The 576,716-nt window shown below is 46.1% G+C and overlaps 3 protein-coding genes across 9 annotated transcripts; 1 reads left to right on the top strand and 2 right to left on the bottom strand.

Moving 5' to 3' along the window:
- Window positions 1–24,969: 24,969 nt before the first annotated feature.
- syne3 (spectrin repeat containing, nuclear envelope family member 3) lies at window positions 24,970–172,578 on the bottom strand. Of its 4 annotated transcripts, none has more exons than XM_078234585.1 (13): window positions 172,509–172,578; window positions 170,092–170,243; window positions 157,169–157,341; window positions 156,639–156,948; window positions 153,656–153,814; window positions 120,960–121,286; window positions 103,736–103,872; window positions 96,951–97,125; window positions 96,502–96,684; window positions 74,460–74,606; window positions 52,683–52,838; window positions 28,155–28,190; window positions 24,970–25,704 (listed from the first exon to the last, which is right to left on the bottom strand). In XM_078234585.1, exons 2-13 carry the CDS (start codon window positions 170,227–170,229, stop codon window positions 25,507–25,509), a joined length of 2,139 nt encoding a protein of 712 aa, XP_078090711.1. In that variant the 5' UTR covers window positions 170,230–170,243; window positions 172,509–172,578; the 3' UTR covers window positions 24,970–25,506. The 4 variants fall into 4 exon arrangements, with proteins under 4 accessions (XP_078090711.1, XP_078090712.1, XP_078090713.1 ...); XM_078234586.1 differs by having other exon boundaries at window positions 172,094–172,547; XM_078234587.1 differs by lacking the exon at window positions 172,509–172,578 and adding an exon at window positions 172,155–172,248.
- Window positions 172,579–183,736: 11,158 nt separating this feature from the next.
- Window positions 183,737–365,058, top strand: pomt2 (protein-O-mannosyltransferase 2). 4 transcript variants are annotated; one of them, XM_078234589.1, is made up of 21 exons: window positions 183,749–184,002; window positions 200,836–200,920; window positions 210,222–210,326; window positions 220,673–220,781; window positions 222,913–223,021; window positions 231,042–231,201; window positions 236,512–236,618; window positions 241,232–241,314; window positions 253,732–253,841; window positions 253,930–253,996; window positions 261,056–261,116; window positions 262,843–262,921; window positions 270,431–270,582; window positions 272,834–272,925; window positions 297,079–297,155; window positions 311,380–311,451; window positions 322,627–322,686; window positions 331,886–331,991; window positions 356,658–356,798; window positions 358,857–358,968; window positions 364,119–365,058. In XM_078234589.1, the coding sequence occupies exons 1-21, from the start codon at window positions 183,815–183,817 to the stop codon at window positions 364,222–364,224; spliced, it is 2,181 nt and encodes a 726-aa protein (XP_078090715.1). In that variant the 5' UTR covers window positions 183,749–183,814; the 3' UTR covers window positions 364,225–365,058. The 4 variants fall into 4 exon arrangements, 2 of the variants coding, with proteins under 2 accessions (XP_078090715.1, XP_078090716.1); XR_013500072.1 differs by lacking the exon at window positions 331,886–331,991 and having other exon boundaries at window positions 364,119–365,053; XM_078234590.1 differs by lacking the exon at window positions 358,857–358,968 and having other exon boundaries at window positions 364,119–365,054.
- Window positions 365,059–370,776: 5,718 nt separating this feature from the next.
- tmem63c (transmembrane protein 63C) lies at window positions 370,777–532,096 on the bottom strand. The gene is made up of 26 exons (XM_078233152.1): window positions 531,841–532,096; window positions 531,212–531,282; window positions 530,094–530,302; window positions 521,061–521,121; window positions 503,561–503,797; window positions 493,337–493,416; window positions 490,557–490,644; window positions 487,087–487,124; window positions 485,939–486,081; window positions 479,266–479,317; window positions 478,923–479,031; window positions 471,575–471,648; window positions 469,616–469,696; window positions 454,130–454,250; window positions 433,181–433,314; window positions 428,241–428,363; window positions 425,538–425,691; window positions 409,854–409,960; window positions 401,226–401,312; window positions 394,646–394,711; window positions 392,092–392,254; window positions 391,718–391,823; window positions 385,902–386,069; window positions 385,387–385,502; window positions 375,464–375,538; window positions 370,777–370,989 (listed from the first exon to the last, which is right to left on the bottom strand). Exons 1-26 carry the CDS (start codon window positions 532,094–532,096, stop codon window positions 370,777–370,779), a joined length of 3,132 nt encoding a protein of 1,043 aa, XP_078089278.1.
- Between the last annotated feature and the right edge of the window lie 44,620 nt (window positions 532,097–576,716).

The raw sequence follows: 576,716 nt of genomic DNA, 5'->3' as shown, positions 1-576,716 counted from the left end.
CTGCCGTCAGACTTCTGAATGGACCTACCTCGTATTAACCTGATCTTTCTCTACACCCTAGCTATAACTGTAACACTACATTCTGCACTTGCTTCTTTCCTTCTCTATGTACAGCATACTTTGTCTGTATAGCCCACAAGAAACAATACTTTGCACTGTATATTAATACACATGATGTGGAGATGCCGGCGTTGGACTGGGGTAAGCACAGTAAGAAGTCTCACAACACCAGGTTAAAGTCCAACAGGTTTATTTGGTAGCAAATACCATAAGCTTTCGGAGCACAGCTCCTTCGTCAGATGGAGTGGATATCTGTTCTCCAGCAGTGCACAGACACAGAAATCAAGTTACAGAATACTAATTAGAATGCAAATCTCTACAGCCAGCCAGGTCTGAAAGGTACAGACAATGTGGGTGGAGGGAGCATTCAACATAGGTTAAAGAGATGTGTATTGTCTCCAGACAGAACAGCTAGTGAGATTCTGCAAGATCAGGGGGAAAGATGTCTGAAGGTGTCTGTTGCGATCAGACGCTGAAAGATGCCCTCATAAGAACAGGATATGGCGCTCGACTCATCGATCAACAGTTCCGATGCGCCACAGCGAAAAACCGCACCGACCTCCTCAGAAGACAAACACGGGACACGGTGGACAGAGTACCCTTCGTCGTCCAGTACTTCCCCGGAGCGGAGAAGCTACGGCATCTCCTCCGGAGCCTTCAACATGTCATCGATGAAGACGAACATCTCGCCAAGGCCATCCCCACACCCCCACTTCTTGCCTTCAAACAACCACGCAACCTCAAACAGACCATTGTCCGCAGCAAACTACCCAGCCTTCAGGAGAACAGTGACCACGACACCACACAACCCTGCCACAGCAACCTCTGCAAGACGTGCCGGATCATCGACACGGATGCCATCATCTCACGTGAGAACACCACCTACCAGGTACACTGTACCTACTCTTGCAACTCGGCCAACGTTGTCTACGCTGCAGGAAAGGATGTCCCGAGGCATGGTACATTGGGGAAACCATGCAGACGCTACGACAATGGATGAATGAACACCGCTCGACAATCACCAGGCAAGACTGTTCTCTTCCTGTGGGGGAGCACTTCAGCAGTCACGGGCATTCAGCCTTGGATCTTCAGGTAAGCGTTCTCCAAGGTGGCCTCCACGACACACGACAGCGCAGAGCCGCTGAGCAGAAACTGATAGCCAAGTTCTGCACATATGAGGACGGCCTAAACTGGGATGTTGGATTTATGTCACATTATCAGTAACCCCCACAGCTTTCCCCCTGATCTTGCAGAATCTCACTAGCTGTTCTGTCTGGAGACAATACACATCTCTTTAACCTGTGTTGAATGCTCCCTCCACCCACATTGTCTGTACCTTTAAGACCTGGCTGCCTGTAGAGATTTGCATTCTAATTAGTATTCTGTAACTTGATTTCTGTGTCTGTGCACTGCTGGAGAACAGATATCCACTCCATCTGACGAAGGAGCTGTGCTCCGAAAGCTTATGGTATTTGCTACCAAATAAGCCTGTTGGACTTTAACCTGGTGTTGTGAGACTTCTTACTGTATTAATACACATTACAGAGAAGGAGGTGCTGGAAGTCTTAAAGTGCATCAAGGTAGATAAATCCCTGGGACCCAATGAAGTGTATACCTGGACATTGTGGGAGGATACGGAGGGAATTGCGGGTTCCCTAGCAGAGATATTTGAATCATCAACAGCCACAGGTGAGGTGCCTGAAGATTCGAGGGTGGCAAATGCGCCTTTGTTTAAGAAGGGTCACAGGGAAAAGGTTGGGAACTACAGACCAGTGAGCCTAACATATGTGATGGGTAAGTTGTTGGAAGGTATTCTGATGGACAGGATCTACAGGCATTTAGAGAGGCAAGAACTGATTAGGGACAGTCAGCATGGCTTTGTGAATGGAAAATCATGTCTCACGAATTTGATTGAGTTTTTTGAAGGGGTAACTAAGGTGGTAGATGAGTGCAGTGCAGTCAACATTGTCTACATGGACTTTAGCAAGGCCTTTGACAAGGTACCACATGGTAGATTGTTGCATAAGGTTAAATCTCATGGGATCTAGGGTGAGGTAGCCAATTGGATACAAAATTGGCTTGACAACAGAAGACAGAGGGTGGTTGTAGAGGGTTATTTTTCAAACTGGAGGCCTGTGACCAGCGGTGTGCCTCAGGGATCAGTGCTGAGTCCACTGTTATTTGTCACTTATATTAACGATTTGGATGAGAATTTAGGAGGCATGGTTAGTAAGTTTGCAGATGACACCAAGATTGGTGGCATAGTGGACAGTGAAGAACGTTATCTAGGAATTCAATGGGATCTTGATCACTTCGGGCAATAGGCTGATGAAAGGCAGATGGAGTTTAATTTAGATAAACGTGAGGTGATGCATTTTAGAACATAGAAAAGCTACAGCACAAACAGGCCCTTCGGCCCACAAGTTGCGCCGAACATGTCCCTACCTACTAAGCTTACCTATAACTCTCTATCTTACTAACTTCCATGAACTTATCCAAAAGTCTCTTAAAAGACCCAATCGAATCCGCCTCCACCACCACTACAGGCAGCCGATTCCACGCACCCACCACCCTCTGAGTGAAAAACTTACCCCTAACATCTCCTCTGTACCTACTCCCCAGCACCCTAAACCTGTGACCTCTTGTGGCAACCATTTCAGCCCTGGGTAAAAGCCTCTGAGAATCCACTCTATCAATACCCCTCAACATGTTATACACCTCTATCAGGTTACCTCTCACCCTTCGCCTCTCCAAGGAGAAAAGACCTAGCTCTCTCAACCTATCCTCATAAGGCATGCCACCTAATCCAGACAACATCCTTGCAAATCTCCTCTGCACCCATTCTATGGCTTCCACATCCTTGCTGTAATGAGGCGACCAGAACTGGGCACAGTACTCCAGGTGGGGTCTGACCAGGGTCCTATACAGCTGCAGCATTATCTCCCGATCTCTAAACTCAATTCCTCTATTGATGAAGGCCAGTATTCCATACGCCTTCTTAACCAGCCTCCACCTGCGACGCTGCTTTGAGCATCCTATGAACCCGGACCCCAAGATCCTTCTGATCTTCCACACTGCCAAGCATCTTACCCTTAATATTATAGTCATAGAGCAAAGAGGTCTCGAGATACAGGTTCATAGCTCCTTGAAAGTGGAGTCACAGATGGACAGAGTGGTGAAGAAGGCATCTGGCATGCTTGGTTTCATTGGTCAGAACATTGAATACAGGAGTTGAGGCGTCTTGTTGAAGTAGTACAAGACATTGGTAAGACCACACTTGGAATACTGTGTACAGTTCTGGTCATCCTTTTATAGAAAGGATATTATTAAACTAGAAAGAGTTTTTAAAAGATTTGCTAGGATGCTACCAGGACTTGGTGGGTTGAGTTATAAGGATAGACTGGGACTTTTTTCCCTGGAGCGTGGAAGGCTTAGGGGGTGATCTTATAGAGATCTATAAAATAATGGGGGGCATAGATCAACTAGATAGTCAATATCTGTTCCCAAAGGTAGGGAAGTCTAAAACTAGAGGGCATAGGTTTAAGGTGAGAGGGGAGAGAGAAACAAGAGTCCAGAGGGGTAATTTTTTCACACAAAAGGTGCTGAGTGTCTGAAACAAGCTGCCAGAGTCAGTAGTAGAGGCGGTGAGTCACCTGATGAAGGAGCAGTGCTCTGAAAGCTCGTGATACCAAATAAACCTGTTGGACTGTAACCTGGTGTTGAGAGACTTCTTCCAGGGGAAATAGATATAGAACATAAAATATAGGGAAAAGAAGGGAGCATGGAAAAATATCTAGATAGGTTAGATTATCAATTCATTAGGGAAAGACTGCCTTGAGGTAATAAATCAATGTACACATTTATCTGCATTATCATTGTCGATTTATCTTCAGGTTGTAAAACCGTGCAACCATTAAAGATTATTGAAAACTTGAAAACCCTTGATGTTAATCCTCCTCGGGTCAGTGATTTCCTTCACAACAGGACCATCTCTTGTCTCTATTATTATTGGATGCATTGGGGGGAAAGGGCTACAATCTTTCTGGTGCAGGACAAATTGATTCCTGAACTTGTTTGTGAGCTTTTCCATAACAATGTTTAAGGGGAGTTTAATGTATGAATGAGGATGTGCACTCAGGGTGGGACTCACTGACTGATTATTTTAATGTATTGTTAAGCTTTTAATACAAAGTTTAATTAAAGTTAGATCTCTGCGATGGGGTAATTTTCTTTATTTCATTTTTATTATTTATTTATATGTAATTATTCCTGAAATTAATGTCCACGTGGACAATAAAATAAAACTGAATTGAATTTAATTCAATATTTGTTCTAGGAATCTGCCATTTCTCATTCCTATGATAATTTCTCTTGTCTTTGCTTCTAAGAGCGCAATGTTTGCTTTCGCTGCTTTTCTATTTATATTGTTATGGGTCAGGTTAGAAACTCCAAAGTATTTTATGGAGACCGCCCGAACCATAAGTTTTGCACTTTGAATTTGGCTAGGATGAGCATGATAGGTTTCACTTCAGGTATGATTCAACAACCCACGAGGGAACTTTTACCAAAGTTTATTTAAGAACATAGTTAACATGTATAGAAAGAAAATTAGAATACCTTTTAACAATTACAAAAAAAAGAAAAAAAAACTACAATAATGTATTAGCCCTTAATTGAATATTAAAGCTTTTCCAACAAACCAAAACCTTTCATAGATAAAACCCTTTTCACAGGCTTAACACAGCATCGATTGAAATCTCATTTGACTGGAATTGAGTCTTTTTGAAGCCTTCACTTTCCTTCCAGATAACCAGCAGAATTTCCGAATAGAACAGCAAGACAGAGAGAGAGAGACTTCAGCTTCTTTCTTGCTTGATGCCCCTGCTAAAACTAAAGCTACACTGCAGCCTCAGAATTCTCAAAACTGAAACCTTAAACTTACTGGAAAAAAAACTGTCCAAAACCACATGACCTTTTCTCCTAACAATGCAGAATCGTAAAACAAATCCCACAGTAAACACAAACAACCCCATTTAAACCACTTAAGAAGCAATGAAAGAACAACTCCAGTCATGTCAGCAACAATGACATCACTGAAACCGTGAGAGCTGCAGAACTCATGAGTTTTAAAAACCTTTTCTTAAACTAACGTCACAATATTCACGCAAAAGCTCTTACAGTCTGTTTTATATTTAGGGCCAGTTTATTCTCACATTCTATTTTTCAGTGCAACAACAGAGCTAGAAATGTTGTACCAGATTGTGATAAACTACTTCATGTCTGATTAGTAATTTGCCTGCTTCCTTTTCTCTCTCTTACAGTTAACTTGGTGGCAATTGTGATCCTGTCTCAAGGGAAGTGTGGTCTCTCCAAATGTATCACTTGGTACCTGGTGGCAATGGCAGTAGCTGATCTCCTGGTTGTTGTAACTGATCCAATTTTGAACTGGACTGCTAAGATCTATTTCCCAGATTCATTTATGGAAATTACTCCTGTGTGCAGTCTCATTATTTTCTTTAGGTTTGCAACCACTGTAGTTTCCGTCTGGCTCACAGTTGCTTTCACCTTTGATCGCTTTGTGGCCATTTGCTGTGAGAAGTTGAAAACAAAATATTGCACAGAAAAAATGGCAGCTGTAGTTCTCGGAACAGTGAGCATGCTGGGCTGCTTAGTGCCTGTTCCCTGGTACTTTACATATGAACCAAAATATGCAATTAATAAGGTTCCCTGGGGTTGCATCTACAAACAGAGTTTTCTTACATCTCCTGCATGGGCTGCTTACGAATTGTTTCACCTCATTCTGACCCCTTGTATCCCACTATTTTTGATGTTGCTGCTCAATTTTCTGACGGTCAGACGTATTTTAGTGACCAGTAGAGTCCGCAGAGGACTCCGGGTTCACTGCGATGGAGAGAACCATCAAGACCCAGAATTAGAAAACCGTAGGAAATCTATCATTTTACTCTTTAGTATATCTGGCAGTTTTCTGCTGTTATGGATGACAAAGGTTTTATATCGGATTTACGTACGAATTACAGGTATTCGGTATTACGACACTCATACTGACCCTCGCTTTATCACACAACAGACAGCAGCAATGCTGCAGCTTCTTAGTACCTGCACCAACACTGGTATCTATGCTGTGACCCAGACTAAATTCAGGGAGGAACTGAAGAACATGATGAAATACCCATTCAATCTCATTGTTAAATTAGTTAAATAATAGAATGAGTTCAAACAATGGAACTAAATCCCATTTCATACACTCTCCCCAGGACAGAATGTATATTGTATACTGTAGATTTTGGGATGGGTTTGCAGTAATCATTGTCATGGGTGTGAGTTTTGAGAAATGTGTGCTTTGCAGTTAACAGGAGCAACAGAAACAGCAATAGCAGCACTGCACAATATAGAACATTACAGTGCAGTACAGGCCCTTCGGCCCTCGATGTTGCGCCGACCAGTGGAACCAATCTAAAGCCCCTCTAATTTACACTATTCCAATATCATCCATATGTTTATCCAATAACCATTTGAATGCTCTTAATGTTGACGAGTCCACTCCTGCTGCAGGCAGGGCATTCCACGCCCTTACTACTCTCTGAGTAAAGAACCTACCTCTAACATCTGTCCTATATCTCTCACCCCTCAATTTAAAGCTATGTCCCCTCGTGCTAGCCATCACCATCCGAGGAAAAAGGCTTTCACTATCCACCCTATCTAATCCTCTGATCATCTTGTATGCCTCTATTAAGTCACCTCTTAACCTTCTTCTCTCTAACGAAAATATGGAGCTTCTCAGAAAATAAGTTTAATAGGGGGATTTTATTCACTAAATCAGGATATCTAACTAAAGGAACAGCAGTAACAGAAGCAGTAACCTTTCAAATGTTAAAAGTATGAGTGAAGGTCAGAAATTACAGAAACATTGTGAGTATAGTACTTATTTAACGTAAAAGGATACTGGTTACTGAAATTTGTAATTATTGATGGTAAACAGCATTTATAAATGATCCAACTGAAAGGGAGCAGGGTCCTGATGTTTATGTTTAGAAATGTTACAATAAACTATAATTAAAAGCAAGTGTTGTGAGCAATGGCTATTTTCCCAACTTGGATGGATTCATAAGATCATTTGAAAACATGAATTTGGAGCAAGAATACGACACTTGGGAGCAGCAGTCAGTTTCCCCAGCCCTGATTAACAAAGGGAGAGAGGGCCATCAAAGCTCATTATACCCACAGAGCCACGAATAGCCCTTCCTAAAATGAACAATGCATTTTGGCCAAAAATATCGAAACTCATTGTAACCAGAAACTGAGTGATCAATGGGAAACATTACATGGCCAAGCTCCTTTGGCCTTTGGAAACTTTCCATGTTATACGGAAATCTTTGTCGCTTCTTTGGACACGGGTGAGGTCCCTGAGGATTGGAGGATAGCGAATGTGGTCCCGTTGTTTAAGAAGGGTAGCAGGGATAACCCAGGAAATTATAGGTCGGTGAGCTTGACGTCCGTGGTAGGGAAGTTGTTGGAGAGGATTCTTAGAGACAGGATGTATGTGCATTTAGAACGGAACAATCTCATTAGTGACAGACAGCATGGTTTTGTAAGAGGGAGGTCGTGCCTTACAAATTTGGTGGAGTTTTTTGAGGAAGTGACAAAAACGGTTGATGAAGGAAGGGCCGTGGATGTCGTCTATATGGATTTCAGTAAGGCATTTGACAAAGTCCCACATGGCAGGTTGGTTAAGAAGGTTAAGGCTCATGGGATACAAGGAGAAGTGGCTCGATGGGTGGAGAACTGGCTTGGCCATAGGAGACAGAGGGTAGTGGTCGAAGGGTCTTTTTCCAGCTGGAGGTCTGTGACCAGTGGTGTTCCGCAGGGCTCTGTACTGGGACCTCTGCTATTTGTGATATATATAAATGATTTGGAAGAAGGTGTAACTGGTGTAATCAGCAAGTTTGCGGATGACACGAAGATGGCTGGATTTGCGGATAGCGAAGAGCATTGTCGGGCAATACAGCAGGATATAGATAGGCTGGAAAATTGGGTGGAGAGGTGGCAGATGGAGTTTAATCCAGATAAATGCGAAGTGATGCATTTTGGAAGAAATAATGTAGGGAGGAGTTATACAATAAATGGCAGAGTCATCAGGAGTATAGAAACACAGAGGGACCTAGGTGTGCAAGTCCACAAATCCTTGAAGGTGGCAACACAGGTGGAGAAGGTGGTGAAGAAGGCATATGGTATGCTTGCCTTTATAGGACGGGGTATAGAGTATAAAAGCTGGAGTCTGATGATGCAGCTGTATAGAACGCTGGTTCGGCCACATTTGGAGTACTGCGTCCAGTTCTGGTCGCTGCACTACCAGAAGGACGTGGAGGCGTTAGAGAGAGTGCAGAGAAGGTTTACCAGGATGTTGCCTGGTATGGAGGGTCTTAGCTATGAGGAGAGATTGGGTAGACTGGGGTTGTTCTCCTTGGAAAGACAGAGAATGAGGGGAGATCTAATAGAGGTGTATAAGATTATGAAGTGTATAGATAGGGTGAACAGTGGGAAGCTTTTTCCCAGGTCGGAGGTGACGATCACGAGGGGTCATGGGCTCAAGCTGAGAGGGGCGAAGTATAACTCAGATATCAGAGGGACGTTTTTTACACAGAGGGTGGTGGGGGCCTGGAATGCGCTGCCAAGTAGGGTGGTGGAGGCAGGCACGCTGACATCGTTTAAGACTTACCTGGATAGTCACATGAGCAGCCTGGGAATGGAGGGATACAAACGATTGGTCTAGTTGGACCAAGGAGCGGCACAGGCTTGGAGGGCCGAAGGGCCTGTTTCCTGTGCTGTACTGTTCTTTGTTCTTTGTATATTCCTGGACACCAAGGGCAGTCTGCTGTTAACATCCAGCCTTGATGTGGAGATGCCGGCGTTGGACTGGGGTGGGTACAGTAAGAAGTCTCACAACACCAGGTTAAAGTCCAACAGGTTTATTTGGTAGCACGAGCTTTCGGAGCACTGCTCCTTCATCACCTCGCTCCGAAAGCTCGTGCTACCAAATCAACCTGTTGGATTTTAACCTGGTGTTTTGAGACTTCTTACTGTGTCAACATCTAGCCTGTCAACACCAAAACAGGACTCCAGGCTGATGACAAAACCTCATGTCTAAACCTCCTCAAAGCCTGTTTCTCTGGAAGACTCATGCCATTGCCTGTAGAGCAGACCAAGTCTCCATTTCCCAATTTCATCTTGTTGCGTCATCACCAACTTTGAAGGAAGTGGGCAACTCCTGCTTTGAGTACATACAAACATATGAATTAGGAACAAGAGTAGGCCACTCAGCCCTTCAAGCCTGCTCCCCCAGTGAAATAATGGCTAATCTGATTATAACCTCAATTTCACTTTCTGCCTACCTCCCAAGAACCTTTCACCCCCTTATCAATAATTTACCCACCTCTGCCTTAAAGATAATCAAGGAGTCTGCCTAAACCACTTTTTGAGGAAGACAATTCCATGAATCCTCTGAAAACATTTTTCTCCTCCTCTTTGTGCGAAACGGGAAACCCCTTATTTTGAAACAGTAATCCAAAGTTTTATAATCTTCCACAATATTTTCAACCAATTAGTGACAAACCCAACAAGAGGAGATGCAATTCTAGACCCAGTCTTGGGGAATGAGGAAGGGCAAGTGGGTGAAGTGATGGTTGGTGACTATATCGGGGACAGTGATCACAGTTCAGTTCAATTTAGCATTTCCATAGTGATAAAACTGGAATAAATGTTTTGAACTGGGGAAATGCAAATTTTATAGGAATGACGAGGGACTGACTCCCCCCCTCCCCTCGCGCCCCTCCCCACCACCCCCCTGGTTGTCAAGAGGAATACAGGGGAAGATCAAACAGAAAAAGAAAGTCTGTGACAGGCACAAAGAACTAAGCACTACAGATAGCCGAGATGAATATAGGAAGTGCAGGGACAAAGTAAAAAAGGGAACAAGGAAATCAAAGAGAGAACAAGAAAAAAGATTAGCGAGTAAAGTTAAAGAAAATTCAAAGATATTTTACCAATCTAGTAATGGTAAAAGATTAGTTCAGGAAAAAGTGAGATCTATCAGAGATAAAGAAGGGAACTTGTGTGTCGATGCAGACGGTGTGGGAAAGGGTTTTAAATGAATATTTTCTCTGTGTTTACAAAGGAAAGGGATGATGCAGATTTAGTATTCCAGGAGGAACACAGATATTGGACAGGATAATCATAAAGAGAGAGGAAGTACTCAAAGGAGTGGAATCCTTGAAAGTTGATAAGTCACCAGGGCCAGATGGACTGTTTCCCAGGATGTTGAAGGAGGTCAGGGAGGAGACAGCAGATGCTCTGAGGATGATTTTCCAATTCTCACTAGATACCGGAGGACTGGAGAAATGCAAACCTAGTTCCATTGTTTAAAAAGGGATCAAAGAAAATGCCGAACAATTATAGACCAGTTAGTCTTACATTGGTAGTGAGAAAATTGTAGAAGAATCAATCCTGACAGATAGGATTAACTGTCACGTAGAAAGGCCAAGAATTAACTAGCCAAGGATGGTCAGCATGGAGTCATTAAAGGAAGGTTTTGCCTCACAAATTTGATTGAATACTTTGAGGAAATGACAAGAAGGGTTGTTGAAGGAGTGAAGTGGATGTTGTATACATGGACCTTAGCAAAGCGTTAGACAAGGCCCCACAGGGCTGATTTGTCAAAAAAGTTAAAGCCCATAGGCTACAGGGTAATGCGGCAAACTGGATAAAAGTTGGCTAAGTAACAGGAAATAAAGGGTAATGGTCGATGGATACCGGAGAATGGAAACTTGTTTCTAGTGGTGTTAAAACATAGAAACTAGGAGTAGGACATCCGGCTCTTTGAGCCTGCTCCGCCATTCAACTTGATCATGGCAGATCACCAAATTCAATACCCTGATCCCGCCTTCTCCCCATATCTCTTGATCCCTTTAGCCCCAAGAGCTATATCTAATTTCTTCTTGAAATCAGGCAATGTTTTGGTCTCAAACTACATTCTGTGGTAATGAATTCCACACATTCACCACCCTCTGGATGAAGAAATTTCTCCTCACCTCAGTTCTAAAAGGTTTACCCCTTATCCTTAAACTATGACCCCTAATTCTGGACTCCACCACCATTGGGAACATTCTTTCTGAATTTACTCTGTCTAACCCTGTTAGAATTTTCTATAAGATTCCCTCTCTTCTAAACTCCAGTGAATATAATTCTAACTGTCTCTCCTCATATGACAGTCCTGCCATCCCAGGAATCAGCCTGGTAAACCTTCGCTATACTCCTATAGAAGGACATCCTTCCTCAGATAAGGAAACCAAAACTGCACACTACTCCAGGTGTGGCCTCACCAACTCCCTATACAATTGCAACAAAACATCCCTATCCCAATTCTCAAATCCTCTCGCTGTGAAGGCCAATATACCATTTGCCTTCTTTATTGCCTGCTGTACCTGTGTGCTTACTTTCAGTGACTGATGCATGAGGATACCAAGATTTCGCTGAGTATCCACCTCTCTCAATTTACACCCATTCAAGTAATAGTGTCTTCCTGTTATTGTTACCAAAGTGGATAACCTCACATTTATCCACATTATACTGCATCTGCCATGCAGATGCCCACACACACAAAACCTGTCCAAATCACACTGATGCATTACAGCTCACCCTCCCACTCAACTTTGTATCGTCTGCAAATTTGGAGATAACACATTTAGTTCCCTCTTCCAAATCATTTATGTATGATGTGAACAGTTGGGGACCTAGCACAGATCCCTGCGGAACCCCACTGTTCACTGACTGTCAATCAGAAAAAGCCCTGTTTGTGAACAGAATTCCCACTCACCTGAAGAAGGGGCTTGGAGCTCCGAAAGCTTGTGTGGCTTTTGCTACCAAATAAACCTGTTGGACTTTAACCTGGTGTTGTTAAACTTCTTACTGTAATCAGAAAAAGACCCATTTATGCCAATTCTTTGCTTCCTATCTGCTAACCAGCTTTCTATCCATCTCAAGACATTACCTTCAACCCATGTGCTTTAACTTTACATAATAGTCTGCTATGTCAGACCTTGTTGAAAGCCTTCTGAAAGTCTAAATAAACCACATCCACTAGTTCTTCTTGGACAACTCTACTAGTTACATCCTCAAAGAATTCCAATAGATTCATCAAGCATGATTTTTCTTTTGTAAATCCATGCTGACTTTGTCTAATTATACCACTGCTTTCCAAATACCGAGTTATGAAATCCCTGATAATGGACTCTAGCAACTTCCCCAGCACTGACGTTAGGCTCACTGGTCGATAGTTGCCCGTTTTCTCTTTACCTCCCTTTTTGAATAGCGGGTTTACATTAGCTACTCTCCAATCTGTAGGAACCAGTCCAGAGTCCAAAGAAACCACCAATGGATCTACTATTTCCAGGGTCACTTCCTTAGGTACTCTGGGATGAAGATCATCAGGATCTGGAGATTTATCCACCTTCAATCCCATCAATTTCCCCCAAACCATTTCTCTATTAATGCTGATTTCCATCAGCACCTCAGCAGAACCATAGAGTCATAGAGGTTTACAGCATGGAAACAGGCCCTTCAGCCCAACTTGTCCATGCCGCCCTTTTTTTTTTAAGACCCCTAAACTAATCCCAATTGCCCGCATTTGGCCCACATCCCTCTATACCCATCGTACCCATGTAACTGTCTAAATGTTTTTTAAAAGATAAAATTGTACCCGCCTCTACTACTACCTCTGGCAGCTTGTTCCACTCACCACTCACTGTGTGAAAAAATTGAACCTCTGGACACTTTTATATCTCTCCCCTCACCTTAAACCTATGCTCTCTAGTTTTAGACTCCCCTACCTTTGGGAAAAGATATTGACTATCTACCTTGTCTATGCCCCTCATTATTTTATAGACCTCTATAAGATCACCCCTCAGCCTCCTACAGTCCAGAGAAAAAAGTCCCAGTCTATTCAGCCTCTCCTTATAACTCAATCCATCAAGTCCCGGTAGCATCCTAGTAAATCTTTTCTGCACTCTTTCTAGTTTAATAAGATCCTTTCTATAATAGGGTGACCAGAACTGTACACAGTATTCCAAGTGTGGCCTTACCAATGTCTTGTACAACTTCAACAAGACGTCCCAACTCCTGTATTCAATGTTCTGACCAATGAAACCAAGCATGCCGAATGCCTTCTTCACCACTCTGTCCACCCGTGACTCCACTTTCAAGGAGCTATGAACATGTACCCCTAGATCTCTTTGTTCTGTAACTCTCCCCAACGCCCTACCATTAACTGAGTAAATCCTGCCCTGGTTCAATCTACCAAAATGCATTACCTCGCATTTGTCTAAATTAAACTCCATCTGCCATTTGTCAGCCCACTGGCCCAATTGATCAAGATTCTGCTGCAATTGGAGATAACCTTCCTCACTGTCCACCATGCCACAAATCTTGGTGTCATCTGCAAACTTACTAATCATGCCCCCTATGTTCTCATCCAAATCTTAATATAAATGATAAATAACAGTGGACCCAGCACTGATCCCTGAGGCACACCGCTGGTCACAGGCCTCCAGTTTGAAAAACTCTCTACAACCACCTTCTGGCTTCTGTCAAGAAGCCAATTTTGTATCCATTTAGATACCTCACCCTGGATCCCATGAGATTGAACTTTATGCAACAACCCACCAGGCGGTACCTTGTCATGTTGGGAACCAGAGTTCCCATTATTCGCTTCTCAGTACACAATTCCCATTCTAGAATGACCTGCTCTCTCGTTGGTTCCTCAACATTGGTCCAGGAAACCAGCCCTGATACACTCCAGGAATTCCTCTTCTACAGTACTGTGACCAATTTCATTTGCACAATCCATATGCAGATTAAAATCACTCATAATTACAGAAATTCCTTTATTGCACGCATTTCTAATTTCCTGTTTAAGGTCTTTCCCAACACCACGACAGTTTGGGGGCATATTATCCCTCATTACAGGAAGGATGTGGAAAAGATTGAAAGGGTGCAGAGGAGATTTACAAGGATGTTGCCTGGATTGAGTGGCATGCTTATGAGGATAGGCTGAGGGAGCTCGGTCTTTTCTCCTTGCAGAGACGTAGGATGAGAGGAGACCTAATAGAGGTATATAAGATGTTGAGAGGCATAGATCGGGTGGACTCTCAGAGGCTTTTTCCCAGGGTGGAAATGGCTGCTACGAGAGGACACAGGTTTAAGGTGCTGGGGGGTAGGTACAGGGGAAATGTTAGGGGGAAGTTTTTCACAGAGGGTGGTGGGCGAGTGGAATCGGCTGCCGTCAGTGGCGGTGGAGGCAAACGCAATAGGGTCTTTTAAGAGATTCCTGGATGAGTACATGGGACTTAATAGGATGGAGGGTTATAGCTAGGTCTAAAAGGTAGGGATATGTTCGGCACAACTTGTGGGGCCGAAGGGCCTGTTTTGTGCTGTAGTTTTTCTATGTTTCTATATATACAACCCTTACTTGTATTTTTTGCACCATGGTGTTTCTTAGCTCTACCCACAGGGTGAGATGGTAAAGTCACCATATTCCCAGATGCCCATAGGCTGCTCTATCCTTTGATGGGAAAAACTGACTAGTGGTGATTTAACCTGAGAATCATTACACATCAGGCAAGGTTGAAAAGGTGGAGCCTTCATGAATAACCTCAGCTGCTTTAGGAATTGAACCCACCCTGTTGGCACCACTCCACATCCTGAACCAGTTTTCCAGCCAACTGGTGCACCCTAGGCGGATGGCTCTAATGGGGATGAGAGATGCCTTCTTGTTCTAGGGGAAATGCTCAAGATAGGAACATCCGCTCAGTTCTATCCAAAATTCAATTAGATCATGCTGATCTGTATCTGAATTTCATTTACTCACCTTGTTTCAATTTCATGCAGCACTTCTCATAGAATCACAGAACTATTGTTTTGCAGGAGACCGGTGTGTCTGCAATGTTTCTTCGAATGAGTATCATGATTTAAGTATCATTCCCCACCTTTTCCCTACACATTGGTCCGATTTAATTAATGCTCTTTTGAATGCCTCAATTGAATCTGCCTCCATCACACTTCCAGGCAGTACATTCCAGACCTGAACCACTCGTGTGAAAAAGCTTTTTCTCAGATCGCATTTGCTCCTTCTGCAAAAGTTGGCAAATTATGTTATAGAACATAGAACAGTACAGCACAGAACAGGCCCTTCGGCCCACGATGTTGTGCCGAGCTTTATCTGAAACCAAGATCAAGCTATCCCACTCCCTATCATCCTGGTGTGCTCCATGTGCCTATCCAATAACCGCTTAAATGTTCCTAAAGTGTCTGACTCCACTATCACTGCAGGTAGTCCATTCCACACCCCAACCACTCTCTGCGTAAAGAACCTACCTCTGATATCCTTCCTATATCTCCCACCACGAACCCTATAGTTATGGCCCCTTGAAATAGCTCCATCCACCCGAGGAAATAGTCTTTGAACGTTCACTCTATCTATCCCCTTCATCATTTTATAAACCTCTATTAAGTCTCCCCTCAGCCTCCTCCGCTCCAGAGAGAACAGCCCTAGCTCCCTCAACCTTTCCTCATAAGACCTACCCTCCAAACCAGGCAGCATCCTGGTAAATCTCCTCTGCACTCTTTCCAGCGCTTCCACATCCTTCTTATAGTGAGGTGACCAGAACTGCACACAATATTCCAAATGTGGTCTCACCAAGGTCCTGTACAGTTGCAGCATAACCCCATGGCTCTTAAACTCCAACCCTCTGTTAATAAAAGCTAAGTAAGAAGTTTAACAACACCAGGTTAAAGTCCAACAGGTTTATTTGGTAGCAAAAGCCACGCGAGCTTTCGGAGCTCTTAGCCCCTTCTTCAGGTGAGTGGGAATTCTGTTCACAGACAGAGCTTATAAAGACACAGACTCAATTTACATGAATAATGGTTGGAATGCGAATACTTACAACTAATCAAGTCTTTAAGAAACAAAACAACATGAGTGGAGAGAGCATCAAGACAGGCTAAAAAGATGTGTATTGTCTCCAGACAAGACTGCCAGTGAAACTCTGTGGGGGTTACAAATAGTGGGACATGAACCCAATATCCCGGTTGAGGCCGTCCTCGTGTGTGCGGAACTTGGCTATCAGTTTCTGCTCAGAGACTCTGCGCCGTCGTGTGTCGCGAAGGCCGCTTGGAGAACGCTTACCCGAATATCAGAGGCCGAATGCCCGTCCCCAGGGCAGAAATGACAATTACAAGGGGGCACAAGTTCAACATAAGTCCGGGGGGGGGGGGGGGGGGGGGGGGTGCGGGGGTAAGGATCAGTGGAGATGTTCGGGGGAAGTTTTTTTTTTACACAAAGGGTGGTGGGGGCCTGGACTGCACTGCCAAGTGAGGTGGTTGAGGCAGATACATTAGATCATCGACACAGATGCCATCATCTCATGTGAGAACACCATCCACCAGGTACACGGTACATACTCTTGCAACTCGGCCAACGTTGTCTACCTGATACGCTGCAAGAAAGGATGTCCCGAGGCATGGTACATTGGGGAAACTATGCAGACGCTGCGACAACGGATGAATGAACACCGCTCGACAATCACCAGGCAAGACTGTTCTCTTCCTGTTGGGGAGCACTTCAGCGGTCACGGGCATTCGGCCTCTGATATTCGGGTAAGCGTTCTCCAAGGCGGCCTTCGCGACACACGACGGCGCAGAGTCTCTGAGCAGAAACTGATAGCCAAGTTCCGCACACACGAGGACGGCCTCAACCGGGATATTGGGTTCATGTCCCACTATTGTAACCCCCACAGAGTTTCACTGGCTGTCTTGTCTGGAGACAATACACATCTTTTTAGCCTGTCTTGATGCTCTCTCCACTCATGTTGTTTTGTTTCTTAAAGACTTGATTAGTTGTAAGTATTCGCATTCCAACCATTATTCATGTAAATTGAGTTCGTGTCTTTATATGCTCTGTTTGTGAACAGAATTCCCACTCAACTGAAGAAGGGGCTTGCAGCTCCGAAAGCTTGTGTGGCTTTTGCTACCAAATAAACCTGTTGGACTTTAACCTGGGGTTGTTAAACTTCTTACTATCAATAAAGCCTAGGATGCTGCATGCTTTAACTGCTCTCAGCACCTGTCTCACCACCTTCAATGACCTATGCACATATACACCCAGCTCCCTCTGCTCCTGCACATGCTTTATAGTTGAACCCCAAATTTCTTTTGTCTCTCCATGTTCTTCCTACCAAAATGAATCACCTCACACTTCCCTGCATTGAACTTCAACCTCCATCTATCTGCCACTCCACCAACTTGTCTATGTCCCTCTGAAGTTCTACGCTGTTCTCCTCACAGTTTTCGATGCTCCCAAGTTTTGTATCATAGAACACAGAAAAGCTACAGCACAAACAGGCCCTTCGGCCCACAAGTTGCGCCGAACAATTTCCTTACCTTCTAGGCTCATCTATAACCCTCTATCTTACTAACCTCCATGAACCTATCCAAAAGTCTCTTAAAAGACTCAATCGAATCCGCTTCCACCACCACTACCAGCAGCTGTTTCCACGCACCCACCACCCTCTGAGTGAAAAACTTACCCCTAACATCTCCTCTATACCTACTCCCCAGCACCCTAAACCTGTGGCCTCTCGTGACAACCATTTCAGCCCTGGGTAAAAGCCTCTGAGAATCCACTCTATCAATACCCCTCAACATGTTATACACCTCTATCAGGTCACCTCTCATCCTTCGCCTCTCCATGGAGAATAGACCTAGTTCTCTCAACCTATCCTCATAAGGCATACCACTTAATCCCGGCAACACTCTCGTAAATCTTCTCTGCACCCGTTCTATGGCTTCCACATCCTTGCTGTAATGAGGCGACCAGAACTGGGCACAGTACTCCAGGTGGGGTCTGACCAGAGTCCTATACAGTTGTAGTATTATCTCCCGATTTCTAAACTCAATTCCTCTATTGATGAAGCTCAGTATTCCATACGCCTTCTTAACCACAGCCTCTACCTGCGACGCCGCTTTGAGCATCCTATGAACCCGGACCCCAAGATCCCTCTGTTCTTCCACACGGTCAAGCGTCTTACCCTTAATATTATATTCTTCCATCCTATTCGACCTGCCAAAATGAACCACCACACACTTATCTGGGTTGAAGTCCATCTGCCACTTCTCCGCCCAGTCTTGCATCTTATCTATGTCTCGTTGCAACTGCTGACATCCTTCTACACTATCCACACCTCCGACCTTTGTGTCATCAGCAAACTTGCCAACCCATCCTTCCACTTCCTCATCCAGGTCATTTATAAAAATCACAAAGAGCAAGGGTCCCAGAACAGATCCCTGGGGTACCCCACTGGTGACCGACCTCCACTCTGAAAAAGACACATCTACAACCACTGTTTGCCTTCTGTGGGCAAGCCAGTTCTGAATCCACAAAGCAACGTCCCCTTGTATCCCATGCCCCTTCACTTTCTCCATAAGCCTTGCATGGGGCACCTTGTCAAACGCCTTACTGAAATCCATATAAACCACATCTACCGCTCTTTCCCCCGTCTAAGTGTCTACTCACATCTTCAAAAAACTCAGACTCGTAAGGCATGATCTGCCTCGGACAAAGCCGCGCTGGCTACTTCTGATCATACTATTCCTTTCCAAGTGTTCATAAATCCTGCCTCTCAGGATCTTCTCCATCAACTTACCTACCACTGAAGTTAGACTCACCGGTCTATAATTTCCTGGGCTATCTCTTCTCCCTTTCTTGAATAACGGAACCACATCCGCCATCCTCCAATCCTCCGGAACCTCTCCCGTCTCCATTGACGACTCAAAGATCAGAGTATCAGCAATCTCTTCCCTCGCCTCCCACAGTAACCTGGGGTACATCCCATCCGGTCCCATCTAACTTGATGCTTTTCAACAGCTCCAACACATCCTCTTTCCTAATGCCCACATGCGCAATCTTCTCAGTCCACTGCAAGTCTGCACTGCAACTACCAAGATCCTTTTCCACTGTGAATACTGAAGCAAAGTATTCATTGAGTACCTCTGCTATTTCTACCGGTTCAATACAGATTTTCCCACCGTCACATTTGATAGGTCCTACTCCTTCACATCTTATCCTCTTGCTCTTCACATACTTGTAGAATGCCTTAGGGTTTTCCTTTATCCTGTCTGCCAAGGCCTTCTCATGTCCCCTCCTGGCTCTTCTAATTTCCCTCTTTCGTTCCTTCCTACTAGTCGTATTTCAACGTTGAAATTTTCTTGCACACACACAGATCTAGATTATTAATACACATTAAGAACAGCAAGAGTCCCAATACTGACACCTGGGGAACCCCATTACAAACCTTTCCCCATCCTAAGAAATATTCATTACCCATTACTCTGTTTCCTATTATTCAGCCAGTTGTGTATCCATGTTGCTACCGTTTACCCAACAAGCATCTCAGTTTTGACATTTTCAATTAACCCAACAGCTTTTTGCAAAGGAGAAAGAATTCCAGGTTTTCCTTTGTGTGTGTTTTCTTACATTACCCCTGAGTTCCCGCAAGTTAATTTTAAGGTTAAACAACTGCCACCCCACCCGCCCCCCCCCCCCCCCCCCCCACCAATCGTTTCTCTCTAACCACCCTGTCAAAACCTTTAGCATAAACAATTCAATTTGATCTCATGATCTTCTATATTCAAGGAATTATAAGCCTAGTTTAACACCTCCCCTCAGGAATAACAATACTGTGATATGCCGCTTACTGCTCCACTCGATTCCTTTATCCAATTCATTGATAACATTCAGTCCAAACTTTGGACAAAGGGTAAAGTCTTCAAGTCAAAACTTTAATGAAGATATTAAAAGACACAATGCAATTGAAATATTTAATTGAGTTAGTGAAATATATATCATTTAACCTTTAATTAATTAAAACTTAACTTTGGACTTATAAAACAGAACAAATAGCATCAGCACTCAAAACATTTTGGCCAGAATTTGCCGATCAGGATGAAGTCGAGTGGTGGGGAAGGGATGGGGAGACTACCCTGCCGCTGAGCCATTGGAAATTGGCATGGTATGCTGTGACCCTGGCCTTATCAATTATGCAGTAGGGGGTTTCCTGCCCCAATGTTTTGTGCAGTGGGATGGTGAGCATTCCACCATCCTATCCAGACTCTGGCAGGTGGGAAATAATGTCATGCTAGAGGGAAACCGATCTTTCAGCTCCCGCCACATTCTTTATCCACCCCCCCCCCCACCCCCACCCCCATTAATGCCCTGCGGCCGGGGGGGGGGGGGGGGGGGGGGGGGGGGGAAGGAAGGTAAAACTGGAAAAATCACTCCCTTTGAGTTTTCAACTGGTTTTCCAACAAATCAGAACAGCAAAATGTTCACAGATGGATTTCCACTTTAAAGGTTCATTGAATTTACAGCACGGCCCAAACTGGTCCATGCTGACAAAAATGCCCATCTAAGCTAACTCCATTTGCCTAAATTTGGCCCATATCCCTCTAAACCTTTTCTATCCACGTATTTGTCCAAATGCCTTTTAAATGTTGTCAATGTCCCTGCCTCAACCACTTCCCCCGGCAGCTCATTCCACACACGTACCACCCTCTATGTAAAAACGTTGCTCCTCAAGTTCCCATTAGTTCTTTCCCAATTTAACTTAAACCTATGCTCTCGAGTTCTCGATTCCCCAACCCTGGGAAAAAGACTGAGTGCATTCACCCTATCCATGCCTCTCATGATCTTATACTCTTCTATAAGGGGCAGCACGGTAGCACAGTGGTTAGCACTGCTGCTTCATAGCTCCAGGGTCCCGGGTTCGATTCCCGGCTTGGGTCACTGTCTGTGTGGAGTTTGCACATTCTCCCCGTGTCTGCGTGGGTTTCCTCCGGGTGCTCCGGTTTCCTCCCACAGTCCAAAGATGTGCGGGTTAGGTTGATTGGCCAGGTTAAAAAAAAAATTGCCCCTTAGAGTCCTGGGATGCGTAGGTTAGAGGGATTAGCGGGTAAAATATGTGGGGGTAGGGCCTGGGTGGGATTGTGGTCGGTGCAGACTCGATGGGCCGAATGGCCTCCTTCTGCACTGTAGGATTTCTTCTTCTTCTAGAGAACCGTGCATCTGAACTCCAAGGTCCCTCTGTTCCACGATAATCCCCAAGGTCCTACCATTCACCATGAAAGTCCTATCTTGATTTGACTTTTTAAAATACAACACCTCACACTTACCTGTATTGAACTCCATTTGCTATTTCTCGACCTACTTCCCCAGCTGATCAAGACCCTGCTGCAAATTTCCTCACTGTCTACAGCACCACCTATTTTACAGTCATCTGCAAACTTAATGATCATGCCTTGTACATTCTCACCTAAATCGTTGATATAGATAACAAACAGCACCAGCACTAACCCCTGAGACACACCACTAGTCACAGGTGTGGGTTTCCATAGAAATGTGTGCATGCATATGGTTTTCCAATATAAATATTGTTACATGGATTTTCAAAGTAAAATCCTCACTCAAAATTGGAATTAATTTTAGACAGGAAGTGAATAGGCATGTATATGTAATGTATATATTTGAGTATGAACCCTCCAAGTTGGTTAAGAGATGTATTTTAAGTATGCTCATTCTAAGTGTGGTAGAGCATTTTACAGTTAGTCAGCTAACTAAATATTATTACTTGAAAATAATGTTGTTGCATCAAATTCACCTTTGCAGTACTTTTTTAAAAAAAACAAGAACTGGCTTAAAACTATACTCACATTGGAAGCTTGCAAAATAGGACCCATTTTCAAAGCCAGTTAAAACAGAATTACAAGGACCCAGAATAAAATCTGCTTCTGCACTGTGAAGGTGTCATGATCAGATTATGAAATGCATGTCTTAAAAGGTCAGTGTTAGTGTGGATATAAAATTCGCTATGCAGAGAGTGGTGGAAAGTACATATTGGTTTCCCCTCCATATATTAATAATCTGAACTTGGGTACAGAGGGCAGCATTTCAATGCAGACGACACAAAACTTGGAAATGTAATAGACAGAGAGAAGAGACTTCAAAAGGACATAATCTGGTGAAATGGACAGGCAAATGGTAGGAAGTGATACATTTTGGGAGGAGAGACAGTACAAATCAAATAATATATTTTTAAAAAGGGATACAAGCATAGCTACTGGGGGTATACATACAATGGATACAATACAGTGCTTCTAGAAGTTGGCTCACCACCACTTTCTCAAAGGCAATTAGGGATGGGCAATAAATGCTGGCCTTGCTAGTTATGGCCACCTCCACGACGGAAAAAAAAAATTAATTGGAAGTGAAGCAACTTGGACTTATATTTAATATAGTAAAGCATCCCAAGATGATTCACAAGAGCATTAACAAAGAAGGTTTGGGGTCACATATGATATTGAAACATATGATCAAAAACTTGGCCAAAGAATTTAAGATGCATCTTAAAGGAGAGAGAAGTAGGTTGGCAAAGATATTTAGGGAAGAAGTTCCAAAGCTTAGGGCCTAAGCAGCAGAAGGCGCAGCTACCAATGGTAAAGTGATTAAAATTAGGGGTGTGCAGATGACCACAAATAGAGTACAACAAAGATTTCGAAGGGTAGTAGGAATGGAGGAGATTGGAGCAGAGGGATTTTGATTTTAAAATTTTCATCCTTGATTTATTATTGATACATGTATTAGTAGTATACAGTGAAAAGTATTGTTTCTTGCACGCTATACAGGCATACCATACATAAAGTAGGAATGGAGGGTGCAGAATGTAGTGTTATAGTCATAGCTAGGGTGTAGAGAAAGATCAGCTTAATATGAGGTAGGTCCATTCAAAGGTCTGATGGCAGCAGGGAAAAAGCTGTTCTTGAGTCGGTTGGTACGTGACCTCAGACCTTTGTATCTTTTTCCCCAAAGGAAGAAGGTGGAAGAGAGAATGTCCAGGGTACGTGGGGTTCTAAATTCTGCTGTCTGCTTTGCCAAGGCAGTGGGAAGTGTAGACAGAGTCAATGGATGGGAGGCTGGTTTGCGTGATGGACTGGACTTCATTCACAACCCTTTGTAGTTTCTTGCGGTCTTGGGCAGAGCAGCAGCCATAGCAAGCTGTGATACAACCAGAAAGAATGCTTTCTATGGTGCATCTGTAAAAGTTGGAGAGAGTTGTAGTGGACATGCCAAATTCCATGGCCTCCTGAGAAAGCAAAGGCATCGGTGGGCTTTCTTAACTATAGCATCGACATGGAAGGACCAGGATAGGTTGTTGGTGATCTGGACACCGAGAAACTTGAAGCTCTCGACCATTTCCACTTCATTCCCATTGATGTAGACAGGGGCATGTTCTCCACTACGCTTTCTGCAATCAATGACTATCTCCTTCATTTTGCTGACATTGAGGGAGAGATTATCATCACACCAGTTCACCAGATTCTCTATCTCTTTCCTGTACTCTGTCTCATCATTGTTTGAGATCCGACCCATTATGGTGGTGTCATCAGCAAACTTGAAAATCAAGTTTGACGGAAATTTGGCCACACAATCATATGTGTATGAGGAGTATAGTAAGGGGCTGAGAACACAGCGCTGTGGGGCACCGGTGTTGCGAATGATCGTGAAGGAGGTGTTGTTGCCTATCTCCGGTCTGTGGGTTAAGAAGTCTAGGATCCAGTCGCAGAGGGAGGAGCCGAGCCCCAGGCCACAGAGTTTGGAGAAATAATGGTGTTGAAGACTGAGCTGTAGTCAATAAACAAGAGTCTGACATAAGTGTCTTTGTTATCCAGGTGTTCCAGGGTTAAGTGTAGGACCAGGGAGATGGTGCCTACTGTGGACCTTTTGCAGCGATAGGCGAACTGTAGCGGATCCAGGCAATCTGGGAGGCCAGAATTGATTCATGCCTTTTACTATCCTTTTGAAGCACTTGATAATGATGGACGTCAGAGCCACTGGATGATAGTCATTAAGGCACGCTGCCTGGCTTTTCTTTGGTACAGGCAATTGGTGGATCGGGAACCAATGTAGGTCAGCGAGCACAGAAGTGCTAGTGAACAGGACTAATTACAGTCTGAATAGACAAGTTAAAATAAGGTCAGTAGAATGTTGGATGACCTCAAGTTTATGTAGATAGGAGGCTGGCAAAGACTGCATTAGAATAGTCAATAGGCAGGACGAGCTTTGAGAAGCCTGTTAAAAAACATATACAATCCTTGGTTTTATTAGGAGAGGAATAGAAAACAAAAGCAAAGAAGCTATGCTAAATGAGTTACTGGTTAGATCCCAATTGGAGCAGTGTGTCCAACTCTGGGCTTCAGGCTGGATGTCCAAACCTTGGGGAAGGTGCTGAAGCGATTTACTAGAACTGTACCAGGAATGAAGAACTTAATTTATGAAGAGAGATTGGAGAAGCTTAGAGCGGGGAAGGCTAAAGGGGAGATTTAATAGAGGTGTTAAAGATCGTAAAGAGGTTTTGATATAGTAAATGAGGAACTTTTTCCAGTGGCAGGATAGAGGACATAGATTAAAGATAATTATCAGAAGAACTGGGAGTGGGAGCAGGAAGAGAAATGTGGAGAATTCCTTTTTGCCCTGAGTTATGATGATTAGGAATGCGCTGCCTGAAAATAAGGTGGAATCAGATTCAATCGTAACTTTCAAAAAGGGAATTGATAAATACTTGAAAAGAGGATGTAATTACAGACCCGAGGAACGAGCAGGGAATAAGGCAAGCCATATAGTTCTTTCAAATGTTGGCACAAGCACAATGGATCAAATGATCCTCCTGTACTGACATGACTGAACTTGTGCCCTAAACACCAAAGTCTCTGGGAATAACAAGAAGATAGTTGAACATCAGTGGCACAATTGTGGCTTATATTTGTGATGCAACTCCTGCAATATATTTAAAATATAATACTGATTTGCAGTTTAGAACATTCCTTCATGCACAGGTTGAATGACTAACTTCTGGTAACTTTGGTCAGCCAGACTAAGTTATAAAAATACAAAGTAAATTCTCACCTTGGCAGTTATATCCTTCAGTTACACCAATCAAAAATCAGATTTAAAATTGATCATTGCCCAAAGCAAGAGGAGGACCGGAATTTCAAACTTCAGTCAGAAACTGATATAAAAATGGTTACTGGTTCTAAATAAATTACTTTTAGCATCTGACAACAGTTCATTATAGAGCCTTATCCTTAAGCAGGTATCTGTTAACATAAAGCTACAAACAGTAGGCTTCCATAACAACACTTCCAAAATAATCAAGCAACTTCTGCCGGAGTGTGTCAGGAACTGAAATGTCAGTATGAACACTGACATCATTACAGCTTCTAGAACAAGTTGTGTTCTCCAGCATTACTGAGTGAACTCAAGGTGCTTGGCTATGTTGGAGGGGGACCCTGATATCTCAGTGTCAGGTAGAAAGAGCGTGCAAAGTTGTTGACCACGCTGCAGCTATCCTGTTCCTCGATCAGTGGCAAGAGGAAGGCAAGGAGCAGTAAGAGGAGGAGGAATAGCTGGAGAGGGAGTGCGGCACAACAAGCACGGGACAGGTAGTGGTAAATCCCTCCTGAAGTCTTCTGGAAAACAAAGCAGAAAATGCAACTGATTAAAAGGCAGAGGGTTAGATTTCAGAGTAACATCAAGCTCACAAACACTGCAATTTATCATAACTAATATTTTAACCTTCAAAATGTAATATTTCATTAAACATTGAAGAAATTACTTTCCCAGCTAAAATGTGGAAAGCATTGAACTATTATTTAATCAAGCTTTCCTCATTGAGTTTAGTGGCAAAGTTAAACAGTTAAACAAAGTTATCTGGTCATTTATTTGATTATTTATGGGAGAAATAAAAATTACAATCATAGAATCATACAGTGCAGAAGAGGCCCTTTGGCCCATCGAGTCTGCACCAACAACACGAGAAACACCTGAAATTCCCAGCTAATCCCATCTTCCAGCACTTGGCCCATAGTCCTGAATGTTATGATATGCCAAGTGCTCATCCAATTACTTTTTAAAGGATGTGAGGTCCACCCCTCCACCACCCTCCCAAGCAGCGCATTCCAGACCGTCATCACCCTCTGGGTAAAAAAGATTTTCCTCACATCCCCCCTAAACCTCCTGCCCCTCACCTTGAACCTATGTCTCCTTGTGATTGACCCTTCAACTAAGAGGAACAGCTGCTCTTTATCCACTCTGTCCATGTCTCTCATAATCTTGTACACCTCGATCAGGTCGCCCCTCAGTCTTCTCTGCTCCAACGAAAACAACTGAAGCCTACCCAACCTCTCTTCATAACTTAAATTTTCCATCCCAGGCAGCATCCTGGTGAATCTCCTCTGCACCCCCTCCAGTGCAATCACATCCTTCCAATAATGAGGTGAACATAACTGCACACAGTACTCCTGCTGTGGCCTCACCAAAGTTCTATACAACTCCAACATGACTTCCCTGCTTTTGTAATCTATGCCTTGATCGATAAAGGCATGTGTCCCATGTGCCTTTTTCACCACCTCACTAACATGCCCTTCCGCCTTCAGAGATCTGTGGATAAACATACCAAGCTCCCTTTGTTTCACAGAATTCCCTAGTGTCATGCCATAACTATATAACCATTATATAACTATAAATTGTCATAGTTATTAAATCTGTCAACATATCTAATATATCACATATTAAACAATCTGTAATGCTAAAATTTTCTGAGCACCATAAAGGCAAAGATCAAAAGTAATAGGAAAAAACCAGTTGGGGAGGAGACATTACGAGTCTCTCAATTTTGTGTGGATAGTTTCATTTGAGCATTGATCGGCGAGGAATGGGGATATTTAAACTTCAATTCTATTCAATTTGAATCACAGAATCACAAAAGTGCAGAAGGAAGCCATTCAGCCCATCGAGCCTGCAATGACAAACTGCCAGAGCATCTTACTTACCCAGGCCCTCTCCCCTTCCCTATCCCCGCAACCCCAAATATTTACCACGGCTAATCCATCTAACCTACATGGACAAATGTAGGTGATGTACCTTGAGGATCAAAGTCAGGTGTGAATTAAACTGTAAATGGCAGAACCCCAAGGAATGTTAACATACAGAGGGATATGGGTGTCCAGGTCCACAGTTCCCCAAAAGTAACAACACACGTGGCCAAGGCGATTAAGAAGGCATATGGCATGCTTGTCTTCATCGCTTCATCGACTGGGCATAGAGTACAAGACTTGGCAATATAAAACCATGATTAGGCCACATTTGGAATATAGTGTGATGACCAGAACTGCGCACAATCAGAAGGACGTGGCAGCTTTGGACCGGGTAAGGGCAGAAGGTTTAGTTTAGTTAGAGCATCAGGATCGGCATGGGCTTGGAGGACTGAATGGGCTGTTCCCATGCAGTACTTCTTTTTGTTCACTTGGGACACTAAGGGGAAATTTAGCACGGCCAATCCATCTAAACTGCACATCTATTGACTGTGGGAGAAAACCAGAGCACCCGGAGGAAACCCACGCAGACATGGGGATAATGTGTCACACAGACAGACACCTAAAGCCGGAATTGAACTTGGGTCCCTGGTGCTGTGAGGCAGCAGTGCTAACCAGTGTGCCACTGTGTCTCCAGTTTTGTGTAACAGCAATACTGCCATGGTCAGTGTTTCACACTGAATACACAATTTAAATTTGCTTTTGTTAGGTAGTATGTTTCAGGGGTTTTAATCGTGCTTTAGGGAGCTCTATTCTATATTACCATAAAAATTGCAAACTAGTACCCTTCATATTGCCATAGAACTAGGCCTAGAGGCTACAGGTTATGGGTCCAAAGAATTCCCCATATAAGTCTTCTAATGCTTGAAGGATGTGTTGAAATGAAAACCAATTAGTACACGATAGCAACAGAAAGTTGGTGAAAAACTTCCCCTCACTTGCCTCTTCAATGAGATCTCAGCAACGCACACCGTAACTTGACAAATTGGCAGGAACTGAACAAACTGATTCAAACACACAAAAAAGATTTAAGAAAATAAACTTACCTTTCTGAATTCATCTATCTCATCTTGGCCTTCAACCTGAAGAAACAAACATGAAAGTACAAATCTGAGAAAACAGCACACTGACAGAGCAATGGAGAGGTAACAGGCAATGCAGTACAAATACTGGGCATTGTGGGGGCAACAACAATGCAGCAGAGATGGGGCATCACTTTGTAAGGACACCAACTGAAGGTACTACTTTGCACTATAAATTAATCAAGTAAAGATACTGTTACTTTGCCACATTTAATTCTACAAGACCAAACAACATAAAACTAGAAGTAGGCCATTTGGCCCATCGAGTCTGCTCCACAATTCAATGATATTATTTCTGATCTGATGTGATAATCCTCAAAACCATGTTTTCGCTTTATCCCCATAATCCTTATATCTAGATTAAAAAGCTATTTCAGCCTTGAACACAACTTCTACAGCCCTCTGTGCTAAGGAATTCCCACAGATTAACTACCCTCAAGAGAAGAAATTTCTCTCTTAAATGGGTGACCTCTTACTCTTACTCAGACGGCACAGTGGTTAGCACTGCTGCCTCACAGCACCAGGGAGCCGGGATCGATTCCCGGCTTGGGTTACTGTCTGTGTGGAGTCAGCACATTCTCCCCGTGTCTGCATGGGTTTCCTCTGGGTGCTCCGGTTTTCTCCCACAGTCTGAAAGATGTGCTTGTTAGATGGATTGGCCATGATAAATTCTCCCTCAGTTTACCTGAACAGGTGCTGGAGTGTGGCAACTTGGGGATTTTAACCGTAACTTCACTGCAGTATTAATGTAAGCCTACTTGCTTACGTTACTTGCAAACACTAATAAATAAACTTAAAAAACTTTAAACCTTTAGATTATGCCCTCTAGTACTAGACTCTCCAACAATGGGAACAACATCTCAACATCTACCCTGTCAAGCCCCAAGAATCCTATATGTCTCAATAAAGTTGCTTCTCATTCTTCTAAACGCCAATGAGTACAGGCCCAATCTACGCAACCTCTCCTCATAAGAAAATCCCTCCATATCCGGGATTAACCTAATGAACCTTCTCTGGACTGCCTTCAACACCAGTATATCTTTCCTAAATAAGGGGACCAAAACTGTTCACAGTATTCCAGGTGTGGTCCAACTAGTGCCTTGTATACTTTTAGCAAGAATTCCCTATTTTTATACTCCACTCCCTTTGAATTAAAGGCCAAAAATCCATTTGCCTTCCCAATTACCTGCATGCTAGCTTTTCGTGATTTATGCGCAAGGATCCCCAAATCCCTCCGTGCTGCAGCTTTCTCCATTTAAATAATATTCAGCTCCTTTATTCTTCCTACTAAAGAGTATCACTTCACATTTTCCTGCATTATATTCCATCTGCCAATTTTTTGCCCACTCATCTAACCTGTCTATATCCCTCTGTAGGATCTTCGTGTCATTCCTCACCACTTGCTGTCCCACCTATTTTTGTGTCACGCACAAACTTGGCAATAGTACATTCACTTCCCGCATCCAAGTCATTAATATATATTGTAAATGGTTGTGGCCCCAGCACTGATCCCTGTGGCACTCCACTAGTTACAGGTTGTCATCCTGAAAATGGCCCTCTTTTCCCAACCTTCTGTCTTCTATCAGTTAGAAGTTTAACAACACCAGGTTAAAGTCCAACAGGTTTATTTGGTAGCAAAAGCCACACAAGCTTTCGAAGCTCTAAGCCCCTTCTTCAGGTGAGTGGGAATTCTGTTCACAAACAGAGTTTATAAAGACACAGTCTGTGTCTTTATAAACTCTGTTTGTGAACAGAATTCCCACTCACCTGAAGAAGGGGCTTAGAGCTTCGAAAGCTTGTGTGGCTTTTGCTACCAAATAAACCTGTTGGACTTTAACCTGGTGTTGTTAAACTTCTTACTGTGTTTACCCCAGTCCAACGCCGGCATCTCCACATCATGACTTCTATCAGTTAGCCAATCCTCTATCCATACTAATACACTATCCCTAACACCATGGGCTCTTAGCTTATTAAGTAGCCTTTTATTCTAAAGCCGTTCTGAGAGGGAATTGTTGTACTTGTCACGTGGAAATGATTATAACCTGACAGTGGTGATAATCTGGTCTCCTATCAATTTCAGGCTTAACTAGAACCAGTATTTACATATCAACTCATGTGGAAAAGACATCCCAGGGTCTTTCACAGAGAAGTTAGGAAAAATGGATACTGAGCCAAATACAAAACAATACAATCCACAAAGTGATATTCAAAGAGATTAATGGCTTAGACAAAGAAGTGGATTTGGAATAGAATAAAATCCCTACACAATGCAGAAGGAGGCCATTCAACCCATCGAGGTTGCACTGACAACAATCCCACCCAGCCCCTATCCCTGTAACCCCACACATTTACCTTGCTAATGTCCTGACACTAAGGGGCAATTTAGTATGGCCAATCAACCCAAACCACACATCTTTGGAGTGTAGGAAGAAATCGGAGCACCCGGAGGAAACCTACACAGAAATGGGGAGAACGTGCAAACTCCAAACAGTCAAAGAACAAAGAAAATTACAGCACAGGAACAGGCCCTTCGGCCCTCTAAGCCTGCACCGACCATGCTATCCGACTGAACTAAAACCCCCTACCCTTCTGGGGACCATATCCCTCCATTCTCATCCTATTCATGTATTTGCCAAGACACCTCCTAAAAGTCACTATCGTATCTGCTTCCACTACCTCCCCCGGCAGCGAGTTCCAGGCACCCACCACCCTCTGTGTAAAAAAAAACTTGCCTTGTACATCTCCTTTAAACCTTGCCCCTCGCACCTTAAACCTATGCCCCCTAGTAATTGACTCTTCCACCCTGGGAAAAAGCTTCTGACTATCCACTCTGTCCATGCCCCTCATAATCTTGTAGACTTCTATCGGATCGCTCCTCAAACTCCGTCATTCCAGTGAGAACAAACCAGGTTTCTCCAACCTCTCCTCATAGTTAATGCCCTCCATATCAGGCAGCCATCCTGGTAAATCTTTTCTGTACCTTCTCCAAAGCCTCCACGTCCTTCTGGTAATGTGGCGACCAGAAGTGAACACTATATTCCAAGTGCAGCCTAACTAAGGTTCTATAAAGCTGCAACATGACTTGCCAATTTTTAAACTCAATGCCCCGGCCGATGAAGGCAAGCATGCTGTATGCTTTCTTGACTACCTTCTCCACCTGCGTTGTCACTTTCAGTGACCTGTGTACCTGTACACCCAGATCCCTTTGCCTATCAATCAGAACGCTTATGGGTTCTGCCATTTACTGTATATTTCCTATCTGTATTAGACCTTCCAAAATGCCTCACATTTGTCCGGATTAAACTCCATCTGCCATCTCTCCGCCAAGTCTCCAACTGATCTATATCCTGCTGAACAGGGAGAGAGAGCAATTGAACACGTGGCTACAGGGATGGTGCAGGAGGGAGGGATTCAGATACCTGGACAATTGGGGCTCATTCTGGGGGAGGTGGGACCTCTACAAACGGGATGGTCTACACCTGAACCAGAGTACCACCAATATCCTGGGGGGGAAATTTGTTAATGCTCTTCGGGAGGGCTTAAACTAATTCAGCAGGGGGATGGGAACCTGAATTGTAGCTCCAGTGTACAGGAGGTTGAGAGTAGTGAGGTCATGGATAAGGTTTCATGGTTTCAGGAGTGTACTGGCAGGCAGGAAGGTGGTTTGAAGGGTGTATATTTCAACGCCAGGAGCATCCGGAATAAGGTGGGTGAACTTGCAGCATGGGTTGGTACCTGGGATTTCGATGTCGTGGCCATCTCGGAGACATGGATAGAGCAGCGACTGGAATGGTTGTTGCAGGTTCCGGGGCTTAGATGTTTCAGTAAGAGCAGGGAAGGTGGTAAAAGAGGTGGAGGTGTGGCATTGTTAATCAAGGACAGTATTACGGTGGCAGAAAGGACATTTGATGAGGACTCGTCTACTGAGGTAGTATGGGCTGAGGTTAGAAACAGGAAAGGAGAGGTCACCCTGTTGGGAGTTTTCTATAGGCCTCCGAAAAGTTCCAGAGCTGGAGAGGAAAGGATTGCAAAGACGATTCTGGATAGGAGCAAAAGTAACAGGGTAGTTGTTATGGGGGACTTTAACTTTACAAATATTGACTGGAAAAGCTATAGTTCGAGTACTACAGGCCCCCCAACAGCCCAAGGGAAGTGGAAGAACGGATATAGAACATACAACAGTACAGCACAGAACAGGCCCTTCGGCCCACGATGTTGTGCCGAGCTTTATCTGAAACCAAGATCAAGCTATCCCACTCCCTATCATCCTGGATATGTCAGGAGATAATGGATAGGTGCAGGAAAAATAGGGTTGTTGTAGTGGGAGACTTCAATTTCCCTGGTATAGACTGGAAATCGCATAGGGCTGGGAGTCTGAATGGAGAGGCATTTGTAAAATGCGTACAGGAAGTTTCTTTGGAACAATATGTAGATAGCCCGACTAGAGAGGGGGCTATACTGGACCTGGTACTGGGGAATGAGCCCGGTCAGGTCTTCAAAGTTTCGGTAGGGGAACATGTGGCAAATAGTGACCACAATTCTGTTAGCTTTAGGATAGTGATGGAAAAGGATGAGTGGTGTCCCAAGGGTAAGGTGTTGGATTGGGGGAAAGCCAACTTTAGTGGGATTAGGCAGAATTTGGCAGCTGTTGATTGGGAGAGGCTGGTTGAGGATAAATCCACATCTGGCATGTGGGAGTCTTTTAAGGAACAGTTGTTAGGGCTGCAGGATAGGCATGTGCCTGTAAAAAAGGATAGGAAGGGTAGGATTCGAGAACCGTGGATAACCAGGGAAATTGAGGGATTGGTCAAAAGGAAAAGAGAGGCGTACGTTAGAGAGGGAGCTCTGGAGGAATACAAAGAAAGTAGGAAAGAACTCAAACAAGGAATTAGAAGGGCAAAAAGGGGTCACGAAATGTCCTTGGCAGACAGAATTAAGGAGAATCCCAAGGCATTTTATTCATACGTTGGGAGCAAAAGGGTTGTCAGGGAAAAACCGGACCTCTCAGGGACAAAAGTGGGGAATTATGCTTAGAGCCCAAAGAAGTAGGGGAGATCCTAAATGAATACTTTGCGTCGGTATTCACAAAGGAGAGGGATGTGTTGACTGGGAGTGTCTCGGAGGGGAGTGTTGACCCGTTAGAGAAAATCTCCATTACAAGGGAGGAAGTGTTAGGTTTCTTAGAGAAAATAAAGACTGACAAATCCCCAGGGCCTGATGGAATCTATCCAAGGCTGCTCAGGGAAACGAGAGATGAAATCGCTGGGCCTCTGACGCAAATCTTTGTCTCGTCACTGGACACAGGTGAGGTCCCAGAGGATTGGAGGATAGCTAATGTGGTCCCGTTATTTAAGAAGGGTAGGAAGGATAACCCGGGTAATTATAGGTCGGTGAACTTGACGTCCGTGGTCGGGAAGTTGTTGGAGACGATTCTTAGAGATAGGATGTATGCGCATTTAGAAAGGAATAAACTCATTAACGATAGTCAGCATGGTTTTGTGAGAGGGAGGTCATGCCTCACTAAGCTGGTGGAGTTTTTTGAAGAAGTGACGAGAATGGTTGACGAGGGAAGGGCCGTGGATGTCGTCTATATGGACTTTAGTAAAGCGTTTGACAAAGTCCCTCATGGTAGGCTGGTGAAAAAGGTTGGATCTCATGGGATAAAGGGGGAGGTGGCTAGATGGGTGGAGAACTGGCTTGGTCACAGAAGACAGAGGGTGGTAGTGGAAGGGTCTTTTTCCGGCTGGAGGCCTGTGACTAGTGGTGTTCCGCAGGGCTCTGTATTGGGACCTCTGCTGTTTGTGATTTATATAAACGATCTGGAAGGAGGTGTAACTGGGGTGATCAGTAAGTTTGCAGACGACACGAAATTGGCTGGACTTGCAGATAGTGAGGAACATTGTCAGAGGCTACAGAAGGATATAGACAGGCTGGAAATTTGGGCAAAGAAATGGCAGATGGAGTTCAATCCAGATAAATGAGAAGAGATGCATTTTGGTAGAACTAACGTAGGGGGGAGCTTTACGATAAATGGCAGAACCATAAAGGGTGTAGATACGCAGAGGGACCTGGGTGTGCAAGTCCACAGATCCTTGAAGGTGACGTCACAGGTGGAGAAGGTTGTGAAGGCATATGGCATGCTTGCCTTTATAAGATGGGGCATAGAGTATAGAAGTTGGGGTCTGATGTTGCAGTTGTATAGAACGTTGGTTCGGCCGCATTTGGAATACTGCGCCCAGTTCTGGTTGCCACACTACCAGGACGTGGAGGCTTTAGAGAGAGTACAGAGGAGGTTTACCAGGATGTTGCCTGGTATGGAAGGGCTTAGTTATGAGGAGAGATTGGGTAAACTGGGGTTGTTCTCACTGGAAAGACGGAGGATGAGGGGTGACCGAATAGAGGTGTATAAAATTATGAAAGGCATAGATAGGGTGAACGGTGGGAAGCTTTTTCCCAGGTCGGTGGTGATGTTCACGAGGGGTCATAGGTTCAAGGTGGGTGGGGGGGGGGTTTAACACAGATATCAGAAGGACGTATTTTACACAGAGGGTGGTGGGGGCCTGGAATGTGCTGCCGGGCAAGGTGGTGGAGGCGGACACACTGGGAACGTTTAAGACTTATCTAGATAGCCACATGAATGGAGTGGGAATGGAGGGATACAAAAGAATGGTCCAGTTTGGACCAGGGAATGGCGCGGGCTTGGAGGGCCGAAGGGTCTGTTCCTGTGCTGTATTGTTCTTTGTACTTTAGAGGGGTCAGTTTTTGTCCAATGTGTGCAGGAAGGCTTCCTGACACAGTATGTAGATAGGCCAACAAGAGGCGAGGCCACATTAGAACATTGAACATTACAGCGCAGTACAGGCCCTTCGGCACTCGATGTTGCGCCGACCAGTGAAACCAATCCAAAGCCCATCCAACCTACACGATTCCAATATCATCCATATGTTTATCCAATAATCATTTGAATGCTCTTAATGTTGATGAGTCCACTACTGGCATTCCACGCCCTTACTACTCTCTGAGTAAAGAACCTACCTCTAACATCTGTCCTATATCTATCACCCCTCAATTTAAAGCTATGTCCCCTCGTGTTAGCCATCACCATCCGAGGAAAAAGGCTCTCACTATCCACGTTATCTAATCCTCTGATCATCTTGCATGCCTCGATTAAGTCACCTCTTAACCTTCTTCTCTCTAACAAAAACAACCTCAAGCCCCTCAGCCTTTCCTCATACGGTTTTCCCACCATACCAGGCAACATCCTGGTAAATCTCCTCTGCACCCTTTCCAACACTTCCACATCCTTCCTATAATGCGGCGACCAGAACTGTACGCAATACTCCAAGTGCGGCCGCACCAGAGTTTTGTACAGTTGCAACATGACCTCCTGGCTCCGAAACTCAATCCCTCTACCAATAAAAGCTAACACACCGTACGCCTTCTTAACAACCCTATCAACCTGGGTGCCAACTTTCAGGGATCTATGCACATGCGACACCCAGATCCCTCTGTTCATCCACACTACCAAATATCTTACCATTGGCCCAGTACTCTGTATTCCTGTTACTCCTTCCAAAGTGAATCACCTCACACTTTTCCGCATTAAACTCCATTTGCCACCTCTCAGCCCAGCTCTGCAGCTTATCTATGTCCCTCTGTAACCTGCAACATCCTTCCACACTGTCCGCAACTCCACCGACTTTAGTGTCATCTGCAAATTTACTAATCCATCCTTCTACGCCCTCATCCAGGTCATTAATAAAAATGACAAACAGCAGTAGCCCTAAAACAGATCCTTGTGGTACACCACTAGTAACTGAACTCCAGGATGAATATTTCCCATCAACCACCACCCTCTTTTTTCTTACAGCTAGCCAATTCCTGATCCAAACCACTAAATCACCCTCAATCCCATGTGTCCGTATTTTCTGTAAAAGCTTACCATGGGGAACCTTATCAAACGCTTTGCTGAAATCCCTATACACCACATCAACCGCTTTACCCTCATCCACCTCTTTGGTCACCTTCTCAAAGAACTCAATAAGGTTTGTGAGGCACGACCTACCCTTCACAAAACCGTGCTGACTATCCCTAATCAAATTATTCCTTTCCAGGTGATTATAAATCCTATCTCTTACAATCCTTTCCAATACTTTGCCCACAACAGAAGTAAGGCTCACCGGTCTATAATTACCAGGGTTGTCCCTACTCCCCTTCTTGAACAAGGGGACAACATTTGCTATCCTCCAGTCTTCTGGCACTGTTCCAGTAGACAATGACGACCCAAAGATCAAAGCCAAAGGCTCTGCAATCTCCTCTCTAGCCTCCCAGAGAATCCTAGGATAAATCCCATCCGGCCCAGGGGACTTATCTATTTTTACCCTTTCCAGAATTGCTAACACCTCCTCCTTATGAACCTCAATCCCATCCAGTCCAACAGCCTGCATCTCAGTACTCCCCTCGACACTGTCCCTCTCCAGTGTGAATACTGACGAAAAATATTCATTTAGTGCCTCTCCTATCTCTTCAGACTCCATGCACAACTTCCCACTCCTGTCCTTGACTGGCCCTAATCTTACCCTCGTCATTCTTTTACTCCTGACATACCTATAGAAAGCTTTAGGGTTTTCCTTGATCCTACCTGCCAAAGACTTCTCATGTCCCCTCCTGGCTCTTCTTAACTCTTTCTTCAGGTCCTTCCTGGCTAACTTGTAACTTTCAAGCTCCCTAACTGAACCTTCACATCTCATCCTTACATAAGTCTCCTTCTTCCTCTTCACAAGAGATTCAACCTCCTTAGTAAACCACGGTTCCCTCACACGTCTGCTTCCTCCCTGCCTGACAGGTACATATTTATCAATGACGCGTAGTAGCTGTTCCTTGAACAAGTTCCACATTTCAATTGTGCCCATCCCCTGCAGTTTCCTTCCCCAACCTATGCCAGCTAAATCTCGCCTAATCGCATCATAATTTCCTTTCCCCCAGCTATAACTCTTGCCCTTTGGTATATACCTATCCTTTTCCATAGCTAAGGTAAACGTAATCGAATTGTGGTCACTGTCACCAAAGTGCTCACCTACCTCCAAATCTAACACCTGGCCTGGTTCATTACCCAGTACCAAATCCAATGTGGCCTCGCCTCTTATTGGTCTATCTACATACTGTGTCAGGAAGCCTTCCTGCACACATTGGACAAAAACTGACCCCTCCAAAGTACTCGAACTATAGCTTTTCCAGTCAATATTTGTAAAGTTAAAGTCCCCCAGAACAACTACCCTGTTACTTTCGCTCCTATCCAGAATCATCTTTGCAATCCTTTCCTCTACATCTCTGGAACCTTTCGGAGGTCTATAAAAAAACTCCCAACAGGGTGACCTCTCCTTTCCTGTTTCTAACCTCAGCCCAAACTACCTCAGTAGACGAGTCCTCATCAAATATCCTTTCTGCCACCGTAATACTGTCCTTGACTAACAATGCCACACCTCCCCCTCTTTTACCACCTTCCCTGCACTTACTGAAGCATCTAAACCCTGGAACCTGCAACAACCATTCCTGTCCCTGCTCTATCCATGTCTCCGAGATGCCCACAACGTCGAAATCCCAGGTACCAACCCATGCTGCAAGTTCACCCACCCTTATTCCGGATGCTCCTGGCGTTGAAGTATACACACTTCAAACCACCTTCCTGCCTGTCAGTACACTCCCGCGACCCTGAAACCTCATCCATGACCTCACTACTCTCAACCTCCTGTACACCGGAGCTACAATTCAGGTACCTACCCCCTGCTGAATTAGTTTAAACCCTCCCGAAGAGCATTAGCAAATTTCCCCCCCAAGATATTGGTACCCCTCTGATTCAGGTGCAGACCATCCAGTTTGTAGAGGTCCCACCTACCCCAGAAAGAGCCCCAATTGTCCAGGTATCTGAATCCCTCCCTCCTGCACCATCCCTGTAACCACGTGTTCAACTGCCCTCTTTCCCTATTCCTCTCCTCACTATCACGTGGCATGGGTAACAAACCAGAGATAACAACTTTGTTTGTTCTTGCCCTAAGCTTCCACCCCAACTCCCTGAATTTCTGCCTTACATCCCCACCCCTTTTCCTCCCTATGTCTTGAGTGCCGATGTGAACCACAACTTGGGGCTGATCCCCCTCCCCCTTAAGGATTTCAAAAACACGATCCGAGACATCGTGGACTCTGGCTCCTGGGAGGCAACACACCGACCGCGAGTCTCTCTCGTTCCCGCAGAATCTCCTATCCGTCCCTTTAACTATGGAGTCCCCAATGACTAATCCTCTACTCCTCTCCCCCCTTCCCTTCTGAGCCACAAGGACAGACTCTGATCCAGTGACCTGTACACTATGGCTTACCCCTGCTAAGTCTCCCCCCGCCCCAACAGCATCCAAAAGTGTACTGTCCCCAATTTCTACTGCATTTCTTGTTTCTCCCACCACTTGGACAGCTCCATGTACCTTGGTGTGGCGGTTTGCTTGCTCATCCTCCCTTTCCCTACCCTTCTGAGATGCCGGGCCGGACTCTGCGCCGGAGGCACGACTACTATTGCTTCCCCCAGGTAGGCTGCTCCCCTCAACAGCACTCAAACAGGAGTACTTATTTTTAAGGGGCACAGCCACTGGGGTACTCTCTCGTACCTGACCTTTCCCCTTCCCCTTCCTAACCGTGACCTACTTGTCCATCTCCCATGGCCCCGGTGTGACCACCTGCCTGTAACTCCTATCTATCACCTCCTCATTCTTCCTAACCAGACGAAGGTCATTGAGCTGCAGCTCCAGTTCCCTAACGTGGTCCCTTAGGAGCTGCAGCTCAACGCGCCTGGCGCAGATATGGACGTCCGGGAGGCTAGCTGACTCCAGGACCTCCCACATCCGACACTGAGTGCAACAAACTGGCCTCACACTCATTATTCCCCCTTTCTTCCAATGACACAGGAAAAACTGTCTAAACCTACCCCACCTCTGCCTGTCTACGCCGAAGCCCGATGAGCCAAAGCCCGTCAGCTCCCACTCTGCTCCCCGCTCACTCCACTGCCTGCTACGACGCTGCTCGCTTAATAGTGCGGCCTACTTATATACCTCATGCGTGCTGAAGAAAAATTTAGACCCTTCCCACAACTCCCAGCGTCCTACTTCCGGGTTAGAGTTCAAAGATGTTTTTTTTAAAAACACCCGTGAAAAAGTACTTTAAACTAGATTAAAAGTATTATTTTTAAATTAAAAGTATTTTAAAAGTAGATCTCTTACCCCAGCACTCCTGCAATAAATCTCCCCTCTGTCTCACTCTGGCTGAACAATGATACTGGGTAATGAACCAGACCGGGTGTTAGATTTGGAGGTAGGTGAGCACTTTGGTGATAGTGACCACAATTCGGTTACATTTACTTTAGCGATGGAAAGGGATAGGTATATACCGAAGGGCAAGAGTTATAGCTGGGGGAAAGGAAATTATGATGCGATTCGGCGAGATTTAGGTTGCATAGGTTGGGGAAGGAAACTGCAGGGGATGGGCACAATTGAAATGTGGAGCTTGTTCAAGGAACAGCTACTGCGTGTCTTTAATAAGTATGTACCTGTCAGGCAGGGAGGAAGTGGTCGAGCGAGGGAACCTTGGTTTATTAAAGAAGTTGAATCTCTTGTGAAGAGGAAGAAGGAGACTTATGTTAAGATGAGACGTGAAGGCTCAGTTAGGGTGCTTGAGAGTTACAAGTTAGCCAGGAAGGACCTACAGAGAGAGTAAAGAAGAGCCAGGAGGGGACATGAGAAGTCTTTGGCAGGTAGGATCAAGGAAAACCCTACAGCTTTCTATAGGTATATCAGGAATAAAAGAATGACTGGGGTAAGATTAGGGCCAGTCAAGGACAGTAGTGAGAAGTTGTGCGTGGAGTCTGAAGAGATAGGAGAGGCGCTAAATGAATATTTTTCGTTAGTATTCAAGCAGGAAAAAGACAATGTTGTCGAGGATAATACTGAGATACAGGCTATAGGACAATACGGGATTGAGGTTAATAAGGAGGAGGTGTTAGCAATTCTGGAAAGTGTGAAAATAGATAAGTCCCCTGGGCCGGATGGGATTTATCCTAGGATTCTCTGGGAGGCTAGGGAGGAGATTGCAGAGCCTTTGGCTTTGATCTTTGTGTCGTCATTGTCTACAGGAATAGTGCCAGAAGACCGGAGGATAGCAAATGTTGTCCCCTTGTTCAAGAAGGGGAGTAGAGACAACCCTGGTAATTATAGACCACAGTAAGAGTTTTAACAACACCAGGTTAAAGTCCAACAGGTTTATTTGGTAGCAAATACCATTTGCTTTCGGAGCGCTGCTTCTTCGTCAGATGGAGTGGAAATGTCATTTCCACTCCATCTGATGAAGGAGCAACGCTCCGAAAGCTAATGGTATTTGCTACCAAAAATACCTGTTGGACTTTAACCTGTTGTTAAAACTCTTACTGTGTTCACCCCAGTCCAACGCCGGCATCTCCACATCAATTATAGATCAGTGAGCCTTACTTCTGTTGTGGGCAAAGTTTTGGAAAGGATTATAAGAGATAGGATTTATAATCATCTCGAAAGGAATAATTTGATTAGGGATAGTCAACACGGTTTTGTGAAGGGTAGGTCGTGCCTCACAAACCTTATTGAGTTCTTTGAGAAGGTGACCAAAGAGGTGGATGAGGGTAAAGCAGTTGATGTAGTGTATATGGATTTCAGTAAAGCGTTTGATAAGGTTCCCCACAGTAAGCTATTGCAGAAAATACGGACGCATGAGATCGAGGGTGATTTAGCGGTTTGGACCAGGAATTGGCTAGCTATAAGAAAACAGAGGGTGGCGGTTGATGGGAAATGTTCATCCTGGTGTTCAGTTACTGGTGGTGTACCGCAAGGATCTGTTTTGGGGCCACTGCTGTTTGTCATTTTTATAAATGACCTGGATGAGGGTGTAGAAGGATGGGTTAGTAAATTTGCGGATGACACTAAAGTCAGTGGAGCTGTGGACAGTGCGGAGGGTTGTTGCAGGTTACAGTGGGACATAGATAAGCTGCAGAGCTGGGCTGAGAGGTGGCAAATGGAGTTCAATGCGGAAAAGAGAGAGGTGATTCACTTTAGAACATAGAACATAGAACATTACAGCGCAGAACAGGCCCTTCGGCCCACGATGTTGCACCGACCAGTTAAAAAAAAAAAAACTGTGACCCTCCAACCTAAACCAATTTCTTTTCGTCCATGAACCTATCTACGGATCTCTTAAACGCCCCCAAACTAGGCACATTTACTACTGATGCTGGCAGGGCATTCCAATCCCTCACCACCCTCTGGGTAAAGAACCTACCCCTGACATCGGTTCTATAACTACCCCCCCTCAATTTAAAGCCATGCCCCCTCGTGCTGGATTTCTCCATCAGAGGAAAAAGGCTATCACTATCCACCCTATCTAAACCTCTAATCATCTTATATGTTTCAATAAGATCCCCTCTTAGCCGCCGCCTTTCCAGCGAAAACAATCCCAAATCCCTCAGCCTCTCCTCATAGGATCTCCCCTCCATACCAGGCAACATCCTGGTAAACCTCCTCTGCACCCTCTCCAAAGCCTCCACATCCTTCCTGTAATGTGGGGACCAGAACTGCACACAGTACTCCAAGTGCGGCCGCACCAGAGTTGTGTACAGTTGCAACATAACGCTACGACTCCTAAATTCAATCCCCCTACCAATAAACGCCAAGACACCATATGCCTTCTTAACAACCTTATCTACTTGATTCCCAACTTTCAGGGATCTATGCACACATACACCTAGATCCCTCTGCTCCTCCACACTATTCAAAGTCCTCCCGTTAGCCCTATACTCAACACATCTGTTATTCCTACCAAAGTGAATTACCTCACACTTCTCCGCATTAAACTCCATCCGCCACCTCTCGGCCCAACTTTGCAACCTGTCTAAGTCTTCCTGCAAACTACGACACCCTTCCTCACTGTCTACCACACCACCGACTTTGGTGTCATCAGCAAATTTGCTAATCCACCCAACTATACCCTCATCCAGATCATTAATAAATATTACAAACAGCAGTGGCCCCAAAACAGATCCCTGAGGTACACCACTTGTAACCGCACTCCATGATGAATATTTACTATCAACCACCACCCTCTGTTTCCTATCCGCTAGCCAATTCCTGATCCAATTTCCTAGATCACCCCCAATCCCATACATCTGCATTTTCTGCAGAAGCCTACCATGGTGAACCTTATCAAACGCCTTACTAAAATCCATATATACCACGTCCACTGCCTTGCCCCCATCCACCTCCTTGGTCACTTTCTCAAAAAACTCAATAAGGTTAGTAAGGCACGACCTACCTGCCACAAAACCATGCTGACTATCACCTATCAATTCATTACTCTCCAAATAACTATAAATCCTATCCCTTATAATTTTTTCCAACATCTTGCCGACAACAGAAGTGAGACTCACCGGTCTATAATTCCCGGGGAAGTCTCTGTTCCCCTTCTTAAACAATGGGACAACATTCGCTAACCTCCAATCTTCTGGTACTATACCAGAGGCCAACGACGACCTGAAGATCAGAGCCAGAGGCTCTGCAATCACTTCTCTTGCCTCCCAGAGAATCCTTGGATAAATCCCATCCGGACCAGGGGATTTATCTATTTTCAGACCCTCCAGAATATCCTGCACATCCTCCTTATCAACTGTAATACTGTCTATTCTACTCCCTTGCAACCCAGTGTCCTCCTCAGCTATATTCATGTCCCCTTGCGTGAACACCGAAGAGAAATATTGGTTCAATGCTTCACCAATCTCCTCCGGTTCCACACATAACTTCCCTCTGCCATCTATAACTGGCCCTAAACTTGCCCTAACCAACCTTCTGTTCTTGACATACCTATAGAACGCCTTAGGATTCTCTTTAACCCTATCCGCCAAAGTCTTCTCATGTCCCCTTTTAGCCCTTCTAAGCTCGCTCTTCAACTCCCTCTTAGCCAATCTAAAGCTTTCTAGTGCACTACCCGAGTGCTCACGTCTCATCCGAACATAAGCCTCCTTTTTCTTTTTAACCAACAAAGAAACTTTGGAAGGAGTAACAGGATTACAGAGTACTGGGCTAATGGTAAGATACTTGGTAGTGTGGATGAACAAAGATCTCGGTGTCCATGTGCATAGATCCCTGAAAGTTGGCACCCAGGTTGATAGGGTTGTTAAGAAGGCGTACAGAGTGTCAGCTTTTATTGGTAGAGGGATTGAGTTTCGGAGTCAGGAGGTCATGTTGAAGCTGTTGAAATCTGCCCTCCTTACCTGGTCTGGCCCACAGAGCCACAGCAATGTGGTTGACTCTCAACTGCCCTCCAAGGGCACCCAGGGATGGGCAAGTACTCCGCACTTGGAGTATTGCATACAGTTCTGGTCGCTGCATTATAGGAAGGATGTGGAAGCATTGGAAAGGGTGCAGAGGAGATTTACTAGGATGTTGCCTGGTATGGTGGGAAGGTCTTATGAGGAAAGGCTGAGGGACTTGAGGTTGTTTTCGTTAGAGAGAAGAAGGTTAAGAGGTGACTTAATAGAGGCATACTAGATGATCAGAGGATTAGATAGGGTGGATAGTGAGAGCCTTTTTCCTCGGATGGTGATAGCTAGCACAAGGGGACATAGCTTTAAATTGAGGGGTGATAGATGTAGGACAGATGTCAAAGGTAGGTTCTTTACTCAGAGAGTAGTAAGGGCGTGGAATACCCTGCCTGCAGCAGTAGTGGACTCGCCAACATTCAGGGTATTTAAATGGTCATTGGATAAACATATGGATGATATTGGAATAGTGTAGGTTAGGTGGGCTTTAGATTGCTTTCACTGGTCGGCGCAACATAGAGAGCTGAGGGGCCTGTACTGCGCTGTAATGTTGTATGTTCTATGCATCCTCTGATGGTCCTCATTGCTTTCCGCAAATCCCCCAACCTTTGTGTCGTCCGCAAACTTACTAATCAAACCAGTTACATTTTCCTCCAAATCATTTATATATATTACAAACAGCAAAAGTCCCAGCACTAATCCCTGAGGAACGCTACTAGTCACAGCCCTCCATTCAGAAACGCACTCTTCCACTGCTCTGTCTTCTATGACCGAGCCAGTTCTGTATCCACCTTGCCAGCTCACCTCTGATCCCATGCGACTTCACCTTCTGCACCAGTCTGCCATGAGGGACCTTGTCAAAGGCCTTACTGAAGTCCATGTAGACAACATTCACTGCCCTACCCTCAGCAATCATCTTCGTCACTTCCTCGAAAAACCCGATTATGTTCGTGAGACATGACCTCCCCTTCACAAAACCATGTTGCCTCTCACGAATACATCCACTTATTCCCAAGTGGGAATAAATCCTGTCTCAAAGAATCCTCTCCTCGTCCTGGACTCCCCGACCATTGGGAACATTCTTTCGGAATCTACCTTGTCTAACGCTGTTAAAATTTTATAAGTTTCAATGAGATTCCCTCTCACTCTTCGAACGCAAGGCTCACCGGCCTGTAATTACCTGGATTATCCTTGCTACCATTCTTAAACAAAAGAACAATATTGGCTATTCTCCAATCCTCTGGGACCTCCCCTGTAGCCAATGAGGATAGTTAGATGTAAATAAATGTTGCAATTGTTGTTTACCTAACTGGTGACCTGGAATTATTACATTGGCGACAGGATAAAAGAAAAAAAGCGGTCTCAAGATCTTGGGTATTAAAATCACAAAGTTCAGTTCAAGTTGAGAAACAAAATAGTGCAGATATTCCCCTATTTGGATAGACCCTTTTGATGCTCTATGAAGGATTGAACATAATACATTGAATGTTTGGACTACTATTTTCAGCCAATGGAATAGAGATGGAGGCGATGAGAAAGGTAATCCTTCTGAGCACGTGTGGGATCAAGGCCTACAACTTAGTATGCAGCCTCACATCCCCAAGCACGCCTGATTCCCAGTCATTCACTGAGATAGTTGAATTGGTGAAAACACACAACCACCTGAAACCAGTAACATCACAATGATTTAAGTTCAACTCAACTGGGAGAGCCCCTGGGGAGACTATCGCAAGTTATATTACCAAGAAAGATTTCAGATCACTGCGGCTTCGGAGCCACTCTCAATGGGTATGCTGCATGGCCGTTTGGTTTGCAGGGATAGGACATATTCAGGAATGGTGATGGTGGCGCCTGGGACATTGTCTGTAAGGTATGATTCAGCGAATGAACATGAGTATGAACTAGTCAATGAGACAGCTCTCCCAATTTTGGGACGACACTCCCAATTTTGGCACAACCTCCCAGAGGATTTGGTAATGGGATAGAAAATACCCAGAGATGATGTCTCAGATATTGTCTGTAAGGTATGATTTCAGCGTATGATTATGCTTGGCCTTTGTTTGAATGGTCTGTGAGATAGCTCCTCCAATTTCAACAATAACCTGGAGATCACATTGACCAGAAATGGAACTGGACCAGTCATATAAATACTGGCTATGAGAACACTTCTCACTTTATGAGGTAAGGAAAGTCATTGATAAAGCAACCAAAGGAAATTGGGTCTGGGGCCTGAAGAACTTTTGCAGCAATGTCCTGCGCCAAAGATGATTGGCCTCCAAGAACTACAACCATCAGAGGCTTGAAATTCTGCAGCGGGTAACTCATCTCCTATTCACCCTCTACAAGACACAAGTATGATGGAATACTCTCCATTTGTTTGGATGAGTGAGCCTCCAACAAAACTTAAGAAGCTCGACAAGTCCAAGACAAAAGCAGCCCACTTGACTAGCACCCCATCCACCACCTTACACATTCACTCCCTCCATCACCAGTGCATTGTGCAGCAATGCATCCAATTTACAACCATGCAATACTAACCAGGATTCCTTAAACACCACCTCCCACACCCACACTCTGTACCAGCTAGAATGACACGAGCAGCTGAGACACATGAGAACACAAAAATCTGCAAGATCTCCTTCAATTCTTACACCGTCCTTCACTAACAATGGATCAAAATCCTGGAACTCCCTTTTTAACAGCACTGTGGGTGCACCTACACCACAGGCACTGCAGCAGCTGAAGAAAGCTGCTCACCACCACATTCTCAAACACAATTTTCATTTTAACATTGTAAAACAGTTGACTCTGATCACACAATAACAAAAACAAGACCATTATTAAGACATTGTAAGAAGTCTCACAACACCAGGTTAAAGTCCAACAGGTTTATTTGGTATCACGAACTTTTGGAATGCTGCTCCTTCATCACCGAATGAAGGAGCAGCGCTCCGAAAGCTTGTGATACCAAATAAACCTGGTGGACTTTAACTTGGTGTTGTGAGACTTCTTACTGTGCCCACCCCAGTCCAACGCCAGCATCTCCACATCATCTTAAGACATCAGTATTAATAGGTTCTAGCATTTACCATAGAAACATAGAAACTAGAAGCAGGCCATTCGGCCCTTCGAGCCTGCTCCACCAATCATTTTGATCATGGCTGATCATCAAATTCAATATCCTGATCCCCTCTTCCCCCCCATATCCTTTGATCCCTTTAGCCCCAATAGCTATATCTAATTTCTTCTTGAAATCACATAACTTTCTGGCCTCAACTACTTTCTGTGGTAGTGAATTCCACACATTCACCACCTTCTGGGTGAAGCCATTTCTCCTCACCTCAGTCCTAGAAAGTTTACCCCTTATCCTCAAACTATGACCCCTAGTCCTGGACTCCCCCACCATTGGGAACATTCTATCTGAATCTACCTTGTCTAATCGTGTTAGAATTTTATAAATTTCTACGAGATCCCCTCTCACTCTGCTAAACTCCAGTGAATATAATCCTAACCGACTTAGTCTCTCCTCATATGACAGACCTGCCATCCCAGCGATCAGCCTGGTAAACCTTCGCTGTACTCCCTCTACAGCAAGGACATCCTTCCTCAGATAGGGACACCAAAACTGAACACAATTCTCCAGGTGTGGCCTCACCAATGCCCTGTACAACTGCAGCAAAACACCCCTATCCCCGTGCTCGAACCCTCTCGCTACAAAGGCTAACATACCATTTGCCTTCTTTACTGCCTGCTGTACCTGTGAGCTTACTTTTAGCAACTGATGCATGAGGACTCCAAGGTCCCGTTGAGTATCCACCTCTCTCAATTTGCACCTATTCAAGTAATAATCTGTCTTCCTGTTATTGCTACCAAAGTGGATAACCTCACATTTATCCACATTATATTGCATCTGCCATGCCGATGTCCACACATTCAGCCTGTCAAAATCGTGCTGAAGCATCTCTGCATCCTCCTCACAGCTCACCCTCCCATTCAACTTTGTATCATCTGCAAATTTGGAGATAATACATTCAGTTCCCTCTTCCAAATCATTAATATATAATGTGAACAATTGAGGTCCGAGCACAAATCCCTGTGGGACCCCACTAGTCACTGACTGCCAATCAGAAAAAGACCCATTTATGTCAACTCTTTGCTTCCTATCTGCTGACAAGCTTTCTATCCATCCCAAGACAATACCTGCAATCCCATGTGCTTTAACTTTACATAGAGTCAGAGAGGTTTACAGCATGGAAACAGGCCCTTCGGCCCAACTTGTCCATGCCGCCCTTTTTAAAAAAAAAACCCCTAAGCTAATCCCAATTACCCACATTTGGCCCATATCCCTCCATACCCATCGTACCCATGTAACTATCTAAATGCTTTTTAAAAGATAAAATTGTACCCACCTCTGCTAATACCTCTGGCAGCTTGTTCCAGACACTCACCACCCTCTGAGAAAAAATTGCCCCTCTGGACACTTTTGTATCTCTCCCCTCTCACCTTAGACCTATGCCCTCTAGTTTTAGACTCCCCTACCTTTGGGAAAAGATATTGACTATCTACCTAGAGATAGGCGAGGTGATGAATGAATACTTTTCTTCAGTGTTCACCAAGGAGAGGGGCCATGTTTTTGAGGAAGAGAAGGTGTTACAGGCTAATAGGCTGGAGGAAATAGATGTTCGGAGGGAGGATGTCCTGGCAGTTTTGAATAAACTGAAGGTCGATAAGTCCCCTGGGCCTGATGAAATATATCCTAGGATTCTTTGGGAGGCAAGGGATGAGATTGCAGAGCCTTTGGCTTTGATCTTTGGGTCCTCGCTGTCCACGGGTATGGTGCCAGAGGACTGGAGAATGGCGAATGTTGTTCCTCTGTTTAAGAAAGGGAATAGAAATGACCCTGGTAATTATAGACCGGTTAGTCTTACTTCGGTGGTTGGTAAATTGATGGAAAAGGTCCTTAGAGATGGGATTTACGACCATTTAGAAAGATGCGGATTAATCCGGGATAGTCAGCACGGATTCGTGAAGGGCAAGTCGTGCCTCACAAATTTGATAGAATTTTTTGAGGAGGTAACTAAGTGTGTTGATGAAGGTAGGGCAGTTGATGTCATATACATGGATTTTAGTAAGGCGTTTGATAAGGTCCCCCATGGTCGGCTTATGGTGAAAGTGAGGAGATGTGGGATAGAGGGAAAGTTGGCCGATTGGATAGGTAACTGGCTGTCTGATCGAAGACAGAGGGTGGTGGTGGATGGAAAATTTTCGGATTGGAGGCAGGTTGCTAGCGGAGTGCCACAGGGATCAGTGCTTGGTCCTCTGCTCTTTGATATTTTTATTAATGACTTAGAGGAGGGGGCTGAAGGGTGGATCAGTAAATTTGCTGATGACACCAAGATTGGTGGAGTAGTGGATGAGGTGGAGGGCTGTTGTAGGCTGCAAAGAGACATAGATGGGCTGGGCTGAAAAATGGCAAATGGAGTTTAACCCTGATAAATGTGAGGTGATTCATTTTGGTAGGACTAATTTAAATGTGGATTACAGGGTCAAAGGTAGGGTTCTGAAGACTGTGGAGGAACAGAGAGATCTTGGGGTCCATATCCACAGATCTCTAAAGGTTGCCACTCAAGTGGATAGAGCTGTGAAGAAGGCCTATAGTGTGTTAGCTTTTATTAACAGGGGGTTGGAGTTTAAGAGCCGTGGGGTTATGCTGCAACTGTACAGGACCTTGGTGAGACCACATTTGGAATATTGTGTGCAGTTCTGGTCACCTCACTATAAGAAGGATGTGGAAACGCTGGAAAGAGTGCAGAGGAGATTTACCAGGATGCTGCCTGGTTTGGAGGGTAGGTCTTATGAGGAAAGGTTGAGGGAGTTAGGGCTGTTCTCTCTGGAGCGGAGGAGGCTGAGGGGAGACTTAATAGAGGTTTATAAAATGATGAAGGGGATAGAGTGAATGTTCAAAGACTATTTCCTCGGGTGGATGGAGCTATTACAAGGGGGCATAACTATAGGGTTCGTGGTGGGAGATATAGGAAGGATATCAGAGGTAGGTTCTTTACGCAGAGAGTGGTTGGGGTGTGGAATGGACTGCCTGCAGTGATAGTGGAGTCAGACACTTTAGGAACATTTAAGCGGTTATTGGATAGGCACATGGAGCACACCAGGATGATAGGGAGTGGGATAGCTTGAACTTGGTTTCAGATAAAGCTCGGCACGACATTGTGGGCCGAAGGGCCTGTTCTGTGCTGTACTGTACTGTTCTATGTACCTTGTCTATGCCCCTCATTATTTTATAGACCTCTATAAGTCTCAGCCTCCTACGCTCCAGAGAAAAAAGTCCCAGTCTATCCAGCCTCTCCTTATAACTCAATCCATCAAGTCCCGGTAGCATCCTAGTAAATCTTTTCTGCACTCTTTCTAGTTTAACAATATTCTTTCTATAATAGGGTGACCAGAATTGCACACAGTATTCCAAGTGTGGCCTTACCAATGTCTTGTACAACTTCAACAAGATGTCCCAACTCCTGTATTCAATGTTCTGATCGATGAAACCAAGCATGCCGAATGCCTTCTTCACCACTCTGTCCACCCGTGACTCCACTTTCAAGGAGCTATGAACATGTACCCCTAGGTCATAGTAATCTGTTATGTGTGACCTTGTCGAAAGCCTTTGATTCTCCTCGGTCAACTCTACTACTTACATCCTCAAAGAATAGGTATACATGGGGAGGTAGTAAATTGGATAAGACACTGGCTCAATGGAAGAAGCCAGAGAGTGGTTGTGAAGGATTGTTTCTCTGAGTGGAGGCCTGTGACTAGTGGTGTGCCGCAGGGATCGGTGTTGGGTCCATTGTTGTTTGTCATCTATATCACTGATCTGGATGATAATGTGGTAAATTGGATCAGCAAGTTTGCTGATGATACAAAGATTGGAGGTGTAGTGGACAGTGAGGAAGGTTTTCAAAGCTTGCAGAGGGATTTGGACCAACTAGAAAAATGGGCTGAAAAATGGCAAATGGAATTTAACGCAGACAAGTGTGAGATATTGCACTTTGGAAGGACAAACCAAAGAAGAACGTACAGGGTAAATGGTAGGACTCTGAAGAGTGCAGTTGAACAGAGGGATCTGGGAATACAGGTACAGAATTCCCTAAAAGTGACGTCACAGGTGGATAGGGTCGTAAAGAGTGCCTTTGGTACATTGGCCTTTATAAATCGGAGTATCGAGTATAAAAGTTGGAGTGTTATGGTAAGGTTATATAAGGCATTGGTGAGGCCGAGTTTGGAGTATTGTGTACAGTTTGGTCACCTAGTTACAGGAAGGATGTAAATAAGATTGAAAGAGGGCAGAGAAGGTTCACAAGGATGTTGCCGGGACTTGAGAAGCTGAGTTACAGAGAGAGATTGAATAGGTTGGGACTTTATTCCCTGGAGCGTAGAAGATTGAGGGGAGATTTGATAGAGGTGTATAAGATTTTGATGGGTATAGATAGAGTGAATGCAAGCAGGCTTTTTCCGCTGAGGCTAGGGGAGAAAAAAACCAGAGGGCATGGGTTAAGGGTGAAAGGAGAAAAGTTTAAAGGGAATATTAGGGGGGGCTTCTTCACGCAGAGAGTGGTGGGAGTGTGGAATGAGCTGCCGGATAAACATTTAAGAAAAACTTGGACGGGTTCATGGATGAGATGGGTGTGGAGGGATATGGTCCAAGTGCAGGTCAGTGGGACTAGGCATAAAATGGTTCGGCACAGACAAGAAGGGCCAAAAGGCCTGTTTCTGAGCTGTAATTTTCTATGGTTCTATGGTTCTAATTCCAAAAGATTCGTCAAGCATGATTTCCCTTTTGTAAATCCATGCTGACTTTGTCTGATTATATCACTGTCTTCCAAATGCGGAGTTATGAAATCCTTGATAATAACCTCTCGCTACTTCCCCAGTACTGACGTTAGGCTCACTGGTCTACAGCTCTCTGTTTTCTCTCTACCTCCCTTTTTGAATAGCAGACTTACCCTTCAATCTGTAGGAACTATTCCAGAGTGCAAAGAATTTTGGAAAATAACCACCAATGGATCTGCTACTTCCAGGGCCACTTCCTTAAGTATTCTGGGCTGAAGATGATCGGGATCTGGAGATTTATCCACCTTCAATCCCATTAATTTCCCCAAAACCATTTCTCTACTAATGCTGATTTCCTACAGCTCCTCATTAAAACATGCTTCTCTCAGCACTTCTGGTACATTATTCATGTTTTCCTTTGTTTTTCCTTTCCATCTGATGAGAATCAGGCAAACTGTCCTGTAGTTCCTTCAGGGTCTCGCTCTGTGAGATAGTAGAGAGGTAGATTGGAGTGCTGTCAGTGTGTACATATGGAACTTGATCCTCTGGAATAAATCATGACAGGTATTTAAAGCTGACCCATATCACCTCCTGCACGAGCACCTGCAGATTTAGACTTCTGGGTTTGATTTATATCACCTGCATTAAATGGCCACTTCTGTACAGAGACGCGGCACAGTGGTTAGCACTGCTGCCTCAAAGCACCAGGGACCTGGGTTCGATTCCTGGCAGCACGGTGGCACAGTGGTTAGCACCGCTGCCTCACAGCGCCAGGGACCAGGGCTCGATTCCTGGCAGCACGGTGGCACAGTGGTTAGCACTGATGCCTCATAGCGCCAGGGACCCAGGTTCGATTCCTGGCAGCACGCTGGCACAGTTGTTAGCACTTTGTCTTTGTCACTGCTGCCTCACAATTCCCGGTTTGATTCCCGGCTTGGGTCACTGTCTGTGTGGAGTTTGCCTGTTCTCCCCGTGTCTGCGTGGGTGTCCTCCAGGTGCTCCGGTTTCCTCCCACAGTCTGAAAGATGTGCTGGTTAGGTGCATTGACCCAAACAGGCGTCGAACTGTGGCAACTAGGGGAATTTCACAGTAACTTCATTGCAGTGTTAACGTAAGCCTTACTTGTGGCTAATAAATAAACTTTAAAGACACACCAAGATCCATACAATTTTGTGAACTGAATTGTATAAATCACAAAGGACTGCTGCAAAATGAAAAACTAGCATAATTCGGAGAAATGCTATTCAACAACTTCTGTAAAGTAAAGTCATCGTACGCACCAAGAGCTCCCCAGCCTCCTTCAACTTTGTCTTATACAATATCCATCGGTATCGCAGATCTTCCAGCTTTGTCTCTTCTTCATTCATGCCAGCAAACTCAGCACTGATGAGCTTTTCAAACATTTTCTGGCCATTAGGGACATGAGATTGCAGCACCTGGAAACAATGCCAAACTCTTCAGAAAGGTTAAAAACCTCTACTACTTTATGCACGTAACTAGAACAAGTTGTTTATTGAACAGACAGAAAACTGAATCCTCCCTACTGGCATTGGACCATTTTGAGCCCACAGCTTTAGTGGCCATATTGTGATGACACTAAATGTTTGCTCCAAGCAATCAGAATGGTATCTACATCTCATCATTCTGTCATACAGTCTGCTGAGGAATATTTTTGACAAAAAGTATTTTGATCGGATTAGAACTTGAATTTCTTCTTGCTGATCATAGGGGTTGAAAAAAATTTGGAACCATATTTTCAGCATCACTGCAAAATGGTAACGGTCAGAAGTGAACAAAGAGATAAGAGTTTGGGCAAATACAGCCACCTTATAAAGGAAGCAGGTTAAATGGTTGCTTTTGAGAATAATAGTAAGAAGTCTGACAACACCAGGTTAAAGTCCAACAGGTTTATTTGGTAGCAAAAGCCACTAGCCGAAAGCAAGTGGCTTTTGCTATCAAATAAACCTGTTGGACTTTAACCTGTTGTTAGACTTCTTACTGTGTTTACCCCAGTCCAACACCAGCATCTCCACATTTTGAGAATAATCACAGGATTACGGCATTCTTGAGATTGTAATTATTATAAACATGCTATGAATACTGTGTATACAACTCTGATGTGCCCAGTGGATTATAGTTAGAAAGAAACCCGACAGTACGGCAAGAGGCCATTCGGCCCATCGAGTCTGCACTGACCACAATCCCACCCAGGCCCTACCCCCATATCCCTACATATTTTACCCACTAATCCCTCTAATCTACACATCTCAGGATACTAAGGGGCAATTTAAGCATGGCCAATCAACCTAACCCGCACATCTTTGGAATGTGGGAGGAAACCGGAGCACCCGGAGGAAACCCACGCAGACACTGGGAGAATGTGCAAACTCCACACAGACAGTGACCTAAGCCGGGAATCGAACCCTGAATCCAGGGTTTCCTGAATCCACTTTAAAGAATATATATATTTTTTGGAATTCCTTAGTGTCATTTACTGTCAACCCCTCATTAAACACCTCAGTCAGAAGAACCTTCTTGGTTCAGGACTGCTCAACAATTACTTTACCCTTCCAGTCACCCTGAATTATTTATTGTCACATGTATTGGGATATCATCTCTTGCGTGCTATTCAGACAAAGCATACCGTTCATAGAGAAGGAAAGGACCATTCAAAAAAGTCTGATGGTAGCAGGGAAGAAGCTGTTCTTGAGTCGGTTGGTACATGTTTTCAGACTTTTGTATCTTTTCCCGACGGAAGGTGGTGGGAGAGAGTATGTCCAGAGTGCATGGAGTCCTTGATTATGCTGGCTGCTTTCCCAAGGCAGTGGAAAGTGTAGACAGAGTCATTGGATGGGAAGCTAGTTTGGGTGATGGACTGGGCTACGTTCACGATCCTTTGTAGTTTTGTGCGGTCTTGGACAGAGCAGGAGCCATGCCAAGCTGAGATACATCTGGAAAGGATGCTTTCTGTAAAACAATTATGGAGAGTCATAGTGGACATGTCAAATTTCCTTAGCCTTCTGAGAAAGTAGAGGTGTTGGTGGGATTTCTAACTATAGTGTCAGTGTGGAGGGACCAGGACAGGTTGTTTGTGATCTGGACATCTGGAAACTTGAAGTTCTTAACCATCTCCACTTCATAACCGTTGATTTGGACAGGGGCATGTCCTCCCACTACATTTCCTGAAGTTGATGACTATCTCCTTCATTTTACTGATGTTAAGGGAGAGATTATTGTCGTTGCACCATTTCACCAGAACATCTATCTTTCTCCATCTCGTCATTGTTTGAGATCCGACCCACTGCGGTGGTGTCAACTTGAAAATGGAGTTGGAGCGGAATTTGGACTCGCAGTCATAAGTGTAGAAGGAGTATACTTGGTAGGCTGAGCTATGGTCAATACATCAGAGTCAGACATAAGTGACTTTGTTATCCAGGTGTTCCAGGGTTCAGTGTAGGGCTAGGGAGATGGTGTCTGCTGTGGACCTGTCAAGGCGATTGGCAAACTGCAATGAATCCAGGCAATCTGAAAAACTGGAGTTGATGTGTGCATTAATAACCTTTTGAAGCACTTCATAATGATGGATGCCAGAGCCACTGGGTGATAGTCACTAAGGCATGGTACCTAGCTTTTCTTTGGTATCAGGATGATGGTGATCTTCTTGAAGCAGGTAGGAACCTCAGATTGGAGTAAGGTGAGGTTAAAGATGTCTGCAAATACCCCTGCAAATACGTCTGAAAGGCATGCCGGTTAGGTGCATTGACCCGAACAGGCGCCGGACTGTGGCGACTCAGGGAATTTCACAGTAACTTCATTGCAGTGTTAATGTAAGCCTTACTTGTGACTAAATAAACGTTACTGCCAAGTGGTCCGGGCCAGTCGCTTTACATGGGCTAACTTTCAAGAAGGCCAATCTAACGTCCACGATGGTGACCTCGGATACCAGTTCGACCTAGGCTTCTGGGACGTACGACGTCCTCTCGCTCAAAACTAGCATAGAATGCGTTGGGCTCATCAGGAAGGGGTGCATTGTTGCCAGTGATTCTACTTGTCTTCACCTTGTAGCTTGTTCTGGCTTAGAGACCTCGTCATAATTGGTGGGCATTTGTGTAGCAAGCCTGGGACTCTCGCTTTGTCCGGTATTGTATCTTGGCATCTTTGATGGTTCTCCATGGATTGTATCTGGATTTCTTGTACAGGTCAGGATTAGCCGACTGGAACGCCTCAGACCTGGACTTCAGTAAGCAGTGGATGCCCCTGTTCATCCATGGTTTCCAGGGAGACACTCTGGTTTAGCCTCTTTCTACGCACTTACCAACGAAGTCTGTCACTGGAATGTATCAATTCTATCAAAAGCTTTCACAATTTTAAAAATTTACTGCCAAAGTCATAGTGTAAATCAAATCAAACTAATATACATGGACTTACAAAAGGCATTCGTACAGGAAAGAGATGGAGAATCTGGTGAACTGGTGCGACAACTATACTCTCTCCCAATGTCAACAAAACAAAGGAGATGGTCATCGACTCCAGGAAGAGTAGTGGAGAACATGCCCCTGTTTACATCAATGGGGATGAAGTAGAAATGGTCGAGAGCTTCAAATTTTTAGGTGTCCAGATCACCAACAACCTGCCTTGGTCCCTCCACGTCGACACTATAGTTAAAAAAGCCCACCAATGCCTCTACTTCCGATGGAGACTAAGGAAATCTAGCATGTTAGCTACAACTGCAGCTTTATAGGACCCTGGTTAGACCCCACTTGGAGTACTGCGCGCAGTTCTGGTCACCTCATTACAGGAAAGATGTTGAAGCCATTGAAAGGGTGCAGAGGAGATTTACAAGGATGTTGCCTGGATTGGGGGGCATGCCTTATGAGGATAGGTTGAGGGAGCTTGGTCTCTTCTCCCTGGAGAGACGAAGGATGAGAGGTGACCTGATAGAGGTTTACAAGATGTTGAGAGGTCTGGATAGGGTAGACTCTCAGAGGCTATTTCCAAGGGCTGAAATGGTTGCTACGAGAGGACACAGGTTTAAGGTGCTGGGGGGTAGGTACAGAGGAGATGTCAGGGGTAAGTTTTTCACTGAGGGTGGTGGGTGAGTGGAATCGGCTGACGTCGGTGGTGGTGGAAGCAAACTCGTTGGGGTCTTTTAAGAGACTTCTGGATGAGCACATGGGATTTAATGGGATTGAGGGCTATAGATAGGCCTAGAGGTAGGGATATGATCAGCGCAACTTGTGGGCCGAAGGGCCTGTTTGTGCTGTGGCTTTCTATGTTCTAACTCTCACCAACCTCTACAGATGCACCATAGAAAGCATTCTTTCTGGTTGTATCACAGCTTGGTCTGGCTCCTGCTCTGCCCAAGACCGCAAAAACCTACAAAGGGTCGTGAATGTAGCCCAGTCCATCACACAAGCCAGCCTCCCATCCATTGACACTGTCTACACTTCCGCTGCCTCGGAAAAGGAGCCAGAATAATCAAAGACCCCACGCACCCCAGACATTCTCTCTTGCACCTTCTTCCGTCAGGAAAAAGATACATACGTCTGAGGTCACGTACCGGGCGGCACGGTAGCACAGTGGTTAGCACTGCTGCCTCACAGCTCCAGGGACCCGAGTTCGATTCCCGGCTTGGGTCTCTGTCTGTGGGGAGTTTGCACATTCTCCCCATATCTGCGTGGGTTTCCTCCGGGTGTTCCTGTTTCCTCCCACAGTCCAAAGATGTGCGGGTTAGGTTGATTGGCCATGCTAAATTGCCCTGTAGTGTCCTGGGATGCGTAGGCTAGTGGGAATAGCAGGGTAAATGTGTGGGGTTACGGGGATAGGGCCTGGGTGGGATTGTTGTCGGTGCAGACTCGATAGGCCGAATGGCCTCTTTCTGCACTTTCTTCCCTGGCTTCTTCCCTGCTGCCATCAGACTTTTGAATGGACCTACCTCGCATTAAGTTGATCTTTCTCTACATGCTAGCTATGATTGCAGCATTCTGCACACTCTCCTTTCCTTCTCTATGAACGGTATGCTTGGTCTGTGTAGTATGCAAGAAACAATATTTTTCACTGTATACTAATACATGTGACAATAATAAATCAAATCAAAGATAAAGTGCTAACTAAGAGGTTTGTCAGCAATATAGGGGTAGTGTCAAAGAACAAAGAACAATACAGCACAGGAACAGGCCCTTCGACCCTCCAAGCCTGTGCCGCTCCCTGATCCAAACTAGACCATTCTTTTGTATCCCTCCATTCCCACTCCGTTCATATGGCTATCTAGATAAGTCTTAAACGTTCCCAGTGTGTCCGCCTCCACCACCTTGCCTGGCAGCGCATTCCAGGCCCCCACCACCCTCTGTGTAAAATATGTCCTTCTGATATCTGTGTTAAACCTCCCCCCCTTCACCTTGAACCTATGACCCCTCGTGAACGTCACCACCGATCTGGGGAAAAGCTTCCCACCGTTCACCTATCTATGCCGTTCATAATTTTATACACCTCTATTAAATGGCACGGTAGCACAGTGGTTAGCACTGCTGTTTCACAGCTCCAGGGACCTGGGTTCGATTCCCGGCTTAGGTCACTGTGTGTGTGGAGTTTGCACATTCTCCTCGTGTCTGTGTGGGTTTCCTCCGGGTGCTCCGCTTTCCTCCCACAGTCCAAAGATGTGCGAGTTAGGTTGATTGGCCATGCTAAAATTGCCCCTTAGTGTCCTGGGATGCGTAGATTAGAGGGATTAGCAGGCAAATATGTAGGGATATGGGGGTAGGGCCTGGGTGGGATTGTGGTCGGTGCAGACTCGATGGGCCGAATGGCCTCTTTCTGTACTGTAGGCTATGATTCTATGAAGTCTCCCCTCATCCTCCGTCTTTCCAGGGAGAACAACTCCAGTTTACCCAATCTCTCCTCATAACTAAGCCCCTCCATACCAGGCAACATCCTGGTAAACCTCCTCTGTACTCTCTCCAAAGCCTCCACGTCCTTCTGGTAGTGTGGCGACCAGAACTGGACGCAGTATTCCAAATGCGGCCGAACCAACCTTCTAAACATCTGCAACATCAGACCCCAACTTTTATACTCTATGCCCCGTCCTATAAAGGCAAGCATGCCATATGCCTTCTTCATCACCTTCTCCACCTGTGACGTCACCTTCAAGGATCTGTGGACTTGCACACCCAGGTCCCTCTGCGTATCTACACCCTTTATGGTTCTGCCATTTATCGTATAGCTCCTCCCTACATTATTTCCACCAAAATGCATCACTTCGCATTTATCAGGATTGAACTCCATCTGCCATTTCTTTGCCCAAATTTCCAGCCTATCTATATCCTTCTGTAGCCTCTGACAATGCTCCTCACTATCTGCAAGTCCTGCCAATTTTGTGTCGTCCGCAAACTTACTGATCACCCCAGTTACACCTTCTTCCAGATCGTTTATATAAATCACAAACAGCAGAGGTCCCAATACAGAGCCCTGCGGAACACCACTAGTCACAGGCATCCAGCCGGAAATAGACCCTTCCACTACCACCCTCTGTCTTCTGTGACCAAGCCAGTTCTCCACCCATCTAGCCACCTCCCCCTTTATCCTATGAGATCCAACCTTTTGCACCAACCTACCATGAGGGACTTGGTCAAACGCTTTACTAAAGTCCATATAGACGACATAAACGGCCCTTCCCTCGTCAACCATTCTAGTCACTTCTTCAAAAAACTCCACCAGGTTAGTCTCTGAGAATCCTCTCCAACAACTTCCCTACCACGGACGTCAAGCTCACCGGCCTATAATTACCCGGGTTATCCTTCCTACCCTTCTTAAATAACGGGACCACATTAGCTATCCTCCAATCCTCTGGGACCTCACCTGTGTCCAGTGACGAGACAAAGATTTGCGTCAGAGGCCCAGCGATTTCATCTCTCGTCTCCCTGAGCAGCCTTGGATAGATTCCATCAGGCCCTGGGGATTTGTCAGTCTTTATATTCTCTAACAAACCTAACACTTCCTCCCTTGTAATGGAGATTTTCTCCAACGGTTCAACACTCCCCTCCGAGACACTCCCAGTCAACACATCCCTCTCCTTTGTGAATACCGACGCAAAGTATTCATTTCGGATCTCCCCTACCTCTTTGGGCTCCAAGCCGAATTCCCCACTTTTGTCCCCGAGAGGTCCGATTTTTTCCCTGACAACCCTTTTGTTCCTAACGTATGAATAAAATGCCTTAAAACATAGAACATAGAAAGCCACAGCACAAACAGGCCCTTCGGCCCACAAGTTGCGCTGATCATATCCCTACCTCTAGGCCTATCTATAGCCCTCTATCCCATTAAATCCCATGTACTCATCCAGAAGTCTCTTAAAAGACCCCAACGAGTTTGCCTCCACCACCACCGACGTCAGCCGATTCCACTCACCCACCACCCTCTGAGTGAAAAACTTACCCCTGACATCTCCTCTGTACCTACCCCCCAGCACCTTAAACCTGTGTCCTCTCGTAGCAACCATTTCAGCCCTTGGAAATAGCCTCTGAGAGTCTACCCTATCCAGACCTCTCAACATCTTGTAAACCTCTATCAGGTCACCTCTCATCCTTCGTCTCTCCAGGGAGAAGAGACCAAGCTCCCTCAACCTATCCTCATAAGGCATGCCCCCCAATCCAGGCAACATCCTTGTAAATCTCCTCTGCACCCTTTCAATGGCTTCAACATCTTTCCTGTAATGAGGTGACCAGAACTGCGCGCAGTACTCCAAGTGGGGTCTAACCAGGGTCCTATAAAGCTGCAGCATTATCTCCCGACTCCTAAACTCAATCCCTCGATTAATGAAGGCCAGTACGCCGTACGCCTTCTTGACCGCATCCTCCACCTGCGAGGCCGATTTAAGAGTCCTATGGACCCGGACCCCAAGGTCCTTCTGATCCTCTACACTGCTAAGAATGGTACCCTTCATATTATACTGCTGCTTCATCCCATTGGATCTGCCAAAATGGATCACTACACACTTATCCGGGTTGAAGTCCATCTGCCACTTCTCCGCCCAGTCTTGCATTCTATCTATGTCTCGCTGCAACTTCTGACATCCCTCCAAACTATCCACAACACCACCTACCTTGGTGTCGTCAGCAAACTTACCAACCCATCCCTCCACTTCCTCATCCAGGTCATTTATGAAAATGACAAACAGCAAGGGTCCCAGAACAGATCCCTGGGGCACTCCACTGGTTACTGACCTCCATGCAGAGAAAGACCCCTCCACAGCCACTCTCTGCCTTCTGCAGGCAAGCCAGTTCTGGATCCACAAGGCAACAGCCCCTTGGATCCCATGCCCTCTCACTTTCTCAAGAAGTCTTGAATGGGGGACCTTATCGAACGCCTTGCTGAAGTCCATATAGACCACATCCACCGCTCTTCCTTCGTCAATGTGTTTGGTCACATTTTCAAAGAACTCAACCAGGCTCGTAAGGCACGACCTGCCCTTGACAAAGCCGTGCTGACTACTTTTGATCATACTAAACTTCTCTAGATGATCATAAATCCTGTCTCTCAGGATCCTCTCCATCAACTTACCAACCACTGAGGTTAGACTCACCGGTCGGTAATTTCCCGGGCTGTCCCTGTTCCCCTTCTTGAATATAGGGAATATAGGCCTTGGGATTCTCCTTAATCCTGTCTGCCAAGGACATTTCGTGACCCCTTTTTGCCCTTCTAATTCCCCGTTTGAGTTCTTTCCTACTTTCTTTGTACTCCTCCAGAGCTCCCTCCGTTTTTAGCTGCCCGGACCTAACATACGCCTCTCTTTTCTTTTTGACCAATCCCTCAATTTCCCTGGTTATCCACGGTTCTCGAATCCTACCCTTCCTATCCTTCTTTTTTACAGGCACATGCCTGTCCTGTAGCCCTAACAACTGTTCCTTAAAAGACTCCCACATGCCAGATGTGGATTTACCCTCAAACAGCCTCTCCCAATCAACAGCTGCCAATTTCTGCCTAATCCCACTCAAGTTAGCCTTCCCCCAATCCAACACCTTACCCTTGGGACACCACTCATCCTTTTCCATCACTATCCTAAAGCTAACAGAATTGTGGTCACTATTTGCCACATGTTCCCCAACCGAAACTTTGAAGACCTGACCGGGCTCATTCCCCAGTACTAGGTCCAGTATAGCCCCCTCTCTAGTCGGGCTATCTACATATTGTTCCAAAGAACCCTCCTGTACGCATTTTACAAATTCCTCCCCATTCAGAGTCCCAGCTCTGAGCGATTTCCAGTCTATACCAGGGAAATTGAAGTCTCCCACTCCAACAACCCTATTTTTCCTGCACCTATCCATTATCTCCTGACATATCCGCTCTTCCACTTCCCTTGGGCTGTTGGGGGGCCTGTAGTATACCCCCAACATAGTGACTGCGCCCTTCCTGTTTCTGAGCCCCACCCAGAGTGACCCGTTACACGACCCCTCTGAATTATCCTCCCTCTGCACCGCTGTAATATGCTCTCCAACTAATACTGCTGCTCCCCCACCTCTTTTGGCCCCTCCTCTGTCTCGCCTAAAACACTTGTACCCCTGAATATTCAGTTGCCAGTCCTGTCCCTCTTTCAACCAAGTCTCTGTCACCGCAACCACATCCAAATTCCTCGTGAGCATTAAGGCCCTAAGTTCGTCTGTCTTACCTGATACGCTCCTTGCATTGAAGTATAAGCACTCCAGACCCAGTGAGGTCATCCTCCCCCAGAGTGCTCTTCTTCTTTGCCAGCCTTGTCCCAGCCCCAAGCTCGTCCCCAGCCTCTACACTTGTAGACCTAATATTTTGATCCCCACCCCCCTGCCATACTAGTTTAAACCGCCCCGAACTGCACTAGCAAAACTCCCAGCCAGGATATTCGTGCCCTTCCAACTTAGTTATGACCCGTCCTCCTTGTACAGGTGCCATCCTCTCCTGAAAACTTCCCATTGATCTAGGAAAATGAAGCCCTCCCTCCTGGACCAGTCCTTTAGCCAAGCATTCAATTGTACTAACTCCCTATTCTTAGCCTCACTGGCACGAGGCATTGGGAGGAGCCCAGAGATGGCCACCCTGGAGGCCCTACTTTTTAGTCTATTTCCCAACTCCCTGAATTGCTCTCGTAGGATCCCCCTGCTCTTCCTATCTACGTCATTTGCACCAATGTGTACAATGACATCCGTTTCTTTATCTTCCCCTTTTAAGATGCCTCCTATTCGCTCGGAGACATCCATTACCCCAGCACCAGGTAGGCAGACTACCATCCTGGAGTCCCGTTTGCACCCACAGAATCGCCTGTCGGTGCCTCTAACCGACGCATCCCCCACCACTATTGCTCTCCTAACCCCTCTCTTTCCTTTCTGGGCCACAGAGCCTGACTCTGTGCCAGTGACCTGGTCACTGTGGCTTACCCTACCCCTGGAGAGTCATCCTCCTCCACACTATCCAAAACAATATACTTGTTTTGGGGGGGGACAACCACAGGTGACCCCTCCACTAATTGCTCACTCCCCTCCCCTCTCACACCTGTCGCCGAGCCCTTCCTATTATGAGAGACAGCCACTGGAATACTCTCTGGTACGTTACCCTTCTGACCTTTACTCCTCCTAACTGTGACCCACGTGTCTTCGTCCCGATGCCCCGGTGTAACTAGTTCCCTATAACTCATGTCAATTATTCTCTCATTCTCCCTGACTAGACCAAGGTCAGCAATCTGCAGCTCCAGTTCCGTGACGCGGTCCCTCAGGAGCTGCAGTTCCACGCACCTGGCGCAAATGTGAACCTCCGGGAGGCTAGGTGTTTCCAGGAACTCCCACATCCCAGACCGGAAGCACCGAACTGGCCTATCATTCATAGTTACCCTTTTCCTATATAGGTTTGGATAAAAATAACTTACCCTGCCTCGCCCTTACCGCCTAAGCCCTGTGAGCCAAAGCCCTGACAGCTCTCACTCTGCTTCCCACTCACTCCACTGCCCGCTCATAAGTGCTGCCTGCCTTTTAAAGCCAACAAACCTCCCCAGGCCTACTTCCGGTTTTGAAAAAAACCTCCGATTTTACGCACAAAATTAACTGAAAAATAAATAAATAAATCTCCACTAAAAAACACTCCCTCTTACCCTCAGCTCTCTCTGTGGAACAGTCAAAGAATGTTTTTCAGACTGCAGGAGGGTACACAAGTTGTTTCCCAGCGGTCACTGATAGGACCACTCCTTTTCTTCATAATACATCCGGCATACAGGACATAATTTCAAAAGTTACATACAACACAAACTTGTCAGTATAGTGAACTGGGGGGAGGACAGTGATTAAATAAGAGGCAACAGGATCCTGGGCTAAAAGCAAGGAATTTCTGGTGAACCTTTGAAAAATATAATGTACAGACAGCCTCAACAGAAGTATTGTGTTCAATTCCGGGAACCACAATTAGAAAGGATTTGATGGCTTGAGAGAGGGTACAGAAAAGATTCACGAGAAACATTCCAGAGACGAAGAACTCACTTACATGGAAAGATAGGAGAACAACCCCAGCTTTCCCATAGAGAAAAGATTGAGAGGAGATTTGCTGGAGACATTCAAAGTCATGAGGGATTTAAATGGAGTAGATGGGGAGAAATTGTTCCCACTGTGGAAGGTTTAGGACCCAGAGGAAACCAAATAAGGAGACAAGCCAAAGAACCAATGGTGACATGAGGAAAAATATTTAAATGCAGTGATTAGGATCTGGAATGCTCTGCCCGTGTGATGGATGCAGATTTAATTTGGCTTTCAAAAATGAATTGAATAAGCACCTAAAGAAAAAAGTTTTGGGAATTACAGAGAATGGCCAGGGGATTAGGTCTAGGTGCTAGCAAAGTCACAATAGGCCTTCCTTCTGTACTGTAATCATTCAATGAATTCATGATTCTTGATTTTACACTCAAAACCTCTTGCAATGAGGTCCAGCATTGCGTTGCCTTGCTAGCAATTTTACCACATTCGAGGTAGATTTAAATGATTTATCCTCTGGTTGTTTAAATTCCTTTTACTCTTCCACCTCTTGTTACTATCCCTGCTAACATTACTGCTGAACAAGTCAGATCTCAAGTGTGGAACCGGCTTGATCCTAGTTGTTTGAAGAAACCGTGGAGGGCTGTTACTGAACATGTTCACAGGAGTTTGCCAGTGTACTTTTAATACAAAGAATAAAACATTTGTTAAATAAGAAAAATGAACTATATTACACATGACAAAAAAGGTTGGAAAGCTTTTAGTTGAAACACCAGTAAATCAGTCAAATCACGCTATTCCTTCACCCCAACTATATCTTACAAATTTGTAAAGATAACACAATTTACAAAATCTAGCCAATACTACTCAGGGTATCGGCACCTGTAAACTAATAGGTGAACTGTGGTCAGACACACCACACTCCAAAATGAGTGACAGATGCCAACAGAACATCCAGGGATTTCTCAGTAGCTTCTTCAGGCTAAGTGGTCTCACTGAAACGCTGAGTCTAACATCAGGACTTGTTGGCCACAGAAGGAGTGTTCATCACAAGGTTCAACATGCTGATAATCAGCTAAGGAATCCTTCCACCACTTCCCTCACAATTCCTGAAAGGATAAGGAGCAGTGTGTGGGTGTGAAGATGTGCTAAGAAAAACCTGAAACTCGGTGTTTATCATGAGGGCTTCCAATCTCCATGCTTGAAGAGCTCGCCTTGGAATTCTCTCCCAAAATCTCACTTTCACTTGGACACCTTTAACAAGAATCCATCTCCAGGATTTGAAACTTGCCTCCCAATGTTTTTTCTCCTGGATCTCTGCATACACTTAAGTTGCAACTTCCAGGCTCACTCTCAGATACTTAGCCATGCCAGGCTGAACACCACTGTCCCAGAAGTCCGCAGTTACACATCAACATGATACACTATCAAGCAAAGACTAGTTTGTATGCAAGAACAAATTGACTTTTATTCGCAAAAGACTTGGAGCACACCCATGCTGATGAACTGGTCCGGCGACTGAGGCAGGGGGGTTGGGAGCAGTCACCTTTATACCTGGACCAGGAGGGGGGAGGAGACTCAGGCAGGGCCGGCAGGGGCATGCCCAGGCATGTCACACACACACACACACACACAGGCAATAAGCTTAACAGTTGTTTACCACACAACAATCTGCCTCCTCTGATCCTCTGACTTTTCCCACGACCACTTTATTTCAAGTCGACTCTCCGGAGTTTTGTCTTTACATAGAACAGTACAGCACAGAACAGGCCCTTCGGCCCACGATGTTGTGCCGAGCTTTATCTGAAACCAAGATCAAGCTATCCCACTCCCTATCATCCTGGTGTGCTCCATGTGCCTATCCAATAACCGCTTAAATGTTCCTAAAGTGTCTGACTCCACTATCACTGCAGGCAGTCCATTCCACACCCCAACCACTCTCTGCGTAAAGAACCTACCTCTGATATCCTTCCTATATCTCCCACCACGAACCCTATAGTTGTGCCCCCTTTTAATAGCTCCATCCACCCGAGGAAATAGTCTTTGAACATTCACTCTATCTATCCCCTTCATCATTTTATAAACCTCTATTAAGTCTCCCCTCAGCCTCCTCCGCTCCAGAGAGAACAGCCCCAGCTCCCTCAACCTTTCCTCATAAGACCTACCCTCCAAACCAGGCAGCATCTTGGTAAATCTCCTCTGCACTCTTTCCAGCGCTTCCACACCCTTCTAATAGTGAGGTGACCAGAACTGCACACAATATTCCAAATGTGGTCTCACCAAGGTCCTGTACAGTTGCAGCATAACCCCACGGCTCTTAAACTCCAACCCCCTGTTAATAAAAGCTAACACACTATAGGCCTTCTTCACAGCTCTATCCACTTGAGTGGCAACCTTTAGAGATCTGTGGATATGGACCCCAAGATCTCTCTGTTCCTCCACAGTCTTCAGAATCCTACCTTTGACCCTGTAATCCACATTTAAATTAGTCCTACCAAAATGAATCACCTCACATTTATCAGGGTTAAACTCCATTTGCCATTTTTCAGCCCAGCTTTGCATCCTATCTATGTCTCTTTGCAGCCTACAACAGCCCTCCACCTCATCCACTACTCCACCAATCTTGGTGTCATCAGCAAATTTACTGATCCACCCTTCAGCCCCCTCCTCTAAGTCATTAATAAAAATCACAAAGAGCAGAGGACCAAGCACTGATCCCTGTGGCACTCCGCTAGCAACCTGCCTCCAATCCAAAAATTTTCCATCCACCACCACCCTCTGTCTTCGATCAGACAGCCAGTTACCTATCCAATCGGCCAACTTTCCCTCTATCCCACACCTCCTCACTTTCATCATAAGCCGACCATGGGGGACCTTATCAAACGCCTTACTAAAATCCATGTATATGACATCAACTGCCCTACCTTCATCAACACACTTAGTTATCTCCTCAAAAAATTCTATCAAATTTGTGAGGCACGACTTGCCCTTCACGAATCCGTGCTGACTATCCCGGATTAATCTGCATCTTTCTAAACGGTCGTAAATCCCATCCCTAAGGACCTTTTCCATCAATTTACCAACCACCGAAGTAAGACTAACCGGTCTACAATTACCAGGGACATTTCTATTCCCTTTCTTAAACAGAGGAACAACATTCGCCATTCTCCAGTCCTCTGGCACTATCCCCGTGGACAGCGAGGACCCAAAGATCAAAGCCAAAGGCTCTGCAATCTCATCCCTTGCCTCCCAAAGAATCCTAGGATATATTTCATCAGGCCCAGGGGACTTATCGACCTTCAGTTTATTCAAAACTGCCAGGACATCCTCCCTCCGAACATCTATTTCCTCCAGCCTATTAGCCTGTGACACCTTCTCTTCCTCAAAAACATGGTCCCTCTTCTTGGTGAACACTGAAGAAAAGTACTCATTCATCACCTCGCCTATCTCTACTGACTCCATACACAAGTTCCCACTACTGTCCTTGACCGGCCCCAACCTCACCCTGGTCATTCTTTTATTCCTCACATAAGAGTAAAAAGCCTTGGGGTTTTCCTTGATCCGACCCGCCAAGGACTTCTCGTGTCCCCTTCTAGCTCTCCTAAGCCCCTTTTTCAGCTCATTCCTTGCTAACTTGTAACCCTCAATCGAGCCATCTGAACCTTGTTTCCTCATCCCTACATAAGCTTCCCTCTTCCTTTTCACAAGACATTCCACCTCTTTCGTGAACCATGGTTCCCTCACTCGGCCATTTCCTCCCTGCCTGACAGGGACATACCTATCAAGGACACCCAGTATTTGTTCCTTGAAAAAGTTCCACTTTTCATTAGTTCCTTTCCCTGACAGTTTCTGTTCCCAACTTATGCCCCCTAATTCTTGCCTAATCGCATCATAATTACCTCTCCCCCAATTGTAAACCTTGCCCTGCCGTACGGCCCTATCCCTCTCCATTGCAATAACAAAAGACACCGAATTGTGGTCACTATCTCCAAAGTACTCTCCCACAACCAAATCTAACACTTGGCCCGGTTCATTTCCCAGTACCAAATCCAATGTGGCCTCACCTCTTGTCAGCTTATCCACATATTGTGTCAGGAAACCCTCCTGCACACACTGCACAAAAACTGCCCCATCCGAACTATTTGACCTACAAAGGTTCCAATCAATATTTGGAAAGTTAAAGTCCCCCATGACAACTACCCTGTGACCCCCACACATATCCATAATCTGCTTAGCAATTTCTTCCTCCACATCTCTATTACTATTTGGGGGCCTATAGTAAACTCCTAACAACGTGACCGCTCCTTTCCTATTTCTAACCTATTTCTAACCTCAGCCCATATTACCTCAGTGTGCAGATCCCCCTCGAAGTGCCTTTCCGCAGCCGTTAAACTATCCTTTACTTTTGTAGTCGTATTTGTAGTCGTATTTTTCTTAAGATTAAAGTGAAAACCCGAAGTGGGCTGCTAAGAAGTCTGGGAAGGGTTTTTATTTTAACTTTAAAAGTCAGTTACCTGAGAGGTTCCCCCTCATTGTTCCACTGGAGCAAGCTGAGAGGGAGTGATTGGAGGCAGGAGTGCTGGTGAGAGATTGATTGAATTATTTATTTATTTAATTAGTCAGCTAGTGTGTGTTTTTTTTTGGCCTTTACTTTTGCAGTAGTATTTTTCTTAAGTTTAAAGTGAAAACCGGAAGTGGGCTGCTAAGGAGTCTGGGAAGGGTTTTTTAAGCACGCGAAGTATAAAAGGTAGGCTGCAGTATACAGCGGGCAGCGTCGGGAGCGGGCAGTGTAGTGCGTGGGAAGCAGAGTGTGAGCTATAAGGCTTTGGCTCACAGGGCTTAGGCAGAAAGGGCGAGCAGGGGTGAGTTTAATTCATTTTTGCTGTTTCTACCTGGTACTGGCAAGGTATCTAGAGGGGATGGGTGTGCAGGCAGTGCTATGTTCCTCTTGCACTATGTTTGAGGTGAGGGACGACGACATTGTCCCTGCTGATTACATCTGTGGGAAGTGCACCCATCTGCAGCTCCTGCAAAACCGTGTTAGGGAACTGGAGCTGGAGTTGGATGAACTTAGGATCATTATAGAACATAGAACATAGAACATTACAGCGCAGAACAGGCCCTTCGGCCCACGATGTTGCACCGACCAGTTAAAAAAAAACTGTGACCCTCCAACCTAAACCAATTTCTTTTCGTCCATGAACCTATCTATGGATCTCTTAAACGCCCCCAAACTAGGCGCATTTACTACTGATGCTGGCAGGGCATTCCAATCCCTCACCACCCTCTGGGTAAAGAACCTACCCCTGACATCGGTTCTATAACTACCCCCCCTCAATTTAAAGCCATGCCCCCTCGTGCTGGATTTCTCCATCAGAGGAAAAAGGCTATCACTATCCACCCTATCTAAACCTCTAATCATCTTATATGTTTCAATAAGATCCCCTCTTAGCCGCCGCCTTTCCAGCGAAAACAATCCCAAATCCCTCAGCCTCTCCTCATAGGATCTCCCCTCCATACCAGGCAACATCCTGGTAAACCTCCTCTGCACCCTCTCCAAAGCCTCCACATCCTTCCTGTAATGTGGGGACCAGAACTGCACACAGTACTCCAAGTGCGGCCGCACCAGAGTTGTGTACAGTTGCAACATAACGCTACGACTCCTAAATTCAATCCCCCTACCAATAAACGCCAAGACACCATATGCCTTCTTAACAACCTTATCTACTTGATTCCCAACTTTCAGGGATCTATGCACACATACACCTAGATCCCTCTGCTCCTCCACACTATTCAAAGTCCTCCCGTTAGCCCTATACTCAACACATCTGTTATTCCTACCAAAGTGAATTACCTCACACTTCTCCGCATTAAACTCCATCCGCCACCTCTCGGCCCAACTTTGCAACCTGTCTAAGTCTTCCTGCAAACTACGACACCCTTCCTCACTGTCTACCACACCACCGACTTTGGTGTCATCAGCAAATTTGCTAATCCACCCAACTATACCCTCATCCAGATCATTAATAAATATTACAAACAGCAGTGGCCCCAAAACAGATCCCTGAGGTACACCACTTGTAACCGCACTCCATGATGAATATTTACTATCAACCACCACCCTCTGTTTCCTATCCGCTAGCCAATTCCTGATCCAATTTCCTAGATCACCCCCAATCCCATACATCTGCATTTTCTGCAGAAGCCTACCATGGTGAACCTTATCAAACGCCTTACTAAAATCCATATATACCACGTCCACTGCCTTGCCCCCATCCACCTCCTTGGTCACTTTCTCAAAAAACTCAATAAGGTTAGTAAGGCACGACCTACCTGCCACAAAACCATGCTGACTATCACCTATCAATTCATTACTCTCCAAATAACTATAAATCCTATCCCTTATAATTTTTTCCAACATCTTGCCGACAACAGAAGTGAGACTCACCGGTCTATAATTCCCGGGGAAGTCTCTGTTCCCCTTCTTAAACAATGGGACAACATTCGCTAACCTCCAATCTTCTGGTACTATACCAGAGGCCAACGACGACCTGAAGATCAGAGCCAGAGGCTCTGCAATCACTTCTCTTGCCTCCCAGAGAATCCTTGGATAAATCCCATCCGGACCAGGGGATTTATCTATTTTCAGACCCTCCAGAATATCCTGCACATCCTCCTTATCAACTGTAATACTGTCTATTCTACTCCCTTGCAACCCAGTGTCCTCCTCAGCTATATTCATGTCCCCTTGCGTGAACACCGAAGAGAAATATTGGTTCAATGCTTCACCAATCTCCTCCGGTTCCACACATAACTTCCCTCTGCCATCTATAACTGGCCCTAAACTTGCCCTAACCAACCTTCTGTTCTTGACATACCTATAGAACGCCTTAGGATTCTCTTTAACCCTATCCGCCAAAGTCTTCTCATGTCCCCTTTTAGCCCTTCTAAGCTCGCTCTTCAACTCCCTCTTAGCCAATCTAAAGCTTTCTAGTGCACTACCCGAGTGCTCACGTCTCATCCGAACATAAGCCTCCTTTTTCTTTTTAACCAACAAAGAAACTTTTTTGGTGCACCACGGTTCCCTAGCCCTACCAATTCCTCCTTGCCTGACAGGGACATACCTATCACAGACTCGCAGTAGCTGCTCCTTGAAAAAACTCCACATGTCGGACGTTCCCAGTCCCTGTAATCTCCTAGTCCAACCTATGTTTCCTAATTCTCTCCTAATAGCCTCATAATTACCCTTCCCCCAGCTAAAACCACTGGCCCGAGGTTCATGCCTATCCCTTTCCATCACTAAGGTGAACGTAACCGAATTGTGGTCACTATCACCAAAATGCACACCAACTTCCAAGTCTAGCACCTGGTCTGGCTCATTTCCCAGCACCAGATCCAATATAGCCTCACCTCTAGTTGGCCTGTCTACATACTGAGTCAAAAAACCTTCCTGCACGCTTTGAACAAAAACTGACCCCTCTAACGAGCTAGAGCTATAACAATTCCAGTCAATATTAGTCAAGTTAAAATCCCCCATAACAATTGCCCTATTACTTTCACTCCTAAGCAGGATTGACTCCGCAATCCTTTCCTCAACCTCTCTAGAACTTTTAGGAGGTCTATAAAAGACTCCCAACAGGGTGACCTCTCCTCTCCTATTTCTAATCTCCGCCCATACTACCTCAACAGATAAGTCCTCATCAAACCTCCTCTCTGACACTGTGATACAATCTCTGACCAATAATGCTACCCCTCCCCCTCTTCTACCTCCTTCCCTACTTCGACTAAAACATTTGAACCCCGGGACCTGCAGCATCCATTCCTGCCCCTGCTCTATCCATGTCTCTGAAATAGCCACAACATCGAAGATTAGGGACGCAGAGGTGGCCATAGACAGAAGCTTTAGGAATACAGTTACTCCGAGGAATGAAAACAGATGGGTGACGGTGAGAGGGGCTGGGAGGAAGCAGTCCGTGCAGGGATCCGCTGTGGTCGTTCCCCTTAGCAACAAGTATTCCGCTTTGGATACGGTTGAGGGGGATGACATACCAGTGGTGAGCCGCAGTGAGAGGATCTCCAGCACTGTGTCCGTCTCTGCGGCTCGGGAGGGTAAGGGGCAGAGCGGGAGGGCAATAGTTATTGGGGACTCGTTAGTTAGAGGGATAGATAGGAGGTTCTGTGGCAGCAAAAGAGACTCACGGATGGTATGTTGCCTACCGGATGCCAAGGTCCATGACGTCTCAGACCGTGTTTTCCGGATTCTGAAGGGGGAGGGGAAACAGTCACAAGTCGTGGTACACATTGGTACCAATGACATAGGTAAGAGAAAGGACGGGGATTTAAAGCAGGAATTTCTGGAGCTGGGCTGGAAGCTGAGAGCCAAGACAAAACATGTGGTCATCTCTGGTACGTTGCCGGTGCCACGTGATAGCGAGTTGAGGAACAGGGAGAGAGTGCAGTTAAACATGTGGTTGCAGGGATGGTGTAGGAGGGAGGGTTTCAGATACGTGGATAATTGGAACACATTCTGGGGAAGGTGGGACCTGTACAAACAGGACGGGGTGCACCTGAACCAGGGGGGCACCAATATTCTGGGAGGGAAATTTGATACGGCTCTTCAGGGGGGTTTAAACTAATTTGTCAGGGGAGTGGGAAAAGGAGTTGTAGTCCAGAAGTCAGTGAGGGTGGTGAGGTATTGGGGAAGGTATCAGGGTCAAGGGTGGGTACCGTGTTGAAGTGTGTCTACTTCAATGCAAGGAGCATCCGGAATAAGGTAGATGAACTTGGGGCGTGGATTGGTACTTGGGACTACGATGTGTGGCCATTACGGAGATGTGGGTAGAACAAGGACAGGAATGGTTGTTGGACGTTCCGGGGTATAGATGTTTCAGTAAGTGTCGGGAAGCTGGTAAAAGAGGTGGAGGAGTGGCATTGTTAATCAAGGATAGTCTTTAACTTGGAGGTAATTGCTTCACACCTTACTTTTAACTTAATAGGACTTGTTTCTGTCCTCTTGCTGTGTCATGCTCTTTAGGACACCTGCTTTGGAATGGCACTCCTCCTCCAGTTCACTTGACCTCCTTTTTGTACTATTTCACGTTTGTTGTTTTTTCTTCTTCAGCCAGGAAACCAACCCTGCGCCTGTGAGAAAACAAAAAAAACTCAAACTGCACAGATCTCGTTCCTGGCCAGAAGACGGGAATCAACCAACTACCGCATGTGAAGAAATCTCAATAAAAAGTCCCAGCAGGTCGAAGTGACGTTTGTCCCAACAGAGCTCCCTCTTTCTCCAGAACTGGTGCCAGTGACCAATGAATCAAAACCCCTTATTTTCACATCATACTTTAAGCCATGCATAGAACATAGAACATAGAACATTACAGCGCAGAACAGGCCCTTCGGCCCACGATGTTGCACCGACCAGTTAAAAAAAAAAACTGTGACCCTCCAACCTAAACCAATTTCTTTTCGTCCATGAACCTATCTACGGATCTCTTAAACGCCCCCAAACTAGGCGCATTTACTACTGATGCTGGCAGGGCATTCCAATCCCTCACCACCCTCTGGGTAAAGAACCTACCCCTGACATCGGTTCTATAACTACCCCCCCTCAATTTAAAGCCATGCCCCCTCGTGCTGGATTTCTCCATCAGAGGAAAAAGGCTATCACTATCCACCCTATCTAAACCTCTAATCATCTTATATGCATTCAACCTTGTGGTCTGTTTGACCCAATGCCAATTACCCATGGACTAGACAATAAAATCAATTATAACCCTTGTGGTTCTGCTTAACTTGGACCCTAGCTCCTCAAACTTCCTCAGCAGAACCCATCTCCTAATTTCATCCATGTTTTTGGTTCCTATTTGGACTATGACAACTGGATCTTCTCTCACCAACTCCAAGTTCTTTTCCAGCAGGAAAGGTAACATGACCATTGGAGCTCCCAGTGCGGCTACATAGAACAGTACCTATTCCCCGGACTACACCGTCTCATTCCATTACCACGTTTCTTTTTACTCTTTCCACTTGAATGGCCTCTTGCTAAATGCTGTCATTACCAGTTTGCTCATCCATCCCAAAATTCCCCTCACCCACACAGACAAGAATCTGTTGGATAACGGCAAAGGTCAAAATTGTTCCAGCGTTGCACCTGAAAGGTCAAATAATGCTTTCCCCCTCCCTAATGTTCTGCCACAGGTTCTAACTCAACAACTCTTAGTTGACATTCCTCAAGGTGCAGTCATTTACTGCAGTTACAGTTGTGAGGAATTGCAACACTATCCACAAAATCCACATGCTGCAGTTGCTGAGTTAGTAGTCTGTGGCTTCAAATCCCGCTCCAGGGTCTTGTTTACAGAATCCACGTCAGTGCTAGAAAGGTAGTGCAGATGGAGCACCACACTGCTGGACTGTCATAGTGCTCTTTGGCACAATTCTGTGCTGCCCCTTAACATGGTTTGGTAACATGCTATTGCATCACTCCTTGATACCACATTACCTTCTAGTAATACATAGTCACTCACAAATATTGCAGGTTAATGAATTGGCAACTTAAGGGTCCCAAATTTCTCTGACCTTTAGACTTTGTTTTCTGTTTTTTCTCCCTCTGCTGCTCCTGGCACTTCCAGCAGCTAAAATATTTGTCAGCTTCAGATCTTCATTTTTTAGCCACTCTTCAAACTTCAGCAACAGCTTGTGATCAGTAGGATCTCGACAATTCACCTGTCAAAGAGTAAATTGGACTTGATGATTCATATAAAACAGTATATGGACAGTAGACATTTGAAATAAAAGCAGAAAGTGCTGGAAATGCTCAGTAATAAGTCTGACATTTCTAATATTTACCAGTTCTGATTAAAAGTCAACAACGTTAACTCTGTTCCGCAGATGCTGCCAGTCCTGCTGAACAGCTTGAACAGTTTTTGCTTTGATTGGTTTGAAAATCATGCACCATTGACACTGTATTCAAACTATGGAAATTAATCTTGTGAGAGTACACAAGAAAAGCAAACCCTGCAGTTAAGTCTATTACAACATGTACATGCACTGATACACCTTCTGCAGTGCTATTGCTAGTAAGTTAGATGATTTTTTAAAAATTCATTCATGAGATCTTAGAACAGTTAGTCAACCACATTGCTGTGGGCCTGGAGCCACATTCTGGCCGGACAGATCATGACCAATTAAGGACATCAGTCTCTGTCTCTCCATTGTCACACTGTGCCTGATGATCCACCAGCCTTGACCCATTCCTGACCCCCCATCTACCTTGTCCCGCCACCAGCCTCGTCCCACCCCTACCCAGCATCAGCCCAACCCTGCCTCTCCATCAGCCTCGCCTGGCCCAGATCCTCTCTCACCCTGGTTCCATCCCTGTCCGCCTTCAGACTCACCACATCTTTGACCCACCACATCTTTGACCCACCATCAGCCTCACCCCCGACCCTCCATCAACCTCACCCTGACCCCAACCTTCCATCAGCCTCATCCCGCCCTGAACCTCCATCTCCCTCACCTTGACACTGACCCTCACCCTAGATCGGCCTCACCCCGTCTGACTCTCGACATCAGTGTTGCCCTGCCCTTGACAGTCTAAAGAGCAGAAAACTATATGCCAGTTAGTCTAACATCTATCATTGGGAAATTGCTCGAATCCATTATTAAGGAGGTACTTAGAAAATCATCATGGAATCAGACAGAGTCAACATGATTTTATGAAACAGAATTCATGTTTAATTAGTATATTTTGGTTCTTTGAGGAAGTAATTGTTATGTTTCTACGTCTGCTAGACACAAACTCACCAATCTCACACTAGGACTGGTAAACCATATGTCGGTTTGACTTATTTGAAGATGAAGTACAGGATATCTCAGCAGACAGATTTACTTTATAGATTTATCTTGCAATTGGGTCTTTGTCTATATGTGCCATGTTTGTGAAACTTACCTCTCCACTCACCTGATGAAGGAGCAGCACTCCAAAAACTTGTGATTCCAAATAAACCTGTTGGACTTTAATCTGGTGTTGTGAGACTTCTTACTCTGACAGAGTAAGCAGGCAGAGAGTGGGGATAAGGGGTCCTTTTCAAGGATGGCAACCGGTGACGAGTGGTGTTCCACAGGGGTCAGTGTTGGGACCACAACCTTTCACTATCTACATTAATGATCTGGAAGATGGAACCGAGGGCATGGTTGCTAAATTTGCGGATGATACAAAGATATGTAGAAGGACAGGTAGTGTCGAGGAAGTGGGGAGGTTGCAGAATAACTTGGATAGGCTAGGAGAGTGGGCAAAGTGGCGGCAGATGGAATGCAATGTGGAAAAGTGTGAGGTTATGCACTTTGGTAAGAAGAATAGAGGCCTAGGCTATTTTCGAAATAGAACATTACAGCGCAGTACAGGCCCTTCGGCCCTCGATGTTGCGCTGACCAGTGAAACCAATCTAAAGCTCCTCTAATCTACACTATTCCAATATCATCCATATGTTTATCCAACAACCATTTGAATGCTCTTAATGTTGACGAGTCCACTACTGCTGCAGGCAGAGCATTCCAAGCCCTTACTACTCTCTGAGTAAAGAACCTACCTCTAACATCTGTCCTATATCTATCACCCCTCAATTTAAAGCTCTGTCCCCTCGTGTTAGCCATCACCATCCGAGGAAAAAGGCTCTCACTATCCACCCTATCTAATCCTCTCATCATCTTGCATGCCTCTATTAAGTCACCTCTTAACCTTCTTCTCTCTAACGAAAACAACCTCAAGTCCCTCAGCCTTTCCTCATACGATCTTCCCACCATACCAGGCAACATCCTGGTAAATCTCCTCTGCACCCTTTCCAACACTTCCACATCCTTCCTATAATGCGGCGACCAGAACTGTACGCAATACTCCAAGTGCGGCCGCACCAGAGTTTTGTACAGTTGCAGCATGACCTCCCGGCTCCGAAACTCAATCCCTCTACCAATAAAAGCTAACACACCGTACGCCTTCTTAACAATCCTCTCAACCTGGGTGCCAACTTTCAGGGATCTATGCACATGGACACCCAGATCCCTCTGTTCATCCACACTACCAAGTATCTTACCATTAGCCCAGTACTCTGTATTCCTGTTACTCCTTCCAAAGTGAATCACCTCACACTTTCCCGCATTAAACTCCATTTGCCACCTCTCAGCCCAGCTCTGCAGCTTATCCATGTCCCTCTGTAACCTGCCACTTCCCTCCGCACTGTCTACAACTCCACCGACTTTAGAGTCAGCCGCAAATTTACTAATCCATCCTTCTACACCCTCATCCAGGTCATTAATAAAATGACAAACAGCAGTGGCCCCAAAACAGATCCTTGCGGTACACCACGAGGAACTGAACTCCAGGATGAATATTTCCCATCAACCACCACCCTCTTTTTTCTTACAGCTAGCCAATTCCTGATCCAAACCACTAAATCACCCTCAATCCCATGTGTCCGTATTTTCTGCAAAGACCTACCATGGGGAACCTTATCAAACGCTTTGCTGAAATCCCTATACACCACATCAACCGCTTTACCCTCATCCACCTCTTTGGTCACCTTCTCAAAGAACTCAATAAGGTTTGTGAGGCACGACCTACCCTTCACAAAACCGTGCTGACTATCCCTAATCAAATTATTCCTTTCCAGGTGATTATAAATCCTATCTCTTATAATCCTTTCCAATACTTTGCCCACAACAGAAGTAAGGCTCACCGGTCTATAATTACCAGGGTTGTCCCTACTCCCCATCTTGAACAAGGGGACAACATTTGCTATCCTCCAGTCTTCTGGCACTGTTCCAGTAGACAATGACGACCCAAAGATCAAAGCCAAAGGCTCTGCAATCTCCTCTCTAGCCTCCCAGAGAATCCTAGGATAAATCCCATCCGGCCCAGGGGACTTATCTATTTTTATCCTTTCCAGAATTGCTAACACCTCCTCCTTATGAACCTCAATCCCGTCCAGTCCAACAGCCTGCATCTCCGTACTCCCCTCGACATCACTGTCCCTCTCCTGTGTGAATATCGACGAAAAATATTCATTTAGTGCCTCTCCTATCTCTTCAGACTCCACGCACAACTTCCCACTCCTGGCCTTGACTGGCCCTAATCTTACCCTAGTCATTCTTTTACTCCTGACATACCTATAGAAAGCTTTAGGGTTTTCCTTGAAACTACCTGCCAAAGACTTCTCATGTCCCCTCCTGGCTCTTCTTAACTCTTTCTTTAGGTCCTTCCTGGCTAACGTGTAACTCTCAAGTACCCTAACTGAGCCTTCACATCTCATCCTTACATAAGTCTCCTTCTTCCTCTTCACAAGAGATTCACACACGTCTGCTTCCTCCCTGCCTGACAGGTACATATTTATCAAGGACGCGTAGTAGGACAAGGAGAAGTGGCTAGATGGGTGGAGAACTGGCTTGGCCATAGGAGACAGAGGGTAGTGGTCGAAGGGTCTTTTTCCGGCTGGAGGTCTGTGACCAGTGGTGTTCCGCAGGGCTCTGTACTGGGACCTCTGCTATTTGTGATATATATAAATGATTTGGAAGAAGGTGTAACTGGTGTAAGCAGCAAGTTTGCGGATGACACGACGATGGCTGGACTTGCGGATAGCGAAGAGCATTGTCGGGCAATACAGCAGGATATAGATAGGCTGGAAAATTGGGCGGAGAGGTGGCAGATGGAGTTTAATCCGGATAAATGCGAAGTGATGCATTTTGGAAGAAATAATGTAGGGAGGAGTTATACAATAAATGGCAGAGTCATCAGGAGTATAGAAACACAGAGGGACCTAGGTGTGCAAGTCCACAAATCCTTGAAGGTGGCAACACAGGTGGAGAAGGTGGCGAAGAAGGCATATGGTATGCTTGCCTTTCTAGGACGGGGTATAGAGTATAAAAGCTGAAGTCTGATGATGCAGCTGTATAGAACGCTGGTTCGACCACATTTGGAGTACTGCGTCCAGTTCTGGTCGCCGCACTACCAGAAGGACGTGGAGGCATTGGAGAGAGTGCAGAGAAGGTTTACCAGGATGTTGCCTGGTATGGAGGGTCTTAGCTATGAGGAGAGATTGGGTAAACTGGGGTTGTTCTCCCTGGAAAGACGGAGAATGAGGGGAGATCTAATAGAGGTGTACAAGATTATGAAGGGGATAGATAGGGTGAACGGTGGGAAGCTTTTTCCCAGATCAGAACTGACGTTCACGAGGGGTCACGGGCTCAAGGTGAGAGGGGCGAAGTATAACTCAGATATTAGAGGGATGTTTTTTTACACAGAGGGTGGTGGGGGCCTGGAATGCGCTGCCAAGTAGGGTGGTGGAGGCTGGCACGCTGACATCGTTTAAGACTTACCTGGATAGTCACATGAGCAGCCTGGGGATGGAGGGATACAAACGATTGGTCTAGTTGGACCAAGGAGCGGCACAGGCTTGGAGGGCCGAAGGGCCTGTTTCCTGTGCTGTACTGTTCTTTGTTCTTAGCTGTTCCTTGAACAAGTTCCACATTACAATTGTGCCCATCCCCTGCAGTTTCCTTCCCCAACCTATGCCAGCTAAATCTCACCTAATCGCATCATAATTTCCTTTCCCCCAGCTATAACTCTTGCCCTTTGGTATATATCTATCCCTTTCCATTGCTGAGGTAAACATAATTGAATTGTGGCAACTGTCACCAAAGTGCTCACCTACCTTCAAATCTATCAGCTGGCCTGGTTCATTACATAGAAACATAGAAACCCAACAGTGCAGAAGGAGGCCATTCGGCCCATCGAGTCTGCACCGGCCACAACCCCACCCACGCCCTACCCCCACATATTTACCCGCTAACTACACATCTCAGGGACATTTTTTTTAACCTGGCCAATCAACCTAACCCGCACATCTTTGGACTGTGGGAGGAAACCGGAGCACCCGGAGGAAACCCACGCAGACACGAGGAGAATGTGCAAACTCCACACAGACAGTGACCCGAGCCGGGAATCGAACCCAGGACCCTGGAGCTGTGAAGCAGCAGTGCTAACCACTGTGCTACCGTGCCGCCCAGTACCAAATCCAATGTGGCCTCGCCTCTTGTTGGTCTATCTACATACTGTGTCTGGAAGCCTTCCTGCACACATTGGACAAAAACTGACCCCTCCAAAGTACTCGAACAATAGCTTTTCCAGTCAATATTTGTAAAGTTAAAGTTCCCCCAGAACAACTACCCTGTTACTTTCGCTCCTATCCAGAATCATCTTCGCAATCTTTTCCTCTACATCTCTGGATATAGGCTGATGGCTGATATTTTTCTCATTCCCATTCTCCTGCCTTTTCCCCATAACCCCCGATCCCCTTATTATTCAAGAACTTATCTCTGTCTTAAAGACACTCAATGACCTGGCATCCACATCCCTCCACGGCAAAGAGTTGCACAGATTCACCACTCTCTGGTTGAAGAAATTCCTCCTCATCGCTGTTTTAAATATATAAAGGGCAAAAGAGTAACAAGGGAGTAGGGCCTCTGAAGGATCAACAAAGTAATCTACGTGCGGATCCACAAGAGATGGGCGAGATCCTAAATGAATATTTCTCATCAGTATTTACTGGAGAAAAGCATGGATTTTAGGGAACTTAGGGAAATAAACTGATGCCTTGAGAAGTGTACATATTACACAGGAGGTGGTGCTGGAAGTCTTAAAGTGCATCAAGGTAGATAAATCTGCGGGACCTGATGAGGTATATCCCAAGACATTGTGGGAGGCCAAGGAGGAAATTGCGGGTCCCCTAGCCGAGATATTTGAATCATCGATAGTCACAGGTGAGGTGCCTGAAGATTGGAGAGTGGCAAATGTTGTGCCTTTGTTTAAAAAGGGCTGCAGGGAAAAGCCCGGGAACTACAGGCCAGTGAGTCTCACATCTGTGGTGGGTAAATTGTTAGAAGGTATTTTGAGAGACAGGTTCTACAGGCATTTAGAGATGCAAGGACTGATTAGGGACAGTCAGCATGGCTTTGAGAGTGGAAAATCATGTCCCACAAATTTAAATGAGTTTTTTGAAAGGGTAACCAAGAAGGGAGATGAGGGCAGTGCAGTTGATGTTGTCTACATGGACTTTAGCAAGGCCTTTGACAAGGTACCGCATGGTAGGTTGTTCCATAAAGTTAAATCTCACGGTATCCAGGGTGAGGTATCATAATGGTACTAAATTGGCTTCTTGACAGAATAAGAAGTTTAACAACACCAGGTTGTTAGGGCTGCAGGACAGGCATGTGCCTGTAAAAAACGATAGGAAGGGTAGGATTCGAGAACCGTGGATAACCAGGGAAATTGAGGGACTGGTCAAAAAGAAAAGAGAGGCGTATGTTAGGTCCAGGCAGCTAAAAACGGAGGGAGCTCTGGAGGAGTACAAAGAAAGTAGGAAAGAACTCAAACGAGGAATTAGAAGGGCAAAAAGGGGTCACGAAATGTCCTTGGCAGACAGGATTAAGGAGAATCCCAAGGCATTTTATTCATACGTTAGGAACAAAAGGGTTGTCAGGGAAAAAATCGGACCTCTCAGGGACAAAAGTGGGGAATTATGCTTAGAGCCCAAAGAAGTAGGGGAGATCCTAAATGAATACTTTGCGTCGGTATTCACAAAGGAGAGGGATGTGTTGACTGGGAGTGTCTCGGAGGGGAGTGTTGAACCGTTAGAGAAAATCTCCATTACAAGGGAGGAAGTGTTAGCTTTGTTAGAGAATATAAAGACTGACAAATCCCCAGGGCCTGATGGAATCTATCCAAGGCTGCTCAGGGAGACGAGAGATGAAATCGCTGGGCCTCTGATGCAAATCTTTGTCTCGTCACTGGACACAGGTGAGGTCCCAGAGGATTGGAGGATAGCTAATGTGGTCCCGTTATTTAAGAAGGGTAGGAAGGATAACCCAGGAAATTATAGGCCGGTGAGCTTGACGTCCGTGGTGGGGACGTTGTTGGAGAAGATTCTTAGAGATAGGATGTATGCGCATTTAGAAAGGAATAAACTCATTAACGATAGTCAGCATGGTTTTGTGAGAGGGAGGTCTTGCCTCACTAACCTGGTGGAGTTTTTTGAAGAAGTGACGAGCATGGTTGACGAGGGAAGGGCCGTGGATGTCGTCTATATGGACTTTAGTAAAGCGTTTGACAAAGTCCCTCATGGTAGGCTGGTGAAAAAGGTTGGATCTCATGGGATAAAGGGGGAGGTGGCTAGATGGGTGGAGAACTGGCTTGGTCACAGAAGACAGAGGGTGGTAGTGGAAGGGTCTTTTTCCGGCTGGAGGCCTGTGACTAGTGGTGTCCCGCAGGGCTCTGTATTGGGACCTCTGCTGTTTATGATTTATATAAACGATCTGGAAGAAGGTGTAACTGGGGTGATCAGCAAGTTTGCGGACGACACAAAATTGGTAGGGCTTGCAGATAGTGAGGAACATTGTCAGAGGCGACAGAAGGATATAAATAGGCTGGAAATTTGGGCAAAGAAATGGCAGATGGAGTTCAATCCAGATAAATGCGAAGTGATGCATTTTGGTAGAACTAACGTACGGGGGAGCTATACGATAAATGGCAGAACCATAAAGGGTGTAGATACGCAGAGGGACCTGCAAGTCCACAGATCCTTGAAGGTGATGTCACAGGTGGAGAAGGTGGTGAAGAAGGCATATGGCATGCTTGCCTTTATAGGACGGGGCATAGAGTATAAAAGTTGGGGTCTGATGTTGCAGATGTATAGAACGTTGGTTCGGCCGCATTTGGAATACTGCGCCCAGTTCTGGTTGCCACACTACCAGAAGGACGTGGAGGCTTTGGAGAGAGTACAGAGGAGGTTTACCAGGATGTTACCTGGTATGGAGGGGCTTAGTTATGAGGAGAGATTGGGTAAACTGGGGTTGTTCTCCCTGGAAAGACGGAGGATGAGGGGAGACTTAATAGAGGTGTATAAAATTATGAAAGGCATAGATAGGGTGAACGGTGGGAAGCTTTTCCCCAGGTCGGTGGTGACGTTCACGAGGGGTCATAGGTTCAAGGTGAAGGGGGGGAGGTTTAACACAGATATCAGACGGACATATTTTACACAGAGGGTGGTGGGGGCCTGGAATGCGCTGCCAGGCAAGGTGGTGGAGGCGGACACACTGGGAACGTTTAAGACTTATCTAGACAGCCATATGAACGGAGTGGGAATGGAGGGATACAAAAGAATGGTCTAGTTTGGACCAGGGAGCGGCGCGGGCTTGGAGGGCCGAAGGGCCTGTTCCTGTGCTGTATTGTTCTTTGTTCTTTGAATAAGACATATGGCATGCATGCCTTTATGGGACGGGGCATAAAGTCTAAAAGTTGGGGTCTGATGTTGCGGTTGTACAGAACGTTGGTTCGGCCGCATTTGGAATACTGTGCCCAGTTCTGGTCGCCACACTACCAGAAGGACGTGGAGGCTTTGGAGAGAGTACAGAGGAGGTTTACCAGGATATTGCCTGTTATGGAGGGGCTTAGTTATGAGGAGAGATTGGGTAAACTGGGGTTGTTCTCACTGGAAAGACGGAGGATGAGGGGTGACCTAATAGAGATGTATAAAATTATGGAAGGCATAGAACATAGAAGCGCAGTACAGGCCCTTCGGCCCTCGATGTTGCGCCGACCAGTGGTACCAATCTAAAGCCCCTCTAATCTACACTATTCCAATATCATCCATATGTTTATCCAATCACCACTTGAATGCTCTTAATGTTGACGAATCCACTCCTGCTGCAGGCAGGGCATTCCACGCCCTTACTACTCTCTGAGTAAAGAACCTATCTCTAACATCTGTCCTATATCTCTCACCCCTCAATTTAAAGCTATGTCCCCTCGTGCTAGCCAACACCATCTGAGGAAAAAGGCTCTCACTATCCACCCTATCTAATCCTCTGATCATCTCGTATGCCTCTATTAAGTCACCTCTTAACCTTCTCTCTAACGAAAACAACCTCAAGCCCCTCAGCCTTTCCTCATACGATTAAAGATATGGTGAACGCTGGGAAGCTTTTTCCCAGGTCGGTGGTGACGTTCACAAGGGGTCATAGGTTCAAGGTGAGGGGAGGGAGGTTTAACACGGATATCAGGAGGACGTATTTTACGCAGAGGGTGGTGGGGGCCTGGAATGCGCTGCCGGGCAAGGTGGTGGAGGCGGACACACTGGGAACGTTTAAGACTTATCTAGATGGCCACATGAACGGAGTCGGAATGGAGGGATACAAAAGAATGGTCTAGTTTGGACCAGGGAGCAGCGCGGGCTTGGAGGACCAAAGGGCCTGTTCCTCTGCTGTATTGTTCTTCGTTCTTTGTAACTGCACTCTCTCCCTGTTCCTCAACTCGCTATCACGTGGCACCGGCAACGTACCAGAGATGACCACATGTTTTGTCTTGGCTCTCAGCTTCCAACCCAGCTCCCTAAATTCCTGTTTTAAATCCCCGTCCCTTCTCTTACCTATGTCGTTGGTACCAATGTGTACCACGACTTGTGACTGTTCCCCCTCCCCCTTAAGAATCCGGAAAACACGGTCCGAGACGTCACGGACCTTGGCATCCGGTAGGCAACATACCATCCGTGAGTCTCTTTTGCAGCCACAGAACCTCCTATCTATCCCTCTAACTAACGAGTCCCCAATAATTATTGCCCTCCTGCTCTCCCCCTTACCCTCCCGCGCCACAGGGACGGACTCAGTGCTGGAGATCCGCTCACTGCGGCCCACCACTGGTATGTCGTCCCCCTCAACTGCATCCAAAGCGAAATACTTGTTGCTAAGGGGAACGACCACAGCGGATCCCTGCACTGACTGCTTCCTCCCAGCCCCTCTCATTGTCACCCATCTATTTTCCTTTCCTGGAGTAACTATATCCATGAAGCTTCTGTCTATGGCCACCTCTGCCTCCCTAATGATTCTAAGTTCATCCAACTCCAGCTCCAGTTTAGACAATTGCGAGGTGATGCATTTTGGTAGATTGAACCAGGGCAGGACTTACTCACTTAATGGTAGGACATTGGGGAGAGTTACAGAACAAAGAGATCTAGGGATACATGTTCATTAGGGTTAGGGTTAACCCTAACCCTGATCCTTGAAAGTGGAGTCACAGGTGGACAGAGTGGTGAAGAAGGCATTCGGCATGCTTGGTTACATCGGTCAGAACATTGAATACAGGAGTTGGGACGTCTTGTTAAAGTTGTACAAGACATTGGTAAGGCCACACTTGGAATACTGTGTGCAATTCTGGTCACCCTATTATAGAAAGGATATTATTAAACTCGAACGAGTGCAGAAAAGATTTACTAGGATGCTACCGGGACTTGATGGATTGAGTTATAAGGAGAGGCTGAATAGACTGGGACTTTTTTCTCTGGAGCGTAGGTGGCTGACGGGTGACCTTATAGAGGTCTATAAAATAATGAGGGGCATAGACAAGGTAGATAGTCAATATCTTTTCCTAAAGGTAGGGGAGTCTAAAACTAGAGGGCATAGGTTTAAGGTGAGAGGGGAGAGATACAAAAGTGTCCAGAGGGGCAATTTTTTCACACAGAGGGTGGCGAGTGTCTAGAACAAGCTGCCAGAGGTAGTAATAGAGGCGGGTACAATTTTATCTTTTAAAAAGCATTTAGATAGTTACATAGGTACGATGGGTATAGAGGGATATGGGCCAAATGTGGGCAATTGGGATTAGTTTAGGGGTTTTAAAAAAAAGGGCGGCATGGACAAGTTGGGCCGAAGGGCCTGTTTCCATGCTGTAAACCTCTATGACTCTAAAAGATCGTCCCTTTAGCCTGAGGATGTGCTCTCTGGTTCTAGTTTTTCCTACGAGTGGAAACATCCTTTCCACATCCACTCTATCCAGGCCTCGCAGTATCCTCTAAGTTTCAATACGATCCCCCCTCATCCTTCTAAACTCCAACGGGTACAGACCCAGAGTCTTCAACCGTTCCCCACACGACAAGCTCTTCATTCCAGGGATCATTCTTGTGAACCTCCTCTGGACCCTTTCCAAGGCCAGCACATCCTTCCTTAGATATGGGACCCAAAACTGCTCACAATACTCCAAATGGGTTCTGACCAGAGCCTTATACAGCCTCAGAAGTCCATCCCTGCTCTTGTATTCTAGCCCTCTTGACATGAATGCCAACATTGCATTTGCCTTCCTAACTGCCGACTGAACCTGCACGTTAACCTTAAGAGAATCTTGAACAATGACTCCCAACTCCCTTTGTGTTTCTGATTTCCTAAGCATTTCTCCATTTAGAAAATAGTCTATGCCTCCATTCCTCCTTCCAAAGTGCATAACCTCACACTTTTCCACATTGTATTCCATCTGCCACTTTTTTGCCCACTCTCCTAACCTGTCCAAGTCCTTCTGCAGCTCCCCTACTTCCTCAATACTACCTGTCCCTCTACATATCTTTGCATCATCTGCAAACTTAGCAACAATGCCTTCAGTTCCTTCTTCCAAATCATTGATATATATTGTGGAAAGTTGTGATCCCAGCATTGATCCCTGAGGCACACCACTAGTCACCAGGTGCCCTTTTATCCCCACTTTCTGCCTTCTGCCAGTCAGCCAATCCTCTATCTATGCCAGGATCTTACCCTTACACTATGGGCTCTTAACTTATTTAACAGTCTCCTCTGCGGCCTTGTCAAAGGCCTTCTGGCCCGGCTCAGCTCCGCTCCTGGAATTACAACAAAACCTACTACGGCAGAACAGTTCACGCAACAAAAACACATTGATAAGTGCCTGTTTAAATGAAATATTCTGGGCCATACAGATACCTTCAGATCAATTAGACATCTGGACCGATTAATCTATGTTCCCAGATATCACATGCTGCTTTATTTCAAATAAAGCAAAAGTCAAAACCAATCTCACTTATGTTCCATTCATAACCTATATAATTTTTTAAGTATCACCAACTTTGTAACCTTTGTTAGTTTTAAGGTTATAAGCAACTTTATCACTCTATCCATTGTTTTAAAACAAAGTAATCATTCCAAATAACCACAGCAAGAAATATCACCCATCAAATGATGACAGAGTTGAGGAGGAACTTCTTCTCCCAGAGGGTGGTGAATCTCTGGAATTCTCTGCCCACTGAGGTGGTGGAGGCTACCTCGCTGAACATGTTTAAAGCGCGGATGGACGGATTCCTGATCGGTAAGGGAATTAAGGGTTATGGTGATCAGGCGGGTAAGTGGTACTGATCCACGTCAGATCAGCCATGATCTTATTGAATGGCGGGGCAGGCTCGAGGGGCTAGATGGCCTACTCCTGCTCCTATTTCTTATGTTCTTAAATGGCCTATATAAAGGGTCTGATTTAACGAGGATCTTGCACCAATTTTAAAAAGTTTCAGACAATGAGCTCAAGGTATTATTTATGGGGGCCCTATCCTACATAAATAGTAAGGAAGATATCATTAAAGATCATTTATTTTAGCAAGAAGTTACTCAGAGAGTAGTAAGGGCGTGGAATGCCCTGCCTGCAGCAGTGGTGGACTCGTCAACGTTGTGAGCGTTCAAGTGGTTATTGGATAAACATGTGGATGATATTGGAATAGTGTAGATTAGAGGGGCTTTAGATTGGTACCACTGGTCGGCGCAACATCGAGGGCCGAAGGGCCTGTACTGCGCTGTAATGTTCTATGTTACAGGAACAAACCTTAAAGACATGGGTGTGGTGCCTGAAGATTGGAGAGTGGCAAATGTTGTGCCTTTGTTTAAAAAGGAAAAGCCTGGGAACAACAGGCCGGTGAGCCTCACATCTGTGGTGGGCAAGTTGTTGGAAGATATTTTGAGAGACAGGATCTACAGGCATTTAGAGATGCAAGAACTGATTAGGGACAGTCAGTATGGCTTTGAGAGTGGAAAATCATGTCTCACAAATTTGATGGAGTTTTTTGAAGGGGTAACCAAGAAGGTAGATGAGGGCAGTGCAGTTGATGTTGTCTACATGGTCTTTAGCAAGGCCTTTGACAAGGTACCATATGGTAGGTTGTTGCATAAGGTTAAATCTCACGGAATCCAGGGTGAGGTATCTAAATGGATACAAAATTGGCTTCTTGGATGAGAATATAGGAGGTATAGTTAGTAAGTTTGCAGATGACACCAAGATTGGTGGCATAGTGGACAGTGAAGAAAGTTATCTCCGATTGCAATGGGATCTTGATCAATTGGGCTAGTGGCAGATGGAGTTTAATTTAGACAAATGCGAGGTGATGCATTTTGATAGATTGAACCAGGGCAGGACTTACTCAGTTAATGGTACGGCAGTGGGGAGAGTTACAGAACAAAGCGATCTAGGCGTACATGTTCATAGCTCCTTGAAAGTGGAGTCACAGGCGGACAGAGTGGTGAAGGCGGCATTCGGCATGCTTGGTTTCATCGGTCAGAACATTGAGTACAGGAGTTGGAATGTCTTGTTGAAGTTGTACAAGACATTGGTAAGGCCACACTTGGAATACTGTGTGCAGTTCTGGTCACCCTATTATAGAAAGGATATTATTAAACTAGAAAGAGTGCAGAAAAGATTTACTAGGATGTTACTGGAACTTGATGGTTTGAGTTATAAGGAGAGGCTGAATAGACTGGGACTTTTTTCTCTGGAGCGTAAGAGGCTGAGGGGTGACCTTATAGAGGTCTATAAAATAATGAGGGGCATAGACAAGGTAGATAGTCAATAACTTTTCCCAAAGGTAGGGGAGTCTAAAACTAGAGGGCATAGGTTTAAGGTGAGAGGCGAGAGATACAAAAGTGTCCAGAGGGACAATTTTTTCACACAGAGGGTGGTGAGTGTCTGGAACAAGCTGCCAGAGGTAGTAGTAGAGGCGGGTACAATTTTGTCTTTTAAAAAGCATTTAAATAGTTACATGGATAAGATGGGTATAGAGGGATATGGGTCAAATGCGGGCAATTGGGATTAGCTTAGGGGTTTAAAATAAAGGGCAACATGGACAAGTTGGGCCGAAGGGCCTGTTTCCATGTTGTACATAGAACATAGAACATAGAACATAGAAAGTCACAGCACAAACAGGCCCTTCGGCCCACAAGTTGCGCCGATCACATCCCCACCTCTAGGCCTATCTATAGCCCTCAATCCCATTAAATCCCATGTACTCATCCAGAAGTCTCTTAAAAGACCCCAACGAGTTTGCCTCCACCACCACCGACGTCAGCCGATTCCACCCACCCACCACCCTCTGAGTGAAAAACTTACCCCTGACATCCCCCCTGTACCTACCCCCCAGCACCTTAAACCTGTGTCCTCTCGTAGCAACCATTTCAGCCCTTGGAAATAGCCTCTGAGAGTCCACCCTATCCAGACCCCTCAACATCTTGTAAACCTCTATCAGGTCACCTCTCATCCTTCGTCTCTCCAGGGAGAAGAGACCAAGCTCCCTCAACCTATCCTCATAAGGCATGCCCCCCAATCCAGGCAACATCCTTGTAAATCTCCTCTGCACCCTTTCAATGGCTTCAACATCTTTCCTGTAATGAGGTGACCAGAACTGCGCGCAGTACTCCAAGTGGGGTCTAACCAGGGTCCTATAAAGCTGCAGCATTATCTCCCGACTCCTAAACTCAATCCCTCGATTAATGAAGGCTAGTACGCCATACGCCTTCTTGACCGCATCCTCCACCTGCGAGGCCGATTTAAGAGTCCTATGGACCCGGACCCCAAGGTCCTTCTGATCCTCTACACTGCTAAGAATGGTACCCTTCATTTTATACTGCTGCTCCATCCCATTGGATCTGCCAAAATGGATCACTACACACTTATCCGGGTTGAAGTCCATCTGCCACTTCTCCGCCCAGTCTTGCATTCTATCTATGTCTCGCTGCAACTTCTGACATCCCTCCAAACTATCCACAACACCACCTACCTTGGTGTCGTCAGCAAACTTACCAACCCATCCCTCCACTTCCTCATCCAGGTCATTTATGAAAATGACAAACAGCAAGGGTCCCAGAACAGATCCCTGGGGCACTCCACCTCTATGTAAACCTCTATGACTCTATGAGAAGGATAGTCCCATGAGTCATTGACATATGAGAAGGTCAATCGGGGCCCAATGGGAAATGAAATCAATAGGTGTCCATCACCCTCAGGAAACCAATCACAGATTGATCATGCACCCTTTAAACCAATTAAGAAACAGTCTCACCTCATTTAGAGCAATCAGAATGGAATAGCTCTGATCACAGTATGGATTGTGGCTTGGAATGAGTTAATATTGTTCCCAGGAGCAGGCTGAGGGTAAGAGAGTGGGTTTTCTGACTTTAATTAATTATTTATTTTTTCAGTTAATTTTGGGTTTAAAATCGGAGGTTTTGTTCAAAACCGGAAGTCGGGCCAGGAGAGGCCTGGGGAAGTTTTTGGAGGGTTTAAAAGCGCACCAAAGTATACAGCGGGCAGCATCGTGAGTGGGAAGTTGAGTGAGCTGTCAGGGCTTTGGCTCACAGGGCTTGGACGAGCAGGGGTGAGTTTTTGTTTCCTTACATTCTTATTATCTTTCACTGTCTTACTTGACATAAAGTGTCCAGTATGAGTGTGAAACCAGTGTGTTGTTCCCAGTGTAGGATGTGGGAGGTCCTGGAGGCATCTGGCCTCCCGGACATCCACATCTGTGAGGGGTGTGTCGAGCTGCGGTTCCTGAGGGACCGTGTTAGGGAGTTGGAACTGCAGCTCGAGGATCTTAGGCTGATGAGGGAGAATGAGGAGGTGATAGACAAGAGCTATCATCAGGTGGTCACACCAGGGCCACGGGAGGCGGCCAAGTGGGTGACGGCCAGGAAGGGTAAGGCTAGGGTGGTTGAGAGCACCCCAGTGGATTTGCCCCTGCACAACAAGTACGCCTGCTTGAGTACTGCTGGGGGGGACAGCCCGCCTGGGGGAAGCAGCAGTGGCCGTGTCTCCGCAGTGGAGTCCAGCCCTGTAACTCAGAGGGCTAAGGAAAAGAGGAGGAAGGCGGTATTAATCGGGGACTCGATGGTGAAGGGGACAGACAGGCGTTTCTGCGGAGGTAGGCGGGATTCTCGCATGGTGGTCTGCCTCCCTGGGGCCGGGATCCAGGATGTCGCTAGTCGCGTCCCGGAAATCCTGAGGTGGGAGGGAGAGGAGCCTGAGGTAGCGGTACATATTGGTACCGCTGATGTGGGTAGGAAGGGAGAAGGGGTCATGAAAAGGGAGTACAGGGAATTAGGGAGACAGCTGAGAAAGAGGAAAGCAAAGGTAGTAATCTCAGGATTACTGCCTGTGCCACGGGAAGGTGAGGGCAGGAATGGAGTGAGGTGGAAGATGAATGTGTGGCTGAGGGACTGGTGCAGGGGGCAGGGATTCAGGTTCCTGGACCATTGGGACCTCTTTAGGGGCAGGGGTGATCTGTATACAAAAAACGGGTGGAACTTGAATCACACGGGGACCAATATCCTGGCCGGTAGGTTGGCTAAGGCTACTGGGGAGAATTTAAACTAGATAGGTGGGGGGAGGGGAGCTAGAAGAGTTGACTAGGATCAAGGAACTAATTGATGGGGGGGAGGATGCAGGGGTAAGGGGAATTACAAAATTAATGGTAATGGGGAGGGTGCAAGTGAATGAAGGCGGTAATTTAGATAAGGGAGTAGAGGGAGAGGGTGTTCGCGACTCATCAAAGCGGGTCCAGATAAAAGCTGGAATAAGGACACTTTGCCTGAATGCACGAAGCATTCGGAACAAGGTAAATGAGTTGATGGTGCAAATCAGCACAAGTGGGTACGATCTGGTGGCCATTACAGAAACGTGGCTGAAAGGTGACCAGGACTGGGAGATGAATATCCAGGGGTATCAGGCGTTTAGGAAGAATAGACAGGAAGGAAAAGGTGGTGGGGTCGCGCTATTAATAAGAGATAATATCAGGGTAGTACTGAGGGATGACATAGGTTCTGAGGAACAAAACGTGGAATCATTATGGGTAGAGATGAGGAATAGTAGAGGGAGAAAGACACTAGTAGGTGTGGTATATAGGCCCCCAAATAATAATGTTGAGGTAGGGAGGGCTATAAACAAGCAGATAAGGGATGCGTGTAAAAACGGAACGGCAATAATCATGGGGGACTTCAACATGCACATTGACTGGCAGACTCAAGTCGGTAAGGGTGGAATGGAGGAAGAGTTCTTAGAATGCTGTCGGGCTAGTTTCCTTGAACAGCATGTTACGGAACCGACGAGGGAACGAGCTATTTTGGATCTGGTATTGTGTAACGAGGTAGGTAGAATTAAGGATCTTATTGTGAAGGACCCTCTTGGGTCTAGTGACCACAATATGGTCGAATTTCTGATTCAGATGGAAGAGGAGAAAGTTTGGTCCCAAACCAGTGTCCTCTGTTTGAACAGAGGGAAATATGATAGGATGAGGGATGAATTGGCTAAGGTAGACTGGGAGAGCAGGCTGGCAGGTAGGATAGCTGAGGAACAGTGGAGGATTTTTAAGGAGATCCTTTTCAGTTCTCAGCAAAAATATATTCCAGCAAAAAACAAGGATTGTAAGAAAAGGGAGAACCAGCCGTGGATAACGAAGGAAATAAAGGAGAGTATTAAAATAAAAACAGCTGCGTACAGAGTGGCCAAAAATAGTGGAGAAACAAGTGATTGGGAAAAATTTAAGAAACAACAAAGAGAGACTAAGAAAGCGATAAAGAAAGGAAGGATAGACTATGAAGCTAGGCTAGCAATTAATATAAAAAAATGATAGTAAAAGTTTTTATAAATATATAAAAAGGAATAGAGTGGCTAGAGTGAATGTTGGACCCTTGGAGGACGAGAGGGGGGAGTTAATAGTGGGAAATGAGGATATGGCTGAGTCTTTAAATAAGTTTTTTGTGTCGGTCTTCACGGTGGAGGACACAAATAGTTTGCCAAATATTAACGATAGAGGGTTGGCAGCAGGAGAAATACTTAATACGATTAATGTTACCAGAGAGGCAGTGCTGGGTAGACTAATGGGACTGAAGGTGGACAAGTCCCCGGGTCCGGATGGAATGCATCCCAGGGTATTGAAAGAAATGTCAGAGGTAATAGTGGATGCGTTAATGATTATTTATCAAAACCCGTTGCATTCTGGGGTAGTGCCGGTTGATTGGAAAACGGCTAATGTTACGCCGCTGTTTAAAAAAGGAAGGAGACAAAAGGCGGGTAACTATAGGCCGGTCAGCTTAACGTCTGTAGTAGGGAAAATGCTGGAATCCATTATTAAAGAGGAGATAGCAGGGCATCTGGATAGAAATGGTTCGATCAATCAGACGCAGCATGGATTCATGAGGGGAAAGTCGTGCTTGATGAACATGTTGGATTTTTATGAAGATGTGACTAGGGCGGTTGATGGAGGAGAACCGGTGGATGCGGTGTTTTTGGATTTCCAAAAGGCGTTTGATAAGGTACCCCATAAAAGGCTGCTGAAGAAGATTAGGGCACACGGAGTTGGGGGTAGTGTGTTAAAGTGGATTGGGGACTGGCTATCCGACAGGAAGCAAAGAGTCGGAATAAATGGGTGTTTTTCCGGTTGGAGGAAGGTAACTAGTGGCGTGCCGCAGGGATCGGTACTCGGGCCGCAACTGTTTACCATTTATATAGATGATCTGGAGGAGGGGACGGAGTGTAGGGTAACGAAGTTTGCAGACGACACAAAGATAAGTGGAAAAGTGAATCGTGTGGAGGACGGAGAAGATCTGCAGAGAGATTTGGACAGGCTGAGTGAGTGGGCGAGGATATGGCAAATGGAGTATAACGTTGAGAAATGCGAGGTTATACACTTTGGAGGAAATAATAACAAATGGGATTACTATCTCAATGGAAACAAATTAAAACATGCTACCGTGCAAAGGGACCTGGGGGTCCTTGTGCTTGAGACGCAAAAGCCCAGTCTGCAGGTACAACAGGTGATCAAGAAGGCAAATGGGATGTTGGCCAATATTGCGAGGGGGATAGAATATAAAAGCAGGGATGTCTTGATGCACCTGTACAGGGCATTGGTGAGGCCGCAGCTGGAATACTGTGTGCAGTATTGGTCCCCTTATATGAGGAAGGATATATTGGCATTGGAGGGAGTGCAGAGAAGGTTCACCAGGTTGATACCGGAGATGAGGGGTTTGGATTATGAGGAGAGGCTGAGGAGATTGGGTTTGTACTCGTTGGAGTTTAGAAGGATGAGGGGGGATCTTATGGAGACTTATAAGATAATGCGGGGGCTGGATAGGGTGGAGGCGGAGAGATTCTTTCCACTTAGTAAGGAAGTTAAAACTAGAGGACACAGCCTCAAAATAAAGGGGGGTCGGTTTAAGACAGAGTTGAGGAGGAACTTCTTCTCCCAGAGGGTGGTGAATCTCTGGAATTCTCTGCCCACTGAGGTGGTGGAGGCTACCTCGCTGAATATGTTTAAAGCGCGGATGGATGGATTCCTGATCGGTAAGGGAATTAAGGGTTATGGGGATCAGGCGGGTAAGTGGTACTGATCCACGTCAGATCAGCCATGATCTTATTGAATGGCGGGGCAGGCTCGAGGGGCTAGATGGCCTACTCCTGCTCCTATTTCTTATGCTCTTATGTTCTTAATAAGCACTGACCAAGGCATGGGTCAAGTTTGAAACAAAAGTTTGTTTGCAGAAGCAGAAAGCAACAGTCATAGTACGCTCTTCAAATCCTGCCCAAGTATTCATCTATAACTTATTAAAATTTCCTGATTCACTTCACCAAAATATATCCTGTTGCCGAAATGATTGAAGTCTGAAATAAACAAAATTGGAATTTAAGTTCAAATAATACCTCGAACTTCGAGCATTAATCACTAAAGTTAGTTTGCAGGGACAGCAAGTGATTAGGAAGACAAATGGAATACTGGCATTTCTTGCCAAGGGAATGGAAGGCAAAACTTTTTTATTGCAGCAATACAGGACTTGGTGAGACCACGTCTGAAATACTGTGCACACTTATGGTCACCTTATGTAAATAATTATATAAATGTGTTAAAAGGCAGTTCAGGGAAGGTTCACTCAATGAATTCCCAAGATGAAGGGTTTATCTAAGATGAAAGGTTGAACAGGCTGAGCCTGGATCCATTACGTTCAGAAGGATGAGAGGCGATCTTATTGAAACATTGGTCATTCTGATTCAAGATAGTGCCGGGGCGAGGCGACTTCTTGCATGCAGTGCCCAGCATACCTTCTAATTCTATCTTTTACTCTCATTCTATGCTTCTAAAACTTCATTCTCTTTCTTTCAAACTCTCTAACAATGCTTTAATTCAATCTCTTATAGATTTTGCGATCCTTAGGTCCTTGGAGACCCCGACCTGAAACTGGACCAGCCACCCGGACCAGCCGTCCTCGTGGGACCTGCAGCCCCCAGGCTGGGGATTTCCCTACACCGGCTCCCAGTGCACGGGAAAATGCCTTAGAAGCCAGGGCCTTCAATTTGCCAACACCCCGGACATACTCCCTTCCACCTTCTTCCAGGTCGGAAAAAGATACAAAAGTCTGAGATCACATACCAACCAACTCAAAAACAGCTTCTTTCTTGCTGCCATCAGACTTTTGAATGGACCTACCTTGCATTAAGTTGATTTTTCTCTACATCCTAGCTATGACTGTAAAACTACATTTTGCATTTCCTTCTCTAGGAACAGTATGCTTTGTCTGTATAGTGCGCAAGAAACAACACTTTTCACTGTGTACTAATACATGTGACAATAATAAATCAAATCAAATCATAAAAGATCCTGACTGGACTTGATAGGGTGGATGCTGAAAGGATACTAAAATCCGGCATTGAATGCTGGTACCAGTAATGACGACCATGAAACTATCAATGATGGTTTGGGCGGCATGGTGGCACAGTGGTTAGCACTGCTGCCCCTCAATACCAGGGACCCGGGTTCAATTCCGGTCTCGGGTGACTGTGTGGAATTTGCACATTCTCCCTGTGTCTGCATGGGTTTCCTCCAGGTGCTCCGGTTTCGTCCCACACTCCAAAGATATGTAGGTTAGGTTGAATGGCCATGCTAAATTGCCCCTTAGTGTCAGGGGGACTCAGAGGGTAGATACATGGGGTTACGTGGATGGGGCCTGGGTGGGATTGTGCAGGCTAGATGGGCTGAATGGCCTCCTTTTGCACTGTAGGAATTATGTGACTTGTGGGGGAAAGTGGAGGGAGACTAAAGATGGAGACACAGTTTTTTTTAAAACAGAGGTCTCCCTTTTATAATTGAGAGGAAAATTTCTTTCCTCTTCGGAGGCTTGTTAGACAATGAATTCCCTTCCCTAGGGAGCAATGATGGCTGAATAATTGAAATTATTCAAGACCGAGTTCAATAGATTTTTGGTAGACAAAGGAGCCAAAGGTTATGGGACCGAAAGGAAAATGTTTGGAACACAAGTAGCGAATGGAGTTCAGGTTTGAAACGCTAACAGTCACCCTTGCTCCCAAGTCTTATTTCCTATGTATGATCCATCAGCTGCACCCTGTCCCTGACATTCAATAAGGAACACAGATCCTGCAATCTCCCTCAGTGTGGAGTATGGACTGGTGGCTGCTCATTAATATTGATAGCAATTGTATAATTACCTGCAACTCTCTCCTCCTCTGTAACAGGCCATCAGTGAGGAATTTCCGTTGCTGAACAGCCTCCTTTAGTTCAGACTCAAAGGCTGCAGTTTGTTCTTCGCCATAGATCCTGCTCAATACTCCCTCTAGTCCCTGAAACGTGTCAAGTTGGACTTTTAGATTGTTGCCACGAGTAAGGTGGTCCTGAGAAAAAGAACCAAAGGTGAGTCTTCAGGTTGTGTCATACCAGGAGAATTTCTGCCATTATCCTCAGCAACTTTGGCTCTTGGGCCATAACTTCGTCAGAATCGCAATCAGCGTCGGGGGAGGTCTGCAGTGGGTGGCCAGTCCGCCCGAACCCCACATCACTCAGTCATCTGGTCAGTCTTCCCCCGGACCCCACCTCCTCCCATCTCACCCAGTCATCTGGTCGGTCTTCCCCAGATCTCTCAAACCACACTGTCATCTACCTCAATGCTCTGTAGATAAGTCCTGGTCAGTGCTCCATCTTTGGTGTCAAGCGACAAGTGTAGCAGGTTCCGAGTGCTGCTCCTCCATTCCTGAAAGACTTGTAACGCCTCCTGGAAGCTGCACCGTAGTCTTGCCCCAAGGTGACTGCACCTCTTTGCAATCTGTCCTTTTACTCTGAAACACAGAAACTCAGGTTCTGAGCCACTGAATCTTTAACCATCACAAATTGGGGGAATAAAACGACAGTAATGTATTTTACAGAGGTTTGAATAACAGCTCCTGACTATACAAATGCATCTGCTTGATTGTGCTGTCATAGGCATTGGGCGTGAGATACAATTCAATGTTGATCTGACATTGAACAAAGAGCGACATTTGGGTCGTGTTTAACTGATCCAGTGAGTTGTGCATCGACTGACATTAGAAGCATATGTCAAACCATCACCAGTAAACGTCACAACGCTGGTCAAACATTGTGCAGCTAGTAAATAGGGGGGGGGTTTAGGGGTATGGGGAATTACAAAATCAAAGGTAAAGGAGAGGGTACGAGTGCAGGTTAATGATGAGGACATTCATCGAGTTAAAGGAGTCAAGGGTTCAGGCAGAGTAAAAAAGGTGACAAACACAAGAAGGGAGCTGGTCAACGCAGAGCAAGGAGATGGTCTGGGGAAGGATAACCAGTTTGCAACAGGTAGGGACAGAGCGGGCAATCAAAAGAATGCACTAACAAATCAGTTCCATATAAAGGCTAGCATAAAGTAACTTTACCTGAATGCACGTAGCATTCGAAACAAAGTGAATGGGTTGATGGCACAAATCAGTACAAATGGGTATGATCGAGTGGCCATTACAGAAACGTGGTTGCAGGGTGACCAGGACTGGGAACTGAATATCCAGGGGTATCAGACATTTCGGAAGGATAGACAGGAAGGAAAGGGAGGTGGGGTAGCTTTTGTTAATTAAAGATAACATCAGGGCGGTAGTGAGAGACGATATAGGCTCGAAGGAGCAGAATGTGGAATCGTTGTGGGTGGAGATAAGGAATAGTAAGGGGAGAAAGTCACTGGTGGGCGTGGGCTATAGGCCTCCAAATAATAACTGTGAGGTGGGTCGGGCTATAAACAAGCAAATAATGGATGCGTGCAAAAACGGAACAGCAATAATCATGGGGGATTTTAACCTGCATATTGATTGGTTGACTCAAGTCGGACGTGGTGGACTTGAGGAAGAGTTCTTAGAATGCTGCCGGGATAGTTTCCTCGAACAGTATGTCACAGAACCTACGAGGGAGCGAGTTATCTTGGATCTGGTCCTGTGTAATGATGATGTGGAGATGCCGGCGTTGGACTGGGGTAAACACAGTAAGAAGTTTAACAACACCAGGTTAAAGTCCAACAGGTTTATTTGGTAGCAAAAGCCACACAAGCTTTCGGAGCTGCAAGCCCCTTCTTCAGGTGAGTGGGAATTCTGTTCACAAACAGAGCATATAAAGACACAAACTCAATTTACATGAATAATGGTTGGAATGCGAATACTTACAACTAATCAAGTCTTTAAGAAACAAAACAACATGAGTGGAGAGAGCATCAAGACAGGCTAAAAAGATGTGTATTGTCTCCAGACAAGACAGCCAGTAAAACTCTGTGGGGGTTACAAATAGTGGGACATGAACCCAATATCCCGGTTGAGGCTGTGTAATGAGACAGGTAAAATTAATGATCTTCTTGTGAGGGATCCTCTTGGAATGAGTGATCACAATATGGTTGAATTTCTAATACAAATGGAGGGTTAGAAATTAGGGTCCCAAACCAGTGTCCTCTGCTTGAACAGAGGGGAGTACAATAGGATGAGGGCAGAATACAATAGGGAGCGCAGACTAGTTGGTAGGACAGCTGAGCAACAGTGGTGGATTTTTAAGATTTTTCTCAGTACTCAGCAAAAATATATTCCTGTGATAAAGAAGGAATGTAAGAAAAGGGATAACCAGCCATGGATAACTAAGGAAATAAAGGAGAGTATTAAATTAAAAACCGATGCGTACAGAGTGGCCAAAACTAGTGGGGAATTAGAAGATTGGGAAAGCTTTAAAAAACAACAAAGAACTACTAAGAAAGCGATAAAGAAAGGAAAGATAGATTATGAAACGAAACTAGCACAAAATATAAAAACTGATAGTAAAAGTTTTTACAAATATATAAAAAGGAAAAGAGTAGCAAAGTAAATGTTGGACCCTTAGAAGACGAGAAGGAGGATTTAATAATGGGAAACGAGGAAATGGCCGAGGCCTTAAACAAGTTTTTTGTGTCGGTCTTCACAGTGGAGGACACAAATAGCTTACCAAAAATTGACAGTCGTGGGACTGTAGGGGGTGAGGTCCTTAAAACGATTACTATTGCTAAAGAGGTAGTGCTTGGTAGGCTAATGGGACTAAAGGTAGACAAGTCCCCGGGCCCGGATGGAATGCATCCCAGGGTACTGAAAGAAATGGCAGAAGTAATAGCAGATGCGTTGGTTATCATTTATCAAAATTCGCTGGACTTTGGGGAAGTGCCGGCTGATTGGAAAACAGCTAATGTGACGCCACTGTTTAAAAAAGGAGGTAGACAAAAGGCGGGTAACTACAGGCCGGTTAGCTTAACGTCCGTAGTTGGGAAATTGCTGGAATCCATCATTAAAGAAGAAATAGGACACCTGGAAAAAAATGGTTCGATCAAGCAGACGCAGCATGGATTCATGAAGGGAAAGTCGTGTTTGACGAATTTACTGGAGATGCAACGAGTGCGGTTTTCAGAGGGGAACCGGTGGATGTGGTGTTTTTGGATTTCCAGAAGGCGTTCGATAAGGTGCCTCACAAAAGGTTGCTGCAGAAGATTAAGGTACACGGAGTTGGGGGTAAAGTGTTAGCGTGGATTGAGGATTGGCTATCTAACAGGAAGCAGAGAGTTGGAATAAATGGGTGCTTTTCTGGTTGGCAGTTGGTGACTAGTGGCGTGCCGCAGGGATCGGTGCTGGGGCCTCAACTGTTTACCATATACATAGACGATCTGGAGGAGGGGACCGAGTGTAGGGTAACAAAGTTTGCGGATGACACAAAGATGAGTGGGAAAGCGAATTGTGTGGAGGATGCGGAAAGTCTGCAGAGAGATTTGGATAGGCTAAGTGAGTGGGCGAGGATCTGGCAGATGGAGTATAACGTTGACAAGTGTGAGGTTATCCACTTTGGAAGGAATAATAGTAAAATGGACTATTATTTAAATGGTGAAAAATTACAACATGCTACTGTGCAGAGGGACCTGGGGGTCCTTGTGCATGAATCGCAAAAACTCAGTTTGCAGGTGCAGCAGGTGATCAAGAAGGCAAATGGAATGTTGGCCTTTATCGCGAAGGGGATGGAGTATAAAAGCAGGGAGGTCTTGCTGCAATTGTCGATGGTATTGGTGAGGCCACAACTAGAGTAGTGTGTGCAATTTTGGTCCCCTTGTTTGCAAAAGGATATATTGGCCTTGGAGGGAGTACAGAGAAGGTTCACCAGGTTAATACCAGAGGTGAGGGGGTTAGCTAATGAGGAGAGATTGAGTAGATTGGGCCTGTACTCATTGGAGTTTAGAAGGCCGAGGGGAGATCTTACAGAGACATATAAGATAATGAAGGGGCTAGACAGGGTAGAGGCAGAGAGATTCTTTCCACTTAGAAAGGAAACAAGAACTAGAGGACACAGCCTCAAAATAAGGGGCAGTCAGTTTAGAACATAGAACATAGAAAAGCTACAGCACAAACAGGCCCTTCGGCCCACAAGTTGCGCCGAACAATTTCCTTACCTTCTAGGCTCATCTATAACCCTCTATCTTACTAACCTCCATGAACCTATCCAAAAGTCTCTTAAAAGGCTCAATCGAATCCGCTTCCACCACCACTACTGGCAGCCGATTCCACGCACCCACCACCCTCCGAGTGAAAAACTTACCCCTAACATCTCCTCTATACCTACTCCCCAGCACCCTAAACCTGTGGCCTCTCGTGACAACCATTTCAGCCCTGGGTAAAAGCCTCTGAGAATCCACTCTATCAATACCTCTCAACATCTTATACACCTCTATCAGGTCACCTCTCATCCTTCGCCTCTCCAGGGAGAATAGACCTAGCTCTCTCAACCTATCCTCATAAGGCATACCACTTAATCCCGGCAGCATCCTCGTAAATCTCCTCTGCACCCGTTCTATGGCTTCCACATCCTTTCTGTAATGAGGCGACCAGAACTGGTCACAGTACTCCAGGTGGGGTCTGACCAGGGTCCTATACAGCTGCAGCATTATCTCCCGATTTCTAAACTCAATTCCTCTATTGATGAAGGCCAGTATTCCATACGCCTTCTTAACCACAGCCTCTACCTGCGACGCCGCTTTGAGCGACCTATGAACCCGGACCCCAAGATCCCTCTGTTCTTCCACACTGGCAAGCGTCTTACCCTTAATATTATATTCTTCCATCCTATTCGACCTGCCAAAATGAACCACCACACACTTATCTGGGTTGAAGTCCATCTGCCACCTCTCCGCCCAGTCTTGCATCTTATCTATGTCTCGTTGCAACTGCTGACATCCCTCTACACTATCCACAACACCTCCAACCTTTATGTCATCAGCAAACTTGCCAACCCATCCTTCCACTTCCTCATCCAGGTCATTTATAAAGTTTAGAACAGAATTGAGGAGGAACTTCTTCTCTCAGTGGGTAGTGAATCTTTGGAATTTTCTGCCCATTGAAGCAGTGGAGGCTACCTCGTTAAATTTGTTTAAGACACAGGTAGATAGATTTCTGATCAATAAGGGAATTAAGGGTTATGGGGAGCGGGCGGGTCAGTGGAACTAAACCACTATCAGATCAGCCATGATCTTATTGAATGGCGGGGCAGGTTCGAGGGGCTAGATGGCCTACTCCTGCTCCTATTTCTTATGTACTTATATCAGAAGAATCCCTTGTATTTAATAATGAGGAAGAAGTCACTCGCACAACATCACCATTAAACTTCTCAACGCCAACAAAGCTTATGTTTCATTCCGTCCACTCCTGATGGAAATAGCAAAATAAAATCTGACACTAATTGCTGATGGAAATAGCAAAATAAAATCTGACACTAATTGCCTCTGAGTGAACTACGTTGGTTTATGCTTTTTGGACTTGCTACACAGCACTATCCAGAGGCTGCAATCAGCTGTTAGGACACCAAAACTTTCTGTTCTTAAGAAATGCCACTGAGCACAGGGGTAGTATGACATGTGGTGGAGTGACCTCAGAAACCAGGACTTGATTTTCAAGACGACTGTGCAATGGAAAATTATACCAATGTCATCATGGATAGATGCATCTGCAACAGATAAATTGAGACAGCAAGGTCAAGTAAGTTATTCTATATCTCATGGGCAACTAGGGACAGACAATAAATGCTGGCCTTGCCTGTGATGGCCATATCCATAAATTAATTTAAAAAAGGTGCGAGGAGGACACAAAGAGGCTGCAAAGAGATATGAAGAGGTTAAATAAGTGGACAACAAGGTGCCAAATGGAGTATAATGTAGAAATGTGAGGGGTTCACTATTTCGGTACTAAGAATAGAAAAGATGAATACTTATGAAAAGATGTCTAAATTATAAATGTTGATACTTGGGTGCATGCAAACAGGAAATATAGGAAGTTAGCAGGTACAGCAGGTAATTAGGAAGCCAAATGGCATGTTGGCTTTTATTGAAAGGAGTTGAAGAAAATGGAAGTCTTGCTACAATTGTATATGGCTTTGGTGAGATCACACAGCAAGTACTGTGCACACTTTGGGTCTCCAATCTAAGGAATGATATAAAAATAAAAAATGCTGGAAAATATCAGCAGATCTGACAGCATCTGTGGATAAAGAACTGAGCTCATGTTTCAAGTTGGATGACTCTTCATCAGAACTCTAGAATGATACACTTGCATTAGGGGTATTGCAGCAAAGATTAATCTAATTGGTTCTTGGGTTGAGAGGGTTGCCCTACGATGGGCTAAGTAAATTGAGCCTATACTCTCTGGAGTTCCTTGGCTGGAGAATTTAGAACATGGGGGCACAACTTCAAAATATAGCATTAGTCATATGATTGGTCATTTTAGAACTGAGATGCGTTTCTTTACTCTAAGGGTTATGGAAACTCTCTACCCCATAGGATATCTATCCCTGCTGCCTGAATATACTATTCTCCCATAGGATGGAGAATAGTATATTAAAGGTGATGTTAGATAGGTTTTTGAGGTCTAAGGGAATCAAGGTATATTGATGAGCAAACAAGGAAGTTGAGTTGAGCTTCAAGATCAGCCATGATTGGATAAAATGATGATGAAAGGTTCGAGGTGGTATATGATCTATTCCTTCTCCTATTTCTTTTATTCTGATGGAACTCAGTGCAGAGAAATAGGACACAATAATAAATCATACGCTAAATGGTAACTGTTGGTATCATCAAAAAGAATAAAGCAACAGCTGAGAAAAACGTACCTACCAGTGATGGAACATTAGGGCATGAAATTCTATCCCCTCTCTCCACCACAGGAATAGCGGCCAAAGTTGTACTCAGCATTGCATTTTTTAAAGAAGTGGACAAATATTTGAAGGAATAAGTGAAGGAGATTTGGTGAAAAGGTAGAGAAATGGAACAAAGTGGATAGGTCCTTCAAAGAGCCATAAAGGCACGATGAATATTCATCAAACAGCAGTCTATTTGCATGTTGAACAATTAGGACTAAAGAATGCTGTTACCTTTTATACTCTCGAATGACACTCAGGACTTTGTCAGAGAGCCGTTCTTCATTCTGTGGGAATCTGCACAGTTCTTTCAGCTTGAGCTGAAACTCCTCCACTCTTGGCTCTTCTGCTAAAATTGAAGATCTGGCAATCTGGAACATAAAGGAAATAAAAACTTAGATTAAAAAGTATTGCTGGGGTTGCAGAAAGGTGACAAAGCTTCATTGTGGGCTCCACTTATGCTTTTCGTATGTATTTTTCTGATTTTAGACTTGAGCACAGAAAACAGCCTTCAAAACTGAGGTTGGAAACAGAGTTTTGGCAAGCTGCAAAGACTATTGGAATATAAAAAATGCCTAATTTGGTTCCATTACCCAACTTTTACCCCACAATCCTGCAAATTAGCCAACTTTAAGTATATGTCCAAGTATATTGTCCAATTTTTAAAAGTTCTGATTTCATCGTGGCACGCTAATTTAAGAGAGTGTGTGAAAACAGACCTGGCAACTTAAGGCTGATCAGTTTAACATCAGTAGTGGGCTAAGGTTTGAGAAACAATAACTTGAGGAGAAAATAACCAGCAGGCATTTGGTGAGGTTTGAGCTAATTAAGGAGGGCCAGCAGGGATTTGTAAAAGATACATAAATTAAGTGACCTAATTCAATTTTTTGATAAAGCAACAGATGAAGGAAATGCAGTAGATGTTTTCTGGATGGTTTTAGGGAAGTGTTAGACAAAATATAAAAGGTTGGTTAAGAAAATTGAGGCTCATGGAATTGGGATTCATTGTCCAATTGGAGAAAAAAAACCCATTAAATGGCAAAAATGAACAAGCTGTGGTAAAATATTGTTTTTCAGGCAGGAGGATGATAGAGACTGGTGTTCCAAAAAGGATCAGTGCTAGGTCTACCTTTTTATTGACAGTTATAAATGAATTGGGTATTGGAATAGAGTAAAATTTAAAAATTTGTTGATGATACCTGTTGTATGTGGTGTCTGTCACTTTAAGACAATTCAGCAGAAGAGTGTTACCTGACTTGAGGGACCAGTGAGAACCGAGAGTGAACTCAGGCATTTTACTTCTGGAAGATGTTGTAAGTGTGTAAAACTGGTCTCTGCCTCAGGGCAGCCTTGATGCTGCAGAGACCTCCTGTACCTAAGTTTCTCTGATCAATAAATACCTGTTCTGAACAAAGTCTGAAATCAACTGACAATCTTGTAACAGCCACAACATAACAATATCAGACATGGTAAATGTAAAATTATCCATTTTGGCAGGAAGAATAAAAAAGCTGATTATCTAATTGGTGAGAGATTGCAAAGCTCTGAGTTGCAGAGAGATCTGGGTGCCTTAGTGCATGAATTACAAAAGTCTAGTGTACAGACATAGCAAGTAATCAGGAAAGCTAGTGGGTGGGATTCCCACACAATGCACCCTGTGTTTCGTGACAGCGGAGGCAGCCAATTGTTGACCGGCAGTGGGATCTTCCCACCATTGTCAACAGGGTTTTCCGTTTGATTTTCTTTTTTAAATTCATTTTTACGGGACGTGGGTGTCGCTGGCTAGGCCAGCATTTACCGTCCATCCCTAGTTGCCCTCGAGAAGGTGGTGGTGAGGTACCTTCTTGATCCGCTGCAGTCGGAGATTTGATTTGTTTGGATTTATCATTGTCACATGTCCTGTCCAGTGAAAAATATTGTTTCTTGCATGCTATACAAAGCATACCGTACATAGAGAAGGAAAGGAGAGGGTGCAGAATGTAGTGTTACAGTCATAGCTAGAGAATGATCAGCTTGATGCGGGGTAGGTCCATTCAAAAGTCTGATGGCAGCAGGGAAGAAGCTGTTCTTGAGTTGGTTGGTACATGTCCTCAGACTTTTGTATCTTTTTCACAACGGAAGGTGGAGGAAGAGAGTATATCCAGGGTGCATGGGGCCCTTGATTATGCTGGCTGCTTTTCTGAGGCAGCAGGAAGTGTAGACAGAGTCGATGGATGGGAGGCTGGTTTGAGAGATGGACTGGGCTACATTGTAGTTTCTTGCGGTCTTGGGCAGAGCAGGAGCCATACCAAGCTGTGATACAACCAGAAAGAATGCTTTCTATGGTGCATCTGTAAAAGTTGGTAAGAGTCGTAGCTGACACGCCAAATTTCCTTCGTCTTCTGAGAAAGTAAAGGCGTTGGCGGGCTCTCTTAACTTTAGTATTAGCATGGGGGGACCAGGACAGGTTGTTGGTGATCAGCACACCTAAAAACTTGAAGCTCTCGACCATTTCTACTTCGTCCTCATTGATGAAGACAGGGGCATGCCCTCCACTACGCTTCCTGAAATTGATGACAATCTCCTTCGTTTTGTTGATATTGAGGGAGAGATTATTGTCGTCACACCAGTTCACCAGATTCTCTCTTTCCTGTACTCCATCCAATCATTGTTTGAGATTTGACCCACCACGGTGGTGTCGTCAGCAAACTTGAAAATTGAGTTGGAGGGGAATTTGGCCACAGTCATAGTGTATAACGAGTATAGTAAGGGGCTGAGAACACAGCCTTGTGGGGCACCAGTGTTGTGGATGATCGTGGAGGAGGTGTTGTTGCCAATCCTTACTGATTGTGGTCTGTGGGTCAGGAAGTCCAGGATTCAGTCACAGAGGGAGGAGCCGAGGACAAGGCCACAGAGTTTGGAGATGGGTTTCGCAGGAATAATGGTGTTGAAGGCTGAACTGTAGTCGATTAATAGGTGTCTGACATAACAAAGAACAATACAGCACAGGAACAGGCCCTTCGGCCCTCCAAGCCTGTGCCGCTCCCTGGTCCAAACTAGACCATTCTTTTGTATCCCTCCATTCCCACTCCGTTCATGTGGCTATCTAGATAAGTCTTGAACGTTCCCAGTGTGTCTGCCTCCACCATCTTGCCCGGCAGCGCATTCCAGGCCCCCACCACCCTCTGTGTAAAATACATCCTTCTGATATCCGTGTTAAACCTACCCCCCACTCACCTTGAACCTATGAACCCTCATGAACGAGGAGGGGGCTGAAGGGTAGATCAGTAAATTTGCTGATGACACCAAGATTGGCTGTTGTAGGCTGCAAAGAGACATAGATAGGATGCAAAGCTGGGCTGAAAAATGGCAAATGGAGTTTAACCCTGATTATTGTGAGGTGATTCATTTTGGTAGGACTAATTTAAATGTGGATTACAGGGTCAAAGGTAGGGTTCTGAAGACTGTGGAGGAACAGAGAGATCTTGGGGTCCATATCCACAGATCTCTAAAGGTTGCCACTCAAGTGGATAGAGCTGTGAAGAAGGCCTATAGTGTGTTAGCTTTTATTAACAGGGGGTTGGAGTTTAAGAGCCGTGGGGTTATGCTGCAACTGTACAGGACCTTGGTGAGACCACATTTGGAATATTGTGTGCAGTTCTGGTCACCTCACTATAAGAAGGATGTGGAAGCGCTGGAAAGAGTGCAGAGGAGATTTACCAGGATGCTGCCTGGTTTGGAGGGTAGGTCTTATGAGGAAAGGTTGAGGGAGCTAGGGCTGTTCTCTCTGGAGCGGAGGAGGCTGAGGGGAGACTTAATAGAGGTGTATAAAATGATGAAGGGGATAGATAGAGTGAATGTTCAAAGCCTATTTCCTCGGGTGGATGGAGCTATTACAAGGGGGCATAACTACAGGGTTCGTGGTGGGAGATATAGGAAGGATATCAGAGGTAGGTTCTTTACGCAGAGAGTGGTTGGGGTGTGGAATGGACTGCCTGCAGTGATAGTGGAGTCAGACACTTTAGGAACATTTAAGCGGTTATTGGATAGGCACATGGAGCACACCAGGATGATAGGGAGTGGGATAGCTTGATCTTGGTTTCAGATAAAGCTCAGCACAACATCGTGGGCCGAACGGCCTGTTCTGTGCTGTACTGTTCTATGTTCTATGCCATATGCCTTATTCACTACCTTATCCTGTGACGTCACCTTCAGGGATCTGTGGACTTGCACACCCAGGTCCCTCTGCGTATCTACACCCTTTATGGTTCTGCCATTTATCATATAGCTCCCCCATACGTTAGTTCTACCAAAATGCATCACTTCGCATTTATCTGGATTGAACTCCATCTGCCATTTCTTTGCCCAAATTTCCAGCCTATCTACATCCTTCTGTAGCCTCTGACAATGTTCCTCACTATCTGCAAGTCCAGCCATTTTCGTGTCGTCCGCAAACTTACTGATCACCCCAGTTACTTCTTCCAGATTGTTTGTATAAATCACAAACAGCAGAGGTCCCAATACAGAGCCCTGCGGAACACCACTAGTCACAGGCATCCAGCCGGAAAAAGACCCTTCCACTACCACCCTCTGTCTTCCTCAACGCCAGCATCTCCACATTCTGGAACCAAGCCAGTTCTCCACCCATCTAGCCACCTCCCCCTTTATCCCATGAGATCCAACCTTTTGCACCAACCTACCATGAGGGACTTTGTCAAACGCTTTACTAAAGTCCATATAGACGACATCCATGGCCCTTCCCTCGTCAACCATTCTAGTCACTTCTTCAAAAAACTCCACCAGGTTAGTGAGGCATGACCTCCCTCTCACAAAACCATGCTGACTATCGTTAATGAGTTTATTCCTTTCTAAATGCGCATACATCCTATCTCTAAGAATCCTCTCCAACAACTTCCCCACCACGGATGTCAAGTTCACCGGCCTATAATTTCCCGGGTTATCCTTCCTACCCTTCTTAAATAACAGGACCACATTAGCTATCCTCCAATCCTCTGGGACCTCACCTGTCTGTTTGCACTGTTTGAGAGCACATTTCCACTCCATCTGACGAAGGAGCAGTGCTCCGAAGGCTTATGGTATTTGCTACCAAATAAACCTGTTGGACTTTAACCTGGTGTTGTGAGACTTCTTACTGACCTCACCTGTGTCCAGTGACGAGACAAAGATTTGCGTCAGAGGCCCAGCGATTTCATCTCTCGTCTCCCTGAGCAGCCTGGGATAGATTCCATCAGGCCCTGGGGATTTGTCAGTCTTTATAAGAACATAAGAACATAAGAAATAGGAGCAGGAGTAGGCCATCTAGCCCCTCGAGCCTGCCCCGCCATTCAATAAGATCATGGCTGACCTGACGTGGATCAGTACCACTTACCCGCCTGATCCCCATAACCCTTAATTCCCTTACCGATCAGGAATCCATCCATCCGCGCTTTAAACATATTCAGCGAGGTAGCCTCCACCACCTCAGTGGGCAGAGAATTCCAGAGATTCACCACCCTCTGGGAGAAGAAGTTCCTCCTCAACTCTGTCTTAAACCGACCCCCCTTTATTTTGAGGCTGTGTCCTCTAGTTTTAACTTCCTTACTAAGTGGAAAGAATCTCTCCGCCTCCACCCTATCCAGCCCCCGCATTATCTTATAAGTCTCCATAAGATCCCCCCTCATCCTTCTAAACTCCAACGAGTACAAACCCAATCTCCTCAGCCTCTCCTCATAATCCAAACCCCTCATCTCCGGTATCAACCTGGTGAACCTTCTCTGCACTCCCTCCAATGCCAATATATCCTTCCTCATATAAGGGGACCAATACTGCACACAGTATTCCAGCTGCGGCCTCACCAATGCCCTGTACAGGTGCATCAAGACATCCCTGCTTTTATATTCTATCCCCTTCGCAATATAGGCCAACATCCCATTTGCCTTCTTGATCACCTGTTGTACCTGCAGACTGGGCTTTTGCGTCTCATGCACAAGGACCCCCAGGTCCCTTTGCACGGTAGCATGTTTTAATTTGTTTCCATTGAGATAGTAATCCCATTTGTTATTATTTCCTCCAAAGTGTATAACCTCGCATTTCTCAACGTTATACTCCATTTGCCATATCCTCGCCCACTCACTCAGCCTGTCCAAATCTCTCTGCAGATCTTCTCCGTCCTCCACACGATTCACTTTTCCACTTATCTTTGTGTCGTCTGCAAACTTCGTTACCCTACACTCCGTCCCCTCCTCCAGATCATCTATATAAATGGTAAATAGTTGCGGCCCGAGTACCGATCCCTGCGGCACGCCACTAGTTACCTTCCTCCAACCGGAAAAACACCCATTTATTCCGACTCTTTGCTTCCTGTCGGATAGCCAGTCCCCAATCCACTTTAACACACTACCCCCAACTCCGTGTGCCCTAATCTTCTTCAGTAGCCTTTTATGGGGCACCTTATCAAACGCCTTTTGGAAATCCAAAAACACCGCATCCACCGGTTCTCCTCCATCAACCGCCCTAGTCACATCTTCATAAAAATCCAACATGTTCGTCAAGCACGACTTTCCCCTCATGAATCCATGCTGCGTCTGATTGATCGAACCATTTCTATCCAGATGCCCTGCTATCTCCTCTTTAATAATGGATTCCAGCATTTTCCCTACTACAGACGTTAAGCTGACCAGCCTATAGTTACCCGCCTTTTGTCTCCTTCCTTTTTTAAACAGCGGCGTAACATTAGCCGTTTTCCAATCAACCGGCATTTATATTCCCTAAAAAACCTAACACTTCCTCCCTTGTAATGGAGATTTTCTCTAACGGGTCAACACTCCCCTCCGAGACACTCCCAGTCAACACATCCCTCTCCTTTGTGAATACCGACGCAAAGTATTCATTTAGGATCTCCCCTACTTCTTTGGGCTCCAAGCATAATTCCCCACTTTTGACCCCGAGAGGTCCGATTTTTTCCCTGACAACTCTTTTGTTCCTAACGTATGAATAAAATGCCTTGGGATTCTCCTTAATCCTGTCTGCCAAGGACATTTCGTGATCCCTTTTTGCCCTTCTAATTCCTCGTTTGAGTTCTTTCCTACTTTCTTTGTATTCCTCCAGAGCTCCCTCCGTTTTTAGCTGCCTGGACCTAACGTACGCCTCTCTTTTCTTTTTGACCAATCCCTCAATTTCCCTGGTTATCCACGGTTCTCGAATCCTACCCTTCCTATCCTTTTTTTACAGGCACATGCCTATCCTGCAGCCCTAACAACTGTTCCTTAAAAGACTCCCACATGCCAGATGTGGATTTACCCTCAAACAGCCTCTCCCAATCAAGAGCTGCCAATTTCTGCCTAATCCCACTAAAGTTAGCCTTCTCCCAATCCAACACCTTACCCTTGGGACACCACTCATCCTTTTCCATCACTATCCTAAAGCTAACAGAATTGTGGTCACTATTTGCCACATGTTCCCCTACCGAAACTTTGAAGACCTGACCGGGCTCATTCCCCAGTACTAGGTCCAGTATAGCCCCCTCTCTAGTCGGGCTATCTACATATTGTTCCAAAGAACCTTTCTGTACACATTTTACAAATGCCTCCCCATTCAGACTCCCAGCCCTATGCGATTTCCAGTCTATACCAGGGAAATTGAAGTCTCCCACTCCAAAGTCACTACATAGGTGACTTTGTTATCTTGGCGTTCCTGGATTGAGTGCAGGGCCAGGGAGATGCCGTCTGCTGTGGACGTGTTGTGGTGGTAGGCAAACTGGAGTGGATCCAGGCAATCTGGGAAGCCGGAATTGATTCATGCCATGGCTAACTTTTCGAAACATAACAATGGACGTCAGAGCCACTGGACGATGCTCATTAAGACACGCTGCCTGGCTTTTCTTTGGTACTGGGATGATGGTTATCTTCTTGAAGCAGATAGGGACCTCAGATTGGTGTAAAGAGTGATTGAAGATGTCTGCGAATACCTCCGCCAGCTGATCCGCGCAGGATCGGAGTGCTCATCCGGGTACCCAATCCAGGCCAGTCGCTTGGTGCAGGTGCACTCACAGTGCTGTTAGGGAGGGAGTTCCAGGATTTTGACCCAGTGACATTGAAGGAACGGTGATATATTTCCAAGTCAAGATGGTGAATGGCTTGAAGGGGAACTTCCCTAGAGTCATAGAGGTTTACAGCATGGAAACAGGCCCTTCGGCCCAACTTGTCCATGACGCCCTTTTTTTTTTAAACCCCTAAACTAATCCCAATTGCCCGCATTTGGCCCATATCCCTCAATACCCATCGTACCTATGTAACTATCTAAATGCTTTTTAAAAAATAAAATTGTACCCGCCTCTACTACTACCTCTGGCAGCTTGTTCCAGACACTCATCACTCTTTGTGTGAAAAAATTGCCTCTCTGGACACTTTTGTATCTCTCCCCTCTCACCTTAAACCTATGCCCTCTAGTTTTAGACTCCCCTACCTTTGGGAAAAGATATTGACTATCTACCTTGTCTATGCCCCTCATTATTTTATAGACCTCTATCAGGTCACCCCACAGCCTCCTACGCTCCAGCTAAAAAAGTCCCAGTCTATTCAGCCTCTCCTTATAATTCAATCCATCAAGTCCCGGTAGCATCCTAGTAAATCTTTTCTGCACTCTTTCTAGTTTAATAATATCCTTTCTATAATAGGGTGACCAGAACTGCACACAGTATTCCAAGTGTGGCCTTATCAATGTCTTGTACAACTTTAACAAGACGTCCCAACTCCTGTATTCAATGTTCTGACTGATGAAACCAAGCATGCCGAATGCCTTCTTCACCACTCTGTCCACCTGTGACTCCACTTTCAAGGAGCTATGAACATGTACCCCTGGATTTCTTTGTTCTGTAACTGTCCCCAACACCCTACCATTAACTGAGCAAGTCCTGCCCTGGTTCAATCTACCAAAATGCATCACCTCGCATTTATCTAAATTAAACTCCATCTGCCATTCGTCAGCCCACTGGCCCAATTGATCAAGATCCTGTTGCAATTGGAGATAACTTTCTTCACTGTCCACTATGTCACCAATCTTGGTGTCATCTGCAAACTTACTAACCATGCCCCCTACATTCTCATCCAAATCATTAATATAAATGACAAATAACAGTGGGCCCAGCACTGATCTCTGAGGCACACCGTTGGTCACAGGACTCCAATTTGAAAAACAACTCTCTACAACCATCCTCTGGCTTCTGTCAAGAAGCCAATTTTGTATCCATTTAGATACCTCACCCTGGATCCCATGAGATTTAACTTTATGCAACAACCTACCATGCGGTATCTTGTCAAAGGCCTTGCTAAAGTCCATGTAGACAACATCAACTGCACTGCCCTCATCTACCTTCTTGGTTACCCCTTCAAAAAACTCCATCAAATTTGTGAGACATGATTTTCCACTCTCAAAGCCATACTGACTGTCCCTAATCAGTTCTTGCATCTCTAAGTGCTTGTAGATCCTGTCCAGGTAGTGCTGTTCCCAGCTATCTGTTGCTCTTGTTCTTCTAGATAGTAGCTGTTGTGGGTTTGGAGCGTGCTGCCGAAGCAACCTAGGTGAATTCCAGGAGTGCAATGGTAACTCCCAGGATGCTGATAGTGGCAGGTTAAGCAATGGCAATGCCATTGAATGTCAAGGGGTGATGGTTTGCTCCTCTCTTGTTGGAGATGGTCACTGCCTGTGGCACAAATGTTACTTGCCACTTGTCAGCCCAAGCCTGAATATTGTCCAGACCTTGTTGCATTTGGACTTGGACTGCTTCAGTATCTGAGGAGTCACAATGATACTGGATGTTGTACATCAATAAACATCCCCACTTCTAACCTTATGATGGTCTTATAGAAATTGATAAATTCTTGATTTCTCGAGGAATTAAGGGCTATGGGGAGAGAGCGGGTAAATGGAGTTGAAATCAACCATGATTGAATGGTGGAGTGGACTCGATGGGCCGAATGGCCTTACTTCCGCTCCTATGTCTTATGGTCTTATGGTCTTATGGAAGGTCATTGAAGAAGCAGATGAAGATGTTTGGGTCAAGGACACTATCCTGAGGGATGCCTGCAGTGATATCCTGGAGCTTAGATGATTTGATCTCCAATCACCACAACCATCTTCGTTTATGCCAGGTATAACTCCAACCAGCACAGAGTTTCCCCCCCGATTTCCATCCAATTGCTAAGGCTCTTTGATGCCACACTTAGTCAACTATAACCTTGATGTCAAGGACAGTCACTCCCACCTCACCTCTAGTATTAAGCTCATTTGTCCATGTTTGAACCAAGGCTGTAATGGGGCCAGGAGCTGAGTGACTCTAGCTGAACCCAAACCGAGCATTCATGAGCAGATTATTTTATTTATTCCTTCGTGGGACATGGGCGTCGCTGGCTGGCCAGCATTTATCGCCCAACCCTAGTTGCCCTTGAGAAGGTGGTGATGAGCTGCCTTCTTGAATCTCTGCAGTCCATGTGCTGTGGGTTGACCCACAATGCCGTTAGAGAAGGAAATCCAGGATTTTGACCCAGCGACTGCGAAGGAATGGCGATATATTTCTAAGTCAGGATGATGAGTGACTTGGAGGGGAACTTGCAGGTAGTGGTGTTCCCGTATATCTGCTGCCCTTGTCCTTCTAGCTGGAAGTGGTCATAGATTTGGAAGGTGCTATCTAAGGATCTTTGGTGAATTGCTTCAGTGCATCTTGTAGATAGTAAAAAGTTTTTTTCTTAAAGTTTTTATTTATTAATCACAATTAACACTTACATTAACACTTCCCCTAGTCGCCACAGTCCGGCGCCTGTTCAGGTCAATGCACCTAACCAGCACGTCTTTCAGAATGTGGGAGGAAACCGGAGCACCAGAGGAAACCCACGTAGACAAGAAGAGAAAGTGCAAACTCCACACAGACAGTGACCCAAGCCAGGAATCAAACCCGGGTCCCTGGCGCTGTGAAGCAGCAGTGCTAACCTCTGTGCTACCATGCACACTGCTGCTACTGAGCCTCGGTGGCGGAGGGATTGAATGTTTGTAGATGTGGTGCCAATCAAGCGGGCTGCTTTGTCCTGGATGGTGTCAAGCTTCTTGAGTGTTGTTGGAGCTGCACCCATCCAGGCAAGTGAGGAATATTCCATCACACTCCTGACTTGTATCTTGTAGATGGTGGATAGGCTTTGGGGAGTCAGGAGGCGAGTTCCTCGCCGCAGTATTCCTAGCCTACAACCTGCTCTTGTCGTCACTGTGTTTATGTGGTGAGTCCAGTTGAGTTTCTGATCAATGGTAACCCCCAAGGATGTTGAGAGTGGGGGATTCATGATGGGAACACTGCTGCTCGATAGCGCTGTTGATGACCCCTTCCATCACTTTGCTGATGATCGAGAATAGACTGATGGGGCGGTAATTGGCTGGGTTGATTTGTCCAGTTTCTTGTGTACAGGATATACCTGGGCAATTCTTCTCATTTCTGGTTAGATGCCAGTGTTGGAGCTGTACTGGAACAGCTTGGCTAGCGTCACGGCAAGTTCTTTGGTAGCTTTCAAAAATGAAAAGGGACAATTAGTTAAACAAGGAGGAATTTCAGGAAAGAATGGGCAAGTGGGACTAACTGGATAGCTCTTCGAAAGAGCCAGCACAGACTCGATGGGTCTTGGGCCTCCCTTTCTGCTATGTTATTCTATAATTTTATTTTGATGATTTCGCAAGTCCTTGCAGTCAGAAACATCCATTCACCACAACTCTGTCTTCTGGCCTTTAGCCCTTACATACCCAAGTTATCACCAGCCCTTTCATCCCTTATACATCTATTTTTCAACAAGCCACTGAAGCAGATTCAATTGTAGCTTTCAAAATAAATTGGATAATTATCTGAAGAGAGCCTTGGATAAAAGGTTGGTCAGTGATTAGCAAATTAACTCTAGCAAAATGAAAGCATGGACATGGCAGATCAAACAGCCTCCTCCCTCCTTTGTTACAGTTGTTTTATCATTCTATGATTTGATTTAGAAACATAGAAACAGGAATAGGCCATTCGGCCCTTCAAACCTGCTCGGCCTTTCATTTTGATCATGGTTGATCATCAAATTCAATATCCTGATCCTGCCTTCTCCACATATCCCTCGATCCCTTTAGCCCCAAGAGCGAAATCTAATTTCTTCTTGAAATCAGACAACGTTTTGGCCTCAACTACTTTCTGTGGTAGTGAATTCCACACATTCACCACTCTCTTGGTGAAGAAATTTCTCCTCACCGCAGTCCTTATCCTCAAACTATGACCCTCTAGTTCTGGACTCCCCCACCATCAGGAACATTCTTTCTGAATCTACCCCGTCTAACCCTGTTAGAATTTTATAAGTTTCTATGAGATCCCCTCTCACTTTTTTAATTCCAACCAATTTAGTCTCTCCTTATAGGACAGGCCTGCCATCCCAGGAATGCGCCTGGTAAACCTTCACTGTACTCCCTCTATGGCAAGGACATCCTTCCTCAGATAAGGACACCAAAACTGCGCACAGTACTCCAGGTGTGACCTCACCAACACACTATACAATTGCAGTAAAACATCCCTATTCCTATGCTCAAATCCTCTCACGATGAAGGCCAACATACCATTTGCCTTCTTTACTGCCTGCTGTACCTGCACGCTTACTTTCAGCGACTGATGCAAGAGGGCACCAAGATCTCACTGGGTATCCACCTCTTTCAATTTACACCCATTCAACTCAATCTGTCTTCCTATTACTCCTAACCTCACATTTATCCACCTTATACTGCATCTGCCATGCTTTTGCCCACACCCTCAACCTGTCCCAATCACAATGAAGCCTCTCTGCATCCTCCTATTGATAAAGGAGGGTGTGCCATATGCCTTTTTCACCACCCTATTAACCTGTCTTTCAGCCTTCAGAGATCCATAGACAAACATGCCAAGGTTCCTTTATTCTTTGGAACTTCCCAGTGTCAGACCTTTCATAATATACTCCCTTGTCAAATGATTCCTTCTAAAGTGTATCACCTCACACTTTTCAGGGTTAAATTCCATCTGCCACTTATCCGCCCATTAGACCATCTCAGTACCCAAGACACTCAACCTCATTGTTAACCACCCAGCCAATCTTTGTGTCATTGGCAAACTTACTGAGCCAACCTCCACAGTTATCTCTGTCATTTATATAAACGACGAACAACAGGGGGCCCAGCATGGATCCCTGTAGTACGCCACTGGCCTCCAGTCATTAAAGCAGCCATCTGTCATCACCTTCTGTCTCCTACTGCTAAGCCAATTAAGAATCCATCTTAACGGATCATCCTGTATCCCATGTCAATTTACCTTCTTTACAAGTCTCCCATTACGTACCAACCAACTCAAAAACAGCTTCTTCCCTGCTGCCATCAGACTTTTGAATGGACTTATCTTGCATTAAGTTGATCTTTCTCTACACCCTAGCTATGACTGTAACACTACATTCTGCACTCTCTCATTTCCTTCTCTGTGAACAGTATGCTTTGTCTGTATAGCACGCAAGAAACAATACTTTTCACTGTGTACTAATACATGTGACAATAATAAATCAAATCAAAAATCAAATGTGGGACTTTGTCAAAAGCTTTGCTGAAATCCATGTAAACCACATCAACCGCACTCCCCTCATTCACACACTTGGTTACATGCTCAAAAAACTCAATCAAATTTGTTAGGCATGACCTCCCTCTGACAAAACCATACTATTCCTGATCAAACCTTGCCTTTCCATAGATTCTCTCCCTCAGAATCTTCTCCAGAAGTTTTCCAACCACAGACATGACACCCACTGGCCTGTAGTTCCCTGGCTTGTCTCTACAACTTTTCTTAAATAGTGGGACCACATTAGCTGTTTTCCAGTCCCCTAGCACCTACCAAATGGCCAAGGAGGAATTAAAAATTTGGGTTAGAACTCCTGCAATTTCCTCCCTTGCCTCGGACAACAGCCTGGGACACAATTCATCCGGACCTGGAGATTTATCCACTTTTAAGCTTGCCAATGCCTCCAATACCTTGTCACTCCCTACGATAATTTTCTCTAGAGCCTCACAGTCTCTCTCCCCGAGTTCCATAACTACCTCCTCATTCTCATGGTTGAAGATGGATGCGAAATATTAATTTAACACCCTACCAATGTCCTCTGCTTCCACCCACAGATTTCACCCTTGGTCCCTGATAGAACATAGAACATAGAAAGCCACAGCACAAACAGGCCCTTCGGCCCACAAGTTGCGCCGATCACATCCCCACCTCTAGGCCTATCTATAGCCCTCAATCCCATTAAATCCCATGTACTCATCCAGAAGTCTCTTAAAAGACCCCAACGAGTTTGCCTCCACCACCACCGACGTCAGCCGATTCCACTCACCCACCACCCTCTGAGTGAAAAACTTACCCCTGACATCCCCCCTGTACCTACCCCCCAGCACCTTAAACCTGTGTCCTCTCGTAGCAACCATTTCAGCCCTTGGAAATAGCCTCTGAGAGTCTACCCTATCCAGACCTCTCAACATCTTGTAAACCTCTATCAGGTCACCTCTCATCCTTCGTCTCTCCAGGGAGAAGAGACCAAGCTCCCTCAACCTATCCTCATAAGGCATGCCCCCCAATCCAGGCAACATCCTTGTAAATCTCCTCTGCACCCTTTCAATGGCTTCAACATCTTTCCTGTAACGAGGTGACCAGAACTGCGCGCAGTACTCCAAGTGGGGTCTAACCAGGGTCCTATAAAGCTGCAGCATTATCTCCCGACTCCTAAACTCAATCCCTCGATTAATGAAGGCCAGTACGCCGTACGCCTTCTTGACCGCATCCTCCACCTGCGAGGCCGATTTAAGAGTCCTATGGACCCGGACCCCAAGGTCCTTCTGATCCTCTACACTGCTAAGAACGGTACCCTTCATATTATACTGCTGCTTCATCCCATTGGATCTGCCAAAATGGATCACCACACACTTATCCGGGTTGAAGTCCATCTGCCACTTCTCCGCCCAGTCTTGCATTCTATCTATGTCTCGCTGCAACTTCTGACATCCCTCCAAACTATCCACAACACCACCTACCTTGGTGTCGTCAGCAAACTTACCAACCCATCCCTCCACTTCCTCATCCAGGTCATTTATGAAAATGACAAACAGCAAGGGTCCCAGAACAGATCCCTGGGGCACTCCACTGGTCACTGACCTCCATGCAGAGAAAGACCCCTGATGGGCCCTACTCTTTCCCTGCTTATCCTCTTCCCATTAATATACTTATAGAATATCTTAGGATTTTCCCTACTTTTACCAGCCAGAGCTTTCTCATTTTTTGAGGTGGTGACAAAAACGATTGACGAGGGAAGGGCCGTGGATGTCGTCTATATGGATTTTAGTAAAGCGTTTGACAAGGTCCCTCATGGCAGGCTGGTGCAAAAAGTTCAATCTCACGGGATAAAAGGTGAGCTAGCTAGATGGGTGGAGAACTGGCTTAGCCATAGAAGACAGAGGGTAGCAGTGGAGGGGTCTTTTTCCGGTTGGAGGTCTGTGACTAGTGGTGTTCCGCAGGGCTCTGTACTGGGACCTCTGCTGTTTGTGATATATATAAATGATTTGGCGGAAGATGTAACTGGTGTGATCAGTAAGTTTGCGGACGACACAGAGATTGCTGGAGTTGCGGATAGTGATGAACACTGTCAGAGAATACAGCAGGATATAGATAGGCTGGAACATTGGGCGGAGAAATGGCAGATGGAATTTAATCCAGATCAATGCGAATTGATGCATTTCGGTAGATCTGATGTAAGGGGGAGTTATACAATAAATAGCAGAACCATCAGGAGTATAGACACACAGAGGGACCTGGGTGTGCAAGTCCACAGATCCTTAAAGGTGGCAGAACAGATGGAGAGGGTGGTGAAGAAGGCATATGGCATGCTTGCCTTTATTGGACGGGGCATAGAATATAAAAGTTGGCATATGATGTTGTAGATGTATAGAACGATGGTTGGGCCACATTTGGAATACTGCGTCCAGTTCTGGTCTCCACACTACCAGAAGGTCGTGGAGGCTTTGGAGAGCGTACAGAGAAGGTTTACCAGGATGTTGCCTGGTATGGAGGGTCTTAACTATGAGGAGAGATTGGGTAAACTGGGGTTGTTCTCACTGGAAAGACGGAGGATGAGGGGCGACCTAATAGAGGTGTATAAAATTATGAAGGGCATAGATAGAGTGATGTGGAGATGCCGGCGTTGGACTGGGGTAAGCACAGTAAGAAGTCTCACAACACCAGGTTAAAGTCCAACAGGTGTTGGACTTTAACCTGGTGTTGTGAGACTTCTTACTATAGATAGAGTGAACAGTGGGAAGCTTTTTCCCAGGTCGGAGGTGACGAACACAAGGGGTCACGGGTTCAAGGTGAGGGGGGCAAGGTTCAACACAGATGTCAGGGGGACGTATGTTACACAGAGGGTGGTGGGGGCCTGGAATGCACTGCCAAGCAAGGTGATTGAGGCGGACACGCTGGGATCGTTTAAGACTTATCTAGATAACCACGTGAACAGATTGGGAATAGAGGGATACAAAAGAATGGTCTAGTTGGGCACATGAGCAGCGCAGGCTTGGAGGGCCGAAGGGCCTGTTCCTGTGCTGTATTGTTCTTTGTTCATATCCCCTCTTTGCTCTTCTAATTGATATCTTAAGCTCCATCCAGCATTTTCTGTACCCCACTAATGCCTCCGCAGACTTACTCCCCCTATACTTGTTAAAAGCCTCTCTTTTCTTTCTCATTGTATCCTGAATGTCTCTGGTCATCCATGGGTCTCTGGGTTTGTTACACCTTCCTATTACCCTAGAGGGAACATCTTGGGCCTGTACCCTCCACATTTTATCTTTGAACCTCCCCCACCCCCGCTCTTCCTTGGATTTCCCAACAACTAACTCATTCCAGTCTACCTTGGCCAGATCCTGCCTTATTTTGTTAAAATCTACTCTCCCCCAATCGAAAACCTTTTTTCTGCAACTTGCCTATTTCTTTGTCCATAACAAATTTGAATTGAACCATATTGTGGTTGCTATCACCAAAATGTTCCCCCACCAACGCAACCACCACCTGTCTGGCTTCATTCCCCAGAATTAGGTCCAGCACTGCGCCATCCCTTGTTGGATCCTCTACATATTGACCTGAGAAGTTTTCCTGTATACATTTTAAGAACTCTACTCCATCTAAGCCCTTAACGTGATGGTTATCCCAATTAATGTTGGGAAAGTTGAAATCACCTAATATAATTACCCTCTTATTATTTTTACACACCTGCGAATTGCGCACATTTTAGCTCTTCAATTTCCCACTATCTGGGGGTCCATAATAAACACGTAGCAACATAGCTGACCCATTTTTATTATTGTTATATTATTTAATGTTTCCCAATCCATCATGGCCAATTCATGTCTCATACCATCATTTCTAACTTACCAGACATTTACGCAATTCAGCTTCCAGCTCTTCTTCATCTGGAGGCTGCACATCCAGGCGATGTAACCAGTCCTGAAAATCAGCAACTTCTCTCTCCAGCTGCTCAGCCCTGGACTGTGATTCAAGCACAGAATGGAGTCCAAGCTGCAGTGGCCTCTGATCCTGATTACACCTTAGTTTTAGAGTGATCCAGTCTGTCCGCAGCTGTTCCAGCTCTCTGGTGATATTCTCAGCACCCTTGGGAGACGTGTTGTGTATTACAGCTTTTGCCTGAACCTGCAGCTTGTCCAGCTCTACCTCCTTGTTGCTGAGTGCATCACTTAACTCCTGTAAATGGAGGAATGAAGATTAGTCCAAGTTAATCAAAGCACCGGAAGGGGAAAGTCGCAGGATTTGGCCTGAAATGCAGTGTTGGCCTTCATTTCAAAGGGAATGGAGTTTAAAATAGGGAGGTCATGCTAAAACTATACAAGATACCAGTTAGGCCACACATGGAATACTGGGAACAGTTTTGGTCCCCTTATCTGAGGAAAGATATACAATCATTGGAGCCAGTCCCGAGAAGGTTCACTGGGTTGACCATTGTTATTTGTCGTTTTATCATTTATATTAATGATTTGGATGAGAATATAGGACGCATGGTTAGTAAGTTTGTAGATGACACCAAGATTGGTGGCATAGTGAATCTTAGAATCTTAGAAACCCTACAGCACAGAAAGAGGCCATTCGGCCCATCGAGTCTGCACCGACCACAATCCCACCCAGGCCCTATCCCCATATCCCTACATATTTACCCACTAATCCCTCTAACCTACGCATCCCAGGACACGAAGGGCAATTTTAGCATAGCCAATCAACTTAACCCGCACATCTTTGGACTGTGGGAGGAAACCGGAGCACCCGGAGGAAACCCACGCAGACACGAGGAGAATGTGCAAACTCCACACAGACAGTGACCCAAGCTGGGAATCGAACCCAGGTCCCTGGAGCTAACCACTGTGCTACCGTGCCGCCCTTTAGAGTGGACAGTGAAGGCGGTTATCTCCGATTGTAACAGAATCTTGATCAATTGGTCCAGTGGGCTGATGAATGGCAGATGGAGTTTAATTTAGATAAGTGCGAGGTGGTGCATTTTGGTAGATTGAACCAGGGCAGGACTTACTCAGTTAATGGTAGGGCACTGGGGAGAGTTACAGTACAAAGAGATCTAGGGATACATGTTCATAGCTCCTTGAAAGTGGAGTCACAGGTGGACAGAGTGGTGAAGAAGGCATTCGGCATGCTTGGTTTCATCGGTCAGAACATTGAATACAGGAGTTGGAATGTCTTGTTGAAGTTGTACAAGACATTGGTAAGGCCACACTTGGAATACTGTGTACAGTTCTGGTCACCCTATTATAGAAAGGAAATTATTAAACTAGAAAGAGTGCAGAAGAGATTTACTAGGACACTACCAGGACTTGATGGTTTGAGTTATAAGGAGAGGCTGAATAGACTGGGACTTTTTTCTCTGGAGTGTAGAAGGCTAAGGGGTGATCTTTTGGAAGTCTATAAAATAATGAGGGGCATAGATCAGCTAGATAGTCAATATCTTTTCCCAAAGGTAGGGGAGTCTAAAACTAGAGGGCATAGGTTTAAGGTGAGAGGGGAGAGATACAGAAGTGTCCACAGGGACAATTTCTTCACACAGAGGGTGGCGAGTGCCTGGAACAAGCTGCCAGAGGTAGTAGTAGAGGAAGGTACAATTTTGTCTTTTAAAAAGCGTTTAGACAGTTACATGTATTGGGACCTCTGCTGTTTGTGATTTATATAAATGATTGGAAGAAGGTGTAACTGGGGTGATCAGTAAGTTTGCGGACGACACGGAAATGGCTGGACTTGCAGATAGTGAGGAACATTGTCAGAAGCTACAGAAGGATATCGATAGGCTGGAAACTTGGGCAAAGAAATGGCAGATGGAGTTCAATCCAGATAAATGCGAAGTGATGCATTTTGGTAGAACTAACGTAGGGGGGAGCTATATGATAAATGGCAGAACCATAAAGGGTGTAGATACGCAGAGGGACCTGGGTGTGCAAGTCCACAGATACAAAGAACAAAGAACAGTACAGCACAGGAAACAGGCCCTTCGGCCCTCCAAGCCCATGCCGCTCCTTGGTCCAACTAGACCAATCGTTTGTATCCCTCCATTCCCAGGCTGCTCATGTGACTATCCAGGTAAGTCTTAAACGATGTCAGCGTGCCTGCCTCCACCACCCTACTTGGCAGCGCATTCCAGGCCCCCACCACCCTCGGTGTAAAAAACATCCCTCTAATATCTGAGTTATCCTTCGCCCCTCTCACCTTGAGCCCGTGACCCCTCGTGAACGTCACTTCTGATCTGGGAAAAAGCTTCCCACCGTTCATCCTATCTATCCCCTTCATAATCTTGTACACCTCTATTAGATCTCCCCTCATTCTCCGTCTTTCCAGGGAGAACAACCCCAGTTTACCCAATCTCTCCTCATAGCTAAGACCCTCCATACCAGGCAACATCCTGGTAAAACTTCTCTGCACTCACTCTAACGCCTCCACGTCCTTCTGGTAGTGCGGCGACCAGATCCTTGAAGGTGACGTCACAGGTGGAGAAGGTAGTGAATAAGGCATATGGCATGCTTGCCTTTATAAGACGGGGCATAGAGTATAAAAGTTGGGGTCTGATGTTGCTGTTGTATAGAACGTTGGTTCGGCCGCATTTGGAATACTGTGCCCAGTTCTGGTCGCCACACTACCGGAAGGACCACAATATCTACATGGCTGGGTCCAGTTCAGTTTCTGGTCAATGGTAACCGCCAGGATGTTGAAAGTGGGGGAATTCAGAAATGGTTATGCCATTGAATGTTAAGGGACGATGATTAAGATTCTCTCTTGTTGGAGATGGTCATTGCCTGGCACTTGTATGGCACAAATGCTACTTGCCTCTCATCAACCCAAGCCAGGATATTGTCCAGGTCTTGCTGCATTTGGACATGAACTGCTTCAGTATCTGAGAAGTCATGAATGGCATCACGTGGAGTGAATCAAATCTGCTGAAGACTGACATTGGAGATGCTGGGGACCTCCGGAGGAGGCCAAAATGGATCATACATTCGGCACTTCTGCTGAAGATTGTTGCAAATTCCTTGATCAACAAGGATGGGGATATTTGTGGAACCCCCTCCTCCAGCGAGTTGCTTAATTGTCCTTCATTCATGGTGAATCAGATCCGATTTGTTGCTTGTGGAATTGCTTAGCTCTGTTTATTACTTGCTGCTTTTGCTGTTTGGCACCCGAGTAGTCCTGGATTGTAGCTTCACCAGGTTGACACCTCATTTTTAAATATGCCTGATGTTGCTCCTGGCATGTCCTCCTGCACTCTTCATTGAACCAGCATTAATCCCCAGGCTTGATGGTCATGGTAGAGTGGGGGATATGCTGGGTCATGAGGTTACACGTTGTGGTAGAGTGCAATTCTGCTGCTGCTGATGGGCCTCAGTGCCTCATGGGTGCCCAGTCTTGAGTTGCTACATTTATTCGAAGTTTATCCCATGTAGCACAGTGGTACTATCACATAATGCAATTGAGGATGTCCTCAATGTGCAGACAGGACTTTGTCTTCACAAGGACTGCGTGGTGGTCACACCTACCAATACTGTCATGGACAGATGCATCTGCAGCAGACAGGTTGGTGAGGATGGAGTCAAGTATGTTTTCCCCTCATATTGGTTCCCTCAACATCTGCCTCAGTCTCAGTCTACCAGCTATGTCCTTTAAGAGGATAAGGCAGGTCTAATGTTCTAACTATGGAAAGGATGTGTAGATAGTTTGAGTCATGTTGAGATCAAAAGGGAGGTGGTATTGGGGTTCTTGAGAAACATTTAAGGTAGACAAGTCCCGAGGGCCTGATGGGATATACTCCAGAATACTGAGAGAGGCAAGGGAGGAAATTGCTGGGGCCTTGACAGAAATCTTTGTATCCTCACTGGCGACAGGGGATATCCCAGAGGATTGGATAATAGCCAATGTTGTTCCTTTGTTTAAGAAGGGTAGCAAGAATAATCCACGTAATTACAGGCCGGTGAGCCTTAGATCTTTGGTAGGGAAATTATTAGAGCGGATTCTTCAAGACAGGATTTATTCCCACTTGGAAATAAGTGGACGTATTAGTGAGAGACAACATGGTTTTGTGAAGGGGAGGTCGTGTCTCACAAACTTGATCGAGTTTTTTGTGGAAGTGACGAAGATGATTGATGAGGGTAGGGCAGTGGATGTTGTCTACATGGACTTCAGTAAGGCCTTTGACAAGGTCCCTCATGGCAGACTGGTGCAGAAGGTGAAGTCGCATGGGATCAGAGGTGAGCTGGAAAGATGGATACAAAACTGGCTCGGTCAAAGAAGACAGAGGGTAGTATTGGAAGGGTGCGTTTCTGAATGGAGGGCTGTGACAAGTGGTGTTCCTCAGGGATCAGTGCTGGGACCTTAGCTGTTTGTAATAGACGTATAAATGATTTGGAGGAAAATGTAACTGGATTGATTAGTACGTTTGCAGATGACACAAAGGTTGGTGGATTTGCGGGTAGCGATGAGGACCATCAGAGGATACAGCAGGATTCAGATCAGTTGGAGACTTGGGCGGAGAGATGGCAGATGGAGTTTAATCCGGACAAATGTGAGGTAATGCATTTTGGAAGGTCTAATACAGATAGGAAATATACAGTAAATGGCAGAACCCTTAAGAGTATTGATAGGCAAAGGGATCTGGGTGTACAGGTAGACAGGTCACTGAAAGTGGCAATGCAGGTGGAGAAGGTAGTCAAGAAGGCATACGGCATGCTTGCCTTCATTGGCCAGGGTATTGAGTTTAAAAATTGGCAAGTCATGTTGCAGCTTTGTAGAACCTTAGTTAGGCCACACTTGGAATATAGTGTTCAATTCTGGTCGCCACACTACCAGAAGGATGTGGAGGCTTTGGAGAGGGTACAGAAAATATTTACCAGGATGTTGCCTGAACAAAGAACAATACAGCACGGGAACAGGCCCTTCGGCCCTCCAAGCCACGCCGTTCCCTGGTCCAAACTAGACCATTCTTTTGTATCCCTCCATTCCCACTCCGTTCATGTGGCTATCTAGATAAGTCTCAAACGTTCCCAGTGTGTCCGCCTCCACCACCTTGCCCGGCTGCGCATTCCAGGCCCCCACCACTCTGTGTAAAATACGTCCTTCTGATATCCGTGTTAAACCTCCCCCCCACTCACCTTGAACCTATGACCCCTTGTGAACGTCACCACCGACCTGGGAAAAAGCTTCCCACCGTTCACCCTATCTATGCCTTTCATAATTTTATACACCTCTATTAGGTCACCCCTCATCCTCCATCTTTCCAGTGAGAACAACCCCAGTTTACCCAATCTCTCCTCATAACTAAGCCCCTCCATATCAGGCAACATCCTGGTAAACCTTCTCTGCACTCTCTCTAAAGCCTCCACGTCCTTCTGGTAGGGTGGTGACCGGAACTGGACGCAGTATTCCAAATGCGGCCGAACCACCGTTCTATACAACTGCAACATCAGACCCCAACTTTTATACTCTATGCCCCGTCTTATAAAGGCAAGCATGCCATATGCCTTATTCACTACCTTCTCCACCTGTGACGTCACCTTCAAAGATCTGTGGACTTGCACACCCAGGCACCTCTGCGTATCTACACCCTTTATGGTTCTGCCATTTATCATATAGCTCCCCCCTACGTTAGTTCTACCAAAATGTATCACTTGGCATTTATCTGGATTGAACTCCATCTGCCATTTCTTTGCCCAAATTTCCAGCCTATCTACATCCTTCTGTAGCCTCTGACAATGTTCCTCACTATCTGCAGGTCCAGCCATTTTCGTGTCATCCGCAAACTTACTGATCACCCCAGTTACACCTTCTTCCAGATCGTTTATATAAATCACAAACAGCAGAGGTCCCAATACAGAGCCCTGCGGAACACCACTAGTCACAGGCCTCCAGCCGGAAATAGACCCTTCCACTACCACGCTCTGTCTTCTGTGACCAAGCCAGTTCTCCACCCATCTAGCCACCTCCCCCTTTATCCCATGAGATCCAACCTTTTGCACCAACCTACCATGAGGGACTTTGTCAAACGCTTTACTAAAGTCCATATAGACGACAACCATGGCCCTTCCCTCGTCAACCATTCTAGTCACTTCTTCAAAAAACTCCACCAGGTTAGTGAGGCATGACCTCCCTCTCACAAATCCATGCTGACTATCGTTAATGAGTTTATTCCTTTCTAAATGCGCATACATCCTATCTCTAAGAATCCTCTCCAACAACTTCCCCACCACGGATGTCAAGCTCACCGGCCTATAATTTCCCGGGTTATCCTTCCTACCCTTCTTAAATAACGGGACCACATTAGCTATCCTCCAATCCTCTGGGACCTCACCTGTGTCCAGTGACGAGACAAAGATTTGCGTCAGAGGCCCAGCGATTTCATCTCTTGTCTCCCTGAGCAGCCTTGGATAGATTCCATCAGGCCCTGGGGATTTGTCAGTCTTTATATTCTCTAAGAAACCTAACACTTCCTCCCTTGTAATGGAGATTTTCTCTAACGGTTCAACACTCCCCTCTGAGACACTCCCAGTCAACACATCCCTCTCCTTTGTGAATACCGACGCAAAGTATTCATTTAGGATCTCCCCTACTTCTTTGGGCTCTCAGCATAATTCCCCACTTTTGTCCCTGAGAGGTCCGATTCTTTCCTTGACAACCCTTTTGTTCCTAACGTACGAATAAAATGCCTTGGGATTCTCCTTAATCCTGCCTGCCAAGGACATTTCGTGACCCCTTTTTGCCCTTCTAATTCCTCGTTTGAGTTCTTTCCTCCTTTCTTTGTTTTCCTCCAGAGCTCCCTCCGTTTTTAGCTGCCTGGACCTAACGTACGCCACTCTTTTCTTTTTGACCAATCCCTCAATTTCCCTGGTTATCCACGGTTCTCGAATCCTACCCTTCCTATCCTTTTTTACAGGCACATGCCTGTCCTGCAGCCCGAACAACTGTTCCTTAAAAGACTCCCACATGCCAGATGTGGATTTACCCTCCAACAGCCTCTCCCAATCAACAGCTGCCAATTTCTGCCTAATCCCACTAAAGTTAGCCTTCTCCCAATCCAACACCTTACCCTTGGGACACCACTCATCCTTTTCCATCACTATCCTAAAGCTAACAGAATTGTGGTCACTATTTGCCACATGTTCCCCTACCGAAACTTTAAAGACCTGACCGGGCTCATTCCCCAGTACTAGGTCCAGTATAGCCCCCTCTCTAGTCGGGCTATCTACATATTGTTCCAAAGAACCTTCCTGTACGCATTTTACAAATTCCTCCCCATTCAGACTCCGAGCCCTACGCGATTTCCAGTCTATACCAGGGAAATTTAAGTCTCCCACTACAACCACCCTATTTTTCCTGCACCTATCCATTACCTCCTGACATATCCGTTCTCCCACTTCCCTTGGGCTGTTGGGGGGCCTGTGGTATACCCCCAACATAGTGACTGCGCCCTTCCTGTTTCTGAGCTCCACCCACAGTGACTCGTTACACGACCCCTCTGAATTGTCCTCCCTCTGCACCGCTGTAATATGCTCTCTAACTAATACTGCTACTCCCCCACCTCTTTTGGCCCCTCCTCTGTCTCGCCTAAAACACTTGTACCCCGCAATATTCCTCTGTCTCGCCTAAAAGACTTGTACCCCGGAATATTCAGTTGCCAGTCCTGTCCCTCTTTCAACCAAGTCTCTGTCACTGCAACCACATCCAAATTCCTCGTAAGCATTAAGGCTCTAAGTTCGTCTGTCTTACCTGCTACGCTCCTTGCATTGAAGTAGATGCACTCCAGACCTCAAGACCCAGTGAGGTCATCGTCCCCCAGAGTGCTCTTCTTCTTTGCCAGCCTTGTCCTGGCCCCAAGCTCATCCCCAGCCTCTACACTTGTAGACATAATTTTTTGATCCCCGCCCCCCTGCCATATTAGTTTAAACCCACCCGAACTGCACTAGCAAAACTCCCAGCCAGGATATTCGTGCCCTTCCAATATAGTTGTGACCCATCCTTCTTGTACAGGTGCCATCCTCTCTTGAAAACTTCCCAGTGATCCAGGAATATGAAGCCCTCCCTCCTGGACCAGTCCTTTAGCCAAGCGTTCAATTGTACTATCTCCCTATTCCTAGCCTCACTGGCCCTAGGCATTGGGAGCCACCCTGGAGGCCCTACTTTTTAGCCTATTTCCCAACTCCCTGAATTGCTCTCGTAGGATCCCCCTGCTCTTCCTATCTATGTCATTTGCACCAATGTGTACAATGACATCCGTTTCTTTATCCTCCCCTTTTAATATGCCTCCTATCCGCTCAGAGACATCCAGTACCCCATCACCAGGTAGGCAGACTACCATCCTGGAGTCCTGTTAGCCCGCACAGGATCGCCTGCCCGTGCCACAAGGAAACCCCGCGGAAAAGTAAGTATTAAAAGTCGATCTCTTACCCTTTTTAGTCTAGCCTCAACCCGCTCCTCACCACCTTGCTCCGGTTGAAACACAGAGAGCTCCCCCCACGTCAGTAGCCTGATGTGGAGGGCATTAGCTATGAGAAGAGGTTGGAGAAACTTGGTTTGTTCTCATTGGAGTGACGGAGACCGGATAGAAGTCTACAAGATTATGAGGGGTATGGACAGGGTGGATAGCCAGAAGCTTTTTCCCAGGGTGGAAGAGTCAATTACTGGGGGCATAGATTTAAAGTGCGAGGATCAAGGTTTAAAAGAGATGTACGAGGCAGATTTTTTACACAGACAGTGGTGGGTGCCTGGAACTCGTTGCCGGGGGAGGTAGTGGAAGCGGATACGGTAGTGACTTTTAAGGGGCGTCTTGACAAGTACACAAATGAGATGGGATTTGAGAGATACTTTGCGCTGCCAAGTAGGGTGGTGGAGGCAGGCACGCTGACATCATTTAAGACTTACCTGGATAGTCACATGAGCAGCCTGGGAATGGAGGGATACAAACGATTGGTCTAGTTGGACCAAGGAGCGGCACAGGCTTGGAGGGCCGAAGGGCCTGTTTCCTGTGCTGTACTGTTCTTTGTTCTTTGATATGGTCCCCGGAAGGGTAGGGGGTTTTAGTTAAGTCGGGCAGCATGTTCGGTGCAGGCTTGGAAGGCCGAAGGGCCTGTTCCTGTGCTGTAAGTTTCTTTGTTCTATGTTAGGGGTCATAGGTTTTACAGAAAAAGTGCACACTTCGATTCAACAACAAAGTTTGTTGAAAGATACGTTCTGTGCATTGCAGCCTGTGCAAACAACCTAATGACATCACCATCAAATCAGTTGATAACCTCAAAGTAACCTGCAATCCTTTGAAATATAGAACATCCCTCCCCCTTTATTTGTGTTATTGCAACAAATTACTACAATGTTATACAGAGGATCAATAATACTCCAGAGACAGTACTACGCATCATTAATCTCAGTCAATGAGAAAGTTGATCATGAGGATGTATGTTTTTCTTTGGTTGTATACAATGTTCTGGAATTTGGCTGCCCTTGATCCTAGAAGTATGGTTTGGAACTTCAGAAGATATTTCTTCTCTTGAAACTAAGTCTGTACAATTCTCATGTGGTATATTAGCATAAATATAATGATCAGGCAATTCAGATCCAACTAAATCTTCTGTAGTTCTGTACTTGTATTCTTAACACGAAGGACTAAAGAAGTTGGTATTTCTGGAGATGATTCATTTTGAGATGACAACAACTGGTCAGCACAGCGTCGCCAAATTAGTTCACCTTTGTTTTGCACCACAAGAAATAGAACCTGTTTTTGCTAAAACTATGTCTGGTACCCATTTCTCACTCGTGACTTAATACGCCCTAACACTCAGAATCATAGAAACCCTACAGTGTAAAAAGAGCCACCCGGCCCATCGAGTCTGCACCGACCACAATCCCACCCAGGCCCTACCCCCACATCCCTACATATTTATCCACTAATCCCTCTCGCCTACGCATCTCAGGACACTGAGGGGCAATTTTAGCATAGCCAATCAACCTAACCCGCACATCTTTGGACTGAGGGGGGAAACCGGAACACCCGGAGGAAACCCACGCAGACACAAGGAGAATGTGCAAACTCCACACAGGCAGTGACCCAAGCCAGGAATTGAACCCAGGTCCCTGGAGGTGTGAAGCAGCAGTGCTAACCACTGTGCTACCATGCCATCCTCGATCTCCTTCTTAAAACAAGGTGATAACTTCTGGCCACTTTGATTACATAGAAACATAGAGAACTACAGCACAAAACAGGCCCTTCGGCCCCACAAGTTGTGCCGAACATATCCCTACCTTTTAGGCCTACCTATAACCCTCCATCCTATTAAGTTCCATGTACTCATCCAGGAGTCTCTTAAATGACCCTATTGAGTTTGCCTCCACCACCACTGACGGCAGCCGATTCCACTCACCCACCACCCTCTGTGTGAAAAACTTCCCCCTAACATTTCCCCTGTACCTACCCCCCAGCACCTTAAACCTGTGTCCTCTCGTAGCAGACATTTCCACCCTGGGAAAAAGCCTCTGAGAGTCCACCCGATCTATGCCTCTCAACATCTTATATACCTCTATTAGGTCTCCTCTCATCCTACGTCTCTCCAAGGAGAAAAGACCGAGCTCCCTCAGGCTATCCTCATAAGGCATGCCACTCAATCCAGGCAACATCCTTGTAAATCTCCTCTGCACCCTTTCAATCTTTTCCATATCCTTCCTGTAATGAGGCAACCAGAACTGAGCACAGTACTCCAAGTGGGGTCTGACGAGGGTCTTATATAGCTGCATCATTATCCCCGGACTCCTAAACTCAATCCCTCGATTGATAAAGGCCAGCACACCATACGCCTTCTTAACCACCTCCTCCACCTGCGGGGCCGATTTTAGAGTCCTATGGACCCGGACCCCAAGGTCCTTCTGATCCTCCACAGTACTAAGAGTCTTTCCCTTTATATTGTACTCCTTCATCCCATTTGACCTGCCAAAGTGGACCACTACGCATTTATCTGGGTTGAAGTCCAACTGCCACTTCTCCGCCCAGTCTTGCATCCTATCTATGTCCCTCTGTAACCTCTGACATCTCTCCAGACTATCCACAACCCCACCAACCTTCGTGTCGTCGGCAAACTTACCAACCCATCCCTCCACTTCCTCATCCAGGTCATTTATGAAAATGACAAACAGCAAGGGTCCCAGAACAGATCCCTGGGGCACACCACTGGTGACCGACCTCCAATTAGAAAAAGACCCATCTATACACACTCTCTGCCTCCTTTGGGCAAGCCAGTTCGGGATCCACAGGGCAGCAGCCCCTTGGATCCCATGCCCTCTCACTTTTTCTAGAAGCCTTGCATGGGGGACCTTAGCGAACGCCTTGCTAAAATCCATATAAACCACATCTACCGCTTTCCCTTCATCAATGTGTTTAGTCACATTTTCAAAGAACTCCACCAGGCTCGTAAGGCACGATCTGCCTTTGACAAAGCCATGCTGAGTATTCTTGAGCATACTAAACCTCTCTAAATGCTCATAAATCTTGTCCCTCAGGATCTTCTCCATCAGCTTACCAACCACTGAGGATGCACTGATTGTGCATCAATTATGGCTAAGAACATGTACCCTTCAAAAAGACCACCAAAATCTAAATGCAATCATTGCCGTGGCATTTTAGGCCATTCCTAAGGATACAAGGGCGACAATGGTGCTGTATTTCTTACTCATGCACAGGATTGACACTGTTCCACTTTTTCTTGAATGACTATCTAGACCCAACCACCAAAAATAATCATGTGCTAATTCCTTTACCCAGACTATACCAGGATATCCTTGGTGTAGTTGTTCAAAAACTCTTCCATGGAGCTTAGGAGGATTGATCACCCAGATTCCCCACAATAGACACTCCCCTTAGACAGTCGACTCAAGCTTTCTTGACACATATGGTTGTACGATGCATTCCACGTATCATTTCTTTCAATACCATATTCAACCTTCCCATTCACAGGATCATTTCTGGTTTGTTTCTGGACTTGAGAAGCTGTCACAGGCAAAAGATGTACTAGCGAAAAATAAAGAATATTAGCAAAACTAGTTGGTGGTATCTGCTCAATCAGTAAAGGCAAACGTGATAATGCATCAACATTAGCATGGCACTCTGATTGATGATACTTTATATTGAGAGAATGTGCAGGTAAGATCAGTGACCATCTTCGCAATCAGTAAGATGATGACGGTTGCGTTTGTATGGCCCAAAAATAGTGGTTAAAGGTCGATGGTCAGTGAATAATATGAAATGACGACCATAAAAATAATGATGAAACTTTATATGCCTAAAAACATACTCAATGCTTCTTTCTTTAACTGGACAGGGTTAGGTTCAGCACTAGTCAGAGTACGTAAAGCAAAAGCTATCGGCCATTCTTCTCCAAACTACTGTTTTCACACCATAAGGTGAAGCATCGCAAGCAAGCAGTCATGGTATCTTCGGATTAAAATTACCCAATACTTCAGGCTTTTGCAAAGCATCTGGGACATCCTTGATGCTTTCTCACATCTGTTATCTAGTCCAATGACTGTTTAATGCATAGTCAATTGTTCAATGGCTTCAATAATGTAGCTCAGTTAGGAACAAATTTGCCATAATAATTTACTAATTCTGGAAAGGACCTCAATTCCATCACTTTCGGTGGACATAGTGCTACTAAAATAGCTTCCATCTTTTTAAGTGCTTTATAGAGGTCTGTACGATCAATAATGTGACCCAAATACTAGACTGACATCTGGAAAAAGTCACACTTTGAGGGATAAGGTAGAGTGCTACCTAAAATTGAAAGGAAGGGACAGAATGTGTAAATGTCATTTTGCAACAAGGAAATATGCAAGAGTACAAAAATTTGATAATAGAACAAACTTAAAGGCTTTGCGTCTGAATGCACGAAGGATTCGGAGCAAAATTAATGAGTTAACAACGCAAATAGAGACAAACGGGTATGACTTGGTGGCGATTACTGAAACATGATTACAAGTTTATTCTTGTTTCTCCCCAGAGTAAAAAAAAATGCCAGGCAAGATGTTGGAATGCTCTTGCAGGATGTGGGAGATCAGGGAGGCCTCAGGTATCCCTGACGACAACACCTGCAAAAGATGTATCCAGCTGCAGCTGCTAGCAAAGCGTGTTAGGGAACTGAAGAAGGAGCTTGATGACCTCCATCTAATTCGGGAGAATGAGAAGTGTATAGACAGTTGCTTTAGGGAGGTAGTTACACCTAAGCAGCAGAGCACAGGAAATTGGGTTACTGTGAGGAGAGGAAATGGAAATGTGAAAGGACAGGCAGAGGAGGGTTCCCCTGTGGCCATACCCCTCCACAACAGGTATACTGAATTGGATACTGTTGTGGGAGATGCTTTACCCGGGACAAGCTGCGACAGCCGGATCTCTGATACTGAGTCTGGTTCTACAGCGCAAAAGGGTGAGGGGAAGAAGAGGAGAGCAGTAGTGATAGGGGACTCAATGGTCAGAGGTACGGACAGGAGGTTCTGTGGTCAGGACAGAGACTCCCGCATGGTTTGTTGCCTCCCGGGTGCCAAGGTCAGGGATGTCTCTGATCGCGTGCACAGCGTTCTAAAGTGGGAAGGTGATCAGCCAGGTGTCGTGGTACACATCGGTACAAATGACGTAGGTAGGAAGAGTGAGGAGGTCCTAAAGAGTGAGTGCAAAGAGCTTGGAAGGAAGTTAAAAAGCAGGACCCCGAGGGTAGTAATCTCAGGATTGCTACCTGTACCACATACCAGTGAGGGTAGGAGTAGGATGCTTGGGCGGATGAACACGTGGCTGAGGAACTGGTGTAGGGGGCAGGGTTTCCAGTTCTTGGATCATTGGGACCTCTTCTGGGGCAGATGGGACCTGCACAAGAGAGACGGGTTACACCTAAACTACAAGGGGACCAATATACTTGCAGGGAGGTTTGCTAGCGTTATGGGGGAGCGTTTAAACTAGATTTGCAGGGGGATGGGAACCAGAGTGCCACAGCAGATAGTGGAGCAGGGGTAAAAAGACAGGTTAGTTCAAGCAAAATCACAAATGGAAGGGTTGAGTGTGGTGGAAATAACTTTTTGAGGTGTGTCTATTTCAATGCCAGGAGTATTGTGGGGAAGGCAGATGAGCTGAAGGCGTGGATAGACACATGGAAATATGACATTATAGCCATTAGTGAAACTTGGCTACAGGAGGGGCAGGACTGGCAGCTCAATGTTCCAGGGTTCCAATGTTTCAGGTGGGATAGAGGCAGAGGGATAAAAGGTGGGGGGGTGGCATTGTTGGTCAGGGAAAATGTTACAGCGGTACTCAGGCAGGATAGATTAGGGAGCTTGTCTACAGAGGCCCTATGGGTGGAGCTGAGAAACAGGAAAGGTATGACCACATTAATGGGCTTGTATTATAGACCACCCAATAGTCAGCAAGAATTGGAGGAGCAAATCAGCAGAGAGATAGCTGACAACTGCAAGAAACACAAAGTTGTGATGGTAGGGGATTTTAATTTTCCACATATAGATTGGGACTCGCATACTGTTAAAGGTTTAGACGGGGTAGAGTTTGTAAAATGTGTTCAGGAGAATTTTCTACATCAGTATATAGAGGTGCCAACTAGAGAGGATGCGATATTGGATCTCCTATTGGGGAATGAGTTAGGGCAGGTGATGGATGTGAGTGTGAGGGAACACTTTGGATCCAGTGATCATAATGCCATTAGTTTCAACCTGATCATGGATAAGGATAGATCTGGTCCTCGGGTTGAAGTTCTGAACTGGAAAAAGGCCAAATTTGATGAAATGAGAAGGGATCTGGGAAGTGTGGATTGGCACAGGCTGTTCTCTGGTAAGGATGTAAATGGAAAGTGTGAGGCCTTCAAAGGAGAAATTTTGAGTGCAGAGTTTGTATGTTCCTGTCAGGATTAAAGGCAAAGTAAAGGAACCTTGGTTCTCGAGGGAGATTGTAACACTGATTAAGAGGAAGAGAGAGTTGTATGAAATGTACATGCAGCAAGGAACAGATCAGATGCTCGAGGAGTATAAAAAGTGCAAGAAGCTACTTAAGAGGGAAATCAGGAGGGCTAAAAGAAGACATGAGGTTGCTTTGGCAGAAAGAGTGACGGAAAATCCAAAGAGCTTCTATAGGTATGTTAGGAGCAAAAGGATAGTGAGAGATATAATTGGTCCTCTTGAAGACCAGAGTGGTAGACTGTGTATGGAACCAAAAGAGACGGGGGAGATACTAAATGGTTTCTTTGCATCCGTATTTACTGAGGAAACGGGCATTGAGTAATTTTGTTCGAAGTGATGCAGCACAGAGGGAGAGATTCTCAGCAGGAGTACTGAGGGTGAGTAAAGTGCTGTGATTTATTTATTTATTTAATCCCTTTTTTTTCGCGGACCTTTTTCAAAGGTTTAAACTCTGAGGAAGTGGGAGTTGGCTGCAGGGGATTCTGGGAGATTGTGTTTTTTAGCATAAAAGTCACTCTATACAGCGGGCAGCGTCGGGAGCGGGCAGTGGAGTGAGTGGGAAGCTGAGTGAAAGCTGTCAGGGCTTTGGCTCACAGGGCTTAGGCGGTAAGGGCGAGGCAGGATCAGTTATTTTTATCCAAACCTATATAGGAAAAGGGTAACTATGAATGATAGGCCAGTTCGGTGCTTCCGGTCTGGGATGTGGGAGTTCCTGGAAACACCTAGCCTCCCGGAGGTTCACATTTGCGCCAGGTGCGTGGAACTGCAGCTCCTGAGGGACCGCGTCACGGAACTGGAGCTGCAGATTGCTGACCTTGGTCTAGTCAGGGAGAATGAGAGAATAATTGACATGAGTTACAGGGAACGAGTTACACCGGTGCATCGGGAGGAAGACACGTGGGTCACAGTTAGGAGGAGTAAAGGTCAGAAGGGTAACATACCAGAGAGTATTCCAGTGGCTGTCTCTCATAATAGGAAGGGCTCGGCGACAGGTGTGAGGGGGGAGGAGAGTGAGCAATTAGTGGAGGGGTCACCTGTGGTTGTCCCACTCAAAAACAAGTATATTGTTTTGGAGAGTGTGGAGGAGGATGACTCTCCAGGGGTAAGCCACAGTGACCAGGTCACTGGCACAGTCAGGCTCTGTGGCCCGGAAAGGAAAGAGAGGGGTTAGGAGAGCAATAGTGGTGGGGGATGCATCGGTTAGAGGCACCGACAGGCGATTCTGTGGGTGCGAACGGGACTCCAGGATGGTAGTCTGCCTACCTGGTGCTGGGGTAATGGATGTCTCCAAGCGGATAGGAGGCATCTTAAAAGGGGAAGATAAAGAAACGGATGTCATTCTACACATTGGTGCAAATGACGTAGATAGGAAGAGCAGGGGGATCCTACGAGAGCAATTCAGGGAGTTGGGAAATAGACTAAAAAGTAGGGCCTCCAGGGTGGCCATCTCTGGGCTCCTCCCAATGCCTCGTGCCAGTGAGGCTAAGAATAGGGAATTAGTACAATTGAATGCTTGGCTAAAGGACTGGTCCAGGTGGGAGGGCTTCATTTTCCTAGATCAATGGGAAGTTTTCAGGAGAGGATGGCACCTGTACAAGGAGGACGGGTCACAACTAAGTTGGAAGGGCACGAATATCCTGGCTGGGAGTTTTGCTAGTGCAGTTTGGGGCGGTTTAAACTAGTATGGCAGGGGGGTGGGGATCAAAATATTAGGTCTACAAGTGTAGAGGCTGGGGATGAGCTTGGGGATGGGACAAGGCTGGCAAAGAAGAAGAGCACTCTGGGGGAGGATGACCTCACTGGCCCTAGAGGTCTGGAGTGCTTATACTTCAATGCAAGGAGCGTAGCAGGTAAGACAGACGAACTTAGGGCCTTAATGCTCACAAGGAATTTGGATGTGGTTGCGGTAACAGAGACTTGGTTACAAGAGGGACAGGACTGGCAACTGAATATTCAGGGATACAAGTGTTTTAGGCGAGACAGAGGAGGGGCCAAAAGAGCTGGGGGAGCAGCAGTATTAGTTGGAGAGCATATTACAGCGGTGCAGAGGGAGGACAATTCAGAGGGGTCGTGTAACGAGTCACTCTGGGTGGAGCTCAGAAACAGGAAGGGCGCAGTCACTATGTTGGGGGCATACTACAGGCCCCCCAACAGCCCAAGGGAAGTGGAAGAACGGATATGTCAGAAGATACTGGATAGGTGCAGGAAAAATAGGGTTGTTGGAGTGGGAGACTTCAATTTCCCTGGTATAGACTGGAAATCGCTCAGAGCTGGGACTCTGAATGGGGAGGAATTTGTAAAATGCATACAGGAGGGTTCTTTGGAACAATATGTAGATAGCCCGACTAGAGAGGGGGCTATACTGGACCTAGTACTGGGGAATGAGCCCGGTCAGGTCTTCAAAGTTTCGGTTGGGGAACATGTGGCAAATAGTGACCACAATTCTGTTAGCTTTAGGATAGTGATGGAAAAGGATGAGTGGTGTCCCAAGGGTAAGGTGTTGGATTGGGGGAAGGCTAACTTTAGTGGGATTAGGCAGAAATTGGCAGCTCTTGATTGAGAGAGGCTGTTTGAGGGTAAATCCACATCTGGCATGTGGGAGTCTTTTAAGGAACAGTTGTTAGGGCTACAGGACAGGCATGTGCCTATAAAAAAGGATAGGAAGGGTAGGATTCGAGAACCGTGGATAACCAGGGAAATTGAGGGACTGGTCAAAAAGAAAAGAGGGGCATATGTTAGGTCCAGGCAGCTAAAAACGGAGGGAGTTCTGGAGGAGTACAAAGAAAGCAGGAAAGAACTCAAACGGGGAATTAGAAGGGCAAAAAGGGGTCACGAAATGTCCTTGGCAGACAGGATTAAGGAGAATCCCAACGCATTTTATTCATACGTTAGGAACAAAAGGGTTGCAGGGAAAAAATCGGACCTCTCAGGGACAAAAGTGGGGAATTATGCTTGGAGCCCAAAGAAGTAGGGGAGATCCTAAATGAATACTTTGCGTCGGTATTCACAAAGGAGAGGGATGTGTTGACTGGGAGTGTCTCGGAGGGGAGTGTTGAACCGTTGGAGAAAATCTCCATTACAAGGGAGGAAGTGTTAGGTTTTTTCGGGAATATAAAGACTGACAAATCCCTAGTGCCTGATGGAATATATCCAAGGCTGCTCAGAGAGACGAGAGATGAAATCGCTGGGCTTCTGACGCAAATCTTTGTCTCGTTACTGGATGCAGGTGAGGTCCCAGAGGAATGGAGGATAGCTAATGTGGTCCCGTTATTTAAGAAGGGTAGGAAGGATAACCCAGGAAATTATAGGCCGGCGAGCTTGACGTCCGTGGTGGGGAAGTTGTTGGAGAAGATTCTTAGAGATAGGATGTATGCACATTTAGAAAGGAATAAACTCATTAACGATAGTCAGCATGGTTTTGTGAGAGGGAGGTCATGCCTCACTAACCTGGTGGAGTTTTTTGAAGAAGTGACCAGAATGGTTGACGAGGGAAGGGCCGTGGATGTCGTCTATATGGACTTTTGTAAAGCGTTTGACAAAGTCCCTCATGGTAGGCTGGTGAAAAAGGTTGGATCTCATGGGATAAAGGGGGAGGTGGCTCGATGGGTGGAGAACTGGCTTAGTCACAGAAGACAGAGGGTGGTAGTGGAAGGGTCTTTTTCCGGCTGGAGGCCTGTGACTAGTGGTGTTCTGCAGGGCTCTGTATTGGGACCTCTGCTGTTTGTGATTTATATAAACAATCTGGAAGAAGGTGGAACTGGGGTGATCAGTAAGTTTGCGGACGACACAAAATTGGCAGGACTTGCAGGTAGTGAGGAGCATTGTCAGAAGCTACAGAAGGATATAGATAGGCTGGAAATTTGGGCAAAGAAATGGCAGATGGAGTTCAATCCTGGTAAATGTGAAGTGATGCATTTTGGTAGAAATAATGTAGGGAGGAGCTATACGATAAATGGCAGAACCATAAAGGATTAGATACGCAGAGGGACCTGGGTGTGCAAGTCCACAGATCCTTGAAGGTGTCGTCACAGGTGGAGAAGGTGGTGAAGAAGGCATATGGCATGCTTGCCTTCATAGGACGGGGCATAGAGTATAAAAGTTGGGGTCTGAAGTTGCAGATGTATAGAACGTTGGTTCGGCCGCATTTGGAATACTGCGTCCAGTTCTGGTCGCCACACTACCAGAAGGACGTGGAGGCTTTGGAGAGAGTACAGAGGAGGTTTAGCAGGATGTTGCCTGGTATGGAAGGGCTTAGTTATGAGGAGAGATTGGGTAAACTGGGGTTGTTCTCCCTGGAAAGACGAAGGATGAGGGGAGACTTAATAGAGGTGTATAAAATTATGAAAGGCATAGATAGGGTGAACGGTGGGAAGCTTTTCCCCAGGTCGATGGTGACGTTCACGAGGGGTCATAGGTTCAAGGTGAAAGGGGGGAGGTTTAACACAGATATCAGAAGGACATATTTTACACAGAGGGTGGTGGGGGCCTGGAATGCGTTGCCAGGCAAGGTGGTGGAGGCGGACACACTGGGAACGTTTAAGACTTATCTAGATAGCCATATGAACGGAGTGGGAATGGAGGGATACAAAAGAATGGTCTCGTTTGGACCAGGGAGTGGCACGGGCTTGGAGAGCCGAAGGGCCTGTTCCTGTGCTGTATTGTTCTTTGTTCTACGGAAATAGGGCAAACAGGTAGGGAGGTCATGGAACCGTTACAGATTAAAGGGGAGGAGGTACTTGCTGTCTTGAGGCAAATCAGAATGGATAAATCCCCAGGACCGGACAGGGTATTCCCACGGACCTTGAGGGATGCTAGTGTTGAACTTGCAGGGGCCCTGGCAGACATATTTAAAATGTCAGTATTCACGGGGGAGGGGCCAGATGATTGGGGGGGTGGCTCATGTTGTTCCGTTGTTTAAAAAAGGTTCCAAAAGAAATCCGGGAAATTATCGGCCAACAAGTTTGACGTCGGTGGTGGGCAAGTTAGAACATAGAACAGTACAGCACGGAACAGGCCCTTCGGCCCACGATGTTGTGCTGAGCTTTATCTGAAACCAAGATCAAGCTATCCCACTCCCTATCATCTTGGTGTGCTCCATGTGCCTATCCAATAACCGCTTAAATGTTCCTAAAGTGTCTGACTCCACTATCACTGCAGGCAGTCCATTCCACACCCCAACCACTCTCAGCGTAAAAAACCTACCTCTGATATCCTTCCTATATCTCCCACCACGAACCCTATAGTTATGCCCCCTTGTAATAGCTCCATCCACCCGAGGAAATAGTCTTTGAACATTCACTCTATCTATCCCCTTCATCATTTTATAAACCTCTATTAAGTCTCCCCTCAGCCTCCTCCGCTCCAGAGAGAACAGCCCTAGCTCCCTCAACCTTTCCTCACAAGACCTACCCTCCAAACCAGGCAGCATCCTGGTAAATCTCCTCTGCACTCTTTCCAGCGCTTCCACATCCTTCTTATAGTGAGGTGACCAGAACTGCACACAATATTCCAAATGTGGCCTCACCAAGGTCCTGTACAGTTGCAGCATAACCCCACGGCTCTTAAACTCCAACCCCCTGTTAATAAAAGCTAACACACTATAGGCCTTCTTCACAGCTCTATCCACTTGAGTGGCAACCTTTAGAGATCTGTGGATATGGACCCCAAGATCTCTCTGTTCCTCCACAGTCTTCAGAACCCTACCTTTGACCCTGTAATCCACATTTAAATTAGTCCTACCAAAATGAATCACCTCACATTTATCAGGGTTAAATTCCATTTGCCATTTTTCAGCCCAGCTTTGCATCCTATCTATGTCTCTTTGCAGCCTACAACAGCCCTCCACCTCATTCACTACTCCACCAATCTTGGTGTCATCAGCAAATTTACTGATCCACCCTTCAGCCCCCTCCTCTAAGTCATTAATGAAAATCACAAAGAGCAGAGGACCAAGCACTGATCCCTGTGGCACTCCGCTAGCAACCTGCCTCCAATCCGAAAATTTTCCATCCACCACCACCCTCTGTCTTCGGTCAGACAGCCAGTTACCTATCCAATCAGCCAACTTTCCCTCTATCCCACACCTCCTCACTTTCATCATAAGCCGACCATGGGGGACCTTATCAAACGCCTTACTAAAATCCATGTATATGACATCAACTGCCGTACCTTCATCAACACACTTAGTTACCTCCTCAAAAAATTCTATCAAATTTGTGAGGCACGACTTGCCCTTCACGAATCCGTGCTGACTATCCCGGATTAATCCACATCTTTCTAAATGGTCGTAAATCCCATCCCTAAGGACCCTTTCCATCAATTTACCAACCACCGAAGTAAGACTAACCAGTCTATAATTACCAGGGTCATTTCTATTCCCTTTCTTAAACAGAGGAACAACATTCGCCATTCTCCAGTCCTCTGGCACCATCCCCGTGGACAGCGAGGACCCAAAGATCAAAGCCAAAGGCTCTGCAATCTCATCCCTTGCCTCCCAAAGAATCCTAGGAGATATTTCACCAGGCCCAGGGGACTTATCGACCTTCAGTTTATTCAAAACTGCCAGGACATCCTCCCTCTGAACATCTATTTCCTCCAGCCTATTAGCCTGTAACACCTTCTCTTCTTGGTGAACACTGAAGAAAAGTATTCATTCATCACCTCGCCTATCTCTACTGACTCCGTACACAAGTTCCCACTACTAAGAACATAAGAAATAGGAGCAGGAGTAGGCCATCTAGCCCCTCGAGCCTGCCCCGCCATTCAATAAGATCATGGCTGATCTGACGTGGATCAGTACCACTTACCCGCCTGATCCCCATAACCCTTAATTCCCTTACCGATCAGGAATCCATCCATCCGCGCTTTAAACATATTCAGCGAGGTAGCCTCCACCACCTCAGTGGGCAGAGAATTCCAGAGATTCACCACCCTCTGGGAGAAGAAGTTCCTCCTCAACTCTGTCTTAAACCGACCCCCCTTTATTTTGAGGCTGTGTCCTCTAGTTTTAACTTCCTTACTAAGTGGAAAGAATCTCTCCGCCTCCACCCTATCCAGCCCCCGCATTATCTTATAAGTCTCCATAAGATCCCCCCTCATCCTTCTAAACTCCAACGAGTACAAACCCAATCTCCTCAGCCTCTCCTCATAATCCAAACCCCTCATCTCCGGTATCAACCTGGTGAACCTTCTCTGCACTCCCTCCAATGCCAATATATCCTTCCTCATATACTGTCCTTGACCGGCCCCAACCTCACCCTGGTCATTCTTTTATTCCTCACAGAAGAGTAAAAAGCCTTGGGGTTTTCCTTGATCCGACCCGCCAAGGACTTCTCATGACCCCTCCTAGCTCTCCTAAGCCCCTTTTTCAGCTCGTTCCTTGCTAACTTGTAACCCTCAATCGAGCCATCTGAACCTTGTTTCCTTATCCCTACATAAGCTTCCCTCTTCCTTTTCACAAGACATTCCACCTCTTTCGTGAACCATGGTTCCCTCACTCGGCCATTTCCTCCCTGCCTGACAGGGACATACCTATCAAGGACACCCGGTATTTGTTCCTTGAAAAAGTTCCACTTTTCATCAGTGCCTTTCCCTGACAGTTTCAGTTACCAACTTCTGCCCCCTAATTCTTGCCTAATCGCATCATAATTACCTCTCCCCCAATTGTAAACCTTGCCCTGCCGTACGGCCCTATCCCTCTCCATTGCAATAACAAAAGACACCGAATTGTGGTCACTATCTCCAAAGTGCTCTCCCACAACCAAATCTAACACTTGGCCCTGTTCATTTCCCAGTACCAAATCCAATGTGGCCTCACCTCTTGTCGGCCTATCCACATATTGTGTCAGGAAACCCTCCTGCACACACTGCACAAAAACTGCCCCATCCAAACTATTTGACCTACAAAGGTTCCAATCAATATTTGGAAAGTTAAAGTCCCCCATGACAACTACCCTGTGACCCCCACACATATCCATAATCTGCTTAGCAATTTCTTCCTCCACATCTCTATTACTATTTGGGGGCCTATAGTAAACTCCTAACAACGTGACTGCTCCTTTCCTATTTCTAACCTCAGCCCATATTACCTCAGTGTGCAGATCCCCCACGAAGTGCCTTTCCGCAGCCGTTAAACTATCCTTGATTAACAATGCCACTCCTCCACCTCTTTTACCAGCTTCCCGATACTTACTGAAACATCTATACCCCGGAACGTCCAACAACCATTCCTGTTCTTGTTCTACCCACGTCTCCGTAATGGCCACAACATCGTAGTCCCAAGTACCAATCCACGCCCCAAGTTCATCTACCTTGTTCCGGATGCTCCTTGCATTGAAGTAGACACACTTCAACCCACCTTCCTGTCTACCAGTACCCACCCTTGACCCTGATACCTTCCCCAATACCTCACCACCCTCACTGACTTCTGGACTAAAACTCCTTTTCCCACTCCCCTGACAAATTAGTTTAAACCCCCCTGAAGAGCCGTATCAAATTTCCCTCCTAGGATATTGGTGCCCCTCTGGTTCAGGTGCACCCCGTCCTGTTTGTACAGGTCTCACCTTCCCCAGAATGTGTTCCAATTATCCACGTATCTGAAACCCTCCCTCCTACACCATCCCTGCAACCACATGTTTAACTGCACTCTCTCCCTGTTCCTCAACTCGCTATCACGTGGCACCGGCAACGTACCAGAGATGACCACATGTTTTGTCTTGGCTCTCAGCTTCCAGCCCAGCTCCAGAAATTCCTGCTTTAAATCCCCGTCCCTTCTCTTACCTATGTCATTGGTACCAATGTGTACCACGACTTGTGACTGTTTCCCCTCCCCCTTCAGAATCCGGAAAACACGGTCTGAGACGTCACGGACCTTGGCATCCGGTGGGCAACATACCATCCGTGAGTCTCTTTTGCTGCCACAGAACCTCCTATCTATCCCTCTAACTAACGAGTCCCTAATAACTATTGCCCTCCCGCTCTGCCCCTTATCCTCCCGAGCCACAGAGCCTTGTAGGGTGGCAGGCTCTGGGGAGTCAGGAGTTTGTTTATTTGCTTAGGAATCCAAGCCTCTGACCTGCTCTTGTAGTCGCAGCATTTATATTATAGCTAGTCCACTTCAGTTTCCGGTTAATGGTAACATCCAGGCTGTTGATATTAAATCGCAGTGGTTAGGGTTCCTGCCTCAGCCAGAAGCTCCTGATTCAGGGCTTGATAACTAAGGAAAGTGTGTTCATAATGCAGCCAAATAAGTAACAGCTAGTAAATCCTTCCAACGTACATCAATGGTGGGTGGCAAGAGCAGGAGACATTCCTGGTCAGCCATGTGATTGGAAGAAATTGGAACCTCTACCATCACTATCCATAGATCCAGACTACAACATGCTTGTGAAAGCGCAGCAACTCAGATTAATTGGGAGGGCCGGCAAGCTCTGAAGGCTAGATGGTCAGTTTGGATCGGATTGTAAAGGATAATGTACAAACTTTATTTAGAGAGAAAGGATCTGACGTCAGAAGATCATGAAGTAGAATCAGTATGGGAGGAAATTAGAAATAGCAAGAGTCAGAAAACACCAGTAGGAATTGTTTGTAGGTCCCCTAACACAATAAACATAGAATAGCCTGTGAAATGTTGCATTCGAACCAAAGGCACAAGACAGTAGTTTGAGAAACTGTAAGGAAGAATGTGAAGGCATTAAAGAAGGTGCAGAAAAGATTCACAAGAATGAAGCTCCTCACCCCTGAAATCAGATATGTCGGTAAAGTGGAGAACAAAGAACAAAGAACAGTACAGCACAGGAAACAGGCCCTTCAGCCCTGCAAGCCTGTGCCGCTCCTTGGTCCAACTAGACCAATCGTTTGTATCCCTCCATTCCCAGGCTGCTCATGTGACTATCCAGCTAAGTCTTAAACGATGTCAGCGTGCCTGCCTCCACCACCCTACTTGGCAGCGCATTCCAGGCCCCCACCACCCTGTGTGTAAAAAACGTCCCTCTGATGTCTGAGTTATACTTCGCCCCTCTCAGCTTGAGCCCGTGACCCCTCGTGATCGTCACCTCCGACCTGGGAAAAAGCTTCCCACTGTTCACCCTATCTATACCCTTCATAATCTTGTATACCTCTATTAGATCTCCCCTCATTCTCCGCCTTTCCAAGGAGAACAACCCCAGTCTACCCAATCTCTCCTCATAGCTAAGACCCTCCATACCAGGCAACATCCTGGTAAACCTTCTCTGCACTCTCTCCAATGCCTCCACGTCCTTCTGGTAGTGCGGCAACCAGAACTGGACGCAGTACTCCAAATGTGGCCTAACCAGCGTTCTATACAGCTGCATCATCAGACTCCAGCTTTTATACTCTATACCCCGTCCTATAAAGGCAAGCATACCATATGCCTTCTTCACCACCTTCTCCACCTGTGTTGCCACCTTCAAGGATTTGTGGACTTACACACCTCGGTCCCTCTGTGTTTCTATACTCCTGATGACTCTGCCATTTATTGTATAACTCCTCCCTACATTATTTCTTCCAAAATGCATCACTTCGCATTTATCCGGATTAAATTCCATCTGCCACCTCTGCGCCCAATTTTCCAGCCTATCTATATCCTACTGTATTGCCCGACAATGCTCTTCGCTATCCGCAATTCCAGCCATCTTCGTGTCATCCGCAAACTTGCTGATTACACCAGTTACACCTTCTTCCAAATCATTTATATATATCACAAATAGCAGAGGTCCCAGTACAGAGCCCTGCGGAACACCACTGGTCACAGACCTCCAGCCGGAAAAACACCCTTCAACCACTACCCTCTGTCTCCTATGACCAAGCCAGTTCTCCACCCATCTAGCCACTTCTCCTTGTATCCCATGAGCCTTAACCTTCTTAACCAACCTGCCATGTGGGACTTTGTCAAATGCCTTACTGAAATCCATATAGACGACATCCACGGCCCTTCCTTCATCAACCGTTTTTGTCACTTCCTCAAAAAACTCCACCATATTTGTAAGGCACGACCTCCCTCTCACAAAACCATGCTGTCTGTCACTAATGAGATTGTTCCGTTCTAAATGCACATACATCCTGTCTCTAAGAATCCTCTCCAACAACTTCCCTACCACGGACGTCAAGCTCACCGGCCTATAATTTCCTGGGTTATCCCTGCTACCCTTCTTAAACAACGGGACCACATTCGCTATCCTCCAATCCTCAGGGACCTCACCCGTGTCCAAAGAAGCGACAAAGATTTCCGTCAGAGGCCCAGCAATTTCACCTCTCGTCTCCCTGAGCAGTCGAGGATAGATGCCATCAGGCCCTGGGGCTTTGTCAGTTTTAATGTTCCCTAAAAAACCTAACACTTCCTCTCTTGTAATGGAGATTTTCTCTAACGGGTCAACACCTCCCTCCGAGACACTCCCGGTTAACACGCCCCTCTCCTTCGTGAATACCGATGCAAAGTATTCATTTAGGATCTCCCCTATTCCCTTGGGTTCAAAGCATAATTCCCCTCCTTTGTCCCTGAAGACGGGACTTTTCTCCTTGGGGAAGAGAAAGTTGAGAAGAGATTGAAAGAAGTGTTCAAAATATGCTATAAGAACAGAGTAGATAGAAAGAAATTATTCCCATTGGTGAAGGATATGGAATAATTGGCAAACAAAGCAATGGCAACATGAGACCATAAGACTTCGGAGCAGAAGTAGGCCATTCACCCACTGAGTCTGCTCTGCCATTCAATGAGATCATGGCTGATCTGGTATGATAATCCGCAACCCCACTTTCCTGCCTTACGCCCATAAACCTTGATTCCCTTACTGATTAAAAATCTGTCTATCTCAGCCTTGAACATACTTAACGATCCAGCCTCTATAGCCCTCCGGTAAAGAATTCCAGAGATTCACTACTCAGAAGAAATTCCTCCTCATCTGTCTTAAATGGTGACCCCCTTACTGAGATTATGCCCTCTGGTTCCAGGCTCTCCCACAAGGGAAAACCTCTCAGTATCTACTGTCAAGTCCTTGAGAATCCTGAATGTCTCAGTAAGGTTGCCTCTCCTTCTTCTTAACTCCAATGAGTACAGGCCCAACCTACTCGTTCTCTCCTCGTCAGACAATCCCTCCATACTCTGGATCAGCTTAGTGAATCTTTTCTGGACTGCCTCCAATACCATACATCTTTCCTTAGACAAGAGGACCAAAGGTCAAGCCAACCGTAAGAGGACCACAGTATTCCAGGTGTGATCTAACAAGTGCCTTGTATAATTGAAGCAAAACTTCCCTATCTTTATGTTCCATTCCCTTTGGATTGAAATCCAACATTCTATTACAGAGTAAAGTTCCCTCTACAATGTCCCCACCAAACACACACAGGACAGGTACAGCATGGGGTTACATACAGAGTAAAGCTCCCTTTACAATGTCCCCATCAAAATTTGACTGTTGCAGCACGGGATTAGATACAGAGTAAAGTTCCCTCTACACTGTCCCCATCAAACACTCCCAGGACAGGTACAGCATGGGGTTAGATACAGAGTAACGCTCCCTCTATATTGCCCCCATCAAACACTTCCAGGACAAGTACAGCACGGGATTAGATACAGAGTAAAGCTCCCTCTACACTCTCCCCATCAAACACTCCCCAAGCAGGTACAACACGGGGTTATATACAGAATAAAGTTCCCTTGACCAATTCCTGTTGAACACTCTCAGGGAAGGTACATCAGGGAATTAGATACAGGTTTAGCATGAGCTAGATGAAAGTTTATCCAAATGCACTAACTTTGTGATTATAGTACTGTACCAACAACCCAAAATTCACAAGTTCAACTCCCACTAAAGTTGTGAAACAATTTTTCCCGTCAGCAAGCAGCGATGGAGCTTATTCTTGACAATAACCGTCCTAGAGGAAGAAGGTGCTTGAGGTATTAACGCGTGCCTCCAGGTGAGAAGTATCAGCAGCATTTACAACCATCGAGTACAATCCTGTACTGACCACTGAGGAAAATAAAGGTTCGATAGGCAGGGGGATTTAAGATGCCCAGCAATTTAACAAAAAGGAGAATTGATTAGGCTGGAGTTCAATCCAGGGTCTGCTGAGAATTGAATTTTGATAGCAATGTGTTTGAAAGATACAATGGTTATTGTTTTGAAAGGATCATTTACAAAGAAAATTACAGCAGAGGAACAGGCCCTTCGGCCCTCCAAGCCTGCACCGACCATGCTGCCCAGCTGAACTAAAACCCCCTACCCTTCCGGGGTATCCCTCTATTTCCATCCTATTCATATACTTGTCAAGACGCCCCTTAAAAGTCACTACCGTATCCGCTTCCACTACCTCCCCCGGCAACGAGTTCCAGACACCCACTACTCTCTGTGTAACAAATCTGCCTCGTACATCGCCTTTAAACCTTGCCCCTCGCACCTTAAACCTATGCCCCCTAGTAATTGACTCTTCCACCCTGGGAAAAAGCTTCTGACTATCCACTCTGTCCATGCCTCTCATAATCTTGTAGACTTCGATCAGGTCTCCCCTCAACCTCCGTCGCTCCAGTGAGAACAAACCAAGTTTCTCCAACCTCCCCTCATAGCTCATGCCCTCCATACCAGGCAACAGCCTGGTAAATCTTTTCTGTACCCTCTCCAAAGCCTCCCATCCTTCTGGTAGTATGGCGGCCAGAATTGAACACCATATTCCAAGTGCAGCCTAACTAAGGTTCTATAAAGCTGCAACATGACTTGCCAATTTTTAAACTTCATGCCCCGGCCGATGAAGGCAAGCATGCCGTATGTCTTCTTGACTACCTTCTCCACCTGCATTGCCACTTTCAGTGACCCGTCTACCTGTACACCCAGGTCCCTTTGCCTATCAATACTCTTAAGGGATCTGCCATTTACTGTAAATTTCCTATCTGTATTAGACCTTCCAAAATGCATTACCTCACATTTGTCCAGATTAAACTCCATCTGCCATCTCTCCGCCCAAGTCTCTAACTGATCTATATCCTGCTGCATCCTCTGATGGTCCTCATCGCTATCCACAAATCCACCAACCTTTGTGTCGTCCGCAAACTTACTAATCAATCCAGTTACATTTTCCTCCAAATCATTTATATATATTACAAACAGCAAAAGTCCTAGCACTGATCCCTGAGGAACACCACTTGTCACAGCCCTCCATTCAGAAACACACCCTTCCACTGCTACCCTCTGTCTTCTTTGACGAGCCAGTTTTGTATCCACCTTGCCAGCTCACCTCTGACCCCATGCGACTTCACCTTCTGCACCAGTCTGCCATGAGGGACCTTGTCAAAGGCCTTACTGAAGTCCACGTAGACAACATCCACTGCCCTACCCTCATTAATCATCTTCGTCACTTCCACGAAAAACTCGATCAAGTTTGTGAGACACAACCTCCCCTTCACAAAACCATGTTGCCTCTCACTAATACGTCCACTTATTTCCAAGTGGGAATAAATCCTGTCTCGAAGTGAGATATTAAAGGGGTTAATATCGGAGGCAGACCCTGGGGGTCTCTCATAAATTGCAGACTTAAAGCTGACTTTGCAACACAGTATAAAGCAAGCATGCCTATTCTTGGTTCGAAAAATGCGGTTAACAACATTTACTTCTGCTTCAAGGTGATTCTGAAGAAACAATGTTGGTATTAAACAGATTCTTGCAGACATACTAGCTAAGTCCACTTTGTTAATGAATTATAGTAAACAATGTCAGCAGTTTACTGAATGTGGTAGTACAGCTTGCAGGGTGCAGCTAACAGTGCCTTCTTCCATTATAAGCTAATTTGACATTCAGCTTGCCACTTTGGGCCGAGCTTGCCTTCTACATGGCTCCTGTGGTGCTTGTGCGATGATTGCTGGGAAAAGAAGCTAATTGCTGCACGATAACCGTATACGGCAACTGCGGGGCCCCTTGTAATCATTACTCATTTTGGGGATAACCAATATCATAAAAATAAGACTTTTTGGGGTCTATTTAGCTTAAGAAACGGGAACTGAAACCATCTGAAATTATGAAGTAATGAGGCGTGGTTAATGGTTGTTTTGAAAGAAATATGATTGGAAGCTAATTGTACCTAGCAGTTGCTAGGGGCCTCATTGGCCAGCTGAAAGCAGTGCTAATCGATCCGAATTATGCATTCATGTAAAATGTCAATTGTTATAAAAATGGGACTTAGAACATAGAACATAGAAAAAAATACAGCACAAACAGGCCCTTCGGCCCACAAGTTGCGCCGGTCATGTCCCTACCTACCTTCGCTTATATATAGGCTTACCTATAACCCTCAATCCTATTAAGTCCAATGTACTCATCCAGAAGTCTCTTAAAAGACCCTATCGAGTTTGCCTCCACCACCACTGACGGCAGCCGATTCCACTCACCCACCATCCTGAGTGAAAAACTTACCCCTGACATCTCATCCAGTCCAGGCATCTCAACCAATCCAGGCAACATCCTTGTAAATCTTGTCTGCACCCTTTCAATCATTTCCACATCCCTCCTGTAATGAGGCGACCAGAACTGAGCACAGTACTCCAAGTGGGGTCTGACGAGGGTCTTATATAGCTGCATCATTATCTCCCGACTCCTAAACTCAATCCCTCGATTGATGAAGGCCAGCACACCATACGCCTTCTTAACCACCTCCTCTACCTGCGAGGCCGATTTAAGAGTCCTATGGACCCGGACTCCAAGGTCCTTCTGATCCTCTACACTAAGAGTCTTACCCTTGATATTATACTCCTTCATCCCATTTGACCTGCCAAAATGGACCACTACACATTTATCCGGGTTGAAGTCCATCTGCCACTTCTCCGCCCAGTCTTGCATCCTATCTATGTCACGCTGCAGTTTCTGACATCCCTCCAAACTATCCACAACACCACCAACCTTCGTGTCGTCGGCAAACTTACCAACCCATACCTCCACCTCCTAATCCGGGTCATTTATGAAAATGACAAACATCAAGGGTCCCAGAACAGATCCCTGGGCACACCACTGGTGACCGACCTCCATTCAGAAAAAGACCCATCTACAACCACTCTCTGCCTTCTGCAGGCAAGCCAGTTCTGGATCCACAAGACAACAGCCCCGTGGATCCCATGCCCTCTCACTTTCTCGAGAAGTCTTGCATGGGGGACCTTATCGAACGCCTTGCTGAAGTCCATGTAAACCACATCTACCGCTTTTCCTTCGTCAATGTGTTTAGTCACATTTTCAAAGAACTCCACCAGGCTCGTAAGGCACGATTTGCCTTTGACAAAGACGTGCTGACTACTTCCCCGTCTTTGAACACTCTTGCTGGGCGACTAGTCGAGCAAGGGTCTGCCATCTTGCATATGTAAGAGAATAGAACTTCTTTTGTTTCAAAACAGTTGGTGTCTGGCCCTTGCCTCAAGAATGTAATAAGTTTCCTAAAACGAACTTAACAGAAGAATCCGCTCCAATAATTTCCCTACCACTGATGTAAGGCTCACCGGCCTGTAATTACCTGGATTATTCCTGCTACCCTTCTTAAACAAAGGAACAACATTGGCTATTCTCCAATCCTCTGGGACTTCCCCTGCAGCCAGTGAGGATACAAAGATTTCTCTTAAAGCCCCAGCAATTTCCTCCCTTGCCTCTCTCAGTATTCTGGGGCATATCCCATCAGGCCCTGGGGACTTGTCTACCTTAATGTTTCTCAAGAACCCCAATACCTCCTCCTTTTTGATCTCAACATGACTTAAACTATCTACACATCCTTTCCCAGACTCATTATCCACCAAGTCCTTCTCTTTGGTGAATACTGACGCAAAGTACTCATTTAATACCTCGCCCATTTCCTCTGGCTTCACGCATAGATTCCCTCCCTTGTCCTTGAGTGGGCCAACCCTCTCCCTGGCTACCCTCTTGCTCTTTATGTATGTATAAAAAGCCTTGGGATTTTCCTTAATCCTGTTGGCCAAGGCTTTTCATGACCGCTTTTAGCCCTTCTTACTCCTTGCTTAAGTTTCTTTCTACTTTCCTTGTATTCCACACTTGCTTCGTGTGTTCCCAGCCTCCTAACTTTGACAAATGCTTCCTTTTTCTCTTTGACTAGGCTCACAATATCTCTCGTTATCCAAGGTTCCCAAAACTTGCCATACTTATCCTTCATTCTTACAGGAATGTGTCGGTCCTGAATCCCTATCAACTTACACTTGAAAGCCTCCCACATGCCAGATGTTGATTTGCCCTCAAACATCTGCCCCCAATCTACATTCTTCAGTTCCTGCCTAATATTTTTGTAATTAGCCTTCCCCCAATTTAGCACCTTAACTTGAGGACTACACTTATCTTTATCCATCAGTACCTTAAAGCTTACTGAATTGTGGTCACTGTTCCCGAATACCAGGACCAGTACTGCCCCTTCCCTAGTTGGACTTTCGACATACTGTTTCAGGAAGCCCTCCTGGATTGCTCCTTACAAACTCTGCCCCATCTACGCCCCTGGCACTAAGTGAGTCCCAGTCAATATAGGGGAAATTAAAATCTCCCACCACAACAACCCTGTTACTTTTACACCTTGCCAAAATTTGCCTGCATATCTGTATTTACCTTCAGTTCTCTAAGCGATCCCTCCATGTGATCCTTGCTGGCTTTCCCGGCATCGTTATATTTTTCCTTCATGGAGTGCAGCCAGTTTTGGAATTTCTCCACATTGTCTGTGTATTGCTGATGTTCTTGGACAACTGCTTCCAAAATCATCACCTTTTTCTGAAACAGGAAAACCAGATCTGAAATCAAACAGCAGTTCATTCGCTATCAGTTTATTCCTTTTCCAGTTGTTTACCTCTGGGGCCAAAGTCAACAACTCTCCCAGGGTCGACAAATGCCCCTCCCACCCTCAATCGGAGCCAGACTCCCCTCCGCCACAATCTTTCCAGTGTGACAGACAACCTTCCTCCCGACCATGTTTCCCATTCTCTGCTGAGACCAGACTCTGCCCACTGAACCCCCAACCTCACTCCATCTTTGGGGCCAGCATCTGCCTCCTGCCACCGCCTATTGGTGCTGACATTTCTAATATGTCTTCCTTTTTCCTCAACACATAATTCTTTGCCCACCAGCAGGACATTATTCCAGGATGTAACTAGTAGAGTTGATGAGGGGGATGTGGTTTATTTGGACTTTCAGAAGGCTTTCAACAAAGTCATACGTAAGGGGAGGCGATGGCCTAGTGGTATTATCGCTAGACTATTAATCAAGAAACTCAGCTAATGTTTTGGGGACCCAGGTTCAAATCCCGCCATGGCAGGTGGTGGAATTTGAATAAAATAAATCTGGAATTAAGAATCGACTGATGACCATGAAACCACTGTCGATTGTCAGAAAAACCCATCTGGTTCACTAATGTCCTTTAGGGAAGGAAATCTGCCATTCTTACCCGGTCTGGCCTACATGTGACTCCAGAGCCACAGCAATGTGGTTGACTCCCAACTGCCCTCCAAGGGCAACCAGGGATGGGCAATAAATGCTGGCCAGCCAGCGATGCCCATGTCCCACAAATGAATAAAAAAGGAGATTAGCGTGTAAAATTAAAGTGCATGGGATTAGGAGTAGTGTATTGAGGTGGATAGAAAACTGGATGGTACACAGGGAACAAAAAGAGTAAGGATAAATGAAGCTTTTTCCAAATGGCAGAAGTATATACTGGGGGACTGCAGTGATCAATGCTAGGACCCCAGCTATACACAATATATATTAATGATTTAGAAGAGGAAACTAAATTCCACACCACCAACCTCATCGAATGAATTGTCCTTCACTATTTTTGTCCAGTGCAATGCCAGCAAAAGCATCTTCCCCTTCCTCTCCCAGCATTCTAAAAGGACCATTCCATCTGTGACACCCCCAACTCCAACACCCACTCCCCACCCCAGCACCTTTCCTTGCAAGCTCAAGTGGTGTAAAACTGCTCTTTTACCTCCTCCTTCACGCTGTCCAAGGCCCCCCAAACACTCCTTCCAAGTGAAGCAGCGATTTACAGATTTGCAGGTACGAAAGTGACTTTTAAGGGGCGTCTTGACAAATACATGAATAGAATGGGAATGGAGGGATATGGTCCCCGGAAGCGTAAGGGGTTTTAGTTCAGTCGGGCAGCATGGTCGGTGCAGGCTTGGAGGGCCGAAGGCCTGTTCCTGTGCTGTAATTTTCTTTGTATATGTATTTCAATTTACTGAAATGCATTCACTGTTCAACATGCTTTGCTCTACAGTGGGAAGAGCAAACAGATGTGGGACTTCTTTGCAGAACACCTGCATTCTATCTACAAGCATGACCAAGATTCCAATTGTTTATTTTAATTCTCCATTTTCAACCATTGATGCAAAGGTGCATGTGAATATTTACTTGGAGAATTTTCTTGTAATTTCATTGGAGCTACAAACTGTGTACAGTTCTGGTCACATTATTATAGAAATGATATTATTAAACTAAAAATAGTGCAAAAAAGATTTACTAGGATGCTACCGGGACTTGATGGTTTGAGTTCTAGGGAGAGGCTGGATAGACTGGGACTTTTTTCTCTGGAGCATAGGAGGCTGAGGGGTGACCTTATAGAGGTCTATAAAATAATGAGGGGCATAGATCAGCTAGATAGTCAATATCTTTTCCCAAAGATAGGGGGGTCTAAAACTAGAGGGCATAGGTTTAAGGTGAGAGGGAAGAGATACAAAAGTGTCCGGAGGGGCAATTTTTTCCACAGAGGGTGGTGAGTGTCTGGAACAAGCTGCCAGAGGTAGTAGTAGAGGCGGGTACAATTTTATCTTTTAAAAAGCATTTAGATAGTTACATGGGTACGATGGGTATAGAGGGGCATGGACCAAATGTGGACAATTGGGATGAGCTTAGGGGTTTTTTAAAAAAAAGGACAGCATGGACAAGTTGGGCTGAAGGGCCTGTTTCCATGCTGTAAACCTCTCTGACTCTATGATTATGGAATTATGGAGGCCATTCGGTCAATTGAGCCTTAGCCGACAATTTGTTTGAGCTAATTCCTTTTAGAAAGTTATTGTTGAATTTGATTCTGCATAGTTCAGAGCCAATACATTTCAGATTATCACAACACTGGACAAAAACATCCCATGATGCCTCTAGCTTTTTCCCAATTTCCTTCGATCAGTGTCCTGTGGTTACTGATCCTTCTGCCACTGTGAAGTTTTGCTTTATTTATTCAATTAAAACCTCATGATTTTGAGCACTCCTTATAAAATCTTCACAATTACCTTCTCTGTGCTGAGAACAACTAATCTCTAAGTAACAAAATTTCTGTAACCGTTCTAGTAAATATCCTCTGCACTATCTCCAAGGCCTTGACATCCTTCCGAAAGTGTGGGGTCCAGATTTGAACACAATATTCTGGGTGGAGCCTAACCAGGGATAGTAGAGGTTTGGCATAGCTTCCTACACTGATTTTTCACATTTACATGTACAAAGAATTAAACAGAAATTTACAGCACAGAACAGGCTATTTGGCCAAACCCAGCTGAGAGGCACATAGACAACCTTACATTACAGAGAAGAGAGGAGGACGTTTAACCTTTGCTTTTATTTCAAGTGCTTCATGATCAGCGTTTAATTTCTGCTGTGCTGCCTCATTGAAGCTCTCATCTTCAGTCTTTGCGAACAAGGAGCCGGATTCCTGGATCAGTCGCTCCAGCAGGGTAGCCTGGTTCAAGATGTTACTGAGCAGGATTGTGTGATGGCTTAGCTGTAATTTCTTCTCCTTTAGACCCAGCTGGGATTCAAAATCAGGCTCCAACTTCTGCTTTATATTTATCAGCCAAATAAAATAGTCTTCCCTTGCTTTCAAATACTCAGACCAATGCAGCAAAACCCACTCGAGCCGACTGTAAAAAATCAATAAAATCATGATTAATTCCAATCAGGAACATTCTCCCCACTCATGTAAACAGAAACTGAATTGTTTGATGATATACAACTTGAGTTTATCAATGATATGTTATGAAGAGTTATGATGCAAGAGGAGAGAGACCTTGCCAACAAATTCAGGATTCTGAACCTGAGCAGCAAGCAGTCATATCTCTTTCAGATCGGAAGAGCTGCTACCTGTGACAATGGACCATGTTGATCTGTGTATCCTCCCACTTGGTTTTGATCTGTTTCAGTGATCTCAGAATCTTGTGCGTCTCATCATCACTGCTGTCCTGCAAGAGAATTTCTGCCTTCAACAGCGCTGTGTCCAGCCGGAGTCTCCCTTCAGGCTCCTCTGACAAGATAACCTGTTCACAGAAGAAATGCATGTTTATAGTGCTCAATGCATGTAATATTACCAATGATAAATTGTCACGGCAGATAAACAGGCACCAACTGACATATGATTTCATCCGACAATATCTAATGCTCAAAATGAATATTATAGAATCCAGACAGTGCAGGAGGAGGCCATTCGGCCCATCGAGCCTGCAACGAACAGCAATCCCACCCAGGCCCTATCCCCGTAACTCCACGTTTACCCTGCCAATCCTCCAGACACGAAGGGCAATTTAGCATTGCCAATCCACCTAACCTGCACATCTTTGGACTGCGGGAGGAAACCGGAGCGCCCGGAGGAAATCCATGGGGACACGCGGAGAACGTGCAGACTCCGCACAGACAGTGACCCAAGACTGGAATCGAACACAGGTCCCTCGTACTGTGAGGAGGCAGTGCTAATCACTGTGCCAATTACGGCAACAGTGATTCCGCGGACGTCGGTCGGGCCCCAGCGCGGGCGCACCACAACTGGGGGGGGGGGGGGGGGGGGGGGGGGGGGGGGGGGCGGCGGTGCGAGCGCACTGCAACGCCAGCCCCCCGCGCATGGCGCGTGCCGTAAAACGTTTTTGTTGCCGCACCAATTTCTGCTCAGAATTATTAAACTGCATGCCGAACTGCCAACTCTTTAGCACATAGAGTTATAGTCATAGAGTCGGAGGTTTACAGCATGGAAACAGGCCCTTCGGCCCAACTTGTCCATGCCGCCTTTTGTTTTAACCACTAAGCTCGTCCCAATTGGCCGCTTTTGGCCCATATCCCTCTATACCCATGTAACTACCTCAATGTTTTTTAAAAGATAAAATTGTACCCGCCTCTACTACTACCTCTGGCAGCTTGTTCCAGACGCTCACCACCCTGTGTGTGAAACAATTGCCCCTCTGGACACTTTTGTATCTCTCCCCTCTCACCTTAAACCTATGCTCTCTAGTTTTAGACTCCCCTACCTTTGGGAAAAGATATTGACTATCTACCTTGTCTATGCCCCTCATTATTTTATAGACCTCTATAAGATCACCCCTCAGCCTCCTACAGTCCAGAGAAAAAAGTCCCAGTCTATTCAGTCTCTCCTCATAACTCAATCCATCAAGTCCCGGTAGCATCCTAGTAAATCCTTTCTGCACTCTTTCTAGTTTAATAATATCCTTTCTATAATAGGGTGACCAGAATTGCACACAGTATTCCAAGTGTGGCCTTACCAATGTCTTGTACAACTTTAACAAGATGTCCCAATTCCTGTATTCAATGTTCTGACCGATGAAACCAAGCATGCCGAATGCCTTCTTCACCACTCTGTCCACCTATGTCTGCACTTTCAAGGAACTATGAACCTGTACCCCTAGATCTCTTTGTTCTGTAACTCTCCCCAACGCCCTACCATTAACTGAACCAGGGCAGGACTTACTCAATCTACCAAAATGGATTACCTTGCATTTGTCCAAATTAAACTCCATCTGCCATTCGTCAGCCCACTGGCCCAACTGATCAAGATCCCAATGCAATCTGAGATAACTTTCTTCACTGTCCGTCCACCATGCCACCAATCTTGATGTCATCTGCAAACTTACTAACCATGCCTCCTAAATTCTCATCCAAATCATTAATATAAATGACAAACAACAGTGGACCCAACACCGATCCCTGATGCACACCGTTGGTTACAGGCCTCCAGTTTGAAAAACAACCCTCTACAACCACCCTCTGGCTTCTGTCAAGAAGCCAATTTTGTATCCATTTAGATACCTCGCCCTGGATCCTGTGAGATTTAACCTCATGCAACAACCTACCATGTGGTACCTTGTCAAAGGCCTTGCTAAAGTCCATGTAAACAACATCGACTGCACTGCCCTCATCTACCTTCTTGGTTACCCCTTCAAAAAGTTGAATCAAATTTGAGACACAAGATTTTCCACTCTCAAAGCCATGCTGACTGTCCCTAATCAGTCCTCGTGTCTCTAAATGCCTGTAGATCTCTTCAGATCAGGGAGGAGAAAGCTTACCTGAACATTGTTTTTCAGGAGGTGGGCACACCCCTTCGGGTAGGGTTGTTTAATTTCCTGAGTGGTCAGGGGCAGGAGGGTGTGTGACTGCAAGTGAGGCATGCAAGGGGACCCAATTGCCTGTGCAATTGCCCAACATGCGTACAAAAGGGATGCGTACAAAAGGGATGTACCCCAGGTTACTGTGGAAGGCGAGGGAAGAGATTGCAGAGCCTCTGGCGATGATCTTTGCATCATCGATGGAGACGGGAGAGGTGCCGGAGGATTGCGGATGTGGTTCCTATTTTCAAGAAGGGGAAAAGGGATAGCCCAGGAAATTACCGACCGGTGAATCTAACCTCAGTGGTTGGTAAGCTGATGGAGAAGATCCTGAGGGACAAGATTCATGAGCATTGAGAGAGGTTTAGTATGCTCAAGAATACTCAGCATGGCTTTGTCAAGGGCAGATCGTGCCTTACGAGCCTGGTGGAGTTCTTCGAAAATGTGACTAAACACATTGACGAAAGGAAAGCGGTAGAATCATAGAAAACTACAGCACAAAACAGGCCCTTCGGCCCCACAAGTTGTGCCAAACATATCCCTACCTTTTAGGCCTACCTATAACCCTCCATCCTATTGAAGTCCCATGTACTCATCCAGGAGTCTCTTAAAAGACCCTATTGAGTTTGCCTCCACCACCACTGACGGCAGCCGATTCCACTTGCCCACAACCCTCTGTGTGAAAAACTTCCCCCTAACATTTCAACTTCAACCCAGATAAATGCGTAGTGGTCCATTTTGGCAGGTCAAATGGGATGAAGCAGTAAAATATCAAGGGAAAGACTCTTAGTATGGTAGAGGATCAGAAGGACCTTGGGGTCCGGGTCCATAGGACTCTAAAATCAGCCCCGCAGGTGGAGGAGGTGGTTAAGAAGGCATATGGTGTGCTGGCCTTTATCAATCGAGGGATTGAGTTTAGGAGTCCGGGGATAATGATGCAGCTATGTAAGACCCTCGTCTGACCCCACTTGGAGTACTGTGCTCAAAGAACAAACAAAGAACAAAGAACAGTACAGCACAGGAAACAGGCCCTTCGGCCCTCCAAGCCTGTGCCGCTCCTTGGTCCAACTAGACCAATCGTTTGTATCCCTCCATTCCCAGGCTGCTCATGTGACTATCCAGGTAAGTCTTAAACGATGTCAGTGTGCCTGCCTCCACCACCCTACTTGGCAGCGCATTCCAGGCCCCGACCACCCTCTGTGTAAAAAACGTCCCTCTGATGTCTGAGTTATACTTCACCCCTCTCAGCTTGAGCCCGTGACCCCTCGTGATCGTCACCTCCGACCTGGGAAAAAGCTTCCCACTGTTCACCCTATCTATACCCTTCATAATCTTGTACACCTCTATTAGATCTCCCCTCATTCTCCGCCTTTCCAAGGAGAACAACCCCAGTCTACACAATCTCTCCTCATAGCTAAGACCCTCCATACCAGGCAACATCCTGGTAAACCTTCTCTGCACTCTCTCCAATGCCTCCGCGTCCTTCTGGTAGTGCGGCGACCAGAACTGGACGCAGTACTCCAAATGTGGCCTAACCAGCGTTCTATACAGCTGCATCATCAGACTCCAGCTTTTATACTCTATACCCTGTCCTATAAAGGCAAGCATACCATATGCCTTCTTCACCACCTTCTCCACCTGTGTTGCCACCTTCAAGGATTTGTGGACTTGCACACCTAGGTCCCTCTGTGTTTCTATACTCCTGATGACTCTGCCATTTATTGTATAACTCCTCCCTACATTATTTCTTCCAAAATGCATCACTTCGCATTTATCCGGATTAAATTCCATCTGCCACGTCTCCGCCCAATTTTCCAGCCTATCTATATCCTGCTGTATTGCCCGACAATGCTCTTCGCTATCCGCAATTCCAGCCATCTTCGTGTCATCCGCAAACTTGCTGATTACACCAGTTACACCTTCTTCCAAATCATTTATGTATATATCACAAATAGCAGAGGTCCCAGTACAGAGCCCTGCGGAACACCACTGGTCACAGACCTCCAGCCGGAAAAAGACCCTTCAACCACTACCCTCTGTCTCCTATGGCCAAGCCAGTTCTCCACCCATCGAGCCACTTCTCCTTGTATCCCATGAGCCTTAACCTTCTTAACCAACCTGCCATGTGGGACTTTGTCAAATGCCTTACTGAAATCCATATAGACGACATCCACGGCCCTTCCTTCATCAACCGTTTTTGTCACTTCCTCAAAAAACTCCACCAAATTAGTAAGGCACGACCTCCCTCTTACAAAACCATGCTGTCTGTCACTAATGAGATTGTTCCGTTCTAAATGCACATACATCCTGTCTCTAAGAATCCTCTCCAACAACTTCCCTACCACGGACGTCAAGCTCACCGGCCTATAATTTCCTGGGTTATCCCTGCTACCCTTCTTAAACAACGAGACCACATTCGCTATCCTCCAATCCTCAGGGACCTCACCTGTGTCCAAAGAAGCGACAAAGATTTCCGTCAGAGGCCCAGCAATTTCACCTCTCGTCTCCCTGAGCAGTCGAGGATAGATGCCATCAGGCCCTGGGGCTTTGTCAGTTTTAATGTTCCCTAAAAAACCTAACACTTCCTCTCTTGTAATGGAGATTTTCTCTAACAGATCAGTTCTGGTCGCCTCATTACAGGAAGGATGTGGAAAAGATTGAAAGGGTGCAGAGGAGATTTACAAGGATGTTGCCTGGATTGAGTGGCATGCCTTTTGAGGATAGGCTGAGGGAGCTCGGTCTTTTCTCCTTGGAGAGACGTAGGATGAGAGGAGGCCTAATAGAGGTATATAAGATGTTGAGACGCATAGATCAGAGGCTTTTTCCCAGGGTGGAAATGGCTGCTACGAGAGGACATAGGTTTAAGGTGCTGGGGAGTAGGTACAGGGGAAATGTTAGGGGGAAGTTTTTCACACAGAGGGTGGTGGGCGAGTGGAATCGGCTGCCGTCAGTGGTGGTGGAGGCAAACGCAATAGGGTCTTTTAAGAGATTCCTGGATGAGTACATGGGACTTAATAGGATGGAGGGTTATAGGTAGGCCTAAAAGGTAGGGATATGTTCGACACAAACTGTGGGGCCAAAGGGCCTGTTTTGTGCTGTAGTTTTTCTATATTTCTATGTTTGAGGTTTGTTTCCTGCTAGTTTGGATAAAAAGGGGGTGCTGCTGGGTGGATGAGCTAACTGAAGATGGCACCATGGTATATGAAGCCATATAAGCAGGGGGAGTAACAAGCAAAATGTAGGGGTAGTATGGAACAGTATAGTCACAGAGATTGAAACTGTTCTCTGCAGCAAAGATTTCAAATCCAGACAACTACTCAAATCTAGAGAGGAACTTGCAGTGGGAGGGGAGGACCCAATCATTGTGGTCCCTGTAGATACCAACGACACAGGCAGGACAACGCAGGGAGTTCTGCATAGTCAATATGAGGAGCTTGGCACCAAATTTAGTACCTCAAAAGGTTATAATCTCTCAATTGCTACCTGAGCCATGTGCAAATTGGCAGAGGACAAATCACGCAAGGGAGATGAATATGTGGCTCAAAGACTGTTGTGGGAGTGGGTCTTGTTCATAGGGCACTGGCACCAGTACTGGGACAAGTGGTCACTGTACTATTGGGGCAGTAAACACCTGAACCATGCTGTGACCAGTATTTTAAATTAATTAATGGGGGCAAGAGATCAAACTTGGGATGATGTAGTAAACCAAAGAGTAGAAACGTGACAAAAGTGAAAGATATTATTATGGGAAATGAAAAACATACAATGACAAGACGGGATAGAGAGCAAATTAACAGTAAATCAACAGATGAGGTTGTAAGAAGAAAAGTAAAATCTCTTTGTGATTCAGATAAAGCACTCGAAACAAAACAGATGAACAGAAGCAGACAGAAATAAAGAATGATTTGATAGTCATTACAGAGGCATGGATGCGGGATGACAGGTATTGGAGCCTGAATATTGAAGGATGCAGGACATTTAGGAAGGACAGGAAGTGAGGAAAAGGTGGAACATAGAACAGTACAGCACAGAACAGGTCCTTCGGCCCACGATGTTGTGCTGAGCTTTATCTGAAACCAAGATCAAGCTATCCCACTCCCTATCATCCTGGTGTGCTCCATGTGCCTATCCAATAACCGCTTAAATGTTTCTAAAATGTCTGACTCCACTATCACTGCAGGCAGTCCATTCCACACCCCAACCACTCTCTGCGTAAAGAACCTACCTCTGATATCCGTCCTGTATCTCCCACCACGAACCCTATAGTTATGCCCCCTTGTAATAGCTCCATCCACCCGAGGAAATAGTCTTTGAACGTTCACTCTATCTATCCCCTTCATCATTTTATACACCTCTATTAAGTCTCCCCTCAGCCTCCTCCGCTCCAGAGAGAACAGCCCTAGCTCCCTCAACCTTTCCTCATAGGACCTACCCTCCAAACCAGGCAGCATCCTGGTAAATCTCCTCTGCACTCTTTCCAGCGCTTCCACATCCTTCTTATAGTGAGGTGGCCAGAACTGCACACAATATTCCAAATGTGGTCTCACCAAGGTCCTGTACAGTTGCAGCATAACCCCACGGCTCTTAAACTCCAACCCCCTGTTAATAAAAGCTAACACACTATAGGCCTTCTTCACAGCTCTATCCACTTGAGTGGCAACCTTTAGAGATCTGTGGATATGGACCCCAAGATCTCTCTGTTCCTCCACAGTCTTCAGAACCCTACCTTTGACCCTGTAATCCACATTTAAATTAGTCCTACCAAAATGAATCACCTCACATTTATCAGGGTTAAACTCCATTTGCCATTTTTCAGCCCAGCTTTGCATCCTATCTATGTCTCTTTGCAGCCTACAACAGCCCTCCACCTCATCCACTACTCCACCAATCTTGGTGTCATCAGCAAATTTACTGATCCACCCTTCAGCCCCCTCCTCTAAGTCATTAATAAAAATCACAAAGAGCAGAGGACCAAGCACTGATCCCTGCGGCACACCGCTAGCAACCTGCCTCCAATCTGAAAATTTTCCATCGACCACCACCCTCTGTCTTCGGTCAGACAGCCAGTTACCTATCCAATCGGCCAACTTTCCCTCTATCCCACACCTCCTCACTTTCATCATAAGCCGACCATGGGGGACCTTATCAAACGCCTTACTAAAATCCATGTATATGACATCAACTGCCCTACCTTCATCAACACACTTAGTTACCTCCTCAAAAAATTCTATCAAATTTGTGAGGCACGACTTGCCCTTCACGAATCCGTGCTGACTATCTCGGATTAATCCGCATCTTTCTAAATGGTCGTAAATCCCATCCCTAAGGACCCTTTCCATCAATTTACCAACCACCGAAGTAAGACTAACCGGTCTATAATTACCAGGGTCATTTCTATTCCCTTTCTTAAACAGAGGAACAACATTCGCCATTCTCCAGTCCTCTGGCACCATCCCCGTGGACAGCGAGGACCCAAAGATCAACGCAAAATCCACACATCACAACAACAACCAAAAACAAAAACCAAAACAACCAAAACCAACCAAACCCAAACCCCCACACAAAAACCCCCACCCCAAACCACAAACCAAATCCTCCCTCCGAACATCTATTTCCTCCAGCCTATTAGCCTGTAACACCTTCTCTTCCTCAAAAACATGGCCCCTCTCCTTGGTGAACACTGAAGAAAAGTATTCATTCATCACCTCGCCTATCTCTACTGACTCGATACACAAGTTCCCACTACTGTCCTTGACCGGCCCTAACCTCACCCTGGTCATTCTTTTATTCCTCACATAAGAGTAAAAAGCCTTGGGGTTTTCCTTGATCCGACCCGCCAAGGACTTCTCATGTCCCCTCCTAGCTCTCCTCAGCCCCTTTTTCAGCTCATTCCTTGCTAACTTGTAACCCTCAATCGAGCCATCTGAACCTTGTTTCCTCATCCCTACATAAGCTTCCCTCTTCCTTTTCACAAGACATTCCACCTCTTTTGTGAACCATGGTTCCCTCACTCGGCCATTTCCTCCCTGCCTGACAGGAACATACCTATCAAGGACATCCAGTATTTGTTCCTTGAAAAAGTTCCACTTTTCATTCGTTCCTTTCCCTGACAGTTTCTGTTCCCAACTTATGCCCCCTAATTCTTGCCTAATCGCATCATAATTACCCCTCCCCCAATTGTAAACCTTGCCCTGCCATACGGCCCTATCCCTCTCCATTGCAATAACAAAAAACACCGAATTGTGGTCACTATCTCCAAATTGCTCTCCCACAACCAAATCTTTTAACACTTGGCCCGGTTCATTTCCCAGTACCAAATCCAATGTGGCCTCACCTCTAGTCGGCCCATCCACATATTGTGTCAGGAAACCCTCCCGCACACACTGCACAAAAACTGCCCCATCCAAACTATTTGACCTACAAAGGTTCCAATCAATATTTGGAAAGTTAAAGTCCCCCATGACAACTACCCTGTGACCCCCACACATATCCATAATCTGCTTAGAAATTTCTTCCTCCACATCTCTATTACTATTTGGGGGCCTATAGTAAACTCCTAGCAACGTGACCGCTCCTTTCCTATTTCTAACTTCAGCCCATATTACCTCAGTGTGCAGATCCCCCACGAAGTGCCTTTCCGCAGCCGTTAAACTATCCTTGATTAACAATGCCACTCCTCCACCTCTTTTACCAGCTTCCCTACACTTAGTGAAACATCTATACCCCGGAACGTCCAACAACCATTCCTGTCCTTGTTCTACCCACGTCTCCGTAATGGCCACAACATCGTAGTCCCAAGTACCAATCCACGCCCCAAGTTCATCTACCTTGTTCCGGATGCTCCTTGCATTGAAGTAGACACACTTCAACCCACCTTCCTGTCTACCAGTACCCACCCTTGACCCTGATACCTTCCCCAATACCTCACCACCCTCACTGACTTCTGGACTACAACTCCCTTTCCCACTCCCCTGACAAATTAGTTTAAACCCCCCTGAAGAGCCGTAACAAATTTCCCTCCGAGGATATTGGTGCCCCTCTGGTTCAGGTGCACCCCGTCCTGTTTGTACAGGTCCCACCTTCCCCAGAACGTGTTCCAATTATCCACGTATCTGAAACCCTCCCTCCTACACCATCCCTGCAACCACATATTTAACTGCACTCTCTCCCTGTTCCTCAACTCGCTATCACGTGGTACCGGCAACGTACCAGAGATGACCACATGTTTTGTCTTGACTCTCAGCTTCCAGCCCAGCTCCAGAAATTCCTGCTTTAAATCCCCGTCCCTTCTCTTACCTATGTCATTGGTACCAATGTGCACCACGACTTGTGACTGTTTCCCCTCCCCCTTCAGAATCTGGAAAACACGGTCTGAGACATCACGGACCTTGGCATCCGGTAGACAACATACCATCCATGAGTCTCTTTTGCTGCCACAGAACCTCCTATCTATCCCTCTAACTAACGAGTCCCCAATAACTATCGCCCTCCCGCTCTCCCCCTTTCCCTCCCGAGCCACAGAGACGGACACAGTGCTGGAGATCCTCTCACTGCGGCTCCCCACTGGTATGTCGTCCCCCTCAACCGTATCCAAAGCGGAATACTTGTTGCTAAGGGGAACGACCACCGGGGATCCCTGCACGGACTGCTTCCTCCCAGCCCCTCTCACCGTCACCCATCTGTTTTCAATCCTCGGAGTAACTGTATTCCTAAAGCTTGTGTCTATGGCCATCTCTGCGTCCCTGATGATCCTCAGTTCATCCAACTCCAGCTCCAGTTCCCTAACACGGTTTTGGAGGAGCTGCAGATGGGTGCACTTCCCACAGGTGTAATCAGTAGGGACACTGTCATCGTCCCTCACCTCAAACATAGTGCAAGAGGAACATTGCACTGCCTGCACACCCATCCCCTCTAGATACCTTGCCAGTACCAGGTAGAAAGTGCAAAAATGAATTCAACTCACCCCTACTCGCCCTTACTGCCTAAGCCCTGTGAGCCAAAGTCTTATAGCTCACACTCTGCTTTCCACACACTCCACAGCCCGCTCCCGACGCTGCCCGCTGTATACTGCAGCCTACCTTTTATACTTCACGCGCTTAAAAAACCCTTCCCAGACTCCTTTGCTGCCCACTTCTAGTTTTCACTTTAAACTTGAAAAACTGCTGTTAAAGTAAAGGCCAAAAAAATACACACACTAGCTGACTAATTAAATAAATAAACAATTCAATTAATCCAATTAATCTCTCACCAGCACTGCTGCTTTCAATCACCCCTCTCAGCTTGCTCCAGTGGATCAATGAGGGGGAACCTCCCAGGTAACTGACTTTTAAAGTTAAAATAAAAACCCTTCCCAGACTCCTTTGCTGCCCACTTCTAGTTTTCACTTTAAACTTGAAAAACTGCTGTTAAAGTAAAGGCCAAAAAAATACACACACTAGCTGACTAATTAAATAAATAAACAATTCAATTAATCCAATTAATCTCTCACCAGCACTGCTGCTTTCAATCACCCCTCTCAGCTTGCTCCAGTGGATCCTGGGATGGGTCTGTCAGTTATTGATAGTGTTAGCACATTAGAGCGGGATGATCTAAGTTCAGGGAACCAGGATGTAAACGTGGTTTGGGTAGAGATGGGAAATTATAAAGGTAAGAATTCACTTGTGGGTGACTGGTGCAGGCCCCCAAATAGTAACAGGGAGGGTGGAGCATAAAGGTAGAAATAATAGGGGCTTGCCAGAAAGGCAAGGTGATAACCATGGGACATTTTAATCTATTGGAAAATCTAGAAAGTCGACTTGGTAAATTCATCGAGTATTTTCAGGAAAGCCTGCACTGACAATCCCACCCAGGCCTTATGCCCGTAACCCCATTAATTTATGTTACTGATCCCATTGACACTAAGGGTTAATTTAGCATGCCCAATCAACCTAACCCATACATCTTTGGAGTTTGGGAGGAAACTGGAGCACCCAAAGGAAACCCATGCAGACACAGGGAGAATGTGCAAACTCCACACAGATATACCAAGGCCAGAATCGAACTGGAGTCCCTGGCACTGTGAGGTAGCAGTGCTAACCACTGTGCCGATACTTCACAGTACAGATATATTCCAACAAGAAAACTTCCAAGGGACGGACACATCTGTCATGTTAACTAGAAAGGTGAGTTTGGAAAATGAATAATGGAAAACAAGGAGAAGGCAGATGAATTGAGTTTTCAATATAAGGGATACAAGTAACATCCCAGAAGCAGCTTTACATCAGGGAATGGAAGGATGAAGGGACTCAGGAAAATTACAATCACCAGTAAAGTGACACAGTAAATGGTTGGAACTGTGGATAAAGTGCTGGGTCCCGGTGTACCTTATCCAAGGGTCTTAAAATAAGTGGCTAGTGAGTCTGTTGATGCATTGGCTTTAATTTTCCAAAACTCCCTTAATTCAGGGAAGGTCCATTAGATTAGAAGATAGACAATGTAACTCCATTATTCAAAAAGGGAGAGGAACAGAAAGTGGAAAACTACAGGCCAGTTAGTTTAACATCTGTCGTACAGAAAATGTTAGAAGCTATTATTAAAAGTTATAGCAAGGCACTTGGATAAGTTCAAGGTAATGAGGCAAAGTTGACATGACTCTGTGCAAGGGAAATCATGTTTAACCAAGCTCTTGTAGCTCTTTGAGAAAGTAACATGCACTGTTCATAATGGGGAACCAGTGGATGTACTTGTATAGATTGCCAAAAGGCATTTGAGAAAGTGTCACATCAAAGGCACCACTGGAGATTAGAACATTAAGAGGTAACTTGGCTGAAACATACAAGACCCTGAGGAGTCTTGATGGGGCGAATGTGGAAAAGATATTCCCCCTTCTGGGAGAATCAGGACTAGGGATCACTGTTTAAAAATCAAGCAGTAGCCCATTTAAAACAGAAATGAGGCCATTCTTGGTCTCTGAGGGCATGAGTCTTTAGAACTCTCTTCCAGAAAGGACAGTTGATGCAAAGTCTTTGAACAGTTTCAAGGCAGAGGTAGATACATTCCAGGTAGGCAAGGGGTTTATAGACTATCAAGGGTATGTGAGATGCAGATATGAGGTTACCATCAGATCAGCGATTATCTTATTATAGGGCAGTGTAGGCTTGACTAAACAAATGACCTAATTCTGCTCCTTGTTTGTATGTTCTTAACAAGGGAGGTGGTAACACTGTGGTACTATCACTGGCCTAGTAATCCAGACACCAAAAGATGCTTTGGGGACCCAGATTCGAATCTCACCACAGAAGATGGTGAAATTACAATTCAATAAAAATCTGGATTGTGACCATCAAACAATCATTGATTGTCATATTAAAAAACCTGCCATCCTTACCTGGTCTACATACGACTCCACATCCACAGTTATGCTGTTGACTTTTAAAAGCCTTCCGAAATAGTCTAGCAAGCCACTCTGTTGAAGATAACTTAGGGTTGGGCAATAAATGCTGACCCATGAATAAAAAATTGATCCCAGTCCAGTACACACAGTAACATTGATCCCAGTCTAGTACACACTGCACAGCAACACCCACCCTCCCCACCCCAATCTCATGTGCACATACTACACATCAACACTGATGCTAGCCTGGTACATCAAGCCAATGATTTGAGAAGGGTGGATGTTTCTTCCTCCAGTGCTCTCCTCACCTCTGTCTCCTTCAGCCTGTCTTCTAAGGCGATCTTTGGTCCTTGTACATTGTCACTCGCTTGCAAGCGGTCCTGGATCATTTGCATCCAGCCCTCAGCATTTGCTAAACACCTTCCAAAATCTTCCTCTGGGCTCATCTCAGCAACTGGAGCTGCAGAGATAGAACAATCCAGGCCTGAGACACAGGTAGTTGGTAGTTTCAAGGTCACTAGTTTTAGTGTGACTATTAACAGCCTGAATTGTGAGCCTTATTTAAAAGTAATTCATTAAAGTATATTTATTAGTCATAAGTAAGGCTTACATTAACACTGCAATGAAGTTACTGTGAAAATCCCCTAGTCGCCACACTCCGGCACCCGTTTGGGTCAATGCATCTAACCAGCATGTCTTTAACAATGTGGGAGAAAACCGGGGAACCTGGAGGAAACCCATGCAGACATGGGGAGAATGTGCAAACTCCACACAATGACCCGAGGCTGGAATCAAACCAGGGTCTCTGGCGTTGTGAGGCAGCAGTGCTAAACACTGTGCCACTGTGTTAGAAAGTTTATAGCTTTTATAATTATAAACATTAATACTTGACAAAGCAGCTTGCTGGGTTACACACCAATCCATCTTTAATATCCACCCCTCCGCCATAGAACCACACAAGCCCAACAATGCAGAAAAAGGCTATTCGGCTCATTGTGCCTGCACCAATTCTCTGAAAGAGCGCTCCGCCCCAGGTCCCACCTCCAACCCCAGGCCCAGGCTCCACAGCCCCACCACCACTATCACGGACTCCCCGCCAGCCCCACCATGCAGGCCCCACCATGCAGGCCCCACCACCACCACCACCACTATCACGGGCTCCCCGCCAGCCCCACCACGCAGGCCCCACCACCCCCACGCCCCACCCCAGGACGCCCGGGCCCCGCCCCAGGCCCACCATCCCCGGCCCGGGCCCCGCCTCACCCGCACCCCAGGCCCCGCAACCTCCATCCCGGGCCCTGCCCCTGGTCCCCACCACCCCCGCCCCAGGCCCCACCCGTGAGCCCCACCACTCCCCGCCCCACCCCCGAGCCCCACCAACCCCGCCCCTGGGCCCCGCTCATGAGCCCCACCACCCCCGCCCCAACCCAGACCCCGCCCCACCCCCCCAACACCAAGGCCCCAACCCCCAACCCGCAGGCCCCGCCCCACCCCACAGGCCCCGCCCCACCCCCCAACACCCAGGCCCCGCACCACCCCCCCAACACCCAGGCCCCGCCCCACCCCCCCAACACCCAGGCCCCGCCCCACCCCCCCAACACCCAGGCCCCGCCCCACCCCCCCAACACCCAGGCCCCGCCCCACCCCCCCAACACCCAGGCCCCGCCCCACCCCCCCAACACCCAGGCCCCGCCCCACCCCCCAACACCCAGGCCCCGCCCCACCCCCCCAACACCCTGGCCCCGCCCCACCCCCCCAACACCCAGGCCCCGCCCCACCCCCCCCAACACCCAGGCCTGGCCCCACCCCCCCAACACCCAGGCCCCGCCCCACCCCCCCAACACCCAGGCCCCGCCCCGCCCCCCCAACACCCAGGCCCCGCCCCGCCCCCCCAACACCCAGGCCCCGCCCCACCCCCCAACACCCAGGCCCCGCCCCACCCCCCCAACACCCAGGCCCCGCCCCACCCCCCGCCCCACCCCCCAACACCCAGGCCCCGCCCCACCCCCCAACACCCAGGCCCCGCCCCAACGTAGGCCCTGCCCCAACGTAGGCCCCACCCCAACCCCCAACCCAGACCCCACCCCACCAACCCAGGCCACCCCCCCCCCAACCCAGGCCCCACCCCACCCCTGGCCCAACCCCACCCCACCCCTGGCCCAACCCCACCCCACCCCTGGCCCAACCCCAGCCCTTATTGTACAGGAACTCTTACAGACTCCAGATACAGTAGCTGCCAAACTCATAGGAGCAGAGAAGCAGGTACCCGGGACACGGCCACCGGGAGGCTCCCCTCAGTCACTCACTAACCTGACCTGCTCCTTCCCTCACTGTGGCTGGAGCTCCCTTTCTAACAGCACAGTGGGTGTACCTACACCTCGGGGCCGCGGCGGCACCAGAAGCAGCTTCACCGCCACCTGTCTGGGGGCAGTCCGGGATGGGGAAGGTACCAGCCCCGCCAGCAACGCTCAAACCCCGGAGAGCGCCCGCTCCGAGGCCCGGGCCCCGGCCGCCGATCCTCAGCCGCGACCCAGACCTTGCCCTCGCGGCTGGAACAGGCGGCAGACGGTGACCGGGGACGGACAGGGTTGTCAGGGCAGGAACGGGCCCAGATTGCCGGGCGGCCTCAGGAGTTGTGAAGCGAGGTTTTTAACTGGCCTCCGAGCGCTCCAAACACAATTAGGCCAAAGCCTCGGTCTCTCCCAGATCGAAACCGCAACCTCACCAGTCCCACTCCCACAGATGCGCCGCTCCGCTGCCACCTGTCAATCACACTGTGCAGGAAGGGGCGGGGCCAGATAGGGGCGTGGCCAGTCAGCAGGAGGGGCGGGGGTAGATAGGGGCGTGGTCCGTCAGGAGGCGGGGCACGGAGAAGGGGCAGGGGTAGATAGGGACGTGGTCAGTGAGGAGGCGGGGCACGTCAGGGCAGGTCCACTGGGCTGGGAGTGGGCGGGGCCCTCAGGGGGCGGGGCCGGGGTCTGGTTTGGGCCTTGAGCATTCTGAAAGCGAGAATGGGCAAATGGATGGGAGGGGAAAGAAGGCGCCTCGGGATGGGGAGAGCACAACCCGAGCGTTGTAGGAAAATCAATGGGGTTTTCAAAGGAGAATTAGATGATTATCTTAAGAACAAATTTGCAGAGCAATGGAGGTAACGTGGAGGAACAGAACTAGGTGAGTAGCTCTTGCAGAAACACAGCATGGACATGATGGGTCAAATAGCCTCTTTTAGAATTGTTACAATTTTATGGGATACTGGGCTTTTAAGTTGAGGTCACCCAAATCTCTGCTGCCCATATCCCTACTTGCAGCAAGTTCTGTTCCCTTATTATCCCTGTGGCCTCTGACCTACATTGACTCCTGGTCAATCAACACCTTCATTTTAAAATTCTCATCCTTGTTTTCAAATATTTCCAGTAAGAAGTTTAACAACACCAGGTTAAAGTCCAACAGGTTTATTTGGTAGCAAAAGCCACACAAGCTTTCGGAGCTCCAAGCCCCTTCTTCAGGTGAGTGGGAATTCTGTTCACAAACAGGGCATATCATAGAATCATAGAATCCCTACAGTGCAGAAGGAGGCCATTCGGCCCATCGAGTCTCCAGACAAGACAGCCAGTGAAACTCTTCAGGTCCAGGCAGGCTGTCTTGTCTGGAGACAATACACATCTTTTTAGCCTGTCTTGATGCTCTCTCCACTCACGTTGTTGGTATCTTAAAGACTTGATTAGTTGTAAGTATTCGATTCCAACCATTATTCGTGTAAATTGAGTCTGTGTCTTTATATGCCCTGTTTGTGAACAGAATTCCCACTCACCTGAAGAAGGGGCTTGGAGCTCCGTAAACTACCAAATAAACCTGTTGGACTTTAACCTGGTGTTGTTAAACTTCTTACTGTGTTTACCCCAGTCCAACGCCAGCATCTCCACATTCAAATATTTCTACAGCTTCACCCTCTCCCTATCTCTAATCTCCTCCAGCCCCACAACCTCTGAGATATCTCAATTCCTCTAACTCTTCACTGAGATCTGACAGGCAAGGCAGATGAACTCAGAGCATGGATGCGTACATGGGACAGGGATATTATAGCTATTACTGGAACATGGCTAAAGGAGGGACAGGACTGGCAGCTCAATGACCTGCAAGACGTGCCGGATCATCGACACGGATGCCATCATCTCACGTGAGAACACCATCTACCAGGTACACGGTGCCTACTCTTGCAACTCGGCCAACGTTGTCTACCTGATACGCTGCAGGAAAGGATGTCCCGAGGCATGGTACATTGGGGAAACCATGCAGACGCTACGACAACGGATGAATGAACACCGCTCGACAATCATAGAATCATAGAAACCCTACAGTGCAGAAGGAGGCCATTCGGCCCATCGAGTCTGCACCGACCACAATCCCACCCAGGCCCTACCCCCACATATTTACCCGCTAATCCCTCTAACCTCTGCATCTCAGGACTCTAAGGGGCAATTTTTAACCTGGCCAATCAACCTAACCTGCACATCTTTGGACTGTGGGAGGAAACCGGAGCACCCGGAGGAAACCCACGCAGACATGAGGAGAATGTGCAAACTCCACACAGACAGTGACCCGGGCCAGGAATCGAACCCGGGACCCTGGAGCTGTGAAGCAGCAGTGCTAACCACTGTGCTACCGTGCCGCCCAGGCACCAGGCAAGACTGTTCTCTTCCTGTCGGGGAGCACTTCAGCAGTCACGGGCATTCAGCCTCGGATCTTCAGGTAAGCGTTCTCCAAGACGGCCTTCACGACACACGACAGTGCAGAGTCGCTGAGCAGAAACTGATAGCCAAGTTCCGCACACATGAGGACGGCCTAAACCGGGATGTTGGATTTATGTCACATTATCAGTAACCCCCACAGCTGGCCTCCTGGACTTGCAGACTGTCCTGTCTGGAGACAATACACATCTCTTTAACCTGTGCTTAATGCTCCCTCCACCCACATTGTCTGTATCTTTAAGACCTGGCTGGTTGTAGGGATTCGCATTCTAATCAGTATTCTGTAACTTGATTTTGTGTCTCTGTGCACTGTCTGAGAGCACATTTCCACTCCATCTGATGAAGGATCAGCGCTCCAAAAGCTTATGGTGTTTGCTACCAAATAAACCTGTTGGACTTTAACCTGGTGTTGTGAGACTTCTTACTGAGCTCAATGTTTCAGGGTACAGATGCTATAGGAAAGATCGAGGAGGGGGAGTTAAAGTTTATTTATTAGTCACAAGTAGTCTTACATTAACACTGCAATGAAGTTACTGTGAAAATCCCCTAGACGCCACACTCCAGCGCCTGTTCGGGTACACTGAGGGAGAATTTAGCAGGGCCAATACACCTAATCAACACGTCTTTCAGACTAAGGGAGGAAACTGGAGCACCCAGAGGAAACCCACGCAGACATAGGGAGAGTGTGCAATCTCTACACAGACAGTGACCCAAGCTGGCAATCGAACCCGGGTCCCTGGCGCTGTGAGGCAGCAGCGCTAGCCACTGTGCCACCCCCATCATGTCCATGCTGTGTCTCTGCAAGAGCTACTAACCTAGTTCTGTTCCTCCACGTTACCTCCATTGGTCTGCAAATTTGTTCTCTTAAGTTGCGTTTTAGATTTGGGAAAACATCACAGCAGTACTGAGAGGGGTTATTTCTGAGGGTTCGCCCACTGAGTCTATATGGGTAGAACTGAGAAGGGGGAAATCACTTTTAGGGTTTTACTATAGGCGCCCAAATAGTCAGCGGGAAATTGAGGAGCAAATATGTAAGGAGATTACAGATAGCTCCAAGAAAAATAGGGTGGTAATAGTAGAGGACTTTAACTTTCCCAACATGGACTGGGACAGCCATAGTATTAGAGGCTTGGATGGAGAGAAATTTGATGAGTGCATTCAGGAGGAATTTCTCATTCAGTATGTGGATGGCCGACTAGAGAGGGGTCAAAACTTGACCTCCTGTTGGGAAATAAGGAAGGGCAGGTGACAGAAGTGTCAGTGAGGGATCACTTTGGGACCAGTGACCATAATTCCATTAGTTTTAAGATAGCTATGGAGAACGATAGGTCTGGTCCAAAAGTTAAAATTCTAAATTGGGGCAAGACCAATTTTGATGGTATTAGACCGGAACTTTCAAAAGTTGATTGGGGGAGTCTGTTAGCAGCAAAGGGACAGCTGGTACGTGGGAGGCTTTCAAAAGCATGTTAACCAGGGTTCAGGGTAAGCACATTCTTTTTAGAGTCAAGAACAAGGCTGGCAGAAGTAGGGAACCCTGGATGACTTGGGATATTGAGGCCCTGGTCAAGAAGAAGGAGGCACACGACATGCATAGGCAGCTGGGATCAAGCGGATCCCTTGACAAGTATAGAGGGTGTAGGAGTAGAGTTGAGAGAAATTGGGAGGGCAAAATGGGACACGAGATTGCTTTGGCAGATAAGGCAAAGGAGAATCCAAAGAGTTTCTACAAATACATAAAGGGCAAAAGATTAACTAGGGAGAGAGTAGGGCCCCTTAAGGATCAATAAGGTCATCCATGTGCAGATGCACAAGAGATGGGTGAGATCCTAAATAGAATATAGAACATTACAGCGCAGTACAGGCCCTTCGGCCCTCGATGCGCCGACCAGTGAAACCAATCTAAAGCCCCTCTAATCTACACTATTCCAATATCATCCATATGTTTATCCAATAACCATTTGAATGCTCTTAATGTTGACGAGTCCACTACTGCTGCAGGCAGGGCATTCCACGCCCTTACTACTCTCTGAGTAAAGAACCTACCTCTAACATCTGTCCTATATCTCTCACCCCTCAATTTAAAGCTATGTCCCCTCATGTTAGCCATCACCATCCGAGGAAAAAGGCTCTCACTATCCACCCTATCTAATCCTCTGATCATCTTGTATGCCTCTATTAAGTCACCTCTTAACCTTCTTCTCTCTAACGAAAACAACCTCAAGTCCCTCAGCCTTTCCTCATACGATCTTCCCACCATACCAGGCAACATCCTGGTAAATCTCCTCTGCACCCTTTCCAACACTTCCACATCTTTCCTATAATGTGGTGACCAGAACTGTACGCAATATTCCAAGTGCGGCCGCACCAGAGTTTTGTACAGTTGCAGCATGACCTCCTGGCTCCGAAACTCAATCCCTCTACCAATAAAAGCTAACACACCATACGCCTTCTTAACAACCCTATCAACCTGGGTGCCAACTTTCAGGGATCTATGCACATTGACACCCAGATCCCTCTGTTCATCCACACTGTGGTGAACCACTGTTACTACATGTATGTACCTGGACACACCCATGCTGCACCTGGCCCGAGACTCCTCCCTTTCCACCTGGGACCGCTCACTTTCCACCCAGAGTGGGGTATAAAGGTGATGGTCCCTCCTCCTTGCCTCAGTTCAGACCAGGTCAGCTACAAGGGTGTACTCCTGTTCTCAGTGAATAAAAGCCTATTAGTTTTCCCTCACTCTCAGAAGTCTCCGCGTCGTAATTGATAGTGCATCAGACACTACCAAGTATCTTACCATTAGCCCAGTACTCTGTATTCCTGTTACTCCTTCCAAAGTGAATCACCTCACACTTTCCCGCATTAAACTCCATTTGCCACCTCTCAGCCCAGCTCTGCAGCTTATCTATGTCCCTCTGTAACCTGCCACTTCCCTCCGCACTGTCTACAACTCCACCGACTTTAGTGTCATCCGCAAATTTACTAATCCATCCTTCTACGCCCTCATCCAGGTCATGAATAAAAATGACAAACAGCAGTGGCCCCAAAACAGATCCTTGCGGTACACCACTAGTAACTGAACTCCAGGATGAATATTTCCCATCAACCACCACCCTCTTTTTTCTTACAGCTAGCCAATTCCTGATCCAAACCACTAAATCACCCTCAATCCCATGTGTCCGTATTTTCTGCAAAAACGTACCATGGGGAACCTTATCAAACGCTTTGCTGAAATCCATATACACCGCATCAACCGCTTTACCATCATCCACCTCTTTGGTCACCTTCTCAAAGAACTCAATAAGGTTTGTGAGGCACGACCTACCCTTCACAAAACCGTGCTGACTATCCCTAATCAAATTATTCCTTTCCAGGTGATTATAAATCCTATCTCTTATAATCCTTTCCAATACTTTGCCCACAACAGAAGTAAGGCTCACCGGTCTATAATTACCAGGGTTGTCCCTACTCCCCTTCTTGAACAAGGGGACAACATTTGCTATCCTCCAGTCTTCTGGCACTGTTCCTGTAGACAATGACGACACAAAGATCAAAGCCAAAGGCTCTGCAATCTCCTCTCCAGCCTCCCAGAGAATCCCAGGATAAATCCCATCTGGCCCAGGGGACTTATCTATTTTTACCCTTTCCAGAATTGCTAACACCTCCTCCTTATGAACCTCAATCCCGTCCAGTCCAACAGCCTGCATCTCCGTACTCCCCTCGACAACACTGTCCCTCTCCTGTGTGAATACCGACGAAAAATATTCATTTAGTGCCTCTCCTATCTCTTCAGACTCCACGCACAACTTCCCACTCCTGTCCTTGACTGGTCCTAATCTTACCCTAGTCATTCTTTTACTCCTGACATACCTATAGAAAGCTTTAGGGTTTTCCTTGAAACTACCTGCCAAAGACTTCTCATGTCCCCTCCTGGCTCTTCTTAACTCTTTCTTTAGGTCCTTCCTTGCCAACTTGTAACTCTCAAGTACCCTAACTGAGCCTTCACGTCTCATCTTAACAGAAGTCTCCTTCCTTTTTACAAGAGATTCAACCTCCTTAGTAAACCACGGTTCCCTCACACGTCTGCTTCCTCCCTGCCTGACAGGTACATATTTATCAAGGACGCGTAGCAGCTGTTCCTTGAACAAGTCCCACATTACAATTGTGCCCATCCCCTGCAGTTTCCTTCCCCAACCTATGCCAGCTAAATCTCACCTAATCGCATCATAATTTCCTTTCCCCCAGCTATAACTCTTGCCCTTTGGTATATATCTATCCCTTTCCATTGCTAAGGTAAACATAATCGAATTGTGGTCACTGTCACCAAAGTGCTCACCTACCTCCAAATCTAACACCTGGCCTGGTTCATTACCCAGTACCAAATCCAATGTGGCCTCGCCTCTTGTTGGTCTATCTACATACTGTGTGCTTTCCTGCACACATTGGACAAAAACTGACCCCTCCAAAGTACTCGAACTATAGCTTTTCCAGTCAATATTTGTAAAGTTAAAGTCCCCCAGAACAACTACCCTGTTACTTTCGCTCCTATCCAGAATCATCTTTGCAATCTTTTCCTCTACATCTCTGGAACTTTTCGGAGGTCTATAAAAAACTCCCAACAGGGTGACCTCTCCTTTCCTGTTTCTAACCTCAGCCCAAACTACCTCAGTAGACGAGTCCTCATCAAATGTCAGTTCTGCCACCGTAATACTGTCCTTGACTAACAATGCCACACCTTCCCCCTCTTTTACCACCTTTCCTGCACTTACTGAAACATCTAAACCCTGGAACCTGCAACAACCATTCCTGTCCCTGCTCTATCCATGTCTCCGAGATGGCCACAACATCGAAATCCCAGGTACCAACCCATGCTGCAAGTTCACCCACCTTATTCCGGATGCTCCTGGCGTTGAAGTATACACACTTCAAACCACCTTCCTGCCTACCAGTACACTCCTGCGACCCTGAAACCTCATCCATGACCTCACTACTCTCAACCTCCTGTACACCGGAGCTACAATTCAGGTACCCACCCCCCTGCTGAATTAGTTTAAACCCTCCCGAAGAGCATTAGCAAATTCCCCCCCCCCAAGATATTGGTACCCCTCTGGTTCAAGTGCAGTCCATCCTGTTTGTAGAGGTCCCACCTACCCCAGAAAAAGCCCCAGTTGTCCAGGTATCTGAAACCCTCCCTCCTGCACCATCCCTGTAAATGAATATTTCTCATCAGTATTTACAGTTGAGAATGGCATGGATGTTAGAGAACTTGGGAAAATAAATAGTGATGTCTTGAGGAGTGTACATATCGCAGAGAAGGAGTACTGGAAGACTTAAAGTACATCAAGATAGATAAATCTGATGAAGTGTATTCCAGGATGTTGTGGGAGGCAAGGGAGGAAGTTGCGGGTCCTCCAGCAGTGATATTTGAGTCATCGACAGCCTCAGGTCGATGAAGATGAAGATTGGAGGGTGGCAAATGTTGTGCCTTTGTTTAAGAAAGGCTCTAGGGAAAAGCCTGGGAACTACAGGCAGGTGAGCTTAACATCTGTAGTGGGTAAGTTGCTATCAGGTATTCTGAGAGACAGGATCTACAGACATTTAGAGAGGCAAGGACTGATTGGGGACAGTCAGCATGGCTTTGTGAGTGGAAAATCATGTCTCACAAATTTCATTGAGTTTTTTGAAGGGGTAACCAAGAAGGTAGAATGAAGGCAGTGCAGTTGATGTTGTCTACATGGACTTTAGCAAGGCCTTTGACAAGGTACTGCATGGTAGGTTGTTGCATAAGGTTAAATCTCACAGGATCCAGGGTAAGGAAGCCAAATGGATACAAAATTGGCTTGATAACAGAAGACAGAGCGTGGTTGTAGAGGATAGTTTTTCAAACTGGAGGCCTGTGACCAGCGGTGTGCCTCAATTATAGGCCAGTAAGTTTGACGTCGGTGGTGGGCAAGTTATTGGAAGGTGTGATAAGGGATAGGATCTACAAATATTTGGATAGACAGTGACTTATTAGGGAGAGTCAACATGGCTTTGTGCGTGGTAGGTCATGTTTGACCAATCTATTAGAGTTTTTCGAGGAGGTTAACAGGAAAGTGGATGAAGGGAAGGTGGTGGATGTTGTCTACCTGGATTTCAGCAAGGCCTTTGATAAGGTCCCTCATGGGAGGTTAGTTAGGAAAGTTCAGTCGCTGGGTATACATGGGGAGGTAGTAAATTGGATTAGACACTGGCTCAATGGAAGAACCATTATTCATGTAAATTGAGTCTGTGTCTTTATAAGCTCTGTTTGTGAACAGAATTCCCACTCACCTGAAGAAGGGGCTTAGAGCTCCGAAAGCTTGTGTGGTTTTTGCTACCAAATAAACCTGTTGGACTTTAACCTGGTGTTGTTAAACTTCTTTCAATGGAAGAAGGCAGAGAGTGGTTGTGGAGGATTGCTTCTCTGAGTGGAGGCCTGTGACTAGTGGTATGCCGCAGGGATCGGTGTTGGGTCCATTGTTGTTTGTCATCTATATCAATGATCTGGATGATAATGTGGTAAATTGGATCAGCAAATTTGCTGATGATACAAAGATTGGAGGTGTAGTGGACAGTGAGGAAGGTTTTCAAAGCTTGCAGAGGGATTTGGACCAACTAGAAAAATGGGCTGAAAAATGGCAAATGGAATTTAAAGGACAGCGAAATGAACAGCGAAGGAGCTGTGCTCCGAAAGCTTATGGTATTTGCTACCAAATAAACCTGTTGGACTTTAACCTGGTGTTGTGAGACTTCTTAAATGGAATTTAACGCAGACAAGTGTGAGATATTGCACTTTGGAAGGACAAACCAAAGTAGAACGTACAAGGTAAATGGTAGGACTCTGAAGAGTGCAGTTGAACAGAGGGATCTGGGAATACACGTACAGAATTCTCTAAAAGTGACGTCACAGGTAGATAGGGTTGTAAAGAGTGCCTTTGGCCTTTATAAATCAGAGTATCGAGTATAAAAGTTGGAGTGTTATGGTAAGGTTATATAAGGCATTGGTGAGGCCGAACTTACCAGAGTATTGTGTACAGTTTTGGTCACCTAGTTACAGGAAGGATGTAAATAAGATTGAAAGAGTGCAGAGAAGGTTCACAAGGATGTTGCCGGGACTTGAGAAGCTGAGTTAGAGAGAGATTGAATAGGTTGGGACTTTATTCCCTGGAGCGGAGAAGAATGATGAGAGATTTGATAGAGGTGTATAAGATTTTGATGGGTATAGATAGAGTGAATGCAAGCAGGCTTTTTCCACTGAGGCTAGGGGAGAAAAAAACCAGAGGGCATGGGTTAAGGGTGAAAGGAGAAAAGTTTAAAGGGAATATTAGGGGGGGCTTCTTCACGCAGAGAGTGGTGGGAGTGTGGAATGAGCTGCCGGATAAAATGGTAAATGGTACAATGGAGCAAACTTTTAACATTTAAGAAAAACTTGGACAGGTTCATGGATGAGAGGGGTGTGGAGGGATATGGTCCAAGTGCAGGTCAGTGGGACTAGGCAAAAAATGGTTCGGCACAGACAAGAAGGGCCTAAAGGCCTGTTTCTGAGCTGTAATTTTCTATGGTTCTATGGTACAAAGAAACAATGAGATTCCTCAGCAGCAGAATGAGGTGCTTCTGCAAAGAAGCAATGAAACTTTGAATGAAATGAGGCAGATTCTGCCTCAGATTGTAGTGCCTGCACGTTCTGGCCAGCAGCAGCCCAACGCAGAGACATCTAGACACACTGTTGACAGGAGAGGTCATGTCACAGGGATAGGGGAGACACAGAAGGAATGTAGTCTCTGTGGTGCAATCAGTTAGTACGTTCGGCTGTTAACTGAAAGGTTGGTGGTTCGATCTCACCCAGGGATGAAGTGCATTCGTCTTCAGGGAGGCACGGTGGTTAGCACTACTGCCTCACAGCTCCAGGGATCCGGGTTCAATTCTGGCCTTGGGTCACTGTGCGGAGTTTGCACATTCTCCCCTTCGGAGGTCTGTGTTTCCTCCCACAGTCCAAAGATGTGCGAGTTAGGTGGATTGGCCATGATAAATTGGCCCTTAGTGTCAGGGAGACTAGCAGGGTAAATGCTTGGGGCTATGGGGATAGGGCCTGGGTGGGATTGTGGTTGGGTGCAGACTCGATGGGCCGAATGGCCACCTTCTGCACTGTAGGATTCTATGACATGAGAACAAGATGCTGAGTTAAAATGGCAAGGGACAGGAAGGCTGGGGTCATGCTCTCATGAGTGGCGTTTGCTACCAAATAAACCTGTTGGACTTTAACCTGGTGTTGTTAGACTCCTTACTGTGTTTACCCCAGTCCAACGCCGGCATCTCCACATCATGCTCTCAGACAGTGCAAAGGTCACCCAGCCTGTGTTTCCTCTCTCACATTGAGAGCAGATAATACAATGGAGCAAACTGAAGGAGCAGCAAGTGAAACGGTGCTGCACCTGAAAGGAGCGATGTGTTGGCTGAGTCACGGCTGATTTATTTTCTAATACTTGCGTTCTTAAGATACAATGAAATGCATTTTTGAGTTCTGATATATTTTTCACTGCCATCAATTTAAATGAAGGATTTAAGTCAATAGCCTCTGGAACAAGTATAGAACGCAGAATAAATTATATCTTGGAAGTATTCACTTTTGTGGGCAAGACTTTCCATCTGTTTTGACATTATGAATTGTTTTATAATACCCTGAAGAGTGACTATTACCATGAATATTAACATCCTCTGCTTCATATAGTCACTTGTGCTGTCATTACGCAGCCAGCACTGATTCTTCAATAATCTCATTGGGATCATTCTTGGGAACAAGAATAACTTGATGAAGACCTGTACCTGTAATGGCGCCTCCAGCGGCCAGGGACACCAGGGACAGGCCCCAACTGCCTGCTGCTGATTGGTGGATTGGACAATGCCTGTTGCTGATTGGTGGATTGGGCAATGCCTGCTGCTGATTGGTGGGATCGGGCACTGCCTCCTGATTGGTGGGATCGGGCACTGCCTCCTGATTGGTGGGATCGGGCACTGCCTCCTGCTGATTGGTGGGATCGGGCACTGCCTCCTGATTGGTGGGATCGGGCACTGCCTACTGATTGGTGGGATCGGGCACTGCCTACTGATTGGTGGGATCGGGCACTGCCTCCTGCTGATTGGTGGGATCGGGCATTGCCTACTGCTGATTGGTTGTGCTGCCGGCCTCGTTGATTGGATAAGGATGCGGTTGCTCCGGGAGATGGGGCCTATGCGGCTTCGGGAAAGTTGAGGCCTGGGAATGTTGGCGACGGAGAGGAGCCGCTGCCCGGGGTTCAGGCCGGCAAAGCAGCCGGCAGCCGAGGCCTCGGACTGCAAACCCGAGCGGGTTCGGGATCGCGGCCTCGGAGCTCGTGGCCTCCTTCTGCTGGTCACGTCGCTGTCGTTCTTCAGCCGCTTCTATCGGCTGGCGGAGCCCAGACATGTGTGGTGAGTGTGGGGAAGGGAGAGGGTGTTCAGAGCGGGGATAGCGAGTGGATTGGCCCAGTCTGTACTGTCTGCCGCATAGTCTTAACAACACTGACCAGTATTTATATAGCGCCTTTGACACGGTGCCACAGTAGTTAGCATTGCTGCCTCACAGCGCCAGGGTCCCGGGTTCGATTCCCGGCTTGTGTCTGCGTGGGTTTCCTCCCAAGATGTGTGGGTTCGGTGGATTGGCCGTGCTAAAGTGTCAAGGGGACTAGCTAGGATAAATACATGGGGTTATGGGGAAAGGGCCTGGGTCAGTGTCCCAGGAAGGGTTATCAGAACATCATTCAACACCAAATCACAAAAGGCAATATTAAAAATGCTGACCAAAAGTTTGATTTGATTTATTATTGTCACGTGTATTAATATACAGTGAAAAGTATTGTTTCTTTTGCGCTATACAGACAAAGCATACTGTTCATAGAGAAGGAAATGAGGGAGTGCAGAATGTAATGTTACAGTCATTGCTAGGGTGTAGAGAAAGATCAACTTAATGCAAGGTAAGTTCATTCAAAAGTCTGACAGCAGCAGGGAAGAAGCTGTTCTTGAGTCGGTTGGTACGTGACCTCACACTTTTGTATCTTTTTCCCGACGGAAGAAGGTGGAAGAGAGTCCTTAATTATGCTGGCTGCTTTGCCAAGACAGCGGAAATGTAGACCGAGTCAATGGATGGGAGGCTGGTTTGCGTGATGGATTGGGCTACATTTACGACTTTTAGTATTTCCTTGTGGTCTTGGGCAGAGCCTGGTGATTGTCGAGTGGTATCCATTCATCTGTTGTTGTCGCATCTGCCTGGTCTCGCTGATGTACCATGTCTCGGGACATCCTTTCCTGCAGCGTATTAGGTAGACAAGATACCGAAAAGACGACAGATCACGAACCCACTCAGGTCAACCAATAACACAGACTACGCTGAGAGACTTTGCCGTCGCACCTCTCTCACACTCCTCAACCAGCTCATATACCAGCTCTACAGCAGATCAGATACCACAACCTGGAAACCAAGGTAGAGTCCATATTCTCAACTTGCGCTCAGGACGCAGACCAGCTGCAAAACACTGCCAAGAAGACGAGACAACAAAACTACGCCATCTACATGCACACCAAGAACAGGAAACTTGAGGAACATAAGAAATAGGAGCAGGAGTAGGCCATCTAGCCCCTCGAGCCTGCCCCGCCATTCAATAAGATCATGGCTGATCTGACGTGGATCAGTACCACTTACCCGCCTGATCCCCATAACCCTTAATTCCCTTACCGATCAGGAATCCATCCATCCGCGCTTTAAACATATTCAGCGAGGTAGCCTCCACCACCTCAGTGGGCAGAGAATTCCAGAGATTCACCACCCTCTGGGAGAAGAAGTTCCTCCTCAACTCTGTCTTAAACCGACCCCCCTTTATTTTGAGGCTGTGTCCTCTAGTTTTAACTTCCTTACTAAGTGGAAAGAATCTCTCCGCCTCCACCCTATCCAGCCCCCGCATTATCTTATAAGTCTCCATAAGATCCCCCCTCATCCTTCTAAACTCCAACGAGTACAAACCCAATCTCCTCAGCCTCTCCTCATAATCCAAACCCCTCATCTCCGGTATCAACCTGGTGAACCTTCTCTGCACTCCCTCCAATGCCAATATATCCTTCCTCATATAAGGGGACCAATACTGCACACAGTATTCCAGCTGCGGCCTCACCAATGCCCTGTACAGGTGCATCAAGACATCCCTGCTTTTATATTCTATCCCCCTCGCGATATAGGCCAACATCCCATTTGCCTTCTTGATCACCTGTTGTACCTGCAGACTGGGCTTTTGCGTCTCATGCACAAGGACCCCCAGGTCCCTTTGCACGGTAGCATGTTTTAATTTGTTTCCATTGAGATAGTAATCCCATTTGTTATTATTTCCTCCAAAGTGTATAACCTCGCATTTCTCAACGTTATACTCCATTTGCCATATCCTCGCCCACTCACTCAGCCTGTCCAAATCTCTCTGCAGATCTTCTCCGTCCTCCACACGATTCACTTTTCCACTTATCTTTGTGTCGTCTGCAAACTTCGTTACCCTACACTCCGTCCCCTCCTCCAGATCATCTATATAAATGGTAAACAGTTGCGGCCCGAGTACCGATCCCTGCGGCACGCCACTAGTTACCTTCCTCCAACCGGAAAAACACCCATTTATTCCGACTCTTTGCTTCCTGTCGGATAGCCAGTCCCCAATCCACTTTAACACACTACCCTCAACTCCGTGTGCCCTAATCTTCTTCAGCAGCCTTTTATGGGGCACCTTATCAAAAGCCTTTTGGAAATCCAAAAACACCGCATCCACCGGTTCTCCTCCATCAACCGCCCTAGTCACATCTTCATAAAAATCCAACATGTTCGTCAAGCACGACTTTCCCCTCATGAATCCATGCTGCGTCTGATTGATTGAACCATTTCTATCCAGATGCCCTGCTATCTCCTCTTTAATAATGGATTCCAGCATTTTCCCTACTACAGACGTTAAGCTGACCGGCCTATAGTTACCTGCCTTTTGTCTCCTTCCTTTTTTAAACAGCGGCGTAACATTAGCCGTTTTCCAATCAACCGGCACTACCCCAGAATGCAACGAGTTTTGATAAATAATCACTAACGCATCCACTATTACCTCTGACATTTCTTTCAATACCCTGGGATGCATTCCATCCGGACCCGGGGACTTGTCCACCTTCAGTCCCATTAGTCTACCCAGCACTGCCTCTCTGGTAACATTAATTGTATTAAGTATTTCTCCTGCTGCCAATCCTCTATCGTTAATATTTGGCAAACTATTTGTGTCCTCCACCGTGAAGACCGACACAAAAAACTTATTTAAAGACTCAGCCATATCCTCATTTCCCATTATTAACTCCTCCCTCTTGTCCTCCAAGGGTCCAACATTCACTCTAGCCACTCTATTCCTTTTTATATATTTATAAAAACTTTTACTATCATTTTTTATATTAGTTGCTAGCCTAGCTTCATAGTCTATCCTTCCTTTCTTTATCGCTTTCTTAGTCTCTCTTTGTTGTTTCTTAAATTTTTCCCAATCACTTGTTTCTCCACTATTTTTGGCCACTCTGTACGCAGCTGTTTTTATTTTAATACTCTCCTTTATTTCCTTCGTTATCCACGGCTGGTTCTCCCTTTTCTTACAATCCTTGTTTTTTGCTGGAATATATTTTTGCTGAGAACTGAAAAGGATCTCCTTAAAAATCCTCCACTGTTCCTCAGCTATCCTACCTGCCAGCCTGCTCTCCCAGTCTACCGTAGCCAATTCATCCCTCATCCTATCATATTTCCCTCTGTTCAAACAGAGGACACTGGTTTGGGACCAAACTTTCTCCTCTTCCATCTGTATCAGAAATTCGACCATATTGTGGTCACTAGACCCAAGAGGGTCCTTCACAATAAGTTCCTTAATTCTACCTACCTCGTTACACAATACCAGATCCAAAATAGCTCGTTCCCTCGTCGGTTCCGTAACATGCTGTTCAAGGAAACTATCCCGACAGCATTCTAAGAACTCTTCCTCCATTCCACCCTTACCGACTTGAGTCTGCCAGTCAATGTGCATGTTGAAGTCCCCCATGATTGTTGCCGTTCCGTTTTTACACGCATCCCTTATCTGCTTGTTTATAGCCCTCCCTACCTCAACATTATTATTTGGGGGCCTATATACCACACCTACTAGTGTCTTTCTCCCTCTACTATTCCTCATCTCTACCCATAATGATTCCACGTTTTGTTCCTCAGAGCCTATGTCATCCCACAGTACTACCCTGATATTATCTCTTATTAATAGCGCGACCCCACCACCTTTTCCTTCCTGTCTATTCTTCCTAAACGCCTGATACCGCTGGATATTCATCTCCCAGTCCTGGTCACCTTTCAGCCACATTTCTGTAATGGCCACTAGATCGTACTCACTTGTGCTGATTTGCACCATCAACTCATTTACCTTGTTCCGAATGCTTCGTGCATTCAGGCAAAGTGTCCTTATTCCAGCTTTTATCTGGACCCGCTTTGATGAGTCGCGAACACCCTCTCCCTCTACTCCCTTATCTAAATTACCGCCTTCATTCACTTGCACCCTCTCCTCTACCATTAATTTTGTAATTCCCCTTACCCCTGCATCCTCCCCCCCCATCAATTAGTTCCTTGATCCTAGTCAACTCTTCTAGCTCCCCTCCCCCCAACCTATCTAGTTTAAATTCTCCCCAGTAGCAGAAACTCCGCATCATCTCTTTAAAATGTGCTGAACCCTCTCTGCACCTGTAAAGACTTGATTACCTGTTAAGACTCGCATTCCAACCATCTTGCAATTGAGCCTGTGTCTATATATGCCTTGTTTGTGAACCCAACACTCCACTCACCTGATGAAGGGACAACGCTCTGAAAGCTCATGCTACCAAATAAACCTGTTGGACTTTAACCTGGTGTTGTGAGACTTCTTACTGTGCCGAAAATTGGGAATGTTTAAGAGGTCAGAATTAGATGGGTAGTTAAAAGTTTTTACATTAACACTGCAAAAAAGTTGCTGTGAATTCCCCTAGTCACCAGTCTGGCTCCTGTTCGGGACAATGCACCTAACCAGCACGTCTTTCCGAATGTCAATACCTTCCTCCAGTCTCAAACTGTTCACCACTTCTCTCAATTTCCTGTCACTCAGCCAATTTCCTGTCAACTCAGCGACTGGCCCGGATGGGGTACCTGGACGAGCACTCGGATCCTGTGCGGATCAGCTGGCAGGAGTATTTGCAGACATCTTCTGAGGTCCCTATCTGCTTCAAGAAGACGATCATCATCCCAGTACCTAAGGAAAACCAAGCAGCATGCCTTAATGACTATCGGCCGGTGGCTCTGACATCTATCATGAAGTGCTTCGAAAGGCTAGTCATGGCACGAATCAATTCCAGCCTCCCGGACTACCTGGATCCACTACAGTTTATCTATCGCCGCAACAGGTCCACAGCGGAAGCCATCTCCCTGGCCCTGCACTCGACCCTGGAACACCTAGATAACAAGGACACCTATGTGAGACTCCTATTTATTGACTACAGCTCAGCCTTCAACACAATTATTCCCACAAAACTCACCTCCAAACTCCGTGGCCTGGGCCTTGGCACCTCCCTCTGCGACTGGATCCTGAACTTCACAACTCACAGACCACAATCAGTAAGGATAGTCATAGAGGTTGACAGCATAGAAACAGACCCTTCAGCCCAACTTGTCCATGGCAGCCTTTTTTTAAACCCCTAAACTAATCCCAATAAACTGAGTTAAAGTTTATGTATTATAGAATCATAGAATCCTACAGTGCAGAAAGAGGCCATTCGGCCCATCGAGTCTGCACCGACCACAATCCCACCCAGGTCCTATCCACATATCCTTACATATTTTACCCACTAACCCCTCTAACCTATGCATCCCGGGACACTAGAGCAATTTAGAATGGCCAGTCAACCCAGCCCGCACATCTTTGGACTGTGGGAGGAAACCAGAGCACCCGGAGGAAACCCATGCAGACATAGGGAGAATGTGCAAACTCCAACAGACAGCGAGCCGGGATTCGAACCCAGGTCCCTGGAGCTGTGAAGCAGCAGTGCTAACCACTGTGCTACCACTGAGGGAGAATTTAGCATAGCCAATGCACCTAACCAGCACATCTTTCGGACAGTGGGAGGAAACCGGAGCACCCGGAAGAAATCCCATGTAGACACGTAGAGAACGTGCAGATGCCGCACAGACAGTGACCCAAGCTGGGAATCGAACCTAGGTCTATGGTGCTGTGAGGCACCAGTGGTAACCACTGTGCCATGTGCTGCCCGAGTTTCTTCATCTCAGTCCAAAATGACCTACCACATATCCTGAGAGTGTGCATGCCCCTGTCTACATCAAAGGGGACGAAGTAGAAAGGATCGAGAGCTTCATGTTTTTAGGTGTCCAGATCACCAACAACCTGTCCTAGTCCCCCATGCCGACATTATAGTTAAGAAAGCCCACCAATTCCTCTACTTTCTCAGAAGACGAAGGAAATTTGACATGTCAGCCACGGCTCTCTCCAACTTTTACAGATGCACCATAGAAAGCATTCTTTCTGGTTGTGTCACAGCTTGGTATGGCTCCTGCTCTGCCCAAGACCACAAGAAACTACAAAAGGTCGTGAATGTAGCCCAATCCACCATGCAAACCAGCCACCGATCCATTGACTCTATCTACACTTCCCACTGCCTCAGCAAAGCAGCCAGCATAATTAAGGACCCCCACACACCCCTGGACATTCTCTCTTCCACCTTCTTCTGTTGGGAAAAAGATGCAAAAGTCTGAGGTCACAAGTCAAGAACAGCTTCTTCCCTGCTACCGTCAAACATTTGAAACTACTTTTCACTGCATACTAATACACGTGACAATAAATCAAATCATTGTTCCAGGACTAGCTGTCCCCACCCCACCTGCTGGCCCTGTCAAAGTTTTAAATGTTTCAATTAGACCCCCCCCCTCATTCTTTTTAAATTCCTGTAAAAACCGGCCCAGTTGACCCAATCTCTCAATTGGAAGATTTCATTCATAGAGTTCTGGAAAAGGTGGATTCAGATTTGAGAGACAACAACCTGTTTTTACTATAAAAACAGAAAATGCTGGCAAATCTCAACGAGTCTTGACAGCATCTGTGGGAAGAGACCAGAGCCAACATTTTGAATCAGGTTGGCCCTTCGTCAGAGCTGAACAAGTTCTTACTACTACTCCTTGTTTTTTCAACAACTTAAATCAACACTTAGCTCTTCCATTCCAGACAGGAACCCATCAACTTCAAGGGAAAAGACAGATATGATTGATATGATATTGAGGAAAGATATTAACACAGATGATGTGGAATTTGTGTGGATCGAGTTAAGAAACAACAAGGGGCAAAAACCATTGGTGGGGGTGGTATACAGACCACCAAACTGTCGTGACGTTGTTGGGAAAAGCATTAGACAGGAAATCAGAGATGGAACATCTGTGATTATGGGTGACTTTGATCTGCATATAGATTGGGAGAGTCAAATTAGTTACAATAGAGGAGGAATTTCTGGAGTGCATATGGGACGGATATCTGGAGCAATACGCTGAGGAACCACCAAGGGAACAGGCCATCTTGGACTGGGTGTTGTACAATGAGAAAAGAGCCCTTGGGGATGAGTGACCATAATATGGTATAATTCTCTGTCAGTGTGGATAATGATGCAATTGATTCTGAGACCAGGATCCTGAATCTCAGTAAAGGGAACTATGATGGTATGAGGCATGAATTGGCCATGATTGACTGGGAAACATTACTGAAAGAAAAGACAGTGGACAGGCAATGGCAGGCATTTAAAGAACAAATAGATGAACTCCAGAAGTTGTTTATTCCTGTTTGGCTCAAGAGTGGTAAGGGAGTTGTAGCCAAACCATGGCTTAGAAGGGAAATTAGAGAGAGCATCAGATTCAAGGAAGAAACATATAAATTGGCCAGAAAAAGCAATAGGCCTGAGGATTGGGAGCAGTTTAAAATTCAGCAAAGGAAAGTCCTGGAATTGATTAAGAAGGGAAAAATAGAATATGAAAGGAAGCTAGCGGGAACATAAAAACTGACTGTAAAAGTTTCTGTAGATATGTAAAGAGAAAACGCTTGACAAAAACAAATGTGGACCCCTTGCATTCAGAAACGGGAGAATTCATAACGGGGGATAAAGAAATGGCCAAGGAATTAAATTTGTACTTTATTCATGTCTTCCTTTGTGAAGACTGAAGCAATGTATCAGTAAATCTGAGAGAAACATGTTTTAGTGAGGAACTGAAGGAAATCAGCATGAGTAGAGAAATGGTTTGGAGGAAATTGATAGGATTGAAGGTGGATAAATCTCCAGGGCCTGATAATCTTCAGCCCAGAGTACTTAAGGAAGTGGCCCTGGAAATAGTAAATGCATTGGTGGTTATTTTCCAAAATGTTTTGGACTCTGGACTGGTTCCTACAGATTGGAGGGTAGCTAACGTAAACCGGCTCTTTAAAAAGGGAGGTAGAGAGAAAACGGGGAACTATAGACCCCATGGAGTATTGTGTCCAGTTTTGGTCTCCTTATTTGAGAAAGGATGTGGTGGTATTGGAGGCAGTTCAGAGGAGGTTCACCAGACTGATTTTGGGAATGAAAGGATTGACGTATGAGGAGAGATTAAACAGTTTGGACTTTACTTGCTGGAATTTAGAAGGATGAGAGGGGATCTGATCGAGGTATATAAAATTTTAAAAGGGTTTGATGAAGTAAATGTAGGCAAATGTTTCCTCTTATGGGGCAATCCAGAACAAGAGGTCACAGGTATAGGTTGAAAGGCAGTAGATTTAAAACTGAGATGAGGAGGAACTACAACTGGCAGAGAGTGGTGAACTTGTGAAACTTGCTGCCCCACAACAGTGAAGGTTTACCAGGCTAATTCCCAGGATGGTAGGTCTGCAATATGAGGAGAGACTAAGTCAGTTAGGATTATTTTCATTGGAGTTTAGAAGAGGGGATCTCATAGGAACTTATAAAATTCTAACACGGTTAGACAGGGTAGATTCAGAAAGGATGTTCCCGATGGTGGGGGAGTCCAGAACCAGGGGTCAAAGTTTGAGGGTAAGGGGTGTTTTTGAACTGAGGCAAGGAGAAATTTCTTCACCCAGAGGGTGGTGAATGTGTGGAATTCACTACCACAGAATGTAGTTGAGGCCAAAACGTTGTCTGATTTCAAGAAGAAATCAGATATAGCTCTTGGGGCTAAAGGGGTCAAGAGATTTGGGAAATTTAGGAGGCATAGTTGGTAAGTTTGCAGATGACACCAAGATTGGTAGCATAGCGATCAGTGAAGAAAGTCATCTAGGATTGCAACAGGATCTTGATCAATTGGGCCAGTGGGCTGGTGAATGGCAGATCGAGTTTAATTTAGATAAATGTGAGGTGATGCATTTTGGTAGCTTGAACCAGGGCAGAACCTCCTCAGTTTACGATAAGACATTGAGGAGAGTTATAGAACTAAGAGTACAGGTTCATAGCTCCTTGAAAGTGGAGTCACAGGTGGACAGGGTGGTGAAGAAGGCATTCAACATGCTTGGTTTCATTGGTCAGAATATTGAAGATGTGGAGATGCCGGCGTTGGACTGGGGTAAGCACAGTAAGAAGTCTCACAACACCAGGTTAAAGTCCAACAGGTTTATTTGGTAGCAAATACCATAAGCTTTCGGAGCTTGCTGCTCCTTCGTCAGATGGAGTGGTCTCTGTTCTCCAACAGTGCACAGACACAGAAATCAAGTTACAGAATACTAATTAGAATGCAAATCTCTACAGCCAGTCAGGTCTTAAAAGGTACAGATAATGTGGTTGGAGGGAACATTTAAACACAGGTTAAAGAGATGTGTATTGTCTCCAGACAGAACAGCTGGTGAGATTATGCAAGACCAGGGGCGAGCTGTGGGGGTTACTGATAATGTGACATAAATCCAACATCCCGGTTTAGGCCGTCCTCATGTGTGCGGAACTTGGCTATCAGTTTCTGCTCAGCGACTCTGCGCTGGAACACTACAGGAACACTACAGACAGTTACCCACAGATCCAACCAAAGAACACACCCGTCAACTCAACACTCTGATCAAAACCTTTGATCCGGACCTTCAGAGCACCCTCCGTGCTCTCATCCCACGTACTCCATGCGTTGGAGATCTCTACTGCCTCCCAAAAATACACAAGGCGAACACACCCGGCCGTCCCATCGTTTCAGGAAATGGAACCCTGTGCGAGAACCTCTCCGGCTATGTCGAGGGCATCTTGAAACCCATTGTACAAAGAACCCCCAGCTTTTGTCGCGACACTACGGACTTCCTACAGAAACTCAACACACATGGAGCAGTTGAACCAGGAGCACTCCTCGTCACAATGGATGTCTCGGCACTCGACACCAGCATCCCCCACGATGATGGCATTGCTGCAACGGCCTCAGTACTCAATGCTGTCAACTGCCAGTTTCCAGATGCAATTTTACAACTCATCCGCTTCATCCTGGACCACAATATCTTCACCTTCAACAACCAGTTCTTCATCCAGACACACGGAACAGCCATGGGGACAAAATTCGCACCTCAATATGCCAACATCTTCATGCACAGGTTCGAACAAGACTTCTTCACCGCACAGGACCTTCAACCGATGCTATATACTAGATACATCGATGACATTTTCTTCCTTTGGAGTCATGGTGAGCAATCACTGAAACAACTATATGATGACATCAACAAGTTCCATCCCACCATCAGACTCACCATGGACTACTCTCCGGAATCGGTTGCATTCTTGGACACACGCATCTCCATTAAGGACGGTCGCCTCAGCACCTCACTGTACCGCAAGCCCACGGAAAACCTCATGATGCTCCACTTCTCCAGCTTCCACCCTAAAGACGTAAAAGAAGCCATCCCCTACGGACAAGCCCTCCGAATACACAGGATCTGCTCGGATGAGGAGGATCGCAACAGACACCTCCAGACGCTGAAAGATGCCCTCATAAGAACAGGATATGGCGCTCGACTCATCGATCAACAGTTCCGACGCGCCACAGCGAAAAACCGCACCGACCTCCTCAGAAGACAAACATGGGACACGGTGGACAGAGTACCCTTCGTCGTCCAGTACTTCCCCGGAGCGGAGAAGCTACGGCATCTCCTCCGGAGCCTTCAACATGTCATTGATGAAGACGAACATCTCGCCAAGGCCATCCCCACACCCCCACTTCTTGCCTTCAAACAACCACGCAACCTCAAACAGACCATTGTCCGCAGCAAACTACCCAGCCTTCAGGAGAACAGTGACCACGACACCACACAACCCTGCCACAGCAACCTCTGCAAGACGTGCCGGATCATCGACACGGATGCCATCATCTCACGTGAGAACACCATCTACCAGGTACACGGTACATACTCTTGCAACTCGGCCAACGTTGTCTACCTGATACGCTGCAGGAAAGGATGTCCCGAGGCATGGTACATTGGGGAAACCATGCAGACGCTACGACAACGGATGAATGAACACTGCTCGACAATCACCAGGCAAGACTGTTCTCTTCCTGTGGGGGAGCACTTCAGCAGTCACGAGCATTCAGCCTTGGATCTTCAGGTAAGCGTTCTCCAAGGCGGCCTTCACGACACACGACAGCGCAGAGTCGCTGAGCAGAAACTGATAGCCAAGTTCCGCACACATGAGGACGGCCTAAACCGGGATGTTGGATTTATGTCACATTATCAGTAACCCCCACAGCTCGCCCCTGGTCTTGCATAATCTCACCAGCTGTTCTGTCTGGAGACAATACACATCTCTTTAACCTGTGTTTAATGTTCCCTCCAACCACATTGTCTGTGCATTTAAGACCTGACTGGCTGTAGAGATTTGCATTCTAATTAGTATTCTGTAACTTGATTTCTGTGTCTATGCACTGTTGGAGAACAGAGACCACTCCATCTGACGAAAGCTTATGGTATTTGCTACCAAATAAACCTGTTGGACTTTAACCTGGTGTTGTGAGACTTCTTACAGAATATTGAATACAGGAGTTGGGATGCCTTGTTGAAGTTGTACAAGACATTGATAAGGCCACACTTGGAATACTATGTACTGTTCTGGTCACCCTATTATAGAAAGAATATGATTAAACTAGAAAGAGTGTAGAAAAGATTTACTAGGATGCTACCGGGACTTGATGGTTTGAATTATAAGGAAAGGCTGGATAGACTGGGACTTTTTCCCTGGAGTGTGGGAAGCTTAGGGGTCCAGGATGTCGCTGGTCGAGTCCCAGAAATCCTGAGGGGGGAGGGAGAGCAGCCAGGGGTAGCGGTACATATTGGTACCGCTGATGTGGGAAGGAAGGGGGGAGGGGTCATGAAAAGAGAGTATAGGGAATTAGGGAGACAGCTGAGAAGGAGGAGAGCAAAGGTAGTAATCTCAGGATTGCTGCCTGTGCCACGGGAAGGTGAGGGCAGGAATGGAGTAAGGTGGAGAATGAATGTATGGCGGAGGGACTGGTGCAGGGGGCAGAGAATCAGTTTCCTGGACCACTGGGACCTCTTTAGGGGCAGGTGTGACCTGTACACAAAGAACGGGTGGCACTTGAATCCCAGGGGGACCAATATCCTGGTGGGAAGGTTGGCTAAGGCTACTGGGGAGAGTTTAAACTAGATAGGTTGGGGGGAGGGGATCGAGACGAGGTGACTGGGAGTGAGGAAGTTAGCTTGCAAACAGAGAAGGGTTATAGACAGTGCAAGAGGGAGGATGGACGGGGGATAGAGAAGGAGAGAGCTCAGACCAAAGGATTGAGATGTGTTTACTTTAATGCCAGGAGTATGGTGAATAAAGGGGATGAGCTCAGAGCATGGATCGATGCCTGCAAGTGTGATGTGGTGGCCATTACGGAGACTTGGATGTCTCGGGGACAGGACTGGATACTCCAGGTGCCGGGATTCAGATGTTTCAGGAAGGACAGGGAGGGAGGCAAGACAGGGGGTGGAGTGGCACTGCTGATCAGGGATAATGTCACAACTGTAGAGAGGGTGTATGCTGTGGAGGGATTGTCTACAGAGTCTCTGTGGGTGGAAGTTCGGAGTGGGAAGGGGTCGATCACTTTGTTGGGAGTTTTCTATAGGCCGCCCAATAGTAACAGGAAGGTGGAGGAGCAGATAGGGAAACAGATCCTGGAGAGTTGCAATAATAGCAGAGCTGTTGTGATGGGAGACTTTAATTTCCCAAACATAGATTGGAATATCCCTAGGGTAAGGGGATTGGATGGGGAGGAGTTTGTTAGGTGTGTTCAGAAGGGTTTCCTGACACAGCATGTGGACAAGCCTACAAGATGTGAGGCTGTACTTGATCTGATACTGACCAATGAACCTGGACAGGTGTCAGATCACTCAGTGGGAGAGCATCTTGGGGATAGCGATCATAACTCTATCTCCTTTATGCTTGCATTGGAAAAAGAGAGGATCAGGCAATCTAGGAAAACGTTTATATAGTGTAAGGGGAAATATGAAGACATAAGGCAGCAAATTAGAGGAGTAAATTGGAAGGAGGTATTCTCGGGGAAATCTACTGAAGAGAGGTGGCAGTTTTTCAAGGAATGTCTGTCTAGAGTTCTACAGGACAACGTTCCGAGCAGACAGGGAGGAGTTGGTAGGTGAAAGGAACCGTGGTGCACGAAAGCTGTGTGGGACCTAGTCGAGAAGAAAAGGAAAGCGTACAAAAGGTTCAGAGAGCTTAGTGAAGATCGGGATCTAGATGAGTATACGGCTTGTAGGAAGGGACTAAAGAAGGAAATTAGGAGAGCCAGAAGGGGTCACGAGAAGGCCTTGGCAGGTAGGATTAAGGAAAACCCTAAGGCGTTCTATAAATATGTGAAGAGTAAAAGGATGAGACGTGAAGGAATAGGGCCTATAAAAGGTGAAGGCGGGAAAATCTGTACAGAACCAGTAGAAATGGCAGAGGTGCTTAATGAGTATTTTGCCTCGGTTTTCCAGAGAAGGACCTGGGTGGATGTACTGCGGGCTTGCAGTGGACTGAAAAGATTGAGTATGTGGACTTGAACAAAGAGGTTGTGCCGGAATCTTTGAATGGCATCAAGATAGATAAGTTGTCGGGTCCGGATGGGATGTACCCCTGGTTACTGTGGGAGGCGAGGGAAGAGATTGCAGAGCCTCTGGCGATGATCTTTGCTTCGTCGATGGAGACGGGAGAGGTGCCAGAGGATTGGAGGATTGCAGATGTGATTCCTATTTCAAGAAGGGGAATAGGGATAGCCCAGGAAATTACCGACTGGTGAGTCTAACCTCAGTGGTTGGTAAGCTGATGGAGAAGATCCTGAGGGACAAGATTTATGAGCATTTAGAGAGGTTTAGTATGCTCAAGAATACTCAGCATGGCTTTGTAAAAGGCAGATCGCGCCTTACGAGTCTGGTGGAGTTCTTCGAAAATGTGACTAAACACATTGACGAAGGGAAAGCGGTAGATGTGGTTAATATGGATTTTAGCAAGGCGTTCGATAAGGTCCCCCATGCAAGGCTTCTAGAAAAAGCGAGTGGGCATGGGATCCAAGGGGCTGCTGCCCTGTGGATCCAGAACTGGCTTGCTCAAAGGAGGCAGAGAGTGTGTATAGATGGGTCTTTTTCTAAATGGAGGTCGGTCACCAGTGGTGTGCCCCAGGGATCTGTTTTGGGACCCTTGCTGTTTGTCATTTTCATAAATGACCTGGATGAGGAAGTGGAGGGATCGGTTGGTAAGTTTGCCGACGACACGAAGGTTGGTGGGGTTGTGGATAGTCTGGAGGGATGTCAGAAGTTACAGAGGGACATAGATAGGATGCAAGACTGGGCGGAGAAGTGGCAGATGGACTTTAACCCAGATAAATGCGTAGTGGTCCATTTTGGCAGGTCAAATGGGATGAAGGAGTACTATATAAAGGGAAAGACTCTTAGTACGGTAGAGGATCAGAAGGACCTTGGGGTCCGGGTCCATAGGACTCTAAAATCGGCCCCGCAGGTGGAGGAGGTGGTTAAGAAGGCGTATGGTGTGCTGGCCTTTATCAATCGAGGGATTGAGTTTAGGAGTCCGGGGATAATGATGCAGCTATATAAGACCCTCGTCAGACCCCACTTGGAGTACTGTGCTCAGTTCTGGTCGCCTCATTACAGGAAGGATGTGGAAAAGATTGAAAGGGTGCAGAGGAGATTTACAAGGATGTTGCCTGGATTGAGTGGCATGCCTTATGAGGATAGGCTGAGGGAGCTCGGTCTTTTCTCCTTGGAGAGACGTAGGATGAGAGGAGACCTAATAGAGGTATATAAGATGTTGAGAGGCATAGATCGGGTGGACTCTCAGAGGCTTTTTCCCAGGGTGGAAATGGCTGCTACGAGAGGACACAGGTTTAAGGTGCTGGGGAGTAGGTACAGGGGAAATGTTAGGGGGAAGTTTTTCACGCAGAGGGTCGTGGGCGAGTGGAATCGGCTGCCGTCAGTGGTGGTGGAGGCAAACTCAATCGGGTCTTTTAAGAGATTCCTGGATGTGTACATGGGACTTAATAGGATGGAGGGTTATAGGTAGGCCTATAAGGTAAGGACTTGTGGGCTGAAGGATCTGTTTTGTGCTGTAGGTTTTTCTATGTTCTATCTTATAGAGGTCTATAAAATAATGAGGGGCAGAGATCAGTTAGATAGTCAACATCTTTTTCGAAAGGTAAGGGAGTCTAAAACTAGAGGGCATGGGTTTAAGGTGAGAGGGGAGAGATACATAAGGGTTTAAGAGGCAATTTTTTCACGCAGAGGGAGGAGAGTGTCTGGAACAAACTGCCACAGGTAGTAGTAGAGATGGGTACAATTTTGTCTTTTAAACAATTTTGTCTTTTAAAAGGCATTTAGACAGTTACATGGGTAAAATTGCTATCGAGGGCAATTGGGACTAACTTAATGGTAAAAACTGGGTGGTATGGAAAGGCCTACTTCCATGCCGTAAACCTCTGATTCAATAACATGATGGAAGGTATGCTCATGTGAAGATGGAACTTGGTCTCCACAAGGCCTGTGAGGTGGTCACTCCTACCGATACTGTCATGGACAAGATGCATCTACAGCAGGTGGGTTAGTGAGGATGGGGGTCAAGTCTGTTTTTTCCCTCCCCACTTTCTGCAGACTTGTTCGCGCAGATATGTCCTTTGGGACCTGGACAACTTGGTCCATACCTGGCCAGTTCAGTCTATGGGAGTAAATCTTTTACTTGTCCAGCTATACATGTACATGGAAATACAGGCTGTACATTGCCAAGTAGCAATGATTTGTTACCAATTACGTGTTGTGTAATGTCCGATTTCAGGCAGTCCTTGACTTTGCGACGTTCAAGTTACAACAAACGGCATTTTTGACATTTATAGATTTGCATCCTGCTTCTGCTTTATAATTCTGGTTTCAGCATTACGATGTTCCATGCTACCCATCTGAAACATTTTTGGGTCACTCACCCCAAGTGAGCTGTGGGAGTGGAGAAGCCCCCCTCACATTTTCCCAGAAAAAATTGGGACCTTACAGTACAGAGTTATGGGGATAGAAACAGAGGAGATGATGGATGGACATGGAGCAATGGAGTGGGAGAGCCAGTGCTATATGTTGGGATTTTGTGGGCTATTTTAGGCAGACACTTGCACACTTGGGGTGTGGAATGGACTGCCTGCAGTGATAGTGGAGTCAGACACTTTAGGAACATTTAAGCGGTTATTGGATAGGCACATGGAGCACACCAGGATGATAGGGAGTGGGATAGCTTGATCCTGGTTTCAGATAAAGCTCGGCACAACATCGTGGGCCGATGGGCCTGTTCTGTGCTGTACTGTTCTATGTTCTAAAAGCATATGGGCACTGCATACATGCCAGCACCCTTCTGGCCTATCCATGTGGTTTAATCTCCTTCAGTGACTTGTTGGCTCACAAATAGCTTCAGACAAGTGGCTTAGTACCACCCGGGACCACCAAACAGATGCACAAGAAGACCTGAAGGACTGAACATTAATATGTGTTCATGAACGAGTCATCCATTGTACCTATGGGAAAATTGATTCCGACTTTTGACATTTCAACTCACGATAGGTTCCTGAAAACAGGCTATACTTGCTGCACAAGTTGCTCTTATGATTAATCTCTGGAAGAGAATAATGTATTCGAAATCCTGTGTCATGTTTTTATTTCTTTGCAGTTGGGATGAAACTCACTTTGGTAAAATGGGAAGTTACTATATCAACCAAACATTTTTCTTTGATGTTCATCCTCCACTAGGCAAGGTAAGGATTCTCACGTATGAAGAAAATGAAACTAATTTTAAAAAACTCACGATAAAGAAATTTCTCCTTGCATCCCCATGGGATGTATTAGTAACTGTCTTGTATTTGTGTTCCCTTTTTCTGCATGTACCCATGAGTGGAAAAATTCCCTCCATCTCTAATGAGAACATAAGAACTAGGAGCAGGAGTAGACCATCTGGCCCCTCGAGCTGGCTCCCCTATTCAATAATATCATGGCTGATCTTTTCATGCACTCAGCTCCACTTACGCACCCGCTCACCATAACCCTTAATTCCTTTACTGTTCAAAAATTTATCTATCCTTGCCTTAAAAACATTCAATGAGGCCTCAACTGCTTCACTGGGCAGGGAATTCCACAGATTCACAACCCTTTGTGTGAAAAAGTTCCTCCTCAACTCAGTCCTAAATCTGCTTCCCCTTATTTTGAGGCTATGCCTCCGAGTTCTAGTTTCACCCGCCAATGGAAACCCTGCTTCTATCTTATCTATTCCCTTCATAATCTTATATGTTTCTATCAGATCTCCCCTCATTCTTCTGAATTCCAATGAGTATAGCCCCAGTCTACTCAGTCTCTCCTCATAAACCAACCCTCTCAACTCTGGAATCAACCTAGTGAATCTCCTCTGCACCCCCTCCAGTGCCAGTATATCCTTTCTCAAGTAAGGAGACCAAAACTGTACACACTCTCCAGGTGTGGCTTCAGCTGCAACATAACCTTGCTGTTTTTAAACTCCATCCCTCTCACAATAAAGGACAAAATTCCATTTGCCTTCTTAATTACCTGCTGCACCTGCAAACCAACTCCTTGAGTTTCCTGCACAAGGACACCCAGGTCCTTCTGCACAGCAGCATGCTGCAATTTTTTACCATTTAAATAATAGTCCATTTTGCTGTTATTCCTACCGAAATGGATGATCAACATTGTACTCCATCTGCCAGACCCTTGCCCACTCGCTTAGACTATCTATATCCCTTTGCAGACTTTCAGCATCCTCTGCACACTTTGCTCTGCCACCCATCTTAGTGTAATCTGCGAATTTTGACACACTACACTTAGTCCCCAAATCCAAATCATCTATGTAAATCATAAAGAATTGCAGTCCCAATACTGATCCCTCAGGCACACCACTAGTCACTGACCGCCAACCAGAAAAACACCCATTTACCCCCACTCTTTGATTTCTGTTAGTTCACCAATCCTCTATCCATGCTAATACATTACCCGTAACACCGGCACGGTAGCACAGAGGTTAGCACTGCTGCTTCACAGCTCCAGGGACCTGGGTTCGATTCCCAGCTTGGGTCACTGTCTGTGTGGAGTTTGCACATTCTCCTCGTGTCTGCGTGGGTTTCCTCTGGGTGCTCCGGTTTCCTCCCACAGTCCAAAGATGTGCGGGTTAGGTTGATTGGCCAAGCTAAAAATTGCCCTTAGTGTCCTGGGATGCGTAAGTTAGAGGGATTAGTGGGTAAAATATATGGGGGTAGGGCCTGGGTGGGATTGTGGTCGGTGCAGATTCGATGGGCCGAATGGCCTCTTTCTGTGCTGTAGGGATTCTAAGATTCTAAGACCGTGCACCTTTATCTTATGTAGCAGTCTTTGGTGCGGCACCTTGTCAAATGCCTTCTGGAAATCCAGATACACCACATCCACAGGTTCCCCATTGTCCACTGCACATGTAAAGTTCTCAAAGAATTCCACCAAATTAGTCAAACATGACCTTCCCTTCATGAACCCATGCTGTGTCTTACCAACGTCTAACCCATTGATAATAAAGAACAAAGAACATTACAGCACAGGAATAGACCCTTCGGCCCTCCAAGCCTGCACCGACCATGCTGTCCGTCTAAACGAAAACCTCCTACCCTTCCAGTGACCATATCCCTCTATTTCCATCCTATTCATGTATTTGTCCAGACGCCCCTTAAGAACCACTATTGTATCTGCATCCACTACTTCCCCTGGCAGCGAGTTCCAGGCACCCACCACCCTCTGTGTGAAACAAAAACTTGCTTGCCTCGTATATCTCCTTTAAACCTTGCACCTTGCACCTCTGCCCCCGAGTAATTGACTCTTCCACCCTGGGAAAAAGCTTCTGACTATCCACTCTGTCCATGTCCCTCATAATCTTGTAGACTTCTGTCAGATCACTGTCATTCCATTGAGAACAAACCAAGTTTCTCCAACCTCTCCTCATACCTGATGCCCTCCATACCAGGCAACATCCTGGTAAATCTTGTCTGTACCCTCTCCTAAGACTCCACATCCTTCTGTAGTGTGGCGACTAGAATTGAATGCTATATTCCAAGTGTGGCCTAACCAAAGTTCTATAAAGCTGCAACATGACTTGCCAATTTTTAACTCCATGCCCCCGCTGATGAAGGCAAGCATGCTGTATGCCTTCTTGGCTATCTTCTCCATCTGCGTTGCCACTTTCAGTGACCTGTGTGTCTGTACACCCAGATCCCTCTGCCTATCAATACTCTAGAGGGTTCTGCCATTTATAGTATATTTCCCACCTGTATTAGACCTTCCAAAATGCATTACCTCACATTTGTCGGGATTAAACTCCATCTGCCATCTCTCCGCCCAAGACTCTAACCGATCTATATCCTGCTATATTCTCCGACGGTCCTCATCGCTATCCGCATTTCCACCAACCTTGGTGACGTCCGCAAACTTACGAATCAAACCAGTTACATATACAGCAAAGGTCCCAGCACTGATCCCTGAGGAATGCCACTAGTCATGATGTGGAGATAGAAATCATAGAAATCCTACAGTGCAGAAGGAGGCCATTTGGCCCATCGAGTCTGCACCGACCACAATCCCACCCGGGCCCTACCCCCACATATTTACCCGCTAATCCCTCTAATCTACACATTTTAGGACTCTAAGGGGCAATTTTTAACCTGGCCAATCAACCTAGCCCGCACATCTTTGGACTGTGGGAGGAAACCGGAGCACCCGGAGGAAACCCACGCAGACACGAGGAGAATGTGCAAACTCCACACAGACAGTGACCCGAGCCAGGAATCGAACCCGGGACCCTGGAGCTGTGAAGCAGCAGTGCTAACCACTGCCACCGTGCCGGCGTTGAACTGAGGCAAACACAGTAAGAAGTCCGACAACACCAGGTTAAAGTCCAACAGGTTTATTTGGTAGCAAATGCCACTAGCTTTCGGAGGGTGCTGCTCCTCCGTCAGGTGGAGTGGAAGATCTGCTCACAAACAGGGCATACAGAGACACAAACTCAATTTACAGAATAATGATTAGAATGCTAATCAAGCTAATCAATGCTAATACAGCTAATCAAGTCTTAAAGATACAGACAATGTGAGTGGAGAGAGCATTAAGCACAGGTTAAAGAGATGTGTATTGTCTTCAGACAGGACAGCTGGTGAGATTTTGCAAGTACAAAGAACAATACAGCACAGGAACAGGCCCTTCGGCCCTCCAAGCCCGCGCCGCTCCCTGGTCCAAACTAGACCATTCTTTTGTATCCCTCCATTCCCACTCCGTTCATGTGGCTATCTAGATAAGTCTTAAACGTTCCCAGAGTGCCCGCCTCCACCACCTTGCCTGGCAGCGCATTCCAGGCCCCCACTACCCTCTGTGTAAAATATGTCCTTCTGATATCCGTGTTAAACCTCCCCCGCCTCACCTTGAACGTATGACCCATCGTGAACGTCACCACCGACCTGGGAAAAAGCTTCCCACTGTTCATCCTTTCTATGCCTTTCATAATTTTATACACCTCTATTAGGTCTCCCCTCATCCTCCGTCTTTCCAGTGAGAACAACCCCAGTTTACCCAATCTCTCCTCATAACTAAGCCCCTCCATACCAGGCAACATCCTGGTAAACCTCTTCTGCACTCTCTCTCAAGCCTCCACGTCTTTCTGGTAGTGTGGCGACCAGAACTGGACGCAGTATTCCAAATGCGGCCGAACCAACGTTCTATACATCTGCAACATCAAACCCCAACTTTTATACTCTATGCCTCATCCTATAAAGGCAAGCATGCCATATGCCTTCTTCACCACCTTCTCCACCTGTGACGTCACCTTCAAGGATCTGTGGACTTGCACACCCAGGTCCCTCTGCGTATCTACACCCTTTATGGTTCTGCCATTTATCGTATAGCTCCTCCCTACATTATTTCTACCAAAATGCATCACTTCGCATTTATCAGGATTGAACTCCATCTGCCATTTCTTTGCCCAAATTTCCAGCCTATCTATATCCTTCTGTAGCCCCTGACAATGCTCCTCACTATCTGCAAGTCCTGCCAATTTCGTGTCGTCTGCAAACTTACTGATCACCCCAGTTACACCTTCTTCCAGATCGTTTATATAAATCACAAACAGCAGAGGTCCCAATACAGAGCCCTGCGGAACACCACTAGTCACAGGCCTCCAGCCAGAAAAAGACCCTTCCACTACCACCCTCTGTCTTCTGTGACCAAGCCAGTTCTCCACCCATCTAGCCACCTCCCCCTTTATCCCATGAAATCCAACCTTTTGCACCAACCTACCATGAGGTACTTTGTCAAACGCTTTACTCAAGTCCATATAGACGACATCCACGGCCCTTCCCTCGTCAACCGTTCTGGTCACTTCTTCAAAAAACTCCACCAGGTTCGTGAGGCATGACCTCACTTTCACAAAACCATGCTGACTATCGTTAATGAGTTTATTCCTTTCTAAATGCGCATACATCCTATCTCTAAGAATCCTCCAACAACTTCCCTACCACGGACGTCAAGCTCACTGGCCTATAATTTCCTGAGTTATCCTTCCTACCCTTCTTAAATAACGGGACCACATTAGCTATCCTCCAATCCTCTGGGACCTCACCTGTGTCCAGTGACGAGACAAAGATTTGCGTCAGAGGCCCAGCGATTTCATCTCTCGTCTCCCTGAGCAGCCTTGGATAGATTCCATCAGGCCAGGCAAGTTGTGGGGGTTACAGATAGTGTGACATGGACCCAAGAATGCCACTAGTCACAGCCCTCCATTCAGAAACCACCCTTCCCCTGCTACCCTCTGTCTTCTATGATCGATGTGGAGATGCCGGTGTTGGACTGGGGTAAACACTGTAAGAAGTCTCACAACACCAGGTTGAAGTCCAAAAGGTTTATTTGGTAGCAAAATCCACTAGCTTTCGGAGCGCTGCCCCTTCGTCAGGTGAGTGGGAGTTCTATTCACAAACATAGAAACATAGAAAAACTACAGCACAATACAGGCCCTTCAGCCCACAAAGTTGTGCCGAACATGTCCCTACCTTAGCGATTACTAGGCTTACCTATAACCCTCTATCTTACGAAGTTCCATGTACTTATCTAAAAGTCTCTTAAAAGACCCTATGGAACCCGCCTCCACCACCGTTGCTGGCAGCCCATTCCACGCACCCACCACCCTCTGAGTGAAAAACTTACCACTGACATCACCTCTGTACCTACTCCCCAGCACCTTAAACCTGTGTCCACTCGTAGCAGCCATTTCAGCCCTGGTAAAAAGCCTCCAAGAATCCACCCGACCTATATCTCCCAACATCTTGTACACCTCTATCAGGTCACCTCTCATCCTTCGTCTCTCCAAGGAGAAAAGACCGAGCTCCCTCAACCTATCCTCAGAAGGCATGCCAACCAATCCAGGCAACATCCTTGTAAATCTTCTCTGCACCCTTTCAATCATTTCCACATCCCTTCTGTAATGAGGCGACCAGAACTGAGCACAGTACTCCAAGTGGGGTCTGACGAGGGCCTTATAAAGCTGCATCATTATCTCCCGACTCCTAAACTCAGTCCCTCGATTGATGAAGGCCAGCACACCATACGCCTTCTTAACCACCTCCTCTACCTGCGAGGCCGATTTAAGAGTCCTATGGACCCGGACCCCAAGGTCCTTCTGATCCTTTACACTGCAAAGAGTCTTACCCTTGATATTATACTCCTTCATCCCATTTCACCTGTCAAAATGGACCATACCACACTTATCCAGGTTGAAGTCCATCTGCCACTTCTCCGCCCAGTCTTGCATCCTATCTATGTCACGCTGCAGCTTCTGACATAAGAACATAAGAACATAAGAAATAGGAGCAGGAGTAGGCCATCTAGCCCCTCGAGCCTGCCCCGCCATTCAATAAGATCATGGCTGATCTGACGTGGATCAGTACCACTTACCTGCCTGATCCCCATAACCCTTAATTCCCTTACCGATCAGGAATCCATCCATCCGCGCTTTAAACATATTCAGCGAGGTAGCCTCCACCACCTCAGTGGGCAGAGAATTCCAGAGATTCACCACCCTCTGGGAGAAGAAGTTCCTCCTCAACTCTGTCTTAAACCGACCCCCCTTTATTTTGAGGCTGTGTCCTCTAGTTTTAACTTCCTTACTAAGTGGAAAGAATCTCTCCGCCTCCACCCTATCCAGCCCCCGCATTATCTTATAAGTCTCCATAAGATCCCCCCTCATCCTTCTAAACTCCAACGAGTACAAACCCAATCTCCTCAGCCTCTCCTCATAATCCAAACCCCTCATCTCCGGTATCAACCTGGTGAACCTTCTCTGCACTCCCTCCAATGCCAATATATCCTTCCTCATATAAGGGGATCAATACTGCACACAGTATTCCAGCTGCGGCCTCACCAATGCCCTGTACAGGTGCATCAAGACATCCCTGCTTTTATATTCTATCCCCCTCGCGATATAGGCCAACATCCCATTTGCCTTCTTGATCACCTGTTGTACCTGCAGACTGGGCTTTTGCGTCTCATGCACAAGGACCCCCAGGTCCCTTTGCACGGTAGCATGTTTTAATTTGTTTCCATTGAGATAGTAATCCCATTTGTTATTATTTCCTCCAAAGTGTATAACCTCGCATTTCTCAACGTTATACTCCATTTGCCATATCCTCGCCCACTCACTCAGCCTGTCCAAATCTCTCTGCAGATCTTCTCCGTCCTCCACACGATTCACTTTTCCACTTATCTTTGTGTCGTCTGCAAACTTCGTTACCCTACACTCCGTCCCCTCCTCCAGATCATCTATATAAATGGTAAACAGTTGCGGCCCGAGTACCGATCCCTGCGGCACGCCACTAGTTACCTTCCTCCAACCGGAAAAACACCCATTTATTCCGACTCTTTGCTTCCTGTCGGATACACCCTGGACCCGAGCACCAGGCAGGCAACACAATCTACGGTATTCCTTATCCTGGTCACAGAGAACAGTGTCTATGCCGTTAACTACACTATCCCCAATTACTACTACATTTCTCTTTGATTTCTCCGTTGCAGCAGCACCCTGCACCCTGGTACTGCCGACAGTTTTCTCATCCTTCTCGCAGTCATTTTTCCCATCTACACTGGTGGCAAGCACCTCAAATCTGTTACACAGATTTAAGGGCTGAGGTTCTTGGGACTTTACCTCCCGCAAACTACTTCCTTTCTTCCCCCCAGGAAGAATGGAGGGATAATAATTCTTGTGGTGCATTCAGGAGAATTCATCGATTTCAGGAAGCGTAGTGGAGGACACGCCCATCTACATCAACGGGGATGAAGTGGCAACGATCGAGAGCTTCAAGTTTCTCGGTGTCCAAAACACCAACAACTGTCCTGGTGCAACCACATCTACGCTATAGAAAGCCCACCAACACCTCTACTTTCCCAGGAGGCTAAGGAAATTCTACATGCCCCTACAACACTCACCACTTTTTAAAGATAGAGTCGTAGAGGTTTACAGCATGGAAACAGGCCCTTCAGTCCAACTTGTCCATGCTGCTCTTTTTTTTTAAACCCCTAAGCTAATCCCAATTGCCCGCATTTGGCCCATATCCCTCTGTACCCATCTTACCCATGTAACTGTCTAAATGCTTTTTAAAAGACAAAATTGTACCCGCCTCTACTACTACCTCTGGCAGCATGTTCCAAACACTCACCACCCTCTGTGAAAAAATTGCCCCTCTGGACACTTTTGTATCTCTCCCCTCTCATCTTAAACCTATGCCCTCTAGTTTTAGACTCCCCTACCTTTGGGAAAAGATATTGACTGTCAAGCTAATCTGTGCCCCTCATTATTTTGTAGACCTCTATAAGATGCACTATAGAAAGCATCCTTTCCGGATATATTACAGCTTGGTATGGTTCCTGCCATGACCAAGACCGCAAGAAACTAAGAATGTAGCCCAGTCCATCACGCAAATCTGCCTCCCCTCCATTGACTCTGTCTACACTTCCCACTGCCTCAGAAAAGCAGCCAGCATAATTAAGGACCCCACGCACCCTGGACATTCTCTCTTCCACCTCCTTCTGTCGGGAAAAAGATACAAAAGTCTGAGGACATGTACCAATCAGCTTCTTCCCTGCTGCCATCAGACTTTTGAATGGACCTACCTTGTATTACGTTGATCTTTCTGTTCACCCTAGCTATGACTATAACACTACATTCTGCACTCTCTCTGTTCCTTCTCTTGTACGGTATGTTTTGTCTGTATAGCGTGCAAGAAATAATACTTTTCACTGTATATTAATACATGTGACAATAATAAATCAAATCCAAAGAATTGTTTTTGGCTACTATGTAGCAAGTCCAACAAGAGAGGGCACAATTCTAGACTTCATTTTTGAAAATGAAGCTGGACAGATAGAAGGAGTGCCAGTGGGAGACCGTTTTGGCGGTAGTGTTCATAATTCCGTTAGTTTAACATAAATATGGAAAAGGACAAAGATGGGACAGGAGTTCTATATTAGGGCAAGGCCAATTTTACTAAGCTGAGTGATTTCGCAAAAGTGGACTGGAAATAGCAACTTGAAGATAATTCAGTGCTAGAACAGTGGAAGACATTTCAAGGGGTTCAGAGTAAACGGGTACCCCTACAAAGAAAATGGGTGGGATGGCCAAATTTAGAGCCCCCTGGATCTGAAGGATCAAAGATAAGGCAGAAAAGGAAAGCTTATGTCAGACACCAAGAACTCAGAACGACAAAGCTGAGAGGGGTATAGAAAGTACAGGGGTAAAATTGAAAATGAAATTGGGAAAGCTAAGAGAGGGCATGAAAGAATATTGGTGAGTAAAATCAAGGAGAGCCTTAAGAGTTTTATTAATACATTTGAGAGTAAGTGCATAACTAAGGAAAGCGTAGGGCCCATAAAGAGCAAACGGGAAACCTATATGGAGATGCACAAGATGTGGGTATGGTTTTTAATTAATACTTTGTGTCTCTTACATTTTATGCCCCTGCTCTTCTCTATTCAGTTTCATTGCTTTTCTGTTCCTAGATGTTAATTGGATTAGCAGGATATCTGACTGGATATGATGGTACCTTCCCCTTTAAAAAGCCTGGAGACAAGTATGAACAGCACCACTACTACGGCATGAGAGCGGTGAGAAGCATTGGCTGGAGAAGTGGGAGGAATATTGATTTACCAAATAACATGGTTGCAAAAAAATCTAGAAAGCTTCTCATGGTACAAAAGAGGGCCAGGACACACCAGTCAGAATAATGATATCTTTGTTTGAGAGAGAGAGGAAATGACACATGTCAGATAGTGTTCCTTAGGTTGGACCCAGTGATGAACTTCTTTGTTGCTTTATGTTAAAAGTTGTGTCTGCCTTGGTGATAGAAGATAGACAGCATCAATTTGTTAACTGTGGTGCTAATGTTGCGAATAGCATTAGACAGGACATCAGAGATGCAAGCGTTGGGGTGGCACAGTGGTTAGCACTGCTATCTCACAGCACCAGGAGTCCAGGTTCGATTCCCGGCTTGGGTCACTGTCTGTGCGAAGTCTGCACGTTCTCCCTGTGTCTGCCTTGGTTTCCTCCGGGTGCTCCAGTTTCCTCCCACAGTCCAAAGATGTGCTGGTTAAGTGCATTGGCCGTGTTAAATTCTCCCTCCGTGTACCCGAACAGGCGCTGGAGTGCGGCGACTAGGGAAATTTTACAGTAACTTTATTACAGTGTGATTGTAAGCCTACTTGTGACTAATGAATAAAAGTTTTTTGGTTTTAATCTCTATCTATATCCTGCTGTATTGCCCGACAATGCTCTTCGCTATCCGCAATTTTAAATTTTAATCTCTGCTGTTTGGGTTTAATCTCATTTGTTTGGGTTTAATCTCAGTTGTTTGGGATTAATCACAGTTGTTTGGGTTTAATCTCAGTTGTTTGGATTTAATCTCAGTTGTTTGGGTTTAATCTCAGTTGTTTGGATTTAATTTCAGTTTGTTTGGGTTTTAATCTCAGTTGGAGGGTTTAAAAGTAGGCCGCACCTTTGAGCGGGCAGCGTCGTTAGCGGGCAGCGGAGTGAGCAGGGGACAGAGTGAGAGCTAAAAGGGCTTTGGCTCACAGGGCTTCGGCGAAGGCGAGGAAGGTTGTTTGTTTGTTTTTCTTCGGTTACACCCCCTTTTTGTTTTATCCCCAAAACTAAAAAGGACATGGCTGGTATGAGTGGGAGGCCAGTATACGGCATTCGGTGTGGGATGTGGGAGTTCCTGGAGACAACTTGCCTCCCGGAAGTCCACATCTGTGCCAGATGTGTGGAACTGCATCTCCTGAAGGATCGTGTAAGGGAGCTGGAGCTGAGGCTCGATGAACTCAGTTTAGTTAGGGAAAATGAGAGAGTAATAGATAAAAGTTATAGTCAGGTAGTGACACCAGGGTCTCGGAAGGAAGACACGTGGGTCACAGTTAGGAGGGGTAATAGTCAGAAGGGTGATGTGCCAGAAAGTACCCCAGTGGCAGTCTCCCATAAAAGAAAGGAATGGGCAACAGATGGGAGAAGGGAAGGGAGTGAGCAGTCTGTGGAGGGATCCCCTGTGGTTGTCCCCCTCCAAAATAGGTATCTTGTTTTGGATTCTGTGGAGGGGGATGACCCTCCAGGGGTAAGCCACGAGGACCAGATCGCCTCCACGGAGACAGGCTCAGGGGTCCGGAAGGGAAAGAAGGGGTTTAGGAGAGCGATAGTTGTGGGGGACGCAATGGTTAGAGGCACGGACAGGCACTTCTGTGGGACTGAACGAGAATCCAGGATGGTAGTCTGCCTCTCTGGTGCCGGGGTACTGGATGTCTCCGAGAGGGTAGGAAGCATATTTAAAAAGGAAGGTAGTCAAACGGATGTGATTGTACACATTGGGGGAAATAAGAACATAAGAACATAAGAAATAGGAGCAGGAGTAGGCCAAACAAATTAAAACATGCTACCGTGCAAAGGGACCTGGGGGTCCTTGTGCATGAGACGCAAAAGCCCAGTCTGCAGGTACAACAGGTGATCAAGAAGGCAAATGGGATGTTGGCCTATATTGCGAGGGGGATAGAATATAAAAGCAGGGATGTCTTGATGCACCTGTACAGGGCATTGGTGAGGCCGCAGCTGGAATACTGTGTGCAGTATTGGTCCCCTTATATGAGGAAGGATATATTGGCATTGGAGGGAGTGCAGAGAAGGTTCACCAGGTTGATACCGGAGATGAGGGGTTTGGATTATGAGGAGAGGCTGAGGAGATTGGGTTTGTACTCGTTGGAGTTTAGAAGGATGAGGGGGGATCTTATGGAGACTTATAAGATAATGCGGGGGCTGGATAGGGTGGAGGCGGAGAGATTCTTTCCACTTAGTAGGGAAGTTAAAACTAGAGGACACAGCCTCAAAATAAAGGGGGGTCGGTTTAAGACAGAGTTGAGGAGGAACTTCTTCTCCCAGAGGGTGGTGAATCTCTGGAATTCTCTGCCCACTGAGGTGGTGGAGGCTACCTCGCTGAATATGTTTAAAGCGCGGATGGATGGATTCCTGATCGGTAAGGGAATTAAGGGTTATGGGGATCAGGCGGGTAAGTGGTACTGATCCACGTCAGATCAGCCATGATCTTATTGAATGGCGGGGCAGGCTCGAGGGGCTAGATGGCCTACTCCTGCTCCTATTTCTTATGTTCTTATCTAGCCCCTCGAGCCTCCCCGCCATTCAATAAGATCATGGCTGATCTGACGTGGATCAGTACCACTTACCCGCCTGATCCCCATAACCCTTAATTCCCTTACCGATCAGGAATCCATCCATCCGCGCTTTAAACATATTCAGCGAGGTAGCCTCCACCACCTCAGTGGGCAGAGAATTCCAGAGATTCACCACCCTCTGGGAGAAGAAGTTCCTCCTCAACTCTGTCTTAAACCGACCCCCCTTTATTTTGAGGCTGTGTCCTCTAGTTTTAACTTCCTTACTAAGTGGAAAGAATCTCTCCGCCTCCACCCTATCCAGCCCCCGCATTATCTTATAAGTCTCCATAAGATCCCCCCTCATCCTTCTAAACTCCAACGAGTACAAACCCAATCTCCTCAGCCTCTCCTCATAATCCAAACCCCTCATCTCCGGTATCAACCTGGTGAACCTTCTCTGCACTCCCTCCAATGCCAATATATCCTTCCTCATATAAGGGGACCAATACTGCACACAGTATTCCAGCTGCGGCCTCACCAATGCCCTGTACAGGTGCATCAAGACATCCCTGCTTTTATATTCTATCCCCCTCGCAATATAGGCCAACATCCCATTTGCCTTCTTGATCACCTGTTGTACCTGCAGACTGGGCTTTTGCGTCTCATGCACAAGGACCCCCAGGTCCCTTTGCACGGTAGCATGTTTTAAATGATGTAGGTAGGAAGAGCAGGGGGGTCATACGAGAGAAATTCAGGGAGTTGGGTGCTATGCTAAAAAGAAAGACCTCCAGGGTAGCAATATCTGGACTGCTCCCGGTGCCTAGTGCAAGTGGATTTACCAGGATGTGCAGAGGAGATTTACCAGGATGCTGCCTGGTTTGGAGTGTCGGTCTTATGAGGAAAGGTTGAGGGAGCTGGGGCTGTTCTCTCTGGAGCGGAGGAGATTGAGGGGAGACTTAATAGAGGTTTATAAAATGATGAAGGGGATAGATCGAGTGAACGTTCAAAGACTATTTCCTCGGGTGGATGGAGCTATTACAAGGGGGCATAACTATAGGGTTCATGGTGGGAGATATAGGAAGGATATCAGAGGTAGGTTCTTCACGCAGAGAGTGGTTGGGGTGTGGAATGGACTGCCTGCAGTGATAGTGGAGTCAGACACTTTAGGAACATTTAAGCGGTTATTGGATAGGCACATGGAGCACACCAGGATGGTAGGGAGTGGGATAGCTTGATCTTGGTTTCAGATGAAGGTCGGCACAACATCGTGGGCCGAAGGGCCTGTTCTGTGCTGTAATGTTCTATGTTCTATGTTCTAAGTGAGGCTCGGGACAGGGAGATTCTACAGTTGAACGCGTGGCTAAAGGACTGGTGCAAGAGGGAGGTTTTTAAATTCATAGATAACTGGGAAATCTTCAAGTCAGGATGGCAACTGTACAGAAAGGATGGGTTACACCTTAACTGGAAGGGAGCAAATATCCTGGCTGGGAGTTTTGCTAGAGTGTTTCGGCAGGATTTAAACTAGTGTGGCAGGGGGGTGGGGAACAAAACAGGAGGTCAGTAAATACTGAGGCTGGGGTCGAGCTGGGGGCCAGGGCAAGGCTAGCTAAGAAGAGGAGCACTCTGGAGGAGGAGGACCTGACTGGGCCTGGAGGTCTGGAGTGCATCTGCTTCAATGCGAGGAGTGTAACGGGTAAAACAGACGAACTTAGGGCCTTAATGCTTGTGCGGAATTTGGATGTGGTTGCGGTGACGGAAACTTGGCTAAAAGAAGGACAGGACTGGCAGCTGAATATTCCGGGGTATAAGTGTTTTAGGCGAGACAGAGGAGGGGCTAAAAAAGGTGGGGGAGTAGCGATATTAGTTAAGAAGCATATTACCGCGGTGCAGAGGGTAGACAACTTAGAGGGGTCATGTACTGAGTCGCTGTGGGTGGAACTCAGAAACAGGAAGGGTGCAGTCACTATGCTGGGGGTGTACTACAGACCACCCAACAGCCCACGGGAAGTGGAGGAAAGGATATGTCAGCAGATTCTGGATAGGTGCAGAAAAAATAGGGTTGTTGTAGTGGGGGACTTTAATTTCCCTGGCACAGACTGGAAAGTGCTTAGAGCTGGGGGTCCGGACGGGGAGGAATTTGTAAAATGCGTACTGGAAGGTTCTTAGGAACAGTATGTAGATAGCCCGACTAGAGAGGGGGCTATACTGGACCTAGTTCTGGGAAATGAGCCCGGTCAGGTCGTCAAAGTTTCGGTAGGGGAACATGTGGCAAATAGTGACCACAACACTGTTAACTTTAGGATAGTAATGGACAAGGATGAGTGCTGTCCTACGGGCAGGGTGCTAAATTGGGGGAAGGCTGACTATAGCCGGATTAGGCAGGAATTGGTGGATGTTCATTGGGAGAGGATGTTAGAGGGTAAGTCTGCGTCTGGCATGTGGGAGTCTTTTAAGGATCTATTGATAAGGCTGCAGGATAGGCATGTGCCTCTAAAAAGGAAAGATAGGAAAGGTAGGATTCGAGAGCCGTGGATAACCAGGGAAATTGAGGATCTGATTAAAATGAAAAGGGAGGCGTACGTTAAGTCCAGGCAACTGAAAACAGATGGAGCTGTGGAGGAATACAGAGAGAGTAGGAAAGATCTCAAACGGGGAGTTAGAAGGGCAAAAAGAGGTCACGAGATGTTCTTGGCAGGCAGGATTAAGGAGAATCCTAAGGCATTCTATTCATACGTTAGGAACAAAAGAGTTGTCAGGGAGAAAATCGGACCTCTCAGGGACAAAGGAGGGGAATTATGCTTAGAACCCAAGGGAATAGGGGAGATCCTAAATGAATACTTTGCATCGGTATTCACGAAGGAGAGGGGCGTGTTAACCGGGAGTGTCTCGGAGGGAGGTGTTGACCCGTTAGAGAAAATCTCCATTACAAGAGAGGAAGTGTTAGGTTTTTTAGGGAACATTAAAACTGACAAAGCCCCAGGGCCTGATGGCATCTATCCTCGACTGCTCAGGGAGACGAGAGGTGAAATTGCTGGGCCTCTGACGGAAATCTTTGTCGCTTCTTTGGACACGGGTGAGGTCCCTGAGGATTGGAGGATAGCGAATGTGGTCCCGTTGTTTAAGAAGGGTAGCAGGGATAACCCAGGAAATTATAGGCCGGTGAGCTTGACGTCCGTGGTAGGGAAGTTGTTGGAGAGGATTCTTAGAGACAGGATGTATGTGCATTTAGAACGGAATAATCTCATTAGTGACAGACAGCATGGTTTTGTGAGAGGGAGGTTGTGCCTTACAAATTTGGTGGAGTTTTTTGAGGAAGTGACAAAAACGGTTGACGAAGGAAGGGCCGTGGATGTCGTCTATATGGATTTCAGTAAGGCATTTGACAAAGTCCCACATGGCAGGTTGGTTAAGAAGGTTAAGGCTCATGGGATACAAGGAGAAGTGGCGAGATGGGTGGAGAACTGGCTTGGCCATAGGAGACAGAGGGTAGTGGTCGAAGGGTCTTTTTCCGGCTGGAGGTCTGTGACCAGTGGTGTTCCGCAGGGCTCTGTACTGGGACCTCTGCTATTTGTGATATATATAAATTATTTGGAAGAAGGTGTAACTGGTGTAATCAGCAAGTTTGCGGATGACACGAAGATGGCTGGAATTGCGGATAGCGAAGAGCATTGTCGGGCAATACAGCAGGATATAGATAGGCTGGAAAATTGGGCGCAGAGGTGGCAGATGGAATTTAATCCGGATAAATGCGAAGTGATGCATTTTGGAAGAAATAATGTAGGGAGGAGTTATACAATAAATGGCAGAGTCATCAGGAGTATAGAAACACAGAGGGACCTAGGTGTGCAAGTCCACAAATCCTTGAAGGTGGCAACACAGGTGGAGAAGGTGGTGAAGAAGGCATATGGTATGCTTGCCTTTATAGGACGGGGTATAGAGTATAAAAGCTGGAGTCTGATGATGCAGCTGTATGGAACGCTGGTTAGGCCACATTTGGAGTACTGCGTCCAGTTCTGGTCGCCGCACTACCAGAAGGACGTGGAGGCATTGGAGAGAGTGCAGAGAAGGTTTACCAGGATGTTGCCTGGTATGGAGGGTCTTAGCTATGAGGAGAGATTGGGTAGACTGGGGTTGTTCTCCTTGGAAAGACGGAGAATGAGGGGAGATCTAATAGAGGTGTACAAGATTATGAAGGGTATAGATAGGGTGAACAGTGGGAAGCTTTTTCCCAGGTCGGAGGTGACGATCACGAGGGGTCACGGGCTCAAGCTGAGAGGGGCGAAGTATAACTCAGACATCAGAGGGACGTTTTTTTACACAGAGGGTGGTGGGGGCCTGGAATGCGCTGCCAAGTAGGGTGGTGGAGGCAGGCACGCTGACATCGTTTAAGACTTACCTGGATAGTCACATGAGCAGCCTGGGAATGGAGGGATACAAACGATTGGTCTAGTTGGACCAAGGAGCGGCACAGGCTTGGAGGGCCGAAGGGCCTGTTTCCTGTGCTGTACTGTTCTTTGTTCTTTTTGTTCTTTAAACTTTAAATATGTGACTATGGGTGAATTTAATCTGCATATAGATTGGGAGAGTCAAATTAGTCACAGTACAATAGAGGAGGAATTTCTAGTGTCTATACAGGATGGTTTTCTGGACCAATATGTTGAGGAACCAACAAGGGAACAGGCCATCTTGGACTGGGTGTTGTGCAATGAGAAAGGATTAGTTGGCAATCTAACGAGAGAACCCTTGGGGACAAGTAACCATAATATGATAGAATTATCTATCAATGTGGATAGTGATGTAGCTGATTTTAAGATCAGGGTTCTCAATCTCAATAAAGATCACTATGATGGTATGAGACATGAATTAGCTGTGATAGACTTGGAAACATTACTGAAAGGAAAGACAGTGGACAGGCAATGGCAGGCATTTAAGGAACAAATAGGTGAACTCCAGAAGTTGTTTATTCCTGTTTGGTGCAAGAGTGCTAAGGGAACTGTGGTCAAACCATGCATTACAAGGGAAATTAGAGATCGCATCAGACTGAAAGAACAAGCATACAAATTGGCAAGAAAATACAATAGACCTGAGGATTGGGAGCAGTTTAGAATTCAGCAAAGGAGGACCAAGGGATTGATTAAGAAAGGAATAATAGAGTATGGAAGAAAGTAAGCTAAAGGGAACATAAAAACTGACTGTAAAATTTTCTCTAGGTATGTGAAGAGAAAAAGATGGACAAAAACTAATGTAGCCCCTTAAATTCAGAAAGAGGAGAATTCATGACAGGGATCAGTGAATTGAATTTGTATTTGGCTTCTGTCTTAGAACATAGATAGAAAAGCTACCGCACAAACAGGCCCTTCGGCCCACAAGCTGGGCTGAACAATTTCCTTACCTTCTAGGCTCATCTATAACCCTCTATCTTACTAACCTCCATGAACCTATCCAAAAGTCTCTTAAAAGACTCAATCGAATCCGCTTCCTCCACCACTACCGGCAGCCGATTCCACGCATCCACCACCCTCTGAGTGAAAAACTTACCCCTAACATCTCCTCTATACCCACTCCCCAGCACCCTAAACCTGCGGCCTCTTGTGACAACCATTTCAGCCCTGGGTAAAAGCCTCTGAGAATCCACTCTATCAATACCTCTCAACATCTTATACACCTCTATCAGGTCACCTCTCATCCTTCGCCTCTTCACAAAGGAAGATAAGAACATAAGAACATAAGAAATAGGAGCAGGAGTAGGCCATCTGGCCCTTCGAGCCTGCCCCGCCATTCAACAAGATCATGGCTGATCTGAAGCGAATCAGTTCCACTTACCCGCCTGCTCCCCATAACCCCTAATTCCCTTATCGATCAGAAAACTATTTACCCGTGATTTAAACATATTCAACGAGGAAGCCTCCACCACTTCAATGGGCAGAGAATTCCAGAGATTCACTACCCTCTGAGAGAAGAAGTTCCCCCTCAACTCTGTTCTGAACCGGCCCCTCCTTATTTTGAGGCTGTGCCCTCTAGTTCTGGTTTCCCTTCTAAGTGGAAAGAATCTCTCCACCTCTACCCTATCCAGCCCCTTCATTATCTTATATGTCTCTATAAGATCACCCCTCATCCTTCTAAACTCCAACGAGTACAGACCCAATCTGTTTAATCTCTCCTCATAAGCTACACCCCTCATCTCCGGTATCAACCTGGTGAACCTTCTCTGCACTCCCTCCAAGGCCAATATATCCTTTCGCAAATAAGGGGACCAAAACTGCACACAGTACTCCAGTTGCGGCCTCACCAGTGCCTTGTACAGTTGCAGCAAGACCTCCCTGCTTTTATATTCTATCCCCCTCGCGATAAAGGCCAACATTCCATTCGCCTTCTTGATCACCTGCAGACTGAGTTTTTGCGATTCGTGCACAAGGACCCCCAGGTCCCTCTGCACAGTCGCACGATGTAATTTTTCTCCATTTAAATAATATTCCAATTTACTATTATTTCTTCCAAAGTGGATAACCTCACATTTGCTAACGTGAAGATCTGAATAATGTACCAGAAGTTCTGATGGGATTGAAGGTGGATAAATCTCCAGGTCCTGATGATCTTCCAGAGTACTTAAGGAAGTGGCCCTGAAAATAGTAGATCCATTGGTGGTAATTTTCCAAGATTCTTTGGACTCTGGACTGGTTCCTACAGATTGGAGGGTAGATAATGTAAGCCTGCTATTCAAAAAAAGGGAGGTAGAGAGAAAACAGAGAGCTGTAGACCAGTGAGCCTAATGTCAGTACTGGGGAAGTTGCTAGAGTCCATTATCAAGGATTTCATAACTCCGCATTTGGAAGACAGTGATATAATCAGACAAAGTCAGCATGGATTTACAAAAGGGAAATCATGCTTGACAAATCGATTGGAATTCTTTAAGGATGTAACTTGTAGAGTTGACCAAAGAGTGGATTTGTTTATTTAGACTTTCAGAAGGTTTTTGACAAGGTCTCACATAGCAGACTGCTATGTAAAGTTAAAGCACATGGGATTGTGGGTACTGTCTTGAGATGGATCGAAAGCTCGTTTAGCAGATAGAAAGCAACAGCCACTTTATTTACCTTAAACCCCATGTAAATTTGAACGTCTCTATTAAATAGCCTCTTAACCTTCTTTGTTCTTAAGGTGAAGAGCCTCAGGTTTTGCAGTCTCTCCACACAACTGAAGTCTCTAATCACTGATACTATTAGAAATCATAGAAACCCTATTCTCCTCTGCACCTTCTCTAAGCTTTTTACATTCATCGTAATACATTAACTGAGACCTCAGGGTTTTAAAGGTTTAGAATATTTTACTTTCATCCCACTTCAGGAGGTTGTAGATAGATTAGTTGCCTGAATGTTGCAATTTAATATGGTAAATATGAAGTAAAACTTGCTTGGATATATAACGGTGTTGGAAGTAATATGCTTAATGGAAAATACTCTAAACAGTGTAGATGAAACATGTTTGGATGAGCGCTTGAAATATCATAACATTCAAGGATATGGGACAAATGCAGGAAAATGGGATTAGCGTGCCTTTAGTGGTAATTATTGTCGGTGCAGACTCGACGAGTCGAAGGGCCTTTTTTGCTCTGTGTGAGTGCAAAGCTGACCATTTACATGCTCTCTGAAAAGTGTATATTACAGTTTATTGTGTTGAAAGGACATTCTCTTTAAATGTATGCATCAGTTGCTGTTCGTTCCACAGTTCAGTTGCTCTTTCTGCTTCTCTCATCCTAAATTGTTTTTGTTTTGTCTTGTGCTCTCCCCTTCCAATATCTGCAGCTCTGTGCAATCCTTGGGTCCTGCCTAGTTCCTTTTGCATATCTCATCATATTGGAGCTGTCTGGTTCACTTACTGCTGCACTGCTTGCTGCTGTCCTTCTTATCTTTGGTGAGTGTCTGACTGAAATTTGGCATTCTGCACAGTCCACAGCCATATAACTTTTCAAAAAATCTTGGTTGTACAGAGGTATGTGCTGTGACAAACGTATCTTTTATTTGATGTAATAAGCCAATAACATAGATCTTGGAAGTGTCTTAGACTTTCATCTTTCAAGCTTTTTTATCACTTGTCTGCATCTGAAACAGTGCTCAATATGGCTATGTTACTCATCTGATCCTATCTTGTTATTTACCGATGTTAAATCAGGAGGGGAGTTGACAGAAGATGCAGCATCAGTTTTGCAAAGGAATTTTGACAGACACAGTAAAATGAAGTACGTGCAAATAATTCTACCTGAAAGTGTGGCATTAAAATCGGGAATTGAATTATTAAAGGGCTATCACTGCAAGTGTTCCTTGAAGTGGTGTCCTGGGTCCAACCATCTTCAGCTGCTTCCATCAATGACCTTCCTCCCATCATAAGGTGAAAAGTGGAAATGTCTGTAGATTGCTGCATAACGGTCAGCACCATTCGTGACTCCTCAGATACTGAAGCAGTTTATAGTTCATAGCGATATGGTAACACAGTGGTTAGCATTGCTGCCTCACAGTGCCAGGGACCCAGATTCAATTCAGGCCTTGGGTCACTGTCTGTGTGGAGTTTGCACGCTCTCCCCGTGTTTGTGTGGGTTTCCTCCGGGTGCTCCGGTTCCCTTCCACAGTCCAAGATGTGTAAAGTAAGAAGTCTCACAACAACAGGTTAAAGTCCAACAGGTTTATTTGATAGTAGGAGCTTTCGGAGTGCTGCTCCTTCATCAGAGTTGGTTCAGACTTGATGAACCAAATGGTCTCCTACACTGTTGTGACTGTGTTCAAATGCAGCAACACCTGGACAATATTCAAGTAATATTCATGCCACACAATGCCAGGTAATGACCATTCCTAACAAGAAAAGATCTAACCATTGCCCCTTGACATTCAATGGCATTTCCAACACTTAATCCCTCACTATCGACATCCTGGGGTTACCATTGACCATAAACTGAACTAGACTAGCTACACAAATACTGTGGCTACAAGAGTAGGTCACAGGCTAGAAATTCTCCTGATCCTCTTCTACCCCGCCCTCACCCCAAAAAGAATGTCCACCATCTATAAGGCACAAGTCAGGAATGTGATGGAATACTTTCCACTTGCCTGGATGAGTGCAGCTCCAACAACACTCAAGAAGCTTGACAGCATCCAGTCTCCTTGATTGCTACCCTTCAACAAACATTCAATCCCTCCATCACAGATGAAAATGGCAGCTGTGTATACCATTTACAAGATGCATTGCAGGAACTCATCAAGGTTCATTAGGCCACAACTTCCAAACCCATGACCACTACCATCTAGAAGGGCAAGAGCAGCAGATACCTGGGAACATCACTGCCTGGAACTTCTGCTCCAAGTCACTCACCATTATGACTTGGAAATATTTCACCATTCCTTCACTGGGTCAAAATCCTGAAATTCCCTCCCTAACAGCACTGTGGGTGTACCTGCACCTCTGGGATTGCAGCAGTCCAAGAAGGCAGTTCACCACCACCTTCTGAGAGGCAACTTGGATGGGCAAGAAATGCTGGCCTAGCCAGTGCCACCCACATCCTGTAAATGAATTTTAAAAAGGGAAAGAAAGGAACCTTAAAAAAAGAATGAAAACATTGCTTTCAGCACTTAATGCTTTTTGGTACTTTAATATGTAAAATCTTTTTTTTAAAATAACTGTCAGTTACCCCATCTGATAGCTCGACATTTAATTTAGCCTGATTATCCGTAGCCAAAAAATGAGGATGGAGGGGTTGCTGCTCGAGTCCCGTAGCAGTGATGCAGAACTGATCTTGTGAAGTGCTTGATCCTGGATGGTGTCGAGCTACTCCTCCTTTGTTGTTGTATTAAGTAATAATCTCGACTTGAACCTTTATAAAAATGGTGAAGGGATTTTGTGGAGTTGGTCATTGCGGTGTATCTAGTTTTTGCCCTGGTCCTGTAGCCATGGTGTTCCTGCAGCTGTTCCAGTTCAGCTTGTTATCAGTGATTTGGCATGTCTTTCTATTGGCAGGTACTGGATGTATTATTGTAACATGTTTTTCTGTTCACAGACACTGGATGTATTACCATTTCTCAGTATATCTTGTTGGATCCAATCCTGATGTTTTTTATTCTGGGAGCAGTGCTGAGCATGTTCAGATTCGATGCCATGAGGGACAGGTAAAAGGATGAGAATTTTTAAGTTGAGGATTTGCTTTACCGGGAAATGTTGCAGATCAACAAGCACAGGAGCGATCAGTGAACAGGACTTGCTCCAAGTTGGAACAGTTTAGAGTTTATGGAGGGTTGAAGATGGGAGTCTCGCTAGGAGAGCATTGGAATAGTTTAGTATCAAGGTAACAAGGGCATGGATAGAGGTTTCAACAGGAAATTAGCTGAGACAGGGATGGATTTGGTTGATACGATGGCAGTGTTCAGATCCAGGTCAGAAACTCCAAGGTTTTTTATTCAAGTTAGCCCAGACCCTAAGTTTTGCATTTGATTTTGGCATGGGTGAGCATAAGGTGTTTCACTCCAGGTATGATTCAAGTGGCCCACTCGGAAGCATTTATCAAACAAAGTTTATTGAAGAACACAGTTAAAATAGAAATATAGAAACATAGAAAACTACAGCACAAAACAGGCCCTTCGGCCCCACAAGTTGTGCCGAACATATCCCTACCTTTTAGGCCTACCTATAACCCTCCATCCTATTAAGTCCCATGTACTCATCCAGGAGTCTCTTAAAAGACCCATTGAGTTTGCCTCCACCACCACTGACGGCAGCCGATTCCACTCGCCCACCACCCTCTGTGTGAAAAACTTTCCCCTAACATCTCCCCTGTACCTACACCCTAGCACCTTAAACCTGTGTCCTCTCATAGCAGCCATTTCCACCCTGGGAAAAAGCCTCTGAGAGTCCACCCGATCTATGCCTCTCAACATCTTATACACCTCTATTAGGTCTCCTCTCATCCTACGTCTCTCCAAGGAGAAAAGACCGAGCTCCTTCAGCCTATCCTCATAAGGCATGCCACTCAATCCAGGCAACATCCTTGTAAATATCCTCTGCACCCTTTCAATCTTTTCCACATCCTTCTTATAGTGAGGCGACCAGAACTGAGCACAGTACTCCAAGTGGGGTCTGACGAGGGTCTTATATAGCTGCATCATTATCCCCGGACTCCTAAACTCAATCCCTCGATTGATAAAGGCCAGCACACCATACGCCTTCTTAACCACCTCCTCCACCTGCGGGGCCGATTTTAGAGTCCTATGGACCCGGACCCCAAGGTCCTTCTGATCCTCTACCGTACTAAGAGTCTTTCCCTTTATATTGTACTCCTTCATCCCATTTGACCTGCCAAAATGGACCACTACGCATTTATCTGGGTTGAAGTCCATCTGCCACTTCTCCGCCCAGTCTTGCATCCTATCTATGTCCCTCTGTAACTTCTGACATCCCTCCAGACTATCCACAACCCCACCAACCTTCGTGTCGTCAGCAAACTTACCAACCCATCCCTCCACTTCCTCATCCAGGTCATTTATGAAAATGACAACCAGCAAGGGTCCCTGGGGCACACCACTGGTGACCGACCTCCAATTAGAAAAAGACCCATCTATACACACTCTCTGCCTGCTTTGGGCAAGCACAGTAAGAAGTCTCACAACACCAGGTTAAAGTCCAACAGGTTTATTTGGTAGCAAATACCATAAGCTTTTGGAGCACTGCTCCTTCGTCAGATGGAGTGGATATCTGCTCTCAAACAGTGCACAGACACAGAAATCAAGTTACAGAATACTAATTAGAATGCGAATCTCTAAAGCCAGCCAGGTCTTAAAGGTACAGACAATGTGGGTGGAGGGAGCATTCAACACAGGTTAAAGAGATGTGTATTGTCTCCAGACAGAACTCTCTGTTTGAGAGCAGATATCCACTCCATCTGACGAAGGAGCAGTGCTCCGAAAGCTTATGGTATTTGCTACCAAATAAACCTGTTGGACTTTAACCTGGTGTTGTGAGACTTCTTACTGTGCTTACCCCAGTCCAACGCCGGCATCTCCACATCATGACTATCCTTTGGGCAAGCCAGTTCTGGATCCACAGGGCACCAGCCCCTTGGATCCCATGCCCTCTTACTTTTACTAGAAGCCTTACATGGGGGACCTTATCGAACGCCTGGCTAAAATCCATATAAACCACATCTACCGCTTTCCCTTCGTCAATGTGTTTAGTCACATTTTCGAAGAACTCCACCAGGCTCGTAAGGCACGATTTGCCTTTGACAAAGCCATGCTGAGTATTCTTGAGCATACTAAACCTCTCTAAATGCTCATAAATCTTATCCCTCAGGATCTTCTCCATCAGCTTACCAACCACTGAGGTTAGACTCACCGGTCGGTAATTTCCTGGGCTATCCCTATTCCCTTCTTGAAAATAGGAACCACATCCGCAATCCTCCGGCACCTCTCCCGTCTCCATCGACGACGCAAAGATCATCGCCAGAGGCTCTGCAATCTCTTCCCTCGCCTCCCACAGTAACCTGGGGTACATCCCATCCGGACCTGGCGACTTATCTATCTTGATGCCATTCAAAGATTCCGGCACAACCTCTTTGTTAAAGTCCACATACTCAATCTTTTCAGTCCATTGCAAGCCCACAGTACATCCACCCATGTCCTTCTCCTCTGTGAAAACCGAGGCAAAAATATACAAAAAGAATTAGCATAAATTTTATCATTGCGAAATTTAAACATCACATAGTATAATTCCTAACAGCTAGCTATCTCTGTTGTTCCAAGTTAAACACCGCCCCACAGTGATGCACCCTTTTTCAGATTTGGCACAAAAACAAGTATGCTCACGTGATGCTGGATTTGCAGCTTTTTAACACCTGCTGAATGTTGGATCAATTCTCTGAACTCCCCAGTCTTGGAACTTTAAGAATGCCTCTACAGAGAGAGACAGAAAGACACTGCCTTCTTCCACCAGCTCCTGGCAGCAACTGAAATGAAACTAAAAACTTGGAATGCTCTGTTTTTTTTTTAAAAAGCCGTCCCTCGGCATATCACCTGACCTGTCAATCATCCTCAATCAAGCTCCACTCAGCAATCCCAAGGAACGCTGAAAAACCACAGGACCCTGCGTTACTTCAGATTAAAATCAGCATGATGTCCATTATATTGCTTCAGTGACAATTGGAGGACACCGGTTGCAGACAACACAGTGCTGACCATTTCCTGCAGAGAAACATGATTAAAATAAATTCTTAAAAGGCACAGTCCCGTCACCGAAGTGGAAGTAGATGAACTTTATAATGGTGCAGTTACATAGTTGAAAGCTAAACTTGGGGATAAGTAAGACACCAAGGTTACAAATAGTTTTGAGACGATTTATATTATAAGAACATAAGAAATAGGAGCAGGAGTAGGCCATCTAGCCCCTCGAGCCTGCCCCGCCATTCAATAAGATCATGGCTGATCTGACGTGGATCAGTACCACTTACCCGCCTGATCCCCATAACCCTTAATTCCCTTACCGATCAGGAATCCATCCATCCGCGCTTTAAACATATTCAGCGAGGTAGCCTCCACCACCTCAGTGGGCAGAGAATTCCAGAGATTCACCACCCTCTGGGAGAAGAAGTTCCTCCTCAACTCTGTCTTAAACCGACCCCCCTTTATTTTGAGGCTGTGTCCTCTAGTTTTAACTTCCTTACTAAGTGGAAAGAATCTCTCCGCCTCCACCCTATCCAGCCCCCGCATTATCTTATAAGTCTCCATAAGATCCCCCCTCATCCTTCTAAACTCCAACGAGTACAAACCCAATCTCCTCAGCCTCTCCTCATAATCCAAACCCCTCATCTCCGGTATCAACCTGGTGAACCTTCTCTGCACTCCCTCCAATGCCAATATATCCTTCCTCATATAAGGGGACCAATACTGCACACAGTATTCCAGCTGCGGCCTCACCAATGCCCTGTACAGGTGCATCAAGACATCCCTGCTTTTATATTCTATCCCCCTCGCGATATAGGCCAACATCCCATTTGCCTTCTTGATCACCTGTTGTACCTGCAGACTGGGCTTTTGCGTCTCATGCACAAGGACCCCCAGGTCCCTTTGCACGGTAGCATGTTTTAATTTGTTTCCATTGAGATAGTAATCGCATTTGTTATTATTTCCTCCAAAGTGTATAACCTCGCATTTCTCAACGTTATACTCCATTTGCCATATCCTCGCCCACTCACTCAGCCTGTCCAAATCTCTCTGCAGATCTTCTCCGTCCTCCACACGATTCACTTTTCCACTTATCTTTGTGTCGTCTGCAAACTTCGTTAGCCTACACTCCGTCCCCTCCTCCAGATCATCTATATAAATGGTAAACAGTTGCGGCCCGAGTACCGATCCCTGCGGCACGCCACTAGTTACCTTCCTCCAACCGGAAAAACACCCATTTATTCCGACTCTTTGCTTCCTGTCGGATAGCCAGTCCCCAATCCACTTTAACACACTACCCCCAACTCCGTGTGCCCTAATCTTCTTCAGCAGCCTTTTATGGGGTACCTTATCAAACGCCTTTTGGAAATCCAAAAACACCGCATCCACCGGTTCTCCTCCATCAACCGCCCTAGTCACATCTTCATAAAAATCCAACATGTTCGTCAAGCACGACTTTCCCCTCATGAATCCATGCTGCGTCTGATTGATCGAACCATTTCTATCCAGATGCCCTGCTATCTCCTCTTTAATAATGGATTCCAGCATTTTCCCTACTACAGACGTTAAGCTGACCGGCCTATAGTTACGGCCTATAGTTACCCGCCTTTTGTCTCCTTCCTTTTTTAAACAGTGGCGTAACATTAGCCGTTTTCCAATCAACCGGCACTACCCCAGAATGCAACGAGTTTTGATAAATAATCACTAACGCATCCACTATTACCTCTGACATTTCTTTCAATACCCTGGGATGCATTCCATCCGGACCCGGGGACTTGTCCACCTTCAGTCCCATTAGTCTACCCAGCACTGCCTCTCTGGTAACATTAATCGTATTAAGTATTTCTCCTGCTGCCAACCCTCTATCGTTAATATTTGGCAAACTATTTGCGTCCTCCACCGTGAAGACCGACACAAAAAACTTATTTAAAGACTCAGCCATATCCTCATTTCCCACTATTAACTCCCCCCTCTCGTCCTCCAAGGGTCCAACATTCACTCTAGCCACTCTATTCCTTTTTATATATTTATAAAAACTTTTACTATCATTTTTTATATTAATTGCTAGCCTAGCTTCATAGTCTATCCTTCCTTTCTTTATCGCTTTCTTAGTCTCTCTTTGTTGTTTCTTAAATTTTTCCCAATCACTTGTTTCTCCACTATTTTTGGCCACTCTGTACGCAGCTGTTTTTATTTTAATACTCTCCTTTATTTCCTTCGTTATCCACGGCTGGTTCTCCCTTTTCTTACAATCCTTGTTTTTTGCTGGAATATATTTTTGCTGAGAACTGAAAAGGATCTCCTTAAAAATCCTCCACTGTTCCTCAGCTATCCTACCTGCCAGCCTGCTCTCCCAGTCTACCTTAGCCAATTCATCCCTCATCCTATCATATTTCCCTCTGTTCAAACAGAGGACACTGGTTTGGGACCAAACTTTCTCCTCTTCCATCTGAATCAGAAAGAAGGCATATGGTATGCTTGCCTTTATAGGACGGGGTATAGAGTATAAAAGCTGGAGTCTGATGATGCAGCTGTATAGAACGCTGGTTAGGCCACATTTGGAGTACTGCATCCAGTTCTGGTCGCCGCACTACCAGAAGGACGTGGAGGCATTGGAGAGAGTGCAGAGAAGGTTTACCAGGATGTTGCCTGGTATGGAGGGTCTTAGCTATGAGGAGAGATTGGGTAGACTGGGGTTGTTCTCCTTGGAAAGACGGAGAATGAGGGGAGATCTAATAGAGGTGTACAAGATTATGAAGGGTATAGATAGGGTGAACAGTGGGAAGCTTTTTCCCAGGTCGGAGGTGACGATCACGAGGGGTCACGGGCTCAAGCTGAGAGGGGCGAAGTATAACTCAGACATCAGAGGGACGTTTTTTACACAGAGGGTGGTGGGGGCCTGGAATGCGCTGCCAAGTAGGGTGGTGGAGGCAGGCACGCTGACATCGTTTAAGACTTACCTGGATAGTCACATGAGCAGCCTGGGAATGGAGGGATACAAACGATTGGTCTAGTTGGACCAAGGAGCGGCACAGGCTTGGAGGGCCGAAGGGCCTGTTTCCTGTGCTGTACTGTTCTTTGTACAGGCCCTTCGGCCCTCGATGTTGTGCCAACCTGTGAAACCAATCTAAAGCCTATCTAACCTACGCTATTCCAAAATCATCCATATGTTTATCCAATGACCATTTAAATGCCCTTAACGTTGGCGAGTCCACTACTACTGCTGCAGGCAGGGCATTCCACGCCCTTACTACTCTCTGAGTGAAGAACCTACCTCTGACATCTGTCCTATATCTATCACCCCTCGATTTAAAGCTATGTCCCCTCGTGCTAGCTATCACCATCCGAGGAAAAAGGCTCTCACTATCCACCTTGTCTAATCCTCTGATCATCTTGTATGCCTCTATTAAGTCACCTCTTAACCTTCTTCTCTCTAATGAAAACAGCCTCAAGTCCCTCAGCCTTTCCTCATAAGACCTTCCCACCATACCAGGCAACATCCTGGTAAATCTCCTCTGCACCCTTTCCAATGCTTCCACATCCTTTCTATAATGCAGCGACCAGAACTGTACGCAATACTCCAAGTGTGGCCGCACCAGAGTTTTGTACAGCTGCAACATGACTTCATGGCTCCGAAACTCAATCCCTCTACCAATAAAAGCTAACACACAGTACGCCTTCTTAACAAACCTATCAGTCTAGGTGCCAACTTTCAGGGATCTATGCACATGGACACCGAGATCTCTGCTCATCCACACTACCAAGTATCTTACCATTAGCCCAGTACTCTGTATTCCTGTTACTCCTTCCAAAGTGAATCACTTTGCACTTTTCCACATTAAACTCCATTTGCCACCTCTCAGCCCAGCTATGCAGATTATCTATGTCCCTCTGTAACCTGCAACATCCTTCCATACTGTCCACAACTCCACCGACTTTAGTGTCATCTGCAAATTTACTAACCCATCCTTCTACACCCTCATCCAGGTCATTTTTAAAAATGACAAACAGCAGTGGCCCCAAAACAGATCCTTGCGGTACACCACTAGTAACTGAACCCCAAGATGAACATTTCCCACCAACCGCCATCCTCTGTCTTCTTACAGCTAGCCAATTTCTGATCCAAACCGCTAAATCACCCTCAATCCCATGCCTCCGTATCTTCTGCAAAAGCTTACCGTGGGGAACCTTATCAAACGCTTTACTGAAATCCATATGCACCACATCAACTGCTTTACCCTTATCCACCTCTTTGGTCACCTTCTCAAAGAACTCAATGAGGTTTGTGAGGCACGACCTACCCTTCACAAAACCGTGTTGACTATCCCTAATCAAATTATTCCTTTCTCGTCAAGTACCAGTTTCTTCCCTGCTGCCACCAGACTTTTGAATGGACCTTGTATAAAGTTGATCTTTTTCTGCACCCAGCTATGACTGTAACACTATATTCTGCACCCTCTCCTTTCCTTCTCTATGACCAGTATAGAGCGCAAAAAACAATACTTTTTACTGTATACCAATACATGTGGTAATAAATCAAGTCACTTCTCACTTTATTGCATTATATTTAATCAGATATAAAATTGACCTGTCTGTATCCTCCTGGTGCCTATTTTTCTCGATGATTGGGAATGCACTGCCTGAAAGGCCAATCGGAACAAATTGAATAGATACTTGAAGGGGAGGAATCTGCATGGCTATGGGGAAACAGCAGTGCTCTGAAACTTATTGGCTAGCTTTTTTCAAAGAACTTAGTGTGGGCACAAAAGGCCCAAATGGCCTCCTTCCGTGCAGCACGATTCAGTGATTTGAATTACTGTGTCTATAAGAGACCATGCTGAATGGTTCCTGGTGGGTTCTGGTTGTTCTGAAGTATTAATCTGTGTTCTTTTGCCGGTTGTGCACATTTATATATTATTTGCATGAATTAATCACTTACTATGTTCATACTTTCATTCTTTTTCTCTGTTGTTGATAGGCCCTTTTCTCTAACTTGGTGGAAGTGGCTAATACTGACTGGAGTTAATCTTGCTGGAGCACTTGGGGTAAAATTTGTTGGAATCTTTGTGATCCTTCTGGTTGGAATTAATACTGCGTGTGATCTCTGGCAGCTTCTGGGAACGCTGGATATTTCTCTGGTAAGCAGTTAGTCTAACAGTTTCATGTTCGAGATTTACCATTTAGAAGCAATATGCAGGACATGTTTCTGAGCAGTTCCTCAATTGTGCTAGGGCATTATTTACTGGGTCAAGCAGCAAGACTGAAAATTGGATATCCTAATCCGTAGGTAACGCAATTGTCAGAAATTTTCATGAGAAAGTAAAGTTGGAATTCAAATGCTGTTATTTGATTTGATTTATTATTGTATTATAGCCTACAGTGAAAATTATTGTTTCTTGTGGGCTGTACAGACAAAGCATACTGTTCATAGAGAAGGAAACAAGAGAGTGCAGAATGTAGTGTTACAGTCATTGCTAGGGTGTAGAGAAAGATCAACTTAATGCAAAGTAGGTCCATTCAAAAGTCTGACAGCAGCAGGGAAGAAGCTGTTCTTGAGTCGGTTGGGACATGACCTCAGACTTTTGTATCTTTTTCCGGACGGAAGAAGGTGAAAGAGAGACTGTCCAGGGTGTGTAGAGCCCTTAATTATGCTGGCTGCTTTTCCGAGGCAATGGGAACTGTAGACAGATGGTGACTGTTGTGTACATGCTGTTAGGATAGGTCGCGTTCTGTGTATTAGAAAGCTCTGAGTGATCTAAAATCATGTTCAGACTGCAGTGTAACCACTGACTTGTTTCAAAGTGATGAATAGAAGAACAAACCAACATAATGTTCTGGTCTCCGTGAAGCAATGGATTGATGTCTGCAAGTCCATTTTGTTTCAGTTTTGACTGCCCAGAATGCCTTATGCAGTTAAAAGCAAAACACTGCAGATGCTGGAATCTGAAACAAAAACAGCAAGTGCTGGAAAATCTCAGCAGGTCTGACAGCATCTGTGGAGAGAGAAAGAGGCGACGTTTTGAGCCTGGATGACCTTTTGTCACAGCTCTGACGAAGGGTCATCCAGCCTCAAAATGTATGCGTTACATGTATGTATATGTTATTGCAAGATGTTCTAAGAACATAAGAACTAGGAGCAGGAGTAGGCCATCTGGATCCTCGAGCCTGCTCCGCCATTCAATAAGATCATACATAGAACATAGAAAGCCACAGCACAAACAGGCCCTTCGGCCCACAAGTTGCGCCGATCACATCCCCACCTCTAGGCCTATCTATAGCCCTCAATCCCATTAAATCCCATGTACTCATCCAGAAGTCTCTTAAAAGACCCCAACGAGTTTGCCTCCACCACCACCGACGTCAGCCGATTCCACTCACCCACCACCCTCTGAGTGAAAAACTTACCCCTGACATCTCCTCTGTACCTACCCCCCAGCACCTTAAACCTGTGTCCTCTCGTAGCAACCATTTCAGCCCTTGGAAATAGCCTCTGAGAGTCTACCCTATCCAGACCTCTCAACATCTTGTAAACCTCTATCAGGTCACCTCTCATCCTCTCATGGCTGATCTTTTTGTGGACTCAGCTCCACTTACCCGCCCACTCACCAGAACCCTTAATTCCTTTACTATTCAAACATTTATCTATCCTTGCCTTAAAAACATTCAATGAGGTAGCCTTAACTGCTTCACTGGACAGGGAATTCCACAGATTCACAATACTTTGTGTGAAGAAGTTCCTCCTCAACTCAGTCCTAAATCTGCTTCCCCTTATTTTGAGGCTATAACCCCTAGTTCCAGTTTCACCCGTCAGTGGAAACAACTTCCCTGCTTCTATCATATCTATTCCCTTCATAATCTTATATGTTTCTATAAGATCTCCCCTCATTCTTCTGAATTCCAATGAGTATAGCCCCAGTCTACTCAGTCTCTCCTCATAAGCCAGCCCTCTTAACTCCGGAGCTGGCTTCACTGATTATGTAGGTTAATTCGTATAAAATTTTTAAGCAGTCCGCTTTTGGTGTATCTGGAACCAAACTGGATGTATCATTATAAAATGGAGATGCCTAGGAATTGCACAGTTCAAGTAATCTATATGGAAATTCAGATTTTTGTTACAATTGACTTTGAGCATTGATAGATTCTCAAAGAACAAAGAACAGTACAGCACAGGAAACAGGCTCTTCGGCCCTCCAAGCCTGTGCCGCTCCTTGGTCCAACTAGACCAATCGTTTGTATTTCTCCATTCCTAGGCTGCTCATGTGACTATCCAGGTAAGTCTTAAACGATGTCAGCGTGCCTGCCTCCACCACCCTACTTGGCAGCGCATTCCAGGCCCCCACCACCCTCTGTGTAAAAAACGTCCCTCTGATATTTGAGTTATACTTCGCCCCTCTCACCTTGAGCCCGTGACCCCTCGTGATCGTCACCTCCGACCTGAGAAAAAGCTTCCCACTGTTCACCCTATCTATACCCTTCATAATCTTGTACACCTCTATTAGATCTCCCCTTATTCTCCGTCTTTCCAGGGAGAACAACCCCAGTTTACCCAATCTCTCCTCATAGCCAAGACCCTCCATACCAGGCAACATCCTGGTAAACCTTCTCTGCACTCTCTCTAAAGCCTCCACGTCCTTCTAGTAGTGCGGCGACCAGAACTGGACACAGTACTCCAAATGTGGCCTAACCAGCGTTCTATACAGCTGCATCATCAGACTCCAGCTTTTATACTCTATACCCCGTCCTATAAAGGCAAGCATACCATATGCCTTCTTCACCACCTTCTCCACCTGTGTTGCCACCTTCAAGGATTTGTGGACTTGCACACCTAGGTCCCTCTGTGTTTCTATACTCCTGATGACTCTGCCATTTACTGTATAACTCCTCCCTACATTATTTCTTCCAAAATGCATCACTTCGCATTTATCCGGATTAAACTCCATCTGCCACCTCTCCGCCCAATTTTCCAGCCTATCTATATCCTGCTGTATTGCCCGACAATGCTCTTCGCTATCCGCAAGTCCAACCATCTTCGTGTCATCCGCAAACTTGCTGATTACACCAGTTACACCTTCTTCCAAATCATTTATGTATATATCACAAATAGCAGAGGTCCCAGTACAGAGCCCTGCGGAACACCACTGGTCACAGACCTCCAGCCGGAAAAACACCCTCCAACCACTACCCTCTGTCTCCTATGGCCAAGCCAGTTCTCCACCCATCTAGCCACTTCTCCTTGTATCCCATGAGCCTTAACCTTCATAACCAACCTGCCATGTGGGACTTTGTCAAATGCCTTACTGAAATCCATATAGACGACATCCACGGCCCTTCCTTCATCAACCGTTTTTGTCACTTCCTCAAAAAACTCCACCAAATTTGTAAGGCACGACCTCCCTCTTACAAAACCATGCTGTCTGTCACTAATGAGATTGTTCCGTTCTAAATGCACATACATCCTGTCTCTAAGAATCCTCTCCAACAACTTCCCTGCCACGGACGTCAAGCTCACCGGCCTATAATTTCCTGGGTTATCCCTGCTACCCTTCTTAAACAACGGGACCACATTCGCTATCCTCCAATCCTCAGGGACCTCACCCGTGTCCAAAGAAGCGACAAAGATTTCCGTCAGAGGCCCAGCAGTTTCATCTCTCGTCTCCCTGAGCAGTCAAGGATAGATGCCATCAGGCCCTGGGGCTTTGTCAGTTTTAATGTTCCCTAAAAAACCTAACACTTCCTCTCTTGTAATGGAGATTTTCTCTAACGGGTCAACACCTCCCTCCGAGACACTCCCGGTTAACACGTCCCTCTCCTTCGTGAATACCGATGCAAAGTATTCATTTAGGATCTCCCCTATTCCCTTGGGTTCTCAGCATAATTCCCCTCCTTTCTCCCTGACAACTCTTTTGTTCCTAACGTATGAATAGAATGCCTTAGGATTCTCCTTAATCTTGCCTGCCAAGAACATCTCGTGACCTCTTTTTGCCCTTCTAACTCCCCTTTTGAGTTCTTTCCTACTCTCTCTGTATTCCTCCAGAGCTCCATCTGTTTTCTGTTGCCTGGACTTAACGTACGCCTCCCTTTTCATTTTAATCAGATCCTCAATTTCCCTGGTTATCCACGGCTCTCGAATCCTACCTTTCCTATCTTTCCTTTTACAGGCACATGCCTATCCTGCAGCCTTATCAATAGATCCTTAAAAGACTCCCACATGCCAGACGCAGACTTACCCTCGAACATCCTCTCCCAATCAACATCCACCAATTCCTGCCTAATCCGGCTATAGTTAGCCTTCCCCCAATTTAGCACCCTGCCCGTAGGACAGCACTCATCCTTGTCCATTACTATCCTAAAGTTAACAGAGTTGTGGTCACTATTTGCCACATGTTCCCCTACCGAAACATTGACGACCTGACCGGGCTCATTTCCCAGAATTAGGTCCAGTATAGCCCCCTCTCTAGTCGGGCTATCTACATACTGTTCCAAAGAACCTTCCAGTACGCATTTTACAAATTCCTCCCCGTCCGGACCCCCAGCTCTAAGCACTTTCCAGTCTGTGCCAGGGAAATTAAAGTCCCCCACTACAACAACCCTATTTTTTTTCTGCACCTATCCAGAATCTCCTGACATATCCTTTCCTCCACTTCCCGTGGGCTGTTGGGTGGTCTGTAGTACACCCCCAGCATAGTGACTGCACCCTTCCTGTTTCTGAGTTCCACCCACAGTGACTCAGTACATGACCCCTCTAAGTTGTCTACCCTCTGCACCGCGGTAATATGCTCCTTAACTAATATCGCTACTCCCCCACCTTTTTTAGCCCCTCCTCTGTCTCGCCTAAAACACTTATACCCCGGAATATTCAGCTGCCAGTCCTGTCCTGCTTTTAACCAACTCAAATCCCAAAATACTGATCCCCCTATCACACTTATGTTTTCCGTTCGAAAGATGAGGTATTCATGTTGAGGAGTAGAAGAGAAATTGAGGAGTACAGGTTCGGTGATTCTGTGTTTGCATCGTCAAGTTCTGTAGGAGAAAGGAAGACTAGAGGAGGTAGAGTTCACAGTTTAGAGGTTGTGGAAAAATTAACGAGTTAGAGATGGTGTGATTAATCTTCATTTGAATATAATGAGACTAGGCAGGAGGCAGAACATTTAGAAGTGCAAAGATGTTAGCGGAGGCAGTGGCATAGTGGTATTGTCTTTGGACTGGTAATCTAGAGTTCCAGGGTAATGCTCTGGGTACCTACACCTGCATAAGGGCAATTAAGGATAGTCAATAAGTGCTGGCCTAGCCAGTGATGCCCACATTCTGTGAATGATTTTTAAAAAAATACTGAGGGTATGTGATCTGAAGGAAGCTGACAAAACAAGAGTGAAGAGTTAAGTGGAGCAATTGTTACATATCTAAAAGCTAGGTTTGTCACTTATGAATGCATATTTTGTTGTTGGCAGGTTGAATTTGGGAAACATCTACTAGCACGAGTTTTATGTCTCATCGTCTTGCCTCTTGCGTTCTACACAGCATTGTTTGGAATTCATTTTTTGGTTTTGAACAAAAGGTGAGTTATTGAATAGAAAATCTCTTCAAACTTAAACTCTCAATTCATTAACGGCCCATGGCCTATCTTTTCCCAGTTGGAGCCTAGTTTCCGATCTAATTCAAACCGGTTTAAAAGTCTCCTTTCCCTGAATCGGACCCTGTTTTTCCTGTCAAATAACATGAGTCCACATGTTGAAAGGATATTAATTTTAAGTGTCCTAAGTGAAATTAGTTGTCTAGTCGCAGCTAGGTGGATATATCGTGAGGCTATGTGAATTGCCTTCAAGTTGGAGATGTATAGGCAATTTAAATTTTTCTCCCTTTATTCTTTCATGAGATACGGGTGTTGCTGGTATTTGTTGCCCATCCCTAATTGCCCTTATACTGAGGGGGTTGCTAGGCCATTTCAGAGCAAATCCGAGTCAACCACATTAGAAACATAGAAAAACTACAGCACAAACAGGCCCTTCGGCCCACAAGTTGCGCCGAACACATCCCTACCTTCTAGACCTACCTATAACCCTCCATCCTATTACGCTCCATGTACTCATCCAGGAGTCTCTTATAAGACCCTATTGAATTCGTCTCCACCACCACTGACGGCAGCCGATTCCACTCGCCCACCACCCTCTGTATGAAAAACCTACCCCTAACATCTCCCCTGTACCTACCCCCCAGCACCCTAAACCTGTGTCCTCTCGTAGCAGACATTTCCACCCTGGGAAAAAACCTCTGAGAGTCCACCCGATCTATGCCTCTCAACATCTTATACACCTCTATTAGGTCTCCTCTCATCCTACGTCTCTCTAAGGAGAAAAGACCGAGCTCCCTCAGCCTATCCTCATAAGGCATGCCACTCAATCCAGGCAACATCCTTGTAAATCTCCTCTGCACCCTTTCAATCTTGTGGTTTTGGAGTCACATGGAGGCCAGACCAGGTAAGGATGGCAGATTTCCTTCCTTGAAGAACATGAGTGAACCCAGATGGGTTTTTACAACAATGAATGATAGTTTCATGATCACCATTGCTGAGACTAATTTACTCTGCCATGGTAGGATTTGAATCCATATCCTCAGAGCTTCTGGACTGTTAATCTAGTGACACTTGCATTGCTCCACTGCCTCCCCGTGTGTAATTGAACACTAGCTAAGTATCGAGTTAAAGGCAAGTATTATGTCATCCAGTACTGGTGGATCTCACCTTGGTGATATTTCCCCTCCATTCTCTATTCCCAACCCCTCACTCCACCACCCACCCAGTCAAGTCCTAGCTGAAGTGTTTTGTCTATGTACAAAATTTAGGAAGTGAGACAAGTTGTCACTTGGTAGTACAGTACATGAGTATGGCTGAAAAAAGAGACATTTTGTCAAAGGTTTTCCCCTTGCATTGGTATTCTTGTGAGGGTCAAGAATACTATAGGTTTAGTTTTCTAGAGAAACATGCTGGAAAATAGAAGCAGGCATAGGTCATTCGGCCCGACAAGCCTGCCCCGCCATCCATCTTCATCCTGGCTGATCATCAAATTCAAAACCCTGATTCCACCTCCCACCCCTCACAATACCCCTTGATCCCTTTAGCCCCAAAAGTTATATCTAATTTCTTCTTGAAATCACACAATGGTTTGGCCTCCAACTAATTTTTATGGTAGTGAATTCCACAGATTCACCACTCTGGGTGAAGAAATTTCTCTTCACCTCCGTTCTAAAAGCTTTACCCCTTATCCTCAAACTATGATCCTGGTGCTGGACTCCCCACCATTGGAAACTGTCTTTCTGAATCTACCATGTCTAACTCTGTTAGAATTTTATAAGTTTCTATGAGATTCCCTCACTCTTCTAAACTTCATTGAATACAATCCTAACCGATTCAAGAAGAAGATTAGGGCACACGGAGTTGGGGGTAGTGTGTTAAAGTGGATTGGGGACTGGCTATCCGACAGGAAGCAAAGAGTCGGAATAAATGGGTGTTTTTCCGGTTGGAGGAAGGTAACTAGTGGCGTGCCGCAGGGATCGGTACTCGGGCCGCAACTATTTACCATTTATATAGATGATCTGGAGGAGGGGACGGAGTGTAGGGTAACGAAGTTTGCAGACGACACAAAGATAAGTGGAAAAGTGAATCGTGTGGAGGACGGAGAAGATCTGCAGAGAGATTTGGACAGGCTGAGTGAGTGGGCGAGGATATGGCAAATGGAGTATAACGTTGAGAAATGCGAGGTTATACACTTTGGAGGAAATAATAACAAATGGGATTACTATCTCAATGGAAACAAATTAAAACATGCTACCGTGCAAAGGGACCTGGGGGTCCTTGTGCTTGAGACGCAAAAGCCCAGTCTGCAGGTACAACAGGTGATCAAGAAGGCAAATGGGATGTTGGCCTATATTGCGAGGGGGATAGAATATAAAAGCAGGGATGTCTTGATGCACCTGTACAGGGCATTGGTGAGGCCGCAGCTGGAATACTGTGTGCAGTATTGGTCCCCTTATATGAGGAAGGATATATTGGCATTGGAGGGAGTGCAGAGAAGGTTCACCAGGTTGATACCGGAGATGAGGGGTTTGGATTATGAGGAGAGGCTGAGGAGATTGGGTTTGTACTCGTTGGTGTTTATAAGGATGAGGGGGGATCTTATGGAGACTTATAAGATAATACGGGGGCTGGATAGGGTGGAGGCGGAGAGATTCTTTCCACTTAGTAAGGAAGTTAAAACTAGAGGACACAGCCTCAAAATAAAGGGGGGTCGGTTTAAGACAGAGTTGAGGAGGAACTTCTTCTCCCAGAGGGTGGTGAATCTCTGGAATTCTCTGCCCACTGAGGTGGTGGAGGCTACCTCGCTGAATATGTTTAAAGCGCGGATGGATGGATTCCTGATCGGTAAGGGAATTAAGGGTTATGGGGATCAGGCGGGTAAGTGGTACTGATCCACGTCAGATCAGCCATGATCTTATTGAATGGCGGGGCAGGCTCGAGGGGCTAGATGGCCTACTCCTGCTCCTATTTCTTATGTTCTTATGTTCTTATGTTCAGTCTCTCCTCATATGACAGTCCTGCCATCCCAGGGATCAGCCTGGTAAACCTTTGCTGTGCTCCCTCTATAGCAAGGACATCTTTCCTCAGATAAGGACACCAAAACTGCAAACAATATTCCAGATGTGGCCTTACCAACACCCCATACAATTGCAGTGAAACAACCATATCCCTATTCTCAAATCCTCTCGCTATGAAGGCCAACATACCATTTTCCTCCTTCACTGCTTGCTTTATCTGCGTGCTTACTTTCAGCTACTGATGCATGAGGACCCCAAGGTCTCATTGGGTATCCCCCTCTCTCAATTTACTCCTATTCAAGTAATAATCTGCCTTCCTATTATTGCTACCGAAGTGGATAACCTCACATTTATCCACATTATGCTGCATCTGCCGTGCAGATGCCCACTCACTCAGCCTGTCCAAATCATGCTGAAGCATCTCTGCATCCCCCTCACAGCTCACCTCTCACCAAACTCTATATCCTCTGCAAATCTGGGGAGAGTACATTTAGTTCCGTCTTTCAAATCATTAATATATGATGTGTACAGTTGGGGTCCTAGCACAGATCCCTGCAGTACCCCACTCGTCATTGCCTGCCAATGGAAAAAGATCTATTTGTGCCAACTCTTTGCTTCCTTGCTGCTAACCAGCTTTCTATCCATCTCAAGACACTATCTGCAATCCCATGTGCTTTAACTTTACATAGTAATCTGCCACGTGAGACAAAAGAACAAAGAACAGTACAGCACAGGAAACAGGCCCTTCGGCCCTCCAAGCCTGTGCCGCTCCTTGGTCCAACTAGACCAATCGTTTGTATCCCTCCATTCCCAGGCTGCTCATGTGACTATCCAGGTAAGTCTTAAATGATGTCAGCGTGTCTGCCTCCACCACCCTACTTGGCAGCGCATTCCAGGCCCCCACCACCCTCTGTGTAAAAAACATCCCATTAATATCTGAGTTATACTTCGCCCCTCTCACCTTGAGCCCGTGACCCCTCGCTGAGACCTTGTTGAAAGCCTTCTGAAAATCTAAATAAACCACATCCACTGGTTCTCCTCAGTCAACTTTACTAGTTACATTCTCAAAGAATTCCAATAGATTCATCAAGCATGATTTCCCCTTTGTAAATCCATGCTGACTTTGTCTTATTATATCAGGAAATGTGATGTAATTTCTCATTTTCTAACAGAGTAACTGTGTGAAAACAGCCCAAACGTAGCACAATGCCTTTGACGGAAGAATAGCGACTAGCTGACAATGTGGTGATTGTAATTAAGAGGATTGAGGAAGATTAATGCTGATGGTTGGATTGGAAACAACTTAATAATGTGGTAGCTTTTGGCAGATGGCCACCCTCAGGAGAGTCTGCCACTTTCTGGAATCTTGGTGCCTTTTATTAATGGCCGGCAGAATCTGAGGCTGGTACTGAGTGCAGGGTAAAGGTGGGAGTAAATGTTTGCACCCATTAAGTGTACTGTAGTCCCCTCAGTCACCCAGAAATGAAGTAACTATATAATTGGATAGTGTTTCTGTTCTATAATCAAACAGGAATTGCTGGTGTGTTGGTAGCTCACATCTTTTCTTTTTTGTCTTTTCAGTGGTCCTGGTGATGGATTTTTCAGCTCTGCATTTCAGTCTCGTCTGATTGGCAACAACTTGCACAATGCATCGATGCCAGAATGTACGTGTTTCTTAAATACTAACTGTTTCGGGCAGTTGCTGAAATAAATAGCCAAGCTGCATCCAACTTTCCAGCAAATCCTGGGCAAATCATTAATTGAAGTTGTAAACAGGAATTGTGATCCTTGTGTTGGGAGGAGATCCCTGTATGGGTGGTGTTGGTGAAAGAGTTCAGATTCCAAGGGATGACAAGTGGGAGCTACTGAGAAATGGCTTTGTTGGGAGGTACATCCTGGATTGTGAAAGAAGATGGAACCCAGTATTGGCTGACAGTGGAAGTTCCCCAGGCACAAAACTAGCATGATATATATAGAAACATACGTAGAAAATAAAAGCAGGCATAGTCCATTCGGCCCTTTAAGCCTTCTCTGCCATTCATTATCATGGCTGATCATCAAATTCAAAATCCTGATCCCACCCCAATGTGATTCCATGAGAATGATTGTCAGGCTTTTGCTTGACTCACATTTTTGGCACAAGCCCTCAGATGCGAATAAGAAGGATCTAGCAGGGTCAACAGGGCTGGGTTTGCCATTGTCCGGCATCATCATTCCTGACTAAGTGCTGTCCCACCAACAGGACAAACCCACCAGAGGTGGTGGCACAGAGATAAACAGACAAACGAGAGGGAGCTGCCCTGGGAGTCCTTAACATTGACCGTGGATCTCATGCAGTCTCAAGGCATCAGGAAAGCTCCTGCTGTTTCTGTGTATGCCCCAGCCCTGCCCCCAGCTGATGATTCACTACTCTTCCATGTTGAACACTGCTTGAAGCATACATCGAGGGTGACAAGGGCGCAGAATGCACTCTTTGTGGAGACTTTAATGCCCATCACCAAATATAGCTCAATAGACCACTACAGACTGAGTTGGCAGAGCCCCAAATGACATAGCTGCTAGACTGGGTCTGTGGTAGATGGTGAGGGAGCCAAAAAGAGGGAAGATCATACTTGACCTCCGATGTGTCTGTTCATGACACATGTAGGAGTGACCATTGCACAGTCATTATGGAGACCAAGTCCTGTTTCCACACTTTCTGCCTTTCCCAGTATGTTTTATAGTGCTACCATCATGCTAAATGGGTTAAATTCTGAACAGATCTAACAGCTCACAACTCGTGAGGCACTTTAGGCCATCATCAGCAGCAGAATTGTACTCGACCACAATCTGTAACCTCACGGACCTGCATATTTTGTACTTTACTGTTAATGTCAAGCCAGATGATTAACCCTGATTCAAGGAAGACTGTAGAAGGACAGACCAGGAGCAGCATCAGGCAGACCGAAAAATGAACTCACCTGCATGCCATACTGTGGAAGCAAAATGCAGTAGACAGAGCTAAGTGATTCCAAAACCATTAGGTCAAATGTAAGCTCTGCAGCCCTGCTACAGGCAGTTGTGAATGGTGGTGGACAATTAAACAACTAACTGGAGGAAGAGGCCTGACAAATACCCAATCCTCAATGATGGGGAAACCCAGCACAACAATGCAGAAGATTGGGTGGCACGGTAGCACAGTGGTTAGCACTGCTGCTTCACAGCTCCAGGGACCTGGGATCGATTCCCGGTTCGGGTCACTGCCTGTGTGGACTTTGCACATTCTCCTCGTGTCTGCGTGGGTTTCCTCCATACCAGGCAACATCCTGGTAAACCTTCTCTGCACTCTCTCTAAAGCCACCATGTCCTTCTGGTAGTGCGGCGACCAGAACTGGACGCAGTACTCCAAATGTGGCCTAACCAGCGTTCTATACAGCTGCAACATCAGACTCCAGCTTTTATACTCTATACCCCATCCTATAAAGGCAAGCATACCATATGCCTTCTTCACCACCTTCTCCACCTGTGCTGCCACCTTCAAGGATTTGTGGGCTTGCACACCTAGGTCCCTCTGTGTTTCTATACTCTTGATGGCTCTGCCATTTATTGTATAACTCCCCCCTACATTATTTCTTCCAAAATGCACCACTTCGCATTTATCTGGATTAAATTCCATCTGCTGAAGCATTTGGCTGAAGCATTTGCAACAATCTTCAGCCAGAAGTACTGTGTGGCTGATCCAACTCAACCTCCTCTTGAATTTCCCACCATCACAGATGCCATCTTCAGCCAACTGGGTTCACTCCACGTGACAGAAAAGACAGCTGATAGTGATGCATGCTGCAAATGCCACGAGCCATGACAATATTCACCTGGCAATAGTACTGAGGACTTATGCTTCAGAACTTCTTGTACCCCCAGCCAAGATGTTCCAGTACAGCTACAACATTGACATCATGTGGAAAACTAGTCAACTATGTTTGTTATACAAAAAGCAGGACAATTCAACATGGCAAATTCCTGCCCCATCAGTAAAATGATGGAAGGGCTCATCAACAGTGCTATCAAGTAGCACCTGCTCAACAATAACCTGCTCAGTGACGCCTAGTTTGGGTTTGCCAGGGTCACTCAGCTCCTGACCTCATTACAGCCTTGGTTCAAACATGGACAACAGAGCTGAATTTCATTTATTAATGATCTGGATGAGGGTATAGTTGGGTGGATTAGCAAATTTGCTGATGACACCAAAGTCGGTGGTGTGGTAGACAGTGAGGAAGGGTGTCGTAGTTTGCAGGAAGACTTAGACAGGTTGCAAAGTTGGGCCGAGAGGTGGCGGATGGAGTTTAATGCGGAGAAGTGTGAGGTAATTCACTTTGGTAGGAATAACAGATGTGTTGAGTATAGGGCTAACGGGAGGACTTTGAATAGTGTGGAGGAGCAGAGGGATCTAGGTGTATGTGTGCATAGATCCCTGAAAGTTGGGAATCAAGTAGATAAGGTTGTTAAGAAGGCATATGGTGTCTTGGCGTTTATTGGTAGGGGGATTGAATTTAGGAGTCGTGGCGTTATGTTGCAACTGTACACAACTCTGGTGCGGCCGCACTTGGAGTACTGTGTGCAGTTCTGGTCCCCACATTACAGGAAGGATGTGGAGGCTTTGGAGAGGGTGCAGAGGAGGTTTACCAGGATGTTGCCTGGTATGGAGGGGAGATCCTATGAGGAGAGGCTGAGGGATTTGGGATTGTTTTCGCTGGAAAGGCGGCGGCTAAGAGGGGATCTTATTGAAACATATAAGATGATTAGAGGTTTAGATAGGGTGGATAGTGATAGCCTTTTTCCTCTGATGGAGAAATCCAGCACGAGGGGGCATGGCTTTAAATTGAGGGGGGGTAGTTATAGAACCGATGTCAGGGGTAGGTTCTTTACCCAGAGGGTGGTGAGGGATTGGAATGCCCTGCCAGCATCAGTAGTAAATGTGCCTAGTTTGGGGGCGTTTAAGAGATCCGTAGATAGGTTCATGGACGAAAAGAAATTGGTTTAGGTTGGAGGGTCACAGTTTTTTTTTTAACTGGTCGGTGCAACATCGTGGGCCGAAGGGCCTGTTCTGCGCTGTAATGTTCTATGTTCTATGTTCTATGATGTGAGAGTGACAGCCCTTGACATCAAAACAACATTTTAACAAAGTATGGCATCAAGGAACCCTAGGAAAACTGAGGTCAATGTGAATTGAGGGGCAGTGGGGGGGGAGCGGGGGGGAGAGACTCTCTGCTATTTGAATTATATCTAGAACAAATGAAGATGTTTGTGGCAGTTGGAGGTCAATCATCTCAGTTCCAGGACATCAGTGCAGGAGTATCTCAGGGTAGTGTTCTAAGTCCAACCATCTTCAGCTGCTTCATCAATAACGTTCTTTCCGTCATAAGGTCAGAAATGGGGATGTTTGCACAATGTTCAGCACTATTCGTGACTTCTCAGATAATGAAACAGTCCATGTCCAAATGCAGCAAGACTTTAACAATATCCAGCCTTAGGCTGACAAGTGGCAAATAACATTCATGCCAGGCAATGATCATGTACAATAAGAGAGAATCTTAACCATTGCTCCTTGACATTCAACGACATTAGCATTTCTGAATTCCCCACTATCAATATCCTGGAACATACCATTCATCACAAACTGAACTGGACCAACCATTTTAGTACTGCAGCCATAAGAGTATGTCAGAGGCTCATAATCCTGTGGTGAGTAACTTACCTTGTCTCCCCAAAACCCTGCCCACCATCTACAAGACACAAATCAGTGTGAAGGAATGCTCTCCGCTTGCCTGAATGAGTACAACTCCAACAACTCTGAAGTAGCTTAATACCATCTCGAAAAAGCAGCCCCATTTGATTTGATTTATTATTGTCACATGTATTGGTATACAGTGAAAAGTATTGTTTCTTGCACGCTATACAGACAAAGCATACCATATATAGAGAAGAAAAGGAGAGGTGCAGAATGTAATGTTACTGTCATAACTAGGTTGTAGAGAAAGATCAACTTAATACAAGATAGGTCCATTCAAAATTCTGATAGCAGGGAAGAAGCTGTTCTTGAATTGGTTGGTACGTGACCTCAGACTGTTGTATCTTTTTCCTGACAGAAGAAGGTGAAAGAGAGAATGTCCAGGGTACGTGGGCTCCTTAATTATGCTGGCTGCTTTGCCAAGGCAGCGGGAAGTGTAGACGGAGTCAATGGATGGGAGGCTGGTTTGCGTGATAGACTGGGCTTCGTTCACGACCCTTTGTAGTTTTTTGCGGTCTTGGTCAGGGCAGGAGCCATGCCAAGCTGTGATATAATCAGAAAAGATGCTTTCTATGGTGCATCTGTAAAAGTTGGTGAGAGTCGTAGCGAACATGCAGAATTTCCTTGGTCTTCTGAGAAAGTAGAGGAGCTGATGAACTTTCTTAACTGTAATGTTAGCATGGGGGGACCAGGACAGGTTGTTGGTGATCTGGACACCAAGAAACCTGAAGCTCTCAACCGTTTCAACAGGGGCATGTTCTCCACTACACTTCCTGAAGTCAGTGACTGTCTCCTTCATTTTGTTGACATTGAGGGAGAGATTATTATCATCACACCAGTTCACCAGATTTTCTATCTCTTTCCAGTACTCCGTCTCAGCATTGTTTGAGATCCGACCCACTACGGTGGTGTCGTCAACAAACCTGAAAATGGAGGTGGAGGGGAATTTGGTCACACAATCATAGGTTTATAAGGAGTAGAATAAGGGACTGTGAACACAGCCTTGTGGGGCACCAGTGTTGAGGATGATCGTGGAGGAGATGTTATTGCCGATCCTTACTGATTGCGGTATATGGGTTAGGAAGTCCAGGATCCAGTAACAGAGGGAGGAGCCTAGCCCTGGGCCACAGAGTTTGGAGATGAATTTCGCACAAGTAATGGTGTTGAAGGCTGAGCTGTAGTCAATAAATAGGAGTCTGACAGAGGTGTCTTTGTTATCCAGATGCTCCAAGGTTGAGTGTAGGGCCAGGGAGATGGCGTCTGCTGTGGACCTGTTGCACCAATAGGTGAATTGTAGTGGATTCAGGCAATCTAAGAGGCCAGAATTGATTTGTGCCCTGACTAACCTTTCGAAGCACTTCATAGTGATGGATGTCAGAGCCAGCGGACGATAGTCATTAAGGCATGCTGTCTGGCTTTTCTTTGTTACAGGGATGATGGTTGTCACCTTGAAGCAGGTAGGGAACTCCGATTGGTGTAAAGAGAGGTTAAAGATATCTGTGAAGACCCCCGCCAGCTGTTCCACACAGGATCTGAGTGCTCGTCCGGGTTCCGTATCTGGGCCAGTTGTTTTCCATGGGTTGACCTTCGAGAAGGCTGCTCTGATGTCTGCGATGGTGACCTTGGATACAGGTTCATCCGAGGCTTTTTGGGGTGGAGGGCGTGCTCTCGCTGACCTCTTGCTCAAAACAGGCATAGAATTCGTTGAGCTCATTGGGGAGGGGCACAATGGAGCCGATGATTTTACATGCCTTCATCTTGTAGCCTGTTATGTCTTGAAGACCTTGCCATAGTTGGCAGGAGTCCGTGTGGCTAACCTGGGACTCTGGCTTGGTCTGGTATTGTCTTTTAGCATCTTTGGATCTCCGTAGGTCATATCTGGATTTCTTGTATAGGTCAGGGTTTCTTGACTTGGAACACCTCAGACCTGGACTTCAGCAAGCAGTGGATATCCCTGTTCATCCATGGTTTCCGGTTGGGAAACACGTGGATTTGCTTCTTTGGCACAAAGTCTTCTACACACTTACTAATGAAGTCAGTTACTGTAGTGGTGTACTCGTTCAGGCTGGTCGCAGAGTTTTTAAATATTGAGTCCACTGACTCTAAGCAATCCTGTAGGCGATCACCCGTTTCTTCAGACCAACATTGCACGACTTTCTTTAACAGATTCTCCCATTTCAGTTTTTGCTTGTAAGCCGGGAGCAGGAGCACAGTCTTGTGGTCTGATTTGCCAAAGTCTGGGCGGGCGATAGAGCAGTAGGCATTTTTGATATTTGTGTAGCAGTGGTCTAGGATGCTTGAGCCTGTGTTGGAACAGGAGACGTGTTGGTAGAACTCTTTTGAGTTTGGCCTGATTAAAGTCCCCAGCCACAATGAGTAAGGCCTCAGGATATTTTGTCCCCAGGCTATTTGTGGTGTGTATATTTCGTACAAAGGGTGTTCACATCTGCATGAGGTGGGAAGAAAACTGCTGTCCGGATAACTAAGGTAAACTCTCGCAGAAGGTAGAAGGGGCGGCATATTAGTGTCAGGTATTCTAGGTCCAGGGAGCAGAAACTTGCTAGTGTTGTTACGTCTGGGCAGCAAGAGGTGTTGATCAGAAAGCAGACCACACTTCCTCAAGCCTTGCCGGAGGCCGCTGTATGGTCATAGAATCCCGAAAGTGCAGAAGGAGGCCATTTGGCCCATCGAATGCACTGACAATAATCCCACCCAGGCCCTATCCCTGTAACCCCATATATTGACCCTGCTAATCCCTCTGACACTAATGGATAATTTAGTATGATGTGGAGATGCCGGCGTTGGACTGGGGTAAACACAGTAAGAAGTTTAATTTAGTATGGACAATCCACCTAACTCGCACATTTTTGGTCCATTGGTGGATTGAGAAGCCCTCTGGTTGTAGGACAGTGATGATGTGGAGATGCCGGCGTTGGACTGGGGTAAACACAGTAAGAAGTCTCACTGCACCAGGTTAAAGTCCAACAGGTTTATTTGGTAGCAAAAGCCACTAGCTTTCGTCAGGTGAGTGGGATTTCAGTTCACAAACAGGGCATATAAAGACACAAACTCAATTTACAAAATAATGGTTGGAATGCGAGTTTTTACAGGTAATCAAGTCTCAAAGGCACAGACAATGTGAGTGGAGAGAGCATTAAGCACAGTTTAAAAAGATCATAGAAACCCTACAGTGCAGAAGGAGGCCGTTCGGCCCATCGAGTCTGCACCGACCACAATCCCACCCAGGCCCTACCCCCACATATTTTACCCACTAATACCTCTAACCTACACATCCCAGGACACTAAGGGGCAATTTTTAACCTGGCCAATCAACCTAACCCGCACATCTTTGGACTGTGGGAGGAAACCAGAGCACCCGGAGGAAACCCACGCAGACACGAGGAGAATGTGCAAACTCCACACAGACAGTGACCCGAGCCGGGAATCGAACCCGGGACCCTGGAGCTGTGAAGCAGCAGTGCTAACCACTGTGCTACCGTGCCGCCCTGTAAAGATGTGTAAAAAGATGTGTATTGTCTCCAGACAGGACAGTTAGTGAGATTTTGCAAGCCCAGGCAAGTCGTGGGGGTTACAGATAGTGTGACATGAACGCAAGATCCCGGTTGAGGCCATCCTCCTGTGTGCGGAACTTGGCTATCAGGCTCTGCTCAGTGACACTGCAATGTCGTGTGTCGTGAAGGCCGCCTTGGAGAATGCTTGCCCGAAGATCAGAGGCTGAATGCCCGTGACCGCTGAAGTGTTCCCCAACAGGAAGAGAACACTCTTGCTTGGTGATTGTTGAGCGGTGTTCATTCATCCGTTGTCGTAGCGTCTGCATGGTCTCCCCAATGTACCATGCCTCGGGACATCCTTTCCTGCAGCGTATCAGGTAGACAATGTTAGAACAACAAAGAACAATACAGCACAGGAACAGGCCCTTCGGCCCTCCAAGCCCGCGCCGCTCCCTGGTCCAAACTAGATCATTCTTTTGTATCCCTCCATTCCCACTCCATTCATATGGCTATCTAGATAAGTCTTAAACGTTCCCAGTGTGTCCGCCTCCACAACCTTGCCCGGCAGCGCATTCCAGGCCCCTGCCACCCTCTGCGTAAAATACGTCCTTCTGATATCCGTGTTTAAACCCCCCCCCCGCGCCTCGCCTTGAACCTTTGACTCATTGTGAACGTCACCATCGATCTGGGAAAAAGCTTCCCACCGTTCACCCTATCTATGCCTTTCATAATTTTATGCACCTCTATTAGGTCACCCCTCATCCTCCGTCTTTCCGGTGAGAACAACCCCAGTTTACCCAATCTCTCCTCATAACTAAGCCCTTCCATACCAGGCAACATCCTGGTAAACCTCCTCTGCACTCTCTCTAAAGCCTCCACGTCCTTCTGGTAGTGTGGCGACCAGAACTGGGCGCAGTATTCCAAATGTGGCTGAACCAACGTTCTATACAACTGCAACATCAGACCCCAACTTCTATACTCTATGCCCCATCTTATAAAGGCAAGCATGCCATATGCCTTCTTCACCACCTTCTCCACCTGTGACGTCACCTTCAAGGATCTGTGGACTTGCACACCCAGGTCCCTCTGCGTATCTACACCCTTTATGGTTCTGCCATTTATCATATAGCTCCCCCCTACGTTAGTTCTACCAAAATGCATCACTTCGCATTTATCTGGATTGAACTCCATCTGCCATTCCTTTGCCCAAATTTCCAGCCTATCTACATCCTTCTGTAGCCTCTGACAATGTTCCTCACTATCTGCAAGTCCAGCCATTTTCGTGTCGTCCGCAAACTTACTGATCACCCCAGTTACACCTTCTTCCAGATCGTTTATAGAACATAGAACATAGAACAGTACAGCACAGAACAGGCCCTTCGGCCCACGATGTTGTGCCGACCTTCATCTGAAACCAAGATCAAGCTATCCCACTCCCTACCATCCTGGTGTGCTCCATGTGCCTATCCAATAACCGCTTAAATGTTCCTAAAGTGTCTGACTCCACTATCACTGCAGGCAGTCCATTCCACACCCCAACCACTCTCTGCGTGAAGAACCTACCTCTGATATCCTTCCTATATCTCCCACCATGAACCCTATAGTTATGCCCCCTCGTAATAGCTCCATCCACCTGAGGAAATAGTCTTTGAACGTTCACTCGATCTATCCCCTTCATCATTTTATAAACCTCTATTAAGTCTCCCCTCAATCTCCTCCGCTCCAGAGAGAACAGCTCCCTCAACCTTTCCTCATCAGACCGACACTCCAAACCAGGCAGCATCCTGGTAAATCTCCTCTGCACTCTTTCCAGCGCTTCCACATCCTTCTTATAGTGAGGTGACCAGAACTGCACGCAATATTCCAAATGCGGTCTCACCAAGGTCCTGTACAGTTGCAGCATAACCCCACGGCTCTTAAACTCCAACCCCCTGTTAATAAAAGCTAACACACTATATGCCTTCTTCACAGCTCTATCCACTTGAGTGGCAACCTTTAGAGATCTGTGGATATGGACCCCAAGATCTCTCTGTTCCTCCACAGTCTTCAGAACCCTACCTTTGACCCTGTAATCCACATTTAAATTAGTCCTACCAAAATGAATCACCTCACATTTATCAGGGTTAAACTCCATTTGCCATTTTTCAGCCCAGCTTTGCATCCTATCTATGTCTCTTTGCAGCCTACAACACCCCTCCACCTCATCCACTACTCCACCAATCTTGGTGTCATCAGCAAATTTACTGATCCACCCTTCAGCCCCCTCCTCTAAGTCATTAATAAAAATCACAAAGAGCAGAGGACCAAGCACCGATCCCTGCGGCACTCCGCTAGCAACCTGCCTCCAGTCCGAAAATTTTCCATCCACCACCACCCTCTGTCTTCGATCAGACAGCCAGTTACCTATCCAATCGGCCAACTTTCCCTCTATCCCACACCTCCTTACTTTCATCATAAGCCGACCATGGGGGACCTTATCAAACGCCTTACTAAAATCCATGTATATGACATCAACCGCCCTACCTTCATCAACACACCTAGTTACCTCCTCAAAAAATTCTATCAAATTTGTGAGGCACGATTTGCCCTTCACAAATCCGTGCTGACTATCCCGGATTAATCCGCATCTTTCTAAATGGTCATAAATCCCATCCCTAAGGACCTTTTCCATCAATTTACCAACCACCGAAGTCAGACTAACCGGTCTATAATTACCAGGGTCATTTCTATTCCCTTTCTTAAACAGAGGAACAACATTTGCCACTCTCCAGTCCTCTGGCACCATCCCCGTGGACAGCGAGGACCCAAAGATCAAAGTTTATATAAATCACAAACAGCAGAGGTCCCAATACAGAGCCCTGCGGAACACCACTAGTCACAGGCATCCAGCCGGAAAAAGACCCTTCCACTACCACCCTCTGTCTTCTGTGACCAAGCCAGTTCTCCACCCTTCTAGCCACCTCTCCCTTTATCCCATGAGATCCAACCTTTTGCACCAACCTACCATGAGGGACTTTGTCAAACGCTTTACTAAAGTCCATATAGACGACATCCACGGCCCTTCCCTCATCAACCATTCTAGTCACTTCTTCAAAAAACTCCACCAGGTTAGTGAGGCATGACCTCCCTCTCATAAAACAATGCTGACTATCGTTATTGAGTTTATTCCTTTCTAAATGCGCATACATCCTATCTCTAAGAATCCTCTCCAACAACTTCCCGACCACGGACGTCAAGCTCACCGGCCTATAATTACCCGGGTTATCCTTCCTACCCTTCTTCAATAACGGGACCACATTAGCTATCCTCCAATCCTCTGGGACCTCACCTGTGTCCAGTGACGAGACAAAGATTTGCGTCAGAGGCCCAGCGATTTCATCTCTCGTCTCCCTGAGCAGCCTTGGATAGATTCCATCAGGCCCTGGGGATTTGTCAGTCTTTATATTCCCTAAAAAACCTAACACTTCCTCCCTTGTAATGGAGATTTTCTCTGATGGGTCAACACTCCCCTCTGAGACACTCCCAGTCAACACATCCCTCTCCTTTGTGAATACCGACGCAAAGTATTCATTTAGGATCCCCCCTACTTCTTTGGGCTCTAAGCATAATTCCCCACTTTTGTCCCCGAGAGGTCCGATTTTTTCCCTGACAACCCTTTTGTTCCTAACGTATGAATAAAATGCCTTGGGCTTCTCCTTAATCCTGTCTGCCAAGGACATTTCGTGACCCCCTTTTTGCCCTTCTAATTCCTCATTTGAGTTCTTTCCTACTTTCTTTGTATTCCTCCAGAGCTCCCTCCGTTTTTAGCTGCCTGGACCTAACGTACGCCTCTCTTTTCTTTTTGACCAATCCCTCAATTTCCCTGGTTATCCACGGTTCTCGAATCCTACCCTTCCTTTCCTTCCTTTTTACAGGCACATGCCTATCCTGCAGCCCGAACAACTGTTCCTTAAAAGACTCCCACATGCCAGATGTGGATTTACCCTCAAACAGCCTCTCCCAATCAACAGCTGCCAATTTCTGCCTGATCCCACTAAAGTTAGCCTTCTCCCAATCCAACACCTTACCCTTGGGACACCACTCATCCTTTTCCATCACTATCCTAAAGCTAACAGAATTGTGGTCACTATTTGCCACATGTTCCCCTACCGAAACTTTGAAGACCTGACCGGGCTCATTCCCTAGTACTAGGTCCAGTATAGCCCCCTCTCTAGTCGGGTTATCTACATATTGTTCCAAAGAACCTTCCTGTACGCATTTTACAAATTCCTCCCCATTCAGACTCCCAGCCCTACACGATTTCCAGTCTATCCCAGGGAAATTGAAGTCTCCCACTACAACAACCCTATTTTTCCTGCACCTATCCATTATCTCCTGACATATCCGTTCTCCCACTTCCCTTGGGCTGTTGGGGTATGTTGGCCGAGTTGCAAGAGTATGTACCGTGTACCTGGTGGATGGTGTTCTCACGTGAGATGATGGCATCCGTGTTGATGATCCGGCATGTCTTGCAGAGGTTGCTGTGGCAGGGTTGTGTGGTGTTGTGGAAAGTCTTGAAAGCTTTACTGTGCTCGAGCCTTTTGTGGAAATAGTTCCAGATTTCTGTTGATGAAGATATGCTACCTACTTCACTCCTGAACAGCCTGGCTATTAAAAGCTTATTTGTTGAATTGTAGGTTGCCAGGCTAGCACATGACTATGTGTCCATCAGAGATTTGTGGCCACTATTATTGGCTTTTCACTCCCTTGGTGTTTTCTAGGTATTTTATTCCAGGCTTAACAGCAACTCTTTCTTGCTACAGACATTGCTTATGGATCAGTGATTACTGTAAAGAACGTACGTACTGCAGGTGGGTACCTGCATTCCCACTGGCATCTGTATCCTGAAGGTGTTGGCGCTCGACAGCAGCAGGTTAGTTGGACTGGTATAGCAATCATGCTGTAGTTCCAGGTGCCGAACATGTGAATGTTTTGTCATTTTCTGCTGTTCTGTCTTTCAGGTGACGGCCTATTTACACAAGGATAACAACAACCTTTGGATTGTCAGGAAACCTGATCAAGCCTTGGGTCAGTGCTGTTCAGTATTATTTCTTAGTCATTTTGACCTTTCTCCTGATTTATACCCCTCGTTTGATAAGGTTCACCATGGTAGGCTTCTGCAGAAAATGCAGATGTATGGGATTGGGGGTGATCTAGGAAATTGGATCAGGAATTGGCTAGCGGATAGGAAACAGAGGGTGGTGGTTGATAGTAAATATTCATCATGGAGTGCGGTTACAAGTGGTGTACCTCAGGGATCTGTTTTGGGGCCACTGCTGTTTGTAATATTTATTAATGATCTGGATGAGGGTATAGTTGGGTGGATTAGCAAATTTGCTGATGACACCAAAGTCGGTGGTGTGGTAGACAGTGAGGAAGGGTGTCGTAGTTTGCAGGAAGACTTAGACAGGTTGCAAAGTTGGGCCGAGAGGTGGCGGATGGAGTTTAATGCGGAGAAGTGTGAGGTAATTCACTTTGGTAGGAATAACAGATGTGTTGAGTATAGGGCTAACGGGAGGACTTTGAATAGTGTGGAGGAGCAGAGGGATCTAGGTGTATGTGTGCATAGATCCCTGAAAGTTGGGAATCAAGTAGATAAGGTTGTTAAGAAGGCATATGGTGTCTTGGCGTTTATTGGTAGGGGGATTGAATTTAGGAGTCGTAGCGTTATGTTGCAACTGTACACAACTCTGGTGCGGCCGCACTTGGAGTACTGTGTGCAGTTCTGGTCCCCACATTACAGGAAGGATGTGGAGGCTTTGGAGAGGGTGCAGAGGAGGTTTACCAGGATGTTGCCTGGTATGGAGGGGAGATCCTATGAGGAGAGGCTGAGGGATTTGGGATTGTTTTCGCTGGAAAGGCGGCGGCTAAGAGGGGATCTTATTGAAACATATAAGATGATTAGAGGTTTAGATAGGGTGGATAGCGATAGCCTTTTTCCTCTGATGGAGAAATCCAGCACGAGGGGGCATGGCTTTAAATTGAGGGGGGGTAGTTATAGAACCGATGTCAGGGGTAGGTTCTTTACCCAGAGGGTGGTGAGGGATTGGAATGCCCTGCCAGCATCAGTAGTAAATGCGCCTAGTTTGGGGGCGTTTAAGAGATCCGTAGATAGGTTCATGGACGAAAAGAAATTGGTTTAGGTTGGAGGGTCACAGTTTTTTTTTTTAACTGGTCGGTGCAACATCGTGGGCCGAAGGGCCTGTTCTGCGCTGTAATGTTCTATGTTCTATGTTTACTAAATTCATAAGGATAACCGAGAAATGTTGGTGCGCAGCTTTAAATAGCTCAAATCAAATGCTGAGCCATGAGGAGAGGAGTTTGATCACAGTCAGATCAGCCATGGTCTTATCCAATGGTGTTAAATGGGTGGCACAGCGGTTAACACTGCTGCCGCAACACTAGGGACTGGGATTTGATTCCCGGCTTGGGTCACTGTCTGTATGGAGTCTGCACGTTCTCCCCGTGTCTGTGTAGGTTTCTTCCGGGTGCTCTAGTTTCCTTCCACAGTCCAAAAGATATGTAGGTTAGGTGCATTGGCCATGCTAAATTCTCCCTCACTGTACCCACACAGGTGTTGGAGTGTGGCGAGTAGGGGATTTCCACAGTAACTTCATTGCACTGTTAATGTCAGCCTACTTGTGACACTAATAAATAAACTTTAAAACTTTAAACCACTTTAAAACTTTATTACAGAGAAGAAGGTGCTGGAAGTCTTAAAGCGCATCAAGGTAGATAAATCCCCGGGACCCGATGAAGTGTATCCCAGGACATTGTGGGAGGCTAGGGAGGAAATTGCGGGTCCCCTAGCCGAGATATTTGAATCATCGATAGTCACGGGTGAGGTGCCTGAAGATTGGAGAGTGGCAAATGTTGTGCCTTTGTTTAAAAAGGGCTGCAGGGAAAAGCCTGGGAACAACAGGCCAATGAGCCTCACATCTGTGGTGGGTAAGTTGTTGGAAGGTATTTTGAGAGACAGGATCTACAGGCATTTAGAGATGCAAGGACTGATTAGGGACAGTCAGCCTGGCTTTGTGAGTGGAAAATCATGTCTCACAAATTTGATTGAGTTTTTTGAAGAGGTAACCAAGAAAATAATTGAGGGTAGTGCAGTTGATGTTTTCTACATGGACTTTAGCAAGGTACCGCATGGTAGGTTGTTGCAAATCTCACGGGATCCAGGGTGAGGTATCTAAATGGATACAAAATTGGCTTCTTGACAGAAGCCAGAGAGTGGTTGTAGAGGGTTGTTTTTCAAACTGGAGGCCTGTGACCAGCGGTGTGCCTCAGGGATCAGTGCTGGGTTCACTGTTATTTGTCATTTATATTAATGATTTGGATGAGAATATAGGGGCCATGGTTAGTAAGTTTTGCAGATGACACCAAGTTTGGTGGCATAGTGGACAGTGAAGAAAGTTATCTTCCAACGGGATCTTGATCAATTGGGCCAGTGGGCTGACGAATGGCAGATGGAGTTTAATTTAGACAAATGCGAGCTGATGCATTTTGGTAGATTGAACCAGGGCAGGACTTACTCAGTTAATGGTAGGGCGTTGGGGAGAGTTACAGAACAGAGATCTAGGGGTACATGTTCATAGCTACTTGAAAGTGGAGTCACAAGTGGACAGAGTGGTGAAGAAGGCATTCGGCATGCTTGGTTTCATCGGTCAGAACATTGAATACAGGAGTTGGGACGTCTTGTTGAAGTTGTATAAGACATTGGTAAGGCCACACTTGGAATACTGTGTGCAGTTCTGGTCACCCTATTATAGAAAGGATCTTATTAAACTAGAAAGAGTGCAGAAAAGATTTACTAGGATGCTACCGGGACTTGATGGTTTGAGTTATAAGGAGAGGCTGGATAGACGGATGAGATGTATCCCAGGCTCCGGACTAGATGTACCCCAGGCTATTGTGGGAGGTGAGGGAGGAGATTGCTGAGCCTCTGGCGATGATCTTTGCATCATCACTGGAGACGGGAGAGGTTCCGGAGGATTGGAGGATTGCGGATGTTCCTTTATTCAAGAAAGGGAGTAGAGATAGCCCTGGAAATTGTAGACCAGTGAGTCTAACCTCGGTGGTTGGTAAGTAGATGGAGAAGATCCCGAGAGGCAGGATTTAAGAACATTTGGAGAGGTATACTATGATTAAGAGTAGTCAGCATGGCTTTGTCAAAGGAAGATCATGCCTTACAAGCCTGATTGAATTTTTTGAGGATGTGACTAAACACATTGATGAAGGAAGAGCAGTAGATGTAGTATATATGGACTTCAGCAAGGCATTTGATAAGGTGCCCCATGCAAGGCTTATTGAGAAAGTGAGGGGGCATGGGATCCAAGGGGACATTGCTTTATGGATCCAGAACTGGCTTGCCCACAGAAGGCAAAGAGTGGTTATAGATGGGTCATATTCTGCATGGAGGTCGGTTACCTGGAGTGCCCCAGGGATCTGTTCTGGGACCCTTACTCTTTGTGATTTTTATAAATGACCTGGATGAGGAAGTGGAGGGATGGGTTGGTAAGTTTGCTGATGACACAAAGGTTGGAAGTGTTGTGGATAGTGTGGAGGGATGTCAGACGTTGCAGCGAGACATTGATAGGATGCAAGACTGGGTGGAGATGTGGCAGGTGGAGTTCAACCCAGATAAGTGTGAGGTGGTTCATTTTGGCAGGTCAAATAGGATGGTGAAATAGAATATTAATGGTAGGACTCTTGGCAGTGTGGAAGATCAGATGGATCTTGGGGTCCGAGTTCATAGGACGCTCAAAGCAGCTGTGCAGGTTGAGGCTGTGGCTAAGAAGGCGTATGGTGTACTGGCCTTCATCAATCGAGGAATTGAGTTTAGGAGTCGTGAGATAATGTTGCAGCTATATAGGACCCTGGTCAGACCCCACTTGGAGTACTGTGTTCAGTTCTGGTCGCCTCATTACAGGAAGGATCTGGAAGCCATAGAAAGGGTGCAAAGGAGATTTACAAGGATGTTGCCTGGGTTGAGGAGCATGCCTTATGAGGATAGGTTGAATGAGCTCGGTCTTTTCTCCTTGGAGAGACGAAGGATGAGGGGTGACCTGATAGAGGTGTATAAGATGTTGAGAGGTATTAATCGAGTGGACAGTCAGAGGCTTTTTCCTAGGGCTGAAATGGTTGCCACAAGAGGACACAGGTTTAAGGTGCTGGGGAGTAGGTACAGAGGAGATGTCAGGGGTAAGTTTTTGACTGAGGGTGGTCGGTGCGTGGAATGAGCTGCCAGCAACGGTGGTGGAGGCGAGTTCCATAGGGTCTTTTAAGAGACTTTTCGATAAGTACATGGAACTTAGTAAGATAGAGGGTTATAGGTAAGCCTAGAAATCGCTAAGGGAGGGACATGTTCGGCACAACTTTGTGGGCTGAAGGGCCTGTATTGTGCTGTAGTTTTTCTATGTTTCTGTTTCTAGACAGGGACTTTTTTCTCTGGAGCATAGGAGGCTGAGGGGTGACCTTATAGAGGCCTATAAAATAATGAGGGGCACAGATTAGCTTGATAGTCAATATCTTTTCCCAAAGGTAGGGGAGTCTAAAACTCGAGGGAATAAGTTTAAGGGGAGAGATACAAAAGGGTTCAGAGGGGCAATTTTTTCATACAGAGGGTGGTGAGTGTCTGGAACAAGCTGCCAGAGGTAGTAGTTGAGGCGGGTACAATGTTGTCTTTTAAAATGTTGTGGCGGCACGGTAGCACAGTGGTTAGCACTGCTGCTTCACAGCTCCAGGGTCCCGAGTTCGATTCCCGGCTTGGGTCACTGTCTGTGTGGAGTTTGCACATTCTCCTCGTGTTTGCGTGGGTTTCCTCCGGGTGCTCCGGTTTCCTCCCACAGTCCAAAGATGTGCGGGTTAGGTTGATTGGCCAGGTTAAAATTGCCCCTGAGATGCATAGGTTAGAGGGATTAGCGGGTAAATATGTGGGGGTAGGGCCTGGGTGGGATTGTGGTCGGTGCAGACTCGATGGGCCGAATGGCCTCCTTCTGCACTGTAGGGTTTCTATGATTTCTATGATTTCTATGAAAAAGCATTTAGATAGTGACATGGATAAGATGGTATAGAGGGATATGGGCCAAATGCGGGCAATTGGGATTAGCTTGGGGGCTTAAAAAAAAAAGGGCAGCATGGACAAGTTGGACCGAAGGGCCTGTTTCCATGCTTTAAACCTCTATGACTCTATGACTCATATGTTGAAAGGCCTCTTGAATGGAGATCTGTAACTAGTGGAGTTCCACAGGCATCAGTGCTGGGACCTCTGCTGTTTGTAATATACATAAATGATTTGGAAGAAACCGTAGCTGGTCTGATTAGCAAGCTTGTGGATGATATTAATATTGGCGGAGTTGCGGATAGTGATGAAGATTGTCAGAGAATACAGCAGGATACAGATAGGCTGGAAAATTGGGCGGAGGAATGGCAGATGGAATTTAATCCGGACAAATGTGAGGTGATGCATTTTGGTAGATCTAATACAGGTGGGAGCTATAAAATAAATGGCAGAACCATCAGGAGCATAAACACACAGAGAGATCTGGGAGTACAGGCCCACAGATCTTTAAAAGTGGCAGCACAGGTGGAAAAGGTGGTGAAGAAAGCATGTGGCACGCTTGTCTTCATCGGACAGGACATCGAGTATAAAAGTCAGCAAATTATGTTACAGTTATATAAAACGTTGGTTACGCCACATTTGGAATACTGTGTCCAATTCTGGTCACCACACTACCAGAAGGACGTGGAGGCTTTGGAGCGAGTACAGAAAAGATTTACCAGGATGTTGCCTGGTATGGAGGGGCTTAGCTTCGAGGAGAAATGAATAAACTGGGATTGTTCTCCCTGGAAAGACGGAGTCTGAGGGTCGACCTGATAAAAGTTTATAAAATTATGAGGGGTGTGGATAGGGTGAACAGTTGGAAGCTTTTTCCCAGGGTAGAAATGACAATTACAAGGGAGCACAAGTTCATGATAAAGGGGAAAGATTCAGTGAAGATGTGCAGGGGAAGTTTTTACACAAACTGTGGTGGGGGCCTGGAATGCACTGCCAAGTGAGACAGTTACGTTCGCCACGTTTAAGACTTAATCTTGATAAACATATGAACAAACGGGGAAGAGAGGGATATAAGGTAGATAGGTAAACGTGATCAGCGCAGGCTTGGAGAGCAGAAGGATCTGTTCCTGTGCTGTAATTTTCTTTGTTCTTTGTTCTCTTTACCATGACAAATAACTAAATGTCAGCAGCAAACTTGTGTATATGGCTCTCTTCTCTCTTCCATAAGAACATAAGAAATAGGAGCAGGAGTAGGCCATCTAGCCCCTCGAGCCTGCCCCGCCATTCAATAAGATCATGGCTGATCTGACGTGGATCAGTACCACTTACCCGCCTGATCCCCATAACCCTTAATTCCCTTACCGATCAGGAATCCATCCATCCGCGCTTTAAACATATTCAGCGAGGTAGCCTCTTCCCTCGCAAAGTCATTGATAAGTAAAGTACAAAGCAGTGATTATAAATCCTTGGGTATGCACAAGTCACAAATTGTTAATTTGACTACATACTCATTATTTCTACTGTCTCTCCTTCCTCCATACCAATTCCCCATCCAAGTCAGCGGGCTGCCTCCAGTTATATGTGCTGTCATTTGACTCTAGCACTTTGCCTGCTTCTACTTAGTGTTTCCATTGACTTCACACTGTTTGGGTGTGTGTTCAGACTCTATTGTCAATCCTGTCCTGCTTGTTAACTGCAATCAGGGTTTGAATTTGTGCTCATTCATATGGAGGTAAACATGTGGGTTTGATATAGAAGCAGCAGAATGGTTTAGTCATGTAGAAGGTTTTGATGTAGTCAAATTATTTAATCCAGGCTGTTGTTTTTGTTTGAGGATTTGATAAGTGCTAGAATTGAGTCCTTGAATAATGTATGTATTATGCATTAGCCATTGTCTGTGTTGATGTGTTGCTGAAAGATATTGATGAGCATTAGAAAAAGAAATATTTAAAACTGAGATTTGTGAACCAATATTTTGAGAGAGAGCACGTCAGTTGATTAATTGTCTCCTCTGACACCTTTCACAGACACAAGTGACACTGTACAACATATTCGACATGGTGATGTCTTCAGACTTGAGCACAAAGAGTAAGTCTTGGAGATGGTCCATCTTCAGTTTTCCAGTTGAAATTTTCCAGGCTAATAGGCTGGAGGAAATAGATGTTCGGAGGGAGGATGTCCTGGCAGTTTTGAATAAACTGAAGGTTGATAAGTCCCCTGGGCCTGATGAAATATATCCTAGGATTCTTTGGGAGGCAAGGGATGAGATTGCAGAGCCTTTGGCTTTGATCTTTGGGTCCTCACTGTCCACGGGGATGGTGCCAGAGGACTGGAGAATGGCGAATGTTGTTCCTCTGTTTAAGAAAGGGAATAGAAATGACCCTGGTAATTATAGACCGGTTAGTCTTACTTCGGTGGTTGGTAAATTGATGGAAAAGGTCCTTAGGGATGGGATTTACGACCATTTAGAAAGATGCGGATTAATCCGGGATAGTCAGCACGGATTCGTGAAGGGCAAGTCGTGCCTCACAAATTTGATTGCATTTTTTGAGGAGGTAACTAAGTGTGTTGATGAAGGTGAGCAGTTGATGTCATAGACATGGATTTTAGTAAGGCGTTTGATAAGGTCCCCCATGGTCGGCTTATGATGAAAGTGAGGAGGTGTGGGATAGAGGGAAAGTTGGCCGATTGGATAGGTAACTGGCTGTCTGATCGAAGACAGAAGGTGGTGGTGGATGGAACATTTTCGGATTGGAGGCAGGTTGCTAGCGGAGTGCCACAGGGATCAGTGCTTGGTCCTCTGCTCTTTGTGATTTTTATTAATGACTTAGAGGAGGGGGCTGAAGGGTGGATCAGTAAATTTGCTGATGACACCAAGATTGGTGGAGTAGTGGATGAGGTGGAGGGCTGTTGTAGGCTGCAAAGAGACATAGATAGGATGCAAAGTTGGGCTGAAAAATGGCAAATGGAGTTTAACCCTGATAAATGTGAGGTGATTCATTTTGGTAGGACTAATTTAAATGTGGATTACAGGGTCAAAGGTAGGGTTCTGAAGACTGGAGGAACAGAGAGATCTTGGGGTCCATATCCACAGATCTCTAAAGGTTGCCACTCAAGTGGATAGAGCTGTGAAGAAGGCCTATAGTGTGTTAGCTTTTATTAACAGGGGGTTGGAGTTTAAGAGCCGTGGGGTTATGCTGCAACTGTACAGGACCTTGGTGAGACCACATTTGGAATATTGTGTGCAGTTCTGGTCACCTCACTATAAGAAGGATGTGGAAGTGCTGGAAAGAGTGCGGAGGAGATTTACCAGGATGCTGCCTGGTTTGGAGGGTAGGTCTTATGAGGAAAGGTTGAGGGAGCTAGGGCTGTTCTCTCTGGAGCGGAGGAGGCTGAGGGGAGACTTAATAGAGGTTTATAAAATGATGAAGGGGATAGATAGAGTGAATGTTCAAAGACTATTTCCTCGGGTGGATGGAGCTATTACAAGGGGGCATAACTATAGGGTTCATGGTGGGAGATATAGGAAGGATGTCCGAAGTAGGTTCTTTACGCAGAGAGTGGTTGGGGTGTGGAATGGACTGCCTGCAGTGATAGTGGAGTCAGACACTTTAGGAACATTTAAGCGGTTATTGGATAGGCACATGGAGCACACCAGGATGATAGGGAGTGGGATAGCTTGATCTTGGTTTCAGATAAAGCTCGGCACAACATCGTGGGCCGAAGGGCCTGTTCTGTGCTGTACTGTTCTATGTTTTTTGTAATCAAAATGACGTTCCTTCTGCAAGCTCATTTCCTGTTTTTTGATTGTTAGAACGTCCCGGAATATGCACAGTCACCAGCATGAGGCACCACTAACGAAGAAGCATTTCCAGGTCACAGGATACGGAATAGTAAGGAATTTCCAAGGACTTTGTCTTGTACCTGAGCTCAGCTTGTCCCTTTGTTCACAACATATAAATTCAGACACACACTGTGCGACCAGCTTTGAGTACAGGTTTTGACAGTGTGTGGAAGTTGGTCAGTAGAGGGAGTTTGGTGGGGAGGACAGGAGGATACTCCTTTGCTTTTCTAAGCTTGCCCTGTAGGAACTGGTTTCTACAGGGGACGAGATGAGCTGGTGAGTATTTGGTTAACATCCGGTAAGTGGTCAAGGTCTATTTTCCGAAGGTTTCAATTTGACCTACAATTTGTGATAAGATTAATATCTAAAAGAAAATAAGTAATTGAATAAAGTGAAGCAATTAGCAAAAGATCATAACGGGTGATGTGTCAAGGCTGCAGCATGTGGGAGCTCATGGATACTGCTTTTACCGGGGTAAGCATGCCTGCAGTAAGTGTCTGCGGTTTGAGGAGCTTTGGCTCAGAGTCATTGAGCTGGAGGTTGAGTTGCAGACACTATGACAGATCAGAGAGGGAGAGAGTTACCTGCATGCTTTGTTTCAGGAGGCAGTCACACCCCAGTTTGGTAAGTGGCCAGCGACAGGAGGGTGTGACTTCAGCTGAGCAGGTAAGAGGACCCAGAGGGCAGAAGTGTCAGCCTCTGCAATTGTCGAACAGATTTGAGGTTCTTTCAGCTTATTTGGATGAGTGTGGCGACTTCAGGGTGGATAAATCATAGAATCCCTACAGTGCAGAAGGAGGCCATTCGGCCCATCAGTTCTGCACCGATAACAATCCCACCCAGGCCCTATCCCCGTAACCCCACATATTTACCCCGCTAATCCCTCTAACCTACGCATCCCGGGACACTAAGGGGCAATTTAGCATGGCCAATCAACCTAACCCACACATCTTTGGACTGTGGGAGGAAACTGGAGCATCCAGAGGAAATCCATGCAGACATGGAGAGAACGTGCAGACTCCACACAGACAGTGACCCAGGCCGGAAATCGAACCTAGGTTGCTGGAGCTGTGAGGCACAGTGGTAACCACTGTGCCGCCGTGCTGGATGAGCTGACTGGCTATGGCAGTGTGGTACAGGAAGACACTCAAGTGGGGGCAGCACTCAAGGTATTGGTAGTAGGAGACAGTATAATGAGGGTAATTGACATTCTTCTCTGTAAGAACAAGCAAGAGTCCATTCGGCTGTGTTGCCTTCTTGGCGACAGGTTGGGACATCTGCAATCGGCTGGTGCAGAATTTGCAGTTGGGGTGGGGGGAAAGGAAAGGATCCCGTTGTTAAGGTCCATGTAGGTACCAATGACATAGGTAGAATGAGGAAAGAGGTTCTGCAAAGAGACTTTGTGGAGTGAGCCCCTAAATTAAACAAGAATATCTGGATTATTACCTGAGCCACGTACAAATTGGCATATGGTACATAAAACTAGACAGATAAATATGTGGCTCAAAGATTAGTGTGGGAGAAGTGGGTTTCGGTTTGTGGTGCGCTGGCACCAGTACTGGGATCTGTACCATTGGGACGGCCTATATCTGAATCATGCTAGGACCAGTGTTTTTGCAAACCGCATCATTAGGAAAGCAGAGGTGGCTTTAAATTAAATGGTTGGGAGGGGAATGGCTCTCGAGAGGGAATATATTGGCTAAGCAAAAGGATATGGCAGCATTACAAGGCAGCTATTTATCTATTTTTAATCTTTTATCAGTTTGAGAGTGGCAAACTTGGTTCAGAAATAACTGTGCGACACTTGAACAAGGATAATTATAAAGGAATGAGGGCAGATATATTCCAGTGGATTTTAGGAAGGGGGTAAATCGAACATGGTTAACTAAGGAAGTTAAGGATAGTATTAAATAGGAAGAAACAACATCTATTATGTGGCAAGCATCAGTGGTAAAGCAGAAGATTGGAAAAGTTTTAGAAAACAATAGAAGATGACCAAAAGATAAAGAGGAAATAGATCATCTCTGAGGATAAACTAGCAAGTAACATAAAAATGGACAGCAAGAGCTTCTTTTAAATATATAAAAAGGAGAGACACCAAAGTGAACTGAGGACCCTCAGAGAATGAGAATCTTGCCAAAATCCTTAAAATCTGGAAAAGTCTCAGAGGATTGGAAAACTGCCAATGTAATACTCTTATTCAAAAAAGGGAGGAGACAAAAAAACAGGCAACTATAGGCCAGTTAGCTTAACATCTGTCATTGGGAAAATGTTAGAGTCTATTATAAAGGATGTAATAGCAAAGAATTTAGAAATGCACAACATAATCACGTAGAGTCGAGACGTCTTCATGAAGGGGAGATCATGCCTGACATTTATTAGAATTCTTTGAGATGGTGCAGGATAGATAAAGGAGAACCAGTAGATGTAATATACTTAGAACAAAGAACAAAGAAAATTACAGCACAGGAACAGGCCCTTCGGTCCTCCAAGCCTGCACTGACCATGCTGCCCAACTTAACTAAAACCCCCTACCCTTCCGGGGACCATATCCCTCTATTCCCATCCTGTTAGCCTTCCCCCAATTCAACACCTTACCCTTGGGACACCACTCATCCTTTTCCATCACTATCCTAGAGCTAACAGAATTGTGGTCACTATTTGCCACATGTTCCCCTACCGAAACTTTGAAGACCTGACCAGGCTCATTCCCCAGTACTAGGTCCAGTATAGCCCCCTCTCTAGTCGGGCTATCTACATATTGTTCCAAAGAACCTTCCTGTACGCATTTTACAAATTCCTCCCCATTCAGACTCCCAGCCCAACACGATTTCCAGTCTATACCAGGGAAATTGAAGTCTCCCACTACAACAACCCTATTTTTCCTGCACCTATCCATTATCTCCAGACATATCCGTTCTTCCACTTCCCTTGGGCTGTTGGGGGACCTGCAGTATACCCCCAACATAGTGACTGCGCCCTTCCTGTTTCTGAGCTCCACCTACAGTGACTCGTTACACGACCCCTCTGAATTGTCCTCCCTCTGCACCGCTGTAATATGCTCTCTAACTAATACTGCTACTCCCCCACCTCTTTTGGCCCCTCCTCTGTCTTGCCTAAAACACTTGTACCCCGGAATATTCAGTTGCCAGTCCTGTCCCTCTTTCAACCAAGTCTCTGTCACCACAACCACATCCAAATCCCTCGTAAGCATTAAGGCCCTAAGTTCGTCTGTCTTACCTGCTACGCTCCTTGCATTGAAGTAGATGCACTCTACTGAGGAGTCACAGGTGGACAGAGTGGTGAAGAAGGCATTCTGCATGCTTGGTTTCATCGGTCAGAACATTGAATACAGGAGTTGGGACGTCTTGTTGAAGTTGTACAAGACATTGGTAAGGCCACACTGTGGAATACTGTGGATACTTGGAATACTGTGTGCAATTCTGGTCACCCTATTATAGAAAGGATATTATTAAACTAGAAAGAGTGCAGAAAAGATTTACTAGGATGCTACCGGGACTTGATGGATTGAGTTATGAGGAGAGGCTGAATAGACTGGGACTTTTTTCTCTGGAGCGTAGGAGGCTGAGGGGTGACCTTATAGAGGTCTATAAAATAATGAGGGGCATGGAAAAGGTAGATAGTCAATATCTTTTCCCAAAGGTAGGGGAGTCTAAAACTAGAGAGCATAGGTTTAAGGTGAGAGGGGAGAGTGTCCAGAGGGGCAATTGTTTCACACACAGGGTGGTGAGTGTCTGGAACAAGCTGCCAGAGGTGGTAGTAGAGGCGGGTACAATTTTATCTTTTAAAAAGCATTTAGACAGTTACATGGGTAAAATGGGTATAGAGGGATATGGCCCAAATGCGGGCAATTGGGATTAGCTTAGGGGTTTTTTTTAAAAAAAGGGCAGCATGGATAAGTTGGGCCGAAGGGTCTGTTTCCATGCTGTAAACCTCTATGACTCTATGACACTCCAGACCTCCAGGCCCAGTGAGGTCATCCTCCCCCAGAGTGCTCTTCTTCTTTGCCAGCCTTGTCCTGGCCCCAAGCTCGTCCCCAGCCTCTACACTTGTAGACCTAATTTTTTGATCCCCACCCCCCTGCCATATTAGTTTAAACCCACCCGAACTGCACTAGCAAAACTCCCAGCCAGGATATTCGTGCCCTTCCAATTTAGTTGTGACCCGTCCTTCTTGTACATGTGCCCTCCTCTCTTGAAAACTTCCCAGTGATCCAGGAATATGAAGCCCTCCCTCCTGGACCACTCCTTTAGCCAAGCGTTCAATTGTACTATCTCCCTATTCCTAGCCTCACTTGCCCTAGGCATTGGGAGCTGTCCTGAGATTGCCACTCTGGAGGCCCTACTTTTTAGCCTATTTCCCAACTCCCTGAATTGCTCTCGTAGGATCCCCCTGCTCTTCCTATCTGCGTCATTTGCACCAATGTGTACAATGACATCCGTTTCTTTATCCTCCCCTTTTAATATGCCTCCTATCTGCTCAGAGACATCCATTACCCATCCTGGAGTCCTGTTCGCACCCACAGAATCGCCTGTCCGTGCCTCTAACCGACGCGTCCCCCACCACTATTGCTCTACTAATCCCTCTCTTTCCTTTCTGGGCCACAGAGCCTGACTGTGTGCCAGTGACCTGGTCACTGTGGCTTACCCCTGGAGAGTCATCCTCCTCCACACTATCCAAAACAATATACCTGTTTTGGAGGGGGACAGCCACAGGTGACCCCACCACTAATTGCTCACTCCCCTCCCCTCTCACACCTGTCGCCACTGGAATACTCTCAGGCACGTTACCCTTATGACCTTTACTCCTCCTAACTGTGACCCACGTGTCTTCCCCCTGAGGCCCCGGTGTAACCACTTGCCTATAACTCATGTCTATTTGTCTCTCATTCTCCCTGACTAGACTAAGGTCATCAAGCAGCTGCTCCAGTTCCCTGATGCGGTCCCTCAGGAGCTGCAGTTCCACGCACCTGGCGCAAATGTGAACCTCTGGGCGGCTAGGTGTTTCCAGGAACTCCCACATCCCACACCGGAAGCAACAAACTGGCCTATCACTCATAGGTACCCTTTTCCTTTATAGGAATGGAAAAGAAAAACAAACGTACCCCGCTTCGCCCTTTCCTCGAAGCCCTGTGAGCCAGAGCCCTTGCAGCTCACACTCTACTCCCTGCTCACTCTGCTGCCCACTCCCGACGCTGCCCGCTCAAAAGTGCGGCCTGCTTTTAAACCCTCCAAAAAACCTTCCCAGGCTTCTCCTGGGCCTACTTCCTGTTTTGGATTATAAAAACCTCTGATTTTTAACACAAATTTAACTGAAAAATAAATAAATAAATCAAATGCAAAAACACACTCCCTTACCCTCAGCCTGCTGCTGTGGAACAATGAGGCTGAAACCTCCAAGGTTTCAAGCCAGACTATACCCAATAATTTTTCTATTTTGGCACAAATGTGAACAAAGGATATTTCACTCCGGGACAAATTAGGGATTTTAAAAAAGTGAAACAAACTTTAATAACATAGTTTAGATATAACTTTAACAAATGAAGCAGCTTAACCATTAACAGTTTAACAATATTTAAAAGTGAAAGGAAGCAACTTTACTTTCTTGTGAGTGACTGTTCCAGTACCAAATAAACCACATTCATACATGAATTAAATCTACTTTTAGATAAATACAGTGAGCAAACCTAGGCATAGTTGCTTTAACATTTGTTAACTGCCTTGGAGCTTTCAGAGAGAGAGTGAGTTCCAGAAGCCTAAAAAGTCCTTCTAGCTTCAATGGCAAACTAACTGCTTTCTGCCAAAACTTTTTTCTCAGCTACAGACCCAGGACTGCACGTAAACCACAACATCACATGACCCTGTCAATCACTCTAATAAGAAATCCCAGGAGACCTTATGTAAACAAAAGTCCATTAACTTGACATAACCACTTGCAAGGCCAAAATGAATAATTATCCTGCTGTCCCAGCATCTGAGTTACATTCCCCCAAGACATACTGACTGCCAGTAGCATAAAGCTGAATTTTTAAACATTCCCTTTAAACATAAAGAAATGAATATACCTCCATTTCAATTGCACTACTATCATCACACAAAGTAAGGGATCGCCCATTTAAGACTTTGATGAGGAGGAATTTCTTCTGCCCGAGGACAGTGAACCTGTGGAATTCTTTACCAGAGGGTTGTAGAGGCTGGGTCATTAGGCATGTTCAAGGCTGAGATAGACAGATTTTTAATTAGTTAGGGAATCGAGGGTTATGGGGATAAGGTGGGAAACTGGAGTTGAGGATTATATCAGGTCAATCATGATCTTATTGAATTGTGGAGATGACTCAATTGTTACCAGAAGAAATGGCCTGCATTTGAAGTGGGAAAAGTCTGTAACTGTTGCACTATATCCTGCACCCTTTCCTTTCCTTCTGCCCTCTGTACTCTATGAACGTCTGTATAGCGCGCAAGGAGCAATATTTTTCACTGTATCCCAATACATGTGACAAATCCTATCAAAAAAGCTTGTTGGACACCAAGCCTCCTAATTGGCACATCTGGCAGCAATCAGGGCCTTCCTGGTCCTCCTGGCATGCTGGTGCCTTGCCACCGCCTGTCCTTCATTCTCCGGGTCTTCCTCAAGCTCTGACTTATCTCCTTCTGAGTCTGCCGCTTCTTCAGAGGAATATGCATGGTGGTCCTCCTCCAGAATGTCACCCCGCTGCTACGCAAGGTTGTGGTGGGCTCATTAGTGGGCTTTGCAATTGCATTATAGGCAGTCCCTCAAGGGCCCCTCAGGAGCCAGTGAGAATGCTTGCTACACGAACCCCAATGCAGCGATTGGCCCTGACCTGCTGATCTCCAACCCCGTCAGCCTCCCTTAGCCCCTGCTCCCATGAAGGCCCCCCACCTGCCATCATGACAATGGCTGACTTGCCTTTTGCACCCTGGAGGTTAGTGTTAAGCAGTACTTACCACCTTGCTCACCCTCGCAATCCATGCAACCTGGTCCACATTTCCAAAGGACCAGTAGTGATTTGCACCCATGTGACTTCCCGCTTGTGGGGGTTGGTGGGAACACTCTTGGAGAGGGAATGGTCACATGCCATACTCGTTAATGAGATTGAAATTAAGTCAATCTCCTGCTAATCAGCGTCATGCCTTTTCTGGCGAGATCCGGTTTGCGGCAGCAGAAAGGGACAGGGAAGATCGCACCAGGCGCTACGTGGCTGGAAAATCACGGCCATGATGTGTGGTGAGCACAGTGTGCTTGAGAAGAGTAGGTGATTTCAAATCTATGATTCCCAACACTCCATCACCCCTGCAGCTTTTTCTCTCCTTATATTTGGTGGGTTGTAGACTCAATAAGTGATTGCTGTGATTTGTCAATAACTTCATCATTGTATCATGTCACTATCAGATGGTTAAAAAGTGAACTAGCTGGACCTTGGTTCCTATATAACTTGGTTGTGTACAGGGACAGGAATTGCTCTGATGAAAATAAGTTCTGCTTCTGATGATTGAAGGTAATTTTTGTTTATTTACAGAATGGAACTGGGGATTCAAATGATTTCTGGAGAATTGAGGTAGTTGGGGGACAGAATGGGGATTTGATTAAAGTTCTAAGAAATAAAATTCGATTAATCCATGTGGCAACTGGCTGTGTCCTGTATTCCTCTGGGAAATCCCTACCCAAGTGGTGAGTATTATTGTTTGTTTCAAGCAATGTTCTGTAAGTTATTAGCTTTTGATCAAAAGTCTTAGTCCAATATTCTCTGTAAACCTTTGTCATCTGCTTGATCTTGTTTTTGTCATTTCCTAATTTATCATGTCCTGCACTGTTTCTGATTCACTGAGAGTTGTGATGAATTCCTGTATTGACCATTAGATATCGCAGGATTAGACCATTCGACCCATCGAGTCTGCTCTGCCATTCAATCATGGCTGAGAAGTTTCTCAACCCCATTCCCCTGCCTTTTCCCCATAACCTTTGATCCACTTATCAATCAAGAACCTATCTATCTCTGTCTTAAATATACTCAATGACCTGGCCTCCACAGCCTCTGTGACAATGAATTCCATTGATTTACCACCCTCTGGCTGAAGAAATTCCTCTTCACTTCGGTTCTAAAGAGTCATCTTTTTACTCTGAGGCTGTGTCCTCGGATCCTAGTCTGTCCGACTAATGGAAACATCTGCCTCACATCCACTCTATCCAGGCTTTTCAGTATTCTGTAAGTTTCAATGAGATTCCCCCCTCATCCTTCTAAGCTCCCATCGAGTACAGACCCCCAGAGTCCTCAAACGCTCCTTATACGTCAAGCTTTCCATTCCTGGGATCATTCTCATGAAGCCCCTCTGGACCCTCTCCAGGGCCAGCGCATCCTTCCTGAGATACGGGGCCCAAAATTGCTCACGATATTCCAAATGTGGTCTGACCCAGAGCCTTATAAAGCCTCAGCAGTACATCCTTGCTTTTGTATTCTAGTCCTCTCGAAATAAATGCTAACATAGTATTTGCCTTCCTAATGACCAACTCAACCTGCAAGTTAACCTTAAGAGAATCCTGAATTACAATTCCCAAGTCTCTTTGTGCTTCCAATTTGTGAATTTTCCCCCCATTTAGAAAATAATCTACGATTCTTGGCATCCCTTTTAAAAAATGTGGATTCTATTATCATAAACTCCTGGTAGTTTAGTCTTTTGCTATTAAGAAAATATTTAGATTTGTCATTCTCAAGTACCAAGTGGATGCCCCCTCTCTTTATTTTCCCCTAGTTGAACTACATCTGCATTAACTTTGCCCACTCATTTTATCTGTCCATATCCATTTTGTAACTTTATCCTCCTGTGCCTCCTAACTTAGTGCAGAACTACATTGTAACCACAGTGGCACCATTTGTGTGCTTTTGAGCATATGCTGCACACCTGTGATTGGGAGTCTGAATTTAACAAATGTGAGGTTTACTACAGAAGGAAAGTATATAGTAACTGGTCGAACCCTTAGAAATATTAGCATACAGAGGATCTAGGCGTGCAGATCCACAGTTCCCTGAAAGTGGCAACTAAGGTGGACAAAGTGGTCAAGAAGGCGTATGGCATAAAAGCAAATTACTGCGGATCCTGGAATCTGAAACCAAAAGAGAAAATGCTGGAAAATTCCAGCAGGACTGGCAGTGTCTGTAAGGAGAGAAAAGAGCTGATGTTTCGAGTCCAGATGACCCTTTGTCAAAGGCGTATGGCACGCTCGGTCAGGGCGTTGAGTGATAGGAATTGGAAAATCATGTTGCAGCTGTATAAGACTTTGGTTAGGCTGCATTTGGAGTATTGTGTACAATTCTGGCTACCACACTACTGGAAGGACGTGGAGGCTTTGGAGAGAGTGCAGAGGTTTACCAGGATGTTGCCTGGTATGGAAGGGCTTAGTTATGAGGAGAGATTGGGTAAACTGGGGTTGTTCTCACCGGAAAGACGGAGGATGAGGGGTGACCTAATAGAGGTGTATAAAATTATGAAAGGCATAGATAGGGTGAACGGTGGGAAGCTTTTTCCCAGATCGTGGTGACGTTCACGAGGGGTCATAGGTTCAAGGTGAGGGGGAGGAGGTTTAACACGGATATCAGAAGGACGTATTTTACACAGAGGGTGGTGGGGGCCTGGAATGCGCTGCCGCGCAAGGTGGTGGAGGCGGACACACTGGGAACGTTTAAGACTTATCTAGATAGCCACATGAACGAAGTGGGAATGGAGGGATACAAAAGAATGGTCTAGTTTGGACCAGGGAGCGGCGCGGGCTTGGAGGGCTGAAGGGCCTGTTCCTGTGCTGTATTGTTCTTGGTTCTTCTTTTTGTTCTTTGAAACCCACTCAATTTCATGAAAGGAGATTCATTTTTCAGCATTTGAAAATTTAACTTGCACTCTGTGTCTCTGGTTGTCTCTGCTGTTTCTAGGGGCTGGGAACAGGTTGAAGTCAGCTGCAGTCCATACCTTAAAGAAACCCCTAATTCATTGTGGAACATTGAGGACCATGTCAATGCCAAACGTAAGTGGCTGCTGCGGTGATTGTAATAATAAAAATATGACCTTTATTGTTTTAATCATTCAGTACATAGGAAGCCCATCAATGAGGGATTTTGGACACATGTAGGTTGTGTGCAAGACCCGGAATGGAAATGTGTTTATGTAGACTGTTGTGTCTCTATGGGCATAATCATTAATAAATGCTGAAACTGCTGCACCATTATCGTTACAGAAATAGTAAATGTACATTGTTACCAACATCTTACAGAGGACCTTTAATATATGATGTGGAGATGCCAGCGTTGAGCTGGGGTGGGCATAGTAAAGTCTCATAACACATGGTTAAAGTCCAACAGGTTTATTTGATACCACGAGCTTTCGGAGCGCTGCTCCTTCATCAGGTGAGTGATGAAGGAACAGCACTCCTTCACCCGATGAAGGAGCAGCACTCCGAAAGCTCGTGATTCCAAATAAACCGAGAATCATAGAATGTCTACAGTGCAGAAAAAGGCCATTCAACCCATTGAGTCTGCACTGACAACAATCCTACCCAGGCTCTAATCCCTCTAACCTATGCATCCTGGGACAGAAAGGGATAATTTAGCATGGCCAATGCACCTAACCCACACATCTTTGGACTGTGGGAGGAAATCAGAGCACCCGGAGGAAACCCACGCACACATGGGGGGAACATGCAAACTCCACACAAAATGACCCAAGCTGGGAATCGGACCCAAGCTGGGAATCGAACCCAGGTCCCTGGCACTGTGAGACAGCAGTGCTAACCACTATGCCACCATGCTGCCCTGTGGACTTTAACCTATTGGACTTTAACCTGGTGTTGTGAGACTTCTTACTGGACCTTAATATAAACATCTAAAGAGTTCATTACATTGGATGGGGGAGAGAGTGTGACACTGAGCAGCAATGAGAATCAAAACTAAAAATAAAGAATTGTCCTTCACCTCTTTGTGTATCATCATCAGAAAGCCTATGTCATAAAGGCAGAGTATATGAACTGGACTGTAGACACGAGAAAATTGCAGAAATACAGTGAAGTGAGACTATGTAGGAATTTGTAAACAAGTCCATCAATGTATTGCTAAATTCTTGTATTTGTTTAAACAAAGTCCTCCACCAATTTCTCTCTAAAGATGGATTTGTCTGAATAATTCCAAAATGATTTCAACCACCAAAAGAACAAACAAAACAAAAGAACAGTACAGCACAGGAAATAGGCCCTTCGGCCCTCCAAGCCTGTGCCGCTCATTGGTCCAACTAGACCATTCGTTTGTACCCCTCCATTCCCAGACTGCTCATGTGACTATCCAGGTAAGTCTTAAACGATGCCAGCGTGTCTGCCTCCACCACCCTACTTGGCAGCGCATTCCAGGCCCCCACCACTCTCTGTGTAAAAAAGTCCCTCTGATATCTGAGTTATACCTCGCCCCTCTCACCTTGAGCCCGTGACCCCTCGTGATCGTCACCTCCGACCTGGGAAAAAGCTTCCCACTGTTCACCCTATCTACACCCTTCATAATTTTGTACACCTCTATTAGGTCTCCCCTCATTCTCCGTCTTTCCAGGGAGAACAAGCCCAGTTTACCCAATTTCTCCTCATAGCTAAGACCCTCCATACCAGGCAACATCCTGGTAAACCTTCTCTGCACTCTCTCTAAAGCCTCCACGTCCTTCTGGTAGTGCGGCGACCAGAACTGAACGCAGTACTCCAAATGTGGCCTAACCAGCGTTCTATACAGCTGCAACATCAGACTCCAGCTTTTATACTCTATACCCCGTCCTATAAAGGCAAGCATACCATATGCCTTCTTCACCACCTTCTCCACCTGTGCTGCCACCTTCAAGGATTTGTGGACTTGCACACCTAGGTCCCTCTGTTTCTATACTCTTGATGGCTCTGCGATTTATTGTATAACTCCTCCCTACATTATTTCTTCCAAAATGCATCACATAGAAATAGAACAGTACAGCACAGAACAGACCCTTCGGCTCATGATGTTGTGCCGAGCTTTATCTGAAACCAAGATCAAGCTATCCCACTCCCTATCATCCTGGTGTGCTCCATGTGCCTATCCAATAACCGCTTAAATGTTCCTAAAGTGTCTGACTCCACTATCACTGCAGGCAGTCCATTCTACACCCCAACCACTCTCTGCGTAAAGAACCTACCTCTGATATCCTTCCTATATCTCCCACCATGAACCCTATAGTTATGCCCCCTTGTAATAGCTCCATCCACCCGAGGAAATAGTCTTTGAACGTTCACTCTATCTATCCCCTTCATCATTTTATAAACCTCTATTAAGTCTCCCCTCAGCCTCCTCCGCTCCAGAGAGAACAGCCCTAGCTCCCTCAACCTTTCCTCATAAGACCTACCCTCCAAACCAGGCAGCGTCCTGGTAAATCTCCTCTGCATTCTTTCCAGCGCTTCCACATCCTTCTTATAGTGAGGTGACCAGAACTGCACACAATATTCCAAATGTGGTCTCACCAAGGTCCTGTACAGTTGCAGCATAACCCCACGGCTCTTAAACTCCAACCCCCTGTTAATAAAAGCTAACACACTATAGGCCTTCTTCACAGCTCTATCCACTTGAGTGGCAACCTTTAGAGATCTGTGGATATGGACCCCAAGATTTCTCTGTTCCTCCACAGTCTTCAGAACCCTACCTTTGACCCTGTAATCCACATTTAAATTAGTCCTACCAAAATGAATCACCTATCAGGGTTAAACTCCATCTGCCATTTTTCAGCCCAGCTTTGCATCCTGTCTATGTCTCTTTGCAGCCTACAACAGCCCATCCACTACTCCACCAATCTTGGTGTCATCAGCAAATTTACTGATCCACCCTTCAGCCACCTCCTCTAAGTCATTAATAAAAATCACAAAGAGCAGAGGACCAAGCACTGATCCCTGTGGCACTCCGCTAGCAACCTGCCTCCAATGCGAAGATTTTCCATCCACCACCACCCTCTGTCTTCGATCAGACAGCCAGTTACCTATCCAATCGGCCAACTTTCCCTCTATCCCACACCTCCTCACTTTCATCATAAGCTGACCATGGGGGACCTTATCAAACGCCTTACTAAAATCCATGTCTATGACATCAACTGCCCTACCTTCATCAACACACTTAGTTACCTCCTCAAAAAATTCAATCAAATTTGTGAGGCACGACTTGCCCTTCACGAATCCGTGCTGACTATCCCGGATTAATCCGCATCTTTCTAAATGGTCGTAAATCCCATCCCTAAGGACCTTTTCCATCAATTTACCAATCACCGAAGTAAGACTAACCGGCCTATAATTACCAGGGTCATTTCTATTACCTTTCATAAACAGAGGAACAACATTCGCCACTCTCCAGTCCTCTGGCACCATCCCCGTGGACAGTGATTTATCTGGATTAAATTCCATCTGCCATTTCTCCGCCCAATTTTCCAGCCTATCTATATCCTGCTGTATTGTCCGACAATGTTCATCGCTATCCGCAAGTCCAGCCATCTTCGTGTCATCCGCAAACTTGCGGATAACACCAGTTACACCTTCTTCCAAATCATTTATATACATCACAAATAGCAGAGGTCCCAGTACAGATCCCTGCGGAACACCACTGGTCACAGACCTCCAGCCGGAAAAAGACCCTTCGACTGCTACCCTCTGTCTCACAACACAGTAAGAGTTTTAACAACACCAGGTTAAAGTCCAACAGGTTTATTTGGTAGCAAATACCATTAGCGCTAGTGGTATTTGCTACCAAATAAACCTGTTGGACTTTAACCTGGTGTTGTTAAAACTCTTACTGTGTTTACCCCAGTCCAAAGCCGGCATCTCCACATCCTGTGGCCAAGCCAGTTTTCTACCCATCTAGCCACCTCTCCTTGTATCCCATGAGCCTTAACCTTCTTAACCAACCTGCCATGAGGGACTTTGCCACATGCCTTACTGAAATCCATATAGACGACATCCACGGCCCTTCCTTCGTCAACCATTTTTGTCACTTCCTCAAAAAACTCCTCCAAATTTGTAAGGCACGACCTCCCTCTTACAAAACCATGCTGTCTGTCACTAATGAGATTGTTCCGTTCTAAATGCGCATACATCCTGTCTTTAAGAATCCTCTCCAACAACTTCCCTACCACGGATGTCAAGCTCACTGGCCTATAATTACCTGGGTTATCCCTGCTACCCTTCTTAAATAACGGGACCACATTCGCTATCCTCCAATCCTCAGGGACCTCACCTGTGTCCAATGAAGAGACAAAGATTTCCGTCAGAGGCCCAGCAATTACATCTCTTGTCTCCCTGAGCAGTCGAGGATAGATGCCATCAGGCCCTGGGGATTTGTCAGTTTTAATGTTCCCTAAAAAACCTAACACTTCCTCCCTTGTAATGGAGATTCTCTCTAACGGGTCAACACCTCCCTCTGAGACACTCCCAGTCAACAAGTCCCTCTCCTTTGTGAATACCGGTGCAAAGTATTCATTTAGGATCTCCCCTATTCCCTTGGGTTCTAAGCATAATTCCCCTCCTTTGTCCCTGAGAGGTCCGACTTTTTCCCTGACAACTCTTTTGTTCCTAACATATGAATAAAATGCCTTAGGATTCTCCTTAATCCTATCTGCCAAGAACATTTCGTGACTTCTTTTTCCCCTTCTAACTCCCCGTTTGAGTTCTTTCCTACTCTCTCTGTATTCCACTTAAAACCAATGCCCATCTCATAGAAATCATAGAAACCCTACAGTGCAGAAAGAGGCCATTCGGCCCATCGAGTCTGCACCGACCACAATCCCACCCAGGCCCTATCCCCATATCCCCACATATTTACTCGCTAATCCCTCTAACCTATGCATCCCGGGACACTAAGGGGCAATTTAGCATGGCCAATTAACCTAACCCGCACATCTTTGGACTGTGGGAGGAAACCGGAGCACCCGGAGGAAACCCACGCAGACACAGGAAGAATGTGCAAACTCCACACAGACAGTGACCCAAGCCGGGAATCAAACCCAGATCCCTGGAGCTGTGAAGCAGCAGTGCTAACCACTGTGCTACCGTGCCGTGACCTATCTATCCCTTCTAATTATCATCTCTTCTCTGAAGTCCCTTCTGGAGCACGACATCACCTATCTGCTTTGTAGACATCATCAAGAAAGGTTGGGGGGAGGTAATCGTGATGAGGTGACTGAGAGCGAGGAGGTTAGCTCGCAAATAGAGAAAGATTGCACACAGTGTAAGAGGGAGAATAGACGGGTGATGGAGAAGGGGAGAGCTCAGACTAAAGGTTTGAGATGTGTCTATTTTAACGCCAGGAGTGTAGTGAATAAAATGGATGAGCTGAGAGTGTGGATCGATGCTTGGAAGTGTGATGTGGTGGCCATTACGGAGACTTGGGGACAGGGACAGGACTGGATACTTCAGGTGCCGGGTTTCAGATGTTTCAGAAAGGACAGAGAGGGAGGCAAAAGAGTGGGGGGATTGGCACTGCTGATCAGGGATAGTGTCACAGCTGTAGAGAAGGTGGAAGCCGTGGAGGTATTGTCTACGGAGTCTCTGTGGGTGGAAGTTCGGAGCGGGAAGGGGTCATAACTTTGCTGGGTGTTTTCTACAGGCCGTCCAATAGTAACAGGGATGTTGAGGAGCAGATAGGGAAACAGATCCTGGAGAGATGTAGGAGTCATGATGTGGAGATGCCGGCGTTGGACTGGGGTAAACACAGTAAGAAGTTTAACAACACCAGGTTAAAGTCCAACAGGTTTATTTGGTAGCAAAAGCCACACAAGCTTTCGGAGCTCTAAGCCCCTTCTTCAGGTGAGTGGGAATTCTGTTCACAAACAGAGCTTATAAAGACACAGACTCAATTTACATGAATAATGGTTGGAATGCGAATACTTACAACTAATCAAGTCTTTAAGAAACAAAACAATGTGAGTGGAGAGAGCATCAAGACAGGCTAAAAAGATGTGTATTGTCTCCAGACAAGACAGCCAGATGTAGGAGTAACAGGGTTGTCATGATGGGAGACTTTAATTTCCCAAACATCGATTGGAATACCCCTCGGGTAAGGGGTTTGGACGGGGAAGAGTTTGTTAGGTGTGTTCAGGAGGGTTTCTTGACACAGCATGTGGATAAGCCTACAAGAGGAGAGGCTGTACTCGATCTGGTACTGGCTAATGAGCCTGGACAGGTGTCGGATCTCTCAGTGGGGGAGCATCTTGGGGATAGTGATCATAACTCTATCTCCTTTACGCTAGCATTGGAAAGAGATAGGATCAGGCAAGCTAGGAAAGTGTTTATCTGGAGTAAGGGGAAATATGAAGCCATCAGGCAGGAGATTAGAGGCGTAAATTGGAAGGAGGCATTCTCGAGGAAAAGTACTGAAGTAAGGTGGCAGATTTTCAAGGAATGTTTGTCTGGAGTTCTGCATGACAACGTTCCGATGAGACAGGGAGGTGTTGGTAGGTTACGGGAACCATGGTGCACGAAAGCTGCGCTGAACCTAGTGAGAAAGAAAAGGAAAGCATACAAAAGGTTCAGAGAGCTAGGCGATGATGGGGATCTAGGTGAGTATACGGCTTGTAGGAAGGGACTTAAGAAATAAATTAGGAGAGCCAGAAGAGGTCATGAGAAGGCCTTGGCATGTAAGATTAAGGAGAACCCTAAGGCGTTCTATAAATATGTGAAGAGTAAAAGGATGAGATGTGAAGGAATAGGACCTATAAAACGTGAAGGTGAGAAAGTCTGTACAGAACCGGGAGAAATAGCAGAGGTGCTTAATGAATATTTTACCTCAGTATTCACAGTGGAAAAAGACCTGGGTGGTTGTACTACAGGATTGAGGCAGTCTGAAAAGGTTGAGTATGTGGACATTAAGAAAGAGGATGTGTTGGAAATTTTGAATAGCATCAAGACAGATATTCCGCCGGGACCGGATGGGATGTACCCCAGGTTACTATGGGAGGTGAGGGAAGAGATTGCAGAGCTTCTGGCGATGATCTTTGCTTCGTCGATGGAGATGGGAGTGGTTCCGGAGGATTGGAGGATTGTGGATGTGGTTCCTACATTCAAGAAAGGGAATAGGGATAGCCCAGGAAATTACCGACCGGTGAATCTAACCTCAGTGGTTGGTAAGATAGAAACATAGAAAACTACAGCACAAAACAGGCCCTTCGGCCCCACAAGTTGTGCCGAACATATCACTACCTTTTAGGCCTACCTATAACCCTCCATCCTATTAAGTCCCATGTACTCATCCAGGAGTCTCTTAAAAGACCCTATTGAGTTTGCCTCCACCACCACTGACGGCAGCCGATTCCACTCGCCCATCACCCTCTGTGTGAAAAACTTCCCCCTAACATTTCCCCTGTACCTACTCCCCAGCACCTTAAACCTGTGTCCTCTCGTAGCAGCCATTTCCACCCTGGGAAAAAGCCTCTGAGAGTCCACCCGATCTATGCCTCTCAACATCTTACATACCTCTATTAGGTCTCCTCTCATCCTACGTCTCTCCAAGGAGAAAAGACCGAGCTCCCTCAGCCTATCCTCATAAGGCATGCCACTCAATCCAGGCAACATCCTTGTAAATCTCCTCTGCACCCTTTCAATCTTTTCCACATCCTTCCTGTAATGTGGCGCCCAGAACTGAGCACAGTACTCCAAGTGGGGTCTGACGAGGGTCTTATATAGCTGCATCATTATCCCCGGACTCCTAAACTCAATCCCTCGATTGATAAAGGCCAGCACACCATACGCCTTCTTAACCACCTCCTCCACCTGCGGGGCCGATTTTAGAGTCCTATGGACCCAGACCCCAAGGTCCTTCTGATCCTCTACCGTACTAAGAGTCTTTCCCTTTATTTTGTACTCCTTGATCCCATTCGACCTGGCAAAATGGACCACGACGCAATTATCTGGGTTAAAGTCCATCTGCCACTTCTCCGCCCAGTCTTGCATCCTATCTATGTCCCTCTGTAACCTCTGACATCCCTCTAGACTATCCACAACCCCACCAACCTTCATGTCGTCGGCAAACTTACCAACACATCCCTCCACTTCCTCATCCAGGTCATTTATGAAAATGACAAACAGCAAGGGTCCCAGAACAGATCCCTGGGGCACACCACTGGTGACCGACCTCCAATTAGAAAACGACACATCTATACACACACTCTGCCTCCTTTGGGCAAGCCAGTTCTGGATCCACAGGGCAGCAGCCCCTTGGATCCCATGCCCTCTCACTTTTTCTAGAAGCCTTGCATGGGGGACCTTATTGAACGTCTTGCTAAAATCCATATAAACCACATCTACCGCTTTCCCTTCGTCAATGTGTTTAGTCACATTTTCGAAGAACTCCACCAGGCTCGTAAGGCATGATCTGCCTTTGACAAAGCCATGCTGAGTATTCTTGAGCATACTAAACCTCTCTAAATGCTCATAAATCTTGTCCCTCAGGATCTTCTCCATCAGCTTACCAACCACTGAGGTTAGACTCACCGGTCGGTAATTTCCTGGGCTATCCCTATTCCCCTTCTTGAAAATAGGAACCACATCCGCAATCCTCCAATTCTCCGGCACCTCTCCCGTCTCCATCGACGACGCAAAGATCATCGCCAGAGGCTCTGCAATCTCTTCCCTCGCCTCCCACAGTAACCTGGGGTACATCCCATCCGGACCCGGCGACTTATCTATCTTGATGCCATTCAAAGACTCCAGCACAACCTCTTTGTTAAAGTCCACATACTCAATCTTTTCAGTTCAGTACATCCACCCAGGTCCTTCTCCTCTGTCTGATGTTGCAGATGTATAGAACGTTGGTTCGGCCGCATCTGGAATACTGCGTCCAGTTCTGGTCGCCACACTACCAGAAGGATGTGGAGGCTTTGGAGAGAGTACAGAGGAGGTTTACCAGGATGTTACCTGGCATGGAGGGGCTTAGTTATGAGGAGAGATTGGGTAAACTGGGGTTGTTCTCCCTCGAAAGACGGAGGATGAGGGGAGACTTAATAGAGGTGTATAAAATTATGAAAGGCATAGATAGGGTGAACGGTGGGAAACTTTTCCCCAGGTCGGTGGTGACGTTCACGAGGGGTCATAGGTTCAAGGTGAAGGGGGGGAGGTTTAACACAGATATCAGACGGACATATTTTACAGAGGGTGGTGGGGGCCTGGAATGCGCTGCCAGGCAAGGTGGTGGAGGCGGACACACTGGGAATGTTTAAGACTTATCTAGACAGCCATATGAATGTAGTGGGAATGGAGGGATACAAAAGAATGGTCTAGTTTGGACCAGGGAGTGGCGCGGGCTTGGAGGGCCGAAGGGCCTGTTCCTGTGCTGTATTGTTCTTTGTTCTTTGTTCTGTGAAAACCGAGGCAAAATACTCATTAAGCACCTCTGCCATTTCTACTGGTTCCGTACAGATTTTCCCGCCTTCACCTTTTATAGGCCCTATTCCTTCACGTCTCATCCTTTTACTCTTCACATATTTATAGAACGCCTTTGGGTTTTCCCTAATTCTACTCGCCAAGGCCTTCTCGTGAGCCCTTCTGGCTCTCCTAATTTCCTTCTTTAGTCCCTTCCTACAAGCCGTATACTCATCTAGATCCCTATCTTCGCCAAGCTCTCTGTACCTTTTGTACGCTTTCCTTTTCTTCTCGACTAGGTCCCGCACTGCTTTCGTGCACCACGGTTCCTTTAACCTACCAACTCCTCCCTGTCTGCTCGGAACATTGTCCTGTAGAACCCTAGGCAGACAATCCTTGAAAAACTGCCACCTCTCTTCAGTAGATTTCCCCGAGAATACCTCCTTCCAATTTACTCCTCTAATTTGCTGCCTTATGTCTTCATATTTCCCCTTACTCCATATAAACGCTTTCCTAGCTTGCCTGATCCTCTCTTTTTCCAATGCAAGCATAAAGGAGATAGAGTTATGATCGCTATCCCCAAGATGCTCTCCCACTGAGTGTTCTGACACCTGTCCAGGTTCATTGGTCAGTATCAGATCAAGTACAGCCTCTCCTCTTGTAGGCTTGTCCACACGCTGTGTCAGGAAACCCTCCTGAACACACCTAACGAACTCCTCCCCATCCAATCCCCTTACCCTAGGGATATTCCAATCTATGTTTGGGAAATTAAAGTCTCCCATTACAACAACTTTGCTATTATTGCAACTCTCCAGGATCTGTTTCCCTATCTGCTCCTCCACCTCCCTGTCACTATTGGGCGGCCTATAGAAAACTCCCAACAAAGTGATCGACCCCTTCCCACTCCGAACTTCCACCCACAGAGACTCTGTAGACAATCCCTCCACAGCATACACCACCTCTACAGCTGTGACACTATCCCTGATCAGCAGTGCCACTCCACCCCCTCTCTTGCCTCCCTCCCTGTCCTTCCTGAAACATCTGAATCCTGGCACCTGTAGTATCCAGTCCTGTCCCTGAGACATCCAAGTCTACGTAATGGCCACCACATCACACTTCCAGGCATCAATCCACACTCTGAGCTCATCCCCTTTATTCACTATACTCCTGGCATTAAAGTAAACACATCTCAATCCTTTGGTCTGAGCACCCCCCTTCTCTATCCCCCATCCATCCTCCCTCTTGCACTGTCTATAACCCTTCTCTGTTTGCGAGCTAACTTCCTCGCTCCCAGTCACCTCGTCTCGATCCCCTCCCCCCAACCTATCTAGTTTAAACTCTCCCCAGTAGCCCTAGCCAACCTTCCCGCCAGGATATTGGTCCCCCTGGGATTCAAGTGCCACCCGTTCTTTGTGTACAGGTCACACCTGCCCCTAAAGAGGTCCCAATGGTCCAGGAACCTGAATCCCTGCCCCCTGCACCAGTCCCTCAGCCACACATTCATCCTCCACCTCACTCCATTCCTGCCCTCACCCTCCCGTGGCACAGGCAGCAATCCTGAGATTACTACCTTTCTTTCCTCCTTCTCAGCTGATGGAGAAGATCCTGAGGGACAGGATTTATGAACATTTAGAGAAGTTTAGTATGCTCAAAAGTAGTCAGCACGGCTTTGTCAAAGGCAAATTGTGCCGTACAAACCTGGTGGAGTTCTTTGAAAATGTGACTAAACACATTGACGAAGGAAAAGCGGTAGATGTGGTTTACATGGACTTCAGCAAGGCGTTCGATAAGGTCCCCCATGCAAGACTTCTCAAGAATGTGAGAAGGCATGGGATCCAAGGGGCTGTTGCCTTGTGGATTCAGAACTGGCTTGCCTGCAGAACGAAGGAGCAGCGCTCCGAAAGCTTATGGTATTTGCTACCAAATAAACCTGTTGGACTTTAACCTGGTGCTGTGAGACTTCTTGCCTGCAGAAGGCAGAGAGTGGTTGTAGACGGGTCTTTTTCTGAATGGTGGTCGGTCACCAGTGGCGTGCCCCAGGGACCTGTTCTGGGACCCTTGCTGTTTCTCATTTTCATAAATGACCTGGATGAGGAAGTGGAGGGATGGGTTGGTAAGTTTGCCGACGACACAAAGGTTGGTGGTGTTGTGGATAGGTTGGAGGGATGTCAGAAGCTGCAGCGTGGCATAGATAGCATGCAAGACTGGGCGGAGAAGTGGCAGATGGACTTCAACCCGGATAAATGTGTAGTGGTCCATTTTGGCAGGTCAAATGGGATGAAGGAGTAAAATATCAAGGGTAAGACTCTTTGCAGTGTAGAGGATCAGAAGGACCTTGGGGTCCGGGTCCATAGGACTCTTAAATCGGCCTCGCAGGTAGAGGAGGTGGTTAAGAAGGCGTATGGTGTGCTGGCCTTCATCAATCGAGGGATTGAGTTTAGGAGTCGGGTGATAACGATGCAGCTATATAAGACCCTCGTCAGACCCCACTTGGAGTACTGTGCTCAGTTCTGGTCGCCTCATTACAGGAGGGATGTGGAAATGACTGAAAGGGTGCAGAGAAGATTTACAAGGATGTTGCCTGGATTGGTTGGCATGCCTTATGAGGATAGGCTGAGGGAGCTCGGTCTTTTCTCCTTGGAGAGACGTAGGATGAGAGGTGACCGGATAGAGGTGTACAAGATGTTGAGAGGTATAGATCGGGTGGATTCTCGGAGGCTTTTACCCAGGGCTGAAACGGCTGCTACGAGAGGACACAAGTTTAAGGTGCTGGGGAGTAGGTACAAAGGAGATATCAGGGGTAAGTTTTTCACTCAGAGGGTGGTGGGTTAGTGGAATCGGCTGCCGTCAGTGGTGGTGGAGGCAAACTTGATAGGTTCTTTTAAGAGACTTCTGAATGAGTACATGGGACTTAATAGGATTGAGGGTTATAGGTAAGTCTATATATAAGCCTAGGTAGGTAGGGACATGACCAGCGCAACTTGTGGGCCGAAGGGCCTGTTTGTGCTGTATTTTTTCTATGTTTCTATCTCTGCAGAAATTACTAGTTTGAATTCCTCTCTGAAAATGAGTATAACATTGGTGACTGTGCCTTGTTTTTCCTGATTCCCCCTCCATTTCATCAGTATTGCAAGAACACTGGTCATATTGTCATAGTCTAGCTGTATTTTACTGCTCATGTCTGCTTCCAGTTCCACCTATCTGGCTTCAGTCAATGGACTTCTGGAAATTGATTGATTTTCCCTCTTCCTCATTGTGACATTGGGGATCCCTGAGGATTTAACATTGGGCCTTCCATGCTGGCCAATGATCCACATCCTTGAGTAAAACCTTCCATTTATGCTGATAGTCAGTTCCACCTCTCCATCTTTTCTCTTGATCCTGCAATCATTTTGGTTCTGCCAGACTGCCGATTCAACATTGGGTCTTGGATAAATTGCAGCTTAAGAGTGTAGGAATTGCTGGGTGCTTAAACTTGCTTTCTAGTATCCAGGAACTAAATTATACAATAATGTTGTTCACTTATCAAGGTAATCAATATATTAATCAAGTAGTGTGCAGAAAATCTGGATATGAGGCAAGGAAAACATTCAACAGTGAAAGCTTTCAGAATTATAGTAGGTCTCTTAGGATAGTATTTACACAGACTGGTGAAACAGCCAGTACGTTACAGTGCAATTTATTCATAGAATCATACAATGAATCATAACATGTCTACAGCACAGAAGGAAACCATTCTGCGGGTTCTATCTGTGCTGGTCCTCTGAAGAAGCAATTCGCCTAGTGCCATTCTCTTGCCTTTACCCCATAGCTCTGCAAATCTTTCCTTTTTCAGATATTGATTTGGTTTGCTTTTGAAAACCTCAGTTGACTCTGCCTCTAACACACTCTCAGACAGTGCATTCGAGATGCTAAACATTCACTATAAAGATCCTCCTCGTAGCAGTTGTTTCTTTTGCCAATTAAAACGTATCCTTTGATTCTTGATTCTTCCCCCGATGCAAAGAGCTCCCGCCTACCTACTTCGCCATATCCCTCATGTAAGAATACCTTTATTAAATCTCCTCTGAATCTGCTATTCTCCAAGCAGAACTGTCTCAACTTTACAATCCATCTACATAACCAAGTTCCTCGGCTCTGGTTCCATTCTTGAATCTTCTTTGCACTCTTTAATGCTTTCTCATTTTTCCTAAAGTGCAGTGACGAGAACTGGATGTAACAACGAAGTTGCGTGTGAATTAGTGCACTACAAAGGTTGAAACATAACTTGCACACTTATGAAAATACACCCTGTGATAAAACTGTATACTTTATTAACCACCCTCTCACTGTTTCATTCAACAACTTGTATACAAATATACAAAAACTTTATGGTGGGACAATTGAGTAACAGTGGAGGACTTTCAAAGCGATCTTTCACAGTGCTCAGCAAAAGTATATACCAGTGATAAGGAAGGACTGTAGAAAAAGAGATAATCAGCCATGGATATCTAAGGAAATAAAGGAGGGTATCAAATTGAAAGAAAATGCATTCAAAGTGGCAAAGATTAGTGGGAACTAGAGGATTGGGAAATCTTTAAAGGTCAGCAGAAAGCCACGAAAAGAGCTATAAAGAAAGGTAAGATGGATTATGAGAGTAAACTAAACAGAATATAAAAACAGATAGCAAAAGTTTCTACAAATATATAAAACGAAAAAGAGTGGCGAAAGTAAACATTGGTCCTTTAGAGGATGAGAAAGGGGAATGTAATAACTGGAAATGAGAAAATGGCTGAGGCATTGAACAGGTGTTTTGTGTCGGTCTTCACAGTGGAAGACACAAATAACATGCCAAAAATTGATGACAGGAAGGCTATGGCAGGTGAGAACCTAGAAACTATCACTATCACGAAAGAGGTAGTGTTGGGCAAGTTAATGGGGCTAAAGGTAGACAAGTCTCCTGGTCCTGATGGAATGCATCCCAGGGTACTAAAAGAGATAGCAGGAGAAATAGCAAATGCACTAGTGGTAATTTACCAAAATTCGCTGGACTCTGGGGTGGTTCCCACAGATTGGAAAAACAGCAAATGTGACGCCACTGTTTAAAAAAGGAGGTAACAAAAAGCAGGTAACTATAGGCCGGTTAGCTTAACTGCTGTAGTAGGGAAACTGCTTGAATCTATTATCAAGGAAGAAATAGCGAAACATCTGGATATAAATTGTCCGATTGGTAAGACACAGCATGGGTTCATGAAGGGCAGGTCATGTTTGACTAATTTGGTGGAATTCTTTGAGAACATTACATGTGCAGTGGACAATGGGGAACCTGTGGATGTGGTGCATCTGGATTTCCAGCAGGCATTTGACAAGGTGCTGCACCAAAGACTGCTACATAAGATAAAGGTGCACGGTGTTACGGGTAATGTATTAGCATGGATAGAGGATTGGTTAACTAACAGAAAGCAAAGAGTGGGGGTAAATGGGTGTTTTTCTGGTTGGCGATCAGTGACTAGTGGTGTGCCTCAGGGACCAGTGTTGGGACCACAATTGTTTACGATTTACATAGATGATTTGGAGTTGGGGACCAAGCATAGTGTGTCAAAATTCGCAGATGACACTAAGATGGGTGGAAGAGCAAAGTGTGCAGGGGACGCTGAAAGTCTGCAAAGGGATATAGATAATCGAAGTGAGTGGGCGAGTGTCTGGCAGATGGAGTGCAATGTTAGTAAATGTGAGGTCATCCATTTTGGTAGGAGTAACAGCAAAATGGACTATTATTTAAATGGTAAAAAATTGCAGCATGCTGCTGTTCAGAGGGAGCTGGGTGTCCTTGTGCAGGAATCTCAAGGAGTTGGTTTGCAGGTGCAGCAGGTAATGAAGAAGGCAAATGGAATTTTGTCCTTCATTGCGAGAGGGATGGAGTTTACAAACAGCGAGGTTGTGTTGCAGCTGTATGAGGCCACACCTGGAGTACTGTGTACAGTTTTGATCTCCTTACTTGAGAAAGGATATACTGGCACTGGAGGGGGTGCAGAGGAGATTCACTAGGTTGATTCCGGAGTTGAGAGGATTGGCTTATGAGGAAAGACTGAGTAGACTGGGGCGATACTCATTGGAATTCAGAAGAATGAGGGGAGATCTTATAGAAACATATAAGATTATGAAGGGAATAGATAAGAAAGAAGCAGGGAGATTGTTTCCACTGGCGGGTGAAACTAGAGCTAGAGGGCACAGCCTCAAAATAAGGGGAAGCAGATTTAGGACTGAGTTGAGGAGGAACTTCTTCACACAAAGGGTTGTGAATCTGTGGAATTCCCTGCCCAGTGAAGCAGTTGAGGCCTCATTGAATGTTTTTAAGGCAAGGATAGATACATTTTTGAACAGTAAAGGGATTAAGGGTTATGGTGAGCGGGCGGCTAAGTGGTGCTGAGCCCACAAAAAGATCAGCCATGATCTTATTGAATGGCGGAGCAAACTCGAGGGGCCAGATGGCCTACTCCTGCTCCTCGTTCTTATGTTCTTATACCCAGGTTCCTCTGCTCCTTCACCCCCTTAGAATTGTTCATTTTATATTGTCTCCATTAAATTTAATTTTTTAAAAAATTATTTCATGAGATGTGGATGTCGTTGGCTAGGTCATCATTTATTGCCCATCCCTAATTACCCCATAGAAGATAGTGGGAGTTGCTTTCTTGAACTGCTGCAGACCATGTCTTGTAGGAATACCCACAGTGTGTTATTAGGGAGTTCCACCTTGTCCACCTGTTCTACCTATTTCATCAAATTGTCTACTTTCTTTTGGATTTCTACATTATCCACTTTATAGTTCACAAAGTAAGTTTCAAATTATATCACATTTTGAACTTGTGTCATGTAAACCAAGGTCTAGGGTATGATGTGATAAACCAATCATTGGGGTGCACATCTACATATTTAGCATTATAACCACTGAAATTCATTTACCACAAGACACATTTTTGTGGTAGACAGAACACCCTTTTGGCTTGACAGCAGCATCCCTAAGGTGGGCAACACCATTAGTGTGTTGCCCACCTTAGTAAAAGTGTAAAACTGTTAGCTTTACCTGTTGCTCATATTTATGAGCCCCTTTACCCATTCAAGTTATTTGAGGCAGACTGGGTACTTTTCAGTCCAAACTGGGGGCCTTTGGCCTATTTGAGAGTGTTTTATGTTTGAGGGTTGCAAGTTGCTTTGAGTTGATCATGTGATGTGATGGCATTAGGCTGTTGCCACAGGCTGCTGTTTTACTTTGTTTTGTATTCTGTACAGAGCAGCGAGCTGCTCTTCCAATAAAACCTGTTGTCTCAGTTTGAATCTACGCGTGCAAATCACATTATTCTTTTTTGTGCAAACATAGTTAGGATATTATGTAAAGAAAATTGGCTGAGTTTGGGATTTCATTTCATCGAGAAATGAGGGAGACAAGAGATGAAATCGCTGGGCCTCTGACGCAAATCTTTGTCTCGTCACTGGACACAGGTGAGGTCCCAGAGGATTGGAGGATAGCTAATGTGGTCCCGTTATTTAAGAAGGGTAGGAAGGATAACCCAGGAAATTATAGGCCGGTGAGCTTGACGTCCGTGGTCGGGAAGTTGTTGGAGAGGATTCTTAGAGATAGGATGTATGCGCATTTAGAAAGGAATAAACTCATTAACGATAGTCAGCATGGTTTTGTGAGAGGGAGGTCATGCCTCACTAACCTGGTGGAGTTTTTTGAAGAAGTGACTAGAATGGTTGACGAGGAAAGGGCCGTGGATGTCGTCTATATGGACTTTAGTAAAGCGTTTGACAAAGTCCTTCATGGTAGGTTGGTGCAAAAGGTTGGATCTCATGGGATACAGGGGGAGGTGGCTAGATGGGTGGAGAACTGGCTTGGCCACAGAAGACAGAGGGTGGTAGTGGAAGGGTCTATTTCCAGCTGGATGCCTGTGACTAGTGGTGTTCCGCAGGGCTCTGTATTGGGACCTCTGCTGTTTGTGATTTAAATAAATGATCTGGAAGAAGGTGTAACTGGGGTGATCAGTAAGTTTGCGGACGACACGAAAATGGCTGGACTTGCAGATAGTGAGGAACATTGTCAGAGGCTACAGAAGGATATAGATAGGCTGGAAATTTGGGCAAAGAAATGGCAGATGGAGTTCAATCCTGATAAATGCGAAGTGATGCATTTTGGTAAAACTAACGTATGGGGGAGCTATATGATAAATGGCAGAAGCATAAAGGGTGTAGATACGCAGAGGGACCTGGGTGTGCAAGTCCACAGATCCTTGAAGGTGACGTCACAGGTGGAGAAGGTGGTGAAGAAGGCATATGGCATGCTTGCCTTTATAGGACGGGGCATAGAGTATAAAAGTTGGGGTCTGATGTTGCAGTTGTATAGAACGTTGGTTCGGCCGCGTTTGGAATACTGCGCCCAGTTCTGGTCACCAGAAGGAAGTGGAGGCTTTAGAGAGAGTGCAGAGGAGGCTTACCAGGATGTTGCCTGGTATGGAAGGGCTTAGTTCTGAGGAGAGATTGGGTAAACGGGCTGTTCTCACTGGAAAGACGGAGGATGAGGGGTGACCTAATAGAGGTGTATAAAATTATGAAAGGCATAGATAGGGTGAACGGTGGGAAGCTTTTTCCCAGATCGGTGGTGACGCTCACGAGGGGTCATAGGTTCAAAGTGAGTGGGGGGTAGGTTTAACACGGATATCAGAAGGACGTATTTTACACAGAGGGTGGGGGCCTGGAATGCGCTGCCAGGCAAGGTGGTGGAGGTGGACACACTGGGAACGTTTAAGACTTATTAGATAGCCACATGAACGGAGTGGGAATGGAGGGATACAAAAGAATGGTCTAGTTTGGACCAGGGAGCGGCGACATCCACGGCCCTTCCCTCATCAACCATTCTTGTCACTTCTTCAAAAAACTCCACCAGGTTAGTGAGGCATGACCTCCCTCTCACAAAACCATGCTGACTATCGTTAATGAGTTTATTCCTTTCTAAATGCGCATACATCCTATCTCTAAGCATCCTCTCCAATTCTAACTATGACCCCTAGTTCTGGACTTGCCGACCATTGGAAGTATTCTTTCTGAATCTACCCTGTCTAACCCTGTTAGAATTTTATAACATTCTATGAGACCTCCAGTGAAAATAATCCTAACCGACTAAGTCTCTCCTCATATGACAGGCCTGCCATCTCAGGAATCAGCCTGGTAAACCTTTGCTGCACTCACTCTATAGTAAAGGACAAAGAAAGTACAGTATAGGAACAGACCCTTCGGCCCTCCAAACCTGTGCCAATCAGCATGCCTTAACTAAATTTTTAAAAATAACCTTCTGCCCTTACTCGGTCCGTATCCCTCTATTCCCTCCCTATTCATGGACCCATCCAGATGCTTCTTAAATGTTGCTAATGTGCCTGCTTCCACCACCTCCTCTGGCAGTGCGTTCCAGGCACCCACCACTCTGAGTGAAAACGTTCCCCACACATTCCTTTAAATTTTCCCCCTTTCACCGTGAACCTGTACCCCCTTGTAATTTACACTTCCACCCTGGTTAAAAAGCCTCTGACTATCCACCCTATCTGTGCCTCTCATAATTTTGTAGATCTCTATCAGGTCTCCCCTTAGCCTCCATTTTTCCAGTGAAGAACAATCCTAGTTTATTAAACCTCTCCTCATACCCGACACCTTCGAGACCAGGCAACATCCTGGTGAACTTTCTTTGCACTTTCTCCAAAGCTTCCACACCCTTCTGGTAGTGTGTGTTAGAATGTAACCAATGGTAACATGCGGTGAAAGTCAGGTGACCCAGTAAACAATGTAACCAATGACAAAATGATGTGGTGGTCAGCTGACCCAGTATAAATAAGAAGCAGTTTGGGAATTGTGGGAAGCTTGTATGGTCAGGGTGTGGCCTCAAGCGTTGGAGTAATGAAGCTTCTTTATTAAACCTTTTTCTTTGATTTACTTTCTGAAGTAAGTTCTTTTTATTGCTTGCAACTGAAGAATTCCTTCTGCTGGATGAACAGTGTGGTGACCAGAACTGCACGCAATACTCCAAATGCGGCCTAACCAACCTTATTTCCCAACTCTTGTACTCAATGCCCAGGCTGATGAATGCAAACAGGCCATATGCCTTAATCACCCTGGTCACCTGTGTTGCCACTGTTAGGGAACTGTGGATCTGCACGCCCAGATCCTTCAGACATCTTTCCTCAGATAAAGAACAAAGAAAATTACAACACAGGAACAGGCCCTTCAGCCTTCCAAGCCTGCACAGACCACGCTGCCCGACTTAACTAAAACCCCCTACCCTTCCGGGGATCATATCCTTCTATTCCAGTGGTTCCCAAACTTTTTTCACTGGGCCGTACTTTCGGAATAAAAATTTGCTCGGGCCACACCAAGTTTTTTATTGATAAGAAATACATTCAAAAACAAAAAAAACCAACATCTCGCAGTGCTTGATTCATAACATAAAACACAACTCCTTTATAATATGATCATGGGACATCCAGAAAGTATAAAACAATGCATCACTTGATGCTCTTGCTCTCACTTTGGAAAAATATCTATCCATGTTTAAATGTTTCTTTGATTGTCCTTGAATCTTCCTGCCACACTTGCCATCCTCTCTCGCCGCACCACTGTGGCGTGTCGCACCCTTTGGGAACCACTGCTCTATTCCCATCCTATTCATGTATTTGTCAAGACGCCCCTTAAAAGTCACTACCGTATCCGCTTCCACTACCTCCCCCGGCAACGAGTTCCAGGCACCCACTACTCTGTGTAAAAAAAAAAAAAATCTGCCTCGTACATCTCCTTTAAACCTTGCCTCTCGCACCTTAAACCTGTGTCCCGTCATAAGGACGAGAAAACTGCATACACTACTCCAGGTGTGGCCTCATCAACAGACTATAAAATTGTAGTAAAGCATCCCTATTCCTGTACTCGAATCCTCTTATCTATTCCCTTCATAATATATATTTCTATAAGATCTCCCCTCATTCTTTTAAATTCCAATGAGTATAGTCCAAGTCTACTCAGTCTCTCCTCATAAGCCAACCTTCTCAATTCCAGAACCAACTTAGTGAATTTCCTCTGCACCTTTCCAGTGCCAGTATATCCTTTCTCAAGTAAGGAGACCAAAACTGTACACAGTACTCCAGGTGTGGCCTCACCAGCACCTTATACAGCTGCAACATAATCTCCCTGTTTTTAAACTCCATCCCTCAAGCAATGAAGGACAGAATTCCATTTGCCTTCTTAATTACCTGCTGCACCTGCAAACCAATTTTTTGTGATTCCTGCACAAGGACACCCAGGGTCCCTCTGCACAGCAGCATGCTGCAATTTTTTACCATTTAAATAATAGTCCATTTTGCTGTTATTCCTACCAAAATGGATGACCTCACTTTTACCAACATTGTACTCCATTTGCCAGACCCTCGCCCACTCACTGAGATTATCTATGTCCCTTTGCAGACTTTCAGCGTCCTCTGCACACTTTGCTCTACCACTCATCTTGGTGTTATCTGTGAACTTTGACATGCAACACTTGGTCCTCCACTCCAAATCATCTATGTAAATTATAAACAATTGCAATCCCAACACTGATCCTTGAGGCACACCACTAGTCACTGATCACCAACCAGAAAAACACCCATTTATCCCCACTCTAGGGGAATTTCACAGTATCTTTATTGCAGTTTTAATGTAAGCCTTACTTGTGACTAATAACTATATAAACTTTAAACTCTGTGCTTTCTGTTCATTAACCAATCCTCTATCCATGCTAATACATTACCCGTAACGCCGTGCACCTTTATCTTATGCAGCAGCCTTTTGTGCGCCACCTTGTTGAATGCCTTCTGGAAATCCAGACACACCACATCCACCAGTTCCTCGTTGTCCACTGTGCTCGTAATGTCCTCATAGAATTCCACTAAATTAGTTAAGCATGACCTGCCTTTCATGAACCCATGCTGTGTCTTCCCAATGGGACAATTTCTATCCAGCTGTCTTGCTATTTCTTCCTTGAGGATAGATTCAAGTATTTTCCCCACTACATAAGTTTAGCTAACTGGCCTATAGTTACCCACCTTTTGTCTACCTCCTTTTCCAACTTTTTGCTTCCTAACTGCTAACCAGCTTTCTATCCATCTCAAGACGCTACTTCCAATCCCGTGCACTTTAACTTTACATAGTCTGTTAAGTGAAACCTTGTCGAAAGCCTTCTGAGAGTCTAAATAATCATATCCACTGGTTCTCCCTGGTCCTCTACTAGTTGCACCCTCAAAGAATTCCAGTAGATTTGTCAAGCATGATTTCCCGTTCGTAAATCCCTACTGACTTTGATTATACCACTGCTTTACAAATGCTGTACTATGAAACCCTTGATAATGAACCTTAGCAACTTCCTTACTACCAACAATAGGCTCACAGGCCTATTGTTCCCTGTTTTCTTTCCACCTTCCTTTTTGAATAACGAGCTTAGAGTTGAGAACTATTTTTGATTTATTATCCTAGAGAGTGTATTAATTAAACTTGTGAACTTAGCAACTCACGCACTTGAGTTCAGCTTTGGCACCATGTATGCCCAAATAGATTGTTACCGTGGCTTTGCTTAACCAGATTATTTGTGGTTTTTAAAATAAACAACCAGTGTTTCATCCTCAAAGGGAATTGATCACAAAGAACTGATATTTGATGAAATAGAAAATGAAAGGAACGCAAATAGAAGGTAGTTGCATGAAATCATAAATCATAGGAGAACAGTGACCACGACACCACACAGCCCTGCCACAGCAACCTCTGCAAGACGTGCCGGATCATCGACACGGATGCTATCATCTCACGTGAGAACACCATCTACCAGGTACACGGTACCTACTCTTGCAACTCGGCCAACGTTGTCTACCTGATACGCTGCAGGAAAGGATGTCCCGAGGCATGGTACATTGGGGAAACCATGCAGACGCTATGACAACGGATGAATGAACACCGCTTGACAATCACCAGGCAAGATTGTTCTCTTCCTGTGGGGGAGCACTTCAGCGGTCATGGGCATTCAGCCTCTGATCTTCGGGTAAGCGTTCTCCAAGGCGACCTTCACGACACACGACAGCACAAAGTCGCTGAGCAGAAACTGATAGCCAAGTTCTGCACACATGAGGATGGCCTAAACCGGGATGTTGGATTTATGTCACATTATCAGTAACCCCCACAGCTTGCCTCCTGGACTTGCTGGCTGTCCTGTCTGGAGACAATACACATCTCTTTAACCTGTGCTTAATGCTCCCTCCACTCACATTGTCTGTATCTTTAAGATCTGGTTGGTTATCGGGATTCGCATTCTAATCAGTATTCTATAACTTGATTTTGTGTCTCTGTGCCCTGTTTGAGAGCAGATTTCCACTCCATCTGACGAAGGAGCAGCGCTCCGAAAGCTAATGGTATTTGCTACCAAATAAACCTGTTGGACTTTAACCTGGTGTTGTTAAAACTCTTATCATAAATCTACCACATACTTGCAAATATGAAAATGTTGATAAGGTAGTTTGTGAATTGTTTATATTTTCCATACTCGGGTTTCAGCCTAGCTTGCCATATTCACTGGTGACAGAAGCTTTAGCGAAGCCCCTCTTTTCCACCTGCTCTGCCCCCCCACCATACACAATTACATACTCCTCGTCCAGCTCCTCTTGCTACTCACTCCGCCACCATTCAGGATCCACCTCCACTCCCTCTTTCCAGCTGAAAATGAGATGGAAGAAGATTATGGGGTTGGTTGATTTGGGTGGTGATGTTGTTGGTGGTTTTAGAATGTTAATGAATTGGCTCAGCATTGTGGTATGATTTGCTGCAGCTGTCAATATCTGAGCAGTGTTTTCAAGCTGTTGGTTATGGATTGGCCATAGATGAGATGAAAGCTCTTAAAAGATTTATTTTTTCAGCTGTGGAGTTAGAGCACCAACCAGACGGAATTCCTGAAGGAAAAGCTGTGTAATTGTAATCACATTTTGAGTTATCACAGCCTGAAGGAATTGTGCACTCTACTGAATTCCCCCTTCACTAACAGTTTCTACTTGGTAGGTGGGTCGATCATCAGTGAAAACAGACAAAAGATCATTGGTAAAGCATCCGGGGCAAGAAAGAAATTGTTGAAAACTTCAATTGAGTTGTTATGATCTGGAATTCACTGTCTGAAAGGGAGTAGATTTAACAGTAGCTTTCAAAAGGGAATTAGATAAATACTAAGTTAGAAACTTCTCCCAATTTCAGTTAATTCTGCCAAATGGCCTGAATGGTATAATTCTCTGCTCTATGACTGATTTGAATTGTTCCGCATTCTTGTCTTTGCATAGTCCTGTACCTTTGTTCGAGTCAACCTGTGTATCTTTCAGGCTCTCAGCCTCACACCACTGTGATCTAAAACATTGGCTTCCTATTCATTCGACCTTACTCCTGTCCCACTGCTGAGAGCTGTCCAACTCTTCCTATTCAAAGCTTTTTCCAAAACCCATTTGACTCTCCTCTCTCTCTTTTCTCTCTCTCTCTTCTTTTCTCTCTCTCTCGTTTTCTCTTTCTCTCTTCTTTTCTCTCTCTTCTTTTCTCTCTCTCTCCTTTTCTCCTCCTCTCCCCGCTTGCCCTCTCCCCGCTTGCCCTCTCCCCGCTTGCCCCCTCTCTTCTCCAGCATTGTTGGTTTGCTAATCTTTTCACCAATATCCTGGGAAATGTCATGTCGACTCATGAGATTTGGTGGTTGCTGCTATATGAACATGAGGCTTTTTGTCATTGCAGTGCCGAATATCAGCCTGGAAGTCCTGAAGCCCTCATTCCCGGAGATCCTGCTGGAGTCGCACGTTGTCATGATCCGGGTCAGTAATCTTCTAAACTATTCTCGTCCAGAAGATCCAGAGGATTGAATAATCTCTCTTTATTTGGAGTATCTCAACCTCCTTTTCTTTTTTGCACACTCACCATGCATTCTACATTTAGTTTGATCCTCGATTGGAATATATTGGTTGTCGTGGAGGTCAAGTTTCCCTCAGTATCTTCATTAGATGCATCTCGAACAGTAATCATTCGGAATTAATGAATTAAGTCCCACAAACTGTACAGAACAGACCACTAAATAGCAGGAAATGAATTTATTACCACTTTATGACAAGAAATTGAAAAGGAAAAACAATATGAAATGCAAATAGGTTTGTAGTAGTGATATAGTGAAAAGTATGCTGATGTACTAATGAACACAGGAGCAAGAGTAAGCCATTTGGCGCCTCGAGTCTGTCGTGCCGTTCAACTAGATCATGACTGACCACCTACCTCAGTGCCATTTCCTGTGCGATCCCCATTTAATTTCCTTAATATTTAGAAATCTATCAATCTCTATCTTGAACACGCTCAATGACTAAGCCTGCACAGCCCTCTGGGTAGGGAATTCCAAAGATGCTCTACCCTCTGCGTGAGGAAACTTTTCATTTCAGTCCTAAATGACCTACCTCTTATTCTGTGAATGTGTCCCCTGACTCTAGACCAGGAAAAACATCCTGCCTATATCTACCCTGTTTAACCCTGTAAACAAAAATGTATCCTCCTTCTAAACTCCAGAGAATGTTAACCCAGCCTCAATTTGTCCTCATAAGACAATCTCACCATCCCATTGCACTCCTTGTACCCCATATAACAAGGAAATGCTTCCTTGAATAAAAGGCAAAACTGTACACTAAAGGAGAGGCAATGGCTTGATGGTATTAGTGAATGACAATTAATCCAGAAACTCGGCTAATAATCTGGGGATCTGGGTTCGAATCCCACTATGGCAGATGGTGGAATTTGAATTCAATAAAAAATATCTGGAAGAAAGAATCTACGGATGACTATGAAACATGGAAGATAGGAGCAGGAGGAGGCCGTTTGGCCCTTTGAGCCCGCTCCGCCATTCATCACGATCATGGCTGATCGTCCAACTCCAACTAGGTCAGTAAGTACTGAGGCTGGGGTCGAGCTGGGGGCCAGGGCAAGGCTAGCTAAGAAGGAGAGCATTCTGGAGCAGGATGACCTGAGTGGGCCTGGAGGTCTGGAATGCATCTGCTTCAATGCGAGGAGTGTAACGGGTAAGACAGACGAACTTAGGGCCTTAATGCTTACGCGGAATTTGGATGTGGTTGCGGTGACGGAGACATGGTTAAAAGAAGGACAGGACTGGCAGCTGAATATTCCGGGGTATAAGTGTTTTAGGCGAGACAGAGGAGGGGCTAAAAAAGGTGGGGGAGTAGCGGTATTAGCTAGGGAGCATATTACAGCAGTGCAGAGGGTGGACAACTTAGAGGGGTCATGTAATGAGTCACTGTGGGTGGAGCTCAGAAACAGGAAAGGTGCAATCACTATGCTGGGGGGATACTACAGGCCACCCAACAGCCCACGGGAAGTGGAGGAACGGATATGTCAGGAGATTCTGGATATGTGCAGAAAGAATAGGGTTGTTGTAGTGGGAAACTTCAATTTCCCTGGTATAGACTGGAAAGTGCTTAGGGCTGGGGGTCTGGACGGGGAGGAATTTGTAAAATGCGTACTGGAAGGTTCTTTGGAAGAGAATGTAGATAGCCCAACTAGAGAGGGGGCTATACTGGTTCTAGTTCTGGGAAATGAGCCCGGTCAGGTCATCAAAGTATCGGTAGGGGAACATGTGGCAAATAGTGACCACAACTCCGTTAACTTTAGGATAGTAATGGACAAGGACGAGTGTTGTCCTAAGGGTCGGGTGCTAAATTGAGGGAAGGCTAACTATAGCCGGATTAGGCAGGAATTGGTGGCCGTTGATTGAGAGAGGCTGTTCAGGGGTAAGTCCACGTCTGGCATGTGGGAGTCTTTTAAGGAACAGTTGATAAGGCTGCAGGACAGGCATGTGCCTGTAAAAAGGAAGGATAGGAAAGGTAGGATTCGAGAGCCGTGGATAACCAGGGAAATTGAGGATCTGATCAAAAAGAAAAGAGAGGCGTACGTTAGGTCCAGGCAACTAAAAACAGATGGAGCTCTGGAGGAATACAGAGAGAGTAGGAAAGAACTCAAACGGGGAGTTAGAAGGGCAAAAAGCGGTCACGAAATGTTCTTGGCAGATAGGATTAAGGAGAATCCTAAGGCATTTTATTCATATGTTAGGAACAAAAGAGTTGTCAGGGAAAAAGTCGGACCTCTCAGGGACAAAGGAGGGGAATTATGCTTAGAACCCAAGGGAATTACGGAGACTTGGATGTCTCAGGGACAGGACTGGGTGCTTCAGGTGCCGGGTTTTAGATGTTTCAGGAAGGACAGGGAGGGAGGCAAGAGAGGGGGGGGAGTGGCACTGTTGATCAGGGATAGTGTCACGGCTGTAGAGAAGGTGGACGCCGTGGAGGGATTGACTACGGAGTCTCTGTGGGTGGAGGTTAGGAACAGGAAGGGGTCGGTAACGTTGCTGGGTGTTTTCTATAGGCCGCCCAATAGTAACAGAGATGTTGAGGAGCAGATGGGGAAACAGATCCTGGAGAGATGTAGGAATAACAGAGTTGTCATGATGGGAGATTTTAATTTCCCAAACATAGATTGGAATATCCCTAGGGCTAGGGGTTTGGATGGAGAGGAGTTTGTTAGGTGTGTCCAGGAGAGTTTCCTGACACAGTATGTGGATAAGCCTACTAGAGGAGAGGCTGTACTTGATCTGGTGCTGGCTAATGAACCTGGACAGGTGGAGGATCTCTCGGTGGGTGAGCATCTTGGGGATAGCGATCATAATTCTATCTCCTTCACGATAGTATTGGAAAGAGATAGGATCAGGCAGGCTAGGAAAGTGTTTCTCTGGAGTAAAGGGAAATACAGTGTCATCAGGGAGGAAATTAGACGGGTAAATTGGAAGGAGGCATTCTTGGGGAAAAGTACCGAAGGAAAGTGGAGGATTTTCAAGGAATGTTTGTCTGGAGCTCTGCATGACAACGTTCCGATGAGACAGGGGGGTGTTGGTAGGGTACGGGAACCGTGGTGCACGAAGGTTGTGATGAACCTGGTGAATAAGAAAAGAGAGGCGTACAGAAGGTTCAGAGAGCTAGGAGGTGTTAAGGATTTAGAGGAGTATACGGGATGTAGGAAGGAGCTTAAGAAGGAAATTAGGAGAGCGAGAAGGGGTCATGAGAAGGCCTTGGCGGGTAAGATTAAGGAGAATCCCAAGGCTTTCTACAAATATGTCAAGAGTAAAAGGATGAGATGTGAAGGCATAGGACCCTTAAAAGGTGAAGGGAGAAAAGTTTGTGCGGAACCGTTAGAAATGGCGGAGCTGCTTAATGAATACTTTACCTCGGTATTCACGGTGGAAAGGGATCTGGGTGGTTGTACTGCTGGTTTGCGGTGGACAGAAAGGATCGAGCATGTGGACATAAAGAAAGAGGATGTGTTGGAACTATTGAATGGCATCAAGGTTGGTAAGTCGCCGGGACCGGATGGGATGTACCCCAGGTTACTGTGGGAGGCGAGGGAGGAGATTGCGGAGCCTTTGGCGATGATCTTTGCATCGTTGATGGAGACGGGAGAGGTTCCGGAGGATTGGAGGATTGCAGATGTGGTCCCTATATTCAAGAAAGGGAACAGGGACAGCCCGGGAAATTACCGACCGGTGAGTCTAACCTCAGTGGTTGGTAAGTTGATGGAGAGGATCCTGAGAGACAGGATTTCTGATCATCTAGAGAAGTTTAGTATGATCAAAAGTAGTCAGCACGGCTTTGTCAAGGGCAGGTCGTGCCTTACGAGCCTGGTTGAGTTCTTTGAAAATGTGACCAAACACATTGACGAAGGAAGAGCGGTGGATGTGGTCTATATGGACTTCAGCAAGGCGTTCGATAAGGTCCCCCATGCAAGACTTCTTGAGAAAGTGAGAGGGCATGGGATCCAAGGGGCTGTTGCCTTGTGGATCCAGAACTGGCTTGCCTGCAGAAGGCAGAGAGTGGCTGTGGAGGGGTCTTTCTCTGCATGGAGGTCAGTGATGATGTGGAGATGCCGGCGTTGGACTGGGGTAAACACAGTAAGAAGTTTAACAACACCAGGTTAAAGTCCAACAGGTTTATTTGGTAGCAAAAGCCACACAAGCTTTCGAGGCTCTGACCAGTGACCAGTGGAGTGCCCCAGGGATCTGTTCTGGGACCCTTGCTGTTTGTCATTTTCATAAATGACCTGGATGAGGAAGTGGAGGGATGGGTTGGTAAGTTTGCTGACGACACCAAGGTAGGTGGTGTTGTGGATAGTTTGGAGGGATGTCAGAAGTTGCAGCGAGACATAGATAGAATGCAAGACTGGGCGGAGAAGTGGCAGATGGACTTCAACCCGGATAAGTGTGTGGTGATCCATTTTGGCAGATCCAATGGGATGAAGCAGCAGTATAATATGAAGGGTACCATTCTTAGCAGTGTAGAGGATCAGAAGGACCTTGGGGTCCGGGTCCATAGGACTCTTAAATCGGCCTCGCAGGTGGAGGATGCGGTCAAGAAGGCGTACGGCGTACTGGCCTTCATTAATCGAGGGATTTGAGTTTAGGAGTCGGGAGATAATGCTGCAGCTTTATAGGACCCTGGTTAGACCCCACTTGGAGTACTGCGCGCAGTTCTGGTCACCTCATTACAGGAAAGATGTTGAAGCCATTGAAAGGGTGCAGAGGAGATTTACAAGGATGTTGCCTGGATTGGGGGGCATGCCTTATGAGGATAGGTTGAGGGAGCTTGGTCTCTTCTCCCTGGAGAGACGAAGGATGAGAGGTGACCTGATAGAGGTTTACAAGATGTTGAGAGGTCTGGATAGGGTAGACTCTCAGAGGCTATTTCCAAGGGCTGAAATGGTTGCTACGAGAGGACACAGGTTTAAGGTGCTGGGGGGTAGGTACAGAGGAGATGTCAGGGGTAAGTTTTTCACTCAGAGGGTGGTGGGTGAGTGGAATCGGCTGACGTCGGTGGTGGTGGAGGCAAACTCGTTGGGGTCTTTTAAGAGACTTCTGGATGAGTACATGGGATTTAATGGGATTGAGGGCTATAGATAGGCCTAGAGGTGGGGATGTGATCGGCGCAACTTGTGGGCCGAAGGGCCTGTTTGTGCTGTGGCTTTCTATGTTCTATGTTCTATGAATAGGGGAGATCCTAAATGAATACTTCGCATCGGTATTCACAAAGGAGAGGAACTTGTTGACTGGGAGTGTCTCAGAGGGAGGTGTTGACCCGTTAGAGAGAATCTCCATTACAAGGGAGGAAGTGTTAAGTTTTTTAGGTAACATTAAAACTGACAAATCCCCAGGGCCTGATGACATCTATCCTCGACTGCTCAGGGAGACAAGAGATGTAATTGCTGGGCCTCTGACGGAAATCTTTGTCTCTTCAGTGGACACAGGTGAGGTCCCTGAGGATTGGAGGATAGTGAATGTGGTACCGTTATTTAAGAAGGGTAGCAAGGATAACCCGGGTAATTATAGGCCAGTGAGCTTGACGTCCGTGGTAGGGAAGTTGTTTGAGAGGATTCTTAGAGACAGGATGTGTGCGCATTTAGAACGGAACAATCTCATTAGTGACAGACAGCATGGTTTTGTAAGAGGGAGGTCGTGCCTTACAAATTTGGTGGAGTTTTTTGAGGAAGTGACAAAAACGGTTGACGAAGGAAGGGCCGTGGATGTCGTCTATATGGATTTCAGTAAGGCATTTGACAAAGTCCCTCATGGCAGGTTGGTTAAGAAGGTTAAGGCTCATGGGATACAAAGAGAAGTGGCTAGATGGGTAGAAAACTGGCTTGGCCACAGGAGACAGAGGGTAACAGTCGAAGGGTCTTTTTCCGGCTAGAGGTCTGTGACCAGTGGTGTTCCGCAGGGCTCTGTACTGGGACCTCTGCTATTTGTGATATATATAAATGATTTGGAAGAAGGTGTAACTGGTGTTATCAGCAGGTTTGCGGATGACACGAAGATAGCTGGACTTGTGGATAGCGATGAACATTGTCAGACAATACAGCAGGATATAGTTAGCTGGAAAATTGGGCGGAGAAATGGCAGATGGAATTTAATCCAGATAAATGCGAAGTGATGCATTTTGGAAGAAATAATGTAGGGGGGAGTTATACAATAAATGGCAGAGCCATCAAGAGTATAGAAACACAGAGGGACCTAGGTGTGCAAGTCCACAAATCCTTGAAGGTGGCAGCACAGGTGCAGAAGGTGGTGAAGAAGGCATATGGTATGCTTGCCTTTATAGGACGGGGTATGGAGTATCAAAGCTGGAGTCTGATGTTGCAGCTGTATAGAACGCTGGTTAGGCCACATTTGGAGTACTGCGTCGCCGCAGTACCAGAAGGACTTGGAGGCTTTAGAGAGAGTGCAGAGAAGGTTTACCAGGATGTTGCCTGGTATGGAGGGTCTTAGCTATGAGGAGAGATTGGGTAAACTGGGCTTGTTCTCCCTGGAAAGACGGAGAATGAGGGGAGATCTAATAGAGGTGTACAAGATTATGAAGGGGATAGATAGGGTGAATGGTGGGAAGCTTTTTCCCAGGTCGGAGGTGACGATCACGAGGGGTCACGGGCTCAAGGTGAGAGGGGCGAAGTATAACTCAGATATCAGAGGGATGTGTTTTACACAGAGTGGTGGGTGCCTGGAATGCGCTGCCAAGTAGGGTGGTGGAGGCAGACACGCTGGCATCGTTTAAGACTTACCTGGATGGTCACATGGGCAGTCTGGGAATGGAGGGATACAAACGAATGGTCTCGTTGGACCAATGAGCGGCACAGGCTTGGAGGGCCGAAGGGCCTGTTTCCTATGCTGTTCTTTGTTCTTAATAGCTTAATCCTGCTTTCTCCCCTTAACCTTTGATCCCATTTGCCCCAAATGCTCTATCTAACCGCCTCTTGAATTCATTCAATATTTTGGCATCAACTGCTTCCTGTGGTAATGAATTCCACAGGCTCACCACTCTGAGTGAAGAAATGTCTCCTTATCTCCGTCCTCAATGGTCTTCACTGAATCCTCAGACTGTGACCCCTGGTTCTGGACTCCCCCACCATCGGGAACATCCTCCCTGCATCTACCCTGTCTAGTCCTGTTAGAATTTTATAAGTCTCAATGAGTTCCCCCCTCATTCATCTGAACTCCAGCGAAAACAATCCTAACCTAGTCAATCTCTCCTCATACATCAGTCCCGCCATCCCCGGAATCAGCCTGGTAAACCTTCACTGCGCTCCCTCGAGAGCAAGAACATCCTTCCTCCAAAAAGGAGACCAAAATTGCACACTATATTCCACCTCACCAGGGCTCTGTATAATTGCAACAACACATCCCTGCTCCTGTACTCGAAACCTCTCGCAATGAAGGCTAACATACCATTTGACGCCTTTACTGCCTGCTGCACCTGCATGCTTACTTTCCGTGACTGGTGCACTAGGACACCCAGGTCCATTGTCAAACGATTGTCAGAAAAACCCATCTGGTTCACTGGATAAAAGCAAATTACTGCGGATGCTGGAATCTGAAACCAAAAGAGAAAATGCTGGAAAATCTCAGCAGGTCTGGCAGCATCAGTAAGAAGAGAAAAGAGCTGACATTTCAAGTCCAGACGACCCTTTGTCAAAGCTGGTTCACTAATGTCCTTTTAGGGGAGGAAATTTGCTGTCCTTGCCTGGCCTGGCCTACATGTGACTCCAGTGCCACAGCAATGTGGTTGACTCTCAACTGCCCTTGGGCAAAGAACAAAGAAAATTGCAGCACAGGAATAGGCCATGCTGCCCGACTGAACTAAAATCCCCTAGCCTTCCGGGGACCATATCCCTCTATTCCCATCCTATTCATGTATTTGTCCAGACGCCTCTTAAAAGTCATTATCATATCTGCTTTCACTACCTTCCCCGGCAGCGTGTTCCAGGCACCTACCACTTCTATGTAAAAAAAAACTTGCCTCGTACATTTCCTCTAAACCCTGCACTTAAACCTATGCCCCCTAGTAATTGACTCTTCCACCCTGGGAAAAAGCTTCTGACTATCCACTCTGTCCATGCCCCTCATAATCTTATAGACTTCTATCAGGTCGCCCCTCAACCACCGTCATTCCAGTGAGAACAAACCAAGTTTCTCCAACTTCTCCTCATAGCTAATGCCCTCCATACCAGGCAACATCCTGGTAAATCTTTTCTGTACCCTCTCCACATCCTTCTGGTAGTGTGGCAACCAGAATTGAACACTATGTTCCAAGTGCGGCCTAACTAAGGTTCTATAAAGATGCAAAATGTCTTGCCAATTTTTAAACTCAATGCCCCAGCCAATGAAGGCAAGCATACCAAATGCCTTCTTGACTACCTTCTCCATCTGCATTGTCACTTTCAGTGACCTGTATATCTGTGCACCCTGATCCCTCTGCCTATCGATACTCTTAAGGGTTCTGCCATTTACTGTATATTTCCTATCTTTAGCATTACCTCACATTTGTCCGGATTAAACTCCATCTGCCACCTCCCCGCCCAAATCTCCAACCGATCTATATCCTGTTGTACCCTCTGACAGTCCTCATCACTATCCGGAAATCCACCAACTTAGCAACTAGGGATGGACAATAAATGCTGACTTGCCAGCGATGCCCATGTCCCATGAATTAATAAAAAAAAGCCACTTGAATTTATTTTACACAAGTATCAGTGGTAAGAAGCTAATGGCCCTAATACTCATGTTTTCACAGTGCAGGACACTATGTCAAGGGGGACAGTAGAGCAAGGCTTTCAACTACATAATCTCATGTTGCCTAAATCAAGGGCGGCAATGAAATCGATTGTTCATGAAAGCCATACTAATTGAAGTTTTTGACCGAATTGTTATATGTTTAAGTGGTTGCATGATTTAAAAGCAAGTCACATGACTTTGATTTGATTTATTATTGTCGCATGTATTCGTATACAGTGAAAAGTATTGTTTCTTGCATGCTATACAGACAAAGCATACCGTACATAGAGAAGGAAAGGAGAGAGTGCTGAATCCAAAAGAGAAAATGCTGGAAAATCTCAGCAAGTCTGGCAGCATCTGTAAGGAGAGGAAAGAGCTGACGTTTCAAACCCAGTTGACCCTTTGTCAAAGCTGAGAGTGCAGAATGTAGTGTTACAGTCATAGCTAGGGTGTAGAGAAAGATCAGCATAATATAAGGTAGGTCCAATCAAAGGTCTGATGGCAGCCTGGAAGAAGCTGTTCTTTTGTCAGTTGGTATGTGATGTTAGACTTTTGTATCTTTTTTGAAGATGGAAGAGAGAATGTCCAGGGTGCGTGGGGTCCTTGATTATGCTGGTTGCTGTTCCGAGGCAGCGAGAAGTGTAGACAGAGTCAATGGATGGGAGGCTGGTTTGTCTGATGGACTGGGCTATGTTCACAACCCTTTGTAGTTTCTTGTGGTCTTTGTCAGAGCAGGAACCATACCAAGCTGTGATACATCTGGATACATATGGATACATCTGTGATACATGTTTTCGATGGTGCATCTGTAAAGAATTAGTGCGAGTCGAAGCAGACGTGTCATATTTCCTACACATCTGAGAAAGTAGAGGTGTCGGTAGCGTTTCTTAACTATACATCAGCCTGGAGGAACCAGGACAGGTGATCTGGGCACCTGGAAACTTGAAGCTCTCTACCATTTCTACTTTTTCACCGTTGATGTAGACAGGGGCAGGTCCTCCACTACGCTTCCTGAAGTCAATGGCAATCTCCTTCATTTTAATGACATTGAGGGAGAGATTATTGTCTCCGCACCAGTTCATCAGATTCTCTATCTCTTCCCTGTACTCTGTCTTGTCATTGTTTAAGATCCGACCCACTACAGTGGTGTCATCAGCAAACTTAAAAATCGAGTTGGAGAGGAATTTGGCCACACAGTCAAGTGTATAAGGAATATTGTCAGAGGCTGAGGACACAACCTTGCAGGGCACCAGTGTTGATGATAATTGTGGAACAGGTGTCATTGCTTATCCTTACTGATTGTGGTTTCTGTGCAGAAAACATCTCTTTCAATAAACCTGTTGTGTGTTACTTTGATTCTATTTGTGCAAACCATGGGCGGGATTTTAAGGCCTCGTCCCGAAACCATAAAATCCCCCCCAAAGTCAACGGACCTTTCCATGCCCCGTCCCTCATCCACTCCGATTCCCATGGCGGGCAGAACATAGAGAACATAGAACAGTACAGCACAGAACAGGCCCTTCGGCCCACGATGTTGTGCCGAGCTTTATCTGAAACCAAGATCAAGCTATCCCACTCCCTATCATCCTGGTGTGCTCCATGTGCCTATCCAATAACCGCTTAAATGTTCCTAAAGTGTCTGACTCCACTATCACTGCAGGCAGTCCATTCCACACCCAACCACTCTCTGCGTAAAGAACCTACCTCTGATATCCTTCCTATATCTCCCACCATGAACCCTATAGTTATGCCCCCTTGTAATAGCTCCATCCACCCGAGGAAATAGTCTTTGAACGTTCACTCTATCTATCCCCTTCATCATTTTATAAACCTCTATTAAGTCTCCCCTCAGCCTCCTCCGCTCCAGAGAGAACAGCCCTAGCTCCCTCAACCTTTCCTCATAAGACCTACCCTCCAAACCAGGCAGCATCCTGGTAAATCTCCTCTGCACCCTTTCCAGCGCTTCCATATCCTTCTTATAGTGAGGTGACCAGAACTGCACACAATATTCCAAATGTGGTCTCACCAAGGTCCTGTACAGTTGCAGCATAACCCCACGGCTCTTAAACTCCAACCCCCTGTTAATAAAAGCTAACACACTATAGGCCTTCTTCACAGCTCTATCCACTTGACTGGCAACCTTTAGAGATCTGTGGATATGGTCCCCAAGATCTCTCTGTTCCTCCACAGTCTTCAGAACCCTACCTTTGACCCTGTAATCCACATTTAAATTAGTCCTACCAAAATGAATCACCTCACATTTATCAGGGTTAAACTCCATTTGCCATTTTTCAGCCCAGCTTTGCATCCTATCTATGTCTCTTCGCAGCCTACAACAGCCCTCCACCTCATCCACTACTCCACCAATCTTGGTGTCATCAGCAAATTTACTGATCCATCCTTCAGCCTCCTCCTCTAAGTCATTAATAAAAATCACAAAGAGCAGAGGACCAAGCACTGATCCCTGTGGCACTCCGCTAGCAACCTGCCTCCAGTCCGAAAATTTTCCATCCACCACCATCCTCTGTCTTCGATCAGACAGCCAGTTACCTATCCAATCGGCCAACTTTCCCTCTATCCCACACCTCCTTACAGGGTGGTAAAATTCCAACCCATGCCTTTTTATTTTTGTTTAAAACCCACAACCCCCAACATAGTGAGTACTTTATACTGATGGACTGAAAAAATAAATGGATTGATTAAATTTACAATAAATGGAAGACTTTCATTAATGAATTGTTATTGTGATTCCATGGAATTCTATTCCTAACTTGGTTTCTGATTTTTAGCACAAAAACAGAAAATGCAGGAAAATCTCAGCTGGTTCTGATTTTTAGTACTTGCTATCCCTGGACGATCTCTTTTTACTGCGATATTAGCTACATAGTCATTTGCCATAACTATTCTAAACTGATGATATCATCACTGTTTCTCAAATGCTCAACCGCTGAAATGTGATCCACTTCATTTTTGGAAAGAGATCCCTCCTTGCGCTGGTTTTGTAAGAGGGAGGTTGTGCCTTACAAATTTGGTGGAGTTTTTTGAGGAAGTGACAAAAACAGTTGATGAAGGAAGGGCCGTGGATGTCGTCTATATGGATTTCAGTAAGGCATTTGACAAAGTCCCACATGGCAGGTTGGTTAAGAAGGTTAAGGCTCATGGGATACAAGGAGAAGTGGCTCGATGGGTGGAGAACTGGCTTGGCCATAGGAGACAGAGGGTAGTGGTCGAAGGGTCTTTTTCCAGCTGGAGGTCTGTGACCAGTGGTGTTCCGCAGGGCTCTGTACTGGGACCTCTGCTATTTGTGATATATATAAATGATTTGGAAGAAGGTGTAACTGGTGTAATCAGCAAGTTTGCGGATGACACGAAGATGGCTGGATTTGCGGATAGCGAAGAGCATTGTTGGGCAATACAGCAGGATATAGATAGGCTGGAAAATTGGGCGGAGAGGTGGCAGATGGAGTTTAATCCAGATAAATGCGAAGTGATGCATTTTGGAAGAAATAATGTAGGGAGGAGTTATACAATAAATGGCAGAGTCATCAGGAGTATAGAAACACAGAGGGACCTAGGTGTGCAAGTCCACAAATCCTTGAAGGTGGCAGCACAGGTGCAGAAGGTGGTGAAGAAGGCATATGGTATGCTTGCCTTTATAGGACGGGGTATAGAGTATAAAAGCTGGAGTCTGATGATGCAGTGTATAGAACGCTGGTTAGGCCACATTTGGAGTACTGCGTCCAGTTCTGGTCGCCGCACTACCAGAAGGACGTGGAGGCATTGGAGAGAGTGCAGAGAAGGTTTACCAGGATGTTGCCTGGTATGGAGGGTCTTAGCTATGAGGAGAGATTGGGTAAACTGGGGTTGTTCTCCCTGGAAAGACGGAGAATGAGGGGAGATCTAATAGAGGTGTACAAGATTATGAAGGGGATAGATAGGGTGAACAGTGGGAAGCTTTTTCCCAGGTCGGAGGTGACGATCACGAGGGGTCACGGGCTCAAGCTGAGAGGGGCGAAGTTTAACTCAGATATTAGAGGGATGTTTTTTACACCGAGGGTGGTGGGGGCCTGGAATGCGCTGCCAAGTAGGGTGGTGGAGGCAGGCACGCTGACATCGTTTAAGACTTACCTGGATAGTCACATGAGCAGCCTGGGAATGGAGGGATACAAACGATTGGTCTAGTTGGACCAAGGAGCGGCACAGGCTTGGAGGGCCGAAGGGCCTGTTTCCTGTGCTGTACTGTTCTTTGTTCTTTGTTCTTTGAAAACATAATTTATTTGTACACATTTCAGGATCTTCCTCCACTTTGTGTTTTAAGTTGTTATTTTCTGAGCACAACATCGTGGGTTGAAGGGCCTGTTCTGTGCTGTACTGTTCTATGTTCTATATCAGACACTATAAATCTGTGCCTTTCTGAAATTTGCTCTTCCATTACCTTCCCACTATTTAGCCTGTGGCGTGTACCCAGCAGCTTAATAGCACCTTTCCTGTCCTTAACTCTACTCCGAGTCTGTGTTTGACCCCTCAAGTGCATCCTTTTTAGAGCTGTAACATTTGCTTTGATTCATACTGGCAGCTGCTGGCCCCAGATCTGTTATTGCCTTTGGTATCAGAGCCCCATGTAACAACTTGTGCCCGCTCACCAAATTTATTCACCACACTTTGGCCATTTATGCACATGTATTTGAAACCTACCTTACCAGGTCATGTTTCCCTGCTGCCTGATCACATGCATTTATAGACTACTCTTTTATTCAAATGCTGTTTGCCCTTCCCAATCCTCCTGACAGCTTGTTTCTCCTGATTTCATCCTGATTTCCCCCTCCCCTGCTGAGTTATTGGATTCCATGTACATTGTTTCAGCATCCCCATCTCCTATTTCTCTTAGAGGCTGGGAACATATTTGTTAGCTTATTCTCTTGTATAGTTTTGGCAGTTTTGTTGAAAACCACCCAGGAAGGTTTTGAGCAGAATTTTGCATAAATATGGCTCTTGCAATAATTAAACTCTATTAATATATGTTTGGGTGGCCTGACGTGCACAAGATAAATTATCCAGAAAGAAACAGAAGATCATAATGTGTGGAAGATGTCCCAATTTGTTTATAAGAAATTCAATATATCCTGTGTTCATAAGATCTCTAAACCTGAAAACGTGTCTACACTCTGAACCAGGAGTCCAGCTGTGGTATATAATTAGCATATAGCAATGTGTTTATCAAGATGTTCAAAGTACCTTTGCATAGTGTTCAAAGAAATGATAGACAACTTGATCCTGCAGACAAATTTCAGAACCATTTGTTATGTGTCTAAATCTCAAATGCACAAGTGTCCAGGTGGACAACTGCAGATCCAGAGACACTCTGAAAGGTTTCTAATGAATTTTATTCTTTTTTTCTGTAGGGTAACAGTGGGCTAAAACCAAAAGACAATGAACTCACTTCAAAACCCTGGCACTGGCCAATCAATTATCAGGTAAACTTCCTACTGTACCATATCCTGTTCATATCTCAGTCTGTTGCTCTTCTGAGGGATACATAGAGCATGCAAAAAAGCATAACCACAAGTTTTGTCAGCATGTTTCCTCTGACTGCAGCATTCCATTAGTTCTATGATTTTTTTGTGTTCATTTCTCCTGCTCTTGAGCTTGATTGCATTGGATAGATCCTATTGTGTGGAAGTTAAAATGCTCAGATTAAAGTTTCATACCTTTTCTGTAACAGCTAGTGAAAATGTTTATCAGCTTGCATAAGCTTGATAAGGCAAAGGAGAATCCAAAGAGCTTTTACAAACACATAAAGGGCAAAAGAGTAACAAGGGAGAGAGTAGGGCCTCTTAAGGATTAACAAGGTCATCTATGTGCGGATCCACAAGAGATGGATGAGATCCTAAATGAATATTTCTCATCACTATTTACAGTTGAGAAAAGCATGGATGTTAGGGAACTTGGGGAAATAAATATTGATGTCTTGAGGGGTGTACATATTACAGAGAAGGAGGTGCTGGAAGTCTTAAAGCGCATCAAGGTAGATAAATCTGCAGGACCTGATGAGGCATATCCCAGGACGTTGTGGAAGGCTGGGGAGGAAATTGCGGGTCCCCTAGCTGAGATATTTGAATCATCGATAGTCACGGGTGAGGTGCCTGAAGATTGGAGAGTGGAAAATGTTGTGCCTTTGTTTAAAAAGGGCTGCAGGGAAAAGCCTGGGAACTACAGGCCAGTGAGCCTCACATCTGTGGTGGGTAAATTGTTGGAAGGTATTTTGAGAGACAGGATCTACAGGCCTTTATAGATGCAAGGACTGATTAGGGACAGTCAGCATGGCTTTGAGAGTGGAAAATCATGTCTCACAAATTTAAATGAGTTTTTTGAAAGGGTAACCAAGAAGGTAGATGAGGGCAGTGCAGTTGATGTTGTCTACATGGACTTTAGCAAGGCCTTTGACAAGGTACCGCATGGTAGGTTGTTGCATAAAGTTAAATCTCACGGGATCCAGGGTGAGGTATCTAAATGGATACAAAATTGGCTTCTTGACAGAAGCCAGAGGGTTGTTGTAGAGAGTTGTTTTTTAAACTGGAGGCCTGTGACCAGCGGTGTGCCTCAGGGATCAGTGCTGGGCCCACTGTTATTTGTCATTTATATTAATGATTTGGATGAGAATATAGGGGGCATGGTTAGTAAGTTTGAAGATGACACCAAGATTGGTGGCATGGTGGACAGTGAGTAAGGTTATCTCCAATTGCAGCGGGATCTTGATCAATTGGGCCAGTGGGTTGACGAATGGAGATGGAGTTTAATTTAGCCAAATGCGAGGCGATGCATTTTGGTAGATTGAACCAGGGCAGGACTTACTCAGCTAATGGTAGGGCATTGGGGAGAGTTACAGAACAAAGAGATCTTGGGGTACATGTTCATAGCTCCTTGAAAGTGGAGTCACAGGTGGACAGAGTGGTGAAGAAGGCATTCAGCAAGTCTGGTTTCATCGGTCAGAACATTGAATACAGGAGTTGGGACGTCTTGTTGAAGTTGTACAAGACATTGGTAAGGCCACACTTGGAATACTGTGTGCAATTCTGGTCACCCTATTATAGAAAGGATATTATTAAACGAGAAAGAGTGCAGAAAAGATTTACTAGGATGCTACCAGGATTTGATTGATTGAGTTATGAGGAGAGGCTGAATAGACTGGGACTTTTTTCTCTGGAGCGTAGGAGGCTGAGGGGTGACCTTATAGAGGTCTACAAAATAATGAGGGGCATAGACAAGGTAGATAGTCAATATCTTTTCCCAAAGGTGGGGGAGTCTAAAACTAGAGAGCATAGGTTTAAGGTGAGAGGGGAGAGATACAAAAGTGTCCAGAGGGGCAATCTTTTCACGCAGAGGGTGGTGAGTGTCTGGAACAAGCTGCCAGAGGTAGTAGTAGAGGCGGGTACAATTTTATCTTTTAAAAAGCATTTAGATAGTTACATGGGTATAGTGGGATATAGGCCAAATGCAGGCAATTGGGATTAGTTTAGGGTTTTTTTAAAAAAAAAGGGCGGCATGGACAAGTTGGGCCGAAGGGCCTGTTTCCATGCTGTAAACCTCTATGACTCTTGCAGACATTCAAAGGAGTCAGTGTCTGCTATTCAGCATGAACAGGCTAATCCTCAAACTGCGTAGGCCCCATAACATTCTGCTTTCGACCTTCACCAGAGGGTGAGCAAGACAAGATTTTTCCATAACAAATACCAAAGGTAAGATATGGGGATATGCTATGCAAATGAAGAATTAGCAGAGGTCAATTTTTCATTGAATGAAAAAGGGTCAAAAGTCAAGATTTAATTAGTGAATATGTATGCAAATGAAGGATTAGAAAAATTGCTTGTTTCTGATTTGCTGTAATTGACGAGTTGTTTTTCTGTAACGTCAGAACCACTTGAGGACAGCTGCACGGGGGTGCTCCTTGTGCACAAGTCATTCAAGGCCTCGCATCGGATTATGCATGGTGTCTGGTGCTGTTTGTACCCAAGTCAACAAAGAGTGCCTAAAGTTGTTGGTATCCAGGATCTCTGACAATTGCAATAGATAGAAAGTGTGGAATTTAATTATCAAAAACAGAAAGAATGAATAGAATGAAAGCTGTCATTTAAATCCACAGACTTAAATTAATTTATGAATGTAGTATGCTGCTACCTCAGCCCCTGTGAGATGGACAGATTATAACAACCCATTTGTGAAACTAAGTGACATGACAGCAAGTAGGGTGAGCCTGAAATGCGCAAATGTTCTGTCCTTCCATTTACCTACAAAAGAAAAGCAAGAAGCAGATTAAATAAACAATACATAAAGCATGAAAAAACATGTGTTGAATGTATAAACTCTGGAGGCTTTGATATGTAATACAGAACATTCACAGCACCAGAAATTTATCTTGCCAGCTTTATGTAACCTCTAAAACTCAATTTGAGAGCACCTGGGATCAGGAAACAGGCTTTTGATGCCAGTCCCATGTTGCAACGGCCTAGCACTGGTCTTGAAGTAACTCTTCGCGGCACTGACCTCAGCTTCCACACAGCACTTTTTTTATCAGCAGTGACACAGAATTGTGATTGCCCAATATTGAGTATCTGACATTTTCCAGATCCTCAATAGTGGGGGAAGGGATCATGTAGGAGAGGATTGAATAAATTGAAGGGAAATGACAAGGCATTTGATCAAGATAGCAATAAAGGTAATGAATATGGCAGCAAGTGACAGTGATTACAAACTTAAGAGTGTGTTGGCACATAGGACCAAGGTAGAACATAGAACAGTACAGCACAGAACAGGCCCTTCGGCCCATGATGTTGTGCCGAGCTTTATCTGAAACCAAGATCAAGCTATCCCACTCCCTATCATCCTGATGTGCTCCATGTGCCTATCCAATAACCGCTTAAATGTTCCTAAAGTGTCTGACTCCACTATCACTGCAGGTAGTCCATTCCACACCCCAACCACTCTCTGCGTAAAGAACCTACCTCTGATATCCTTCCTGTATCTCCCACCACGAACCCTATAGTTATGCCCCCTTGTAATAGCTCCATCCACCCGAGGAAATAGTCTTTGAACGTTCACTCTATCTATCCCCTTCATCATTTTATAAACCTCTATTAAGTCTCCCCTCAGCCTCCTCCGCTCCAGAGAGAACAGCCCTAGCTCCCTCAACCTTTCCTCATAAGACCTACCCTCCAAACCAGGCAGCATCCTGGTAAATCTCCTCCGCACTCTTTCCAGCGCTTCCACATCCTTCTTATAGTGAGGTGACCAGAACTGCACACAATATTCCAAATGTGGTCTCACCAAGGTCTTGTACAGTTGCAGCATAACCCCACGGCTCTTAAACTCCAACCCCCTGTTAATAAAAGCTAACACACTATAGGCCTTCTTCACAGCTCTATCCACTTGAGTGGCAACCTTTAGAGATCTGTGGATATGAACCCCAAGATCTCTCTGTTCCTCCACAGTCTTCAGAACCCTACCTTTGACCCTGTAATCCACATTTAAATTAGTCCTACCAAAATGAATCACCTCACATTTATCAGGGTTAAACTCCATTTGCCATTTTTCAGCCCAGCTTTGCATCCTATCTATGTCTCTTTGCAGCCTACAACAGCCCTCCACCTCATCCACTACTCCACCAATCTTGGTGTCATCAGCAAATTTACTGATCCACCCTTCAGCCCCCTCCTCTAAGTCATTAATAAAAATCACAAAGAGCAGAGGACCAAGCACTGATCCCTGCGGCATTCCGCTAGCAACCTGCCTCCAGTCCGAAAATTTTCCATCGACCACCACCCTCTGTCTTCGATCAGACAGCCAGTTACCTATCCAATCGGCCAACTTTCCCTCTATCCCACACCTCCTCACTTTCATCATAAGCCGACCATGGGGGACCTTATCAAACGCCTTACTAAAATCCATGTATATGACATCAACTGTCCTACCTTCATCAACACACTTAGTTACCTCCTCAAAAAATTCTATCAAATTTGTGAGGCACGACTTGCCCTTCACGAATCCGTGCTGACTATCCCGGATTAATCCGCATCTTTCTAAATGGTCGTAAATCCCATCTCTAAGGACCTTTTCCATCAATTTACCAACCACCGAAGTAAGACTAACCGGTCTATAATTACCAGGGTCATTTCTATTCCCTTTCTTAAACAGAGGAACAACATTCTCCAGTCCTCTGGCACCATCCCCGTGGACAGCGAGGACCCAAAGATCAAAGCCAAAGGCTCTGCAATCTCATCCCTTGCCTCCCAAAGAATCCTAGGATACATTTCATCAGGCTCAGGGGACTTATCGACCTTCAGTTTATTCAAAACTGCCAGGACATCCTCCCTCCGAACATCTATTTTCTCCAGCCTATTAGCCTGTAACACAAAGAACAAAGAACAGTACAGCACAGGAAGCAGGCCCTTCGGCCCTCCAAGCCTGTGCCGCTCCTTGGTCCAACTAGACCAATGGTTTGTATCCCTCCATTCCCAGGCTGCTCATGTGACTATCCAGGTAAGTCTTAAACGATGTCAGCGTGCCTGCCTCCACCACCCTACTTGGCAGCGCATTCCAGGCCCCCACCACCCTCTGTGTAAAAAACGTCCCTCTGATGTCTGAGTTATACTTCGCCCCTCTCAGCTTGAGCCCGTGACCCCTCGTGATCGTCACCTCCGACCTGGGAAAAAGCTTCCCACTGTTCACCCTATCTATACCCTTCATAATCTTGTATACCTCTATTAGATCTCCCCTCATTCTCCGTCTTTCCAAGGAGAACAACCCCAGTCTACCCAATCTCTCCTCATAGCTAAGACCCTCCATACCAGGCAACATCCTGGTAAACCTTCTCTGCACTCTCTCCAATGCCTCCACGTCCTTCTGGTAGTGCGGCGACCAGAACTGGATGCAGTACTCCAAATGTGGCCTAACCAGCGTTCTATACAGCTGCATCATCAGACTCCAGCTTTTATACTCTATACCCCGTCCTATAAAGGCAAGCATACCATATGCCTTCTTCACCACCTTCTCCACCTGTGTTGCCACCTTCAAGGATTTGTGGACTTGCACACCTAGGTCCCTCTGTGTTTCTATACTCCTGATGACTCTGCCATTTATTGTATAACTCCTCCCTACATTATTTCTTCCAAAATGCATCACTTCGCATTTATCCAGATTAAATTCCATCTGCCACCTCTCCGCCCAATTTTCCAGCCTATCTATATCCTGCTGTATTGCCCGACAATGCTCTTCGCTATCCGCAATTCCAGCCATCTTCGTGTCATCCGCAAACTTGCTGATTACACCAGTTACACCTTCTTCCAAATCATTTATATATATCACAAATAGCAGAGGTCCCAGTACAGAGCCCTGCGGAACACCACTGGTCACAGACCTCCAGCCGGAAAAAGACCCTTCGACCACTACCCTCTGTCTCCTATGGCCAAGCCAGTTCTCCACCCATCGAGCCACTTCTCCTTGTATCCCATGAGCCTTAACCTTCTTAACCAACCTGCCATGTGGGACTTTGTCAAATGCCTTACTGAAATCCATATAGACGACATCCACGGCCCTTCCTTCATCAACCGTTTCTCTTCCTCAAAAACATGGCCCCTCTCCTTGGTGAACACTGAAGAAAAGTATTCATTCATCACCTCGCCTATCTCTACTGACTCCATACACAAGTTCCCACTACTGTCCTTGACCGGCCCTAACCTCACCCTGGTCATTCTTTTATTCCTCACATAAGAGTAAAAAGCCTTGGGGTTTTCCTTGATCCGACCCGCCAAGGACTTCTCGTGTCCCCTCCTTGCTCTCCTAAGCCCCTTTTTCAGCTCATTCCTTGCTAACTTGTAACCCTCAATCGAGCCATTTGAACCTTGTTTCCTCATCCCTACATAAGCTTCCCTCTTCCTTTTCACAAGACATTCCACCTCTTTCGTGAACCACGGTTCCCTCACTCGGCCATTTCCTCCCTGCCTGACAGGGACATACCTATCAAGGACATCCAGTATTTGTTCCTTGAAAAAGTTCCACTTTTCATTAGTTCCTTTCTCTGACAGTTTCAGTTCCCAACTTATGCCCCCTAATTCTTGCCTAATCGCATCATAATTACCTCTTCCCCCAATTGTAAACCTTGCCCTGCCGTACGGCCCTATCCCTCTCCATTGCAATCACAAAAGACACCGAATTGTGGTCACTATCTCCAAAGTGCTCTCCCACAGCCAAATCTAACACTTGGCCCTGTTCATTTCCCAGTACCAAATCCAATGTGGCCTCACCTCTTGTCGGCCTATCCACATATTGTGTCAGGAAACCCTCCTGCACACACTGCACAAAATCAGGTGTACCAAATCATTAAAAAACAGCCAGAGACGTGGCTACAGAGAAACCAAAGCTGAGACCTGAATGTGCAAGATTACGTGGCATTCAGTAAGGAGAGAAGGCTTGGGAAAGGTGGTGGGTTGCTCTCTTAATTAAAGACGGTATTAGTATGAAAGTGAGAGATTGCCTTACTTCTAAAGATCAAGACATGGAATCAGTTTTGGTGGAAATGAAAAACAGCAAGAGGCAGAAAACATTGGTGGGAGTTGTTAATCAGTGACCAAACAGCAGTGGTAATATAAATCACAATATTAATGACGAAATTAGAGGCGTGTGTAAACCCACCCCCAGTGATAAACAGGAGAAAGAACATCCAGCAGAGGCAGCCGAGGACTATTCTGGGAGAGCCTCCACCCTCCAGTGATAAACAGGAGCATCCAACAGATTGTTAGGCAAGGGAATTAAAGGTTCTTAGAATCTTAGAAACCCTACAGTACAGAAAGAGGCCATTCGGCCCATCAAGTCTACACCGACCACCATCCCACCCAGGCCCTACCCCCATATCCCTACATATTTACCCACTAATCCCTGTAACCTACGCATCCCAGGACACTAAGGGCAATTTTAGCATGGCCAATCAACCTAACCCGCATATCTTTGGACTGTGGGAGGAAACCGGAGCACCCGGAGGAAACCCACGCAGACACAGAAAGCCACAGCACAAACAGGCCCATCGGCCCACAAGTTGCGCTGATCATATCCCTACCTCTAGGCCTATCTATAGCCCTCAATCCCATTAAATCCCATGTACTCATCCAGAAGTCTCTTAAAAGACCCCAACGAGTTTGCCTCCACCACCACCGACGTCAGCCGATTCCACTCACCCACCACCCTCTGAGTGAAAAACTTACCCCTGACATCTCCTCTGTACCTACCCCCCAGCACCTTAAACCTGTGTCCTCTCGTAGCAACCATTTCAGCCCTTGGAAATAGCCTCTGAGAGTCTACCCTATCCAGACCTCTCAACATCTTGTAAACCTCTATCAGGTCACCTCTCATCCTTCGTCTCTCCAGGGAGAAGAGACCAAGCTCCCTCAACCTATCCTCATAAGGCATGCCCCCCAATCCAGGCAACATCCTTGTAAATCTCCTCTGCACCCTTTCAATGGCTTCAACATCTTTCCTGTAATGAGGTGACCAGAACTGCGCGCAGTACTCCAAGTGGGGTCTAACCAGGGTCCTATAAAGCTGCAGCATTATCTCCCGACTCCTAAACTCAATCCCTCGATTAATGAAGGCTAGTACGCCGTACGCCTTCTTGACCGCATCCTCCACCTGCGAGGCCGATTTAAGAGTCCTATGGACCCGGACCCCAAGGTCCTGGATCTGTCCTTGGATCTGCCAAAATGGATCACTACACACTTATCCGGGTTGAAGTCCATCTGCCATTTCTCCGCCCAGTCTTGCATGAGGAGAATGTGCAAACTCCACACAGACAGTGACCCAAGCCAGGAATCAACCCAGGTCCCTGAAGCTGTGAAGCAGCAGTGCTAACCACTGTGCTACTGTGCCGCCCGTATTATCGGTTATCGGGGCTATTCATGTCAGCCATGATGATAAATAGTGGAGCATGCTGGAGAGACCGAATGGCCTACCACAGCTGTAGAAGATGTGAAAAATGGCAGTGTGGGCTCGAAGGACTGAATAGCTTACTCCTGCCCTATTTCTTATGTTCTCATTGACACTGGTATCCAGTGGCTCCTGTGCGACTAGTCAAACTATAGTGTCTAATTAACTTTGTCATTTTAATTCATTTTATGGGATATAGGCATCGCTTGCTCTGCCAGCTGTTACAAGTCAACTTGGATACTTCAAGGTGTTCTATGAAGCTCGCCTGACCTGTAACGTTGTATGTTGAATTTGGCCAGGATGAGCATGAGAGGTTTTACTTCAGGTGTGATTCAACTGACCCACGAGGAGCATTAATCAAAAACAAAGTTTAATTAAGAATATTGTTGACATGTACAGTAAGACAATTAGCGAGAACTTTTAAAATTACAAACAAGAAACACAACAACCATGATAATGTATAACTCTTAAAGAAATATCTCTGTGTTCCAACCAAAGTCAACATCCAATACACAAAACCCTCCAAATAAACACATTGCAGCATAGGTTAATGCCCACTTGTTACAGGAATCCAGCCTCCTGGGTCGAGTGCTGAAAATCCCTTGCGAAGAAACTCAGAAGAGGTTGTAGTCAAATCTGTTTCCCAAAACACAGCTTCTTTAAGGCAGGATGGCTATAAGCCTCTCCTTCAGCTAACTGATAATAGTTTCAGAACCAAACAAAGAGAAGAACAGGGAGAGAGCGACTGCTTCTTAGCTTGCTGCTAAACTGCTTCTAACACCCTCCCCAAAACGAAACTGAAAGCCCAAAGGAAAAATCCCCTATCACCTGACTGCCACAGCTTAGCTCCACCCCCAATGACATCGCTGAAGCTGTAAGCTGCATGAACTTTCTTAAAGGTACACTCACAAGACATAGCATTTATTGTCCATCTCACGTTGCCCTTCAGAAGATAGTGATGAGCTGTCTCCTTGAACCACTGCAGTCCGAGGTGTAAGTACATCCACATGGCTGTTAGGGAAGGAATTCCAGTATTTTTCCCATTGACAGAGAAGGAACGGCAATATATTTCCACATCAAGATGGTGAGGAGAAATTTCTTCAGAGAGTGGTGAATGTGTGGAATTCACTACCACAGAAAGTAGTTGAGGACAAAACATTGTCTGATTTCAAGAAATTCCACAGAAATCACAGCTCCAGGGGCCTAGGTTCGATTCCCGGCTTGGGTCACTGTCTGTGTGGAGTTTGCACATTCTCCTCGTGTCTGCGTGGGTTTCCTCCGGGTGCTCCAGTTACCTCCCACAGTCCAAAGATGTGCGGGTTAGGTTGATTGGCCATGCTAAAATTGCTCCTTAGTGTCCTGGGATGCGTAGGTTAGAGGGATTAGTGAGTAAAATATGTAGGGATATGGGGGTTGGGATTGTGGTCGGTGCAGACTCGATGGGCCGAATGGCCTCTTTCTGTACTGTAGGGTTTCTATGATGATTTCTATGATGAAATTCGATATCGCTCTTGGGTCTAAAGGGATCAAGGGGTATGGGGTGGGGGAAATCAGGATATTGAATTCGATGATCAAAGTGAATGATGGAGCAGGCCAAATGGCCTACTCCTCCTCGTTTCTATGTGAGTGACTTGCAGGGGAACCTCCGGGTAGTGGTGCTCCCAGGTATCTGCTGCCCTTGTCATTCTAAATGGTAGTGGTTGTGGGTTTGGAAGGTGCTGCCTAAGGAACTTGGTGAGTTCTTGCAGTGCATCTTGTAGATGATACACACTGCTACCACTGTTCATCAGTGGTGGAGAGATTGAATGTTTGTGGAAGGGTAGCAATCAAGCAGGCTGCTTTGTCCCAGATGGTTTTGATTTATTATTACATTATTAGTATACAGTGAAAAGTATTGTTTCTTGCACGCTATACAAAGCATACCGTACATAGAGAAGCAAAGGAGAAAGTGCAGATTGTAGTGTTGCAGTAATAGCTAGGGTGCAGAGAAAGATCAATTTAATAAGGTCGGTCCATTCAAAAGTCTGACAGCAGCAAGGAAGAAGCTGTTCTTGAGTCGGTTGGTGCATGACCTCAGAGTTTTGTGTCTTTTTTCCCGACAGAAGAAGGTGGAAGAGAGAATGTCTGGGCTGCGTGGGTCCTTGATTATGCTGGCTCCTTTTCTGAGGTAGCGGGAAGTGTAGACAAAATCAGTGAATGGGAGGCTGGTTTATGATCGACTGGGCTTCGTTTGCAACTCTTTGCAGTTTCTTGCAGTCTTGGGCAGAGTAGGAGCCATACCAAGTTGTGATACAACCAGAAAGAAGCTTTCTATGGTGCATCTGTAAAAGGTGGTGAGAGTCGTAGCGGACATGTCGAATTTCCTTAGCCTCCTGAGAAAGTAGAAGCGTTGGTGGGCTTTCTTAACTATAGCGTCAGCATGGAGGGACCAGGGCAGGTCGTTGGTGATCTGGACACCTAGAAACTTGAAGCTCTCAATCATTTCTACTTTCTCCCCGTTGATGTAGATGGGGGCATGTCCTCCACTATGCTCCCTGAAGTTGATGACTATCTCCTTTGTTTTGTTGACATTGAGAGAGAGATTATTGTCATCAAGCTTCTGGTCAATGGTAATTTTTCTGAATTGAACTGCATGCAATATGACTATCATGCTTTGCCTTGACTGTGTTTTGCTTTCACAGGGCCTTCGTTTCTCCGGAACAAATGAGACTGAATATAGAGTTTACTTATTGGGGAACCCTGTAAGTATTATCGAGTCATTGAGGTTTATAGCATGGAAACAGGCTCTTTGGCCCAACTGGTCCATCCCACCCAGTTTTTAACCACTAAGCTAGTCCCAATTGCCCGCATTTGGCCCATATCTCTCTATAACCATCTTACCCATGTAACTGTTTATATGCTTTGTAAAAGACAAAAATTGTACCTGCCTCTACTACTACCTCTCTGGCAGCTCATTCCAGACATTCGCCGCCCTGTGAGAAAAAATTGCCCCCCTGCAGAAATAAATAGTGATGTTTTGAGGAATGTACATATTACAGAGGAGGTGGTGCTGGAAGTCTTAAAGTGCATCAAGGAAGATAAATCTCAGAACTGAAGAGGTGTATCCCAGGACACTGGGTGGCTAGGGAGGAAATTGCGGGTCCCCTAGCAGAGATATCTGAATCATCGACAGCCACAGGTGAGGTACCTGAAGATTGGAGGGGAGCAAATGTTGTGCCTTTGTTTAAGAAGGGATGCAGGGAAAAGCATATATATCCCTAGGGTAAGGGTAAAATCAAATATCCCTAGGGTAAGGGGATTGAATGGGGAAGAGTTTGTTAGGTGTGTTCAGGAGGGTTTCCTGATACAGCATGTGGACAAGCCTACAAGAGGAGAGGCTGTACTTGATCTGATACTGACCAATGAGCCTGGACAGGTGTCAGATCTCTCATTGGGAGAGCATCTTGGGGATAGTGATCATAACGCTATCTCCTTTATGCTTGCATTGGAAAAAGAGAGGATCAGGCAAGCTAGGAAAGCATTTATATGGAGTAAGGGGAAATATGAAGACATAAGGCAGCAAATTAGAGGAGTAAATTGGAAGGAGGTATTCTCGGGGAAATCTACTGAAGAGAGGTGGCAGTTTTTCAAGGATTGTCTGTCTAGGGTTCTACAGGACAATGTTCCGAGCAGACAGGGGGGAGTTGGTAGGTGAAAGGAACCGTGGTGCACGAAAGCTGTGCGGGACCTAGTCGAGAAGAAAAGGAGAGCGTACAAAAGGTTCAGAGAGCTTGGCAAAGATAGGGATCTCGATGGGTATACGGCTTGTAGGAAGGGACTAAAGAAGGAAATTAGGAGAGCCAGAAGGGGTCACGAGAAGGCCTTGGCAAGTAGAATTAAGGAAAGCCCTAAGGCGTTCTATAACTATGTGAAGAGTAAAAGGATGAGACGTGAAGGAATAGGGCCTATAAAAGGTGAAGGCGGGAAAATCTGTACGGAACCAGTAGAAATGTCAGAGGTGCTTAATGAGTATTTTGCCTCGGTTTTCACAGAGGAGAAGGACATGGGTAGATGTACTGTGGGCTTGCGGTGGACCGAGATTGAGTATGTGGGCTTTAACAAAGAGGTTGTGCTGGAATATTTGAATGGCATCTAGACAAGTCGCCGGGTCCGGGTGGGATGTACCCCAGGTTACTGTGGGAGGCGAGGGAAGAGATTGCGGAGCCTCTGGCAATGATCTTTGCATTGTTGATAGAGACGGGAGAGGTGCTGGAGGATTGCAGATGAGGTTCCTATTTTCAAGAAGGGGAATAGGGATAGCCCAGGAAATTAGCGACCGGTGAGTCTAACCTCAGTGGTTGGTAAGCTGATGGAGAAAATCCTGAGGGACAGGATTTATGAGCATTTAGAGAGGTTTAGTATGCTCAAGAATACTCAGCATGGCTTTGTCAAAGGCAGATCGTGCCTTACGAGCCTGGTGGAGTTCTTCGAAAATGTGACTAAACACATTGACGAAGGGAAAGCGGTAGATGTGGTTTATATGGATTTTAGCAAGGCGTTCAATAAGGTCCCCCATGCAAGGCTTCTCGAAAAAGTGAGAGGGCATGGGATCCAAGGGGCCGCTGCCCTGTGGATCCAGAACTGGCTTGCCCAAAGGAGGCAGAGTGTGTGTATAGATGGGTCTTTTTCTAATTGGAGGTCGGTCACCAGTGGTGTGCCCCAGGAATCTGTTCTGGGACCCTCGCTGTTTGTCATTTTCATAAATGACCTGGATGAGGAAGTGGAGGGATGGGTTGGTAAGTTTGCCGACGACACGAAGGTTGGCGGGGTTGTGGATAGTCTGGAGGGATGTCAGAAGTTACAGAGGGACATAGATAGGATGCAAGACTGGGCGGAGAAGTGGCAGTTGGACTTCAACCCAGATAAATGCGTAGTGGTCCATTTTGGCAGGTCAAATAGGATGAAGGAGTACTATAGAAAGGGAAAGACTCTTAGTACTGTGGAGGATCAGAAGGACCTTGGGGTCCGGGTCCATAGGACTCTAAAATCGGCCCCGCAGGTGGAGGAGGTGGTTAAGAAGGCGTATGGTGTGCTGGCCTTTATCAATCGAAGGATTGAGTTTAGGAGTCCGGGGATAATGATGCAGCTATATAAGACCCTCGTCAGACCCCACTTGGAGTACTGTGCTCAGTTCTGGTTGCCTCATTACAGGAAGGATGTGGAAAAAATTGAAAGGGTGCAGAGGAGATTCACAAGGATGCTGCCTGGATTGAGTGGCATGCCTTATGAGGATAGGCTGAGGGAGCTCGGTCTTTTCTCCTTGGAGAGACGTAGGATGAGAGGAGACCTAATAGAGGTATATAAGATGTTGAGAGGCATAGATCGGGTGGACTCTGAGGCTTTTTCCCAGGGTGGAAATGGCTGCTACGAGAGGACACAGGTTTAAGGTGCTGGGGGGTAGGTACAGGGGAAATGTTAGGGGGAAATTTTTCCACACAGAGGGTGGTGGGCGAGTGGAATCGGCTGCCGTCAGTGGTGGTGGAGGCAAACTCAATAGGGTCTTTTAAGAGACTCCTGGATGAGTACATGGGACTTAATAGGATGTAGGGTTATAGGTAGGCCTAAAAGGTAGGGATATCCTCCAATCCTCTGGCACCTCTCCCGTCTCCATCAACGATGCAAAGATCATCGCCAGAGGCTCTGCAATCTCTTCCCTCGTCTCCCACAGTAACCTGGGGTACATCCCATCCGGACCCGACGACTTATCTATCTTGATGCCATTCAAAGATTCCAGCACAACCTCTTTGTTAAAGTCCACATACTCAATCTTTTCAGTCCACCGCAAGCCCACAGTACATCCACCCATGTCCTTCTCCTCTGTGAAAACCGAGGCAAAATACTCATTAAGCACCTCTGCCATTTCTACTGGTTCCGTACTGATTTTCCCGCCTTCACCTTTTATAGGCCCTATTCCTTCACGTCTCATCCTTTTACTCTTCACACATTTATAGAACGCCTTAGGGTTTTCCTTAATTCTACTTGCCAAGGCCTTCTCGTGACCCCTTCTGGCTCTCCTAATTTCCTTCTTTAGTCCCTTCCTACAAGCCGTATACTCATCGAGATCCCTATCTTTGCCAAGCTCTCTGAACCTTTTGTACGCTTTCCTTTTCTTCTCGACTAGGTCCCGCACAGCTTTCGTGCACCACGGTTCCTTTCACCTACCAACTCCTCCCTGTCTGCTCGGAACATTGTCCTGTAGAACCCTAGACAGACAATCCTTGAAAAACTGCCACCTCTCTTCAGTAGATTTCCCTGAGAATACCTCCTTCCAGTTGAGCTCCTCTTTCCCCTCAGCTCCAAATTCCCGATACCCTCACTCTGGCTGAATCTCTCTCAGCCTGCAGTCTCACTCCCACTGGCTTGTGCAAACTCACTGGCCAACACTATTCAACGTGGCCTATGAAATAACAGATCATATTTCTAGCCTCTTCCAATAAGCCAGGCACTGTTAGATAACTATCCCACAAGATATTGCTTTTCCGAATGTGAATTTTATAAAATAATAGCATGAAAGAAAGCCAATTGCCTGTTCCAGCTCTTTGGTTGAGATATCCAATTAGTCCCACTTCCATGCTTTTTCCCCATAGCCCTGCAAATGTTTTTGCTATAAATAATAATCCATTTTCCTTTGTAAGTTTATGATTGAATCTAATACTGAATACTACTGAAACAGTGCATTCCAGATCGCAACAACTTGCTGCGTTTAAAATAATAACACTGTCGTTTCATGCCACCTCTGATTCTTTTACAAATTACCTTAAATCTATGATCTCTAATTACTGATCCTTTTGCAACTGGAAACCAGTTCTCCTTATTACTGTATCAAAACTCTTATGCTTCTATTAAATTTTCTCTTGGCCTTCTCTGCTCTAAGGTGAACAGCATTGGTTTCTTTATCATAGAAATCATAGAAACCCTACAGTGCAGAAGGAGGCCATTCGGCCCATCGAGTCTGCACTGACCACAATCCCACCCAGCCCCTACCCCCACATATTTACCCACTAATCCCGCTAACCTACACATCCCAGGACTCTAATGGGCAATTTTTAACCTGGCCAATCAACCTAACCCACACATCTTTGGACTGTGGGAGGAAACCGGAGCACCCGGAGGAAACTCACGCAGACACGAGGAGAATGTGCAAACTCCACACAGACAGTGACCCGAGCCGGGAATCGAACCCAGGTCCCTGGAGCTGTGAAGCAGCAGTGCTAACCACTGTGCTACCGTGCCGCCCTGTATGCGGCACGGTAGCACAGCGTCTGTATGTAACTGAAATCCTTCACCCTGGTATTCTTGAAAATTGTCACTGCACCTCCTTCACAGCCTCTTCATCTTTCTGAAGGTATGGTGTCCAGAATTGAACTGAATACTCCAACAAGTGATTTATAATCGTTTACTGCAGCTTCAGTGCTTTTGTACCCGTAACTCTTCATAATGAAGGCAAAGATCCCATTTTTTTTAGTAGCCTTCTAAATTATTGTGGACACTGGAAATCTGAAATAACATCAGAAAATATTGGAAATACTCAGCAGGTCTGTTGAGAGAGAAACAGTTAATGTTTCAGGTCTATGCTTTTTCATTAGAATTGAGAAAAGTTAGAAATGTTTTGTACGAGTAATGGGAGGCCGATAACACATTTTTTGATTCTTGCCCCATTGCCACTTCTTTTGTAATGTTAATCTCTCCTGTTCTCCACCCGATCACAGACCTTCTCTCTCTCTCCCCCCCCCCCCCCCGATCTTTTTTCTACCCTCCTTTCAATTATTCAAAACCTATTGTTGGTAGTTTCAAAATCAATAGTGTGAAAATAATTTTGTAGTCTGAATTGATGTGTTATTTAGCATAATAAACTTAACATGGCTGAAGCCATTTTGAGTTATCCTGGAAGACATTTTTAATAAAGCTCAACCAGTTACTGCATTATTGGAAACCAGCTACTGGCACTGTGAGGCAGTAGTGCTAACAATTGTGCCACCGTGCTGCCCCATTAATTAATAGATGTATTAGTAAAGCTGATAATATAACTTGCAATACAAGTCTATAATGTTTTATAATTGTACATAATTAACACTAAGTATACCAGTATTAAATTATGAGAAAGGTAAAATATTGTCTTCCCAGGCAGTCTGGAAAGGTAAGATGGAGCATTTGAGACCTTTATTAGCCATTATTTAATTAATAGGACTTTATTCAGGCTGTCTTAAATATAAATTGACAGTTTATGTTAACTAGTTGTTGTTCGACACTTGAGCTATCTCATCTTGAGTTTGCCCAAGAGATAAAGTTTAAGACAAGGTGAGTAATTAGCTAAAACCAATGGATAGCTCTTATTTCATTAGTAACAAATTATAGACCATTTGGCTATTTCCAACATCCTGGCTACAGTCAGTTAAAACATCTTTAAGGTATAAAATAAAGATCTCGAAGCTATCTTTGTTAAGAGATTAGATAGGGAGGAACTATTTGGCTTGTAAAAGGATCAAGAATGCAAGGGCACAGATGTAAAATGATTTGCAAAAGAAGCAAATGTGAGGTGAGAATACATTTTCACACAGCAAATGGTTCAGGTCTGGAAAATGTGGAGGCAAGTTCAATTGAGGCATTCAAGAGAACATTAGATGTGCATGGGTATGGGGGAAAGACAGGGGGATGGCATTCAGTTGTGATGTTTATTTAGAGAGCTGGTAGAAAATGATGGGCCAAATGGCGGCTTCCTGTGCTATAACAGTTCGGTGGTGATATCTACATTTTCGGAACTCACTTCACGTCTTGGTCTGGTCAGCCAAGGAAGGTGGTGAGAAGTCTGTTTAATTGGTAAAGTTGAGCTTTTCCTCTTATTGTTAATTACTGTTGATAACTAATTACTGTTAATTGACACTGCTTTTTATTTTCTGAATTGTTCCTTTATAATGGTCAAACTTTCTGAATTCACCATTTAAACTGTCCATTCTTGCCAGATGGTTAAGTCTTGTGGAACCTAGTGTAATTTACTATTTGGGAGTTATTGCAAACAACCTTGAGACTATTATCTGTTAGCTTTCCCAGTTCTGATCGAAGGTTACAGACTGTTTCTTTCTCTAGACATGCTGTTAAACCTGCTGAGTATTTCCAGCATTTTCTGTTTTTATGACTCCGTTATCAATTAATCATATCTCCACTTCCATGTGGAGATGGTCTATTTTGTACATATCAGACCACCTCTCCTTTCTGTATCTTTTTACTATTTAATATAACTGAGTTTTGGATTCCCTTTTGCGTTAGCTGCCAGTATCTTCTCATTCTGCCCCCCTCTCTGCCCCCCTCTTTCCTTTTCACTTCCTCTTTGAATTTCCAATATTCAGCATGGTTCTCACTTGTATTATCTACCTGGCTTCCATCATAAGCATCTTTTTTTCTGTTTAATTTTGGTCTCTAATCTCTAGTTTTCAGGAAGTTCTGGCATTGCTTGCCCTACCATTCTGCTCATAGTGATGTTTCTCAACTGCATCAGAACCATCTCCTTCTAAAAGGTTGGGTGGTTGGATCAAGGATGCTTTTGAAGGACAGCTGCAGTGATGTCCTGGGGTTGTGGTTGATCTCTAATGACTAAATCTTTTTGCTGTGTCAGGCATTTCCCCAGACAGAGCTTTCTCCTTGGTTCCATTTGATCTTCTATAAAGGCTCCTTAGTATCAATTTTGGTCAAATGCTGCCATGAAGATTTTTCTGTGTTCTTTCATTGGATTTGAACATTTCTGGCAAGGCCAGCATTTGTTGCTCATCCCTAAGTACCTTTTGAGAAGGTGGTGGTGAGCTGCTTTCTTGAACCACACCCACAATGCTGTTCGGAACGGCGTTCTAGGATTTTGACTCTCCTGCAGGGAAGGAACGGTGATATAGTTCCAAATCAGGATGGTGTATAGAAGAATGTATATGTGGATTGTTCACATGCATTTACTGCCCTTGTCCTTCTAGTTGTTAGAAGTTTTGGATTTTGAAGGTGTTGTCAAAGAATCCTTGGTGAGTTGATGTAGGACATCCTGTAGTTGGTGCACACTGCTACCACTGTCCAGCGGGGGAGGGAGTGTATGTTTTGGGTGGTGGGTGGGGTGCAAATCAAGCAGGCTGCTTTGTCCTGTATAGTCTGTGTTTTTTGAGTGTTGATAAGAGCTATACTCATCCCAACAAGCGGACAGTATTCCATTACACTCCTCCATCCTTGTAGATGATGGCGAGGCTTTGGGGAACCAGGAGGTCAATTACTCATTGCAGAATTCCCAGCCTCTGACTGCTTTTGAAGCCTAAGTATTTATGTGATTGGTCCAGTTTGGTTTCTGGTCTGTGGTAACTCCCTGGATGTTGACAAGGTGAATCAGTCTTGGAATTTCAGGGGGAGATGGTTTAATTCTTTCTTGTTGGGGATGGTCCTTTCCCAGTGCTTAGATGGGACAAATGTTACTTAGTTGGCTCTCATGTCCAGGATTCCTAATCTGCTGCATACTTTGTGAGGTGAGAGGAGCCTAAACTTGCCCACAATCACATCACTGAGGATTGTTGAATGTGTGTAGTGCTGTTATTGAGTTACTTTGATGCTGTTTGGTGAAGTAATGTCAGTTTCTGGAAATCTCCCTGATCTATCACATTGTTAATGAATGTTTTCAAGATGCTGCTCAGATCCTATCAAATAGAATCAGAGAGTTTTATAGCACAGAAAGAGACCCTTTGGCCCATCAAGTCATTGCTGGCCATCAAGCACCTATCTATTCTAATCTCATTTTCTAGCACTTGGTCTATAGTCTCGTATCCTATGGTGTTTCAAGTGCTCATCTGAATGCTTTGTAGATGTTGTGAGGGTTCCCGCCTCTACCAGCCTTTCAGTGAGTACCAGATTCTCACCATCTTTTGAGTGAAAAGGTTTTTCCTCAAACACCCTCTAAATTTCCTACTCCTTATCTAAAATCTATGCTCCCTGGTTATTGACCTCTCCACTAAGTGGAAAAGTTTCTTCCTATTCTTCTTCTTACTCTTATCCATATCTCTCATAATTTTGTACACCACTATGAAGTCGCTTCTCAGAAACAACCCCAGCCTAACCAGCCTCTCTTCATAGCTGAAATGATCCAGCTCAGGCAACGTCCTGGTGAATCTTCTCTGCATCCTTTTTAGTGCAATCACACCCTTCCTAAAGTGTGGTGACTAGAACTGCACACGGTACTCTAGCTTTAACTAACGAGCATTTTATACAGCTCCATCATAACCTCCCTGCTCTTATATTCTATACCTCGGTTAATCATAGAATCCCTACAGTTCAAAATAGGCCTTTCGGCCCACCGCATCTGCACCAACTCTCTGACAGAGTATTGTACCCCAGTCCTTCTCCCTACCCTATCCCCATAACCCCACACATTTCCCATGGCTAATCCATCTAGCCTACACATCTTGGGACACTTAAGGGGTAATTTAGCATGGTCAGTCCACCTACCTGCACATCCTTAGAATGTGGGAGGAAACCAGTGCACCCAGAGGAAACCCACGCAGACACAGGGAGAATGTGCAAACTCCGCACAGTCACCCAAGGCCAGAATTGAACCAGGGTCCCTGGCACTGTGAGGCAGCAGAACTAACCACTGTGCCACCATGCTGCCCCAAAGTCAAGTATCCCATATGTCTTGATAACCACCTCACCTACCTGTCTTGCTGCTTTTCGGCATTTTTGGACCTGCACCCCAAGATCTCTTTGGTCCTCTGTACTTCCTAGCATTTTACCGTACATTGTGTATTCCTTTGCCTTGTTAATCCTCCCAAAATACCTCCTCACATTTTCAGGGTTAAATTCCATTTGCTACTGTTCTGCCCATATGAGGAGCCTGAATTTAAGGAATTCTTTGGACGTAGACTAACTATACTTTCACCTGCTTAGGTAATTTGGTGGCTGAATCTGTGCAGCCTCATTCTCTACATGATTCTCTTAAGCATTGCAGCCATCTACATGCAGCGAGGATATAAGCCAGTTCAACGTGTTAGAGGTCAGTAAACCAATAAATTGATGCGTTATCACATCCGGGACAGATAGCAATAGCATGTTTGCCTACAACAGTTTTTATACAGCGCCTTTAATGTAATTAAATGTCCCAAGCTACATCACAGGATCATTATAAAACAATGTGACTCTCAACCATGAAGGAGATGTTGGGTTAGATGACGAAGAAAAACCTGAGATTATAGACCGGTCAGCTTAACATCTGTGCTGGGTAAGTTACTAGAGAGGATTCTGAGGGATAAGATATACAGGCATTTGGAAAGAGAGGATTTGATTAGGAGCAGTCAGCACGGCTTTGTGCATGGGAGATCATGCCGTACTAATTCGTTAGGGTTCTTTGATGAAGTGACCAGGAAGATTGATGAGGGCAGGACGGTTGATGTAGTCTATACGGACTTCAGTAAGGCCTTTGATAAAGTTCCACATGGTAGGCTGCTCTGGAAGGTTAGATCACATGGAATCCAGGGAGAGCTGGCAAATTGGATATACAATTGGCTTGATGGTAGGGAGCAGAGGGTAATGGTGGAAGGATCCTTGTCTGACTGAAGGCCTGTGACTAGTGGTGTGCATGATGTGGAGATGCCGGCATTGGACTGGGGTAAAGACAGTAAGTGTACAAAAGGTTCAGAGAGCTAGGCGATGATAGGGATCTAGATGAGTATACGGTTTGTAGGAAGGGACTTAAGAAAGAAATTAGGAGAGCCAGAAGGGGGTCACGAGAAGGCCTTGGCAGATAAGATTAAGGAGAACCCTAAGGCGTTCTATAAATATGTGAAGAGTAAAAGGATGAGATGTGAAGGAATAGGACCTATAAAATGTGAAGGTGAGAAAGTCTGTACAGAACCGGAAGAAATAGCAGAGGTACTTAATGAATACTTTACCTCGGTATTCACGGTGGAAAAAGACCTGGGTGGTTGTACTACAGGATTGCGGCAGACTGAAAAGATTGAGTATGTGGACATTAAGAAAGAGGATGTGTTGGAAATTTTGAATAGCATCAAGATAAGTCGCCGGGACCAGATGGGATGTACCCGAGGATACTGTGGGAGGCGAGGGAAGAGATTGCAGAGCCTCTGGCGATGATCTTTGCGTCGTCGATGGAGACGGGAGAGGTTCCGGAGGATTGGAGGGTTGAGGATGTGGTTCCTATATTCAAGAAAGGGAATAGGGATAGCCCAGGAAATTACCGACCAGTAAGTCTAAACTTAGTGGTTGGTAAGTTGATGGAGAAGATCCTGAGGGAGAGGATTTATGAACATTTAGAGAAGTTTAGTATGCTCAAAAGTAGTCAGCACGGCTTTGTCAAAGGCAAATCGTGCCTTACGAGCCTGGTGGAGTTCTTTGAAAATGTGACTAAACACATTGACGAAGGAAAAGCGGTAGATGAGGTTTACATGGACTTCAGCAAGGCATTCGATAAGGTCCCCCATGCAAGACTTCTCGAGAACGTGAGAGGGCATGGGATCCACGGGGCTGTTGTCTTGTGGATCCAGAACTGGCATGCTGTTGTAACTTGATTTCTGTGTCTGTGTACTGTTGGAGAACAGATAACTACTCCATCTGACGAAGGGGCATCGCTCCGAAAGCTTATGGTATTTGCTACCAAATAAACCTGTTGGACTTTAACCTGGTGTTGTGAGACTTCTTACTGTGCTTACCCCAGTCCAACGCCGGCATCTCCACATCTTGCCTGCAGAAGGCAGAGAGTGGTTGTAGACGGGTCTTTTTCTGAATGGAGGTCGGTCACCAGTGGTGTGCCCCAGGGATCTGTTCTGGGACCCTTGATGTTTGTCATTTTCATAAATGACCTGGATGAGTAGGTGGAGGTATGGGTTGGTAAGTTTGCCGACGACACGAAGGTTGGTGGTGTAGTGGATAGTTTGGAGAGATGTCAGAAGCTGCAGCGTGACATAGATAGGATGCAAGACTGGGCGGAGACGTGGCAGATGGACTTCAACCCGGATAAATGTGTAGTGGTCCATTTTGGCAGGTCAAATGGGATGAAGGAGTATAATATCAAGGGTAAGACTCTTAGCAGTGCAGAGGATCAGAAGGACCTTGGAGTCCGGGTCCATAGGACTCTTAAATCGGCCTCGCAGGTAGAGGAGGTGGTTAAGAAGGCGTATGGTGTGCTGGCCTTCATCAATCGAGGGATTGAGTTTAGGAGTCGGGAGATAATGATGCAGCTTTATAAGACCCTCGTCAGACCCCACTTGGAGTACTGTGCTCAGTTCTGGTCGCCTCATTACAGGAGGGATGTGGAAATGATTGAAAGGGTGCAGAGGAGATTTACAAGGATGTTGCCTGGATTGGTTGGCATGCCTTATGAGGATAGGCTGAGGGAGCTCGGTCTTTTCTCCTTGGAGAGACGTAGGATGAGAGGTGACCTGATAGAGGTGTACAAGATGTTGAGAGGTATAGATCGGGTGGATTCTCGGAGGCTTTTTCCCAGGGCTGAAATGGCTGCTACGAGAGGACACAGGTTTAAGGTGCTGGGGAGTAGGTACAGAGGAGATGTCAGGGGTAGGTTTTTCACTCAGAGGATGGTGGGTGAGTGGAATCGGCTGCCGTCAGTGGTGGTGGAGGCAAACTCGGTAGGGTCTTTTAAGAGACTTCTGGATGAGTACATGGGACTTAATAGGATTGAGGGTTATAGGTAAGCCTATATATAAGCCAAGGTAGGTAGGGACATGACCGGCGCAACTTGTGGGCCGAAGGGCCTGTTTGTGCTGTATTTTTTCTATGTTCTATGTTCTAGAAGTCTAACAACACCAGGTTAAAGTCCAACAAGTTTATTTGATAGCAAAAGCCACGAGTGGTGTGCCTCAGGACTCAGTGCTGGGCCTATTGCTGTTTGTTATCATAGAATCCCTACAGTATTCTGTACGAGGCCTTTCAGCCCATCGAGCCTGCACCAACAACAATCCCACCCTATCCCCGCAGCCCCACATATTTATCCTGCTAATCCACCCGAAACTAGGGTCAATTTAGCATGGCCAATCAACCTAACCCGTACGTCTTTGGAGGGTGGGAGGAAACCGGAACACCTGGAGGAAACCAACGTAGACATTAGGAGAAGGATGGTAAGGATGTAAATGGAAAGTGGAAGGCCTTCAAAGGAGAAATTTTGAGAGTGCAGAGTTTGTATGTTCCTGTCAGGATTAAAGGCAAAGTAAATCGGAATAAGGAACCTTGGTTCTCAAGGGAGATTGTAACACTGATTAAGAGGAAGAGAGAGTTGTATGAAATGTACAGGCAGCAAGGAACAGATGCTCGAGGAGTATAAAAAGTGCAAGAAGCTACTTAAGAGGGAAATCAGGAGGGCTAAAAGAAGACATGAGGTTGCTTTGGCAGACAGAGTGAAGGAAAATCCAAAGAGCTTCTATCGGTATGTTAGGAGCAAAAGGATAGTGAGGGATAAAATTGGTCCTCTTGAAGACCAGAGTGGTAGACTGTGTATGGAACCAAAAGAGATGGGGGAGATACTAAATGGTTTTTTTGCATCCGTATTTACTGAGGAAACGGGCATGGAGTCTACGGAAATAGGGCAAACAGGTAGGGAGGCCATGGAACCTTTACAGATTAAAGGGGAGGAGGTGCTCGCTGTCTTGAGGCAAATCAGAGTGGATAAATCCCCAGGACCAGACAGGGTATTCCCACGGACCTTGAGGGAAGCTAGTGTTGAACTTGCAGGGGCCCTGGCAGACATATTTAAAATGTCAGTATTCACGGGGGAGGTGCCGGATGATTGGAGGGTGGCTCATGTTGTTCCGTTGTTTAAAAAAGGTTCCAAAAGAAATCCAGGAAATTATAGGCCAGTAAGTTTGACGTCAGTGGTGGGCAAGTTATTGGAAGGTGTGATAAGGGATAGGATCTACAAATATTTGGATAGACAGGGACTTATTAGGGAGAGTCAACAAGGCTTTGTGCGTGGTAGGTCATGTTTGACCAATCTATTCGAGTTTTTCGAGGAGGTTACCAGGAAAGTGGATGAAGGGAAGGCAGTGGATGTTGTCTACCTGGATTTCAGCCTTTGACAAGGTCCCTCATGGGAGGTTAGTTAGGAAGGTTCAGTCGCTAGGAATACATGGGGACGTACAGGGGCGGCACAAACAAAGAACAAAGAACAATACAGCACAGGAACAGGCCCTTCGGCCCTCCAAGCCCGCGCCGCTCCCTGGTCCAAACTAGACCATTATTTTGTATCCCTCCATTCCCACTCCATTCATATGGCTGTCTAGATAAGTCTTAAACGTTCCCAGTGTGTCCGCCTCCACCACCTTGCCTGGCAGCGCATTCCAGGCCCCCACCACCCTCTGTGTAAAATATGTCCTTCTGATATCTGAGTTAAACCTCCCCCCCTTCAACTTGAACCTATGACCCCTCATGAACGTCACCACCGACCTGGGGAAAAGCTTCCCACCGTTCACCCTATCTATGCCTTTCATAATTTTATACACCTCTATTAAGTCTCCCCTCATCCTCCGTCTTTCCAGTGAGAACAACCCCAGTTTACCCAATCTCTCCTCATAACTAAGCCCCTCCATACCAGGCAACATCCTGGTAAACCTCCTCTGTACTCTCTCCAAAGCCTCCACGTCCTTCTGGTAGTGTGGCGACCAGAACTGGACGCAGTATTCCAAATGCGGCCGAACCAACGTTCTATACATCTGCAACATCAGACCCCAACTTTTATACTCTATGCCCCGTCCTATAAAGGCAAGCATGCCATATGCCTTCTTCACCACCTTCTCCACCTGTGACGTCACCTTCAAGGATCTGTGGACTTGCACACCCAGGTCCCTCTGCGTATCTACACCCTTTATGGTTCTGCCATTTATCGTATAGCTCCTCCCTACATTATTTCTACCAAAATGCATCACTTCGCATTTATCAGGATTGAACTCCATCTGCCATTTCTTTGCCCAAAGTTCCAGCCTATCTATATCCTTCTGTAGCTTCTGACAATGCTCCTCACTATCTGCAAGTCCTGCCAATTTTGTGTCGTCCGCAAACTTACTGATCACCCCAGTTACACCTTCTTCCAGATCATTTATATAAATCACAAACAGCAGAGGTCCCAATACAGAGCCCTGCGGAACACCACTAGTCACAGGTCTCCAGCCGAAAAAAGACCCTTCCACTACCACCTTCTGTCTTCTGTGACCAAGCCAGTTCTCCACCCATCTAGCCACCTCCCCCTTTATCCCATGAGATCCAACCTTTTGCACCAGCCTACCATGAGGGACTTTGTCAAACGCTTTACTAAAGTCCATATAGACGACATCCACGGCCCTTCCCTCGTCAACCATTCGGGTCACTTCTTCAAAAAACTCCACCAGGTTAGTGAGGCATGACCTCCCTCTCACAAAACCATGCTGACTATCGTTAATGAGTTTATTCCTTTCTAAATGCGCATACATCCTATCTCTAAGAATCTTCTCCAACAACTTCCCCACCACGGACGTCAAGCTCACCGGCCTATAATTACCCGGGTTATCCTTCCTACCCTTCTTAAATAACGGGACCACATTAGCTATCCTCCAATCCTCTGGGACCTCACCTGCATCCAGTGACGAGTCAAAGATTTGCGTCAGAGGCCCAGCGATTTCATCTCTCGTCTCCCTGAGCAGCCTTGGATAGATTCCATCAGGCCCTGGGGATTTGTCAGTCTTTATATTCTCTAACAAACCTAACACTTCCTCCTTTGTAATGGAGATTTTCTCCAACGGTTCAACACTCCCCTCCAAGACACTCCCAGTCAACACATCCCTCTCCTTTGTGAATACCAACGCAAAGTATTCATTTAGGGTCTCCCCTACTTCTTTGGACTCCAAGCATAATTCCCCACTTTTGTCCCTGAGAGGTCCGATTTTTTCCCTGACAACCCTTTTGTTCCTAACGTATGAATAAAATGCCTTGGGATTCTCCTTAATCCTGTCTGCCAAGAACATTTCGTGACCCCTTTTTGCTCTTCTAATTCCCCGTTTGAGTTCTTTCCTACTTTCTTTGTACTCCTACAGAGCTCCCTCCGTTTTTAGCTGCCTGGACCTAACATACGCCTCTCTTTTCTTTTTGACCAGTCCCTCAATTTCCCTGGTTATCCACGGTTCTCGAATCCTACCCTTCCTATCCTTTTTTACAGGCACATGCCTGTCCTGTAGCCCTAACAACTGTTCCTTAAAAGACTCCCACATGCCAGATGTGGATTTACCTTCAAACAGCCTCTCTCAATCAAGAGCTGCCAATTTCTGCCTAATCCCACTAAAGTTAGCCTTCCCCCAATCCAACACCTTACCCTTGGGACACCACTCATCCTTTTCCATCACTATCCTAAAGCTAACAGAATTGTGGTCACTATTTGCCACATGTTCCCCTACCAAAACTTTGAAGACCTGACCGGGCTCATTCCCCAGTACGAGGTCCAGTATAGCCCCCTCTCTAGTCGGGCTATCTACATATTGTTCCAAAGAACCCTCCTGTACGCATTTGACAAATTCCTCCCCATTCAGAGTCCCTGCTCTCAGCGATTTCCAGTCTATACCAGGGAAATTGAAGTCTCCCACTACAACAACCCTATTTTTCCTGCACTTATCCAGTATCTCCTGACATATCCGTTCTTCCACTTCCCTTGGGCTGTTGGGGGGCCTGTCGTACACCCCCAACATAGTGACTGCGCCCTTCCTGTTTCTAAGCTCCACCCAGAGTGACTCGTTACACGACCCCTCTGAATTGTCCTCCCTCTGCACCGCTGCAATATGCTCTCCAACTAATACTGCTACTCCCCCACCTCTTTTGTCCCCTCCTCTGTCTCGCCTAAAACACTTGTACCCCGGAATATTCAGCTGCCAGTCCTGTCCCTCTTTCAACCAAGTCTCTGTCACCGCAACCACATCCAAATTCCTCGTGAGCATTAAGGCCCTAAGTTCGTCTGTCTTACCTGCTATGCTCCTTGCATTGAAGTATAAGCACTCCAGACCTCTAGGCCCAGTGAGGTCATCCTCCCCCAGAGTGCTCTTCTTCTTTGCCAGCCTTGTCCCAGCCCCAAGCTCGTCCCCAGCCTCTACACTTGTAGACCTAATATTTTGATCCCCACCCCCCTGCCACTGTGAGGCACGGTAGCACAGTGGTTAGCACTGCTGCTTCACAGCTCCAGGGACCTGGGTTCGATTCCCGGCTTGGGTCACTGTCTGTGTGGAGTTTGCACATTCTCCTCGTGTCTGCGTGGGTTTCCTCTGGGTGCTCCGGTTTCCTCCCACAGTCCAAAGATGTGCGGGTTAGGTTGATTGGCCATGCTAAAATTGCCCCTTAGTGTCCTGGGATGCGTAGATTAGAGGGATTAGTGGGTAAATATGGAGGGATATGGGGGTAGGGCCTGGGTGGGATTGTGGTCGGTGCAGACTCGATGGGCCGAATGGCCTCCTGCACTGTAGGGTTTCTATGATTCTATGATTGGATTAGACACTGGCTCAATGGAAGAAGCCAGAGAGTGGTTGTGGAGGATTGCTTCTCTGAGTGGAGGCCTGTGACTAGTGGTGTGCCGCAGGGATCGGTGTTGGGTCCATTGTTGTTTGTCATCTATATCAATGATCTGGATGATAATGTGGTAAATTGGATCAGCAAGTTTGCTGATGATACAAAGATTGGAGGTGTAGTGGACAGTGAGGAAGGTTTTCAAAGCTTGCAGAGGGATTTGGACCAACTAGAAAAATGGGCTGAAAAATGGCAAATGGAATTTAACGCAGACAAGTGTGAGATATTGCACTTTGGAAGGACAAACCAAAGAAGAACGTACAGGGTAAATGGTAGGACTCTGAAGAGTGCAGTTGAATAGAGGGATCTGGGAATACAGGTACAGAATTCCCTAAAAGTGACGTCACAGGTGGATAGGGTCGTAAAGAGTGCCTTTGGTACATTGGCCTTTATAAATCGGAGTATCGAATATAAAAGTTGGAGTGTTATGGTAAGGTTATATAAGGCATTGGTGAGGCCGAATTTGGAGTATTGTGGACAGTTTTGGTCACCTAGTTACAGGAAGGATGTAAATAAGGTTGAAAGAGTGCAGAGAAAGTTCACAAGGATGTTGCCGGGACTTGAGAAGCTGAGTTACAGAGAGAGATTGAATAGGTTGGGACTTTATTCCCTGGAGCGTAGAAGATTGAGGGGAGATTTGATAGAGGTGTATAAGATTTTGATGGGTATAGATAGAGTGAATGCAAGCAGGCTTTTTCCGCTGAGGCTAGGAGAGAAAAAAACCAGAGGGCATGGGTTAAGGGTGAAAGGAGAAAAGTTTAAAGGGAATATCAGGGGGGGCTTCTTCACGCAGAGAGTGGTGGGAGTGTGGAATGAGCTGCCGGATAAAGTGGTAAATGCGGGGTCACTTTTAACATTTAAGAAAAACTTGGACAGGTTCATGGATGAGAGGGGTGTGGAGGGATATGGTCCAAATGCAGGTCAGTGGGACTTGTCAGTGGGTTCTATGGAGAATGTGCAAACTCCACACAGACAGTGACCCAAGCCGGGAATGGAACCTGGGTCCCTGGCGCTGTGAGGCAGCAGTGCTAACCACTGTGCCACTGTGCTATTATTTATATCAACGACTTGAGTGAGAATGTACAAGGCATGATCAGTAAGTTTGCAGATGACACTAAAATAGGTGGTATTATAGACAGTGAGGAAATTTTATCAAAAATTGCAGCAGGATCTTGATCAGCTGGGAAAGTGGGCTGAGAAATGGCAAATGGAGCTCAATGCAGATAAGTGTGAGGTGTTATATTTTGGAAAGTCAAATCGAGGTAGGACTTTCACGGTGAATGATAGGACCTTAGGGATTATCAAAGAACAGTACAGCACAGGAAACAGGCCCTTCGGCCCTCCAAGCCTGTGCCGCTCCTTGGTCCAACTAGACCAATCGTTTGTATCCCTCCATTCCCAGGCTGCTCATGTGACTATCCAGGTAAGTCTTAAACGATGTCAGCGTGCCTTCCTCCACCACCCTATTTGGCAGCGCATTCCAGGCCCCCACCACCCTCTGTGTAAAAAACGTCCCTCTGATGTCTGAGTTATACTTCGCCCCTCTCAGCTTGAGCCCGTGACCCCTCGTGATCGTCACCTCCGACCTGGGAAAAAGCTTCCCACTGTTCACCCTATCTATACCCTTCATAATCTTGTATACCTCTATTAGATCTCCCCTCATTCTCCGTCTTTCCAAGGAGAACAACCCCAGTCTACCCAATCTCTCCTCATAGCTAAGACCCTCCATACCAGGCAACATCCTGGTAAACCTTCTCTGCACTCTCTCCAATGCCTCCACGTCCTTCTGGTAGTGCGGCGACCAGAACTGGACGCAGTACTCCAAATGTGGCCTAACCAGCGCTCTATACAGCTGCATCATCAGACTCCAGCTTTTATACTCCATACCCCGTCCTATAAAGGCAAGCATACCATATGCCTTCTTCACCACCTTCTCCACCTGTGTTGCCACCTTCAAGGATTTGTGGACTTGCACACCTAGGTCCCTCTGTGTTTCTATACTCCTGATGACTCTGCCATTTACTGTATAACTCCTCCCTACATTATTTCTTCCAAAATGCATCACTTCGCATTTATCCGGATTAAACTCCATCTGCCACCTCTCCGCCCAATTTTCCAGCCTATCTATATCCTGCTGTATTGCCTGACAATGCTCTTCGCTATCTGCAATTCCAGCCATCTTCGTGTCATCCGCAAACTTGCTGATTACACCAGTTACACCTTCTTCCAAATCATTTATATATATCACAAATAGCAGAGGTCCCAGTACAGAGCCCTGCGGAACACCACTGGTCACAGACCTCCAGCCGGAAAAAGACCCTTCGACCACTACCCTCTGTCTCCTATGGCCAAGCCAGTTCTCCACCCATCTAGCCACTTCTCCTTGTATCCCATGAGCCTTAACCTTCTTAACCAACCTGCCATGTGGGACTTTGTCAAATGCCTTACTGAAATCCATATATCGTGGAACAGACGGGCCTTGGAGTTCAGGTGCATAGTTCTCTAAAGGTGGAGTCCCGGGTAGATAGGGCAGTGAAGAAGGCTTTTGGCATGTTGGCCTTCATCAGTCAGGGCATTGAGTATAGAAGTTGGGAAGTTGTGTTGCAGTTGTACAGGACGTTGGTGAGGCCTGGAATATGTGGAGTATTGTGTTCAGTTTTGGTTGCCTTGCTATAGGAAAAATGTTATTAAACTGGAGAGAGTGCAGAAGAGATTTACAAGGATGTTGCCAGGACTTAAGCGACTGAATTATAGGGAGAGATTGGACAGGCTAGGACCTTTTTCTTTGTAACATAGGGGACTGAGGGGTGAACTTATAGAGGTGTATCAGATCATGAGAGGCAAGGATAGGGTGAATGCACTCAGTCTTTTTCCCAGGGTTGGGGAATTGAGAACAAGAGGCCTAGGTTTAAGTTAAGAGGGGAAAGAATTAATGGGAACCTGAGGAGCAACGTTTTTACAGAGGGTGGTGCGTGTGTGGAATGAGCTGCCGGGGGAAGTGGTTGAGGCAGGGACATTGACAACATTTAAAAGGCATTTGGACAGATACATGGGTAGGAAAGGTTTAGAGGAATATGGGCCAAATGCAGGCAAATGGGGTTAGCTTAGATGGGCATTTTGGTTGGCATGGACCAGTTTGGGCCGAAGGACCTGTCTCCATGCTATGATTCTATGACAAAAACCTTAGTCAAAGAGGTAAATTTTAAGGAAAATGAGGTAGAGGGGTGCAGAGAGAAATTTCCAGAGTTTAGGTCCAAGACCGCTGAAGGTGCATACATGAAAGGTGGAGCAATTAGAATTGGGATGCGCAAAATTAGAGGAGCACAAATATCTCTGGCGGCACGGTAGCACAGTGGTTAGCACTGCTGCTTCACAGCTCCAGGGTCCCGGGTTCGATTCCCGGCTCGGGTCACTGTCTGTGTGGAGTTTGCACATTCTCCTCGTGTCTGTGTGGGTTTCCTCCGGGTGCTCCGGTTTCCTCCCACAGTCCAAAGATGTGCGGGTTAGGTTGATTGGCCATGCTAAAATTGCCCCTTAGTGTCCTGGGATGCGTAGGTTAGAGGGATTAGTGGGTAAATATGTGGGGGTAGGGCCTGGGTGGGATTGTGGTCTGTGCAGACTCGATGGGCCGAATGGCCTCCTTCTGCACTGTAGGGTTTCTATGTTTCTATGTTATTGGACTGCAAAAGATTATAGATATGGGGGAGTGGGGGGATGGAAGGATTTGAAAACAAAGGTGAGCATTTTGAAATTAAGATTGCGGTGGAGTAGTGGTATCGTCGCTGGAGTAGTAATCCATAGACCCAGGGTAATTCTCTGGAGACCCGGGTTCAAATCCCACCTTGACAGATGGTGAAATTTGAATTCAATAAAAATCTGCAATTAAAAGTCTAATGATGACCATGAAACCATTTTCAATTGTCATAAAAACCCATTTGGTTCACTAATGCCCTTTTAGGGAATGAAATCTGTTGTCCTTACCTGGCCTGGCCTACCTGTGACTCCAGACCCACAGCAATGTGGTTGACTCTAAATGCCCTCATGGATGGGCAATAAATGCTGGTCCAGCCAGCGAAGCCCACATCTCATGACTGAATAAAAAAAGTCAGCAAACATAGGAGTGATAGGAGAACAGAAGTCCATGCATGTAAGGATGCAGGCTGCAAAGTTTTGGGTAATATCAAGTTTACGGAGGAGAGAACATGGGGGACCGATCAGGCTTGGATTGGAACAGTTCAGGTCTAGAGGGGACACAACCATAAATGAGGGTTTAAGCAGTAGAAGAGCTGAAGTAGGAAGTTGGGTTGATGTTATGGAAATGGAAAAAGGTGCTCCTCGGCTGAGAAACACTTGACCTCCCTACCTAATCCCATTTACCAGCACTTGGCCCATAGTCTTGAATTTTATGATATGCCAAGTGCTTATCCAGGCACTTTTTAAAGGATTTAACACAACCAGGTGGCGCATTCCAGAGAGTGAAAATAGTTTTTCCTGACATACCCCTAAACCTCCTGCCCCTCACCTCGAACCTATGTCCCCTCGTGACTGATCCTTCAACTAAGGGAAACAGCTGCTCCTTATCCACTCTGTCCATTCCCCTCATAATCTTATACACTTAGATCGGGTCGCCCCTCACTCTTCTCTGCTCCAGAGAAAACAACCCAAGCCTATCTAACCTCTTCTCATAACTTAAATGTTCCATCCCAGGCCGCATCCTGGTGAATCTCCTCTGCACTCCTTCCAGAGCGATCACATCCTTCCTATAATGTGGCGACCAGAACTGCATACAGTACGCTAGCTGTGGCCTCACCAAAGTTCTATACAACTCCAACATGACTGCCCTCCCCTCCTTTTGTAATCTATGCCTTGATTGATAAAGGCAAGTGTCCCATATGCCTTTTTTTAACCACCCTACTAACATGCCGTTCCGCCTTCAGAGATCAGTAGACAAACATACCAAGGTCCCTTTGTTCCACAGAACTTCCTAGTGTCATGCCTTTCGTTGAATACTTCCTTGTCAAATTACTCCTTCCAGAGTGTATTATCTCACACTATTCAGGGTTAAATTCCATCTGCCACTTATCTGCCCATTTGACCATCTTGTCTATATCTTTTTGTAGCCCAAGATACTCAACCTCACTGCTAACCACACAGCAAATCTTTGTGTCATCCACAAACCTGCTAATCCTACCACCCACATAGTCATCCATGTCATTTATATGGGGTAAGAAGTTTAACAACACCAGGTTAAAGTCCAACGGGTTTATTTGGTCAAATAAACCTGTTGGACTTTAACCTGGTGTTGTTAAGCTTCTTACTGTGTTTACCCCAGTCCAACACCGGCATCTCCACATCATTTATATGGGGCCCAGCAAGATCCTTGGAATACACCATTGGCTACTGGCTTCCAGTCACTAAATCAGCCTTCTGTCATCACTCTCTTACTCCTACAACTGAGCCAATTTTGAATCCACTTATCAAATTACCCAGTGTCCCATGTGCATTTGCCGCCTTTACAAGTCTCCCATGTGAGACCTTGTCAAAAGCTCTGCTGAAATTCATATAAACTACATCGACTGCACTACCCTCATCCACACACCTGGTCACCTCAAAAAATTTAATCAAATTTGTTAGGCATGACCTCCCTCTGACGAAGCCGTGCTGACTATCCCTGATCAAGCTTTGCCTCTCCAAGTGGAATTAGATGCTCTCCTTTTGAATTTTCTCCAGTAATTTCCTTTTCACTGATGTGAGACTCATTGGTCTATAGTTCCCTGGTTTATCTCGATAACCTTTCTTAAATAGCAGAACCACATTAACATTGAAGATACGAACAGGAGGAAGCCATTTGGACCTTCAAGCATGCTCCGTCATTCATTACCATCATGGCTGATCGTCCACTCAATAGCCTAATCCTGCTTTTTCCCATAACCTTTGATCCCTTTCACCCCAAGTGCTATATCCAGCCACCTCTTGAATACATTCAATGTTTTGGCATCAACTACTTCCTGTGGTGGTGAATTCCACAGGCTCACCACTCTTTGGGTGAAGAAATGTCTCCTCATCTCCATCCTAAATGATCTACCCTGTATCCTCAGACTGTGACCCCTGGTTCTAGACTCCCCCACCATTGGGAATATCCTCCCTGCATCTACCTTGTCTAGTCCTGTTAGAATTTTATAAGTCTATGAGATCCCCCCCTCATTCGTCTGAACTCCAGCGGAAACAATCCTAACCTAGTCAATCTCTCCTCATACATCAGTCCCGCCATCCCTGGAATCAGCTGGTAAACCTTCGCTGCATTCCCTCGAGAGCAAGAACATCCTCAAAACTGCACACAATACTCTCGGTGTGGCCTCACCAAGCCCCTGTATAATTGAAAATTAGCTATTCTCCAGTCATCAGGTATCTCCCCCGTGGTCAGAGAGGAATTGAAAATTTGAGTCAGAGCCTCTGCAATCACCTCCCTTGCCTCCCACAGCAACCTAGGGCACCATTCATCTGGACCTGGAGATTTATCCACCTTTAAGGCTGCCAAAACCTCCAATATTTTGTCCTTCCCTATGTCAATTTGTTCAGGAACCTCACAGTCTCTCTGTCTGAATTCCATACCATCATCCTCATTCACTTGGGTGAAGACAGATGTGAAATATTCACTCAACATTCTACCAGTGTCCTCTGGCTCCACCCATAGGTTGGTCTCTAATGGAGCTCGATTCACTCGGATGATTCACTTAGTTAATTCCAGAGTTGAGAGGGTTGGCTTATGAGGAGAGACTGAGTAGACTGGTGTTATACTCATTGGAATTCAGAAGAATGAGGGGAGATCTTATAGAAACATATAAGATTATGAAGGGAATGGATAAGATAGAAGCAGGGAAGTTGTTTCCACTGGCGGGTGAAACTAGACCTTGGGGGCATAGCCTCAAAATAAGGGGGAGCAGATTTAGGACTGAACAAAGACCAATACAGCACAGGAACAGGCCCTTCGGCCCTCCAGGCCTGCGCCGCTCATGTGCCCAACTGGACCATTCGTTTGTATCCTTCTATTCCCAGTCTGTTCATGTGGCTATCGTAAACGATCCCAGCGTGTCCGCCTCAATCACCTTGCTTGGCAGTGCATTCCAGGCCCCCACCACCCTCTGTGTAAAATACGTCCCCCTGACATCTGTGTTGAACCTTGCCCCCCTCATCTTGAACCCGTGACCCCTTGTGTTCGTCACCCCCGACCTGGGAAAAAGCTTCCCACTGTTCACCCTATCTATGCCCTTCATAATTTTATGCACCTCTATTAGGTCGCCCCTCATCCTCCGTCTTTCCAGGGAGAAACAACCCCAGTTTACCCAATCTCTCCTCATTGCTAAGACCCTCCATACCAGCCAACATCCTGGTAAACCTTTTCTGTAATCCTGGTAAACCTTTTCTGTACTCTCTCCAAAGCCTCCACGTCTTTCTGGTAGTGTGGCGACCAGAACTGGACGCAGTATTCTAAATGTGGCCTAACCAACATTCCATACAGTTGCAACATGATATGCCAACTTTTATATTCTATGCCCCGTCCAATAACGGCAAGCATGCCATATGCCTTCTTCACCACCCTCTCCACCTGTGGGACCTTGTCAAATGCTTTACTAAAATCCATATAGACGACATCCACGGCCCTTCCCTCGTCAATCGTTTTTGTCACCTCCTCAAAAAACTCAACCAAATTTGTGAGGCATGACCTACCTCGTACTAAACCATGCTGTCTGTCGCTAATGAGATTATTCAGTTCTAAATGCGCATATATCCTATCTCTAAGAATCTTCTCCAACAATTTCCCTACCATGGACGTCAAGCTCACCGGCCTATAATTACCCGGATTATCCTTGCTACCCTTCTTAAATAACGGGACCGCATTTGCTATCCTCCAATCCTCTGGGACCTCACCTATGTCCAGTGAAGCGACAAAGATTTCTGTTAGAGGCCCAGCAATTTCATCTCTTGCCTCCCTGAGGAGTCTAGGATAGATGTCATCTGGCCCTGGGGATTTGTCTGTCTTAATGTTTCCTAAAAAACCTAACACTTCCTCCCTTGTAATTGAGATTTTTTCTAACGGGTCAACACATCTCTCTGAGACACTACCAGTCAACATGTCCCTCTCCTTTGTGAATATTGATGCAAAGTATTCGTTTAGGATCTCTCCTACTTCCTTTGGTTCTAAGCATAATTCCCCTCCTTTGTCCCTGAGAGGTCTGATTCTTTCCCTAACAACCCTCTTGTTCCTAACGTATGTATAAAATGCCTTAGGATTCTCCTTAATCCTGTCTGCCAAGGACATTTCATGACACCTTTTTGCCCTTCTAACTCCCTGTTTGAGTTCTTTTCTACTTTCTCTGTATTCCTCCAGTGCTCCATCTGTTTTTAGCTGCCTGGACCTCATGTATGCCTCTTTTTTTTCTTTTTGATTAGACCCACAATTTCACTGGTTATCCACGGCTCTCGAATCCTACCTTTCCTATCCTTCCTCTTTACAGGCACTTGCCTGTCCTGCAGTCCTATCAACTGCTCCTTAAAAGACTCCCACATGCTAGATGTGGATTTACTCTCGAACAGCCTCTCCCAATCAACAGCCACCAAATCCTGCCTCATCCGGCTGTAGTTAGCCTTCCCCCAATTCAGCACTTTACCCATAGGACAACACTCATCTTTTTCCATTACTGTCCTAAAGTTTACAGAATTGTGGTCACTATTTGCCACATGTTCCCCTACTGAAACTTTGATGACCTGACCGGGCTCATTCCCCAGTGCTAGGTCCAGTATAGCCCCCTCTCCAGTTGGACTGTCAACATATTGTTCCAAAGAACCTTCCTGTACGCATTTTATAAATTCTTCCCCGTCCAGGCCCCCAGCCCTAAGCGATTTCCAGTCTATGTGAGGGAAATTAAAGTCTCCCACTACAACAACCCTATTTGTTCTGCACCTGTCCAGAATCTCCTTGCATATCCGTTCCTCAACTTCCCGTGGGCTGTTGGGAGGCCTGTAGCATACCCCCAGCATAGTGACTGCGCCCTTCCTGTTTCTGAGCTCCACCCACAGTGACTCGTTACCTGACCCTTCCAAATTGTCCACCCTCTGTACCGCTGTAATATGCTCCCTAACCAGCATTGGTACTCCCCCACCTCTCCTAGCCCCTTCTCTGTCTCGCCTAACTGAGTTGAGGAGGAACTTCTTCACACAAAGGGTTGTGAATGTCTGAATTTCCCTGCCCAGTGAAGCAGTTGAAGCTACCTCATTGAATGTTTTTAAGGCAAGGATAGATACATTTTTGAACAGTAAAGGAATTAAGGGTTATGGTGAGTGGGTAGGATCCATAACAAGCTTATATTGTACCGTGTTGTGATCGCTATCCACCTCAACCACCTGTCTGACTTCATTCCCCAGAATTAGGTCCAGTACAGCTCCTTTCCTTGTTGGACCTCTACATATTGGCCTAACACGTTCTCCTGTATATATTACAAGAAATCCACTTCATTCAAACAGCGGTAGTAGTAGAGGCTGGTACAATTTTGTCTTTTAAAAAGCATTTAGATAGTTACATGGGTATGATGAGTATAGAGGGATATGGGCCAAATGAGGGCAATTGGGATTAGCTTGGGGGTTTTAAAAAAGAAAGGGCAGCATGAACAAGCCGAAGGTCCTGTTTCCATGCTGTAAACCTCTATGACTCTATGCCTTGTTAAATAGGAGAAGAAGGTTGCAAACTAAAGGACTTTATTTCAGACTTTTGCTTGGGAAGGATGGAGTTGGTAGCCAGGGAATGGAGTTGAATGGGGACTGAAAACAATAGCTTTAATTTTTCCAGTATTTAACTAAAGAAAATTTCTGCTCATCCAGTAAAAGGTAAAGCTCCCATAGTCCCAGATGACCATTGACTGCTCTCTTTGACGGGGAGAGTTGACTGGTGGTGATTTATCCTGATGATCACCACACCTCAGGCGAGGAGCAAGGTTGAGAAGGGGGGCCTTCATGAATAATCTCAGCCGGTACAGGAAATGAACCTGTGCTGTTGGCATCACTAAATACCTGTCCAGCCAACTGAACCAAACTGACTCCCATTCAGTACTGGGTTTTAGATAAGTCACCTGATAATTTAGCAAACGTGGTGGAGTTGAGAGATGTGGTGTGACATAGATCTGGGTGTCACCAATGCACATGAAAACTATCTGTGGTTTAGGATGTTGTGGCTGAGGGGCAGCATGTAGATGAAAAATAAGGGAGGGGCCTGGAGTGGATCCTTGGGGACACCATAGATAATGGTACTGGAGCAGGAAGAGAAACCATTGTAAGGATATTTTGACTACAATTTAGGAGGCTTATCTTATGAAGAAAGGATGAAGAGGTTAGGCTTATGCCCATTGGAGTTTCGCAGAATAAGTGGTGAACTTATTGAGATCCTGAGGGGGGACTGGATAGGGCGGATACCAATAGGATGTTTCCTGTTGTCAACAAACCAGAACTCGGGGACATCGTTTAAGAATAAAAAGTGTCCCTTTTAAGACCAAGAAGAGAATTTCTTTCTCTGAGGGTCATTAGAATGTGAAATTCTGTTCTCCAAAAGGTAGGAAGATAGCATCTTTAAATTTATTCAAGACTGAGTTCGACAGATTTTTATTAGACAAAGGAATCAAGGTTATGGGATGCAAACAGGAAAGTTGAGTTAAGACTACAATCAGTCACTGGACACAGGTGAGGTCCCAGAGGATTGGAGGATAGCTAATGTGGTCCCGTTATTTAAGAAGGGTAGGAAGGATAACCCCGGAAATTATAAGCCGGTGAGCTTGACGTCCACGGTTGGGAAGTTGTTGGAGAGGATTCTTAGAGATAGGATGTATGCGCATTTAGAAAGGAATAAACTCATTAACGATAGCCAGCATGGTTTTGTGAGAGGGTCATGCCTCACTAATCTGGTGGAGTTTTTTGAAGAAGTGACTAGAATGGTTGACGAGGGAAGGGCCGTGGATGTTGTCTATATGGACTTTAGTAAGGCGTTTGATAAAGTCCCTCATGGTAGGTTGGTGCAAAAGGTTGATAAAGGGGGAGGTGGCTAGATGGGTGGAGAACTGGCTTGGTCACAGAATAAGAAGTCTCACAACACCAGGTTAAAGTCCAACAGGTTTATTTGGTAGCATTATTGTAGTGTTGTGAGACTTCTTACTGTGTTCACCCCAGTCCAACACCGGCATCTCCACACTTGGTCACAGAAGACAGAGGGTGGTAGTGGAAGGGTCTTTTTCCGGCTGGATGCCTGTGACTAGTGGTGTTCTGCAGGGATCTGTATTGGGACCTCTGCTGTTTGTGATTTATATAAACTATCTGGAAGAAGGTGTAACTGGGGTGATCAGTAAGTTTGCGGACGACACGAAAATGGCTGGACTTGCAGATAGTGAGGAACATTGTCAGAGGCTACAGAAGGATATAGATAGGCTGGAAATTTGGGCAAAGAAATGGCAGATGGAGTTCAATCCTGATAAATGCCAAGTGATGCATTTTGGTAGAACTAACGTATGGGGAGCTATACGATAAATGGCAGAACCATAAAGGGTGTAGATACGCAGAGGGACCTGGGTGTGCAAGTCCACAGATCCTTGAAGGTGACGTCACAGGTGGAGAAGGTAGTGAAGAAGGCATATGGCATGCTTGCCTTTATAGGACGGGGCATAGAGTATAAAAGTTGGGGTCTGATGTTGCAGTTGTATAGAACATTTGTTCGGCCGCATTTGGAATACTGCGCCCAGTTCTGGTCGCCACACTACCGGAAGGACATGGAGGCTTTAGAGAGAGTACAGAGGAGGTTTACCAGGATGTTGCCTGGTATGGAAGGGCTTAGTTATGAGGAGAGATTGGGTAAACTGGGGTTGTTCTCACTGGAAAGACGGAGGATGAGGGGTGACCTAATAGAGGTGTATAAAATTATGAAAGGCATAGATAGGGTGAACGGTGGGAAGCTTTTTCCCAGGTCGGTGGTGACGTTCACAAGGGGTCATAGGTTCAAGGTGAGGGGGGGGGGGAGGTTTAACACGGATATCAGAAGGACGTATTTTACGCAGTGGGTGGTGGGGGCCTGGAATGCGCTGCTGGGCAAGGTGGTGGAGGCGGACATACTGGGAACGTTTAAGACTTATCTAGATAGCCACATGAACGGAGTGGGAATGGAGGGATACAAAAGAATGGTCTAGTTTGGACCAGGGAGCGGTGTGGGCTTGGAGGGCCAAAGGGCCTGTTCCTGTGCTGTATTGTTCTTTGTTCAGATTGGCTATGATATTGAGTGGTGGAGCAGGCTTGAAGGGTCTAATGACCTGCTCCTGCACTCCTAAGCAAGAATGGAACCCAATGGGAGCAGGCCCACACAGATGGTTAACAGTGATGAGATGTTGGAAAAGGATGTTTTTTTCAATTGTGTGGAAGGCAACAAACAGGTTGAGGAGGGATAGTTCACCATTGTCACAGTCACCTAGGATGACACTTATGATTTAGTATAAATTGTTTCTGTACTGTGGCTGAGTTGGGAACCATATTGGAGACATTCAATTGCTGCGAATAATGGGAACAGATTTGGGAAGTGACAATGATTTAAAGACTTGGGAGAGAAAAGGGAGGTTGGAGATAGGGTGATAATCTGAAAAAATGGTAATGTCAAGAATTTAGTTATTGAAGAGTGGAGATAACAGCAGATTTAAGGGAGAAAGAGACAGCAACTGAAGATTTGATTTATTATTGTCACATGTATTAGTATACAGTGAAAAGTATTGTTTCTTGTGCACTATACAGACAAAGCATACCGTTCATAGAGAAGGAAAGGAGAGAGTGCAGAATGTAGTGTTACAGTCATAGCTAGGGTGTAGAGAAAGATCAACTTAATGCAAGGTAAGTCCATTCAAAAGTCTGATGGCAGCAGGGATGAAGAGTGAGAGATGTTAACAATATTGGCAAACGTGGGGCGCCAGGAGGGGAGGTAGGCTGGCCAGCAGCAGAAATAGGGTTGCAAGAAAGGGACCTGGGCCTCGTGCTCAAAATGAGCTTGGAAAAGGCAAAAGGGACGATAGGAGAGAAACTAGAGAACAGTTTATCAGGGCTTGGGCAAGGGAAAGTTTGGCCAGATGTTCTGGTGAAAGTATAGATTAGATGTCTGGCTTTTCATTGCCGATGAAGAAAGTTGTCAGCTAGCATTTTAAATCTGTTTTCAGTGCTCAGAGAGGTGGTGGTCAAGTTCCTGGCTGAGATGTACATCACTGCCTGTCAAAGGCAGGTGGGAGAAATATTGGATTATCAGAGCAAATTCCCTGAGTTCTTTTTCACTAAATTTGGCTGTTTTCTTTTGCCTGTCAGGCACTAGATAGTAAGAGCAGGGATTTGTGATGCTTAATTGCTACTTCGCAGAGGCTCACATTTTCCTGCCTTTTTGCTGTTCATAGCTAATCAGTCATGAGTTAAATAATTCTGGATCCGGATTATAGCTGTTGTAGCTAGGCTCTGAGATTTTAAATTTACTCTCTCAACCTAAGGGTGGCATGGTGGCACAGTGGTTAGCACTGCTGCCCCACAGCGCCAGGGACCCAGGTTCAATTCCGGCCTTGGGTCACTGTCTGTGTGGAGTTTGCAGATTCTCCCCGTGTCTGCGTGGGTTTCCTCCGGGTGCTCCGGTTTCCTCCCACAGTCCAATGATGTTGATTGGCTATGGCTATTTATCCATACATTCAGAGTAAGAGGTTAGCAAGAGAAAGAGTAGGCCCACTCAAGGACAATGGAGGGAAGTTATGCGTGGAACCAGAGGAAGTGGGTGAGATCCTTAATGAGTACTTTGTATCTGTATTCACCAAGGAGAAGGACATAGAGTCAAAGAGGTTTACAGCATGGAAACAGGCCCTTCGGCCCAACTTGTCCATGCCGCCCTTTTTTTTAAACCCGTAAACTAATCCCAATTGCCTGCATTTGGCCCATATCCCTCTATACCCATCTTATCCATGTAACTATCTAAATGCTTTTTAAAAGACAAAATTGTACCTGCCTCTACTACTACCTCTGGCAGCTTGTTCCAGACACTCACCACCCTTTGTGTGAAACAATTGCCCCTCTGGACACTTTTGTATCTCTCCCCTCTCACCTTAAACCTATGCCCTCTAGTTTTAGACTCCCCTACGTTTGGGAAAAGATATTGACTATCTAGCTGATCTGTGCCCCTCATTATTTTATAGACCTCTATAAGATCACCCCTCAGCCTCCTACGCTCCAGAGAAAAAAGTCCCAGTCTATCCAGCCTCTCCTTATAACTCAATCCCTCAAGTCCCGGTAGCATCCTAGTAAATCTTTTCTGCACTCGTTCTAGTTTAATAATATTCTTTCTATATTAGGGTGACCAGAATTGCACACACTATTCCAAGTGTGGCCGTACCAATGTCTTATACAACTTCAACAAGACATTCCAACTCCTGTATTCAATGTTCTGACCGATGAAACCAAGCATGTCGAATACCTTCTTCACCACTCTGTCCACCTATGACTCCACTTTCAAGGAGCTATGAACATGTACCCCTAGATCTCTTTGTTCTGTAACTCTCCCCAACGCCCTACCATTAACTAAGTCCTGCCATGGTTCAATCTATCAAAATGCATCGCCTCGCATTTGTCTAAATTAAACTCCATTTGCCATTCGTCAGCCCACTGGCCCAATTGATCAAGATGTTGACGGATGTTGAGGTCAGGGATAGGTGTGTGACCGCTCTAGAGAATATTAATATATCGAAGAAGAAAGTGTTGAGTATCCTCAATTGCATTAAGGTGGACAAATCCCCAGGGCCAGATGGGATCTATCCCAGGTTACTGCAGGAAGCAAGGGAAGAAATAGCTGGGGCCTTAACAGATATCTTCACGTTTCTTTGACCACGGGCAAGGTTCCAGAGGATTGGAGAATAGTCAATGTTGTTCCCTTGTTTAAGAAGGGAAGCAGGGATAATCCAGGAAATTATCAACCTGACATCAGTGGTGGGGAAGCTTTTGGCGAAGATACTGAGGGACAGGAAAATGGACTAGTTAGTGACGGGCAGCATGGTTTTGTCTGGGGAAGGTCCTGTCTCACCAACTTGACTGACTGTTTTGAAGAGGTGACAAAGATTATTGATGAGGGAAGGGCTGTGGATGAAGTTTATATGGACTTTAGTGAGGTGTCTGACACGAACCCACATGGCAAACTGAAACAAAAACTAAAATCGCATGGGATTCGGGGTGAGATGGCTAGATGGATACAGAACTGGCTTGTTATAGAAAACAGAATAGCGATGGAAGGGTGTTTTTCAGAATGGAGATCTGTAGCTAGTGATGTTCTGCAGGGATCAGTGCTGGGACCTCTGTTATTTGTAGTATATATAAATCATCTGGAGGAAAATGTGGGTGGTCTGATTAGTAAATTTGCGGATGACACGAAGATTGGTGGAGTTGCTGAAAATGCCGGGGATTGTCAGAGGATGCAACAGGATATAAATAGATTGGAGACTTGGGCACAGAAATGGAGTTTAATCTGGACAAATGTGAGGTGATACATTTTGGAGGATCAAATTTAGGTGTGAATTATATTGTAAATGGCAGAACTCTCAGGAGCATTAACATACAGAAGGATCTGGGCGTGCAGGTCCACAGTTCCCTAAAAGTGGCAACATAGTTGGCCAAGGTGATTAAGAAGGCATATGGCATGCTTGTCTTCATCAGCCAGGGCATTGAGTAGAAGAGTTGGGAAATCTTGTTGCAGCTATATAAAACCTTACTTAGGCTGCATTTGGTATATTGTGTGCAGTTCTGGTCACCACACTATCAGAAGGACATGGAAGCTTTGGAGAGAGTGCAAAGAAGGTTCACCAGGATGTTGCCTAGTCTCGGGTGTTGACTATGAGGAGAGCTTCAATAAACTCGGGATTGTTTTCACTGGAAAGAAGGAGGCTGAGGGAGGTCTCCAAAACTATGAGAGGCATAGACAGGATGGATAGTCAGAGGCTTTTTCCTAGGGTGGAAGTGTCAATTACAAGGGGGCACAGGTTCAAGGTGAATCATAGTCATAGAGTCATAGAGGTTTACGGCATGGAAACAGGCCCTTTGGCCCAACTTGTCCATGCCGTCCTTTTTTTTTAAACCCCTAAATTAGTCCCAATTGCCCACATTTGGCCCATATCCCTCTATACCCATCTTACCCATGTAACTCTCCAAATGTTTTTAAAAGACAAACTTGTACCCACCTGTACTACTGCCTCTGGCAGCTTGTTCCAGACACTCCACCCTCTGTGTGAAAAAAATTCCCCTCTGGACATTTTTGTATTTCTCCCCTCTCACCTTAAACCTATACCCTCTAGTTTTAAACTCCCCTACCTTTGGGAAAAGATATTGACTATTTACCTGATCTGTGCACCTCATTATTTTATAGGGGGAAGGGGGAAAGTTGAAGGGAGATGTGCAGAGGAAGATTTTCATGCAGTGAATGGTGGGTGCCTGGAATGCGCTGTCAGAGGTGGTGGTGGAAGCAGGCACGTTCACAACATTTAAGAGGAATTTGGATGGGTACATGAATAAGGAGCGAATAGAGGGATATGGGCCGAGTAAGGGCAGAAGGTTTTTTTTTAGTTTAGTTAGGGCATCCTGATTTGCTCAGCCTTGGAGGGCCAAAGGGCTTTTTCCTGTGCTGTGCTTTTCTTTGTTCTTCGTACCCCAAGATGTGTAGGTTAGGGAGATTGGTGGGGTAAATAAGTGGGGTTACGGGGAAAGGACCTGGGTAAGATTTTTAAAAAGTGGGTTGGTGCAGACTTGATGGGCCAAATGGCCTCCCTCTGCATTGTAGGGGTTTATATCGTTCTATATTTATAACATCCTTGCCTCTTTCCGCCTGTAATGCCTATCCCTTTGATTTGTCCTGATCGCTCTCTCTCTATAGCTTGGAATCAGATATTTGTGAAACATCATGGGACATTTTTCTACATTGCAGACTCTATATAAAAACAAGTTGTTATTATTTAGGGTGGAGAGAAGAACAGATAATATGTTTGCGCCACACTTTCAGAAGGCAAAAATAGCGCATTAACACTAATTTATTTTGATTCAGAGCGCGCTTGTATTATTCGGAGTGGAGCCAGCCTGGTGCTGCTGGGGTGGTTGCTACATTATCTACCATTCTACCTGATGGGCCGAATCCTCTATTATCATCATTACTTCCCTGCAATGCTTTTCAGCAGCATGTTGACAGGTGTGTAACTATCTCGCTAACATCCTACTGATCTAACTGGGAGATTTCGAGGATCTTATGACCAGTGTATTAAAATAGACCATTTGCATGTTGGGCATGTTTCTCTACTTTTAAACGTCTTGTATTATGGCACACAGTTTTATCCTGCCCTGAATTACTGTTGTCTTCCTAACTCATTGCTGCTTCAGTTTCCAGTTGCTAATGTTTGCATTGCGATGGAGCAATTATCTTCATCTGGAACTCTGGTGGACAGATAGATCCGATATAGTTCTTTGAACATCATCTAGGTTCATGACGCTGCCCATCCTGATTTGGGCAGAGATTAAAATGCGGTGAGATGGTCTGAGTAAAACTGCACAAGACAGAAACAATGGAAGTTTGGTAACTATGGGAATAGAGAGGTCATTTGGCTTCAGAAGATTGGTTGCAGAGTTTGAACAGCAAACTGGTCACTCCCTATATTCCTCGGTTGATGTTTCTCACCTCATGCCTGTCCAATTCCCTCCAAGAATCATAGAACCCCATAGAATCCTTACAGAACAGAAGGAGGCCATTCGGCCCATCAAGTCTGTACTGACCACAATCCCACCCAGGCCCTATTCCCATAACCCCACACATTTACCCTGCTAATCCTCCTGACACTAGGGTCAATTTGTCATGGCCAATCAACCTAATCCACACATCTTTGGACTGTGGGAGGAAACCGGAGGAAACCCACACAGACACGGGGAGAAAGTGCAAACTCCACACAGACAGTGACCCAAGCCGGGTCCCTGAGGCAGCAGTGCTAACCACTGTGCCACCGTCCTGCCCTAATTATTGATACCATCAAGAATTATTAGTACCATCAAGCATTGACCAATGCCCTTGGACTGTCCATTCCAAACATCCCCTAATTTGTTCTTTCTGATTGATCCATTCACTGCCCCTCTGTGTTCGGTATATCTATCTATTCTGCCTATTCCTCTTCCGTTGAAGTGAAATGTCATATTCACGTTTGGATCAAGGCTGCAATGTGGTCCAAACTGAGCATGTGTCGTGGCCATAAACTTTCCTGCTCTTTTCCCACATAACCCTTGATTCCATTGCTGATCAAGATTCTATGAATCTCTGCCTTGAATATACACCAAGGACTCTGCCCCACAGCTCTCTGTGGCAAGTAGTTCCAAAGGCGCCCAGTCCTCTGAGAGAAGAAATTCCTCTTCATCTCAGTCTTAAATTGGTGCCTCTTTATTCTAAGATTGTGCCCTCTGGTTCTAGACTCTCCCATGAGGGGAACATCCTCTCAGCATTTACCCTGTCAAACCCTTAAGAATCCGATATGTTTCAATGAGATCACCTCTCATTCCTCTAAATTCCAATGAGTAGAGTCCCAACCTGTTTAACCTTTCCTCATTAGACAATCCCTCTATACCGGGATCATCCCAGTGAACCTTCTCTGAACTGCTTCCAATGAAATAATATCTTTCTTTAATAAGGAGACCAAAACTGTTTTAAGTTTTATTAGTGTCACAACTAGGCTTACATTAACACGGGAGAGTTACAGAACAAAGAGATCTAGGGGTACATGTTCATAGCTCCTTGAAAGTGGAGTCACAGATGGACAGAATGGTGAAGAAGGCATTCGGCATGCTTGGTTTCATCGGTCAGAACATTGAATACGGGAGTTGGGACATCTTGTTGAAGTTGTACAAGACGTTGGTAAGGCCACACTTTGAATACTGTGTGCAATTCTGGTCACCCTATTATAGAAAGGATGTTATTAAACTAGAACGAGTGCAGAAAAGATTTACTAGGATGCTACCGGGACTTGATGGATTGAGTTATGAGGAGAGACTGAATAGACTGGGACTTTTTTCTCTGGAGCGTAGGAGGCTGAAGGGTGACCTTATAGAGGTCTATAAAACAATGAGGGGCATGGACAAGGTAGCCTATTTGAGGCAGAATCAGAAACTCAATTGTTCTTTAATTCCATATTCAGTCTTTCAGATGCCAAATTCATTTTTTAAAATGAAATGCATGTGTTCCCACCAAATAGTTTTTTTTTGTCCTATTTAGCAATCACTTGGCATGTCTTCCTGCAAAGCTTTGACCTCCTCTTAAGTCACGGAGCAGCCCAGAGAGTTTACTCTGCTGGAATGACGTTCCTGGTCCTTGCCTGTCTGTACAGGTAAGTGAGAATTTTCAGATCAAAAGTACAACTCCTGCACCTTGAATTCTGCTACTACTTTAGAAACAATTTTTATGCAGCCACCTGACAATTGGTTTAGCTTTGCAGCTGCAATATTATTTGTATTGTTTAGAAAAAGCATCTCTTTATTACCTCTGCCATTCCTTCATCTTCCACTGTGGCCAACACCTTTTCATCTCCAATGATCCCACCCTCTATTTGAACTTTTTTGTTGAGAAAAACACTTACTAGTTCCTTATTATTTTACCTGTAAGTTCTTTTTTTCTATTCCCTTTTTAGACTTTCAAATTTCCTATGCCTTCCCACTTTTACATGGGAGAAGGGCCACAGAGATAGACATTCACAGGCAGGGAACCATTGAGTTACTGGAATTATCCACCATATTCTCCATGTTGGACAGATATGATATGATCAGTAAAAATGATTCATCAAAGTGTGGTCCTGAACAGTTCATAGAATCCCTACAGTGAAGAAGGAGGCCATTTGGTCCATCGAGTCTGCACCAACAATAATCCCACGCTGGCCCTATTCCCATAACCCCACGTATTTACCTTTCAATCACTATCCTCCTCACAGTTCACAATACTTCCAAATTTTGTATGATTTGCAAATTCACATTTACCCTGTTAATCCCCCTGACACTAGGGTTAATTTTGGCATGGCCAATCAACCTGACTTGCACATCTTTGGACTGTGGGGAGAAACTGGAGCACCCGGAGGAAACCCACGCAGACATGGGGAGAAAGTGCAAACTCCACACAGACAGTGACCAAGGCCAGAATCAAACCTGGATCCCTGGCGTTGTGAGGCAGCAGTGCTAACCACTGGGCCACTGTGCAGCCCAATACCCACCCTTGGGTAATCCTAGCCTGTAAAATAACCATTTACCACTCCTCTCTTGGTTAGTAAGTTTGCAGATGACACCACGATTGGTGGCATAGTGGACAGTGAAGAAAGTTATCTCCAATTGCAACAGGATCTTGATCAATTGGGCCAGTGGGCTGACGCATGGCAGATGGAGTTTAATTTAGACAAATGCGAGCTGATGCATTTTGGTAGATTGAACCAGGGCAGGACTTACTCAGTTAATGATAGGGCATTGGGGAGAGTTACAGAACAAAGAGATCTAGGGGTACTTGTCCATAGCTCCATGAAAGTGGAGTCACAGGTGGACAGAGTGGTGAAGAAGGCATTTGGCATGCTTGGTTTCATCGGTCAGAACATTGAATACAGGAGTTGGGACGTCTTGTTGAAGTTGTACAAGACATTGGTAAGGCCACACTTGGAATACTGTGTGCAATTCTGGTCACCCTATTTTAGAAAGGATATTATTAAACTAGAAAGAGTGCAGAAAAGATTTCCTCGGATGCTACCGGGACTTGATAGATTGAGTTATGAGGAGAGGCTGAATAGACTGGGACTTTTTTCTCTGAAGTGTAGGAGGCTGAGGGGTGACCTTATAGAGGTCTATAAAATAATGAGGGGCATGGAAAAGGTAGATAGTCAATATCTTTTCCCAAAGGTAGGGGAGTCTAAAACCAGAGAGCATAGGTTTAAGGTGAGAGATACAAAAGTGTCTAGAGGGGCAATTGTTTCACACACAGGGTGGTGAGTGTCTGGAACAAGCTGCCAGAGGTAGTAGTAGAGGCCGGTACAATTTTATCTTTTAAAAAGCATTTAGACAGTTACATGGGTAAAATGGGTATAGAGGGATATGGGCCAAATGCAGGCAATTGGGATTAGCTTTAGAGGTTTCTTTTTTAAAAAAGGGCAGCATGGACAAGTTGGGCTGAAGGGCCTGTTTCCATGCTGTAAACCTCTATGACTCTATGATTCTATTTCCTGTCACTCGGACAACTTCACATCCATTCTGGTATTCCATTTTATTCCATGGACTTCAGCTTTTCTGGCAAGCGTATTATGTGTGCTTTATCATATAACGTAGCAAATAACTAATAGAGTATGTGGGGTGAGGGGGCGATTTGGGGGTGGCTGGGGTGAGGGGGCGATTTGGGGGTGGCTGGGGTGAGGGGACGAGTTGGGGGTGGCTGGGGTGAGGGGGCGATTTGGGGGTGGCTGGGGTGAGGGGGCAAGTTGGGCGTGGCTGGGGTGAGGGGGCGAGTTGGGCGTGGCTGGGGTGAGGGGGCGAGTTGGGGGTGGCTGGGGTGAGGGGGCGAGTTGGGGGTGGCTGGAGTGAGGGGTCAAGTTGGGGGTGGCTGGGGTGAGGGGGCGAGTTGGGGGTGGCTGGGGTGAGGGGGCGAGTTGGGGGTGGCTGGGGTGAGGGGGCGAGTTGGGGGTGGCTGGGGTGAGGGGGCGAGTTGGGGGTGGCTGGGGTGAGGGGGCGAGTTGGGGGTGGCTGGGGTGAGGGGGCGAGTTGGGGATGGCTGGGGTGAGGGGGCGAGTTGGGGGTGACTGGGGTGAGGGGGCGAGTTGGGGGTGGCTGGGGTGAGGGGGCGAGTTGGGGGCGGAGGGGGCGACGAAGGGGCGAGTCGGTGGCGGCTGGGGTGAGGGGGCAGGTCGGGGGCGGCTGGGGCGAGGGGGCGGTTTGGGGGCGGCTGGGGTGAGGGGGCGGGTCGGGGGCGGCTGGGGTGAGGGGGCGAGTTGGGGGCGGCTGGGGTGAGGGGGCGAGTTGGGGGTCTGGAGCAACAAAGTTGAGCCAAGAATTGGAGGGGCCTTTGTGGGGAATTCGGTAATCAGGAAATAGTCACCCTGTTCCATTCACAACTGGGATCCATTCCTGGTCCTGGGGAAAATCCATTGCAGGACATTTGTAAGAATTTCTTGGGGTAGCGAGGGAGAGTAGTCAAAAGGTAAGGTTGAGTAGGATGTAAGTGAATGAACAAAGCATTCAAAAGAAATTTTAGGAATGATGTGAAGCATTAAAGTGTGGAAAAGATTCACGAGAATGGTTCCAGCAATGAGGAGCTCCAGTAATATGGTTAGATTGCAGAAGCTAGGGCAGTTCTCTTTGGAAAAGAGAAAATTAAGAGGTAATTTGGCAGGTGTTAAAAATCGTGAGGGTTCTGGACAGAGTAGATGGGGAGAAACTGTCCCCCTTGGCCGAAGGATTGAGAACTCTAAGGCACATGGCAGAAGAAGCAATGGTGACCTGAAGGAGTGAGATGCAGCTATCTGTGCTGTGAGGATGATAAACAGGCTTAAGAGGAGTGTTTGCTATGTAACCTCCCCAGAACTGGATATAAAATCAATGAAATGTAACAGTTTCCTGGTGTTGAGAAGCACAGAAAAGTAGTTTCAGTGGCAGATGTTTTGATTGGATTTGACTGTCCCTGTGGCACGATGGCACAGCGATTAGCACTGATGCCTCTCGGCGCCATCAACCCAGATTCAATTCCAGCCTTGGGTGACTTTCTCTGTCGAGTTTGCACATTCTCCCCATGTCTGCGAGGGTTTCCTCCGGGTGCTCCTATTTCCTCCTCCAATCCAAACGTGTGCAGGTTAAATGGATTGGCCAAGGTAAATTACCCCATAGTGTCCAAAGATGTATAAATTAAGTGGATTAGCCGTGGTAAATGTGTGGGAGGCGATGCTCTTTTAGATAATTGGTGCAGACTTGATGGGCCGAATGGCCCCTTTCTGCACTGTAGGGATTCCATGGTTATATAGTCCCAAATTGAGACCAGGTGAGTACTGAATCGCCAGCATTGCATTCCCTCGATGCCTGGTAATTTGTGGTTTTTAAATCTTCCACTTGCACCTTATTTTGCCAAGTGGAATCCTAAAATACAAATATGCTTTTCCCCCTTCCATCAGCACCAACCCATCCCATGTTTATTCTCACCTATTGGAGTAGTGGACTGCCTGGTCAGCCTAGGTGATGAATTGCAGTGTAGCTTTAGAAAGTACACAAAGGCCCTTGAGAAGGTGCAGAAGAGATTCCATGATTTTAGCTACAAGATTCCCATTAATTGATGGTACAAAGACTAGAGGACACAGTTTTAAGGTGTTGAGCAAAAGATGGAGAGGAATAGAACAAAGAAAATTACAGCACAGGAACAGGCCCTTCAGCCCTCCAAGCCTGCACTGACCATGCTGCCCGACTGAACTAAAGCCCCCTACGCTTCCGGGGACCATATCCCTCTATTCCCATCCTGTTCATGTATTTGTCAAGATGCCCCTTAAAAGTCGCTATTGTATCTGCTTCCACTATCTCCCACGGCAATGAGTTCCAGGCACCCAGCACTCTCTGTGTAAAAAAAAACTTGCCTCGTACATCTTATACGCACGGTGGCACAGTGGTTAGAACTGCTGCCTCACAGCTCCATGGACCCGGGTTCAATTCCCGGCTTGGGTCACTGTCTGCATGTTCTCCCCATGTCTGCGTGGATTTCCTCCGGGTGCTCCGGTTTCCTCCCACAGTGCGAAAGAGGTGCTGGTTAGGTGCATTGGCCATACTAAATTCTTCCTCAGTGTGCCCGAATAGGCGCCTGAGTGTGGTGACTAGAGGATTTTCACAGTAACTTCATTGCAGTGTTAATGTAAGCATACTTGTGACTAATAAAATAACTTTAACTTTTCCTTTAAACCTTGCCCCTCGTACCTTAAACCTATGCCCCCTAGTAATTGACTCTTCCACCCTGGGAAAAAGCTTCTGACTATCCACTCTGTCCATTCCTCTCATAATCTTGTAGACTTCTATCAGGTCGCCCCTCAACCTCCATCGTTCCAGTGAGAACAGACCAAGTTTCTCCAACCTCTCCTCATAGCTAATGCCCTCCATACCAGGCAACATCCTGGTAAATCTTTTCTGTACCCTCTCCAAACATGTGATGAAGAGCTAGTATGATGCAGAGTGGTAATGACCTGTTGTCTGCAAGGATGGTGGAAACCGAGATAATAAATTGCTTCAAATGGAAATTTGATAGGCACTTGAGGAAAATAACCATTCAGGATGCAAAGAAAGAACAAGGAGTGAAACTGACAGTATTACTCCAGAGAACCAACAGAGACTTATTGAGACAAATGGTCAATCTTTGTGCTGTAATGAGTCGAATTTTAGCTCAGTACCTCCTAGCCCCCCCCCCCCCCCCCCAAACTCTGCCTAGCGACAAATGGATTCTCCAGATGTGGTTAAAATTACACTGGAAATAATTGCCTTTTTATTCCAGTTTCTACTTGTTCCACCCCTTATCCTATGGAATGATCGGTCCACTTGCTCAGGATCCTCGCAGTCCAATGGCAGGATTGAGGTGGCTCGATTCTTGGGAGTTCTAAACCTTACCAGAAGTCAAAAAAGGGACGTGGCAGCTGTTACTGTCACCGGCATAAGGTTGGACCAAAGACATTGATGAATGGAGACAGGATCTCTGCCTTTGCCTTAAGCTTTTGATATGTTCTTTTGTCTTCAAAGTTGGTGATGCACTTATCGTTGTCCCTTTGGAACTGACGTGTGTAATAGTCAATTAATAAAGCATATGCTTTATTCTCAAGATATTTTTCTTTAACTTGGAACTAGCCAGACTGCTACAGCTTTCACATAGGTGTGAACTGCAATGATGGAATTAAAAACATACTACCTTTTGCAAAACTGACTGCTTGTTTGTAGGATGCTGCAGAACCAACTTAAAACTGCCTGTTGTGGAACTGTGCACACAAACTATCAATTGATAGGACTGTCAGTTATTCAGGAATCTAATACTTTGTAGGAAATCCAAGCTAATGTAGATTTTCTTTAACATTGTGTGTAATTGTGTAATAAAAGTAACCTTAAACATATGAAAAATGTGAACTCATAGAACTGAGAAATAATGCCTGGGAGGTTTTGGAAATTATTCTTCCTTTTTTCCTGTTCTCAGGTTGCCGGTATTTGCAACCTGCTAGCGCAAAGCGCAGAAAAAGATTTTAACTACAGGGAGCTAATCTTTCGTTATGACAGTGATGGAAAGAGTGTGGAGTTCATTCTAGCCCCGTTTCTCCACAGGTTACAATAATTTAAATGTTTAATTCACTTACAAACTGGCCAATTGTTTACCTTTGCTACTGCTATGCCTTGCATAAGAGACCTCAACCAGGCTTCTTTCAATAAACACAGAATGATTGATTTATTATAAGACAAGCTTCTTTCAAAATAAGTTGCAAAACTGGTGAACATACAATTTATAATTTGAGAGTGTAATGATTTCCCTTTTTTTAAATTCCCACACCAAAGGGCAAGAGAAATAAAGTCTCTGCAGCGATTGGTGTAAGGGGCACTTTAAAAAAGGTTAAAGTTCGAAAGTTTGTTGTTCCATAGAACATAGAACAGTACAGCACAGAACAGGCCCTTCGGCCCACGATGTTGTGCCGAGCTTTATCTGAAACCAAGATCAAGATATCCCACTCCTATCATCCTGGTGCGCTCCATGTGCCTATCCAATATCCGCTTAAATGTTCCTAAAGTGTCTGACTCCACTATCACTGCAGGCAGTCCATTCCACACCCCAACCACTCTCTGCGTAAAGAACCAACCTCTGATATCCTTCCTATATTTCCCACCACGAACCCTATAGTTATGCCCCCTTGTAATAGCTCCATCCACCCGAGGAAATAGTCTTTGAACGTTCACTCTATCTATCCCCTTCATCATTTTATAACCCTCTATTAAGTCTCCCCTCAGCCACCTCCGCTCCAGAGAGAACAGCCCTAGCTCCCGCAACCTTTCCTCATAAGACCTACCCTCCAAACCAGGCAGCATCCTGGTAAATCTCCTCTGCACTCTTTCCAGCGCTTCCACATCCTTCCTATAGTGAGGTGCCCAGAACTGCACACAATACTCCAAATGTGGTCTCACCAAGGTCCTGTACAGTTGCAGCATAACCCCACGGCTCTTAAACTCCAACCCCCTGTTAATAAAAGCTAACACACTATAGGCCTTCTTCACAGCTCTATCCACTTGAGTGGCAACCTTTAGAGATCTGTGGATATGGACCCCAAGATCTCTCTGTTCCTCCACAGTCTTCAGAACCCTACCTTTGACCCTGTAATCCACATTTAAATTAGTCCTACCAAAATGAATCACCTCACATTTATCAGGGTTAAACTCCATTTGCCATTTTTCAGCCCAGCTTTGCATCCTATCTATGTCTCTTTGCAGCCTACAACAGCCCTCCACCTCATCCACTACTCCACCAATCTTGGTGTCATCAGCAAATTTACTGATCCACCCTTCAGCCCCCTCCTCTAAGTCATTAATAAAAATCACAAAGAGCAGAGGACCAAGCACTGATCCCTGCGGCACTCCGCTAGCAACCTGCCTCCAATACGAAAATTTTCCATCCACCACCACCCTCTGTCTTCGATCAGACAGCCAGTTACCTATCCAATCGGCCAACTTTCCCTCTATCCCACACCTCCTCACTTTCATCATAAGCCGACCATGGGGGACCTTATCAAACGCCTTACTAAAATCCATGTATATGACATCAACTGCCCTACCTTCATCAACACACTTAGTTACCTCCTCAAAAAATTCTATCAAATTTGTGAGGCACGACTTGCCCTTCACGAATCCGTGCTGACTATCCCGGATTAATCCGCATCTTTCTAAATGGTCGTAAATCCCATCTCTAAGAACCTTTTCCATCAATTTACCAACCACCGAAGTAAGACTAACCGGTCTATAATTACCAGGTCCTTTCTATTCCCTTTCTTAAACAGAGGAACAACATTCGCCATTCTCCAGTCCTCTGGCACCATCCCCGTGGACAGCGAGGACCCAAAGATCAAAACCAAAGGCTCTGCAATCTCATCCCTTGCCTCCCAAAGAATCCTAGGATACATTTCATCAGGCCCAGGGGACTTATCGACCTTCAGTTTATTCAAAACTGCCAGGACATCCTCCCTCCGAACATCTATTTCCTCCAGCCTATTAGCCTGTAACACCTTATCTTCCTCAAAAACATGGCCCCTCTCCTTGGTGAACACTGAAGAAAAGTATTCATTCATCACCTCGCCTATCTTTACTGACTCCATACACAAGTTCCCACTACTGTCCTTGACCCACCCTAACCTCACCCTGCTCATTCTTTTATTCCTCACATAAGCGTAAAAAGCCTTGGGGTTTTCCTTGATCCGACCCGCCAAGGACTTCTCGTGTCCCCTTCTAGCTCTCCTAAGCCCCTTTTTCAGCTCATTCCTTGCTAACTTGTAACCCTCAATCGAGCCATCTGAACCTTGTTTCCTCATCCCTACATAAGCTTCCCTCTTCCTTTTCACAAGACATTCCACCTCTTTCGTGAACCATGGTTCCCTCACTCGGCCATTTCCTCCCTGCCTGACAGGGACATACCTATCAAGGACATCCAGTATTTGTTCCTTGAAAAAGTTCCACTTTTCATTAGTTCCTTTCTCTGACAGTTTCTGTTCCCAACTTATGCCCCCTAATTCTTGCCTAATCGCATCATAATTACCTCTCCCCCAATTGTAAACCTTGCCCTGCCGTACGGCCCTATCCCTCTCCATTGCAATAACAAAAGACACCGAATTGTGGTCACTATCTCCAAAGTGCTCTCCCACAACCAAATCTAACACTTGGCCCGGTTCATTTCCCAGTACCAAATCCAATGTGGCCTCACCTCTTGTCGGCCTATCCACATATTGTGTCAGGAAACCCTCCTGCACACACTGCACAAAAACTGCCCCATTCTGTTCCAACAGAATTCTGGTTAGGATAGTTCTGGAAGTCCTTTCAGGTGGGTCCTTGGTGAAACACTGTCTTTGATAACTCTTGTTTGTCGCAGCTAAGTTAAAGTTTATTTATTAGTTACAAGTAAGACTTACATTAACACTGCAATGAAGTTACTGTGAAATTCTCCTCGTCGCCACACTCTGGCACCTGTTCAGGTCAATGCACCTTACCAGCACGTCTTTCAGCTGGCAGGTTTTCAAAAATACAGATGAGTTATTCTAAGGTGAGAATTTTCCGACTGAAGGTTAATCACTTTGGGCTGCAGGCAATATAGGAGAGACAGACAGACAGGGTGGGTTCAGAATAAAATGCCATGGAGCACTTGTCCAAGCCAGGTGTTTTTGGCCAATCAACACTAGTTTTTTCTTTAACTCAAAAGAATGAAAGGTTATCAGGAATAGATGTGAACATGGAATTCAAAACAGTCGTGATCTTTTTGAATGGGGAGGCTCGAGGGGCTGAATAGTTCGCTTCTTCTCCCATTGTGTGTGTTGGTTATCTATGCAGATTCCATCACTAGTTTTCTATTAGGATTTGGCCAGATGGGTTAATGCGTTCAAAGAGAAAGTCAGACTGTGAAGTCACAATTACATTTGTTTATTAATCTTATAATACAACTTGCAGCATTGAAATACATAAACTATTTAGCAGATATTAGTGCATGTAATAATTGAGGTTACAAAGGCAGTTGCGATAATTCCCTGGAAGTTAGTAATAGCTCTGATTTAAGGTAATACCGATTTCAAAGGCCAAGAATTTAATTTATACCTAGACAAACTTTATATAAAGAGTCTTAAGAATTTCACTGAACAAGGCTGAAGGATATGTTAAGAGTCTGATTAATTAATACAGATACACTCACAGCTTCATCAATAACCTCGGAAGCTTGCTACTTTGATTTGGTCACTTGAGTTTGTTGTTTCTGTGGTTCTTACATCTGCCATCTGGTACATCAGACAACAAGCTCCCACCTTAATTCTGATATTCATTTCCTTGATTTGTCCATCTCCAGAATAGAGCCACATTTCACGCTGGCAAGTACATTTCAAGTTATCTCATGGCACCAAAACTGGGATTAGACTGAGAGGGATATTATGGGTGTGGAGAGTGAGATTAGATGGAGTGGGATGTTCAAGGTTAGAATCATAGAAACCCTGCAGTACAGAAGGGCGCCATTCCACCCATCAAGTCTGCACCGACAACAATCCCACCGAAGCCCTATCCCCGTAATCCCACATATTTACCCCACTAATCCCTAACCTACACATCCCGGGACACTAAGGGGCAATTTAGCATGGTTATGCGGAGAGTGGGATTAGATGGAGTCGGGTAACAGGGGAATGGGCATGGAGAGTAGAATTAAACAAAATGCCTCAAAGAAAAAGATCAGGATAGATTCATTAAAATGAACCATTATTTGGCTATGAGGTTTTGTAATTCTTTATTATAATAAATTTGGATTATTATATAAGAAAATAATTATTTAATTTTACAATAATGGAACTTGGGTATCTTGAGTTTTTTCTTCAAATAGATTTTAAAGATTATACTTTTTGAACTGACTTCTACACGAATCAAACTGGGTCAGGCTGGTCCGAGCACCTTCATAGATCAGCAACACACAGTGGAGATGGACTTACTGCTGCCAAAACACTGCCTCAACTATTAACAACTTAAACAATGGTACAGAAAGTGTGTAGATCATTAAAGCATCATGAACGGATAGAGAAGAAAATCAAAATGGTTAATGGTCTTTATATCTAGAGGACAAGAACACAAAGGGGTAGAGATCATGCTTTAGCTCTGGATAGATCACACCTGGTGTTAATTTGAGCAGTCTGGGTGTTTAGATAGGATATATTTATTGGCTATGAAGGGATTGGCAGCATAGATTTATCAGAATCTAAAGATATTGGCCAAAGACAGTTCTATGAAGTTAGGTTGCAGATCAGCCATGATCTCATGGAGGGGGCGAGACAGCATCCTCATGTCCCTACTGGTATTACTTGATTCCTCAGCCTGAGAGTGGTTGCGCACAAGTTGCCTTTCTTTATAGTAAATATAAGGTCCCAATTATTAGTTTGAATAATGTGAATGTATCAACCTCTGCTTTCCACCTTGTTGTCCATGTTCACTGTGTAACTGAGTGCTCACAGTCCAAAACTGTCCAGAATGGCGGTGTCAAATTACAGCTTTTTCCACTTCAAAAACAACTCTGTCCAACTGCAGCCTCCTCGCCTGTCTGATCGCTACAGCACGTCTGTCAAGCTGAAGCACCACCCCCCTTCTCTGGCCTGTCCAATTATACCGCTGCACAGTGCCAATAGGGGAAAGATAATGCAAATATTCAAGATTACTGGGAATGCAGGAATACAAGTATAACTGGGAATGTAAACACAGGAATGGAGCATTAGGAATTCACAAATATGATAAATGTAGAAATTAAAAGGAATCAGTAAAAAGTACAGTGGGGAAAGAAATCCAGGGGGGGGGGGTTGCACCTAACATTGGGGAAGAGGACAGAATGTTGCAGCCAGTGAAATCCAGAAGCAATATTGCAGGATTGAGAGAAACACCAGAATATTTATCACTTGCTCAATTTAAATCAAGAAATTATGCATCAACAAAGCAAAAGACAATTGTTCTGAAACTGTACAGATTAAAGCAATAATATATAGAAAACTGAATCAGATCACAGGATGCCAGGCCTTGTTGATATATTTGGTCAGTGAAAGAGGATGCTGGCCTTCAGCCACATTGTTTTCTATCTAGTGAGGCACCTTTTGATAGGAGCATGTTTCAGCAGCGTTCCAGCTCCCATGTAGAGACAGACTTTGTGCCGCACACTGTCTGGGCACTCAGAAACATGCAGCATTCACTGGGACATGCTGGTAGCCTGTACATTCTCAGCCTCGTTGCTATCACAGGCAGAGTTACAGAACAAAGCAATCAGACATTTGGGTCCAACCCAACTCTTCACTAAAGCTCCATAGCCTCGATTGCCTCCACAGTCAGCAGATGTCTGTGGCGTTAAAATCAAGAGCCTCCAGAGAGATACAATCTTCAGTTCAAACCTGCTATTGTATGGTTATCCACAGCTTCTAGTGATAGTGAATCTCGCTGTCCATCACTGATCCACCAGTGGGCTCACATTGCTGACTTCCCAAATCTGTTTCAAAACTTTGTATTCTTGCAGAGTCCTCAGATTTGGTCTCATCAACACGATTTTCCATGGTTCCGTACGTGTGATGCGCAGGGGATGCAGCAGGTGTTAGTCCCAGTTCAGAATCCTGGAGAACAGCTGCAACAAACACCTAGAAGTCAATGAGAGAATGTGGTTAGCACAGAAAGTAGTCAGAGTAACATGTTAAGATCATAAGAATGTAAGATCGTGATAGGAGCAGGAGTAGGCCACTCAAAGCCTGTTCCACCAATCAATAAGATCATGGCTAATTTGATTGTGGTCTTAACTCTTCTCTCCACCGCCCCCCCACCCCTGGCCCATAACCCTTGATTCTCTGATCTATCAACAATCTGTCTAACTCAGTCCTGAATATATTCAGCCTCCACTTCTGTCCAGACAAGAGAATTCCAAAGTTTAACGACCCTCCGAAAAAAAAGTCGTCCTCCTTGCCATCTTCAATTGGACACCCTTATTTTTCTACTCCCCAAGGGGAAAAATCCTCTCAGCATCCACCCTTTAAAGTCCCCTCGGAATTTTACAGGTTTCAGTCAGATCATCCCTATTCAAAACTTGCTTTCTACCCATTTTGTATCATCAGTAAACTTGGCTACCATACATTGGTCCCTAGCAAGCAAGCGAGCAGGCAGGTACAACAGGTAGTTAAGAAGGCAAATGGCATTCAGGCCTTTATTGCAAAGGACTTGATGTTTAAAATAGGGAAGTTTTGTTGCAATTGTACAGGGTGTTGGTGAGGCCTCAACTGGAATACTGCATAGTTTTGGTTCCCTTGCCTTTAAAAGGCTATGGTAACATTGGAGGCAGTCCAGAGGAGAATCACCAAGCTAATTCCTGGGATGAGAGGGTTGTCCTATCAAGAGAGATTAAATAGTCTGGGTTTGTATTCCTTGGAGTTTAGAAGAGTAAGGAGTGACCTGAGAGGACTTGACAGGGTAGATGGTGAGATGTTTTCACGAGTGGGAGAGTCTTGAACAAGGAGACATAGCTCCAAGATAGCTGAGGTACGTAGAAATTTCCTCTCTCAGAGGGTGGTGAATCTCTGGAATCTTTTGCTATTACAAGGGGGCATAACTATAGGGTTCATGGTGGGAGATATAGGAAGGATGTCCGAGGTAGGTTCTTTACTCAGAGAGTGGTTGGGGTGTGGAATGGACTGCCTGCAGTGATAGTGGAGTCAGACACTTTAGGAACATTTAAGCGGTTATTGGATAGGCACATGGAGCACACCAGGATGACAGGGTGTGGGATAGCTTGATCTTGGTTTCAGATAAAGCTCGGCAAAACATCGTGGGCCGAAGGGCCTGTTCTGTGCTGTACTGTTCTATGTTCTAAAGGGTGCGAGAGGCTGGATCATTAGAAGTATTTAAAGAGAATAGATCAAGGAATAGAGGGCAATGAGGAAATAGCATAAGATATAGGAGAAGAATTGGGCCATTTGGCCCATCAAGTCTGCTCTGCCATTCAATCACGGCTGATATGATTCTCAGCCCCATTCCCCCACTTTTTCCCTATAACTTTTGATCCCGTTATTAATCAAGAACCTATCTATCTCTGTCTTAAATACACTCAATGATCTGGCCTCCACAGCCTTCTGTGGCAATGAGTTCCATTGATTCACCACCCTCTGGCTGAAGACGTCCTCCTCATCTCAGTTCTAAAGGGTCGTCCCTTTATTCTGAGGCTGTGCCCTCAAATACTGGTCTCTTCTACTACTTCCCCACATCCACTCTATCCAGGCCTTTCAGTATTCTGTAAGTTTCAATGAGATCCCCCCTCATCCTTCGAGACTCCAGCGAGTACAGATCCAAAGTCCTCAAATACCTCTCATACATCAAGCTTTTCATTCCAGGGATCATTCTTGTGAACCCCTTCTGGACCCTCTCCCAAGGCCAGCACATCCTTCCTTAGATATGGGACCCAAAATTGCTCACAATACTCCAAATGGGGTCTGACCAGAGCCTTATACTGCCTCAGCAGTACATCCCTGCTTTTGTACTCGAGTCCTCTCGAAATGAATGCTAACATTGCATTTGCCTTCCTAACTGCCGACTGAACCTGCACTTTAACCTTAAAAGAATCCTGAACTAAGACTCCCAGGTCCCTTTCTGCTTCAGCTTTCTGAATTCTCTCCCCATTTAGAAAATAGTCTAAGCCTCTATTCCTCCTACCAAAGTACATAATCCCACACTTCTCCACATTGTATTCCATCTGCCACTTCTTTGCCCACTCTCCTAACCTGTCAAATCCTTTTGCAGCCTCCCTGCCTCTTCAATGCTACTTGTTCCCCCACCTATCTTTGTATCATCTGCAAACTTAGGCACAAAGAACAAAGAAAATTACACTTCAGGAACAGGCCCTTTGGCCCTCCAAGCCTGCACCGACCATGCTGCCCGACTTAACTAAAACCCCCTACCCTTCCGGGGACCGTATCCCTCTATTCCCATCCTATTCATGTATTTGTCAAGACGCCCCTTAAAAGTCACTACCGTGTCCGCTTCCACTACCTCCCCCGGCAACGAGTTCCAGACACCCACCACCCTCTGTGTAAAAAATCTGCCTTGTACATCTCCTTTAAACCTTGCCCCGTGCACCTTAAACCTGTGCCCCCTAATAATTGACTCTTCCATCCTGGGAAAAAGCTTCTGACTATCCACTAACTCCATGCTTCTCATAATCTTGTAGACTTCTATCAGGTCGTCCCTCAACCTCTGTCGTTCCAGTGAGAACAAACCAAGTTTCCCCAACCTCTCCTCATAGCTAATGCCCCCCATACCAGGCAACATCCTGGTAAATCTTTTCTGTACCCTCTCCAAAGCCTCCACGTCCTTCTGGTAGTGTGGCGACCAGAATTGAACACTATATTCCAAGTGCGGCCTGACTAAGATTCTATAAAGCTGCAATATGACTTGCCAATTTTTAAACTCAGTGCCCCAGCCGATGAAGACAAGCCTGCCGTATGCCTTCTTGACTATCTTCTCCACCTGCGTTGTCACTTTCAGTAACTTGTATACCTGTACACCCAGATCCCTTTGCCTATCAATACTCTTAAGGGTTTTGCCATTTACTGTATATTTCCTATCCGTATTAGACCTTCCAAAATGCATTATCTCACATTTGTCCGGATTAAACTCCATCTGCCATCTCTCCGCCCAAGTCTCCAATCGATCTATATTCTGCTGTATCCTCCGATGGTCCTCATCACTATCCGCAAATCCACCAACCTTTGTGTCGTCCGCAAACTTACTAATCAAACCAGATACATTTTCCTCCAAATGATTTATATATATATATATTACAAACAGCAAAGGTCTCTCATTTCCTTCATCTAGATCATTGATGTATAGAGTGAAAAGTTGTGGTCCCAACACTGACCCCTGTGGAACTCCACTAGTCACCGGCTGCCATCCTGAAAAGGACCTCTTTACCAGTCAGCCAATCTTCTATCCATGCTAGTACCTTGCCTCTAACACCATCGCCTCTTATCTTAATCAGCAGACTCCAGTGTGGCACCTCGTCAAAGGCCTTCTGGAAATCCAAGTAGCTAACAAACAGGGTCTCCTTTGTCTAAAAGGAGTTAAGGGTGGCGAGATCAGCCATGATCCAAATAAATGGTGGGCAGGCTTGAAGGGCCTGATGGCCATTCCTGTTTCTATTTCTTGTGTTCATCCAGGTCATTGATATAGATTACAAACAGTTGAGGCCGCAGCACTGATCCAGTAGTTACAGTTTGCCAATCCATTTAATCTGATTCTGTGCTTCTAGTTAGCATAACCAATTCCTATATCCAAGCTAAAATATCAGCCCCAACTCCGTCAGCTCTTGTCCAGTAACCTTTTATGTTGTATCTTATCGAATGTCTCTTACACCATATCTACCGGCTGTCCTTTATTAACACTGCTTGTTACTTCCTTGAAATCTCTGATAAAGTTGCCAATCTAGATTTCCCTTTCATAAAACCATGTTGACATTCCCTGATTGGATTATGATTTTCTAAATGTCCTGCTATTACCTCCTTTATAATGGATTGAAGCTATTTCCCACTGACAGACATTAGGCTAACTGGCTTATAGTTTCCTGCTCTCTGTCTTCTTCCTTTCTTGAATTGAAGGGTTAAATTTACAATATTCCAATCCATTGGGACCTTACCAGAATCAAGGGAATTAAATAATGACCACTGCATGGCAGACGGGCAAAATCAGCAATGGAAGGGCGAGGATTGAGACTGGTTTCCATCTTCCAGCAACCTTTGACTTGAGCAATCTGTGTCCTGTTCATTGGTAGCGACTTTCACCATCAGACATTGGCCATTGAATCCATTTATTGATTGGGTTTGGTTTCTGCCCAGAAGCGTCTCAACTACATTGGACAGTTCAAGAATCAGTTTAATGTTGACCAAATGCCACCGCTTCGTGTCCAGTAGCAACTGAAAATAAGAGTGTGCCTGAAACTCATTCTGTGTAATCCCAAACTCTCAGCATTTAAATACAAGAGAATTTGATAGAAATACCAGGATAGCACAGAGTTGACCTGAGCTCCACTGAAGTTGTTTTATTTCCTGCCCTGTCTCCTCCCTGTTCATAACTTACGTTGGAATTTGGTGTTGACGACACACTACTCCGTTCTCCATCTGTAAACGCACTATCTGATTCCTGGTCCGCCATCTGAGGACAAGGTAACAGGTGAGAATCAAATATACACCGTCAGATTTGAAGGAACATTGCAGGGCTCTGGGGAAAAGGCAGGTCAGTGAGTCTAGGTGAGTTGCACTTGCAGAGAGCCAGCATGAACACAAGAGGCAGCTTATGATTCAATAACAAATTGAGATGGGAGCAGAAATTGAGCATGTATCCGAAGGTGGATTCAGAGGAACTGTCACAGAGTTATAAAAGCAAGGGAACCCAAAGATCTGCAACGGAGGGTGGGGAAACAGAGTGTGAGCCGATGTGTGAGGACTCAAAGAGATAAAAATAAAAACAGAAAATGCTGAAAATGCACAGCAGGTCTGAAGGCATCAGTGGAGAGGGGAAGAGTTAATGTTTAGCTCTGTGTGACCTTTCATCAGAACTGGGAGCAGTTAGCAATGCAATAGATTTTCAGCAAATGATAGGCAGGGAGGTGTTAAGAACAAAAGAGAAGCTCTGTGCTAAGGTGGAAGTCAGGAGAGATTAAATAACACTATTTCATGGTGCAAGGCAAAACATAGCAGTATTGGCTGTCTGCCACACAGGGGAAACGGCAAGCAATAGACAGAGATGTGATTCCACAACCAACGGATCAGATCTAAGGTCTGCAATCTTGCCACATCCAGTTGTAAATGGTGGACAATTAAACAACTTGGTGAAGATAGGGATCTCGATGAGTATACGGCTTGTAGGAAGGGACTAAAGAAGGAAATTAGGAGAGCCAGAAGGGGTCGCGAGAAGGCCTTGGCAGGTAGGATTAAGGAGAACCCTAAGGTGTTCTATAAATATGTGAAGAGTAAAAGGATGAGACGTGAAGGAATAGGGCCTATAAAAGGTGAAGGCGGGAAAATCTGTACGGAACCAGTAGAAATGGCAGAGGTGCTTAATGAGTATTTTGCCTCGGTTTTCCAGAGAAGGACCTGGGTGGATGTACTGTGGGCTTGCAGTGGACTGAAAAGATTGAGTATGTGGACTTTAACAAAGAGGTTGTGCTGGAATCTTTGAATGGCATCAAGATAGATAAGTCGCCGGGTCCGGATGGGATGTACCCCAGGTTACTGTGGGAGGCGAGGGAAGAGATTGCAGAGCCTCTGGCGATGATCTTTGCGTCGTTGATGGAGACGGGAGAGGTGCTGGAGGATTGCGGATGTGGTTCCTATTTTCAAGAAGGGGAATAGGGATAGCCCAAGAAATTACCGACCGGTGAGTCTAACCTCAGTGGTTGGTAAGCTGATGGAGAAGATCCTGAGGGACAGGATTTATGAGCATTTAGAGATGTTTAGTATGCTCAAGAATACTCAGCATGGCTTTGTCAAAGGCAAATCGTGCCTTACGAGCCTGGTGGAGTTCTTCGAAAATGTGACTAAACACATTGACGAAGGGAAAGCGGTAGATGTGGTTTATATGGATTTTAGCAAGGCGTTCGAAAAGGTCCCCCATGCAAGACTTCTGGAAAAAGTGAGAGGGCATGGGATCCAAGGGGCTGCTGCCCTGTGGATCCAGAACTGGCTTGCTCAAAGGAGCCAGAGAGTGGGTATAGATGGGTCTTTTTCTAAATGGAGGTCGGTCAGCAGTGGTGTGCCCCAGGAATCTGTTCTGGGACCCTTGCTGTTTGTCATTTTCATAAATGACCTGGATGAGGAAGTGGAGGGATGGGTTGGTAAGTTTGCCGATGACACGAAGGTTGGTGGGGTTGTGGATAGTCTAGAGGGATGTCAGAAGTTACAGAGGGACATAGATAGGATGCAAGACTGGGCGGAGAAGTGGCAGATGGACTTCAGCCCAGATAAATGCGTAGTGGTCCATTTTGGCAGGTCAAATGGGATGAAGGAGTACAATATAAAGGGAAAGACTCTTGGTACTGTGGAGGATCAGAAGGACCTTGGGGTCCGGGTCCATAGGACTCTAAAATCGGCCCCACAGGTGGAGGAGGTGGTTAAGAAGGCGTATGGTGTGCTGGCCTTTATCAATCGAGGGATTGAGTTTAGGAGTCCGGGGATAATGATGCAGCTATATAAGACCCTCGTCAGACCCCACTTGGAGTACTGTGCTCAGTTCTGGTCGCCTCATTACAGGAAGGATATGGAAAAGATTGAAAGGGTGCAGAGGAGATTTACAAGGATGTTGCCTGGATTGAGTGGCATGCCTTATGAGGATAGGCTGAGGGAGCTCGGTCTTTTCTCCTTGGAGAGACATAGGATGAGAGGAGACCTGACAGAGGTATATAAGATGTTGAGAGGCATTGATCGGGTGGACTCTCAGAGGCTTTTTCCCAGGGTGGAAATGGCTGCTACGAGAGTCATGATGTGGAGATACCGGCGTTGGACTGGGGTAAACACAGTAAGAAGTTTAACAACACCAGGTTAAAGTCCAACAGGTTTATTTGGTAGCAAAAGCCACACCACTACGAGAGGACACAGGTTTAAGGTGCTGGGGGGTAGGTACAGGGGAAATGTTAGGGGGAAGTTTTTCACACAGAGGGTGGTGGGCGAGTGGAATCGGCTGCCGTCAGTGGTGGTGGAGGCAAACTCAATAGGGTCTTTTAAGAGACTCCTGGATGAGTATATGGGACTTAATAGGGTGGAGGGTTATCGGTAGGCCTAAAAGATAGGGATATGTTTGGCACAACTTGTGGGGCCGAAGGGCCTGTTTTTGTGCTGTAGTTTTTCTATGTTTCTAACTAACCAGAGGGATGGTGCCAGAAATACATCCTCAATGATGTGGGAGATCAGAACATCAGTACAAAAGACAAAGCTTTGCAACCATCTTCAGGCATAAAGATCAAGTGGATCATAGAAACCCTAGTGTAGGAGTGACAGGATTTACTCCCACTTGGAAATAAGTGGATGTAAGAGACAACATGGTTTTGTGAAGAGGAAGTCATGTCTCACTGACTTGATTTGAGTTTTTCGAGAAAGTGACGAAGATGATTGATGAGTGTAGGGCAGTGGATGTTGTCTACATGGACTTCAGTAAGGCCTTTGACAAGGTCCCTCATGGCAAATTGGTGCAGAAGGTAAAGTCGCATGGGATCAGAGGTGAGCTGGCAAAGTGGATACAAAACTGGCTCGATCATAGAAGACAGAGGGTAGCAGTGGAAGAGTGTGTTTCTGAATGGAGGGCTGTGACAAGTGGCATTCCTCAGGGGTCAGTTCTGGGACCTTTGCTGTTCGTAATATATATAAATGATTTGGAAGAAAATGTAACTGGTTTGATTAGTAAGTTTGCGGATGACACAAAGGTTGGTGGATTTGCGGATAGCGATGAGGACCATCAGAGGATACAGCAGGATATGGATCGGTTGGAGGCTTGGGCGGAGAGATGGCAGATGGAGATTAATCCGGACAAATGTGAGGTAATGCATTTTGGAAGGTCCAATAAATATATAGTAAATGGCAGAACCCTTAGGAGTATTGATAGGCAGAGGGATCTGGGTGTACAGGTACACAGGTCACTGAAAGTGGCAACGCAGGTGGAGAAAGTAGTCAAGAAGGCATACGGCATGCTTGCCTTCATCAGCCGGGGCACTGAGTTTAAAAATTGGCAAGTCATGTTGCAGCTTTATAGAACCTTAGTTAGGCTGCACTTGGAATATAGTGTTCAATTCTGGTCGCCACACTACCAGAAGGATGTGGAGGCTTTGGAGGGGGTACAGAAAAGATTTACCAGGATATTGCCTGGTGTGGAGGGCATTAGCTATGATGAGAGGTTGAAGAAACTTGGTTTGTTCTCACTGGAACGACGGAGATTGAGGGGCGACCTGATAGAAGTCTACAAGATTATGAGGGGCATGGACAGAGTGGATAGACAGAAGCTTTTTCCCAGGGTGGAAGACTAGGGGGCATAGGTTTAAGGTGCGAGGGGCAAGGTCTAAAGGAGATGTACGAGGCAAGTTTTTTACACAGAGGGTGGTAGGTGCTTGGAACTCGCTGCCGGGTGAGGTAGTGGAAGCAGATACATAGAACATAGAACAGTACAGCACAGAACAGGCCCTTCGGCCCACGATGTTGTGCCGAGCTTTATCTGAAACCAAGATCAAGCTATCCCACTCCCTATCATCCTGGTGTGCTCCATGTGCCTATCCAATAACCGCTTAAATGTTCCTAAAGTGTCTGACTCCACTATCACTGCCGGCAGTCCATTCCACACCCCAACCACTCTCTGTGTAAAGAACCTACCTCTGATATCCTTCCTGTATCTCCCACCACGAACCCTATAGTTATGCCCCCTTGTAATAGCTCCATCCACCCGAGGAAATAGTCTTTGAACGTTCACTCTATCTATCCCCTTCATCATTTTATAAACCTCTATTAAGTCTCCCCTCAGCCTCCTCCGCTCCAGAGAGAACAGCCCTAGCTCCCGCAACCTTTCCTCATAAGACCTACCCTCCAAACCAGGCAGCATCCTGGTAAATCTCCTCTGCACTCTTTCCAGCGCTTCCACATCCTTCTTATAGTGAGGTGACCAGAACTGCACACAATATTCCAAATGTGGTCTCACCAAGGTCCTGTACAGTTGCAGCATAACCCCACGGCTCTTAAACTCCAACCCCCTGTTAATAAAAGCTAACACACTATAGGCCTTCTTCACAGCTCTATCCACTTGAGTGGCAACCTTTAGAGATCTGTGGATATGGACCCCAAGATCTCTCTATTCCTCCACAGTCTTCAGAACCCTACCTTTGACCCTGTAATCCACATTTAAATTAGTCCTACCAAAATGAATCACCTCACATTTATCAGGGTTAAACTCCATTTGCCATTTTTCAGCCCAGCTTTGCATCCTATCTATGTCTCTTTGCAGCCTACAACAGCCCTCCACCTCATCCACTACTCCACCAATCTTGGTGTCATCAGCAAATTTACTGATCCACCCTTCAGCCCCCTCCTCTAAGTCATTAATAAAAATCACAAAGAGCAGAGGACCAAGCACTGATCCCTACGGCACTCCGCTAGCAACCTGCCTCCAATACGAAAATTTTCCATCCACCACCACCCTCTGTCTTCGATCAGACAGCCAGTTACCTATCCAATCGGCCAACTTTCCCTCTATCCCACACCTCCTCACTTTCATCATAAGCCGACCATGGGGGACCTTATCAAACGCCTTACTAAAATCCATGTATATGACATCAACTGCCCTACCTTCATCAACACACTTAGTTACCTCCTCAAAAAATTCTATCAAATTTGTGAGGCACGACTTGCCCTTCACGAATCCGTGCTGACTATCCCGGATTAATCCGCATCTTTCTAAATGGTCGTAAATCCCATCTCTAAGAACCTTTTCCATCAATTTACCAACCACCGAAGTAAGACTAACCGGTCTATAATTACCAGGTCCTTTCTATTCCCTTTCTTAAACAGAGGAACAACATTCGCCATTCTCCAGTCCTCTGGCACCATCCCCGTGGACAGCGAGGACCCAAAGATCAAAGCCAAAGGCTCTGCAATCTCATCCCTTGCCTCCCAAAGAATCCTAGGATACATTTCATCAGGCCCAGGGGACTTATCGACCTTCAGTTTATTCAAAACTGCCAGGACATCCTCCCTCCGAACATCTATTTCCTCCAACCTATTAGCCTGTAACACCTTAATACGATAGTGAGTTTTAAGGGGCATCTGGACAAATACATGAATAGGATGGGAATAGAGGGATATGGTCCCCGGAAGGGTAGGGGGTTTTAGTTCAGGCAGGCAGCATGGTCGATGCAGGCTTTGAGGGCCGAAGGGCCTGTTCCTGTGCTGTAATTTTCTTTGAGGCCATTTTGCCCATCAAGTCTGCAACGACCACAATCTCACCCAGGCCCTAATCCTATGACACCCAGTATTTACTCTCACTAGCACCTCCCAACAACTAAGGGGCAATTTAACATGGCCAATCGACCTAACCCGCACATTTTTTGGACTCTGGGAGGAAACAGGAGTACCCTGAGGAAACCTACGCAGACAGGGGAGAATGTGCAAACTCCGCACAGTCACCCGAGGCTGGAATTGAACCCAGGTCCCTGGTGCTGTGAGGCAACAGTACTAATCACTGTGCCACCTTGCCGTACTGACAACCGATGCTCCAGAACTAGCTATACCCCTAACCAAGCTGTTCCAGTACAGCTACAACGCCAGCATCTACCTGGCAATCTGGGGGAAGATGGTGAATGGAAATGTCACTGGACGGAAGGCCAGGTTAATGATCTGGGGATAAGTGTTCCCATCACAGCAGCTGGTGGAATATAAATCCAATTAATAAATCTGAAATCAAAAGCTATTGCTGATTGTAGAGAAGGGAAATCTGCTGCCTTTACCTTGTCTGGCCTGATGTGACTCCAGACCCACAGCAATCTGGTTGATTCTGAGTGGACTTCTGAAATGGTGTGGCAAGCAATCAGTTCAAGGACAATTAAGATTGGGCGACAAATGCTGGTCTTACCAGTGATGCCCACATCCCATGGAAAAATAAAATTTAAAAAATGGAAAATTGTCCAGGTATATCCACAAAAAAAGCAGGACAAATTCAACCTGGGCAATTATCATCACATCAGTCCACACTCGATCATCAGCAAAGTGATGGAAGGCATTGAGAACAGTGCTATCAAGTGCAATTTATTCAGCAATTGTCAAGTCACCATCATCCCAGATGACCATGGACCCTTTGAGGGGAAGAGCTGACTGGTGGTAAATTAACTTGAGGATCACAACACCTCAGGTGAGGGGCAAGGTTGAGAAAGCAAAGCCAGTACGGGAATTGAACCCGCGCTGTGCATCATTAACCAGCCAGCTGAGTTAAACTAACCCCTTTATTCAGCGACTGACACTCTGGGTTTTCAGTGCCACTCAGTTCCAAACTTCATTACAGCCTTAATCCAAATGTGAACAAAAGGGCTGAACTCAAGGTGGGAGTGATTGTCTTTGACATCTAAGGGAGCATTTGACTGAATGTGGCACCACGAATCCTAGCTAAATTGAAGTCAATGGGAAGTGGGGCAACCTCTCCATTAACTGGAGTCATGCTAGCACAAAGCAAGATGGTTGTGGTTGTTACAGGGCAATCATCTCTCAGTTCCGTGGCATTGCTGCAGGATTCCTCAGGGTTAGTGTCCTAGGCCCAACCATCTTCAACTGCTTCATCAATGACCTCCCTTCCACTATAAGGTCAGAATTGAGAATATTCTTGGTAAAGAGATCAAAGGTTGCAGGGGAAAGGTGGGAGAATGGGGTTGTGAAACTTATCGGCCATGATCGAATGGTGGTGCAGACTCGATAGACCAAATGATCTTATGATTGCACATTTGCAACTCCTCATCCACTGAAGCAGCCTGTGTCCATATCAACAAGACTTGGGCTGCTAAATCCAAGTACGTGCTCATATGCAGACTTATAAGTGGCAGGTAGCATTCACACCACAAGGTCCCAAGCAATGACCATCTCCAACAAGCGAGAATCCAACCATTGCCTCTTGACATGTGATGGCATTATCATCACTGATCCTCCCCAATATCAATATTCTGGGGGTTACCATTGATCAGAAACTGAACTGGTCCAACTATAGAAATACTGTGGCTACAAGAGCAGGTCAAAGGCTGAGAATTCTGCAGCGAGTAACTTGCCTCCTGACTTCCCAAATCCTGCCCATCATCCACAGAAGCTCAAGTCAGGAATGCAATGGAATGCTGTCCGCTTGCCTGAACGAATGCAGCACCAACAACACTCAAAGGAAGCTCAACATAATGCACGGTGAAGCAGCCTGTTTGATTGGCACCTCATCCACTATCTTAAGAATGCACTATTCAAGAAGTGGAGCTCTCTCTGTTGTGGGGATGGGGATGTCCATGACAAAAAGGAGACTGTTACGGCCAAGAAACTGATGAAGTGACAAAGGGCATCGAAAAGGGTAACAAAAACCAGGAGCAGGTTACAGGCTGGAATCTATTCCAGGGTACAAGAGGATTATCTATCAAATAACAGATATCTAGAGTGAGTTACAACCTGGGAGCTTTCAGGGGGATTACATATAGAATAACAGAGATCCAGAGTGAGTTACCAGCTGAGATCTAATTAAAGAGGGCAGTGGGGGTGATGGCTATATGTACAAACCAGCGACTCAGTTGCTTGAGTACAGAGGTCTCCCTGTTCTGGTAAATGCAGTAACAGCTCAGAACTGCCCAGAGTAAAACCTGGTTACGGGATTGTACAGCATAAGGCTGTCACGCATCACTCTTTGTACCAAAGGCTCTCTATCTACCTGCTTCTCGAATCACTCTCTTGCCTTCTCTTGCAATTCCATTTCACGACTGTTGGTTCTGAATGTTAAGAATATAAGGTAAAACCAGACATGTTACAATTTATGTTTAAATAAGTCTCTGATAGTAGGATTCTGGTAAAGTTGTACTGGACAGCATCCAAGGTCAAAATATCCTTTATAAGGTACAAGTGCCTCGAACTGTACACAATATTCCACATGCTTTTGGAGAATGGTGTGGAGCATTGGAAAGATTCATAGGATGGTTAATAATCTGATAAGTCACATTAGGAACACTTCTTCCAGGACCATCTTCAATTCCTGGAGGCAGCTTGCACTCTGGGATTTCTGGATTACAGGCAGTAGGTGCTACTGACTGAGCCAGTAGGATCTAACCAGGCTTTTGTACAGCTGCAGCAGAAATCCCTCTGCTTTATATGCTAATTATCTACTTAAAACAGCTAACATTCCAAGAGTTTCTTTAATTATTTTTTACCTGACCATTATATTTTAGTGAGCTGTGAATGCGGATCCCGTTATCTCTCCAATCTTCTTCATTCACATTTATACACTGAGCTTTCCTATTACCTATTGCTTTAAAACGAATGACCTCACACTTAAATGCATTGAAATTCATCTGATAGTCAGTTTTGCCACACATTTAATTCTATCAGTGGGCGGGATTTTACGGCCTGAAACTGGAAAATCTCGCCCGAGGTCAAAGAGCTTTCCATGTTCCGCCCTTCATCCACTCCAATTCCCGTGGCAAGCAGGGCAGTAAAATTCCGGCCAATGTCTCTTTGTAATTGTGTATCTGGAACACTGCTTCCTCTACAACTTCTTTTGTGTCCTCAGCAAACAAGGAATAGTTGAGGCCTCAGCACAGATCCTTATGGATACCACGAGTCACTTCCTTCCAATTTGAGTACATACCCATTATCCCTACTCCCCGTTTCCCATTGCTTCATCAATCAGCTAACCAGCTCAATAATTTTAGCTTGCATGGTACCCTATCAAATGCTTTCTGGAGGCTTATCTTCCACATTGACTCTAATTGCATTGTGAAATTAATATGAGATGATGACTGGGTAACAGCCACAGCTCTCCCCCCCCCCCAACTTCTCCTCCTCCCACACCTCTCCTCTTCCCACATCTCTGCCCCTCCCACACCGCTCCCTTTCCCACACCGCTCCCCCTCCCACACCTCTCCCCTTCCCCTCATTTTTTTATCCATACCCTCTTCTATCTCTCCCCTATGGATCACACACACTTTATTCACATGCCCACCCACTCAATTCACACCCCACCTTCTTCCCTTAACCCATGCCACTCCCTCCTCCGCTCAAACTGCACCCCTCCCCCAAAAATTCCTTCCTCCCTTCCTCCCCTCTATTCTTTCATACTGCCCCTTCCCCTCACTGCCCACACATTCTACCCCCACATCCTTATTTCACAGACCACCTCCCTTTATAACTGACTCCACTCCCCCCACTCATGTCCCATGTCCTCATGCATCATATCCTTTCCTGCAATCCACACTGCCCTTCTATCACCATCAGATTCTGCCTCACTCTGGCATGGACATCATTTACCTGGTAGTTTTGAGGTTTGAGTTTGTGGAGTCCTTTGATGCAGAATCCAAACAGTGAGAAGATGATGCAGAGCAGCAGAGAGATAAAGGTGAAGAGGGTGATAGGTTGGACTGGCCCTAGGAATAAAAACAAATTAATGCCAAAAATGGGGCTCAAATTCCTTGTCAACTTTCAACAGAAAAAGCAGTTACGAAGCCCAGCTTCTTTTCATGGCTCAGAGGGTGTCCGAATCTCTTAGTCAGGGCGGCGGGGGGGCGGGGCGGCGGGTCTGGTGTCATTCAGTTGGTGTTGGGAGGGGAATGGTCTGGTCTCGGTCACTTGGGGGTCATGGAAAGTCTGGTCTCGGTCACTTGGGGTCAGGGAAAGGATCTGGTCTCGGTCACTTGAGGTCAGGGAAAGGGTCTGGTCTTGGTCACTTGGGGTCAGGGTAGAGAGAGGCGGGGAATCTTGTCAGATCTGCAGTTTAACGCGCTGAGCACTGGTCACTCAGGTGATTTCAGGCAGATTTTACATACCTAGTCTCAGCACCGAAAAGAAGAGGAGCCAAAACATGCACAGGATTGGTGCAATGATGACCTGGCCGATTGCTGCAGAGTGTAGCCGGTAGTTCAGTTTGGTGGGCAAGCAAGCGTAGTAAATATTATATCGATCCACCAGGTGTTTCAGCAACATGTACAGCAATCCTGACAATAATGTATAAGAGATAATCAGAAAGCAGTATGCACAGTCCAAGAGTGTGTGGGGAAGGGAGAGAGTGAAAGGGAAGTGTGAGCGATTGAGGGAGAGAGACAGTGAGAGGGAATGGGCTGAGTGCAGAGAAATAGATTGGGGAGAGAGGGAGTTGTGAGTATCTAGTCCATTGTTCATGTGTTTCAGAATATAACTTGTGGTTTTAAAAATTAAAGTTTTAATAGTAGAAAATGAGGTAAATGCAATTAACATTGGTTTGGAATTTATTACACTTAAAGTGCACTTAAAGAGTGACACCATGGCACAGTGGTTAGCACTGCTGCCTCACAGCACCAGGGATTGGGTTCAATTCCGGCCTTGGGTGACTGTGTGGAGTTTGCACATTCTCCCCGTGTCTGCATGGGTTTCCTCTGGATGGAAGAGTCAATTACCAGGGGCATCACCGGCACACATAAGGAGCGAGGGGCAAGGTTTAAAGGAGATGTACGGGGCACGTTTTTTTACACAGAGGGTGGTGGGTGCCTGGAACTCGCTGCTGGGGGAAGTAGTGGAAGCGGATATGGTAGTGACTTTTAAGGGGCATCTGGACAAATACATGAATAGGATGGGAATAGAGGGATATGGTCCCCGGAAGGGTAGGGGGTTTTAGTTCAGTCGGTGCAGGCTTGGAGGGCCAAACGGTCAATTCCTGTGCTGTAATTTTCTTTGTTCTTTGGATGCTCCAGTTTCCTCCCATATCACAAAGATGCATGGGTTAGGTGGATTTGTCATGGTAAATGCACAGGGTTATGGAGATAGGGCAGGCAGGCGGGCCTGGGTAAGATGTATGGAGAGTTGGTGCAGATTCGATGGGCTGAATGGCGCTGTAGGGATTCATGAAAGATTGGGGCCATGCCCATGTTGACTTAAGAGATTAACAACTAGAAAGGTGAGATCATAAAACAGCAGATGGGCTTCCTTAGCTAAAGAACTGGAGATCTCGAAGTGAATTTTCCTGTTCCACCTGCCACGGGAATCGGAGCGGAAGAAGGGCGGACCATGGAAAGGTCCGTTGACTTTGAGCGGGATTTTCCTGTTTCAGGGCGACGCGGATGGAAAATCCCGCCCCTGATGTCTGCAACCATTGCAGGAAGGGCAGTCCAGAGGGATGTTTCTGTTTTGAGAGTTAAATTTGTAATCAGTAAAACTTGAAGGGTTATAAAATCCATTTCTTTCAACAGATCAAAGAAGGAACTTGAAATGAGCGATACTCAGGACTTGCCAGAGCGTTATACATCGTCATGCTGCTTTGTGGAACTTTAGCATCAGCCAATAGCAGCAATAGCTGTTTGAAGTGTCATTACGCCGTGCACATGAAGACCCCTGGTCTTGAAAAACCAGTTGGTTTGTTCTACCTCAGAGGAAACCCCAAAGAGATATAACTGTGTACATTATATATAATCTAAAGTGTTAACTTAATTGTATTTGGGGGAGAGGGGGTGAGAGAGAGGCGAGAGGGGGAGTAGGAGAGAAAGACCAGTTGAGGGATAGAGAGTGGGGAGGGAGGGAGAGAGAGACGTGCAGAAAAAGTGAATGGGGCGAAAGGGAGCGGGGGTGAGTGGGAGCAGGAGTGAGAGGGAGCGGGGGTGAGAGGGAGCGGGGGTGAGAGGGAGCGGGGGTGAGAGGGAGCGGGGGTGAGAGGGAGCGGGGGTGAGAGGGAGCGGGGGTGAGAGGGAGCGGGGGTGAGAGGGAGCGGGGGTGAGAGGGAGCGGGGGTGAGAGGGAGCGGGGGTGAGAGGGAGCGGGGGTGAGAGGGAGCGGGGGTGAGAGGGAGCGGGGGTGAGAGGGAGCGGGGGTGAGAGGGAGCGGGGGTGAGAGGGAGCGGGGGTGAGAGGGAGCGGGGGTGAGAGGGAGCGGGGGTGAGAGGGAGCGGGGGTGAGAGGGAGCGGGGGTGAGAGGGAGCGGGGGTGAGAGGGAGTGGCCGTGGGAGGGAGTGATGTGACGGACTGGGGGAGAGGGAAATTGAGAGGTAGGGCAAAGTTGTGAGGGGGGGGTGCAATGTGGGAGAAGTGCTTTCCAGTTTGTTGGGGCACTTGCAACAGAACTGGGGAAAGTAGAATATGTACCTTAGGGACAGTTCAGCTGCAGAAGGTCTACAGCTGAACTGTGCTGGGGCTGATGTTCGAGTGAGACACATAACTACGAAAGTAGAGAAAGTTTTACATTGAATAATGGGGGCAAGGGCCTAGAGTTGGAAAGATGTGGTAAACCAAAGAGGAGAGACAAGGCCAAAGAGGAAGATACTAATTTGGGAAATGATAAATATACCATGACAGGAAGAGATAGAGAGTACAAATCTGTCATTCTGGTAGGAAGAACATGGAGAGACAATACAAAATAAGGGCTAAGATTCTTAAAGAGCTGCAGGAGTGGGACTGGGTGTACTTGTGTATAGACTATTGAAGGTGGCAGGACGGATGGAGAGAGTTGTGCAGAGAAATGGCCTCCTACGCTGTAACAATTCTGTGATTCTGATATGACATTTAGGAAGTTAAAAACAGGTGCGGGGGGGGGGGGGAGGTCATGTTAATAAATTATGATATTAGCACATTAGAGAGGGATGAGTAAGTTCAGGAAACCAGGTTGTAGACGTGGTTTGGGTTGAAATGAGAAAGTAAAAAGACAAGAAGTCACTTCAGGGAGTGGTGCCCAGGCCCCTTAGTTGTAACTAGACGGTAGGACAGAGTATGAAAGAGGAGATCATGGGAGCTTGTCAGAAAGGTACCGTGATAATCATGGAGGATTTTAATCTACCTATAGATTGGAAAAATTAGATGGGCAAAGGTAGCATAAATGAGGACTTCATAGAATGTTTTTGGGATAGTTTCTCAGAACAGCACATTCTGGAGTCAACCAGAGGGCAGACTATACTAGACCTGGTATTGTGCAATGTGATAGGGTGAATTGATAACCTCATAGTGAAGGCACACCCCAGTAACAGCAATCATAATATGATTGAATTTTAAGAACATAAGAAATAGGAGCAGGAGTAGGCCATCTGGCCCTTCGAGCCTGCCCCGCCATTCAACAAGATCATGGCTGATCTGAAGCGAATCAGTTCCAATTACCCGCCTGCTCCCCATATCCCCTAATTCCCTTATCGATCAGAAAACTATCTACCCGTGATTTAAACATATTCAACGAGGAAGCCTCCATCACTTCAATGGGCAGAGAATTCCAGAGATTCACTACCCTCTGAGAGAAGAAGTTCCCCCTCAACTCTGTTCTGAACCGGCCCCCCCTTATTTTGAGGCTGTGCCCTCTAGTTCTGGTTTCCCTTCTAAGTGGAAAGAATCTCTCCACCTCTACCCTATCCAGCCCCTTCATTATCTTATATGTCTCTATAAGATCACCCCTCATCCTTCTAAACTCCAACGAGTACAGACCCAATCTGTTTAATCTCTCCTCATAAGCTACACCCCTCATCTCCGGTATCAACCTGGTGAACCTTCTCTGCACTCCCTCCAAGGCCAATATATCCTTTCGCAAATAAGGGGACCAAAACTGCACACAGTACTCCAGTTGCGGCCTCACCAGTGCCTTGTACAGTTGCAGCAAGACCTCCCTGCTTTTATATTCTATCCCCCTCGCGATAAAGGCCAACATTCCATTCGCCTTCTTGATCACCTGCTGCACCTGCAGACTGAGTTTTTGCGATTCGTGCACAAGGCCCCCGGGTCCCTCTGCACAGTCGCACGATGTAATTTTTCTCCATTTAAATAATATTCCAATTTACTATTATTTCTTCCAAAGTGGATAACCTCACATTTGCTAACGTTATATTCCATCTGCCAGATCCTCGCCCACTCGCTCAGCCTATCCAAATCTCTCTGCAGACTTTCCGCGTCCTCCACGCAATTCGCTTTCCCACTCACCTTCGTGTCATCAGCAAACTTGGATACCCTAGATTCAGTCCCCTCCTCCAGATCATCTATGTAAATGGTAAACAATTGAGGCCCCAGCACCGATCCCTGCGGCACGCCACTGGTCACCAACTGCCAACCAAAAAAGCACCCATTTATCCCAACTCTCTGCTTCCTGTTAGATAGCCAATCCCCAATCCACGCCAACACCTTACCCCTAACTCCGTGTACCCCAATCTTCTGCAGCAACCTTTTGTGAGGCACCTTATCGAACGCCTTCTGGAAATCTAAAAACACCACATCCACCGGTTCCCCTCTGTCAACCGCACTAGTGACATCTTCATAAAAGTCCAGTAAATTCGTCAAACACGACTTTCCCTTCATGAATCCATGACTTTCCCTTCATGAATCCATGACTTTCCCTTCATGAATCCATGACTTTCCCTTCATGAATCCATGACTTTCCCTTCATGAATCCATGACTTTCCCTTCATGAATCCATTTTACATTCAGTTTGAAGGAGAGACCATGTCCAAAATAGTATTTTAAACTTAAATTAGACCAATTATGACCGCATGAAATAGCTGTAAATCAGGAATTGAAAGGAAGGGAGGAACTCAGGAAAATTACAAATCACCAGGGAAGTGGTACTGAGCAAATTATTGGAGCTGCAGGCTGACAAATCCCCGAGTCCAGATGGACTTCACCGTAAGGTCTTGAAAGAAGTGGCTAATGAGATGATTGATGCATTGGTTTTAATTTTCCAAAATTCCCTAGATTCAGGGAAGGTTCCATTAGATTGAAGATAGAAAATGTGACTCCTTTATTCAAAAAGGGGGAGAGACAGAGATGAAGATGCATTTCTTCTCTCAGAAGTACTAAATCTGTGGAATCCTTTACAGCAGAGGGCTGTAGAGGTTGGGTTGCTAAGTATGTTCAAGGCTGAGATAGACAGATTTTTAATCAGCAACAGAACCAAGGGTTATGGGGATAAGGCAGGAAAGTGGAGTTGAGGATTATCAGATCAGGCATAATCTCATTGAATGGGGGAGCAGACTTGATGGGCCGAATGGCCTATTTCTTATGGTCAAAGCAGAAAACTACAGGCCAGTTAGCCTAACATCTGTTATAAGAAAAATGTTAGAAGCCATTATTAAAGATGTTGTAGAGTGGCATTTGGAAAAATTCAAGACAATCAGGCAGAGTCAACATGGTTTTGTGAAAGGGATATCATATTTAACCAATTTATTGGAATTCTTTAATGGATTGTTGGGCTTTATTCAAGGCTCGTAGGGATACAGTTGAAATAGAAAGTGGAAGAGTTTATACATTGGGAGGCATGGTGACACAGTGGTTAGCACTGCTGCCTCACAGCGCCAGGGACCCGGCATCAATTCCAGCCTTGTGTGATTGCATGGAGTTTGCACGTTCTCCCCGTGTTTGCGTGGGTTTCCTCCGGGTGCTCAGGTTTCCTCCCACACTCCAAAGATGTGCAGCTTAGGTTGATTGGCCATGCTAAATTGTCTCTTGTCAGGGGGTCAGCAGGGTAAATACGTGGAGTTATGGGGATAGGGCCGAGGTGGGGTTTTTGTCGGTGCAGGCTTGATGGACTGAATGGCCTCCTTCTGTACTGTCAGGATTCTGTGATTCTATGATTGGCCTTGGAGGGGCATGTCTACTGCCATCACTTGGAATATGTGCTGCTGGTTATTCACAGAACAGTTCATTGAAGACACTCACCAAATGGAACGATTATCGGACATGTGATACTGTATGTCATCACAACAGCAAATATGCACATGGTCCAGGCATACTCCAAACCAAACTGATATTCATAGGCTTGATTCTAAAGAGAGAGAGAGAGAGAGAGATGGAAGGATAGAATGAGTGACAAAGTATTCAATCTTCACAATCCTCAGAACATCATTAATTAAAAGACAGGTACCTCAGAACCAGAAATGTGGGGACCAGGGTATGAATGCCCTCCCACTAACCTCAGGACACTGAGACACACAGGCTCTCCAGTGTCAGGTGGCAATGACTTGTTTATCCACTATATATTGGGTCTTTATAACACATGAGAATCCTTTGAACATTTTTGCCATGGCCTTTACCTTTTTTACGTGTATTTGCTCAGCCTTTGATTTGGCAAAAGCAAGTCGTGCTGTGTACACAAGCAGCCCTGGGATTCGTAGCAACTCCATCGCTGTGCCAATCAAACTGGACGTTATCACATAGTTCACAAAGAAAGCTCCATTATCTGGGAGAAAGACACATCTACGATAGAAAGAAATAAGTAATTTACACTGGGAGATGTAACCCTGGAGTAAATCACAAGCTAATCTAATCGAGAGGGTTTATTTATAGAATGACAGATATCCAGGATGAGTTACTGGCTGGAGTCTAACCAAGGGGTTTGGGTAATTTACATATAGAACCAATACCCAGCAGTGAATCAAGGAACAGATGAGTAACCCAGAGGTCTAGCTAATGCTCAGGAGAAAATTTGAATTACAATCCCATCGTGGCAGCTTGGGATTTTAAATTCAATGAGTTTCTTCTTCTATGTTTCTTCTATGTTAAAGATCTGACTTTAAAAATCTCAGGTAGTCATGAAATTACCCGATTGATGGGGAAAAACCATCTAGTTCATTAAAGTACTTCTGGGAAGGAAGTCCTTACCTGGTCTGGCCTTCATGTGACTCTTGACTGACCTCTGAAATGGTCTAAGCCAGCCATTCATTGGCCTGGCAGTGGATAGAAAAAAGACACAACCTTTCCAGTGGACTCTGAAAAGTTCTCCTTCATAGAAGGATCTTTTTTTTATTCATTTGTGGGGCATGGGCATTGCTGGCTGGCCAGCATTTATTGCCCATCCCTAATTGCCCGAGGGCAGTTGAGAGTCAACCCATTGCTGTGGCTCTGGAGTCACATGCAGGCCAGACCAGGTAAGGACGGCAGATTTCCTTCCCAAAAGGACATTAGTGAACCAGGTGGATTTTTCCGATAATTGACAATAGTTTCATTGTCATCTGTAGATTCTTAATTCCAGATATTTTTTATTGAATTCAAATTCCACCATCTGCCATGCTGGGATTTGAACCTGGGTCCCCAGACCATTAGTTGAGTTTCTGGATTAATAGTCCAGCAATTACACCATTGCCTCGCCATCACAGAATCTCTACAGTGCAGAAGGAGGCCATTCAGCCCAACAAGAGTGCACCAACTCTCTAACAGAGCATCTTACCCAAGCCCTATCCCTGTAATTCGACATATTTACTCCACTAATCCCCATAAACACACATCCTGGGACACAACAGGGGGAATTTTACCATTTTGAGTCTAAGTGCCGAATTCGGGCGTCAAATAGATCCGCGCCTGGAATTCTCTTTCCAACGCACCCGTACACGTTTTGTCGGCTCCGGCCCGATCCGCGCTGTGGGCGGGGCTTAGCGCTGACCAATCGGAGCTCTGAACTGCGCATGCGCAGTTCAAAAAAAATCTGTCAGGGCGTGAAAGAAAAAGCAGAAAGCGGAGAGAGCGGCTCTCTCCTCTGGTCGGGGGGGGGGGGGTGGCAGGGGTGTGTGTGACCGATCATCCCCTGGGGGTGGAGGAGGGGGGGGTGACCGGTCATCCCCTGGGGGTGGGGGAGAGGGGGTTGACCGGTCATCCTCTGGTCGGGGGTGGGTTCCGCTGCCTGTCTGCGGCCGATCCCTCCTGGCACCATCACTGGTACACGACCAGCCACAGATTACTCTTCCCTGCAGGTGCGAGAGAGCGGGAGAGATGGCTGCGGCTGGTAGTGAACCAGTGATGGTGCCAGGAGGGATCGGCCGCAGACCGGCAGCGGAACCCCCCCGACCAGAGGATGAGACATCACACCCCCTCTCCTCCACTCCCCCCCCCACCCCCCCCACAACAGGGGATGATCGGTCACCCCCTCCCCTTCCCCCCCGGCAGGGGATGAGACGTCACACCCCCACTCCTCCTCCCACCCCCCTCCCGCCCCGACCAGAGGATGACCTGGGTCAGGGAGCCGCTGCAGTCTCTGACTCCGCTCTTCGGAAGCTGCAGCGGTGACTTCAGACTTTTATTCTGCAGGTCGGTAACAGCGCGGACGCGGATTGGGCCAGAAGACGGGAAAGTGGGATTTGGCGGGAGAGTTGGGCGCACGGTTCATTAAGTCGATTTAAATGCATGCAAATGCATCTAAATCGTCAGGCCGACGATTCGGGCGCGGGCCGGACCCGTATCCGGTGTCGGTAAAGCCGCGATCTGCTCGGAATCGGGTGCAGATCGCAGTATAGGCCCGACACCCAACTTTACCGCGATTTCGCGCCCGAAGGGAGAATTTAGCATGACCAATCCACCTAACCTGCACATGTTTGGACTGTGGGAGGAAACCGGAGCACCTGGAGGAAACCCACAGACACAGGAAGAATGTACAAACTCCACATAGACAGTCACCTGAGGCTGGAATCGAACCCGGATCCTTGTCGCTGTGAGGCAGCCGTGCTAACCACTGTTTGGGAGGGAGTTCCAGGATTTTGACAGTAACAAGTTTTGGGGAGGCAGAAGATGCAAAATTCCTAACCTCACACCTACCGTTGTCATCACAATATCAATATGGCTGTTCTAGTTCAGCAATCATAAGCTAGGAATACTCACTGGAATTTAATATCTGCTTCATCCAGAAAGTGTATGTCGAAGAGCCAGCGGAAAAAGACATCAAGACTGAAAGATAAAAAATTGTCAAATGTTATACTCAGTGTCAGGAAAAACAGTGATGGTATCAAAAGATCAGGGAAATTCAATAAACTGAAATGATTTCTGCTGGTTACATATTTTTAAAAACTATTGGAAAATAGGAGCTGATTAAAGGCAGGGACAGTTTGCTTCTGCTAATGGTACAAGTGCTTTGAGATGTTGATAAGTCTGGAAACATTGCAAACAGATCTTTACCTAAAGCAAGTATAATGTGGGAAAATGTGAAGTTGTTCATTTTGGAAGAGAGAACAAAAGAACAGGGTATTATTAAAATGGAGAAAAACTGCAGAAAGCAGCAGCACAAAGGGACTTAGGGGAAACGTGCACGAAACACAGAAAGCTAGCACACAGGAGCAGCAGGTCATCAGGCAGGGTAATGGAATGTTGGCCTTTATTTCAAGGGGGTTGGAGTATAATTATAGACCGGTGAGACCACATTTGGAATATTGTGTGCAGTTCTGGTCACCTCACTATAAGAAGGATGTGGAAGCGCTGGAAAGAGTGCAGAGGAGATTTACCAGGATGCTGCCTGGTTTGGAGGGTAGGTCATATGAGGAAAGGTTGAGGGAGCTAGGGCTGTTCTCTCTGGAGCGGAGGAGGCTGAGGGGAGACTTAATAGAGGTGTATAAAATGATGAAGGGGATAGATAGAGTGAACGTTCAAAGACTATTTCCTCGGGTGGATGGAGCTATTACAAGGGGGCATAACTATAGGGTTCGTGGTGGGAGATATAGGACGGATATCAGAGGTAGGTTCTTTACGCAGAGAGTGGTTGGGGTGTGGAATGGACTGCCTGCAGTGATAGTGGAGTCAGACACTTTAGAAACATTTAAGCGGTTATTGGATAGGCACATGGAGCACACCAGGATGATAGGGAGTGGGATAGCTTGATCTTGGTTTCAGATAAAGCTCGGCACAACATCGTGGGCCGAAGGGCCTGTTCTGTGCTGTACTGTTCTATGTTCTATGTATAAGAGTAGGGAAGTCTTGCTGCAACTGTACAAGATACTGGTGAGACCACATCTGGAGCACTGTGAGCAGTTTTGCTCCCCTTATGTAAGGAAAGATATCATTTCATTGGAGGCAGTTCAGAGAAGGTTCACTGGGATGATCCCCGGTGTGGAGGGATTTGTCATCGATATCAATGATCTGGATGATAATGTGGTAAATTGGATTAGCAAGTTTGCTGATGATACAAAGATTGGAGGTGTAGTGGACAGTGAGGAAGGTTTTCAAAGCTTGCAGAGGGATTTGGACCAACTAGAAAAATGGGCTGAAAAATGGCAAATGGAATTTAACGCAGACAAGTGTGAGATATTGCACTTTGGAAGGACAAACCAAAGAAGAACGTACAGGGTAAATGGTAGGACTCTGAAGAGTGCAGTCGAACAGAGGGATCTGGGAATACAGGTACAGAATTCCCTAAAAGTGACGTCACAGGTGGATAGGGTCGTAAAGAGTGCCTTTGGTACATTGGCCTTTATAAATCGGAGTATCAAGTCTAAACGTTGGAGTGTTATGGTAAGGTTATATAATGATGTGGAGATGCCGGCATTGGACTGGGGTAAACACAGTAAGAAGTTTAACAACACCAGGTTAAAGTCCAACAGGTTTATTTGGTAGCAAAAGCCACACAAGCTTTCGGAGCTGCAAGCCCCTGCTTCAGGTGAGTGGGAATTCTGTTCACAAACAGAGCATATAAAGACACAACCTCAATTTACAGGATGTATGTGCATTTAGAACGGAACAATCTCATTAGTGACAGTCAGCATGGTTTTGTAAGAGGGAGGTCGTGCCTTACAAATTTGGTGGAGTTTTTTGAGGAAGTGACAAAAGCGGTTGATGAAGGAAGGGCCGTGGATGTCGTCTATATGGATTTCAGTAAGGCATTTGACAAAGTCCCACATGGCAGGTTGGTTAAGAAGGTTAAGGCTCATGGGATACAAGGGGAAGTGGCTAGATGGGTGGAGAACTGGCTTGGCCATAGGAGACAGAGGGTAGTGGTCGAAGGGTCTTTTTCCGGCTGGAGGTCTGTGACCAGTGGCGTTCCGCAGGGCTCTGTACTGGGACCTCTGCTATTTGTGATATATATAAATTATTTGGAAGAAGGTGTAACTGGTGTAATCAGCAAGTTTGCGGATGACACGAAGATGGCTGGAATTGCGGATAGCGAAGAGCATTGTCGGGCAATACAGTAGGATATAGATAGGCTGGAAAATTGGGCGGAGAGGTGGCAGATGGAGTTTAATCCGGATAAATGCGAAGTGATGCATTTTGGAAGAAATAATGTAGGGAGGAGTTATACAGTAAATGGCAGAGTCATCAGGAGTATAGAAACACAGAGGGACCTAGGTGTGCAAGTCCACAAATCCTTGAAGGTGGCAACACAGGTGGAGAAGGTGGTGAAGAAGGCATATGGTATGCTTGCCTTTATAGGACGGGGTATAGAGTATAAAAGCTGGAGTCTGATGATGCAGCTGTATAGAACGCTGGTTAGGCCACATTTGGAGTACTGCGTCCAGTTCTGGTCGCCGCACTACCAGAAGCACGTGGAGGCATTGGAGAGAGTGCAGAGAAGGTTTACCAGGATGTTGCCTGGTATGGAGGGTCTTAGCTATGAGGAGAGATTGGGTAGACTGGGGTTGTTCTCCTTGGAAAGACGGAGAATGAGGGGAGATCTAATAGAGGTATACAAGATTATGAAGGGTATAGATAGGGTGAACAGTGGGAAGCTTTTTCCCAGGTCGGAGGTGACGATCACGAGGGGTCACGGGCTCAAGCTGAGAGGGGCGAAGTATAACTCAGACATCAGAGGGACGTTTTTTACACAGAGGGTGGTGGGAACCTGGAATGCGCTGCCAAGTAGGGTGGTGGAGGCAGGCACGCTGACATCGTTTAAGACTTACCTGGATAGTCACATGAGCAACCTGGGAATGGAGGGATACAAACGATTGGTCTAGTTGGACCAAGGAGCGGCACAGGCTTGGAGGGCCGAAGGGCCTGTTTCCTGTGCTGTACTGTTCTTTGTTCTTTGTTCTTGTTCTTTAAGTGCAGGTCAGTGGGACTAGGCAAAAAATGGTTCGGCACAGACAAGAAGGGCCAAAAGGCTGTAATTTTCTATGGTTTCTAACTGTGGGGCAGAGTTTTCAAGGCCGAGATAGATTTTTGATCAGCAAGAGAATCAAGGGTTACGGGAAGGTGGACATGAGGAATGCCGAATCAGCCATGATCCTATTGAATGAGGTTCAAGGTGCTGAAAAACCTACTCCTGTTCCTATTTTTTATGCTCTTCATCCAGTAACAATGGGGAATAGAACAGAAAGGGTTTGGATAAGGTGTTAAAGAATCAAAGGAGGAAACAAGGTGTGAACTTTGCATTTACATCTACAAGGTAGACTCACAAAATGAAGCTAATTAAATTTGAATTCTGAAGAGGTTAGTGCAGATAAGCGAAGATCAAAAGGGAAAAACTATATCAGAAACATTCAATCTGTGCAAGAATAGGAAAAGTCAACCAACAGTAGGAATAGCTGTCTTAAGTACCATCAAGCCATGCATGTGAAGAAAGCCTGCCTTAAAAAAACAGTTGTTTTGTTGGGTGGCACAGTGATTAGCGCTGCTGCCTCACATCGCCAGGAACCTGGATTCAATTCCCGGCTTGGGTCACTGTCTGTACGGAATCTGCATGTTCTCCCGTGTCTGCATGGGCTTTCTCCGGGTACTCCAAACATATAAGATTACGAAGGAAATAGATAGGATAGAAGCAGGGAGGTTGTTTCCACTGGAGGGTGAAACTAGAACTAGGGGGCATGGCCTCAAAATAAAGGGAAGCAGATTTAGAACCTTAGTTAGGTCGCACTTGGAATATAGTGTTCAATTCTGGTCGCCACACTACCAGAAGGATGTGGAGGCTTTGGAGAGGCTACAGAAAAGATTTACCAGGATGTTGCCTGGTATGGAGGGCATTAGCTATGAGGAGAGGTTGGAGAAACTTGGTTTGTTCTCACTGGAGCGACGGAGGTTGAGGGGAGACCTGATCGAAGTCTACAAGATTATGAGAGGCATGAACAGAGTGGATAGTCAGAAGCTTTTTCCCAGGGTGGAAGAGTCAATTACTAGGGAGCATAGGTTTAAGGTGCGAGAGGCAAGGTTTAAAGGAGATGTACGAGGCAGATTTTTTACACAGAGAGTAGTGGGTGCCTGGAACTCGTTGCCGGGGGAGGTAGTGGAAGCGGATACGGTAGTGACTTTTAAGGGGCGTCTTGACAAGTACATGAATAGGATGGGAATAGAGGGATATGGTCCCCTGAAGGGTAGAGGGTTTTAGTTAAGTCGCGCAGCATGGTCGCTGTAGGCTTGGAGGGCCGAAGGGCCTGTTCCTGTGCTGTAATTTTCTTTCTTTGTTCTTTGACTGAGTTGAGGAGGAACTTCTTCACCCAAAGGGTTGTGAATCTGTGGAATCCCCTGCCCAGTGAAGCAGTTGAGGCTACGTCAATGAATGTTTTTAAGGCAAAGATAGATAGATTTTTGGACAGTAAAGGAATTAAGGGTTATGGTGAGCGGGCGGATAAGTGGAGCTGAGTCCACGAAAAGATCAGCCATGATCTTATTGAATGGCAGAGCAGGCTCGAGGGGTCAGATGGCCTCCTCCTGCTCCTAGTTCTCATGTTCTTATATTCTGACAGACCATAGGCCTTATGTTTCCTCCGACAGTCCGAAAGACGTGCTGATGAGGTGCATTGACAGTGCTAAATTCTCCCTCAGTGTTCCCGAATAGGTGCCGGAGTGTGGCGACTAGGGGATTTTCACAGTAACTTCATTGCAGTGTTAATGCAAGCCTTACTTGTGACACTAATACAAAAACTTTAAACTTAAACTTACCTCAGAGGCAACCCGAAAGAGATATAGCTGCACGGTGTTTTAACTTTACTGGCTTCTTTTACAGCTTTTAAAAACCTATAGGATGTTGTGGAGGTTTTGGGAGAATTAGCCCAGCCCACTGCTCTGCTGAGAGCCATCAGTGGAGACAATTTAACGAGTTCTCCGCTGGGCGCCATGGACTGAAGTCTCCGGGCCTGCTACCTCTCCCCCCCAACTCCGCCAGGAATGGTTCATTCCAGTGGGGTTCCCAACAGTGGGGAGCTGGCAGCCCATCTCCGCTGGAGTGAAGGTGGACCATTTAGGCCCCCCAGGAGGTCAGGGGTAAGGGGGTGCCCCCTGGGCATTGCCAGCCTGGACTCCTGGCACTGCCCTAGGGGCACCTTGGCACTGCTCACTGGGCATCAGGCAGTGCCAAGGGGGCATGGCCAGAAGGTCCCGGCCTGCTGCCACTCTGCAGTCGGGAGGAAAGGGTCTGATTCGGGCTGGACAATGGGATTAGGGGGGGGTTGAGATTGCCGGGGGCGGGGGGACTGGCGGAGGTTGGGGGGGGGGGGGATCAGGTGATCAAGACTGCCAGGGAGGGGGATGTGGGGGGTCGGGGCAGGTCTGGGAGGCCAATGATTGGGGCATTGTGGGGGGGGGCGGTCAGTGAACCAGCAATGTGGGGTTGTAGGGCTGCCCAGCGATTGAGCTGGCCAGTGATCAGTAGGCCGGCAGTGCAGAGCTATACTGTGCATGTGTCGATCTTCATTCTGACAGATCAGCACATGCGCAGTGGCCCACTCAGCGCTCTCGGGCGAGAATAGGACCTGCCCCTCAATTTTCTCGCTGAGGTACTCTGTGATTCTTGCTGAGGTACTCTGCAGTGCACAGAGTATGGGAAATTCATTTTGAAAATCCTGCCAAAAAAAACAATGTAATTTCCTCCAGTTTTTACGTGAATTCGGCACTTAGAATCATTTTGGGAGAATCCCGGCCAAGATGTTGGAAACTGGGTAAAGTTAGTGATAATGTATATAGCCATTGCTTCAGCTAAGTGTACTTGTAGTTGGCATTATTGTTGCTTCCTTTAGTTTAATAAACATTTATTTTAAAATCATCACAAAATGTCTGGGGCATCATTCTTTGAATTTCAAAACTTTTCTCACATTCTATCAAATTGTAAATGACAGTTGATTGTAGTTGTTTCAATGTTGTGAGATTTGGCATAACCTGGCATTTAGCATCAACCTTGTTCTTATCAGCAGCAATGAGGAGGGAGAGGTGGGGCGCAGTTGGAGGGGGTAAACTGACATTAGTGAGTACAAGGCTGGATTGAGGTCATTGTTCTCAGCAAGTGGGGGGGCATGGGGTCACTGCCATTAGTGCGAGGAGACATGGAATTCAGATTAACAATAAGCTGTCTTTGAGCTGAGTACAAACTGAGCGCTGTGTCTGTGCTGCACTGCCCTGACTTGCATTGCAACGATCTAAAGGAAGATCTCCTTATTCACTGGTCACAGGAAAACACAATGAATCTATAGCAACAGATGTTTCATCTCAATACCAGGTTCTGTTTTGCTCTTTATGCACAGACTTGACATAGTCATCGAGTCAGTACCTGGTCAGGCCCAGTGATGGCAGAATGATCACCATGAAAACCAGGAAGAAATAACACTTGTGCATTGTCACTTGGTTCTCAGTTGACCTGAAACAAAATCAAAATGGAGAATCAATATTCAGCCCTCAGTGAAAATAATGCCTCAGGAACTTTGCATAATGGCACCAACACATTTGTCTTCTGTGTCATAAGACACAAGAAAATCAATTAGGGATGTAAGAGAAGCGATGGACTTGGAGGGGATTTTTAGAACATAGAACAGTACAGCACAGAACAGGCCCTCCGGCCCACGATGTTGTGCCGAGCTTTATCTGAAACCAAGATCAAGCTATCCCACTCCCTATCATCCTGGTGTGCTCCATGTGCCTGTCCAATAACCGCTTAAATGTCCCTAAAGTGTCTGACTCCACTATCACTGCAGGCAGTCCATTCCACACCCCAACCTCTCTCTGTGTAAAGAACCTACCTCTGATATCCTTCCTATATCTCCCACCACGAACCCTATAGTTATGCCCCCTTGCAATAGCTCCATCCACCCAAGGAAATAGTCTTTGAACGTTCACTCTATCTATCCCCTTCATCATTTTATAAACCTCTATTAAGTCTCCCCTCAGCCTCCCCCGCTCCAGAGAGCCCTAGCTCCCTCAACCTTTCCTCATAAGACCTACCCTCCAAACCAGGCAGCATCCTGGTAAATCTCTTCTGCACTCTTTCCAGCGCTTCCACATCCTTCTAATAGTGAGGTGACCAGAACTGCACACAATATTCCAAATGTGGTCTCACCAAGGTCCTGTACAGTTGCAGCATAACCCCACGGCTCTTAAACTCCAACCCCCTGTTAATAAAAGCTAACACACTATAGGCCTTCTTCACAGCTCTATCCACTTGAGTGGCAACCTTTAGAGATCTGTGGATATGGACCCCAAGATCTCTCTGTTCCTCCACAGTCTTCAGAACCCTACCTTTGACCCTGTAATCCACATTTAAATTAGTCCTACCAAAATGAATCACCTCGCATTTATCAGGGTTAAACTCCATTTGCCATTTTTCAGCCCAGCTTTGCATCCTATCTATGTCTCTTTGCAGCCTACAACAGCCCTCCACCTCATCCACTACTCCACCAATCTTGGTGTCATCAGCAAATTTACTGATCCACCCTTCAGCCACCTCCTCTAAGTCATTAATAAAAATCACAAAGAGCAGAGGACCAAGCACTGATCCCTGTGGCACTCCGCTAGCAACCTGCCTCCAGTCCGAAAATTTTCCATCCACCACCACCCTCTGTCTTCGATCAGATAGCCAGTTACCTATCCAATCGGCCAACTTTCCCTCTATCCCACACCTCCTTACTTTCATCATAAGCCGACCATGGGGGACCTTATCAAACGCCTCACTAAAATCCATGTATATGACATCAACTGCCCTACCTTCATCAACATACTTAGTTACCTCCTCAAAAAATTCTATCAAATTTGTGAGGCACGACTTGCCCTTCATGAATCCGTGCTGACTATCCCGGATTAATCCGCATCTTTCTAAATGGTCGTAAATCCCATCCCTAAGGACCTTTTCCATCAATTTACCAACCACTGAAGTAAGACTAACCAGTCTATAATTACCAGGGTCATTTCTATTCCCTTTCTTAAACAGAGGAACAACGTTCGCCACTCTCCAGTCCTCTGGCACCATCCCCGTGGACAGCGAGGACCCAAAGATCAAAGCCAAAGGCTCTGCAATCCCATCCCTTGCCTCCCAAAGAATCCTAGGATACATTTCATCAGGCCCAGGAGACTTATCGACCTTCAGTTTATTCAAAACTGCCAGTACATCCTCCCTCCGAACATCTATTTCCTCCAGCCTATTAGCTTGTAACACCTTCTCTTCCTCAAAAACATGGCCCCTCTCCTTGGTGAACACTGAAGAAAAGTATTCATTCATCACCTCGCCTATCTCTACTGACTCCATACACAAGTTCCCACTACTGTCCTTGACCGGCCCTAACCTCACCCTGGTCATTCTTTTATTCCTCACATAAGAGTAAAAAGCCTTGGGGTTTTCCTTGATCCGACCCGCCAAGGACTTCTCATGTCCCCTCCTAGCTCTCCTAAGCCCCTTTTTCAGCTCATTCCTTGCTAACTTGTAACCCTCAATCGAGCCATCTGAACCTTGTTTCCTCATCCCTACATAAGCTTCCCTCATCCCTACATAAGCTTCCCTCTTCCTTTTCACAAGACATTCCACCTCTTTCGTGAACCATGGTTCCCTCACTCGGCCATTTCCTCCCTGCCTAACAGGGACATACCTATCAAGGACACCCAGTATTTGTTCCTTGAAAAAGTTCCACTTTTCATTAGTTCCTTTCCCTGACAGTTTCTGTTCCCAACTTATGCCCCCTAATCCTTGCCGAATGGCATCATAATTACCTCTCCCCCAATTGTAAACCTTGCCCTGCCGTACGGCCCTATCCCTCTCCATTGCAATAACAAAAGACACCGAATTGTGGTCACTATCTCCAAAGTGCTCTCCCACAACCAAATCTAACACTTGGCCCGGTTCATTTCCCAGTACCAAATCCAATGTGGCCTCACCTCTTGTCGGCCTATCCACATATTGTGTCAGGAAACCCTCCTGCACACACTGCACAAAAACTGCCCCATCCGAACTATTTGACCTACAAAGGTTCCAATCAATATTTGGAAAGTTAAAGTCCCCCATGACAACTACCCTGTGAACCCCACACACATCCATAATCTGCTTAGCAATTTCTTCCTCCACATCTCTATTACTATTTGGGGGCCTATAGTAAACTCCTAACAACGTGACCGCTCCTTTCCTATTTCTAACCTCAGCCCATATTACCTCAGTGTGCAGATCCCCCTCGAAGTGCCTTTCCGCAGCCGTTAAACTATCCTTGATTTAACAATGCTACTCCTCCACCTCTTTTACCAGCTTCCCTACACTTACTGAAACATCTATACCCTGGAACGTCCAACAACCATTCCTGTCCTTGTTCTACCCGATGATCCGGCACAGATCAACACAGATGCCATCATCTCACGTGAGAACACCATCCACCAGGTACACGGTACATACTCTTGCAACTCGGCCAACGTTGTCTACCTGATTCGCTGCAAGAAAGGATGTCCCGAGGCATGGTACATTGGGGAAACTATGCAGACGCTGCGACAACGGATGAATGAACACCGCTCGACAATCACCAGGCAAGACTGTTCTCTTCCTGTTGGGGAGCACTTCAGCGGTCATGGGCATTTGGCCTCTGATATTCGGGTAAGCGTTCTCCAAGGCGGCCTTCGCGACACACGACAGCGCAGAGTCGCTGAGCAGAAACTGATAGCCAAGTTCCGCACACACGAGGACGGCCTCAACCAGGATATTGGGTTCATGTCACACTATTTGTAACTCCCACAGTTGCGTGGACCTGCAGAGTTTCACTGGCTGTCTTGTCTGGAGACAATACACATCTTTTTAGCCTGTCTTGATGCTCTCTCCACTCACATTGTTTCGTTTCTTAAAGACTTGATTAGTTGTAAGTATTCGCATTCCAACCATTATTCATGTAAATTGAGTCTGTGTCTTTATATGCTCTGTTTGTGAATAGAATTCCCACTCACCTGAAGAAGGGGCTAAGAGCTCCGAAAGCTTGTGTGGCTTTTGCTACCAAATAAACCTGTTGGACTTTAACCTGGTGTTGTTAAACTTCTTACTGTTTTTAAATCTTTGCAGGACTTCCTCAAGATTTGCTAAATGTTCTTCCTCAGAAGCTCCTGTAATTAACATGTTGTCTAAATAGATTACTACTTTGGGAAAATGCTGCAACATTATACGCTGGAATATCACACACGCTGAAGATAGTCCGAATGGCAGCTGGCTATATTGAAATAAGCCTTTGTGGCTGTTGAATGTCATGACTTCCCTTGATGCCTATATAATAAAGGCAACTTACTGCAGATGCTGGAATCTGAAACAAAACACAAAATGCTGGAAAATCTCAGCAGGTCTGACAGCATCTGTGGAGAGAGAATAGAGCCAACGTTTCGAGTCTAGATGACCCTTCCAGCTCCAATTTTCTGTATCTCTGCACTCTGCCTTGCTCATTACTCTTGGCTGACAGCTTTCTGCGCCCTTATCCTGGAACCACAACTACTAGTGGTTTCCCATCAAAGTTACCTCACCTGCCTGCACACTCTGCAATGCTAATGTACCTCTTTTGGCACTTTCTGTAGCGTGAGTAATGTCCAATACTATAGTCAAGGAAATTTCTGTCTCTGCTAGTAATTGTTTTGTGTATATTGAGCTTATTCACACCATAGACTAATCTATCTCTGGAGATATTGGTGAGTGTTGATCCACATTCACACTGCTCAACCAACTGCCTTAACCTTGCGGTGAATGTTGCAATTGTCTCCCTGCATTTTCTCATTGTTGAATTAAATTTGTGTTGTTGGATAATTACTGATGGCTTTGGGATGCAGTGTTCCTTAATTAATGCAACGAGTTGCTCTAAAGGTTTTGTATTGCGGGCCTCGGGAATGTCAGTCTTTGAATATGATTGTAAGTCTGAACCCCACAGGTTGTTAGAAGGATGACTTTCTGCTTTCATCCCTCCCCCCGATTTCATTGGCCTTAAAAAAGTATCAGAGATGCTCGACACATTGGACCTACTATTCTATTTCAGGGTTAAATTGTTGCAGTTTCCTGATCCGTGGCATTTTGGCACTTACAAGTTGTGAAAGCAATGTTTTTCAAAGGTGTTTGATGCAAGGACCACCCTCTTGATCTGTAGCATATGGCTCTGGTTTACCTCATCACCAGATGTAACAGCTGCGAGGTAAAGATGACCAATTCAGCAGATAAACTAACAAGGGGCTTATTGAGAGAAACAACTATAAAAAGGACAGAGATAAGAATGCTTCTGAACTCCACGACTCCCAGACTCCAACTGACAATTCCATGTGTTAAACAATCGCCTCTCCGCAATAGACTTGAGGTTCATGTGATCCCTGATAAGTCCACCACCCACCCCCCAACAAAGATGCACGTCACCTCTTGCCAAATTTTTGCCCAACTCACTTAACCTGTTTATATCCCTCTGTAGACTCCTTTTGTCTTCCTCACCACTTGCCGTCCCACCTATTTTTGTGTCATCCGCAAACTTGGTAACAGCGCATTCACTTGCCCCTCGTCCAAGTCATAGAATCATAGTATGTATGGCACGGAGGCAGGCTCTTTGGCCCAAACTGGTCCAGGCCAACCAAAATGCCCATCTAAGCTAACCCCATTTGCCTGCATTTGGCCCATATTCCTCTAAACCTTTCCTATCCATGTATCTGTCCAAATGCCTTTTAAATGTTGTCAATGTCCCTGCCTCAACCACTTCCTCCGGCAGCTCATTCCATATATGTATCACACTCTGTGTAAAAAAAGTTGCTCCTCAGGTTCCCATTAATTCTTTTCCTTCTTAACTTAAACCTATGCCCTCTAGTTCTCGATTCCCCAACCCTGGGAAAAAGACTGAGTGCATTCACCCTATCCCTGCCTCTCATGATCTGATACATGAGGGATAAAATCACCCCTCAGTCCCCTACGCTACAAAGAAAAAGGTCCTAGCCTGTCCAATCTCTCCCTATAACTCATCCTTATAAATGGCAACATCCTTATAAATCTCTTCTGCACTCTCTCCAGTTTAATAACATCTTTCCTATAGCAAGGTGACCAAAACTGAACACAATATTCCAGGTGCAGCCTCACCAACGTCCCGTACAACTACAACATAACTTCCCAGCTTCTATACTCAGTGCCCTGACTGATGAAGGCCAGCATGCCAAAGCCTTCTTTACTGCCCTATCTACCTGTGACTCCACCTTCAGAGAACCGTGCATCTGAACTCCAAGGTCCCTCTGTTTCACGATACCCCCTAAGGTCCTATCATTCACTGTGAAAGTCCTACCTTGATTTGACTTTCCAAAATGTAATACCTCACACTTATCTGCATTGAACTTAAGTTGTGCCGAAGGGCCTGTTTCCATGCTGCAAACCTCTATGACTCTATAACTCCATTTGCCATTTCTCGGCCCACTTCCCCAGCTAATCAAGATCCTGCTGCAATTTTTGATAACCTTCCTCATTGTCTACAATACCATCTATTTTAGTGTCATCTGCAAACTTACTGATCATGCCTTGTACATTCTCATCCAGATGATAAACAGCAATGGGCCCAGTTCTGATCCCTGAGGCACACCACTAGTCACAGGCCTCCAGTCTGACAAGCATCCTTCCACCATTACCCTCTGCTTCCTATTATCGAGCTAATTGTATGTCCAATTAGCCAGCTCTCCCTGGATTCCGTGTGATTTAACCTCCAGAACAACCTCCCATGTGGAACTTTATCAAAGGCCTTACTGAAGTCTATATAGACCACGTCTACCACCCTGCCCTCATCAACCTTCCTGGTCACTTCATCAAAGAACTCTAACGAATTAGTAAGGCATGATCTCCCATACATGAAGCTTTGCTGACTGCTCCTAATCAAACCCTGTCTTTCTAAATGCCATGATGTGGAGGTGCCGACGTTGGACTGGGGTAAACACAGTAAGAAGTCTCACAACACCAGGTTAAAGTCCAACAGGTTTATTTGGTAGCAAAAGCCACTAGCTTTCGGAGCGCTTGTTGCCCCTTCGTCAGATGAGTGGGAGTTCTGTTCACAAACAGGGCATATAAAGACACAAACTCAATTTACAAAATAATGATTGGAATGCGAGTCTTTACAGGTAATCAAGTCTTAAAGGTACAGACAATGTGAGTGGAGAGAGCGTTAAGCACAGGTTAAAGAGATGTGTATTGTCTCCAGACAGGACAGTTAGTGAGATTTTGCAAGTCCAGGCAAGTCGTGTGGGTTACAGATAGTGTGACATGAACCCAAGATCCTGGTTGAGGCCGTCCTCATGTGTGCGGAACTTGGCTATCAGTCTCTGCTCAGCGACTCTGCGCTGTCGTGTGTCGTGAAGGCCGCCTTGGAGAACGCTTGCCCGAAGATCAGAGGCCGAATGCCCGTGACCGCTGAAGTGTTCCCCAACAGGAAGAGAACACTCTTGCCTGGTGATTGCCACTCACATTGTCTGTACCTTCAAGACTTGATTACCTGTAAAGACTCGCATTCCAACCATTATTTTGTAAATTAAGTTTGTGTCTTTATATGCCCTGTTTGTGAACAGAACTCCCACTTACCTGATGAAGAGGCAGTGCTCCGAAAGCTTATGGTATTTGCTACCAAATAAACCTGTTGGACTTTAACCTGGTGTTGTGAGACTTCTTACTGTTTCTAAATGCCTGCATATCTGATCCATCAGAATCCTCTCCAGTCACGTACCCACCATAGATGGTCGGCTGACCGGTCTATTTGCAGCCCTTTTTAAATAAGGGAACAACATTTGCTGCCGTCCAGTCTTCTGGTACCTCACCCGTAGCTAACAATGATGCAAATTTCTCACCTGTGCTTAATGCTCCCTCCACTCACATTGTCTGTATCTTTAAGACCTGGTTGGCTGTAGAGATTCGCATTCTAATCAGTATTCTGTAACTTGATTTTGTGTCTCTGTGCCCTTCATGAGAGCAGATTTCCACTCCATCTGACGAAGGAGCAGCGCTCCGAAAGCTAGTGGCTTTTGCTACCAAATAAACCGGTTGGACTTTAACCTGGTGTTGCTAAAACTCTTACAGCAAATTTCTCAACCAGGGCTCCCGCAATTTCTTCTATAGCCTCATGCAGAGTTCTTGGATATACCTGGTCAGGGCAAGGGGATTTATCCACCTTCATACATTTTAATACGTCCATTACCTCCTCTACTGTAATGTGAACTGTCCCCAATATATCGCCACTAACCTTCCCAGGTTCCCAAGTCTCCATGTCTTTGTCCACGGTGAACACAGAGGGGAAATATTCATTTGAGAACCTCAACCATTTCCTGCGGTTCCACCCAGATGTGTCCACCTTGGTCCTCGAGGGGTTCTATTCTCTCTCTAGTTATTCTTTTTCCGTTAATATACTTACAGAATCCTTTTGGATTTGCCTTAATCCTCTCAGCCAAAGCTACCTCATGGCCCTTTTTTGCCCTCCTAATTTCCTTTTTATTTAAATATTCCTGTAGTTTCTTTTCAATTTCCTGGTCTCCAGAACCCTCTGTCCTTCAGTTCCCCTGGAACTTGATTTTAGCACCTCACTTCATTGCTTGTTTGTTTCTGCTTCTAGGAGAGCTGAGAACTGTTTCTCTCTCACTACCTAGTTCCAATTGTGATAAATCCAGCTTAAACTAAACTCAAAAAACCTTCCTACCTAAAGGTGCCCCCGCTTACGAAGCAACAACTTGTTACTCCTTTGTCCAGCATGAATCTAACTTGAATTACACAGCAACACTAAATTAAACCCACTTTAAAGCTACACCTTATTTCCAATATTTAACAATACAAATACAGCTCATCTATTTTCTTGACCATGGTAGAGCACTCGGTGGGCCGAATGGTATACTTCTGCTCCGACATCTTACAGTCTTAAAGAGCAGTTTGCATTAGTTCAGGACATCCTAACATTATAGGCAAATAAAGTTCACTTACCTGGTCCAATGACACTCAAAAAAAGCAGAGTAGTACACAATAAACGGGAGCAGCACAGAGAATGTCCACAGGAGCAGGGTTGGGAAAAACTGCGTTACAATTGGATTCTGAAAAACACAAGGTTTTGATAAGAGTATGACAAACGCAAAATCAAGCAGAAAGCTGTCTTAGAGCACAAGGAGCAAAATACTGTCTGAAGACCAGCAATTCAGTCAAACACTGGAACTTACCACTCCGCCTCAGGGATCGGAGCGGGCGAAGGGAGGTAAGTGGGAAGGTCCGTTGACCTCAGGTGGGATTTCACAGTTTCAGGAAGAGCGAGGCTGTAAAATGCTGTCCAATAACTTCATTAAATAAAGTAGGGATTAGAATTCAGTGAGTCCTGTAAACCAATCAATCGTTCACTTCATCACACAACGCACCATCCATCCTTGCATCTCACTGCTGAATTTCCCCCAGTATTGAACCACCAGTGCAACCCATTCACGTAACAGCAGAAACCTAGTCAACCACTAGTAAAGTTTATGTATTAGTCACAAATAGGCTTACATTCATACTGCTATGAAGTTACTGTGAAAGTCCCCTAGTCGCCAAACTCCGGTGCCTGTTCGGGTAAACTGAGGGAGAATTTAGCATGGCCAATGCACCCTAACCTGTCAGCATGGATTATGGGTTATGTCCCTGGAGTGCGGTTTGACCCACGATGCTCAGACCCGGAGGCATTTTATCTTTCTAAATGTGGATGTGCGCATCTCTGGCTAGGCCAGCATTAGGTGCCCATCTCCAAACACCCTTCAGAAGACGGTGGTGAGCTGCCTTCTCGAACCACCACAGGCCATCTAGTGTAGGTACACGCATAGTGTTGTTAGAGAGTAATTTTCAGGGTTTTGACCCAGCCATAGTGAAAGAACAGTGATAAATTTCCAACTCATGATGGCATGTGACTTGGAGGGAAACTTACAGGTGGTAGTGTTCCCATGCATCTGCTACTCTTATCCTTCCAGGTGGTAGAGATCAGGGATTTAGAAAGGGATTTTTAATGAGTTCCTGCAGTGCATCTTCTAGATGGTACAAGCGACTGCCACTTTGCGCTTGTGGAGCAAATGAGCGTTTAAGGCGATGGATGGGGTAATATAGAAACATAGAAACTAGAAGCAGGATTGGCCATTCAGCCCTTCGAGGAGGTTGTTGGGAGGTATTTTGAGAGACAGGATCTACAGGTATTTAGAGATGCAAGGACTGATTAGGGACAGTCAGCATGGCTTTGTGAGTGGAAAATCATGTCTCACAAATTTGATTGAGTTTTTTGAAGGGGTAACCAAGAAGGTAAATGAGGGCAGCGCAGTTGATGTTGTCGACATGGACTTTAGCAAGGCTTTTGACAAGGTACTGCATGGTAGGTTGTTGCATAAGGTTAAATCTCACGGGATCCAGGGTGAGGTATCTATACAGAAACATAGACAAACTACAGCACAAAACAGGCCCTTCGGCCCCACAAGTTGTGCCGAACATATCCCTACCTTTTAGGCCTACCTATAACCCTCCATCCTATTAAGTCCCATGTACTCATCCAGGAGTCTCTTAAAAGACCCTATTGAGTTTGCCTCCACCACCACTGACGGCAGCCGATTCCACTCGCCCACCACCCTCTGTGTGAAAAACTTACCCCTAACATTTCCCCTGTACCTACCCCGCAGCACCTTAAACCTGTGTCCTCTCGTAGCAGCCATTTCCACCCTGGGAAAAAGCCTCTGAGAGTCCACCCGATCTATGCCTCTCAACATTTTATATACCTCTATTAGGTCCCTCATCCTACGTCTCTCCAAGGAGAAAAGACCGAGCTCCCTCAGCCTATCCTCATGAGGCATGCCACTCAATCCAGGCAACATCCTTGTAAATCTCCTCTGCAACCTTTCAATCTTTTCCACATCCTTCCTGTAATGAGGCGAACAGAACTGAGCACAGTGCTCCAAGTGGGGTCTGACGAGGGTCTTATATAGCTGTATCATTATCCCCGGACTCCGAAATTCAATCCCTCGATTGATAAAGGCCAGCACACCATACCACCTCCTCCATCTGCTGGGCCGATTTTAGAGTCCTATGGACCCGGACCCCAAGGTCCTTCTGATCCTCCACAGTACTAAGAGTCTTTCCCTTTATATTGTACTCCTTCATCCCATTTGACCTGCCAAAATGGACCACTACGCATTTATCTGGGTTGAAGTCCATCTGCCACTTCTCCGCCCAGTCTTGCATCCTATCTATGTCCCTCTGTAACTCCTGACATCCCTCCAGACTATCCACAACCCCACCAACCTTCGTGTCGTCGGCAAACTTACCAACCCATCCCTCCACTTCCTCATCCAGGTCATTTATGAAAATGACAAACAGCAAGGGTCCCAGAACAGAACAGATCCCTGGGGCATATATAGTATAATCCTAACTGACTTAGTCTCTCCTCATATGACAGACCTGCCATACCAGGAATCAGCCTGGTAAACCTTCGCTGTACTTCCTCTATAACAAGGACATCCTTCCCCAGGTAAGGACACCAAAACTGCACACAATACCCCAGGTGTGGCCTCACCAACACCGTATACAATTAGAGTTATAGAGGTTTACAGCATGGAAACAAGGCCCTTCGTCCCAACTTGCCCTTTTATTAACCCCTAAGCTAGTCCCAATTGCCCGCATTTGGCCCATATCTCTCTATACCCATCTTACCCATGTAACTGTCTAAACGCTTTTTAAAAGACAAAATTGTACCCGCCTCTACTACTACCTCTGGCAGCTTGTCCCAGACACTCAAAGAACAAAGAACAAAGAACAACACAGCACAGGAACAGGCCCTTCGGCCCTCCAAGCCCGCGCCACTCCCTGGTCCAAACTAGACCATTCTTTTGTATCCCTCCATTCCCACTCCGTTCATGTGGCTATCTAGATAAGTCTTAAACGTTCCCAGTGTGTCCGCCTCCACCACCTTGCCCGGCAGCGCATTCCAGGCCCCCACCACCCTCTGTGTAAAATACGTCCTTCTGATATCCGTGTTAAACCTCCCCCCCTCACCTTGAACCTATGACCCCTCGTGAACGTCACCACCGACCTGGGAAAAAGCTTCCCACCGTTCATCCTATCTATGCCTTTCATAATTTTATACACCCCTATTAGGTCACCACTCATCCTCCGTCTTTCCAGTGAGAACAACCCCAGTTTACCCAATCTCTCCTCATAACTAAGCCCTTCCATACCAGGCAACATCCTGGTAAACCTCCTCTGTACTCTCTCTAAAGCTTCCACGTCCTTCTGGTAGTGTGGCGACCAGAACTGGGCGAAGTATTCCAAATGCGGCCAAACCAACGTTCTATACAACTGCAACACCACCCTCTGTGTGAAAAAATTGCCCCTCTGGACCCTTTTGCATCTCTCCCCTTCTCACCTATACAACTGCAACACCACCTCTGTGTGAAAAAATTGCCCCTCTGGACGCTTTTGCATCTCTCCCCTCTCACCTTAAACCTATGCCGTCTAGTTTTAGACTCCCCTACCTTTGGGAAAAGATATTGACTACCTAGCTGATCTAGGCCCCTCACTATTTTATAGACCTCTATAAGATCACCCCTAAGCTCCAGAGAAAAAAGTCCCAGTCTATCCAGCCTCGCCTTATTACCGTAAAACATCCCTATCCCAATACTCAAATCCTCTCGCTATGAAGGCCAACATACCATTTGCCTTCTTTACTGCCTGCTGTACCTGCGCGCTTACTTTCAGCAACTGATACATGAGGACTCCAAGATCTCGTTGAGTGTCCACTTCTCTCACTTTACACCCATTCAAGTAATGATCTGTCTTCCTATTATTGCTACCGAAGTGGATAACCTCACATTTATCCACATTATACTGCATCTGCCGTGCAGATGCCCACACACTCAGCCTGTCCAAATCACACTGAAGAATCTCTGCATCTTCCTCACAGTTCACCTCCCACCCAACTTTGTATCATCTGCAAATTTGGAGATAATACATTCAGTTCCTTCTTCCAAATTATTAATATATAATGTGGGTCCTAGCACAGATCCCTGAGGAAGCCCACTAGTCACCGACTGCCAATCAGAAAAATACCCATTTATGCCAACTCTTTGCTTCCTAACTGCTAACCAGCTTTCTATCCAGCCCAAGGCACTACGCGCAATCCCATGTGCTTCAACTTTATATAGTAATCTGCTATGTGAGACCTTGTCGAAATCCATCGGTGCTGATCAAGTGGGCTAATTTGTCTGTCTGAATATTGTTGGAGCTGCACTCATCCAGGCAAGTGGAGAGTATTCCATCATACATCCGACTTGCTGCTTATAGATGTTGGACAGGCTTTGGGAAGTCAGGGGGAGTTACATGCCACAGACTTCCCTGTCTCAGATCAGCTCTTGTAGCCACATATTTTTATGACTGGTTCAATTGTTTTTATTTGGTAACCCCCAAAATATTGATGGTGGGGAGTCCACAATGGTGGTATAGGGAACGTGGTTAGTCTGTCAGTGGAGATAATCATTACCTGGCACTGGTATGGCATAAATGCTATTTGCCATTTATCAACTCAAGCCTGAATGTTGACAAAGACTTGCTGTATGCAGGTAAAGATTGTTTTATTATCTGAGGAAGTGAAAGTGGAACCAAACATTGTGCAATCACGAGCGAACATCCACAGTTCAGTTTATGACAGGGAAAGTCATTGACGAAGCATCCGAAGATAGCTGAGCCTAGGACGCTACCCTGCAGAACTTCTGCAATGATATCCTCAAGCTGAGGTGATTGGCTTCCAACAATTACAACCATCTTTTTTTGTGCTAGGTATGACTCCAACCATTGAATCAGAGAATCAGAAATGCAGCCTTCAGCCCATCAATTCTTCATTGAATCTCCTCTGCACCCTATCTAATGTGGTGACCAGAACTGCACACAGTACTCTAGCTGTGGCCTCACTAAAGTTCTGTACAACTCCCACATGATTTCCCTGCTATTGTAATCTATGCCTCGAGAAAGGCAAATGTCCCATATGCCTTTTTCACCACCCTACTAACATATCCTTCCATCTTCAGAGATCTGTGGATAAATAGAGTCATAGAGGTTTACAGCATGGAAACAGGCCCTTTGGCCCAACTTAGGGAGGGTGTCAGATACCTGGACAATTCGGGCTCATTCAGGGGTAGATGAGACCTGTACAAATGGGATGGTCTACACCTGAACCAGAGGGGTACCAATATCCTGGGGAGAAATTTGCTCCTCGGGAGGGTTTGAACTAATTCAGCAGGGGGATGGGAACTTGAATTGTAGCTCCAGTGTACAGGAGGGTGAGAGTAGTGAGGTCATGGATAAGGTTTCAAGGTCGCAGGAGTGTACTGGCGGGCAGGAGGGTGGTGTGAAGTGTGTATACTTCGACGCCAGGAGCTTCCGGAATAAGGTGGGTGAACTTGCAGCATGGGTTGGTACCTGGGACTTCGAGGTTGTGGCCATCTCGGAGACATGGATAGAGCAGGCACAGGAATGGTTGTTGCAGGTTCCGGGGTTTAGATGTTTCAGTAAGGGCAGGGAAGGTGGTAAAAGAGGTGGAGGTGTGGAATTGTTAGTCAAGGACAGTATTACGGTGGCAGAAAGAACATTTGATGAGGACTCGTCTACTGGGGTCGTATGGGCTGAGGTTAGAAACAGGAAAGGAGACGTCACCCTGTTGGGAGTTTTCTATAGGCCTCCAAAAAGTTCCAGAGATGTAGAGGAAAGGATTGCAAAGATGATTCTGGATAGGAGCAAAAGTAACAGGGTAGTTCTTACGGGGGACTTTAACTTTACAAATATTGACTGGAAAAGCTATAGTTCGAGTACTTTAGAGGGGTCAGTTTTTGTCCAATGTGTGCAGGAGGGTTTCCTGACACAGTATGTAGATAGACCAACAAGGGCAAGGCCACATTGGATTTGGTACTGGGTAATGAGCCAGACCAGGTGTTAGATTTGGAGGTAGTTGAGCACTTTGGTGATAGTGACCACAATTCGATTACGTTTACTTTAGTGATGGAAAGGGATAGGTGTATACCGAAGGGCAGGAGTTATAGCTGGGGGAAAGGAAATTATGATGCAATTAGGCGAGATTTAGGATGCATAGGATGTGGAAGGAAACTGCAGGGGATGGGCACAATTGAAATGTGGAGCTTGTTCAAGGAACAGCTACTGCGTGTCCTTGATAAGTATGTACCTGTCAGGCAGGGAGGAGGTGGTCGAGCGAGGGAACCGTGGTTTACTAAAGAAGTTGAATCTCTTGTGAAGAGGAAGAAGGAGACTTATGTTAAGATGAGACGTGAAGGCTCAGTTAGGGCGCTTGAGAGTTACAAGTTAGCCAGGATGGACCTAAAGAGAGAGTTAAGAAGAGCCAGGAGGGGACATGAGAAGTCTTTGGCAGGTAGGATCAAGGAAAACCCTAAAGCTTTCTATAGGTATGTCAGGAATAAAAGAATGACGAGGGTAAGATTAGGGCCAGTCAAGGACAGTAGTGGGAAGTTGTGCGTGGAGTCTGAAAAGATAGGAGGGGCGCTAATGAATATTTTTCGTCAGTATTCACGCAGGAAAAAGACAATGTTGTCGAGGATAATACTGAGATACAGGCTATTGGACTAAACGGGATTGAGGTTCATAAGGAGGAGGTGTTAGCAATTCTGGAAAGTGTGAAAATAGATAAGTCCCCTGGGCCGGATGGGATTTATCCTAGGATTCTCTGGGAGGCTAGGGAGGAGATTGCAGAGCCTTTGGCTTTGATCTTTATGTTGTCATTGTCTACAGGAATAGTGCCAGAAGACTGGAGGATAGCAAATGTTGTCCCCTTGTTCAAGAAGGGGAGTAGAGACAACCCTGGTAATTATAGACCGGTGAGCCTTACTTCTGTTGTGGGCAAAGTTTTGGAAAGGATTATAAGAGATAGGATTTATAATCATCTAGAAAGGAATAATTTGATTAAGGATAGTCAACACGGTTTTGTGAAGGGTAGGTCGTGCCTCACAAACCTTATTGAGTTCTTTGAGAAGGTGACCAAAGAGGTGAATGAGGGTAAAGCAGTTGATGTGGTGTATATGAATTTCAGTAAAGCGTTTGATAAGGTTCCCCACGGTAAGCTATTGCAGAAAATATGGACGCATGGGATTGAGGGTGATTTAGTGGTTTGGATCAGGAATTGGCTAGCTGTAAGAAGACAGAGGGTGGTGGTTGATGGGAAATGTTCATCCTGGAGTTCAGTTACTAGTGGTGTACCACAAGGATCTGTTTTGGGGCCACTGCTGTTTGTCATTTTTATAAATGACCTGGATGAGGGTGTAGAAGGATGGGTTAGTAAATTTGCGGATGACACTAAAGTCGGTGGAGTTGTGGACAGTGCAGAAGGTTGTTGCAGGTTACAGAGGGACATAGATAAGCTGCAGAGCTGGGCTGAGAGGTGGCAAATGGAGTTTAATGCGGAAAAGTGTGAGGTGATTCACTTTGGAAGGAGTAACAGGATTACAGAGTACTGGGCTATGTGGATGAGAAGAGAGATCTCGGTGTCCATGTGCATAGATCCCTGAAAGTTGGCACTCAGGTTGATAGGGTTGTTAAGAAGGTGTACGGTGTGTTAGCTTTTTTTGGTAGAGGGATTGAGTTTCGGAGCCAGGAGGTCATGTTGCAGCTGTACAAAACTCTGGTGCGGCCGCACTTGGAGTATTGCGTACAGTTCTGGTCGCCGCATTATAGGAAGGATGAGGAAGCATTGGAAAGGGTGCAGAGAAGATTTACCAGGATGTTGCCTGGTATGGTGGGAAGGTCTTATGAGGAAAGGCTGAGGGACTTGAGGTTGTTTTCGTTAGAGAGAAGGTTAAGAGGTGACTTAATAGAGGCATACAAGATGATCAGAGGATTAGATAGGGTGGACAGTGAGAGCCTTTTTCCTCGGATGGTGATGGCTCGCACGAAGGGACATAGCTTTAAATTGAGGGGTGATAGATATAGGACAGATGTCAGAGGTAGATTCTTTACTCAGAGAGTAGTAAGGGCGTGGAATGCCCTGCCTGCAGCAGTAGTGGACTCGCCAACATTAAGGGCATTTAAATGGTCATTGGATAAACATATGGATGATATTGGAATAGTGTAGGTTAGATTGGTTTCACTGGTCGGCGCAACATCGAGGGTCAAAGGGCCTGTACTGCGCTGTAATGTTCTATGTAACTTGTCCATGCCGCCCTTTTTTTTTAAACCCCTAAGCTAATCCCAATTGCCCGCATTTGGCCCATATCCCTCTGTACCCTTCGTACCCATGTAACTTTCTAAATGCTTTTTAAAAGACAAAATTGTACCTGCCTCTACTACTACCTTTGGCAGCTTGTCCCAGACACTCACCACCCTCTGTGTGAAAAAATTGCCCCTCTGGACACTTTTGTATCTCTCCCCTCTCACCTTAAACCTATGCCCTCTAGTTTTAGACTCCCCTACCTTTGGGAATAGATATTGACTATCTAGCTGATCTGTGCCCTTCATTATTTTATAGACCTCTATAAGGTCACCCCTCAGCCTCCTACACTCTAGAGAAAAAAGTCCCAGTCTATCCAGCCTCTCCTTATAACTCAATCCATCAAGTCCCGATAGAATCCTAGTAAATCTTTTCTGCACTCTTTCTAGTTTAATAATATTCTTTCTATAATAGGGTGACTAGAATTGCACATAGTATTCCAAGTGTGGCCTTACCAATGTCTTGCACAACTTCAACAAGACATTCCAATTCCTATATTCAATGTTCTGACCGATGAAACCAAGCATGCTGAATGCCTTCTTCACCACTCTGTCCACCTGTGATTCCACTTTCAAGAAGTTATGAACATGTACCCCTAGATCTCTTTGTTCTGTAACTCTCCCCAACGCCCTACCATTAACTGAGTAAGTCCTGCCCTGGTTCAATCTACCAAAATGCATCAGCTCGCATTTGTCTAAATTAAACTCCATCTGCCAATTGTCAGCCCACTGGCCCAATTGATCAAGATCCCGTTGCAACCATGGTGCAAATACACCAAGGTCCCTCTGTTCCACAGAACTTCCTAGTGTCCTGCCATTCATTGAACACTTGGTTGTCAAATTACTCCTTCCAAAGTGTATCACCTCGCACTTTTCAGGGTTAAATTCCATTTACCACTTATCTGCACATTTGACCATCCCATCTATATCTTCTTGTTGCCCAAAACACTCAGCCTTACTGTTAACCATCCGGCCAATCTTTGTGTCATCTGCAAAGTTACTAATCCTATCCCCCACACAGTCATCAGTGTCGTTTATATAAATGATGAATAATAGGGGTCCCAGCACAGATCCCTGTGGTACGCCGCTGGACACTGGCTTTCAGTCACTGAAGCAGCCTTCTGTCATCATCCTCAGTCTCCTACAACTGAGCCAATTTTGAATCCACTTTATCAAATTACCCTGTATCCCATCTAATTTGAATATCTCTGGTCATCCATGGTTCTCTGGGCTTGTTACTTTTTCCTATCATCCTAGAGGGAACATGCTGGGCTTGTACCCTCCCCATTTCCTTTTTGAATGCCCCCCACTGTTCTTCTGTACACTTTCCCATTAGTAGCTGTTCGCAGTCTATCTTGACCAGATTCTGTCTTATTTTCCTAAACTCCTCTCCCCCAATCCAAAACTTTTTTTGCAACATGTCTATTTCTTTTGTCTGTAACAAGCTTAAATTATACCACGTTGTGATCGCTATCACTAAAATGCTCCCCCACCACCACTTCAACCACATGTCCGGTTTCATTCCCCAAAATTAGATCTGGTGCAGCTCCTTTCCTCGTCGGAGCCACTACATATTGACCTAAAAAGTTCCCCCGTACACATTTCAAGAAATCTACTACATCCAAGCCCTTACCACCAAGTATATCCCAGTTAACGTTGGGAAAGTTGAAATTACCTAATTGCCCCAATTTTTACTTATCTTCGTGAATTGTACATATATTTGTTCCTCAATATTTTTCTGACTGTCTGGGGGTCGATAATAAACACCTAACAATGTGGCTGCCCCTTTTTTATTTCTAAACTCCACCCACAAAGCTTCATTTGATGCCGCCTCCAAGATATCATCTCTCCTTACTGCAGTAACTGACTCCTTAACGAATAATGCAATGCCTCCTCCTCTTTTACCCCCTCCCCTGTCTTGCCTGAAGATTCTATGTCCTGGAATGTTGAGTTGCCAATCCTGCCCCTCCCTCAACCATGTCTCCGTGGTGGCTATTATATCACAATTCCACCTGTCAATCCTCGCCCTTAATTCATCCGTTTTACCTGTAATATTCCTGGTGTTAAAGTAGAGGCCATCCAGCCTGGCCTTACTCCCTTGAAACTTAATACAGCTGCACTCCCTCTGACTTGTTTGTTTTGCTGTATGATTCCGTGCCCTTATTCTGCTAACAGTCTGTGTCCCTCCCCCTGCCAAATTAGTTTAAACTCCTCCCAACAACACGAGCAAAACGTCCCGTAAGGATGTTAGTCCCATTCTGCTTCAGATGTAGACCGGCTCGCTTGTACAGGTCCCACCTTCCCCAGAAACGGTCCCAGTAATACAGGAATCTAAAACCCTCCCTCCTGCACCAACTCTGAAGCCACACGATGATCTGCGCTATTCTCCTAGTTCTAGCAAGTGGCACTGAGAGTAATCCCGAGATTACAACCCAGAGATCCTGCTTTTAGTCTACTGCCTAACTCCCTGAATCTTGATGCAAGACCTCATCCCTCTTTCTATCTATGTCATTGGTACAAACATGTACTGTGACTAGTGAAGAGTCCCCCCCCCCCCCCCCCCATTCCCACTGACTCAGGACAGGCATGTGCCTGTAAAAAAGAAGGATAGGAAGGGTAGGATTCGAGAACCGTGGATAACCAGGGAAATTGAGGGACTGGTCAAAAAGAAAAGAGAGGCGTATGTTAGGTCCAGGCAGCTAAAAACGGAGGGAGCTCTGGAGGAGTACAAAGAAAGTAGGAAAGAACTCAAACGGGGAATTAGAAGGGCAAAAAGGGGTCACGAAATGTCCTTGGCAGACAGGATTAAGGAGAATCCCAAGGCATTTTATTCATACGTTAGGAACAAAAGGGTTGTCAGGGAAAAAATCGGACCTCTCAGGGACAAAAGTGGAGAATTATGCTTGGAGCCCAAAGAAGTAGGGGAGATCCTAAATGAATACTTTGCGTCGGTATTCACAAAGGAGAGGGATGTGTTGACTGGGAGTGTCTCGGAGGGGAGTGTAGAACCGTTGGAGAAAATCTCCATTACAAGGGAGGAAGTGTTAGGTTTGTTAGAGAATATAAAGACTGACAAATCCCCAGGGCCTGATGGAATCTATCCAAGGCTGCTCAGGGAGATGAGAGATGAAATCGCTGGGCCTCTGACGCAAATCTTTGTCTTGTCACTGGACGCAGGTGAGGTCCCAGAAGATTGGAGGATAGCTAATGTGGTCCCGTTATTTAAGAAGGGGAGGAAGGATAACCCGGGTAATTATAGGCCGGTGAGCTTGACGTCCGTGGTGGGGAAGTTGTTGGAGAAGATTCTTAGAGATAGGATGTATGCGCATTTAGAAACGAATAAACTCATTAATGATAGTCAACATGGTTTTGTGAGAGGGAGGTCATGCCTCACTAACCTGGTGGAGTTTTTTGAAGAAGTGACCAGAATGGTTGACGCGGGAAGGGCCGTGGATGTCGTCTATATGGACTTTAGTAAAGCATTTGACAAAGTCCCTCATGGTAGGCTGGTGAAAAAGGTTGGATCTCATGGGATAAAGGGGGAGGTGGCTAGATCGGTGGAGAACTGGCTTGGTCACAGAAGACAGAGGGTGGTAGTGGAAGGGTCTTTTTCCGGCTGGAGGCCTGTGACTAGTGGTGTTCCGCAGGGCTCTGTATTGGGACCTCTGCTGTTTGTGATTTATATAAACGATCTGGAAGAAGGTGTAACTGGGGTGATCAGTAAGTTTGCGGACGACACAAAATTGGCAGGACTTGCAGATAGTGAGGGGCATTGTCAGAAGCTACAGAAGGATATAGATAGGCTGGAAATTTGGGCAAAGAAATGGCAGATGGAGTTCAATCCTGATAAATGCGAAGTGATGCATTTTGGTAGAAATAATGTCGGGAGGAGCTATACGATAAATGGCAGAACCATAAAGGGTGTAGATACGCAGAGGGACCTGGGTGTGCAAGTCCACAGATCCTTGAAGGTACGGCACAGGTGGAGAAGGTGGTGAAGAAGGCATATGGCATGCTTGCCTTTATAGGACGGGGCATAGAGTATAAAAGTTGGGGTCTGATGTTGCAGATGTATAGAACGTTGGTTCAGCCGCATTTGGAATACTGCGTCCAGTTCTGGTCGCCACACTACCAGAAGCACGTGGAGGCTTTGGAGAGAGTACAGAGGAGGTTTACCAGGATGTTGCCTGGTATGGAGGGGCTTAGTTATGAGGAGAGATTGGGTAAACTGGGGTTGTTCTCCCTGCAAAGACGGAGGATGAGGGGAGACTTAATAGAGGTGTATAAAATTATGAAAGGCATAGATAGGGTGAACGGTGGGAAGCTTTTCCCCAGGTCAGTGGTGACGTTCACGAGGGGTCATAGGTTCAAGGTGAAGGGGGGGAGGTTTAACACAGGTATCAGAAGGACATATTTTACACAGAGGGTGGTGGGGGCCTGGAATGCGCTGCCAGGCAAGGTGGTGGAGTCGGACACACTGGGAACGTTTAAGACTTATCTAGACAGCCATATGAACGGAGTGGGAATGGAGGGATACAAAAGAATGGTCTAGTTTGGACCATGGAGCGGCACGGGCTTGGTGGGCCGAAGGGCCTGTTCCTGTGCTGTATTGTTCTTTGACTCCAGTTTTGCTCGGGTTCCTTCATGTCACATCCTGTCAAATGCTGCCTTGATGTCAGTGGCAGTTACTCTCACCTCAGTGCTGGAGTACAGCTCTTTTGTCCATATTTGGACCATAGAAACATAGAAGGCAGGAGCAGGAGGAGGCCATTTGGCCCTTCGAGCCTGCTCCGCCATTCATCACAATCATGGCTGATCGTCCAACTCAATAGCCTAATCCTGCTTTCTCCCCATAACCTTTGATCCCATTCGCCCCAAGTGCTATATCCAGCCGCCTCTTGAATACATTCAATGTTTTGGCATCAATTACTTCCTGTGGTAATGAATTCCACAGGCTCACCACTCTTTTGGTGAAGAAATGTCTCCTCATCTCCATCCTAAATGGTCTACCCTGATTCCTCAGACTGTGACCTCTGGTTCTGGACTCCCCCACCATCGAGAACATCCTCCCTGCATCTACTCTGGTCCTGTTAGAATTTTATAAGTCTCTATGAGATCCCCCCATCATTCGTCTGAACTCCAGTGAAAACAATCCTAACCTAGTCAATCTCTCCTCATAATTCAGTTCCGCCATCCCCAGAATCAGTTTGCTAAAGCTAATCTGACCAAGTCTGTAATGGTCAGAATCTGAGTGCTCTTGGAACTAAACATCAGTGAGCAGTTTATTGCTGAGTAAGTGCCACTTGCCAGGGCTGCCAATGACATCATCCATCACTTTGCTGATGATTGAGATTATACTGATCAGGCGGTGATTGCTCAGACTGGATTTGTCCATGTGTTGAGATATGTGGGTAGGACCTGGGCAATTTCAGGTGGATGTCAGTATGTGGATGTACTGGAACTGCTTGGCTTGGGTACATCTAGTTCGGGAGTCCAAGTCTTAAGTACGAGAGCCAAAAGATTTTAGCGGCCTCCTCTGGTTAGACTCCTTAATTATCCACCAACATTTCTGAATGGACGTGGCAAAGCTTTGATCTAATCTGCCGGCATCGCTTAGTTTCATCTATAACATGCTGTTTCTGCTGTTTAATAGGCACGTTGTCCTGGCTGTACTTTCACAGGTTGATACCTATTTTTTGTATGCCTGGTGCTGCTCCTGGCATGCTCTCCCCACTCCTCATTGAACCAGAGTGATCTCCTTGCTGAATAATAATAGTAGAGTGGGGGTATGCCAGGCCATGAAGTTACAGATTGTGGCTGAATACAATGGAATCAGATGGAGAATCTGGTGAACTGGTGCGACGACAATAATCTCTCCCTCAGTGTCAACAAAACAGAGCAGATAGTCATTGATTTCAGGAGGGCATGCCCCTGTCTACATCAATGGAGACGAAGTAAAAATGGTCAAGAGCTTCAAGTTTTTAGGTGTCCAGATCACCAACAACCTGGCCTGGTCCCCCCATACCGACACTAAAGTTAAGAAAGCCCATCAACGCCTCTACTTTCTCAGAAGATGAAGGAAATTTGGCATGTCAGCTACGAATCTCACCAACTTTTACAGATGCACCATAGAAAGCATTATTTCTGGTTATATCACAGCTTGGGCGGCATGGTAGCACAGTGGTTAGCACTGCTGCTTCACAGCTCCAGGGACCTGGGTTCGATTCCCGGCTTGGGTCACTGTCTGTGTGGAGTTTGCACATTCTCCTCGTGTCTGCGTGGGTTTCCTCCGGGTGCTCCGGTTTCCTCCCACAGCCCAAAGATGCGCGGGTTAGGTTGATTGGCCGTGCTAAAATTGCCCCTTAGTGTCCTGAGATGCGTAGGTTAGAGGGGTTAGCGGGTAAATGTGTAGGGACATGGGGGTAGGACCTGGGTGGGATTGTTGTCGGTGCAGACTCGATGGGCCAGATGGCCTCTTTCTGTACTGTAGGGTTTCTATGATTCTTGGTATGGCCCTGCTCTGTCCAAGACTGCAAAAGACTACAAAGGGTCGTGAATGTAGCCCAGTCCATCATGCAAACCAGCCTCCCATCTATTGACTTTATCTACACTTCCCGCCACCTCGGAAAAGCAGCCAGCATAATTAAGGACCCCCATGCACCCCAGACATTCTCTTTTCCACCTTCTTCTGTCGGGAAAAAGATACAAAAGTCTGAGGTCAAGTACCAACCGACTCAAGAACAGCTTCTTCCCTGCTGCCGTCAGACTTTTGAATGGACCTACCTTGCAGTAAGTTGATCTTTCTCTACACCCCAGCTATGACTGTAACACTACATTCTGCAATCGCTCCTTTCCTTCTCTATGAACAGTATGTTTTGTCTGTATAGCGCGCAAGAAACAATACTTTTCACTGTATACTAATACATGTGACAATAATAAATCAAATCAAGTCAAAATCAAAAACAATTCTGCTGGTCCTGATGACACACAGCACCTCTTTGATATCCTGTTTTGAGATGCTAGATCTATTCTGAATCTTCTCCAATTAGCACAGTGGAGGGTATCCTCAATATGAAGACAGGACTTTGTCTCCACAATGACATGCACAGTCACTCTTCCTGATACTGTCATTGCCACAGCTAAATTGTTAACGAGGTCAAGTAGTTTTCCCCTTTTGTTGGTTCTATCACCAGGCCCAGTAATGTAGATTCAGCCAGCCTGGTCAGTAATGATACTACCAAGGCATTCTTGATGATGGACCTTGAAGTCAGCACCCACGGTACCGTCTGTGCCACATGATGACTTTGGTAAGACTCATTGAGGATTCCGATATATGGCAGCCAGTGATCACACTGTGTTGGTGCTAGGCAGGCAGCAGCAGTCTTCACCTACCTTGAGGCTCTCAACAGGATTGGTGACATTGAACTTGTCCATGGTGTTGACGATGATGGCAGGGGTGGTGAGGAAGAAGAGGAGGATGAAGAGAAAGATATTGAGAAGTGTGCAGCGGATCCACCAAGTGCTACCCTGCACCGACAGGTTCTCCCTAACAGAGCAACAAAAATCACATTTACAGAATTAGTACTCGTACAATAGTAATTTGCATTTATATTGTGCTGTCAACATTCTCAGCTCATCTGCCTTACTGAGTAGTCTCTTCACATTGGAGTATACAATACTGATCAGTGAACAATCTCTTTTTTGCCTATTTTCTAGCCTGTTTCTTCTTCCTTCCATACTTGCTTACTAACTTTCTGCTTTCCATTACTGTTTTGACTTTGTAATCTCCCTTATAAATCAATGCTTAGGTTGCCCTACCAACTCATTTAATTACTCCCCAACAGTAAAAGCTCCAGGTCACCAGACTGTGCATCAATAATCTGTTTCAACTAAATAGGTTAGGGAGGACCAGGACACATTCTCTCATTATTCTAGGCCAGAACTAGGTTAGATGCTGGGAGGTTTTCCAGAAAAATATTGGATGTGTGGAACAGGCTGCTAACTCAAGCTGTGAATGCTGATCTGCTGAATTTTCTGAAGCGAGAACTGGATCTGTTTCTGGTTGGAACAGAAATTACTTTGTACAAGAGGTAGGCATTGTACACATTAATGTGGCCAGAAAGATTGCAAAGAGAACAACTTTTAATGAAGGAATTCCTGGAGTGGCACCTGTGCTCAGGGGTAAGGGGAGGCGGGGCAGGAAATTGCAGGGGCTCTGACACAAATTTTTGTGGCTCTGGCCACGGGGAAAGTACAGTAAGAAGTTTAACAACACCAGGTTAAAGTCCAACAGGTTTATTTGGTAGCAAAAGCCACACAAGCTTTCGGAGCTCCAAGCCCCTTCTTGCCGGGGAAAGTGCCAGAGCACTGGAGGACGGCTAACGTGGCTACACTTTTCAAGAAGGGTGGTAGAGATGAACCAGGAAATTACAGACCCGTGAGTCTCATGTCATTGGTAGGGAAACTATTGGAGAAAAGTCTGAAGGAGAGAATTAATCTCCACTTGGAAAAGCATGGGTTAATTAGGGATAGTCAGCATGGCTTCGTCAGATGGAAGTCATACCTAACACATTTATTAAAATTTTTCAAAAATATGATCCAATGTGTGGATGAGGGAATGATGTAGTTTATATGGATTTTAGCAAAGCTTTTGACAAATAGGAGATTGATTGAGAAGGTTGAAGCATATGGAATTCAGGGAAACTTGGTGAGATGGATCAGAAATTGGTTTAGAGTCATAGAGGTTTACAGCATGGAAACAGGCCCTTCGGCCCAACTTGTCCATGCCGCCCTTTTTTTTTAACTAAATTAGTCCCGATTGTCCACATGTGGCCCATATCCCTCGATGCCTATATCCCTCGATTTTATTCATATAACTGTCTAAAGGCTTTTTAAAAGACAAAATTGTACCCGCCTCTGCTACTACCTCTGGCAGCTTGTTCCAGACACTCACCACCCTCTGTGAAAAAAATTGCCCCTCTGGACCCTTCTGTATCTCTCCCCTCTCACCTTAAACCTATGCCCTCTAGTTTTAGACCTTTGGAAAAAGATATTGACTATCGAGCTGATCTATGTCCCTCATATAGACCTCGATAAGATCACCCCTAAGCCTCCTACGCCCCAGAGAAAAAAGTCCCAGTCTATCCAGCCTCTCCTTATAACTCAAACCATCAAGTCCTGGTAGCATCCTAGTAAATCTTTTCTGCACTCTTTCTAGTTTACTACAAAGGGTTGTGGTAGAAGGCGGATTGAGTGACTGGAGGCCAGCGTCCAGTGGTACCACAAGGATCAGTATGGGACCCTTGTTCGTTGTATACATAAAACAACATGGATGAACATGTTGAGTTTTATGTTTAAGTTTAAGTTAAACTTAAAACTCAACATTTAAGTTTAAGTTGAAGTGACGGAATGTTAAGCAAGTTTGCAGATGACATCAAGATTGATGGGTGGTTAATACTGAAGAGGGTTGTCGGTTACAGGAAGATACAGATGGGTTGATCAGATGGGCGGAGCGATGGCAGATGGTATTTAACCCTGATAAGTGCAAGGTGATGCACCTTGGAAGAAGAAACAAGATGAGGGAGTATTTAATAGAATCATAGAATCCCTACAGTGCAGAAGGAGGCCATTTGGCCCATCAAGCCTGCACCGACAACAATCCCACCCATCCCCTATCCCCGTAACCCCATGTACTTTCCCTGCTAATCTCCCTAATCTACACATCTTGGGACACTAAGAGTGAAATTACCATGACCAATCAACCTAACCCGCACATAGTTTGACTGTGGGAGGAAACCGGAGCACCCGGAGGAAACCCACGCAGACATGGGGAGAATGTGCAAACTCCACACAGACAGTCACCTGAGGCTGGAATTGAACGTGGGTCCCTGGTGCTGTGAGGCAGCAGTGCTAACCACTATGCCACCGTGCCGCTCCTGAGCTACCCAGTGACATGAATAACATGACACTGGGTAGCTCAGAGGAACAAAGAGATCTTAGGGTAATTATTCACAGATCCCTGGAAACGGCAGAGCAGGTGAATAGGATAGTTAAGAAGGTTTATGGGACAGTTGTTTTCATCAATTTGATTCCTACCAGATAATATCGCTCAATGCTGGTGCATATCTGACATCCCATCGGTAAGACTTGACAACAGTCGTGATACTGGATTGCTGTGGCTGATACTGGCACCGACTGTGCTGGTAATGCTTCACTATCCTGAAAAATAGAATGAAAAATAAGTGGCAGGAGGCATCAGATCCTTTGATCAAACAATGTGTTGCTGATGTATGAGATGTCCTCAGTGTGAAGTTTGGTTGAGGAGCTCTCGTTCTCAGTTACGGTTGTGGGTTTTAAGATAAAGAAAAGCACGTGGTTTGCACACATTGTTTCAAACTAACAACAGGAGATCTTGCCTGTACAGAGGATAAACAAAAACTAAAAGCAGGAGACTCTGAAACACCTCAATGACATCACCATCAAATCATGTGACCGGCTCTTAAAGCAATCATGCAACTACTTAAATATATAACAGGAGCAAAGAAACAGGTATGGGCCATTCAATACTGTGGCTACAAGAGCAATTCAGAGGCTGGGAATTCTGCAGAGAGTAACTCACCTCCCGACTGCCCAAAGCCTGTCCATCATCTACAAGGCACAAGTCAGGAATATGATGGGATACTCTCCACTTGCCTGGGATGAGTGCAGCGCCAACAACAACACTCAGGAGACTCAACACCATTGAGGACATAGCAGCCCACTTGTATGGTGCCCATCCATTACCTTCAACATCTACTCCCTCCAACACCAATGCTTGGTAGCAGCAGTATTTACCATCGCAGCATCGCAGCACCTCACCAAGGTTTAGAGTCATAAAGCCAGAGAGGTTTACAGCATGGAAACAGATCGTTCGGCCCAAATTTTCCATGCCGCCCAGTTTTTACCATTAAGCTAGTTCAAATTGCCCGCGTTTGGCCCATATCCCTCTATACCCATCTTACCCATGTAACTGTCTAAACGCTTTTTAAAAGACAAAATTGGATCCGCCTCTACTACTGCCTCTGGCAACTTATTCCAGACACTCAGCACCCTGTGTGTGAAACAATTGCCCCTCTGGACCCTTTTGTATCTCCCCTCTCACCTTAAACCTATGCCCTCTAGTTTTAGACTCCCCTACCTTTGGGAAAAGATATTGACTATCTAGCTGATCTATGCCCCTCATTATTTTATAGACCTCTATAAGATCACCCCTCAGCCTCCTATGCTTCAGGTAAAAAAGTCCCAATCTATTCAGCTTCTCCTTATTACTCAAACCATCAAGTCCCAGTAGCGTCCTAGTAAGTCTTTTCTGCACTCTTTCTAGTTTAATAATACCCTTTCTATAAAGGGGTGACCAGAACTGTACATGTCTTGTACAACTTCAACAAGATATTCCAACTCCTGTATTCAATGTTCTGACCAATGAAACCAAGCATGCCGAATACCTTCTTCACCATCCTGTCCACTTTGAAGGAGCTATGAACCTGTACCCCGAGATCTCTTTGTTCTGTAACTCTCCCCAACGCCCTACATTAACTAAGTTAGTCCCGCCCTGGTTCGATTTACCAAAATGCATCACCTCGCATTTATCTAAATTAAACTCCATCTGCCATTTGTCAGCCCACTGGCCCAACTGATCAAGATCCCATTGCAATCCTAGATAACGTTTTTCATTGTTCACTATGCCACCAATCTTGGTGTCATCTGCAAACTTACTAACCATGCCTCCTAAATTCTCCTCCAATTAATATAAATGACAAATAACAGTGGACCCAGCACTGATTCCTGAGGTCACAGGCCTTCAGTTTGAAAAACAACCCTCAACAACCACCTTCTGGCTTCTGTCATCAAGCCAATTTTGGATTCAATTGGCTACTTCATCCTGGATCCCATGAGATTTAACCTTATGCAACAACCTACCATGCGGCACCTTGTCAAAGGCCTTGCTAAAGTCCATGTAGACAACATAAACTGCACTGTGCTCATCTACCTTCTTGGTTATCCCTTCAAAAAACTGAATCAAATTCATGAGACATGATTTTCCACCCACAAAGCCATGCTGACTTTCCCTAATCAGTCGTTGTCTCTCTAAATGCCTGTAGATCATGTCTCTCAGAATACTTTATAACAACTTACCCACTACAGATGTTAGGCTCACGGCCTGTAGTTCCCAGGCTTTTCCCTGCAGCCCTTCTTAAACAAAGGCACAACATTTGCCACTCTCTAATTTTCAGGCACCTCACCTTTTCTTTGACATCACCTTCCAAACCCATGACCTCAACCAGATATAAGGAAAAGGGCAGAAGATGCATGGGAACACCACCACTTGATGTCATATACATGGATTTTAGTAAGGCGTTTGATAAGGTCCCCCCATGGTCGGCTTATGATGAAAGTGAGGAGGTGTGGGATAGAGGGAAAGTTGGCCGATTGGATAGGTAACTGGCTGTCTGATCGAAGACAGAGGGTGGTGGTCGATGGAAAATTTTCGGATTGGAGGCAGGTTGCTAGCGGAGTGCCACAGGGATCAGTGCTTGGTCCTCTGCTCTTTGTGATTTTTATTAATGACTTAGAGGAGGTGGCTGAAGGGTGGATCAGTAAATTTGCTGATGACACCAAGATTGGTGGAGTAGTGGATGAGGTGGAGGGCTGTTGTAGGCTGCAAAGAGACATAGATAGGATGCAAAGTTGGGCTGAAAAATGGCAAATGGAGTTTAACCCTGATAAGTGTGAGGTGATTCATTTTGGTAGGACTAATTTAAATGTGGATTACATGGTCAAAGGTAGGGTTCTGAAGACTGTGGAGGAACAGAGAGATCTTGGGGTCCATATCCACAGATCTCTAAAGGTTGCCACTCAAGTGGATAGAGCTGTGAAGAAGGCCTATAGTGTGTTAGCTTTTATTAACAGGGGGTTGGAGTTTAAGAGCCGTGGGGTTATGCTGCAACTGTACAGGACCTTGGTGAGACCACATTTGGAATATTGTGTGCAGTTCTGGTCACCTCACTATAAGAAGGATGTGGAAACGCTGGAAAGAGTGCAGAGGAGATTTACCAGGATGCTGCCTGGTTTGGAGGGTAGGTCTTATGAGGAAAGGTTGAGGGAGCTAGGGCTGTTCTCTCTGGAGCGGAGGTGGCTGAGGGGAGACTTAATAGAGGTTTATAAAATGATGAAAGGGATAGATAGAGTGAACGTTCAAAGACTATTTCCTCGGGTGGATGGAGCTATTACAAGGGGGCATAACTATAGGGTTCGTGGTGGGAGATATAGGAAGGATGTCAGAGGTAGGTTCTTTACGCAGAGAGTGGTTGGGGTGTGGAATGGACTGCCTGCAGTGATAGTGGAGTCAGACACTTTAGGAACATTTAAGCGGTTATTGGATAGGCACATGGAGCACACCAGGATGATAGGGAGTGGGATAGCTTGATCTTGGTTTCAGATAAAGCTCGGCACAACATCGTGGGCCGAAGGGCCTGTTCTGTGCTGTACTGTTCTATGTTCTAAATTATGTGGCTAGTTTCTTCCTTCTCTTTTTGGCCAGCACAGACATAATGGGCTGAATGGCCCCTTTCTTCGCCATAACGTTCTATGGTTTTATGGCAATTAGGGATGGGCGATAAATGTGGGCCCTATAACATTTTAGGAGATATTGGCCTTGGGGATAGTGCAGAGATTTACTGATGTACCAGAGATGAGGAACTTTGGAGAGACTGGAGAAGTTGGGGTTGTTTTCCTTAGAGCAGACACGGTTAAAAGGAGATTTGATGGAGTTGTTTAAAATTATCAATGCTTTTGTTACAGTAAATCAGAATTCCCACTGACAGTAGAGTAGCCAGGGAACACACATTTAAGACAAAAGTGAAAAGAGTGATTATGATCTAGAATGTACTGCCTGAACGGGTGGTGAACCTTGCACTTATATTAACATGTCCCAAGGTATTTTACAGGAGAGTTCCTGAAGCAGAATTTAACAGGAAAACATAAGGATATAATAAAACCGATAACCAACAGAGGTTATCCAAAAGTCAAAGGGTGTTTGTGGAATATCTTAAAGGATAAGAAATAGAGATTGTGAGGTTTAGGGAGGGCATTCCAGAGCTTAGTGTCTTAGCAGCTGAAGACCCTGCTGCCAATGATGACATGATTAAAATTGGAGATAACAACAGGCCAGAATTAGAGAAGCGCAGATAAGGGTTGTGGAGATTACAAAGGTTGGGAGGCGTGAGGCCACGAAGGGATTTGAAAAAAAGGATAAGCATCTTAAAATTGTGGTGTTGCTTAACTGGGGGCCGATGCAAGTCATTCATTTTGGGGGGGGCGAGGGAGTGGTGGTGATAGGTAAACTGGACTTGATACAGTTTAAGAGATAGACAATAGTGTTATAAGTCAGAACAGCTTCCCAAAACACCAGAGAGAGAGAGAGACTCCAGGCAAGCCAACCAACAACAGCAGATCTTTTCACTCAAGGAAGGCTTGCTTCCAGGAGAGAAACATTGCTTTTCAGTCTGATGTCCACCCCTTTCTAAACTAAAACTGAAAATGAATCCTTAGACTTTTCTGGAGAGGAACAACCTGACTTTGACTTGTCAATCAATCTTCCCCCTCACAATGCAGGGTCATTTAAGATCCCAGAAAGTACCGGAGGCCCAGAGTAACAATAAGCAAAACCCCATTTAAGCCATTGAAGCAGCAATAAAAGGACTTCTAACCAGACAGCCCGGCAACAATAAAATAAAACCAAAGCTGTGTAACTGCAGAGAACATGATTTTTTTTAAAGTACATTTCTTAAAGGTACACTTGCGTCACAATAGTTTTGGATGATCAGGGAGCAATAGCAGGGAGTGGAGGGACAGTGCATGGTCAATGTTGGTTAATGTAGGGCCAGTGCCAGGGAGCATAAGGCACTGCATGTTTGGTCAGGCAGTTTGTATAAATTGACAAATGGAAAGTTCAATAAGCAATCAAACAAATATCTCCCTCACTCATAGACACTCACACAGCTGTCATTCGCTCATCCTGGAAGGTCACAAAACCCATTCCCAGCCTTTTCAGGGTAATTCGATTCCGCTCAGCATTAAACTCATCTGTTAGTTTCTCCTCCAATTCACTGTAGTACTGCTCTGCATCCACCTGCAAAAGAGATGGAAATCCCAGATGACCAGTTGGTCACGTACCTCAAGCTTTAGAGCTGAAATGATTGACCTCAAACAACCACCACCATTTTGCTTTGTACTAGGTATGACTTCAGCCAGTAGACAGTTTTCCCACTGATACCTGTGGACTTAAATTTTGCTGGGGCTCCTTGATGCCACACTTGGTCGAATGTTGCCTTGATGTCAAGGGCTGTAGGTCTCATCTTACTTCTTGAATTCACTCGTTTTTTTTCCATGTTTGGACCATGGCTGTATTAACATATCTCAGTCGAAAGGCCACCCTATGTCTCAATCTTTGCTTCAGGAAGGTGGGTGAGGGTCTGAGATCGAGTCAGGCTCACTGACTCTGGAAGCAGAGCATAAGCTAGTTAGAAGGTCCACTTTGGCTTTTTTAAAAAATTCATTCGTGGGACATAGGCGTCACTGGCTGGCCAGTATTTATTGCCCATCCCTAGTTGCTCGAGGGCAGTTGAGAGTCAACCACATTGCTGTGGCTCTGGAGTCACACGTAGGCCAGACCAGGTAAGGACGGCAGATTTCCTTCCCTAAAGGACATTAGTGAACCAGATAGGTTTTTCAGACAATTGACAATGGTTTCATGGTCATCAATACATTCTCGATTCCAGATATTTTATCTTGAATTCAAGTTCCACCATCTGCCGTGGTGGGATTCGAACCTGGGTCCCCAGAACATTAGCTGAGTTTCTGGATTAATAGTCTAGCGATAATACCACTAGGCCATCGCCTCCCCGTTGTCCTAGTTCTATTAAAGGTTGATGGGCCCACTCTCCCTCACTCTTGCTCACATCCAAAGTCACCACACCAACTCATGCCTCTCCATCCAAACCCATGACCCCTTATAGCCTTCATGCCAACTCATGCCGCCAACCACTCCCCATGGTTCCTCAAAGCAGCTGTTAAAGCAGAGTTCCCTGCTGAGAAATCATGTTATGAGTCTGGACTCTCAGCCAAGCATGCATAATGATGTCATCAGTTTTACTGAAAGGATTTACACCTGCCCTCATTAGGCATGCTTGGGTGAGAGCTGCAGAGAACTGTTGGTCATAAAAAACTTTTGAATTCATTAATGGGATGTGGGCGACCCTGGCTAGACCAACATTTATTGCCCTTCCCTAGTTGCCCATCAGAAGGTGGTGGTGAGCTGCCTACTTGAACCACTGCAGTCGTGAATGATACTGAACATTGTGCTGAAGATGGTTGGACCTAGGACACTACCCTGAGGAACTTCTGCAGTGATGTCCTGGAACTGAGATAATTGATTTCCAACCACCACAACCGTCTTCCTTTATGCCAAGTATAACTCCAACCAGCGGAAAGTTTCCCCTGATTCCCATTGACTTCAGTTTTGCTAGGACTTCTTGATGTCAAGGACAGTCCCGTTCACCTCACCTCTGGCATTCAGCTCTTTTGTCCATGTTTGAACCAAGGCTGTAATACAGTCAGAAGCTGAGTGACCCTGGCAGAATCCAAACTGAGCATCCGTGAGCAGGTTATTCCTGAGTAAATGCCACTTGATAGCACTGTTGATAAATCTCTTTCATCATTTTATTTATGACTGAGAGTAAGCTGATGGGGCAGTAATTGGCCGGGTTGGATTTGTCCTGTTTCTTGTGTACAGGACATACCTGGGCAATATTCCACATTGCCAGGTAAATGCCAGTGTTGCAGCTGTACTGGAACAGTTTGGTTAGGGACATAGCAAGTTCTGGAGCACAAGTCTTCAGTACTATTGCTGGAATATTGTCAGGGCCCATAGCCTTTGCAGTATCCAGTGTCTTCATGTGGGGTGAATCAAATCGGCTGAAGGCTGACATCTGTGATGCTGGGGATCTCCGGAGCAGGCCCAGATGAATTATTCACTTGGCACTACTAGCTGAAGATTGCTGCGAATGCTTCAGCCTTATCTTTTGCACTGATGTGCTGGGTTCCTCCATCATTGAGGATGGAGATATTTGTGGAGCCTCCTCCTCCAGTGAGTTGTTTAATTGTCCACTACCATTCACGGGTGGATGTGGCAGGACTGATCCATTGGTTATGGGATCATTTAGCTTTGTCTATTACTTGCTGCTTATGCAGTTTGGCATGCAAGTAATCCTGTGTTATAGCCTCACCAGGTTGGCACCTCATTTTTACACCAGCTGTTGCTCCTGGCATGCCCTCTTGCATACTTCATTGAACTTGTTTTTCAAATTGGCAGGCAGTAACTAGTGGGGTGCCACAGGGATCAGTGCTGGGACCCCAGCTATTCGCAATATATATTAATGATTTGGATGAGGGAACAAAATGTAACATCTCAAAGTTTGCAGATGATACCAAGTTGGGTGGGAGGGTGAACTGTGACAAGGATACAGAGATCCTTCAGAATGATCTGGATAGGTTGGGTGAGTGGGATAATCAATGGCAGATGCAGTATAATTTGGATAAATGTGAGGTTATTCACTTTGGAAGCAAAAACAAGCGGCAGATTACTACCCGAATGGCTGTAAATTGGGAGAGGGGAGTGTGCAGCAGGACCTGGGTGTCCTTGTGCACCAGTCGCTGAAGGTAAGCATGCAGGTGCAGCAGGCAGTAAAGAAGGCAAAAGGCATGTTGGCCTTCATTGCAAGAGGTTTCGAGTACAGGGACAGGGATGTGTTGTTGCAATTATACAGGGCCTTGGTGAGTCCACATCTAGAGTATTGTATGCAGTTTTGGTCTCCTTTTCTGAGGAAGGATGTTCTTGCTCTCAAGGGAGTGCAGTGAAGGTTTACCAGGCTGATTCCGGGGATGGCGGGACTGATGTATGAGGAGAGATTGACTAGGCTAGGATTGTTTTCGCAGGAGTTCAGACGAATGAGGGGGAATCCCATAGAGATTTATAAAATCCTAACAGGACTAGACAGAGTAGATGCAGGGAGGATATTCCCAATGGTGGGGGAGTTAAGAACCAGGGGTTACAGTCTGAGGATTCAGGATAGACCATTTAGGCTGGAGGTGAGGAGACATTTCTTCACCCAAAGAGTGGTGAGCCCGTGGAATTCATTGCCACAGAAAGTAGTTGCTGCCAAAACAGTGAATGTTTTCAAGATAGATATAGCTAGATATAGCACTTGGAGCGAAGGGGATCAAAGGTTATGGGCAAAAAGCAGGATTAGGCTATTGAGTTGGATGATCAGCCATGATCGTAATGAATGGCGGAGCAGGCTCGAAGGGCCGAATGGCCTCCTCCTGCTCCTATCTTCTATCTTATTCGATGTCTATGTTACTCTATGAACCACGGTTGACCCCTGGCTTGGTGGTAATGGTAGAGTGGGGGATGTGCCGGGCCGTGAGCTTACAGATTGTGGTCGAGTACAATTCTGCTGCTGATGATGGCCCACAGTACCTCACGCGTACCCAGTTTTGAGTTTTTGGATCTGTTTTAAGTCTGTCCCATTTAGCACGGTGATAGTGTCACACAGCATGATGCAGGGTATCCTCAATGTGAAGATATGAAGACTGGACTTCATCTCCACCAGGACTGTGTGGTGGTCACTCCTATCTATACTGTCATGGACAGATGCATCTGCGACAGACGGGTTGGTAAGGATGAGGTCAAGTATGGATTTCCCTCTTGTTAGTTCCTTCACTACTTGCCGCAGTCCCAGTCTAGCAGCTGCATCCTTCATGACTCAGCCAGCTCAGTCTGTGGTGGTACTACGGAGCCACTCTTGGTGACTAAGATTTAAGTTAGTTGAAGGGTCAGGCAGGAGGGGACATAGGTTCAAGATGAGGGGCAGGAGGTTTGGGGGTGATTTGAGGAAAAACATTTTTACCCAGGGGGTGGTGACAGTCTGCAATACGCTGCCTGGGAAGGTGGCAGAGGCAGGTTGCCTCACATAGAGTGAAAGAGGTTTATAGCATGGAAACAGGCCCTTCGGCCCAACTTGTCCATGCCGCCCTTTTTTTTTAAAACCCCTAAGCTAATCCCAATTGCCCGCATTTGGCCCATTTGGCCCCAAGTTGTGGATCACAAAGGCACTCAAGACATAGGTAGGAAAAGGGATGGGGATGCAAGGCAGAAATTCAGCGAGTTAGGGTGGAAGCTTAGGGCTAGAACAAACAAAGTTGTTATCTCTGGTTTGTTACCCGTGCCACGTGATAGTGAGGAGAGGAATAGGGAGAGAGAGCAGTTGAACACGTGGTTACAGGGATGGTGCAGGAGGGAGGGATTCAGATACCTGGACAATTGGGGCTCTTTCTGGAGTAGGTGAGACCTCTACAAACAGGATGGTCTGCACTTGAACCAGAGGGGTACCAATATCTTGGGGGGGAAATTAGCTAATGCTCTTCGGGAGGGTTTAAACTAATTCAGCAGGGGGGTGGGTACCTGAATTGTAGCTCCGGTGTACAGGAGGTTGAGAGTTGTGAGGTCATGGATGAGGTTTCAGGGTCGCAGGAGTGTACTGGCAGGCAGGAAGGCGGTTTGGTGTGTGTACTTCAACGCCAGGAGCATCTGGAATAAGGTGGGTGAACTTGCAGCATGGGTTGGTACATGGGATTTCGATGTTGTGGCCATCTCAGAGACATGGATAGAGCAGGGACAGGAATGGTTGTTGCAGGTTCCAGAGTTTAGATGTTTCAGTAAGTGCAGGGAAGGTGGTAAAAGAGGGGGAGGTGTGGCATTGTTAGTCACGGACAGTATTACGGTGGCAGAAAGGACATTTGATGAGGACTCGTCTACTGAGGTAGTTTGGGCTGAGGTTAGAAACAGGAAAAGAGGTCACCCTGTTGGGAGTTCTTTTATAGACCTCCGAAAAGTTCCAGAGATGTCGAGGAAAGGATTGCAAAGATGATTCTGGATAGGAGCGAAAGTAACAGGGTAGTTGTTCTGGGGGACTTTAACTTTACAAATATTGACTGGAAAAGCTATAGTTCGAGTACTTTAGAGGGGTCAGTTTTTGTCCAATGTGTGCAGGAAGGCTTCCTGACACAGTATGTAGATAGACCAATAAGAGGCGAGGCCACATTGGATTTGGTACTGGGTAATGAACCAGGCCAGGTGTGAGATTTGGAGGTAGGTGAGCACTTTGGTGACAGTGACCACAATTCGAGTACATTTACCTCAGCAATGGAAAGGGATAGGTATATACCAAAGGGCAAGAGATATAGCTGGGGAAAAGGAAATTATGATGCGATTAGGCGAGATTTAGCTGGCATAGGTTGGGGAAGAAACTGCAGGGGATGGGCACAATTGTAATGTGGAACTTCTTCAAGGAACAGCTACTATGCGTCCTTGATAAATATGTACCTGTCTGGCAGGGAGGAAGCAGTCATGTGAAGGAACCGTGGTTTACTAAGGAGGTTGAATCTCTTGTGAAGAGGAAGAAGGAGACTTATATCAAGATGAGATGTGAAGGCTCAGTTAGGGAGCTTGAGAGTTACAAGTTAGCCAGGAAGGGCGTAAAGAAAGAGTTAAGAAGAGCCAGGAGGGGACATGAGAAGTCTTTGGCAGGTAAACATAGAAACATAGAAACCCTACAGTGCAGAAGGAGGCCATTCGGCCCATCGAGTCTGCACCGACCACAATCCCACCCAGCCCCTACCCCCACATATTTACCCACTAATCCCTCTAACCTACGCATCACAGAATTCTAAGGGGCGATTTTTAACCTGGCCAATTAACCTAACCCGCACATCTTTGGACTGTGGGAGGAAACCGGAGCACCCGGAGGAAACCCACGCAGACACAAGGAGAATGTGCAAACTCCACACAGACAGTGACCCGAGCCGGGAATCGAACCTGGGACCCTGGAGCTGTGAAGCAGCAGTGCTAACCACTGTGCTACCGTGCCGCCCGATAGGATCAAGGAAAACCCTAAAGCTTTCTATAGCTAGGTCAGGAGTAAAAGAATGACTAGGGTAAGATTAGGGCCAGTCAAGGACAGGAGTGGGAAGTTGGGCGTGGAGTCTGAAGAGATAGGAGAGGCACTAAATGAATATTTTTCGTCGGTATTCACACAGGAGAGGGACAGTGTCGAGGGGAGTACTGAGATGTAGGCTGTTGGACTGGAGGGACTGAGGTTCATAAGGAGGAGGTGTTAGCAATTCTGGAAAGGGTAAAAATAGATAAGTCCCCTGGGCCGGATGGGATTTATCCTAGGATTCTCTGGGAGGCAAGAGAGGAGATTGCAGAGCGTTTGGCTTTGATCTGTGTCGTTGTCTACTGGAACAGTGCCAGAAGACTGGAGGATAGCAAATGTTGTCCCCTTGTTCAAGAAGGGGAGTAGGGATAACCCTGGTAATTATAGACCGGTGAGCTTTACTTCTGTTGTGGGCAAGGTTTTGGAAAGGATTATAAGAGATAGGATTTATAATCACCTAGAAAGGAATAATTTGATTAGGAATGTTCAGCACGGTTTTGTGAAGGGTAGGTTGTGCCTCACAAACCTTATTGAGTTCTTTGAGAAGGTGACCAAAGAGATGGATGAGGGTAAAGCGGTTGATGTGGTGTATATGGATTTCAGCAAAGCGTGTGATAACGTTCCCCATGGTAAGCTTTTGCAGAAAATACGGACACATGGGATTGAGGGTGATTTAGTGGTTTGGATCAGGAATTGGCTAGCTGTAAGAACAGTAAGAAGTTTAACAACACCAGGTTAAAGTCCAACTGGTTTATTTGGTAGCAAAAGCCACACAAGCTTTCAGAGCCCCAAGCCCCTTCGTCAGGTGAGTGGGAATTCTGTTCACAAACAGGGCATATGAAGACACAAACTCAATTTGCATGAATAATGTTGGAATGCGAATACTTACAGCTAATCAAGTTTTTAAGATACAAACAATGTGAGTGGAGAGAGCATCAAGACAGGCTAAAGAGGTGTGTATTGTCTCCAGACAAGACAGCCAGTGAAACTCTGCAGGTCCAGGCAAGCTGTGGGGATTACAAATAGTGTGACATGAACCCAATATCCCGGTTGAGGCCGTCCTCGTGTGTGCGGAACTTGGCTATCAGTTTCTGCTCAGCGACTCTGCGCTGTCGTGTGTCGCGAAGGCCGCCTTGGAGAACGCTTACCCGAATATCAGAGGCCGAATGCCCGTGACCGCTGAAGTGCTCCCCAACAGGAAGAGAACAGTCTTGCCTGGTGATTGTCAAGCAGTGTTCATTCATCCATTGTTGCAGCGTCTGCATGGTTTCTCCAACGGACTATGCCTCGGGACAAGCTTTCCTGCAGCGTATCAGGTAGACAACGTTGGCCGAGTTGCAAGAGTAGGTACCGTGTACCTGGTGGATGGTGTTCTCACGTGAGATGATGGCATCCGTGTCAATGATCCGGCACGTCTTGCAGAGGTTGCTGTGGCAGGGTTGTGTGGTGTCGTGGTCACTGTTCTCCTGAAGGCTGGGTAGTTTGCTGCGGACAATGGTCTGTTTGAAGTTGTGCGGTTGTTTGAAGGCAAGAAGTGGGGGTGTGGGGATGGCCTTGGCGAGATGTTCGTCTTCATCAATGACATGTTGAAGGCTCCGGAGGAGATGCCGTAGCTTCTCCGCTCCGGGGAAGTACTGGACGACGAAGGATACTCTGTCCACCGTGTCCCATGTTTGTCTTCTGAGGAGGTCGATGCGGTTTTTCGCTGTGGCACGTCGGAACTTTTGATCGATGGGTCGAGCGCTATATCCTGTTCTTATGAGGGCATCTTTCGGCGTCTGGAGGTGTCTGTTGCGATCCTCCTCATCCGAGCAGATCCTGTGTATACGGAGGACTTGTCCGTATGGCTGTCCATGGCTGTTGTGTGTGTCTGGATGAAGAACTGGTTGTTGAAGGTGAAGATATTGTGGTCCAGGATGAAGCGGATGAGTTGTAAAATTTCCAGTTTCCAGATGCAATTTTACAACTCATCCGCTTCATCCTGGACCACAATATCTTCACCTTCAACAACCAGTTCTTCATCCAGACACACGGAACAGCCATGGGGACCAAATTCGCACCTCAATATACCAACATCTTCATGCACAAGTTCGAACAAGACTTCTTCACCGCACGGGACCTTCAACCGATGCGATACACTGGATACATCAATGACATTTTTTTCCTTTGGACTCATGGTGAACAATCACTGAAACAACTATATGATGACATCAACAAGTTCCATCCCACCGTCAGACTCACCATGGACTACTCTCCGGAATCGGTTGCATTCTTGGACACACGCATCTCCATTAAGGACGGTCACCTCAGCACCTCACTATACCGCAAACCCACGGATAACCTCACGATGCTCCACTTCTCCAGTTTCCACCCTAAACACGTTAAAGAAGCCATCCCCTACGGACAAGCCCTCCGTATACACAGGATCTGATCGGATGAGGAGGATCGCAACAGACACCTCCAGACGCTGAAAGATGCCCTCATAAGAACAGGATATAGCGCTCGACTCATCGATCAACAGTTCCGACGCGCCACAGCGAAAAACCGCATCGACCTCCTCAGAAGACAAACACGGGACACGGTGGACAGAGTATCCTTTGTCGTCCAGTACTTCCCCGGAGCGGAGAAGCTACGGCATCTCCTCCGGAGCCTTCAACATGTGATTGATGAAGACGAACATCTCGCCAAGGCCATCCCCACACCCCCCACTTCTTGCCTTCAAACAACTGCACAACTTCAAACAGACCATTGTCCGCAGCAAGCTACCCAGCCTTCAGGAGAACAGTGACCACGACACCACACAACCCTGCCACAGCAACCTCTGCAAGACGTGCCGGAACATCGACACGGATGCCATCATCTCACGTGAGAACACCATCCACCAGGTACACGGTACATACTCTTGCAACTCGGCCAACGTTGACTACCTGATACGCTGCAGGAAAGTATGTCCCGAGGCATGGTACATTGGGGAAACCATGCAGACGCTGCGACAACGGATGAATGAACACTGCTTGACAATCACCAGGCAAGACTGTTCTCTTCCTGTTGGGGAGCACTTCAGCGGTCACGGGCATTCGGCCTCTGATATTCGGGTAAGCGTTCTCCAAGGCAGCCTTCGCGACACACGACAGCGCAGAGTCGCTGAGCAGAAACTGATAGCTAAGTTCCGCACACATGAGGATGGCCTCAACCGCGATATTGGGTTCATGTCACACTATTTGTAATCCCCACAGCTTGCCTGGACCTGCAGAGTCTCACTGGTTGTCTTGTCTGGAGATAATACACACCTCTTTAGCCTGTCTTGATGCTCTCTCCACTCACATTGTTTGTATCTTAAAGACTTGATTAGTTGTAAGTATTCGCATTCCAACCATTATTCATGCAAATTGAGTTTGTGTCTTTATATGCCCTGATTGTGAAAAGAATTCCCACTCACCTGACGAAGGGGCTTGGGGCTCCGAAAGCTTGTGTGGCTTTTGCTACCAAATAAACCAGTTGGACTTTAACCTGGTGTTGTTAAACTTCTTACTGTGTTTGCCCCAGTCCAACGCCGGCATCTCCACATCATAGCTGAAAGAAAACAGAGGGTGGTGGTTGATGGGAAATATTCATCCTGGAGTCCAGTTACTAGTGGTGTACCGCAAGGATCTGTTTTGGGACCACTGCTGTTTGTCATTTTTATTAATGACCTGGATGAGGGCGTAGAAGGATGGATTAGTAAATTTGCGGATGACACTAAAGTCGGTGGAGTTGTAGACAGTGCGGAGGGAAGTGGCAGGTAACAGAGGGACATAGATAAGCTGCAGAGCTGGGATGAGAGGTGGCAAATGGAGTTTAATGTGGAAAAGTGTGAGGTGATTCACTTTGGAAGGAGTAACAGGAATACAGAGTACTGGGCTAATGGTAAGATACTTGGTAGTGTGGATGAACAGAGGGATCTGGGTGTCCATGTGCATAGATCCTTGAAAGTTGGCACCCAGGTTGATAGGGTTGTTAAGAAGGCGTACGGTGTGTTAGCTTTTATTGGTAGAGGGATTGAGTTTCGGAGCCAGGAGGTCATGCTGCAACTGTACAAAACTCTGGTGCGGCCACACTTGGAGTATTGCGTACAGTTCTGGTTGCCGCATTATCGGAAAGATGTGGAAGCATTGGAAAGGGTGCAGAGGAGATTTACCAGGATGTTGCCTGGTATGGTGGGAACATCGTATGAGGAAAGGCTAAGGGACTTGGGGTTGTTTTCGTTAGAGAGAAGAAGGTTGAGAGGTGACTTAATAGAGGCATACAAGATGATCAGAGGATTAGATAGGGTGGATAGTGAGAGCCTTTTTCCTCGGATGGTGATGGCTAACACGAGGGGACATAGAAACATAGAAAACTACAGCACAAAACAGGCCCTTCGGCCCCACAAGTTGTGCCGAACATATCCCTACCTTTTAGGCCCACCTATAACCCTCCATCCTATTAAGTCCCATGTACTCATCCAGGAGTCTCTTAAAAGACCCTAGTGAGTTTGCCTCCACCACCACTGACGGCAGCCGATTCCACTCGCCCTCTGTGTGAAAAACTTCCCCCTAACATTTCCCGTGTTCCTACCCGCCAGCACCTTGAACCTGTGTCCTCTCGTAGCAGCCATTTCCACCCTGGGAAAAAGCCTCTGAGAGTCCACCCGATCTATGCCTCTCAACATTTTATATACCTCTATTAGGTCTCCTCTCATCCTACGTCTCTCCAAGGAGAAAAGACCGAGCTCCCTCAGCCTATCCTCATAAGGCATGCCACTCAATCCAGGCAACATCCTTGTAAATCTCCTCTGCAACCTTTCAATCTTTTCCACATCCTTCCTGTAATGAGGCGACCAGAACTGAGCACAGTACTCCAAGTGGGGTCTGACGAGGGTCTTATATAGCTGCATCATTATCCCCGGACTCCTAAACTCAATCCCTCGATTGATAAAGGCCAGCACACCATACGCCTTCTTAACCACCTCCTCCACCTGCGGGGCCAATTTTAGAGTCCTATGGACCCGGAGCCCAAGGTCCTTCTGATCCTCGACCGTACTAAGAGTCTTTTCCTTTATATTGTACTCCTTCATCCCATTCGACTTGCCAAAATGGACCACTACGCATTTATCTGGGTTGAAGTCCATCTGCCACTTCTCCGCCCAGTCTTGCATCCTATCTATGTCCCTCTGTAACTTCTGACATCCCTCCAGACTATCCACAACCCCACCAACCTTCGTGTCGTCGGCAAACTTACCAACCCATCCCTCCACTTCCTCATCCAGGTCATTTATGAAAATGACAAACAGCAAGGGTCCCAGAACAGATCCCTGGGGCACACCACTGGTGACCGACCTCAAATTAGAAAAAGACCCATTTAGACACACTCTCTGCCTCCTTTGGGCAAGCCAGTTCTGAATCCACAGGGCAGCAGCCCCTTGGATCCCATGCCCTCTCACTTTTTCTAGAAGCCTCGCATGGGGGACCTTATCGAACGCCTTGCTAAAATCCATATAAACCACATCTACCACTTTCTCTTCGTCAATGTGTTTAGTCACATTTTCGAAGAACTCCACCAGGCTCGTAAGGCACTATAGCTTTAAATTGATGGGTGATAGATATAGGACAGATGTTAGAGGTAGGTTCTTTACTCAGAGAGTAGGAAGGGCGTGGAATGCCCTGCTTGCAGCAGTAGTGGACTCGTCAACATTAAGAGCATTCAAATGGTTATTGGATAAACATATGGATGATATTGGAATAGTGTAGCTAAGAGGGGCTTTAGATGGGTTTCACTGGTCAGCGCAACATCGAGGGCCGAAGGGCCTGTACTGCGCTGTAATGTTCTATGTTCTTTGTTCTATATCCCTCTATACCCATCGTACCCATGTAACTAAATGCTTTTTAAAAGATAAAATTGTACCCGCCTCTACTACTCCCTCTGGCAGCTTGTTCCAGACACTCACCACCCTGTGTGTGAAACAATTGCCCCTCTGGACACTTTTGTCTCTCTCCCCTCTCACCTTAAACCTGTGCTCTCTAGTTTTAGACTCCCCTACCTTTGGGAAAAGATATTGACTATCTACCTTGTCTGTGCCCCTCATTATTTTATAGACCTCTATAAGGCCACCCCTCAGCCTCCTACGCTCCAGAGAAAAAAGTCCTAGTCTATACAACCTCTCCTTATAACTCAATCCATCAAGTCCCGGTAGCATCCTGGTAAATCTTTTCTGCACTCTTTCTCGTTTAATAATATCTATAATAGGGTGACCAGACTTGCACACAGTATTCCAAGTGTGGCCTTACCAATGTCTTGTACAACTTCAATAAGACGTCCCAACTCCTGTATTCAATGTTCTGACCGATGAAATCAAACATTCTGAATGCCTTCTTCACCACTCTGTCCACCTGTGACTCCATTTTCAAGGAGCTATGAACATGTACCCCTAGATCCTTTAAAACGTATCTGGGTGAGCACTTGGCACATCATAACATTCAGCCTAATAGGCCAAGTGCTGGCAGGTGGGATTAGGTAGGAGTTCAGGTGTTTCTAATATGTCGGTGCAGACTCGATGGGCCAAAGGGCCTCTTTTGTATGATTCCATGATTCTAAGTCTCCCACCCAGACCCCAAGGTCCTTCTGATCCTCCACAGTACTAAGAGTCTTTCCCTTTATATTGTACTCCTTCATCCCATTCGACCTGCCAAAATGGACCACTACGCATTTATCTGGGTTGAAGTCCATCTGCCACTTCTCCGCCCATCCTCAAAGCTTCCTCCAGGTGGTGTTTAACACAGAGCACTACTGATTCATCAGCTGAGGGGGGACGGAATGTGGTAATCAGCAGGAAGTTTCCTTGCCCATGTTTGACCTGGTGGCATGAGACTTCATGGGGTTAAGACTCGATGTTGAGGACTCCTAGGCAACTCCCTCCCATCCACCATTGTGCCACCACCTCTGCTGGGTCTTTTCTGCAGGAGAGACAGGACATACCCAGAAATGGTGATGGTATCTTGGACATTCCATGAGTATGATTATGTCAGTTGCTTGACTAGTCTGTGAGGAAACTCTCCCAATTTTGGCACAAGTCCCCAGATGTTAGTAAGGAGGACTTGCAGGGTCGATAGGGTTGGGTTTGCCACTGTCATTTCCTGTGCTCAGTGGTCCGTCTGATTTAATTCCTTATTGTTCCATTTATAGTCAGCGATACAGCATGGAAACAGGCCCTATGGCCCAACCGGTCTATGCCGACCATGGAGCCCCCCAGCTAGTCCAAATTGTCTGCGTTTGACCCATCGCCCTCTAATGCTTTCCCATCCATGTACATATCCAAATGCCTTCGTAATGTTGCTATTGAACCTGCCTCAACCACTTTCTCTGGCAGCTCATTCCATACATGTACCACCCTTTGTCTGAACAGATTGCCCCTCAGGTCCCTTTTTTGTCGCGGTTGAATACAACTGAGTGATATGCTTGGCCACTTGAGAGAGCATTCAAGAGTCAAAGAACAAAGAACAATACAGCACAGGAACAGGCCCTTCGGCCCTCCAAGCCTGCGCCGCTCATGTGCTCAACTAGACCATTTGTTTGTATTGCTCTATTCCCAGTCTGTTCATGTGGCTATCTCGATAAGTCTTAAACTATCCCAGCGTGTCCGCCTCAATCACCTTACTTGGCAGTGCATTCCAGGCCCCCACCACCCTCTGTGTAAAATACGGCCCACTGACATCTGTGTTGAACCTTGCCCCCCTCACCTTGAACCCGTGACCCCTTGTGTTCGTCACCTCCGACCTGGGAATAACCTTCCCACTGTTCACTCTATCAATGCCCTTCATAATTTTATACACCTCTATTAGGTTGCCCCTCATCCTCCGTCTTTCCAGGGAGAACAACCCCAGCTTACCCAATCTCTCCTCATAGCTAAGACCCTCCATACCAGCCAACATCCTGGTAAAGCTTTTCTGTATTCGCTCCAAAGCCTCCACGTCCTTCTGGTAGTGTGGCGACCAGAACTGGACACAGTATTCCAAATGTGGCCTAACCAACGTTCTATACAGCTGCAACATCATATGCCAACTTTTATATTCTATGCCCCGTCCAATAAAGGCAAGCATGCCATATGCCTTCTTCACCATCCTCTCCACCTGTGCTGCCACCTTTAAGGATCTGTGGACTTGTACACCCAGGTCCCTCTGTGTGTCTATACTCCTGATGGTTCTGCCATTTATTGTATAGCTCCCCCTTACATTAGATCTATCGAAATGCATCACTTCGCATTTATCTGGATTAAATTCCATCTGCCATTTCTCCGCCCAATGTTCCAGCCTATCTATATCCTGCTGTATTCTCTGACAATGTTCATCACTATCCGTAACTCCAGCAATCTTTGTGTCGTCCACAAACTTACTGATCACACCAACTACATGTTCCTCCAAATCATTTATATATATCACAAACAGCAGAGGTCCCAGTACAGAGCCCTGCGGAACACCACTAGTCACAGACCTCCAACCGGAAAAAGACCCCTCCACTGCTACCCTGTTTTCTATGGCGAAGTCAGTTCTCCACTCTCTAGCAAGCTCACCTTTTATTCCGTGAGATTTAACCTTTTGCACCAGCCTGCCATGAAGGACCTTGTCAAACGCTTTACTAAAATCCATATAGACGACATCCACAGCCCTTCCTTCGTCAATCGTTTTTGTCACCTCCTCAAAAAACTCAACCAAATTTGTGAGGCATGACCTCCCTCGTGCAAAACCATGCTGTCTATCGCGAATGTGATTATTCAGTTCTAAATGCGCATATATCCTATCTCTAAGAATCTTCTCCAACAATTTTCCTACCACGGACGTCAAGCTCACCAGCCTATAATTACCCGGGTTATCCTTGCTACCCTTCTTAAATAACGGGACCACATTTGCTATCCTCCAATCCTCTGGGACCTCACCTGTGTCCAGTGAAGAGACAAAGATTTCTGCTAGAGGCCCAGCAATTTCATCTCTTGCCTCCCTGAGGAGTCTAGGATAGATGCCATCTGGCCCTGGGGATTTGTCTGTCTTAATGTTTCCTAAAAAAACCAAACACTTCCTCCCTTGTAATTGAGATTTTTTCTAACGGGTCAACACATCTCTCTGAGACACTACCAGTCAACATGTCCCTCTCCTTTGTGAATACTGATGCAAAGTATTCGTTTAGGATCTCTCCTACTTCCTTTGGTTCTAAGCATAATTTGTCCCTGAGAGGTCCGATTCTTTCCCTAACAACCCTCTTGTACCTAACGTATGTATAAAATGCCTTAGGATTCTCCTTAATCATGTCTGCCAAGGACATTTTGTGACCCCTTTTTGCCCTTCTCAGTCCCTGTTTGAGTTCTTTTCTACTTTCTCTGTATTCCTCCAGTGTTCCATCTGTTTTTAGCTGCCTGGACCTCATGTATGCCTCTTTTTTTTCTTTTTGATTAGACCCACAATTTCACTGGTTATCCACAGCTCCTGAATCCTACCTTTCCTATCCTTCCTCTTTACAGGCACATGCCTGTTCTGCAGTCCTATCAACTGCTCCTTAGAAGACTCCCACATGCCAGATGTGGATTTACCCTCGAACAGCCTCTCACAATCAACAGCCACCAAATCCTGCCTAATCCGGCTGTAGTTAGTCTTCCCCCAATTCAGCACCTTACCCATAGGACAACACTCATCTTTTTCCATTACTGTCCTAAAGTTTACAGAATTGTGGTCACTATTTGCCACATGTTCCCCCACTGAAACTTTGATGACCTGACCGGGCTCATTCCCCAGTATTAGGTCCAGTATAGCCCCCTCTCTAGTTGGACTGTCAACATATTGTTCCAAAGAACCTTCCTGTATGCATTTTATAAATTCTTCCCCGTCCCAGGCCCCCAGCCCTAAGCGATTTCCAGTCTATGTGAGGGAAATTAAAGTCTCCCACTACAACAACCCTATTTTTTCTGCATCTGTCCAGAATCTCCTTACATATCCGTTCCTCAACTTCCCGTGGGCTGTTGGGAGGCCTGTAGCATACCCCCAGCATAGTGACTGCGCCCTTCCTGTTTCTGAGCTCCACCCTCAGTGACTCATTACCTGACCCTTCCAAATTGTCCACCCTCTGTACCGCTGTAATATGCTCCCTAACCAGCATTGCTACTTCCCCACCTCTCCTCGCCCCTTCTCTGTCTCGCCTCAAACATTTATACCCCGGAATATTCAGCTGCCAGTCCTGTCCTTCTTTTAACCAAGTCTCCGTCACTGCAACCACATCCAAGTTCCGCGCAAGCATTAAGGCTCTAAGCTCGTCTGCCTTGCCCGTGACGTTCCTTGCATTGAAGCAGATGCACTCCAGACCTCCAGGCCCACTGAGGTCATTCTCCCCCAGAATGCTCTTCCTCTTAGATAGCCTTGTCTTGGCCCCAACCTCGTCCCCAGCCTCTATGCTTATTGACCTTTTGTTCTGATCCCCACCCCCCTGCCACATTAGTTTAAACCCACCCGAACAACACTAGCAAAACTCCCAGCTAGGATATTCGTGCCCCTCCAGTTTAGGTGTAACCCGTCTTTCTTGGCACGGTAGCACAGTGGTTAGCACTGCTACTTCACAGCTCCAGGGACCTGGGTTCGAATCACGGCTTGGGTCACTGTCTGTGTGGAGTTTGCACATTCTCCTCGTGTCTGCGTGGGTTTCCTCCGGGTGCTCCGGTTTCCTCCCACAGTCCAAAGATGTGCGGGTGAGGTTGATTGGCCATGCTAAAATTGCCCTTAGTGTCCTGGGATGCGTAGGTTAGACGGACTAGTGGATAAATATGTAGGGATATGGGGGTAGGGCCTGGGTGGGATTGTGGTCGGTGCAGACCCGATGGGCCGAATGGCCTGTTTCTGTACTGTAGGGTTTCTAAGATTCTAAGATTTCTAAGGTGCCATCCTCTCTTGAAGACTTCCCAGTGATCCACGAATTTGAAACCACATTGCTATGCATCTGGAGTCACATGTAGGCCAGACCAGATAAGGATGGCAGATTTCCTTCCCTAAAGGACATAAGTGAACCAGATAGACTTTTAAGAGAATCAACAATGGTTTCATTGTCATCATTATTTTTATTGAGGTTTTAAATTGCACCATCTGCTGTGGTGGGAGTCATGATGGCATTACCCTGTGTCTCTAGATTACTAGTCAAGTGATGATACCACTGTACCACTGCCCCCTTTCTGTGTTCATTCCGTGGTCTCTTCTGTCAATGTCTCAATGTATGTTTGCATAATAACATGTGTGAAGTGTTTGAAGCCTCGTTACTTTGACGGTCTGTCTGACTGGCACTTTTATAGGGTGAAAAAAACAGCAGTTTTTGTTTTGAGATTTGTCAATGGGCGTTGTTTTTTATCCTGAGCAATTTCACACATGCCATTGTGACTGTATGGTTGATTAATTCTGTATATATTGGGCCATGAGGTTGGATGGGGGCTATGAGGTGGTGTGAGCTTCTATGGAGACCTACTGGGGGCATGAGCAAGATCTTTTGAACTTACTTTTCAAGAGCTTTCCAAAGCCAAACTATGGTTTGTGACTCATTTGAGGGATGACGAATCACAACTCACCTGGAAGCTGGCCGACTCCATGAAAATTACAGGAGGCTCGCAGATGCCTACCCCCACAATGCAGCCAGTCAAGGTGAGTGTGCAGGGTGCAGGCTCTCTCTCCACATCCTTATCTTGTGCCACCAAAAAGTGGGGGCACTGTGAATGGGGGCAGGGAACCCAGAATCAGGTCCTGCCCATCATTTTTAAGTGGCTCCAGTCATTCTGTCTCCCTGAAAATCCAGATCTCTGATTCAGAAACCCATCTCATTAATCTCCATCCTTCTGCTCTACTTACATTCTCATTTTCTATACCATTGTGCCTAATTTACATCTCAATGACTTGCCATTCTCCTGAATTTCAGTCCCTCTGTGGTGGAAAAATTGCTGGAGTCAATCATTAAGGAGAAAGTGACGGAGCATCTGGAAAAGCAAAGCTCAGTTTACCAGTGTCTGCACGGCTTTGTGAAGGGCAAGTCTTGATGACATACCCGAGTTCTTTGAGGATGTAACCAGCAAGGTAGATAACGGGGATCCTGTGGATGTGATCTATTTGGACTTCCAGAAGGCATTTGATAAGGTGCCACACAAGAGACTGGTCCAGACTTGGGTTAGATCCCAAGAGGCTGATGGTAGAAAAGTGGCTTAGATTGAGGATTGGCTGGCTGATTGAAATCTGAGGGTTGGAATTAATGGGTCCTTCTCCAGCTGGCAATCTGTAATTAGTGGGCTCCCCCACAGGATTCAGTTCTGGACCACAACTATTTACAATCTCTATCAATGATCTACAAGCAGGGACAGAGTGTAACATAGCAAAATTTGCTGATGTCACGAAAATAGGTGGGAAAGCAGGCTGTGATGAGAAGATTAAATTGTTTATAAATGGATATTGACAGGCTTGGGGAATAGCCAGAATCTGGCAGATGGAGTTTAATGTGGATAAATGCGAGGTTATCCATTTTGGCCAGAAAAATAAAAGGGAAAATTACTATTTAAATGGGAAACAGATTCAAAAGGTGTCTGTGCAGAGGGATCTGGGTGCCCTTGTGCATGAGTCTCAGAAAGTGGGTATGCAGGTGCAGAATGTTATCAGGAAGGCTAATGGAATCTTGGCATTTATGGCAAAGGGTCTAGAGTATACAAGGAGAGAAGTGTTGTTACAATTGTATAAGGCATTGGTGAGGCCACACTTGGGGCCCGATTTTACGGGCGCGAAATCGCGATAAAGTTGGGCGTCGGGCCTAAAATGCGATCTGCAGCCGACTCATGGCAGATCGCGTCGTTACCGAGCCCCGATCCGGGCGCGGGCCTGGAGCGCGCCCGAATCGGCCGGCGCGACGATTTAAATGCATTTGCATGCATTTAAATCGACTTAATGAAGCTCGCGCCCAACTTTGCCGACGAATCCGACTTTACCAGGTTGTGGCCCATTTCGCGTCCGCGCATTAAACGACCTGCTAAATAAAAGTCCGAATGGGACTCCAATTCAGCAGGGTAACCATCGAAGCCAATCCCCCCACGACCATCCTTCGCGGACCCCCACCCCCCCGCGAACCACCCCGGCAGCACCCCCCGACCCCACCCCGATCAGATCCCCCTGGGAGGCAGGCCCCACCGGCAGACAACCCCCGCCCCCCCCTGGGATCGGACCCCCCCGGGAGGCACACTCCCAACCTAGCTTGATCGCTGGTCTCCCTCCACCATCCTTCCAATCTGCAGTCCGTCGACAGCCTCCTGCACGTTCCTGGCCTTGCTCTGCCTTTCCCTGGGGGTGGGGGATGGAGAAGGGGAGAGACGTGTCTGCCCCTGGGGCGGGGGGGGATGGAGAAGGGGAGTGACGTGTCTGCCCCTGGGGGGGGCAGGGGGGGGATGGAGAAGGGGAGAGACGTGTCTGCCCCTGGGGGGCGGGGGGGGGATGGAGAAGGGGAGTGACGTGTCTGCCCCTGGGGGGCGGGGGGGGGGATGGAGAAGGGGAGTGACGTGTCTGCCCCTGGGGGGCGGGGGGGGGATGGAGAAGGGGAGTGACGTGTCTGCCCCTGGGGTGGGGGGGGATGGAGAAGGGGAGTGACGTGTCTGCCCCTGGGGGGGGAGTGGGGGATGGCGAAGGGGAGAGACGTGTCTGCCCCTGGGGTGGGGGGGGGTGGAGAAGGGGAGTGACGTGTCTGCCCCTGGGGGTGAGGGGTGGGGCGCTGCCAGTCTGCAGCCAATCCCTCCTCCCCACGGAGGAGGGATTCCGCCCCCCCTCCCAGGGCAGACACGTCACTCCCCTTCTCCATTCCCCACCCCCCCCCCCAGGGGCAGACACGTCACATTCCCTTTGGAGGATAATGTCCAAATCACAGGAACTAAAAACCTGACAGTCCAAAATCTGGGATAATATTTCAAAATGTATATCCCCCCATCCCTGTCCTGTAATATTATCCCAGATTTTGGACTGTCAGGTGTTTAGTTCCTGTGATTATAACGTGGACATTATCCTCCAAAGGGAATTCCTTTCCTCCTCTCTGCTGTCTGAGCTGCTTTGCCTTTCGCGCCCGGGCGGCGCTGCCTGCGGTCTGTTCCGAACTGCACATGTGCAGTTGCAGCTCCGGCCGCTCCAACAGCGCTAAGCCCCGCCCAATAGACCGGCACCGAAAAAAGGCGTATGGGCGCGCTGGAGCGCAGCTGCCGGGCGCGGATCCGTTTGACGACCGGACCCGGCACTTAGTCCCAATTTGGTAAAATCGGCACCTTGGAGTATTGTGTTCAGTTTTGGTCACCTTCTTTGAGGAAGGATGTGGAGGCACTGGAGGCGGTTCAGAAGAGGTTCACTGGACTGATTCCAGGTTTGAAGGGGCTGTTGTATGAGGAGCGGTTGAGCAGTTTGGGCTTGGGCTTGTACTCGCTGGAGCACAGAAGAATGAGGAGGGATTTGATTGAGGCATATAAAATACTCAACGGGATTGATAAAGTAAATGTTAACCAAATGTTCCCCCTTCCACAACAGTCTAGGACAAGAGGTCATAGTTTTTTCTAAGACAGAGATAGATATGTTCTTGACTAATAAGGGGTTCGGGGTTATGGGGAAAAGGCAGGAGAATGGGGTTGAGAAAAAAATATCAGCTATAATTGAGCGGCCTAATTCTGCTCCTATGTCTTCTGGTCTCATAGCTGTAGAGTAGGAGGGGAAAGGTTCAAGACAGAGATAAGGAGAAGCTACTTCTCACAGAGGGTTGTGAATCAGTGGAACTCACTGTCCCAGAGTGCAGTGGATTCAGGTTTTAACATGGTTTTTTTTTATAAACTGAGCTTTCTATTCTTCTCACCTGTTCAAACCCACAGAAGTCACAGCAACAGATCCGAGCCAATGGGTGAGTCTTGATCATTATCTTTCCTTCTTTTTGGGCCTTGGCTGTGAAATATAGCCGTCCTTTCATGGCCTTTCGCCTAAGAGAGCAAAATAGAAGTTACAAACACAATAGAACCAGAGGCAGGAACCTAGATGTTTCTTTCCTGATTCCCCATCTCTTCTGAAGATTTCCGAATTCGCTGTGCAACATATGCTGTGTGCATTCAAGATAACAAATTCCCATATTTAGATATTGACTATCAGCAGACTAATCAGCTTTTGGAGCATTACAACTCTGCACCATACAGTTCTCACTCATTATCCATACACATGTGCAGCAGAGGTCATTTAATAATTTCCCCACTATATAACACAGTGATGCTCAAGATCAACAAACTTAGAATGAGCATTGTGCTTGGCTTTTAATTGCCCTCTTATATGGCCTAATAAGCCAGCAATGCACTCACATTCTGAGAATAAATGTAAAACGTCTACTATTCGATGTGACATCATAAAGCATGACACACTGCTTCAGGTACCCAAGTGTAAAAAAGGAAAGGACTTGTATAATTTCTACAGTGTCTTTTACAACTTCAAGGCATTCCTAAGCTTTGTACAGCAAATGAACACCTTTTGAAATATAGGGCCCGATTTTACCAACAATTTGCACCTGTTTTCGGACGCGAAATCGCAGTAAAATCGGGCGTGAGGCCTTTATCGCGATCTGCACCCGCGTCCGAGCAAATCGCGACTTTACCGACACCCGATTCGGGCGCGGATCTGTTCCGTGCCTGAATTGGGCGGCCAACGATTTAAATGCATTAGCATGCATTTAAATCGATTTAATGAACTGCCCGCCCAAATCTACCATCAAATCCCATTTTACCTTCTTCTGTTCCGTTCCAGATCCGCTCTTTTAGCGACCTGCAAAATAAAAATCCGAAGCCGATTTTTATTTTGCAGGGGAACCTCCGAAGCAGTTCAGAGCCTGCAACGGCTCTCTGACCCCAGATCATCCTCTGGGAGAGGGGGGGGAGGGGCACGGGTCGGATCATCCTCTGGGAGGGGGGGGGGGGGGGAGGAGGGAGGTGGGTCGGATGGATCTCGGGGGGGGGGGGGGGGGGAGGAGGGAAACAGGTTGGATGGATCTCTGGGGTGGCAGGGGGGTCCGCTGCCACTCTGCGGGCAATCGGTGGGGAGGGAGGGGGGCAGGGGTGTCCGCTGCCATTCTGCAGGCGATCCCTCCTCCCCACCGGAGGAACGAATCCCTCCTCCCAGAGTGGCCGCACGTCCACTCCGGGAGGAGGGATTCGTTTCTCCGGTGGGGAAGAGGGATCGCCCGCAGAGTGGCAGCGGACACCCCTGCCCCCTCCCTCTCCACCGATCACCCGCAGACTGGCAGCAGACCCCCTACCCCCCCCACCCCCCAGAGATCGATCCGACCCGTCTATCTCCTCCCCTCCCCGAGATCCATCTGACCCACCTCACCCCCCCCCAGAGGATGATCCGACCCGCCCCCCCTCCTTCTCCCCCCCAACCAGAGATACATCTGAGCCGCCCCCTCCTCCTCCTCCCCCCCTCCCTCAGGGGATGATCTGTGTCAGAGAGCCGCTATCTCTGCTTTCTGCACTTTTCTTCCTGCAGCTGGTTTTAATGATACATCGCACAAACAATTAAATATATGCAAGTCAAATCCACACAAATATAGTCAGGAACAGGAGGCACAGAATTAATGTGGCGGCACGGTAGCACAGTGGTTAGCACTGCTGCTTCACAGCTCCAGGGACCTGGGTTCGATTCCCAGCTTGGGTCACTGTCTGTGTGGAGTTTGCACATTCTCCTCGTGTCTGCGTGGGTTTCCTCCGGGTGCTCCGGTTTCCTCCCACAGCCCAAAGATGTGCGGGTTAGGTTGATTGGCCATGCTAAAATTGCCCCTTAGTGTCCTGAGATGTGTAGGTTAGAGAGATTAGCGGGTAAATGTGTAGGGATATGGGGGTAGGGCCTGGGTGGGATTGTGGTTGGTGCAGACTCGATGGGCCGAATGGCCTCTTTCTGTACTGTAGGGTTTCTATGATTTCTATGTGAATGGGTATTGTCTAATTAACATTCAAAGCATTTTCTCCTTGCATTTAAGCCATGTAATAGTAGAAATAAAAACAGGAATCTGTTTTTTCATTCCCTGTATCCTTCCTGTATCACATTATAATAAAATAAATGGATTAGATCATAAATAAAAAACACAACTTATTAATGACATCACAATAATATGTGCATTTGTCAAAGTTCCACTGATGTCAACACCAGTCAAGCAGTCCAGTGATGATTGTTTATAAAATCCAAAATTTTGAAGGCTACTTTTTCTTCCAGAATTTGCTATACTTGTCAACTTTAAATTCATCTTCAAATTGCTCCTCTTTCATTCTAGCTCTTTTGGGAACACGTTTGCGCATTCTTGCTTTCCTTTCAGCTTCTGGCAGAATCGACTGGCATCATAATAATTTTTTTAGGCTCCTTGTATCGGATATTGATTGTGGACCCATCAGGTCGAACCAGCAAAACAGGATACAGCCTGGCGTAGACCTGCCTTCCAAAGCAAACTGCTGATGTTCTATTTGAATTGTTCCGCCTGGGTACACTGGATACAGGATACACAGCAGGAAGCAATCTTTCAGAAACGTTTAGCTGTAACGAAGGCACAAACTGCCACAGCCGCGCGCTCCAGCCCAGCACCCGGGTGCGCTTTTTCAAATTTTTTCGAACTGCGCATGCGCAGTTCAGAGCTCCGATCGTTCCGGCAGCGCTAAGCCCCGCCCACAGCGCGGATCGGACTGGAGCCGGCTGAAAGCGTATGGGTGCGCTGGAAAGCGGATTTCGAGGTCAGATCTGAACTACGCCCAGATCCGGCACTTAGAATCAAAATGGTAAAATCGGGCCCATAGTTACAGTTGTAATGGGCCCGATTCTGGTCCATTACAACATGATGGCCAATTTTCAAAAGACAGGGTCCCACAAACACAATGACAAAGTATTTACAATGCAGGAATCTCTTCCCATTCCTTTTCATTTCAGCCCATCAACAATCTACTGACTCTGGGAAAAGACATTTTTCCTGAATTTTCTATTGGATTTATTAGTGACCATCTTGTTTATGGCCCCTAATTCCGGCCTCCTCCTTCAAGTGAAAATATTTTCTCTATGTCTATCCTATCATATCCTTTCACAAGTTTAAAAACCTCCAACAGGGCACCCTCAGTCTTCTCTTTTCTAGAGAAAAGAGCCCCCAGCCTATTTCATCTTCCCTGACAGTTATAACCTCTGAGTTCTGGTATTTTGTTTGCACCAGCCCAATGCCTTTATATCCTTTGCATAACATGGAGGCCAGATCTATCCACAGTTTCCAAAGGTGAATACGTCCAGGTATTGTACAATTTAACACAACTTTTCTGTTTTTCAATTCTACAGCCCAAGAAATAAACCCACATGTTTGTTAGTGCTTTTATGCTTTTACTAATTTGTATTATTTCTTTCAGCAATTTGAGTCTCTGAAGCCCCCAGATCCCTTTGTTATTAATCTAACCCATTTAGACATTTATATTCCATGAAGAATGCGGCTTCCTTATTCTTCCCATCAAAATATATATTATCCCCTCACACTTGTGTAGCTTGAAATTAATTTGTCATTTATATGCCTGTTCTGGAAGTTAATTAATGCCTTCCCGTATTTTGTCACAGTCTTCCTCTGTGCGATAACCCGTTGATCTGCGTGGGGAATCACTAACTGATCTCCCAGTTGGGCTCGTTGAATGCAACCTCCCTGGGAATTGGTAATTAGCCAACCAGGTGGAGCTCACATATCGAGCCCTGTATAAAGTAAGACCCTGAGTGGCTCCATTATCCTTTTACTCCCGGTTGGGACTGTTGTAGAAATTCATAGTAGGTTAGAGAAATTTCAAATAATCAGGGATTTAAATGACTAATAAAATACTAGCAATAAGTGAAATGACCTCCGATCAGACTCACAGTCTAACAGGGGAACTGTCTGCATGAAGGCAGTATGAACAGAGTAAGAAATTTAAATAAGTTGAGATTTGAACAAGTATTTCTGATTTAAACATGTATTTTGAATTTTTAAATGCATTTTAACTGTATTTTTAAAGCAATTGTACACATTATCCAAAGGCAGGTTGCTGCAAGGCATCTAGGGATGAAAACTAAGCAGACAAACCACATTCTTTGGAACAATGAAACCAGAGAATGTGCATAGTTTTATCAGCAAAAGTTACGAATCGTATGGTTCCTAACCCATTTTATGAACAGGGCTGTTCAAAGTTGTCCTGATAAGACAGTTCTTCTCAGACGTGTAAATTTCAGCTGTCTGGTTCGGCCATTGACGTGAAGAGAGTTGGTGGGAACAGTAACTTTGACCTTTGTAGCTAAGCATCTGAGGTTACTAAGCAAGAGGGAAGAAGCGTCTGGATCCTATGGACCAATGAAATTCCATAATGTCAGAGGGTAGAATGTAGGATGAGGGTAGGGCAGTGGATGTTGTCTACATGGACTTCAGTAAGGCCTTTGACAAGGTCCCTCATGGCAGACTGGTGCAGAAGATGAAGTCGCATGGGATCAGAGGTGAGCTGGCAAGGTGGATACAAAACTGGCTCGGTCAAAGAAGACAAAGGGTAGCAGTGGAAGGCTGTGTTTCTGAATGGAGGGCTGTGACAAGTGGTGTTCCTCAAGGATCAGTGCTGGGACCTTTGCTGTTTGTAATATGTATAAATGATTTGGAGGAAAATGTAACTGGATTGATTAGTAAGTTTGCAGACGACACAAAGGTTGGTGGATTTGCGGATAGCGATGAGGACCATCAGAGGATACAGCAGGATATAGATCAGTTGGAGACTTGGGCGGAGAGATGGCAGATGGAGTTTAATCTGGACAAATGTGAGATAATGCATTTTGGAAGGTCTAATACAGATAGGAAATATACACTAAATGGCAGAACCCTTAAGAGTATTGATAGGCAAAGGGATCTGGGTGTACAGGTACACAGGTCACTGAAAGTGGCAATGCAGGTTGAAGACGGGAATGGGTTAATGAACTTTGTACTACTTAGAGATTTGTAACAGGCATTATAGGACTTGTTTTCGTGTCTGTAGAGCTTGTTTTCGTGTATCCAAAACAGATAAGAGAAGCAGTGAAAAAGGTTGGATCTCATGGGATAAAGGGGGAGGTGGCTAGATGGGTAGAGAACTGGCTTGGTCACAGAAGACAGAGGGTGGTAGTGGAAGGGTCTTTTTTCCGGCTGGAGGCCTGTGACTAGTGGTGTTCCGCAGGGCTCTGTATTGGGACCTCTGCTGTTTGTGATGTTTATAAACGATCTGGAAGAAGGTGTAACTGGGGTGATCAGTAAGTTTGCGGACGACACAAAATTGGCAGGACTTGCAGATAGTGAGGAGCATTGTCAGAGGCTACAGAAGGATATAGATAGGCTGGAAATTTGGGCAAAGAAATGGCAGATGGAGTTCAATCCTGATAAATGCGAAGTGATGCATTTTGGTAGAAATAATGTAGGGAGGAGCTATACGATAAATGGCAGAACCATAAAGGGTGTAGATACGCAGAGGGACCTGGGTGTGCAAGTCCACAGATCCTTGAAGGTGACGTCACAGGTGGAGAAGGTGGTGAAGAAGGCATATGGCATGCTTGCCTTTATAGGACGGGGCATAGAGTATAAAAGTTGGGGTCTGATGTTGCAGATGTATAGAACGTTGGTTCGGCCGCATTTGGAATACTGCGTCCAGTTCTGGTCGCCACACTACCAGAAGGACGTGGAGACTTTGGAGAGAGTACAGAGGAGGTTTACCAGGATGTTGCCTGGTATGGAGGGGCTTAGTTATGAGGGGAGATTGGGTAAACTGGAGTTGTTCTCCCTGGAAAGACGGAGGATGAGGGGAGACTTAATAGAGGTGTATAAAATTATGAAAGGCAGAGATAGGGTGAATGGTGGGAAGCTTTTCCCCAGGTCGGTGGTGACGTTCACGATGGGTCATAGGTTCAAGGTGAAGGGGGGGAGGTTTAACACAGATATCAGAAGGACATATTTTACACAGGGTGGTGGGGGCCTGGAATGCGCTGCCAGGCAAGATGGTGGAGGCAGACACACTGGGAATGTTTAAGACTTATCTAGATAGCCATATGAACGGAGTGGGAATGGAGGGATACAAAAGAATGGTCTAGTTTAGACCAGGGAGCGGCACGGGCTTGGAGGGCCGAAGGGCCTGTTCCTGTGCTGTATTGTTCTTTGTTCTTTGTTCAGTTGTCCCTGCTGTTGTAGCTAATTGTGTTCAGGAATGTGGCTAACCCAGCTAGAATCCATTTTGTGTTCTTTTATATTATGTACTGTTTAACATGGTGGAGCTTACATGTATGCCTTCTGTGATCGTATAATAATATTCATATATATTCATTATATACCATTCATCCTTACCAATATAAATTGTTATATAGGCCCCTGTATTTCGGTTAACTTGTTTATGCAAACTTATAATCTTGTATGCTGGATAAACAAGCCACAGGTGTCCACATAGAAGCGACAAAACAGATAGCCTTGAGATGGCCACAATTACACGGACTACACGAAGGACGGAATCGCTAAGGCAGCAATAATCGTGAGAAAATGCGGACGTGACCAGGGGCGAAAATATATGTATAAATATTTGCTCTTAACCTATATTCGGCGAGAAGTCTGGAGATCGTGTTAGGAATTGGACTTCTCCCACAATCTTGTGAAAATAAACCACTGTACTTTGACTCACGACTAGTCTCAGAGGTATTATTTACCTACAACACAGGTGGAGAAGGTAGTCAAGAAGGCATACTGCATGCTTGCCTTCATCGGCCAGGGCATTGAGTTTAAAAATTGGCAAGTCATGCTGCAGCTTTATAGAACCTTAGTTAGGCCGCACTTGGAATATAGTGTTCAATTCTGGTCGCCACCCTACCAGAAGGATGTGGAGGCTTTGGAGTACAGAAAAGATTTACCAGGATGTTGCCTGGTATGGAGGGCATTAGCTATGAGGAGAGGTTGGAGAAAATTGGTTTGTTCTCACTGGAGCGACAGAGGTTGAGGGGAGACCTGATAGAAGTCTACAAGATTATGAGAGGCATGGACAGAGTGGATAGTCAGAAGCTTTTTCCCAGGATGGAAGAGTCAATTACTAGGGGGCATAGGTTCAAGGTGCGAGGGGCAAGGTTTAAAGGAGATGTACGAGGCAGATTTTTTACACAGAGAGTAGTGGGTGCCTGGAACTCGTTGCCGGGGGAGGTAGTGGACGCGGATACGGTGGTGACTTTTAAGGGGCGTCTGGACAAATACATGAATAGGATATGGTTCCCGGAAGGGTAGGGGTTTTAGTTAAGTCAGGCAGCATGGTCAGTGCAGGCTTGGAGGGCCGAAGGGCCGTTTCCTGTGCTGTAATTTTCTTTGTTCTTTGTAATTGGATAAGGTTTATGACAACTGTTAACAATGATTCTAGAAAGGCTTTGTACAGCCCAGTGCTAGCCTCTCCCATTGATCATTGGTCAAATAAAGATACGTCTTTAACTGGGACACTGGCTTTGTGAGTCTTTTATTTCCTGAGGTTTTTTGGTGATACCTAGTCTCTGAAAAGACCCCACAACAGGACCTGTTCACCACAGGCTTGTGGTTATTGTTTATTTTCATTTTGTGCAATAAAGCACGGGTTCCTTCACAGCGTCAAAGTAAAAGGGACGCTTTGGTAACCTGCTTGTCAGGTCCTGGTAAGCCTGTATTATTGTTTGGTATGCAATTTTTTGGGAAGTTGGAGCCATACGGCGTGGGTGTTGAGGACTGGCCATAACATAGAACATAGAAAAAAATACAACACAAACAGGCCGTTCGGCCCACAAGTTGCGCCGGTCATGTCCCTACCTACCTAGGCTTATATATAGGCTTACCTATAACCCTCAATCCTATTAAGTTCCATGTATTCATCCAGAAATCTCTTAAAAGAACCTATCAAGTTTGCTGAGAGATTGAGGTACTTCTTTCGAGCTAACGGAATAAAAGGAGATACTCGGCAAAATCATTCTATTGACTGTGTGTGGCGCTGCAACATTCAGTATTATAAAAACTCTGACGTATCCGGAAACACCAGAGTCCAAGACCTTCCATGAGTTAGTAGAAATGGTGGCAAATCATTACAATCCTAAACCTTCCCATGATCTTGCAACGCTACAGGTTAAATACAACTACTTGATTTGCAGGGGAACTAGTAACAGAATTCCATTACCAGAAATGCTAAGAGATCGTTTAAAGTGCGGCATAAATGACCTAGCAACCCAAAGAAGGCGCATTAACATCTGGAGAGAAAAGATGGCTGTGCAGCTGGAGAGCCAGACACTGGTTATCTCGCCTCAGTCAGCACTCTGTGCACTGAGAAGAAGATTCTGCCCATTCTCTCCATAGATACAGCTGGGCCTGCTGAGTATTTCCAGAATTTTCTGTTTTTACTTCAGATTCCCAGCATCCACTGTATTTTGCTCTGGATTTAAGTATTGCTGAATGAATGCACTGTCAATGATTTCTCTTGCACATCAGGATTGCAAGAATACCAAATCTCAAAAGGAACAACAATTTATATTGCATCCTATTAGAGGAAAATATCATCCATGCCCCTATTACAAAGCAGCTGCATCAAGCAGCTAGTTTCACCCATTGTTCAAATATTTGAGACATCTTCCCCTTCCTGGGTAAGCGGAGCTAGACTTGGCATTTTCAGGACTGAAGGTGGCAGCTTTAGCTACCTCTCAGTGCCTGTGTAATGTTACTTCAACCCGGATAAATGTGTAGTGGTCCATTTTGGCAGGTCAAATGGAATGAAGGAGTATAATATCAGGGGTAAGACTCTTAGCAGTGTAGAGGATCAGAAGGACCTTGGGGTCCGGGTCCATAGGACTCTTAAATCGGCCCCGCAGGTGGAGGAGGTGGTTAAGAAGGCGTATGGTGTGCTGGCCTTCATCAATTGAGGGATTGAGTTTAGGAGTCGGGGGATAATGATGCAGCTTTATAAGACCCTTGTCAAACCCCACCTGGAGTACTGTGCCCAGTTCTGGTCGCCTCATTACAGAAAGGATGTGGAAACCATAGAAAGGGTGCAGAGGAGATTTACAAGGATGTTGCCTGGATTGGGTGGCATGCCTTCTGAGGATAGGTTGAGGGAGCTCGGTCTTTTCTCCTTGGAGAGACGAAGGATGAGAGGTGACCTGATAGAGGTTTACAAGATGTTGAGAGGTATAGAGCGGGTGGATTCTCAGAGGCTTTCTCCCAGGGCTGAAATGGTTGCTACGAGAGGACACAGGTTTAAGGTGCTGGGGAGTAGGTCAGAGGAGATGTCAGGGGTAAGTTTTTCACTCAGAGGGTGGTGGGTGAGTGGAATCGGCTGCCGTCAGTGGTGGTGGAGGCAAACTCGATAGGGTCTTTTAAGAGACTTCTGGATGAGTACATGGGACTTAATAGGATTGAGGGTTATAGGTAAGTCTATTTATAAGCCTAGGTAGGTAGGGACACGACCGGCGCAACTTGTGGGCTGAAGGGCCTGTTTGTGCTGTAGTTTTTCTATGTTCTATGTTAAGTATGTAGGCTATACCTCCCAACAATAAATGGATGGCATCAAACAGAAAGTCCTTCTGGCTGCTCGCAAGAGGAAAAGCACTGACCAGATTCAACAGTCCCTGCTTGCAGAACTTACGATGTGGAGATGCCGGCGTTGGACTGGGGAACTTACAACATAGAACTCACAACATAGTGCCCAAGGTTAGATGTGATTTCGCAGTTGGACAATGCTTACTCAACAATTCCGATTGTGCTAAGCATTACACTGATGCCAAATGAAAATGATCAGTTAGGCTGGCAGCGTGGCTTACTCACATAAGAACATAAGAACATAAGAAATAGGAGCAGGAGTAGGCCATCTAGCCCCTCGAGCCTGCCCCGCCATTCAATAAGATCATGGCTGATCTGACGTGGATCAGTACCACTTACCCGCCTGATCCCCATAACCCTTAATTCCCTTACCGCTCAGGAATCCATCCATCCGCGCTTTAAACATATTCAGCGAGGTAGCCTCCACCACCTCAGTGGGCAGAGAATTCCAGAGATTCACCACCCTCTGGGAGAAGAAGTTCCTCCTCAACTCTGTCTTAAACCGACCCCCCTTTATTTTGAGGCTGTGTCCTCTAGTTTTAACTTCCTTACTAAGTGGAAAGAATCTCTCCGCCTCCACCCTATCCAGCCCCCGCATTATCTTATAAGTCTCCATAAGATCCCCCCTCATCCTTCTAAACTCCAACGAGTACAAACCCAATCTCCTCAGCCTCTCCTCATAATCCAAACCCCTCATCTCCGGTATCAACCTGGTGAACCTTCTCTGCACTCCCTCCAATGCCAATATATCCTTCCTCATATAAGGGGACCAATACTGCACACAGTATTCCAGCTGCGGCCTCACCAATGCCCTGTACAGGTGCATCAAGACATCCCTGCTTTTATATTCTATCCCCCTCGCAATATAGGCCAACATCCCATTTGCCTTCTTGATCACCTGTTGTACCTGCAGACTGGGCTTTTGCGTCTCATGCACAAGGACCCCCAGGTCCCTTTGCACGGTAGCATGTTTTAATTTGTTTCCATTGAGATAGTAATCCCATTTGTTATTATTTCCTCCAAAGTGTATAACCTCGCATTTCTCAACGTTATACTCCATTTGCCATATCCTCGCCCACTCACTCAGCCTGTCCAAATCTCTCTGCAGATCTTCTCCGTCCTCCACACGATTCACTTTTCCACTTATCTTTGTGTCGTCTGCAAACTTCGTTACCCTACACTCCGTCCCCTCCTCCAGATCATCTATATAAATGGTAAACAGTTGCGGCCCGAGTACCGATCCCTGCGGCACGCCACTAGTTACCTTCCTCCAACCGGAAAAACACCCATTTATTCCGACTCTTTGCTTCCTGTCGGATAGCCAGTCCCCAATCCACTTTAACACACTACCCCCAACTCCGTGTGCCCTAATCTTCTTCAGCAGCCTTTTATGGGGCACCTTATCAAACGCCTTTTGGAAATCCAAAAACACCGCATCCACCGGTTCTCCTCCATCAACCGCCCTAGTCACATCTTCATAAAAATCCAACATGTTCGTCAAGCACGACTTTCCCCTCATGAATCCATGCTGCGTCTGATTGATCGAACCATTTCTATCCAGATGCCCTGCTATCTCCTCCTTAATAATGGATTCCAGCATTTTCCCTACTACAGACGTTAAGCTGACCGGCCTATAGTTACCCGCCTTTTGTCTCCTTCCTTTTTTAAACAGCGGCGTAACATTAGCCGTTTTCCAATCAACCGGCACTACCCCAGAATGCAACGAGTTTTGATAAATAATCACTAACGCATCCACTATTACCTCTGACATTTCTTTCAATACCCTGGGATGCATTCCATCCGGACCCGGGGACTTGTCCACCTTCAGTCCCATTAGTCTACCCAGCACTGCCTCTCTGGTAACATTAATCGTATTAAGTATTTCTCCTGCTGCCAACCCTCTATCGTTAATATTTGGCAAACTATTTGTGTCCTCCACCGTGAAGACCGACACAAAAAACTTATTTAAAGACTCAGCCATATCCTCATTTCCCACTATTAACTCCCCCCTCTCGTCCTCCAAGGGTCCAACATTCACTCTAGCCACTCTGTTCCTTTTTATATATTTATAAAAACTTTTACTATCATTTTTTATATTAATTGCTAGCCTAGCTTCATAGTCTATCCTTCCTTTCTTTATCGCTTTCTTAGTCTCTCTTTGTTGTTTCTTAAATTTTTCCCAATCACTTGTTTCTCCACTATTTTTGGCCACTCTGTACGCAGCTGTTTTTATTTTAATACTCTCCTTTATTTCCTTCGTTATCCACAGCTGGTTCTCCCTTTTCTTACAATCCTTGTTTTTTGCTGGAATATATTTTTGCTGAGAACTGAAAAGGATCTCCTTAAAAATCCTCCACTGTTCCTCAGCTATCCTACCTGCCAGCCTGCTCTCCCAGTCTACCTTAGCCAATTCATCCCTCATCCTATCATATTTCCCTCTGTTCAAACAGAGGACACTGGTTTGAGACCAAACTTTCTCCTCTTCCATCTGAATCAGAAATTCGACCATATTGTGGTCACTAGACCCAAGAGGGTCCTTCACAATAAGGTCCTTAATTCTACCTACCTCGTTACACAATACCAGATCCAAAATAGCTCGTTCCCTCGTCGGTTCCGTAACATGCTGTTCAAGGAAACTATCCCGACAGCATTCTAAGAACTCTTCCTCCATTCCACCATTACCGACTTGAGTCTGCCAGTCAATGTGCATGTTGAAGTCCCCCATGATTGTTGCCGTTCCGTTTTTACACGCATCCCTTATCTGCTTGTTTATAGCCCTCCCTACCTCAACATTATTATTCGGGGGCCTATATACCACACCTACTAGTGTCTTTCTCCCTCTACTATTCCTCATCTCTACCCATAATGATTCCACGTTTTGTTCCTCAGAGCCTATGTCATCCCTCAGTACTACCCTGATATTATCTCTTATTAATAGCGCGACCCCACCACCTTTTCCTTCCTGTCTATTCTTCCTAAACGCCTGATACCCCTGGATATTCATCTCCCAGTCCTGGTGCTCGAAGTTACATGCATTCACACACATGGCCCTGTACTTTGCAAACAGAAAGAACATGTCGATGCAATTGTGCTTTTCCAACTGAACAAATGCTTGGGGGGACAGCCATTTCCCCCATGGCAATGCCTTGACCAGAACTGATTTGACAACCAATGAGAGGAGGCTGAGGGAAGACCTGATAGACATCTATAATATCATGAGAGGCACAGACAGGGCTGACAGTCAGAATCCTTTTCCCAGAGTTGAAATGTCTAATACTAGAGGGCATGCACTTAAGGTAAGAGAGAGAAATTTCAAAGGAGATGTGGGGGGATTTTTTTACACAGTGTGCTAGGTGTCTGGACTGCGCTGCCAGGGGTGGTGGTGCAGTCGGATATGATAGGTGTGTTTAAAGGGCTTTTAAATAAGCACTTGGAAATGCAAGGGATTGAGGGACATGGACCAAGGGCAGCCAGAAGGAATTAGTTTAATTTGGCATCATGTTCAGCATAATATCGTGGGCCTAAAGGCCTGTTCTTATGCTGTACTGTTCTTCGTCTTCACATGCTGAATAAATTGTTGCTCCCTTTGAGATTTGGTATTCTTTAGGGATGGCACAGTGGCTAGCACTGCTACCTCACAGCGCCAGGGACCCGGGGCAGCACGGTGCCACAGTGGCTAGCACTGCTACCTCACAGTGCCAGGGACCTGGGTTCAATTCCCGGCAGCACGGTGGCACAGTGGTTAGCACAGCTACCTCACAGCGCCAGGGACCCGGGGCAGCACGGTGCCACAGTGGCTAGCACTGCTACCTCACAGCGCCAGGGACCTGGGTTCAATTCCCGGCAGCACGGTGCCACAGTGGCTAGCACTGCTACCTCACAGCGCCAGGGACCCGGGTTCAATTCCCGGCAGCTCGGTGGCACAGTGGCTAGCACTGCTGCCTCACAGCGCCAGGGACCCAGGTTCAATTCCCGGCAGCACGGTGGCACAGTGGTTAGCACTGCTACCTCACAGCGCCAGGGACCCGGGTTCAATCCCGGCAGCACGGTGGCACAGTGATTAGCACTGCTACCTCACAGCGCCAGGGACCCGGGTTCAATTCCCGGCAGCACGGTGGCACAGTGATTAGCACTGCTACCTCACAGCGCCAGGGACCCGGGTTCAATTCCCGGCAGCACGGTGGCACAGTGGCTAGCACTGCTATCTCACAGCGCCAGGGACCCGGGTTCAATTCCCGGCAGCACGGTGGCACAGTGGCTAGCACTGCTACCTCACAGCGCCAGGGACCCGGGTTCGATTCCCAGCAGCACGGTGGCACAGTGGCTAGCACTGCTATCTCACAGCGCCAGGGACCCGGGTTCAATTCCCGGCAGCACGGTGGTACAGTGGCTAGCACTGCTATCTCACAGCGCCAGGGACCCGGGTTCAATTCCCGGCAGCACGGTGGCACAGTGGTTAGCACTGCTACCTCACAGCGCCAGGGACCCGGGTTCAATTCCCGGCAGCACGGTGGTACAGTGGTTAGCACTGCTATCTCACAGCGCCAGGGACCCGGGTTCAATTCCCGGCAGCACAGTGGCACAATGGATAGCAATGCTGCCTCACAGCGCCAGGGACCCGGGTTCAATTCCCAGCAGCACGGTGGCACAGTGGTTAGCACTGCTACCTCACAGCGCCAGGGACCCGGGTTCGATTCCCGGCAGCACGGTGGTACAGTGGTTAGCACTGCTATCTCACAGCGCCAGGGACCCGGGTTCAATTCCCGGCAGCACGGTGGTACAGTGGTTAGCACTGCTATCTCACAGCGCCAGGGACCCGGGTTCAATTCCCGGCAGCACGGTGGCACAGTGGTTAGCACTGCTATCTCACAGCGCCAGGGACCCGGGTTCAATTCCCGGCAGCACGGTGGCACAATGGATAGCAATGCTGCCTCACAGCGCCAGGGACCCGGGTTCGATTCCCGGCTTGGGTCACTGTTTGTGTGGACTTTGCACATTCTCCCTGTGTCTGCGTGGGTTTCCTCCGGGTGTTCCGGTTTCCTCCCACAGTCCAAAGACGTGCGGGTTAGGTGGATTGGCCATGTTAAGTTGCCCCTTCATGTCAGGGGGACTAGCAGGATAAATATTCTGGGTTATGGGGATAGGGCCTGGATGGGATTGTAGTCAGTGCAGACTCGAAGGGCTGAATGGCCTTCTTCTGCACTGTAGGATTCTATGATTCTGTTGAGGAGAGCAAGACAGCATGTTTCTTTATTCAGCAACGCTCTGCAAGTTCTGTACTACCAAGCTGCTTTGGATTTCGTGGTGAGCTGGATGTGGTTTTGTTTTTTTTCCCCAACTTCCTGCATACTGGAACGACAGAGGTTGAGGGTGACCTGATAGAAGTCTACAAGATGATGAGGGGCATGGACAGAGTGGATAGTCAGAAGCTTTTTCCCAGGGTGGCACAGGTTTAAGGTGCAAGGGGCAAGTTTTAAAGGAGATGTACAAGGCAAGTGTTTTTACACAGAGGGTGGTGGGTGCCTGGAACTCACTGCCGGGGCAGGTAGTGGAAGCAGATACAATAATGACTTTTAAAGGGCATCTGGACAAATACATGAACAGCATGGGAATAGAGGAATATGGTCCCCCGAAGTGTAGGGGGGTTTAGTTCAGTCAGGCAGCATGGTCGGTGCAGGCTTGGAGGGCCGAAGGGCGTGTTTCTGTGCTGTAATTTTCTTTGTATACATAATTTGGTACCTTTCAGAGTCCAACTTCATCAGTGCCCGGACATCAAAACAGAACTGCACATCTGTCACCGTACAGCTGGGGTAGGCCTCACTGAAACAAGGGAAACCCTCAATCAGAAACAGCCAACCCTTCGCTGCACTCTTCAATATTTCAGCATCTTCTCACTAATAACTTGTGCAGCCCACAGAAACAGGAGAAACAGAACATGTGTACCTGGACAGATACTCGTCTCAGTTACAAAGTCACGCGACTTTACATAACATCAGAGACCCAAGCACGCACACACACGCACACACACACTCACACTTAGCAAGAGAGACACAAAGTCAGAGGATTTGTCAAAGTCAAAGTCAGTGGAAAGGATTATAAGAGATAGGATTTATAATCACCTAGAAAGGAATAATTTGATTAGGGATAGTCAGCACGGTTTTGTGAAGGATAGGTCGTGCCTCACAAACCTTATTGAGTTCTTTGAGAAGGTGACCAAAGAGGTGGATGAGGGTAAAGCGGTTGATGTGGTGTATAGGGATTTCAGCAAAGCGTTTGATAAGGTTCCCCATGGTAAGCTTTTGCAGAAAATATGGACACATGGGATTGAGGGTGATTTAGTGGTTTGGATCAGGAATTGGCTAGCTGTAAGAAAACAGAGGGTGGTGTTTGATGGGAAATATTCATCCTGGAGTCCAGTTACTAGTGGTGTACCGCAAGGATCTGTTTTGGGGCCGCTGCTGTTTGTCATTTTTATTAATGACCTGGATGACGGCGTAGAAGGATGGATTAGTAAATTTGCGGATGACACTAAAGTCAGTGGAGTTGTAGACAGTGCGGAGGGAAGTGGCAGGTTACAGAGGAACATAGATAAGCTGCAGAGCTGGGCTGAGAGGTGGCAAATGGAGTTTAACGCGGAAAAGTGTGAGGTGATTCACTTTGGAAGGAGTAACAGGAATACAGAGTACTGGGCTAATGGTAAGATACTTGGTAGTGTGGGTGAACAGAGGGATCTGGGTGTCCATGTGCATAGATCCCTGAAAGTTGGCACCCAGGTTGATAGGGTTGTTAAGAAGGCGTACGGTGTGTTAGCTTTTCTTGGTAGAGGGATTGAGTTTCGGAGCCAGGAGGTCATGCTGCAACTGTACAAAACTCTGGTGCGGCCACACTTGGAGTATTGCGTACAGTTCTGGTCGCCGTATTATAGGAAAGATGTGGAAGCATTGGAAAGGGTGCAGAGGAAATTTACCAGGATGTTGCTTGGTATGGTGGGAAGATCGTATGAGGAAAGGCTGAGGGACTTGAGGTTGTTTTCGTTCGAGAGAAAAAGGTTAAGAGGTGACTTAATAGAAGCATACAAGATGATCTGAGGATTAGATAGAGTGGATGGTGAGAGCCTTTTTCCTCGGATGGTGATGGCAAACACGAGGGGACATAGCTTTAAATTGAGGGGTGATAGATATAGGACAGATGTTAGAGGTAGGTTCTTTACTCAGAGAGTAGGAAGGGCGTGGAATGCCCTGCCTGCAGCAGTAGTGGACTCGTCAACATTAAGAGCATTCAAATGGTTATTGGATAAACATATGGATGATATTGGAATAGTGTAGAATAGAGGGGCTTTAGATGGGTTTCACTGGTTGGCGCAACATTGAGGGCCGAAGGGCCTGTACTGCACTGTAATGTTCTATGTTCTAGAGAGAGAGAGATGGAAGTTCCAACAAGAATGAACACACTCAGAGAAATTTAAATACACATGCTGCACTCACATAACTCCTACCCTTCACCACAGTCAAGCTCTCCTCTCCAGTAACGTTCATCTTCACTCCTCCCTCACCCTCCCATCCTGATCCCACCCACTCTCTCCAGTAATACTTCACCTGTCACCCAATCCCTTTTACCTCTAACCCTACCCTCCGCTCTCAGCAGCCTCTGTTCAGCCCAGCCTCTTGCTCCTGACCCATTGGAAGTCCCATTACTCACTGGAAATGCTTGATAATGAGATTTGTGTCTGTGATTTCCCTTGGGATCTGTGAGATCATCAGTGTTCTTGCGACCTACAGAAGGGAAAGGCCACAGTTAGAATACAGGAAACTTGCCAGATGTACCATGGGGACACCCATTTCACAAAGCCTGCACCAATCACACTTAACACCCAACACCCCAGGGACCCTCAGACCCAAGTTTGAAAGGAAGGGCATTGTGGTATCTCCCAGTACTGAGACCACTACTATTTTGAATATATATTAATGACCTGGATTTAGATTTATGAAATACCATTTCAAAGTTTGAATATTGCCCAAAACTTGGAAATGTAGCAAACAATGGGAATAATAAGACTTAAGGAGGAAATAGACAGAATGTTGAAATGAGCAGACACATGGAAGATGAAATTTAAAACACAGAAGTGTGAAGTGAACGGCACGGTGGCACAGTGGTTAGCACTGCTGCCCCACAGCGCCAGAGACCCAGGTTCAATTCCCGGCTTGAGTCACTGTCGTGTGGAACAAAGTACAAAGAAAATTACAGCACAGGAAAAGGCCCTTCGACCCTCCAAGCCTGCACTGACCTTGCTGTCCGACTGAACTAAAACCTCCTACTCTTCCGGGGACCATATCCCTCTATTCCCATCCTGTTCATGTATTTGTCAAGACGTCCCTTATAAATCACTATGGTATCTGCTTCTACTACCTCCCCCGGCAACGAGTTCCAGGGACCCACCACTCTCTGTGTAAAAAATCTGCCTCGTACATCTCCTGTAAACCTTGCCCCTCGCACCTTAAACCTGTGCTCCCTAGTAATTGACTCTTCCACCCTGGGAAAAAGCTTCTGACTATCCACTCTGTCCATGCTCCTCATAATCTTGTAGACTTCTAACAGGTCGCCCCTCAACCTCCTTCATTCCAGTGAGAACAAACCAATTTTCTCCAACCTCTCCTCATAGCTAATGCCCTCCATACCAGGCAATATTCTGGTAACTTTGTTCTGTACCCTCTCCAAAGCCTCCACATCCTTCTGGTAGTGTGGCAACCAGAATTGAACACTATATTCCAAGTGCAGCCTAACTAAGATTTTATAAAACTGCAACATGACTTGCCAATTTTTAAACTCAATGCCCCGGCCGATGAAGGCAAGCATGCCGTATGCCTTCTTGACTATCTTCTCCATCTGCGTTGCCACTTTCAGTGATCTGTACACCCAGATCCCTTTGTGAGGTGATTCATTTTGGTAGGACTAATTTAAATGTGGATTACAGGGTCAAAGGTAGGGTTTTGAAGACTGTGGAGGAACAGAGAGATCTTGGGGTTCATATCCACAGATCTCTAAAGGTTGCCAGTCAAGTGGATAGAGGTGTGAAGAAGGCCTATAGTGTGTTAGCTTTTATTAACAGGGGGTTGGAGTTTAAGAGCCGTGGGGTTATGTTGCAACTGTACAGGACCTTGGTGAGACCACATTTGGAGTATTGTGTGCAGTTCTGGTCACCTCACTATAGGAAGGATGTGGAAGCGCTGGAAAGAGTGCAGAGGAGATTTACCAGGATGCTGCCTGGTTTGGAGGGTAGGTCTTATGAGGAAAGGTTGAGGGAGCTAGGGCTGTTCTCTCTGGAGCGGAGGAGGCTGAGGGGAGACTTAATAGAGGTTTATAAAATGATGAAGGGGATAGATAGAGTGAACGTTCAAATACTATTTCCTCGGGTGGATGGAGCTATTACAAGGGGGCATAACTATAGGGTTCGTGGTGGGAGATACAGGAAGGATATCAGAGGTAGGTTCTTTACACAGAGAGTGGTTGGGGTGTGGAATGGACTGCCTGCAGTGATAGTGGAGTCAGACACTTTAGGAACATTTAAGCGGTTATTGGATAGGCACATGGAGCACACCAGGATGATAGGGAGTGGGATAGCTTGATCTTGGTTTCAGATAAAGCTCGGCACAACATCGTGGGCCGAAGGGCCTGTTCTGTGCTGTACTGTTCTATGTTCTACTGTTCTATGTTCTATCAATACTCTTAAGGGTTCTGCCATTTACTGTATATTTCCTATCTGTATTAGACCTTCCAAAATGCATTACCTCACATTTGTCTGGATTAATCTGCCATCTCTCCGCCCAAGTCTCCAACTGATCTATGTCCTGCTGTATCCTCTGATGGTCCTCATCGCTATCCGCAAATCCACTAACCTTTGTGTCATCCGCAAACTTACTAATCAAACTAGTACATTTTCCTCCAAATCATTTATATATATTACAAACAGCAAAGGTCCCAGCACTGATTCCTGAGGAATGTCACTTGTCACAGCCCTCCATTCAAACAAAGTACAAAGAAAATTACAGCACAGGAACAGGCCTTTCGGCCCTCCAAGCCTGCATCGACCATGCTGCCCGACTGAACTAAAACCCCCTACCCTTTCTTTTTTCTTTGATGTAAGGCTCACCGGCCTGTAATTACCTGGATTATTCTTGCTATCCTTCTTAAACAAAGGAACAACATTGGCTATTCTCCAATCCTCTGGGACCTCCTCTATATGTGGAGCTGCCGGCGTTGGACTGGGGTAAACACAGTAAGAAGTTTAACAACACCAGGTTAAAGTCCAACAGGTTTATTTGGTAGCAAAAGCCACACAAGCTTTCGGAGCTCCAAGCCCCTTCTTCAGGTGAGTGGGAATTCTGTTCACAAACAGAGCATATAAAGACACAAACTCAATTTACATGAATAATGGTTGGAATGCGAATACTTACAACTAATCAAGTCTTTAAGAAACAAAACAACGTGAGTGGAGAGAGCATCAAGACAGGCTAAAAAGATGTGTATTGTCTCCAGACAAGACAGCCAGTGAAACTCTGGGGGGGTTACAAATAGTGTGACATGAACCCAAGATCCCGGTTGAGGCCGTCCTCGTGTGTGCGGAACTTGGCTATCAGTTTCTGCTCAGCGACTCTGCGCCGTCGTTTGTCGCGAAGGCCGCCTTGGAGAACGCTTACCCGAATATCAGAGAATATCAGAATATCACGGGCATTCGACCAGAACTGGACGCCGTATTCCAAATGCGGCCGAACCAACGTTCTATACATCTGCAACATCAGACCCCAACTTTTATACTCTATGCCCCATCCTATAAAGGCAAGCATGCCATATGCCTTCTTCACCACCTTCTCCACCTGTGACGTCACTTTCAAGGATCTGTGGACTTGCACACCCAGGTCCCTCAGCATATCTAAACCCTTTATGGTTCTGCCATTAATCGTATAGCTCCTCCCTACATTATTTCTACCAAAATGCATCACTTCGCATTTATCAGGATTGAACTCCATCTGCCATTTCTTTGCCCAAATTTCCAGCCTATCTATATCCTTCTGCAGCTTCTGACAATGCTCATCACTATCTGCAAGTCCTGCCAATTTTGTGTCGTCCGCAAACTTACTGATCACCCCAGTTACACCTTCTTCCAGATCGTTTATATCAATCACAAACAGCTGCAACATGACCTCCTGGCTCCGAAACTCAATCCCTCTACCAATAAAAGCTAACACACCATACGCCTTCTTAACAACCCTATCAACCTGGGTGCCAACTTTCAGGGATCTATGCACATGGACACCCAGGTCTCTCTGCTCATCCACACTACCAAGTATCTTACCATTAGCCCAGTACTCTGTAATCCTGTTACTCCTTGCAAAGTGAATCACCTCACACTTTTCCGCGTTAAACTCCATTTGCCACCTCTCAGCCCAGCTCTGCAACTTATCTATGTCCCTCTGTAACCTGCAACATCCTTCCGTACTGTCCACAACTCCAACGACTTTAGTGTCATCCGCAAATTTACTAAGCCAACCTTCTACACCCTCACCCAGGTCATTTATAAAAATGACAAACAGCAGTGGCCCTAAAACAGATCCTTGCGGTACACCACTAGTAACTGAACTCCAGGATGAACATTTCCCATCAACCACCACCCTCTGTCTTCTTACAGCTAGCCAATTCCTGATCCAAACCACTAAATCACCCTCAATCCCATGCGTCCGTATTTTCTGCAATAGCTTACCGTGGGGAACCTTATCAAACGCTTTACTGAAATTCATATACACCACATCAACGGCTTTACCCTCACCCACCTCTTTGGTCACCTTTTCAAAGAACTCAATAAGGTTTGTGAGGCACGACCTACCCTTCACAAAACCATGTTGACTATCCTTAATCAAATTATTCCTTTATAGATGCTTATAAATCCTATCTCTTATAATCCTTTCCAAAACTTTGCCCACAACAGAAGTAAGGCTCACCGGTCTATAATTACCAGGGTTGTCTCTACTCCCCTTCTTGAACAAGGGGACAACATTTGCTATCCTCCAGTCTTCTGGCACTGTTCCTGTAGATGTTCAAAACAATGAAGGATCTGACAAAGTGAATAAATAAATTGTTTCCAGAGGCAAAAGGATAAGTGACTGGAGGTAACTGGTGAAATACCAGCAGTGACATGTGGAAACTTTTATTCGCACAGCAAGTTGTTGTGATCTGGAATGTGCAACTTGCAAAGATGGTGAAAACAGATTCAATTGTAAGATTCAAAAGGAGATTGGATAAATATGAAGGGCAATGATTTGTAGGGAATGAGACTAATTGGATAGTTTTTAGAATGAGCTGGCCCTGGCACAATTCTTTAATTCCATGAATTATTGGAAGGAGTACAGAGCAGAGAGATCAGACTTATTTCTGCCCCAGGAGGGTGAAGTTATAAAGATAGATCATTGCACCTTGGAAATTCTCCAGAGACCCTCAACTCTCTCACGTTCATTGTCAGGATGTGGGCATCACCGGCAAGGCTGCTATTTATTGGTCACCTTTAACAAGGTGATATTCAGCTGCTTTATTGAACCGCTGGAAATCCACATGCTATTCTTTCATAGAATCATAAAATCCCTACAGTGCAGAAGGAGGCCATTTTGCCCATCGAGCCTCCACTGACAACCATCCCACCCAGGCCCTAGCCCCGTAGCCCCATGTATTTACCCTAGCTAATCCCCTGACATTAATGGACAATTTACCATGGCCAATCAACCTAACCTGCAATCTTTGGAGTGTGGGAGGAAACCCAAGCAGACACAGGGAGAATGTGCAAACTCCACACATGGAGTCACCCCAGCCTAGAATTGAACCTGGTTCCCTGGCGCTGTGAGGCAGCAATGCTAACCACTGCGGCCACCATGCTGCCCCGGGTCCCTGGCGCTGTGAGGCAGCAATGCTAACCACTGCGCCACCGTGCTGCCCCGGGTCCCTGGCGCTGTGAGGCAGCAATGCTAACCACTGCGCCACCGTGCCGCCCCAGCCGCAGCAGTTTGATCAACTGAGGGCTTTACTCGGCCACTTCAGACCACAGTTAGAGTGAAACCAGATAATGTGTGACTGATGTAAATTCAGACTGGGTAAGGACAATGGGTTTCCTTTCTAAATGTTACAACACAGCTGGGTTTTGCGATGGTCTGATAGCTACCTGGGGAATTTTGAAGATTTTCATGACCATGGAAACTTGAGTCCAGCCAACCTGCCATCAGGCAGATGTTCAAAGGAAAGTTTAAAGTTAAGTTTATTTATTAGTATCACAAGTAGGTTTACATTAACACTGCAATAAAGTTACTGTGAAATTCCCCTAATCGCCACACTCTGGCGCCTGTTCGGGTACACTGAGGGAGAATTTAACATGGTCAATCCACCTAACCCGCATATCTTTGAGGAAACCAGAGGAAACCCATGCATACACAGGGAGAACGTGCAGACTCTGCAGACAGTGACCCAAGCCGGGAATTGAACCCAGGTCTTTGGCACTGTGAGGCAGCAGTGCTAACCACTGTGCCACCGTGCTAAAGATTTGAAAAGAAAATGGAAAAATTAGGTTTTTACGATCTAGATGACGGGACTGGGGCATTCTGGCCAAGTTTGCCGATGATACAAAGATAGGTGGAGGGGCAGGTAGTATTGAGGAGGTGGGGAGGCTGCAGAAAGATTTAGACAGTTTAGGAGAGTGGTCCAAGAAGTGGTTGATGAAATTCAACGTGGGCAAGTGCGAGGTCTTGCACTTTGGAAAAAAGAATAGAGGCATGGACTATTTTCTAAACGGTGACAAAATTCATAATGCTAAAGTGCAAAGGGACTTGGGAGTCCTAGTCCAGGATTCTCTAAAGGTAAACTTGCAGGTTGAGTCCGTAATTAAGAAAGCAAATGTAATGTTGTCATTTATCTCAAGAGGCTTGGAATACAAAAGCAGGGATGTACTTCTGAGGCTTTATAAAGCACTGGTTAGGCCCCATTTGGAGTACTGTGAGCAATTTTGTGCCCCACACCTCAGGAAGGACATACTGGCACTGGAGCGGGTCCAGCGGAGATTCACACGGATGATCCCAGGAATGGTAGGCCTGACATACGATGAACGTCTGAGGATCGTGGGATTATATTCATTGGAGTTTAGGAGGTTGAGGGGAGATCTAATAGAAACTTACAAGATAATGAACGGCTTAGATAGGATGGACGTAGGGAAGTTGTTTCCATTAGCAGGGGAGACTGGGACGCGGGGGCACAGCCTTAGAATAAAAGGGAGTCACTTTAGAACAGAGATGAGGAGAAATTTCTTCAGCCAGAAAGTGGTGGGTCTGTGGAATTCATTGCCACAGAGGGCTGTGGAGGCCGAGACGTTGAGCGTCTTCAAGACAGAAATTGATAAATTCTTGATTTCTCGAGGAATTAAGGGCTATGGGGAGAGAGCGGGTAAATGGAGTTGAAATCAACCATGATTGAATGGTGGAGTGGACTCGATGGGCCGAATGGCCTTACTTCCGCTCCTATGTCTTATGGTCTTATAGGTAACATTTTAACGTAAATAGGATTGCAAAATCGATTATTGCAAGGCAGGGGAACAACTGGATGAATTTCTGTAAGGAGGGGAAAGATTGGGATATGGTTCTGGAATCTCTGATATACATCAAAGTTTCGAGGGGCTTGTTGCTAGGGTAACCAGTTGCAGCATTGTCAGGCTCCTAGAAGTTTTCAGGTGGCAATATCAGGCACTGTTGCTCATGCTTCACTCTGTAATCGCCGTCCCTCCAATAGAACAATCTTTTCAGTTGCTTTAGCCATAGAATCCATACAGGGAAGATGGAGGCCGTTTGGCCCATCTAGTCTGCACCGACTCTCCAGCAGAGCATCTTACGCAGACCCACCACCCACCCTATCCCGGTAACCCCACGCATTTACCATGTCTAATCGCCTTAACCAACATATGTTGGGACACAAAGGGGTAATTCAGCATGGCCAATCCACCTAACCTGCACACCTTTGGACTCACCTTTTCATTGTCTTTGTAATCCAGCTGCAGAGAGTGATGACCCATGCAGATCACAGTAACTATGAAGTAAAGAAGTGCAAATATACTATGTAGCCAGAGCAGTCGATCACTGGAAAACAAGAGAAATGAGAGCATGAAGAGATGAAGAACTAGAGTGCAGGGTTTGGGGAGGGAAATGAAGGAGTGGGCGGAGGATGAAGCAGAGGAGGAGTTAGACAGAGCAGAGGGGGTGCAGGACTAAGTCGGGGGAGGGGGGGGGGGGGGGCTGATGCCACTGTGGGGAAGGATGGAGAAATTGGAAGAGAGTCCATCAGTGTCCCACCACCAGCCAGTATTCACTCACTCAGCGGGGACATTTGCAATGGTAGTGCGGCCAAAGTGTTGCGGACTGTCACCTGGAATTAAGGCAAAGATTCACAAGTTAGTGAGGGCTGCAAGAGCTCTTAAACACAGACACAGCACAGAATCAACATCGCTAACTCTGGAGACAGCAGTGTCATCTGCCACATGTCCACCCATTCCAGAAACCTGTTTATGTCCTCTTTAACTTTACCATAATGCTCCCAACAGTTCCCAAGTTTTGTGTCAGCAACAAATTTTGAATTTTTAAAATTCATTCTTGGGACCTGTGTGTTGCTGGCTAGACCAGCATTTATTGCCCATCCTTAGTTGCCCTTCAGATGATAATGAGCTGCTTTCTTGAACTGTTGCAGTCCATCTGACGTAGATACACCCACAGTGCTGTTAGGGAGGGAGTTCCAGGATTTTGACCCAGCTTCAGTGAAGGAACAGTGATGTATTTCCAAATCAGGATGGTGGGTGGCTTGGAGGGGAGCTTCCAGTCTGCTGTCCTTGTCCTTCTAGATGGTCATGGTCATTGATTTGGAAGGTGCTATATGAGATGCTTGGTGAGTTCCTAAGGTGCATTTTACAGATGGTGAACATTATTGCCACTGTGCATCGGGGGTAGAGGGAATGTTTGTGAATGAGGTGCCAATCAAACAGGGTGCTTTGTTTGGAAGGTGTCAAGTTTGATCTGCACTCATCCAGGCAATTGGAGTGTATTCCATCACACGCCTGATTTGTATCTTGTAGGTGGTGGGCAGGCTTTGGGGAGTCAGGAGGTGAGTTATTTGTCGCAGGATTCTTAGCTTCTGGCTCACTCCTGTAGCCATGGTATTTACAACAGAAGACAGAGAGTGGTTTTTCAAGTTGGAGGCCTGTGACCAGCGGTGTGCCTCAGGGATCGGTGCTGGGTCCACTGTTATTTGTTATTTATATTAATGATTTGGATGAGAATTTAGGAGGCATAGTTAGTAAGTTTGCAGATGACACCAAGATTGGTGGCATAGTGGACAGTGAAGAAGGTTATCTAGGATTGCAACGGGATCTTGATCAATTGGGCCAGTGGGCTGACGAATGGCAGATGGAGTTTAATTTAGATAAATGTGAGGTGATGTATTTTGGTAGATCGAATCGGAGAAGGACCTACTCAGATAATGGTAGGGCATTGGGGAGAGTTATAGAACAAAGAAATCTAGGGATACAGGTTCATAGCTCCTTGAAAGTGGAGTCACAGGTGGACAGAGTGGTGAAGAAGGCATTCAGCATGCTTGGTTTCATTGGTCAGAACATTGAAAACAGGAGTCTTGTTGAAGTTGTGCAAGACATTGGTAAGGCCACACTTGGAATACTGTGTACAGTTCAGGTCACCCTATTATGGAAAGGATATCATTAAACTAGAAAGGATATCATTAAATTAGAAAGAGCGCAGAAAAGATTTACTAGGATGCTACCGGGACTTGATGGTTTGGGTTATAAGGAGAGGTTGGATAGACTGGGACTTTTTTTCCTGGAGCGTAGAAGGCTGAGGGGTGATCTTATAGAGGTCTTTAAAATAACAAGGGGCATAGATAAGTTAGATAGTCAACATCTTTTCCCAAAGGTAGGTGAGTCTAAAACTAGACAGCATAGGTTTAAAGTAAGAAGAAAGAGATGCAAAAGGGTCCAGAGGGGCAATTTTTTCACTGAGAGGGTGGTGAGTGTCCGGAACGAGCTGCCAGAGGTAGTAGTAGAGGCGGGTACAATTTTGACTTTTAAAAAGCATTTAGACAGTTACATGGATAAGATGGGTATAGAGTGATATGGGCCAAATGCGGGCAATTGGGACAACCTTAATCGTAAATACAGGGCAGCATGGACAAGCTGGGCCGAAGGGCCTGTTTCCATGCTGTAAACCTCTCTGGTCCAATTCAGTTTTTGGTCAATGGTAATCTCCAGAATGTTGATGGTGGCGTTTTCAGTGATGGTTATGTCACTGAATGTCAAAGGGTGATGGTTAGATCCTCTATTCTTGGAGATGGTCATTGCCTGGCACTCATGCAGCACGAATATTACTCGCCACTTGTCAGCCCAAGCCTGGATATTGTCCAGGTCTTGCTGCATTTGGACATATACTGCTTCAGTGCCTTGTACACCAATGATTAAGGTCACAAACATAGATCAAGATTAGCAGTGGTCAGCCATTTAGCACTGAGATCAGGATAAATGTCTTCACTCAGAGGATTGTTAACCTTTCAAATTCCTATTCCGGAGATCCAGAGGTGCTCACTCAGGACTAAGATCAATGAATTTTGGGCACTAAGGGAATTAATGGATACCCAATCATGTGGCAAAGTGGTAATAAGGTAAAAGTTTAACCACCATCTGGCTGAATAGCAGAGCAAACTCAAGGAGCTGAATGAAATACTGTAACTTCTATTTCTGATGTAATTAGAGGTAGTTGTTATTGTCCCTCCCACCCCCCCAGACTGTGCAGCAGTCACTCTGCCTGTCCACACACTGGTGCTCCAGCTCCAGGAGGCAAGTCTTTCCTGCCACAACTTTTCCTGTCCCTGAACTACCCGCCATCCCCATGCTCCATGTTTCTCACCTGTCAATGCAGACTCGATGGGCTGAAGGGCCTCTTCTGCACTGTATGATTCTATGATTCTCCCCTCTGGCCCCCTCACTGTCACAAGAGGTGTTCCTTCCCCAACTCCTTGTAATAGAATTGCCCCCCTCACCATTCCTTTTACTCCTCCCACTTCTCCTGGAGGCTCCCCCCCCCCCCCCACTCCCCTTCCCCGGCCCTACTCTGTGTAGCGGAGGCGGTGGCATTGTCACTGGGCTAGATGGTGAAATTTAAATTCGATAAAAAGCATCTGGAATTAAAAATCTACTGACGACCATTGTTGATTGCTGTGAAAACCATCAGGTTCACTAATGTCCTTATGGGAAGGAAATCTGCCGTCCTTACCTGGTCTGGCCTACATGTGAATACTTAAGTATCAGCCCAGCCAGCGATGCCCACATCCCATGAACGAATAAAACAAAATGTCCCTGAGTCCCTTCCCCGGCGCTATCCCTGGAGCTGCCGAACCCCCCAGCTCCTGTACAGCAGCCACCCCTCTTCCACTTCTTTTCCTGGGCGCCCCCCTTTCTCTACTCTGTGTTCCAGACTCCCATCACCTGCCCAACTCAATATTCTGGAGCCACCTCTTTAACTTTTCCCCCAGTCACCTCTCCCCTACTCTTTGTCTCAGAGGTTCCCCCCCCTCCCCCATTCCTCTTCCTGAAGTCCACCTCATCCCATTCCATTTTGCCCATCCCTAATTGCCCGTAAATGGAGTAACTATTTCAGAGCGCATTTAAGAGTCAGATTGCTGTGGTTCTGGAACCACATGTAGTCCAGACCAGGTAAGGATGGCAGATTTCCTTCCCTAAAGGACATTAGTGAACCAGATGGGTTTTTTAACAACAATCAACAATAGTGTAATGGTGATCATTAGACTTTAATTCCATAGAACCATAGAAAATTACAGCTCAGAAACAGGCCTTTTGGCCCTTCTTGTCTGTGCCGAACCATTTTATGCCTAGTCCCACTGACCCGCACTTGGACCATATCCCTCCACACCCCTCTCACCCATGAACCCGTCCAAGTTTTTCTCAAATGTTAAAAGTGACCCCGCATTTACCACTTTATCCGGCAGCTCATTCCACACTCCCACCACTCTCTGCGTGAAGAAGCCCCCCCTAATATTCCCTTTAAACTTTTCTCCTTTCACCCTTAACCCATGCCCTCTGGTTTTTTTCTCCCCTAGCCTCAGCGGAAAAAACCTGCTTGCATTCACTCTATCTATACCCATCAAAATCTTATACACCTCTATCAAATCTCCCCTCAATCTTCTACGCTCCAGGGAATAAAGTCTCAACCTATTCAATCTCTCTCTGTAACTCAGCTTCTCAACTCCCGGCAACATCCTTGTGAACCTTCTCTGCACTCTTTCAATCTTATTTACATCCTTCCTGTAACTAGGTGACCAAAACTGTACACAATACTCCAAATTCGGCCTCACCAATGCCTTATATAACCTTACCGTAACACTCCAACTTTTATACTCGATACTCCGATTTATAAAGGCCAATGTACCAAAGGCACTCTTTACGACCCTATCCACCTGTGACGTCACTTTTAGGGAACTCTGTACCTGTATTCCCAGATCCCTCTGTTCAACTGCACTCTTCAGAGTCCTACCATTTACCCTGTACGTTCTTCTTTGGTTTGTCCTTCCAAAGTGCAATATCTCACACTTGTCTGCGTTAAATTCCATTTGCCATTTTTCAGCCCATTTTTCTAGTTGGTCCAAATCCCACTGCAAGCTTTGAAAACCTTTCTCACTGTCCACTACACCTCCAATCTTTGTATCATCAGCAAACTTGCTGATCCAATTTACCACATTATCATCCAGATCATTGATATAGATGACAAACAACAATGGACCCAACACCGATCCCTGCGGCACACCACTAGTCACAGGCCTCCACTCAGAGAAGCAATCCTCCACAACCACTCTCTGGCTTCTTCCATTGAGCCAGTGTCTTATCCAATTTACTACCTCCCCATGTATACCCAGCGACTGAACCTTCCTAACTAACCTCCCATGAGGGACCTTGTCAAAGGCCTTGCTGAAATCCAGGTAGACAACATCCACCGCCTTCCCTTCATCCACTTTCCTGGTAACCTCCTCGAAAAACTCTAATAGATTGGTCAAACATGACCTACCACGCACAAAGCCATGTTGACTCTCCCTAATAAGTCCCTGTCTATCCAAATATTTGTAGATCCTATCCCTTATCACACCTTCCAATAACTTGCCCAACACCGACGTCAAACTTACTGGCCGATAATTTCCCGGATTTCTTTTGGAACCTTTTTTAAACAACGGAACAACATGAGCCACCCTCCAATCATCCGGCACCTCCCCCGTGAATACTGACATTTTAAATATGTCTGCCAGGGCCCCTGCAAGTTCAACACTAGCTTCTCTCAAGGTCCGTGGGAATACCCTGTCCGGTCCTGGGGATTTATCCACTCTGATTTGCCTCAAGACAGCGAGCACCTCCTCCCCTTTAATCTGTAAAGGTTCCATGGCCTCCCTACCAGTTTGCCCTATTTCCATAGACTCCATGCCCGTTTCCTCAGTAAATACAGATGCAAAAAAACCATTTAGTATCTCCCCCATCTCTTTTGGTTCCATACACAGTCTACCACTCTGGTCTTCAAGAGGACCAATTTTATCCCTCACTATCCTTTTGCTCCTAACATACCTATAGAAGCTCTTTGGATTTTCCTTCACTCTGTCTGCCAAAGCAACCTCATGTCTTCTTTTAGCCCTCCTGATTTCCCTCTTAAGTAGCTTCTTGCACTTTTTATACTCCTCGAGCATCTGATCTGTTCCTTGCTGCCTGTACATTTCATACAACTCTCTCTTCCTCTTAATCAGTGTGACAATCTCCCTCGAGAACCAAGGTTCCTTATTCCTATTTACTTTGCCTTTAATCCTGACAGGAACATACAAACTCTGCACTCTCAAAATTTCTCCTTTGAAGGCCTCCCACTTTCCATTTACATCCTTACCAGAGAACAGCCTGTGCCAATCCACACTTCCCAGATCCCTTCTCATTTCATCAAATTTGGCCTTTTTCCAGTTCAGAACTTCAACCCGAGGACCAGATCTATCTTTATCCATGATCAGGTTGAAACTAATGGCATTATGATCACTGGATCCAAAGTGTTCCCTCACACTCACATCCATCACCTGCCCTTACTCATTTCCCAATAGGAGATCCAATATCGCATCCTCTCTAGTTGGCACCTCTATATACTGATGTAGAAAATTCTCCTGAACACATTTTACAAACTCTACCCCGTCTAAACCTTTAACAGTATGCGAGTCCCAATCTATATGTGGAAAATTAAAATCCCCTACTATCACAACTTTGTGTTTCTTGCAGTTGTCAGCTATCTCTCCGCTGATTTGCTCCTCCAGTTCTCGCTGACTATTGGGTGGTCTATAATACAAGCCCATTAATGTGGTCATACCTTTCCTGTTTCTCAGCTCCACCCATAGGGCCTCTGTAGACAAGCTCCCTAATCTATCCTGCCTGAGTACCGCTGTAACATTTTCCCTGACCAACAATGCCACCCCCCCACCTTTTATCCCTCTGCCTCTATCCCGCCTGAAACATTGGAACCCTGGAACATTGAGCTGCCAGTCCTGCCCCCCCCTGTAGCCAAGTTTCACTAATGGCTATAATGTCATATTTCCACGTGTCTATCCACGCCTTCAGCTCATCTGCCTTCCCTACAATACTCCTGGCATTGAAATAGACACACCTCAAAAAATTATTTCCACCACACTCTACCCTTCCATTTGTGATTTTGCTTGATTTATTTAATTCAAATTTCACCATATGCCATGGTGGGATTCCAACCCAAGTCCAATTATAGTCCAGTTATAATACAGTTATAGTCCAGTTATAATACCACGAGAACACCACCTCGAACACCCCCTCCCTCCACTCCATTTCCTAGTGCTAATCGCTCCCATCCTCCCAAAGTCATTTCCACACTCCTGGAGCTCCCTTTACCACTGTGGCAGAGCCGTCAGCCTTCCTATCTCAGAGCTCCTTACCCAGTAGGTCCCCAGAGAAGTTGACAGGCAGGACGATGGCAATGGACACAACACAGACCACAGTGAGCAGCACCAGGATGTGTCGCTGAAACGAGAGGTAGGTAATGGCGTCGATTCCACACTTGTACTGAATCTCATCATCCCTTAAAGCAAACACACTGAGTGAGTAAAAAGTGAACACTGCTCCAGTCTCCATCCCTTTTCCTGGCATATTTCACCCCTCACCCACCATATGAACCATATGAAGAATCCTAAGGATCCTCCACCCCCCCATTTATGCGGCATCAAGGGCAGGGGGAGCGGATGTTGAAAAAGATGAAAGTCACAGGCATGAAACATTAACCCTGTTTCTGTTCCCACAGCTGTTGCCAGATCTGTTGAGAATTTTTAGTATTTTTGATTTAATTTCCTACAATTTTACAACTTTCTTTTCCTTCTGAATCCCATTTATTCCTCCTGACTATCACTTTGGTTCATTTTACAATTTATATTTTCCTCTTTTCTTCTCACATTCTTTACATGCTGTTTGATTGCTTCTTTTTCATGTCCCTGTCAATGGGCCTCTCAGCCTAGACTTGATGGGCCAAAGGGCCTTTTCTGTGCTGTATGACTCTATGTCCCTATTCAGATGATGCTTTATCTCCTACTCATTTGTTTGCCACTTTGTTTGTCTCCCTCTTCAGAAGTGGAATAACTCTCATCTTCCCCAGAACTGGAACCAATGCCCTTTAAGCTCCCTAATGTTTCTCTTTCCATATTCTAGTATGTGGATAACGGATGCAATAAAGAGCTCAAGACACTGGGTCTGGGTTGCAGGATACAGCGTCCAGCACTCATTATTGCTTAACTAAAATCACGGATTACAATTTCCATTGACAGCAACTGCAAGTTAACTTAAAATAAAACAGAAAGTTCTGGAAAAACTCAGCAAGTCTGGCAGAATCTGTGGAAAGGAAAGCAGAATTAACGTCGAGTCAAATTTGAGTCTTCTTTGGCATTGTTCCAAAGTTTTTCAGGTTCAAAGAAGAGTCATATTAGACTCGAAACATGAACTCAGTTTCCCTCGCCACAGAAGCCGCCAGACTTGCTGAGTTTTTCCAGCAATTCAGATCTGCAGAATTTTTGTTTTATTCTAGAGTTTAATTTACCTCATGTGATAGAGTGTGGTCAACCAGGAGCAGAAACCCTGCAGACACAGGACCAAAAACAGAAATCAAAATCACAAATTCACCCACTACAATTAAAATCACAAATCAGAAAATTAAAATGAGCAGTGAGATCACTCACTGATTAGATAATCCACCTGGCCAGGTTATTTAGTGATCTGGTAACCCACTTGGTCGGGTTGGGATCCGGTAACCCACCTCGCTGGATTGGTGATCTGGTAGCCCACTTGCCTAGATCACTCAGTGATCTGATAATCCACCTCGACCAAAGAGAACAGCCCTTTCGGAAAGCTGAAAGGGGAGGACAGGCGGAGATGTGCTTGATGATGGCATCACACAGGAGGTGGCAGAAATGGCAGAGGATGATCCGTTGAATACAGGCACTGGTGGAGTGGAACGTGAGGTCATGGATGGGAGGGTTAAAGAGCAAGATCTGTAGTGTGGGAAGTGGGAGAAGCATGGTTGAGGGTGGTTAGCACTGCTGCCTCACAGTGCCAGAGACTCAGGTACAATTCCGGCAATGGGTAACTCTCTGTGTAGAATTTGCACATTCTCCCCGTGTCTGCGTGGGTTTGCTCCGGGTGTTCCGGTTTCCTCCCACAGTTCGAAAGATGCATAGGTTAGGTAGATTAGCCATGGTAAATGCATGGGGTTATGGGAATAGGTTAGTTTTGGGGGAGGAGGGGTTGCGTGGGCAAGATGCTCTTTCGGAGAGCTGCTCAGACCCGATGGTCCAAAAGGGCCTCCATCTTCACTGTAGGAATTCTATGGATTCCATAAAAATAAGTATATCAGACGCGCCAGTGTGAAAGACTACTTTATCAGAACAGATGTGATGGAGCTGGAAGAACTAGGAGACACCACCAATGAACATTAAGCCATTGTTTCCAGAACTGTCACTGACTTCATTGCGTGTGACAATCTTCCACCCATGGTTTCTATTAACCTCAGTCTCCCAAACCTGGACAGTCCACTTCTAACAACTTCCCTAGCAACCCATCAGTTCAGCTTGTTTCTACACCACTGAACTGATCTCTTCCTACCTAGACTCTATTTTTTCTCCAGCCACATTCACGACTTTCTGACGCCCTCCATCAATTTAACAGTTTCAATTTCCTGGCCATAATTGTCTTTGCATCACCTTAGGTTTCCCATCTCTTTACACCTCAAGTCCCCATCAGGATGATCTGAAGGCCCTCCACTTCTTCCTTGATTGGAGGTTTAACCAGTCCACATCCATCACCACTCAGTAAAATCAGAACAAAACCAATATTGTCATTGACTCCAGGAAGCGTAGTGGAGAACATGCCCCTATCTACATTAACAGGGATGAAGTAGAAATGGTCAGATGCTTCAGGTTTTTAGGTGTTCAGATCACCAACAACCTGTCCTGATCCCCCCATGCCGACACTATAGTTAAGAAAGCTCAGAAATTCCTCTACTTTCTCAAAAAACTAAGGAAATTTGGCATGTCAGCTATGACTCCCACCAACTTTTACAGATGCACCATAGAAAGCATTCTTTCTGGTTGTATCACAGCTTGGTATGGCTCCTGCTCTGCCCAAGACCACAAGAAACCACAAAAGATCGTGAATGTAGCCCAATCCATCACGCAAACCAGCCTCCCATCCACTGACTCTGTCTACACTTCCCGCTGCCTCGGAAAAGCAGCCTGCATAATTAAGGACACCATGCAATCCGGACATTCTCTCTTCCGTCGGGAAAAAGATACAAGAGTCTGAGGTCACATACCAACCGACTCAAGAACAGCTTCTTCCCTGCTGCTGTCAGACTTTTGAATAGACCTACCTCACATTAAGTTGATCTTTCTCTACACCCTAGCTATGACTGTAACACTATATTCTGCATTCTCTCATTTCCTTCTCTATGAACGGTATGCTTTCTCTGTATAGCGCGCAAGAAACAACATTTTTCACTGTATATTAATACATGTGACAATAATAAATCAAATCACTCCCTTCGGCCTTGCTGAACTTGATCTCTCTTTGAACAATTTCTCTTTTAACTCATCTCTCTGGGTTCAAATAATAAAAATGATATGGATACCCACGTGGGTCCTAGTTCTGCCTGCCTTTTTGTGGGATATATATGGAACATTTCTTGTTCTACTTCGACTTGGACCTCCATCGCCTCTTTCCTGGTACATTGATGACTGTATCATTTCCTGATCTCACCATAAACTGGAAACTTCATCAATTTGCTTCCAATTTCCACCCATCTTTCACCTTGACATGATTCCCGTCCACCTCTCCCCTTCCTCAACTTCTCTATCTCCATTTTCTGGGGTTAGGTCTGAACAAATAATTGCGATAAGCCCAGTGACTCCCACAACCACATGGACTACACATTCTCACACACTGCTTCCTGAAAGAACACTATTCCATTTTCCGAGTTTCTCCATCTCTATCACATCTGTTCAGATAATGTAACATTCCATACTGGTGCTTCTGATATGCCTATCTTTGTATAAACAAAAGATTCACTTGCCACCCAGATTGACAGGACCTTGATCAGTCTGTTCATCTGACCTTTTACCTCCTCTTTCCTTATTGTATAAGGGCCCAAACACTCCTTCCAGAAGAAACAGCAGTTGATATGTACTTCTTTCAATTCAGTATACTGCGTTCGTTGTTCTACTATATACTCATGAGACCAAGCAGATTGCATGACAACTTTGCGGAACACCTCAGTTCAATCACATAGCCCACAAGCTTCCAGTCTTCTGCAATTTAAATTCTTCACCTTGCTCTCATACTGACCTCTCTATCCTTGGCCTCAATAAAGCTCAACTCAAGCTTGAGGAACGACACCTAGAGAACTTTAAAGCCTTTTGGGTTCAACATTGAGTTCAGCAGTTTCAGACTGGAATATTTGCCTCCATTTTGTTTTCTTTGTATATTTTAGTCTTGCTTTTCTTGTTTTCTACTTTCAGATGGCACTGTTCACCATTCTGTTATTCACACTTCCTGTAGACACAGATTTTGTTTCTTTACTGGTCCTATTACCATTCCCTCTTGCTTTGCATCACCAATCCTTTTGTCATTTAATCTCTCTTGTTTTCTAAACTATCACACACCTTCTCTTTTATTCTATTTCCCACCATCCTCCATTTCACCTGTTCAAAATCTGTGTTACATTTCTAACTTTTCCCAGTTCTGATGGAAGATCATTGACCCGAAATGTTAATTGCTTCTCTCTCCACAGATGCTGCCTGACCTGCTGAGTGTGACCAACATTTTCTATTTTATTTCAGATCCAGCATGCACAGTATTTTACTCTTTACTCTTGTTTAGTGTGAATTTTATAGTTGTCATTTATATGAACTTCCAGAAGACACTCAATCCGGTTCAACATAAGAAACTGTTAACAAAACGATAGTGTGTGGACTGGAGACACAGTAGACACTGGTGCATTCTCAGTTGCTCACTTACCACATCTTTATTCTCCAGTTCAGTTGGACTGGTTTCAGATGGAGATTTCTCTTTTTCAGTCTGTTCACCATAAAATAATGAGGTGAGGCTACAGAAAATAAAGGAAAAGCTTTGAACACAATCGCAGAAAACCACATTCCCAAAAGCACAGATAGCGAGAACATAAAAAGGACAGATGAGGGAGGGAATGGGAAGGGGGAATGGAAAGAGAAATGGAAGACAAGGAAGGAGAAGTGAAGGAGGCTGGGAGAGGAAGGAAAGGAGCAGCAGCGTGGAAGGAACAGGCATGGGCAAGAGGTAGGGCACTGAGACACTGGAAGGATGATACCAAATACACATATCAGGAAAGGATGAACAGGTCGTGTCTCTTTTTCTCTTAAAAAAAGGCTGAGGGGGTGGTCTAACAGAGGTTTTTAGATTTGTGATAGGTGTTGATAGAGCAGATACAGAGAGAATGTTTCATCTTGTGGGGAACAGCATAACTAGAGGCCATTAATATAAGATAGTCACCAAGAAATCCAATCAGGAATTCAGAAGAAACTTTTTCACCCAAACAAGTGAGGATGTGGAACTCACAACCGCAGCATGCGGTTGCATCCAAGAGAATAGATGACTTCACAGGAAGCTAGACAAGCATTTCAGAAGGGAATAGATGGTTATTATGGTCAATTTAAAGGAGGAAATATGGGAGGAGGCTCACATAGAAATGCACTTGCGTGAACTTGTTGGGCCAAATGGCCTTTTTATTTTATGTAATACTCCACATTCCAAATTATTCTAAAAACCTGCCTATCTGACGGTCATGAAATGCCCATTAAAGGAGGGTCAGGTAGACTGCAGGTAGACCTTGATGCAGTAGCCTCAGCACAGCCTGCATCCAGCGCAGCCTACTGTGAGACAGGGTCCTGAAATTGACATTGGGCCCCCTATTTCAGGCACAGTTCTGGACACCTGTACTGGACCCTACACCCATATGGGAGTAGCACACCAGCTTGGAACGCCTGCCTACAGCCTACCTGCCATATTGGATGCTTAGGCACCCAAAATACTCCTGCCAAATGGGGTATTGACAAATATCTCGCCGCTGAAATCTAATTTAGCCGCATAAGGGGTGGAACCAGAATACAATTTAGGTATCCAGGATATTAAAATGTCGCAAGAGGCAGTGAGATATTGTCGAGAAGGGAACAATCTTAAATACAAATACACCTGCTTTCTGCTTCAGAACCAGTTTATGCAGCTCTGCATCAGCAAAACACTCAATGCTGTTGAAAGGGGCGGAGCTGGAGCCATGTAGTGCTGAATTTTGAGCACAAGATGGCAACTATACTGTTAGGAAAGTCGGAACAGGAGGTCATTCAGCTCCTTCAGCCTGTTCCACCATTCAATCAGATCATGGCTAAATCCATCCACCTGCCTTGGCTCGCTGAGTTGATTGGTCTCCTGTGCTATACGATTCCATCGTTCTGTCAAACTTGCAACTCAATCTCACCATCTCACCAATTAACAACTTGGATATTCACCATAAGGTTAGAATTTCAGTTAGAACAGGGATCTCTATGTGGTGACTAACTGGCCACAGTGGCACTTTACCAGAGAATGTTGGCTAATGGCTGGAATGTTGGGCAAGTCATGTGATGAAACCTCCAGAAATGCATTTGATCATAGTTGGAAACCCATGTCCAATTCAAACTTTTTTCAAGGCTTCATACAGAACATAAAGACCATTCTGCAACACACATAGTGAGCAGTCAGCTCCAAGATGGAGCCTCTTATGAAAATCGTTGCTATTGAAGTTGAGATGGCTGCCATCATGGCTTTCACTCTACTTCTGAGATTACAATTTGTTTATTGTTCGGGATTCAATGTTAATATTTGTCTTCATAGCGAAGTGAAGGCAAGAACCCAATAGCAGCGTCTAAGGAAGGTAGTCTGAAGCTGCAGAATAAGAACAATGGGTAAATGGTAGGGATTGACAAACTTGTCTGGGAGCTGGAGACCCTTGAGTTCTTCCAAACTAGAGGATGGAAAGGACTTCCAGGATTGTGAAGCTGTTGAGCAAATAGGCAAACAAAAACCTCAAAACCAGCCTTAATCCCAAGTGTGTATATCCATCTCTCTCACTCTTTATGTATAAGAGTGTGTATACTTCAGTCACTACCTTTACCAGTGTGCATATCTCTCTCCAATGTATCACAGTGTCCCTGTGTACAAGAGTGTGCGTATCTCTGGTACCAGAGTCTGTATCTATGTACCTCTGTGCCAGTGTTTTTATCTGTCTCTCTCTTTGTACCAGAATGTGCATAAGTCTCTCTCTCTCTGTAGCCAAGTGTGTGAATGTCTGTCTCCATGTCTAAGTATGCGTATTAATATCTCTTTCTTCAGTGTACCAGTGTGTGAGAAGCTAGCTTTTTACAGAATATAGTTAACGTTCTACTAACATGCAACCCGATGTTTGATGCCCTTGTCAGTACACCAGGCTTTGTTTTCACATGTAAGTAGAAGTCATACCTTCTTGCCATTTCCTCTAATATTTTTTCTCACAAAGTGCAGCTGATGATAGTCTGGATAGTCTCTCTTATCCTTCTCATGAGGTTCCATTTGCAGAACAAAGCCATTATACTCCCCAGGAGAAGCACATAGAGCTACTTTGAAAGAGTGGGACAAAGATTGCCCCAGAGAATTACATTAACAGTTTGATTCAGGAGCTACAGGATGAACTGGGAATGGAACTGGTGGTAAGGGAAATGGTTATATAGAAGCAATGAAACAAGAAGAACCTGTCATTGTCCATTAGCAGAGCCAAGCGCCCATAGTCCCAAGCTGCTTTCCGTAGGCAGGAAAATATGAACAGCAACACCTACAATGAGAGAGAAACAGTGGATTAACATTCCTCACATCCTGCTCCAACTGGTAATGCCTTTTTTTCCAACACACAGGCATCAATACTCTACCATGATCCCGACATTTACCCAATTGACTCAAATCTTTTTATCAAGCTCAAAGTCACCTGTGCTGGTGAAAATGACTTTTTCCTGATTTTAAAATTATTCACAGACTGAATACAAAGTAAAGTTCCCTCTACACTGTCCCCATCAAACACAGCAAGAAGTCTAACAACACCAGGTTAAAGTCCAAAAGGTTTATTTGGTAGCAAAAGCCACTAGCTTTCGGAACAGGCTGTTCCTTCGTCAGGTGGGTGATCTCCCACCCACCTGACGAAGGGGCAGCGCTCCGAAAGCTAGTGGCTTTTGCTACCAAATAAACCTGTTGGACTTTAACCTGATGTTGTTAGACTTCTTACTGTGTTTACCCCAGTCCAACGCCGGCATCTCCACATCATGACTACCATCAAACACTCCCAGTACAGGGCCAGCACAGAGTTAGATACAGAGTAAAGCTCCCTCTACACTGTCCCCATCAAACACTCCCAGGACAGGTACAGCACAGCGTTAGATACAGAGTAAAGCTCCCTCTACACTGTCCCCATCAAACACTCCCAGGACAGGTACAGCACGGGGTTAGATACAGAGTAAAGCTCCCTCTACACTGTTTTAGAAGGGCTTCCAGTGATGATCTGATTGGGACCTCGAATCTACATTCCTGCTTATTCCTGATAACCATTCACCCCTTTGCTCAACAAGATTCTATCTACCTCTGCCTTAAAAATATTCACAGACTCCAGACGGAATCATCTCAGAAATTGGCAAAGTCCGGTTTCATGTGTGGAAAACTGTGTTGAGCCCGCCAACAGCAGTGGTGGCACGTACAGTCAACGATTTGCAGACATGGGTTCCACATCTCATCGCTGGCTGGAGGCCTCTGATTTATCTATCCAGCCATCACCTCAGTGCTTCAGTGATCTGGGTGCCACATGTAAAGAGTGCAACAGCTAGCACACAAAGTCCGAGGAAGCCACTGGGAGGTTGGCTGCCAGACCAGGAGACATTCAGCACCAAATTTTCAGAAGCTTCCCTCAAGTGCCTACTTCAATGTACTCCACCCACTCTGGGCAAAGACCTGCAACTAAGGTCACCAACCCAGCACAGGAGGCGATTGCAGTGGTGGTCAGTGCCAATACCCTGCAGAAGAGGACAGTCATCCAATGCTGCAAAAGGATGAATGATCTCCTCCATTCTGCCAGAGTCACTCTTCTCATTGCTCTCAAACTCACGGACCCATCACATATCTACAGGAATCTCACTCAATGCCAACTCAAGGGACACCACCACTAACTCTCCCACACACATCTTCAACTCTCCTACAGGTCATTTTTTAAAATTAATTTATGGGATGTAGGCTTTGCTGGCTAGGCCAGCACTTAATGTCCATCCCTAGTTGCACTTGAGGTGGTGGTGAGCTGACCTCTTGAACCGCTGCAATCCCTGATGTGCTGTTAGGGAGGGAGTTCCAGGATTTTGACCCAGTGACAGTGAAGGAATGGTGATATATTTCCAAGGCAGAATGGTGAGAAACTTGGAGGGGAATCTCCAGGTGGTGGTGTTCCCAGGTATCTGCTGCCCTTGTTCTTCTAGATGGTAGGGGCCATGGATTTGGAAGGTCCTGTCTAAGGAGCTGTGGTGAGTTACTGCAGTGTATCTTGTGACCCCTCCCCATTCCCCCCCACACTCACCCCATTCCCTCCCACTCTCCCTTGTCCCCCTCCCCCCATCGGTCTGCCCACACCTGAAGATGTGGGACAAATCTGCAAGCACTGCTCCAGCTTGTGTGCACTCACCTCCGAGTCTGCTCGGAGTTCTGCTTGACAGCTGCACACCTTTTGAAACCAGTTGTAGATCATGTCATTCTGACATCACACTGCCGTGAATCTTTTATTTGGCATGAGGGTATGATTCTGGCATATGGACCCATTACTGATATGCTAACGTATTATAATACCATCCCTGACTGAACGCTGGGGGGAGGACACAATCACATCCTGAATTTACATTGATGGGAAACACGTCTAAGGGCTTCTCAAAATATTGTCCGTTCGCACCACTAAAACCCGCCCGACACAAACTGCAACACAAAATCCCCACCTCTGCTTCTAGTTTTTGAGGGAAAGAATTCCAAAGACTCACATCCCTCAGAGAAAACATTCTCCAGGTCTATGTCCTAAATGGGAAAATCCTTTGGGCCATAACTTCCACCTAGCAGCATAAAGTCATGGTCCACTGGAATCACAGTGTTTAAAGTGGACTTACCACTTTCGAGTTCTACTTTTGTTGATACCTACATGGAGAACAATAACAGTTGCACAGTGGCATCCAGGAGCTCCCACATGCTGCCACTGCTTCTGCCATCCTTAATGTGTTTAAATCAATGACATTCCATTGTTATATATATTTTATTAACTTTATCACCTATTTGTATACTATTTTAAACCTTAAGACTGGAATAGACCTTCACCACTCGCCAGGTACCTTTCCTGTCACACAGTAAAAGGGTGAGAAGGGAGAAAAAGCAAAAGAAAAGGAACACCTTCTTCCCCTATCCAACCTGTCCCTTTCAGTGAAGGAGAAGAAAAGGAACACCTTATTCCCCTGTCCAACCTGTTCCCTTTCAGTGAAGGAGAAGAAAAGGAACACCTTATTCCCCTGTCCAACCTGTTCCCTTTCAGTGAAGGAGAAGAAAAGGAACACCTTATTCCCCTGTCCAACCTGTTCCCTTTCAGTGAAGGAGAAGAAAAGGAACACCTTATTCCCCTGTCCAACCTGTTCCCTTTCAGTGAAGGAGAAGAAAAGGAACACCTGGCTGAGGGATTTGGGATTGTTTTCGCTGGAAAGGCGGCGGCTAAGAGGGGATCTTATTGAAACATATAAGATGATTAGAGGTTTAGATAGGGTGGATAGTGATAGCCTTTTTCCTCTGATGGAGAAATCCAGCACGAGGGGGCATGGCTTTAAATTGAGGGGGGGTAGTTATAGAACCGATGTCAGGGGTAGGTTCTTTACCCAGAGGGTGGTGAGGGATTGGAATGCCCTGCCAGCATCAGTAGTAAATGCGCCTAGTTTGGGGGCGTTTAAGAGATCCGTAGATAGGTTCATGGACGAAAAGAAATTGGTTTAGGTTGGAGGGTCACAGTTTTTTTTTTTAACTGGTCGGTGCAACATCGTGGGCCGAAGGGCCTGTTCTGCGCTGTAATGTTCTATGTTCTATGTTATTCCCCTGTCCAACCTGTTCCCTTTCAGTGAAGGAGACTCTGATTGTTTTTTTTCTGGGCTGGAATTAAATTCCAAGTTCAGGAATGAAAGGTGCATCTGAGCTCTGCATCATTCACCCCGTTAGGAAAGGATCAAGTCAGCACAGTGGCACAGTGATTAGCACTGTTGCCTCACAGCATCAAGGACCCGGCTTCAATTCTGGTCTTGGGTCACTGACTGTGTGGAGTTTGCATGTCTGCCCGTGTCTGCGTGGGTTTCCTCCGGGTGCTCCGGTTTCCTCCCACAGTCCAAAGATGTGCAGGTTAGGAAGATTGGCCATGCTAAATTGCCCCTTTGTGTCCCAAGAAATATCGGCTCGGAGGATTAGCAGGGTAAATCTGCGACGCTACGGGGTAAGCCTGGGTATGAGTCGGTGCAGACTCAATGGGCAGAATAGCCTCCTTCTGCACTGTAAAGATTCTATGATTTTATTCTACAGTGAGATACCTTCAGTTTAGACAAAGAGAGGCTGTTCTGGTAGAAAGCTTAGACTGCCAACCAAATTAATCACAATGCAGGAGGGTGTGTAAGCTTTCAGCTCAATTACCTTTCGTCTCTGCAGATACTGCTTAGAGTTTCGAGTATTTGATGTTTTTTATTTCAGTTTTCCAGCATCAGCAGTATTATTCGATAGGTTAATAAACTCTGGAAGATTCTGCGGGTTTTATAGTGTTCCAGTGCTCTTGGACATAGGACAAAGCTAATCACAGCTCAGGTCATGAAACCATTTGGCTGGGTGAGGTTTAGGAATCCTAGAGTTACATAGACAAAGATTGTAAACCTATAAACACACTGGGCTCAGAGGTGTGTCCATGCAGAGGTTAGGAAACCAGAGAGAACAGGTTTCCAAAATGTCCTGTAGTTTGCAAACTACAAAATCGCTTTAATTGCTTTCAGCCAGTTTCACACTCACAAGCTACCAGCTGGAGGCCCATCAGGCAGGACAGCATGTACTGTCTGATGGTGGGAAAGATCATGGGTAGCATGGACAATGGTAGTAAGAACATAAGAAATAGGAGCAGGAGTAGGCCATCTAGCCCCTCGAGCCTGCCCCGCCATTCAATAAGATCATGGCTGATCTGACGTGGATCAGTACCACTTACCCGCCTGATCCCCATAACCCTTAATTCCCTTACCGCTCAGGAATCCATCCATCCGCGCTTTAAACATATTCAGCGAGGTAGCCTCCACCACCTCAGTGGGCAGAGAATTCCAGAGATTCACCACCCTCTGGGAGAAGAAGTTCCTCCTCAACTCTGTCTTAAACCGACCCCCCTTTATTTTGAGGCTGTGTCCTCTAGTTTTAACTTCCTTACTAAGTGGAAAGAATCTCTCCGCCTCCACCCCATCCAGCCCCCGCATTATCTTATAAGTCTCCATAAGATCCCCCCTCATCCTTCTAAACTCCAACGAGTACAAACCCAATCTCCTCAGCCTCTCCTCATAATCCAAACCCCTCATCTCCGGTATCAACCTGGTGAACCTTCTCTGCACTCCCTCCAATGCCAATATATCCTTCCTCATATAAGGGGACCAATACTGCACACAGTATTCCAGCTGCGGCCTCACCAATGCCCTGTACAGGTGCATCAAGACATCCCTGCTTTTATATTCTATCCCCCTCGCAATATAGGCCAACATCCCATTTGCCTTCTTGATCACCTGTTGTACCTGCAGACTGGGTTTTTGCGTCTCATGCACAAGGACCCCCAGGTCCCTTTGCACGGTAGCATGTTTTAATTTGTTTCCATTGAGATAGTAATCCCATTTGTTATTATTTCCTCCAAAGTGTATAACCTCGCATTTATCAACGTTATACTCCATTTGCCATATCCTCGCCCACTCACTCAGCCTGTCCAAATCTCTCTGCAGATCTTCTCCGTCCTCCACACGATTCACTTTTCCACTTATCTTTGTGTCGTCTGCAAACTCCGTTACCCTACACTCCGTCCCCTCCTCCAGATCATCTATATAAATGGTAAACAGTTGCGGCCCGAGTACCGATCCCTGCGGCACGCCACTAGTTACCTTCCTCCAACCGGAAAAACACCCATTTATTCCGACTCTTTGCTTCCTGTCGGATAGCCAGTCCCCAATCCACTTTAACACACTACCCCCAACTCCGTGTGCCCTAATCTTCTTCAGCAGCCTTTTATGGGGCACCTTATCAAACGCCTTTTGGAAATCCAAAAACACCGCATCCACCGGTTCTCCTCCATCAACCGCCCTAGTCACATCTTCATAAAAATCCAACATGTTCGTCAAGCACGACTTTCCCCTCATGAATCCATGCTGCGTCTGATTGATCGAACCATTTCTATCCAGATGCCCTGCTATCTCCTCTTTAATAATGGATTCCAGCATTTTCCCTACTACAGACGTTAAGCTGACCGGCCTATAGTTACCCGCCTTTTGTCTCCTTCCTTTTTTAAACAGCGGCGTAACATTAGCCGTTTTCCAATCAACCGGCACTACCCCAGAATGCAACGAGTTTTGATAAATAATCACTAACGCATCCACTATTACCTCTGACATTTCTTTCAATACCCTGGGATGCATTCCATCCGGACCCGGGGACTTGTCCACCTTCAGTCCCATTAGTCTACCCAGCACTGCCTCTCTGGTAACATTAATCGTATTAAGTATTTCTCCTGCTGCCAACCCTCTATCGTTAATATTTGGCAAACTATTTGTGTCCTCCACTGTGAAGACCGACACAAAAAACTTATTTAAAGACTCAGCCATATCCTTATTTCCCACTATTAACTCCCCCCTCTCGTCCTCCAAGGGTCCAACATTCACTCTAGCCACTCTATTCCTTTTTATATATTTATAAAAACTTTTACTATCATTTTTTATATTAATTGCTAGCCTAGCTTCATAGTCTATCCTTCCTTTCTTTATCGCTTTCTTAGTCTCTCTTTGTTGTTTCTTAAATTTTTCCCAATCACTTAGTAGGTGGGTAAGATTGTTGCAAGAGGTTGTGCACACAGTTATGGGGACGAGGATTACTGGGTAATTTATTGGGCTTGGAGGAAACATTTCTGCTCCTCCTGGCCCACCAGCAGTGCTGTAAAGGCACTGACCTCATGGATCCAGCCCTTCCCTCCTTTTACCTGCTGAATTTCCTGAGGCCAACATGAGTTAAAGATACACAACTGTTAAAAAGAAGAAATTCAGCCTCATGAACAGTTTTGGTTTTCTAACCTGACGAAAGAAATACTTGCCTCAGAAGGGATGAGGAGAATTTCCTATGCGGAGAAATTAGAACAAACAACAAAGAAAAGTACAGCACAGGAACAGGCCCTTCGGCCCTCCAAGCCCGTGCCAATCATGAGGCCCAAACCAAACTATCCTTCGTGTCTCCAAGGAGAAAAGACCTAACTCCCTCAGCCTATCCTCATAAGGCATGCCACTCAATCCAGGCAACATCCTTGTAAAACTCCTCTGCCATCTCGGAGACATGGATAGAGCAGGGACAGGAATGGTTGTTGCAGGTTCCAGAGTTTAGATGTTTCAGTAAGTGCAGGGAAGGTGGTAAAAGAGGGGGAGGTGTGGCATTGTTAGTCAAGGACAGTATTACGGTGGCAGAAAGGATATTTGATGAGGACTCGTCTACTGAGGTAGTTTGGGCTGAGGTTAGAAACAGGAAAGGAGAGGTCACCCTGTTGGGAGTTTTTATAGACCTCTGAAAAGTTCCAGAGATATAGAGGAGAAGATTGCAAAGATGATTCTGGATAGGAGCGAAAGTAACAGGGTAGTTGTACTGGGGGACTTTAACTTTACAAATATTGACTGGAAAAGCTATAGTTAGAGTACTTTAGAGGGGTCAGTTTTTGTCCAGTGTGTGCAGGAAGGCATCCTGACGCAGTATGTAGATAGACCAACAAGAGGCGAGGCCACATTGGATTTGGTACTGGGTAATGAACCAGGCCAGGTGTTAGATTTGGAGGTAGGTGAGCACTTTGGTGACAGTGACCACAATTCAATTACGTTTACTTTAGCAATGGAAAAGGATAGGTATATACCAAAGGGCAAGAGTTATAGCTGGGGGAAAGGAAATTATGATGCGATTAGGCGAGATTTAGCTGGCATAGGTTGGGGAAGGAAACTGCAGGGGATGGGCACAATTGTAATGTGGAACTTGTTCAAGGAACAGCTACTACGCGTCCTTGATAAATATGTACCTGTCAGGCAGGGAGGAAGCAGACGTGCGAGGGAACCGTGGTTTACTAAGGAGGTTGAATCTCTTGTGAAGAGGAAGAAGGAGACTTATGTTAAGATGAGACGTGAAGGCTCAGTTCGGGCGCTTGAGAGTTACAAGTTAGCCAGGAAGGACCTAAAGAAAGAGTTAAGAAGAGCCAGGAGAGGACATGAGAAGTCTTTGGTGGGTAGGATCAAGGAAAACCCTAAAGCTTTCTATAGGTATGTCAGGAGTAAAAGAATGACGAGGGTAAGATTAGGGCCAGTCAAGGACAGGAGTGGGAAGTTGTGCGTGGAGTCTGAAGAGATAGGAGAGGCACTAAATGAATATTTTTCGTTGGTATTCACACTGGAGAGGGACAGTGTTGTTGAGGGGAGTACGGAGATGCAGGCTGTTGGACTGGAGGGATTGATGTTCATAAGGAGGAGGTGTTAGCAATTCTGGAAAGGGTAAAAATAGATAAGTCCCCTGGGCGGATGGGATTTATCCTAGGATTCTCTGGGAGGCTAGAGAGGAGATTGCAGAGCCTTTGGCTTTGATCTTTGTGTCGTCATTGTCTACAGGAACAGTGCCAGAAGACTGGAGGATAGCAAATGTTGTCCCCTTGTTCAAGAAGGGGAGTAGGGACAACCCTGGTAATTATAGACCGGTGAGCCTTACTTCTGTTGTGGGCAAAGTATTGGAAAGGATTATAAGAGATAGGATTTATAATCACCTAGAAAGGAATAATTTGATTAGGGATAGTCAGCACGGTTTTGTGAAGGGTAGGTCGTGCCTCACAAACCTTATTGAGTTCTTTGAGAAGGTGACCAAAGAGGTGGATGAGGGTAAAGCGGTTGATGTGGTGTATATGGATTTCAGCAAAGCATTTGATAAGGTTCCCCATGGTAAGCTTTTGCAGAAAATATGGACACATGGGATTGAGGGTGATTTAGTGGTTTGGATCAGGAATTGGCTAGCTGTAAGAAAACAAAGGGTGGTGGTTGATGGGAAATATTCATCCTGGAGTTCAGTTACTAGTGGTGTACCGCAAGGATCTGTTTTGGGGCCACTGCTGTTTGTCATTTTTATTGATGACTTGGATGAGGGCGTGGAAGGATGGATTAGTAAATTTGCGGATGACACTAAAGTCGGTGGAGTTGTAGACAGTGCGGAGGGAAGTGGCAGATTACAGAGAGACATAGATAAGCTGCAGAGCTGGGCTGAGAGGTGGCAAATGGAGTTTAATGTGGGAAAGTGTGAGGTGATTCACTTTGGAAGGAGTAACAGGAATACAGAGTACTGGGCTAATGGTAAGATACTTGGTAGTGTGGATGAACAGAGGGATCTGGGTGTCCATGTGCATAGATCCCTGAAAGTTGGCACCCAGGTTGATAGGGTTGTTAAGAAGGCATACGGTGTGTTAGCTTTTATTGGTAGAGGGATTGAGTTTCGGAGCCAGGAGGTCATGCTGCAACTGTACAAAACTCTGGTGCGGCCGCATTTGGAGTATTGCGTACAGTTCTGGTCGCCATATTATAGGAAAGATTTGGAAGTGTTGGAAAGGGTGCAGAGGAGATTTACCAGGATGTTGCCTGGTATGGTGGGAAAATCGTATGAGGAAAGGCTGAGGGGCTTGAGGTTGTTTTCGTTAGAGAGAAGAAGGTTAAGAGGTGACTTAATAGAGGCATACAAGATGATCAGAGGATTAGATAGGGTGGATAGTGAGAGCCTTTTTCCTCGGATGGTGTTGGTTAGCACGAGGGGACCTAGCTTTAAATTGAGGGGTGATAGATATAGGACAGATGTTAGAGGTAGGTTCTTTACTCAGAGAGTAGTAAGGGCGTGGAATGCCCTGCCTGCAGCAGTGTTGGACTCGTCAACGTTGAGAGCGTTGAAGTGGTTATTGGATAAACATATGGATGATATTGGAATAGTGTAGATTAGAGGGGCTTTAGATTGGTACCACTGGTCGGCGCAACATCGAGGGCCGAAGGGCCTGTACTGCGTTGTAATGTTCTATGTTCTAACATCCTTGTAAATCTCCTCTGCACCCTTTCAATCTTTTCCACATCCTTCCTATAGTGAGGCGAGTTGTTTCTTCTGGCTGGGGAATCTAAACCATGGGGGCACAGTTTCAGAATCAGGTTCAGCCATCTAGAACTGAGATGTGGAGAAATGTTTTCATTCAGTGGGTGGTGAACCTTTGGAATTAACTATCTGTCAGAGTTGTGATATATTGGAGACTATATTCCAAGAATATAGGATCAAGGAACATGGGGATAGTACGGGAAGATGGAACTGAGGTGGAAGATCTGCCATCATTTTATTGAATGGTAGTAGTTAGGTTCAAGGGGCTGAATGATGTACTCCAGCTACTATTTTTTATATTCTTATTATAATATTTAAATGACCAATCCACCATCTGCCTTGAATCCCACCTCCATTAAAACAGGAACTGACTCAGCTTAAGGCAGGCTGGGTTCCTGTTTCAGAATATTTGTCTCAACCTGACCTGGCACCAACCCACCCATATTTTGGGACCTAACTTTCAGTATCATCTCTGAAATATGGAAACCAGCATAGACCAAGAGAAGAGAGTGGCTTATCCGTACCAGCCAGACAATGAAGTTGATGGCGAGTACAGTGGGGACTCCTCCAAAGGACAGTCCCTGAAGCACAGTGCTCCGTGATCGTGCACTATAACAATGTTCCACTGTTCCATTGGTCAGCGAATCCAAGAGGTTGAGCAGTCCCAGGTTATGGCCAAGCTTGTTGCTCAGAGCGGGTGAGGAGTGGTGAAGATGAGAGTTATCCATCTGGGGAATGCTGTCAACGTGCAAGCTCAATACCTGTGGATAGAACAAAAGACAGAAGAAAAATAGGATAAATATTTGAAGGAAAGGCCAATATGGAGGTTAAGTTGAGAGAGTGGGATCAGTTTGGGATTGGCACACGAGTACTGGGATGGAGCGGGGCAGTGTAATTAATTTGGGATTGGCACAAGGGTACAGGGACAGTGTGGGGTGGTGGGATTTGTTTGGGATAGAAACATAGAAACATAGAAAAACTACAGCACAAACAGGCCCTTCGGCCCCACAAGTTGTGCCGAACATATCCCTACCTTTTAGACCTACCTATAACCCTCCATCCTATTAAGTCCCATGTACTCATCCAGGAGTCTCTTAAAAGACCCTATTGAGTTTGCCTCCACCACCACTGACGGCAGCCGATTCCACTCGCCCACCACCCTCTGTGTGAAAAACTTCCCCCTAACATTTCCCCTGTACCTACCCCCCAGCACCTTAAACCTGTGTCCTCTTGTAGCAGCTATTTCCACCCTGGGAAAAAGCCTCTGAGAGTCCACCCAATCTATGCCTCTCAACATCTTATACACCTCTATTAGGTCTCCTCTCATCCTTCGTCTCTCCAAGGAGAAAAGACCGAGCTCCCTCAACCTATCCTCATAAGGCATGCCACTCAATCCAGGCAACATCCTTGTAAATCTCCTCTGCACCCTTTCAATCTTTTCCACATCCTTCCTGTAATGAGGCGACCAGAACTGAGCACAGTACTCCAAGTGGGGTCTGACAAGGGTCTTATATAGCTGCATCATTATCCCCGGACTTCTAAACTCGCTGCATCATTATCCCCGGACTCCTAAACTCAATCCCTCGATTGATAAAGGCCAGCACACCATACGCCTTCTTAACCACCTCCTCCACCTGCAGGGCCGATGTTAGAGTCCTATGGACCCGGACCCCAAGGTCCTTCTGATCCTCTACAGTACTAAGAGTCTTTCCCTTTATATTGTACTCTTTCATCCCAATTGACCTACCAAAACGGACCACGACGCATTTATCTGGGTTGAAGTCCATCTGCCACTTGTCCGCCCAGTCTTGCATCCTATCTATGTCCCTCTGTAACTTCTGACATCCCTCCAGGCTATCCACAACCCCACCAACCTTCGTGTCGCGGCATACTTACCAAAAGGATTGAGAGGACTACAAGTGCAAAGCTGGGCAGTAGGATTCATTTGGGATTGATGCAGGGGTATGGGGACAGAGTAGGGCAGCGGGGTCAGTTTGGGATTGATACAGGGCTAAGAGGAGAGAGTAGGGCAGTGGCTTTAGGTTGGGATTGGCATTGAGCCGAAAATGTATATAAGATCGACGGCCTTGATCAGCACCCTGACCCGCACACCAAGCTGGGACTGTGACCTATTATTGACTGCTGCTCCTGCCCAAAGATTCAGTTAACCCATCCCATCAGCTCGAGCACTGCTGGATTGTACTGTTGATACAATCGTCTACCTTTTAAAGGCTGTGTGCTTGTTTCCAGATAGCTCCACACATTTATCAGACAAGCCATCGAGTTATAGGCAGACACCTGGGCAATGAGGATTCTTCCCTCAGAATATGCTCATGCTTCCTGTCAAGAGATTAGGCACAGTTGCAAAACCAGGGACATCATTGAGCAAACAATCAACATCGTCACACAACATAACCGCTTCCTTTATTGTGTCCCACAGTCCAATGATGTGCGGGTTAGGTTGATTGGCCATGCTAAAATTGCCCCTTAGTATCCTGAGATGCATAGGTTAGAGGGATTAGCGGGTAAATGTGTAGGAATATGGGGTTAGGGCCTGGGTAGGATTGTGGTCGGTGCAGACTCGATGGGCCAAATGGCCTCTTTCTGCACTGTAGAGTTTCTATGATTTCTATAAATGATATTTATCATGTTCACTGTTCCTGAAACTATCTTCTCTTCCACACTTATTAATTGAATTTAAATCCCACCATGAATTTAAATCCCATCAGCTGCTGTGATCAGATTTGAACCCGTGTCCCTACAGCATTAGCCTGGGCCTCTGGATTACTAGTCCAGTGACATTACCACATTGCCACCACTTCCCCATGAATAATATTCTTACCTGAACAACTCGAGTCAAATCATATAATTTTTTCAGTCATAGCAGTCATGTTCTTGGGGAAATGCTTCTGGCATTCAGTGATGCTCTCAAATTATAGCCCCATCCCACCAGGGGAAGAAGGTGCCCTCACACTGGATCACTGCCCCGTGACTGGTGACAGGACAAGCAGAATGTGAGCCATGGCACCTTCAACAGGAGGTCGTCCAAAGGGAGGTGGCAGAGGAGGAGCATTAGCATAACCTGGTTGTAACAGAAGACTCATTACTTCAGAGGCAGATATCCGCAGGATGGAGAAGCCCACATGGTATGTTGTTGTGTACCTGGTGCCAGGATGAAGAATATCTCAAACCAGCTTGAAAGGTTATTGGCCAGGTGGTGGGTGCAAATCCAGTTGTTTTGGTCCATGTTTAGACCAATAACTGAAGAGTAGACAAGAGTACTGTGTCCAGTACTGGTCGCCGCACTACCAGAAGGACGTGGAGGCATTGGAGAGAGTGCAGAGAAGGTTTACCAGGATGTTGCCTGGTATGGAGGGTCTTAGCTATGAGGAGAGATTGGGTAAACTGGGGTTGTTCTCCCTGGAAAGACGGAGAATGAGGGGAGATCTAATAGGGGTGTACAAGATTATGAAGGGGATAGATAGGGTGAATGGTGGGAAGCTTTTTCCCAGATCAGAAGTGATGATCACAAGGGGTCACGGGCTCAAGGTGAGAGGGGCGAAGTATAACTCAGATATCAGAGGGATGTTTTTTACACAGAGGGTGGTGGGGGCTTGGAATGCGCTGCCAAGTAGGGTGGTGGAGGCAGACACGCTGACATCGTTTAAGACTTACCTGGATAATCACATGCCTGGGAATGGAGAGATACAAACGATTGGTCTAGTTGGACCAAGGAGCGGCACAGGCTTGGAAGGCCGAAGGGCCTGTTTCCTGTGCTGTACTGTTCTTTGTTCTTTAAGATATCCTCTGACGCAAATCTTTGTCTTTGTCTCGTCACTGGACGCAGGTGAGGTCCCAGAGGATTGGAGGATAGCTAATGTGGTCCCGTTATTTAAGAAGGATAGGAAGGATAACCCGGGTAATTATAGGCCGGTGAGCTTGACGTCCGTGGTGGGGAAGTTGTTGGAGAAGATTCTTAGAGATAGGATGTATGCGCATTTAGAAAGGAATAAACTCTAACGATAGTCAGCATGGTTTTGTGAGAGGGAGGTCATGCCTCACTAACCTGGTGGAGTTTTTTGAAGAAGTGACCAGAATGGTTGACGAGGGAAGGGCCGTGGATGTCGTCTATATGGACTTTAGTAAAGCGTTTGACAAAGTCCCTCATGGTAGGCTGGTGAAAAAGGTTGGATCTCATGGGATAAAGGGGGAGGTGGCTAGATGGGTAGAGAACTGGCTTGGTCACAGAAGACAGAGGGTGGTAGTGGAAGGGTCTTTTTCCGGCTGGAGGCCTGTGACTAGTGGTGTTCCGCAGGACTCTGTATTGGGACCTCTGCTGTTTGTGATTTATATAAACGATCTGGAAGAAGGTGTAACTGGGGTGATCAGTAAGTTTGCGGACGACACAAAATTGGCAGGACTTGCAGATAGTGAGGAGCATTGTCAGAAGCTACAGAAGGATATAGATAGGCTGGAAATTTGGGCAAAGAAATGGCAGATGGAGTTCAATCCTGATAAATGCGAAGTGATGCATTTTCGTAGAAATAATGTAGGGAGGAGCTATACGATAAATGGCAGAACCATAGTGGGTGTAGATACGCAGAGGGACCTGGGGGTGCAAGTCCACAGATCCTTGAAGGTGACGTCACAGGTGGAGAAGGTGGTGAAGAAGGCATATGGCATGCTTGCCTTTATAGGACGGGGTATAGAGTATAAAAGTTGGGGTCTGATGTTGCAGATGTATAGAACGTTGGTTCGGCCGCATTTGGAATACTGCGTCCAGTTCTGGTCGCCACACTACCAGAAGGACGTGGAGGCTTTGGCGAGAGTACAGAGGAGGTTTACCAGGATGTTGCCTGGTATGGAGGGGCTTAGTTATGAGGAGAGATTGGGTAAACTGGGGTTGTTCTCCCTGGAAAGACGGTGAATGAGGGGAGACTTAATAGAGGTGTATAAAATTATGAAAGGCATAGATAGGGTGAACGGTGGGAAGCTTTTCCCCAGGTCGGTGGTGACGTTCATGAGGGGTCATAGGTTCAAGGTGAAGTGGGGGAGGTTTAACACAGATATCAGAAGGACATATTTTACACAGTGGGTGGTGGGGGCCTGGAATGCGCTGCCAGGCAAGGTGGTGGAGGCGGACACACTGGGAACATTCAAGACTTATCTAGACAGCCATATGAACGGAGTGGGAATGGAGGGATACAAAAGAATGGTCTAGTTTGGACCAGGGAGCGGCACAGGCTTGGAGGGCCGAAGGGCCTGTTCCTGTGCTGCATTGTTCTTTGTCCTTTGTTTGTTCTATACTGGGACAGAAAGGAACTGTATTATTGGGACAGGTTCCATCTGAACCGGAAGGAACCAGGATCCTTGTGGAATAGATAAACAGGCAGTCTCATGAACTAATAAATAATAGTTCAAAAACAAATAAAAACACAAGAGAGAAAGTAAGAGTCAAAAATTATGCTTCAGGCAATTCAGATAAAGAGAAAAACTTGGGTGGCAGGATAGCCCAGTGGTTAACACTGCTGCCTCACAGCACCAGAGACCCAGGTTCAATTCCAGCCTTGGGTGACTGTGTGGAGTTTGCATGTTTTCCCTGTGTCTGCGTGGGTTTCCTCCCACAGTCCAAAGATGTACAGGTTAGGTGGACTGGCCATGATAAATTTCCCGAGTGTCCCAAGTTGTGTAGGTTAGGTGGATTAGCCATGATCAATGCAAGGGGTTAAAGACTTGATGGGCCAAATGGCCTCCTCCTGCACAGTAGAGATTCTATGATTTTATGATAAAAGATATAAAGTAAGTAAATGATGAGAGAGTAATAGGAAATAGGTGAGTAAAACAGCAGGACAGATCAGCGTGTTCAGCCCAAATGAGAACTCTTTACACAAACACACTGCAGGTGCAAATTCAACTTGGGGGGAATTACACAGTAGCCATTACCAAGACATGGCTGCAAAATGGTCAGGACCAGGGATTAATAGACCAGGCTACAAGGTCTACAGGAAAGCTAGGGAAATGAGAAAGGGAGAGGAGGAGCCTCAATAATTAAAGAGGAAATCATTTCAATGATAAAGGAGAATATAATGAGGGGTCATCGGGCAGCATACACTTTATGGTAGAAATAGAAAGAATTTAAGTGGGAACTCTATAGCATATGCTCTGTAGCATCTATGAAATGGGAGAATGTGTATATGCAGAGATTAGACTAGTATGTAGCGAGAGGGGAATGGTTGTAATGGGAGATTTTAACGTTAATGTTGACTGGGATAAGTATACTAGTACAATGCAGAAAGGTAGTGAATTTTGAGCGTCTTGATAGTTTTCTGCAGCAGTATGTCATAGAGTCAAAAAGGCCACATTAGTTTAAATAATTTTTTAAAAATTAATTCGTGGGACATGGGCGTCGCTGGCTGGCCAACATACATCACCAATCCCTAGTTGCCCTTGAGAAGGTGGTGGTGAGCTGCCTTCTTGAATCTCTGCAGTCCACGTTCTGTATGTTGACCCACAATGTCGTTAGGGAGGGATTTCCAGGATTTTGACCCAGTGACAGTGAGGGAACGGTGAAATATTTCCAAGTCAGGATGGTGAGTGGCTTGGAGGGGAACTTGCAGGTGATGGTGTTCCCATGTATCTGCTGCCCTCATCCTTCTAGATTCAAGTGGTCATGGGTTTGGAAGGTGCTGCCTAAGGATCTTTGGTGAATTGCTGCAGTGCATCTTGTAGATAGTACACACTGCTGCTACTGAGCGTCGGTGATGGAGGGAGTGGATGTTTGTAGAAGTGGTGCCAATCAAGCGGGCTGTTTTGTCCTGGCTGGTGTTGAGCTTTTTGAGTGTTGTTGGAGCTGCACCCATCCAGGCAAGTGTGGAGTATTCCATCACACTCCTGACTTGTGGATGGCGAATAGGCTTTGGGAGTCAGGAAGTGAGTTACCCGTCGCATTATTCCGAGCTCTGACCTGCTCTTGTAGCCACTGTGTTTATGTGGCGAGTCCAGTTGAGTTTCTGGTCAATGGTAACCTCAAGGATGTTGACAGTGGAGGATTCAGTGATGGTAACACCACTGAATGACATGCGGCGGTGGTTAGAGTGTCTCTTATTGGTGATGGTTATTGCCTGGCATTTGTGTGGCGTGAATGTTACTTGTGGACCCAAGCCTGGACATTGTCCAGATCTTGCTGCATTTGAATATGGATTGCTTCAGTAACTGAGGAGTCACAAGTGGTGCTGAACATTGTGCAGTCATCGGCGAACATGCCCACTTCTGACCTTATGACAGAGGGAAGGTCATTGATGAAGTAGCTGAAGATAGTTGGGTCTGGGATATTACACTGAGAGACTCCTGCAGAGATGTCCTGGAGCTGAGATAACTGACTCTCCACAACCATCTTCCTATGTACCAGGTATGACTCCAACCAGCAGAGAGTTTGCCCCCTGCTACCCATTGACTCCAGTTTTGCTAGGGCTCCTTGATGCCACACTAGGTCGAATGTGGCCTTGATGTCAAGGGCTGTCACTCTTACCTCACCTCTGGAATTCAGTTGTTTTGTCCATGTTTGAACCAAGGCTGTAATGAGGTCAGGAGCTGAGTGACCCTGGCGAAACCCAAACTGGGCATCACTGAGCAGGTTATTGCTGAGCAGGTGCTGCTTGCTAGCACTGTCAATGACCCCTTCCATCACTTTACTGATAATCAAGAGTCGACTGATTGGGTGGTAATTGGCCAGATTTAGTCAATAGCCTGATGGATAATGAAAATTTATCCAGTATTAATCATAATATAGAATCGGAGAAATCTTTTGGTTCAGAAAGAAGCCACTTGGCCCAATGTCCCTGCGCCAGCCAAAAAACAACCACCCATCCTAATCCCACTTTCCAACATGTAGTCTCTCGTCCTGCAGGCACTTAAGATGCAAATCCAGACCCCTTTTAAATGAGCTGACAGTTTCTGCCTCTATTACCCTTTCAGGCAGAGTTCCAGACCTCCACAACCCTCTAGTGATTTTTTTTCCCTCATCTCCCCTCTAATCTTTTTGCCAACTACTTTAAGTCTATGCCCCCTAGTCAGCGACTTCTCTGTAAAGTAAACATACTCTTCCGATTCATTCTATCCAGACCCTTCACAATTTTGGATTTTTGAATCAAATCTCCCCTTAGTCCTATATGTTGTAACTCCAGCTGTTTGAAACAGCTCCACGATTTAGTAGGACTGACTTCAATGAGATAATCATGATGTGGAGATGCCGGCGTTGGACTGGGGTAAACACAGTAAGAAGTTTAACAACACCAGGTTAAAGTCCAACAGGTTTATTTGGTAGCAAAAGCCACACAAGCTTTCGAGGCTCTGAGCCCCTTCTTCAGGTGAGTGGGAATTCTGTTCACAAACAGAACTTATAAGACACAGACTCAATTTACATGAATAATGGTTGGAATGCGAATACTTAAGTATTCGCATTCCAACCATTATTCATGTAAATTGAGTCTGTGTCTTATAAGTTCTGTTTGTGAACAGAATTCCCACTCACCTGAAGAAGGGGCTCAGAGCCTCGAAAGCTTGTGTGGCTTTTGCTACCAAATAAACCTGTTGGACTTTAACCTGGTGTTGTTAAACTTCTTTCAATGAGATAAAACAGGAAGTATTCACAGTAAATGAGATAAATCTGTCAGTGAATAAAATGATGAAAGATCAGTGGGAGATGATCAAAAAATATTGTGATAAACATCTAGATTACACCTCTAAAGGGCAAAATTTCAATTAGCCAAAACTAAAAACACACATGAACAATTAAAGAGATAAGAGACAATATATTACAAAAAGGATAAGCATAATACGGAACCTTGTCAATGGACAGAATCTATTCTAAAGGACATGTTAACTGGGTAGATAGAAAATAATGGTGAGATTGGCCAGAGTTAACGTGGATTTATGAAAGAGATATCATGTTTGACAAACCTTTCGGGAGTTTTTTTTAAGAGAACGTTACTGGCACGATGGGCAAGGGAGAACCAGTGGATGCGATGTATTTAGATTTTCAGAAAGCTTACCAAAAGGTCCCTCACAAGACAAAAGAACAGAATGCCAGAAGTGACAGCTCTTGACATCAAGGCAACATTTGACCGAGTATGGCATCAACGAGCCCTAGCAAAACTGGAGTCAATGGGAATCGGGAAAAACTCTCCTCTCCATACTTGGCACAAAGGAAGATGTTTGTGGTGATTGGAGATCAATCATCTCAGCTCCAGGACATCACTGCAGGGGTTCCTCAGGGTAATGTCCTAGGCCCAACCATCTTCAGTTGATTCATCACCAATCTCCTTTCCATTACAAGGTCAGAAGTGGAGATGTGCGCTGACAACTGCACAATGTTCAGCACCATTCACAACTCCTCAGATACTGAAGCAGTTTACAGTGGCACATTGGTTAGCACTGCTGCCTCACAGCACCAGGGACCCAGGTTTGATTCCAGCCTTGGGTGACTGCCTGTGTGGAGTTTGCATGTTCTCCCCGTGTCTGCTAGGGTTTCCTCCGGGTGCTCCGGTTTCCTCCCACAGTCCAAAGATGTGCTGGTTAGGTGAATTGGCCATGCTAAATTGCCCCTTAGTTCTCAAAGATGTGAAGGTTAGGGGAATTAGCGAGGAAAATGCATGAGGTTACAGGGATAGGGCCGGTGGCGGGGGGCGGGGGGGATGCTCTGTTAGAGATTTGGTGCAGATTTAATGGGCCGAATGGCATCCTTCTGCACTGTAGGGAGTCTCTGATTCTATGTCCAAATAGAACCATAGAACCATAGAACATTACAGCACAGAACAAAGAACAAAGAATAGTACAGCACAGGAAACAGGCCCTTCGGCCCTCCAAGCCTGTGCCGCTCATTGGTCCAACTAGACAATTCGTTTGTATCCCTCCATTCCCAGACTGCTCATGTGACTATCCAGGTAAGGCTTAAATGATGCCAGCGTGTCTGCCTCCACCACCCTACTTGGCAGCGCATTCCAGGTTCCCACCACTCTCTATGTAAAAAACATCCCTCTGATATCTGAGTTATACCTCGCCCCTCTCACCTTGAGCCCGTGACCCCTCGTGATCGTCACCTCCGACCTGGGAAAAAGCTTCCCACTGTTCACCCTATCTATACCCTTCATAATTTTGTGTACCTCTATTAGGTCTCCCCTCATTCTCCGTCTTTCCAGGGAGAACAACCCCAGTTTACCCAATCTCTCCTAATAACTAAGACCCTCCATACCAGGCAACATCCTGGTAAACCTTCTCTGCACTCCCTCCAAAGCCTCTACGTCCTTCTGGTAGTGCGGCGACCAGAACTGGACGCAGCACTCCAAATGTAGCCTAACCAGCGTTCTGTACAGCTGCAACATCAGATGCCAGCTTTTATACTCTATACCCCATCCTATAAAGGCAAGCATACCATATGCCTTCTTCACCACCTTCTCCACCTGTGCTGCCACCTTCAAGGATTTGTGGACTTGCACACCTAGGTCCCTCTGTGTTTCTATACTCTTGATGGCTCTGCCATTTATTGTATAACTCCCCCCTACATTAGTTCTTCCAAAATGCATCACTTCGCATTTATCTGGATTAAATTCTAACTGCCATTTCTCCGCCCAATTTTCCAGCCTATCTATATCCTGCTGTATTGTCCGACAATGTTCATCGCTATCCGCAAGTCCAGCCATCTTCGTGTCATCCACAAACTTGCTGATAACACCAGTTACACCTTCTTCCAAATCATTTATATATATCACAAATAGCAGAGGTCCCAGTACAGAGCCCTGCGGAACACCACTGGTCACAGACCTCCAGCCGGAAAAAGATCCTTCGACTGTTACCCTCTGTCTCCTGTGGCCAAGCCAGTTTTCTACCCATCTAGTCACCTCTCCTTGTTTCCCATGAGCCTTAACCTTCTTAACCAACCTGCCATGAGGGACTTTGTCAAATGCCTTACTGAAATCCATATAGACGACATCCACGGCCCTTCCTTCGTCAACCGTTTTTGTCACTTCCTCAAAAAACTCCACCAAATTTGTAAGGCACGACCTCCCTCTTACAAAACCATGCTGTCTGTCACTAATGAGATTGTTCCGTTCTAAATGCGCATACATCCTGTCTCTAAGAATCCTCTCCAACAACTTCCCTACCACGGACGTCAAGCTCACCGGCCTATAATTACCCAGGTTATCCCTGCTACCCTTCTTAAATAACGGTACCACATTAGCTATCCTCCAATCCTCAGGGACCTCACCTGTGTCCAATGAAGAGACAAAGATTTCCGTCAGAGGCCCAGCAATTACATCTCTTGTCTCCCTGAGCAGTCGAGGATAGATGTCATCAGGCCCTGGGGATTTGTCAGTTTTAATGTTCCCTAAAAAACCTAACACTTCCTCCCTTGTAATGGAAATTCTCTCTAATGGGTCAACACCTCCCTCTGAGACACTCCCAGTCAACAAGTCCCTCTCCTTTGTGAATACCGATGCAAAGTATTCATTTAGGATCTCCCCTATTCCCTTGGGTTCTAAGCATAATTCCCCTCCTTTGTCCCTGGGAGGTCCGACTTTTTCCCTGACAACTCTTTTGTTCCTAACATATGAATAAAATGCCTTAGGATTCTCCTTAATCCTGTCTGCCAAGAACAGGTCTTTTGGCCCTTCTTGCCTGTGCCGAACCATTTTTGTGCCTAGTCCCACTGACCTGCACTTGGACCATATCCCTCCACACCCCTCTCATCCATGTGCCTGTCCAAGTTTTTCTTAAATGTTAAAAGTGAGCCCGCATTCACCACCTCATCGGGCAGCTCATTCCAAACTTCCACCACTCTCTGTGTGAAGAAGCCCCCCCTAATATTCCCTTTCAACTTTTCCCCCCTCATCCTTAACCCATGTCCTCTAGTTATTTTCTCCCCTAGCCTCAGTGGAAAAAGTGTGCTTGCATTCACTCTATCTATACCCATCATAATTTTATACACCTCTATCAAATCTCCCCGCATTCTTCTACGCTCCAGGGAATAAAGTCCTAACCTATTCAATCTTTCTCTGTAACTCAGTTTCTCAAGTCCCGGCAACATCCTTGTAGACCTTCTCTGCACTCTTTCAATGTTATTAATATCCTTCCTGTAATTAGGTGACCAAAACTGCTCACAATACTCTAAATTCAGCCTCACCAATGAGACCAAATACAACCTCACCATAACATTCCAACTCTTATACTCAATACTTTGATTTATAAAGGCCAATGTACCAAAAGCACACTTTACGACCCTATCCACCTGTGACGCCACTTTTAGGGAATTATGTATCTGTATTCCCAGATCCCTCTGTTCTACTGCACTCTTCAGTGTCCTACCATTTACCTTGTATGTTCTACCTTGGTTTGTCCTTCCAAAGTGCAATACCTCACACTTGTCTGCATTAAACTCCATCTGCCATTTTTCAGCCCATTTTTCTAGCTGGTCCAAATCCCTCTGCAAGCTTTGAAAACCTTCCTCACTGTCCACTACACCTCCAATCATTGTATCATCAGCAAACTTGCTGATCCAATTTACCACATTATCATCCAGATCATTGATATAGATGACAAACAACAATGGACCCAGCACTGATCCCTGTGACACACCACTAGTCACAGGCCTCCACTCAGAGAAGCAATCCTCCACTACCACTCTCTGGCTTCTTCCATTGAGCCAATGTCTAATCCAATTTACGACCTCTCCATGTATACCTAGCGACTGAACCTTCCTGACTAACCTCCCATGCAGGACCTTGTCAAAGGCCTTACTGAAGTCCATGTAGACAACATCCACTGCCTTCCCTTCATCCACTTTCCTGGTAACCTCCTCGAAAAACTCTAATAGATTGGTTAAACATGACCTACCACGCACAAAGCCATGTTGACTCTCCTAATAAGTCCCTGTCTATCCAAATATTTGTAGATCCTATCTCTTAATACTCCTTCCAATAATTTACCTACTACTGGCATCAAACTTACCGGCCTATAATTTCCCGCATTACTTTTTGAGCCTTTTTTAAACAACGGAACAACATGAGCTATCCTCCAATCATCCGGCACCTCACCCGTGGATACTGACATTTTAAATATATCTGCCAGGGCCCCTGCAATTTCAACACTAGTCTCCTTCAAGGTCCGAGGGAATACCCTGTCCAGTCCTGGGGATTTATCTACTCTGATTTGCCTCAAGACAGCAAGCACCTCCTCCCCTTTAATCTGTATAGGTTCCATGACCTCCCTACTTGTTTGCCTTATTTCCATAGACTCCATGCCAGTTTTCTTAGTAAATACGGATGCAAAAAACCCATTTAATATCTCTCCCATTTCTTTTGGTTCCATACATAGCCGACCACTCTGATCTTCAAGAAGACCAATTTTATCCCTTACTATCATTTTGCTCTTAATATACCTGTAGAAGCTCTTAGGATTATCTTTCACCTTGTCTGCCAAAACAACCTCATGTCTTCTTTCAGCCCTCCTGATTTCTTTCTTAAGTAGTTTCTTACACTTTTTATACTCCTCAAGCATCTTAATTGCTCCCTGTTGCGTATACATGTCGTACATCTCTCTCTTCTTCTTTATCAGAGTTCCAATATCCCTCGAGAACAAAGGTTCCTTATTCTTATTCACTTTGCCTTTTATCCTGACAGGAACATACAAACTCTGCACTCTCAAAATTTCTCCTTTGAAGGCCCCCCACTTACCATTCACATCCTTGCCAGAGAACAGCCTGTCCCAATCCATGCTTTTTAGATCCTTAATCCTAAATACAGCAAGGATAATATCTAGGCTTGAGCTGACAAGTAGCAAGTAACATTCGCATCACACAAGTGCCAGGTAATAACCATCTCCAACAAGAGAGACGCTAATGATCGTCCCTTGATATTCAATGGCGTTACCATCACTGAATCCCCCACTATCAACATCCTCAGGGTTACTATTGACCAGAAGCTGAACTGGGCTAGCCACATAAATACTGGACCAGCGCAGGTCAAAGGCTAGGAATCCTGCAGCGACTTCTTGACTCCCTAAAGCCTGTCCATCATCTACAAGGCACAAAAGTCAGGAGTGTGATGGAATACTCTCCACTTGCCTGGATGAGTGGAGCTCCAACAACACTCAAGAAGCTCAACACAGAAGCAGCCCGCTTGATTGCTGCCCCTTCCACAAACATTCAATCCCTCCACCACCAACGACAGTGGCGGCCGTGTGTATCATCTACAAGCTGCCCTACAGGAACTTACAAAGGCAGCACCTTTCAAATCTATGACCATTACCATCTAGAAAGACAAAGGCAGCAGAGACCTGGGAACACCACTACCTGGAGTTTCCCCTCCAAGACATTCACCATCCTGACTTGGAAATATATTTCCATTCTTTTATGGCAGCGGCAGAGAGGCACATGGGCACAGCACTTACCTCCTTCCCACTCACAGAGTACAAGTCACCAGGTCCATATTTGTCAGGACTTGTGCCAAAGACCGCTTGGTGGACTTCCCACTGGGTGGGGGGAGGGTGGCTGATACAGTGCCAGATGCTGTTGAATCAGGCTTCCAGTCCAATAATTAAATACATTTTAGCAGTTTTGAATATTCATTGAGTTCCCACCCACTCCGGGCAGGAACCTCCTCAGGGCCACAGTGGCAGGTTGGGAGCAATATGACGGGTTTGATGCCCAGCGAGAATCACGTTTTAGGCCCAATGCCTGATTCGCTGAAAGATTCGTACAATTCATCAAACGTTCTTTAAACATTTCAAGAGAGCAAGGTTTGTTATCACGCCATGTGAATAGTTTTTTGGCATCTTATCGAAACACTACTCATGCAACTCCCCAAAGTTCACCTGCATTACTATTCTGAAAGAGAAAGTTGAGAACTCTATTTGATTTGTTAGTGTATAACAGTAAAAATTGTTACGGAAAACTTAGTTGACTCTGAGTTGCCTTTGATTGTGTCAGTGCTACTACACCGAGTGAGAATGATACAGACTCAGTTCTCAGAGAAGAAGTGTCTACTGAAGTTCCAAATCATTCTCTGGGTCGGTCATGGACAGCCAAATTCCAGAATGCCATATACAGCCAAAGAGGAATAGACGTCCTCATGATCGACTTTCGTATTGACTGTGTACAATAATTAATGATCCATAGTACTGTGTCCAGAGTATTACTGACCCTATACATAATATGGTAGTAATTTGCTGTCATGACCAATGAAGTAAAAAGGGGGGATGTAATATATTTAAAAGGGTTGCAGGTTGCTTTAACAGCTCATTTGACGGTGATGTCAGTTGGGTGTTTGCAGAGACTGCTGTTTTACTTTCAGTTTCTACTCTGCGCAGAGAACAGCTGGAATAAATCTGTTATGCGTTACTTTGAATCCATGTGTGCAAACCAAGACTTTTCTTTCTGTGTAAAACTCACAATCCCTAACATAGTTAGGGCATTACATGGGCATTGTTAACTGGGCATTTATTGCCCATCCATTCCTAATTGCTTTTCGACGGAATGGCTTGCTGGGTCATTTTAGAGGGGGGTTTAAGAATCACATTGCTGTGGTTCTGAAGTCATTTGTAGGCCAGACCAGATGAGGTTAGCAGATTTTCTAAAGGACATTAGTGAACAATGGTTTCATGGTCATCATTAGACTTAACTGCAGAATTTTATTGAATTCAAATTTCACCTTCTGTCCTGGTGGAATTCGAACCTGGGTCCCCACAGCATTGCTCTTGGTCTCCAGATTACTAGTCCAGTGACAATACCATTACAGCACTGCCTCCCATCACTGGAATATCACTCGGACTATCTTCTCCGATATCACCCTGAGGAAATCATTAGCTACAACCGATACCAGGTCCCACTCAAACAACAAAAGAGGTAAATATACAAGTTGTTGCCTGGTTACATAGAACATAGAACAGTACAGCACAGAACAGGCCCTTCAGCCCACGATGTTGTGCCGAGCTTTATCTGAAACCAAGATCAAGCAGCTGTTAAGCAGCTGTTCACTATCAGCTTTTCAGACTCAATTAATATGCAAAGTATTTCTAACAATTCATATAGTTTCACTGCAATAAATTCCAGCCCCTCTCAGACACATTGCATCAACAGGGCTGCCACCTTGCACAGCCCCTAGCTGTCTCACACAGCCCCCTCTGTAGCCCCACTCTCACACAGCCCCTTCACCACCTCCCACACAGCCCCCTCTGTAGCCCCACTCTCACACAGCCCCTTCACCACCTCCCACACAGCCCCCTCTCCACCCCCACCCTCACACAGCCCCCTCACCACCCCCCACCACCACCTCACACAGCCCCCTCTCCACCCCCACCCTCACACAGCCCCCTCACCACCCCCCACCACCACCTCACACAGCCCCCTCTCCACCCCCACCCTCACACAGCCCCCTCACCACCCCCCCTCACACAGCCCCCTCACTATCTCCCCCACACAGCCCCCTCTCCACCCCTACACAGCCCCCTCTCCAGCCCCATCCCCACACAACCCACTCTGCACCCCCACTCTCACACAGCCCCCACCTGGAGTTCAGTTACTAGTGGTGTACCGCAAGGATTTGTTTTGGGGCCACTGCTGTTTGTCATTTTTATAAATGACCTGGATGAGGACATAGAAGGATGGGTTAATAAATTTGCGGATGACACTAAAGTCGGTGAAGTTGTGGACAGTGTGGAAGGATGTTGCAGGTTACAGAGGGACATAGATAAGCTGCAGAGCTGGGCTGAGAGGTGGCAAATGGAGTTTAATGCGGAAAAGTGTGAGGTGATTCACTTTGGAAGGAGTAACAGGAATACAGAGTACTGGGCTAATGGTAAGATATTTGGTAATGTGGATGAACAGAGGGATCTGGGTGTCCATGTGCATAGATCCCTGAAAGTTGGCACCCAGGTTGATAGGGTTAAGAAGGCGTATGGTGTGTTAGCTTTTATTGGTAGAGGGATTGAGTTTCGGAGCCAGGGGGTCATGTTGCAGCTGGACAAAACTCTGGTGTGGCCGCACTTGGAGTATTGTGTACAGTTCTGGTCGCCGCATTATAGGAAGGATGTGGAAGCATTGGAAAGGGTGCAGAGGAGATTTACCAGGATGTTGCCTGGTATGGTGGGAAGGTCTTATGAGGAAAGGCTGAGGGGCTTGAGGCTGTTTTCGTTAGAGAGAAGAAGGTTAAGAGGTGACTTAATAGAGGCATACAAGGTGATCAGAGGATTAGTTAGGGTGGACAGTGAGAGCCTTTTTCCTCGGATGGTGATGGCTAGCACGAGGGGACACAGCTTTAAATTGAGGGGTGATAGATATAGGACAGATGTCAGAGGTAGGTTCTTTACTCAGAGAGTAGTAAGGGCGTGGAATGCCCTGCCTGCAACAGTAGTGGGCTCGCCAACATTAAGGGCATTTAAATGGTCATTGGATAAACATATGGATGATATTGGAATAGTGTAGATTAGATGGGCTTTAGATTGGTTTCACAGGTCGGCGCAACATCGAGGGCCAAAGGGCCTGTACTGCGCTGTAATGTTCTATGTTCTATGCTCACCTCCACCCCCACACAGCCCCCTCTGCACCACCCCCTCACCCAGCCCCTCTCCAGTCCTGCCACTGCCATGTGCAGGCCCCTTGCCAATGGCTCCACTTTCCTTGACTTACCCAAGGGCTTCTACAAAGCCAAAAGCTAGAATCAGCAATTCTGCGGTTCACCAACTCCCGGGATAATATTGGGGATTGTGCATTGTACTGCAGCGGGCACTCCTAAATTCCAGACCTAAGATTTTAAAACATCCCATTGCACTGTGAGTGGATCCCCATGGGAGTACCAGCTCCCCACTGCAGCACCTCACTGGAACCCAGACTGCTGAAATAGCCTCCTCACCGCAGTGTCAGTGGTTTTCAGAGCAGATGCAGCCTTTCTTTTGCACCATGTCAGTGGATCCCAGAGCACATAGAGGCTCCCCGTTGAAATGTTGCAATGGCTCCCAGGGCAGATTATCAATTACCTGATCAATGTTGACAGACGAAACGTTTGAGCAGCTGTCAAAGGTTCCTTGCTGGCTGCAGCTTCAGTCAGTAGAATTGTGTAGAAGATTTCAGTGTCAAAATCTCACTTGCTCAATGTGGAATCAAGCTGCAAGTTGGCTGCTTTTCAAGTAGGTTCTGCTCTAACGCTGCCTGTTATTTGAAAAAGAAAGATGGAATTTATGGATTTGGAGACAGTATTTGGCCCCTCCAGCCTGTTCTGACATTCAAATGATGGCTGATCTGTACCTCAGCTCCATCTCCACCTTTGTTCCATATTCCTTCATACTCTAACTCAACAAAAGTCTCTGCACCTATCTTGAATATTACAATTGACACCCAGAATCCACAGCTTCTGGGGGGAGAGTGTTCCAGATTCTCACTCCACTTTGTGTTAAAAAGTGCTTCCAGACATCACCGCAGACCAGCCCAGCTCACTCAGCTCCCTTTTGTTCTGGAATCTTCCACCAGAGGAAATAACTTCACTTTATTCAGTGTATCAAATTATTTTATCATCATTTTAAACAAGTCAATCCAATCACCTCTCCTTTTAAACACACGGTAATGCAACTAAGAAATCTTCCCTCATAATTTAACTCTTTAAGCTTTGGTATTGCATTTCAGTAGCACCTTTCACAACTCTGGATGTCCTAAAGTGCTTCACAGCTGAATAAGCAACTCTTGAGGTGCAAGTACTGTTGTGATATAAATTTGCCCGCAGCAAGTTGCCACAAACAGCACTGTAACTCGACAATCGGTTTCCCTGATATTGGTTGAGGAATAATCATTCACCAGGCACCAGGGATAACTCCCCTGCTCTTCTTTAAATGGTATCGTGCAATCTTTCATATCCGCCTGTGAGGACAGGCAGAGCCTCCGTTTAACATCTCATCCAATAAATGGTATCGCCAACAGTATAGCACTCCTTCAGCACTGACCTCCAACAGTGCAGCATTCCCTCAGCACTGATCCTCCAACAGTGCAGCACTGCCTCAGTACTGACCCTCCAACAGTGCAGCGCTCCCTCAGCACTGACCCTCTGACAGTGTGGCACTCCCTCAGTGCTGACCCTCTGACAGTGCAGCACTCCCTCAGTGCTGACCCTCTGACAGTGCAGCACTCCCTCAGTGCTGACCCTCTGACAGTGCAGCACTCCCTCAGCGCTGACCCTCCAACAGTGCAGCGCTCCCTCAGCACTGACCCTCTGACAGTGCGGCATTCCCTCAGTGCTGACCCTCCAACAGTGCAGCACTCCCTCAGCACTGACCCTCCAACAGTGTAGCGCTCCCTCAGTCCTGACCCTCCAACAGTGTGGTACTCCCTCAGTACTGACCCTGCAACAGTGCAGCACTCCCTCAGTACTGACCCTGCAATAGTGCGGCACTCCCTCAGTACTGACCCTCTGACAGTGCAGCACTCCCTCAGTACTGACCCTCTGACAGTGCAGCACTCCCTCAGCACTGACCCTCTGACAGTTCAGCACTCCCTCAGCACTGACACTTAGCAGCATTAAGATACAGAGGGATCTGGGCGTACAGGTCCACTGTTCCCTGAAAGTGGCCACGCAAGTGGATAAGGTGGTCAAGAAGGAATATGGCATGCTTGCCTTCACCAGTCGGGGCATAGTGTAAAGAAATTGGCAAATCATGTTGTAGCTCTATAGAACTTTTAGTTAGGTCACATTTGGAATATTGTGTACAGTTCTGGTTGCCACACTCCCAGAAGGATGTGGAGGCTTTGGAGAGGCACAGAAAAGGTTTACCAGGAGGCTGCCTGGTCTGAAGGGTATTAGCTATGAGGAGAGATTGGAGAAACTTGGTTTGTTTTCACTTGAACGTCGGAGACTGAGGGGCGACCTGATAGAAGTCTACAAGATTATGAGAGGCATGGATAGAATGGATAGTCAGAGTCTTTTTCCCAGAGTAGAAATGTCAATTACTTGGGTACATAGGTTTAAGGTAAAAGTGGGAAAGTTTAAGGGAGAGGCAGGTTTTTTACACAGAGGGTGGTAAGTGCCTGGAATGCGCTGACAGAGGAGGTGGTAGAAGCAGATACAATAGCAACGTTTAAGAGGCATCTTAACAGGTACATGAATAGGCAGCGAATAGAGGGAAACGGACCGCGAAGAAGCAATAGGTCTTTAGAAAGGCGTGATGTGTTGACACAGGTTTGGTGGGTGAAAGGGCCTGTTCCTGTGCTGTATGTATTGTTCTTTGTTCTTTGAAGCTTGTTTGAGCCTAGGACGCTACACTAAGCAACTCCTACACAATGTTCCAGGGTGTGAGATGATTGGCTTCCACCAACCAGCTTCTTTTGAGCTAGGAATGAGGTCAGAGAAAGGGATGGATCTGTGAATTTTAAAAGGAAAATTCTAAATCTCTTTGGTGTAGTTGACGTTTGTCCACTGCTCAATAATACACATCCTCAACATACAGATAAGACCTCAGGAGATGCTAAACATTGGAGAGATCTGCCCCAAACTCCAACATTAGAAACATAAAAAAGTAGGAGCAGGAGTAGGGCATTCGGCCCTTTAAGCCTGCTCTAATATTTATTATGATCATGGCTGATCATCCGACTCAATAACCTGATCCCGCCTTCCCCCCATAACCTTTGACCCAAGAGCTATATCTAACCCCTTCTTGAAAACATACAATGTTTTGGCCTCAACTGTTTTCTGTGGTAGCAAATTCCACAGGTTCACCAATCTGGGTGAAGAAATTTCCCCTTAGACTATGACCCCTGGTTGTGGACAATCCTACCATCGGGAACATCCATTTTGCATCTACCCTGTCTAGTCCTGTTAGAATGTTATTGGTTTCTATGAACACCCCTCATTCTTCTGAATACCAAACATAATCCTAACCAATTCAATCTCTACTCGTACATCAGTCCCGCCATCCCAGCAATCAGTCTGTTAAACCTTTGCTGCACTCCTTTTATAGCAAGAATATCCTCCCTCAGATAAGGAGACCAAAACTGCACACAGTACTCCAGGCCTCACCCAAGGCCCTGTACAATTGCAGCAAGACATCCCTGCTCCTGTACTCGAATCCTCTCGCTATGAAGGCCAACATACCTTTTGCCTCCTTTACTGCGTATTGCATCTGCATGCTTACCTTCAGCGACTGGTCTACGAGGCCCAGGTCTCGTTGCACATTCCCCTCTTCTAATTTATAGCCATTCAGATAATAATCTGTCTTTCTGCTTTTGCTACTAAAGTGGATAACTTCACATTTATCCACATTATACTGCATCTGCCATACATTTGCCCACTCACTCAGCCTGTCCAAATCACACTGAAGCATCTCTGCATCCTCCTCACAGCTTGCCTTCTCACCCAGCTTTGTGCCATCTGCAAATTTGAGACGCAGCTCCTCGTACTTACATGAGGATCTGACCTCGCAGGACAAATAATCTGATACTGAAGCTCCCAGGGATGGAGGAGTGGCAGGGACTGTTGTAAAAACATGAACCCTCTGACTGCAGTCATCTGATTGTTGCAGTCTCCTCACGGATCTCTGAAACAAAGCTCCTCTCCTGCCAGTTCATCACAGCTTGTTGGTTGCTTTCTGTCGAATGGTGACCTGCCTCATATCCTGACTCACCGAGTGCTGCAGGCAGCTGAGTAATGATCCTGTAAATGCAGCTCACTGCACACATCAGTGCTGCCACAAGCTAAATGAGTGAGTCAGCACTGCACAAACTTCAATATAAACCAATTAGCGATGATTGTTTCTCTACCTCTGCAGCCAACAAGGTCTGAATTACAGATTCATCATCAGCTTCGCTCTGCTAATAAATGATTGGAGGCATCATTCTAGCTTTTACAGAATCAGCAAATACCCAGCTTAAGAACAACACGCAGCCCAGCCTTCTGTGTACAAACAGTATCCGAAGAGCTTCCACAACCGAGCAATACTCCCTCTACCAACAGCCAACCTAGTATTACTGGGCAACAGCCTCACTGCGTACACAGCTGGGTAATACACCTTACTGTATACAAACACTGGAGTAATACGCTCCTCACTGTACACACCCTGAGGTAATATCCTCCTTATTAAGAACATAAGAAATAGGAGCAGGAGTAGGCCATCTAGTCCCTCGAGCCTGCCCCGCCATTCAACAAGATCATGGCTGATCTGATAGTGGTTTAGTTCCACTTACCCGCCCACTCCCCATAACCCTTAATTCCCTTATTGATCAGAAATCTATCTACCTGTGACTTAAACATATTTAACGAGGTAGCCTCCACTGCTTCAATGGGCAGAGAATTCCAGAGATTCACTACCCTCTGAGAGAAGTTCCTCCTCAACTCTGTTCTAAACTCACTCCCCCCTTATTTTGAGGCTGTCTCCTCTAGTTCTTGTTTCCTTTCTAAGTGGAAAGAATCTCTCTGCTTCTACCCTGTCTCGCCCCTTCATTATCTTATATGTCTCTATAAGATCTCCCCTCAGCCTTCTAAACTCCAACGAGTACAGGCCCAATCTACTCAATCTCTCCTCATTAGCTAACCCCCTCACCTCTGGTATCAACCTGGTGAACCTTCTCTGTACTCCCTCCAAGGCCAATACATCCTTCCGCAAATAAGGGGGACCAAAATTGCGCACACTACTCCAGTTGCGGCCTCACCGGTACCTTGTACAATTGCAGCAAGACCTTCCTGCTTTTATACTCCATCCCCTTCGCGATAAAGGCCAACATTCCATTCGCCTTCTTGATCACCTGCTGCACCTGCAAACTGAGTTTTTGCGATTCATGCACAAGTACCCCCAGGTCCCTCTGCACAGTAGCATGTTGTAATTTTTCACCATTTAAATAATAGTCCATTTTACTATTATTCCTTCCAAAGTGGATAACCTCACACTTGTCAAAGTTATACTCCATCTGCCAGATCCTCGCCCACTCACTTAGCCTATCCAAATCTCTCTGCAGACTTTCCACATCCTCCACGCAATTCGCTTTCCCACTCATCTTTGTATCATCCGCAAACTTTGTTACCCTACACTCAGTCCCCTCCTCCAGATCGTCTATGTTGTATACATATTGTATACATATTATTGTATACATATCCTGGGATAATATTGCTTGCTGCATACACTGTGGGGTAATATCCTCCTTCTTGTGTACACACCTTAAGGTACTCACCCTGGGTAATATCCTTCTTATTGTGGACTCACCCTGCTGAAAAAACTTCCTACCTCATTTTGATTCTTATTTTCCAAGTAATATGCAGCCTCCTTACTTTCCTTGCCAATAAATAATACCTCACATTCATCTATGTTGAACTTAATTTGCCAATTCTGCAAAGTAATTAATGTCCTCCTGTAACTTGTTGTAGTCCTTCTCAGTTTTGACTTCCCCAGTTTGGTACCATCCATAAATTTAGAAATTGGGCTACAATTTTAAAGTTTGCAGATGATATAAAACTTACATGTGAAATAGTGAATAGTAGTAGACCTCAGGAGGGCAAAGTGAGACTCGCAAATAGGCAGACACATTGGAGATGCAATTTAATATTCAGAAGTGTGAGGTGATGCACTAAGAGAAACAAGATGGAGAGGGATGTGGGGTCAATATTCACAAATCTTTGAAGGTGACTGGACAAGTTGAACAGTACTTGAAGGCATATGGAACACTTGGCTTTGGTTACTGAATACAAGAAGGAAATAATGTTAATCCTCACAAATCATTGGTCAGGCCTCAGTTAGAATATTGTGTACAATTCTGGCCACCACACTTTAGGAAGAATGTCAGGAAGATCAGAGGAGACTTACAAGAATGGTGCCAGAGATGAGGGATGAATTAGAAACAGGAGTAGGCCACTTGGTCATTCAAGCCTGCTCCGTCCGCCATTCAATAAGTTCATGGTTATCTGATTGCTTTTTTTGGTTTATTCATTAGTGTCACAAGTAGGCTTACATTGACACCACAATGAAGTTACTGTGAAAATCCCTTGGTCTCCAAACTCTGGCACCTGTTCAGGATGTGGAGATGCCGGTGTTGGACTGGGGCAAGCACAGTAAGAAGTCTCACAACACCAGGTTAAAGTCCAACAGGTTTATTTGGCAGCATAAGCTTTCGGAGTCTCGCTCCTTCATCAGGTGAGTGAGGACTTGTGTTCACAAACAGGGCATATACAGACACAAACTCAATTTACAAGGTACACAGAGGGAGAATTTAGCATGGCCAATCCACCTAACCCGCACATCCTTGGACTGTGAGAGGAAACCAGGGCAGCCTGAGGAAACCTATGCAGACACGGTGAGACCATGCAAACTCCACACAGACAGTGACCCAAGCCGGGAATCGAACCCGGGTCTCTGGTGTTGTGAGGCAGCAGTGCTAACCACTCTGCCACCATGCTGCCCATGCATCAACCAAATCCTAATGCAACTTTAATTCCACATTCCCACCTTCCCCAATAAACATTCACCCTTCTTTCTCTCCTTAAAAATATTCATAGGCACTGCTCCACTGCCTTTCTGTCTCTCTTCCTTTTTGAATAAAGCAGTGACATTTGTTAGTTTGAAATCTAATGGAACCTTCCCCAAATCTAGGGAATTTGTACACAGAACTCCAAACTGTAATGGTGATGTTGGGAGTGGCATGAAACTGGAAATTAGAGATACGTGATAAACGAGCAATTGTAATTATGGGTGACTTTAATCTGCATATAGTTTGGGCAAATCAAATTATTCACAATGTCACACAGTAGGAATTCCTGCAGTGTATACGGGATGGTTTTCTGGACCAATATGCTGAGGAACCAACTAGAGAACAGGCCATCCTAGAATGGGTATTATGTAATGAGAAAGGAATAATTGGCAACCTAGTTTTGCGAGACCCCTTGGGGATGAGCGACCATAATGTGAAAGAATTCTTCAGCGAGGTGGAGAGTGATGTAATTGATTCTGAGACCAGGGTCCTGAATTTTAATAAAGTAAACTAAGATGGTATGAGGTGTGAGTTGGCTATGATGGATTGGGAAATGTTACGTAAAGGGATGACGGTGGAGAGGCAATGGCAAATATTCAAAGAGCATATGGTGAAACTGCAATAATTGTTCATTCCAGTCTGGCGCAAAACCATGGCCAAACCATGGCGTACAAGGGAAATTAGTGATAGTATTATATCCAAGGAAGAGACATACAAATTGGCCAGAAAAAACAATCAACCTGAGGATTGGGATTAGTTTAGAATTCAGCAAAGGAGGACCAAGGGATTGATTAACAAGAGGATAACAGAGTACCAGAGTAAGCTTGAGGGGAACATATAAACTGACTGGAAAGTTTTTGTATGTGAAGAGAAAAAGATTGGTGACGACAAATAACGTACCAGAAATGGTGTGAAACACAAGGTTTAGTGAGATGAAGGAACTGAATGAAATCAGTATTTGTAGGGAAATGGTGTTGGGGAAATTGACGGAATTGAAGGCCAATAAATCCCCAGGGTTTGATAATCTACACCTCAGAGTATTTAAGGATGTGGCTCTAGAAATAGTGGATCCATTGGTGGTCATCTTCCAAGATTCTACAGACTCTGGAACAGTTCCTACAGATTGGTGGGTAGCTCATGTAGCCCCACTATTTAAAAAAGGCAACTGGAGAGAAAACAGAAAACAAAACAAGTCAGGTTGATGTCATTAGTGGGGGAAATTTTAGAATCCATTTTCAAGGATTTTATAGCAGAACACTTGGTAAAGTGGCAGAATCGGTTATGTACGTACTTCTTGGTGTATGGTGCAAGAAAAACCACAAAGTAGGCTTCATACCTTAAACACTGGGGAACTCTTTATTATAGGTGTGCACTGTTCCACAGTCAGATCCGAGACTTCTAAACCAGGACCCACCCTGGGAAGAGTGAACCCCACTTCAGGGGTCACATGACCCGCACTCTTAAAGGGGCAGTACACACCCCAAATCCCCAACATACATATAGCACAGCCCTCCCCCTTTAATCCAAAACTCCCACTACCAAAACATACATACATACATATACAATGGAGAATATTTACATAGAGCATTGCAAACGACCAAAGTTCCCAATGTAAAGTCTGTTCAGACAGTTCACAGGGACATCATGGACGGTATTTTACAGCCTCGCTCATCCTGAAACCATAAGATTCTGCCCGAGGTCAACAGACTTTCCCATTGTTCGCACCTCACCCGCTCCGATTCCCATGGCAGGTGAGGCAGTAAAATACTGGCAAATGAGTTTATCAGGGGAAGGTGGCTTTGTATAGGTTGCTTCCTCATTTCAGGAACCTCTTCCTGAGTAGGCTCCAGGGATCTGCTGCTCAGCGTGGGGGGGCGGGGACGGTGTCCCTCTCAGACGGCCTGCAGGTGGCTGGTGCCACTGATGCTGCTCCCTCCCTTTGGGTGGCCAACCATAGAACCATAGAAAATTACAGCTCAGAAACAGGCCTTGACCCTGACTCTGGAACTCTAGCCTCGGGCAACACCAATGGGGCCATCCTGGATCGTTCTGTCATTTGTGGGGATTGCCACATTTGATACTGTACTGCGACCAATTGGTTAGCCTCGTTCAAACCAGCTCATTTCTGGTCTGTAATGTGTAGGACAAGGGTGCCACGTGTGCCACAATGGTAGCCAGTATCCACTTCTCCCCTGATGTATAATTCCTGGCCAGAACGAACTCCCCTTTCCAAAAAGTCCTCAACTTTGCACTTCCTGCTCTTCTGGACATCTGTCCCTCTTGGTTCCACTATTGGTTCCGCTCTACCGCCTCTCAGGTCTCCTCCAGCTGCGGCAGGTCAAACATGGTTCTCAATTTTTGGCTGAACATCACCAAAGTCATCGAGCACGGGGTTGTTGCATGTGGCGTGTCGCGGAACATACTCAGAAATGTATTTAACCGCCTCCCTAGCAACCCCTCCCCTCTCAACGCCTTCAGAGAATGTTTCAGGGTCTGAACAAATCATTCTGCCAGACCATTCGTCGCTAGATGATACAGTGCTGACCTCACATCTGATTCCGGGGTGCTCCATGTACCCAGCCAAGTCTTGTCGCACAAGCTGGGGTCCATCGTCACTGACCACTTGCTCTGGATAGCCAAACCAGGCAAATATGTAATCGAGTTTGTCTTGTGTTGACTTCAACATGGACTTCATAGCCACAACCTCCGGCCACTTGGAATGAGCATCCACTATCACTAAGAGCATCTGCCCTTCCACTAGGCCAGCAAGGTCAATGTGAATTTGCTGCCATGGCAATTGGGGTCATTCCCACGGATGAAGAGGTGACAAGGGTGGCACCTTCCGTACCAAGGAGCAGGACTCACACAATCCCGCTTTTTCTTCAATTTGTGCATCAATATTTAGCCACCAGAAATCGCTTCTTGCTACTTTTTCCATTCGCACCACCCCGGGTGCCCTTGATGCACCTATTTCAGCATCTTTCCTCTTAATGATGGGGGAATGACGACTCTCACACCCCATACTAAACATCCATCCAATACGGACAGCTCCCATCTTTGGGACATAAAAACATCCGTAACTCCGGGTGGTTTCTACTACTCGACCTCCCTCTCTGGACTAGGTCCATTACCTGGCTCATAATTGGATCTTTCCGAATGGTGTTCCACACCTGGTTAGCAGTTACCAGAACTTCATCTTCTTGCGTAAAATAGAACAAAGAACAAAGTCAAGTACAGCACAGGAAAAGGCCCTTCGGCCCCCCTAGCCTGTGTCGATCATGATGCCCTAAAAATCCTTCTGCCCTTACTCGGACCACATCCCTCTATTCTCTCCCTATTTATGCACCCATCTTGATGCCTCTTAAATGTTGCTAATGTGCCTGCTTCCACCACCTCCTCTGGCAGCACATTCCAGGCACCCATCCCTCTCTGCATGAAAAACTTCCCCTGCACATCTCTCAAACTTTCCCCCTCACCTTGAACCTGTGCCCCCTTGTAATTGACACTTTCACCCTGGGAAAAAGCCTCTGACTGTCCACCCTGTCTATGCATATGTAACATATCATCTTCAGATTCCAGCTGGGTGCAACTTTATCCCCATGCAAAGGCAGCCTTGACAGAGCATCCGCATTGCTGTGTTTCTCGGACTGGGGGTACCGGATTTCATACAATAGGCTGACAGACCAACACCCACCTTTGCAATCAAGTTGCTGCCATGGATGATATTCCTGTTTGGCCCCAAGATGGATATCAAAGGCCTATGGTCTGGCAAAACATAAGAACAAAAGAACTAGGAGCAAGAGAAAGCCATCTGGCCCCTCGAGCCTGCACCGCCATTCAATAAGATCATGGCTGATCTTTTCGTGGACTCAGCTCCACTTACCCGCCCACTCACCATAACCCTTACTTCCTTTACAGATCAAAAATTTATGTATCCTTGCCTTAAAAACATTCAATGAGGTAGCCTCAACTGCTTCACTGGGCAGGGAATTCCATAGATTCACAACCCTTTGTGTGAAGAGGTTTCTCCTCAACTCAGTCCTAAATCTGCTCCCCCTTATTTTGAGGCCATGCCCCCTAGTTCTAGTTTCACCTGCCAGTGGAAACAACTTCCCTGCTTCTATCTTATCTATTCCCTTCATAACCTTATATCTTTCTATGAGATCTCCCCTCATTCTTCTAAATTCCAATGAGTATAACCCCAGTCTACTCAGTCTCTCCTCATAAGCCAACCCTCTCAACTCCGGAATGCTATGGGCCTTTCCTCCCCATTTGTCATAACATGGGACCGGATAACCCCAATCCCATAGGGCGAGGCGTCACATGCAAGCTGCAGCGGTAACTTTGGGTTGAAATGAACTAGCACTTCCAACCTCTGTAAAGCCTGCTTTACAGCCAAGTAAGACTCCTCACATTCTTTGGTCCACTTCCACGGCTGCCCTTTTCCCAGCAACTGATACATTTGTTTCAATACCGTCACCAGATCCGGAACAAATTTACCACAATAGTTAATAAGTCCCAAGAACGACCTCAATCGGGACACATTTTCTGGTCTTGTAGCCTTCATGATAGCTTCCATCTTCTGAGATGCCGTGTGTAACCCATCACCATCAGTTACATGGCCCAGGTACTCAACTGAGTCCTTAAAGAACTTTCATTTCTCTCTCTTGACTTGCAGGGCGCGTTCCTGCAACTTCTTTAAGGTTTCCCCCAGGTTCTTTAAATGCTTCTCCTCTGTCGAACCCGTGTTCAAAATGTCACCCAAGTAACACTGGCCTCCTGTCAACCCACTCCATGTCCCTGTGGAAAAAATGATGTGGAGATGCCGGCGTTGGACTGGGGTGAACACAGTAAGAGTTTTAACAACACCAGGTTAAAGTCCAACAGGTTTATTTGGTAGCAAATACCATTAGCTTTTGGAGCGCTGCTCCTTCGTCAGATGGAGTGGAAATGTGAATTTCCACTCCATCTGACGAAGGAGCAGCGCTCCGAAAGCTAAATGGTATTTGCTACCAAATAAACCTCTGGAAAAAAGCCAGAGCTAACATTATGCCGAAAGAAAGTCAATTGTAGCAGAACAGACCCCCGTGTGTGACTACCATTAGTGACGGCTGTGAATCCTTCACTACCCACAATCTGCAAATAGGCCTGCAATAAGCCCATTTCTTTCCCCTGCTAGGCCACTGAATAGGTCCTGGGCCAGAGGAAGCGGGTATTGCTCCACACACAGGGCTGGCTTTACTGTCACCTTAAAATCCCCACAAATTCTCACCGAGCCGTCTGACTTCAGAGCTGGTATCATTGGAGTAGCCCATTCACTGGTGGTCACCGTTCCAATTCAGCCTCCACCTTAGGCCTAATGGTGTACGATACCAGACGTGCTTTAGACTTATTGGACAAGCATCCGGCTTCAGCTGTAACTTAACTTCATCTCTCCGAGGCTTCCTTGAAAGATAGCTGTAAATTTTTCCAAACTGTCTTGTAAACCCGTGTTCAAGTCCGCCAGCCTATTAACCACACACAGTTCAATTTCAACTTCTGTAACTAGGAGCATGCTGAATAACACGGACGAGTCGGCTTTTACCATATATAGTGGTAATTCTGCACATCGGCTCCTCAACTGTACCTTCACCGGTACATAAACTTTGAGGGGACACTTGCTCTGTGAACATTGCCGACTTAAGGGCAAAGCTTTTAAACTATCCCTGTATACTGATTCGGATATCAAGACATCTTTGCCCCCATATCAGCTTTCATTTTCACGGTTTTCCCTTCCGTAGTAAGAACCCAGAAACATTTGGCTTCACCCCATACCAACAGAATGTTCAGCCTGAACACTTGTCTGTTTCCCCTGCAGACCTGGCTGACTCCCTATCCTCTCCATGGCTGGCAACATGGACTTTTTGTTTTGTCCTTCTAAATGCTTCCTTTTGTTTTCCTGTCTCTGGGTTTAGCTGCACCCAACAATTCCGGGCAATGTGACCAACTCGCTTGCACGCGTAACATTGGGCCTCTTGTGTCCAGCAATTCGACTGTGTGTGGCCTGTCCTGCCACATCAGCCACATTCCACTTGCAGCGCCGAACTCTGCGGGTCTTCTGCTACCCTGTGCATCCAGGCACTGACACCCAACAGTGCTGCTTTTCTGGTGGCTAACTCCATAGATGTTGCAATCTCCAAAGCGGACTTAAATTCTAAATTCTGTTCAGCTAACAACACTCGCTGGATGGCTTCATGCCAGAGGGCACAAACCAGTCAGTCCCATAAGGCATCCTGGAGTGCGCTTCCGAATTCGCAGTGCTCTGCCAGTCTATTCAGAGTTGCCACAAATTGAACAATGGACTCCCCTTCAAGTTGGTGGCGCTTATAAAATCTGAACCACTCTACAATCATGAATGGTTTGGGAGCGAGGTGAGCTTTTAACACATCACACAATTCTTGGTAAGTCCTCTCAGCCAGTTTTTCAGGTTGTGCAGCAAAGATCTTGCACCTCTTGGTACTTTAGAAAACCGGTACAACCAGGTCATCGCCCACATTACTGGCCGTCAGATAGGCACTGAGGCACTCTGTAGTGAGTATCCAGCTTTCTGCCTCTTCGCTGTGAATTGGGCTGCCATTTTGTTTTGCCGCCGGCAGGAATTTTGCCAGCCAAATGAGTCTAGGCCCAAAGCCTCCTTCCACCATCACCGGTAGCCACCCGCAGCCCGGGTCCCCTCGGATACCGCTCCCTTGCGATGGATGCTCCCTCAGCCACCCTGGTTAGCAGTCTTTTCCAGCCGTCACTGCAGTCCGGGTCCTCTCTGCGGCCGCTTCCAGCGATGTTTTCAGCCAGCTCCCAGGTAAGTCTTACCTTCCCCCTGAATGGACTGTTCACGCGAAGCAATGGTGGTCGGAACACGCCTACCGCTTTTTGCGGGGTTGCCACGCTTTAGTTCCTTCCCAGCGCCATCCTACGAAGTCCGGAGTGATGCTCGATCCCTTCCCCCTTCACCAGAACGGAACGCCAGCAGAAATGCGTAAGCCAGCAAGTAACCTCACCGCTAGTTATTATGTATGTGCGTATGTATGGTGCAAGAAGAACCACGAAGTAGGCTTCGTAACTTAAACACTGGGGAACTCTTTATTGCTGGGCCTCTGACGGAAATCTTTGTCACTTCTTTGGACACGGGTGAGGTCCCTGAGGATTGGAGGATAGCGAATGTGGTCCCGTTGTTTAAGAAGGGTAGCAGGGATAACCCAGGAAATTATAGGCCGGTGAGCTTGACGTCCGTGGTAGGGAAGTTGTTGGAGAGGATTCTTACAGACAGGATGTATGTGCATTTAGAACGGAACAATCTCATTAGCGATAGACAACATGGTTTTGTAAGAGGGAGGTCGTGCCTTACAAATTTGGTGGAGTTTTTTGAGGAAGTGACAAAAACGGTTGATGAAGGAAGGGCCGTGGATGTCGTCTATATGGATTTCAGTAAGGCATTTGACAAAGTCCCACATGGCAGGTTGGTTAAGAAGGTTAAGGCTCATGGGATACAAGGAGAAGTGGCTAGATGGGTGGAGAACTGGCTTGGCCATAGGAGACAGAGGGTAGTGGTCGAAGGGTCTTTTTGCGGCTGGAGGTCTGTGACCAGTGGTGTTCCGCAGGGCTCTGTACTGGGACCTCTGCTATTTGTGATATATATATAAATGATTTGGAAGAAGGTGTAACTGGTGTAATCAGCAAGTTTGCGGATGACACGAAGATGGCTGGACTTGCGGATAGCGAAGAGCATTGTCGGGCAATACAGCAGGATATAGATAGGCTGGAAAATTGGGCGGAGAGGTGGCAGATGGAGTTTAATCCGGATAAATGCGAAGTGATGCATTTTGGAAGAAACAATGTAGGGAGGAGTTATACAATAAATGGCAGAGTCATCAGGAGTATAGAAACACAGAGGGACTTAGGTGTGCAAGTCCACAAATCCTTGAAGGTGGCAACACAGGTGGAGAAGGTAGTGAAGAAGGCATATGGTATGCTTGCCTTTCTAGGACGGGGTATAGAGTATAAAAGCTGAAGTCTGATGATGCAGCTGTATAGAACGCTGGTTAGGCTACATTTGGAGTACTGCGTCCAGTTCTGGTCGCCGCACTACCAGAAGGACGTGGAGGCGTTAGAGAGAGTGCAGAGAAGGCTTACCAGGATGTTGCCTGGTATGGAGGGTCTTAGCTATGAGGAGAGATTGGGTAAACAGGGGTTGTTCTCCCTGGAAAGACGGAGAATGAGGGGAGATCTAATAGAGGTGTACAAGATTATGAAGGGGATAGATAGGGTGAACGGTGGGAAGCTTTTTCCCAGATCAGAAGTGACGTTCACGAGGGGTCACGGGCTCAAAGTGAGAGGGGCGAAGTATAACTCAGATATCAGAGGGATGTTTTTTACACCGAGGGTGGTGGGGGCCTGGAATGCGCTGCCAAGTAGGGTAGTGGAGGCAGACACGCTGACATCGTTTAAGACTTACCTGGATAGTCACATTAGCAGCCTGGGAATGGAGGGATACAAACGATTGGTCTAGTTGGACCAAGGAGCGGCACAGGCTTGGAGGGCTGAAGGGCCTGTTTCCTGTGCTGTACTGTTCTTTGTTCTTTGTTCTTTGTAGGTATGCACTGTCCCACAGTCAAATCCTAAAACGCTTAACCAGGTTCCACCCTGCGAGGAGCTAACCCCACCTCAGGGTCACATGACCTGCACTCTTGAAGGGGCAGTACACACTGCAAACCCCCAACATACAGACATCACAAAATTGGTTAGAATCAGCATGCATTTATGAAAGGGAAATCATGTTTGACAAATCTACTGGAATTCTTCGTGGATGTAACAAGCAGAGTTGATGAGGGAGAGCCAGTGGATGTGGTTTATCTGGACTTTCAACAAGGTCTCACATAAGAGGTGAGTGTGTAGAATTAAAGTGCATGGGATTGGTGGTAGTATATTGAGATTAAGAGAAAACTGGTTGGCAGACAGGAAACAACAAGTAGGAATAAACAGGTCTTCTTCGGATGGCAGATAGTGACTAGTGGGGTACCACAAAGATCAGTGCTCGGACCTCAGCTATTCACAATATCTATTAATAATTTAGATGAGGGAACTAAATGCAATATCTCCAAATTTGCAGATGTGAGGAGGATGGAGCGATGCTTCAGAATAATGTGAATAAACGTGAGGTTATCCAATTTGGTAGCAAAAACAGGAAGGCAGATTATTATCTGAATGGCTACAAATTGAGAGAGGGGAACATAAGAACTGGGAGCCGGAGTAGGCCATCTGGCCCCTCGAGCCTGCTCCGCCATTCAATAAGATCATGGCTGATCTTTTTGTGGACTCAGCTCCACTTACCCGCCCGCTCACCATAACCCTTAACTCCTTTACTGTTCAAAAATTTATCTATCCTTGCCTTAAAAACATTCAATGAGGTAGCCTCAACTGCTTCACTGGGCAGGGAATTCCAGATTCACAACCCTTTGTGTGAAGAAGTTCCTCCTCAACTCAGTCCTAAATCTGCTTCCCCTTATTTTGAGGCTATGCCCCCTAGTTCTAGTTTCAGCCGTCAGTGGAAACAACTTCCCTGCTTCTATCTTATCTATTCCCTTCATAATGTTTCTATAAGATCTCCCCTCATTCTTCTGAATTCCAATGAGTGTAGCCCCAGTCTACTCAGTCTCTCCTCATAAGCCAATCCTCTCAACTCCGGAATCAACCTCGTGAATCTCCTCTGCACCCCCTCCAGTGCCAGTATATCCTTTCTCAAGTAAGGAGACCAAAACTGTACACAGTACTCCAGGTGTGGCCTCACCAGCACCTTATACAGCTGCAACATAATCTCCCTGTTTTTAAACTCCATCCCTCGAGCGATCAAGGACAAAATTCCATTTGTCGCCTTAATTACCTGCTGCACCTGCAAACCAACTCCTTGAGATTTCTGCACAAGGACATCCATGTCCCTCTGCACAGCAGCATGCTGCAATTTTTTACCTTTTAAATAATAGTCCATTTTGCTGTTATTCCTACCAAAATGGATGACCTCACATTTACCAACATTGTACTCCATCTGCCAGACCCTCGCCCACTCACTTAGATTATCTATATCCCTTTGCAGACTTTCAGGTCCTCTGCACACTTTTCTCTTCCACCCACCTTAGTGTCATCTGCGAATTTTGACACACTACACTTGGTCCCCAACTCCAAATCATCTAAGTAAATCATAAACAATTGCAGTCCCAACACTGGTCCCTGAGGCACACCACTAGTCACTGATTGCCAACCATAAAAACACCCATTTACCCCCACTCTTTGCTTTGGAGCAAGACTTGGGTGTCCTCATATACCAGTTGCTAAAGGTAAGCATGCAGGTGCAGCAGGCAGTAAAGGAGAGAAATGGTATGTTGGCCTTCATAGCAAGAGGATTTGAGTACAGGAGAGAAATATCTTGCTGCAATTATACAGGGCCTTAGTGAAGCCGCACTTGGAGAACTGTATGCAGTTTTAGTCTCCTTATCTGAAGAAGGATGTCCTTGCAATAGAGGGAGTGAAGCAAATGTTTACCAGACTGATTCCTGGGATGGCGAGATAGACCTTTGAGGAGAGATATAGACCAGTTAGGATTATATTTGCTGGAGTACAGAAGAATGAGAGGGAATCTCATCGAAACCTATAAAGTTCGAATACAACTAGACAGGGTAAATGCAGGAAGGATGTTCCCAATGTTGGGTAAGTTCAGAACTAGGGATCATAATCTAAGGATAAGGGGTAAACCTTTTCAGACTGAGATGAGGAGAAATTTCTTCACCCAGAAAGTGGAGAGCCTGTGGAATTAGCTGCCCAGAAAACAACTGAGGCCAAAATATTATATGTTTTCAAGAAGAAAAAGGAGAAGATCCTGAGGGACAGGAATTATGAACATTTAGAGAGGTTTAATATGCTCAAAAGTAGTCAGCATGGCTTTGTCAAAGGCAAATCGTGCCTTACGAGCCTGGTGGAGTTCTTTGAAAATGTGACTAAACACATTGACGAAGGAAAAGCGGTAGATGTGGTTTACATGGACTTCAGCAAGGCGTTCGATAAGGTCCCCCATGCAAGACTTCTCGAGAAAGTGAGAGGGCATGGGATCCAAGGGGCTGTTGCTTTGTGGATCCAGAACTGGCTTGCCTGCAGAAGGCAGAGAGTGGTTGTAGACGGGTCTTTTTCTGAATGGAGGTTGGTCACCAGTGGAGTGCCCCAGGGATCTGTTCTGGGACCCTTGCTGTTTGTCATTTTCATAAATGACCTGGATGAGGAAGTCGAGGGATGGGTTGGCAAGTTTGCTGACGACACGAAGGTTGGTGGTGTTGTGGATGGTTTGGAGGGATGTCAGAAGCTGTAGAGTGACATAGATAGGATGCAAGACTGGGCGGAGATGTGGCAGATGGACTTCAACCCGGATAAATGTGTAGTGGTCCATTTTGGCAGGTCAAATGGAATGAAGGAGTATAATATCAGGGGTGAGACTCTTAGCAGTGTAGAGGATCAGAAGGACCTTGGGGTCCGGGTCCATAGGACTCTTAAATCGGCCTCGCAGGTGAAGGAGGTGGTTAAGAAGGCGTATGGTGTGCTGGCCTTCATCAATCGAGGGATTGAGTTTAGGAGTCAGGGGATAATGATGCAGCTTTATAAGACCCTTGTCAAACCCCACCTGGAGTACTGTGCCCAGTTCTGGTCGCCTCATTACAGAAAGGATGTGGAAACCATAGAAAGGGTGCAGAGGAGATTTACAAGGATGTTGCCTGGATTGGGTGGCATGCCTTATGAGGACAGGTTGAGGGAGCTCGGTCTTTTCTCCTTGGAGAGACGAAGGATGAGAGGTGACCTGATAGAGGTTTACAAGATGTTGAGAGGTATAGAGCGGGTGGATTCTCAGAGGCTTTCTCCCAGGGCTGAAATGGTTGCTACAAGAGGACACAGGTTTAAGGTGCTGGGGAGTAGGTACAGAGGAGATATCAGGGGTACGTTTTTCACTCAGAGGGTGGTGGGTGAGTGGAATCGGCTGCCGTCAGCGGTGGTGGAGGCAAACTCGATAGGGTCTTTTAAGAGACTTCTGGATGAATACATGGGACTTAATAGGATTGAGGGTTATAGGTAAGTCTATTTATAAGCCTAGGTAGGTAGGGACATGACCGGCGCAACTTGTGGGCCGAAGAGCCTGTTTGTGCTGTAGTTTTTCTATTTTCTATGTTCTAAGGAGTTAGAAATAGCTCTTGGGACAAAAGGATCAAAGGATATGGGGGAAGGTGGGATGAGGCTATTTTTGGGTGATCACCCATGATCATACTTAATAGTGGAGCAGACCCAAAGGGCCAAATGGCCTACTCCTGCTTCTAATTTCTATGATTCTATTAAGTAGTCTTTTTTTCTCTTTCATCTTGATTCCACAGTCTTATCCTTCTTTGAAACTCACCTTTCCCAGAATATAAAAATCTGGTATGCTCTCCATACTGCTCCCACTTCAGGGTAAAATAAAAATGTAATAACCTTGTCTTATTTATTTGTGATGTTTTCCAAGTTGTAAACCTCTTTTTACTTGCCTTTGAAATTCAGCAACTGAACATAACAAATCTTCTTTATCTCCTAATGCAAATTTTTACCTTTGGCTTATTTATACAAAATTTAACTTACTTCAAGTATATGCCTTTCACGCTTAGACCCCTTTGATGTTCAAAATATTAAAAATAATAAAATATTTCTTCACAGCTCTGGTCCCATTTAAAATGAACCATCATAATTCCAGAAAGACTTTCATTTTCTCAACCCATTTCACATTATTTACTGCATTTATCTACACACACAAAACTATTACACTATAGGGTATAGGCACCAATCAGGAAAATATACACAAGTCTTTAGTAAAAATGGAGTTCCTTCCAGTTCATTCTCCATTTTCCAAATGTCCAAGCTCTTTTGAATCTCAAAATCTTGACAACACATCTGCAATTAAAGTTTCTTATCCAGCCACATGTTTAATCTGTAAATTCAACATTTGCATTAATAAACTCCTCCTGAACATTCTGGCCTTCTGGGTTGTGGTCAGTATATATCATTATCTCTGAAGAATTGCTTGCAGCATAAGTTTCAAAATACTGCAAGTCCCGCATCAAACTTCATGTTTCCTTTCCTATGGTTGAATATTTCTTCTGATGTACATTCAACTTCAGTGAGAAATATCCTACCGGCTTTTCAGTTGGTCACTGGAAATTTAGATGTCTTGTTTAAAGTTATCAATCTCAATGGGGATTACAAGAACAAAGTCACCATTCCTTCACCCAACTTCTTCCTCAGCTTTTACCAATATGCCTGCGCTCTTCTTTCTTTCTCAATTTCATAGAACATAGAACATTACAGCGCAGTACAGGCCCTTCGGCCCTCGATGTTGCGCTGACCAGTGAAACCAATCCAAAGCCCATCTAATCTACACTATTCCAATATCATCCATATGTTTATCCAATGACCATTTAAATGCCCTTAATATTGGTGAGTCCACTACGTTTGCAAATAATAACTGCCAGCTACACAGGGGAAAGGAATACACAACTGGAGACAAGCCAGGTGAGATTTAGTAACAAGTAATGAACCAAACATAGTTAGTCTAACAGTAAGGGGACATTTACCCAACAGTAATCATAATAGATTTAAATTCCATATTAGGTATGAAAAGAGAAAATTGACAGTTACAAAGATTCGAGATTTTGGTAAGTCTAGCTTTAACAGAACAAGAGACTGGTGAAAGAAAACTGGTCAAACCTGTTATTGGTAAAGCCAAAGATGAACATTGGAAGGTGTTCAAAAAAGTATTTAGTTTAATGCATGACTTGTGTTTATCCCTGAGGGGAAAGAACTTTACTTATCAAATAAAACATCCACGGTTGACAAATGAGGCGAGAGTGAACACAAAACTAAAGGAGCAATCATACAATAGTGTGAATAATCATTTCGATCCTAGGGATAGATATCAATAACATACAAAGGAAAACAAAAAGATAATCAGAAATGCAAAAGGGAATATGGAAGGAAAGTTGCAGGGGATTGGCAGCAAGTATTCACTGTTACAGTGTAACCAATGGCAAAACGATATGGTGGTCAACTGACCCGATATAAATATTGAGCCTGAACGATCCCACCAGCAGTCAATGGCGAGCTGCCTCTGCTTCCAGAAACAACACCACGGAGGCTTACAGAAAATCCCCATCTCTTTTAATCAAAGGACTAGACTATAAAATGGAGGAGTTTTGCTGCAGCTATGCAAAACCTTGGTTTGGTCACATTTAGAAGAACTGTGTCCATTCTGGGCGCCACAAAGAAAGGTTATCATCGTCTTGGAAGGATGCAGCACTGATTTAGCAAAATGTTACCAAGGCTCCAAGTGTTAGATCATGAAGAGAAATAGTATAAAATAGGCTTGTACTCCCTGGAATATCGATGGTTAGAGGGTGATTATATTAGGAGCTTGAGGTTTTTGAAAATAATTGATGTAAATTGAGAGAAACGTTTTTTGCTGTTGGGAGACTCCAGGCCAAGAATACAGAACCTTAAAATCAGCATGAGGCCATTCAGGAGAGTTCATACATAAAGTGGTGCAAGTGTGGAACTCCCACCCTCAAAAGCAGTCGAAGCTAGCTCCATTAACAATTTCCAATCTGGCATTGATCATTATTTGTTAGATGAGTCTATACAAGGTGGGTAAATGGATAGTAAAAGCAAAATACTGCAAATGCTCGGCATCTAAAATAAAAATAGAAAATGCTGGATAAACTCAGCAGATCTGGCAGCATCTGTGGAGAGAGAGAAACAGTTAATGTTTTGAGTCCGTGTGACTCTTCTACACAACTGCAGGAATCAGGGTAACGACCAGTCATTGAAGTATGGAACAGATTTGAGGAGCTGAATTGCCTCTACCGATTTCCAGGTTCTTATAGACGTTAGGGATGTAAGTTTAGACCATACCTGGTTAATCCACCCTGGACACGGCAAGATCCAGTTCAGTTCAGATGCTAGTTCTACACACTATCTGAAGAAAACAATGATTGAGTACAGAAACACACAATTAGTCCCTCCTTCACACAGACACACACTTCCATCTCAAATTACATTGTGATCTCATAGTCTCCAAATCAGCCACATCATCAGTACATCACCTCAGGGTCACATCACAATGTTACTCAGGTCTCAAGCACAGTGCCACACTCTCATTCTATCTGCCTCGCTCATCCCCATGTTCCACTTTCTGTCTCTCCTCCCCATGTCCTGTCTATCTAGAACATAGAACATAGAAAGCCACAGCACAAACAGGCCCTTCGGCCCACAGGTTGCGCCGATCACATCCCCACCTCTAGGCCTATCTATAGCCCTCAATCCCATTAAATCCCATGTACTCATCCAGAAGTCTCTTAAAAGACCCCAACGAGTTTGCCTCCACCACCACCGACGTCAGCCGATTCCACTCACCCACCACCCTCTGAGTGAAAAATTTACCCCTGACATCTCCTCTGTACCTACCCCCCAGCACCTTAAACCTGTGTCCTCTCGTAGCAACCATTTCAGCCCTTGGAAATAGCCTCTGAGAGGCTACCCTATCCAGACCTCTCAACATCTTGTAAACCTCTATCAGGTCACCTCTCATCCTTCGTCTCTCCAGGGAGAAGAGACCAAGCTCCCTCAACCTATCCTCATAAGGCATGCCCCCCAATCCAGGCAACATCCTTGTAAATCTCCTCTGCACCCTTTCAATAGCTTCAACATCTTTCCTGTAATGAGGTGACCAGAACTGCGCGCAGTACTCCAAGTGGGGTCTAACCAGGGTCCTATAAAGCTGCAGCATTATCTCCCGACTCCTAAACTCAATCCCTCGATTAATGAAGGCTAGTACGCCGTACGCCTTCTTGACCGCATCCTCCACCTGCGAGGCCGATTTAAGAGTCCTATGGACCCGGACCCCAAGGTCCTTCTGATCCTCTACACTGCTAAGAATGGTACCCTTCATATTATACTGCTGCTTCATCCCATTGGATCTGCCAAAATGGATCACTACACACTTATCCGGGTTGAAGTCCATCTGCCACTTCTCCGCCCAGTCTTGCATTCTATCTATGTCTCGCTGCAACTTCTGACATCCCTCCAAACGTGCCTTACTAACCTTATTGAGTTTTTTGAGAAAGTGACCAAGGAGGTGGATGGGGGCAAGGCAGTGGACGTGGTATATATGGATTTTAGTAAGGCGTTTGATAAGGTTCACCATGGTAGGCTTCTGCAGAAAATGCAGATGTATGGGATTGGGGGTGATCTAGGAAATTGGATCAGGAATTGGCTAGCGGATAGGAAACAGAGGGTGGTGGTTGATAGTAAATATTCATCATGGAGTGCGGTTACAAGTGGTGTACCTCAGGGATCTGTTTTGGGGCCACTGCTGTTTGTAATATTTATTAATGATCTGGATGAGGGTATAGTTGGGTGGATTAGCAAATTTGCTGATGACACCAAAGTCGGTGGTGTGGTAGACAGTGAGGAAGGGTGTCGTAGTTTGCAGGAAGACTTAGACAGGTTGCAAAGTTGGGCCGAGAGGTGGCGGATGGAGTTTAATGCGGAGAAGTGTGAGGTAATTCACTTTGGTAGGAATAACAGATGTGTTGAGTATAGGGCTAACGGGAGGACTTTGAATAGTGTGGAGGAGCAGAGGGATCTAGGTGTATGTGTGCATAGATCCCTGAAAGTTGGGAATCAAGTAGATAAGGTTGTTAAGAAGGCATATGGTGTCTTGGCGTTTATTGGTAGGGGGATTGAATTTAGGAGTCGTAGCGTTATGTTGCAACTGTACACAACTCTGGTGCGGCCGCACTTGGAGTACTGTGTGCAGTTCTGGTCCCCACATTACAGGAAGGATGTGGAGGCTTTGGAGAGGGTGCAGAGGAGGTTTACCAGGATGTTGCCTGGTATGGAGGGGAGATCCTATGAGGAGAGGCTGAGGGATTTGGGATTGTTTTCGCTGGAAAGGCGGCGGCTAAGAGGGGATCTTATTGAAACATATAAGATGATTAGAGGTTTAGATAGGGTGGATAGTGATAGCCTTTTTCCTCTGATGGAGAAATCCAGCACGAGGGGGCATGGCTTTAAATTGAGGGGGGGTAGTTATAGAACCGATGTCAGGGGTAGGTTCTTTACCCAGAGGGTGGTGAGGGATTGGAATGCCCTGCCAGCATCAGTAGTAAATGCGCCTAGTTTGGGGGCGTTTAAGAGATCCGTAGATAGGTTCATGGACGAAAAGAAATTGGTTTAGGTTGGAGGGTCACAGTTTGTTTTTTTTTTAACTGGTCGGTGCAACATCGTGGGCCGAAGGGCCTGTTCTGCGCTGTAATGTTCTATGTTCTATGTTCTATCCACAACACCACCTACCTTGGTGTCGTCAGCAAACTTACCAATCTATCTTTCTCTCTTCCCCCTCCTCGTGCCCCTTTCTCTCTCCCTCACCCCTACCCTCGTCTGACTTACTCACTGTCCATGTTTCTTTCATCGGTTGTGAGCAATTCTGGCAAAGTACTAATTGTCCCCAATTACCCCTGAACTGAGTCTCACTCAGCTGTTTCAGAGGGCAGTTAAGAGCCAGCTGTGGATCTGAAGTCATATGTAGGCCAGACTAGGTAAGGATGGCTAATTTCCTTTCCTAAAGGACATTAGCGAACCATAGAATTGTGCACAGTTTTGGTCTCTTTATCGAACCAATATAATTGCCCTGAAGCAGGTGCAAGGAAGATTCACTAGATTGATTTCTGGGATGAGAGATTAAGTAGAATGGGCTTATAATTTCTGGACTTTGATGTGGAGATGCCGGCGTTGGACTGGGGTAGGCACAGTAAATAGTCTCACAACACCAGGTTAAAGTCCAACAGGTTTATTTGGTAGCACGAGCTTTCAGAGCGTTGCCCCTTATCACTCACCTGATGAAGGGGCAATGCTCCCAAAGCTCGTGCTACCAAATAAACCTGTTGGACTTCAACCTGGTGTTGAGACTACTTATTGTTTTTGAACTTTGGAACAATGAGAAATGATCTCATTTAAACATAGAACATAGAACATAGAACATTACAGCACAGAACAGGCCCTTCGGCCCACGATGTTGTGCCGACCTTCATCTGAAACCAAGATCAAGCTATCCCACTCCCTACCATCCTGGTGTGCTCCATGTGCCTATCCAATAACCGCTTAAATGTTCCTAAAGTGTCTGACTCCACTATCACTGCAGGCAGTCCATTCCACACCCCAACCACTCTCTGCGTGAAGAACCTACCTCTGATATCCTTCCTATATCTCCCACCATGAACCCTATAGTTATGCCCCCTCGTAATAGCTCCATCCACCCGAGGAAATAGTCTTTGAACGTTCACTCGATCTATCCCCTTCATCATTTTATAAACCTCTATTAAGTCTCCCCTCAATCTCCTCCGCTCCAGAGAGAACAGCCCCAGCTCCCTCAACCTTTCCTCATAAGACCGACACTCCAAACCAGGCAGCATCCTGGTAAATCTCCTCTGCACTCCTTCCAGCGCTTCCACATCCTTCTTATAGTGAGGTGACCAGAATTGCACGCAATATTCCAAATGCGGTCTCACCAAGGTCCTGTACAGTTGCAGAATAACCCCACGGCTCTTAAACTCCAACCCCCTGTTAATAAAAGCTAACACACTATATGCCTTCTTCACAGCTCTATCCACTTGAGTGGCAACCTTTAGAGATCTGTGGATATGGACCCCAAGATCTCTCTGTTCCTCCACAGTCTTCAGAACCCTACCTTTGACCCTGTAATCCTCATTTAAATTAGTCCTACCAAAATGAATCACCTCACATTTATCAGGGTTAAACTCCATTTGCCATTTTTCAGCCCAGCTTTGCATCCTATCTATGTCTCTTTGCAGCCTACAACACCCCTCCACCTCATCCACTACTCCACCAATCTTGGTGTCATCAGCAAATTTACTGATCCACCCTGAAACATGAAGGATCCTGAAATGCCTTGACAGGATAGGTGTGAATCTTAGGAATTATTTATCCCGGGGGTTGTGAATCTAAGTCTTTGAGGATATTCAGTGCTGAGTGGTAGATATTTGAAATCTGAGGGAATCAATGGGTATTAGGAGCAAGTGGGAAATTGGAATTAAATTCAAAGATCAGCCATGGTCGCATTGAATGACAGAGAGGCTCAGCAGGCTGCAAGTCTATTTATAGAGTCAGAGAGGTAAACAGCACAGAAAGAGCCCTGCTGCTTCAATTTCTTATGTCCTAATGACATATTCAGACAGATTTTCAGGGCTATGGGAAAAAAGTTGCAGTTTGGGGTGGCACAGGCATGGTGAGTGAGAAGGGCAGCATGGTGGCACAGTGGTTAGCACTGCTGCCTCACAGCGCCAGGGACCCGGGTTCAATTCCGGCCTCGGATCATTGTCTGTGTGGAGTTTGTACATTCTCCCCATGTCTGTGTGGGTTTCCTCTGGGTGCTCTGGTTTCCTCCCACAGTCCAAAGATATGCGGGTTAGGTTGATTGGCCATGATAAATTGCCCCTTAATGTCAAGGGGACTAGGAGGATAAATATATGGTGTTACGGGGATAGAACAGGAGCTGGGTGGGATTGTTCTTGGTGCAGGCATGATAGGCCGAATAGCCTCCTTCTGCACTGAAGAGAAAAGAGAAAAAAGGTTTCCTTCTTTGCTGTTAGATTTTAGGATTGCTCTTTTTACCCAGGTCTGAATGAGAAAAGTATAGTGAAATTAAACATAAGCCCAGTACTATTCCCTGGGGTATATACATTATATCCAACACCCCCACGGTCCCAACAATACTCATTCAGACTCAAACAGCTTTCTCTCCGTGGTTCGCATAACAGATAGCTTTATTTATTTATTTTTCACAAGTAAGGCTTATATTAACACTGCAATGAAGTTACTGTGAAATTCCCCTGGTCACCACACTCCACTGCCTGTTCAGTCAATGCACTCTAACCAGCACATCTTTCAGACTGTGGGAGGAAACCAGAGCACTCGGAGGAAACCCACGCAGACACGGGGAGAACATGCAAACTCCACACAGACAGTCACCCAAGTCAGGAATCGAACCCAGGTCCCTGGCGTTGTGAGGCAGCTGTGCTAACCACTGTGCCACCGTGCCCCCGGGAATCGAACCCAGGTCCCTGGCGTTGTGAGGCAGCTGTGCTAACCATTGTGCCACCGTGCCCCCGGGAATCGAACCCAGGTCCCTGGCGTTGTGAGGCAGCTGTGCTAACCACTGTGCCAACCACTGTGCCACCGTGCCCCCGGGAATCGAACCCGGGTCCCTGGCGCTGTGAAGCAGCTGTGCTAACCACTGTGCCACCGTGCCCCCGGGAATCGAACCCGGGTCCCTGGCGTTGTGAGGCAGCTGTGCTAACCACTGTGTCACCGTGCCCCCGGGAATCGAACCCGGGTCCCTGGCGTTGTGAGGCAGCTGTGCTAACCACTGTGTCACCGTGCCCCCGGGAATCGAACCCGGGTCCCTGGCGCTGTGAGGCAGCTGTGCTAACCACTGTGCCACCGTGCCGCCCCACGGCTTTCTAACTGGTTTCATGTAAAACACTTCTTAAACCACCTGAAGTACCTTATTGACTACAAATTGGACACTTTCTTCACCTCTCCTGATAGTCACTCCTTCAAAAGATTTGTTGTATTGATCAAATATGACTCCTTTAACAGTCTGTCCCTCATTAACCAGCTGATACTCTCCATAACCCTTTAGGGGGATCCACAATCCCCAATAGTGGATCAACATCCTGGGGTTACCATTGACCAGAATCTGCACTGGACCAAGCATATAAATACTGTCTCTACAAGAGCAGGTCAGAGGCTGGGAAATCTGCGGTGAGTATCTTTGGGGAGGCAGTGGCACAGTGGTATTGGCACTGGACTAGTAATCCAGGTAATGCCCCAGGGACCTGGGTTCGAAACCCACCACAGCAGACGGTGGAATTTAAACTCAATGAAACATCAGGAATTAAAAGTTTAATGATGACCATAAAATGTTCTAAAAACCCATCAGGTTCACTAATCTCCTTTAGGAAGGGAAATCTGCCTCCCTTATCTGATCTGGCCTACATGTGACTCCAGAGCCACAGCAATGTGGTTGACACTTAAACAGCCTCTGAAATGGCCTAGCAAGCCACTCAGTTATTTTCAACTGCTAGGAAGAAAGCACAAAGGAATGAAACGGGACGTACCACTCGGCATCAACCTCGGCACCAGAAACAACATTGGCAAACCAAGCCCTGTTGACACTGCAAAGTCCTTCTTACTAACAACTGGGGGCTTGTGCCAAAATTGGGAGAGCTGTCTCAGACTAGTCAAGCAACAGCCTGACATAGTCAAACTCTCAGAATCATACCTTACAGATAATGTTCCAGACACCACTATCGCCATTCCTGAGTATGTCTTGTCTCACTGGCAAGTCAAACCCAGCAGAGGTGTCGGCACAGTGATATATGGGAGGGAGTTGCCCTGGGAGTCCTGAACATTAACTCTGGACCCCATGAAGTCAGTCTCATGGCTCCAGGTCAAACATGGGAAAGGAAACCTCCTGTTGATTACCATGTATCATCCCTCCTCAGTTAATGAATCAGTATGCCCACCAAGTCTGTGCCGACACAGATGCCTCTCTAATCTAATATTTTCTTGCCTCTACATGGTCCATATCCCTCTGTTCGCTGCCTATTCATGCATCTATCCAGATGCCTCTTGAACATTATTATAGAATCTGCTTCCACCACCTCCTCCGGCAGCGCGTTCCAGGCATTCATCACCCTGTGTGTGAAAAACTTGCCCCCTTACATCTCTTTTAAACTTTCCCCCTCTCACTCTCAACCTATGCCCCCGAGTAACTGACCCTTCGACCCTGGGAAAAGGACTCTGACTTGTGGCTCGGTAGTACCACGACAGTGTTGACCAAGTCCTAAAGGACATGGCTGCTAGACTGGGACTGTGGCAGGGAGTGAGGGAACCAACAAGAGTGAAAAACATACTTGACTTCATCCTCATCTGCCTGCCACAGATGCATTTTGTCCATAACAGTCTCAGTTGGAGTGACTACAGCACAGTTCCTGTGGAGGTGAGGTGCCACCTTCACATTGAAGATACCCTGCATCGTGTTGAGTGGCATTATCACTGTGCTAAATGGAATAGACTTCAAACAGATCTAGAAACTCTAGACTGGGAACCCATGAGGCTCTATGGGCCATCAGCAGCAGCAGAATTATCCTCGACCACAATCTGTAACCCCACGGCCCAGCATATCCCCCACTCCACCATTACCACCAAGACAGGGGATCAACTCTGGTTCAATGGAGTGTGCAGCGGGACATGTCAGGAGCAACACCAGGCACACCTAAAAGTGAGGTGTCAACCTGGTGAAGCTGCAACACAGGACTATGTGCATGTCAAACAGCATAAGCAGCAAGTAATAGACAGAGCACAACAATTTCTCAACCAATGGATCAGATCTAAGCTCTGCAGTCCTGCCACATCCAGCCGTGAATGGTGGTGGACAGTAAAACCAGTCACTGGAGGAGAAGATGCCACAAATCTCCCCATCCTCAATAATGGAGGAGCCATCAGTGCATAACGCTGAAGCATTCACAACATTCTTCAGGCAAAAATGCTGAGTGAATAATCCATCTCAGCCTCCTCCTGTGGTCCCCAGCAACTCAGATGCCAGTCTCCAGCCAGTTCAATTCACTCCACCTGATATCAAGAAACAGCTGAAGGCACTGGATGCTGCAAAGGCAATGGGCCCTGACAGTATTCCGGCAATAGTACTGAAGACTTGTGCTCCAGATCTTGCCGTTCCCCTAACCAAGTTGGTCCAGTACAGCTACAACACTGGCATCCTCCCGGCAATGTGGAAAATTGCCCAGGGATGTCCTGTACACAAGAAACAGGACAAATCCAACCCGGCCAATTACCACCCAATCAGCCGACTGATTTTTTCCAACAGGAAGTAGGCCCTGGAGAAGCCTGGGAAGGTTTTTTGGAGGGTTTAAAAGCAGGCGGCACTTTTGAGCGGGCAGCATCGGGAGCGGGCAGTGGAGTGAGTGGGAAGCAGAGTGAGAGCTGTAAGGGCTTTGGCTCACAGGGCTTCGGGGAAAAGGGCGAAGCGGGGTAGGTTTTTTTTTTCTTTTCCATTCCTATAAAGGAAAAGGGTAGCTATGAGTGATAGGCCAGTTTGTTGCTTTCGGTGTGGGATGTGGGAGTTCCTGGAAACACCTAGCCGCACGGAGGTTCACATTTGTGCCAGGTGCGTGGAACTGCAGCTCCTGAGGGACCGCGTCAGGGAACTGGAGCAGCGGCTTGATGACCTTAGTCTAGTCAGGGAGAATGAGAGACAAATAGACATGAGTTATCGACAAGTAGTTACACCGGGGCCTCAGGGGGAAGACACGTGGGTCACAGTTAGGAGGAGTAAAGGTCATAAGGGTAACGTACCAGAGAGAGTATTCCAGTGGCTGATCCTCATAATAGGAAGGGCTCGGCGACAGGTGTGAGAGGGGAGGGGAGTGAGCAATTAGTGGTGGGGTCACCTGTGGTTGTCCCCCTCCAAAACAGGAATATGGTTTTGGATAGTGTGGAGGAGGATGACTCTCCAGGGGTAAGCCACAGTGACCAGGTCACTGGCACACAGTCAGGCTCTGTGGCCCGGAAAGGAAAGAGAGGGATTAGGAGAGCAATAGTGGTGGGGGACGCGTCGGTTAGAGGCACGTACAGGCGATTCTGTGGGTGCGAACGGGACTCCAGGATGGTAGTCTGCCTACCTGGTGCTGGGGTACTGGATGTCTCCGAACGGATAGTAGGCATATTAAAAGGGGAGGATAAAGAAACGGATATCATTGTACACATTGGTGCAAATGACGTAGATAGGAAGAGCAGGGGGATCCTACGAGAGCAATTCAGGGAGTTGGGAAATAGGCTAAAAAGTAGGGCCTCCAGGGTGGCAATCTCTGGGCTGCTCCCAATACCTAGGGCCAGTGAGGCTAGGAATAGGGAGATAGTACAATTGAACGCTTGGCTAAAGGAGTGGTCCAGGAGGGAGGGCTTCATATTCCTGGATCACTGGGAAGTTTTCAAGAGAGGAGGGCACCTGTACAAGAAGGACGGGTCACAACTAAATTGGAAGGGCACGAATATCCTGGCTGGGAGTTTTGCTAGTGCAGTTCGGGTGGGTTTAAACTAATATGGCAGGGGGGTGGGGATCAAAAATTATGTCTACAAGTGTAGAGGCTGGGGACGAGCTTGGGGCCAGGACAAGGCTGGCAAAGAAGAAGAGTACTCTCGGGGAGGATGACCTCACTGGGCCTGGAGGTCTGGAGTGCGTCTACTTCAATGCAAGGAGCGTAGCAGGTAAGACAGACGAACTTAGGGCCTTAATGCTCACGAGGAATTTGGATGTGGTGGCGGTGACAGAGACTTGGTTGAAAGAGGGACAGGACTGGCAACTGAATATTCCGGGGTACAAGTGTTTTAGGCGAAACAGAGGGGCCAAAAGAGGTGGGGGAGTAGCAGTATTAGTTAGAGAGCATATTACAGCGGTGCAGAGGGAGGACAATTCAGAGGGGCTGTGTAACGAGTCACTCTGGATGGAGCTCAGAAACAGGAAGGGCGCCGTCACTATGTTGGGGGTATACTACAGGCCCCCCAACAGCCCAAGGGAAGTGGAAGAACGGATATGTCAGGAGATAATGGATAGGGGCAGGAAAAGTAGGGTTGTTGTAGTGGGAGACTTCAATTTCCCTGGTATAGACTGGAAATCGCGTAGGGCTGGGAGTCTGAATGGGAAGGAATTTGTAAAATGCGTACAGGAAGGTTCTTTGGAACAATATGTAGATAGCCCGACTAGAGAGGGGGCTATACTGGACCTAGTACTGGGGAATGAGCCCGGTCAGGTCTTCAAAGTTTCGGTAGGGGAACATGTGGCAAATAGTGACCACAATTCTGTTAGCTTTAGGATAGTGATGGAAAGGGATGAGTGGTGTCCCAAGGGTAACGTGTTGGATTGGGGCAAGGCTAATTTTAGTGGGATTAGGCAGAAATTGGCAGCTGTTGATTGGGAGAGGCTGTTTGAGGGTAAATCCACATCTGGCATGTGGGAGTCTTTTAAGGAACAGTTGTTAGGGCTGCAGGATAGGCATGTGCCTGTAAAAAAGAAGGATAGGAAGGGTAGGATTCGAGAACCGTGGATAACCAGGGAAATTGAGGGATTGGTCAAAAAGAAAAGAGAGGCGTACGTTAGGTGCAGGCAGCTAAAAACGGAGGGAGCTCTGGAGGAATACAAAGAAAGTAGGAAAGAACTCAAACAAGGAAGTAGAAGGGCAAAAAGGGGTCACGAAATGTCCGTGGCAGACAGGCTTAAGGAGAATCCCAAGGCATTTTATTCATACTTTAGGAACAAAAGGGTTGTCAGGGAAAAAATCGGACCTCTCAGGGACAAAAGTGGGGAATTATGCTTAGAGCCCAAAGAAGATGGGGAGATCCTAAATGAATAGTTTGCGTCGGTATTCACAAAGGAGAGGGGTGTGTTGACTGGGAGTGTCTCGGAGGGGAGTGTTGACCCGTTAGAGAAAATCTCCATTACAAGAGAGGAAGTGTTAGGTTTTTTAGGGAATAAAAAGACTGTCAAATCCCCAGGGCCTGATGGAATCTATCCAAGGCTGCTCAGGGAAACGAGAGATGAAATCGCTGGGCCTCTGACGCAAATCTTTGTCTCGTCACTGGACACAGGTGAGGTCCCAGAGGATTGGAGGATAGCTAATGTGGTCCCGTTATTTAAGAAGGGTAGGAAGGATAACCCGGGAAATTATAGGCCGGTGAGCTTGATGTCCGTGGTAGGGAAGTTGTTGGAGAGGATTCTTAGAGAAAGGATGTATGCGCATTTAGAAAGGAATAAACTCATTAACGATAGTCAGCATGGTTTTGTGAGAGGGAGGTCATGCCTCACTAACCTGGTGGAGTTTTTTGAAGAAGTGACTAGAATGGTTGACGAGGGAAGGGCCGTGGATGTCGTCTATTAGTAAGGCGTTTGATAAAGTCCCTCATGGTAGGTTGGTGCAAAAGGTTGGATCTCATGGGATAAAGGGGGAGATGGCTAGACGGGTGGAGAACTGGCTTGGTCACAGACGACAGAGGGTGGTAGTGGAAGGGTCTTTTTCCGGCTGGAGGCCTGTGACTAGTGGTGTTCCGCAGGGCTCTGTATTGGGACCTCTGCTGTTTGTGATTTATATAAACGATCTGGAAGAAGGTGTAACTGGGGTGATCAGTAAGTTTGCGGACGACACAAAAATGGCTGGACTTGCAGATAGTGAGGAACATTGTCAGAGGCTACAGAAGGATATAGATAGGCTGGAAATTTGGGCAAAGAAATGGCAGATGGAGTTCAATCCAGATAAATGCGAAGTGATGCATTTTGGTAGAACTAACGTACGGGGGAGCTATACGATAAATGGCAGAACCATAAAGGGTGTAGATACGCAGAGGGACCTGGGTGTGCAAGTTCACAGATCCTTGAAGGTGACGTCACACGTGGAGAAGATAGTGAATAAGGCATATGGCATGCTTGCCTTTATAGGACGGGGCATAGAGTATAAAAGTTGGGGTCTGATGTTGCGGTTGTATAGAATGTTGGTTCGGCCACATTTGGAATACTGCGCCCAGTTCTGGTCGCCACACTACCGGAAGGACGTGGAGGCTTTAGAGAGAGTGCAGAGGAGGTTTACCAGGATGTTGCCTGATATGGAAGGGCTTAGCGATGAGGAGAGATTGGGTAAACTGGGGTTGTTCTCACTGGAAAGACGGAGGATGAGGGGTGACCTAATAGAGGTGTATAAAATTATGAAAGGCATAGATAGGGTGAACGGTGGGAAGCTTTTTCCCAGGTCGGTGGTGACGTTCACGAGGGGTCATCGGTTCAAGGTGAGGGGGAGGGGGGGGGGGGGGAGGTTTAACACGGATTTCAGAAGGACGTATTTTACGCAGAGGGTGGTGGGGGCCTGGAATGCGCTGCCGGGCAAGGTGGTTGAGGCGGACACACTGGGAACGTTTAAGACTTATCTAGATAGCCACATGAACGGAGTGGGAATGGAGGGATACAAAAGAATGGTCTAGTTTGGACCAGGGAGCGGCACGGGCTTGGAGGGCCGAAGGGCCTGTTCCTGTGCTGTATTGTTCTTTGTTCTTTGACTCTCGATCATCAGTAAAATGTTGGAAGAGGTTCATCAACAGTGCTATCAAGCAGCACTTATCAATAACCTGCTCACAGATGCTCAGTTTGGGTTCTGCCAGGGTAACGCAGCTCCTGGCCTCAATACAGCCCTGATTCAAACATGGACAAAACAGCTGAATGCCAGAGGTGAGGTGAGAGTGACAGTTCTTGACATTAAGGCAGCATTTGACCAAGTGTGGCATCAAGGAGCCCTAGCGAAACTGGAGTCAATGGGAATCAGGGGGAAAACTCTCTGCTGGTTAGTCTGGCACAAAGGAAGATGGTTAAGGAGGTTGGAAGTCAATTATCTCAGCTCCACGACATAATTGCCAAAGTTCCTTAGGATAGTGTTCAAGGCCCAACCATCTTCAGCTGCCTCATCAACGACCTCCCTTCCATTATAAGGTCAGAAGTGGGGATGTTCGCCAATGATTGCACAAAGTTCAGCATCATTTGCGACTCCTCAGATACAGAAGCAGTTCATTTCCAAATGCAGAAAGACCTGGACAATATCTAGGCAAATGGCCAGCAACATTCATGCCACACATATGTCAGGCAATGACAATCTTCAACAAGAGAGGATCTAACCATAATACTTGACATTCAATGGCATTACATTGCTGAATCTCCCACTCTCAATATCCTGGGCGTCACTAATGACCAGAAACTGAACTGGACTAGCCATATAAATACTGTGGCTACCACAGCAGGTCAAAGGCTAGGAATCCTGCAACGAGTAACTCACCTCCTAAGTCCCCAAAGCTTGTCCATCATCTGCTGGACACAAGTCAGGAGCATAATGGAATACTCTCCACTTGTCTGGATGGGTGCAGCTCCAAAAACACTCAAGTAGCTCAACACCATCCAGGACAAAAAAGCCCGCTTGATTGCTACCAATCCACAAACATCCAATCCTTCCACCACCGACAAACAGTGGCAGCCATGTGTACCTTCTACAAGATGCACTGCAGAAACTCACCAGAGTTCCTTAGGCAGCAACTTCCAAATGCATGATCACTAGAAGGACAAGAGTAGTGGATACCTGGGAACAGCACCACATGGAGTTTCCCCTCCAAGTCACTCACCATCCTGATTTGGAAATGTATCGCTGTTTCTTCAATTTTGCTGGGTCAAAATAGTGGATTCCCTCTCTGACTGCACGGTGGATGTACTTACACCTCAGGGAGTGGTTCAAGAAGACAGCTCACCAGCACCATCTCAAGGGCAACTGGAGATGGGTAATGAATGCTGGCCCAGCCAACAAAGCCCACATCCTGAATGATTAAAAAAACCCTCTTGATTCCCCAAAATCTGTCTATTACCCACAAGGCACAAATCAGGAGTGTAACTGAATACTCTCCACTTGCCTAGATGAATGCAGCTCCAACAGCACTCAGGAAGCTCAATGCCATCCAGGACAAGCAGTCCGTTTGATTGACACCCAATTTACAAACATTCTCTTTAAACACAACCGACAAACAGTAGCAAAAATGTGTACCATCGACAAGATGCACTGCACCATTTCAGTAAACCTCCTTGGACAGTACCTTTGAAACCCTCGACTGTTACCATCTAGAAGGACAAGAGCAGCAGATACCTGGGAACACCACCACCCAGAGGTTCCCCTCCAAACCACACACCATCCTGACTAGGAAATATATCATTCCCTCACTGTCGCTGGACCTCCCTTGACAGCAGGGTGGGTGTACCTACACCTCAGGGACTGGAGCGGTTCAAGGTGGCAGCTCACCACCACAGTCTCAGGGGCAATTAGGGATGGGCAATAAATGTGGACTTGCCAACGACACCCACATCCCATGACTGAACAAACCAATCCCCATTGCCCCCTCGGAGGGGGTCCACAATCTCCATTGCCCCCTGAAAGGGGGGGTCCACAATCCCCATTGCCCCCTGAGAGGGGGGGTCCACAATCCCCACTGCCCCCTGAGAGGAGGGTCCACAATCCCCATTGCCCCCTGAGAGGAGGGTCCACAATCCCCATTGCCCCGAGAGGGGGGGTCCACAATCCCCATTGCCCCCGAGAGGGGGGGTCCACAATCCCCATTGCCCCCCTGAGAGGGGGGGTCCACAATCCCCATTGCCCCCCTGAGAAGTGGGGGTCCACAATCCCCATTGCCCCCCTGAGAGGGGGGTCCACAATCCCCATTGCCCCCCTGAGAGCGGGGGTCCACAATCCCCATTGCCCCCCTGAGAGCGGGGGTCCACAATCCCCATTGCCCCCTGAGAGGGGTCCACAATCCCCATTGCCCCCTGAGAGGGGGGTCCACAATCCCCATTGCCCCCTGAGAGGGGGGGTCCACAATCCCCATTGCCCCCTGAGAGGGGGGGTCTACAATCCCCATTGCCCCCCGAGAGGGGGGGTCCACAATCCCCATTGCCCCCCTGAGAGGGGGGGTCCACAATCCCCATTGCCCCCCGAGAGGGGGGGTCTACAATCCCCATTGCCCCCTGAGAGGGGGGGTCCACAATCCCCATTGCCCCCCGAGAGGGGGGGTCTACAATCCCCATTCCCCCCAAGAGGGGGGTCCACAATCCCCATTGCCCCCCAAGAGGGGGGGTCCACAATCCCCACTGCCCCCTTGAGAGGGGGGGTCCACAATCCCCATTGCCCCCTTGAGAGGGGGGGTCCACAATCCCCATTGCCCCCTCAGGGGGGGTCCACAATCCCCATTGCCCCCTGAGAGGGGGGGTCCACAATCCCCACTGCCCCCTCAGGGGGGTCCACAATCCCCATTGCCCCCTGAGAGGGGGGTCCACAATCCCCATTGCCCCCTGAGAGGGGGGGTCCACAATCCCCATTGCCCCCTGAGAGGGGGGTCCACAATCCCCATTGCCCCCCAAGAGGGGGGGTCCACAATCCCCATTGCCCCCTGAGAGGGGGGGACCACAATCCCCATTGCCCCCTCAGGGGGGGTCCACAATCCCCATTGCCCCCTCAGGGGGGGTCCACAATCCCCATTGCCCCCTCAGGGGGGGTCCACAATCCCCATTGCCCCCTGAGAGGGGGGGTCCACAATCCCCATTGCCCCCTCAGGGGGGTCCACAATCCCCATTGTCCCGTCAGGGGGGTCCACAATCCCCATTGCCCCCTGAGAGGGGGGTCCACAATCCCCATTGCCCCCTCAGGGGAGGGTCCACATTCCCCATTGCCCCCTGAGAGGGGGGTCCACAATCCCCACTGCCCCCTCAGGGGGGTCCACAATCCCCATTGCCCCCTCAGGGAAGTCCACAATCCCCATTGCCCCCTCAGGGGGTAGCTCGCGGCCTCGCCTTCTTCACTCACCTCCCGCTCCGGTGATGGAGCCGCAGCTTCAGCACCAAATGGCCGAGCCCCGCCGGAAATAACCGGGTCCGACCGGAAATACCCGAGCCCAGCCGGAAATGCCCGAGTGTAACCAGAAATGCCCGACTGCTACCGGAAATACCCGAGTCCCGCCGGAAACAGCCCCCAAATTGGAGCCAGTTAGCAACAATAATAATTTGAAAAGTTCCAAATCTGAAATATTACCTCTGACCTGAACGCAATCTGGTTATTTATCGGCTTGAGAATGTGGGATTCTGCTATGCATCAAAACAGGCTGCTTTTCAGTCTCTTTATGGCTGCGAGGCATAAATGCTAATCTTAAACCCAGATCCTAAATCCTAATCACTATTAATAAACATTAGCCTAATTCCTAATCCTAAATACCCTGTATCCTAATCCTGAACAATCACTCCAAACAGTAAACTTAATTAAAACCTTTGAAACCTAGTGCTAATCATAATACTAATCCTGAATCCCAGACTAAACATTAACCCTACATTCTAATTCTATCCACCAAATTTAAATCCTAATCACATACATCAACCTTATTCCTAATCTTAAATATTAGCCCTAAGCAACACCAATGCCAATCCTATGATTGACTCTTCCTCCGCTGTGCATTCCAGAACCTTAGCACTTGCTGTGGAAAATGTTCTTCGTCCTGTTCCCATTCGTTCTTTTGTCATTCACCTTAAACCATGCCCTCTAGTTTGCAACCCTTCATCAATGAGATCATCTACTCTGCCCAGGTCCCTCATCATTTTGAACACCTCTTACCAATTCTTTATTAAGAGACTCCTGGATGAGTACATGGGACTTAATAGGATGGAAGGTTATAGGTAGGCCTAAAAGGTAGGGATATGTTCGGCACAACTTGTGGGGCCGAAGGGCCTGTTTTGTGCTGCAGTTTTTCTATGTTTCTATGTTTCCCTAGATTCTCCAATCTATCCAAGTAACTTATCCTGCATCCCTGGAACCATTCTCGTGAATCTTTTAGAAACATAGAAACTAGAAGCAAGAGTAGGCCATTCGGCCCTTCGAGACTGCTCCACCATTCATTTTTATCATGGCTGATCACGAAATTCAATATCCTGATCCCTCCCTTCCTCCCACATCCCTTGATCCCTTTAGTCCCAAGAGCGAAATCTAATTTCTTCCTGAAATCAGACAACGTTTTGGCCTCAACTACTTTCTGTGGTAGTGAATTCCACACATTCACCACCCTCTGGGTGAAGAAATTTCTCCTCACCTCAGTTCTAAAAGGTTTACCCCTTATCCTCAAACTATGACCCCTAGTTCTGGACTCCCCCACCATTGGGAACATTCTTTCTGAATCTACCCTGTCTAACCCTGTTAGAATTTTATAAGTTTCTATGAGATCCCCTCTCACTCTTCTAAACTCCAGTGAACATAATCCTAACCGACTAAGTCTCTCCTCATATGACAGACCTGCCATCCCAGAAATCAACCTGGTAAACCTTCGCTGTACTCCCTCTATAGCAAGGACATCCTTCCTCAGATAAGGACACCAAAACTGCACACGATACTCCAGTTGTGGCCTCACCAACGCCCTATACAATTGTAGCAAAACATTCCTATACTTATACTCAAATCCTCTCGCTATGAAGACCAACATACCATTTGCCTTCTTTACTGCCTGCTGTACCTGCACGCTTACTTTCAGCGACTGATGCACAAGGACTCCAAGGTCTTGTTGCGTATCCACCTCTCTCAATTTACACCCATTCAAGTAATAATCTGCCTTCCTATTATTGTTGTCAATGTGGATAACCTCACATTTATCCACATTATACTGCATCTGCCATGCAGATGCTCACTCACTCAGCCTGTCCAAATCACATTGAAGCATCTCTGCATCCTCCTCACAGCTCACCCTCCCACCCAACTTTGTATTATCGGCAAATTTGGAGATAATACATTCAGCTCCCACTTCCAAATCATTCATATGTACTGTGAACAGTTGGGGTCATAACACAGATCCCTGCAAAACCCCACTAGTCACTGACTGCCAGTCAGAAAAAGACCTGTTTATGCCAACTCTTTGCTTCCAATCTGCTAACCAGCTTTCTATCCATCTCAAGATATTATCTGTAATGCCATGCATTTTAACTTTACATAGTAGTCTGTTATGTGAGACCTTGTCAAAGGCCCTCCGAAAGTCTAAATTAATCACATCCACTGGTTCTCCTTGGTCAACTCCACTAGTTACATTTTCAAAGAAGTTTGTGCACCATCTCTAATGCCATCACATTCTTTCTGAAGTGAGGTGCCCAGGATTGGACACAATACTCCAACAGCCAATCAATGTCACCACTCTGCTATCTTCTGCTGGACACTTGCCTTCACTCAAACACATAGGGTGTCTTCCGGAGGTTCACCTTCTGGTAGCAGTGACTCCACCTATGCAAATCTTCCCCGCAACAGCCAATCAGCTTCACCGCTCTGCTGGACACTTGCCTTCACTCGAACACAGAGGGTGTCTTCCGGAGGTCCACCTTCTGCGAGCAGTGACTGCGCCTATGCAAATCTTCCCCGCAACAGCCAATCAGCATCATCACTCTGCTGCCCTCAGCTGGACGCTTACCCTCACTCAAACATGGAGGGTGTCTTCCAGAGGTCCACCTTCTGGTAGCAGTGACTGCGCCTATGCCACTCTTCCCCACAAGAGCCAATTAGCTGTCCCTTGATTTGATTATGACATCTACTCAGGGTCAGGAATTTCTGCTATGGGTCTTCATCTGTCTGAAAAGGCTGATTTTCCACCGCAGATCATGAGATCATAAAAAGTAGGAGTTTGATTGGCCATTCAGCCCATCGAGCTTGTTTCGCCATTCAACAAGGTTATGTTCATCTGATTGTGGCCTTAATTTCACTTACTTGTCTGAGCCCCATAACCCTTGACTCCCTTATAAATCAAAAAGCTATCTAACTCAGCCTTGAACAGATTAAATGACCCAGCTGACACCTATCTCTGTGGAAGAGAATTCCAAAGACTAATGACCCCCTGAGAGGAGAAATGCTTCTTCATCACAGTCTTAAATTGGTGCCTCCAAGTTCTGAATGACCCCGTGAGAGGAAACATCCTCCGAGCATCTACTCTGTCAAGCCCCTTCAGAATCTTACATGTATCAATAAGATCACTTCTTATTCTTCTAAATATCAAGGTGCATCAAGGAGCCTTAAAAATTGAAGTCAAGGGGAATTGGGAAATGTCTCCTCTGGTTGGAGTCATACCTGGCACAAAGAAAGATGGTTGTGGTTGTTGGAAGTCAATCATCTCAGTCCCAGGACATCACTGCAGGAGTTCCTCAGGGTGGTGTCCTAGGCCCAACCATCTTCAGCTGCTTCATCAATGACTTCCCTCCATCATAGGGTCAGAAGTGGGGGTGTTCATTGATGATTGTGCAATGTTCAGCACCATTCCCAACTCCTCAGATTCTGGAGCAGACCTTGTCAAATACAGGGTGATTAGCATTCAGGGGGCAAGTGATGGCCAAGTTGCTCTGGGCTATCTGCAGGGGAGTGCTGGTCATCTCACTTGGTGGGTAGCGGGCCCTGAGGTCATAAGGGTCCTTGGCTTAAGGAGTTTGCAGGAAGAGAGAGATGGATTGAGTGAGTGGGCAAAAATCGTGCATATTGAGTATATTGTGGGGAAATGTGAAGTTGTTCACCTTGACAGGAAGAGTAAAAAGCAGAGTTACTGAGACATAGAACAGCAGCAGAATTCCAAAGTGCAGAGAACAAAGAAAATTACAGCACAGGAACAGGCTCTTCATCCCTCCAAGCCTGCATCAATCACGCTGTCCGACTTAAATAAAAAACCCCACTCTTCCGGGGACCATATCCCTCTATTCCCATCCTATTCATGTATTTGTCAAGATGCCCCTTAAAAGTCACTACCGTATCCGCTTCCACTACTTCCCCCAGCAGCGAGTTCCAGGCACCCACCACCCTCTGTGTAAAAAAAAACTTGCCTCGTACATCTCCTTTAAAGCTTGCCCCTCGCATCTTAAACCCATGCCCTCTAGTAATTGACTCTTCCACCCTGGGAAAAAGCTTCTGACTATCCACTCTGTCCATGCCCCTCATAATCTTGTAGACTTCTATCAGGTCTCCCCTCAACCTCCATCGCTCCAGTGAGAACAAACCAAGTTTTTCTAACCTCTTCTCATAGCTAATGCCCTCCATACCAGGCAACATCCTGGTAAATGTTTTCTGTACCCTCTCCAAAGCCTCCACATCCTTCTGGTAGTGTGGCGACCAGAATTGAACGCTATATTCCAAGTGCAGCTTAACTAAGGTTCTTTAAAGCTGCAACATGACATGCCAATTTTTAAACTCAATGCCTCGTTTGATGAAGGCAAGCATGCTGTATGCCTTCTTGACTACCTTCTCCATCTTCATTGCCACTTTCAGTGACCTGTGTACCTGTACACCCAGATCCCTCTGCCTATCAATACTCTTAAGGGTTCTGCCATTTACTGTATATTTCCTATCTGTATTAGACCTTCCAAAATGCATTACCTCACATTTGTCCGGATTAAACTCCATTTGCCATCTCTCTGCCCAAGTCTCCAACTCGTCTATATCCTGCTGTATCCTCTGATGGTCCTCATCGCTATCCACAAATCCACCAACCTTTGTGTTGTCCGCAAACTTACTAGTCAAACCAGTTACATTTCCCTCCAAATCATTTATATATATTACAAACAGCAAAGGTCCCAGCACTGATCCCTGAGGAATGTCACAGCCCTCCATTCAGAAACACACCCTTCCACTGCTACCCTCTGTCTTCTTTGACTGAGTAAGAAGTCTCACAACACCAGGTTAAAGTCCAACAGGTTTATTTGGTAGCAAATACCATAAGCTTTCGGAGCAGAGCTCCTTCGTCAGATGGAGTGGATATCTGTTCTCAAACAGGGCACAGACACAGAAATCAAATTTAGTCAAAGTCTGTGCCCTGTTTGAGAACAGATATCCACTCCATCTGACGAAGGAGCTCTGCTCCGAAAGCTTATGGTATTTGCTACCAAATAAACCTGTTGGACTTTAACCTGGTGTTGTGAGACTTCTTACTGTGCTTACCCCAGTCCAACGCCGGCATCTCCACATCATGACTTCTTTGACTGAGCCAGTTCTGTATCCATTTTACCAGCTCATCTCTGATCCCATGCGACTTTACCTTCTGCACCAGTCTTACTGAAGTCCATGTAGACAACATCCACAGCACTACCCTCATCAATCATCTTCGTTACTTCCTCGAAAAGCTCAATCAAGTTAGTGAGACATGACCTCCCCTTCACAAAGCCACGTTGTCTCTCACTAATACGTCCACTTATTTCCAAGTGGGAATAAATCCTGTCTCGAAGAATCCTCTCCAATAATTTCCCTACCATGATGTAAGCTCACCGGCCTGTAATTACCTGGATTATTCTTGCTACCCTTCTTAAACAAAGGAACAACATTGGCTATTCTCCAATCCTCTAGGACCTCCCCTGTAGCCCCAGTGAGAATACAAAGATTTCTCTCAAGGCCCCAGCAATTTCCTCCCTTGCCTCTCTCAGTATTCTGGGGTATATCCCATCAGGGACTTGTCTACTTTAATGTTTCTCAAGACCCCCAATACCTCCTCCTTTTTGATCTCAACATGACCCAAACTATTTTCACACCCTTTCCCAGATTCATCATCCACCAAGTTGGCACCACGGTCGCACAGTGGTTAGCACTGCTGCCTCACAGTGCCAGGGTCCCAGGTTCAACTCTGGCCTCGGGCCATTGTCTGTATGGAGTTTGCATATTCTCCTCGTGTCTGTATGGGTTTCCTCCGGGTGCCCCGGTTTCCTCCCCCAGTCCAAAGGTGTTCGGGTTAGATTGATTGGCCATGCTAAATTGACCCTAGTGTCAGGGGGATTAGTAGGATAAATGCGTGTGGTTGCGGGAATAAGACCTGGGTGGAATTGTGGTTGATACAGACTTGACGGGTTGAATGGCCTCCTACCGTACAGTAGGGATTCTATAATCTTCTATGATTTAAGTCCTTCTCTTTGTGAATAATGACACCAAATACCCATTTAATACCTCACCCATTTCCTCTGGCTCCACGCATAGATTCTCTCCCCTGTCCTTGAGTGGGCACCCTCTTGCTCTTTATATATGTATAAAAAGCTTTGGGATTTTCCTTAATCCTGCTGGTCAATGACTTTTCATGGCCCTTTTTAGCCCTCCTTAAGTTTTTTTCTACTTTCCTTGTATTCCACACTTGCTTCGTGTGTTCCCAGCCTCCTAGCCTTGACATATGCTTCCTTTTTCTCTTTGACTAGGCTCACAATATCTCTCGTTATCCAAGGTTCCCGAAACTTGCCATACTTGTCCTTCATCCTTACAGGAATGTGCCGGTCCTGAATCCCTATCAACTTACACTTGAAAGCCTCCCACATGCCAGATGTTGATTTGCCCTCAAACATCTGCCTCCAATCTACATTCTTCAGTTCCTGCCTAATATTGTTGTAATTAGCTTTCCCCCAATTTAGCACCTTAACTTGAGGACTACACTTATTTTTATGTATCAATACCTTAAAGCTTACTGAATTGTGGTCACTGTTCCCAAATTGCTCCCCTACTGAAACATCGACCACCTGGCCGGGCTCATTCCCCAATACCAGGTCCAGTGCAGCCTCTTCCCTAGTTGGACTATCTACACACTGTTTCAGGAAGCCCTCCTGGATGCTCCTTACAAACTCTGCCCCATCCACGCCCCTAACATTAAGTGAATCCCAGTCAATATAGTAAGAAGTCTCATAGCACCAGGTTAAAGTCCAACAGGTTTATTTGGTATCACAAACTTTCTGAGCGCTGCTCCTTCATCAGGTGAAGGAGCACTCACCTGATGAAGGAGCAGCACTCTGAAAGCTCATGATACCAAATAAACCTGTTGGACTTTAACCTGGTGTTGTGAGACTTCTTACTGTGCCCACCCCAGTCCAACACCGGCATCTCCACATCCAGTCAATATAGGGGAAATTAAAATCTCTCACCACAACAACCCTGTTACTTTTACACCTTGCCAAAATCTGCCTACATATCTGTTGAGGGATTTAGTGTTCCAGTGCATGAAACACAAAAGTGGTATGCACATACAGCAAGTAATTAAGAAAGCTAATAGAATGCTATCCTTTATTATGAGAAGAAATGAATATATAAGTAAGGATTAAAAACAGAAAATGCTGGATAAACTCAGCGTCTGTGGAGAGAGTTAACATTTTGAGTCTGTATGATTCCTATTTCACATGTTTGTAACTTTCTGTGCAGAGGGGCTCTGCTGCACTTCCCATTGGGGTGTCCTCCAGGGACTACTCATGTTAACTCCACTAGGGGGGCTTTTTACACCCTCATTTGTGTTTTATTTTCAAGGTGGGGGTCCTTTCCTATCTAGGTCACCCTGCTTCTCTTTCCAGTATTCGTGGAAATGGTTTGGAAAGGGTCTACCTGAGTTTATATGCATACGAGTGAGATCATAGAAATGATGCAGCATAGAAGGGGGCTATTCGGCCCATCTTATCCATACCAATTCAAATACACCCAGGAACCCTTTCTAATCCCATCTCCCTGTACATAGCCCATAGCCCTGCAACTTTCAGCACTTAAGATGCAGATCCGGGTACTTTTTAAATGAGTTTACAGTCTCTGCCTCCATCACTAACACAGCGAATTCCAGACACCTACCACCCTCTGAGTAAAGACGTTTTTCCTCATGTCCCCTCTAATCCTTCTGCTACCTCAGCTTGAGTCAATGACCCCTGGTTTTTGAACTCTCTGCCAAGGGAAACAGTTTCCTCTGTCTCCTCTCTCCCTGCCCCTCACAATTTAATATACCTCAATCATGTCACCGCTCAGCCTTCTCTGTTCCAAGGAAAACAACCCCAACCTCTCCAATCTCTCTCCATAGCCACAATTCTCCAGCCCTGGCAACATTCGAGTAAATCTTCTCTGCACTGTCTCCAGAACAATTACATCCTTCCTGTGATGTGGTGACCAGAACGGCACACAATATTCCAGTTGTGGCCTCACCTCAGAAGGTAGCATGGAGCAGACCTCCTGGGCTCTCCCCAACAGCTGCCCTTGAATTTAAAATGTCCAGATGTCTGAGGGCCATTTCTCACATCCATTTGCTTCTTCTGCAATCACTTTAAATCTGTGCCCTCTCATTCTTGCTCCTTTTACGAGCGTGTAGTAAATGCAATGATTGGCAACCCCGAGTTAGCTAGCAAACAACAATGGATTTATTACTATTTACAATTATCCAGTTTACTACAATCCATGTGTTTGGTCTCAGCCCGAGGATCAATCTGGCTGCAAAAGTCCGCAATCTGTCCTGAGACCCCTGCGTTCATTCCCCATTGGACAATCAGGTCACATGACCCTTCCGACGCATTCCCCTTAAAGGAGCTTAATATCCCTCCCCCTTTAAGTCTCTTATTACACAGTACATTGACAACTTATACTATTTTGTTGTGCGTGTTAGGTTGATTGGCCGTGCTAAAAATGCCCCTTAGAGTCCTGAGATGCGTAGGTTAGAGGGATTAGCGGGTAAATGTGTAGGGATATGGGGGTAGGGCCTGGGTGGGATTGTGGTCGGTGCAGACTCGATGGGCCGAATGGCCTCTTTCTGCACTGTAAGGTTTCTATGATTTTCTATGATTAGCAATAATGAATATTTTTAACACAGTTTATCAGAAACTCAATCTGTCAGGGGATTTTCTCTTTCTCTGAGTGTGACTTAGCTCAACTGGTTGAGGTTCGACTGTAGAGGTAGATTCAGTTGGACTTGTTTCACTGGAACTTTCTTGTGGTGCCTCACATCATTTTCCACGATTTCCTCGGATTGATTGGGAGCAGCACTTTGGCCTGCCACTGCCTGATCAGCCACTTCGCTCTTTGGGCAAACAACATTATTTGCTGGCACAATTGGGTCAGGCAATGACACTGGTTCTTGGGACACAAAGATAAGTGGAAAAGTGAATCGTGTGGAGGACGGAGAAGATCTGCAGAGAGATTTGGACAGGCTGAGTGAGTGGGCGAGGATATGGCAAATGGAATATAACGTTGAGAAATGCGAGGTTATACACTTTGGAGGAAATAATAACAAATGGGATTACTATCTCAATGGAAACAAATTAAAACATGCTACCGTGCAAAGGGACCTGGGGGTCCTTGTGCATGAGACGCAAAAGCCCAGTCTGCAGGTACAACAGGTGATCAAGAAGGCAAATGGGATGTTGGCCTATATCACGAGGGGGATAGAATATAAAAGCAGGGATGTCTTGATGCACCTATACAGGGCATTGGTGAGGCCGCAGCTGGAATACTGTGTGCAGTATTGGTCCCCTTATATGAGGAAGGATATATTGGCATTGGAGGGAGTGCAGAGAAGGTTCACCAGGTTGATACCGGAGATGAGGGGTTTGGATTATGAGGAGAGGCTGAGGAGATTGGGTTTGTACTCGTTGGAGTTTAGAAGGATGAGGGGGGATCTTATGGAGACTTATAAGATAATGCGGGGGCTGGATAGGGTGGAGGCGGAGAGATTCTTTCCACTTAGTAAGGAAGTTAAAACTAGAGGACACAGCCTCAAAATAAAGGGGGGTCGGTTTAAGACAGAGTTGAGGAGGAACTTCTTCTCCCAGAGGGTGGTGAATCTCTGGAATTCTCTGCCCACTGAGGTGGTGGAGGCTACCTCGCTGAATATGTTTAAAGCGCGGATGGATGGATTCCTGATCGGTAAGGGAATTAAGGGTTATGGGGATCAGGCGGGTAAGTGGTACTGATCCACGTCAGATCAGCCATGATCTTATTATAGAACATAGAACATAGAACAGTACAGCACAGAACAGGCCCTTCGGCCCACGATGTTGTGCCGACCTTCATCTGAAACCAAGAACAAGCTATCCCACTCCCTACCATCCTGGTGTGCTCCATGTGCCTATCCAATAACCGCTTAAATGTTCCTAAAGTGTCTGACTCCACTATCACTGCAGGCAGTCCATTCCACACCCCAACCACTCTCTGCGTGAAGAACCTACCTCTGATATCCTTCCTATATCTCCCACCATGAACCCTATAGTTATGCCCCCTTGTAATAGCTCCATCCACCCGAGGAAATAGTCTTTGAACGTTCACTCGATCTATCCCCTTCATCATTTTATAAACCTCTATTAAGTCTCCCCTCAATCTCCTCCGCTCCAGAGAGAACAGCCCCAGCTCCCTCAACCTTTCCTCATAAGACCGACACTCCAAACCAGGCAGCATCCTGGTAAATCTCCTCTGCACTCTCTCCAGCGCTTCCACATCCTTCTTATAGTGAGGTGACCAGAACTGCACGCAATATTCCAAATGCGGTCTCACCAAGGTCCTGTACAGTTGCAGCATAACCCCACGGCTCTTAAACTCCAACCCCCTGTTAATAAAAGCTAACACACTATATGCCTTCTTCACAGCTCTATCCACTTGAGTGGCAACCTTTAGAGATCTGTGGATATGGACCCCAAGATCTCTCTGTTCCTCCACAGTCTTCAGAACCCTACCTTTGACCCTGTAATCCACATTTAAATTAGTCCGACCAAAATGAATCACCTCACATTTATCAGGGTTAAACTCCATTTGCCATTTTTCAGCCCAGCTTTGCATCCTATCTATGTCTCTTTGCAGCCTACAACAGCCCTCCACCTCATCCACTACTCCACCAATCTTGGTGTCATCAGCAAATTTACTGATCCACCCTTCAGCCCCCTCCTCTAAGTCATTAATAAAAATCACAAAGAGCAGAGGACCAAGCACCGATCCCTGCGGCACTCTGCTAGCAACCTGCCTCCAGTCCGAAAATTTTCCATCCACCACCACCCTCTGTCTTCGATCAGATAGCCAGTTACCTATCCAATCGGCCAACTTTCCCTCTATCCCACACCTCCTTACTTTCATCATAAGCCAACCATGGGGGACCTTATCAAACGCCTTACTAAAATCCATGTATATGACATCAACCGCCCTACCTTCATCAACACACCTAGTTACCTCCTCAAAAAATTCTATCAAATTTGTGAGGCACGATTTGCCCTTCACGAATCCGTGCTGACTATCCCGGATTAATCCGCATCTTTCTAAATGGTCGTAAATCCCATCCGTAAGGACCTTTTCCATCAATTTACCAACCACCGAAGTCAGACTAACCGGTCTATAATTACCAGGGTCATTTCTATTCCCTTTCTTAAACAGAGGAACAACATTTACCACTCTCCAGTCCTCTGGCACCATCCCCGTGGACAGCGAGGACCCAAAGATCAAAGCCAAAGGCTCTGCAATCTCATCCCTCGCCTCCCAAAGAATCCTAGGATACATTTCATCAGGCCCAGGGGACTTATCGACCTTCAGTTTATTCAAAACTGCCAATACATCCTCCCTCCGAACATCTATTTCCTCCAGCCTATTAGCCTGTAACACCTTCTCTTCCTGAAAAACATGGCCCCTCTCCTTGGTGAAGATTGAAGAAAAGTATTCATTCATCACCTCGCCTATCTCTACTGATTCCATACACAAGTTCCCACCACTGTCCTTGACCGGCCCTAACCTCACCCTGGTCATTCTTTTATTCCTCACATAAGAGTAAAAAGCCTTGGGGTTTTCCTTGATCCGACCCGCCAAGGACTTCTCATGTCCCCTCCTAGCTCTCCTCAGCCCCTTTTTCAGCTCATTCCTTGCTAACTTGTAACCCTCAATCGAGCCATCTGAACCTTGTTTCCTCATCCCTACATAAGCTTCCCTCTTCCTTTTCACAAGACATTCCACCTCTTTTGTGAACCACGGTTCCCTCACTCGGCCATTTCCTCCCTGCCTGACAGGGACATACCTATCAAGGACACCCAGTATTTGTTCCTTGAAAAAGTTCCACTTTTCATCAGTGCCTTTCCCTGACAGTTTCTGTTCCCATCTTATGCCCCCTAATTCTTGCCTAATCGCATCATAATTACCTCTCCCCCAATTGTAAGCCTTGCCCTGCCGTCCGGCCCTATCCCTCTCCATTGCAATAACAAAAGACACAGAATTGTGGTCACTATCTCCAAAGTTCTCTCCCACAACCAAATCTAACACTTGGCCCGGTTCATTTCCCAGTACCAAATCCAATGTGGCCTCACCCCTTGTCGGCCTATCCACATATTGTGTCAGGAAACCCTCCTGCACACACTGCACAAAAAGTGCCCCATCCAAACTATTTGACCTACAAAGGTTCCAATCAATATTTGGAAAGTTAAAGTCCCCCATGACAACTACCCTGTGACCCCCACACGTATCCATAATCTGCTTAGCAATTTCTTCCTCCACATCTCTATTACTATTTGGGGGCCTATAGTAAACTCCTAACAACGTGACCGCTCCTTTCCTGTTTCTAACTGCAGCCCATATTACCTCAGTGTGCATATCCCCCTCAAAGTGCTTTTCCGCAGCCGTTAAACTATCCTTGATTAACAATGCTACTCCTCCACCTCTTTTACCAGCTTCCCTACACTTACTGAAACATCTATACCCCGGAACGTCCAACAACCATTCCTGTCCTTGTTCTACCCACGTCTCCGTAATGGCCACAACATCGTAGTCCCAAGTAGCAATCCATGCCCCAAGTTCATCCACCTTGTTCCGGATGCTGCTTGCATTGAAGTAGACACACTTCAACCCACCTTCCTGTCTACCGGTACCCACCCTTGACCTTGATACCTTCCCCAATACCTCACCACCCTCAACACTGACTTCCGGACTACAACTCCTTTTCCCACTCCCCTGACAAATTAGTTTAAATCCCCCTGAAGAGCCGTAGCAAATTTCCCTCCCAGGATATTGGTGCCCCTCTGGTTCAGGTGCACCCCGTCCTGTTTGTACATGTCCCACCTTCCCCAGAACGTGTTCCAATTATCCACGTATCTGAAACCCTCCCTCCTGCACCATCCCTGCAACCACATGTTTAAGTGCACTCTCTCCCTGTTCCTCAACTCGCTATCACGTGGCACCGGTAGCGTACCAGAGATGACCACATGTTTTGTCTTTGCTCTCAGCTTCCAGCCCAGCTCCCGAAATTCCTGTTTTAAATCCCCGTCCCCTCTCCTACCTATGTCGTTGGTACCAATGTGTACCACGACTTGTGACTGTTTCCCCTCCCCCTTAAGAATCCGGAAAACACGGTCCGAGACATCACGGACCCTGGCATCCGGTAGGCAACAAACCATCCTCGAGTCTCTTTTGCTGCCACAGAACCTCCTATCTATCCCTCTAACTTATTGAATGGCGGGGCAGGCTCGAGGGGCTAGATGGCCTACTCCTGCTCCTATTTCTTATGTTCTTATGTTCTTATCTCCACAAATGATCGACGTGTTTTTTCACTAACTTGTCCTGCACTTTCATTTCTTAGGACAGTGCACCCGTCCGAGCCACAACAACACCTGAGACCCAATTTGGTCTGCTTTCAAAATTCTTTACAAAAACTAGATTGTCTATCTGAAATGCTCTTTCCACTTTTGATGAATCATGGTTCCTTTTCTAACAACTCTGCTGTGTCTCCAACTTCCCGCCAAATTTGGAACTACCCGTCTCAACCTGGTTCCCAAGCACTAACCCATCAGCACCTCAGTGGGAGCTACTACAGCCGTGGTGAGTGGGGTGGTTCTATAGGCTAACAGGAACCGTGGCATCTTGGTTTCTAGTGACACAGGTGATTGTTTCTTCATAACAGCCTTGAGAGTCTGAGCTGCATGCTACACCAGTCCATTTGATGTGGGGTGATATGGTGCAATTCAGATATACTTTGTTCCATTAAATGTTATGGACTTCTGGAATTCGACACTTGTGAATGGCATTCCATTGTCCGAGACAAGTCTTCACATGCCGTGGATGCTGAAACATTGATGCAGTTTCTCAACTTGGCGTATGAAGTTGTGGACCTCCTTTTGAATACCTCCATCTATTTTGAATAGACATCCATTCACAAAAGAAACATTGTGCCCATAAATTGACCAACATAATCTACGTGACCTCTCACCCATGGTCAATGTGGCCATTCCCAAGGATGCAAGGGAGCTGGAGCAGTTAATTTCTGCTGTAATTGGCACTGGTCACATTGACAATCCTTTCTATATCAGCATCGGTGCCAGGCCACCAGACAGAACTTCTCATTTGCACATATCAGCCATGATCGAAGGGCGAAGCAGACTCGATGGGCCGAATAGTCCAATTCTGCTCCCATATCTTATGGTCTTCTGGACAAAGAAATAACACACCATTTCAATACATTGCTGCAGCTCTCAACTTCCGGGTCAAATGATTCTATCTTCCTGATTAAAGACATCTTAAGGGCTACAATGATCACTTTCCTCCCCGTCTAACTGCGCACTGTCAACTTCCAATGACTGACATAGATCTTCCTCATTGCCAGTGTAGTAACTGGAGGTGACTCAATGTGGCTCCAATGACATGAAGGGTTTATTAAACTATAACAACTATTTACACACTAAGGATTTGACAGAACTTTTGCACAGGTCGACTCTCTTCTCCTCCCTGGCTCCAACTGAGGTCCTCCCAGTCCTAGAACTCACGCCCTCGCTTCCGATTGGCCAGGCTTCCCATACTTCCGCTCCATAGGATCCAGCCTCTTCATGTGGCCCACGCAAGATCACCCCTTGAAGAGACCACTTTACTACAACAGACTTCAGGAGGATAAAGGCAAAACACTGCGGATGCTGGAATCTGAAACAAAAACAGAAAATGTTGGAAAAACTCAGCAGGTCTGACAGCATCTGTGAAGAGAGAATAGGGCCAATGTTTTGAGTCTGGATTAGGCTGATTAGACTTCAGGAGCGTATAGACAAAATGGTGAAATGGGAAGTTTAACAACACCAGGTTAAAGTCCAACAGGTTTATTTGGTAGCAAAAGCCACACAAGCTTTCGAGGCTCTGAGCCCCTTCTTCAGGTGAGTGAGAATTCTGTTCACAAACAGAACTTATAAGACACAGACTCAATTTACATGAATAATGGTTGGAATGCGAATACTTACAACTAATCCAGTCTTTAAGAAACAAAACAATGGGAGTGGAGAGAGCATCAAGACAGGCTAAAAAGATGTGTATTGTCTCCAGACAATAGACAATATTGTGTCCAGTACTTCCCCGGAGCGGAGAAGCCACGGCATCCCCTCCGGAGCCCCCAACATGCCACCGACGAAGACGAACATCTCGCCAAGGCCATCCCCACACCCCCACCCCCCGCCCCCAAACAACCGCACAACCCCAAACAGACCATTGTCCGCAGCAAACCACCCAGCCTTCAGGAGAACAGTGACCAAGACACCACACAACCCCGCCACAGCAACCTCCGCAAGACGTGCCGGACCATCGACACAGATGCCACCATCCCACGTGAGAACACCATCCACCAGGCACACGGCACACACTCTTGCAACTCGGCCAACGCCGTCCACCTGATACGCTGCAAGAAAGGTGGACGGCGTTGGCCGAGTTGCAAGAGTGTGTGCCGTGTGCCTGGTGGATGGTGTTCTCACGTGGGATGGTGGCATCTGTGTCGATGGTCCGGCACGTCTTGCGGAGGTTGCTGTGGCGGGGTTGTGTGGTGTCTTGGTCACTGTTCTCCTGAAGGCTGGGTGGTTTGCTGCGGACAATGGTCTGTTTGGGGTTGTGCGGTTGTTTGGGGGCGGGGGGTGGGGGTGTGGGGATGGCCTTGGCGAGATGTTCGTCTTCGTCGGTGGCATGTTGGGGGCTCCGGAGGGGATGCCGTGGCTTCTCCGCTCCGGGGAAGTACTGGACACAATATTGTCTATTGTCTGGAGACAATACACATCTTTTTAGCCTGTCTTGATGCTCTCTCCACTCCCATTGTTTTGTTTCTTAAAGACTGGATTAGTTGTAAGTATTCGCATTCCAACCATTATTCATGTAAATTGAGTCTGTGTCTTATAAGTTCTGTTTGTGAACAGAATTCTCACTCACCTGAAGAAGGGGCTCAGAGCCTCGAAAGCTTGTGTGGCTTTTGCTACCAAATAAACCTGTTGGACTTTAACCTGGTGTTGTTAAACTTCTTACTGTGTTTACCCCAGTCCAACGCCGGCATCTCCACACGAAATGGGAAGTCACATGGTAGATAAAATCTAAAACAGAGAAACGTGAAGTGATTCATTTTGGTTGGAAGAATGAGGAGAGAAAATAGAAAATCAAGGGAACAATTCTAAAGGGGGTGGAGGAGCAGAGGGACCTGGGAGTAAAGGTATATCCTGGCATTTACTAACAGAGGAATAGAGTACAGAAGCAGGAAGGTATGCTAAACTTCACAAAACGCTGCTCTTACAGCGCCAGAGACCCGGGGTTGATTCCCGGCTTGGGTCACTGTCTGTGTGGAGTTTGCACGTTCTCCCCGTGTCTGCGTGGGTTTCCTCCGAGTGCTCCGGTTTCCTCCCACAGTCTGAAAGACATGTTGGTTAGGTGGATTGACCTGAACAGGTGCCGGACTGTGGTGACTAGGGGAAATTCAGAGTAACTTCATTGCAGTGTTAATGTAAGACTTACTTGTGACTAATAAATAAACTTTAACTTTCTCAACTAGAATATTGTGTCCAATTCTTAGCACACAACCCAATCCTCTAGTTTCCCACTAATCTTTGCCACTTTGTGTGCATTTTCTTTCAATTTCATACCCTCCTTTATTTCCTTAGATATCCATGGCTGATTATCTCTTTTTCTACAGTCCTTCCTTATCACTGGTATATACTTTTGCTGAGCACTGTGAAAGATCGCTTTGAAAGTCCTCCACTATTCCTCAATTGTCCCACCATAAAGTTTTTGCTCCCAGTTTACTTTAGCCAACTCCTCCCTCATCCCATTGCAGTCTCCTTTGTTTAAGCACAAGACACTGGTATTGGATTTTACCTTCTCACGCTCCATCTGTATTTTAAATTCAACCATACTGTGATTGCTCCTTCCAAGAGGATTCCTAACTGTGAGATCATTAATTATTCCTGTCTCATTACACAGGACCAGATCTAGGATAGCTTGCTCCCTCGTAGGTTCCATTACATACGGTTCGAGGAAGCTATCGCGGACACATTCTATGAACTCCTCCTCAAGGCTGCCTTAGCCAACCTGGTTTGACCAATCAACATGTAGATTAAAATCCCCCATAATAATTGCTGTACCAGTTTTACATACATCAGTTATTTCAGTTATTTCCTTGTTTATTGTCCTCCACTGTTCCTCAATTGTCCCACCATAAAGTGCCACCATGTGACGGTACTGTGCCTTTAAGAAATGTATTTTAATCATGTTTCTCTGCAGGATTTTCAAGCAGCTCCCAGCATTTTATTGGCACCATTTTGTCTGTAGCGGATGTCCTCTAATTGTTACTGATTCAGTATGAATGATATCATGTGTATTTTTAATCTGGCCTAATGCAATGTCCGGGGTTTTATTCTTTGGGAATTGCTGAGTGGAGCCTGATTTGGGATGATTGACAGGTCAGCTATGACTGGGGTTAGTTTTTTCACAGAAAAGTCCAAGTTTTAGTTTGGGTTTAGTTGCTGTTTGAAGTTGGTCGGAGTAGGCAGCATCTCTGTCTCTATTTCTCTCTCTCCAGAGGCATGCTGGAAGTTCCAGGACTGGGAAGCCTCAGAGTTTTAATCCAACAGTCAAAGGACCAATCCACAGCAGGTGTTAAAAAACTGAAAACCCAGCATCACGTGAGCTCACTTGCTTATTGTGCCAAGTCTAGAAAGGGTATATGTTTGTGGGATGTTGTTTGACTTGGAACATCATAGATAGCGAGCTGTTAAGGTTTATACTTTATCATGTTTGAACCTTGCAGTTGGTAAAAATTGCACTAATTCTTTTTATTTTATTTTAACTGTATTATTAAATAAACTTTGTTTGGTAAAAGCTTCCCAGTAGGTCACTTGAATCATACCTGGAGTGAAACACCTTATGTTCACCCTTCTTGACAGAAGACAGAGGGTGGTTGTAGAGAGTTGTTTTTCAAACTGGAGGCCTGTGACCAGCGGTGTGCCTCAGGGATCAGTGCTGGGCCCACTGTTATTTGTCATTTATATTAATGACTTGGATGAGAATATAGGGGGCATGGTTAGTAAGTTTGCAGATGACGCTAAGATTGGTGGCATAGTGGACAGTGAAGAAAGTTATCTCCAATTGCAACGGGATCTTGATCAATTGGGCCAGTGGGCTGACGAATGGCAGATGGAGTTTAATTTAGACAAATGCAAGGTGATGCATTTTGGTAGATTGAACCAGGGCAGGACTTACTCAGTAAATGGTAGGGCGTTGGGGAGAGTTACAGAACAAAGAGATCTTGGGGTACATGTTCATAGCTCCTTGAAAGTGGAGTCACAGGTGGACAGAGTGGTGAAGAAGGCATTCGGCATGCTTGGTTTCATCGGTCAGAACATTGAATACAGGAGTTGGAATGTCTTGTTGAAGTTGTACAAGACATTG

The sequence above is a fragment of the Mustelus asterias genome, chromosome 18 (genome assembly GCF_964213995.1).
Source record: "Mustelus asterias chromosome 18, sMusAst1.hap1.1, whole genome shotgun sequence".
Taxonomy (NCBI): Eukaryota; Metazoa; Chordata; class Chondrichthyes; order Carcharhiniformes; family Triakidae; genus Mustelus; species Mustelus asterias.
The sequence above is the reverse complement of the archived record's forward strand: the minus strand, read 5'-3'. Positions and strand labels throughout refer to the sequence as shown.

Bases quoted from the DNA above. Each gene is read 5' to 3' on its own strand.
- pomt2 (XM_078234589.1), top strand. From the start codon at position 183,815: ATGTTGGCGACGGAGAGGAGCCGCTGCCCGGGGTTCAGGCCGGCAAAG. The intron at 200,921-210,221 runs GTAAGGATTCTC...TTCTGTTCCTAG, and splicing joins TTCATCCTCCACTAGGCAAG to ATGTTAATTGGATTAGCAGG. The intron at 210,327-220,672 runs GTGAGAAGCATT...CAATATCTGCAG, and splicing joins ACTACTACGGCATGAGAGCG to CTCTGTGCAATCCTTGGGTC.
- syne3 (XM_078234585.1), bottom strand. From the start codon at position 170,229: ATGAGCCCAGAGGAAGATTTTGGAAGGTGTTTAGCAAATGCTGAGGGC. The intron at 157,342-170,091 runs GTGAGGAGAGCA...TTCTGTGAACAG, and splicing joins ACAGGCTGAAGGAGACAGAG to GTTATCTTGTCAGAGGAGCC. The intron at 97,126-103,735 runs GTAACAGCATTC...TCTGTGTTTCAG, and splicing joins GTCATTCGAGAGTATAAAAG to AGTAAAAGGACAGATTGCAA.
- tmem63c (XM_078233152.1), bottom strand. From the start codon at position 532,096: ATGGAAGCTATCATGAAGGCTACAAGACCAGAAAATGTGTCCCGATTG. The intron at 503,798-521,060 runs GTAATTGATAAT...TTCTATCCACAG, and splicing joins CGTCTGTCAACATTGATCAG to GTATTGAGCTTGCACGTTGA. The intron at 433,315-454,129 runs GTGAGAAGAATA...TCTCTTTTGCAG, and splicing joins ACTTCTGTGGGTTTGAACAG to GTGGATGCAGAGCAGTACTA.